Source organism: Macaca fascicularis, chromosome 5 (assembly GCF_037993035.2).
Source record: "Macaca fascicularis isolate 582-1 chromosome 5, T2T-MFA8v1.1".
Taxonomy (NCBI): Eukaryota; Metazoa; Chordata; class Mammalia; order Primates; family Cercopithecidae; genus Macaca; species Macaca fascicularis.
Window position 1 is genome coordinate 151,409,385 of NC_088379.1, and position 576,716 is coordinate 151,986,100.

A 576,716-nucleotide genomic window follows, 5' to 3' on the forward strand; every position below is an offset into this window, starting at 1 on the left:
CAGGAAAGCTGGTGGTGTAATTTAATCCAGTCTGAATTTGAAGCCCTGAGAATCATGTCCGAGGATAGAAGAAGATGGATGTCTTCTCAAAAAAAGAGGGTGAATTCCCTCTTCCTCTACCTTTTTATTCTATTCAGAACCTTCACTGCTTGGATGATGCTTGCCACCTTGACTCTTCTTCATTCAGTCTATGGATTCAAATGCTAATCTCTTCCAGAAACATCCTCACAGATATATCCAGAAAATCTTGTTTACCAGCGATCTGGGTATCCCTTAACCCAGCCAAGTCAAACATCTCAATGACCTTATGTTATTTGAGAAGTAAAAATAATTCTTTTATTCAACAAATTATTTACTGAGTGCCTCAGAAGTTCTAGACAGATTCTGAGGCTCTAGTATAGGACTACCAGGCATCTGGTAATACCCTGGGGTAAGGTATTCCAGTTTAGACTGGGTGACTGCGGAAGGCCTCTTTGAGGTGCCACCATTTGAAATCTGAATGAAATGAGGGCACCAGCCATGCCAAGATAATATTACCTACCTATTGTTGAAACATTAAATTAGATGATGCATAGAAAGCACTTACCTCATACCTCATACATCCTCAATGATCAACAAATGGTAGATATTATTGGTATTTCTATAGATGGCAACTAAGATATTAATTTCCCTATATTCAAAACTGAGGCAAATCTACTGTGTTGTGATACATACAGATGTTTAGATGGCCAAAATGAAGAATTAGTTGTATCCTAATCTATTCTTTATTGGACATGTTGGAAATCTTGGGATTTCATGCTTTGAGTCCTTGGAAGAAGCAGGAGATGTCAATTCCTGCCCCAGGAAGAACGGGTTCTGCTGCACTTTCTGACTTGTTCTATCAAAGCCCCACATTTCAAAGCCTGAATGTCCAATTGGGATAGATATTCTAGGTGGGTTTAAGGGCCCTTGAACAGGATTAGGGTTTGCAAATTGTCCACTATTTTTGTACTTGGGCCTTTATATATCAGCATGTCAATTGCTTTCTGTAATTTTTTAAAACTGCCGAACTTAAAAAAATTTTCCTAACTCATCTGGAGTATATATGAAGCCTTATATTTGAAAACATAGCTTACTTTTTGACCTTTCATAAATTTGTTTATATATTCTGTATTTTGCAGATTTGTAAAGTTTTTTCTTAAATGTTTGTAACATTAAAACATTGTTTTATTGATTCTTTAATTTTTAAAATCTTATTATACAAATAAAATATGGTATTGTAAAGTAATCAACCCAAACAAAAAATATATATAAGTAAGAAACTAAAAATCACCCAAGATAACCACTATTGTTGGTAACTATCTTTTAATACATTTCTTTGGACATACATGTGAATACTTAGATATACAATGTTGAATAAGTGGGGTAATATTTTACATGTATTTCATTAAGAATACTTTTTAACCATTTTGTTAAATTGTTTGTCCCTCTCCTCTCCCTCTCTTACCTATCCCTCCTCACCACAACTATAAAATAAATTAGAAAACTGTTTTGGTCACTTGAACACCTAGTGTAAAAACCCCTCCAAATCAACTAATAAAAATATAACACATTCCCTTTATTGGATGCATAACATTAGCTGAGTCATAGTTTGCTTATCTATATACTGAGTGAGGAGCATTCTTGCTGTGTCTCGTTTTTGTCACTATGAACAAAGCTATGGCAAACATGCTTGCACACATACCCTTAAGTGCTGATAATTTTATCTTTATGGGATTGCCAGGGGAAAGTCTGTGTGTGCTTGTAATCTTAATTGATATGGCCAGAATTACATCCTCAAAAGAGATAAATAGTTCACGTATCTCTTTTGCATTTTATCCAATACTTATTTTTAGTGTTTACACACATATACATATATATAATTAGGGCAACTACAATAAACTTATTGCATTACTCTTGATGCTCGAAAAAACTCAGTCATTACTCAAGTTTTACCTGGCTCATTGATCTTGTCATCTGTATTTTAAAAGTGAGTGAAACAGGACTTTAATAACCATGTTTCCAAAGCTATGCCAGGCAGCCAAATAGAACTATCATCAATAGCTCCTGAGAGCTACAGTAAGAAGTTACTCACTTAGTTCCACCAGTTCTTAGAGTTAAGAATGTTCTCTGCATTCCATTTAGCAGAGAAAAATGGCTCAATTTTGCCAGCATTGCTTTCTGATTTTCACCACACTGCTGTGATATTTGCTTCCAGCACCTGAAAGCAGTATAAAAATGCATTTTAAATCATTGAATAGCATTTCTATGTTCTGATTTGCGTTATAAACTTTAAAAAAAGATTTAAAGCCATGAATCTCAGCTCCTTGGCAGCATTCTTATTTTTTAAATGCTGAAAAAAAATGAAGAGCACCCATCAAAGAAATATAATGCCATTAACTCATTGTACTGATACGTGATGAATTATTTATAATCTAATTATTATAATTAGAGTTAACATACCAAACCCATTCAGGCTCAGGTTTCACAGCAATGTTTGGATTGATTTCTTGAAGTTCATAATAATTGGCATCTATTTGCACAGGTGGAAATTGGTGCCTCCTCGGTTATCTTCCCATATCCACCCAGTCCCTTACCCTTAGAGTCTCTGCCAAGCTTTCAGCTGTGACGAGAATAGAGCAAAACATACTATTCAGTATTAACCACCCTATTTTCAGTCACTTCTTCAAATTAAACAAAAGTTAAATTATTCTGTACTGTAACCACAGAAAGATTTTCTAAAGATTCATTAAATATTTTTAAAAGCTTGCTGTCGTGATTAGTAGATCCCTATCATAAACAGCTATTCATCTCCATGTAAGTAGAAGAACAATCTTGGGGTATAAATGAAGCACAAACTTTGAAAAAAAATCTTCTGTCCAGTAGCTGTGTATATGAGTGAGTGAGCCCCAAGTGAAACACCCAGCAATAATCACTGCATAAACATCAGTCCCTAGTGAGCTGTATATTAATGTCTGCCTGGAAATTTAACGGCACCTCTAGGCATAAACAAAGGTTTATTAAAATAAGAAGTAAAATATTCCTGAACACTGGCTTGCTTTTTGAAGTTTCCTATTCTGCTTTTGGAAATTAAGAAAGCCTATATTGTGATGCTAAAATACACTGATTGAATCAACACCTGGCATCATTTTATTTAGGTTCTATTTAACATAGCCCAAAGCAAATAATCTACTTATATTTGTATTCCAAGCTTTTCATTTTTAGGAGAAAAACTGTAGTGGTTATGAATAGACTCCATTTCATCAGGTTCTTTTTCTCCATCTACCACCCACTTTTATATCTACCCTTATACCCACTGTCTTCCTACATAGCTCCACACATGCTTCAGGAGGACAGAATCCATGGAAAGATTGGATTTTCATAAAAAATAATCAATGGAAGCAAGGTAATGTTATAGAGACTTTCATGAATCCATCTTGAACAAGCAGCTTTGAAGTTCTTGTGGTCTCCCTGTAACAACTGTATCCGACATGGCATCTGGTGGATAACAGATGAGAATCATCGTTTTTTCAAAGAAAATAATCTGGAGCTGCTGTCCATACCATTGGACATTTCTTTATAACATTTCAGCAGGTAGAATACAATGAGGTCTTGAGAAATCTTGACTTGAAAAACTGTGGTATGGTATATCACTACACTCATAGTTTAGGGTCTTCACCTTGAAAAAAAGCAAAACTATACCTAATGTATTACCTGTTCCATCCCCTCTTAGAAATGACAACACAGCTATTTTTGAAGGAACTAGAGCTCATTATTCTTTTTTTTTTTTTTTTTTTTAATTTATTTATTATTATTATACTTTAAGTTGTAGGGTACATGTGCATAACGTGCAGGTTTGTTACATATGTATACTTGTGCCATGTTGCTGTGCTGCACCCATCAACTTGTCATTTACATCAGGTATAACTCCCAATGCAATCCCTCCCCCCTCCCCCCTCCCCATGATAGGCCCCGGTGTGTGATGTTCCCCTTCCTGAGTCCGAGTGATCTCATTGTTCAGTTCCCACCTATGAGTGAGAACATGCGGTGTTTGGTTTTCTGTTCTTGTGATAGTTTGCTAAGAATGATGGATTCCAGCTGCATCCAAGTCCCTACAAAGGACTCAAACTCATCCTTTTTTATGGCTGCATAGTATTCCATGGTGTATATGTGCCACATTTTCTTAATCCAATCTGTCACTGATGGACATTTGGGTTGATTCCAAGTCTTTGCTATTGTGAATAGTGCTGCAATAAACATACGTGTGCATGTGTCTTTATAGCAGCATAATTTATAATCCTTTGGGTATATACCCAGTAATGGGATGGCTGGGTCATATGGTACATCTAGTTCTAGATCCTTGAGGAATCGCCATACTGTTTTCCATAATGGTTGAACTAGTTTACAATCCCACCAACAGTGTAAAAGTGTTCCTATTTCTCCACATCCTCTCCAGCACCTGTTGTTTCCTGACTTTTTAATGATTGCCATTCTAACTGGTGTGAGATGGTATCTCATTGTGGTTTTGATTTGCATTTCTCTGACGGCCAGTGATGATGAGCATTTTTTCATGTGTCTGTTGGCTGTATGAATGTCTTCTTTTGAGAAATGTCTGTTCATGTCCTTTGCCCACTTTTTGATGGGGTTGTTTGTTTTTTTCTTGTAAATTTGTTTGAGTTCTTTGTAGGTTCTGGATATTAGCCCTTTGTCAGATGAGTAGATTGCAAAAATTTTCTCCCATTCTGTAGGTTGCCTGTTCACTCTGATGGTAGTGTCTTTTGCTGTGCAGAAGCTCTTTAGTTTAATGAGATCCCATTTGTCAATTTTGGCTTTTGCTGCCGTTGCTTTTTGTGTTTTAGACATGAAATCTTTGCCCATGCCTATGTCCTGAATGGTACTACCTAGGTTTTCCTCTAGGATTTTTATGGTATTAGGTCTAACATTTAAGTCTCTAATCCATCTTGAATTAATTTTCATATAAGGAGTAAGGAAAGGATCCAGTTTCAGCTTTCTACTTATGGCTAGCCAATTTTCCCAGCACCATTTATTAAATAGGGAATCCTTTCCCCATTTCTTGTTTCTCTCAGGTTTGTCAAAGATCAAATGGCTGTAGATGTGTGGTATTATTTCTGAGGACTCTGTTCTGTTCCATTGGTCTATATCTCTGTTTTGGTACCAGTACCATGCTGTTTTGGTTACTGTAGCCTTGTAGTATAGTTTGAAGTCAGGTAGCGTGATGCCTCCAGCTTTGTTCTTTTGACTTAGGATTGTCTTGGAGATGCGGTCTCTTTTTTGGTTCCATATGAACTTTAAAGCAGTTTTTTCCAATTCTGTGAAGAAATTCATTGGTAACTTGATGGGGATGGCATTGAATCTATAAATTACCTTGGGCAGTATGGCCATTTTCACAATATTGATTCTTCCTATCCATGGAGCTCATTATTCTTAACTTCCTCCTAAGTATCTCTCTCTCTGTCTCTCTGTCTCTCTCTCTACCCATCTATTTAGTCAAAAGTTAAATCTATTTAATAAAGCAAGTAATTTGTGAATAAATATTTGTAACTAAGATCTTTTTGTGTGGGTTTTGCCTTAAATTATGAAAGGACTATTTGGCAGTAGTACTTTATCTGGTATATAATGCTCATTATATAACTGGTTGACTTTTCAGTAGCTGAAAGGGTAATTGGATGATGCAACTTGATATACTTTTTTTATAGTAGAAGTTTGTAGTGACTCGTATAACAAGTTTATTTTCCCTGCAGACATATTTACAGGTAACAATTTCAGCAAATCACTTTGAGATGCTTTCATGAAATAGTTGTAGCAGTTGTGACCAATTTAGGTACAGTTTTCTGACATAAGAGAATATATTTAAGGACCTCTGAGGAAGTCTTCCTTTGCTCCTATGAGTTACTTTTTTTTTTTTTTTAAACTTTTTTTGAGATGGAGTCTCGCTCTGTCACCCAGGCTGGAGTGCAGTGGTGTGATCTCGGCTCACTGCAGCCTCTGTCTCCCGGGTTCAAGCAATTCTCCTGCCTCAGCCTCCTAAGTAGCTGGGACTACAGGCATGCACCACCCACCATGCCCAGCTAATTTTTGTATTTTTAGTAAAGATGGGTTTCACCATGTTGGCCAGGCTGGTCTCAAACTCCTGACCTCAGGTGATCCACCCGCCTCGGCCTCCCAAAGTGCTGGGATTACAGGCATGAGCCACTGCCTCTGGCCGGTAAGTTACTGTTCTAATCTAAAACCTACTTGATATAATGTCTCCAAAAGCAAACACTATTTTCCTACATTTAAAAAAGGGTATTTTCCCAATCTTCACGCAGATAACCTAGTTTAAAGTTATATGATGGGCACAGGCTACTATGATGAGGAATAGTTGAGTGATTCATTTCTCTTCCAAAAGTGTATATTTATTCTTTATATCTCTCAGCAATGCAGAACGTGGGCAAACAAGGTCACTTTATGAGCTCTGTCCACTGGTTTTAGCAAAAATAATTGCTTTACCAATAAAAAGAGTGACATGAAGTTAAGAAATAAAGGATAGACTGCTCTCAAAAACAAGAAAATTGCCCTAACGTGAGAATAAAGTTTAATTAGGGAAGCTCTGCAGTGCCCCATCTCATAAAACTCATTTTATTAAATTTATGTCCCATATTTTTGCCACACTATATTGCTTTCTGCACTTAAAATCTGGCCATGAGGATATGAAATTATTTTCCCACTCAGTCACTGGCTTCAGGGGACACAGTTCTGATTTCACCAGGGTCTTTGGTCCTCTTGCCCTTCTCTACCTTATTCAAAAGTTTCAGCAAATTTGACCTCTGAGAAGATACAATTTCCTTTTAGCCTGATAGTTTGACTTTTCTGTTTGCATATTAGAACTCTGCTCAGATGTAGAAAGTCTTACAGCTGAGCTCAGGGGCCAGAGCCAATATCAACTGAGTTTTGTTTTTGATATATTAATATTTCACAAATGGGCCAATTTCCTTATTCAGAACTTAGCAAATAAATCCTATTTTTCAGGGTCCATTTTGGAGTGACTTGCTTATAAAATTCTCTCTATGACCCAGTCTGAGTATTATCTGGTTAATTCTGTAAAATGTCTTTGTCTCCAACATTAAATCATGCCATTGAGGGAAAATATCCACATATTATGGAAGTCTTCATTATCTTGGAGGGCTTCCAAGGCTGGTAACATCTAAACATGTGCTCAATTCCCCTCCCTTTCATATATAGTGACCCAGTCTGACCAGAAAATTCTATTGTTGAATTTGATCTTTAGAAGAAGTGGTATTTTCATTTATGTTTAAATTATGTTTCAAAAGTACGTTCATTAACTAGCTGCTTAGAACTCATCTTCCAATGAAAACTGTTGAAAATCAGAGGCTGAATGCAAACACAGCTGTTTGGGGTCAGGCAAGTATTATTAAACAGGGTAGAGTATACATGGTTTCTTAAAATTTCAGTGAAACAGAGATTACTGGGCAAGAAGAGCTCTGACCTTTATTCCCTATTAAATGCAATCCTCAAGAGTAAGTAGATATGAAAATAAGCAGGTAGGAGGGTAAGCAGATAGGACTCACACTGCCTCTTTCTTTGGCCTGATGATGAGAGTCTTCCCTTGTCGGAATGGTCCAGGGCCTTTAGAGTGGCGGTCCCCAAACTTTTTGGCACCAAGAACTGGTTTCATGGAAGACAATGTTTCCATGGGCGGGGAGATGGGATAGTTTGGGGGTGAAACTGTTCCATTCAGATCGTCAAGCGCTAGATTCTCACAGGAAGTACGCAACCTAAATCCCTCACATGTGCAGTTCACAACAGAGTTCATGCTCCGATGAGAATCTAACGCCGCCACTGATCTGACAGGAGGCGGAGCTCGTGTGGCAATGTGCCTTCTGCTGTTGGCCCAGTTCCTAACAGGTCATGGATGGGTACTGGTACATGCCCAGGGGTTGGGGGGCCCCTGCCTTACAGGACTCAGCCTTTGAAAGGACCACAGAGAGTGGCTCATGTCTCCTTTGCATAACTGGATAATGATTTGGAGGGGAGAACAAATAAAAAGGTAGGGTCATGGGGTGAGTTCTGATTCACTTTAGTACTTAATTAGGATGGAAATTGTAGCCCTGTGTAAACATCCAACACAGCTTACCTGTTGGGGACCACTGAGGGGCAATTGTTTCTCTATTCTTCTAAGGAAACATAGAAACAAGCACAGTTTTGAAATAAAGGAGCTTTAAGCAGAGGATTTTTAGACATGATTTGTTTTTTCCTTGAGGCTTATCTTTTCAAAAGCTGCACACATATTTTGGTCTGCCTTGTTTAGGAAAAATAAACGCTGATCACAGTTCATTTAATCCCATTTGCTTCGTCACTAGATGGTAGCATTGGGGACCCGAAGCCTTATAAAGGATCTATAAAATACTGTGTACTAAATACTAAGATATAAAACTCACTATGAAAATTAGTAGACAATTTTATATTAGTCATAACACAAAGAAAAGAGTGAAATATTCAAGAAAACACCTCAAATGCTAGAACTTGAAGAAAGTAGGTTTAATTTAATATGGATGAAGCACTAAAGACAAACTTGAGGAAATTGTGAAGCAGGCTACCGTGCATTTGTAGTTTGTCAAATTTAATTTTAAAATTTAAGAAAATGTCCTTCATATAAGAACTGTATAGCACTACCACCATTCTTGGGCTTCCTGGCTGTGATGAGGACAAGGATAGCAAACTTATGACCTGCAGGCTCAAGCTCGCTGGACAGGTGGATTGTTTAACTTTAAAAAATGTGAATAGCTTGGAGTAAGACGATACACTCCGCCACCCCCTGTGGCTTTGCACCCTGCTACTTAACACATGCCTGGCCCACTTGGGCTCTGAAGGTGTTTATTTTCAGCCCCAGATTACATTACTTCCTTTGGGACTCAGAGATGCTAACAGAAGTAATGAAAGAGAGAGAAACAAGGAAGAATAGATGGAACCAGAATGAGAGAGAGAGAGAGAGAGAGAGAGAGAGAGAAGAAAGAGATTCTTTTGGCTAACGATGCAACAGTTGGAAGAATAGAGAAAGAAAAAAGATTTGTTTGGCAAATATTCATTAAATTCCTATTATACACCAAGCACTATTCAAAACACTGGGTGGCGGGGGAAACAATGAACAAAACAGATGAAGTTCTTACTTTCATGGAGCTTACATTCTAGTTGGGGAGAAATATAAAACAACAAATAGCCAGGCGCAGTGGCTCCTGCCTGTAATCCCAGCACTTTGGGAGCCCCAGGTGGGAGGATTGCTTGAGCACCAGAATTCAAGACCAGCCTGGGCAACATGGCAAAACCCCATCTCCACAAAAAACACAAAAATTATCCAGGTGTGGTGGCATGCGTCTGTAGTCCCAGCTACTGGGGGTGCTGAGGTGGGAGAATCGCTTGAGCCAGGGAGGCGGAGGTTGCAGTGAACTGAGATCGTGCCACTACACTTCAGCCTGGGTGACAGAGTGAGACCCTCTCTCAAAAAACAAGCAAGCAAACAAATAAATATTGTTAATGAAGATAAGTTAAATGAAGAAAAAACATTTTAAAATAGAGATATAAGTGACCGGGCAGAAAGGAAGATGTTAATCTGTAAAGTGGTCAGGGAAGGACTTGTTGACAAGGTTACCTTTGAGCAGAGATGTGAAGAATGGCATTCCAGGCAGAGGAAACGTGAAGTGCAAAGATCCTGAAGCTAGACATGATTAGTGAGTTAGAGCACAAAGCAGGCCAGGCTGGGGGAGGAAGGCATGAGAAGGAAGTGGTAAGACATGTGGCAGTGACAAGGCAGTGGAGGGTGCAGCTCTAATAAGAACTTTAGAGTTCCACTCTGAGGAAGGTGAGAAGAGGGCTTTGAGTAGAGCTGTGGTATAATCTTGCAAGAAAATTCCAATTGCTCCATTGAAAACACAGAAGCATACTTATCTGGCAGGGGAGATACCACGTTCACGAAGGTGGTTTTCCGAGGGCCAGGTTTATCCATTGCACTCTGGATGTGCTGACCCCCGTGATTTGCCCGTATGTGGGAAACTTGACTGCGTAATTTGTGTAGTGAGGGATTGCGTTCACGCTTTCCCTTGGTCTTCACAGCCTAAGAACAGGCATCCTCTGTGTAAAGAAATAAAAAATAAAAGAAAACATACAAGCATGGGCAGAAGTCAGTAGAACAGTTAGGAGTCTCTCACAGTAGTTCAGATGAGAAGCAGTGGTGGCTCCAAGAGAGTCACAACGACGAGTGCTGCTGGGAAGTAGTCTGTGTTTTCTTTGAAAGTAGAACAAGTAGGACTTGTTGATGGATCAGATGTGGAGTGTAAGCAAAAAACAAAAGTGCGGTCAAGGTTCACTCTACTTTCATGTGTGTTTAAAAATGTCCACAACAAAAAGCAAGAAAACAGAGAGAGGGAGTCAAGGATGACTCAAGATCTTGGACTCAAGAAACTGAGAGAAAGAAGTTGTCATTTACTGTTATGAGCAAAAACAGGGAAAGGAACATATGTGAGGGGTGGAACCGTGAGTTCAGTTTTGGGCATGTTAAATTTGAGATGCGTGTCAGTCCTCCATATGGCAATACCAAGTAGGAAGTTGATTATATGAGTTTAGAATTCAAAGAAGAGGCCTGGGCTACAGATAGAAATTTGAAATTATCTGCATGTAGGTGGCATTTGAAGTCTGAAGATTAAGTGAGATCACCTGAAGAGTGATAAAGGCGAGATCTGAGGATTGAACATTTTGGCACTCTCAAGTGTAGAGGTCTGGAATATGAAGAGGAACCAGCAAGGATATGGCAGGAGGAATGATCGGAGACCTAGGAAGACAAAAAAAAAAAAAAAAAAAAGAAAGAAAGTCAAGCAAGGAAGGCTTTTTAAGAAAGGGAATGATCAAAAGTGACACAAATGCCTCTGATAATGAAGGAAGATGAGAACTAAGAAAAAACCATTAGCTTGGCAACATGGATATCACTGTTAATCTTTGAGTGCATACAAGCCTCTTGAACTTGCTTCAGGAAATACTAGGAGGAGTACAGACAGAAAATGCGGCCCGCCATTTTGAAGGTTTTTGCTATGATAGGGAGCAGAGAAATCAGGTAGTACCTAGGAGGGCATGTGCAGTCAAGTTAGAGTTTGAGTTTTTTAATTTAATTTTATTTTAGAGAGAGGATCTCACTCTGTTGCCCAGGCTAGAATGCAGTGGCACCATCATGGCTCACTGCAGCCTCCACCTCCCTTCAGCAATCACCGCCCCCCCCGCCCCGCTCAGCCTCCTGAGTAGCTGGGACTGCAGGCACAAGCCGCCATGCCTGGCTAATTTAAAAAAATTTTTTATACAGACAGGGTCTCCCAATGTTGCTCAGGCTGGTCTTGAACTCCTAAAATCAAGCGATTCTCCCACCTTGGCCTCCCAAAGTGCTGGGATTACAGATATGAGCCACTGTGCCTGGCAGGGGTTTATTTTTAAAGACAAAAATGATCCAGTCAGAGAGGAAACTATGATACAGATAAGACCCATAACTTCCAGAAAGATACTCTTAGAAGACAAGATCCATTTTATAGGTGGAATTATCTTTAGATAGGAACAGAGATCATCTATTTAATGTAACAGAAGGGAAGACAAGATGCAGGGCATAGAGGAAAGTGTGTGTATTTGGTGATGGAAGCATGAGGAAGTTCCTTCTAATTATCTCTATTTTCTTAGTAAAATGAAGAGCAAAGTCGTTATAGTGAGAATAAAGAGAATTAGAGTAAGAATAAATGGCAAGACGCTGTAGGTTCGAAAAGAAGGGTATAAAATAGTTGTTTAGGAGAATAAGAGATGAAAGTGTATATTCAAAGGCAGTGAAATTCCCTGGCAACAGTGAAGGCCCACTTGAGGTTGACAATTAGGAACTGAAGTAAATCTGTTAGCATAACTGTTTTTTTTTTTTTCAGCCATTTTCAACAGATCAGAAGCAAGAAGGAGTAGGTGGAAGTTGGGATTTAACTAAGAAAAAGTAAATTTGATGGTGGAAGAGAAGGACAAGGGAATTGGGATTATATAAGGTAATGGTTATCATGTTGAACTGTTGAATCTTAATTGAGGATAGAGGTAAATGCAGACATAAGGAAGTGAGAAATAGATGCTAAGGTCAATAGATACATGTCCATTGTGTGACTTGAAAATGATCAGAATAAGATGGAGACGGGAGGTAGTGGTGGGAGTATTTGACATCTGAAATTGACATTATGAAAGGGGGTGCAGTGATTGATAATAGTAAGGTCTAGAGGGCAACCATAAGAGCAGGTGACTGGAGTGATGTGGAGGACAAGATGATGGCAGGAGAGAACACCAAGAGCCTGAGAGGCTAGATTATTGTAAGGATCTTTTCAATGATATTGAAATCACCAAGAATTAGGAGAAGAATGCTGTTGGAGAGATGACAGTGGGTAGGGCATGAGAATCTTCAAGGAATGATGCAAAGTGACTATGAAGTCTGTAGATGATTGGACATATGGAGAAGTGAGGTGACCCATGGCTGAACTTCAGCGGAAGCAAGGATGTTTAGGGAGAAGGAAAGGATGATAAGCTGAAACTGGCAGTGACTATTCATAGCTGCAGAAAGATCAGGTTTCATTTAGAATAGAGAGACGAAGGTGATGTAGAGACTACTTCAAGGATATAGGAAATTTTGCTAATGACCCACAGTGAACTCCAAGGAACACGCTGAAAGAGTGTATTGTGGGAAAGGGTGTGAGACTGGGTCATATAAAGGAATGGACAGAGCTGTACAAGAATGTGATTTACAACAATGAGTGGTGAATTGGGGCTTCTTTCGGTGACTGAGATGGCCTGAGTGTATATAGTTTTCACTTGCTGAAAAATTTCCAAGATAATTTATTGGGTTTTGATTATAGAATAAATGGGAGAACATGGATTGTGAATATACTAAAGCAGTTTTGGTAGTTTATCACCATGACCAGTAGATGGTATTGTTGGCCCAAGATAGTTTGGTTGCTGTTTGCTGTTCAGCACAGAGTGGAAAAGGGAAGGAAAGGGGGTTACAGATGGACTATGAGAGAAGGCAGTGTGTCTTCCACTTGGTAAAATGTAAAGGATACTGGTAGACTTAGGAGATATCCTTATCTGAACTAGTCACTCTTACACAAAATTAATGTTTGATAGAATGGACAAACAAGCATGAATTCTTAGAAAGGACTGGGACTTTTAACAAATCTTGAGCATAGAGTTATAGAAATATATAAAGTGCAAATAATGGATTTTAAAAGCACATAGATATATCTAAAAGGAAAAAATCAGTATGTCAAAGAGATCTCTGTACTCCCATGGTAGTTGCAGTACTATTCACAATAGCCAAGATATGGAATCAACACTGTGCATCAGTGGATGAATGGATAAAGAAACTGTGGTATATATACACAGTGGAATATTATTCAGCCATAAAAAAGAATGAAATCCTGTCATTTGCAGTAACATGGATGAACTTGGAGGATATTGTGTTAAGTGAAATAAGCCAGGCACAGAAAGACAACTATCTCGTGTTCTCATTCATACATAGGAACTTAAAAAATGTAGATCTCATGGAGGTAGAGAGTAGAACGGCAGTTATCAGAGTTGGGGAAGGGTAAGTGGGAGGATGAGGATGGAGAAACGTTGGTAAATGTGTACAAAAATACAGTTAGATAGAAGAAATATGTTCTAGTGTTCAATAGCACAGTAGGGTGACTAGAGTTAATAATATTTTGTATATTTCAAAATAGCTAGACCAGAAGGTTTGGAATGTTTCCAACAGAAAGAAATGATAAATGTTTGGAGTGATGACTATCAGAATTACCTTGATTTGATCATTACACATTGTACGCATGTATCAAAATATCACATGTATCCCATAAAGTGTACACTTATTGTGTATCATAAAAAGCACACACAGAGAAACAGAAGAAAACTACAAGAACTTGCAACTCACTTGAGACAGTTCAGGATGCTGAGCCAATGAGATTTCTCTTGTTTTGCCTCTGGGACAACCATGTGTGCTAACTCTGGGAGGCAAATGCATGAGGAGTCACTGGCTAAATTCTGATATTGATCTGAAAGCACATACTCTGAAAAAGGCAAATTTAGTTTTTGCTATAAAAACAAGCAAGCACATAAAAACCTACACTCTCTCTTCTCCCGCTTGCTTTGGGAATTCAGAACACAGAGCTTCGAAAGCCAGAGGCACTGTGACTTCCTTTTCCGAAAAAGGAGAGGCTGAAAGAGGCTGATGCTGGGCAGAGGCTATGAGCTTTGCATATTCATATCCCTCAGTTGTTCAGCATTAGAAAATTCAGGTAATGAGCATGTGAACACTCCAGCAGCCTTTGTATGGCTTGGGGGTTTTCTATTCTCATGTTCTCTGTATAGAATTGACTGTGTCAGATCGGGAGGTCCCTACCCCCATCCCCAGATTGAATCAGCACTTGAACACTGAAGTTTTTAACATCACCCACAAGATTTTTAAGGGCTTGTCAAAAGAATCTTCATAGTCTCTAGCCATGAATAAAAATGAATTCAGATATCATCCCTATCTCACATTTTATTTCATGGGATTAATTTAATTCATTGAGTTAAATGATATGGGCTGTTAAGTGGTTGCTGGTAATAAGCAGAATTTTTAAATTTTTTTTAGGAAAACATACCAACTGTATTCTGACATACTAGTTTTACATAAATAGTTGAAACTTTTTCTTTATGTTAGCACAGTTATACCTTGATTAAACAATCCTCTAAGGTAGTGATGTCCAATCTTTTGGCTTCCCTGGGCCACATTGGAAGAAGAATAATTGTCTTGGGCTACATGCAAAATACACTAACACTAATGATAGCTGATGAGCTAGAAAAAAGTGGCAAAAAAATCTCAAAATGTTTTAAGAAAGTTTACGAATTTGTGTTGAACTGCATTCAAAGCTGTCCTGAGTCATGGGTTGGACAAGCTTGATCTAGGGTCAAAAATGAAATCAGACACATTAAGAAAAAAAATCTGCAACTATCACATGAAGCTGATCTGTTTGGTATTTATTTGAAGATTCAAAGTATCATATGATTATCTCTGCCCACATCTCCTATTTGGCTAAATACAGTTGAAAGTTAATACTAGCCCTGGAAAAACTTAATGTTTTTAAAGTTTCTTTTGGACACATAGCCCTGGCTAGATATCTGAGTGCCAGGTTATTATTTTAAAATTTGTAAATGATTCAAAGGCTAGAGTTTATAAGCTTAACCTGAGAAATTTTCCAGTGAGAATTGCTATTTCTTATCTTCATTGAGAATTAAAAAAAAAAAAAAAAGGACCAGAAATCTCTACTTCTTCAGCTATTAGGGTAGACAGTAGGCCTTGAGCTTCTTCTTACTTAAGGGTGATTCATTCTAGAGTAATGAATGACAGAAATCTTCAGCATTCTGTTATAATAAGGCTTTTTCTCTCTGAGCAACTTATTGCTTTCAAAGGCTGCTTTTAGGTGACAGTGGCTCCCACTGCCAACCAAAGGCACCCCTAATTCTTAGCAGCTGTTCCTATAACAGTTTCTGTTTGGAAGCCACTCAGAGCAGTGTTTATCACAGTGTGCAAAATCATCTGTGATACTTACGAAAAATTCCTGGACCTCACCCCAAACCTAATGAATCAGAATCTCTAGGGTGGGTTGAAAATCTGCATTTTACAAGTTCAGAGTTGAATTCTGCTTGCATCTCTTATTGTCTGCTAGTGTGTAGCTGTGCTCCTAAAAGAGCTTTTAAACAAAACTACTTTAAATGTTCACAGAGTTGCACCAGAGCGGGAGAACAGCATGAAATCCCATTATGTCACAATCCTAGCTATTTGTTTGAGAAATCGTGAACAGGCTCAGCAGAGACTTGTTTTTGATGCCCAAGTGTGTCTTTTACTACTTCCTCAAAAACCCTAACCACAACCCTCTTTACCCCTCTTATTCTCGGCATGTTACCTTGCATCGTACCTCATCAAGAAAATAGAGGTGATCATCAGTAGTGCTTCTCTATGATCACTGCCTTTCTGGATTTCCTGAAAATCTTTCCTGGCATCTATTCTTTCAATTGTGTGGGCTTCTAACTCCTTGGAATAATTCATTTCTGCTTGAAATTTCTGTATTATTTTCACGGATACAGGCTGCTTCCAATTCTTTTTATTACAATGATAAAAAACAATTTAGAGACTCAATCTAGACTTGATGTCCAAAAATGTCTTTTCCAGAATCACATATTTAATTGTTACTTGACACATTAATTGCATACATACATAATAAGCATCTTAGTCTAAACATAGTCAAAATTGATTTTTCGTCCCAAGTCACCTTCTCCTGCAACCTTCACCAGCTCAATTTAAGATATCACCTTTCTCCACTTGCTCAGGCCAATCACTTTGGTGGCATCTTTAACTCTCTTACTTTTCTCATAACCCACATTCAGTCTATCTGCAAAATCTGGCAGCTCTACCTTTAAAATTTATCTAGAAGGAGACCACTTCTCACTATCTGCTCTACTCCTTCTCTGGCCCAAGCCACTCAGCTCTCATTTAGATTAGTGTACTAGCCTTGCTCTCTTCTGCCCGCACCCTCTGCAATCTATTCTCAGCACAATAGCCAGAGTCATCCTGAAAACCTTAAGGCAAGTAATGTCATTTATCTTCTCAAAACCTTCCAGTGGCTTCTTCCTTACTAAGACTAAAAGACAAGTTGCTAACTCTTGCCTTTAAGTTCCTATATTATCTGGCCTCTTTACCCCTCTAACTTTCATCACTTTTCACTCTCTCTCTTGTTCTCTCTGCACCAGTCACACTGGCTTCCTTCCTAGTCCTAGAATATGCAATTTATGCTGACAACTTCTTTGCTTCCTCACTTTGCTATCCTCCCTTTCCTTCAAAAAGTGTCTTCTTTTTGAGGCATTACCTGGCCACCTTACTTGAAATTCCAATTTCTTCAACCCCTGATATCTTATATATGCCTACTTTACTTTTTCTTTTTAGCACTTGAGATTATCGTCCATTCCATATATTTTAATTATTTGCATATTTATTCAGTCTCCCCTTCCAGAAGATCCAGGAACACAGGATATTTGTTTTGTTTAATACTATGCCCCCAGCACCTAGGATAATGTCTGGTGTGTAATAGGTGCTCAATATATATTTGGAGATATTAAGTGGCTCTTTTGGAAATGTTAACAGAGATAATTTCTATTGAAGTTGGTGCTGGTTTCTGGGGAAAATTTCATGAAAGCAAGAGAGTAAAAGTATTTCCTGCATTTACAGCATTTGGATGATTTACTTCAATTAAGAAATATTTAGTGAGGGCATGGGATGCTGGGATATAGAGTGATGAATAGATAAAATCATGCTTTCATAAAGCTAAATGTTGGGGTGAAACTAGAACTTTGGTTCTAGTGGGAGGAGCTAATGATAAATAAATAAAGATAGTATATAATGCATCACATGAGGGTAAGTGCTGTGGGGAAAAAAAGAAGGATAAAGGGGAAACTAGTCATGGCATAGATGTGCAATTTTAAATTGAGGACCAGGGAAGGCCTCTCAAGGGAGGTGACAGTTGAACAGAGACCTAAGTGAAGTGAGGGAGGGAATCAAGTGGATATTTGCAGGGGGAAATGTTCCAGACAGAGAAACTATGAGTACAAAGGCCCTGAGGCAAGAGTATGCCTGGGGTATGGGGAGCCATGACAGGGCTAGGGAGGCTGGAGCATAGTAAGCCTGGGGTGGAGGTGGAGGGGTCACAGGGAAGGCCAAGGGGTATCTGGGGCTCAGGTCAGTTGAGTTCTTGCAGACCAGGGTAAAGCTTTTGGAAAAAGTGAGCTGGAGAGCCATTGGAGGTTTCGAGCAGAAGAGAGTGATGATCTGGCTTCCATTTTAGAAAGATCACTCAGGCTTCTAGGTGGACAATAGGCTGGGAAAGCCAAGTTAGTTAGGAAGCCAATGGCTGCCATCTTTGATGGAGCTGATGGTATCCAAGGAAGTGGTACAAAGCAATAAGGTTTTGCAAATATTTTGAAGGTGGAGACAATGGAATTTAAGATTAGATGTGGAATGTGATGGAAAGCACTTAAGACACTCCAACATTTGGGGCCTGACTAGCTAGTAGACTGGAGTTACCACTTTGTAAGAAAGGGCAGATTTTGGTGGGAAGGGCATAGCTCAAATAAATAAATTGTAATTTTTTAGATGTTAAGTTTAAAATTCTATTAGATATCCAAGTGAAGAGTTTCAGTATCCAGTTGGGTATATAAATCTGGAGCCTGGGGGAGAGACAGGGGCTGAAGATACAATTTTGGGGGACCTCAGTAGATAGTATTTAAAGCCATAAGGTTGGATGATATTTTCAGGGAATAAATGGCAAAGATAGCTGAAGAGATTTCAAAGAGCTAGCTAAGGGCCTGAAACTCACCTTCATGGAAGAATTAGCTCAGTGATATTGAGATGATGTGACAATGAACCAAGAGCAAAAATCTTTAAAGACTGATGAAGAGTGATCTGGGAGTCCTTGGTGACTGCAACAGGGATGCATACATGGTGGGTAGAATTCACAAAAGCATGAGATTTGAAGGAGTTGAGAGGTTTAGGGAAGAGGTGAAAGCATGTCCTGGAAGTGGCAAGGAAGGGCATAGAGAATAGCTATGACTTCTGTGCCCAGTTTTAGGAGACAAAAAGAGTCACCACCTGAGGGAACTGTAGGGAAAGTAGTGTCCCCAGGGGAGAGCCAGGTTAGAGTTCCAGCAAGATGAGAATAAGGCTATGGGGGATTTTTGTTGATGACAGATATGAGTTCCAGAGGGAACAGAGAGGGGGACCCTGCTGACAGGAGGAAGAAAGATCAGGCCAGATTATTACAGGATTAACAGAGCCATATGGAGCTGAATGTTGGAGAGAAGAGACCTGATCTGGCCTTCTTGAGGCTACTGAAGTAAACAGGGATGGAGAAAATGAAGGGATTAACTCTGGTAGATTCTTGGGCTGACAAAGGTGAAAAGGCTGTGAGTCACTGCAGAGGGAAGTCAGGGCTCGTGCCTATAGCAGACAGAGCTTTGTGGGCTCACAGTTCAGTCATTGTGATGATGGTTTGAAGCTAATGCACACATGATGGCACCAGGGGCCTGGCCTCTAGTGGCCTTCACATAGTCAATTCATACAATGGGGACCCTGTTAGTAATGGCAGAGGGAAGTTCTTCATGGCCTTCCATCTGCATGGACAAAGTAGTTTCTTCCATCAGAAAGGATAAGGTGACAGATGTTTTCCTTGGTGTTCTCTAATCCATCACTCCTGAGACCACACACATCCCTCTACATAAATGGAAGGGAGGATCAGATTGATTTCTCTTTAGTAAGAAAATCAGTGGTTCACAAAGTACCTGATTGAGGCTAACTTTAAGTTTTAAAAATATACTTAAGATTATTTGCTTTGTTGGCTTGGAATTTGAGCCACAATACTTCTGAGGTGGCTTAGTAAGACTTTTATTAAGAGGGAGATCACTTTTTATGGAAAACATTCACCTGGCTTATTATTATTATTATTATTATTTAGAGATGGGGTCTCACCACAGTGCCCAGGCTGGAGTGCAGTGGTTGTTCAGGCGTGATTATAGCTTACTGTAGCTTCAAACTCCTGTCCTCAAAGGACACCCCTGCCTCAACCTCCTGAGGAGCTGAGATGACAGGCACCTGCCACCATGCCCAGCTTACCTGGTTTTTTAGAATAGAGCCTCTCATAGGGCCCAGCCTTGAAGTGTGTCTCCTAATGCAGGAACCCTGTTGCCGAATGTCCTCCCCGCAGGGCACTGATGCTGATAGAATCATCTCTGGTTTTCTTTCCATTACTTCTGCAAAGAAAATGTTAGTGATGAATTGAGGAATTTAAGGCTGTGAACACTTTATTTTTTTTCCGGGAGACTGACATTTAGGAGGGGAAAAAAAGGAAAGCACTTGAGGGTAAAGGGAGAATGAGTAGTACTTCTCTCCCTCTTTCCAAATCAGAAACGGCTTCAATCTTCTTTTTCCCTCATGAGTCAGAAAAATAAAGTGATACAAAATCCAGTCTATTCTTATGCCTTGAGGCATGACTGCAACTAAACCATTAGGGGATGCAAATGGAATCCTCTCTGACAAAAATTCAGTGTCTAGCACACTGTTTGGGCCACACACAAAACCACCCATTCGTAAATGGGCTTTTCCTCTGAACATTGGTGGGCAGGCTCTGCGTAAGCATGGAGGAAAGTTTGACTTCTAGGCCTATGGAAAGTAAAGTAATACTCTAACATTTTCCTTAAAGTTAACAGATAATGGACTGAGATGGAAATCAGTTTTAGTCACTGAATTTAAAAAATGAGACTTGAGGGCTTTTGAAAAGCAGCACTATTGTTGGGGAGTAGATCATTTGTTTCTAATCTTACTGTTCTGGAGCCTGGGATTCAACTGTGTTCAGGTAGATTTTGCCTGCATGCATGCAAATGATAGATAGGATTGAGACATTCGTTTACTCTAAGCTCCTATGACTGCTTAAAAACTACCATGGCAGTCCATCCAAGAAATGAAAAACAGAATTACCGTATGACCCAACAGTTCCAATCTTGGGTGTATACTCAGGAGAATAGAAATCAGGGTCTAAGAGATATTTGTGAATTTGTACACTCATAATCATAGAAGTATCATTTGCAAGAGCCAAAACGTAGAATCAATACCAGTATCCACTGAGAGTGATTGGATAAATAAAATGTGATACATGCATATAATGAAATATTATTTAGCCAGGAAAAGGAATGAAACTCTGACACATGCTACAACATGGATGAACCTTAATGACATTAGGCTAAGTGAAATAAGCCAGTCACAGAAGGACAAATACTCTGTGATTCCACTTATATGAAGTACCTACAGGGTCAAATTCATCAAGATAGAAAGTAGAATGGTGGCTTGCTGGAGGGGGGTTGGGGGGGAGGGAAATGAGGACTTAGTGTTTAATGGGTATAGAGTTTCAGTTTGGGATGATGAAAAGGGTTGGAGATGGTTAGTAGTGATGGAAGAGCAATGTGAATGTGCTTAACAACACTGAACTGTACAGTTAAAAATGGTTAAGATATTATAGTAAATTTTCTTATGTGTATTTTGCCACAATTTTTTAAAAGCGAATGGATTTACCTATTGTAGGCATTTTATATAAATAAATTCATGCAATATGTGACTGGCTTTTTTTACTTACCATAATGTTTTCAAGATTAGGCCAGGCACGGTGGCTCACACCTGTAATCCCAGCACTGTAGGAGGCCAAGGCAGGTGGATCCCTAGAAGTCAGAAGTTCGAGACCAGCCTGGCCAACATGGTGAAAGCCTGTCTCTACAAAAACAGAGAAGTTAGCTGGGCATGGTAGGGCGTGCCTGTAGTCCCAGCTACTTGGGAGGCTGAGGAAGGAGAATCACTTGAACCCAGGAGGCGGAGGCTGCAGTGAGCCGAGATCACACCACTGCACTCCAGCCTGGTGACAGAGACTCTGTCTCAAAAAAAAAAAAAGTTATTCATGTTGTGGTATGTGTTAGAATTTCCTTCCTTTTTAAGGCTAAATAATTTTCCATTATACAGATATATTACATTTTTCCAGGAGCTAGAGAAAGGAGTGAATGGAGACTGTTAATGAGTAAGTTTTCTTTCTTTCTTTTCTCTTTTTAAAAATTGAGATAGAGTCTCGCTCTGTCATCCAGGCTGGAGTGCAATGAACACAGCTCACTGCAGCCTCAACCTCCTGGATTAAGCAATTCTCCCACCTCAGCCTCTTGAGTAGATGGCACCACAGGCATGCACCAACACGCCTGGCTAATTTTTTAACTTTTTGTAGAAACAGGGTTCTACTACATTGCCTAGGCTGGTCTTGAACTCCCGAGCTCAAGTGACCCTCCCACCTTGGCCTCCCAAAGTCCTAGGATTATAGGCGTGAGCCACTGCACCCCTCCCGGGTTTTCTTTATGGAGTGATGAAAATGTTCTTAAATTAGATTGTTGTGACAGTTTTATAATTCTGAATATACAAAAACCCACTGAATTGTACACTTTACAAGTGCACATTTTATGGTGTATGAATTATCTCAATAAAACTGTTATTTACAAACTGGAAAAAAACCCACCAACTAATGACATCTTAGATTAATTAACAAAAGTACAGTGTCCATAACAAATGTAGTGAAAAGGCACCCATCTAGAGCCAGAAGGCCTGCATTCTAGTATTGACTCTGGCACCTAATAATGTGACTTTGGTCAAGTATGAATTTCTGTAAACCTCATATTTATAATCAGTAGACGGCATGGAGAGATTCAGCTCTTTTAGCTCTTTGTCTCACACATCTTGTGCTTTGCCATATCACCAGCTGCCTCTAAATAGGTAAGCAACAGCTGCAGGTGAATCTGGAACAGATGTCAAGCTCGAATTTCATTCCAGCAATTACTATCTTCACAAAGTCTTTTTCTGTTAAGAAGCTTTTTAACCTACCCTCCTTTACATTGATACAATGAAAGTTAAGCAGGCCTCAATTGTGCTGCAGTCAATTACTAAAGGGACATAAATGTCCCAGCCTACACTAGAAGGGAAGGACAGGATTTCTGTATATGTGTGTCTAAGAAAAATGCAAAATTGCTTGCAAAATATTGCTGTTTTGCACATATTGACTTTTGCAGAAATTGTCTCCTTTGCCTCATCCCAATCATCTATGTTTTGAAATATTTAACTAAAGGGTTCCTGTATTAGTCTGTTCTCATGCTGCTGCTAAAGACATATCTGAGACTGAGTAATATGTAAAAGAAAGAGGTTTAATTGACAGTTCCACATGGCTGGAGAGGCCTCACAATCATGGTGGAATGTAAATGAGGAGCAAAGTCACACGTTACATGGTGGCAGGCAAGGAGAGCATATGCAGGGGAACTCCCCTTTATTAAAACCATCAGATCTTGTGAGACTTATTCACTAATGAGAGCAGCAAGAGAAAGACCTGTCCCCATGATTCAATTGTCTCCCACCAGGTCCCTTCCATGACATGTGGGAATTATGGGAGCTATGATTTGAGATTTGGGTGGAGACACAGCCAAACCATATCATTCCACTCCAGCCCCTCCCAAATGTCATGTCCTCACATTTCAAAACCAATCATGCCTTCCCAACTGTCCCTCAAAGTCTTAACTCATTTCAGCATTGACCGAAAGTCCACAGTCCAAAGTCTCATCTGAGACAAGGCAAGTCCCTTCTGCCCATAAGCCTATAAAATCAAAAGCAAGTTGGCTATCTCCTAGATACAATGGGGGTACAGGCATTAGGTAAATACACCCATTCCAAATGGGGGAAATTGGCCAAAACAAAGGGGCAACAGGACCCACGCAAGTCTGAAATCCAGGAGGAGAGTCAAATCTTAAAGCTCTAAAATCATCTTCTTTGACTACATGTCTCACATTGAGGTCATGCTGATGCAAGGTGTGGGTTCCTGTGGTCTTGGGTAGCTCCACCCCTGTGGCTTTGCAAGGTACCCCTCCTGGCTGCTTTCACAGGCTGTCATTGAGTGTCTGTGGCTTTTCCAGGTGCATGGTGTGAGCTGTTGGTGGATCTACCATTCTGGGGTCTGGAGGATGGTGGCCTTTTTCTCACAGCTCCCCTAGGCAGTGCCCCAGTGGGGACTCTGTGTGGGGACTTCAACCCCACATTTCCCTTCCACACTGCTCTAGCAGAGGTTCTCCATAAGGGCCCCACTACTGCAGCAAACTCCTGCCTGGGCATTTCCATACATTTTCTGAAATCTAGGCAGAGGTTCCCCAAACTCAATTCTTGGCTTCTGTGTACTTGCAGGCTCAGTACCACATGGAAGCAGCCAAGGCTTGGAGCTTGCACCCTCTGAAGCAATGGCCTAAGCTCTGTGTTGGCTCCTTTTAGCCATGCCTGGGATGCAGAGACAGCATAAAGCAGCAAGGCCTTGGGCCCAGTCCAGGAAACCATTTTCTCCTCCTAGGCCTGCAGGCTTCTGATGGAAGGGACTGTTGTGAAGACCTCTGACATGCCCTGGAGACATTTTCCACATTGTCTTTGTGATTAACATTTGGCTCCTCATTACTTATGCAAACCTCTGCAGTGACTTAAATTTCTGCTCAGAAAATGGGTTTTTCTTTTCTATCACATTGTCAGACAGCAAATTTTCTGAACTTTTATGCTCTGCTTCCCTTTTAAACATAAGTTCCAATTTTAAACCATATCTTTGTGAATACATAAAACTGAATGCTTTTAACAGCACCCAAATCACATCTTGAATGCTTTGCTGCTTAGAAATTTCTTCCACAAGATACCCTTATTCGTCTCTCTCAAGTTCAAAGTTCCATAGATCTCTAGGGCACAGGCAAAATGCTGCCAGTCACTTTGCTAAAGCAAAACAATAATTGCCTTTGCTCCAGTTCCCAACAAGTTCCTCATCTCATCTGAGACCACCTCAGCCAGGACCTTATTGTCCATATCACTGTCAGCATTTTGGTCAAAGCCATTCGACAAGTCTCTAGGAAGCTCCAAGCTTTCCCATGTCTTCCTGTCTTCTTCTGAGCCTTCGGAGTCTCTAGGAAGTTCTAAACTTTCCCACCTTTTCCTCTCTTCTTCTGAGCCCTCCAAACTGTTCCAACCTTTGTCTGTTACCCAGTTCCAAAGTTGCTTGTATCTTTATAGCAGCATTTCCCTGCCTGGTACCATTTTACCATATTAGTCTGTTCTCATACTGCTAATAAAGACATACCCAAGGCTGGGTAATTTATAAAGGAAAGAGGTTTAATTGATTCAGTTCCACATGGTTGTGGAGGCCTCACACACCTGGCTGAAGGCAAATGAGGAGCAAAGTTACATCTTACATGCGGCAGGCAAGAGAGAGCATGAACAGGAGAACTGCCCTTTATAAAATAATCAGATCTCATGAGACTCATTTACTATCAGGAGAACAGCAAAGGAAAGCTCCACGCCCATGATTCTATTACCTCCCACTGGGGTCCCTCCCATGACATGTGGGATTTACAGGAGCTACAGTTTGAGATCTGGTGTGGAGACACAGCCAAACCATATCAGTTCCCTATCTGTTCCCCTTGATTTTGGAGTTTTTGCAGTTTATTTCTGATGTCACACCAGGTTTAGAGGAATGGTGTGTGACCTTTCTTTCTGGCCATCTCTTTCTCATCATCCTCTTGATCGCTATAGACCCAAGGAGACTTAGGCTTTAAGTTACCGTCATTTCCTTTGCCCCACCTTGAAGCCGCTCTTCAAAGACAGAAAAGTGCCACTGTCAATTCTCTAATTTCCTCACCAACATTTTCCATATTATTGAGAGCTATTTTTAGAAAAAATGGATCAGTGAAAGAATAAGTGATTGTCTACTCTCTGAATTCTTTAGGGGTAGTGTAAGTGCATTTCTAGTTTGTTCCACTCAGGAGAAACTCAGAGAATGTGTGCAGATGATAGGCCTGCATGAAGCATCTCGATTGAAGAGACGACTTCATACACGCAGTCACAAGGTGAGATCAAGCTACTCACCCATGCCAAAGAGCCAGAGATTCGCTAACTAATTAAACTGTCAATTGAAGATGACGGATATTATACTTATATTTGAAAACACTGAATTGTTAAGAAATGTAGAGCTCCCAGGACAGTAGAAGGTAGTTGAGTAAAGGAATAGTTGATGTTCAGTGAGAAGGTTCATCTTTCAGGTTTGAGGAATTTACTGATAGCAAAAAAGGAACACTCTGGAGAGGAAAGATTGGAAGTTTTAGGCCTTTTAATGTGAGAAACTTTAAGTGTGTTGAGTTGCTGACACCTCAGACTTTCTGGAGCCAGAACCTCAAAATAGTTAGTTCTTTATGAAAACTCCTTAAAATACAATTTTGAAAAATCCTGTCCATTTAGGTGTATTTGTAGAGGTGAATAATATTTCAATGCATGTATAAAAGCCAAATGCTTGGCCTATGACCTCACTGGAGGTGGATGTTCTCATGTATCATCCAACGAAAAATATATTGCTTAAAAAAGGCATCTTTCATTTTAAGGCTCTCTGGAAAAGTTTAAAATAGAGAAATATTATTTTCCTTAGAAGGGCTAATAAATAATTCACTCCAGCTATAAATCTCAATAAAAAAACCCTTTCTTCTTTTTCAGTGAGTCTCAGTCCTCTGTCTGTAATGGAATATAGTTGTTCTTTGGCTATCCTGTATCTAATTACAATGCATTCTGGAAGTGGCCTCTTATTTTTTTCCTTTCTCCTTCTTAATCATTGTGGTTCTGGTGGATTTTTTTTTCCCACTCTTGACTTTAAGGGTAGACATGTGACCTAAGTCTGGCCAATCAAAACACCTCTAGGGATGGAGATTGGTTAAGGATGGGCACATGACCCTGTGAGGCAAATTGGAGACAACAAGGTTAACTTCAGGACACTGGCATCAGCAAGCACATTTTAAAAAATTGGCATTAAAGGTAAGTAGGGCTTAATATTGCTTTGAAATCCTGGGAGTAAATGTGGGACATATGCCTCAGAGTTATCCCACCCTAGGGGCAACAAAAGTGGGTATTTACACCCTGACTCCCATATTCATTGGGTATAAATACCCAGTTTCCTTGCTCCTAGGGTGGGATAATCTGAGGCATGAGGGTTACTGGTCGTAGTCGTGGTGGTGAAGTCATTAATTCCCCTACATTTTGGGCTCAGGTGGTCAGAGAAAGCCCTCAGGCAAAGAAATGCATTTGAAAGTTGGTCTTGCATGTACCAAAATAGTAAGGGCAAAGGGGATATGGGTGGGGCATTGACAGCATCTGCTATAGTAAATAATGACCTTCAGACAATATATCTTTTTCCATTTTATAGTAAACACTTAGTAAATGTTAGTTATTATAGTATTTATTCATTCTACAAACATCTGTTGTACCACGTGCTAGGATACATTCACTGGGCTAAATGCTGGGAGTAAAACAATAAACAAGACAGAGACAATCCCATCCTTCAAGAAACTGGCAATGTATAGCAGATACAAGCAAGTAGGCAAGAAATTATGTGTTAAGGATAGGGAAATAATGGGGTGCAGGGAGAACACACATGAAAGGATCCGAACCCAGAACACATTTTTAAAGCACCATCTCAGGTGCCAGTAGCTTCCACTGCAATAGCAGGGAAAAAAAGAGAGACAAAAATAAATGGATGACAGAGGTGGAAGTGAAGCTGAGATTTTATTGTACATCCTTTTGTATTGCTGAATTTCATGCTATGTGTATATTTTACTAAACAAAAAATAATTTTTAAAAAAGAAAAATTATTCTGTCTGATAAGTACCAACATGAATAAAATTACCAACTGTCATAGTAACCTAAGCAACTGTCTGTGACGGGTGGCTAAGGAGATTTGGGAACACAAGTCCAATTTAGGTGATGTGAGTATAAGTCACAAAGAGGCATGGCTGGAATTCAATAGCATCTGGAAAGTTTAAGGCTGACATAATGCATCCTGGCTGGTCTGAGGAAAAGGTGGCAGTACCATCAAGGGTGTGGCAGCAGGAAGTGCAGAGCAGAGGGTCAGAGATTAAGTGTCTGTCATTATGTTTCTAGGACAGTTGGGGAAAGGGCTACAGAAACCAGCCATCACAGGCACTGGGTCCTCCTGGTGGGGATTTGGAGGACAATAGACAATTGTTAAATTCAATTAATTCTTTCTGAAATGAAAACATCAGTCTATCACAAGTCAATAACACTGACCATCCCTGGCTTTGCACTCACTATATAACCCTTTGATATGATCTGGTTTTCCATGTGGATAATCCTACAGAGGCAGTGTGATTCCTCCTGGTGAACTTTTTGACCCCTTTGATAGTTACACATTTCTTAAATGAACACATTGGCTCCTCTCTACTTGGTTAGTACGACTTGGGGACCCTATACCTGATTATTTCCTAGGAGTAAGCTGACAAAAATAATATTTCTGAGCCTGCAGAGGCAAGCACAGGACTTGAAGTACACTGGCCCCACCAAGGTAGGTACCCTATAGGACCCTAAGTCACATTTCTTTTGTATTTCACTGTAACCACAAGTACTTAACCAGAATTTTGAAGGTCTGCATTGTTGCAATGAAGTATAGCATTCAACTCAGGGCCATCCCATTGCTCAAATCAAAAGTTCCTGTTCATATTGGCAAAATCCATGTACTCATCTCAGAATTTAACAAATGTTAACATTTTACTATATCTGCATCAGATATATATTTGTAGGAAAAAAAGTGTGCTATAGTGATCTTTTTTTGTTTGTACTGACCTTTGTACATTTCCATGATTTCATGCTCCTTCCACCCTCCTTCCCTTCCAAAAATTACATCATCTGAAGTTAATATGTATTGTTTTTATCCATGTCTTTACATTTATAATATTATATGGTTTTGTAAATGTTTAAGCTTTAGATTAATGATATTTTATCTCCATTATTCTACGACTTCTCGGTTATTTACTCAATATTGTTTCGTAGACTTACTTGTGTAGCTATACATGGTCGAGCTTACATTTAAAATTTTAATATGCATACTCTGCTATAAGGTTTTCCAGTTATTTCAAGCCATTCACTGTCTCTGTATTCCTCCACAATAAGACAAAGGCCTTAGCCTGCTTTGACCTCACACTGAAAGTTCTTCTGCTATCTTTCTCGTTATTGTTGTCTAGAATTTAATTCCAAATTATTTTAATACACAGTTTTTATGATTAATTTCACCAATTTATGTGTTCATTGTTGTATATCTTTCTGGATCTTTTTTCTTCATAGTTGTTGAATTACCTCCTTTCATAATTGTTTCAAATAAGCCTGAAGTTTCAGTGTCCTCTTGACTGGAAATCCACACCACATTTTTCATAAAATCGGATTTTATTATAAATGCAGTGTCAAAACTTGCTCTTTTTGCTTAATGATAAATATAGATCCATATATTTATTTCTAACACCCACCCAGTTTCATGATTTAATTCACTGATTCTCTATTGATGAATATTTAAATTGTTTCCAAATATTTTCTGAGAAAAATAATGTTACAGTGAATAGCCTTGAAAACATAGGTCTTTGTCCATTCGACTGGTTCCTGTCTGGTTAAGTTTCTGGTCGTGGCATTTCAGAGTCAAACCCACATACATTTCAAATTTTGATACACATTGCTAAGCTGTCCTCAGAGAGATTGCTATACCTGCACAAACTTTTGTGTTTTCCTGCTTTCCCAACTTCATCCATTATGGTTTATCAATCATTTAAAAATTTTGGGCCCGGCACGGTGTCTCATGCCTGTAACCCCAGCACTTTGGGAGGCCGAGGCGGGCGGATCACAAGGTCAGGAGATCGAGACCATTCTGGCTAACACGGTGAAACCCTGTCTCTACTAAAAAAAAAAAAAAAAATTAGCCAGGCGTGGTGGCAGGCGCCTGTAGTCCCAGCTGCTGGGGAGGCTGAGGCAGGAGAATGGCGTGAACCCGGAAGGCTGAGCTTGCAGTGAGCCGAGATAGCGCCACTGCACTCCAGCCTGGGTGACAGAGCAAGACTCCATCTCAAAAAAAAAAAAAAAAAAAAGAAAAAAAAAATTTTGACCAACTTTTCTTTGATTATTAGTGAGGTTGAGAGGCCACACAGGCCTCCTCTCTGTTCACAGAACACACTTGGATCTGTTTCACTTTGGGTTCTTTGTAAACGCTCTCCATTCTGCCAAGAATATGTCCACTTTCTACTGGACTTTCCTCTTAAACATCCCTCAGAGAAACCTTGCCTGGTCCCCCAACTAACTAGTTTAAGTCTTCCTGTTCCCACTTCTCAGAGCACCCACCACTTCTTAACATGCAACCTAGTTGTAGGCATAATAATCTGTGTGATCATTTTTCTCATGCCTGCTTCTTTTGCATGACAGTGAGGCCCATGTGGGCAGGAACCTTGCCTCTCTCATTCAAAAAGATATTAACACTGGAATAGGTGCTCCATCAATCCCATTTGGAGAATGAATGAATAAAGTGTGATGCAGCCATTTGGCTGGTCACAGAATATTTTTACATGTTAAGAAAGTATTCAAACAGCTCCAGTTTTTATTACTAAACCTTTGCACATCTAGCCTGCTTCTGAAACAGCAACCACAATAAATAAACAACAGGCTCTTTCAATTCCCAGTGCTGACATAATTTTCTCTTTTCCCCAACATGCTGCTGACATACAATTCAACAATAAACACTTGTCGAAAACCTAGTATATGTTGGGCATTGAGAACACAGGCTGAACAAGATATCATCGTTGTCCTTAAGAAGCTCTTCACCTAGTGCAGAGAAAAAGCCTTATAAACAAGTTCAGTAAAACATGCTGCTGAAGATTGTGGAGGGAGGGTACAGAGGGGATACAAAGATTCCAATCTGGGGGAAATGGCTTTCACCTGTCTTGGATGACAAATAAGTCTTTTTCCCAGCAGAGAGAATGACAAAAGTAAAGGCATGGAAGTCCATGGATAGGTTGGAACAGACACCACAATGAGAAAGAAAAGACTGAAGAGGTTAAGTAGCAGACCCAACCTTGAAGAGCCAAGTGGGCATGATGACCAGTTTAGACTTTCTTCTCTAGGCAGTGGTGGCCCATATTCCAGCAGAAAGATGATAAGATAAATTAATGATTTTTAAAAGGCACTGGAAATGTTTTGCTTAATGTAAAAGCCTAGCAGATGCCTGTCTTCTTCAAACATTTTCAATGCAATCTTAGAAAAATTTATTTCTGATTTTATCATATTGGTCATGAAGAATTCAATTCAATGCCCTTCATTATGTTTATTGAGCACTTATTATGTCTAAATCATTAGAGAAAGGTTTAGAAAAATTCTAGTTTGAGGACTGTTCAAACTTACAGGGAACTGGGTTCTGGACTCTGAAAGACTGAAAGCTCAGTCAACACTCAGGGTTTAGAAGAGTTTAAGGGGGAATAAACTCTGATGTCTTAAGAAGTATTATTTATGCAGCATTTATGACTTCAGTCGACTTTTTGTGCTCCCCAGGATTTGACCTGGATTAAAATTCCAATTCTGTCATTTAGAAACTGTATAACCTTCATCAAGTTACTTAGCCCCTTTCAGCTTCAGGTTTCTCATCTGTAAAATGAGAACAGTTTACCTACTTCATAGTATTTACTGGGAGCCTAAAAATCATATCTGTAAAGCACTCACTATATATTAGGCACTTTATAAATGCTGACTATAATTATTGTTTTATACAGAAATGCAAATGAGATTTCAAACCAAATTTGAGAACATTGCCTATTTATAAATTGAGGACTATTCATAACCAATACCTCACTACAACTTTTTATCATTGTTAAAAAACATTAATAGACAAAAAACTGTTTAATGTGGGGCAGACAGTAAACAGCTCTTAAATCTTTCAGCCTTTTAACACAAAGGGTAGTCTTTAATGACTAGTAACTTAGAGGTGATAAATTTATACTGTATATAATTATGTAACAGTGTAATATATTCACAGAGAAATTGAATATTTGTTTCCCTGCTCTAAGACAGCAATAAAGAAAAGAGCCTTCATTCTTATAATTATTGCAATTCTGTAATGTACTTTGTTGTTTCAAGTTTGGAAAGATAAGGGTATCTAACATTACTTTGAAATATAACACAAACAAGCAAACACGGTAAGGTGATTTTAGATTGCTGGCTCTCACAGGGACGATTTTCTTCCTACACTGAATCACAGCTGGCTTCTTACCTTTCCCGTGTGTTAGGGTGGCCAGGCACTTAGTCTGCAACCTTAAGTTTCTGCACTTAGTCTGCAACCTTAAGAAAAGCAAAAAATCTATCTTACAGGATTTTGTGAGGATTAAAGGAGAAATCCATTTTAAGTACTACTGCAGTGCCTGACCCATAGAGACCCTCACTAAATATTAGCTATTATTTATTGTAACGTAGATTAAAAGCAGCTACATTGTATAAGCTAGCATTTTGATTCCATCTTATGCTGGGAAGCGATTGCACCTAATTGTCTTACTGCATCCAACCCATCCATCTAAGCCACCATCATTGCATGGCTGGACTAGTGCCAGTACCTCCTGACTGGCTTCCTTATCCACTTTTGTTCTTCCTATCCATTCTTTACACAGAAGCTAAAGTTATCCTGTTGAAAATAAATCAACATAATTTTGGGAGGGGGCAATTGGAATAAAATTATTCTGAGGTGCTTCTACTTTTTGGAAGACAGGTTGTTAATATATTTATCAACTTTTTCAAGTTATTAAATACTCATTGTAAAATTTCAAGGATTACCTCTAAAAGAATAAAAACAAATAATAAAATGAGAAAACAAAGAAACAGAAAAAAATTAAGTCCAATTTTTTAAAAGTCAAAAAATAAACCCAAAGAAAGCCAGTGTCTCTATACTAATATCAGAAAAAGGACTTCATTGTAAAAATCATTATTAAGAATAAGGAATATCATAATATAATGATAAAAGTTTGCTTCTGAATAAATGAAAGGAACATGTAACAATTTTTAAGTCACATGCCTCTAATAATAAATTTTCCCCGACATATATACAGAAAAATGTATGGAACTACAGGAGAAATGGATGAATATACAATTAAAATGGGAGATTTCAACACCTCTCTCCTGATGACTGATGGGCGAATGATGAAAAGTTAGTAAACATAAATAAGATTTGAGGTCAACTATATTTAATAAACACACCCTGAAGTCTGAATTCCAAAATTAGTTTACCCTCTCCAACACAAGATTCCTTCATCATTGGCTGCTCATGAAGTTAAAAGTTACCAGGAGAGGCAAGTGCAATGCCAACATTGGATGACTACAGCAGCTACACACTTCAGGACTTAGAAAGACTATTCTGGGTCTAGAAATACCATTTGACCCAGTGATCCCATTACTGGGTATATACCCAGAGGGTTATAAATCATGCTACTATAAAGACACATGCACACGTATGTTTATTGCGGCACTATTCGCAATAGCAAAGACTTGGAACCAACCCAAATGTCCATCAATGACAGATGGGATTAAGAAAATGTGGCACATATACACCACAGAATACTATGCAACCACAAAAAAAGGATGAGTTCATAACTTTTGCAGGGACATGGATGAAGCTGGAAATCATCATTCTAAGAAAACTATCACAAGGTCAGAAAACCAAACACCGCATGTTCTCACTCATAGGTGGGAATTGAACAATGAGAACACATGGATACAGGGTAGAGAACATCACATACCAGGGTGTGTTGTGGGGTGGGGTGCTGGGGGAGGGATAGCATTGGGAGAAATTCCTAGTGTAAATGACGATTTGATGGGTGCAGCAAACCAACATGGCACATGTATACCTATGTATCAAACCTGCACGTTGTGCACATATACCCTAAAACTTAAAGTATAATTTTTTAAAAAAAGAAAGAAACACTATTCTGGGTCTGCAGTCAGTGCACCCCATTGACTTAGAAATGCCAGGAGACTTTTCCCATTGTAATCATCTAGGAATTATCTTAGGTGATTTATTGGCTTTTCCACTACCTTTTGAAGATGCTTCTGGCATTGTGTGTGTTGCAGTACCTCTTGATTGATAGGTCTTCTCTTTTTACCAGGTATTGCCAGAAATGATGATCAGCAGCCCTTAAAAACAATTTTCATATAGGTCACTTTTTTATTTTGCATTATGCTGACGTAGTTCATGGTAATGTTTCGTTGGAAAGTTACATTTTTAGGATAGTTCTGGTGTTTGGAATGTTTAATGTGTGGGTTTTGTAATTTTCAAGAAAACATGTAAAGAAATTATTTTGAAAAGTTGGTGGTTTATTTTCCCCTTTGGAAGAAAATGTAATAAAACATCTTACATTCTAAAGACATTTGTTACTTTAGAATGTATACTCCTTTATTTTCAATTGCCAGAACCCTTTATATGGAGGGAATGATCAACTGGTGTTAGATATTCTAGACTTTTTGTTCCATACACGTGAACTATATGTCCACATTATTAAAAGTTATTAAATGTTAAAAAGGAAGAATAGAGCAGGGGAAGAGAAGAAGGAACAGTTGACCTGAGTGAGTGAAGAACTTTTTACTTGTTTGTGAATGTCAGTTATCTAAAACCTAGCCAATTGTAAATCCCAATTATTCAAAAATTAATTTTGAATGCCTTTTATACTATTTTTAGATGATCAAGTCAAATTCTAACAAAAACTATAGATATTAATAACTCTGTTAAAAATTTTATACAATGTCCACCACTCAGCCTGTTCTATCAATTATAGAAACATAGATTTAGAAGAGATTGCATGAGCTAATAAAAATCCCCCAGTTTACTGGGTCTGAGAGATTGGTGCATAGTTAGTCCAGAAAAGATTCAAACATGTCTAGTCCTCCCCACCAGGTTGCACAATCATAACTGGCAACAATGTAATGTAGACACCAGTCTTCAGCACAAGAAAAAAGAGGCATGTGGAATTACTCTGCTTCATTACAAATAGCCAGAAGTTGGATACCTTCTAAAAGCATGCTTAAGCATAAGAACGAAAAGAATTCGGTGGCTCACGCCTGTAATCCCAGCACTTTGGGAGGCCGAGGCGGGCGGATCACAAGTTCAGGAGATCGAGACCATGGTGAAACCCCGTCTCTAAAAAAAAATACAAAAAAAATGAGCCGGGCGCGGTGGTGGGCGCCTGTAGTCCCAGCTACTCAGGAGGCTGAGGCAGGAGAATGGCGTGAACCCGGGGGGCGGAGCTTGCAGTGAGCCGAGATCTCGTCACTGCACTCCAGCCCGGGCGACAGAGCGAGACTCCCTCTCAAAAAAAAAAAAAAGAAAAAAAAAAGAAAAAAAAAATTCAATTAACTACTATATCCCGTAAGAGAATATTCCAATTAATCCCACCTGATTACAGATTCAAAAGGACTGTATGCATTCATATAATCCAAACCACTGGTCTCAAGAAAGATTGTTCCAAAGTTTTCTCAGAGACTGTAATAACTTGAATTTGTAACCATTACAAAATAGCCATTCTCAACTCTGGCTACATGTTGGATCACATAGGAAGCTTTTTAAAATGCTAGTGACCTGGGTGTTTGCTTATACAGATTTTTTTTATTTATGTTTCATGTTTCTTACTGTGTGAATGTTCTATTTCACAATAAAAGTCTTTGTAATAAAAAATGAAACATACTGCAGTATATGCAGATCAATTTCTAATTATTTTTCTCACTTAACTTGTCCAAAACTTAACTTTTTATTTTCTCCTTTAAATTTCTTTTTCTCTCAATGTTCTCCCTCTCAATAAATGGGATATTTATACACCCTATTGCTTAGGTCAAAATCTTAGAGTCATCTTTGAGATCTCTCTTCTATTAGAAAATCCTATAGCTTCTAGTTTCTAAATAGGTCTTGAAAGTAACCATTTCTCATCCCCTTCACTGATAATATCCTAATCTGAGCTGTCATCATCTCTTGTCTTGATTAGCAGCTATAGACTTTCAACTAGTCTTCCTACTTCCAGCTCGATCTTCTGTAGGCTTTTCTCAGCCCAACCAGACTGATCTTGTAGAAACAGAACTTAATCACATTCGCTTCCCTGTTCTCAGTCCTCCAGTGGCTCCCTGTCACATTGGGAACAAATCTATTCACTACCATGGATTTCAAGGTTCTACACGTTCTATCACTTGGCAAACTCTCTGAGGTCATGCTCAATATCTCTTCCACCTCCCAGCCCCTTCACTGTATTCTAACCAGACTAATTCCTGGCTCTTCTGCAAGAATCACACTCTCTCCTGCCCCAGGCCTTTGTGTGACTCTTCTACCCTCCAGAAATGCCCTTCCTCCACAAATCTGTAGGGCTGGCTTCCTCACTTTCTGAAGGGTTCACGTGTAACCTTCTCTGATAGTCCTTCCAGAATCACTTATCTTAAATAGTACATCCTGATATTGTTTATCTCTTAACCTTCTTTTACTTTTCTTCACTGCTTTTTAAAAACTGATTTTATGCATCTATTTGGCTGTTTGTTAACTATCTGTCTATCTTACTAGAATGTAAGTTCTGGAGTTTACCTTTTTCGCTATTGATTCCATAGCACCTAAAGTGATATCTGGAAAAGAGTAGGTATTTGACAAATTCTTGTCAGGTAAATGACTTAAAGTTTTTCATCTTACAAGGCATGTATTGTTGAATGACTGGTATGAAGAATATATAACACTTTAAACCTCCGTTTTTCAATTTTCCTCTAGCATGAATGAACTAAAAATGTTTTAAAACATAAATCTGTTATCAATATTTCTAAACATACCTACACTTCAAAAACCTCTATATTATACAAAAACCTCTATATTATGCATCTAAAGTTGAACTTTTTTTTCTTTCTTTTATTTTTCTTTCTTTCTTTTTCCTTTATTTATTTATTTATTTATTTTTCTGAGATGGAGTTTCGCTCTTGTCACCCAGGCTGGAGTGCAATGGTGTCTTCTCGGCACTGCCTCCTGGGTTCAGGCAATTCTCCTGCCTCAGCCTCCCAAGTAGCTGGGATTACAGGTGTGCACCACCATGCCCAGCAAATATTTGCATTTTTAGTTGAGACGCGGTTTCACCATGTTGGTCAGGCTGGTCTCGAACTCCTCATCTCAGGTGATCCACCTGCCTCGGCCTCCCAAAGTGCTTGGATTACAGGCGTGAGCCACTGCACCTGGCCTGAACTTTCTAATTATGTGTTCTACCTCTGAAATAAAAGATTCCAAACAATATTAACTTTTTCTTGGTAAAAGACATGGATGTTTTTACTAATTATTATACCTACAAATATGTCCACCAAATTTTCTTCAGTATGGAAAATACTCCTTACCAGCCAACTGTTAGAGTGAATGAGAAGAGACTAAAATTTTGAATAATGGGAAAAGTCTTCCACACAGTTCCAGGTTTAAGTTTATTTTTCTTCCTACTGATACCCATAGGAGACTATAAAATACGTCTCAAAGGTTAAGGAAGTATATCAGAGGAGGAAAATGTCAGATAGAAAGAGTGTCACCCAACAGAATCTTCCTCTTGTATTCTATACATTTGAGCAATGGAAGTCAGCAATGAGTTCTGAAACAGACAAAACAATAATTAAGCTCGAAACAGAAAGCCTATAATCTAAGGAAAGAACTTAGAGGAGTTGCTGACAAAAGGACTCAAGTTCTCTGCAATTCTGAATAAATACTAATATTTGAAAGTAGCCAGACAAGTGTGGGTCGGAATGTAGCAAAGAATAAATGGTGGGCCAGACACACAACTAGGACAGGGCATCAAGGAGATCCCGACTAGCACCGGTTCAAAAATCACCATACTGTAAAGATGAGGCCTTGGAGGTAGACTACAAATAAACACTGCTCATCATTGCTTATTTCTTGTTTAGATTACCTGAAAACAAAGTGCTTCTCCATAGGACTACATTCGCTTTGCTCATCTGTTGTCTCCATGAAGATATGAGTAAAAACAATTCCTTTAGGAGGTGAACTGCGAGGTCTGTTCTGACATCTGAATTCTTAACAGAAAGAAAGTCGTTCCCTAAGAAAATCCTCTCATCTGTTCTTCTCTGGAACTGATGCATACAGTAAATTGTGGACCTGAGGTATTTAGACTATCTCTTCCATGAATAGAAACAGATTGAGAGTGTGTGTTGAATTTTTCTGAATAATTACCCAAGTGTCCCACTTTCTTCTGTATGTATTTAGGCAGAATTTCATGAAATTTAGGTTTATAATACATTTCTGAAGGCCAAAAAGTCACTCCATCAAATATCAATGTTTTGATCCTCGGAAAAATGTTTAGAAAAATACGCTCTATTTTTCTTTTACTAAGTATTACCTTATGTCAATGGGGATGAATAAGAACTACTTGATTAAAATTAATTCCATAAATAAAAAGTCTGGGAAAAAAAAGATTCCATAATCCCGATGGTAATTTTGGCATAAAAGCACTATTACCTAAAACTGAGTATGTTCATATTTAGTTTTTGAATATGCAATTAGCTGTCATTTTAGAAAAAAGGAACCAGAAACAAGGTGTCTTCAAATCTTCAAAATGTTAGGGTATACTGTCCACAGATGACACCTATAATTTTTCTTACTCCTCTGACAGCAGGAATCTGCAATTTAACCAAAGCATTGAGAATTATGTGTTCACAAGAGGCAAGCTAGGACAAGAGCCCCTTGGCTAGCCTGCCCTCCTTTCCACAGTTAAATTTGATAAAACACCCTGCAGATATGGAGAATGAAAGAGAAAAAGGAGAAACACCATGTGGTATAAGCTAATAATTATTTATATTCCTAATCAAAGGCTCAGCATTTTACATGCATGGTTCACTACTCTGGCCCACCCAAGCCCTGAAGCTATTTTTCTTTCTTCAAATTAGGAATTTGCTGATCAAATCAAATGCTGATTCCATATCCGAAATGATATGTTTTCTCTTTTTGCAAGTGATTAGGTCCTGCTAAGAAACTAATTGCTGCCATTTCAAATTGCACAAGTACAAAAAGAGCTTTCCTTAAGAAAGAATTCCAACTATATTTCTCATATTTTTCACCATTTAAAAGTGATATTTTTCTTCACTTCTGTTGTTTGGACCATAAAAATGGCAAAGAGTAATTCAATGAAGTAATAAGGCAAAATCATGAGTAAAATTTTGCATAATTTTATCTTGTTAGCTGTTGTGGCTTCTGCTAAGATTCTAAAAGATCAGCTTGAATTAAATATATATTTCTTTTTGCAAATGCATTATCTCCCATCTAATCTTATATTCATGTAGATACTTACATGCCTGTTGAAGTACTGAAGATAATTGTCTTTAGTTTTAAATCGTACTGTTCATATGGTTAAAGTTCAGATGACAAAGAGCTAAAAACAGAACTACCATTCAACCCAGCAATCCCATTACTAGGTATATGCCCAAAGGAATATAAATTATTCTACCATAAAGACACTTACACATGTATGTTCATTGTAGCACTATTTACAATAACAAAGACATGGAATCAACCTAAATGCCCACCCATGGTAGACTGGATAAAGAAAATGTGATACATATACACCATGGAATACTATACAGCCATAAAAAAGAATTAGATTATGTCCTTTGTAGGAACATGGATGGAGCTGGACACCATTATCTTTAGCAAACTAATGCAGGAACAGAAAACCAAATACTGCATGCTCTCATTTATAAGTGGGAGGTAAATGATGAGAATTTATGGACACAAAGAAGGTACAGGGTGGGATAAGGGAGAGGATCAGAAAAAATAACTATTGAGTGCTTGTATTCGTACCTGGGTGATGAAGTAATCTGTACAACAAACTCCCATGACATCAGTTTACCTATAAAACAAACCTGCACACGTACCCCTGAACCTAAGTAACAGTTAAAAAAAAAGTTCTGTTGACAGTAAGTCAACTCTCCCTTTGTTTCACCAAGTAAACCTAAGTAGCTTTGTCTTTATTTGTCATGTGCACCCTAACAAGTAGTAGAATAAATAGCAATTTGTATTATATGATTTCAGGATCACTTATTCTCCACCATTGTCTTCCTCGCTGATGATGGACACTCTACAACAAGAGATTCACTTTGAGGAACTCTATTAAAATGTAGATTTCCCCAAGGAATAGGTATTATTCAGGATTCTCCAGAGAAACAGAATATATATACCTATATGTATATATTATATATACTCAGAAATATATAAGTATATATTTATATATAAATTTTATACTTCTAAATATTTATATTTATATAAATATATACTTATATATAAATCTATACTTATCTATAAACATTTATGTTTATATATTTATATATAAATTTTATTCTTCTAAATATTTATATTTATATAAATATATACTTATATCTATAAACATTTATGTTTATATATAAATATAGATATATTTTATATTATATGAATTGACTTGTGATTAGAGAGGCTGAGAAGTCCCACAATCTGCGGTCTGCAAACTGGAGAACCAAGAAAGCCAATATCGTAATTCAGCCCAAGTGCCAGAGAGAGAACCAAGAGCTCCATTATCTATGGGCAAGAGAATATGAATGTACCAGCTCTAACAGAGAGAAAAAATTCACCCTTCCTTTGCCTATTAATTCTATTTGGGCCCTCAACGGACTGAATGATGCCCACTTACACTGATGAGGATGGTCTTCTTTACTCACCCTATCCATTCAAATTCTAGTCACTTCCAGAAACACTTGCACAGACACACCCAGAAAAAAATGTGTTATCAACTATTAAGCATCTCTTAGCCCAGTCAAATTGACACATAAAATTAACTAGCACAAAACGTGACTCTGTCCCTGCTTCATACATCAGTAAGTCCATTACACCTTAAGGTAGATGAATATGTCAGAGCCTTTCTTGGAAGCTGGTTTGCAGGACATTGGAGCAGGAGGGCCCCGGAAGAAAGAAAGAGTGAAGCACTCAGGAAGAATAAAGAGAGAAGGCAGAGAATCTAGGTGATTCTTTTAAGGAGGTATTCAGGATGTCTTCCTACTGAAATGTCTATATAGGGAAATCATCAGTCAACAAAAGGTGCTGCCTCTGAAACCTTTTGGAAGACACTTGTTAGTGGATAATATAGTTTGGATATTTGTCCCTTCCAAATATCATGTTAAAATGTGATCCCCAATGTTGGAGGCAGGGCCTAGTGGGAGGTGTTTGGGTCATGGGGGTTGATCAGTCATGAATGGCTCAATGCCATCTCCTTGGTGATGAGGTTGCTCTCTCTGGTTGTTTAAAAGAGGCTGGCACCTCCTCCTCTCTCTCTCTTGTCATGGGATGCCAGCTTCCCTTTGCCTTCTGCCAGAATGAAAGCTTCTTGAGTCCTCACCAGAAACAAGTGTTAGCTAGCATCATGCTTCTTGTAAAGCCTGAAGAACCGTAAGCCAAATAAACCTCTTATCCTTATAAATTACTCAGCTTCAGGTATTCATTTACAGCAATGCAAGATGGACTAATACAGTGGAGAATAATTGAAATCTGCCAATTGCTGCAACCCAATGTTTGATCTCAGAAAGAACATCTCCAGTGATTTCCTCTTTCTTTTTGGGTTGCCAGAAAAACTGGGCCAAATGATATGGCCAGTTATTTGGCAAAAGACTGCAGTTGCCAGACAAATGAAGAATGAAAACAAAATTAAAATAAATTTACCACCAGAGATTTTATAGCATTTTTACCTGTAAAGAGAAGAAAGTTGTAAACTTGCACTAAAACATCTAGCTCCAACTAGAATCAAACCCTTTTTTTCTGTGTTCACTGTGGTAAAACATCATTTACTTAATTGGTTCACAACATCTAAGGGATCTTCCTAGAGATTTTACCGGTGTACAAAATGAAGTGAGATTTAAGGGGAAAACTATTTCTTTATATTATTATTCTGATGCTTTAGTACTTTTTCCAGAATTATTTCTATTCAAAATAATATTTTAAAATATAGCACTAGTGCCCATTTAAAAACTAAAATAACTTTTAGGCAGAAATAAATAAGAACATGAAAGTATTGTTTAATATATTTTAAATTGATTGGTAAAATTAGCCCTGTGAGGCCTCTATCCTAGACTTTGTATGGTGAAACTTTTACTAGGATGTATTTTTAATGCCTAAATTATAAACCTAAGAAAATACGTTTGAGTGTCCAAATGATGGTACATAAAATGCTTAATTTCAACACTCGAACATCAAATAAAAATTTGCTATATTATGCTATCACTAGTGAGTAATTAAAAGTTTTTTCATCTGCTTTTTTTGGAAAAGAAAGGGTAACACTAATATTTATACCTACAGTTATTTGTGAGCTATGCCTCCCAACTGTATCCATTTTTCCTCTATAAAAATCTTTGAAATCTATAGAATATTAAAAAGCTTTTAAAAACAATCACTTATACAGTGATCTTTGATAAATATCTAAATAATACACATTAATAAGGACATTAACCCTACACTTTGAATAAGAAACAACAACTTAATTATATACTTGGATTTTTTAAAAACACACAAAAATGTTACTAGTAGAAATGTAGACTGCACCTTTACAAACTTGCAAATTGTTTTAAGGTTGATCTGGACTAATTGCCACAAGACACTTATAGACTTGACGTGTTGCAATCGATTAATGCCTACCTGTAAGATTGCAGAATTGGTATTGGCAGTTTCTGGATTGTCTTAAAAACGAACTCAGATCAGCATCATACTGAGACAACAGATTCCTTAGAAATGGCCTTTCATGAGGACTGGAAAAATTTAGACTTAATAAAGAAAAACTAACTTCAAGCTACAGTTAGATATGGCATAAATCAATAGCCCTGATTATTGCAAAATCAACAAATAGAGACAATGATTCTTGCTGGAAGCTGGACTTTGTTGAGGATATTTGAAGTTTCCAACTGGTCCTGATCTCTAGCCTTCAGATGCAAGATTCGCTAACTGTACATATTGCTACTGTTTTCAAGTGGACTACATATTAGCCAAAAACGTTACTAATCAACTCAGTAAGAAGTTGAGCTCTGGAGCCAGGCTGCCTGGTTCTGCCACTTAGTGTAAGACTTGATCAAGTTACTTACTTAACTTCTCTATGCCTCAGGTTCTTCTTCAGTAAGATGGAGATTATATCAGTACCTATTCCACATTATTGGTATAAGGCTTTATAGATATGAATTTATAGATATAATGTTTTTATAAGTATGCCCAGTCTATAGTGGGTCCTAAATAAATATTACCATTGTAATTACCACTGTCATTATTGCTTAGAGCATAGATTGGCAAACTGTTGCCCTCAAGCGAAATCTAGCTTACCTGATTTGTATGGTATACAAGCTAAGAATTGTGTTTGTATGTTTAAAAGATTTTACAAGACAAAGAAGAAAGAATAGGCAGCACAGATACATGTAGCACAAATCTTAAAACACCATCTGACCAATTACATAGTTTTCCAACCCCTTTCCTAGAGGATGCCTGTTTAATTGGAATATTTAGTCCATTCATATTTAGTGTAATTAATGGTATGTTTGGGTTTAAATCAACTGTACAAATATTACGATGGTGCAAAAGTAATTGCAGCTTTTGCCATGAAAAGTAATGATGTTTTTCGTTTTATGGTGGGTTTATCAGGATGTAACTCCACTGTAAGTCAAAGAGCATCAGTAGCTGTCATTTATTTTATTCTGTATATATTTATATTTACCACATATTAATCCTTTATAATAGTCTTTTCTTCATAAATCTCAATGCCTGTCTCTTAGATCACTTTTCTTCTTTCTGAATAACTCAGAGTTTATTTAGGTATAGGTCTGTTGGTGAAAAAAATCTTGCAGTGTTTGTCTAAAAAGTGTTTATTCCACCTTCATTTCAAAGCACATTTTCTCGGCTGTTGGGTTATAAATGGGGAGCTATTGTCTTTCAGAACTTTAAAGAACTCATTCCATATTTTTCTTGAAAGTCTGCTGTGAATCTTCCTGTTGCCTCTTTGAAATTCACATATGTTTTTCTGCTAATGATAGTAAGACTTTCTCTTTCTCTTGGCTATTAGCAGGTTTTCTATGATGCACTTGTCTTTTTTTCTTTGTATTTATTCTGCTGGAAATTTCTAGAGCTTTTTAAAGCCATGGTTCTTCTTGCATATATTTTCCTTTTCTCTGTCCATGATTCATTCCAGATCCATATTTTAGGCCAATGCTCCTCTGTTCTATGTGTCTCATTTGATGTTAAACACTTTTATTGAATTTTTAATTTCAGTTATTTTATTCATTTCTAGAATGTCCACTTTTTAATGAATCACAACTGTCATCTAGTTTCTTAAGCATATTAGTCACAGTTATTTAAGGAGTTCATATCTGATCATTTAAATATTTGGATTATATATGGGGTTCATTCTATCATCTGTTTTTGTTTTTGTTTTTGTTTGGTCATTTAGTTCCATTTTCTAGCATGACAAATTTTTTTTGTATATGCCATACATTGTTCAAAAAACTCTCTATCTTCAAGATGGTCTGTGTTAAGAAATTTAAAATTTTTAAGAAATAAATATTTTAATAAAAAAACCAAAGCTTTCCATCACTCAGACATGGGCCATTTAGGCAGCACTGCTCTTAAACCAGAGCAAATGGCACTCTGCACCAGGTCCTACAATTCAGGAATCCTGCACTTTGCAGTACCTTCCTTGAAATTTTCTAAATTCTTATCCAATGCATTGGGTTGGCCAGGACCAGCAGTACAATTCAGATAGGGCTTGCTGAGTTCTAGTGTTACATGGGTTCTAGTTATCAGAAGCATTTCCATACATTTTCCAATTCCTCTTGTCGTAATATGACTGGGCCAGCAGGTATATCTGGGCAGTGCATCCCATGTCTACACTAAGACCTAATTCTCTTTTCAGCTTATTTTCAGATCCTCTTCTTTACATGTGGATTCAACCAGATACACCAAAGAGCTTCAGGATTTGAACCTAAAACATCACTCTAAGTTACCGCAGCTGGACTCTTATTTCAGGAGGACAGCCTGATAATCAGGTCATTGCTGCTGGCCAGGGTCATATTTCTTTCACAGAATAATGTAAGATTGGGCCACCAGAATGCTGCTGACACTCTGATGTTGGGTTACTCTCATTCACATTGGACACGGAAAGACTTCAGGGCTATGAACTACAAGTGGTCCACTGCCAACCTTTGGGCCTGAGCTGGGTGTTTGGGCCTATGTATTGACTGTTTCCCTTCTATCTTCTGACCACAATATCACCTCTGGTCTGTAGCATCTAACAGCAGGGCATGGGCCACAGTTATCTTTTACAGTTTTCTCTCCATATCTGGCACCAAAGATGTTTACTCCACCCTCTCTGCAGACTCTGAATCACACGTCGGGTATCCTGGATGGCCATGCCTTTTTCCTCTGGGAGTTTTTAACATCACAGCTCCACAATGCCATTGGGCTTTTCTGATAAATGTCTTCTCTTGCCTCTGTTCCCAGATAGATGTGGTGGTGTCATATTCTCTTGAATAATTTTTATGCCATGTTGAATGAGGGATAGATATACTTGAGTGAATGGGACCATTCTTTCTTCTGCTTATATGGGTCTCACCTCTCTTTCCTGCTGTTGATGGTATGTGGAAGGCGGGGGTACAATCAACATTGAAAAAGATCACAATCTAGGAAGGCGTTGATCATGGCCTAAAAAAGTTCAAGAGAAAACATGGTCAGAAAAGATTTGTTTTATCTTTATTCTATAAAATTCTGAAAAGTAAATTTAATATTACCAGAAAACAGATTATAATTCACATTTTCCTTTGCACTATGGGTAAAACTTGTATTTGGGGTCATGATCCACAAAACACAATAACCACATTGGAAAGCGTCAATGGGAGCCAGTATTCATGGGCGGCAGGGTGGGTGCCACAGCATCATGAGTAGTGATGTAACCAGCATGAAATAAATGGTACTAGAGCAACACAAGGGCAAGAAACCCTACATTGTATTAACACGAACCAGTTCAAAAGCTACTTTTTCTTTATGGTAGAAGATACACAATCAGCCAGGAATAGCATATTTAACAATAAAGAACATCAAGAGATGGTTCCTGGATATAAACAGGAGGAGATGGTGCCTGCATACTATGAAGAAAGAATATTCACATGCACCACTTGGACAATATGCAAGTAGGTACATACCTCTTCTCTATCTATCATTCTAAATCTTCATCAATAAATCACTCTACTTCATATTGGCCCATGAATCTTATAATACATCTCAGTATTGTTTATATAGACAAATTGTTTATATAGACAAAGCCCTGCCCAAAATATTTGCTAATGGCCCCAATATCACAAGGTGCTTCTGGAGCCAGGGTTCTGACTGAGATCCTAGCAGGGTTCACTGTCCTTAGCGCTCAGAATTCTTTCAGAGGTTTTGCACTTAGCCGTTTGGCCTGCCACCCCACCTGAATCAAAGATTTAGCAGGACTTTGACTCCTAAATTTTACAAGAGAGCAGGATATTTCGTTCTGCCTTTCTGATTCAGCTGCTGTGCCTCCTCAGCTGCCTCAGCCTGCAGAAAATATGTCATGTGGAAAGCAAGCCATAACTTTGGTGCTCTTGTATATTTCAATCTGTCACAACAGCAGAGGCAGCCATGGAAGTTCTTTTTGTCTGTCTATCCTAGTAGAGCCACTCTGCCTCTGCCCCTTCCCTGAATCTTCAGGTGCCCCCGGGAGAAAGGAAGTCTTTGATCTTAGTTCAACTGGAAGGGCTCCTTTTTATCTAAAATTTTACTTCTTTCCTTCCAAAATTCTGTTTCCACAGTTCTCCAATGTCTTCAAAAATTCTATTTTTGTAGCTTTTTTACTTTTAGTTGCTGCAATAGGAGCGATGGACTACTCAACAGGGTATTTTGTAGAATTATAAGATATTCCATTTGGAAATATCATTCATATTCTCTCACAAACTGCTCCTGTGGGCCCACCCAGCAGGCTTCCCACCTTCTTAAGTCACCACATAAAAAACAGTTCTTGGTCTTCATGTTTATGTCCTCATACACCTCCAGAAACTTCTTCCAAAAATTCCCTTACCATGTCTTTCACTTGGGGGCTGAGAATTCTGGAAATTACCAAGCATCCGGCCAAGGAGTGAGATAATAACTCTTTCTTCTTGTGGGCTCCCTAGGCATCCATAGGTAATTCTTTAGAAGCAGGCCTCCCTGACCCCATAAACAGCAAACTGTCTTCACCATGTCATGATTACATATTTATTCTCCCTCAGGATAGTCTAGCATATTGCTTAGTACACAGTTGGCACTCAATAAACAGTTAAACAATTGAGATGAACGAAGAAAGCCAGTTCACCTGCATGCCAATTGCATGGGTAATTAAATGAAACTTCAAGTATGGCTGAATCTGATTTTAGACTTATCTGGACTTAAACATACCTGGTTTAATATTGAATCATTTTTTCCCCAGAATCTATATAAAGCAGATTGGAGGGGAAATTGTATAGAACAAAGAATTTGGAAAATTAGGTTGATAATCTAAGAAAACCATTTGTGTTAATTCATCAAATTCAGTTACAAAAAAATTTTGTGATAGAAAGTCTCACTCTGTCACCCAGACTGGAGTGCAGTGGTGTGATCTTGGCTCATTGCAACCTCCAGCCCCTGGGTTTAAGTGATTCTCCTGCCTCGGCCTCCTGAGTAGCTAGGATTACAGGTGCCTGACACCATGCCTGGCTAATTTTTGTATTTTCAGTAGAGACGGAGTTTCACCATGTTGGCCAGCCTGGTCTCAAAACTCCTGACCTCACACGATCCACCTGATTGGGCCTCCCTAAGTGTTGGGATTACAGGCATAAGCCACCACGCCCAGCCTAGCCCTGCATTTTCCTTTCACTATAGATTCTCTGTGACCATTTGGTCTAAGGAGCGTCAGGAAGGAAAGGAATTTTCTGGTTGTTCAGGTCCCTCTGTGATGTTTCAATTAAAGAAATATTTGAACTCAAATTGGTAACTGATTAGTAATTTTTAAAGTAACTAATATTAAGAGATGTTAAAGAGAATAATATGGATAAAATTATTCCTGTCTTAGATTAAAACCAGCCAACCAACCAACCTTATGTGTAAGATTCACTGTTAATGTATTCATTAGGTGATGGACGAGTTTAAGTCTACATAATGACACCAGTTCACACTTGAAGCTTTGTCATGAGATGTGATATGATATGTGTGTAATTGAATCCAAGTCTCTAATCAAAGAACCAGAAATGGCTCTGTGGACACCAATGGGCATAAAGTCTTGAGTGTTTCATTTTAAAAAGTAAAGAGTTCCTGTCTATGCCTTCTCCTTGTCATTGGTACATATGAGATGAAGCCATCAGTCTTTCTTTATCATGCCACTATGGGGTTTTCTTTTATTTTTTCTAACTTTGCCATGGGTTTGCAACTAATGGGGTGGTCAAATATTGAAATTACTCTACTGTCTTGGGCATAAATGCAATCCTCATGGTGTTTTACTTTTTCAATCAACAACAACAACAATAACAACCAGTTTGTAAAATTCTCCAAGTATATATTATCCAAGGAATTCAAGGTATAGAGTACAGTGGATCTTGCCTAGATATAAGACTAGATTTGCTTTTTTAACTCTTTCTTAATAACATGTCTTTTTCCCTTAAACTAACCAAATTTCCATTCTTTTCTGTAATAAAGTATTGAAAAGTGTGATAATAAAGAGTCTGATAATATACCCCTTCTTGTCCTGTCTCTTAGCGACCTGGAAAGTATGTTGGTCCCACGCTAAGCAAAGAGGGGCAATGTGGATTACAGTTGAAATGACTTAGCCCATATACAGAGGGTCATTTTGTTGGATTCCCAGTGTGTAATACTCAAGACTGGCTCCTTTATATAAGACTGTGAGCTTTTCCACATTTCAGAGATGCACTATAACACTTAGATGAAAAAATACCTCTCATGTCAATTAAATAGCATTTCCAATCTATAAATACTCACTGCAGCTAGTGATAGTGAATGAGTTCAACTGACAGTTCAGCTCACGGATCATTTAGTTATAGCACTTAAAATAAGAGAGGCAATGAATCTTATATGAAAAGTATGCAACCTGTGAAAGTTATATCTGTAACTATATTTAATCTAGACATGAATATAATTCTGGTAATAGTTAGAATGAAAGTTTATTGTAGACAATTTGGAAAATTAAAATCTCTTACAATGCAACATGTAAAATGAAAAATGTAGTTTTCACTGTTTTCCATGCATTTATATACTTATTTTAAACAAAAAAATCATTGTTTTGTATTATGTGAGCTTTACTTTAAAGCGCTTTCCTGTGTCATCAAATTTTCTCTGAAAACGTGATTGTAGCGACTGAATGCTATTCAATAGTATGGTTGTTCTACAGTTTATTAAGCTATTTATCTATTTTTGGACATTTAGACTGTCTCTAATTTTCACTATTATAAACAACACAGCATTTCTCCTTCGTTTGTATTTTTAATTGTTTTCTTAAAAGAGATTCCTAGAAGTAGAATTCAATGGAGAAAATGAACTCTTGTAAGGCCCTTAATATTTTTTAATGAATTTACTTTCAAGTTACATTTCTACCAGCCAATGGTACTTACTTGCAGTGGTTTGAATGATGGTAGCCCCTTTAAAATTCACACATTGAAAGTTAATTGCCAATGTAATAATATTAAGAGGAGGATCCTTTAAGAGGTGATTAAGTCATGAGGGCTCTGCCCTCATGGATGGAAATAGAGCCCTTATAGAAAGGCTGGAGAAAGTGGGTTCTCTTTTTCTATTCTTCCATTATGTGAGGACATAACCTTTCTCCCCTTTAAAGGATGCAACAACAAGGCGCCATCTTGGAAGCAGAGACTGGGCCCTTACCAGCCTCCATTTTGATCTTGAACTCCCAGCCTCCAGAACTGCGAGATATGAATTTTTGTTATTTAAAAATTTCTCAGTCTTAGGTATTTTATTATAGCAACACAAGCAGACTAAGATATTATCCTAATAAACCGAGTGTGTTTCTGGATATAAGTCTCCTTGAAAGACATGCAAATGTTTTTTCTGTATATGTATATTAATGACATTCTATTATAGACCTCATTCAGTTTTTCATTCAACATTTTAAGGCCTTTTCATATTGCCATAAGATTCATTGCCTCTATCTGCTGTGTCCACACCTCTGCCATTATAAACAACACTGATAGAAACATGTCACCTTTGGGATCTATAGAAAACATTTTTTGGAGTATAATCCAGCAGTGGAATTGGTAGGCCTCAGGATATTTGCATTATCATTTTTACTAAGAACTGCCAGTTTGCATTTCAAAATGGTTATAACAATAATTATGTATATCAGTCCTCTGTTATGGTTTCTAGCTCACATCCTTAATAATTTTTGGTATTGTCTAACTTTCCAGTTTTATAAAGATGATAGCTATAAAATGGTACTTCACTGGTTACTTAGTGAGATTTGGCATCTCTTCATCATAGTTAGCATTCCAACTATTTTTTGCTAATCTGTAAATTGCCTACTTATATCCTTTGTCCACTTTTCTATCAGATTTTGTTTTATGTTGCTCCTTTTTATGTTATTTTCAAGGTTGCCTTGTATAATCCAGGATTTTTACTGTGCTTTTTAGTCAATGCAAATATTTTCTCTTAGTTTGTCATCTACCTGTTAAGCTGGGCCACATACCAAAAAAGATTCGAAAGACAAAAAGCATTAGTGAGATTTCAATGCACAATATTCAAATTATTTTCTGTCATAACAATCATTCATTAAGTTAGTCAACAAATACATATCAAGCACCTACTTTATACAGAATGCAACGGTAAGCATGCTGAGGCCACAAAAAGGAGTAAAACACAGACTCTGTCTTCAGGGATTTCACAGTCTCATTTAGGAGATCAGATAAGGGAAAAACATATACAAATATAAAGTAATAGCTTCCATAAGTGAAACTGGTATGGGTCTGTAGGGACCGAGTTTGAAAATACAGCAGATGTCCAGATGGAAAAATCTAATAAACTGTTGGAATGTGAAACTGACTGGAATGTGAAACTATCAAAAGAGGTCAGAGTAATAGGGTTTGGAGAGGCATCTTGGTGAGAGTAGAAGCTATTAAATTGATGGAATTAGTAAGGGAGAAGTGAAAACAGAGCTGATAGATCCTTAGGCAAGCACTGCCTTTTGGGAAATGGGAGAGTAGCCAAGGAAAATGAGGAAAAAAACCACAAATGTCTCAGAGAGTAGATATGTAGAGTACTCTTGACTTGAGAAAAGGAACCATACCAAATATTCTCAGGTTTTGGTATTGAATATGTTTTTCTCTTAGAATTTTTTTTTGAGGCAATAAGTTAGAAATGATGTTAAACTGGTAGATGAAGCCTGGCTACAAAAATGTCAGACTCTCTGAGCAAGATAAAGCACCAACCAACACCATTTAACCCCCTTCTTCCCTGGATAGATCTTTGACTTAAGTAACAAATATTACATAAGCCCACATTTTAACATATAATATTGGAGGGATGGGCTATTGGGTGGCTGGCCTTGCTTGATGGACTGGAAAGGGTGGGAGAAGAACACCAAGAAAGAACAAATCCTTCTTTAAAGAATGGCTCTGCTAAGGCTGGCGCATCCTGCCTTTACAGATTATATGTTTAAATCCATGGCAATCCATTTCAAGAATGAGAGGATTACCAGTGCTCACATTCTGCAGATTGTTTTGATATTGTTCTATTATTAGCTAACATTTATTAAGTGCTTATTACATCCAAGGAAATATGCTAAGCCTTTTACATGCAATATGCCATTTAATCTACTCAATAACCTAGGAGAAGAATTTGCTATTATTATCCACATTTTTCAGATGGGCAAAATAAGCACCAAAGTCAATAACTAGCAGAGTCAGCGCAGATTTCCAAGTGTGAAGCCCATGCTTTTGGAAAAAGTACCACAGAATTTGTAAACTAAAAGGTCATTGGAATGGTAAGAGGGAACACCATCAGTAGAGAGTCAAGGATTGAAATAACCTTGCCAGAAGTTAAGAAACAACTGGGTGGTAAGCAAATGAAAGTAGTAAATGTAACTGCCATTTCCAAATCTGATGGTGAAGAAAGAGAGACATCAAAGGGATAAAAAAATTAAGAAAGTGTTTCTTAATTTAAATTTTATGGCTAATACATCTCAAATATATTTGTAGAGTAAGAAGAGAAAGACTGGGGAGGAGAAATTGAAGATTCAAGAAAAAGCAAATTGATAGACCGCAGTTCCGAAGGAAGTGAGAGGGTAAAAACTCATGACGTATGAAAGAATTAACCTGGAGGAGGAATTTAAGTTAATACTTAGGGGAGAATCAAAGAAGGAGATGTTGGGGGTGGAAACACAGAAAAAATGATTAGGTGATGGTAGAGCAGTTAAGTGGTAGAACATGTAATAGTAAATCATTTTCCTGGTAAACTATGAGGTGAGATTATGCTCAAAGTCATCATGGCAGAAATGGAGAATATTTGCAGCATATTCTGTAAAGAATGAGATGGAGAGCCAATTAAAGGAGAGTAAAAGGGAAACTGAGAGGTAGAGAAAAATAACGTTAAGGCTGGAGTATCAGTCAGGGTTTAACTGCAAATAACAGAAATGACTTTAGCTATTTTAAGAAGAGAGAGATTTAATACAGGTGGATGCTTACAAATCTTGGGAAAGGCTGAAGTAGCAGACTCTAGACTGAACTTCTGGGAATGATTCCCAGAACCATGGTGCAGAACTAGCTTGCCAGGAAAGCTGTGAACTCTACCATAATCAGGGAAAAGGAAGGAACTGGTGAAACTAAAGACTTAGGAAATACACCATCTTAGAGGTACACAACTGTTGGCTTTAAAGAAGTACCGCCCCTCTTAGACTCACCACTTGAGAATAAATTACCCACACTTCTGTCTCTTGGTTACATCAGTACCTGAGCTGTAAGGGTGTGAGAAATGTAACTTTTAGCTTCATGGACCCTGCATGGCAGGAAGGCACACTGGAAAGAGGCTGGAGGGGATGTTGAGTGGCAAGCTACCATATCTGTGACAGATGAATAACACAAACATATGGTAAATTACAATTTAAAGAGAAACTATTCTCCTTACTCTTTCCGCTGAAATCAGCAGTATATAGGCAAAAGGAAAGAAAATGACTAGTTTGATATGTAAAAGGTAAGGGAGCAAAGAAATCAGGATGTCTCACCTGGTCACTATAGAAATGACTAACCATATGGTCCGGACTAGGTAAGTGGTCAAAAGAGGCCAGGAGAAATCAATGAAGTATGAGGATAGGAATAGGCCAAATGAGCATAATGTTGATAACGCCTACTTTGGCCTTGAGAGCCAAAGAAAAGATGCAATGGGCACACAACACCACGAACTGTAGTATTTCTGTTTTGAGGAAAGTTATTAATACTTTTGAGTACAGTGTGCTTATTTTGATGCTAGGACAAATTGATGTCTCATGCATATCAGAAAAAAGTAGTCAAGGCACAAAGCTATGGTATCTACCAGAGCACTTGTTAGTTGAACTATAATTTGGTGATCTGTATATGCATATAAAGGAGAGAAAGAAAGGGGAAACAACACATATTTGGGTACAAATGTATAATTTTATGTTTGATTCACATACTTCTATATATGCATGATATTTACAGGCAAATTGTAGGCTGTGTATAAAATTTCAAGAAAGGATAAATGCTTGAAGGTGAATTTGTTGTCATCGTAAGGTCCTTCTGCTGCAGTTAAAAAAAAAAAACTGAGAGTGGATGCCTACAAGGATTTTAACATGTTTTATGCACTCAATTCATATTTATATAGCTAAGAAGTATTTATAATCTTTGCAGTCAACCTATTAGCATTTCTCCTTAGGTTTTTCTGTTTCCTACAAAAGGCATGCTGTTTTGTTTCTAATTCATCTGGGGATGGGAGAGGAAGGAAAGAGGCTTCAGATCCTACAGATTCCTACAATTTGACATGGGCTGTAGGTCTCCATTTCCTGGTGGCTTCCGAGCAGATGCTCAGCCATGACTCCATTGAATTCTACTTGTATGTCTGCAAATCTCTCCTTTTGTAAGATTTTCCTTTATCTCTGAAAAGAGGCAGTGAAGTTTGCTTTCCACCAGGCTGCTTTGATTTCCTCCCAGTGCCTCGAACAAACGTCAACAGAGCGCTCTAGGGGCAGTCTCATGTGTCTCTCAAACAAAATAAAGGAGAACATGCAGTGAACATCGGAATAGAGTCACTGTACCTTCTTTCCACACCTTTTTAAATGTCTAGTGCATGATTAAGAGTTTATTGCATACTTATATGTAGAATACTGCTCTAAAGTCTTTGTACGTTGAAAAATATACACTGGAAATAAAATAAACCCTACTTAGGTAACAGAAAAATGCATTCACATTTTTTAAAACATAGGGACACAACTCTTGTGGTAAGGTATACAAGAAAAAGATTGACCATGAATCCTTAAATGCTGATTAATCTTTTTTTTTTTGAGTGATCCACAAACAGGGAAAGGGAACAAACTGCTCCCTTTAGAGGGTCATTGTTTTGTGAAATCCTGTGGGATAGGATTGTCCAACCAAAATCTGTTACAGAGACATGTATCTCTTAGGCTCCTATAAATATTTGTCAGTAAGAATGGTTAATAGACATGCCATCTGGTGCCCCTGATGCTCAGAACTTGATAAGGTCTGCATTGTTGTTGCTCAAGAGATTTTGGTTGTATAAACTCCGACACTCAGTATATGTGCTGATGGAAGATGAAGGTCCAAGCTAACTTTGAGAGAATAAAAATATGCAGGTGGGAGAAACAAGGAAACTTGTCTCCTTTGACAAATGTACGGTTCTTGGTTAACTTCTCATTAGCAGTCTGCTCACATCTCATTCCCATTAAGAGTATTCCGTTTTCTTTGTCTAAAGTGTTGAGTGGTTATGAATAGTAAGGATAGACTATCTGTAATTATTTTTTAATTATTAATGGTTTTGTTAGATCCTTTCACTTTTACATTACATTTCTGTTAATGTAAGTTAAATCAAAATGTACTTCAGTTTCCAAGCTGTTCCCCAATGTATTTTTCATTCTTTCATAACATTACTTCAGATTTCTATGAGGTGTCTGTGAAAGAGCTTGCCTTTCAGGAGTCACCCTCACCATGCTGATAGATTCAGGTACTGTTCAGTTTTACAAATTCACTGGCCATAGCATTGATTGCCAGCAAATTTTAAATTCACCATGGTAGACAGTGCCAGAGACTTGATAGGTGCAAAAGTCATTTGATCTTAGCCAGCATCTTTAAACCCAATATAGGAGCATCTACTTTATTTAGTGCCTCCAGATGAGAAGTCTTTTAGTGCTTTATAGATACGAAGATTCTCTGTCAGTTAGGAGCTAAAGGAGAGGAGAAAATGAGTGAGTTTGGAAGGAACAGATGTCAGAGGAAGAAACAAGTATCCAGGGTTTGTGGTCCAGCTAAGTACCTTGAAGAGTAGTTCAGTCAGAACAAATACTTAGTACTTAGTCATTAGGAATATAATGACACTCAAGGAAAAAAGGAAAAAAAAAAAAAGAACTTCCCTGGAGAATAGAAAAAAATCACCTTTTAATCAATTTTTCCATCACCAGCAAAATGATACTTTTGAGGCACACTATTCCCTCAGAGAAATAGTTCTGGTTTGGATTTACTAAGAGGCCTGGTTTCAGATGGAGAATGAAACAACTCACACAAACTCAAATAATAGCCCTAGTGAGCAAAAAGACAAAGAAGAGAGAATGGGTGAAATTTAAAACAAATTTGAAGTATACATAGCCCCGGGAATTCTGGTACCCTTACAGTTGGTGGTGTTTGAAAAAAACAAAACAAACAAACAAACAAACAAAAAGGTTACTAAATCAGCTCTGAGGAGTGGCAGGAGGTGGGAGCCCCTCGAAGGGCAGAATTCCTGGCCTGAGGTGGAGGGCAGTGAACCTCAGGGAACCCGACTTCGAGCAGCCAGATCTTAGCCAAAAGTGGATAGTTAACATACACTGCACCGAACACAAAAGCTACTAAAAATGACTGGATAAATTATGCAGAGGGATTTCTGGATTTCTTTCAAGTAATTAAGTTTCGATTTCTTGCATTTATTTTAGTTCCAGGAAGCGCAAGGCGCCATGGATTGCAAAAGTCTTCATTGATTGTTCCAATGCTTTAAGTTTGATTTCGTGACTGGACTTAACTTTGAAAAGAGGTAAACACGCGGACCAAGGAAGCTCACTGCGACGAAAAATAACAGTTCGTTGGGACAAGCAGACACGGGGTGCCTGCTTCTGCACAGAACGCAGAGGTCCGCCCCCTCCCCCAAATGGTGCGCTGGAAGAAGAGGGGAGAAAGAGAAACGTGTGCGTGTCTGAATGGGTGTGCGTTAGTGTCAGCACGTGTGTGTCTGCGTGCCTGCATGGGTGAGCGCGCGCGCGCGCACGTATGTGTGTGTGTGTGTGTGTGTGTGTGTCTGCATAAATGTGTGAATTTGAGCCCCTGTGCTCTGGAAGAGTGCAGAGTTAGGTGCCGAGGAGTTGAATCCTTCCCCGGGGCAGATTGTAGTTTCCTGGAACCTACTGTGTTTGCTTCAAAGGTTAGTCGATGCCAGTGGATCCAATCAGCTGTCCCTGCATGTGAGTTCCTGGCCACAATCAGCCTTAGCAAACCCACCAGACGGAATTGAGAGGGCGTCTAGGAACCTCTAAGGCATCCGGCCAGCCTGGGCTGGCTGCGTCCTGCGTCCTCCTCCTCCCAGTCTACTTTCCTTGAAACTGAGCTCTGCTTTCTTTCCTCCACCGGGAAAAGGGGAACCGTTGCTTTCTCTTCTACCTTGTCTCCCTTCATTCTCCTGTCTTCTGCCGGGCTGCTTTCCTCTGTTCAGCATTACCTAGAGAGAGCCACACGTGGCTTGCTCTGCCACTACAGGCCCCTAGTCTAGGCCAAGTCTCTCCCAACCTCCAGAGTATGCTCTCTGGAGTGCCGATAGCTTTTGCTTTTGTCCCCTCTTCCTCCCTGAATCCTACTTGGCTTTGATGGGAGGGAAAGAGGTTGTGAGTCTTTATTTCGTTCTAGAAGGGCCTGGAAACTACTGGATGCAGAGATTTCTTGTGACACTCGCTGACTATTTGCATTGGAAGGTTAGGAGAGAGAGCCGGAAAGGCACTGAAAGGAGGCGGTTACCCTTCGGCATAGGGGGTGCCTGGCATCTTTGGGCGAGAGAGCGACTCCTTTAACGTAGGAGAGGGGGACTTGGGGCTCACGAGGAGCCAGTGACAGGGTAGTAGTGAACATACTCAGAAGAGAAAAGATATTTGAACAAAACGCAGCCATCACTCCTCAAACATAAATCCCTATCTCAATACTGAAGCCCCATAGCGCCCTCCTTCACCTGAACTTTGCTCTGTAGCGACATCCCTGGGGGCTTCCAGAAGTTTGTTTCAGGGATAATTCCCTCTTGTGTCTTCTTTTTTCTGCCTGTAACAGTAGAAGTCAGGGAAGAGTTTAATCTACGCGCCCCCCACCCCCACCCCAAACTCTTCTGCCTCAAGCCAGGAGTCCAGAGAGAGCTCAGGGCGTTCATCTTCTATTCAGAATCTGAAGCAGATTGGCTGATTTTGAAATCCGTACAAAAACAGATGGGGGAAATCCCTCCTTTCCGAAACTCTTTCTTCCACAAACCACTTTCTCCCTGAGATCCAAATGGTGAGCGAATAGGGCCAGATCTGTCTTTTCAGAAATCTTCCTTGTAGTCCAATTCAATTCTGTTTGAAATACAAAGAAATCACACTGCCCTTAATAGATTAAAATTTAATAAAAGACATTAGGTCCGGTAAAATATGAATGCACTACTTAAAATTTTAATAGTAAATTAGGACCCAGATACAAGGAGGAGACAGTGATTTCTCCCCTTGGGATCGCTTCAGGCGCAGGCTGATTTTCTAGTGGGGGGCGCCTACTGCAGGGACCCTTTGTCCAGAAGCCTGAGGGGAATCTCCAGCTACTCCTCCTCACCCAGGGGTGGGGGATGGTGAGGGGGGCTGTTCACATCTGTCTGCATCTGCCAGAGGACTGGACAGAAGCTATTGTCAAACAAAGAGGCTTGGCGAGAAGAAAGGAGCGCCTCCTGTAGGCACACAGTTGATCCATTTTCCATCTTGCTGCTTAAAAAATCAAATGTTTATTTTCCTTTTACTAGGTAGGTCTGTAGGTGTGCAGATGCACAAGTGTGAATAGGGGCTTGGGCATAGGTATGTTGAGGTCGTAGGAAGCAGGTTTCAAATTTTGGGTCATTTGCCTCCACCCCTTGGGTTTATTGCCAACTTTCCAATTGTTTAGATAGCTCCTGCTAACGGCGGGGCTGGAGTCTTTTTTCCTCGCATAGAGGCTTCCACACTCGCTGGAGCACTTTGCAGCAATGCCTCTGGGCAAAACCGAAATGGGTTTTATTGATATCACCGCAACGACGTTGGTATTCTGGACACTCCTGAAAGGAGAGACTGCAAGATTGCAAGTCTTGGTTGATGAAGGAACAATTGCTTTTTCCCTCTAATGCAACACAATCACTGTTCATTTTTCACTTTGAGTGGGAAATGGAGAAGTCTAACTCTATGACTTGACTTTTAAAAAATGTATGTGTTTTCTAGGAGGAAGGAAATCCAGGTAAATAAACTCTTGAATTGCTCTACGACCACATATTAATTTACTTCAACTTGATAATTTGAAAACACAGCCTTCCTTTTTTTCTTGTCCGGAATTAGGGATATCACTGAGAAATATCAGAGAGATAAAAATGTTATGTTAAACATTTTAAAAAATGATATATGAATTTCAGTTACCAGGAAAATATTCTCATGGGAGTTTTCTTGCTTAAAATAGTTTTGGTCAATAAATTCCGTATCAAACAAAGTTTGTCCAGTCATGTCAACAGTGTCCCTCTCTATTTCATGAATTTATTATGGTACCTTATTTACCATATGAAGTGGTGACAAGTGTTTAGCATTTTGGAGATCAGTTGTCAGTTACTATTAAAATCAAGATTAATTCATATTAACGATATGCATTTCTCAATACTCCCAGGTGACAACATACATTAAAACAACTATTGCAAGTAATTAAGCTCAATGAAGGGGGAGGGGACAGAGAGAGGTTCAAAATACCCCAAATATTTGATTTTCAATTCAAGTTCAGCAGACTGTTGCCACAATAATGCTTGGGAAACTCCTCAGGGTTGCTTTTTACTTTACATCTAATTAGGTACCTAATGAAAGAGAAGAATTTTTTCCCCATGTGGTTTTTCTCCTTGATTTTTTTGTGCCTTTTTAAAAACACATAAACACACTATTTAGGAGTGGCCATACCCAAAAGTTTCTCATGTGATTCACTTGCTGTAATAATCTGGGGAAATTGGAAAGAAGAGGACGTTTGTCTTCCGGTTATTTTCCATCTTCACTCTCACTTTGGCCCTTTGGCCTTTATCGAGTATCCATAGAAAACACACCCAAAATATTTTTATGGATTTTTTATTAGGCTTTAAAGATGCTCAACAGTTAATACTAATTAGACCATCCAAAGCCTTTTGAAGATTAAGCAAATTGGACAACCCTTGTTAATTAGAACATAATTTGAAGTTTGAAATTATATCACTGATGAAGTAGTCTAATTAGTATGACGATATGTTAATGGACCAGTGAGACATAGTGCCGGTAGAGTTGGCATGAACCTCTTCACGGCTTGCAGGAAATCCTCCCTCCTATACCGACATTAATAAAAGATTTCTATAGACTTCAGCCTTTCCACGATGACATACAATTTATAGTACACACAATGCATTAGCTCATAGCACTGCTCAATTTTTTCACTATTATGAAAACTAATAAATTCGTCAAGCTGAATTAAGCATACAAATCAGATGAGGCATAGCAGATTACACAGTGAAGCGCGGTGTCTCCCGAGCCTAAATGAAATTTCAATCTAATAATTCCTTCCTGGCCCAGTCATAATTTGTTTAGAGATGTTGTTCTACTTCTTTCAAAGCGCTATTCGCACTATAATTAAATGATACTCAAGCTTTTAACTTTGATTTATTTCATTTCTTGAAGCTTGAGACAGTGAGAGCTGTACAATGTCATTTTTTTTGTTTCCTTGAAAATTACTCTGGCTGTTGTTGAGGCAGAAATTAAACACCTAAGCACTTACTTGAACTGTCCGGCACAAGCCACATTCATTCACTTCAACACTCCCCTCTCCCTGCCCCATGTCCAGGTTTATCTGAGCTCACACCCGGGAACACTGCTACTAGGAATCCCCTTCGGCTACTATTTATTATTTCCCCACACACAGGGGAAGAGAAAGGCAAGCCCGGGAGGATCCAGGGAAAGCGGAAGGGAATTAAGGACCATGGACAGAGCCTGTCGCGCGCTTGTTGCTGCCGCCTTCCCCAGCACTCTGGCGACTCCTGAGGACAGTGGTCCCATCTTGAACCCCCTATTCTGCCCGGTTGAGGTCAGGGGTGGAGAGGCGGTCCCCTACTCTCCACCGCCGCTTCCGGGAGCTGACCACCCGAGGGTTCCCCTTTTCCACTCTCCTTCCCACTCTGTTTTTGTCCCAGCGCTCGCCAGCGCCTCTCAGGCCTGCCGCCTGCTCTCGCACCTGCTCGCCTTCCCCAGGCGCCCAGTGCCTGCACCTGCTCCCGGTCAACCCCGGTCCGGATTGGGCCACCCGCGGGTTCCTGCGTCGGGGTCGTGGGGCCTTCTCACCCTCGCCTGCACCCTGCTCCTTCCGCTCTCTAGGGAGGTGACAGAAGCCCCCAACACCGCGGGAAGTAGAGAGAAAATGGGATCCAGAAGGAGAGGGAGGAAGCAGTGTGTGTGTGTGTGTGTGTGTGTGTGTGTGTGTGTGTGTGTGTGTGTGTGTCAGAGAGAGAGAGGTTATCTCCTTTTGCAACTGGAACTAAGAGTGTGTGTCCATCTCTAGGAAAAGTGGTCTGCAATGGGACTGGGACAGAAGTAGGAGTGAAGTGTCAGCTAAAAATAGGCTCCGCACGGAGAGGCTGTGGAAATGAAGATAAGTGGGGCTTGTGCCAGCCCGAGGGTGTTTATGTGTGTGTGTGTGTGTGTGTGTGTGTGTGTGTTGTGGGGTGTATTCAGCAGCACATGCGCTGTGTAATTTCTGACCTTCCCTCTCCCTCTGTTAGTTGCCCCTTCTTCCTTTGATTGTGGCTAATGAAGAATAATAAATCCAGGGGCAGGGTTTGTTAGTGGATCCTTCCAAGACTCAACTCACACTGTACTGGATACAGGGAGGAGGAGGAGAAAAGGGGGGCAAGAGGAGCGTGTGTGTGTGCCTGTGTGTATGTGTGTGTCTGTGTGTTGTGTGGGGGGGAGACACAGGGAGGGGGAGGAGTCGCATGCGCACAGACGACCCGAGTCTGCTCCGCCGCTGTCCAATCCGCTGAGAGCTGCGAGAAATCGAGTGAGAGAAAGCCCTGCAGCCCCTGCGACCCCATGTCTCTTTGGCACCAGGCACCCGCCGGACCGTGGGGTGCTCGTTACAGAGCGCCGACCTCCGCTCGTATTGGGGCGGGAGCTCAGAGCGGCGCGCAGGACCAGGGTTGGCCGCAGAGTCTGTGTTCTCAGCGGTGGCCGGGAACCTGGGATCAGGGTCACCTGAGCTGACGGGGTGGGGGCGGGCCGAGTGGGGTTGGAAGCCTGGAACTTAGTGGTAAGCAGGAGGCGTGGGAGGAGGCAGCCAGGTAAGAGGCACTCCCAGTAGTCCAGGGAAAACCCTACCCAACGCTGGCTTGGGCCGCAACTTTATTTGGGAGTTTCTTTTTCCGGTGAGACAGAGACCCGGCAGAAGAAGCGGGAGGGGCTGGAGGCTGGTCCTTAGATAGGCACTGCCTGGCGACTGGAGCGCGGACCTGGCCACTTGGGTGGGGTTGAGTGGGGGCGCGATTGTGAGTAGCAGCAGCGGGACGCTGCAAAGGGCGGCGGCAACAGAGCGCCGGCGGGGGCAGAAAAGGGGCGGCGGAGGGCGCGGTGGGGGAGCGCGAGGCGAGTGCGGGGAGAGCAGAAAGGACTCAAGCCTGAGGGGAGTAGAGAGGGAGAAGGGGCAACGCGAGAAAACTAGCAGGAGCCGGCGTTTCCTGGCAAGGTAGGGTGGAGGCGCGCGGGAGAGAGGGAGGGCGGGGGGCGCGGGGGTAGGCGCGGGGAGAGAGGAGTATAACTCGCCGGCCGCGAGGAGCGGGGGCAGTTTCGGGCGCCGAGGTCTGCAGCCAGCGGCAAACGGAGTCAGGCATCGGTTCAGACTGACAGCAGAGGCGGCGAAGGAGTGCGTAGCGGAGACCAGGGGTGCGGAGCCCGGAGGCGGCGGCGGGTGAGCGCAACTTCGCACGGCCCTTCCCAGCTCCAACCCCGGCCCAGCACTTCTCGGAGGGTCCCGGCAGTCGGGGCCAGGGAGTGCCTCTACGGACGAGCGCCCCGGCGGGCGAGAAGATGATGATGATGTCCCTGAACAGCAAGCAGGCGTTTAGCATGCCGCACGGCGGCAGCCTGCACGTGGAGCCCAAGTACTCGGCACTGCACAGCACCTCGCCGGGCTCCACGGCTCCCACTGCGCCCTCGGCCAGCTCCCCTAGCAGCTCGAGCAACGCTGGTGGCGGTGGAGGCGGCGGCGGCGGCGGCGGAGGCCGGAACAGCAGCTCCAGCAGCAGTGGCAGCAGCGGTAGCGGCGGCGGGGGCTCGGAGGCTATGCGAAGAGCCTGTCTTCCAACCCCACCGGTGCGTATTTCTGCATAATCACCGCTTAAAGGCACATTTTGACAGCCCCCTTTATCTGCTTGATGTTTTTTTCATGTCTGCACAGCAAATCACCCCACACCTCCAACCAATTTTCCCCCCTCTCTCTCTTAAGTATTCAGTGGGTCTTGCCTTTCATATTAATTTTTATGACCTGGGATGTTGCCTTTGCGCGTGTTGTGTTGTGTTGTGTTTCGTTGTGTCTACAGGCTCACTTTCCTCCTCCTCCTGCACTCTCGGCTTCTTTCGGTGGCTTCTCTCTTTTTCTCTTCACCTCCTGGTTTCAGGATTATTATTATTATTATTATTATTAATTATTTTAACGATCTGGGAATGTTGTAGGCGCGGCGGCGGTGTCGAGCCCTGGGCCTGGGCTTCCGGAGAGAGCGCGTACAATTCCCTGCTGAGCGTAATGTGTGCCTTCTACTTGCAATTGCAGAGCAATATATTCGGTGGGCTGGATGAGAGTCTGCTGGCCCGCGCCGAGGCTCTGGCAGCCGTGGACATCGTTTCCCAGAGCAAGAGCCACCACCACCATCCGCCCCACCACAGCCCTTTCAAACCGGACGCCACCTACCACACTATGAACACCATCCCGTGCACGTCGGCCGCCTCTTCTTCGTCGGTGCCCATCTCGCACCCTTCCGCGCTGGCAGGCACGCACCACCACCACCACCATCACCACCATCACCACCACCAACCGCACCAGGCGCTGGAGGGCGAGCTGCTGGAGCACCTGAGTCCCGGGCTGGCCCTGGGCGCTATGGCGGGCCCGGACGGCGCTGTGGTGTCCACGCCGGCTCACGCGCCGCACATGGCCACCATGAACCCCATGCACCAAGCAGCACTCAGCATGGCCCACGCGCACGGGCTGCCGTCGCACATGGGCTGCATGAGCGACGTGGACGCCGACCCGCGGGACCTGGAGGCATTCGCCGAGCGCTTCAAGCAGCGACGCATCAAGCTGGGGGTGACCCAGGCAGATGTGGGCTCCGCGCTGGCCAACCTCAAGATCCCCGGCGTGGGCTCGCTTAGCCAGAGCACCATCTGCAGGTTCGAGTCCCTCACACTGTCGCACAATAACATGATCGCGCTCAAACCCATCCTGCAGGCATGGCTCGAGGAGGCCGAGAAGTCCCACCGCGAGAAGCTCACCAAGCCTGAGCTCTTCAATGGCGCGGAGAAGAAGCGCAAGCGCACGTCCATCGCTGCGCCAGAGAAGCGCTCGCTCGAAGCCTACTTTGCCATTCAGCCTCGGCCCTCCTCTGAAAAGATCGCCGCCATCGCGGAGAAGCTGGACCTGAAGAAAAACGTGGTGCGCGTCTGGTTCTGCAACCAGAGGCAGAAACAGAAAAGAATGAAATATTCCGCCGGCATTTAGAAGACTCTTGGCCTCTCCAGAGACGCCCGTCTCTTCGTCCCCCCTTTTCTCACCTTCTCTCTCCTGCCTCTTTTCACTTTTGGCGACCAGAAACAATTCCAGTAAATGTGAATCTCGACAAATTGAGGACTGAAGAGGAAGCGAACAAGCGAACAACTGAGCCCAAGCCGGTGAGAATGTAAGACAGTTTCTCAAAGGAAAGAATAACAAAAGATGGCATTTGTCTGTTGTAGCAAAGTTGTCCCTTTGAACCCCACCTCGGATCCTTCAGAGGAAATGTGGAGATGGCTGTTTGCAGGAAGGCAGACGAGACAGCCTTTAAAAAGTCCACAAGAATGATCAAGTAAGATTTGTTTTTATTCTTACAGACATCACCCCTGTTCAAGTTGAAAAGTACACTTTGCAACTATTTTTCAGAAATAGAAATTGATTCAGGACTAAAACTTTAAACTAGAGTTGATGCTTAATGTGATAGAGACATCTCTAAAGTATTTTGAATTTTAAAAAAAGATGGCAGATTTTCTGCATTTACACTGTATATTATATATATATTTTTATTGTGGTTCTTACCCCCTTTTTCCTTCTCTGAAGTGTTAATGCTTAAGAAAAGAGTTGCGCCTGCTGTGTCCACTGATCTTGAAAGCTATTATTGGTTATTGCAGAACAACCCTCTCTGTAAATTATTAATTTATCTCTCTAGCAACTTAATTTTGTGCACATTCTAATTAATTAAACTTCTTTCGTCTAAAAAAAGTGGGGGAAATGTATAGCTAGTAACATTCAAAAAATTTTGTTTGATGAGTTTACCGAATTTTTACAGCTTTCCTCCTATACTGTGTTCCTTTTGACCCATTTGTATATTCTCACTTGAATGAAGATTGTTTTTTTCTTTGTTTTTACTGGTAGTGTTCTGATTTGTGAGTAGACACTCAGTAATGGATGTCTTAATCGTGTAGACCTGATTCACTGTCTGAAGTATTGTTTACTTCGTTACATATTTAATGGGGATTCCCACATTGTCCCCATGACACATGAGCGCTCTCACTTACCCTTACACACACACACACACACACACTCACACACACCTCTAACAGAAGGGAAGAAGCAGTTGGAAGCATGACTGATGCACCATTTTCTAGCTTTAGGTGCATTTGCCACTTGGTGTTTGCCCTTCGCATTTTAAGATTTCACCAAGGTATTTCAGTCTTCCAGTTTTCAATTGCTTTGTTGGCTACATGTTAACATTTATAGGAATCCTTCAGTTTTTCCTTTTGGAGGTTTGTTTGTAGAAAAACTAATTTGAACTATAAGAAAGACAGTGCACTGCTTGTAAATTCACATTGTTTGGAAAAATTCTTTTGGAACAAAAAATTAGGTACGTGATAACTGGTACCTTATCTACTGTAAATATTTCATTAAAAATGATGCACACATAGATATATTCTTACAAATTTTGCTGTATTGCTGTTCCATTTGAGGTTCTCCAAAGTCTTGAGTTCTGTATATGGCCTGGTTTCTTGTTTTTATTAATAGATGGTTTATTTACTATGGTAATGTATTAATTTATTTTTGGTGTTGTTTGATTGTCTTTCATTGAAGAGATAATTTTAATGTTTTATTGGGAACGTATGCTGCTTTTTCATTAAAATATGTTATTAAAATTAAATGGCTTTTAAAATGTGATGTTATTTTAATCATTTATGTGGGAAGTGTTTTGGTGGGAGACTTTTTAAAAGGAGGAAGCACATTTTGATGATTTATTAGGGAGTGGTTGTTATGAAAGTATAGCTTGGACTTAGTAGGGGCTGTTTCTCTGGTAAAGTATTAAAGAACAAGGTTTATAACAGCTTTTTAATAGTGAGAGCTCATCTCACAGGATACTTCACTTTCCTGCCCAGAAGAAATTACGATATTTGGCTCCAAATATCTCCCTTGGAGTTCTTCCTTCAGACTTGCAATAATTCTGCAAAAAGAATCTTTATAAGCAGAGATATTGGATGGAAACAATTTCATGCATTCCCTCCCATCTCTCAGGAGTAAAAGTAAGAAAGGAACTCAGCTTACTTTTTAGCAGCTCTAGGAGACTGGGTGTGGCAAGAGCCAAGGCCTGGTCGGAGGAGTACAGCACCCTGGTTGAGGCCCAGAAACGAACCCACTATAGCCTTCAGTTTGGTCACCACCACGGGAAAGCAACAAACCCAGACAGAGCAGGAAGCACCTGAGTTGCTGGCTTAGGAAGTAAAGTCTCTCTCTCTCTCTCTTCCCGCATTTCCCATGACCTTTAAGGAAACACATGGCAGAGTAGGGCTGAGGAAGAAATGCTATGTAGTTAGAAGTAGCAAATTTTTGCCCTCTTCTGTGATTCACCCTGACACCAGAGTTGGTGGGAAGTCTGTCTGACTCTGGTTTGGCACTGACACAAGAAAATTCATCATGCTTGATGCAGTCATTTCTTCTTCTGATCCTAGCTTAAACACATCTCTCCACTATTTTAATAATATTAAGACTCCCTACAACAGTTGGACAACATACTTAATATCAGGTTTTCAAAGATTTTTTTCCCTCAGTAAGTGTCTGGTTTAGATATTTGTGTTATTAATATCTCATACTATTAATTAATATAAGAATATCACGCTAATCTATAGCTCAAATGAGAGGAAGAACTAGATCATTCTCCGGGAGTAATTCTATTAACCTGAGCTGTGACTCCTCTGATATGGAACTATCTTGAAATGTTTCTTATTTTGGAGACAAGATTAGGAAATACCCTATGAGTCAATGAAAGTTGTTACAGTGACTCAAGTTGGGATTAAATATTGTTGGAAATATAATAATTTCTGGATGTAACAAAAAGCATTGTGAAAGTTAGATGGAGAATGGGTGGAAGAACCCCTTTTTATCACTGAAATAAGAAAGACACCTGAAGAAACAAAATCTGAGTGTCCATTAGAAATAATGAGATATTGCATAGGTGCCTAAGAAAACATTAAAACTTGTAGGAATTTAAAAGAAAAAATTCTGAGTTCAAGTATAGTAATACTGATGGTTTAATTCTATTTCTGTCTTGAAGGCTGAAAGTTTCTTCTTCTGTTTCCCTTTGTATTCTTAGATTCGGTTTTCCTGAAAGTCTTTTCAAACAGTCAGCATATGCTGAGTTAAACTCAGCTCGGTACAATGCTGAGTACTAATTTCAGTACCATGGATAGTAACTGTAGCACTCAGCTCTACTCCAACTCACCTTTGACCAAAAAGTTTTTAGCTAACTAGACAACCTTCTGCTTTCTTTCTTTCTCCAGAGTGGAGAAAATGAATAAAATGACTTGAATGTGCAACAGATTCAGCTTGCTTATCTAGGATAAAAATGATATTCAATAAATAACACCGTTCCCTTCTCATGTGTGGATTTTTAGTGAAAGCGAGTTAGCTGGCAGGAAATAAGACAGATGTGCTAGTGTCTTATTTCTACAAATATAGCATCTATAAATGAAGACGAAAACACTGTAAAAGTAGTAGAAATTGAGAAACATATTGGACAGAAATAAAAAGGAGTTTTAAAAGTGCTTTTGAAGTATATGACAGCTTGCATATGTGCATACATGCCTAAGATTTTTGTGAGAAAAGTGACATAACAACAACTATCCATATATACTTTCATAGTTGAGAGTAAAGGCTTATGTTTTCTCCTGATTCACCAGGTGTTCTTTGTCTCTCGTGTTCCTGGACTTTCAAAAGTACATCGCATTTTGTTAATCTTCTCTGTGTTAGGGTAAGAGAAAACTTTCTTGTCTGCAAAATGGAAATATTTTCATTCTTAGAGCATGCTTAAATATGTGTTGTATGGGAAAAGCTGAAAAGAAATACATTCTGAAAGTTTTTACTAAAGAGAGTCGCAGAGATACAGAGACAATACCAAACCAAAGAGATTTGGAGAGAAGAGGTTGGTCTTAAAGAAAAAATTAAAGCTAAGAATAGGCTGAACCATGTATAAATTGTTGAGAAATATCCATTTGGTGTTGACTTTCAAAATACTCAAATGGATAAGTAGTAGAATGTGTCTGAAAATTCTTGTCATATCAATCAAATCTGCTGGCATTTATGACTTATTTCCTAATTTTCCCCAAGGTCCACAATTGCTATTTTGTTGGAAAGAGATATATTATGAATTGACTTAGTAGCACATCTAGACATCTTGAATATTATGTTTCAGTATTATGTAGTTTATTTTTTAGACTTCCCTAAAAGCAAATGATCCAATCTTTTTGTTCAATGTGGTCATCTAAATCCAAACTGAAATGGAACAGAAATGATCATGTAAGCCCTGGTTGATATCTAAGCACCCTTCATAGCAAAACATTATAACTCCATCCAGAAAGAAGTAAGTTTCTTTCAGATATCCGACATTACATCAGTTGATCGACTTTTTATCAGATTATGTTTCATTGACACATAGCTTGGGGAAAAATAATGTAAGTATGAAAAAGCAAATGAAGTAGTTAGGATTTACATACAATGTAATACTCTTCTGTTTTCCATAAAGTTGATTTTTAAAAATAAGTGATAGTACATAACACCTTTCAATATCAAGGAGAGATCCTGTTACTTCTCTTTGTGAAGAGAACTGAAACTTTTTCAAGATAATTGAAATTTGAGGGATAAAAATGTTTTATCTCAAACTTCAAATAAATCAATTTATTTTGACCTATCTATTCGAGAAGCTCTTGAGAGACAGTGAAAAATGCATAGAAAAATTCTCTTGATTTTAAAAATAATATTATTCAGAGAATGAAGCTCAAATTTTTCGAGGTAGGCAATGAGAGTAAGTTTAGAAATTTGTTTTTGGAATTGTTTTGCAAAAACCCTTTATATCTCTAGGTAAATGATTCATATTAGAACTCAAAACTTCACTTTACTTTTCAGTTGGTCTTGGAGGGGGTTGCTGCAACAGAAGGGAAAAAAAGTTGGATTGGTATCCTGTAGGACAAAAAGGAAGATAAAGGTTTTTGGATAGTTATGATGTTCCTGAAGTCCACATTTGTCAGGAGACAGACTGATGGCAATGAGAAAAAAAAAAAAATCACTAAATTTCCCCTGCCTTGCCCCTTTAAAGGAGTCATTTCCAGTACTGAAAGTCTATTATGAGTGAATTAATAAATTACACAGCAAATTATTAAATCTAGATAATTACAAGGAATAAGTAAGTAATCATTAGTTATCTCAGCTAATTACTGTGGGTCAGAGCCAGCCGGAATGTGAAATCCTCCGCGGGAATTGAAATTAACTTTGCACAGTGAGTCTCTCTGCTTGACATCCCCAGTCTGTAGGCACATGGCAGCTCCCCTGTGAGCCAGTCTTTCTATTTAACTTGGAGAGAATAGAAATAAAATTAAGTGGTGATGTGATAATAGGAAGCTGCTCAGAAAGCAAACTGTGGGTTTTATTCTGTACTTTCAACGCCTGGAGATGAAAAGCTTTATTTACACCGTTTCAAAAAAATTTAAAGCACCCTTGTTGAGATGGGCTCCCCGAACACACATGCACACATATCTACAGTCGACTGTTGTGACAGTCAGATTAGCAGCACATGAAGAAGGCTGAAGAAGAACAAACGTTTTGAGCCCTCTCTCTCTGTCTCTCTCCCTCCCTCCCTCCCTTCCTCCTTCTCTTCCTCCCTCTTCTCTCTTCCTCTCTCTCTCTCTCTCTCTCTCTCTCTCTGATGTGGGGAAGGGGGAAGGCAGCAGTCAGAAATAAAAAAAAAATATTGCTCTTTGCTTTCATTCCACACAGTGGAAAGGCTGTGGAAAAGTGCAGCCTGGCCTAATAATCTGTTTGTTTTGTTTTTGTTTGGGTAACAATATGCTTTCATCTTGCCACAGGAAGAACCAGCTTAGTGCAAACGTTGTCTCTCGTTGATCTTTTGCCACATGCTTCGAGAACTGGTGTCTCTTGTTTTCTTCTCATACAGCATCACTTTCTGAAGCCAGCCTCCCCTATCCTCTCTCCCTCCACTCCCACCAACCCCTGAGGCCTTCTCAAAGGGCAGAGAAGAGGGCAAAGCCTGGTGCCCGTTGGAAAGTGGAAAATACATCAGTGATAATGTAATTGTGTGTATCACAGGGCTGGGAAAGCCTGGACATACCAAGAAGAAAAAAATCTGCTGTTAATGTATTAAAATTAGGGGGGGTAGAGAGCTTTTTTTTTTTTTTTTTTTTTTTATCAATTGCAATTAGATGGACAGTCTTTCCGCTCATTCCCTGCTCTAGTCTGGGATGATAATAAAAATTTAATGAAGCCTGGGACGAGCAGAGAGCTCTGTCTAGGGACCGTGGAATAGAATATTTTAACTGTACATTTATACCAACTGTCTGGCTTCAAAGACGTGACTGCTTTTAATCTCGAATTAGAAAACCACAGACTTGAAATTAAATATTAGATACCCCCGGATCCCCTTCCTTTCTGAAATATTGTCACGACTGTTTTCCTCCATTGCCCCGTAACACACATATCTTAGGTCTCCAATTACGTTTCCGTGAATAATAGATGGCTTTGATAGGGTGCAGTATTCTGGTGCTTTTGTGTTTGTGTGTGTGTGTGTGTGTTTGTTTTTTTAAAATAGAGTTAATGCAATATTAATTGGCTGTAGATGTTATAAGAATGCACAGCCCCATTTTCAGGAACAAATCGATGAGATAGGGATGCGAGAGAGGGAAGACGAAGGCTTTTCCCAGTGTAGGTCACTTCTTTGCGGAGAGTCCTTCTCAGAGCTTTGGGTAAGTGAAGAGGCGCCTTAAGTTCCACAGTCCCAGCTGCTCAGGCTCTGCAGCCTGGAGGCGGGAAAGGGAACAGTGAGACTGAGAAGCAGGACGCGGGGACAGGCGATCGCCCAGAAGCTTTCCTCGCTTTTGGAGGCTAATGCTACGCGCCCGCCTGCGGGGCTCAGGCGGCACCAAGGAATCAAGATCCTCGCCCCCACCCTCGGACTCACCACCTAATGCTTTGCACAAGCTGGCCTTGGGTTCCCTGCCAGTCCCGTCTCCCCTTTCTTCCCCTCCGGTTCCTGGTATGCACTGGTGACAGGCGGTTTGGGAGAGGGTGAGGGGCAGAGTCCAAAGGGCTGGGGGTGCGTGGGATCAGAGCAGAACCTCCCTCCCTCGCTGGAGGAGCTCGCCCGGGCCCCAAGGGGCCCCCAGAGCTGGGGGAGCAGGCGCCTCGCCAGGCGCTCAGCCAGGAACCCGCAAGAAAGAGAGGCCCGGGCGCCTCGCCCCCTTGCATTTTACTAATCACGTCTATTTAAATTCTAGCGCGGTCCGCCGCGCTCTCACTGGGAAAGCTCTGGAGAACTGGACCCATCAATTATTCTGAAAAAATCCCTGACTACGTGAGGCTTCCAGCCAGCCGGAGGGAGGCGGCGGGAGGAGGTGGAGAACCCAGCCCCTACCCCTCTCCCCTCCTCTCCGTCCCTCCCAGCGCGGCCTCTTGATATACAATCAACTTCAGGGTTCTGGGGCCCCAGGGAGCCTTGCGCGCATTCTCAGGGTTCGAGCTTTTGTGGATGAGGAAGGAAGGTGGTGGTAGAAGGTTGAGACCTGGCCTGTGCAGCGCATCCGCTTCCAGAGCTGTTATCCCTTGTGCACCACCCCTTTCTCACTTTTTGCCAGGCCCCTAAAGCTGGCCTAATGGTTGGGGGCTGCTGGGCACGGAGCAGTTTCTACTCGGCCTTCCTCTGCTTCAAGGATAGGGCCTTCGGGGAGAGTCTAGCTCAGAAACTTTTTAGGAACCTCAGCTTAAAGTCCTGTAGCACGAACCCCATCCCCCATTCAGGCTCCAGGATGCCCTGAGGCCGAGCTGCAATCCAGGCGCGCAGCTGGAAGAACGCGTTCGCCCTAAAGTAGGGAGGCGAGTGAGCCTGGCTAGTAATTACTGCTCCCCCCACCCCCGCCCAGCTTCACCCGCCCCCACCCGGCGCTGGGTCTGCAGCCATTACTCCAGCTGTCACTCGGCGGAAAGCAAGCTCCCTCCCCCCAGCCCCAGAATTGGCTGTAGCTAACAGAAGCCAGTGCCCCCCTCGCCCTCCCATAGGGTCTGGATCGTGGCTCTTAAAAACTTGTCCTAATTTTTCATCAATACTGTACTTCCTCTTTCCTCGCTCCCCTAACTTTTGCATTTTCTGGACCCTGGGAGCATACTCAGAGTCTTATTTGTGTATATGGGTGAGGGTTTTTGCTTTTTATCTCTGGTGGTGGGGGGCTTTCTGAATAATTGGAGGCAGCAAGAAAATGAGAACTGATATTTTTGAGAGAAGCCAACTAGCTTCTGAAATTGTTGTAAGATGCCAAGTCGTCCTGTTAAACTAACGGGGTTTGATTTTTTTAAAAAAAGTTACTGATGTGTTTGTAAGTGACTAAAAGGCTTAAACTAACACCCTCTGTACGATTCGTTCAGGGCAGTGTTTGTGTTCTTGGAAGGCCTGAATGACTCGGGTTGGCAAGGGACACCTGGAGATGCAGGGTTAATACACATAGGGCTGGACAGTCCTACTCTCCCTGTGGGCTACCTTGGCTTTGTTAAATGGCTGTCTGCATTTCTGTGCCTTTCGGTTAAACTGAGTGAAGACTCACTGACTTCCAGAGGCAGAGTAGGTCATGGTTTGGGGAATTATTGGCCGAGTGTGTGATATGATAGAGGTGAAGAATCTTTTTGCAAAAACAGTCACATGACGCTCCAAATTCAACAGCAGTCCCAAGCCCAAAAAATATAATAAGGCTTCTGACCTTTGCGAAGAAGGGGCACCTTTTGTGCTCACTAGTTATAAACCTAGGAGCCCCTATTTCTTGCACTGGGGTGAGGGTGGAGTGTCTCTCCCTAGGTGGCAGCTGGCTCCTTGGTGTACCGAAGCAAGGCCTGGATTCTAAAGGTTCTTTAAGAACTGACCTGAACCAAAGCATTTTACAACAGAGTGAAGGCACCTTTTGCAGCATAGCAGAGGGCCATTGTATACCCCCTATCAGCCATGCTCCATGGACATGCAGATTCCAAGATTCTCAACTTCAACTCTGGCATTTTCCTCAAAACTTCTCACCTGCATCACACACACACACACACACACACACACACACACACACACACACCACAAAGCAACAAATGGGCGCACTCCAAGCCATTCTCCTGCAATACCCCCTGCCAGCATGCTTGGTGAAACTTTTCAAACTCACTCAGAATGCCACTTTCTTAGTCTTACCAAGACGCTTGCTTCTCCTGGGAAGGTGCTTGAGACTCCTCTTTCTGTGTATCTTTTTTCAAAGCACCTGATGGGGCTTTTACCTTTTGTTTGCTACAGGTGTCTTGCCTGTGGGTCCTCCCTTTACGCAGAGCCCAACACGGTGTCTTTTTGGCAGGAGCACTTCTGGCTCCAAAGGTGGAAGCCATCTGCGTTTCCCGGGGAACACAGGGGACCTGGCCTGCAGCTGGGCTCAGCAGAGACAGGCAGGGATGAGGATCCAGAATTAAAGTGAGGATCTCTTTGGAAGCAGTGTTCAGTGCTTCAGTCTTTACCCTCTCCAGGGTTTTGTGGTGGCTTTCAGAGAGGGTAGCCTGGCTAACTGGTTTTAAGTCCCATTTTGGTACCAACTCCAAGGTACCAAGTAATGGTGCCTAAGCGCTAACTTTCCATTTCAGTTTCTGGAGGTGACATTTTGTCACCTTGAGCCAGAATGAAGTCAGCTCCTTTCTCCTTCACCTCCAGAGTGTTAGGATTTTGTTGGGGAAGAGAACTCGGCCCCTGGCTTTTGAGCTAGAATGTCTGATTCCATCCGGGAAAAGAGCAGTTTGAGGACCCTGGGGTCCCCACCCTTAAATTAAATCTAACTTCCCCTAAATAGTCCTACTGGGTTAGGTAAGAATTGGTTGGCAACTTACACTTTCTTTCATCAACTTTTCACTTTACAGCCCTGAAAGCTTTTAATTACAGTATTGTCAAAGGGGCCCATTCTTCCATTTCCTAAATCATTTCATTGATTTTTTTTTTTTCTCACACTGCTTTCCTTTTCAGGGAGACTTATTTCTTTTTCCCTGGGATTCACTCTGGATTTGAAAGGTGAATAAGAAAAAGAGGGAATATGTGAGGGGGAGATGGGTGGCTAATAGAAGAGTTATCTATCTTTCCCCAGGGAGAGGAAAATAATGCAAAGATGACCACATATGTTATCTCTCTATCATAGATCCTGCAGTGTAGACATGCAAAGAGAAAGAGGAGCTATAATAAAATAGAAGGGCATCAGTGCGGGGAGCTAGACCAGTTTCATTTTGCCAAGTATTCTCAATTTGTTCTGAGGAGAGGAGCAGACATATCTGGATAACTGGTAATTAGACTCAGTAATATGCATTCATTCACTGTAAAGAAATCACAAAAGATGTTATAGTAGATCAAGTTTTCTGAGCTGAATGTGGCACACACGGCTTCTAATTCTGAAAAGCTCAGTCACATTTCCTCTCAAAACCAGGCAAGACTAGAATTCTTTGGTTCTGTCATTAATTTTGTTATTAAGGTAACTCCAGGTTTGTTTTTCAAATAGTGGTTTTACCAACCAGTTGTGGCATCAGTGCAGAACACAAGGTACCCAGTGGAGAGCAGAAATGAGCAAGAGGTTGCTGTCAGACAAAGGGAAAGCTGAGGCTGCTGTTTCTGTTTCCTCCCATTGCTGTAGAATCCTAAACTAGAAGGTAGCAGAAATGTCCGGATGTTTCCTACATGGCCTTTTTGCACTAGCAATGTGTACAATTGGGGAGGAAGTTTGGAGGGGAGAATAGACAGATTTAATTTAGGTTAAGAACAATTGTATTTATTGTACCCCAATTTGAAACTACTTCATGACTCAGTAACGATGCTCCTCAGCATCGTTTAACTCCACCATTTAACTCGCGGCCATTAGGTATCAGTTACTGCAAGATAAAATGATTTAATCAGCTAGGCGAAATCTCTTTACTGTTCAATCCTTCCTCCTTCCATTTTCCCCTCCCCCTTCTCTCTTTTCTCTCCTCTCATCTCTCAAATAGCTTGGATGAGGAAATCTTAGAAGCTGGTGTCACTGTTAGAAGCAACTCACTTATTGGGGCAGAATTTCTGTATCAACTTTAATGCTGCCCATGAGTTGCTTATAAAAATGATCCCCCCAAATCTGTATTTACCTTGCATGTGAAGGCAGAGGAAACTATCCTGAGATGCAATAATGCTTGGCTTTCCTGAAACAGCAAGACTGAGTCTTTATTTGTTTGTAACTAATAATAAACAAGCCATTGACAAGCTAGAGTTGGGTGTCTATTTAGGTTTTGCAAACTCACTCATACAAACTCTTTCCCCTTGTTCAGGAAACGATGCTATCCCTGAAACTGCAGCCAGATGCAGCTCCAAGCAATCCCAGTGTTACATATGATATTTCCCCCAGCTGGCTGATGGCAAGTTGATGTGATAAAGCAGAAACTGGACACAGGTAAGACCATCTTAGGCTAACTCTTCTCCCCAGCTTCCCATTAGGTACAATGAAAGGAATAGGTTGGAAGGAAACAAATTTTAGGAATCAGTCACCAAACCCTTTTGTACACTCTGATGACTTGAGACCTAAATCTTTTAATGAGGGAGTGTTGGATGGCACAAATAAATAATATTTATTTATTAATAAATAAATAAATTGAAAAACTAAAAAGCTACAATATCTCCTCCATTTTGAATTGGGCAGGTATTACTGTTCCTCCAACCTTTCTGTTTGAACTCCTTCAAGTTCTCTTTCACCATTCTTCCTCCCACCTCACCACTACTACACTCATCACTGTTCTCCTCCTCCTCTTCTTTCTTCTCCCACTCCCTTCCCCGCTAGCACACTCTTGCAGGATGCGAATTGTATGCAAAACTAGGAATGAGATCTCAAGTGATTTCACAGTGAGAGGATTCAAAAAAGTGATACACAAGGCTTAGATCCCTGAAAATTGTCTGGGATATGTGGTTAGGGAGCCTGTGAAGCAGATTTGGGTCCTAGTGAAGGATGGAGCTGTGACTGTTCTGGGTATGTTGGTGGGTGTGAGGTGCAGGTCAGAGGGGGATGAGTCTGAATGCTTTTCTTTTTTTTTTTTTTTTTTTTTAACTTCTTTAACCATGTGGGGGAGGTGCCAAGGACATTTTTACTCTTTTGCTTGAAGAAGGCTACATCAACTCTAGAAGTTATCATATTTACTACCTAAACACACTGACTTTTAGATGAAAATGCCATCAGTTGTCTCTGCCCAGTTCTATTGCAGATCTATTAATCATATCCACAAGGATTGCCAAAATGGCAGGGCTCTCTTCGCTTTTCAGTTTATACAGAACAGAATCATTTACATAAAGTCCTTAAGGCAAATAACTGTTGGGGCTCTAATTTATATCTGATCGAAAATTAGCCGTCATTATGCGCTCCATTAGCAGCGTCTTTAATGTGCTTCTAAGCACCATTTGTCAAGCGGCTTGTTAATATCCTTCAAGTCTTTAAAGTTGAGAGCTCATTAAAGAGTACGCTCTGTTATTGATGTAATTTAGATGAGTTTGGAAGAGCAAGTACACCATGCCTTGAATGGGCAACCTCCAGAAGCCAGGGCAAGGGGGCATTTGGTCACCAAGTTCACTTTCAGTGATCTCCTAGAAGCCTTCATATTTCTTTGAGTGCAGGTCTCTGAGTCCTGTGAGTGTGTTTTTGAAGGCCCTCTCCCTGAGCTGGGTGTAAGTCATTCATTTCTTAGGGAAGATCTATATTTGTCTACAATCTGCCCTTCTTTAACTTCTCAATTCATATTTACTTTGGCTTACTGAACCTTATGCGAAGAGTTTGGGTGGGAAATGGGCCCTAATCGAATGTTCTTTATGAAAGGACTCACCAGTTTCCTTTTTTCCCCCTCTTTTCACCTCCATCTTCTATTTACACTCAGTTGTTTGCTTCCTGAGGTTTCCCCCTTCATTCCACAGGGTAGAGGAAGTAAATATCCATTGAGAAAACCATAGGCTTAAAGACAGAGATACTGTCTTTAAACCTATTTTCACTGAGGTACAGTAAACCCGCTTAATTATGTACATATTATTACATTATCTATCAACCACCCCATCAGAAGAGCATAAAGGCCAATAAATTACCTCAGTTATTTATCTAAAAATCCATATATTTTGTCATTTTCTTTCTGGAGGAGATTATGTTAGTGTAACACAATAAAGAAAACCATTAGCACAGCCAGAAAATTGCAACTGAGTGCAACAATAATTCCACTAGCAGGAATAAATAACAGTTAGAAAGCTGCATTTCTGTCCGGGATTTTCTGGTAGGTTGAATCAGCTTCCTCTTGAATCCAGTCTTGAGTGTATACAGGAATCCTGCTATCAGGGGGGTTTATTCCGATTTTGCATGCACCCCCATCTCTAAATCTTACCTTAAAAGAAAAACATTCAAGCCACCATGATTTTTGAACCCCACTTCTATTCCTACTCTAAATTCATTTCCCCTCCTGAGACCTTCTGGGGATTCAGAGATTAATGCAAGATAATGAAAGACATTAGGCATTTTATTCCCTCCTCTAAATTTCCAACATTCTTTCAGTCTTACAAGCTCGGATGTGAAGGGGGTTCTCCTTTATCACACAGACGTAAAAATGGAACCAAGAGTTTAGGAACTGGACTTGTGCGGGGCTGGTCCAAATGCCTCAAAGTCTTCTCTGTCCTCACCCCCTTATCAGAGATAAGAATAATCTCATTTTCATTATTTGTTGAACGGCTTATTCTTGCGTTCCACGCCTTAAAAGAGTTCATTACATACACACGGAGAGAGAGAAGGGAGAAAGAAAGATATAATAAGATCAATTTAAGGACATATTGAGGTCATATAACAGCACAAATATTCTCAAGTGCTCTGTATAATGTGCAGTGGGGATTTTGGGCAGTTTTATTGTGTGGTAGGATCCTCATCTCCGTTGTTTTTTACAGGATTCCTCCAGGCTAAAGTAATAAAGCGAGTAATTAGAATGCTAAAGACAGATGTAAATAACAGGAATGAGACAGCGGTGACAGATGAGCGGCTGGGTCAGGAAGGAGCCCAGTTGGTGGAAATGACACCGCTTCCCCGCTCCGGGTCCCCTCCCCCACCTCATTCGGGTTTTCTCTCTCGGCCTCTCCTCCCTACTCGCCTTGGCCTTAGGCGGCCGACCGGGGACACACCGGTCAAAATTGCGTTTGGGCGGCGCGGCGATGCTGCGGTCTTGGGCAGCTGCGCAGGGGCGTCCCGAGCCCTGGGAGCCGCAGACTCGTCCAAGGATCCGCCGCTTGGAGGGTGCCTGGGCCCTCCGGGGACCCCTCCCGGGCCGCCTGGACTTGCGGGTCTCCCGCGCCACCCCCACCCCATTCCCCGCCTGCGCCCCCTGCTGCGCTTCGCCAGCGTCCGGCTGCAGCCTGCCGGGGACCGCGCGCGGAGTGAACGGGCGCGGCAGCCCCTTCGCTTTCCCATCGACCTCGCTGCCTTCTGGCTTTTCTCAAAGCCTTTTTTTTTTTTCCTCCAGAGCCAGGGCGCAGATACCCCGGCGATGCCTTCGCCGCCCATTTGACCGAGGTAACCCAGGCCTGCCCTTGGTGCCTCCGCAGGCCGCTCCACCGCGGCCCAAAGCCGGGGAAGCGTCCCAAGCCCGCGAGGTCTGCCACGGAGACCCGGAGGACCCGAATACTCAGCGGAATGCCACCCCAGCCGGGTTCTCTGGATTCCCCTCCGAGGCCACCCTGCGGAAGCCGGCCGTCCCCACAGGCTACCTCATGTAACTGAGACCTAAGAAAAAACTCTCCATACCTTTTGACAAAAAGATGTACCAGAAGCAATTTGCCTTTTCAAACCAACTTACCAATCATTAGTCACATAGGAAGGCAAATCCAGTTGGTAATTCCTAAGTGGATGAGTTTCATTTCCCTCTCAACAATGTAAATGGGTTACACGGAAGTTAAAAAATGGTCAATGCTACTTAACCATTATCTTTGACATTACAGCAAAAGAATAATCAGATCTGATTAAAATCTCATAATGAGCAGGTCCTTTCGTTACTAAACCCCATAGATAATTTGCAGAATTCGGTCGCCAGAGAGATGCTCTTACTCCTGCTTAGAGGAACCTCAGTCCTAAAATTGGGCCCTGTTCAGGTTCGTTTTAAGATGAATGTCAATTCTAGCGATATTGCTGCCCTTTGGAGTGACTGTGATTTAGACTGAAGTGACCGTACATCGCCTTTCGCTTTAGAGCATTAAGTGCCCTGAGTACTCTTCAAATGAACACGTGTGCACACACACCTGAAACAAACAGAAAACTCGAGAGTGAACCAAACTAGCCTAGGAAGCATCTCTACTCTCCACTGATAATGTTGGGCCTGGGTTTGGGGTTTGTGTGTGTGGGCGTGAAGCTGCTTATGGAACAGTGACAAGCACACAGTGTCACTGAAGGATTCTTCTGCTACTTCCCAGATTATTAAAATTAGTTCTGCCCACCAGTGGAGGAAGAAAACCTCTTTTCCAGATGTTTTAAGGAGGATTGCAAATGGGTAGGGCCAAATAAGAGAATATGTCTTGAGACACCAAGATATAGGCCAATCAATTTTGGTTTTAACTAAACCAAATCGAGAAATGGATTTTCATCATTTGCATCAATAACTGCAATAGATACAGCTCTTAACCTGTTTCTCACCTAATTCTGACTATTATCTTATTTTGAGTTAACATTTTTTAGGTTTTAAACAACTGTTTCTTCCTCAAAGAGAAAAGAGCACAAACTGGGCAATATCTGTGGCACATTTATGAAGCTGGTGAGGATGGAACTATTGCTCTCAGGCTCTGAGACCAAGTCTGTGGGCTACATTTTTTGAATCTATTGTTAAATCTATACCTTCCAGATAGAGGTGATTAAAGAATGAGCACTCTTTCCTAGATGAAAAGTTTGTCAACATTGGTGGGTATTGATTAAAGATCACCATAATATTCATGCAAAATTGGAAGCCTACCCTGCATTATATATATACGTGTGTGTGTGTGTGTGTGTGTGTGTGTGTGTGTGTGTCTTTATGAAACTGGAGATCTGCTCCATTGTAAAAGAACTGGGCTTAAAAACTGAATTGGGCCTAATACTAATGCTTCTAGAGGTACATAACAGATAAATCCCCTCTGTTTGTGAGTTATTACATTTGATTTTGGAGAAAAAAAACATTGACACATTTACAAACTCAGTGTGCAGCCTCAGGACCTGAAATGTAGGTCTGATGAGGAATTCCGATGTAGTCATATGTCTGATAGCAATCTTCACTTACATTTCTATGAGAAAGCTTAATATGTTTTGTCTGAGAATCAGAGGCTGGTGCTGTTGTTGGTCCAGGGGAGGGAAGGGTGGGAGCAATGTCTCAGAAAAGGTTATGATGGAAATATGTGAGGTGGCCCAGTGCTGGGTGTGGATTCCTTTTAGCTAAGCCATGGGGCTGGAAATGAGGAGAGGTAGGAGAAGGGTGCGGAGGAGTGAAAAGTCCCATTGAATTGGACTTCCTCTGTAGGAAGTGAGAATCATCCACTTTCCCTGTACCTCTGTGAAGGACCTTTTCTGCGTGTAAAACTCTTTTCTGTTATAGAAATCTCAGACTTTAGGTTGCCGCTCATTAGTGGGTAATGAATTTAGTGGGTTATGACTAGCATCAAGAACATTTAAGAACACGTTTTTAAAAACAGAGTAGAATACAAACAGTCACTAGGGACCACATGCTCTGAGAATGAGTTTTGTTTGATAAAACTTTAGTTGTATTTATATTTGTATATTTATATTGGGCCATGGCAGAAAATATACTTTTTACTGTGTGTTTTACTCAAAACCGTTTGAGAACCATTGTGACTGGGCCTAGCTCACTTCCTTTCTGAGTCCCACCAGCCCTTAGTGGTTTATCAGTCCTTTTGCTTCATTGTCACTTATTGGTGCTACTTACTGAATGCTCCTCTAGTGCTTTCCTGTGTTATTAACTTCTCATGTCTATTTCTTTCTAATTGAATCTGAACTGTTTCAAAGCTGTGTACTTTAGGCTTCTTTGTATATTTTATGGTCTCTGAGGTGGTTCTGTACACTGTAGCAGTTGATAAATGTAGGTGGCTAATTATGTGCTTGACAAAATCAAGTCTGATCTAGGGATGCTTTTCTTTTCTTTTTTTTTTTTGCCAACTTTTATTTTAAATACAGAAGGCACACATGCAGATTTGTTACATGGGAGTATTACGTGATGCCAAGGTTTAGAGTAAGGATCCTATCACCCAGGTAATGAGCATACTACCCAATAGGTAGTTTTTGAACCCCCATTGCCCACCCTCTGGTAATTCACAGTGCCTATGGGTCCCATTTTCATTTTCATGTGTGCCCAATATTTAGTTCCCACTTATAAATGAGAACATGCAGTATTGGATTTTCTGTTCCTGTGCTAATTTGCTTAGGATTATGGCCTCCAATTTTTCTTAATGTGTTCTCTGCCTCCACTAGAGGCTCACTCCTGTCCCCTTGTTACTGGCTCTCATAGTGCTTTGTAGTGCCTTTGTGATACTTAGTGGAGTTTGACTACAAATATTTATGTGCTAGGTGATTGTTTCCTCCATCAGAGCATAGACTTCATTAGTGTAGACCAGGTCTGTTGAGCTCATTTGTACCTAGCACAATCCTTGGCACATGGTCGAAGCTCAATAAACATTTGTTGGCCAGCTGATTGACTAGTTGATGGGCGGAATGACATAACGAATGACCAGTCTTTGTTCTGGCAGAGGCAGCAGACCTTTTATTGCTTGCTGGCAGGAAGGTATTTTGCTAATGAACTTAGGATGAGAAGGAAAGACTAATAACTAATAATTTGAGGAAATTAAAACTTTGCGTGTGTGATATTGTCTTGTCCTTTTACTGCAATTATACTAGCAGTATATTATTTCGGTTCGCTTGTGCCTAGCTATAGGAAAGGGCTCCTGTACAAGAAACAGGTAAGTGGATGACGTTTTTGCAATTTTTGAAAAACTGTTATGGAGAAAAGGGATTCTACTGTATAAGATTTAGTTTGTAACTTACACTGGACATCCTTTTTAGAACTTGGAAGTTGTTTCCTTCTTGACAGAATGAGAATCCTTTTTCCATTAGATAAATGAGAGCTGCAACTCTGTGAATTTCCTTTTCTTGGCTGACATATACTGCAGACCTGAGATTTGGGTTAAAATCCAGTAGGTGTTTTCAACATACATTTTGTTTTGGAATATTTATCTTTAGTTCTTTAGTCTTCTACAACTTGCTTTTTTATTGTTTGTTTTTAATTTTCTTTTGATTAGGGGTTTTCTGGTTTTATTACACTTGTATCAGCATACTATAAAGGAAATGACATGTGTTGGCTTTGGAATTGGATAGACTTGGGTTCAAATTCTGAACAAATCGGCATTTTAATACTTCTTAGCTATGTGATTTTGGAAAAGAAACCTGTCTGTATCTTATTATTGTTGTCTGCAAAATGATATCAATACTACATTCCACATTGTTTTAATTATCGTCTGAAACATCACAGTATTTAGGACATTTTAGATACTCAGTAAATGTTAGTTCTCTTTCTATCCATTTATGATATGAAACTTTCAATCTGCTTTGGAAGGAGGTGGGTAGAACCCATGACAACAAAAGAGTTTGGTATGTTAATCTTATATTTTTTGTTTTTTTGAGAACCTGGGAAAATAATATTTTTTCTCTAAATTACTTCATCTTCAAAATTCAGAAAATAATAATCACCATATATTACTTCAGACAATTATGTATTAATAATATTGATGTATACACTATTTGATACAGTTCATGTATTACCTTAAGGATAATTTCAAAAAGGCACATGTTTATTTCTTTAAAAAGAGATAACCTGATATGCTGAGAACATCATTTCTGTTTTGATTATCAGGTTTTTGCATCAATAACTAAAAAATGTATAATTTTATTGGTACTTTAGTTTTAAGCTTATCATGTATTTATTGAGGAAATTTAAAAATCGCATTCTATGCCCTCCTAAGCAGTTACAATGTTTATAGAGAAGTATGAAATAGATTACTGCTTCAGCTTTAGATACATAATTCTAAGGACATAGGTAGTGCTTTTAGTAGTATAATACTAAGATTTCAATACCAGCCAAATAGAACTGGTTAGGGAGGTACACAGGCTTCCGGCAGAACCAGCTATCAGAAATCAGCGAAAGATCTGGGATCTAGGAGGTCGATAATCTGGGAATGAGAAACCAGTTCTTGATGTTACTTCCAGGCAGGCAGGAGTTCAAAATACAAAGGATGAAGGTCATTCAAAATATACCATAAACAGGAACGTAGACATGAAAGGAACAGAGTATTTTTCTCTAGTTTCCTTTATACTTGTTGAACTCTCTATACAATCTGAAACTGAGTTTGAAGGTGTGTTCTGGAAGTAATTGAAATGTAGGGAATTCTGCTACTGTATTCATGGTTCAAGTGACACGTGAGACCTTGTATGACATGTGAGACCATTATATAATGCTTTTTTTCTCCCACCATGATTCCTGGAATTATTACGTTAATTAGTAACTTGAATATTTTAATCATTAAGTTAACAAAGCTTTAATAAATTTCAGATATTTTGAAAGATGCTGGAAATAAAAGATGTGTCCTACCTTTGAAAAGTTTACAGTCCTTTGGCGAGAAGGACACCGGAAAAAATTGATAAGCAAATGATGAGTGCTTATGGGGTTAGGTCCGGAGTGTTATGGCAGTAGAGAAAGTGCTGCATCAATTTGTATTTCATCAAACGATGATAAACCCACTATTACCTTTAACCCTGCAACACAAACCCTGACTTGACAGAGGCAGAATGAAGAATTTATTTTCTTCAAAGCCAGTTTTGGCTAACATAAAACTGTAGTTATTTGTTAAAGTCATGAGGTAACTGTAGAGATGGTTCAAGAAAAGAGTGTTTTGCCTTTGAAGCTTGCATATTTTTTCTCTTTCAGTTAGCCATTTCAAGTAGAATACTTTTTGATACACTTGCTCAAGAATTTCAGGTTTATGCACATTCATTGTAAGCATTCTTAGCCAAATGAAAAAACGCCTCTATTCATCATTCCTTTAATGAGAATAGATAATTTCTTTTGGCTTCTAGAAAGCAGAATATTAGAAGTAGAAGAGAAAAAAAATTCCTTTCCTTATTTTACAAAGATGGTATGGTTTTATTTTTAGAATCAATACATTTTTGAGGAATTGAGTAGGTCGCAAACTGGGAAAAAGTTTCTCCTTTTACTTTTTTGTGGAACTATATGATTGTATTTTCTGTGCTACCACTTCAAGATGTTTCACTTTTGTTATTTGCAAAATGTGTCAGTTCAATATTTTGGGAAAATGTTGTATTCAGAAGAGAGACAGCTACTGCATGCTTTAACAATTGTGGATGTGAACAGTGAACATTTTGCATGATAACCTCAGAGAGCTGTTAAAGTTAGGAAAATGATAGCATGTCAATAAGCTCGAGTTATCTATTTGAAAGTCTATCTGTTTCTGATTTGCTTTTAGTATATAAGAATCTGGCTACTGAAGTTGCCCTACATTTCCCAGCACCTAGGGATCTGTCTTTGGCAGTCAGCTGCCCTGCAGGACTTGGCTAGGAGCCAGGCCACAAGAAAAGGCAGTATGGAAGTGGAGTGAGGAGAATTAGTTAAGCTTTTAATTAATTCACCCTTTCCTGTTATAGGGTTGTATAGAGAATCACTCTTCAGTTGTATTTCAAACACTCGAACTCAGCCACATATTGGCAGTAAGCAATAAGCATGAAATAGCATGCTAATCTTTAAGGATGACAGCATAGACATATATAGCAAAGCTTCACAGAGATACTCAGCAGACCCAGGGGCCCGGAAGAATTTGTATAGAGATAGAGGGCTCTGAGGCATGTCAAGGCACTGGGAAGTCTACTTCAACTGGTATAGCCACCTTTCTGGGTCTGGAAGGCACAGATGATGTTTATTGAAGTAGTAAGACATTGGAACACATTCAGCTGACACATGTGCACATAACTAACCTGGATACATTTAGACATGCTCAGTTTACACTTGTAAACTATTACCTTTGTGAGTTCCTTAGTCTGGGTGTGTACTCTGTACCACTCCTCACTTAAATTTCCTAATTCTTATAGATCACAATTTTGGGTAGTCATACACCAAAGTGGCCACTGTTACTGAAGTCAATTTTTAAAAAGTAAGAATGCATATTGTTATCATATAACAAGAATTCCTGAATGAGCACGGATCAAGTTGGTTAATCCAATATGGAAGGAACATTTTATCCACTGAAGAAAAGGAAGCAAGTAGCCTATTGCCTAGTGCAATATGAAGCATGATCTACAGAGTAGTATGGGTCATCTGAGTCTCAGAACCTTCAATAAGGCAGACCAGTGTAGGTAGTAAAGGCGGAAGAGTCAGGGATGTGGTTGGCAGCTAAGTCAGCTGCTGGTGATTTCTGTATTCTGTGGAGAGGCTGAGGAGCATGTGTGTGTAATAAAGATAATTTGATCTTTATTTATTGTCTAGGGGATTTTGTAGAGATTAAGCATGATATAAAAAGTGATAAAAGTTGACTTCTTAGGTTATATTTTTTGAATACAAATGATAGGATTTTAACAGCTTTGGTATTTTTTTAAAAAGTCTGTCTCCATATTGTCAAAAGTAAACAACCTTCTTCTTTCCTTCCTTCTCTTCTTTCTCCTTTCCTTTCCCTTCTGTACATCCTCCTGCTATACATCATACCGCTCTACATCCTGTTCTGGATGTCCCCCTTAAATCTCTTTTCCTTCTTAACATAGATTTTATCTGAAATCCATTTTACATTACAGTGGATATTTAAATTTTACTTATATAGCAAAATTTTAATAGCTAAAATGTTTCTGTGAAAATATAAATTGAAAGTGATTCTTTTTGTTTTTCACGGTAACATTTTGATTTTTTATATTACTTAGTATATGTAGTAAGCACATGGGTAAGCTGAAAAGTTTCAAATTCATCCTGTGAGAAGAACCCTAGAAAAAGAGAGTTAGTGAGCAATAACAAAAGATGTTGGATTTATTGTGTCCTATATTGTGCAGGACAGTAGCTAAGACTTTGTAAAAAGGCTTCCATAGAATAACCAAATGTTACAGTCAAAAGAAGCTTGAAAGATGAATTTAGTTCAATCTTCTCATGTTATAGGAAAAAAAGGTGATGTGACTTATCTTTGATCACACAACAAATTAGCAACATAGTACTGGATGGACTTCTGGTAGAATGAGTCTTTATTAAGTGTCTTTTCTGCAAACAATGACCTCACAAGAAATTAGGATAACATAAAAGCAAAATAGATTGTTACACATATTAAACACTATATCTATACCTCTGTCTGACTTAGTTTCAAAGCAGTTTTTCATTTTGCTGACTGTGAGGCTGAACTCTAAGGGACCGTGGCAAGGAAATAGTCTATTCTGTCTGGGTAGCATAATGAGGACGGGGCAGCCGTTGAGTGTGTCTCTGTCCCTGAAGCTGTCACATCCCTATTGCCTCATCTTGCCTTATTGACCTCTTGACTAGAAGATAATTCTTAATGACCTTCCTCATCCTCCAGAGTAGAAACCTGGAGAGTGACATGAATCATAATGCAGGGGGGTTGTGTTGAGGTTGGGAACGAAGAGGGACAAGTGTGGATGGGGAGTGGGGTTGGTGAGGTCTGCGTACATCAGGGCTTGGGGTCAAGAGAATGGAAGGTCCGAAGGGTGGGGAGATGGTTTCTAGACCTTGTCTTAGTCATAAAAAGGTCTAGTTGCTTCTATTCCATTCTCCATAGTTTAAATGTATCCTGACAGAAGTAACTGTGCATGGTGCCTCATGATGTTTGTCCCTGAATACCATATGTTTTAGATTTGGGAAGCAAATGCTCTCTTTTCTTATAATTGACTGGCTTGTACCCCATTCTGTATGCTTTTTTTTTGTTTGATCACTTCTCTAGTGTTGGCAAAGGCCATTGGATCTATACAATTTACAATAATATTATGAATAAATAAACTGATTTTGGGAAACACCTGGTAAACTTGGGAACATACGAAATTCTAAGAACACTCATCTGATACTTAAGTGCTTGAGTGTTATAGTTTTTAAATCTTGAAGTTATTTTCATTAAAATTATACATTTGTTATAGAAAATACAGAAATGATAGAAGAATATTTGTAAAATATAAGGGACTCAAAGTCTGTTAACATTTTGGAGTTGTTTATTTGTTTCTTCTTGTCTCTTTTTTTCTTTTTTTTTTCTTGAGACAGAGAGATGGGGTCTTGCTCTGTCACCCAGGTGGAGTACAGTGGCACAATCCTGGCTCACTGCAACCTCTGCCTTCTGGGTTCAAGTGATTCTCTTGCCTCAGCCTATGGAGTAGCTGGGATTGCAGGTGTGTGTCATGACACCTGGCTAATTTTTGTAGTTCTTAGTTTTTTTTTAAGAGATGGAGTTGTGCCATGTTGGCCAAGCTGGTCTCGAACTCTTGACCTGATATGATCTGGCCACCTCGGCCTCCCAAAGTGCTGGAATTACGGGAGTGAGCCACCTTGCCTGATCTCTTCTTGTATCTTTTCTATCTACTTATTTTTCCAGGTTTGTATATATACATACATTTGTAGTTTGCTTTCCCCCCACCCTTAGGTCAGGATTCCTGGTAATAGACTCCAGGTAGCAGGCAGTTTTCTTTATTATGGCAACATCATATTCTATTCTGAGGTTATACCATAATTTACCTATTTTTGTTGTTGTTTTGTTTTATTTTGGTGAGGGGCATCTTGCTGTGTTTCCCAGGCTGGCCTTGAACTCTTGGACTGAAATGATCCTCATGCCTCAGCCTTCCTAGTAGCTGGGACAACAGGTGCCTGCCCCGTTGTTTTTCTCTTATTGGACCCTTAGGTTAATGACAAGTTTTGGTATTAGAAATGTTGTTATAGTATACTTCTTGATAAATATGACTTCTGAGTTTGGATTCTTTTCTTGGCATAGATCGTGGTAATGGATTTATAGGATCTTGTTTTACGTTGTCAAATTACTTTCCAAAAATGTAACGGTTTACACTCTGCATAGGACATCTGAAGCTCTGTATGTCAAGCCTCCCTTTTACTTCCTCTTCTGGTAAGAGTACCTGTCCTGTTTTGATTTATCTCATCCCAGTGATGGGATTTTGGGGCCTCAGGGTGCTGCCAGGCAGTAACATGCCCTCCTAGATCTTAGCAATTAATATAATGGGTACATGTGATCCAAACTAGGCCAACCAGACTTCTTCCTTTGAGATTTTATGTTCTGAAGCTTGAGATGTTCTGTCCTCTGGGGTTCCTAAGCTCTGATAATGTCACTTGGTGGTGTCTGCTGCTGGGATGCCTGACTTAGGGAGGAAACTCTGCAACTGGAGAGAAGGAGGAAAATGTAAAGAGAAGTTGAGACGAGACACTGTAGGTTGGGACTGGGGGACAAAAGAAGAGGAAAAGGAGGTGAGAGAATAGGGGAACAAGAAGAGGGGAGAAGGGAATAGGGGAAAGAAGTAGAACAAAAGAGAGAGGAGAGAGTTGAGTTTTTCTATCCAGTTATTCCTGAGGTCAGTGGCATCCATATTCTTTCAGTTCCTTGTGCCAATAAATTCTTTCATGTGATTATGTTAATTTAAACATAATTTCTATGGCTTGTCCCTGAAAGAGTCCTACTTTGCATTCCCACTTTTTTCTATAGTTTCAGTTGAAATTAAAAATCTACAGTATAAATTCCCCACTTGACCTTGTACCCATACCAAGTATTAATCATAATCAGCATCAGTATTAATCACAATGGATAGCCATGCTGGAACTCAAAATGTTAAGTTGGTTGTAGGTCGCTTGAACCAAGATTAGTGACAACTTAAACCAGAAATAAATATATTTTAAATTGATATTTGAGGTGTTGAATGAGTATTAAAGGTTTACTGGACATTTATTCTTCACCTTAAATTTAATATGATGGGTTTTTATTATTATTATTATTATACTTTAAGTTCTAGGGTACATGTGCATAAACGTGCAGGTTTGTTACATATGTATACTTGTGCCATGTTGCTGTGCTGCACCCATCAACTCGTCAGCACCCATCAACTCGTCATTTACATCAGGTATAACTCCCAATGCAATCCCACACCCCTCCCCCCTTTCCCCTCCCCCCTCCCCCCTCCTCATGATAGGCCCCAGTGTGTGATGTTCCCCTTCCCGAGTCCAAGTGATCTTATTGTTCAGTTCCCACCTATGAGTGACAACATGCGGTGTTTGGTTTTCTGTTCTTGTGATAGTTTGCTAAGAATGATGGTTTCCAGCTGCATCCATGTCCCTACAAAGGACACAAACTCATCCTTTTTGATGGCTGCCTAGTATTCCATGGTGTATATGTGCCACATTTTCTTAATCCAATCTGTCACTGATGGACATTTGGGTTGATTCCAAGTCTTTGCTATTGTGAATAGTGCTGCAATAAACATACGTGTGCATGTGTCTTTATAGCAGCATGATTTATAATCCTTTGGGTAATGGGATGGCTGGGTCATATGGTACATCTAGTTCTAGATCCTTGAGGAATCGCCATACTGTTTTCCATAATGGTTAAATTAGTTTACAATCCCACCAACAGTGTAAAAGTGTTCCTATTTCTCCACATCCTCTCCAGCACCTGTTGTTTCCTGACTTTTTAATGATCGCCATTCTAACTGGTGTGAGATGGTATCTCATTGTGGTTTTGATTTGCATTTCTCTGATGGCCAGTGATGATGAGCATTTTTTCATGTGTCTGTTGGCTGTATGAATGTCTTCTTTTGAGAACTGTCTGTTCATATCCTTTGCCCACTTTTCGATGGGGTTGTTTGTTTTTTTCTTGTAAATTTGTTTGAGTTCTTTGTAGGTTCTGGATATTAGCCCTTTGTCAGATGAATAGATTGCAAAAATTTTCTCCCATTCGGTAGGTTGCCTGTTCACTCTGATGGTAGTTTCTTTTGCTGTGCAGAAGCTCTTTAGTTTAATTAGATCCCATTTGTCAATTTTGGCTTTTGCTGCCATTGCTTTTGGTGTTTTAGACATGAAGTCTTTGCACATGCCTATGTCCTGAATGGTACTACCTAAGTTTTCCTCTAGGATTTTTATGGTATTAGGTCTAACATTTAAGTCTCTAATCCATCTTGAATTAATTTTCATATAAGGAGTAAGGAAAGGATCCAGTTTCAGCTTTCTACTTATGGCTAGCCAATTTTCCCAGCACCATTTATTAAATAGGGAATCCTTTCCCCATTTCTTGTTTCTCTCAGGTTTGTCAAAGATCAGATGGCTGTAGATGTGTGGTATTATTTCTGAGGACTCTGTTCTGTTCCATTGGTCTATATCTCTGTTTTGGTACCAGTACCATGCTGTTTTGGTTACTGTAGCCTTGTAGTATAGTTTGAAGTCAGGTAGCGTGATGCCTCCAGCTTTGTTCTTTTGACTTAGGATTGTCTTGGCAATGCGGGCTCTTTTTTGGTTCCATATGAACATTAAAGTAGTTTTTTCCAATTCTGTGAAAAACTCATTGGTAGCTTGATGGGGATGGCATTGAATCTATAAATTACCTTGGGCAGTATGGCCATTTTCACGATATTGATTCTTCCTATCCATGAGCATGGTATGTTCTTCCATTGGTTTGTGTCCTCTTTTATTTCACTGAGCAGTGGTTTGTAGTTCTCCTTGAAGAGGTCCTTTACATCCCTTGTAAGTTGGATTCCTAGGTATTTTATTCTCTTTGAAGCAATTGTGAATGGAAGTTCATTCATGATTTGGCTCTGTGTTTGTCTGTTACTGGTGTATAAGAATGCTTGTGATTTTTGCACATTAATTTTGTATCCTGAGACTTTGCTGAAGTTGCTTATCAGCTTAAGGAGATTTTGGGCTGAGACACTGGGGTTTTCTAAGTATACAATCATGTCATCTGCAAAGAGGGACAATTTGACTTCTTCTTTTCCTAACTGAATACCCTTGATTTCTTTCTCTTGCCTAATTGCCCTAGCCAGAACTTCCAACACTATGTTGAATAGGAGTGGTGAGAGAGGGCATCCCTGTCTTGTGCCAGTTTTCAAAGGGAATTTTTCCAGTTTTTGCCCATTCAGTATGATATTGGCTGTGGGTTTGTCATAAATAGCTCTTATTATTTTGAAGTACGTTCCATCAATACCGAATTTATTGAGCGTTTTTAGCATGAAGGGCTGTTGAATTTTGTCAAAAGCCTTTTCTGCATCTATTGAGATAATCATGTGGTTCTTGTCTTTGGTTCTGTTTATATGCTGGATTACGTTTATTGATTTGCGAATGTTGAACCAGCCTTGCATCCCAGGGATGAAGCCCACTTGATCATGGTGGATAAGCTTTTTGATGTGTTGCTGAATCTAGTTTGCCAGTATTTTATTGAGGATTTTTGCATCGATGTTTATCAGGGATATTGGTCTAAAATTGTCTTTTTTTGTTGTGTCTCTGCCAGGCTTTGGTATCAGGATGATGTTGGCCTCATAAAATGAGTTAGGGAGGATTCCCTCTTTTTCTATTGATTGGAATAGTTTCAGAAGGAATGGTACCAGCTCCTCCTTGTACCTCTGGTAGAATTCAGCTGTGAATCCATCTGGTCCTGGACTTTTTTTGGTTGGTAGGCTATTAATTACTGCCTCAATTTCAGAGCCTGCTATTGGTCTATTCAGGGATTCAACTTCTTCCTGGTTTAGTCTTGGAAGAGTGTAAGTGTCCAGGAAATTATCCATTTCTTCTAGATTTTCCAGTTTATTTGCGTAGAGGTGTTTATAGTATTCTCTGATGGTAGTTTGTATTTCTGTGGGGTCGGTGGTGATATCCCCTTTATCATTTTTAATTGCGTCGATTTGATTCTTCTCTCTTTTCTTCTTTATTAGTCTTGCTAGTGGTCTGTCAATTTTGTTGATCTTTTCAAAAAACCAACTCCTGGATTCATTGATTTTTTGGAGGGTTTTTTGTGTCTCTATCTCCTTCAGTTCTGCTCTGATCTTAGTTATTTCTTGCCTTCTGCTAGCTTTTGAATGTGTTTGCTCTTGCTTCTCTAGTTCTTTTAATTGTGATGTTAGAGTGTCAATTTTAGATCTTTCCTGCTTTCTCTTGTGGGCATTTAGTGCTATAAATTTCCCTCTACACACTGCTTTAAATGTGTCCCAGAGATTCTGGTATGTTGTATCTTTGTTCTCATTGGTTTCAAAGAACATCTTTATTTCTGCCTTCATTTTGTTATGTACCCAGTAGTCATTCAGGAGCAGGTTGTTCAGTTTCCATGTAGTTGAGCGGTTTTGATTGAGTTTCTTAGTCCTGAGTTCTAGTTTTATTGCACTGTGGTCTGAGAGACAGTTTGTTATAATTTCTGTTCTTGTACATTTGCTGAGGAGTGCTTTACTTCCAATTACGTGGTCAATTTTGGAGTAAGTACGATGTGGTGCTGAGAAGAATGTATATTCTGTTGATTTGGGGTGGAGAGTTCTATAGATGTCTATTAGGTCTGCTTGCTGCAGAGATGAGTTCAATTCCTGGATATCCTTGTTAACTTTCTGTCTCGTTGATCTGTCTAATGTTGACAGTGGAGTGTTGAAGTCTCCCATTATTATTGTATGGGAGTCTAAGTCTCTTTGTAAGTCTCTAAGGACTTGCTTTATGAATCTGGGTGCTCCTGTATTGGGTGCATATATATTTAGGATAGTTAGCTCTTCCTGTTGAATTGATCCCTTTACCATTATGTAATGGCCTTCTTTGTCTCTTTTGATCTTTGATGGTTTAAAGTCTGTTTTATCAGAGACTAGTATTGCAACCCCCGCTTTTTTTTGTTCTCCATTTGCTTGGTAGATCTTCCTCCATCCCTTTATTTTGAGCCTATGTATGTCTCTGCGTGTGAGATGGGTCTCCTGAATACAGCAGACTGATGGGTCTTGACTCTTTATCCAGTTTGCCAGTCTGTGTCTTTTAATTGGAGCATTTAGTCCATTTACATTTAAGGTTAATATTGCCATGTGTGAACTTGATCCTGCCATTATGATATTAACTGGTTATTTTGCTCGTTAGTTGATGCAGTTTCTTCCTTGCCTCGATGGTCTTTACATTTTGTCATGTCTTTGCAATGGCTGGTACCGGTTGTTCCTTTCCATGTTTAGTGCTTCCTTCAGGGTCTCTTGTAAGGCAGGCCTAGTGGTGACAAAATCTCTAAGCATTTGCTTATCTGTAAAGGATTTTATTTCTCCTTCACTTATGAAACTTAGTTTGGCTGGATATGAAATTCTGGGTTTAAAATTCTTTTCTTTAAGAATGTTGAATATTGGCCCCCACTCTCTTCTGGCTTGGAGAGTTTCTGCTAAGAGATCTGCTGTTAGTCTGATGGGCTTCCCTTTGTGGGTAACCCAACCTTTCTCTCTGGCTGCCCTTAAGATTTTTTCCTTCATTTCAACTTTGGTGAACCCGGCAATTATGTGTCTTGGAGTTGCTCTTCTCGAGGAGTATCTTTGTGGCGTTCTCTGTATTTCCTGGATTTGAATGTTGGCCTGCCCTACTAGGTTGGGGAAGTTCTCTTGGATGATATCCTGAAGAGTGTTTTCCAACTTGGTTCCATTTTCCCCCTCACTTTCAGGCACCCCAATCAGACGTAGATTTGGTCTTTTTACATAATCCCATACTTCTTGCAGGCTTTGTTCATTTCTTTTTCTTCTTTTTTCTTTTGGTTTCTCTTCTCGCTTCATTTCATTCATTTGATCCTCAGTCGCTGATACTCTTTCTTCCAGTTGATTGAGTCGGTTACTGAAGCTTGTGCATTTGTCACGTATTTCTCGTGTCATGGTTTTCATCTCTTTCATTTCGTTTATGACCTTCTCTGCATTAATTACTCATCAATTCTTCCACTTTTTTTTCAAGATATTTAGTTTCTTTGCGCTGGGTGCATAATTCCTCCTTTAGCTCTGAGAAATTTGATGGACTGAAGACTTCTTCTCTCATCTCGTCAAAGTCATTCTCCGTCCAGCTTTGATCCATTGCTGGCGATGAGCTGCGCTCCTTTGCCGGGGGAGATGCGCTCTTATTTCTTGAATTTCCAGCTTTTCTGCCCTGCTTTTTCCCCATCTTTGTGGTTTTATCTGCCTCTGGTCTTTGATGATGGTGATGTACTGATGGGGTTTTGGTGTAGGTGTCCTTCCTGTTTGATAGTTTTCCTTCTAACAGTCAGGACCCTCAGCTGTAGGTGTGTTGGAGATTGCTTGAGGTCCACTCCAGACCCTGTTTGCCTGGGTATCAGCAGCAGAGGCTGCAGAAGATAGAATATTTCTGAACAGCGAGTGTACCTGTCTGATTCTTGCTTTGGAAGCTTCCTCTCAGGGGTGTACTCCACCCTGTGAGGTGTGGGGTGTCAGACTGCCCCTAGTGGGGGATGTCTCCCAGTTAGGCTACTCAGGGGTCAGGGACCCACTTGAGCAGTAGTCTGTCCCTTCTCAGATCTCAACCTCCGTGTTGGGAGATCCACTGCTCTCTTCAAAGCTGTCAGACAGAGTCGTTTGCGTCTGCAGAGGTTTCTGTTTGTTATTGTTTGTTATTGTTTACTGTGCCCTGTCCCCAGAGGTGGAGTCTACAGAGACAGGCAGGTTTCCTTGAGCTGCTGTGAGCTCCACCCAGTTCGAGCTTCCCAGCAGCTTTGTTTACCTACTTAAGCCTCAGCAATGGCGGGTGCCCCTCCCCCAGCCTCGCTGCTGCCTTGCCGGTAGATCACAGACTGCTGTGCTAGCAATGAGGGAGGCTCCGTGGGCGTGGGACCCTCCCGGCCAGGTGTGGGATATGATCTCCTGGTGTGCCTGTTTGCTTAAAGCGCAGTATTGGGGTGGGAGTTACCCGATTTTCCAGGTGTTGTGTGTCTCAGTTCCCCTGGCTAGGAAAAGGGATTCCCTTCCCCCTTGCACTTCCCAGGTGAGGCGATGTCTCGCCCTGCTTCAGCTCTCACTGGTCGGGCTGCAGCAGCTGACCAGCACTGATCGTCAGGCACTCCCCAGTGAGATGAACCCAGTACCTCAGTTGAAAATGCAGAAATCACCGGTCTTCTGTGTTGCTCCCGCTGGGAGTTGGAGACTGGAGCTGTTCCTATTCGGCCATCTTGCTCCGCCCCAATATGATAGGTTTGTAACTCTTTTTCTGTCTTTTCAATATTCTCTAAACCATTTATTTCTAGGTAGAAAGACTCCAGAAAAAGTTCAATTTTTGCTATTATTGGATTCTTGGTTTGCTCACAAAAAAGAAAATCTTATATTTATATCCTTCTAGAGCATCCTAGAAATATGCTAGCTTTTTGTAATGTTTGGATTTTATCTGGGACCGTATTGGAGGATATGTTGCACTTACTCCAGGTTTCTTGATATGCACCAAAGTGGTTTTGTTGCTATGTGCCATTGATTTGAGCAATACTATTAATAAAAGTCCTTCACCATAGAGTAAATGTGAGATGGTCTCTGGGAAAAAAGCAGAGGGAAGGGGTGTCTGGGTTAAAATGGTAGGATTCTCAAAGCTGTTAAAGTACTAATTTGCATTATCAATGGTCCAAATGGGACTGCAAAAGGCAGCATTTTCAAAACAGGGTTTTAAACACCTTTTTCACTTAACATTTCACCAGGTATGTGTTCAGTCCTGGAAATAGAGCAGTGAAAAAGATAAAACGTTGCTTTGCTCTCACAGAATTTGTAGAGCTTACAGTCAGTCATTTGCCATGCTGGAACGTCAGTACAAATGAGCGCCCATATCATATTAAATATAATCATAAATATCACATAGCAACATAAATATTTAAAAGCTATACATTAAAGTAACTGATTGTGAAAATGTGTTGCATGCTCTTCCCTTGAGTGATATATCTGCAAAGGGATCTGGAAGGCCAAGATTTCATTTAGAATTTGCATTATTTGGAGTTTTGTGCCCTGATGACAGAACGCACTTGCTTCTGGCTCCCTGTTTGTGAGCTCCTTTCTCACTTATCTTCCCACCTCAAGAAAGTTTTGCATGGATATTGGGGATATCGCAACCCCTACATCCAGGGTCTACCTCCTGGGCACCCTTCCCCTTACATCCTTTGGGTGTAGAAACTGTGGAGGGGTGAGATACATTCCAAGTGAGTATACCTCTTTGGCCCCTCTAAGCTTCTGCTGAAGTGTGAGCCCTGAGGAAGCCAGGGCACCAAGGGTTGTGGGGAGGACTCAGGGTGGGGGCCCTAGCTATTGGGTTCTAAGGATAGTATTGTTTATTACCTATGATTAGCTTGTGTTCTGTGGAACACACTTTGGAAACATGGTTTACTGTTTGTGAAAACAAGGACAACCTTGAGAAGACTAGATGTAGAATTTTTGTTTAAACATAGTTAGTATTGCCTTTTGTGACAGGATGCCAATTAAAATATTGGAAGAGTTACCATAAAAGGCTGGAATTGTATTAGATGAACAAGCCACTTTCCCAGAAGTCAGATTTGAACTGTGATGGTTAATATTGAGTGTCAACTTGATTGGATTGAAGGATGCAAAGTATTGTTCCGGGGTGTGTCTGTGAGTGTGTTGCCAAAGGAGATTAACATTTGAGTCAGTGGGCTGGGAAAGGCAGACCCACCCTTAATCTGGGTGGGCACCATCCAATCAGTTGCCAGTGTGGCTAGAATAAAGCAGGAATGGACAGAGCAGACCTGCTGAGTCTTCTGGCCTCCATCTTTCTCCCGTGCTGGATGCTTCTTGCCCTTGAACATCAGACTCCAAGTTCTTCAACTTTTGGACTCTTGGACCTACACCAGTGGTTTGCCAGGGGCTTTCTGGCCTCAGGCCACATACTGAAGGCTGCACTTCAGCTTCCCTACTGCCTCCCTACTTGTGAGGTTTTGGGACTTAGAGTGGTTCTCCTTGTTCCTCAGCGTGCAGACAGCCGATTGTGGGACTTCACATTGTGATTGTGTGAATCAATACTCCTTAATAAAATCCCCTTCATATATACATCTATCCTATTAGCCCTGTCCCTCTGGAGAACCCTGACTAATACATGAACTATAACATATTTTGTCTTAAACCTGGAAGTAATTGGCACAGGTTTCTTAGTACCAAAGACCTAACCAGAGCACTGGCATTTGGCTCTGTTAGTGCAGTCTAGTCCTCGCTCAGTGTTTGAAAAATAGGCAGCACTTATTAGTCAGTTGAAGTAATGGCAAATAGCAGACAAAAGACGGAAAATGCAAACAGAATGTAGAAGAACTATAAAAGCATAGTCAGTGGTGGTCAGACGATACATAGGAATAAACAACCTTACATCCCTAATCCTTGCTCCATACAAGTGTATAGAAGCTCCACAAGTCTCCATAGATTTAAATGGTGAAATTATTTTTGCAATACTCTTTATTTTTTAAATGGAAATGTGATGCAATAGATATTTTTACATGCTTAAAATGAAAAAAAAGGAAATTGCTTTGAGATAATAGCTTCTGTTGTAATATTCACTTATATGAAATACCGAACAGGGGTATTGATATATTTGTTTAAGAGTTGCTGAAAACTTCAAGATTAATGGCATTCACTAACAAAAGAGTGATCATTTTATACTTAAAATCCTGTGCAGCATGTCTTGTCTTCTTTTTTAAAGGAGGCTGTGCTGTGCTTTTTCAGAATCATTTTACTACCACCATGTAGAGTCCCAGGAAGACTTTGGGAGACAAGAGCCTATATCTTTCTTGATGGATGTACTAGGAATAACAAAAATCACTCCCTGATCAGAATTCCTTTGAACACTTGATGGGAGAATCCTTCCTGCCCACTGACTCATGGGCCTTTTGAGGCTGGATCAGTGTTTGCTGAATCATTGCTGAACTGGCTGGATCATTCATTGCTTATTGGACCTGATTAAATTCTCTTTTGTTTTCTTCAGAATATGTTGCAGACATTTTCTGAAAGTGTTTTGTCATCTTATTGTGACAAAATATTTATTTGCCAGTATATTTAGTGGATGAGGAGGGAGAATAATGAGTGTGTTGGTATTATGTATGCACCATGAATTTCAGTTGCTGACAGACGTCGTCTATGACAATATTGTGCTACAGGTTTCTTTATTCTTTGCAGTCGAGGTTCAGAAACATGAATGAAACTTGATTGCACAATATCTCCTCATAGAAATTATAAGGAGAATGGCATGCCCTGACAGTGCTTATTTACACAGAACACCCTAGTTCACTGTTTCCCCTCTGGCTTTTCTTAAGCAATTTATTCACAACAGTTTTAAATTTAAAAATCAATATTTCTAATAAAATAGTTTTACCCTTTTCATCTTTATGTATGGACATGTATTGGAAGGGAATCCAGATGAGTTTAAGAGTAAAGATGACACTATTAATAAAAACCAGTCTAGGAAAGTCTATGAAAACTAGCTATTGTTGTTTCTATTTCAACACTAAAGTATATGTGAATGGAATATAGTGTAACTTTTCATTCATTAACTAGGCATTAAGTAGTAAAATTGGCTTCAGGCAAAAAAGTAAATCAATTGTGGTCAAATTAAAAAATGCATTTGGTAGTTGAAAAATATTTTAAAGAGTTTACTCTTTTAAAATAAGTACTGAGTCCTTGTCATTGATGGTGTGCTTCAGTAGAACACATGTAGAGAAATTTTACTTTGGGGTTCAAGGATTTGTAAAATTTCTTGAACTTGCTCAAAATGCTTATATGAAACATTACCTAAATTATTCTCCATTAATTTGGGGAAGCGGGATGATGTGTTTTTAGAGCTTGTGTTAAGTCCTTTTTAAAAGGCATTAATTAATCCCACCCAGAAGGGAAGAGTCCTCATAATTCAATCACCTCCAAAATCTTTACCTCTTAATACTATCACACTGGTGATTAAGTTTCAACATGAATTTTGGAGGAGACATAAACATTCAAACCTTAGCATATACTGTATATGTTATTCTGCACCTTGCCTTTTTAAAGAATATCCTAGTGATGTTTCCAAAGATGCCTGTAGAAAACACCCTCATCCCTCTCTCCTCTACCTCATTCTCTTCTTTTTCTCCTCCTCTTCCTTCTTCTTCCTCTTCCTCTTCTTTCTCTTCCTCCTCCTTTTCTTTTTACTTCCTTCACCTTCACCTTTCTTCTTCTCTTTCTCCCCTCCCCCGCCCTCTCCTCCTCCTCCTTCTGCTCCTCCTCCTCCTTCTCCTCCTCCTCCTCCTACCCTTCTTCTTTCCTCCTCCTCCTCCTTCTTCTTATTCTTCTTTTTCTTCTTCTCTTTTTACTGCTGCATAATATTCCACTGTATAATGTAATCCAATATATTTAACAAATTATCCATCAATGGATAGCTGTATTGTTTCCAATTTTTGTCTTCTACTAAAATGTTGTAATGAGAAACTACATGTGTATGTAATTTTATATTACTGCAGGTATATTTATAGCATATGTATTTATATAAGATTAAAAACAAAAGAATGCAAATTCATAGCCTTTGCTTCAGTAGTTTTTGAAACAGACAGCAAAATATTGTTTTATTTTGGAAGGGATTAGGATGTCATAACAAAAACAACAGTATAATTAAGACGATCTAGCCTAAATATTTTCAAAATGTGCCCTACAGAAACCGGGGGACTCTACGATAATTTCAGGCAATTGAAGAGGTCAAATTATTTCATACCGGTACTAAAACATCATTTTATTTTATCACAGCTGACATTTGCATAAATGATGCAAAAATAATAGTGGGTAAAACTTTGTGCAGATTGGTACAAATCAACCAGTGGGAGCAAACTGTACTGGTAACCATTGACTTCTTCACTGCCATGCAATCATATTTTTTGAAAAGTAAGTTTCAATTAAGAATATCTAATGAAACAGAAAAAATATCTTAACTACATTGAACATCAACACCAAGTCTACTTTAGAAAATATGTTGTGTGATCAACATACCAGAATCTCTGGGACACATTTAAAGCAGTGTGTAGAGGGAAATTTATAGCACTAAATGCCCACAAGAGAAAGTAGGAAAAAATCCAAAATCAGCACCCTAATATCACAATTAAAAGAACTAGAGAAGCAAGAGCAAACAAATTCAAAAGCTAGCAGAAGGCAAGAAATAACTAAGATCAGAGCAGAACTGAAGGAGATATGGACACAAAAATCCCTTCAAAAAATCAATGAGTCTAGGAACTGGTTTTTTGAAAAGATCAGCAAAATAGACCGCTAGCAAGACTAATAAAGAAGAAAAGAGAGAAGAATCAAATAGACACAATAAAAAGTGATAAAGGGGATATTACCACCGATCCCACAGAAATACAAACTACCATCAGAGAATACTATTAACACCTCTATGTAAATAAACTAGAAAATCTAGAAGAAATGGATAAATTCCTGAACACATACACCCTCCCAAGACTAAACCAGGAAGAAGTTGAATCTCTGAATAGACCAATAACAGGTTCTGAAATTGAGGCAATAATTAATAAGCTACCGACCAAAAAAATTCAGGGTCAGGTGGATTCATAGCTGAATTCTACCAGAGGTACAAAGAAGAGCTAGTACCATTCCTTCTGAAACTATTTAAATGAATAGAAAAAGAGAGAATCCTCCCTAACTCACTTTATGAGGCTAGCGTCATCCTGATACCAAAACCCAGTAGAGACACAACAAAACAAGAGAATTTTAGGCCAATATCTCTGATGAACATTGATGCAAAATCCTGAATAAAATACTGGCAAACCAAATCCAGCAACACATCAAAAAGCTAATCCACCATTATCAAATCAGCTTCATCCCTGGGATGCAAAGCTAGTTCAACATACCTGAATCAATAAATGTAATCTATCACATAAACAGAACCAACGACAAAAACCACATGATTATTTCAATAGATGCAGAAAAGGCCTTCGACAAAATTCAACAGGCTTTCATGTTAAAAACTCTCAATAAACTAGGTATTGATGGAACGTATCTCAAAATAATAAGAGCTATTTATGACAAACTCATAGCCAATATCATACTGAATGGGCAAAAACTGGAAGCATTCCCTTTGAAAACTGGCACAAGACAAGGATGCCCTCTCTCACCACTCCTATTCAACATGGTGTTGGAAGTTCTGGCTAGGGCAATCAGGCAAGAGAAAGAAATAAAGAGTAATCAAATAGGAAAAGAGGAAGTCAAATTGTCTCTGTCTGCAAATGACATGATTGTATATTTAGAAAACCCCATCGTCTCAGCCCAAAATCTCCTTAAGCTGATAAGCAACTTCAGCAAAGTCTCAGGATACAAAATCAATGTGTAAAAATCACAAGCATTCCTATACACCAATAAGAGACAAACAGAGAGCCAAATAATGAGTGAACACCCATTCACAATTACTATAAAGATAAAATATCTAGGAATCCAACTTACAAGGGATGTGAAGGACCTCTTCAAGGAGAACTACAAACTACTGCTCAATGAAATAAAAGAGGACACAAACAAATGGAAGAACATTTTATGCTCTTGGATAGGAAGAATCAATATCGTGAAAATGGCCATACTGCTCAAGGTAATTTATAGATTCAATGCAATCCCCATCAAGCTACCACTGACTTTCTTCACAGAATTGGAAAAAACTACTTTAAAGTTCATATGGAACCAAAAAAGAGCCCGTATAGCCAAGACAATCCTAAGCAAAAAGAACAAAGTTGGAGGTATCATGCTACCTGACTTCAAACTATATTACAAGGCTACAGTAACCAAAACAGCATGGTACTGGTACCAAAAGAGATATAGAGACCAATGGAACAGAACAGAGGCCTCAGAAATAACACCACACATCTAAAACCATCTGATTTTTGAGAAACCTGATAAAAACAAGCAATGGGGAAAGGATTCCCTATTTAATAAATGGTGCTGGGAAAACTGGCTAGCCATATATATAGAAAGCTGAAACTGGATCCCTTTCTTACACCGTATACAAAAATTAACTCAAGATGGATTAAAGACTTAGATGTAAGACCTAACATCATAAAAACCCTAGAAGAAAACCTAGACAATACCATTCAGGACATAGGCATGGGCAAAGACTTCATGTCTGAAACACCAAAAGCAATGGCAACCACAGCCAAAATAGACAAATGGAATATAATTTAATTAAAGAGCTTCTGCACAGCAAAAGAAACTATCATCAGAGTGAACAGGCAACCTACAGAATGGGAGAAAAATCTTTGCAATCTACCCATCTGACAAAGGGCTAATATCCAGAATCTGCAAAGAACTTTAAACAAATTTATAAGAAAAAAACAACCCCATCAAAAAGTGGGCAAAGGATATGAATAGACACTTCTCAAAAGAAGACATTTATGCTGCCAACAAACATGAAAAAATGCTCACCATCACTGGTCATCAGAGAAATGCAAATCAAAACTACAATGAAATACCATCTCACACAAGTTAGAATGGCGATCATTAAAAAGTCAGGAAACAACAGGTGCTGGAGACGATGTGGAGAAATAGAAACACTTCTACACTATTTGTGGGAGCGTAAATTAGTTCAACCATTGTGGAAGACAGTGTGGCGATTCCTCAAGGATCTAGAACTAGAAATACCATTTGACCCAGAAATTCAGTCCCTCAATATATACCGAAAGGATTATAAATCATGCTACTATAAAGACACATGCACACGTATGTTTATTGCAGCACTATTCACAATAGCAAAGACTTGGAACCAACCCAAATGTCCATCAATAACAGACTAGATTACAAAAATGTGGCACATATACACCATGGAATAATATGCAACCATAAAAAAGAATGAGTTCATGTCCTTTCCAGGGACATGGATGAAGCTGGAAACCATCATTCTCAGCAAACTATCACAAGGACAGAAAACCAAACACCACATGTTCTCACTCATAGGTGGGAGCTGAACAACAAGAACACATGGACACAGGGCAGGGAACATCACACACCAGGGCCTGTCGTGGCATGGGGGGAGGGGGGAGGGATAGCATTAGGAGAAATACCTAATGTAAATGACGAGTTGATGGGTGCAGCAAACCAACATGGCACATGTATACCCATGTAACATACCTGCATGTTGTGCACATGTACCCTAGAACTTAAAGTATAATTAAAAAAAAAAAAAAAGAAAATATGTTGTGTGACAAAATGGGAAGTATTCATAAAGTGCTTCTGCATATCAAATTACAATGATTGAGTTGAGGAAAATCACTCAAGAGAATGAACTGTGGGCTGAACTAGCCACTTTGCCCTCATAGGACACTATTTTTACTTGAAATATGGCTAGCATCTGGCAGACATTTTCTTCAGAATTAACAAAGTGAGACTGATCCCTTTAAGAAAATCAATTGACAGCACATGTTGCCAGTGATAAAAATTTAAGTTTTAAGGTAACTATTAGAAGTTTGGTAAACTTGTGTCTGCTATCAAGAGCTTAATAGCTTCCTAATATGCAAATATTTTCTGATGAAGTTCATAGTAATAGTAATACCTGCGATTTAAAAAAAGTATTGCATACAGAAAAAAGTATTGACATACAGAAATATGTGTTTCTGTATTGACATACAGAAATTGACATACAGAAATATGTGTGACATACAGAAATATGTGTGACATACAGAAATATGTGTGAAATATGTGTGACATACAGAAATATGTGTTTCTGTATTGACATACAGAAATATGTGTGTATTGCATACAGAAAAAAGTATTGACATACAGAAATATGTCAACATTTGGGAGACTGACTTAACTTTGTCAACCAATATTTTAATGCACACTTAAAAAATCATGCATGGGTTTATATGTAAGATAAAGCAATGATTTTAATGCAACAAAGCAGAAAAAGTTCATCAGTGTGTTCACATTCATCCAACTTTTAAGAAATTATCATTTGTCAATTTTTAGTGTAGTATCATAGAAGAATATTATCAATTATCTGAAAAGTCTGTTAAGTTTTCCTCTTTCCCAACTGCATAACTATGTGAGGCTGGATTTTCTTCAAAACAAGATGTTGCAACAGATTGAATACATAAGCAGATATCAGAATTCAGCTGTCTTCTGTTAAGCTAGACATTAGAGACTTGCAAACATGTAAAATAATTCTCACTAAATTTTTTATTTAGGAAATATAGTTTTTTTTCATAAAAACATGCCATTTATGTTAACATGTAATGGGCTTATTATGTTACTGTAAAACAAGTAAATATTTAAAATTTTCTGTTCCAATATCTAATATGATAAGTATCAGTATATACAACTTACACAAACAAAAGCTCTTTAGGTTCATAATATGGTTTGGCTCTGTGTCCCCACCCAAATCTTACCTCGAATTGTAATCCCCACGTGTGGAGGGAGAAACCTGATGGGAGGTGATTGTGTCATGGGGGCAGTTTCCCCCATGCTGTTCTCGTGATAGTGAGGGAGTTCTCAAGAAATTTGATTGTTCAAAAGTGGCAGTTTCCCCTGAATTTTTCTGTTTCCTGCTGCCTTGTGAAGAAGGTACTTGCTTCGCCTTCACCTTCCACCATGATAGTAAGTTTCCTGAGGCCTTCCCAGCCATGTGGAACTGTGAATCAATTAAACTTCTTTCCTTTATAAATTACCCAGTCTCAGGCAGCTCTTCATAGAAGTGTGAAAATGGACTAATACGGGCTATCAGTAATTCTTTAGAGTCTCAAGAGCCATGAAATTAAGAAGTTGAGAACCATAATTCTTGCTATTCTGTGAGGGTTGGGGCAATTTGAGAATAGGTAAGGTCTGAAGGTTCAAGGCAAAGTATTCATTTAAAAAATATGAATGATGTATTCTCTGAGTGAGTAAAAGTATCACAAGTAGAAATTTCTTTGCTTTAGAAGAGTGTACACACTGAGCTAAAATATTATGAACAATTTTCATCTTTTCCTATTTCTATTTTTACCATTTTAATTTCTGCCAGATACTCATATAATTTATTCATTTATAGCAATACCTTTTATGCCTCAGATAACCTTGTTTTTATTCTTTTATTCAGAATTCACCATGAAGCTCACTTTGTCCAAGTCCATTCTGAAGGACTGCTATTACAAAGGGGGATAAATAGGGAATGGGATTTTGTTATGATTGATGGTTGCCTAAGGGGCTGCTATGAAGTGGTGTAAGTGGCAGTGGGTTATAAGATGAGAATAAATCATCATTATCAACAAGAACAAGAGCATTCATGGCATGATTCATTGAGGGCCCTTATGTTTCATCTCTGTTTTTTGTAGGCATGCAAATTAAAAGTTTGAAGATGAAGAATTTGTGTATGTATTTATGTGAATATGGCATAAAGTTCTGTCTAGGAAATAGATACTTGGCCTATACTTCTTTTTAGGGTTATACCATAGTTGGTGTTAGCTTCAGTATTTGGCCAAAATTTTTGTCTTTGTCTCAAGCCACAGCTTTTGGAAAGCTGAGTAGTTCAACGCCTACTTCAAATGTCAGCTCTAAATGTTTGCAGGATCACTGATGTAAGTGTATAGGATACTAGTGCACTGAATCAGCATTACACTGCCAATAGCATAAACAAGACATATAATTCAGATTTATTGTTACTAGCTGAATAGTCACTTTTGAATATAGATATGTATCTATATGTAGTTTTGAATGAAAAATATCTCTGTATGCCTTAAATGTTGATAGTCTATAGGTTTGTTGAAGCATAAATGTAAATGTTATTGCAAGAGTCAAATGCAGCAACAATTAATGATGATTGTGAAAACTGTTAACTTTATATCCAAAAATAACCAGGCCATTTCAAATAATAAGTGTATAAAGAAATACATTTAAAATAAAGATTAATGTTGAGAGAGAATATATTAGCTAGATAACCTTAACAAGAATATTATATCTTATTAGAGCCAGTAAATATTTATAAAATTGAAATAATACAAGAAAGAGTAATAGAAATCTTATCATTAAGATTACAATCTTTGGAAATGTTTGTTGTGTTAACATTAAATTATCAAAGAAAATAACCTTTAAAATTCTACTAGTATTTTGTAGTTATTTAGTTCTATTTAGGCCATGAGTCTTGCAGGAAAAAGTTATCTATGGGAACATTTCACATCTTGAAGGATGAATAAAAAACAAAATTAAGTTTGCCTTGTTAAAATTTCACAAGGCAGGAAAACAACCCAAATCATGTACAACAACATCTGTGATAAATCTTCTTTGATCTAGACACAACAAAGAATATAAAGAATAAAAGAGGAAAGTGTTAAAGAAAAATGAGGAATTCCTAAAATATCATGTTTCTCTACCAACCCCAGTTGAAAGAGTGTGTCTATTTGGTATCACAGATAAGCCGTAGCGTGAACGCAAGAGCAGTCTAGCAGCTGACAGTACTGAGAAATGGTTCTTCCTCTATTATGTCAAATTTTCAAAATTTTACTGCTGGTTTTAATGATAAAATTATAATGAAATTACTTTTTGGGTAACATTCCCAAGTTTCTTACATCTGAGAAGTCCAATCTCTGATGGTGAATATAGGCACAGGTCTTGGTTTCAGCTGAATATTGATTTTAACATTAGTTCCTTCTGCATTATCTCATAATCTGTCCTTGATACACCTCTTCTTCTTTACAACATTCCTCCTCCAATGTTTAATAAATAAAAAAGGAAGAGCTCACAGTCCTACAAATGAGAATGGACATACTTTCCTTCATGTTTTTCTTTGTTGTTGTTTCATTATTTTTTCTTCTATGAAATGCTTTTTTTGTGGTAGGGGGGATATTTATATATTTTTCTTAGAGTTCTTCTGTCTATGCTTGTTTTATAATTCATTTTGTGTCTTGTTTTCTTTACACTCCTCTTTTGGTATCTTTTGATGAACAGAAGTTCTTTATTTTAATTTGTCAAATTTATTGATATCTTTTGCTTAGTAATTTTGTTTGAAAAGTTTTCAAGCCTAATGTCATAAAAATATTCTTCTATAATTATCTGTAAAAGTTTTCAAATTTTGTTCTTCGTATATAAGTTTTTGATTCATTTGAAATTAATTTTTATGTGTGTGTTAAGGCAAGGATCTAATTTTGTTTCCATTTGAATAATCAGTTTTCCTGGTACAACTTATTCAGTAGTCTGTTTCAGTAATTTTCATTGCCATCTCTGGCATGTCTGTGTGGTTCTGTTTTAGGCCTCTGTTCTATTCCATTGGTCAATTTATCTTTCCCTTTACCAATACTACATTTAAAAATTATAATAGGTTAATAATAAATCCTAATTTTAGTGCAAAAGTGTTTGCCCACATTGCCCTCTACCTCCTCCTTCCTCAGCAGTGTCTTGACCATTCATAAGCTTTGCTTTTCCTCATACATTTAAAATTGGGTTGCCAAATTATTTGAAAATTCTGCCAAGATTTTTGTTTATTGAGGTAATCTTTACAAGCAGTTGAACACAGATTTTAAATCTACAACTCAATGAGTTTTGAAAATTGTGTCACTTTACCTAACCAATATCCAATCAAAATATAGAATATTTCCATCACTCAGAAAGTTCCCTCATGCCCCTTTTTGAGTCAAGCTCCTAAGCAACCACAGTTCTGCCATCTATTCTGATAGATTAGTTTTGTGTTCCTGAATTTTAAATAAATGAATTCAGTTCTCTTTTGTGCCTGTTATTTTTCTCAACATAATGTTTTTGAATTTCATTCATGTTCCTGAGCATACAAAATTTATTGATTTGATTCATCAATATATTCATTCATGTTTTGTAGTTCATTTTTTTGTTGTTGAGTATTATTTCATTGTGTGGATTTACCACAAATTGTTAGTCTATTTTCTTGCTGATGATCATTTGGGCTGTTTCATTTTTTTGGCTATTATGGATAAAGCTGCTATAAATTGTCACATACAAGCCTTTTTAATTTTTATTTCTTTTGATAAGTACCTATGAGTGGAGTTGGAGGGTCATAGGGTAGGCATATGTTTAAATATATAACGAACTGCTAAACAGTTTTCCAAAGTGGTTGTAACATTTTTAATTCCCACAACAAATGCATAGTTGCTCCACATCCCTGCCCAATGTTTTGAGGTGTTCATCTTTTAAATTTTAGCCAGTGAGAAAAGTAACATCTCATTGTGTTTTTAATTTGCATTATGCTGATGACTAGCAACGTTAAGCACCTTTCCATGTGCTTATTGTCCATTCATAAATGTTTTGTGAGATGTCTGTGCAAGTCTTTCCTATTTATGAAATTGGAATGTGTGCCTTGTTATTAGTGAGTTGTATGACCTCTTTTTATATTCTGGATATAAGACCTTTGTTATATACTTGCATTGTGAATAATTTACCCTGGTCTGTGGTTTTCATTTTTATTAGTTTTATTTATTTTTATTTATTTATTTTTTTGAGACAGAGTCTTGCTCTGTTACCCAGGCTGGAGTGCAGTAGTGTGATCTCCGCTCACTGCAACGTCTGCCTCCTGGGTTCAAGTGATTCTCCTACCTCAGCCTCTGGAGTAGCTGGGGACTACAGGCACATGCCACCAGCCTTTTTTTTTTTTTTTTTTTTTTAAAGTAGAAACGGGGTTTTACCATATTGACCAGGCTGGTCTTGAACTCTTGACCTCAGGTGAGCTGCCCCCCTTGGCCTCCCAAAGTTCTGGGATTACAGGGATGAGCCACCATGCCTGGCCAGTTTTTAAATTTATAGAACAGTTAGTGTTCATTAACAGTTGAGGGCTGCTAGTTTTGATTGTCTGTGTTTTTGTTTATCTGCAAATGTCTTCAATCCACTCATGTGGGGTATATTCACTCAACAAAGAGTAAGTGAATATTTCAAACTTTTTTTTGAAAGTTTTTTTTCCTTTAGTAGTTTACAAGTGTTATTTGTCTCCTGGCTTCCATTATGTCTGATGAGAAGTCTGCCATTATTTGTATTGTCTTTTTCTCTGATCACTTTCAGATTTGTTCTTTAACTTTGGTTGTCAGCAGTTGACTTTGACATACACACATGCTCTCTCCTGTACACTTATTTTGTTTGAGGTCCATGGAGATTGTTGGATCATTAATTTGATGCTTTCTACCTCATTTGGCAAACTTTATTTTTGTAATATACATATATTTTGCCTTGTCTCTCCTCTCCACCTGAGACTTTAGTTACTATACACACATACACACACACATGTATGTATATCTATGTGTATAATGTGTGTGTGTTTGTGTGTGTGTGTTATACTATTTTATAATGGAGACTGAGTCTCCATTAGTTTTTTGTTTGTTTTTTTTCTTTGAGATGGAATTTCACTCTTGTTGCCCAGGCTGCAGTGCAATGGTGCCATCTCAGCTTACTGCAACCTCTGCCTCCTGAGTTCAAGCGGTTCTCCTGCCTCAGCCTCCTGAGTAGCTGGGATTACAGGTGCCTGCCACCATGCCTGGCTAATTTTTGTATTTTTAGTAGAGACAGGGTTTCACCATGTTGGCCAGGCTGGTCTCAAACTCCTGACATCAGGTGATCCACCCGCCTCCCAAAATGTTGGGATTATAGGCATGAGCCACCACACCTGGACATCTCTGTTATTTTTTTAAATCATTTTTTTCTCTGTTCTGGTAGACAATTTATTTGATTTGCCTTCAAATCCACTATCACCTTCTTCTGTAGTCTTCACAATGCTGTTAAAAGAATTTGTGCCTTATATATTTTCCACTCTAGGACTTCAACTCTTTAAAAAATAGTTTATTTCTCTGCTGAGATTCCTCATGTGTTTACTAATTATGACCATATTTTTTCTTTAAGCTTATGAATAAACTTATAATATCCACTTTAAAGTTTGTGTCTGCCAATACCAACATCTGGATCATTTCAGGACTGTGTCTGCTGCTTGCTTTTGTTTTTTGGTTTTGAGTCATATTTTCTTAATATTTTACATCTAGTAATTTATTATTGTATGCTGGACATTGTCATGGTACATTTTTAGGATACTGGATTTTTTTTTCTTTTAAAGGCTGTTGAGAATTGTACTTTAGGACACAATAAATTACAGCAAATACTTTTGTTCCTGACAGGTATGCTGTGATTTTTTCCCCCTTTATCCAATTGCTTGGGAAATTTACAAAATTTCTCATATGTGTGTTTACACACATCTATTTGCATGAAGTTGAAACATATTATGCTACTTAAAGAGATTTTACTGATCATTCTTTTCTATTATAATTTTTATATAATTAATCTATTATTAATTTCTTTGTTAGTATAGTCCATTTCCTTAATTACATTGTATGCCTCAGGGACAGACTTTTATGTTATATTTCTTTGTATAATTATGGCATTTGACACACAGCTGGCATTCAATAAAAGTAATAACTTCCAGTGAATATAAAAAATGTTTTACTTTAGTCCTTTGGACTTTACTCCAGTATTTCTTTCATAGCTAGTCTTACTCTGCTGTTGAGTATTACACACTGAGTTTGTTAATTCATGCACTCATACATCCATTTATCAATCCATTCAACAAATCTTTATTGAGGACCTACTATATGCCAGTTCCTGTGGTGATACTATAGCTACAACAGTGAATAAGATGAACAGTGTCCACATCCTCATAGAACTCATAACTAAACAGGGGAGGCAAATAATAAACAAATGATCATGGAAAATAAAACTAGATAGTAGTTTATGATGAAAAAATAAAGCAGAGGAAAGGGATGAAGAACAAAGAAGGTAGCTATTGTGATGATGAGGCATGTGTGTTTTTAAAAATAGGGTTGTGAGGAAAGCCTCTCTAAGTAGATGACCTCAAACTGCAGTAATTAAATAAGTGTATATAAACAGAATAAGGGGCTAATTATTACGTGTGATTCCAGGAGCATTACAAAGGCTGCTGTCCCCACAAATCTTCTGCAATCCAACGGTTTATACTTTGCAACTTTATCTTAAGGCTTTGTTGCCTTAAAATGCAAATCCTTAAAATGTAGTTATGACTTAAGTGTTTAAGTGTCAAATACTTTTGTGTGAATGAGCTTCAGACTTTTTTTCTGAACAAGTGAAAATAATAAAGCAAAAACATAAGGAGTTAGCATGGTGTAGTAGTTAAGAGCATGTATTGCCAGGCTTTCAAGTTCTGGCTCTGCCACTGACTAGCTGTATGAACTTGAAGTAGTTGCCTAATATCCTTGTGCCTCAATTTCCTGAACTGTAAAATGGTGATAATAATAGTGCCTACCCTCATATGTTGACATGACGATAATACCTTGTATTTTCAAAATCTGTAGGGCCCCTGTCTATGAGATTATCCATCCCTACTTCATTGTCAGGTTTGGCCAAGTCACTTTATTGGCCTGTAAAGTGTTAGTCTAACTGCTGTATATAACTTATGTGCAGAAATTTCAAGAGCTCACTGCAGCCACTGCATGTTTCTGCCATTCTCTCTTCTCTCTTTACCATGAGAATGGTGATGTCTGAGATAGGGTTCTCCTCAACATGGATCCTAGACTGAAGAGGACAGGAAGCAGAACCACAGTCAAAGCCAACATACAATGTAGTGAGGAATAAATCTTTCTTGTTGTGAGCCCCTGAAATTCAGGATCCTTTCTTACTGCTGCCAGACTTATTGTAATCTTACTGATATAAATTATTATTTCTAACATGCTTACAACAGTACCTGGCACACAGTGCACATTAAATAAATGAACACATATCATCCTGAGGGAGGCTAGTTGTTGAAAAGAGAATGTAACAGAATGTAACAGAATTGCACCTAAACCAGACTTTCTGACTACTTTCTGATTCTTTAATAATTTTGTGCTATAGAAGTAAGATACAATGATGTACCATTGTTCCTGATATCTGAACCAGATATTAGAAATAAGATGCTGGAGTTGAATGATTTGCTTATGGGATGTACTGTCATTTTTTCCAAAGTATTTCTTATGCAGTCTTTACTCTCCAGCTCCTATTTACACTTCTTAAGACTAAGCATTATAGGGTCTATTGAAAAATATGTACACAATGCTTATTACAGTGTTCTCACAGAACAATCACTTCTTGATACTTGTTAACTAGGTAGCCATAAGAAAAATTAAATTGTTAATCTTGATGGTTTGGAAAAAAAGAGAGTTTCTATTTATACTACATGTTATGAGAGTAACCATGGTTTTCCTAATCCCATTCTGTTTGCTTGGTTAGCTAAATTATTATACTAAATGCTAAAGCTTATATGTCCACTTGGATGTTTTAAAATTAGAAATATGGTTATTTCTAAGCTATTTTCCCGTGAGTTGCCTCTGATGAGTTAGCTGGGTAAAAGAAAGATGAAGAATGCTCTTTTAAAAAAATGTTTGTGTCTACTAAACTAAGGACAAGTTTAATAACACAGTTATGCACTGCATAATGATATTTTGATCAATGAGGTTGCATATATGATGGTAGTCCCATAAATTTATCATACTGTATTTTTACTGTATCCTTTTTATGTTTATATTTGGTTAGATACACAAATACTATCTTGTTACAATTACCTACAGCACTCAGTACAATAACATGCGGTACAAGTTTGTTGCCTAGGAAGGTAAAGCCTAGATGTGTAGCAGGCTATAACATCCAGGCTTGTGTAAGTATACTCTATAATGTTTGCATGATGATGAAATCCCTAATGATACATTTCTCAGAATGTTTCTCCTTTACTAAGCAACTGTATATAAAAAGTTAATCATAGCAGTATTCTTTATAAAAGAGTAGATTACTTGAAAATTAAATACATTGTGATTAAAGAATAATGTTAACCTTGTACACTGTTGGTGGGAATGTAAATTAGGATAGCTATTACGGAAAACAGTATGGAGGTTCCTCAAAAATTTTAAAAAGAACTACCATATGATCCAGCAATCTCACTACTGGATACATATCCAAAAGATATGAAACCAGTACGTGGAAGAAATATCTGCATGCTCATGTTCATTGCAGCATTATACATAATAACCAAGATGTGGAATCAAGCTTAGCATCCATCAACTGGTGAGTAGACAAAGGGAATGTGAGATATACACACAATGGAGTACTATTCAGCATCAAAAAAGGAAACCCTGCCATTTCAACAGCATGGATTAACCTGGAGGATGTTATGTTAACTGAAATAAGCCAGGCAGAGAAAGGCAAATACTGCATGTTTTCACATCTGTGGAATTGAAAAAAGCATAATGTAAAGAAATGTAAAGTGCTGGTTACCAGAGTCTAGAAGCTAGCGGCTTGGGAAAATGTTGATCAAAACCTCAAAATTTTACTTAGATAAGAGGCATAATTTCAAGAGATCTATTGTATGCTATGATGAGTGTGTCTACTAACAATATGTTATACGCTTGAAAATTGCTAGGAGGGTAGATTTTAAGTGTTTTAACCACAAAAAATAAATAATGTGAAGTAATGCATATGTTAAATAGCTTGATTTAGACATTCCACAAGGTATACATATATCAAAACATCGTGTTATACACTGTAAATATATACAATTTTTATTTGTCAATTAAAAAATCATGTTAAAATTTGCCTGAATAATTTCCCCCTTGAATCACTAAATAACATTAAAAATGTCTAAGCTCTTAGAAAACACTCGGCAGATAGTCTGGAAATGGAACAGCTGGAGGAAGTTTACTGCAAACTTGTAATCATTTATTTTGTATATTATCCCTTATTAAATGTTTACAATTATCTTTTAATTAAATGTCATTTAATTATATTCAAAGGTACTTTGTCATCAAGATTAATAAGGAAGAAATTTAACCAAAACCAAAGGAAATATCAATAAACAAATGAGAAAAAGCAGTGTCTTTGTTCTATTTTCTTATATTTTCTCTTTTTGTAAACAGGGTCTCTATGTTGCTCAGGCTGGAGTGTGGTGGCTATTCAGTGGCACGACCATAGCACGTGGTAGCCAGGAGCTCCTAGCCTCAAGTGATCCTTCCACCTCAGCTATCCAAGTAGCTGTGACTACAGTCTCATGCCACTGTGGCCAGCAATATTTCTTTTTGGCTGGAGACTGGAAGGCATCAATATTTTTTCTTTTACTTCCTAGTAATTACTCATTATTATATAGTAAGCTTGGAAAATATAATTTATACCTGTGTGCCCACCATTTACCTTTATTAACTCTTTCTATTAGTCTATTGAATTCAGTTAGGTGTTTTAAAATAAGTTAGTACAGATATAATTGCTGCCTCATGTATATCCCTCCATAACCCCATTTTTTTCTCCTTCCCTCTGTAGAGATAACCATTATTCTGAATTTGTTGTTAATTATTCTCAGGCTATTACATATATGTAAAATATATCACATTGTTTTACACGTTTTGAAATTTTGTTAAAATCAAATAGTGTACATATCTTTCTGAGTTTTTTTGTACACAATTATATTTTTGGAGATTTGTTCATGCTGATACATGTACCTTTAGTTCCTTCATGAACTGCTGCATATGATTTCCATTGCATGAATGCTTCCATGTATCCATTCTCATATTAATAGATATTTTCCTGGTTTTTACTTACCATAAACTAGGATGTAATATATATTCTTAGTCTGTCTCCTTATGCATTTGTGAAACAGTTTCTTTGAAGTATATTCTCAGAAATGGAATTGCTGGTCCATAGAATGTAAGAATCTTTACCTCTACTAGATATTGCCAAATTGCTCTCTAAAGTGTTCTATTTCTCCATATTCTCACCAACACTTGGGGGTTATTAGAATTTTAATTTTTTTGCCAAATTGGATGAGTATAAAATGTATCTTTTTTAACTATGTATTTTCCTGATTAGTAACTGTAAGGGTGTTTATATTAATATTTTCTAGTTTTATTTTAATTTATTATAAAATACTTATTTTAGTATTTAATATTAATATATTTCATATTTTATTGGCTATTTGGTGTTCTTTGTCTATGAATTGTCTGTTCTTATACTTTGCCCATTTTTCTGTTTTGTCTTTTTCTTACTGATTTGAATGTTTTGTTCAATTCTAGATACTAATATTTTATTAGTTGTATGTATTACAAATTGTTGTATATTTACTCTATTAATGCTATGAGTTAGGAGCAGATGGGTATGTGTACCCAAACAAACTTTTGACTTCTTGGAAAAGCCTGTTTTTTATCACTTACATAACACTTCTGATGGGTCAACTTTTTTTCTTTAAGCACTTAATGAATATTAACTCATTTAAATCTTGGTAACAACCCCTGAGGTAGACGTGAAACAGGTTTGCTGTGTGTTGATTACCAACTTGTTTGAGTCCAGTGAGGCAGATTACCCACATATACAACAAGCTACATGAAGCAAGTTTATTACTTACACATAGGCAGCAAGGGACAACAGAAACGTAAGATTTAGAGTGAGTTGGTCCTCCAAGGCTCAGGAAATCTTCCAGGGTCACATGGAGTCTCCCTGTGTGTGCCTTACTTGTACCACAGCTGAAGGACTCCCAAAAGCAGGCCACCCGAGGTTATATGCTACAGGGGCAAGTTAACATGCTGGGCTAAAGCACTGAAGGACATCCTGTTTCTAGGAAAGACAGGAACAGAGCCCAGGCTGTTCCAGCCAGTCCCTCCCCATCTCAGGAACATTTTACAGTTATTCTTGGGAACTACAGTTAAGAATAGGGGAGAGAATTGGGTCTATTCAAGGCCACCCAGAGAACTGTCCTGGCACTGTAATTAACCATATTCTTTTTATTGTTACTTTAACAAATATCAGCTTTGTGGAGGTAAATTCATACACCATGAAATTTACTCTTTAAAAAAGTGTGCAATTTTGCCAGGTGCATTGGCATGTGCCTGTAGTCCCAGCTACTTTGGAGGATGTAGTCCCAGCTACTTGCAAGGCTGAGGCAGGAGGATTGCTTGAGGCCAGGAGTTTGAGTCCAGCCTGGGCAACATAGCAAGATCCCGTATCTAAATAAAAAGCATACAATTGAGGGGTTTTTAGTATATTCACAAGACTGTGCAATCAGCGTCACTATCTGATTTCAGAACATTTTCCTCACCCACAAAAGTAACACTACACCAATTAGCAGTGACTCTCTATTTCCCTTTAAATCCTCCGTGTCCCAGGCGGCCATTAATCTACTTTCTGTTTTTATGAATTGCCTATTCTGGATAGTTTTTGTAAATGAACTCATACAATACATGGTCTTTTGTGTCTGGCTTCTTTTACTTAGCATATTGTTTTCAAAGTTCATCCATGGTGTATGTATCATGTATACAACATGTATATATATTTTCAATGCTGAATAATATTTCGTTGTATTGATATGCCACATTTTATTTACCCATTCATCAGTTGTTGGACATATGGGTTGTTTCACGTTTTGGCCATTATGAATAATGCTGCCATGAACATTTATGTACACATTTTTGTTTGAACATGTATTTTTAATTATTTTGGGTAGATACTTAGGATTGTAATTGCTGGGTCATAAGTTAACTCTATGTTTAACTTTTTGAGGAACTGCCAAATTTTCCAAAGCAGTTGTACCATTTTACAGTACTACTAGCAACGTATGATGTTTTAATTTCTCTCTACGTCTTCTACAACACTTGTTATTATTCACTGTTTTTTCTTAATGCCATCTAAATGGGTGTAATGTGCTATTTCATGACAGTTTTGACTTGCATTTCCCCTATGCCTAATGATATTGAACATCTGTATGTGTGCTTACTAGTTACTTATAGATCTCCTTTGGAGAAACATACATTAACTTATTTTTTCATTGTAAAATTGGGTTGTCTTCTTAATTGTTGAACTGTAAGAGTTCTTTATATGTTAATTTTCTTTATTTTAAGCATAAGAAAAGTTACTTGCAGGGAAGTTAAGTAACTTGCTTAAAGTCATATAGGTAGTATATAAATGTTTTGCATAAAACATGGCAATGATTTAGAATGAAGGGCACTATGAATTCACTGTAATGATCTGCTACTTAGAAATTCGTCAGGATTTTTGGCTTGAAGTCCTAGTGGCTACCATCTCCCATGACAAAACTTTTGGATGTGCAGTATTGGGCTTACAGTGAGTGTTGTGTGTTGTTGGGTTTATAGAGATTCTTCTTGACATGATTTTGCTAGTTCTGTCATGAGTAAGTGATTTTATGGTAAGAAATTAGACATCTAAGATGAATATTTCTCTCTGGGAATGAACTTTTTCCTTGTTATTACTTAAAAAGTAATTTCAGGTTCTAAATTTTATTTTCAAATATATGCATTTATAAATATGCACTTTTTCATGAATCATGAATCTATAAGTGTGTTTTCTTCCTTTTGGTACTGCTATGCTTTATGTTAACATAAATTAACAAAATTTATTTCCTTTTCCTATACTCAAACTTACTCTACTTACATTTTGAATTGTCTATCTCTATTTTGGCTCTTATTCTTTGACTACTATCCATATTCTGTTAACTTACAAATTATTATCTCTAGCCTGATTTCTTTTCTGAATCCTGAACTTTTATGTCTAATTGTCTCTTTAACCTCTCCTTTAGGAAGTTTAATAGACATCTTAAATTTGTGCCTAAAATAGAGCTCTTGATTTCACCTGCAAAGTTTGATCTTCTTGTAGTTTTTCTCATCTTAGTAAACAGTACTACTAATCATACTAATCACTAAGTTGCTCAAGATGAATCTTTAGGATCTATCCTGCTGATCTTCCCCTTTGTTTTACCATGATCCTATCAGCAAGCTTATGGATTGTTGCTTAAAATATCTTTTAAACCATTTGCTTTTGTCCATCTTCACTGATACTCTCATTCTTAGTGACTCATCTACACTTGCTTGGACTTCCACAGTAGCCTTCTAACTGGTCTTCAAGGTTTCACTTTTGCCCTCCTATAATCTCCTCCCTACACAACAACCAAAGTTAACTTTCAAAAATAGGTAAGTTCACATCTCTTCTAGGTTCAAAATTTTGAATGTCTTCTCATTGGTATTTAGGATAAAATCTGAATTCTTTACTCTGTTCTAATGACAGTTATATGGTATGTATTTTAGTTCATTTCTGTTGTTGTAACATAATATCACAGACTGGGTAATTTATAAAGACAATAAGTTTATTTAGCTTACAGTTCTGGAGGCTGAAAAGTCCAAGGGCATGGCAGCAGCTTCTGGCAAGGACTTTTGTACTGTGTCATATCATGGCAGAAATGTGGAAGGGCAAGTAAGCACATGCAGAAGAAGCCACGAGAGTGAAGAGAGCTCACTCTTATGATAACAGCATTAACCCCCTCTTAAAGGCTTCACTTCTTAATATTGTTACAATGGCAAGGTTTCCAACACATGAACTTTCGGGGGACACATTTAAACCATAGCAATGTGGTACCTGCCTGTTTCCTTAATTTCATCTGGTGCTACTCTCTTCCACTCATTTATTGCAGTTACATTATCCTTCTTATATTCCATAGACAGCTGAAACTCCTTCTTGCCTTAGATCCTTCACATTACTGTTCTCTCTGCTAGAATATTTATTTTGGCTTTTCATACTGCCATCTTATTCTCATCTTGCAGGTCTCGATTTAAAGTTACTTCCTCAGAGAGACCTTCCCTGGTGACCTTATGTAAAATTGTCCCTTTTCCATTTTTATCTATCACATCTCCTTTATTTCTCTTACATTTTTTATAACACTCTGTCTTGTTTATTTACTTATTGTTAAGACATTGTTTGTATCTTGAATGTTGGCTCCAGGGATGTGGGCTCTTTGGTTTTTTTTCACTGTAATTAACAATATTCGCAGTGCTAGGTGCTGAGGTGTTAGGTGCTATCATTATTCTCATTGAATAATGATAGTTCAGGAGGTGTAATTTAAAAGCCAGAATAAACTTAAAGCATTTTGACAATGAGGAAAGGTGAATAAATAATTACATTGGGAAATTTGATCTTAAATGAATTATGTCACCTTAAAAAGAAATTATAGCTTTCTACAGTGTGTAAAGTGCACAAAATGAAGACTTAATTTTATGTAGCTTTGATGGTTTCCTTCCTTCCTTCATTTTTTAAAAAGCCCAGATTGAGCCTGTATATAGAGTTAAGTGGCAGATTTAGAATCAAAAACTTTTGGAGCTGGAAAGGATGAAAAATGTGATGTAGTTTGTTTTACTGGTTAACAAACAGAGGTTCAGAAATGAGAAACATTTTCCCCCAAGGCCATAGATGGTCAATGGAGAGAAAAGTCCAGGAATTATTTTGTCTCTATTACATATTATTTTTATTTTGCCAATAATACTTGTTCATTAAAAACACAGAAAATTTTAAAATTAAATTAATATTACTTAAAATTCTATGTTTTAGAAATAATCAATCAATGTTTTGTGATATATTTTTAAGGAATTGCTTCTCTGCATATTCAGTAATATAAATAAGCCAGTAGGAATTCCAGGAATTGCTCCTAGATATATTCACTAATATAAAGAAACCAATTCAAACCTACATGTTTGTCTCTCTCTTGTCACTTTAAATAAACATGTCTTTTTTCTTCATTTAATAGTATTATAATATTCTTCTTTCTGCCATTAAATATAGCGCCAAATCCAAGGATGATATTACAAATATTTAATAATTACTACTTCAAAGCCACCAAACAATTAGAAAGAACAGACTGTGGCCTGGGGGTTTACTGCTGTGGGAGGCATCAGTCCTTTAATTGCTAGATCAAAAGGTGGGACCGTGGTCTTCCTAGGGGAGGAGCTGGGAGAATATCCAGGTACTGGGTAGAAGGTGGAGACCAAGGCAATAGCTTGTTGACAAATGCTACAGAAATATTTCCATATGTAATAACGAATTTATATTTTTTTGAAAGGCAACCCAAATATCAACTCTATTATCATTTGTAGTTATTGTATTTTATTCCATGGTGCAGTAGAGAGTTTTAGCACCCAAATTGTCCCACCCAAATCCCTGGAACTTGTGAATATGAGGAGGTATCAATCCTGTGATTGTATTCTGGTATATGGCACAGTTGGCTCTAAGACAGAGAGGATATTGCGTGGGCCAAATCTAATCACATTAGTCTGGAAAAGCAGAGAACTTTTTATGGCTGGTTGCAGAAGAGGAAGTCAGAGAGCTTTTAAACCTGAGCAAGACTCTATTATGTAGCACTGTTGCTTCTAAGATAGAAGGGGCTATGTGAAGGAATATAGTGGCCTCAAGTTGGTGAGGGTGGACCCTGGCTGACAGGCAGCAGTGAAAGAGGGACCTCAGTAACTGCGAGGAACTGAATTTTTCCAAGAACCTGAAAGAACTTGGAAGTAGATTCTTCCCCACACTCGTCAAATAAGAACTCGGCTAGGCAGATACCTTCATTTTCGCCCTGGGAGACCTAAGCCGAAAACCTAGTTAAGCCTCCTTGGTCTTTTGACCTACAGAACTGTGAGATAATAAATGGGTACTGCATTAAGCCACTAAGTTTGTAGTAATTTGTTACAGCAACAACAGAAAACAAGTGCACTTGCTAGGAAGGTACTATACCCGATTTGACCAGTTATTTAATATTGGATATTTAGGTGGAGTCTAAGTTTTATCGGTTTGCTTTATTTGTTCTTATGCTAGCACAAGAAAGAAAGTTCAATGAACAGCTTTTTACCTTCAGCATTTCTCATTTGTCTCATTATTTCCTAAGATAAATTCTTAAAAATGAAATAGCAGAGTTAAAGTGTTTTTAAAGGCTTTTGGTGCATATTGTCAAATTGTTCTCTGATTTTTTTTTTTTTTCAATTTACGTGGTTACCTCTTTTTTTAAACCCCCTTTTTTTTTGTTTTTTTTGTTTGTTTGTTTTTGGAGACAAAGTCTCGCTCTGTCGCCAGGCTGGACTGCTGGACTGCAGTGGCTCAATCTCAGCTCTCTGCAAGCTCTGCTTCCTGGGTTCAAGTGATACTCCTGCCTCAGCCCCCCTAGTAGCTGAGATTACAGGCACCCACCACCATGCCCAGCTAATTTTTGTATTTTTTAGTAGAGATGGGGTTTCACTGTGTTGGCCAGGATGGTCCCAAACTCTTGACTTTGTGATCCAACCGCCTCGGCCTCCCAAAGTGCTGGGATTACAGGCGTGAGCTACCGCGCCCAGCTAAACCCACCATTTTCACACCAGTTATTCTTTGTAACTTTTGATAAAATGATAGGTAAAAGATTAGTGTTACAATGCTGTTTTAATGTACATTTCTTTGAAGACTGGGGTTGTACAACATGTTTAAACGTTTCAGGATTGTAGGCAATGATAAAATTTTTGTTCTGTAAGGCCATATTTACTCAGGCTGGTGGATTCTAGATTGTTCAAGCAAATAACTAGTGAAAGTTTTTTTTGTTTGTTTTTGTTTTCTTTTTTTAAAGTATTGAGCCAGGCACAGTGGCTTATGTATGTAATCCCAGTATTTTGGGAGGCTGAGGCAGGAGGATCGCTTGAGGCTAGGAGTTCAAGACCAGCCTAGGCAACATAGCAAAACCCCATCACTACCAAAAAAAAAAAATAAATAAAAATAAAAGAATTAGTTGAGCAGGGTGCTGGTAGTCTCAGTTACTCAGGAGAAGGCTGATGCAGGAGGATCCCTTGAGGGCAGGAGTTCAAGGCTGCAGTGAGCTATGATCATGCCACTGCACTCAGCCTGGAAGACAGAGCAAGATTCTGTCTCAAAAAAAAAAAAAAAAAAAAAGAGATAATTTGTATATACTCAAAATTTTGGGCAGAATTTCTTAAATCAATTGCAATATCATAAAATGTATAGCTATAATTCTATAAAGAAGTGTTATTTGGTCTAGGACTTGAGAAGTTATATACCAAAGCAAGATATTTGGAAGTTCAAAGCAACTTTTAGTGAAGTACTAATTAAATCTACACTATTTGTGTCTTTTTTTCTTTAATGTTCAGTCAATTCAGATAATTTTTAAAAATCCCATAATCATTACATGGTCACGTTACTGTCTAGGGTATACTTATCTATAAGTATATATATTATTACAGATAAGAAGTAGCATTTGAGGCCGGGCGCGGTGGCTCACGCCTGTAATCCCAGCACTTTGGGAGGCCGAGGCGGGCGGATCACAAGGTCAGGAGATCGAGACCACGGTGAAACCCCGTCTCTACTAAAAATACAAAAAATTAGCCGGGCGCGGTGGCGGGCGCCTGTAGTCCCAGCTACTCAGGAGGCTGAGGCAGGAGAATGGCGTAAACCCAGGAGGCGGAGCTTGCAGTGAGCCGAGATCGCGCCACTGCACTCCAGCCTGGGCGACAGAGCGAGACTCCATCTCAAAAAAAAAAAAAAAAAAAAAAAAAAGAAGTAGCATTTGATGCAATTGTGATTTGCATCTATCATCCATGAAACCTTGATTTTGTTTTCAGTTTCACAAATAAAAATGAATCAAATTGAAATTTAAGAAGCTCCAAAGAAACCTTTTGATTAAATTTATCAGAAGGGATAGCACTGTGCCCATTTAGCATTTGATGGTAAATTACAGTTTCTGTTGACCTTGCCAACAGGTTTATGTTTGATATATCTCATTTTCTGAAGTGTTTTCAAAGATGTGGGCGTTTTGATTACAAATATTCTCACAAAACTTTTCAGACATCTTTTTAAGGAAACTTAAAACTAATTTAAGAAGACACTATATAGGGTGTGTGTATGGGAGGCAGAGAAAAGATAAATATCAATAGTAATAATGGTAATATAATACATTTCTTTAAAATATCTGGGTAAAGTCACATTGGAAAGAAGACATTAAAGCTTTTTGCCTTAATGGAAGCTATGTTCATTACTTTTTCTAAAGACTTCCTATATTTCACCTGTAAATATGGATCTTGAAAGTTAACCAAATATGTCTTCTATATTTTGACATACACCATCAATCCTATGTAGAAATACATATCACTATCCTAGGAGAGGAAAGGAAGGCCCCCTAGAAGGGAAGAACTGCGGGACAGAAGAAAAATACAAGGGCCTTAACAATTAGATAAAAATATATTGTCCAGGATTTTTTTAGTGTTATATAAAGTGTGAGAGCACAAAAATACTTTCTTTTAAGAGGCGGGGTATCACTCTGTCACCCAGGTTGGAGTGTAGTGGTGTGATCACAGCTCACTGCAGCCTCAAGCTCCTGGGCTCAAGCGATCTTTCTTTTTTTTTCTTCTTATTCTTTTTTTATTATTATTATTATTGTTATTATTATTATACTTTAAGTTCTAGGGTACATGTGCATAACATGCAGGTTTGTTACATATGTATACTTGTGCCATGTTGCTGTGCTGCACCCATCAACTCGTCAGCACCCATCAACTCATCATTTACATCAGGTATAACTCCCAATGCAATCCCTCCCCCCTCTCCCCTCCCCATGATAGGCCCCGGTGTGTGATGTTCCCCTTCCCGAGTCCAAGTGATCTCATTGTTCAGTTGCCATCTATGAGTGAGAACATGCGGTGTTTGGTTTTCTGTTTTTGTGATAGTTTGCTGAGAATGATGGTTTCCAGCTGCATCCATGTCCCTACAAAGGACACAAACTCATCCTTTCTTATGGCTGCATAGTATTCCATGGTGTATATGTGCCACATTTTCTTAATCCAGTCTGTCACTGATGGACATTTGGGTTGATTCCAAGTCTTTGCTATTGTGAATAGTGTTGCAGTAAACACACGTGTGCATGTTTTATAATCCTTTGGGTATATACCCAGTAATGGGATGGCTGGGTCATATGGTACTTCTAGTTCTATATCCTTGAGGAATCGCCATACTGTTTTCCATAATGGTTGAACTAGTTTACAATCCCACCAACAGTGTAAAAGTGTTCCTATTTCTCTACATCCTCTCCAGCACCTGTTGTTTCCTGACTTTTTAATGATCGCCATTCTAACTGGTGTGAGATGGTATCTCATTGTGGTTTTGATTTGCATTTCTCTGATGGCCAGTGATGATGAGCATTTTTTCATGTGTCTGTTGGCTGTATGAATGTCTTCTTTTGAGAAATGTCTGTTCATATCCTTTGCCCACTTTTTGATGGGGTTGTTTGTTTTTTTCTTGTAAATTTGTTTGAGTTCTTCATAGGTTCTGGATATTAGCCCTTTGTCTGATGAGTAGATTGCAAAAATTTTCTCCCATTCTGTAGGTTGCCTGTTCACTCTGATGGTAGTTTCTTTTGCTGTGCAGAAGCTCTTTAGTTTAATTAGATCCCATTTGTCAATTTTGGCTTTTGTTGCCGTTGCTTTTGGTGTTTTAGACATGAAGTCGTTGCCCATGCCTATGTCCTGAATGGTATTACCTAGGTTTTCTTCTAGGGTTTTTATGGTATTAGGTCTAACATTTAAGTCTCTAATCCATCCTGAATTAATTTTCGTATAAGGAGTAAGGAAAGGATCCAGTTTCCGCTTTCTACTTATGGCTAGCCAATTTTCCCAGCACCATTTATTAAATAGGGAATCATTTCCCCATTTCTTGTTTTTCTCAGGTTTATCAAAGATCAGATGGCTGTAGATGTGTGGTATTATTTCTGAGGACTCTGTTCTGTTCCATTGGTCTATATCTCTGTTTTGGTACCAGTAGCATGCTGTTTTGGTTACTGTAGCCTTGTAGTATAGTTTGAAGTCAGGTAGCTTGATGCCTCCAGCTTTGTTCTTTTGACTTAGGATTGTCTTGGAAATGTGGGCTCTTTTTTGTTCCATATGAACTTTAAAGCAGTTTTTTCAAATTCTGTGAAGAAACTCATTGGTAGCTTGATGGGGATGGCATTGAATCTATAAATTACCTTGGGCAGTATGGCCATTTTCGTGATATTGATTCTTCCTATCCATGAGCATGCTATGTTCTTCCATTTGTTTGTGTCCTCTTTGATTTCACTGAGCAGTGGTTTGTAGTTCTCCTTGAAGAGGTCCTTTACATCCCTTGTAAGTTGGATTCCTAGGTATTTTATTCTCTTTGAAGCAATTGTGAATGGAATTTCATTCCTGATTTGGCTGTTTGTCTGTTACTGGTGTATAAGAATGCTTGTGATTTTTGCACATTAATTTTGTATCCTGAGACTTTGCTGAAGTTGCTTATCAGCTTAAGGAGATTTTGGGCTGAGACAATGGGGTTTTCTAAATATACAATCATGTCATCTGCAAACAGGGACAATTTGACTTCTTCTTTTCCTAACTGAATACCCTTTATTTCTTCCTCTCGCCTGACTGCCCTAGCTAGAACTTCCAACATTATGTTGAATAGGAGTGGTGAGAGAGGGCATCCCTGTCTTGTGCCAGTTTTCAAAGGGAATTTTTCCAGTTTTTGCCCATTCAGTATGATATTGGCTGTGGGTTTGTCATAAATAGCTCTTATTATTTTGAGATATGTTCCATCAATACCGAATTTATTGAGCGTTTTTAGCATGAAGTGCTGTTGAATTTTGTCAAAGGCCTTTTCTGCATCTATTGAGATAATCATGTGTTTTGTTTTTGGTTCTGTTTATATGCTGGATTATGTTTATTGATTTGCATATGTTGAACCAGCCTTGCATCGCAGGGATGAAGCCCACTTGATCATGGTGGACAAGCTTTTTGATGTGCTGCTGGATCTGGTTTGCCAGTATTTTATTGAGGATTTTTGCATCGATGTTCATCAGGGATATTGGTCTAAAATTGTCTTTTTTTGTTGTGTCTCTGCCAGGCTTTGGTATCAGGATGATGTTGGCCTCATAAAATGAGTTAGGGAGGATTCCCTCTTTTTCTATTGATTGGAATAGTTTCAGAAGGAATGGTACCAGCTCCTCCTTGTACCTCTGGTAGAATTCAGCTGTGAATCCATCTGGTCCTGGACTTTTTTTGGTTGGTAGGCTATTAATTACTGCCTCAATTTCAGAGCCTGCTATTGGTCTATTCAGGGATTCAGCTTCTTCCTGGTTTAGTCTTGGGAGAGTGTAAGTGTCCAGGAAATTATCCATTTCTGCCAGATTTTCTAGTTTATTTGCATAGAGGTGTTTATAGTATTCTCTGATGGTAGTTTGTATTTCTGTGGGGTCGGTGGTGATATCCCCTTTATCATTTTTTATTGTGTCTATTTGATTCTTCTCTCTTTTCTTCTTTATTAGTCTTGCTCGTGGTCTATCAATTTTGTTGATCTTTTCAAAAAACCAACTCCTGGATTCATTGATTTTTTGTGTCTCTATCTCCTTCAGTTCTGCTCTGATCTTAGTTATTTCTTGCCTTCTGCTAGCTTTTGACTGTGTTTGCTCTTGCTTCTCTAGTTCTTTTAATTGTGATGTTAGAGTGTCAATTTTACATTTTTCCAGCTTTCTCTTGTGGGCATTTAGTGCTATATATTTCCCTCTACACACTGCTTTAAATGTGTCCCAGAGATTCTGGTATGTTGTATCTTTGTTCTCATTGGTTTCAAAGAACATCTTTATTTCTGCCTTCATTTTGTTATGTACCCAGTAGTCATTCAGGAGCAGGTTGTTCAGTTTCCATGTAGTTGAGCGGTTTTGATTGAGTTTCTTAGTCCTGAGTTCTAGTTTGATTGCACTGTGGTCTGAGAGACAGTTTGTTATAATTTCTGTTCTTGTACATTTGCTGAGGAGTGCTTTACTTCCAATTATGTGGTGAATTTTGGAATAAGTGTGATGTGGTGATGAGAAGAATGTATATTCTGTTGATTTGGGGTGGAGAGTTCTGTAGATGTCTATTAGGTCTGCTTGCTGCAGAGATGAGTTCAATTCCTGGATATCCTGTTAACTTTCTGTCTCATTGATCTGTCTAATGTTGACAGTGGAGTGTTGAAGTCTCCCATTATTATTGTATGGGAGTCTAAGTCTCTTTGTAAGTCTCTAAGGACTTGCTTGATGAATCTGGGTGCTCCTGTATTGGGTGCATATATATTTAGGATAGTTAGTTCTTCCTGTTGAATTGATCCCTTTACCATTATGTAATGGCCTTCTTTGTCTCTTTTGATCTTTGATGGTTTAAAGTCTGTTTTATCAGAGACTAGTATTGCAACCCTTGCTTTTTTTTGTTCTTCATTTGCTTGGTAGATCTTCCTCCATCCCTTTATTTTGAGCCTATGTGTGTCTCTGCATGTGAGATGGGTCTCCTGAATACAGCAGGCTGATGGGTCTTGACTCTTTATCCAGTTTGCCAGTCTGTGTCTTTTAATTGGACCATTTAGTCCATTTACATTTAAGGTTAATATTGTTATGTGTGAACCTGATCCTGCCATTATGATATTAACTGGTTATTTTGCTCATTGGTTGATGCAGTTTCTTCCTAGCCTTTACATTTTGGCATGTTTTTGCAGTTGGCTGGTACCGGTTGTTCCTTTCCATGTTTAGTGCTTCCTTCAGGGTCTCTTGTAAGGCAGGCCTGGTGGTGACAAAATCTCTTAGCATTTGCTTATCTGTAAAGGATTTTATTTCTCCTTCACTTATGAAACTTAGTTTGGCTGGATATGAAATTCTGGGTTTAAAATTCTTTTCTTTAAGAATGCTGAATATTGGCCCCCCACTCTCTTCTGGCTTGTAGAGTTTCTGCCGAGAGATCTGCTGTTAGTCTGATGGGCTTCCCTTTGTGGGTAACCCGACCTTTCTTTCTGGCTGCCCTTAAGATTTTTTCCTTCATTTCAACTTTGGTGAATCTGGCAATTATGTGTCTTGGAGTTGCTCTTCTCGAGGAGTATCTTTGTGGCGTTCTCTGTATTTCCTGGATTTGAATGTTGGCCTGCCCTACTAGGTTGGGGAAGTTCTCCTGGATGATATCCTGAAGAGTGTTTCCAACTTGGTTCCATTTTCCACCTCACTTTCAGGCACCCCAATCAGATGTAGATTTGGTCTTTTTACATAATCCCATACTTCTTGCAGGTTTTGTTCATTTCTTTATCTTCTTTTTTCTTTAGATTTCTCTTCTCACTTCATTTCATTCATTTGATCCTCAATCGCTGATACTCTTCCTTCCAGTCGATCGAGTCGGTTACTGAAGCTTGTGCATTTGTCATGTATTTCTCGTGTCATGGTTTTCATCTCTGTCCGTTCGTTTATGGCCTTCTCTGCATTAATTATTCTGGTTATCAATTATTCCACTCTTTTTTCAAGATTTTTAGTTTCTTTGCGCTGGGTACGTGATTCCTCCTTTAGCTCTGAGAAGTTTGATGGACTGAAGCCTTCTTCTGTCACCTCATCAAAGTCATTCTCCATGTAGCTTTGATCCGTTGCTGGCGATGAGCTGCGTTCCTTTGGAGGGGGAGATGCACTCTTATTTTTTGAATTTCCAGCTTTTCTGCCCTGCTTTTTCCCCATCTTTGTGGTTTTATCTGCCTCTGGTCTTTGATGATGGTGACGTACTGATGGGGTTTTGGTGTGGGTGTCCTTCCTGTTTGTTAGTTTTCCTTCTAACAGTCAGGACCCTCAGCTGTAGGTCTGTTGGAGATTGCTTGAGGTCCACTCCAGACCCTGTTTGTCTGGGTGTCAGCAGCAGAGGCTGCAGAAGATAGAATACTGCTGAACAGCGAGTGTACCTGTCTGATTCTTGCTTTGGAAGCTTCCTCTCAGGGGTGTACTCCACCGTGTGAGGTGTGGGGTGTCGGTCTGCCCCTAGTGGAGGATGTCTCCCAGTTAGGCTACTCAGGGGTCAGGGACCCACTTGAGCAGGCAGTCTGTTCCTTCTCAGATCTCAACCTCCGTGTTGGGAGATCCACTGCTCTCTTCAAAGCTGTTAGACAGAGTCATTTGTGTCTGCAAAGGTTTCTGCTGCTTTTTTGTTGTTGTTGTTGTTGTTGTTGTTGTTGTTGTTGTTTAGCTGTGCCCTGTCCCCAGAGGTGGAGTCTACAGAGACTGGCAGGCCTCCTTGAGCTACTGTGAGCTCCACCCAGTTCGATCTTCCCAGGGCTTTGTTTACCGACTTAAGCCTCAGCAATGGCGGGAGCCCCTCCCCCAGCCTGGCTGCTGCCTTGCTGGTAGATCGCAGACTGTTGTGCTAGCAATGAGGAAGGCTCCGTGAGCTTGGGACCCTCCTGGCCAGGTGTGGGATATAATCTCCTGGTGTGCCTATTTGCTTAAAGCGCAGTATTGGGGTGGGAGTTACCCGATTTTCCAGGTGTTGTGTATCTCAGTTCCCCTGGCTAGGAAAAGGGATTCCCTTCCCCTTTGCGCTTGCCAGGTGAGGCCAGGCCTCACCCTGCTTTAGCTCTCGCTGGTCAGGCTGCAGCAGCTGACCAGCACCGATTATTCGGCACTCCCTAGTGAGATGAACCCAGTACCTCAGTTGAAAATGCAGAAATCACCGGTCTTCTGTGTCGCTCGCGCTAGGAGCTTGAGACTGGAGCTGTTCCTATTTGGCCACCTTGCTCCACCTCGCTCAAGTGATCTTTCTGTCTCAACCTCCTGAGTAGCTAAAACTACAGGTATGCACAGCTATGTGTAGCTAATTTTTATTTTTATTTTTAGTAGAGGTGAGGTCTCCCTATGTTGCCCAGGCTAGCCTTGAATTCCTGGGCTCAAGCTATCCCCCTCCTTGGTCTCCCAAAGTGTTGGGATTATAGGTGTGAGCCACTGCATCCGGCCCATGTTTGTTGCCTATAACCTGAGATGTACCCCGCCCCACCCCTGCTACCACCTTCAGGAATCTTATTAGATATAGTATGAAAACGAGAAAAGGAATGATGTCTTAGCAATTTTTTAAAGGAGAAGCTAAAAGCTGAAGTAATTATAGTATATGATAGAATGTTGTATTTTAGGCACTGTCATTTTGATAAAAAATGGAATTAGGGACCATTGTAAATGCTTACATGTTCGCAGTGAGTGGTCCTGGCTGCATTATTTATGGGAGGATGTTTTACAGATAAGAAGTAGCATTTGATGCAATTGTGACTCGCATCTATCATCCATAAAATCTTGATTTTGTTTTCAGATTTGTTTTCAGTTTCACAAATAAAAATGAATCAAATTGAAATTTAAGGAGAAAGCTCCAAAGAAACCTTTTTGATTAAATCTATCAGAAGGGATAGCACTGTGGCCATTTAGCATTTGATGGTAAATTCCAATTTCTGTTGACCTTGCCGATAGGTTTATGTTTGATATATCTAATTTTCTGAAGTGTTTTCAAAGACGTGGGCGTTTTGATTACAAATATTCTCACAAAACTTTCCAGACATCTTTTTAAGGAACCTTAAAACGAATTTAAGAAGACACTATAGCAAAAAGCAGTTATTACAGAGGAAAAAAAAAGTATTTGTTATTTGAATTTGAACTTCAATTTGAACTTCAAAGCTAGAATTGTTCTTTTTTTTTTTAATTCTTTTTTTTAATTTTTTTTATTTTTTATTATTATACTTTAAGTTCTAGGGTACATGTGCATAACGTGCAGGTTTGTTACATATGTATACTTGTGCCATGTTGCTGTGCTGCACCCATCAACTCGTCAGCACCCATCAACTCATCATTTACATCAGGTATAACTCCCAATGCAGTCCCTCCCCCCTCTCCCCTCCCCATGATAGGCCCCGGTGTGTGATGTTCCCCTTCCCGAGTCCAAGTGATCTCATTGTTCAGTTCCCACCTATGAGTGAGAACATGCAGTGTTTGGTTTTTTGTTCTTGTGATAGTTTGCTAAGAATGATGGTTTCCAGCTGCATCCATGTCCCTACAAAGGACACAAACTCATCCTTTTTTATGGCTGCATAGTATTCTATGGTGTAGAATTGTTCTTATAAAAGGACAAAGTTTTCTCCTGGTTAATCTACTTTTTAGATAGAGTAAGATGAGATGGGGTACTTGTAATGTAAATGGTTATGGTTAAAGAAACATTATATAACAAAGTAAGAGCCTGGCGTGGTGGCTCACAGCTGTAATCTTCAGGAGATCTCCAGATCTCCTGAAATTAAACATGTAACGATCTCAGCCGTGTTCTTTCATTTGCAAGACACATTAGGTAAGGCTTGTAAGATTGAAGGACTTAAACTTTTTAAGTTGACATGGGTAAGTTTGATTATGTGCTATCAGCTAAAAGTATCATAAAATATACTTTTACACAGGTAAAGCAAACTGTTTCAAACAGTACTTATCAATATGGTAGTCTTAATTGCTTATATTCTTTTTATCTATGTTGAAAAGTTTCCCTAGAATTTTAGTAAATATTATCCTACATGAATTCAGCAAGAAAGATTTTCTTAAGCTTGTAATTATTTTCTCATTAGAAAATATTTTCTTATTTTGGTTTCATGGTATCACTATTTCTTGTGGAATAGTGGAGAAGGGGAAATTATTTATTTCCTGGATGATTGCTGATATTTCTAAGAATTGGAATATATTTTATTTTCATGGATTTAGATGTTTTGGACTAAATTTATAGTAATATACTGCAATACAAAATCCAATGAAAAGAGTCACAGTCAGTTTTTTTATAACTTTATATTGTCTGTAACATGTTTCTATTACAAGTATTGAAGTCTAAGGTGACATGATGGATTTCTTCTCGCTTTGATGTTAAGTGAAAAGCTGCTTTAAGTTTCATTTTTTTGATCACCTGGAAATCTGAAATAAAATAAATTGTAGATTTAACTTTTATATTGGGCTAGAAAGTAAAGAACATTTGTTTTGAAAAATAATTTGTTTTCTGTAATTTTCATATGTGGCTTCAAAATTAAAAATACTTAACCTTATGTGATATTTGACAATAAATCTGTGATTTTTTTTTTAAAGCAGTGTTTCAGTATTAAGGTTATTAAGTGCTGGATGAAACTTCTCTTTTTGTGTTTGGAGAATGAGATTATACTTAGTATACTGCACAAAGTGGGTACTTAATAGAAACTTTTTACTTGATTTATCATACCTACTGAGTTCTTCCAAATGTTCTGAGTTTTGAGATACAGTTTCCACCGTGGATCCTCGAAACTCTTCTAAAAAAAAATATACAAAGTAAATAGTTTATCATGAACATGGTTTATAGTTATTTTGATCTTGAACCTGGGAATCCCTTTTCAGGGATATCTGTCCTTCACCTATAAACGTGTATGTATCACCAGGGCAGATTGTATTGTACAAAGATGGTCACAGCAATCTCTCCCACTCCACATGTTCCTGTACGGTATGATCTTGTCAATCCCCCATGAAGGAGCAGAATCTAGTTTTCTTCTTGAAATTGAGCTACCCTTAAGACTCTTTTGTGATCAGCTGAATGTGGAGGAAGTGACGAAAATGAGCTCTGGGGCTAGGTCCATAAAAGCTATGCAGCCTCTACCTGGTTATCTTAGGATACTGTTTTTGGAGGAAGTGAATCACCACATAAGTCCTCATACCCTGAGACTGCCATGCTGGAATGGCCGTGTATAGATGTTCTAGCAGACAGTCCCAGCTGAGTCCAGCCTTCCAGCCATCTTGGCCAAGTCTCCAGCCTGCCAGTGAAGCTGTCTTTGACCCTTCAAACCAGCCCATCTGTCAGCTGAATATCATTTAGTGACTTCAATTAATGTCCAGCCGAGCCCTGCTTGAATTCCTAATCCACAGAATTCTTGTGATATAGTAAAATGGCTACTGAAAAGGCCACCTTGTTTTGGGTAAGATGACTTTAAAAAATATTACTCAAAAGGAAAATTAATTTAAGGAGCAATATAAAGTACCCAAATAATGAAGTCAAATATGGGAAGTTTATCTATCTATCTATCTATCTATCTATCTATCTATCTATCTATCTATCTATCTATATGTGTGTGTGTGTGTGTGTATACATATAACTACATATATAAACATACATATATAAAAACTTCCCATATCTGGCTTCACTATTATGATATTATGATAATGAAGTCAAATATGGGAAGTTTGTTTATGTAGATATACATGTATAAATGACTTCATGTATCATATACCATATGTGTATATATATAGAGAGAAAGAGCCATGTTAATTTGTTACTTAACTTTAACTTTCATATCTCCTCCTTTACTTTTGATTTGAATTCACTGGGATTAATCTAATAAGATGCTGTTTATTCCTGTTTATGACAGGCCCCAGTTTTCAGGCCCTTCATTCTATTTTTCATTACCTTTCGTGTTCTGTCCCCATCTCCTACCCACTGCAATTCCTAAAAGAGTTCTACTTTGCCTTTTGGAATATTTGATTCATTATTTCAGCAAAATGTCCTATATCTTTACCCTATTTTCTGAAATTACTTTTACTTTCTTGCTCTAACAGAAATTTGTCTCTTCTCTCAAGATACTATCAGCCCACAAACCCATTTTTGTTGTATTTTTCTTGGTCTTCTCACTGCTGGACCTGAAGATGGGTTGGTGTCCTCTTTCCTCCTTGTTCTGTCAGGACATTTGCCTTTCCTCTTTTCCTCTCTAACACTCATGTCATTAGATTATACAGTCAACCATTTGTCACTATTGTGATCTACCTACAAGTGGAATCATTCTCAGTTGATGTTATCATTGCCTCATTGTCACCGTACTACTACTTTCTTAACTTAGTAATTTCAATGTAGAGGTAGAAGATTATTCCACCCTAAGTCTCAATTCCTTGACCTCCTGTTCTTTTACATCTTGTCCTTTACATTACCACTGCCATTAATTCCCCTGGTCATACTTAGACCTTGTCATTATCAGTAACTATGAGCCCCCTCTAGCTCATTTTCCTGTATTTAACTGCTTGGCTGCCTCCTTTTGTATTTCCAGATCACTCCCTCTGCTATCCTGACCCCAGCAATTCTTCTACTTCATTGGAACCTCCATTCCTACCACATTTTCACTGTTTCTCCTAATTTTTCTGTCTCTTCTTCCTTCCTCATATAATTTAAATTCCATGGTTATGTACTTCCTTGCATAAAGTCTAAATTTCTCTTCTTTTCACTTTGTTTACTTACTTGGCAAAAGTATAGCCCTAGTTAAATCCAGTTATCTGCCGATTCCTCTCCTGCACTGTATAGTTCAACATGGCTGGAGAAAATACACAACTGGCCTGAGATGCCTCATCTTAAATTCATGGTCACAAACATTAAGTAGACCCTTGTGCTTCCAGGCCTTTCTATGAAACATTCCTGGTCCACTCATTCTTCCACTGCCCTCGATGACTAAATCTTCTACTTTTCTCAGACCTCCCACCCTGCACTTTTCTCAGCTGATGATTTATTTCCTGGTTTCATTGAGGAAATAAATGACAGTAGGAAAAATCTTCCACAAGTCCTGTGGGGAGAGTTACTCACCTACTGCTTCTATTCTGTATACTCTGTCTTCCCTTCTGTTAGTATCAATGAACTGTTATCCCTCTACTTCTTCACTAGATTTCAGGCCCTCTTGTCTAGACAAGACATAGTTTCAGTCCTTCCTTCTGCCTCCCACTTATCAGTGCTCTTCCTCTCTATTAGGTCTTCCCTATCAGTAGAGAACTATTTAGTTAAAGCCATGTGACTTAAGTTCTCACCAATGAAATGAGCAAAGAAATATACAGTCATGTGTCACTTAATGACAGGGGTATCTTCAAAGAAATGAGTCATTAGGTGATGTTGTTGTACAAACATCATAGAGTGTACTTACACAAATCTAGATGGCATAGTCTACTACATAGCTAGGCTATTATATGGTATAGCATATTGCTTCTGGGCTACAAACCTGTTTGGCACGTTACTATAGTGAATATTATAGGCATCTGTAACACTATAATGAGTATTTGTATAGCTAAACATAGTAAAGGTAATGCATTGCAACACAGTGTTATGATGGCTAAAACGTCACTAGTGCATAGGAATCTTCCAGCTCCATTATCTCTTAGGACCACCATTGTGTATGGCATATATTGTTGACAGAAATGTCCTTATGCAATGCATGACTGGATACTTCTTCTGAGTCTGAGTGTTAGACATGGGTACTCACTCACCCCAGGACAGTTGACTCTTGGTTCCATCACTGCAAAAACACTCATTTGGATTATAAGCTAGGTTTTGCACTGTGGGTCTGACTTAAGGTGTGATTTGAGATGTTTGATCTGTAGGACTTCAAGGGAGCTGGAAGACTGAGACCAGTACCACTCTAGTAAGGGAGACCAGAAGCAACAACACATTGAAGTGTGATATTTGCTTATATGATCTACATTTCAGTAGAAATTGGCACTTCCTTGTTGCTAATAGTAAAGACTCTGAAATGGTAGATTGAAGTGGGCAACAAAAAGATCTCATTTATACCACCACTTAGCCTATATGTTACAAAAGCAATAGAATAAGCCAGTAAATGCCAAATTGCTATAAATCCACCGTCACATCCCTTTTTTGAAAACAATGGAATATAATATTTATATTATACAGTATTATATGTAAACAAGATTTTTAAAATGTTATCTGTAGAGAAGTATGAGTTGAAATGGAGGAGACATTACCTGGTAGTTTGGTGACTAGAAAGGTAAATGAATTTTTATAATTTTGGCATGCTAAACATTTGTAGTGGCCTTACTCTCAAAAAGGGTAAATAACTCATTCATAAAGGTTGTATCAGAGTTTATAGACTAGACCCCTGGTAATGGATTCAACCTTTCTACAACAAATCAAAAGTATTGTTGTATGCTCACATGAATATACAGTAGTCATTACCTTAAATTTAAAACTCACTATAAGCAGCAAATACAGAGAGCACGATATGAAGGCTGTATTGTATCAGTGTGGTCTGCAGAGAATTTCTTCATATGGTTTTTGCCTTGTTGAAATATATGTTGCAGTTCAAAGCTAAAGGGATTACTTTTGAATAGTCATCACAGAGGTTGATTACATTCGTATATCATATTTAGCTGGACCCTGCAGGCTATTATTCCATTAGCTATGCTGGTTCTGCCATTGTCAAAAAGTTGATCACCTAATGTTAAAAGACTGTGCTTTCTGTTGACCTTATCCAAATGACTCAAAAGCTTTTGTTTGAAAAATAAAACTCAGATTATGTTTTATGAAACTGATTAAGAATAAATACTGCATATAAACTATGCTCCTTTCTTATGGGTGATCTTAAAATTATGCTATTATTAACAATGAGATATTTTGTTTTTGTATTTCAGCAGATTTTACTGATAGTCATACATTCAATTTTAGTAGAAACAGTACTTCGCTCTCACTGATAGTAAAGAGTCTCAGAAACTGATTTCTGAAAAAGGAACAGAAATCTCCCTTCCCCACCATGTAAATCATATAAAATTACCCTGGAAGTAAGCCAGTATATCAATGTAAATATAATGGCACATCTACAATGGCCTACTTACAATATGATTTTACAAGGCCACTGTACTGAAGAGAACAAAGTTCTGTTTTGGGGAAATGTGTATATGAACTGAAAACTTGTCAATCACACTTGATAATCAGAAAATCCCTTCCAGTAAATAAATAAATAAAATATTTAACTGTTTATTCTTCATATGATGGTTGTATAGGTTCACTCGTTTAATTACAATGAGAATATCTGATTCAGGGCTATAAATCTGGTTTTTATAAACCCAGAATCCCATTACCAATAAAAGGCATACTTAGATAAGCTTGACTTTTAAATTATTTTATTATGAATTAGCCACAAATAAGTAATGAGATGAGAGCTCATCTTTGAAAAAGATATCGACCGTTATGACTTTATTATTTAAAATAACATATACATTTTTTCATTAGAATCACATTACAAAAGCTGTCCTTTGGGAACAAAGATGATTTTGACACTATCTCAGTTGAACAGCTCAGTCCTTGAGCTGTGTTCCCAGGAGTGATGATGGATTGGCATAGACTCATGTTTGCTCTTTGGCATGGTCTTCCTTGTAACTGATAGTTTGTAAAATGGCTGGGCAGGGATGCAGGCTGTGATCCTGGAACACAGCCAGATACTAATTTTGGCCTCATTAGCACTGTTCTCTTAATCAATTGAACTTTTCAGCAGGTGGAGGTTTCCTAATATTTCTTGTACTAGCTTGTCTTTAGCTACTCACTTGAAACTCACAATAGATGAGTGGGTATCAGTCAGGAGGAAACAGATGGCACATACAACTGGGATTTTGAAGAGACTTTAATGAAGGGACTATTAAGAGATGAGGGCAGGGCTAAGGAGCTAATAAGGGATATTGAGGCACCTAGGGACTTGCAAAAGAGGGTGCCATGCCATTATCATCTCTGGGTCTAAATTCAGGGTAAGGAGACAGGACGGTGCCACTGGATGTTGGGTGAGGGCAGAGATTTAGAAAAGGGACTGCTTTTTCTAAATCTAGAAGCAGCAGTTGCAGAGTGTCACAGTTGTCAGAAAGGAGCTGAAGTGAGGGGCAGAGGAACAGTATTCTCACTCTCCACCTTCCTAACCTCTCATCTGCTGGTGACTCTCTTTGGCTAAATCCATATGATGAAGCCAGAAGGCAAGTCAGCCTGTGTGATGCAGTCTGAAGTCAGTCTCCTGGGACACAGAGCAGAGAAGGTGGGAGAATTGATCGTGTGTGTGTGTGTGTGTGTGTGTGTGTGTGTGTGTGTGTGTGTAAGGGGTGGGGGAGGGGAAACGAGCAGCATATAATAACCATACAATGCAAATGTTTTCCTTTAGCAAAAATTTAGTCATGTGAAGTGTGGTTTGGGCATCAATATATTTAATGTTGGCATATAATTGGATATTTCTTTATTCCTTTTCCTCCTCCTCCTCATTGTATAATATTGGTTTGTCATTCATGGCTTTCTCGTCTTACAGTTTTGTAAAAAATTTATGAATCAAAGCCTAAGATTATAGAGTTAATCTCACTCTATCAAAAATATGTGATTTTGGGAGTAATATTTTTCTACATTTTGTTGTTAACAAAACAAAAAGTTAATCTGTCCTATCTGTGTTTTGAAGTAGAAATCATGATGTGGTAATTCTATATCTGATGAGCATAATAATCAAGATGGAAACTTTTAAGGCAGGAGGCATCTTTCAAGTTTGGATAGACTCTCTTGAAAGTGTCAAAAACTGACATGTGTTCTTTCATATCACAGGATCTGGTATATAACAATTCCCTTGCCAAGGGCTTTTATTAATATTCAAGCAATTAAAATTTATGCAAAAATCAGAAGTATATTCCAATTCAAAATTATATATTCTTTTTTTTTTAACCTTACACACCATTACTTTGAATAAATGGAATGCAACTAGGCTTGAACAAAGCACTGAAGATACCATATTGACACAGAATGATAACTGAATTTCTTTTTCTGGGCGTTTAAACTTTTAATGAGAATATCTGATTCAGGTCTATTAATCTGTCCAGACACTAAATATTTTCTTAAGATAAATAGTGTGTTAATGTCTTCATACAGTTCTTTTTATTTCTTTGATTTTTTGCTACATTATAAATCCTGCAATTTTTTTCTATTCAAGACAGAGTAACAGAAATCAGATTAACTTCTTTCCTAAAACACTCTACCCTACCCCAAAAAACCTGAACAAAATATATGAAACAATGATTTTGAAGACACTGGACATCAGACAACAAAAGCCAGTGATTTCTGAAAGACAAGAAATATGTTTTGAATACAAAACATGCAAAAAGGCACAATGAGGAGAAAAATCAATCAAAACTGACCCATAACTGACATAATTAGTAGAATTAGGAACAAAAACAAAGTTACTCTAACTGTATTTTAGACATTTAAAATGTTAAGTAGAGACAAGGAAAATAAAATAAAACATTAATAAACTTGAAGACAGAGTAGTAGAAGCTGCAAAATGAAGAAAGAGAGTCGAAAAGATGAACATATTATCAGTAAACTATAGAACAGCTTCAAGCAGCCTAATAGACATGTATTGGCATCTCCATAAAAAGGATATGGAGAAAGAATTGCAAAATAGTTTAAGAAATTATGGCTGAAAATTTTCTAAAATTGATGAAGACTATAAGCCCACATGTCCAAGAAGCTCAATAGACCCCAAGCTTAAGAAACTTAGAGTACAAAAATTAAAAAAAATAACAACCTATGAAACATACAATGCCATACCCACTGAAAATATCTTTATAAAATGAAGGAAAAAATACTTTTCAGACAGACAAAAGCTGAAGCAATTCATTAGCAGAATATTTGCACTACAAGTCCTCAAGACAGAAGAAAAATGATACCACATGACAATCTGGATCTATGTAAAGAAATGAAGAGCATCAGAGGTGGTAAGTACAACACATGATAACGTTGTACAAAGGTGAGAAGGGGAGAAATGCAAGGATGTAATTGTAAACTTTTTTTGACACAGGGTCTCGCTTACTGCAGCCTTGACCTTACAGGCTCAAGCAATCCTCCTGTCTCCTCAGCATCCCAAGTAGCTGGGACTACAGGCATATGCCACCATGTCTGGCTAATTAAAAAAAAAAAAAATTCTTGTAGAGATGGAATCTCGTTTCTTTGCCTACTCTGCTCTTGAACTCCTGGCCTCAAGTAATCCTTCTGTCTTGGTGTACCAAAGTATTGGGATGACAAGCATGAGCTACCATGCCTGACCTATAAGATTCTTATACTATGTGTTACCATTGGTGGGAATGTAAATTAGTACAGCAATTATGGAGATTTCTCAAAAAACTCTAAAAATAGATGTCATGCAATCCAGTAATCCCACTGCTGGGTATTTATACAAAGGAAATAAAATAAATACATTCAAAGGATACCTGCACTTCCATGTGTATTGCAGCACTATCTACGGTAGCTAAGACATGGAATCAACCTAAGCATCCATTAACAGACAAAAGGACAAAGAAAATGTGCTGTATATACACAATAGAATACTATTAAGCTACAAAACAGAATGCAATCCTGTCGTTTGCCGCCACAGGAATAAGCCTGGAGAACATTATGTTCAGTGAAATGGGGCGGGCACAGAAAGATAAATACTGCATGTTCTCACTCACATGTGGAAGCTAAAATAATTCCAGCTCATGGAAGTGGAGAACAGAATAGTGGGTATTAGAGGCTGGGAAGGGTCAGGGGATGGGAGAAGGTGGGAGATGTTGGTTAATGGATACAAAATTACAGTTAGATAGGAGGAAGGAAGTCTGGTGTTCAGAAGCATTGCAGGGTGAATATGGTTAACTATAATTTATTGACTCTTTTCCAAAAGCTAGAAGACAGAATTTTGAATGTTCGCAACACAAAGAAATGATAAATGTTTGAGGTGATGGCTATGCTAATTACCCTGATTTGATCATGACACATTGTAAACATGTATCAAAATATCACCCTGTATTCCATAAATATCTACAATTATAATGTGTCAACTAAAAATAAAAGGGAAAAAATTCTTACACTATATGTTAAATATCTAATGTCACTTGAAGGTAGGTTGTGAAAAGTTAAAGATATACACTGATCATTATTTTTGCTTTTACATTTTAGTTTACACTTTTCATTTAAATATTCTGAAAAAAAAAGATTTGAAAAATCAACATCCTTCGAATCTGAAAATAAGAAAACCTGTCTCTAATTTAAACATTAATTTGAAAACTTATCCTTCTCGTGTATTTCCCTGATCTGCGGCTTGAAGATAAGCTAATGAATTCAAAGAAATAACCATTTCATTATCACTCCAAAAGTTTAATTTTCTTGACCAAATTATGTGCAGTGTAATACATAGAATATGAAACTAAATGCTGATAGATAAATAGATTTGATTTTTTTTTTCTGGTTACTTCAGAGTAACCATTGGGAAAATATACAAGCTCTGTATTCATGTTCTTTTCATGTTGTCTGTACTTTAGAACAGAGAATTATGTGAAATAATTTTTGTAACACTTTACTGAGGTATGACTGACATAACAAAAGCTGTACATATTTAATTTATAAAACTTGATGGGTTTGCAGGTAAGTAAACCATTCAAAATCTATGCTGTAAACACATCCATCATCCAGGGGATGATATTTTTAATGAATAATCCAGAGATGTGAAAATGAATGTTTTTGTAAAAATTGAGTTTTCTAATGTATGTTGAGATTTCCAAAGAAAAGATTCTGTAGATATACAATATCCAGTTCAAATATAGTATTATGAGTAAATATATATCTGGTCAGCAGCAAAGTAGTTCCTAGAAATAACATCTCCGAAAAACCCAAACAATTCCCTTACCAAAATTAAAAATCAAAACTTTGCACATCCCAAGTAAGATACTCTTCCTCTTAAATTTTCGTAAGAATGAACTGGTCTGTTTAAAACAATGACAATGAGAAATACATTTTGAAATAAGTCACCAGTTTCCAGATGATCTATATATATGTCTGCTACTCAAAGTGTGGTCTCCAAACCAGCAGCATTAACATTACCTGAAGCTTGTTAGAAATGCAGAAATGTAAGCCACGCTTCAGACCTAGCAACACAGAATCTGCCTTTTAACAGGATCCCAAGGTGATTCATTCGCTCATTAAAGTTTGAAAATTGTTGCTTTATGGAATCTTACTCCTATTTATATTTAAATATTAAGAGTAGGAGTAAAATATTAATAGCATGTTGTTAAAAGGAGTTGTAGCTGCTTGTCTGTTGTTCAGTTGCAACATTTACATAATAAGTAAAAATAATTGTTTTCCTCATGTTGTAATAGAGAATGTGGTCAGCACTTTTATTGTTAACATTATTATTATTATTATTATTATTTTGAGACGGAGTCTCACTCTGTCTCCTAGGCTGAAGTACAGTGGTGCAATCTCAGCTCACTGCAATCTCCGCCTCCCGGTTCAAGTGATTCTTCTGTCTCAGCCTCCGAGTAGCTGGGATTACAGACACCTGCCATAATGCCCGGCTAATTTTTGTATTTTTAGTAGACATGGGATTTCAGCACGTTGGCCAGGCTGGTCTCGAACTCCTGACCTCAGGTGATCCACCTGCCTCGGCCTCCCAAAGTGCTGGGATTACAAGTGTGAGCCACCATGCCCGGCCAGCACTTTATTATTTAGTTTTAATTTTTAATTGTATGTTGACAAATTATAATTATATGTATTTATGGGGTACAAAGTGATGTTATGATCTATGAATACAATGTGAAATTGTTAAATTAAGCTAGTTAGCATGTCCAACACTTCAAATGCTTATAATTTTTTTATGGTGAAAGCATTTGAGAATTACTGTCTTAGAGATTCTGAAATGTACAATACATTATTACTGACTATATTTACCATGATGTGCAATATATCTTAAAGAAAAAACCTTATTCCTCCTGTCTAATTGAGGCTTTGTACTTTTTGACCATTATCTTCCCATTTCCCTCACTACTCCTGTCCTCTGATAACCATCCTTCTGCTCTCTGCTTCTTTGAGTTAGATTATTTTAGATTCCAATACAAATGAGAACATTTTATATGTGTCTTTCTATGCCTGGCTTATTTCATTTAGTATACTATTCTCCGATTCCATGTATGATATTGCAAATGACAGGATTTCTCACTTTTTAAGGCTGAATAATATATGTATATGTATTATTCATTCATATATACACATTCTGTGTATATATACACACACATTATATATTGTATATATATACACACACACACATATATATGCTTTTACATTTTAGTTTCCACTTTTCATTTAAATATTCTGGTTGGAAAAAAATAAGATTTGAAAAATCAACATCCCTCGAATCTGATTTTTTATATATATATATATATACACACACACACACACCACATTATATATGTGTATATATATATATACCACATTATATACACACACACACACACACACACACACATATATATATATACCACATTTTCTTTATCCATTCATTGGTTTATGGACACTTAGGTTGATTCCATGACTTGGCTATTAGGAATAGTGCTGCAATGAACATGGGAGTGCAGACATCTGACATGCTGATTTCAAATATCTGGGTAAATACCCAGAAGTAGGATTACTGTATCATATGGTAATTTTAATTTTTAGTTTTTTGAGAAAACTCCATATGGATTTCTGTAATGGTTGTACTAATTTATAGTCTCACCAACAGTGTACAAGGGTTCCCTTTTCTCCACCTCCTTGCCAACATTGATCTTTCATCTTTTTGATAACAGCCGTTCTAACAGGTATGGATTGATATCTCATTGTGATTTTAGTTTACTAGTGATTAATGATGGTCAGCAATTTTTCCATATGTCTGTTCACCATTTATGTCTTTTTTTTGAGAGATGTCTATTCAGGTCCCCAGCCCATTTTAAAATTAGGCCATTTGTTTTATTTCTATAGAGTTGTTTGAGTTTTTTATATGTTGGTTATTAATCCCTTATCAGATGTATGGCTTGCAAATATTTCCTCCCAATCCATAGGTTGTCTCTTCACTCTGTTGTTTTCTTTTTTTGTGCAGAAACTTTTACTTTTGCTGTAATCCCATTTGTCTGTTTTTGCTTTTGTTGCTACACTTTTGGGGTCAAATCTAAAAACTTATTGCCTAGACCAATGACACATAGTAGCTTTCCCCTTATGTTTTCTTCTAGTAGCATTACAGTGTCAGGTCCTATGTTTAAGTCTTCAATTCATTTTGAATTGATTTTGCATATGATGTGTGTTAAGGATCAAATTTCATTCTGCATATGGATATCCCAGTTTTCTCAGTACCCTTTGTTAAAGAGACTGTCCTTTTCTGTTGTGTATTCTTGGCATCTTTGTTGAAAATCAATTGACCATACATACATGTGTGGGTCCATTTATGGGCTTTCTATTCTGTTCTATTGGTCAAGAACTCTATTTTTATGCCAGTATCATGCTGTTTTAATTATTATCAGTCTGTAGTATATTTTGAAGTCAGGTAGTGTGATGCCTCTAGATTTGTTCTTTTTGCTCATCATTGCCTTGGCTATTGGGGTGTGTCTGTGTGTGTGTCTGTCTCTGTGTGTGTGTGTCTGTGTGGTTCCATATACATTTTAGAATTGCTTTTCTATTTATGAAAAATGACATTAAATCTCTCAACCACCCTATGCTTTAAGTATTATTATTCCTTTTGTATAGCTAAGGAACCTAAAGGTTGGAGAGATTAATGTGCTCAATCTCATACAGCTGATAACTGTTTCACTGGAGATTCAAACCCAGGTTAATCTGGATCTTAAATCCATCCTCATAGCTTCTGTGCTCATTCTCACTTCAATTAATTCAAAAGGTAGATGAGTCTTAAGAAAATCTCTTAGGCAAGTGTATAGTGTTAGGCTTGGAAAGATTGATTTATTTGACTTTGTGGCAAGAACTACTGCAGCAGACCTATTTAGTTCTTAATAGTTGTTTGTCTATTTAGTTTCTTGTCTTTTAGAGACCATTTCTAATGCAGCAGTTAAGAAAACAGCCATATACTCCAGGGATCTCCCTGAAAACCACTAATCTGACATGTAGGCCATGACAACTGAGATTGGGCTAGTGAGAAACCAAATCTAGGGTTTCCATCATGTAAGTTGTTGCCTTTATTTCATTATACTTTGATTCAATCCCTAATGGATTCAGCTTCATAAAGTCAGAAAAAGAAAAAAAAAAGCAATTTATTCATGTTTTCATTGGAGCTCACTGCAGACATGAAATTTCTCTAAAAATGCAAATCATTTGGTGCCACATAAGTGAAACTCGGTAGCTAAAGTGCTTAGAGGAAAATGCTTTCCCAGGGCTAATGTTTTCATGCCCAGTGATTGAATAAATCGATCCATTTATTACAACATCTTCACTTAAGATTTTGTCCCTAGATGAATGTATCTAAGAGTACTAGAAGACTTTTCTTTATCACTGAGAAAATTGATTACACTTGTTAATTTGGCTTTTAATCCTAGATATATAAAAATAAATACCATAAACATGTGTAGAAGAAATCAATATAGATTTGTTCAATATCAGATTGATCAAAAAAGGATTTAGTAAGACTCCAAGATGTAAAATACTAATGTACAAACTAAGCCCTTACTTATGTAATACGACTTTAGACAAGCTCAGTATAAACCTAAAAGAAACTATTTCTTAAAACAGAAATGGTGTACTTTTCTTGCATTAAAGAAAAACCCCCAGAAGGCCTACCTATCCAAGGTATTTAATGTGAACATTTGTTTTTAAAAGATTTCTTGTCTTTGGTCCGGCCATTGTTGTTAATTCATGGGGCACCATATCACAGATTTTTTTTTTTTATGTTACATAAAGCAAAAATTACACTTAACAAATGTAAGCTTAAGACAAAAAAATAGATAAAACAACACTCCTAAAAGCCAAGATATCACATGGAAAGGCTATCAGTCATTCTTTTCAGAGAAAGTGAGGACAATGAGAAATAAAAGTCATATTCAAAGACTCCTGAAATGCCACTTAGACTGGCTCTGGCCTATTATGTCATGTGTTTTGTAGAACTCAGTAGCAAACCAAGTAGACACTCTTTTGACTAAGCATATTTTTGATTCTGCTTGTATAATAATGAATAAGACAGAGATTTTCATGCTAGTCTACTCTCAGAATGATGAAAGTTTAAAACTGCTTCTCTGGTAGTAATATGGTTTATGTTGAATATACACTGTCAGTCACAAATGATAGTCTCTATTCATTTGTCATACACTCAACAGATATTCATTGAGAACCCAAGTGCAAAACACACATTTGTGGGATAGGTGATTGGATGCAGTTTGTAGCTGTGTTCAAATTAGATAGATTCAGAGGTACATGGCCGAGGAGGGGCATGGGAAGTTTAATCTGCAATCATGGCATAACCCTCTGAATTAGTGCATGACCCTCAGAGAAGAAATGAGGTTTTTATGTACAACTTCTTAAAACAATTAATTTAGTAGGGGGCACAGAGTTTCAAAACAAATACTGACTTTAAAAGAATACATTTAAATGCTTGTCCCAGTAAAAATAGTCTACTGGATTTCCATGGTAGGACTCAGGTTCTTTAATAGTATAATTGGTGGGCCAAATATGACAACACACAGAAAAGCAGAGCATCTCTGTGTTAGAGCATGTTTTGTCAATACTCAACGTGCACACGATACAAATGTGTATACATTTTGACTGATAAATAAGTAGAAGTCATTTCTGGAGAACTTTTTATGGTTAGAATTTAAGTACATAATCACCATTTCCTTGTAATCTCCAGATTATAAATTTTTCTCTTTTGAAAACTAATATATTTGTCCCTGTATCTGTATTACCTTGCATGATATATTGGAGCTGGTATATACATAGTGTTTTCTGAGTGAATAGCCTGCAGCTTATGATTTACTTTAAAAATATGACATAATAAAATGTTGGTTGGCACATAGAAGGTGACCATTAAATGTCTATTGAAAGACAGACAGAGTGAGTGAATACATCTGTTCTTAAAAGTTTATATGAGAGTACAAAAGACATATAGTAAAGACAAAGCTGTGGGCTTGAAATGCCAGATTAAAAAAATTCAACAGCAAGATCTATGGACAACTCTTTAGTAAGTACATAAAAATTAGTTATGTAAGGAAGTCCTACCCAGAGCAATCAGGCAAGAGAAAGAAATAGAAAGCATCCAGATAGGAAAATAAGTCATAAAACGATCTGTTTGTTGATGATATGATTCTATACCTAGAAAACCCTAAAGACTCTGCCAAAAGGCTCCTGGAACTGATAAACAACTTCAGTAAAGTTTCAGGATGCAAAATCAATGTAAAAAAATCAGTAGCATTTCTATATAACAATAACTTTCAAGCTGAGAGTCAAATCAAGAACACAATCCCATTCACAATAGACATACACACAACACACATACACAATTACCTAGGAATACATCTAAGGAGCTGAATGATCTCTACAAGGAGAACTGCAAAACACTGCTCAGAGAAATCACAGATGACACAAACCAATGGAAAAACATTCCATGTTCATGGATTAGAAGAACAAATATTGTTGAAATGGCCATAATTTCCAAATCAACCTGCCGATTCGATGCTGTTCCTATCAAGCTACCAACATCATTTTTCACATAATGATAAAAAACAATTCTAAAAATCGTGTGGAACCAAAAAAGAGCCCAAATAGCCAAAGCAATCCTAAGCAAAAAGAACAAAGCCAGAGGTCCCACACTACCCAACTTCAAACTACACCATAAGGCCACAGTAACTAAACAACATGGTACTGGTACAAAAACAGACACATGGACCAATGGAACAGAATGGAGAACCTGAAAATAAAGCTGCACACCTACAGTTATCTAATATTCGACAAAGTTAACAAAAATAAGCAATGGAGAAAACACTCCTTATTCAATAAATGGTGCTAGAATAGCTGGCTAGCCATATGCAGAAGAAAAAAATGGACCTCTACCTTTTACCGTATACAAAAAGTAACTCAAGATGGATTAAAGATTTATTTTATTTTATTTCTATTTTTTTGAGACAGGGTCTCACTCTGTTGCCCAGACTGGGGTGCAGTGGCACAGTCTGGGCTCACTGCAGCCTCTGCTTCCTGGGTCAAGCAATTCTCCTTCCTCAGCCACCTCAGTAGCTGGGATTACAGGTGTGCACCGCCATACCCTGCTACTTTTTGTATTTTTAATAGAGACAGGTTTTGCCGTGTTGTCCAGGCTGGTCTCGAACTCCGGAGCTCAAGAGATCCACCTGTCTCAGCCTCCCAAAGTGCTGGGATTATAGGCATGAGCCACTGCACCTGGCCTGAATTAAAGATTTAAATGCAGGGAGATCACCTGAGGTCAGGAGTTCGAGACCAGCCTGGCTAACATGGTGAAACCCCGTTTCTACTAAAAATACAAAAAATTAGCCAGGTGTGGTGGCACGTGCCTGTAATCCCAGCTACTTGGAAGGCTGAGGCAGGAGAATCGCTTGAATTGGGGATGGAGGTTGCAGTGAGCCAAGATCATGCCATTGCACTCCAGCTTGGGCAACAAGAGCAAACACTATCAAAAAAATAGTTAAATGTAAGACCTCAAACTATAAGAATTCTAGAAGAAAACTTAGGAAACACCATTCTGGACATGGGCTTTGGGAAATAATTTATGACCAAGTCCTCAAAACAATTGCAGCAGAAACAAAATTTGACAAGTGGGATGTAATTAAACTAAAGAGCTTCTGTGCAGCAAAATAAACTATCAACAGAGTAAATAAACAATCTACAAATGGGAGAAAATATTCACAAACTATGCATCTGACAAATATTTAATACCCAGAATCTATAAGGAACTTTTCAATGAGCAAAAGACAAAAACCCATTAAAAAGTGGGCAAATGACATGAACAGACACTTCTCAAAAGAAGACATACAAAGAACCAACACACATATGAGTAAGTGCTCCACATAACTAATCATCAGAGAAATGCAAATCAAACCACAATGAGATACCATCTCACACCAGTCAGAATAGCTATTATTCAGAAGTGAAAAAACAGCAGATGTTGGTGAGGCTGTGGAGAAAAGGGAATGCTTATCCGCTGTTGGTGAGAATGTAAATTAGTTCAGCCACTGTGGAAAGCAGTTTGGAGATTCCTCAGAGAACTGAAAACAGAACTACCAGTCAACCGAGAAATCCCATTACTGGGTTTATATCGAAAGAATATAAATTGCTGTACCAAAGACACATGCTCTCACATGTTTATCGCAGCTCTGTTCGGAATGCCAGACATGGAGTCAACCTAGGTGCCCATCAATGGTGAACTGAATAAAGAAAAAGTACACATGTACACATGGAATACTATGCAGTCACAAAAAGAATGAAATCATGTCCTTTGCAGCAACATGGATGCAGCTGGAGGCCATTATCCTAAGAGAATTAATGCAGAACAGAAAACCAAATACTGCATGTTCTTACTTATAAGTAGGAGTTAAACATTGGGTACTCATAGACATAAAGATGACAAAAATAGACACTGGGGGCTACTAAGCTGGGAGGCAGAGGAAGGAGGCAAGGATTGAAAATCCAGCTGTTGGGTGCTATGCTCGCAATTTGGGTGATGGGATCTATTTATTGCAAACCTCAGCATCACAGAATATATCCAAGTAACAAACCTGCACTTGTACCCCCCGAATCTAAAATAAAAGTTGAAATTATAAAAAAAATAATTTTTAAGAACTGATTTTCCTCTTGAATATATTATTTGCTCCTTTTGCAAGTAGAAATCTAAACTTTCAGCCACAGTTTCTAAAATGCTTTAGAGAAGAAATAAGATTTTTTATGTTCAACTTATTTTATTTTATTTTTTGAGACAGAGTCTCACTCTGTCACCCTGTCTGGAGTGCAGTGGCACGATCTTGGCTCACTGCAACTTCTGCCTCGTGGGTTCAAGCAATACTCCTGCCTCAGCCTCCAGAGTAGCTGGGATTACAGACGCCCACGACCACGCCAGGCTAATTTTTGTATTTTTAGCAGACACAGGGTTTCACCAAGTTGGCCAGGCTGGTTTTGAGCTCCTGACCTCAGGTGATCTGCCTGCCTGGGCCTCCCAAAGTGCTGGGATTACATGCCATTATGCCTGGCCATCAAGTTCTTAAAATAATTTAAAATAATTCCTTAGATAAACTTTTTTTTTTTTTTTTTTTTTTTTTTTTTGAGACGGAGTCTCGCTCTGTCGCCCAGGCTGGAATGCAGCGGCCGGATCTCAGCTCACTGCAAGCTCCGCCTCCCGGGTTCACGCCATTCTCCTGCCTCAGCCTCCCGACTAGCTGGGACTACAGGCGCCCGCCACCTTGCCCGGGTAATTTTTTGTATTTTTAGTAGAGACGGGGTTTCGCTGTGTTAGCCAGGATGGTCTCGATCTCCTGACCTCGTGATCCACCCGCCTCGGCTTCCCAAAGTGCTGGGATTACAGGCGAGAGCCACCGCGCCCGGCCAAAATAATTATTTAAGTTCAAAGAAATACATATTTGTTTTTCCTTTCTTAATGGAGGAAGATTTCAGCTAAACGACTTAATTTTTATGGATTCTGTGGTTTTTACGCAGTTTACAGGTATTGAGTCACCTTTCTTCATTGCCGTCAGTGTAACTGGAGTATATATGGGCATAGAGGGGAGAAGAGAGAAGGAATACTAGCGTTGGAAGATTGTTTATCCTTTCTACTCAAATAATCTGCCTCCTTCAAATTTAACTTCTTTGTTTCGATTGCACCGTGGTAGGGACAAAAAAGTACTGTATCTTAAAACCAAACATATTTTTCCTGGAAAGGCATTATATAAACTATACTTCAGTGAATGAGATGCTACTAAAAGACATGACAATACTTACTCAGATGATAAAAATTACTGCAAAGGCTAGACTGGTAGATCACACCTGTAATCCCAGCACTTTGGGAGGCTGAGGCGGGAGGATTGCTTGGGCTCAGGAATTCCAGGCCAGCCTGGGCAACATAGAGACCTTGGCTCCACAAAAAAATTTAAAAATTAGCCAAATGTGGTGATGCATTCCGATATTCCTAGCTACTTTGGAGGCTGAGGTAGGAAGATTGCTTGAGCCGGGGCAGGTCAAGGCTACAGTGAGCAGAGATCTCACCACTGCACTCCAGCCTGGGTGACAGAGTGAGACCTTATTTAAAAAAAAAAAGTTACTGGAAAAAAGGTTACTTTTATGACTAATTCCACATGACTAAATTAGGTTGAAGAAAACTTTATATTGTCTTATCACCAAAAAGCCTGTTTTATATCTATCTGTCCATTATATCTGTCTGCCTGTCTATCCATCTTTCATCAAGGTGTTTGCCTGAATCATTCTTGCCATCTTCTGATCTAAGAAACTGAGAATAAAAAACCAAATAGGCTGTATAGTTTAAAGTGTTGATTTGCTCCAATACTGTAGAGCATTTCATTCCACATATTGGGAAAGCCAAGTAAATTACATATCTACTTGAATAGAGTACCTTACACCTATACACCTATTTTATATTTTTCAGAGTCAAGGTCTCACTCTGTTGCCCAGGTTGGAGTGCAGTGGTGCAGTTATAGTCCACTGCAGCCTGCAACTCCTGGACTCAAGTGATCCTGTCACTTCAGTCTCCCAGATAATTAGGACTAGTGATGTGTACCACCAAACTCGGCTACATTTTTAAAAAATTTTTTATTTTATTTTTATTGTACTTTAAGTTCTAGGGTATGTGTGCACAATGTGCAGGTTTGTTACATATGTATACATGTGCCAGGTTGGTGTGCTGCACCCATTAACTCGTCATTTACATTAGCTATATCTCCTAATGCTATCCCTCCCCTCTCCCCCGCCCCACAAGAGGCCCTGGTGTGTGATATTCTCCTTCCTGTGTCCAAGTGTTCTCAATGTTCAATTCCCACCTATGAGTGAGAACATGCGGTGTTTGGTTTTCTGTTCTTGCGATAGTTTGCTGAGAATGATGGTTTCCAGCTTCATCCATGTCCCTACAAAGGACAAGAACTCATCCTTTTTTATGGCTGCCTAGTATTCCATGGTGTATATGTGCCACATTTTCTTAATTCAGTCTGTCATTGATGGACATTTGGGTTGGTTCCAAGTCTTTGCTATTGTGAATAGTGCCGCAATAAACGTACGTGTGCATGTGTCTTTATAGCAGCATGACTTATAATCCTTTGGGTATATACCCAGTAACGGGATGGCTGGGTCAAATGGCATTTCTTGTTCTAGATCCTTGAGGATCGCCACACTGTTTTCCATAATGGTGGAACTAGTTTACAGTCCCACCAACAGTGTAAAAGTGTTCCTATTTCTCCACATCCTCTCCAGCACCTATTGTTTCCTGACTTTTTAATGATTGCCATTCCAACTGGTATGAGATGGTATCTCATTGTGGTTTTGATTTGCATTTCTCTGATGGCTAGTGATGCTGAGCATTTTTTCATGTGTCTGTTGGCTGCATAAATGTCTTCTTTTGAGAAGTATCTGTTCATATCCTTTGCCCACTTTTTGGTGGGGTTGTTTGTTTTTTTCTTGTAAATTTGTTTGAGTTCTTTGTAGGTTCTGGTTAGCCCTTTATCAGATGAGTAGATTGCAAAAATTTTCTCCCATTCTGTAGGTTGCCCGTTCACTCTGATGGTCATTTCTTTTGCTGTGTAGAAGCTCTTTAGTTTAATTAGATCCCATTTGTCAATTTTGGCTTTTGTTGCCATTGCTTTTGGTGTTTTAGACATGAAGTCCTTGCCCATGCCTACCTCCTGAATGGTATTGCCTAGGTTTTCTTCTAGGTTTTTTACGGTTTTGGGTCTAACATTTAAGTCTCTAATCCATCTTGAAATAATTTCTGTATAAGGTTTAAGGAAGGATCCAGTTTCAGCTTTCTACTTATGGCTAGCCAGTTTTCCCAGCACCATTGATTAAATAGGGAATCCTTTCCCCATTTCTTGTTTTTGTCAGGTTTGTCAAAGATCAGATGGTTGTAGATGTGTGGTATTATTGCTGAGGCCTCTGTTCTGTTCCATTGGTCTATATCTCTGTTTTGGTACAGTACCATGCTGTTTTGGTTACTGTAGCTTTGTAGTATAGTTTGAAGTCAGGTAGCGTGAAGCCTCCAGCTTTGTTCTTTTGGCTTAGGACTGTCTTGGCAATGTGGGCTCTTTTTTGTTCCATATGAACTTTAAAGTAGTTTTTTCCAATTCTGTGAGACAGGGGTCTCGCTATATTGCCCATGCTGGTCTCAAACTCCTGTCCTCAAGTGATCCTCCTGCCTTGGCCTCCCAAAATGTTTGGGATTACAGGTCTGAGCCATCTGCCGGTCTAAACCATCTATAAAAAAATTTCATCTGAGCACTTTGGGAGCCTGAGGCAGGTGGCCACTTGAGGCCAGGAGTTTCAGACCAGCCTAAACAAATGGTGAAATCCTGTCTTTACCAAAAATTCAAAAAGTAGCCGGGTGTGGTAGTGCACGCCTGTAATTCCTGCTACTCAGAAGGCTGAGGCAGGAGAATTGCTTGAACACAGGAGGCGGAGGTTGCAGTGAGCCAAAATCTCACCACTACACTCCAGCCTGGGCAATACAGTGAGACTCTGTCACAAAAAGAAAAAAAAAAAATATTTGACTCAGTGTCTACCTTCACATCTCCTACTCAGTTATCTCTTACTCAGACTGGCCTGTTTTCTTTTTCAAATATTGTCATAAAAGTATTTCTTTTTGACACCTGTTATCTTGCTCAGGTTTTTGTGATAATTTTCATGAAGATGGTATATAGGCAGCATATTTGGAACGATGTTAAGGGGAATCTACTGCCTTATGCATATTACTGTTTGACTCTATGAAGTCATCTTTTCTAAATTATAAAATACAAACTAACCGTTACTCATATAAGGGTTTGAACTTGGAAGAGTAACTGAATAGAACAGTTCCTTTGCATTGACATTATTACAGAAGAAATTTATTAAATCTTTTGTGAAAGAGTAAAGACAATAATAGGCCCTAAGAATTCTGTAATTATTCTCTGTGGATCACATTCCTTACTTTAAAAATTAAAAAATTTTGCATAGATGATTCATGCATGTGGTACATTTTTAAAAAAGGGTAGACAGTGAAAAATCTGTTTGAAATCCTTGATCCCACTTATTTACTTCCTCTCCTCTAGAGGCAACCACTGTTACTGTTTCTTACTCTTTCAGATACATTCCATACATTTATAAAAGATAAAATGGTATATATTTATACAAAATATATAATATAAATTTATGTTTTATATTTATATGAATGTCACCATACTATGCACAGATTTCTGTACTTTTTAAGAAGCAGTTTATATTGGATATCATTCTCTCTCTCTTTTTACATACTTTATTTTTTAGAGCAGTTTTGGTTTGTAGCAAAATTGGGCAGAAAGTACAGAGTTCCCATATACCATGCACAGTCTCCCCCACTTTGACATCGGGCACGAGAGTGGTGCGTTTGTTACAATGGATGAACCTACCTTGACAAATCGTAATCACCCAAAGTCCGTAATTTACATTAGGTTTCACTTTTGGTGTTATACATTCTTTGGGTTTTGAAAAATATATAATGAAATGTACTCACCATTATAGAATCATAAAATAGTTTCACTGCTCTAAAAATCCTCTGTGTTTTGCCAATTCATCTTTCCCTCCCTGCAACCACTGATTTTTAGAAATTATTTCCATAGTTTTGCCTTTTTCTAGAATGTCCTAGAGTTGAAATAATATAATATGTAGCATTTTCAGACTGGCTTCTTTCACTTAGTAATATGTATTTAAGATTCCTCCATATCTTTTCATAGGTTGATAACTCATTTCTTCTTGGCGCTGAATAATATTTCATTGTCTGGATGTACCACTGTTTATTAATTCACCTACTGAAGAACATTTGGTTGCTTCCAAGTTTTGGCAATTATTAATAAAGCTGCTATAAAATTAGTGTGCAGGTGTTTATGTAGAAATGTTTTTAACTCAGTTGAATAAATACCAAGGAGCATAATTATTGGATCATATGGCAAGAGTACATTTAGTTTTATAAGAAACTGCCAAACTTGTCTTCTCATTATCTTGGTAATTCTCTTTTAGTACACATGGAGTTGCTTCATTCACTGGTAACTGGAATAAGAATTCACATAGGGTCAGGCACAGTGGCTCATGCCTGTAATCCCAGCACTTTGGGAGACTGAGGTGGGTGGATCACCTGAGGTCAGGTGTTCGAGACAAGCCTGGCCAAAATGGCAAAACCCTGTCTCTGCTAAAAATACACAAATTAGCCGGGTGAGGTGGTGGGTGCCTATAATCCCAGCTACTCAGGAGGCTGAGGCAGGAGAATCACCTGAACCCAGAGGCAAAGGTTGCAGTGAGCCTAGATGGCGCCACTGCACTCCAGCCTGGGTGACAGAGTGAGAGCCCATCTCAAAAAAAGAAAAAAGAAAAGATTCCACGTAGGAATGTACCATAATTTAACCAGGCACTAAGTGTCCTGTTGAACATGTAAGTTGTTTGCAATTTTTTTTTAATACTGAAAATCAATTCCTGCACATATGTAGGGCTTTTAAAATTTGCTTGCCCTTCAGCCTGGACTGTCTCCCCGAAGATAATCATATGGTTCACTCCCTTCCTTTATCCAGGTCTCTCCTGAAATATCACCTTGTCTGAAAGGTCTTCCCCATCCATTCTATCTAAAATAAAATTGCCCCATTTATACAGGAACAGGGAATGATAGAATGGGGCAATTTTATTTATTTATTTATTTATTTTAATATCACATTTTACTTTTACTACTACTACTACTTCTCTCTCTCTCTCTTTCTCCATATATATATAATATTGGGTACTAAAATGTGTATGTGTATGTGTATATATGTGTGTATATCTGCCTAGAGGATATATACACACACACACACACACACACACACACATATATATATATGTCTAGATGCCCTCTGGTGAATAATCTCTCTGAAGGAACAGACTTTGTTTTGTTTTCTGCTGTATCCCCAGTGCCTCCCACAGACAATGCCTGGCACATAGGCATGTATTATAAATAATTGTTGAATGAATGAATGTGTTGGTACATCTATTGTACAAACTTTGAATTATTGGGCCAAAGCTTTGTTCATGCTTCATTTTGATATGTCAAACTACTCTCACTGGAGGTTGTATCTATTCTTTTCACTAATAATATGTGGGAGATCTGGTGTCATCTTATACTAACCAACAAATTGCATTATGAAACATTTGCTGATCTGATAGCTGAAAAATTGCTTCCTATATTTTTCATTTATATTTCTCCTAACATGAGTAAACTTCAGCATTTTTCACATTAAAGATGACTTTTCACTTAACTCTCTTTTCCTTTTTAAAACTGGATTGTTCATCTTTTGTTTATTGATCTATGAAGGAGAAAAACTCTTTGTGACATTTGAAGACTTTTTTCCAAGTTCATGTTTTATCTTTTAAACTTGTTTATCACATATTTTGTCATGCAGATTTTTTCTATGATGGCATGTTGTCATTTTCTTCATTTTTGATTGTAGAGCTTGGATGTTTGCTCTGTGATCTCAGGTCTCTAATGGGTTCAAAAAGTTTATTTTGTTATAAAGGTGGTGTATTAGTCTGTTTTCATACTGCTATAAAGAACTGCCTGAGACTGGGTAATTTATAAAAAAATAAAAGAGATTTAATTACTGACAGTTCCACAGGGCTAGGGAGGCCTCAGGAAACTTACAATCATGGCAGAAGTAGAAGCAAGCATGTCTTATATGGCAGCAGGTGAGAGAGCACTAGTGTGAAGGAGGAACTCTCAAACACTTATAAAACTATCAGATCTTATGACAACTCACTATCATGAGAACAGCATGGGGGAAACTGCCCCCATGATCAAATCCTCTCCCACCAGGACCCTCCCTTGACATGTGGGGATTATGGGGATTACCATTCGAGACAAGATTTGGATGGGGACACAGAGCCAAACCATATTAGGTGAGATTCACACTCTTTCATGGATTCTACAAGCAGAAGCTAGAATAGTATTAATCTTTACATATTAACTTTGTACTCACACATCTTACCAAGTTATCTTATTTTTATAAGGGTTTTCATTGGATTTTCCTTGTTTTTTCAGATCCTGTGTAGTATCTTCTTTCTTTCTCTACAATAATGTTAAATCCTGGGATGCTACACAGCCATAAAAAAGAATGAAATAATGTCATTTGCAGCAACGTGGAGGCAGCTGGAGGGTATTATGCTAAGTGAATTAACATGGGTGAATTAGAGTATGATTTTGGCCACTCTAAGTCTGAGGTATCTATTAACTATTCCAGTGGAGATATCAAGTAGGAATTATGTATACAAGTCAGGAATTGAAGAGAAAGCTTTAGGCTGGATAGATAATTTTGAGAATCATTAGTGAATAGATAATATTTAAGGTCATGAAATTGGATATAATAATTAGAGAATGAATGCAAATAGCAAAAAGAAGAAATTAAAGATTGAGCCATGGGTCACTTTAACAGTTAAGATTCAAGCAAATGAAGTGGAACCAGCAGAGGATGTTGGGAAGAAGCAGCTAGTGAGGAAGGAGGAGCCAGTATGGTATCCTGTAAGCCATGTGAAGGAAGAATTTATACGAGAAAGGAGTTATCAAATTTGTTCATTGTTGTTGATGGGTCAAATAAGATGAAGAGGACTGAGAAATGACTACTGTGTTTGGCAATGCAAAAGCCATTGATGAATTTGAGAACAGCAATTTCAGTTGAAGGTGGGACTGGAAACCTGATCCGAGTGGATTCAGGGAAGAATGGGAAGGGAGGAATTGGAAACAACCCAATGTAGATGATTCTTTTAAAGAGTGTTGCTATGAAGTGGAGCAGAGAAATAGAATAATAATTAGTAGAGATTGTGAGGGTGAAAACTTCTGTAAAGACAGGAGAAACCATAGCATTTTTCTATGCTGATGCGAATGATCTACAGATCATTTGATGCAGAGCGGAGAATTGTTGGAGGTAATAACTTTGAGTAAATGAGAATGGACGACATATAGTACACTGGGAGAGAAACTGTCCTCTGCTAGGAGCATGACAGTTAATCCTTAGTAAAAGGAGAGAATATATATTGAGCGGAGATGTAGGTAGGTGGGTAGATATCATAGTGATACCTTATGGTCGTTATCTTTTGAGTGCTTCTTCGTGAAATAGGAAGCAGGATCATTAGTTGAGAGCAAATACAGGGAGGAGGTATTGGAGGGTTGAGTCAAGAAAACCAAATATGAAATAGTTGGCTGGGAGAGAGGGAGAAAGAACAAACCAGGGAAATACAGTGACTGGGATTAGCATTAAGGGCCCACTTTAGGTTAGTGATCACAACTTCAAAATGAGACGAGCTAGCATTGCATGGCTGTATGTTTTTCTTCAGAAACATTCAATTGTAAGAGTGTAAACAGAGCAGAGAGAGAGTTGTATTTAGCTAGTGTTATGGTTTCACTAGGCAAGTATGAGGAAGAAAGAGGGACAAAGAATGGACCACAGAGTTTAAGCTGCTGAAAAAAAAGAAGTAGTGTTTCTATGTGGCAATTTCTTTCTGTGATTTCTCAGGAAAACGTATATTTTTCAAAATCTGAGTCCCAGAGAAAAAGATAAGCTGACAAATTGGTAAAATTGGTGAAATATTAAAATTCTCCTCTGAGGATTAGAGACTATCAGCATAAAGATGCTACTTTTGAAGGAATCCATTTGTGCCGAATGGAAAGCAAGAGCAGGAAATGCTGACACTTGGGAATCAATGTTAAGGCTGACATTCCTGGAACCATAATGAGAGCATGTCAGAGAAAAATAGTCGTGGTCCAGTCAGTTAGTATTGCTTGTAGCTGCTGCCACATTATATGTGTTTGTAGCAATGTCTGCTGCTAATGGCAAGTCATTCTTGCAAATACTTGTTAATCAGCTTACATGAGTATACTTCATATAACTCTTTTGAGTGATGTTTCCAGAAGTAACAAGTTTTGGAAACAAAATAAATTCTTATGTTTGTGTTTTGATATGTAATTCTGAGTAGTGTTGTTAAACTGCTAGGAGATGGTAATGTTATGGTATTTAAAATACCATCCAATAATATTTGCTGGCATTTTCTACTATTTGAATATAGGTAATGGGTCACTGTTCTTTGTAAATTTTACTAAGCTTAGTATTTTTCACATATCTATAGTTTTGGGGTTATAGACTTTAAAAATATATAATAATATGTAAAGAGTATGAAGACTATTGGAAGTATTTTAAGAATACCTCATGATTTGGGGAATTTTTGATAATTCGTAGGAATTCTTTTTCTTGTTCCCAAAGATTAATCTGCTGGGAATTTATGAACACTAGACAGAAATACGGGCATGAGGAAACTGAAGGAAAATGAAAAGGTGGTAGGATCAACTCATGACACGTGTTGGTAGGAGTCATTTATTATACAAAGTGAACTGAAAGAACCTGTAAGAATAGGATGCTTAAAATTGAGTTTGTGGAGGGCAACAAAGTAGTTTGAAAAGTTTTGGGTTTAACTATGAGAATGAGTAGGCAAGATATGGTGGAAGACAAGACCATAGAAGGAGAAGAGGTCAAGGAAGTGAGAGAAGAAAATATTGGAAGGATCATCATGTAGATATTGAAATGACCAAAAGTTAGCAGGTGTGGAGATGGAGTGACAAAGAAGCAGGAGCTAAAAGCTTCAAGGAATGAATAAGGAAGACAGTGAGGTAGATAACTACAAGCCAAGAGAGGAAGAGGAGTATAGCCTTATTACCTGAGATTTATTGATAGGATTTTAGCCAGTAAGAAGTGGCAATAAAGTCAAGACTACTTGACTACTTTAGGCCCAAAGGTCTCAAGGACATGGGAGAGAAAAGACTCATCACTTGAGAGTACTGCAGAGGAAACGGCATCCTTGGGGGACAACCAGGCTTCAATTAGCACAAGGCAGTCAAAGGAATCGTGGGAGAAAGGTGGAAGATTTTGCCTTGCCTGGCCTGAGTTTCTGAAAGGTTCACAGGAAGGATCTCAGTAGTTGGGGAGATTTGGGAGATGAGGTCAGAAAAAAAGGATATGTGGAGAAACTTATGCATATGGGAGTCTTGGGAGACAGAATTTTTTCTTTACTGCTATAAACAGTGACTATAGATATCTTGAAATTACTCCTGATAGTCACAGGCTGAGGGTGTAAAGTTGGGAGTGATGAGCCCAGATTTGGAAGCTTCTTATTTAATATAGACATTACATGCTAAAGAATTTAGCATCACATTTTCATTAATTATTGAACATCTAGATAAAATACATATATGTTTGATATACTTCTGTAAGTATATGATATATATCACAATTAAAAAAATAATGAGCTTGTATGGAATAATGGCAGTGACTAACCTAATATCAAACTTGTTTCCCTTGAAAATCCAATATGGTAACACTTTATGGACTTTAAGAAGCATATTTTAAAATCTTATTAGACCTATTACTTAGAAATAATTCTGTATATTTATCCTACTTTATGTTAGTGTGTTGTCTGGCTATAGAAATAGTTGACTTATAATTTAAAATCAACTGGCGTTCTTCTTAAGGATGACAAATGCCTACTCAAAATGTCTTTTTGGGTGGCTTTCCCAACACCTTAAATAAGAGCTTGAGGAAATGGAAGTATTATGTTAATGATTTTCAGATAAATATTGAAATAAGCAAGGCTGTTATTAGTGTGTGAATACAACATCTTTTCAGTGTAACCTAGATGTCTACTTTTGCCTGAGAGATTATGGGGGTGTCTTTCAATGCATCAGTGGGGTATTTTTTTTTAAAATCAGATATTAATATTCATGAGACTCTCTAACTTAATTTGTAGCCAGAATAGCATCAGTGATTTGAAATGTTTCATCATCTTTTTAAAAAGAAAATGATAAAGCAAGCGTTTCTTTCCAATAAATGGAAACATTGGATAACTAAAGAAGAAATGTTAGACAACTGGCCAAAGGAGAGCTACAAATCTTTTAAATCCTAGTGTCTCTCTGAGTCAAATAACTGGTCAGTTTTTTCAAAACATTCCCTATTATTTTATTCCTATAATATGATTGCAAACCAAAAGAGGTAGAAGAGTATAGTCTCATTACCTGAGATTTATAGGTAGAATTTTAGCCAGCAAGAAGTGGCAATAAGGTCACTCTATTACTGACTTTATATATAATTAAAAATTGGGGGAACTCCTGGGTGGCAGAACACGTGGAGGTTCTTGCAGGGTGGTGCGCCCAGGGAGGGTGTGAAAGCTCTGCACCCCTTCCCCCATACATCACCCTATGCATCTCTTCATCTGTAACATTTGCAATGTCCGTATAATAAAACTGGTAAACGTTAAGTGTTTCCCTGAGTTCTGTGAGCCACTGCAACAAATTAACTAAACCTAAAGAGGGAGTCAGGGGAACCCCAACTTGAAACTGGTCCATCAGAAGTTCCAGGACTTGCAAGAGGTGTCTGGGGGTGTGGGAGACAGTCTTGGGGACTGAACCCTCAACCCGGGGGATTTGACACTATCTCCAGGTAGATAGTGTTGGAATTGAATTGGGGGACACCCAGCTGGTGTATGACTGCCGTGGTGTGAAAGTAGAGGAAAAACACGGTTTGAGAGAATTTTTGCTGAAATAATTGGTGGCAGTGATGGGATCTGCTAGACTGGCCCAGGCTCAGGAGAACATTTGGTTTGGGAAGAGAAAGGATAAAAGGGTGGGGGTTGAGGAATCTTTGATTCCTGGGTGGCCACATGGTCACCCATGGTACGAAGCCATAACTGTGTTGAGATCAGTCACTAAAGGTAAAAGTTATCATTGGAATTTAGAGATGGATCTAACTTCCAGGGAGTTGCTTCACTGGATGCATAAGGAAATGCAAACTAATAAGAAAAAAGCAAAATATTCAATCCATTGGTTATTGTTATCTGCAATAGCTAAAATGAAAATAAAAGAGAATGCTGGGTTGGACCTTAATGCTAGACCGAGCTTAGATTTTAGTCTGAGCTCAGGCCCCTGGACTCAAAGCCACCCCACTAAAGGCAGAATGATGCAGGGCAACAGAAAATACCTCTGAGACCGTGGTTGGTTACCAAGAAGTCAACGTGGGGGAAGGGAGAAACCAAGGAATTCTTCAAACCAGAGAGTACAGTATGAAGGAATTGTTCTATTTTGTCGATGGGTATCATCAGGTTTTTGAGGAACATTTACTAAAATGGATTATGAGAGTGACTAACTTAGGGACAGTATCTTTGGTTTTAAATACTGCAGAGTGGATGAACACATTGATGGAGGACCCACAGCTCACTACTGAACAATCATACATGGGTATCATGGTCCAAACACACAGGAGGTTATTCTGGAGGGAATAGCCAGCCTGGTAGCTTGGATAAAAACCAGTGTAAGTCTTTTTACCCTGAGAATGGGGACTGTCCAACTCCACCTATAAATGCCAAGAGGCACCCCCTAGATGAGGCAGCTGTTATACTTTGTATGTAAGCCATGGGTGACTGGCTTTACAATGACAGGAATAGTCACCACTGAATGTGCCTGTTACCCAGGTCATGGTAAATGCTGTGGTAAATGCTGTGGTTAAATGGGCCCTTTCTACATGGGCCCTGAACATGATGTTACTCTTGTAAAACTGAAAAAAAGTTCGAGAAGCCTTATCAAATTTGCTGTCTCAGCTTCCCTTCATGGGTTTTATAGATGCTGATAAAAACATCAGATTAATTAACAAGACAATGGGGAGAGGCAAAAAGTCAAAGGATTCATCCCAGCAAGGTAGAAATCTTTAAATGGTTATTAAGAAATAAAATGGAAACTGGTGAAGTTAAAACAAAGGTCTTAATACAATACTATCAAAGATTGGGTGGACCAAAAGGAGTCCCTGCTTGTCATCCAACGTTAAAGGACCTCAAGCCAGTTTGGGGAAATTTAAAGGCTGGAGGGCAGAGATTATAATGAGAAATTTGATCTGAAATTGCCTGGAACAATAGTCAAGCAGATTAATCAAGATAAAGATTGAGGAAAGGGCCAGAGTTCTTTGGCTCAACCTTTGGCTGGGGACCCAAAGCCTTTTGCACAGGAGTGGGTAAAATGGTCTGGGTGGGAGTGGAGAAGAGAAGTTCCTGGAACTAGAACAAAAAAAAAAAAAAAAAAGGAAGGGCTAATAGGATTATGAAAGTTGGTATACTTGAATATACTTCATGTGATGTGGTCACCTGTCTTTTACCTGACTGTATCACGGAATGAACATTGTATCCGATTGGGAAATGTTATTTTTACTTACTAACATAAAACAGAAGGCATGTAAATCTGCCTTGCAAGCAACAGTAATTGGACATGCTCGACAGAAACCAGTAAGATTGCCCAAGCCCACACAGTACAGAGTAGAAGCCAGAGTGCTGGCAGGGACAAATTCTCCATCTGATAGCCCTTTATGCCTATGTGCCTCCCAGCAACGACTACTGAGACTCTGAACTAGAGAATTTCCACTTGATGGGCATTTATTACCTGTTATGGGACATTAAGTAAAGCTACCCCTATGACTGAAGGACATAAAATGATCTTGAAACCTGAAATACTCATGATGTCTTCAGTGATGTCAGAGAAATGCTCTCATGGGGATAGCAGTACCCAGAAGTGTTCCACAATAAAATGAAAATGGTTTTATGCAGGATCTTGGTACCCAGGGAATGAAAGGAGGAGATGGTCACAAGCAGGGAGCCTCTGGGCTCGCCGGGACTGACTCTGAAACTCTGTGAGGTGCTGCTGGATTCTATTGACACTTGGACAGTGCATTATGAACAGCTCTCAACTGACAACAGAAACTACTTGGTTTACAGATGGCAGTTCCAAAGTAAATGGACAACATCTTGTTTGAAAGGCTGCCACTTTGATCAAAGAAGGTAAAAATAGATCAGCTTGGTGGGCTGAATTGGGTGCTGTTTTCCTAACAGTTTTGGAAGAATTGAGCAGTGACAGAAGTTCCTATGTTTGGGTTTTTACCGGGCAGTGACCAATGGCCTGGCCGTAAGCTCAGGTGAGAGGGCAATGGAAACCTGCCCCTTTAAAGGAATGCCCATATGGAGGATGGCCCTGTGGAGATTGGGGGATGCATTAAAGGGGGATGCACTAAAGTAGAACAAGTCAATACCCACTAGAAGAACTCTTCTCCAGGCTTGGAAAGTGACTTAAATCAACAAGCAGATATTCCTGTGTTTCCCTGAGGTGGTCGCTGCAGCCGTGCAGAGATAGGATGAATCTAAACATGTTCCTTTTGCACCCTCTCAGGTGCATAATGACAGTAAGAACTGTTCTGGTTCGCAGCAAGAGAGACAGAGACTGCTGATGACTATGGGGCAAATTATCTGGTCGGAAGGCCCTGAACGCATCTGGCAAGTGAGGCTGACGCTAGTAGCCCTGGGGGGCTACAAATGGATCTCGACAGGAATAGCCACTGACTTTGGAGTGGGCTTTGCTTACCCAGTGGAAGACACAAATGCTCAGGGTGCCATTAAAAAAACCCCAGAAGATAATGCATGGGTTTGGATGGCCATCGTTTCTTCAGACCAAGGAACAAACAAACCGTTCAGCCCATAATGTCCAACAATGGGCAGAGATATATTTTTTTCTTTCTTTTCCAAATCATCTAAATAGTCTTTTTCCCCCCTCTCTGATGCAGCGGTCCTAAGGCCAGGGTTGCCATGACAAGTGCTGGAAGCAGGGATGATTTCTAAGCCAGAAACTGTCCTTATGTTTATAAACTTTTATCAGCGTTCCTAAGGGCCAGATGGGGCTGGATTGTGTCTTCACCCCATCTGGCAAAAGTGGGGTTAAGAAAAAATACAACTATGTTGCCTGGTGGCAAAAATGGCTCGCTAGTTCAGAACCTAGGTCACCCTACCGTCTATGAGTGGAAACGGACTGAGCAGGAGGCGCTATCAGGCTAGTATTGCTCCCAGTGATCTGGATCAGCACGGCAGCAGAACCTAATGTTCCTTTTAAAAGTGAAAAAGTGGGGGTAAAAATAAATAACAAATGGAGAAAAGGAGAAATAATAGCTAATGGTGAAGAAATGAAGAAATGGGTTATCAATGGAGAGAAATTCAGTATTACATTAACAACTTTAAGGAACCTCAGAGCCAGAGAGGCCAGTGTCTCCTAGCTCAGTTATCCAGGTACCTGAAGCGGGGAAGCTATGTATTTGCCAAGACCGCTCCTGCTTTTGGAGGCTGACAAGATTAAAAGGAAGCCTGCAAACCTGAGTAGCCTCAGCCTGACAGACATTCATATAGTACGAGGGCCTGGACTAATTATTAAAGATTACATATATTTGTTTTGCTTGAAGGGGTCTGTGGTTGAAAACCAGAGGTGGCCTGTGGTCTTATGATATATGTTGTTCTCATCCACAGTTCCCAGTTCATAACTCCCATAGTCCTGTTACAGTCTTTCGTCATAATGTTGGACTGTTAGGTCTCAGGGGTAGGCTTCAGGAAACAGAATCTCTCTCCTGCCCTCCTTTCACCTGCCCCACAGCAAGACTCTAATCTTACCCAGCCTTTGTGATTGTGCATCTTAGGACCCTCCCCAGAGAGGGTCCTACCTTATGCTCTGGGAGAAGGAATGTTGATGTCATGAAGTTTCCATAAAAACCCAAGAGGACAAGGTTGGGGAGCTTCTGGGTATCTGAACAAGCGGAGGTTCCTGGTGGGTGGCACCCAGGGAGGGCATGGATACTCCGCAGCCCTTTCCCGTACCTTACCCTGTGCATCTCTCCACCTGTATCTTTGTAATAGCCTTTATAATTAAATGGTAAATATAAGAAACAATTGTTTTTGAGCACAATTTTGGCAAAATATTTTTGTTTTAAAATTTGTTTAGAAAATATAAACTTTCACTTTTTCAGAATTAAAGGAAACAGCTATGAATTTCCAGTAATATTTAAAGTCTATTACATTGGATAGATATATATAAACTGTTAGAGGATGAAGACTATGACAAAAACTGCGAAAAGGTGGACATGTTTTGGGAGTCAACAAAAATAGTAGCATGAATTGAATGCTATAGGAGATGATTTCCTGCCTTTACTGAGGAAAGAAAAAATAAAATTTAAAGTGCCCTTTAAGGCCTTATTCAAATACCCCCTGCACCATGACGTCATTCCTTATACTTCCAACTGTACGTGGTCTTTCTGTCTTTTGGAACTCCTGTAACACTTTCTCTTTTCTGTAGTCCATATTATGTTCTATTGTATATTCTGGCTATTTGTAAGCATGATTTTCTTACAAATTATGATGGCTAGACTACATCTCTCAGCCATCCTTTGCAGGTAGGTGTGACTTGGACTAAATTCCCTCCAAACCATGAGAACAACCTTGTCCTCTTGGGTTTTTATGGAAGCTTCATGACGTCAGCATTCCTTCTCCCAGAGTATAAGGTAGGACCCTCTCTGGGGAGGGTCTTAAGATGCACAATCACAAAGGCTGGGTAAGATTAGAGTCTTGCTGTGGGGCAGGTGAAAGGAGGGCAGCAGAGAGATTCTGTTTCCTGAAGCCTACCCCTGAGACCTAACAGTCCAACATTATGACGAAAGACTGTAACAGGGCTATGGGAGTTATGAACTGGGAACTGTAGATGAGAACAACATATATCATAAGACCACAGGCCACCTCTGGTTTTCAACCACAGACCCCTTCAAGCAAAACAAATATATGTAATCTTTAATAATTAGTCCAGGCCCTCGTACTATATGAATGTCTGTCAGGCTGAGGCCACTCAGGTTTGCAGGCTTCCTTTTAATCTTGTCAGCCTCCAAAAGCAGGAATGGTTTTGGCAAATATGCAGCTCCTCCTCTTCGGGTACCTGGGATAACTGAGCTAAGGGACACTGGTTATTTGTATGCATGATTTTCTTACAAATTATGATTGTAAATATCCTTGAACTGAAGATTCAAAGTTATATTCCCCATTCTGTCACCCTAATTTACATTCTAGCACAGGGCTTTTCATAGAATAAATGTGTAGCAAATATTTATTGAATGATTTTCAGCAATGTCTAGAAAAAGACAACTGCAGTTTGGATATTCGGAGTGGAGGGTAATTGGTTCTAACATTTCATTAAAAAGATCTGTGTAGGCTGTCTTTTATGTTCATATATTCATACTTTTCCCCACAATCTCCACTTTTGACCAATAAATGCACCTCCCTTCTATACCTTTTTCCCTATTGTACAGATGGTGGTAATAGGTAGTTCTGGTGGGGACTGCTAGCTAGCCACCAGATTTGTCTTCTCTCTTTTTGGGTACGTTGCTAGACTACATCTGTCAGCCATCCTTTGCAGGTAGATGTGGCTGAGACTAAATTCCCTCCCGAGAGGTATGAATAGAAGTGTGCCTCTTACAGGCTGAGTCCTAGGAAAAGTCTCCTAAGAGCTTTATCTTTCAACTGGTTGGATGCAAACAGTAATGAGTCAGAGGAGGTGGTGGAGGCACTGGATGGAAGGACCTGGGAGGTCTCTGAATGATTATGAGAAGCAGAGGCTCCACAATGCTGACTGGGGACCTCTCTGGCCTATTAAATAAATAAGAAGCAAACTTCTGTTGCATGGAGTCATTCTAGTTTTGTATCTTTTTGTTACTACAATCTAGCCTACCGTAAATGACAATAGAGAAAGTAATGGTGACTGCAAACTACATTTCACTGGCTCAGGAGAAACATGTCCTTGTGTGTAGCAGCTAGAATCGCTACAATGGCCATGCTTTTATTGTAGCTCAAGAGTAACAAAGAGGATGTTGAAGGAAACCAAGCAATGAATCTATTAGCATGGAAAATAGATGACAGAGAATGGGTTGAAAATAATCTTTATGTTGTTTATGTTTTGCCCACCACTGTCCTAGAACCTAGCTCAGGCAGAAACAGTATTCAGTGAACAACTGGGTATTTGGATAAGTAAATGTGATACACAAAATCTTTATTTTTATTGAGAAGGGTATTCAAAGTACCAGACTTACAGTTCATTAGGGAAAATTTAAATTAGATATAAAATCATCCTAAATCTTTTTAAAATACTTTTTTAATTTTTTTTTTATTTTTTAGAGATAGAGTCTCACTCAAGCCACTTCACTGCACCTAGCTGAATGCAGTGCAGTGGCTTGATCATAGCTCACAGCAGCCTTGAACTTCTGGGCTGGAGTGATCCTCCTGCCTCAGCCTCCCAAGTAGCTGTAACTACAGGCACATGCACCACCACGGCTGGCTAATTTTTAAAAAATATCTTAGAGACGAGGTTTCATGTGCTGGTTCAAACTCCCAGGCTCAAACAACCCTCCTATGTCAGCCTCCCTAGGCGCTGGAATAACAGGCACGAGCCACCAACCATGGTGGTGCAATCTTATGCCTTAATGATTTCAGAGTTGAAGTCTGAATTGATCTTTCTGTCCTGGAAAAGTCATCCAGTAGTATGAACCTTACTTTGCCTTAGAAATGGAAGAATCTTTGTTTTCATATTTTGAGAAGAAGGCCGTTTTACTGCAAACACATGACACATAAGTAATATTTTAGATCCAGGGTGTGAAACTTTTAGATGACTATACGCAAGTATTTTTATGCTGGAATAAAAACTGAAGAACTTTGCTGCAGGAATAGCCACTGACTTTGGAGTAGGCTTTGCTTACCCAGTGAAAGACACAAATGCTTGGAGAGCCATTAAAAAACCTCAGAAGATATTGCATGGGTTTGGATGGCCATCGTTTCTTCAGACCGAGGAACAAACAAAGTGTTCAGCCTATAATGTCCAACAATGGGCAGAGATATATTTTTTCTTTCTTTTCCAAATTATCTTAAAAAATCGTAGTTTTTTTTTTTTTTTTTGCTTTTGTTTTTTTGTTTTTTTGCTTACTTTATTTGTCCCTTTTCTCCAATCCATGGAACATTGCCCTAATTCAGGTCATCATCTCTTCCCTAGATTATTGCAATAACTCTTAACTGGGATCTTTGCTTCTGGTCTCTCTTATCTCCAGTTCCTCCTCTACACTGCCACAGAGTTACATTTGCACATTCCCAAGAATCTCTGGCCATATTCCTAACATGTTCTAGCTGCCTGTACAACTGCAATACCTAAAACACACCATGTTCTCTCACGAGCCTTTGCCCTTTCTGGATTATCCTTTCTTTCCAGCTACTGGGTGAATTCCTACACTACTCCCATCACAACTTAAAAGCATTTCCACAGGAAGCTTCCCCTAAGTTAGGTGCTTCTCCTCAGCTCTTCATGGCACTGCATACCTTGATTTTAGAACTTATCAGATTCGACGAGGTGGCCAGTTCCTTCAGCCAAGGAACTTTATCATAATGGGAGTTAGCATTGTGGGAACTTAGTGGGTTCACATGCATTATCTCATTTAATTTATTGGGATAATATTATTATCCCCATATTACAGAAGCATACACAGAAGCACACAGTGTCTAAATGGCACAGCTGGTAAATGGTGAGGCCATGATTTGAACCTAGGTCATCTGACTTCAGAGTTGGCACTTTGCATCACTATTACATTTGCTGAATGAACCCTGCCTCCATGGAGTCTTCTCTCCTCACTTCCTTCCTTCCTTCCTTCCTTCCTTCCTTCCTTCCTTCCTTCCTTCCTTCCTTCCTTCCTTCCTTCTTTCCTTCCTTCCTTCCTTCCTTCCTTCCTTCCTTCCTTCCTTCCTTCCTTCTTTCCTTCCTTCCTTCCTTCCTTCCTTCCTTCCTTCCTTCCTTCCTTCCTTCCTTCCTTCCTTCTTTCCTTCCTTCCTTCCTTCCTTCTTTCCTTCTTTCCTTCTTCTCTTTCTCTCTTTCTGTCTGTCTGTCTTTCTTTTCCAAACTCAGCCTAGGGTACCTAGGTTGTACTGAAAAGTTATTTTTTTCTATTTTACTAGTGAAAAACCAATGTGTTTAGTATTTGTTTTAGAAAATGCTTAGTCATTACAACTATTTAGTCCTTTCTGGGGCTAGGAAGCCCAGTGAGGGTTATGGGATAGCCGAGTTGCTTAAGGGCATAACTGGACATGAGGCTCTTGGGTGGTCACAGTCTGACTTCCAGCTTATGAGCAGGGGTGCACTTTGTGACACTAGACTCTGCTGCAAGCCAACCACGAGCATTTCTCTGTGGCACTTTTGGAGTAGCAAAAGAACTGTATTGCGGGGGGTAACAAAGAACTCTAGAGGGACAGGTAAGAATTCTTCTTATTCTCTCTGTGAGGAAAGACTCCTTCCATCTTTTAGAGCTGAGATGGTATAGCTAACAGTTTGTCTAGTAAATATGTCTAATAATTAAAAGTAAAAGAAATACTTCAAAACATTGAAAAAAATTTGTATGCACCTCAGTGTAAACTAATCTTCCTTCATCTCTCCCTCCCCCACTTCCCTTCCCTTCCTTCCTTCCTTCGTTCGTTCCTTCCTTCCTTCTTTATTTCAATTCCTTCTTTCCTTTTCTACTCCTCCCCCTCGCCCCGCTCCCCTCCGCTCCCCTCCCCTCACTTTCCCTCCCTTTCCCTCCCCTCCCACCCCTTCCCTGCCCTCCCCTCCCCTCTCCTTTCCTTTGTTTTCCTCCTCTTCCTTCCTCCTTTAAACCAAAATAGTTGATCTCAGTATTAGAATGAAGTAAAGATTAGATTAGATCAGGCTATGTATATAAAACATTTAAAATACTATAATCCGCTTTTCAGAAGAGATTTCAATGGAAATATAAAACAAACTAAGGCAACAGAAAACACAATGGAAAGAAAAATCCTCAGATAGAACTTTATAAGCAAAAACATCAGCTAACTTCCTGCCTGACATTACAAAAGAAATCAGTCCTTACGCTCTGGCCCTTTACTCTCCATCAGCATTAGTCAAAGACCTCTTGTCCTGCCGGGAAAGGCCAGGAAAAGACTTTAAATTTCATGTAGAAAACATTCTTGGGACATGCTTTTTTAAAAAAAGAAAATATGCAAGAAACCTTGAAAAACATTTTATAATTAGGCCTTGGGAGGGTGGGTGAATGCAATACATAATTAATTTCATGAAGACAGATTTCATTTGAATACGTATTTTGAGTGTTCTAACTTGGGAAATTTCTATGTCTTCCCTTACAGATATCTGAAAATAAGTGCCTGGCTATGCTGTACCCAAGGTACGGTCACTCTGTTTTCAAGCTCAAAACAGATATTGATTTTCATTTCAAACTCTAATGCCAAAATTAGCAATGTCAGGTTGAATTAGGGGTGGATGGTTTCGAGAGTTCAAAAGTGAACAAGCAGCACAACCAGACTGCTCTTTTTTTTTTTTCTTTTATGTTTTAAAGACAACAAAACATGGAATGTAAGACGCTCTTTGGTTTTATGGTACTCCCAGAAACATTTAGTCCGCCTTCACTCATATGTCTTTAGCACAGCAGTGTCCTTCAAGTGCCAAATTCCAGGTTGAATACATTTAGTTTGAATATTATTACAGATTGCTTTGGTTTCCTTCTGCTGAGAATTTTGCTTCTTATTTAGCTTTAGAAAACACAAAATTTATATGGCACTTTAAATTGATGGAGCATTTCATCTACATTGTCCCATCAAGAGGGTATTGCACAAATTACTGAATTGCTCCATGAGCAGTGTTTGAATCCTTTACATCTGGGGTTGATCTCAGGAAAATATTTACAAATTGAAGCTAGTGGGAACTTACCTCACAAATTCCTTCTAATTAAGAGAGCAATTGATCAAAGGAATAGATAGAACCCATAATGGGAATATTTGAAGCATTCATTCAATCTAGGGAGCAAATGCCAACAAACTTACATCAACAGACATGATTTATTGGTAAAGAAGAGGGTCAATGCCAGAATGATCTGGAGATGGGAAGGAGGGAAAGGAAAGAGTATTGATATCCTCTGAAATACTCCTATATCTGTACAGATAATATTCCAGTGTATCTGGTTTTTATTTATTTATACTCCAAATGAAGAAGGATTTTGTTAGATGTTTCCTATGTGGAAATGTGTGCTTAGGATATGTACGCATAAGAGAGAGAGAGAGAGAGAGAGAGAGAGAGAGACGGAGAGAGAGAGAGTTGCCAGGCACAGTGGCTCATGCCTGTAATTCCAGCAGTTTGGGAGGCTGAGGAGGGAGGATCACTTGAGACCAGGAGTTCCAAATCAGCCGGGGAAACACAGTGAGACCCCCATCTCTTAAAAGAGAGAGAGAGAGAAAGAGAGAGAGGAGGAGGAGGATGAGGAAAGAAGGAGGTGGGTGGGAGGCAGAGAAGAAAGACGGAGAATGAATAGGTAAACAGCAGAGATAGAAGCTACAGGCGCCTCAAATATGGACTCCCAGGGTAAAAAGAGATTCGTTTAGTAAATGCCTGCAATTTGCCAAGCCGTCTTCTTCCATACATTCTAGTTCTATGAAGGGGGTAGCACCATTATTAAATTACTCCATCAGGAGAGTGTGGAGTGACAGAAATCCCTCTGCTGAGCAGGATGGGTGGCAGCCTCTCTGTGGGCCCACAGGTGTTGTATATGCCTCTCTTGCCAACTATCAAAGTATGTTGTCAGTTGCTTCCTTGTCTGTGTATGAGCTCTCTGAGGGCAGAGATTACATTTATATTTTCATTTTATATTTGTAGGCCCTAGAAAATGTCTGGCTTACAGTTTCTATTTAAGTCATGTTTGAGGAATGAATGGCTAGTGTGTTATGTAGCTTCCCCAACAAGATGTGTGAGTTGTATTAAAGGTGGCGAGAGAGAGTCGTTCCCTCACACTCCAGTATCTTAGGAATAAAAATCTGAAAATTTATGGGGACCATGGAGAAGAATCGCTGTCATTCATCATCAATAGCCCACTTAACCAAGATTCAGAGAACAAATAATTCTGAACATCAATACCCAGATGCCTGGTATGGTTATTAGACTACCACCAATTTCTATCAAGCACATGCCATGTTCACAGTTGGGGATATTGGACAAAGAGTCTAAGAAAGACAGTGGCAGATTTGAGAGGATTCCAGAAGTTGGTGGACTGATGAGTCAAGTAGGAGTGGAGCAAGAGCCTAGAGGAAGATGGCACAGGGCCTTTGGCTCAGACAATTGAAACTCTGGCGAAGTGAGAGAAAGTAGAAGAGATTTATTGGCAAGAACCAGAGCCTTCTGGAACTAGAAGGGGAAAATGAAATGCTGGCAGGTAGATAGAGAACCACTAGTCATGGAGCTGAGGCTGGCACATGAGTCTGAGCTTTGAGAGAGATAACTTCAGATTGATTAGCGATGGCAGCGTCCTCTGTTGGTTCTCTGTGGGGTGCAGCAAATAAAGTTTGGCTGAGCAAAAGAGAGAGGAAAAGAGAATGCAGTTTCCTTCCTGTTTTAGGCATTAAATGAAATTGAGCTAAGGTCTGAACAAAGGTTAGACTTGTTTAGCTATATAGCCAAGCTTAATACGCCATAGGTGGAAGGTTGCTTAAACTACAGCTGATAGCAACAATTTTTGTGACTTTAGAAACCTCATGTCTTCTGATACACACTGATGTGCTCTTCTGACCACCCCACATTGACTCTCATGCTGTTTTCAACAATTCATATAATAGCATAGTCAATTGTCATTAGTGTGGAATACACAAAGGCTATACAATATTTTTAATAGTATTACATAGGTTTATTATTCAAGTGTTAAGCTAAAAATGGTGATAGGTTAAATTTCTTTTGTTTTCCTTTTGCATTTAGTACTGGCTTCTAGTGCTAACACTGAAAGAACGGGCACTGTTACCTCACAATGTATTTCTCTTTTTGTCTAAAGAATGCCACAACAGGAAAACCTATTTGCAAAGAGATACTTTGCTTTCTATATTGCAATAGGGAGGCACAGCTAGTTTACTCTGTCTAAACTCCCAGTTCAGTGATTGATATTGAGAAAGAAGCTCAGTCTCCTAGAGTGAGTGGAGTTTATAGACTAGCCTTCAGCTTGTAGATCCTCTGTACCAGCCCTAGGGGAGGATAGATTTTATAAATAAAATATTTGTGAACAGCAGTAGTCACAGCATTATTACAAACTTAAAAAAAAGATATCAAAGGGCATGGTTATATGAAGTGAGCAACAAGTCAGCACTTGCTTCTCTGAACTGTCTAGGGCTACAACACTGTGTAGGACTCGTTAGTATGCTCAACAAAGAATGGAGAGTTGCATTAAGATTTAGAGATGTTAAAAATATCACAAATTCCAATTATACTTAGTACTGACTTTCCAACCAGCTCAACATTATGATGTTAGGTATTTGTATTTGTGAAGAAATTATGCAGTTTGAGAGTTGGATGGTGAGCCCTAAATTCAGGAAATTAAAATAGTCATAATTTTCTGTTTAGTTTGATCCTGTGGCATATATGCAATCATAGAAAAATATTGCTTTATAAGTATTTTCCAGATAATTTTAGTTTAGACAAAAATACTATTTTCAGGCAATTTTTATTGTGTGCATGAGGAATTTTTCTGTCCCCTCCCCTGCCCCACCAGATGAAAGAGAGTGTGTTTAAAGAAATGTTGTAGGGAACAGTTCCTCACTTCTCCAGTTTTTTAGTTGGTCTAGTTTCTGCCACATACAAGCATGAATGAGATATAAATTTAGGGTTCTGGGAGAGTGATATCAGTAAGAGTGATGTCAGTAAGATGGCTGACTAGAAACCCATAGTGCTCTTCCCTCCCTCCCCAAAAAAAGAATAACAATTACATTTGACCAAAATAATTAAAAGAGAGTGCTGTAGAACAGCAAAGCAGTAGCAGAAATCCTGTAGAACACAGAAACCTAAGATGGCCACACTGAGAAGGGAAGGACACATATCACCTCTACCACCCCATTCCCCAGATGTAATCAACTTAGAACCAGTAGAAACTTCTCCCTATGGAAGAAAGGTAGGAAAGAGGACCCCAGCATCCCCTATCACCACCGCGGACACCTGCAATTTTTACTACTAGAGACTCATGCAATCCTCAAGGGCTCTGAGCCTAGTCGAGAGAGCTCTTCAGAATCTGCACACTGACCTACCCCCAGAGAAGGAGCTCATGATGTGTCCTGCTGTGTCCCCTACCTGGGTCATGCTGCTACTGCTCTGTACCATCTTGAAACTGGAACCACTGCAAGAGTGTGTGCCCTACCTCACGGGTGAGTAGCCATTACATCCTTCCATCCCTGAGGCTCAGCCACCACTGTACCACAGGAACCTGGTAGCATGCCATCCTCAATCAGAGCTTCTGCTATGCCCTGCCTCTTAGGGCTAAGCTATCACAGAGCTGCTCCGTTCACATCCAATCCAGTCACTGGTGCACCCTCCACTTAGGGTGAAGTTGCCCCACCCCTAGGAACATGGAGACTTTCACTGCTGGAGCAGTCATTCCCCTGGCTCTAGAGCAAATATGGTGTCCCACCCACTGGCAGCTTCAGGTCTTCTGCACACTGGAGCAGTTGTGCTCCCAATCCTACAGCTGATGCAGCACCCTGGGGACCTCAGGCCTCCAAAACACTGGGGCAATTGCATCTCCCAGCACAACATCTGATGTGGTACCCTACCCCTAGGGATCCAGAGGCTCCATTGACTCACGTAGGTGTGTTTTCTGGGGCCAAGAAGATGCGTTGCCTTACATCCCAGGAACTCAGAAGCTTGACTTAGAGATGCCAACCCAGTCATCAGACCAAATGGCCCCAGCACCCCAACTACCTGGAACTTGACTAGCTCTCCATAGTCTGAGCTGCCGAGGCACCTTACCTCTCTGGGGAATGGAGTCATTGCTGTGCTGTTCCCCACCCCCTGGAGCCCAAGTCACAGTGGCATCTTGCCATTCCTGGGTCCTTGCTGCTTTTGCATCTGCCTCACAGAGCCGAGGCTACTGCCATGTCCCACCATTCCAGGGTCCAGAGTCATCACTGTTTGGTATCACATATTCTGGAGCTCGGGCTGCCAGAGTGCCCTGTTGCTTCCAGACTCCAAATGGCAGCCATGCCTTGCTCTGTGGGGTCTATGCCTCCAGAGCATCCCTCCTTCCCTGGAGATACACCAGTGCTATGAACTGACCCCAGAATCAGAACCACAGCTAACATCCCATCCCAGGGCCTGAGCTTCTAGGGTATGTTTTAGAACAAGACCCTGGCTTAATGTGAGAACTGCATCCACTCATGCCTTGGAGAGTGAGCCTGCATCTCAAGTTCCAGATGCTACAGTAGTTTCACAGGACCCTGAGCCCAGGAACCTGGCTCCACTGCCACTCCAAACACCTGTACCCTGGAACCCAGCACCACTGTGACTGCCCGTGAACCATGTCAGAACCAATACCAAGAGAAATCTCCTCAGGTAAGACTCTTCACTGTGACAATAACAAGAGGATCCCTAAAGCCCTTGCCTTAACAACCTATTCATCCACCATCACTGCCACAAAATCCTGCAGTCGAGACCAATGAGGCACCTGCAGCCCTCACTAACATTGACTGCAACTGAAGAAGCTACATGGAGACTACATCACGGTGCCCACGTGGAACAAGAGTCTTCACACCCTGCCCAACAGGCATTGTCTCAGGCCGATCTGCAGGTAAAATTCCCCTACCAAAGCTACCTTGTGAAATTTAGAAGAAGTGACCAAATGTGCAGATGTCAATGCAGGGACACAAGACACATGAAATAATAAATTAACATGGCATCACCAAAAAACACAATAATTCTCTAGTAACTTACCCCTCAAAAATAGAAATCTATGAATTACCTGAAAGAAAATTCAAAATAATGATCTTAAGCAAACAGTAAGATACAATAGAGAGATGAGCTAATGAAATCAAGAAAATAATTTATGATCTGAATGTGAAATTCAACAAAGAGATATACATTGGCTGGATGTGGTGGCTCATGCCTATAATCCTGGTGCTTTGGGAGGCCAAGGCAGAACGATTGCTTTTAGCCAGAAATTCAAGACCAGTACTGACAACATAGTGAGACCCCATTTCTACCAAAAAAAAAAAAAAAAAAAAAAAAAAAGCCAGGTGTGGTGGTACATGTTTGTAGTCCTCATGAGGCTGAGGTGGGAAGATCGCCTGAGCCCACGAGTTGAAGGCTACCATGAGCTTTGATCTCACTGTTGCACTCCAGCCTGTGTGACTGAGTAAGACCCTGTCTCAAAATGAACTAAAAAGACATCATATAAAGAACCAAACAAATTTGGAGCTGAGGAACTGAATCAACAAAATAAAAAATATAATAAAGAGATTCAACAGCAGGCTAGATTAAGGTGAAGAAAGAATCTGTAAAGTTGGAGATAGGTCTTTTGAAATGACTCCATCAGAGGAAAAGAAAAAAAAAAGAGTGAAAGAGTGAAGATAGCCTATGGGACTTACGGCATAGTATTAAATTTATTTATTTTATTTATTTTTTTGCATAATGGGAGCTCCAGAGAAGCTGGAGAGACAGAGAAAGGGACAAAAAGCATACTTAATCAAATAATGGCTAAAACTCCCCAGGTCCTGGGAGAGATAAGGACATCCAGATTGATGAAATTAAAAAGGTTCTCAAGTAGATTCAACCCAAAGGGGTCATCTTCAAGGCACATTATAATCAAGTTGACAAAAGTCACAGAGAATTTTAAAAGCAACAAGAGAACAACATCAAGTCATATATAAAGGAATCCTCAGTAGACTATCAGCAGATTTTTCAGCAGAAACCTTGCAGGCCAGGAGAGAATGGGATGATATATTCAAAGTGCTGAAAGAAAAAACTGCCAGCCAGGAATACTGTACCATTTATGAAGCTTTCCTTCATAATGAAGGAGAAATAAAGTCTTTTTCAGGTAAACAAAAACTGAGGGAATTTATTACCACTATACCTGCTTTTTTTTTTTTTTGAAACGGAGTCTTACTCTGTTGCCCTAGGCTGGAGTGCAGTGGCACGCTCTCGGCTCACTGCAAGCTCCGCCTCCCGGGTTCACGCCGTTCTCCTGCCTCAGCCTCCCAAGTAGCTGGGACTACAGGCGCCTGCCACCAGGCCCGGCTAATTTTTTGTATTTTTAGTAGAGATGGGGTTTCACAGCGTTAGCAGGGCTAATCTCCTGCTAACTTCACAGGGCTCAATCTCCTGACCTTGTGATCTGCCCGCCTCGGCCTCCCAAAGTGCTGGGATTACAGGCATGAGCCACTGCGCCCGGCCCTATACCTGCCTTTTAAGAAACATTTAAGAATGTTCAAGCCAAAAGGAAAAGATAATAATTACTATCATTAATACATTTAAAAACAAAATTTACTAGTAGAGATAAATACATAGTCAAATCTAGAATACTCTTATACTGTAATGGTGGTATGTTAATCACACATATATCTCTAGTATGAAGGTTAAAAATAAAAATGACCAAAATAACTGAAGCTACAATATGTTGTTAAAAAATGTACAATATAAAATGATGTAAATTGTGACATCGAAAACATAACTTGTTGAGGAAGGAGGGTATAAGTCTAGAGGTTTTGTGTGCAACAGAGGCTAAATTATTATCAGCTTAAAATAGCAGATTATAAGTTTTTTATGTAAGCTTCATGATGATCACAAAACAAAAAACTATAGCAGATATACAAACAATAAAGAGAAAGGAACCTAAGCTTATCAATACAGAAAACTATTAAATCACAAAGGTAGACAACAGGAGAGGAAGAATGGAACAAAAGACTTATAAAACAATCAGAAAACAAATAACAAAATGGCAGTGATAAGTCTTTGCCTATCGATAATAATTTTGAATGTAAATGGATTAAATTCTCCAATCAAAAGATACAGAGTGGCTAAATGAATTAAAAACAACACCTAAATATTCACTTCCTACAAAAGCCCTGTTTAAGCTTAAAGACACATACTGGCTGAATGTGATGAAAGAAGACACCCCACATAAATGGTAACCAAAAAAGAGCAGGAGTGACTACACTTATATTGGATAAGATAGACTTCAAGTCAAAAACTGTCACAGGATACAGAGATGTTCGCTATTTAGTGATAAAGGTGTCAATTCATCAAGAGGACATAATCATTGTAAATATATATGCACTCAACATTGGAGCACCTTAATACACAAAGCAAATATTGATGAACGCAAAGAAACAAATAGATAGCAGTACCATAATGGTAGCAGATTTCAATACCCCACTTTAAGCAATGGATAAATCAATAAGACATAAAATTAATACAGAAATAATGGTACTAGAATTGCGCTTTTGACTAAATGGACTTACAGACATATATAGAACTTTCCATCAAACAGTAGAAAATACACATTTTTCGCTAGTGGACATGAAACTTTCTTCAGGACAGACAATATATTAGGCCACAAAACAAGTCTTAACAAATTTTAGAAGACTGAAATCATATCTAGTATCAATTTAGACCACAGTGGTATGAAAATAAAAATCAATAACACAAGGTATCTTGGAAAATTCACAAATTGTGGAAATTAAACAACATCCTCCTGACCAACCAACGGATCAAAGAGAAAATCTAAAGGGTAATTAAAAATATCTTGAGACAAATGACAACGGAAATACAGGATACCAAAATCTGTGTTTTGGTGATACACCAAAATCTGTGTTTTTGGTGATACACCAAAAACCGTTCTAAGAGAGACATTTGTAGCAATAAACACATCAAAAAAGATGAAAGAGCTCACATAAATAGTTTAACATTATACCTCAAGGAACTAGAAAAAGAAGAACTAAACAGAAGGAAGGAAATAATAAAAATCAGAACAGAAATAAATCAAATATACAATGGAAAAATCATGAAATGAATCAATAAAACTAATAACTGTTTTGTTTTGAGAAAATAAACAAAATTGACAGACTCTCAGCTAGTCTAAGGAAAAAGAGAGAAGATGCAAATAAAAAATGAAAGTCCAGAAATTATAACAGATGCCTCAGAAATAAAAATGATCATAAGAGATTACTACAATTATATGTCAATACATTGGATAACCTAGATTAAAAGGATAAATTGCTAGAAAAATAAAACCTACCAAGACTGAGTCAGGAAGAACTAGAAAGGCTGAACACAGATTTGGATATTTTTTAAACAAATAAAAGCCCAGATCGCATAACAGATAAATTCTAGCAAACATTCAAAGAAGAATTATACTAATACTTCTTAAACTCTTCTGACCAATAGTGTTAGAGGGAGTACTTCCAAACATATTTTATGAAGACAGCATTACCTTGATACCAAAGCCAAAGAAGATCTCACAAGAAAAGAAAGCTACAGGCCAATTTTTCTGGTGAATGTTGATGCAAAAATCCTCAATAAAATATCAGCAAACCAATTTTAGCAACACATCAAAAAAGTGTATATCCTGACCAAGTGGGATTTATCCCTGGCATATAAGGCTGGTTTAACATATGCAAATCAATCAATATGATACATCACATTAACAGAATGAAAGATTAAAATCACATGATTATCTCAATTGACACAGAAAAAGCATTTGACAAAGTTTAACATCCTTTCTTGATAAAAAATCTCAATTGTTTATGTATAGAAGGAAAGTACCTCAACATAATAAAGGCCATTTATTAAAATCTCACAACTAACATAAACATGAAGAAGGAAAAGCTGAAAGCTTTTCCACTAAGATCTAGTATAAGACAAGATGCCCATTGTTATCTCTTCTATTTAACATAGTATTGGAAGTAGTAGCAAGAGTAACCAGAAAAGGAAAAGAAATACAAGATACCCAAATCAGAAAGAAAGAAGTAAAATGATCTCTGCAGATGACATGATTCTGTATGTGAAAAAACCACAAAAGAATGATTTGAACCAATAAATAGAATCAGTAAAATTGCAGGATAAAAAAATCAACATACAGTATCAGTAGCATTGCTATACACAAATAGCAACCTAATTGAAAAAGAAAGTTTTAAAAATCCCATTAATAATAGCATAAAAAAACCTAGGAATAGGCCGGGCGCGGTGGCTCACGCCTGTAATCCCAGCACTTTGGGAGGCCGAGGCGGGCGGATCACAAGGTCAGGAGATCGAGACCACGGTGAAACCCCGTCTCTACTAAAAATACAAAAATGAGCCGGGCGCAGTGGCGGGCGCCTGTAGTCCCAGCTACTCGGGAGGCTGGGGCAGGAGAATGGCGTGAACCCAGGAGGCGGAGCTTGCAGTGAGCCAGGATCGCACCACTGCACTCCAGCTTGGGCGACAGAGCAAGACTCCGTCTCAAAAAACAAAAACAAAAAAAAAAAAAAACAAAAAAAAAAACAACCTAGGAATAAATTTAACCAAGGAAATGAAAAGTCTCTATATTGAAAACTATAAAACACTGATAAAAGAAGTTGAAGAAGACACAAATGGAAAGATATCCTGTCCTCATAGATCAGAAGAATTAATATTATTAAAATGTCCATACTATCTAAGCAATATACAGTTTTAATGCAATCCTTATCAAAATTCGAATGATATTCTTCACTGAAACAGGAAAAAAATCCTAAAATTTGTGTGGAAGCACAAAATATTCTGAATAGCCAAAACAACTCTAAGATAGAAAAACAAAATTGGAAGTATCACACTTTTTCATTTAAAATTATATTACAAAGCTACCATACTCCAAAAAATATGGTACCATCATAAAAACAGACATATGGTAGTAGAGCAGAATGAATAGCCAAGAAATAAATCCAAACATATACAGTCAAACCAATTTTTGACAAAGGTACCAAGAGGACAAAATGGGAAAAATCATAGTCTCTTCAATAAACGGTGCTGGGGAAATTGGATTTTCTCATACAAAGGAATGAAATTGTATGCTTATGCCATATAACAATGAACTCAAAATGAATAAATGACTTAAATATAAGAGCAAAATATATGAAATTCCTAGAAAAGACACAGGAGAAAAACCTGGACATTGACCTTGGCAATGATTTTTAACATACCACACCAAAAGCTATGAATACAAAAGCAAAATAAATAAATTTGATTACATAAAACTAAAAACCTTTATGCACAGCAAAGAAAAAAATCAACAAAATGAAGCACTAGCCTATAGATCAGGAAAAATATTTGCAAATTATACATTTAATAAGGGGTTAACATTCAAAATTTGTAAAGAAGTAATGCAACTCAATAGGGGAAAAAACAAATAACCCAATTTAAAAATGAGCAAAAGACCTTAATGGATCTTTCTCTAAAGAAGACATAAAGATGCCCAAGAGTTACACAAAAATGTGCTCAACACCATTAATCAGGCAAATTAAAACCACTATGAGATACCACCTCACACTCCTCAGGATGGCTATTATCAAAATGTCAAAAGATAAATGTTGGAGAGGGTGTGGAGAAAAGGGAACTCTTGTATATTATGGGTGGGAGTATAGATTGGTATAGTAATTATGAGAAACATTATAGAGGTTTCTAAGGAAATTAAATATAGAACTACCATATGACCCAGCAATCCCCCTTCTGAGTAGGTACCCAATGTAAATGGAATCATCACCTCATGAAGATATCTGTACTCCTTGAAATCCATGAAGATATCTGTTAATTGCATCATTATTCACAATAGCCAAGACATTGAAACAACCTAAGTGTCCATGCATGGACAAAGAAATAAAGAAACTGTGGCACATATATATAATGAAATGTAATTCATCCCTAAAGAAGAACAAGATATTGCAATTTGCCACAACATGGATGAGTCTGGAGGGCACTATATATATATATATATACATACATTTTTTTTTTCTTTTAGACAGGGTCTTACTCTGTCACCCAGGCTGGCGGGCAATGACACAATTATGGCTCACTGAAGTCTCTACTTCCCAGGCTCAATCAATGCTCCCACCTCAGCCCCTGAGTAGCTGGGACTACAGGCGTGCGTGCATGCCCAGCAAATTTTGTAGACAGGTTTTCACTATGTTTCTCAGTCTAGTCCCAAACTGGGTTCAAGCAATTCGCCTGTCCCAACCCTGCAAAGTGCTGGGTTTACAAGTGTGAGTCACCATGCACGGGCTGGAGGACATTAAGCTAAGTGACATAAATGAAACACAAAAAGAAAAATCGTGTATGATCTCACTTATATGTGGAATGTAAAAAAATTTAAATACTCCAGAAAAAGAGAACAAGAGAGTGGTTACCAGGGGTGGTAGTTTGTGGGGGAGGCACTGGTGAGGAAATGGGGAGAAGTAAATCAGAGGATAAAAGTAGCAGACATGTAAGATGAACAAATTAGAGATCTAATATATCACATAAGGACTATAGGTAATAAGATTGTCTATGGGATTCATGCTAAATGAGATTTTAGCTGCTCTTGCCACAAAATCAAGAAGAAATAGGTAAGTATGTGACATGATGGATATGTTATTTTGCTTCATGATAGTAACTTTTTTTTTTTACTATATATGTATATATATCCCAAAATACTATGTTATATACCTTAGATGTACCTAATAAAATTTATTTTTAAAAATATTCTTTAAAAAATTAGGGTTCTATATCACAAATCCAAAGGTTGCACAAAGTGTGAACCAAAACCAAGTCTACCCTGTTCCAAAAGCTAGTTTATTTCTGGAAGCTGCAACCCCAAAAGACTTTTGATCTTAAACATGTATCTCAACCTATTATAGGTTACTAAAATTCAATTCTTATGTTTAAACAGAATTAGAACATGTGATTATGTTTAAGAAATTCTTTAGTCAGGCCGGGTGCAGTGGCTCACGCCTGTAATCCCAGCACTTTGGGAGGCTGAGACAGGCAGATCACAAGGTCAGGAGATCAAGACCATACTGGCTAACACAGTGAAACACCGTCTTTACTAAAAATACAAAAAATTAGCTGGGCGTGGTTGTGGGTGCCTGTATTCCCAGCTACTTGGGAGGCTGAGGAGGAAAATGGTATGAAACCGGGAGGCGGAGCTTGCAGTGAGCCGGATTGAGTCGCTGCACTCCAGTCTGGGTGACAGAGAGAGATTTTGTCTCAAAAAAAAAAAAAAAAAAATTTCGCAGTCAGATTCAAATGTCTACTTATTTTATTATGCTCATGATGTAGAAATCCTATCAAGTAGACATTATATCCATGAAGTTCAAAATGATACTGTGAATGAAATTAGCAAAAACAGAATAAAATTAGGCTTCTGGAATCTAACATAATTTTGTATAAGAAATATTTTGTGAAGACTGTTTAAAGTTTCACTGTCTGTTTAGGGTGATGGTAAAAGCATAGTTCTCTAATAGCATTAAGACAATTTGCCTCCATATGGACAAGTTGATTTTCAATACAAACTAACCTGGGGAAGTTTTCCTTGATTATTCCCCCAAATATGTTTTCCAAGCTTTTAGAATTGTCTTCTTCCTCAGGAACATTGATTATTCTTAGGTTTGGTCATTTAACATAATCCCAGACTTCTTAGAGTCTTTGTTCATATTTTTTTAATTCTTTTTTTCTTTGTCTTTGTTGGGTTGGGTTAATTCAAATATCTTGTCTTTGAGATCTGACTTTCTTTCTTCTACTTGTTTGATTCTATTGCTGAGACTTTCCAGAGCATTTCACATTTCTAAAAGTGTGTCCAAAGTTTCCTAAATTTTTTATTGTTTTTTTCTTTAAGCTATCTATTTCCATGAATACTTCTCCTTTCACTTCTTGTATTATTTTTTGGATTTCCTTGCATTGGGCTTTGCCTTTCTCTGGTCCCTCAGTGATTTACCTAATAACTAACCTCCTGAATTCTTTCTCAGGTAAATCAGGGATTTCTTCTTGGTTTGGATGCATTGCTGGTGAACTGGTCCAATTTTTGGGAGGTGTTGAAGAGCTTTATTTTGTCATATTACCAGGGTTGTTTTTCTGGTTCCTTCTCATTTGGGTAGGCTCTGTCAGAGGGAAGGTTTAGGGCTGTAGGCTGTTGTTCAGATTTTTTTTTTTGTCCCAGGGGGTGTTCCCTTGATGTAGTACTCTCCCCGCTTTCCTATGGATGTGGTTTCCTATGAGCCCAACTGCAGTGATTGTTGTCTCTCTTCTGGGTCTAGCTACCTAGAGAGTCTACCTGGCTCCAGGCTGGTACTGGGGGTTGTCTGCACAGAGTCCTGTGATGTGAACCACCTATGAGTCTCTCAGCTGTTGATACCAGTGCCTGTTGCTAGAGACCTAGATATCCAAATACAAGAAGCACAAAGAGCACCTGGGAAATTAATGGCAAAAGGATCTTTGCCTAGGCACATTGTCATCAGGTTATCCAAAGTTAAGATGAAGGGAAGAATCTTAAGAGCTGTGAGACAGAAGCACCAGGTAATCTATAAAAGAAAACCTATCAGATTAACAGCAGATTTCACAGCAGAAACTCTAAAAGCTAGAAGGGATTGGGGTACCATCTTCAACCTCCTTAAACTAAACAATTACCAGTCAAGAATTTTGTATCCAGTGAAACTAAGCATCATATATGAAGGAAAGATACAATCTTTTTCAGACAAACAAATGCTGAGAGAATTCATCATTATCAAGCCACCACTACAAGAACTGCTAAAAAGAGCTCTAAATCTTGAAACAAATCCTGGAAACACATCAAAATGAAACCTCTTTAAAGCAAAAATCACACAATACCTCTGAAACAAAAATACAAGTTAAAAAGCAAAACCAAAAACCAAAAAAAAAAAACCAAAACAACAAAGTACACAGGCAACAAAGAGCACAATGAATGCAACAGTACCTCACATCTGAATACTAACATTGAATGTAAATGGCTTAAATGCTGCACTTAAAAAGTACAGAACCACAGAATGGAGAAGAACTCACAAACCAACTATTTGCTGCCTTCAGGAGACTCACCTAGAACATACGGACTCACATAAACTAAAAATAAAGGAGTGGAAAAAGGCATTTCATGCAAATGGACACCAAAAGCGAGCAGGGGTAGCTGTTCTCATATCAGACAAAACATACTTTAAAGCAACTGCAGTTAAAGAGACAAAGAGGGACATTATATAATGATAAAAGGCCTTGTCCAACAGGAATATATCACAATTCTAAACATATATGCACCTAACACTGGAGCTCCCAAAATTATAAAACAATTACTAACAGACCTAAGAAATGAATTAGACAGCAACACAGTAATAGCAGGGGACTTCAGTACTCCACTGACAGCACTAGACAAATCATCAAGACAGAAATTCAACAAACAAGCAACGGGTTTAAACCATACCTTGGAATAAATGGACTTAACAGATATATACAGAATGTTTCATCCAGCAACCACAGAATACACATTCTATTCAACAGTGCATAGAACTTTTTCCAAGATAGACCATAAGATAGGCCATAAAATGATTTAAGAAATTAATTTAATTCTTAATAATTTAAGAATTAAAATAATTAATAATTCTTAATAATTTAAGAATTTAAAATAATTTAATCAATTAATTTAAGAAAATTGAAATTATATCAAGCACTCTCTCAGACTACAGTGGAATAAAACTGGAAATCAACTCCAAAAGAAACCTCCAAAGCCATGCAAATACATGGAAGTTAAATAATCAGCTCCTGAATGAGCATTGAGTCAAAAACGAAATGAAGATGGAAATCAGAAAATTCTTCCAACTTAACGACAATAATGACACAACCTATCAAGACCTCTGGGACACAGGCCAGGCGCGGTGGCTCAAGCTTGTAATCCCAGCACTTTGGGAGGCCGAGACGGGTGGATCACGAGGTCAGGAGATCGAGACCATCCTGGCTAACACGGTGAAACCCCGTCTCTACTAAAAAATACAAAAAACTAGCCGGGCAAGGTGGCGGGCGCCTGTAGTCCCAGCTACTTGGGAGGCTGAGGCAGGAGAATGGCGTAAACCTGGGAGGCAGAGCTTGCAGTGAGCTGAGATCCGGCCACTGCACTCCAGCCTGGGCGACAGAGCGAGACTCCATCTCAAAACAAACAAACAAACAAACAAACAAACAAACAAAAACAACCTCTGGGATACAGCAAAGGCGGTGCTAAGAGGAAAGTTCATAGCCCTAAACACCTACATCAAAAAGACTGAAAGAGCACAAACTGACACTATAAGGTTGCACCTCAAGAACAAACCAAACCCACAACCAGCAGAAGAAAGGAAATAACCAAGATCAGAGCAGAACTAAATGAAATTGAAACAAACAAACAAACAAAAAATACAAAAGAGAAAGGAAACAAAGAGCTAGTTCTTTTAAAAGATAAAATTGATAGACCATTGGCAAGATTAACCACGGAGAGAGAAAATTCAAATAATCTCACTAAGAAATGAAACAGGAGATGTTACAATTGACACCACTGAAATACAAAAGATCATTCAAGGCTACTATGAACACCTTTACACACATAAACTAGAAAACCTAGAAGAGATGGATAAATTCCTGGAAAAATATAACTCTCCTAGCTTAAATCAGGAAGAATTAGACACCCTGAACAGACCAATAACAAGTAGTGAGATTGAAATGGTAAGTAAAAAATTACCAACAAACATTCAAAGAAGAATTGGTACGAATACTTTTGACACTATTTCACAAGATAGAGAAAGAAAGAACCCTCCCTAATTCATTCTATGAAGCTAGCATAACCCTAATACCAAAACCAGGAAAGGACATAACCAAAAAAGAAAATACAGACTAATATCCTTGATGAATATAGATGCTAAAATCCTTAACAAAATACTTGCTAACTGAATCCAACAACATATCAAAAAAATAATCCACCATGATCAAGTGAGTTTCATACCAAGGATGCAGGGATGGTTTAACATACACAAGTCAATAAATGTGATACAACACATAAACAGAATTGAAAACAAAAATCACACAATCATTTCAATAGACACAGAAAAAGCATTCAACAAAATCCAGCATCCCTTTATGATTAAAACTCTCAGCAAAATTGGCATACAAGGGACATACCTTAATGTAATAGAAGTCATCTATGACAAACCCACAGCCACGTAACACTGAATGGGGAAAAGTTGAAAACATTCCCTCTGAGAACAGGAACAAGAAAAGGATGCCCACTCTTACCACTCCTCTTCAACATAGTACTGGAAGTCCTAACCAGAACAATCAGACAAGAGAAAGAAATAAAGGCATTCAAATCAGTAAAGAGGAAGTCAAACTGTCACTGTTTGCTGACAATATGATTGTTTACTTTGAATACCCTACGGACTCCCCCAGAAAACTCTTTGAACTGATAAAAGAATTCAGCAAAGTTTCTGGATATAAGATTAATGTACACAAATCAGTAGCTCTTCTATACACCAGCAATAACCAAGAAGAGAATCAAATCAAGAACTCAACCCTTTTTATAACAGCTGCAAAAAAGTTAAAATACTTAGTAACATACCTAACCAAGGAGTCAAAAGACCTCTATGAGGAAAACTACAAAACATTGCTGAAAGAAATAATGGATGACACAAACAAATGGAAACACATCCATGCTCATGGATGGGTAGAATCAATATTGTGAAAATGACCATACTGCCAAAAGCAATCTACAAATTCTATGCAATCCCCATGAAAATACTACCATCATTCTTCACAAAATTAGAAAAAAAAAATTCTAAAATTCATATGGAACCAAAAAAGAAAAAGAACTGGAAGCCAAAGCAAGAGTAAGCAAAAAGTACAAATCTGGAGGCATCACACTACCTGATTTCAAACTATACTTTAAGACCATAGTCACCAAAACAGCATGGTACTGGTACAGAAATAGGCATATAGACCAATGGAACAGAATAGAGAACCCAGAAATAAACCCAAATACTTAGAGCCAACTGATCTTTGACAAAGCAAACAAAAACATAAAGTGGGGAAAGGACACCCTTTTCAACAAATAGTGCTGGGATAATTGGCTAGCTACATATATGTGTATGTGTATGTGTATGATGGAAAAAAAAAATATATATATATATATGATGGAATACTACACAGCCATAAAAAGGAATGAATTAACAGCATCTACAGTGACCTGAATGAGATTGGAGACTATTATTCTAAGTGAAGTAGCTCAGGAATGGAAAACCAAACATTGTATGTTCTCACTGATATGTGGGAGCTAAGCTATGATGACGCAAATGCAAAAGAATGATACAATGGACTTTGGGGACTTGGGGAGAAGAGTGGGAGTTGGAGTGAGGGGTAGAAGACTACAAATATGGTGCAGTGTATACTGCTCAGGTGATAGGTGCACCAAAATCTCACAAATCACCACTAAAGAACTTACTCATGTAACCAAATACCACCTGAACCCTAATAACTTACAGGAAAAATATAAACTAACCATCTTCTACACCATTCAATCACAAATATAATCTTAGATGATAGGCAGCTACATAGGTCTTTTTATCTTTTTTTATAGTTTAGGAAGTAACCCTCAATTACACAAATTAGAGTGGGTCAATTAAAGAACACAAGGGCATAAAGATTATGAAGAAGATTCTCTTGTGTCACAAATTATGCATGAAAACAGTTCTTTCTCTCCTACTCTTTAGTAATTGGTAATCTTTCTAGAACAAATATATTCAATTAAGCTTGCAATGCACACTTTTTACACTGCATGCATAATCAATATTGAAATAAGAGCTGAGTGTGGGTGAATAATATTTTTTGAGTTAGGGGGTCAAAGCTGCCTTGTATTCCACTGGGTTAGATTTGGAGGTTGCAGGAGATTTTAGTTGAATAGTTTCCCTAAACAGAGTAGTTTTATTTTGTAGGCTTCTCTCTGTTGCTCCCTTTTACTTACTCTTTTTTAGTATGGTGTAGTATACATAATTTAAATAACCAGGGAATGTCTCTGGGCTCAAAACCACCTGCTGGCTTATATTAGCTAATTAATGATGATTTATCTGAGTTACTAATTTGAGTGGAGCTGAATGCCCTTAGGAATTTGAGAAACGTTGTAAGAATTCTGATTAAAATTATGCCTTTGTGACGGACATTCTCCTTAAAAGGCATTTAAAAAAATGTTGCCTGTTAGCAGATTAAAACAAAAAACAAAAAACAAAAAAACCCCAAAACCTGCCAAATCAATGACCTTGTGTTGTTTTTCTGGGCTCAAATCATGTCTTATAGCAGCCTGCTTGCCTTTGTTATTCAATTTTATCTGTGCTAGGCTTCCTTTCATTTTGTCTCTTATTAAGGTTTATTTGCCTAGTTTCATAGGGCTTTGACTGCTTGAAAAATAGAACTGATCTTGAATCCACAGAGCTCCATCATTTTCACAAAAACTAATACAGTAGATTCATTTCAGCCAAACTTGTACGTCAGGCTGGCCTGATTCCCAGGGCCTGCATGTGTGAATTTAATGGTGGTACAATGTCTGAGGTAGGAATATAATAGAAAGCTCTCAGCAGTATATCTATTGGATCAGTGTAATTTCTTTCTTTCTTTTTTTTTTTCCTGCGAGTCTCAATGTCTCTTAAGGCAATGTAGTCTGTGTCTGTAAAAGCTGGCTATCTCTTACTGAGATCCCACTGCTGTTACAGTCAACAAAGAATCATCTCCTTGGATAAAGTATGTAGTAGGCAACTGTTAAATACACAATTAGGGTTCACTGAAACAGTAACTCTATTAACTGTGGCATGTTCTATTTCGATTTCAAGAAAAGGTGCCATAATTAACACAGGATCACTGCTTTGAGACATCTGGATTTAGAAATTGTTTATCTAGCCTAGTCATCTGTCCTTTTTCTCCTCCTTCTAAAAACATAATTCAAGTAATGATAAAATGCATTTTGATTTCTCAGTGACCTCAGAATCACAGTTTGCCTGGCTTGTCTACTACTAAGGAATGTAACTGAAGTATAATTTGCCACTTTTTTGGATTCCTGGTATATTTTCTAGAACATGGAAAATATTTTTTTATTTATTTCAAAAAAGTAAACAAAATGTATAAGCAACATATGTCCTTAATCTACAATGTGACAACCTAAACAAAGCTTTGTTATTTCAACTTTGAGCTGCAGTTGTTTAGCTAACATTATTTTTGGATTTAGGACTTATAGTCAATTCCCTAGGATGGAAGTTTTCATAGCAGTCAATTCCTTTGCATTTTTAATAGTTCTGCTCACCTGTTTGGTTATTCTAAAGCACTTTAGAATTTTAGATGCCCAGAACTTCTCTCATCTCTCTTTATTTTAATTGTGCCGCTTTCAGTTTCTTAGGCCTTACAAGTCTCTTTAGCCACACTGATTTCAACCAGTTCTCTGTTGCTTGTACTATGCTTCGGATGTTTCCTTTTTTTTCTTCCCTGAAATATGACTGCATTAAGTAAATACGAAGTCAAGGAAGAGACGAGTCTTTTCATTAACTTTACGTTGAAGAGTTATATATTCTTGGAGTTATGAATGAAGAATTTTCCTCATTGCTACAGACTTTCCCATTCTCTTCTATTTCTGACTTTTTTAAGTACAAGGAGTTTTGTTGATGATCATCCAGTTCCATGTCAGCCCACTGCATGGTGGTTATAGATCTCAGGCCTCCCAGCTCTCACCAGAATGTAGTGCAGGGCAGGGTAGAACATAACATTCATCTATATTCAAATGACTGGAAGTTTAAGTATTGTGAGGGTTTTTTAAGGGTGATGAGCAACTGAAATAGGTTAGTGCTCTTAAGGCAACACAATGATCAGGTGTACTTATCTAATAATGTTCAGATAGATTTAGTTAAATGTCACTTTAAAAAAAAAAGGTATTCTTTCAGTGAATAACAGAGGCAGGGGAGACAGTATAGTAGAATGACAGAAGTAAAAGTGGTATCAGTTCCTTTATCTTGGTTACCATCTAAAGTGAATTCTGAAAGTGGAAGTCATATACCGTGACTTCCAAACTCGCTACACTTATAGACTTCACCAGAAACACTCTTCTTTTCAATCTGTATCTTATTCCTTTTTCAGGTATGGTGCATTAATATTTATAGGCTGACTCCACGCAAGTTCTAAACTTTGGTCTAGAGAAAAATATCACACAAAATAACAGGTTTGATGACTAAGGCAGAGTGGGGGACAATGACTGTACCTACCTGAACTCAATTCTCACGTTCAAATCCTCCTGCTATGGCGATGCAACACAGTAATGTTTCAAGTGCACAACGTGGAGGATATACTCCAATAGCATCTCTTAATCAAACCACTTTTTGAAAGTTTAACTTATAGATTTGAAATTCTTGGTGATTTCTAACACTCAGAATGAGTTTTGCATTCAGCATTCAATCACCTTGTGATCCGTTCCATTTCAAGAGTGGTATAGGGAAGAAAATAGATTTCAATTCATAGCTACTGTATTGTGCAAGATTCTTATTAAAAACAGCATATTCCTGTAGCCCAGAGGGCTGACAGCTTCTTCCAAAGCAAAACCGCTGCTCTAAGCTAACCTCAAGGGGCTACTCAAGAGAGATGCAGCCTTAACCCCTCTCATTGTGGGGGTGGGGAGGAGAGAAGAGGAGGGCAGATAGTATCATATCCTATCACAACTCCAAACCTTTATCATCTCAATAAGTAATGTTTCTTAAGGCATTACTGACATTCAGTTCCCTGGTTAATTGATTTATAAGTACTTCAATAAAAATAATTATTTTAAAAAGAAAAAAAAAAACACCTTAAAATAGAATCAGTTTAGGAGCATACTCATACACAGGCTCAGTTATGTAAGAATTTTTCCTTTTTTAAAAAAACCATGCTCGAACATAGGTATCATTTGCTTCTATTTCATCACTTGTGCTTGACGTTTTACCTGCAGATGATCAAACTATAATAAAGGGATCACTGCCAGACTTGGGCTTTAACAATGTTGAGTAAAGCAATCTTGGAGACGTGGTGCTGAGGAACAGAAATATACTGAATAAATTCAGTTCAAACAGGATGATCACGTCTTGAGGTACCACTAACGTTAGTGTTTTTTCTTATTGTCTACTGATAGTGACAGCAACTGCAAAGAGAGTTTGTCTCTTTCTTTTTCTTTTCCATGATGATCATCAGTTTGCTGATTTCATGATCTCACGTTTCATATAGTCTTGTTAACTTTAAGTTTAGCCATAAGCATGATTGATGTATTTTTCTATGCATTACCAAAAAAGTCTTCATTAATGTTATGTCAGATCTCAATGTATTAACTTATCATTTTATAGATTTTAAAAATGCAATTAAAAGTTTGGAAGAATTTTAGGGCTTCTTTTAAAATTGTTGGTCTTGTATAACTTATAGGCATGTACATGTAGATATGTTAAAAATGTAATTCTCTGCTATTTAAAAAATTTAGAACATTAAATCCTCAATATAAAAAAGAGAGGTGTGTTATTAAGACAAAGTCATGTGAACGAGATAACAATTTTCATGGAAAGTAATTCTTTATAAAGTGAAATTATTTAAATGCTTGGTCGATATCCGGGGGCGGAGCAAGATGGCCGAATAGGAACAGCTCCAGTCTCCAACTCCCAGCGCGAGCGACACAGAAGACCGGTGATTGCTGCATTTTCAACTGAGGTACTGGGTTCATCTCACTGGGGAGTGCCGGACGATCGGTGCTGGTCAGCTGCTGCAGCTCGACCAGCGAGAGCTAAAGCAGGGCGAGGCATTGCCTCACCTGGGAAGCGCAAGGGGGAAGGGAATCCCTTTTCCTAGCCAGGGGAACTGAGACACACAACACCTGGAAAATCGGGTAACTCCCACCCCAATACTGCGCTTTAAGCAAACAGGCACACCAGGAGATCATATCCCACACCTGGCCGGGAGGGTCCCACGCCCACGGAGCCTCCCTCATTGCTAGCACAGCAGTCTGTGATCTACCGGCAAGGCAGCAGTGAGGCTGGGGGAGGGGCGCCCGCCATTGCTGAGGCTTAAGTAGGTAAACAAAGCTGCTGGGAAGCTCGAACTGGGTGGAGCTCACAGCAGCTCAAGGAAACCTGCCTGTCTCTGTAGACTCCACCTCTGGGGACAGGGCACAGTAAACAATAACAAACACAGCAGAAGCCTCTGCAGACGCAAACGACTCTGTCTGACAGCTTTGAAGAGAGCAGTGGATCTCCCAACACAGAGGTTGAGATCTGAGAAGGGACAGACTCCCTGCTCAAGTGGGTCCCTGACCCCTGAGTAGCCTAACTGGGAGACATCCCCCACTAGGGGCAGTCTGACACCCCACACCTCACAGGGTGGAGTACACCCCTGAGAGGAAGCTTCCAAAGCAAGAATCAGACAGGTACACTCGCTGTTCAGAAATATTCTATCTTCTGCAGCCTCTGCTGCTGATACCCAGGCAAACAGGGTCTGGAGTGGACCTCAAGCAATCTCCAACACACCTACAGCTGAGGGTCCTGACTGTTAGAAGGAAAACTATCAAACAGGAAGGACACCTACACCAAAACCCCATCAGTACATCACCATCATCAAAGACCAGAGGCAGATAAAACCACAAAGATGGGGAAAAAGCAGGGCAGAAAAGCTGGAAATTCAAAAATAAGAGTGCATCTCCACCGGCAAAGGAGCGCAGCTCATTGCCAGCAATGGATCAAAGCTGGACGGAGAATGACTTTGACGAGATGAGAGAAGAAGGCTTCAGTCCATCAAATTTCTCAGAGCTAAAGGAGGAATTACGTACCCAGCATAAAGAAACTAAAAATCTTGAAAAAAAAGTGGAAGAATTGATGGCTAGAGTAATTAATGCAGAGAAGGTCATAAACGAAATGAAAGAGATGAAAACCATGACACAAGAAATACGTGACAAATGCACAAGCTTCAGTAACCGACTCGATCAACTGGAAGAAAGAGTATCAGCGATTGAGGATCAAATGAATGAAATGAAGCGAGAAGAGAAACCAAAAGAAAAAAGAAGAAAAAGAAATGAACAAAGCCTGCAAGAAGTATGGGATTATGTAAAAAGACCAAATCTACGTCTGATTGGGGTGCCTGAAAGTGAGGGGGAAAATGGAACCAAGTTGGAAAACACTCTTCAGGATATCATCCCGGAGAACTTCCCCAACCTAGTAGGGCAGGCCAACATTCAAATCCAGGAAATACAGAGAACGCCACAAAGATACTCCTCGAGAAGAGCAACTCCAAGACACATATTTGCCAGATTCACCAAAGTTGAAATGAAGGAAAAAATCTTAAGGGCAGCCAGAGAGAAAGGTCGGGTTACCCACAAAGGGAAGCCCATCAGACTAACAGCAGATCTCTCGGCAGAAACTCTACAAGCCAGAAGAGAGTGGGGGCCAATATTCAACATTCTTAAAGAAAAGAATTTTAAACCCAGAATTTCATATACAGCCAAACTAAGTTTCATAAGTGAAGGAGAAATAAAATCCTTTACAGATAAGCAAATGCTTAGAGATTTTGTCACCACTAGGCCTGCCTTACAAGAGACCCTGAAGGAAGCACTAAACATGGAAAGGAACAACCGGTACCAGCCATTGCAAAAACATGCCAAAATGTAAAGACCATCGAGGCTAGGAAGAAACTGCATCAACTAATGAGAAAAATAACCAGTTAATATCATAATGGCAGGATCAAGTTCACACATAACAATCTTAACCTTAAATGTAAATGGACTAAATGCTCCAATTAAAAGACACAGACTGGCAAACTGGATAAAGAGTCAAGACCCATCAGCCTGCTGTATTCAGGAGACCCATCTCACACGCAGAGACATACATAGGCTCAAAATAAAGGGATGGAGGAAGATTTACCAAGCAAATGGAGAACAAAAAAAAGCGGGGGTTGCAATACTAGTCTCTGATAAAACAGACTTTAAACCATCAAAGATCAAAAGAGACAAAGAAGGCCATTACATAATGGTAAAGGGATCAATTCAACAGGAAGAGCTAACTATCCTAAATATATATGCACCCAATACAGGAGCACCCAGATTCATCAAGCAAGTCCTTAGAGACTTACAAAGAGACTTAGACTCCCATACAATAATAATGGGAGACTTCAACACTCCACTGTTAACATTAGACAGATCAACGAGACAGAAAGTTAACAAGGATATCCAGGAATTGAACTCATCTCTGCAGCAAGCAGACCTAATAGACATCTATATAACTCTCCACCCCAAATCAACAGAATATACATTCTTCTCAGCACCACATCGTACTTACTCCAAAATTGACCACGTAATTGGAAGTAAATCACTCCTCAGCAAATGTACAAGAACAGAAATTATAACAAACTGTCTCTCAGACCACAGTGCAATCAAACTAGAACTCAGGACTAAGAAACTCAATCAAAACCGCTCAACTACATGGAAACTGAACAACCTGCTCCTGAATGACTACTGGGTACATAACGAAATGAAGGCAGAAATAAAGATGTTCTTTGAAACCAATAAGAACAAAGATACAACATACCAGAATCTCTGGGACACATTTAAAGCAGAGTGTAGAGGGAAATTTATAGCACTAAATGCCCACAAGAGAAAGCAGGAAAGATCTAAAATTGACACTCTAACATCGCAATTAAAAGAACTAGAGAAGCAAGAGCAAACACATTCAAAAGCTAGCAGAAGGCAAGAAATAACTAAGATCAGAGCAGAACTGAAGGAGATAGAGACACAAAAAACTCTCCAAAAAATCAATGAATCCAGGAGTTGGTTTTTTGAAAAGATCAACAAAATTGACAGACCACTAGCAAGACTAATAAAGAAGAAAAGAGAGAAGAATCAAATCGACGCAATTAAAAATGATAAAGGGGATATCACCACCGACCCCACAGAAATACAAACTACCATCAGAGAATACTATAAACACCTCTACGCAAATAAACTGGAAAATCTAGAAGAAATGGATAATTTCCTGGACACTTACACTCTTCCAAGACTAAACCAGGAAGAAGTTGAATCCCTGAATAGACCAATAGCAGGCTCTGAAATTGAGGCAATAATTAATAGCCTACCAATGAAAAAAAGTCCAGGACCAGATGGATTCACAGCTGAATTCTACCAGAGGTACAAGGAGGAGCTGGTACCATTCCTTCTGAAACTATTCCAATCAATAGAAAAAGAGGGAACCTTCCCTAACTCATTTTATGAGGCCAACATCATCCTGATACCAAAGCCTGGCAGAGACACAACAAAAAAAGAGAATTTTAGACCAATATCCCTGATGAACATCGATGCAAAAATCCTCAATAAAATACTGGCAAACCGGATTCAGCAGCACATCAAAAAGCTTATCACCATGATCAAGTGGGCTTCATCCCTGGGATGCAAGGCTGGTTCAACATTCGGAAATCAATAAACATAATCCAGCATATAAACAGAACCAAAGACAAGAACCACATGATTATCTCAATAGATGCAGAAAAGGCTTTTGACAAAATTCAACAGCCCTTCATGCTAAAAACGCTCAATAAATTCGGTATTGATGGAACGTACCTCAAAATAATAAGAGCTATTTATGACAAACCCACAGCCAATATCATACTGAATGGGCAAAAACTGGAAAAATTCCCTTTGAAAACTGGCACAAGACAGGGATGCCCTCTCTCACCACTCCTATTCAACATAGTGTTGGAAGTTCTGACTAGGGCAATCAGGCAAGAGAAAGAAATCAAGGGTATTCAGTTAGGAAAAGAAGAAGTCAAATTGTCCCTGTTTGCAGATGACATGATTGTATATTTAGAAAACCCCATTGTCTCAGCCCAAAATCTCCTTAAGCTGATAAGCAACTTCAGCAAAGTCTCAGGATACAAAATTAATGTGCAAAAATCACAAGCATTCTTATACAGCAGTAACAGACAAACAGAGAGCCAAATCAGGAATGAACTTCCATTCACAATTGCTTCAAAGAGAATAAAATACCTAGGAATCCAACTTACAAGGGATGTAAAGGACCTCTTCAAGGAGAACTGCAAACCACTGCTCAGTGAAATAAAAGAGGACACAAACAAATGGAAGAACATACCATGCTCATGGATAGGAAGAATCAATATCGTGAAAATGGCCATACTGCCCAAGGTAATTTATAGATTCAATGCCATCCTCATCAAGCTACCAATGAGTTTCTTCACAGAATTGGAAAAAACTGCTTTAAAGTTCATATGGAACAAAAAAGAGCCCGCATCTCCAAGACAATCGTAAGTCAAAAGAACAAAGCTGGAGGCATCACGCTACCTGACTTCAAACTCTACTACAAGGCTACAGTAACCAAAACAGCATGGTACTGGTACCAAAACAGAGATATAGACCAATGGAACAGAACAGAGTCCTCAGAAATAATACCACACATCTACAGCCATCTGATCTTTGACAAACCTGACAAAAACAAGAAATGGGGAAACGATTCCCTATTTAATAAATGGTGCTGGGAAAATTGGCTAGCCATAAGTAGAAAGCTGAAACTGGATCCTTTCCTTACTCCTTATACGAAAATTAATTCAAGATGGATTAGAGACTTAAATGTTAGACCTAATACCATAAAAATCCTAGAGGAAAACCTAGGTAGTACCATTCAGGACATAGGCATGGGCAAAGACTTCATGTCTAAAACACCAAAAGCAATGGCAGCAAAAGCCAAAATTGACAAATGGGATCTAATTAAACTAAAGAGCTTCTGCACAGCAAAAGAAATGACCATCAGAGTGAACAGGCAACCTACAGAATGGGAGAAAATTTTTGCAATCTACTCATCTGACAAAGGGCTAATATCCAGAACCTACAAAGAACTCAAACAAATTTACAAGAAAAAAACAAACAACCCCACCAAAAAGTAGGCAAAGGATATGAACAGACATTTCTCAAAAGAAGACATTCATACAGCCAACAGACACATGAAAAAATGCTCATCATCACTGGCCATCAGAGAAATGCAAATCAAAACCACAATGAGATACCATCTCACACCAGTTAGAATGGCGATCATTAAAAAGTCAGTAAACAGCAGGTGCTGGAGAGGATGTGGAGAAATAGGAACGCTTTTACACTGTTGGTGGGATTGTAAACTAGTTCAACCATTATGGAAAACAGTATGGCGATTCCTCAAGGATCTAGAACTAGATGTACCATATGACCCAGCCATCCCATTACTGGGTATATACCCAAAGGATTATAAATTATGCTGCTATAAAGACACATGCACATGTATGTTTATTGCAGCACTATTCACAATAGCAAAGACTTGGAATCAACCCAAATGTCCATCAGTGACAGATTGGATTAAGAAAATGTGGCACATATACACCATGGAATACTATGCAGCCATCAAAAAGGATGAGTTTGTGTCCTTTGTAGGGACATGGATGCAGCTGGAAACCATCATTCTTAGCAAACTATCACAAGAACAGAAAACCAAACACCGCATGTTCTCACTCATAGGTGGGAACTGAACAATGAGATCACTTGGACTCAGGAAGGGGAACATCACACACTGGGGCCTATCATGGGGAGGGGGGAGGGGGGAGGGATTGCATTGGGAGTTATACCTGATGTAAATGACGAGTTGATGGGTGCAGCACAGCAACATGGCACAAGTATACATATGTAACAAACCTGCACGTTATGCACATGTACCCTACAACTTAAAGTATAATAATAATAAATAAATTAAAAATAAAATAAAATAAAATAAAAAACAGCAAAAAAAATAAAAAATAAAAAATAAAAAATAAATGCTTGGTCATTTCTTTAAAAGAAACCAAAATTCACAAGGTAACATTTAGGCAAAATGCATTTGACTTTCCAGGTTTTATTTTCTCGAACTCCTGACGTCATATAATCTACCTGCCTTGGCCTCCCAAAGTGCTGGGATTACAAGCATAAGCCAATGCACTCAGCCCCAGGATTTAATTTCTAATGGGCTAAGTTTGGAACTAAAACCCTAATTTTTATCTTACCTACAAAAATGAGAGTATCTTCTGTAATTTCTTCCTGAAAGCATCTCTGCATAGTAAGTATGTGATCCTTCAGTGATAACAAGGTATTCCTTGTTTCTACTTAAGCACTAACACTCCCACTTGATTTGTGTTGTAATGTGGCCCCAAACAGAGTGAATGGATTAGACAAGCAGCCTTCATAAGACAAACAGACCTGGGCATTTGCCCAGTTTTACCATTTTAAATGATGATGATACTCTATGACTGAATGATTTTTTAAAAAGAGCTTGGTCTGGGAGTGCAAATTCAAAAGATATAAATCAACTGTCAATAACATTGACTGAAATGTTTTTAAAGCTTCAACTCTCTAGAGGGGACTGTTGTTCGAAATATCTGGCCTCTACCATAAACACATATGCAGGTCAGGTAGCTGGATTCTCAAGGAGAGCAAAACACTAAAGGTAAGTTACGGGTTTCAGAAATGAAGTAAATCTGGGAAGCAGAGAGGTCTTGAGTCAAAGTATTACTTACTCAAATTCACAGTGTCTTAGTTCAGCTGTGCTCAGCTAAAGAAAGCCGTGAGACTAAGCCAATATATTCTAGTGTATGAATGGCCATGACTGTTGTATAGGTGTTTGGATTTCAAACTGTTAACTTAAAGAAGTACCTAATTATGGAACGCCAAGCTACATGTATGTTAGCAAATGATTTTGGCATATGAGAGAAGATGCTTTTGATCAGGAGATCATTATGTGTAAACATGGTCTTTGGGTTGGCAAGTACCACAGAACAAATTCTTCTTTTCATTTGTTATGATTTTCATAGCTGTTTCTTTTTCTCTACTTCTACACCAATTGGTACTCTCAAATATAACTTTTATAGTTCTTTCTGACATTCTTATAGCATTGATGGGTGAAAGCAGCTTTATTGTCTTGCGGGGATAGGTAGGGTTACATATTTCTAAATAAATATTTTAATAATGTATTTCTTGCATATGAACAACCTGTCTGATAAAAAATTAAATAAAAAAATGAATTAGTATTTTTTAGAAGTGGGTTTGTGATAAAGCTATTAGTCTAATTATTGCTAAATTACATTGCAGTGATTTTCAAAACTGGGTTAAATGACATTATGTATAGATGTACTTCAGTGTTAGGTTTTATAAGATCTTTGGCCAAGTATGAAGCTACAAGGTTTAATAAATTGTTAAATAATTTTTTATCAATCAATTTATAACCCAAAAAGGAAATGCAACCCCTAGTTATGTTAGAAGGGATTGTAACAGGGATTGTGAATTGGGAAGAAGAAGTCAGGTAGTGGGTAATTGATATTATTAGAGCTAGACATTTAGAAGTTGTTCAGTCCTTAAATTAATTGTTTAAGATTAAAAAAAGATAATTGACAAACTCCAATTGGAATTCTTTTAGAATAATTCACGACATCATCCTGTAGACAAAACATTTTTTCATCATTTAGCTATTGCTTTAGCAACTTGGTATTACAGATTCCACTGGAGCTTCCCTAGGTTTCCTTCATAACACATGCCACTTCTAGCATTTGACATGAGAAAAGAATGTTCTCTTATGATCTTAGTGCAACAATTTCATCCTATTTATGATACTTTGAATCATTCCCCTTGTAGTTAATCATATCTGATAGCAAGAATCAGAGAGCCCTGGTTTTAGTCCTAGTTCTACCATCTTCTGGCTGGTTCACTGGGGTCAAATTACTTAACCTCTCCAAGCTTTCATTTTCTCAACTGTAAAATGCTGCCATTTTTTAATGCTGTTTTTGACAACTGCTCTGGGTCTCTCACTGTTCTGTTCTAATTGCCAATGCCTTAGATCTTTCTCTACCTTTCTTCTCCCCCAAATGAAAACTTATTGTTTTGTCCCATTGCTTCAGGGCCTTGTTAATGTGTTAACTAACTAATAATTCCCCTCCCAGATAACAAAATGCCTTAATTTAGTGGAAGCACACATTTCTTCTAAATGATAATAACTTATATTTGTATAAAGATCTATAGGTTGCTGTTTGACACATATGTAATCTCAGTTAATTCACATAACACACCTGAAGTAGGATATTATTGTTTATATTTAGTGGATAAGGAAACTAACACTAACAAGAGCGCAAGTAATTTTCTCAAGGATACATGCACAATTCAGGAGTCAAGTTCTAGGTCAGCTAAATCTATGTCCAGTATTTGTTCTACTTCACAGTTGTAATCAATAAAATGCTGAAGTCATATTGAAAAATAGGGGAATTTCAGACCTGAATAATGTATGCTATTGCAAAGATAAAAATGGAGCGGTCCCTCCTGTCACTCATAACTTTGTGGGTTGAAACCATCTATTTAACATACTTGGGCTTCAGTTTCCTCACCTTTAAAATTCAAGGGTTGGATAAGGTGACCTTCTAGGTCCATTTTTATTTTAATATTCCATGATTCTATGAACATATATATTATAGCCGCAATTCCTATACCAATTTTCATTTTCTTTCAAGTTTATATCAAGAGTTCAGCAGGGAATTTAGTTGTCAGGAAGTAAAATAGCATTTCAAAATGTGTTATGGTAAGTAATTTTTTTAGAGGAAAGAAGAGAAAGTAAAGAAAATTGAGTATTAAGTTTGAAGATTCAAAAAGGGGAGTGTAACCATCATTTTCTCTTGACCAAGTAACAACTTCTGTGAGGTTGTCCTGTGTACTGACAAGTGCTTAGTTTTAGGAAGGATGTCCATGCAGCAGCAGATGAGGAAGGGGACCCCGCTTAGCTATCCCCATCAGCTAAATTAACTCCAACATCAGTAGGTAACAGATGTGGAAGTAAGATCATCAACATACTCGTGGATTAAGTTTTGAAAAGTCAAATGCAAAACAGTATTAAGCTGTGTAGTCAAAACCAAAGTTGCTCAAGTTAAATATAATTCTCTCTTTATTAGTATAAACTGTCTGAGAAAATCTGGCCCAAATTTACAAGACAGTCTAAAAGCAAAATTAAAGAAAAAGATGACAATTTTGAAGAGATTTTTTTCCCCTCGATTAACACAACTAGGCTGGCTGAGCTGTGAAACTGTGATGGAAATATTAGAGCTGTTGTGCCTGAAAAAAAAAAATGCAGTGATCATTTCATTCTTCCTGTCTTTTAATGCTCCAGGGTTTTGGAGACGAATAGGAGCAATAAGTTCACTTTGCAGAATTAATGCAGTAATTCTTTATCATAAGAGCAGAGCATTACCTCAATCTGATTTTGCTACAAAATGGTTCAAAGTCTATTTTTAATGATGGCCCTAATTTGTTAACACCTTTTAAATTATTAATCCCCTTTATATTCAAGTAGTTATTGCATGTCATAACAATGTATCTATGCAGGGAAATTTAATAGTATTTTCTAGATGTCAAGAAAAGGCTTGTTCTGCAAAATGCTATTAAAACTGATAATGAGCTAAATATTTGCCATAGCAAACACTGAAATTACTATATCAATCAGCATTGGCCTCTCTTATTCAATAAACAGAAATTAACCTATTAACTATGCCTAACTTTCAGCAACAAAATGGTTGCTTTCAAGCATTTCTTCCCACTTCAAATCTTTCTTTCCTTAAAAACTACACATTGCCCTATAATCTCAGAATTTTGAATAAAATTCTTAGTATCAGTGTTTGTGGTTGAAATTCTGAAGGTACATAAGATATTAAAATGTCAATCTTTTGCTTTAGTGATTGCAAATATTTTTGACTTTCCTTTTAGACAGACACTGACTTATAAGCAATAAAAATAGTGTATCTGATAAAAATCTAATATTCAAGCTTAATATTTTCCTGATTTCTAGAATTTAAAAAAAATGGTTTATCTCTTACTTTATCAATTATGGGATTTGACTATAACTACAAAAAATATGCTAGCGAAAGTTAGTATAAGGATCTATCATTGGTTAATTCTAGCTTTCAGAAACTAAAATAGAGATTAAGCATATATGTTTTATGCCTACCCAGAAGAAAGATGTAGATGCAAAAGCACTTTATACACCATTAAAAACAAAAGAAAGGCAGTCCCCATCTCTGCTGTAAGTTAAGCGATACTGAACAGGTGTGTTGTCCGTCTTCACTTGGTGGCATATTCTCCAGCCAAGAATTATTTTAGTTATACTTTGGGCCAAGAAGCAGTGTTGCACAACAGTGACCCCGAATTGGGTTTAGTTCTGATGCTTTTCTGTTATTTCTTATGCAGGTTTAAGGAACTTGAACAGCTTCATTTGCTTTCACTATTTCTAAATTTCTAAAAAAATGGTACTGCGCAATAGATGATAAGTGTAGTCAAGCACAATAAAAATAATGCTATGCAACGTTGCTTTAAACTTCTCAAAGCTTTTTGTGTCTGTTTGTTACAACTCCCCTTAAGTAGGCAGGCTAAACATCATCTTTATTAAATAGATTAAAAGGCAGACCTAGAGAAGCTAGATGATTTGCTCAAGCAAGTGGGGGCACTGGGAAAAGAATCTGGACTTTATAGTTTTCAGGCTTATAATTCTAGTGGTTCTCAACCCTAGTTGTTCCTTAGGCTCACTTGGGGAACTTCAGAAAAAAAAAAATTGTCTGAATGACACTCAATTAATGCCCATTGAAATCTAAATCCCTGGTGTGAGGTCTCTGCATCAGTAGCTTTAAAAAAACTAACAGTGGAGTCTGAAGTGCAGCCAGAGTAGAGAACTCTGGGCATTTTGTAAAATGCAGAGGATGATCTAGTAGATCTGAGTGGGTCTGAGCTTCTGCATTTCTCAAAAAAAAAAAAAAAAAAAAAAAGCCTTCTGAGTAACATCCACACTGCCAGGAACCACACTTAGTAGTAGGGGCATTTATCCTCCTTCACATCAGTTTTCTACTGCCACCTTGATGGGAAAACATTTTCACTTTTTTAAAAAAGAAACTCTTTTATATTTGAGAAACTGGAGGCAAATATTCCTTGAATTGGCCTGTAATTTCTTTGACTTAAATAAATTACAAATTACTTAACAAAAATACACTCAACTGAATTCTGATCTTCAGGAAGTTCAAAATTAAGCATAATTGCATAAGAGATAACATTCTCTGAATTCAGATAACTCAGAGTCAGTGACCAAGTAGGGTAAAGATAGTGCGGTTCAAAGCATGCATTCTGCAATCAAACAAACCTGGGTTCAGATTCCAGCTATGTTACTTAGCAATGTGTGCCCTAATGTATATAAGCTTCAGTTTTTCTAATGTGTATAATGGAAGCAATAATATCTGTTTTGTTTAGTGTCTCTCTCTCTCTTTCTCGATATGTCCCAAGCCAACTTGATGCCAGGCAGTATTCAGAGGAAAGCAGGGTAGCCTAGGTCCCTGCTGCCAAGAATCTTACCAGTAACTAACTTATAATATCTTTGTAAGAATAAACGAGAAACTGCATGAAAATTGCTTAGCATAAGGCCTAACATGCAAGGGCTCCATAAATGTTAGTCATTATTTTCTATTAGTTCTAAAGTTTTAGCTGTTATTATGTCCAATTAGCACATACTGTTTTGATATGTTAATACTCAATAAGAACAGAAGCCATTGATTAAATATACATATCATAATTTTTGATACAGAATAAGACCTCACAGGCACATTATGTGAATATGCCCAGAAGCAGAGAGCTAAGCCCTCATTATTAAGAAACATGTAGACTTTAGTTGTCAGTTTTATGGTCAGGTTTTAGTCAAAGACTATATGTTGCTCAGATGTTCCTTTGTTTTTACTTTTATTTTAGGTTCAGGGGTACAGGTGCAGGTTTGTTATATAGGCAAATTGTGTGTCATGGGGCTTTAGTGTACAGATTATTTTGTCACATAGGTAATAAGCATAGTATCCGATAGGTAGTTTTTCAATCCTGTCCCTCCTACCACCCTCTGCCCTCCAGCAGGCCCACTGTCTGTTGTTCCCTTCTTTGTGTTCCTGTGTACTCAATATTTAGCTCCCACTTGTTGGCAAGAACACGTAGTATTTGGTTTTCTGTTTCTGTCTTAGTACGCTTAAGATAATGGTCTCCAGCTCTATCCATATTGCTGCAAAGGACATGATCTCATTCCTTTTCATGGTTGTGTAGTATTTCATGGTGTATACGCACCACATTTTCTTTACCCAGTCTATCATTTGATAGGCATTTAGATTGATTCTATGTCTTTGCTCTTGTGAATAGTGCTATGATGAACATACGTATGCATGTTTCCTTACGTAGAACAATTTATAATCCTTTGGGTATACACTGAGTAATAGAATTGTGGGTTGAATGGTAGTTCTGTTTTAAATTCTTTGAGAAATTGCCACACTGCCTTCCACAATGGCTGAACTAATTTGCATTCCCACCAGCAGTGTATAAGCATTCCCTTTTCTCCACAACCTTACCAGCATCGTTATTTTTTGACTTTTATTAATAACCATTCTGACTGGTGTGAGATGGTATCTCATTGTGACTTTAATTTACATTTCTCTAATGATTAGTGATGGTGAGCATCTTCTTATATGCTTGTTGGCTGTGTGTATGTCTTTTGAAAAGTGTCTGTTCATATCCTTTGCTCAATTTTTAATGGAGTTGTTTGTTTTCTGCTTGTTATTTGTTTAAGTTCCTTATAGATTCTGGATATTAGACCTTTGTTAGATGTGTAGTTTGCAAATATATTCTCCCATTCTGTAGGTTGTCTGTTTACTACATCGATAGTTTCTTTTGCTGTGCAGAAGCTCTTTAGTTTAATTAGGTTCCATTTGTCAATTTTTGTTTTTGCTGCAATTGCTTTTGGCATCTCTGTCATAAAATCTTTGCCAGGTCCTATGTCCGGAATGGTATTTTCTAGGTTATCTTGCAGAGTTTTTGCAGTTTTAGATTTTACCTTGAGTTGATTTTTTGTATATGATATAAGAAAGGGGTCCAGTTTCAATCTTCACATGGCTACCCAGTTATCCAAGAACCATTTAGTGAATAGGGAATTCTGTCCACATTGCTAGTTTTTTGTCAAAGATCAGATGATTGCAGGAGTGCGGCCTTATTTCTGGGCTCTGTATTTTGTTCCATTAGTCTATGTGCCTGTTTTTGTACCAGTACCATGTGAGTTTGGTTACTATAGCCTTGTAGTATAGTTTGAAGTCAGGTAATGTCATGTCTCCAGCTTTGTTCTTTTTGCTTAGGATTGTCTTGGCTATTTAGACTCTTTTTTGTTCCCTATTAATTTTTAAATGGTTGTGGTTATTTTTTTGGTTCTGTGAAGACTGTTGTTAGCAGTTTGATAGGAATAGCATTGAATCTATAAATTGCTTTCGGTAATATGGCCATTGTAACAATATTGATTCTTTCTATCTATCAGCATGGAATGTCTTTCCATTTGTGTTATCTCTGATATCTTTGAGCAGTGTTTTGTAATTTTCATAGTAGTGATCTTTTACCTCTCTGGTTAGCTGTATTTCTGTGTATTTTATTCTTTTTGTGGCTATTATGAATGAGACTGCTTTATTGATTTGACTCTCAACTTGGACTTTGTGGGTGTATAGAAATGCTACCGATTTTTGTTCATTGATTTTGTATCTTGAAACTTTGCTGAAGTTGTTTATCACATCAAAGAGCTTTTGGGCAAAGACTATGGGTTTTCTAGGTATAGTATCATTTAGTCTGCAAACAGAGAGTTTCACTTTCTCTCTTCCTATTTGGATGAATTTTATTTCTTTCTCTTGCCCGACTGCTGTGGCTAAGGCTTCCAGTACTATGTTAAATAGGAGTGGTGAGAGTGGGCATCTTTGTCTTGTTCTTGTTCTCAAAACCAATGCTTCCAGCTTGTGACCATTCAGTATGATGTTGGCTGAGTGTTTGTCATGGGTGCTTCTTATTATTTTCAGGTATGTTCCCTCAATACCCAGTTTGCTGAGGGTTTTTAACATGAAGAGATACTGAGTTTTATTGAAAGGTTTCTCTGCATCTGTTGAAATGATCATCAGATTTTTGTTTTTAGTTTTGTTTATGTGACGAATCACATATATTCATCTGCATTTGTTGAAGCAATTTTGCATCCCAGAGCTTACAGACTACTTGATCATAGGCGCTAATCTACTTGATCTTAGATTAGTTTGTTGATGTGCTGCTGTGTTTGGTTTGCTGGTATTTTGTTGAGGATTTTTGCATTTATGTTCTTCAAGGATATTGGCCTGAAGTTCTCTATTTTTTGTGTGTGTATCTGCCAGGTTATGGTATCAGGATGATGCTGGTCTCATAGAATGAGTTAGGGAGGAGTTCCTTCTTCTGTTTTTGTTTTTTAATACTTTCAGTAGGAATGGCACCAGCTCTTCTTTATACATCTGATAGAATTCAGCTGTGAATCCATCTGGTCCTGGGTTTTTTCTTATTCATAGGCTGTTTATCACTGCTTCAATTTTGGAACCTGTGATTTGTTTGTTCATTGATTCAATTTCTTCCTGGTTCAATAATGGGAAGCTGTATGTTTCCTGGAATTTATATATTTCTTCTAGGTTTTTTAGTTTGTGTGCGTAGAGTTGTTCATGTCTGTAATGGTTACTTGTATTTCTGTGGTGTTGGAGGTCATGTCTCCTTTGTCATTTTTGATTGTGTTCATTTGGATATTCTTTCTTTATTAGTTTAGCTAGCAGTCTATCTATCTTATTTATTCTTTCAAGAAACCAACTCCTGGATTCATTGATCTTTTGCATGGTTTTTCATGTCTTATTTCCCCTCAAATCAGCTCTCATTTTAGTTATGTCTTGTTTTTTGCTAGCTTTGGGGTTGGTTTGTTCTTGTTTCTATAGTTCCCTTAGGTGTGATGTTAGTTTGTTAATGTGAGATCTTTCTAATTTTTTGATATGGGCGTTCAGTCTATACACTTCCCTCTTAATGTTGCTTTAGCTGCATCCCAGAGATTCTGTTACATCTTTGTTCTTGTTATTTTCAAACAATGTCTTGATTTCTACCTTAATTTCATTGTTTACCCAGAAGTCAATCAGGAGCAGGTTGTTTAATTTCTGTGTAATTATATGGTTTGGGGCAATTTTCTTTAGATTGATTTCTATTTTTATTGTGCTGTGATCTGAGAGTATACTTGGCGTGATTTCTGTTTTTTTGAATTTGTGGAGGATTGTTTTATGGCCTATTGTGTGGTAGATTTTAAAATATGTGCCATGTGCAGAGGAGAAGAATGTATGTTCAGTTGTTTTGAGGTGGACAGTTCTGTAGACGTCTGTTAGGTCCATTTAGTCAAGTGTCGAGTTCAGGTCCTGAATATCTATGTTAGTGTTCTGCCTCAATGACCTTATCTAATGCTGCCAGTGGGATGTTAATGTCTCCCAGTATTATTGTGTGGTTGTCTAGTTCTCTTCATAGGTCTCTAAGAACTTGCTTTATAAATCTAGGTGCTCTTGTGTTTGGTGCATATGTACTTAGGATAGTTAGGTCTTCTTGTTGAATTGAACCCTTTACCATTATATAATGCCCTTGTCTTTTTTTGATCATTGTTGGTTTGAAGTCTGTCTGAAATTAGAATAGCAGTCCCCACTCTTTGGTTTTCCATTTGCTCAGTAGATTTTCTCCATCCCTTTCCTTACTTTGAGCCTATAGGTGTCATTGCATGCGAGATGGATCTCTTAAAGACAACCTACCATTGTTTCTTGCTTCTTTATCTAACTTGTCACTCTGTTCCTTTTACTTGGGAAATTTATCCTGTTTTTATTCAAGATTAATATTGATATGTGTGAATTTGATCCTGTAATGATGTCATTGGCTGGTTATTATGCAGACTTGATTGTGTGGTTGCTTTATAGGGCCAATAGTCTATGTGATAAAGTGTGGTGGCTGGTAACAATCTTTTCTTTCCATATTTAGCATTCCCTCAAAGACCCCTTGTAAGGCAGGTCTAGTGGTAATGAATTCCCTTGGCATTTGCTTGTCTGAAAAGGATCTTATTTCTCCTTTGTTTATGAAGCTTAGTTTGGCTGGATATGAAATTCTTGGTTGGAATTTCTTCTTTTTTTTTTTTTTTAAGAATGCTGAATATAGGTCCCTAGCCTCTTCTGACTTGTAGCATTTCTCCTGAAAGGTCTGCTATTAGCCCAATAAGGTTCTCTTTGTAGATGATCTACCCCTTCTCTCTATCTGCCTTTTACATTTTTTCTTTCATTTTGACCTTGGAAAATCTGATGTCTATGTGTCTTAGGGATGGTTGTCTTGTATAATATCTTGCAGGGGTTCTCTGCATTTCATGAATTTGAATGTCGGCCTCTCTGGTGAGGTTGGGAAATTTTCATGGATGAAATCCTAAAATATGTTTTACAAGTTGCTTGCTTTCTCTCCCTCTCTTTTGGGATGCCAATAAATCATAGATTTGCTCTCTTTACATAATCCCATATTTCTCAAATGGTGACTTTACATAATCCCATATTACCCTTTGAGAAATTCATTTTTCATTCTTCTTTATTGTTTTTTCTTTTTGTCTGAGTTATTTTGAAGAACCAGTCTTTGAGCTCTGAGATTCTTTCCTCAGCTTGATCAATTCTGCTTTTTAATATTTGCAATTGTATTCTGAAATTTTTGAAGTGAATTCTTCAGCTCTATCAGTTTGTTTCTTAAAATGGCCATTTCATCTTTTATTTTCTGTATTGTTTCATTGTATTCCTTAGATTCTTTGGATTGGGTTTCACCTTTCTCCTAGATGTTGATGATCTTCACTCCTATCCACATTCTGAATTCTATTTCTATCATTTCAACCTTTTCAGCCTGGTTAGGAACCATTGTTGGGGAACTAGTGGTAAGAAGACACTCTGACTTTTTGAGTTGCCAGAGTTCTTGCTCTGGTTCTTTCTCATCTGTGTGGGCTGATGTTCCTTCAATCTTTGAAGTTGCTGTCCTTTAGATCTTTGAGCTGTTTTGTTTTGTTTTTATCTTCTTTGATGCCTTTGGGGATTTGATTTTGGTGTCAGTTGGGTTCAACTGACGGGTTTGCTTCTGGAGGATTTTAGGGGGCCAAGGTTTAGCTTGGCTCTCCTGGTCTGCATGCTCCAACTATGGAGGGCTGGTTGGGCCCCCAACTTTGTTCTTTGGCCCCTGGAGGTTAGGAATCTGCTGTGCTGGAGGGGCCAAGGTGCTCCTGGTCCGCTGGCCACAGCACTCTGATGGGCGGTTATTAGCAAAAGCACTTCACTGGGGCAATGGGATCTGTGCCTGCTCAAGTGTGCTAGTGCAGCAGGGTGCATACACATTGGCTGGAGTGGAGTACCGATGGAAGCAGGGTTGCACTGTTCTGTGTGCTCGTTCTGGCAGTGGGGCACAGGCAGGGGCGAGTTGCCAGTGTTTGTGCTCATACTTGTGCTAGCAGCAGTGGGGGTGGGGTGCTGGATGGTGTGGGGCTGCTGGGCTCCATGTTTGTGCCGGCGACGGAACTGGAACGGGGAGGCAGGGCCAATGGTATCAGTGCATGCGTTCACACTGGTGGTGGTGGTGGTGGTACATGGAGGGTTCGGGTTACCAATGTCTTTGTCATGTTCACACCAGCAATGGAAGTTTGGCTGAGTGCTCTTGCACACAGGGGTGGGGACAGGTAGTTGTGTTCACATCACAGCAGTAGTGCAGTCGGGTATCCTATCTCCTGCAATCATGGCTCTCTGAGGCAGAAGATATTAGGTTCGCGCACAAGCAATGGGAAAAACCGCAATTGCTTTTGTGCCAACCTAATACTTTTGTGATCACAGAATGTCTGCCTTCCTCTTTACAGAAGAGAAAACCAAATCACAAAGAGTTGTATTGCCTTTGCCAACTCATCTGCCAGGTGCCAGAGCCAGGACTAGACCCCAACTCATTTTTTATATATTACATTGACTTTTTTTTTTTTTTTAACTAGGAGAGAGGCGTTTTTATCATTTTTATTTGTGTGTTCTGGATATTTATTCATTAGACAAAAATGTCTTTATTCTAATAACTAAGACGGCATTTTGGAAGCACAGAAGAAATTCCCACATAATCTTGCTATTTCCTTCATATTACTTTTTCTCTATGCTGTTTACAATTAATTTATCTATACTTTGCCAGTCCTTTCTTCTCCAGCTGCAGTGTTCTAAGCCTCTAAATTTTCTTTTGTCTTACTAGATTCTTAGCACTATAACTCAAGTATATGGTGCCTTTGAAATTTCATGCCGACTCTGGCATGAGTAAAATTATATCAAGATTTGTAACAGAATGCTTGTGGAGTTTCTCTACTTTTAGAGTCCTCGAGTTATCAAATTGGTAGAAAAGCCAATAGGATTCGCTCACTAACTGGATGTGGTGTGTGAGAAAGGAGAAATGAAGATGACTCCAAGGGTTTTGCCTTGAGAAACTAGAAAAATGGATTTACCATTGAACTGAGAGAAGATTGCTCAATGAGCAAGCCTAGGGGTAACAGAATGGTTGGATTGGGGTGAAAAAATTGGTGTGAAAATCAGGAGTTCACACTGGATTTCAGATGGCTACTGAATATCTCAATGGAAATGTTAAGTGTTGGCTACAATGAACTGGAGTTCATGGAACATCTTGGTGGAGACGTTAAGTTTGGGAGTCATTAGTGTTTTATCTTTGTGCTCTATTTTATTTATGTTCTTTATTTCCTCTTTTACGTTCTCCAAGTATATTCTGTTATCGTAACTTCTTAATTTATATACTTAGTCTGTTAATTCATATACTTTATTTTTCTTAATATAACTATTTAAGGTTATAAATGCCCCTTTAAGAGTTGCTTTAGCTCTATTTCATTAATTTTGAAATTTTAATATTTTCATAGCTATTTAGTACTAAGAATTATCTAACTTCACTTTTGATTTTTTTTTTGAAGAGCCTATTTATTTGCTTCTTTTGAAAAAAATTTTTAAACAAATTTTTGTTGAAGTTAACTTAATCACACTGTGCATAGAGAACATGGTCTGTATGATATCAATCCTATAGATTCTGTCAAGGACTGTTTCATGGGTGTCAGTTTTTAAAAATGTTTTGCATGTGCTTGAAAATAATATGTATTTTCTTATTGTTAGAAATAGTTTTACTTGTATTAAGTACATCATATTTTCATATTTGATTGTTCAAGTCATTTTTATTTTTGCAGATATTTAGGTTTGCTTAAACCATCAACTACCAAGAAGTATGTGAAAATCTCTTATGATGATAGATTTGAAATTTCTCCATGTTTATTCTGTCAACTTTTGCTTTAATACATTGAAAGCCTTTGGAACTAGGCACATTTCTCCTTAGAACCTTATATCTTTCCAGTGAATTGAATTATTCTTTATTATTATATAGTAACTTCCTTTATGTCTCTGGTATACTTTTGCTTTAAAGGTCTATTTTATCTGGTAAATAAAAGTTTCTTGGCTTTTGTCGGTACTTGCTTGTATATATTTTCTCATATCTTAGTTTTTCAGCCTTTCTAGTTTTTAGATACATTTCTGGTAGATGCCATGTCACTAAATGTGTTGAGTTTGTTCTGATAATCTTTATCTTTAATAGTTCACATGATAGTTTAATAAAATAATTTAGTCAACTTATATTCATTGCTATTATGAATTCATTTTTATTGTATTATTTAATGCTTTTTGTTCTGATTTTCTTGTGTTTCATTTTTCCCCCTTTGCTCTTTTTGGTTTGGTCTTTCTCACTTTATTCCTTTCTTTCCTTCTACGATTCTATTTCTTTTAGCTGTTACTCTAGACATATGTATAATAAAGTTTAAAAAGTTGAAAGCAAATTAGTATGTTTAACCTCTTCCTGTACAAGGCCACTTTAGCTCCAGTCATTCCAACCTGAATTATGTGTCCTTATTGCCATTTTTTAATACTTCAAATTAGGATTTATAATTTATCTTTTTATAGAATCAATAATTATTTAGATTCACTTATATGTCTATCTTTTTTTTAAAACCATTCTTTCTTGCATTTCAGACCTTTCTTCTGGGATCACTTTACTTTACCCTTTAGCACACACTTTAGAATTTGTTTTGGTGAGGTTCGGTGAGTAGAATGATTTGTTCATCTGAAAATATCTTTACTCTGCCATTGTTCTTGAGTGATAGTTTTGCTAGGTTTACAATTCTAGGTTGATTGTGGTTTCTCTCATTATATTACAAATATTATTCCCCTGTATCTTGACTCCCATTGTTACTGTTTGATTATTGAACTGTCAACTTGTCATTCCCTAAACAATATTTTATTTTATTCTCCTTCGTCACTTTTTTTTTTTTTTTTTTGAGATGGAGTCTCGTTCTGTTACCCAGGCTGGACTGCAGTGGGGTGATCTCTGGTCACTGAAACCTCTGCCTCCCAGATGCAAGTGATTCTCCTGCCTCAGCCTCCTGAGTGGCTGGGATTACAGGCACCTGCCACCTTGCCAGGCTGATTTTTGTATTTTTAGTAGAGATGGATTTTTACCATGTTGGCCAGGCTGGTCTCAAACTCCTGACCTCAAGTGATCCACCTACCTCAGCCTCCCAAAGCGTTGGGATTATAGGTGTAAGCCACCGTGGCCGGCCTCTTCTTCATCTTTTTAAAAATCTTTGCTTTATCTTTGGTGTTCCACAGTTTTACTCTGAAGTTTCCAAGTTGCAGACTCTTATTTACTTTGTTTGGAATATGTCGTATTTCTTTTTTTTTATTTTATTTTTTATTTTTTTATTTTTTAAATTTATTTATTATTATTATTATACTTTAAGTTCTAGGGTATATGTGCATAACGTGCAGGTTTGTTACATATGTATACTTGTGCCATGTTGGTGTGCTGCACCCATCAACTCATCAGCACCCATCAACTCGTCATTTACATCAGGTATAACTCCCAATGCAATCCCTCCCCTCTGCCCCCTCCCCATGATAGGCCCCGGTGTGTGATGTTCCCCTTCCCGAGTCCAAGTGATCTCATTGTTCAGTTATGAGTGAGAACATGCGGTGTTTGGTTTTCTGTTCTTGTGATAGTTTGCTAAGAATGATGGTTTCCAGCTGCATCCATGTCCCTACAAAGGACACAAACTCATCCTTTTTTATGGCTGCATAGTATTCCATGGTGTATATGTGCCACATTTTCTTAATCCAGTCTGTCACTGATGGACATTTGGGTTGATTCCAAGTCTTTGCTATTGTGAATAGTGCCGCAATAAACATACGTGTGCATGTGTCTTTATAGCAGCATGATTTGTAATCCCTTGGGTATATACCCACCCCCTACATCTGAGCATTCATTTCTTCTCAGACACTATTCCTTTGGGTGTTGCCTTTCTTCCATTTTGTCACTATGTAACTCCAATTATTGTATGTTGGATAATTTTACTTTATCTTCTGTGATTCTTAACTGGTTGGCAATATTGTCTTTCTCTTTGTCCATTAACATGATCTAGTCTGATATTTTCTTTAGGTTTGTTTTTTAGTTTATTAGTTCTCCATTTAGCTGAATCACATCTGATGCTTAGCCCATCCCTTGAAGTTATTTTTTCATTAATTTCATTGTTTATCATATTAATTTTTCCCTTTTATATATCTTTAATTTTCCCTTTCCCTTTTTTGATTTTACATACTAACTTGGTAAACCCATTATATTCATACTTGGTGCCCAAAGAGTAGCTTAGCTGGGCTTGAGAGAAACCACACCATGCTGACTAGTTTTTAGATTCACAAACAGTTACCTCAAGTGGTTCATTGGGTTTGCACGGAATAATTATACACTGATTTAGTTCATATACTCCGTCATTCTCCTAGAAAATGCTTTCATGTCTTCTCCTTTCTCTTTAAAGTTGTCAATCTGTCCTCTAGATAATGATGTTGTTTCTTATTTCACTAACAAAACTGGAGCAATTAGAAGATAACTTCAATAATCTTCTAACACAGTTACTCGCCTAACTCGCCTTGTGCCTGGACTTTTGTTTGAATGGAGATGTGTCTGTGCTGCCATCTAAGGCCAACCCTGTGATTTTTGTAGTGGATTCTATTTCTTCTTAACTAAATAAGAACATTGCTCTAGCAGTTCTCCCTTATCCTTCACTGTAATTTTTTCCCTCTCTATTGGATCATTCCCATCTCATCCTATCTATTAATACTGGGACGTTATATCCTATCACTTGTCTTCTTGCTCACTCCTTTTAAGCCAAAATGACTTCCTTGCTATTTTAGGCTTCTGGGTATTTTCTTACCTTTTGCCAGCATAGCCATGTATTTAAAAAATCTTTAAAAATTATATGTGTTTCATATTTCAGTGGAAATAAAGTATTTCCTGGTGGAAAAGTTTTTCAGGATATGTAGTATTCTATGCTCTTTCTTACTTTCTCCTGCTAGCTCCTCCTCTAGAACCCAACTTTTACTTGTAGAAGGTCCTAGTTCCCAAACCTTGACCATTTTTCTCCCTTGTATTCCTTTAAAGTTATTTCATGAAATACCACTGCTTCAATACTATTTGTAAGCCATAACTTTCAAATATATATCCACAGCTCAGTTTTTCCTTCTGAGTTCCAAACTTACATACTCAATCCAGGCTTGAAATGCTTCATGAAGGATCTGATAAACATCTTAAGCATCTAAAGCATAACATGTCCAAAATAGGTCCCTTAATTTTTCCCATTCAATGTGTTTCTTTCCAAACAAAATCATCTCTGCTCACATTCCAAATTTAGGAATCATTATTTCTTTCTTTCTTTTTCTCATCTCTGAATGTAAGCTATCAACAAGTCTTGTTGGTTCTATAAAAAAAAGTATCTCAAGTCTACCTGCTTCTCTTAATCACCACATCTATACCACCACTCTGATGCTAGCCAAATTTTCAGAGGACAGAACTTCAGTATGTCCTTTATTCTTTCTTTTTATTCAATTTTTTAGTAGAAATTAAGTTGAAAATATCTCATTTCCACTCTGCATTCTGTATTCCACATGCTTGCATTCTTATAGATGTTCTGTTGTGCAGAAGCAACTATGCATACATACACATTGAATAGCAGCTTCCATCCCGACATTCGGGCGCATACGCATCCTATGTTTGCATATGTGCATATGTGAGTGCACATTTCTACATCAAGAAATAGACTGCATATTTACTTTCTAGAAATATGAGCAACAAAGAGAAACTTTGTGAAAAGCAGTTTTGAAATCTTGTTGTGAAAATCAAATACCATGCATTCTCACTTACAAGTGGGAGTGAAACAACAGGTATGCATGGACATACAGAGGAGAATAGACCCTGGACTCCAAAAGGAAGAAGGGAGTGAGGGGAGGGAGGGTTCAAAAATTACCTTTGGGGTTCATTGTTCACTATTCAGATGATGGGTATACTACACTAAAAGCGCAGACTTTACTGCTACCCAATATATCCATGTAACACAACTGCACTTATACTCCTAAATATGGAAAAAAAAAAAAGAAAGAAAAAAAGAAAAAAATAGAAATGCTGTTGTAAGACTTACAAGCTAGAGAGCAACAGCTTTGAACAATGAGAAGAGGAACTTAAATTTGAAATATACTTGCTCCCAATGTAGCCTGCTTATAATTCCCTTAAAAATAATTTATAAATATAAGAATAAATGTCATATTCCAGAATTCTCATGTGAAGACTTTAAAAAATATTTTACAATAGTTATTTATTGACATCCTCAATTAATACATCCTGGTTACAACTACACATGTATATACACTGAAGAGCAACTTCCACTCCCATTTCCTTTATAATTTGAATTCCTTCCAATTAATTTTCAAATTTTTCCAAATGATGTACAATGTTCCCAATGTCTAGGTGTAGCATGAGTGCATAAAAAATAGCAGTATATTTTTAAAGTAATTTTCTATAGCTTACAAAAAACATTCAACTAATATTATAAATTGAATTCAACTGAGATATGTGGCACATTCTTAAATCAGATCCGTTGGTAAAAATACTTGGAATCTCTTGGTAATTTTAACATCTATCTCATTAATTAACTAAATATTTTGAGTTAAGTAAAAGAGTTAAAGAGTAGATTATATAATTCTCTATTTTAATTTTTGTCATGATAGGCTACTATGGTCTGAGGTTTTAGAGCAGGTTAGAATTATATCAGATTAGACTCTGTCTGGCTGAGTCTGGGCATCACAGCACTTATCCCACAGTCTTTGGCTCTCAACTCCTGGTGAAACTGCCAAGGGCTCATTTTACTTCCTTTACATTGGTTCTGAATCTCCACTTAATGGAAGACTAACCTGGAAGCTAGTCAAAATAAGGTTGAATTTATAGGTTTTCATATAGCTTGGACCCACCTGTTATTTCCACTGCTTTTAGAACATCTTATTATCTAGTTAGCTGAATCTAAAAAGTGAATCTTAAATTCAACACTACATTGAAATAAACTTTTTGTTTTGGCCAACTTGTTATATTTCACCTCCACCCGATCTTATTAATGACATTTACAGCTACTTGAGATTCTAGATCTGCAGAGATTCTCAAGAATTGGAATATTTTATAATTTGAAAGATTTTTTTATATTTTTATCTTTCTTTGAAATGTCAAGGATAGTAAACACAATTCTAACTAAAAGCTTTAGCTTTAAGAGAAAGCAAAGAACATTTAAGTGCACATCAATTTTCAGTATGAGAGATAAAGGGAAATGATGTTTTAAGCAAAAAGTTACTTACTTCCTTCTAAAATCTTTGAATTTGAAATAAATGTGATATTATGCTTTGTTATAGAACTTTAAAAATATGTTAATTGAATTTAAACCATTGTGAAAGAGCTTATAAAATTCCCCAAATTCATGTATTCATCTAAATCTACTAAAATCTATTTGCTTCCCCCATATTGAGCTAAGTGGAGTACTTCTTTTCAAAGTACTTTTTGGGTAACATGTATGGGTAGAGACCACAGTGCTCCGGTCATCTCGGAATTGTAAAGGATTAAGCATCTTAATGGGTATAGGATTGTCAAATGAATCATTTTTTGAATGAGTCTTTCTAACTTGGGGGTGTGTGTGTGTGTGTGTGTGTGTCTGGGTGTCTGTGTGTGTGTGTGTGTACAGATGTCAAAAGAACTTCCACTCTCTAAATTGTATAATGTGCTTATTTTTTTAAATGCCTAAATTATATCAAAATCACAAAAATACAAAGAGGCATGTTCCAGGGCACTATCTTTTGAGGACATCAATTTCCAAGTCTCTTCCAGGGATTACATGTCCTGTTTGGGCAAATGAGGTAAGACATTCAGGATTCCAGTATGTACATAGTGGAGAATATCTGTAGGAATTTCTTCTCTATGATTAAGTGCTCTTCCTTGGGCTAGTTTCAGCTTCTCATAACTCTAGATTTGCCTTCTCTCCAGTTCATCTCTTAAATTGCTGAAGAAATATATATTAAAGTACACACACACACACATAAAATATAAAGGTACCAGTTTTTTTTTCACACTTAATTCTTTCAACAGTCCTGTAAACTTGGAATGATTTTCGAATATAACAAATTAGAAAATGGAGAATCAGACAGTAAATGATGCCTGGATCGTTATTACAATCCACATCTCTGTGTCTCACTATAGATAGCTTCTCTTGTTTCCTTCCCAGGGAATTGGAAATTGTGGATCTTCATGAGTCTCATAAACATAAAAATATCCTGACAGTCTTAAACTTGAAGATTAAAATGGTTAGATAAATTTTAGTTTGTTAGTTAGATGAGCAAGAGTAATATAAAGTACACAAGAAAGACAATGGTATTCTACTACATCACTCCGTTTTCCATTACGAATCATTGTAATAATGGAAAAGAAAATGGCACCAGACATGCTTTGTTATAAAAATACATCCTCCCCTTTTTGAAATAAGTATATATTCAGAAATACATTTGTCAGTATAGTGTCTGGAACAAAAAGGAAACACAATAAAATCTATAATGATACATGAATAGAATAATCGATAGATTGAATAATCTAGTAGTATAGGGCTTGACATATTTCTCAATCAAAAGATATATACTTGATATAAATATTTAGATTGCATCATATTGAAATGAGTTAACTGTCCTATTAACCCAAGAGACTCAAGCTCTGAATGGAAGATTTCCTTCTTTTAAGGCTCCTGAAACTGAGATTTTGAAATCACAATGAAAATATAGCCCAACCCCAATATCTCCAAACAAATAACAGGCAAAATCACATATAATTTTATAGTGTAAGATTAACACCTTGAAATGTACATGACAAATCAGTAGACTATAAGGTTTGCTCAATACAGTTTAAAGAAATGTATTATGAAAGACTTACTCAATAAAAGCAAGCATTATATAAAACCAACTCACTATATGTTGAGGTCAGTAGAACTTCATTACAAGTAAGGCTCACTAACATGCTATTCCAATACTGCCTTATCTCAAATTATTAATATTTACCTCTAGTATAGGACTACCAGAAAAAGAAATTTTATCACAGTAGTGCTTTGAAGTGTTTTCACTTTGGTATCTTGAGAAAATGAATTCCACCTAGCTGTGCACATGGAGTGCCTCTCTACAAAAGTATTTTTATGCATGCATGGAGTATGAAAGAAATCAGTGATAGAGTAAACTAGATGGGGATTCTGATAGCCAAGAGAAAACCTTGACTTTTAATTTTTAATGAATAAAAATCTAAAATGACAATCATTAGCAAATCTCAAGGCCAATTTCTATCAAATAAGAAATTGAAGCAAATAAATGAAAAAAAAAAAGAATACCAGCTATAAAACATGCTATTTAGCCAATGAAAACATGGCATTGTTTGAGTCTAGAGGTGAAACAACCTATTACAAATTCTATCTTTATTTTTATTTTGAGAAATTGATTTGTGGCATTCTGATTTAATATACACAGAAGACACTTAAACTTCTACTCATTGTAGTACATTTTTTCACTCTTCTTTTCTCAGTAATTTTATCTTGTCTTCTACTAGTCCCTCCTCTGATAGCTTTGTACAGAAAGTGACCATTTTAAAAATAAGTTATTCAGTGTATTATTTTATATATATTAAATATCTCTTGGCCATTTATATAAAATATTATTTGAAATTAATGGATTATCGAAATACATTAATTATCAAGAGAAGAATAAAAGGAAATTGAATAGCAAGATAAAATGACTGTTAATTACATTCCTGTAAAGTCACTTAAGAAGTGAAATGTTTATCTTGTAGCAAGTTTTCTGACATTACTCTGGGAGAAACAGAGAAATAAGTTGGGGAATACCACATTCAATGCAATACTTAGCTCATTGTTTTTGTTTAGTAAGAAGTAGATGATAATGACTGATGAAGAAAACGTTTTTCACATATCAATGTAATCTATTCCATGATGTAAAATGCTGTCTATTATACTGTTTTGTTGCTTTAAAAACTACCCTATAATTCAGGGAAATATATACAGGAGTAGAAAATGATCAGTCCAAACAATTTATTCTGTAATTATTACTTTACTATTGACTGTTATTTAGAATAGAATATAAAAGCCCAAAGGCAAGGAATATTGTTTTATTTAAGTTGACCAAAGTTTTAATCATCAAATAAGCATCAGAAAATGAACACGTAACTAGAGAAGACCTTGTAAATACAGAAACCCATGTGGTCCAGTCTCAAGAGTTCTGTCATAGGAGAGGAAGCAATTCAGCAACAAAAGCAGTTGAAGTAAAACTCAAATTCTTCACTTGCATTTTTCAGATATAAAAATTCAACATACCACATCATATTCTCCAAATTTTCTTTTTTACTTATTTATGTATTTACTTATTTAAATTCACAAATAATAATTGTATACATTTATGGTGTACAATATGATGTTTTGATATACGTATACATTGTGGAATGGCTAAGTCAAGCTAGTTAACATATTTGTTACTTCACATCCTATTTTCTTTATTATCAAATTCCTTTTCACTCTCCACAACCCCCAACAGTACTCACAAACCTCCTCTCTCATCTGTCTCTTGTTTAGCTTCCTAGTCTGTGTCCCCATACACCCTCTGCTTCGTTTTTTTTATACATGAAAACTTACCCTCTATGTAAATCAACTTAGCCTCTCTCTCAGCCAATGAAAATACTTTTACTTTGGGGGTTAGGAGGAGGAAAATGGAGCAGGCGTGGGGATGAAGGAAGCCTGTAAACACTCACATGTGAACACATTTTGATTCATCATAGGGAAATGTTTTATTATAAAATATAAATCTAGAATAATCTGCAATGCCTTAATATAAGTTCAGCAACATCTGTTCCTGACAGAGGCAGCCATATAAATGTGCATTCATAGAAGAAGTAATGTTTCAACAGTTCATCATATTTTTGGTATTTCTCAACTGAGAAAGGACCTAAGTCTCAGGTGAAGGTAGACTACTGACTACAATTTCTAAAGTGGGAAGAGGTAGTCTCTTATTTTTTACATTATAGGAGCATCTCAGAAATTTGTCTTCTATATTTGTGTTAAACAGTACCATTTTTAAAGGATAGACTGACTAATTTAACAAAAGTTATGTTAATTATTCTTTGAAGATAGAGAGAGAGCTATGGGATCCACAGATTAATGAAGATTTAAGAGACAAATTAACCAGGATTCTACTCTCAAATGGTATGTCTAACTGGAAACCTAAGACTCATTTCTATCTCTAACCTTTCTAAAGACTTGTGAAATTGATTCTTGTGTATTAACTCAGTAGCTTGAACTAGTTTTCTTAACTGAGAAAGGAGCTAAGTCTCAGGTATAGTATAGTATATACATTTATATATACACTACATTTACTATATTTATAAAATATATACTATATTTACTATACCCTAAACTATATAATAGAAGGATACTATATTTACTGTATAAAAGGACATAAATATAGTATATAATATAGTATCCCTTTTTTAACATCTTTTGAGAAGGCAAGTGGTAAACTTTTTAGATAATTTAAACTTGCTCCAATAAGTGACAAAAATAAAATTAAAAGTAGTAAAATTGTTGGAGACAACACAGTAAAATGGAAAGAGTGTCATATGTGGTTTATGAAGACATGTCCTCAAGTTCTGACCCTGTCACCTACTCCTTGTGGCCTTTGGTAAGTGCTATGGTCTGAATGTTTGTGTCCCCTTAAAATTCCTATGTTGAAATCCTAACCCCACAAGGTGATGGTATTAGGAGGTGGGGCCTTTGGGAGGTGATTAGATCATGTGGGCAGAGCCCTCATAAACGGGATTAGTACCTTTATAAAAAAGACCCGAGAGAGCTCATTTGCACCTTTGACCATGTGAGGACACAGCAAGCAGTTGCCTTTGAGCCAAAAAGCAGGCCTCAGCATATATTGAATCTGCCTCAATCTTGGACTTACCAGCCTCCAGAACTGTGAGAAATAAATTTCTGCTGTTTATAAGTTACCCAATTAATAGTATTTTGTTATAACAGCCTGGATGGACTAAGACAATAGTACACTTCACCTTATGTGAAATTAAGTTTCTTTATCTGAAAAAATGGAGGATGAACCAGAAATCTGAGGGTCTTTTTCATCATTAAGGTCTACCAAATAATATTTCTTTAAAATTTCCCTGCATTCTTAAATAGATTAAATGGAACATAATTTAATCTTTTGTAGGTAGCTGGAGATCATCAATAGAAAAATTAATTCTGTGCTATAGAAAGAGGCTATTGAGTTTGTAAGATCGTTTGGTTACAAAGCAAAATGGCCCCAAACTGCTGCATTGCTGCATGTTTGTTTGGTTTTGTGTAAGATTGTGTGTGTCTGTGTGTACACACTTGAACCTTTTAAAAATATACTTTCAGCTATTGTTTATTGATGTCATCACTGTCTGTTTATAACTTGCTGCCTATTTTTTTTTTTTTTTTTTTGAGATGGAGTTTTGTTCTTGTTGCCCAGGCTGGAGTGCAAAAGCGTGATCCCAGATCACCATAACCTCTGCCTCCCAGGTTCAAGCGATTCTCCTGCCTCAGCCTCTAATTTTTAATATACTTTTGAGGGATAAATATATTCTTCTATCAAGTAGGTTGAAATCGCCTCAAATGGCAGCAACAAAAATATTTGGCTTGTTGAAGTCATCAAAGTTTGACTGATGAATAAGTGAAATGTTTCTACACTAGTCAATAGAGAATCAAAATAAATCTCTTGTGCTGTAATTGTTAATACATTTTCTTTTGCTCTATCCTCTGAGGAGATGGAGGACAGCTGTTAAAGCTCCTCTCCTTAACGACACCTATTTGAAGACAGTTACTGGCTCCTTAGAGAACCTTCTTTTCCCCCAGTCTAAGAAATCTCAACCTTTACTCATGTGACTCATTTTCTCATATAATGAAAACGATTAAACTTTTTCATTATAATTCTGCAAATCCCTTTCCATTCTTTTACATGTTTATTGAGCTGTCTGGTTTCAAAACCAAAATTGTAGTCTAATAATAAAAGATGACATTTCTGTTAACATTTCTGTTATTATTTCTTAAAATGATGTTAACAGTTTTGATATTATCTGCATTTTACTTATGGTTAAACTGAAATAAAAGAGTTTGAACATTTAACTAATGGTCACTAAATTAGTGATAAGGAAACTATATTCTTTGTATTAGAATTGGGTTATTAAAGATATATATTTATGTATATCTACAGTATACACACACACACACACACACACACCCCTACAACTGAAATAGTAAACTTGGTTGGTTTAGGATACCAGAAGAATTCCTATGAATTACCTTAGAGGTTTGATATTAGTAGTGTAAATGCTTGCTGAGAAAGAAAACTTATGAGTGGAACTGTTTTCTGAAATAAAGTCATAATTTTCAAACAAGAAGGCTCTCCCTCTTCCTCTTTCTTTTCATCCAGTGCACCATCTTTAGAGGTCCCCTTACCTTGCAGATGTCTGTAAGGTATAATGCACAAGTGACTGTTTGTTCTCTAAAAGACTGGCACTGCCAGGCAACACTTTGGGTAATAATTATGCCTGTGTTTGAAATATGTGCTTTAAAATAACACAGTTGAATCAACTTGTAAAATTTAATCCACTCCACTCACACTTATTAAAAGATAATTTGGATGTCACGTCACTTGTTTTATGTACATGGATGAAATCATAGCACCATGCTCTTCCCTTTTTGACCAGCATGATTTCCAGATATTCTCCCCTACTGCAGGTTCTACTCTGAAACCTCAAGGCAGTCTCATAGAGCAACCTTCCATACAGTGAATTTAAACTTTAGGTTCCAAAATCATAATTGGCTCCACAACTCTTTCCTAGTCATTTTCACATAGTTTGGGGGGGAATATTTTGTTTTCCTTTCTATTCCCTACTCAGAAAGCTAATACTGTGATAAAAGTCCCAGAAATAATGCCTAAGAATGCAAGAAGTGACCACATATCATGTAGAAAATCTGTATAAATTTTAGAAGCTAATATTTAGCCCCAGAAAAAAAAAATCGAACCTTTATAAAAGTCACTGAACTAAGGCTGGGCATGGTGGCGCATGCCTGTAATCCCAGTGCTTTGGGAGGTCGAGGCAGGAGGATTGCTTGAGGTTAGGTGTTTGAGACTAGACTAGGTAACATAGTGAAACCCCCACCTCTACCAAAAAAAAAAAAAAAAAAAAAAGAAAAACATTAGCTGGATGTGGTGACACGCACCTGTAGTCTCATCTACTTGGGAGGCTGGGGCAGGAGCAATGCTTGAGCCTGGGAGTAAATTTAAAGTCACAGCACTGAAACAAATCAAAATAACATTTCAGATATATATTATTTTCATGTAAATATTATTTGAGATAAAATCTGTTTTTGAGGGCCAAGGAACTCACCTAGTAAGGAGGAAAAATTGTTCAAAATAATATGAAGGAGATGGTACATGAATAGCATCATATTGCATGAGGATACATTTCCAGTAGTTTATTTGGGTTGTTAAGAGAAATTATTATAGGTGGGACAAATGAAAGAATTCTACTTAAACATCCTGCTTAATAGGTAATGCAACATAATTTGATATATACCTATTATATTCTCCATGTATCTTCTTAAAAATTGTATGTGTGTGTGTGTGTGTGTGTGTGTGTCTGTGTGTGTGTGGAAATGGTAGCAGTTGTAGCGAAAGCAAAATATTTGAGTTGTTCCCTCCAAAGCGGGAAAATTGATTTACACAATTGTTTGCTATTAAGACTCAAATAAGTCTAGCATGCTTAGGTTTTCTCCTATGTTTGCCAGTTTTTGACAGCTGCCAGTTAACAGATGTGATCACTTTATTTAAGCATCGCTAGCCTAGTATCTTCAGAAAATCTTGTGTGAAAGCTGCAGCTTCACTGTCCCAAGTCAATTCCTGCATTCTTAAACTTGCAGCGTATTCATTTGTGGGCACTGAGGCAGCCAGTGGGAGGGTATTGATTGGAGTAGAATGTCATGTGTAGCAGGAGAGAAAGATGAAAAGTGTTTTCTGCTTAATGGGTTGGTATTAAGTAGGTGGGAATGGCTTCTAATTAGCCAACAATTGCTGTGTTTCCCAGTTTCCCTCCTTCCCCTCCTCCTGTCGGTCACCAGCTGCCAATCTGCCCCCAATTTTTTTTCATTTGGAGTTCATTGCTCACTGCAGTGAAAGCCTTTGTTTAAGAAAGAGGGCTCCCAGGGTCTCAGCTGCCTGGGTACAGCATGCTGCCTACGATGAGTAGCAACTGTCAGTTTATTTTATCTCAACCTTTTCATCATGCTGCTGAAACTGATCGACTGAAACCACCTGAGAGACCTGAGGATTCAGTACCTACAAGTCATTAGCTAGGACTGCACAGCCTTTCACTACATAGCAAGTCAACTGAACACTTCCTGGAATGCAGTCCACTTTAACCCCATGCTTTCCCATGAACACATAAGAATTCTGTCCCTTTTTTGTTTTTGAAGCTAAATTGATGAGAGATGATTTCTTTGACATACAGTCATATGTCAGAATATTTTGCTTTGGCTAAGGGATGGGGAGAATGCCCCTGTGGCAGGCTTTGCTATAGGGATATCACTAATATGGGGCACATTATTCCATCCATAATAAAAGTGAAGCTGACATTGGAAAACATTTTACAAAATGACTTTATGACATCAGGTCTTAAGCCCCATTTTTCACATACATCAAATGTGCCAGATTGCAGCCTGGTCTTACATGTGTGTGATTCGTAATATAGCTACTGTCTAGTGTTTCCTGTGTTTCATTTTAAAACTAAGTAAAGAAAAACTTCCCACACCCTTTAATAATAGTTTGAAAATGCTTTTTAGAAAGACCATTTAACCTGTAGTATCTAGAATGCATCTAAATAGAATGACATGCTGAGAAAATTCCACCTGTGCCACAGTGGAGCATAATATTTAGTGAAAATCAATGACATACAAAGGTTTGGAAAAATGATGCTGTCATATACCACTTAGAATTGTAAAGTTGTGAATATGTGCCATTTAGTCACATTTCAACCATCGAAGGTAGGTTTCTTAGGGAAGTAAAACTTCAGAAACTTTTAGAAGGGGAAAGGAAAGGAAAGCAGAGAAAAGTAGATTATTTTTGATAAATTTTGTGATATTTTGATAAATTATGTGAAGTGACAAGTATTGATACAGAGTTGGGATTAGAGAGGAAAAGAGTTCAAGGAACTTTTGAACTGATTTTTAAATAGATATCTAAAGGAGGTGATGGGGATAGATGCACTGAATAAAAGCACTGACTTGAAGTGCTTTCCATATTCCATCTGTGAATTCATAATAATGTTCTGCAGTACTATTACTGCTAAGAAATGTTATCCTTTAAAAATATACTTTGTTGAAGTATGATTGACATGTAATGAGCCATACATATTTAATGTATACAACCGGATGAGTTTAGGGATAAGGAAATGTTATCTTACGACTCACTAACTGGGTTTACATATATTAGTGAACTATCACATATTCATGAAGAAAAGCTAACCTTGCATTATCACCTTAAAATACTGAAAAATTCAAGAAATTTAAGAACAGCTCCTGCATGTAAGAATCTCCTCGTGAGCTTGTTAAAAGCAGATTCTTAGGCCCCTTCATTAGAGATTCTGATTCAATAATTCCAAGATAGGACCCTAGAAAGATACATTTTTAACAACTCAACACCACCTACCCCTCATAATTTTGATGCAAGTGGTCCTTGAGTTGCACCTTGAGAAACTGCCTAAGGCTTATTATGAAGTTTAATTTTCCACAGGGTATCTTCAAATACTTGTTCATATTAGAAATGCAACAGAATATCTTGTCACCACTGAACATTTTTAACTTCAATGTCATTTTTTTCTCTTAAAAATCTTCTACTTAAAATTTCTTTGGAATCATTAAAATAGGAAATAGACTAGGCTAGGCTACAACAGAAAAATATCAGAGTACTTCACACGTAGTAAGTACTGTTTTGTCAAACTGTTTATTCAATTACGTATTCCATGTCACAAGGTAAAATATATTTTTTACTCTAGATTTTGATTTAAAACAAAGCCTCCTGCTTTACAAGCTGTTCTTCACATAGCAGCCAAGGTGATCTTTTTGGAAAGTTAGAGTTCTCTTCTCAGACCTCAGTGATAACTCAGCAACAACTGGAATAAAATCTAAAGTAATCACCATGGCTTACAAGGCCTAAATTAACTGGCTGCCCTCAAACTTCAATTCTTACTTCTCTCCCCCTCACTCAATTTGTTCCAGCCATATGGGTCTCTATCCAGGTAAAACAAGCCTTGCTTTATCTAGATATCTTCTCCCCACCCTCCTACATATACATGATTCCTCATTTCAATTAGGCTTCTCTTCAAACTCCTCAAAACCTTCTATTTAAAACAGCCCTCACCAAACCCAATCACTTTCTATTCTCATACCTGCTTTATTATTATTTTTTTTTCGTAGCACTTACCGCTATTTCTAGAGATTGTCCACCAGCATCTAAATCTCCATTCCTATGCTTAATTTCCTACTTTATAAATGTAGGTGCAAAATCAAGACTTGTTCTCACTGTAGGTGTTGAAAAGCCAGATACTCACCTCCAGCTTCAGGAAGTGTGTATCTTTCCTGACCATGTGGGTCATGTGTACTGTGCACACTAAACTTTGCATCCGAAGTTGCGGACTTGCTAAGCAAGACTGTGCAGAATCCCACTTAGCAAGGAATGGCACCAGGCAGGGTTCTGTATTGTAAAGCTTCCTTAATAGTTCTCATGACCAGAAATTCACCCACCAACATGTATGTACTGGTAAACACATTTTCTGAACATTTTTTGTTGTTACGTAGCTTTAGTATATGCAAACCTGAAAAATTTGCATAGGTTTATTCCTAGAACAGGGCAGCTACTTCTTTTGTACCCCTGTTATCAAGTTCATATAAATATTTATGTGGCCCAAAGTCCATGTAAGGATGGCGATGACTATCATAAGTAGAGTAGTTGAATTATATTCTCAACTGAGTGGAGAATTCTCAATTTGTGAATATAGATTGTTCCGTTTATAAGTATTTTAAATTTCCTTTAATTTTGCTACAAACGTGCACTGTTTCATTGTGCTTTTCTTTATTGCACTTCGCAGATGTTGCATTTTTTACACATTGAAGGTGTATGGCAACCTTGCTTTGAGCAAGTCTATCAGTACAATCTTTCTAATAGCATGTACTCACTTAGTTCCTCTGTGTCACATTTTGGTAATTCAGTATTTCAAACTTGTTGTTATTATTTCTGTTATGGTGACCAGTGATGAGTGATCTTTGATGTTACCATTGTAATTGTTTTGGGATGCCATGTATTGCACCCATATAAGACAGTGAATTTAACTGATAAATGTTGTGTGTGTTCTGACTGCTCCACTGACCAGCCATTCCCCTGTCTCTCCCTCTCCTTGGGCCTCCCTATTCCCTGAAACACAACAATATTGAAAAATGGCCAACTAATAACCCTACACTGGCCTCTAAGTGTTCATGTAAAAGGAAGCATTGCATATCTATCACTTTAAATCAAAAGGTAGAAATGATTACTATGCTTAGTGAGGAAGGCATGTTGAAAGCTGAGATAGGCCAAACGCTTGGCCTCTTGTGCCAAACGGTTAGCTAAGTGGTGAATACAAGAGAAAAGAAAGTTCTTGAAAGAAATTAAAAGTGCTACTCCAGTGAACACATGAAAAGAAAGCAAAACAGCTGTATTGCTGATATGGAGAAACTTTTAGTGGTGTGGATAAAATATTACATGAGCCACAACATTCTCTTAAGCTAAAACCAATATCCAGAACAAGCCCCAAACTCTCTTCAATTCTACGAAGGCTGAGAGGTAAGGAATCTTCAGAATAAAAGTTTGAAACTAGAGGAGGTTGATTTATGAGGTTTAAGAAAAGAAGTCTCCATAACATAAAAGTGCAAGATGAAACAACAAATGCTAATGGAGAAGCTGCAGCAAGTTATCCAGAAGATCTAGCTAAGATAATTAATGAAGGTGGCTACAGTAAACGACATTTTTTCAATATAGATGAAACAGCATTTCATTGGAAGAAGATGCTATCTAGAGCTTTCGTAGCTAGAGAGGAGAAGTCAATGCCTGGATTTAAAGGACAGGCTAATTCTTATTAGTAGCCACTGCAGCTGGTGACTTTGATGTTGAAGCTCATGTTCATTTACCATTCCAAAAATCAGGGTCCTTAAGAATTATGCAAAATCTACCACACTAGTGCTCTATAGATGCAACAACAAAGACTGGATAACATCAAGTCTATTGTAGCATGGTTTACTTAATATGTTAAGCCCACCATTGAGACCTACTGCTTAGAAAAGAGATTCTTCTCAAAGTATTACGGCTCATTGATAATGCATCTAGTCACCCAAGATTGCTCTGATAGAAATGTATAAAGAGATTAATGTTGTTTTCACGCCTGCTAATACAATATCCATCTGTAACCCATGGATCAATAGGAAGTTTTGACTTTGAAGTCTTACTATTTAAGAAAGAAGTATAGCTTTAATATTATTTAATCTTTAAGAAATATTTTGTAAGCTTTAGCTTCCATAGGTAGTTGATTCTTCTGATGAATCTGGTAAAAGTAAATGGAAAACCTTCTATAAAGAATTCATCATTCTAGATGCCATTAAGAACATTTATGATCTATAGGAGGTGGTCAAAATATATCAATAGTTATGAGAATTTGGAAGAAGTTGATTGCAACTCTCATGGATGACTTTGAGAGGTTTGAGATATCAGTGGAGAAAGTCACTGCAGTTGTGGCGGAAATAGCAAGATAACTAGAATAAGAAGTGGAGCCTGAATATCTGAGTGAATTGGTGCAATCTCATAATCAAACTTGAATAAATGAGGAGTTGCTTCTTATGGATGAGCAAATAAAGTGGTTTATTGAGATGGAATCTACTACTGGTGAAGATACTGTGAACATTGTTGAAACAATAACATAGAATATTACATAAATGTAATTGATAAAACAGTGGTAGAGTTTGAGAGGTTTGACTCCAATTTTAAGAGAAGCTCTACATTAGGTAAAATGCTATCAAACAGCGTTGTGTGCTACAGAGAAATCTTTTGTGAAAGGAAGAGTCAATCAGTGTGACAAATTGCATTATTGTCTTATTTTAAGAAATTACCAGAGCCGCCCAACTCTTCAGCAACCACCACCCTGATCAATCAACAGCCATTAACATCAAGGGAAGACTCTCTACCAGCAAAATGATTATGACTTGCCATAGGCTCAGATGATAATTAGCATTGTGTTTTTAGTAATAAAGTATTCTTAATAAAGTTATATACATTGTTTTCTTAGACACATGCTATTTCACACCTAACAGAATAAGTGCAATGTAAGCATAACTTTTATATGTACTGGGAAACCAAAGAATTTTTGTGACTCACTTTATTGCAATGATCTGGAACTGAACCCACAATATCTCCAAGTTATGCCTATATTTGGCTTGATATTTTTCCCTTTTCCTTCAAACTGATGTGCAAAAGGGAGTCTAGAAGAGACCCTGAATAAAAGCAATAGGTTGGTTTTCTTCTACTTTTATAAATCATATTTATACTGAGAACTCTATCCAGTAGAAAGCTGAAGTTTTTTAAAAAAGAAAAATTCCTATGTTAGATATAGTAAGTGGCAGCATTATGCATAATTACCTATGCAATTACACTTGCACATGCTTGAAAATTTTTAGCCAGGAATGCTTAATAACATTTGCATGGTTAAATGAGACAGCAGAAACAACTGGAAGGGCCTCAGGGCATGGTCATCTATTTAAGCATCCACTTGGATTTTCAACATAATTAGTCATATAATTGTGTGCCCAAACTTAGTAGATTCATGTAAGTAATGATAAATTATTAAAAAGCTGTGCTTGTAATGTTTTGCTTCTTATTTCCTGCCAATCAAATTACTAAAAAAATAGTATATTCACATTTCATCATACAAATCTTCAAAAGTGATTACAATTTAAAGCCTTGGATAAAGGTGAGCGGAAGAGTGAAGTCATTCACATGAGATGTAGTTAATGTAGCTATGTGGACATCTATATTTTTAGGGAATATTCCTGTGAGCAAATTATAATATCAGCCTGCTCATCCATGCCTACTAGGATTTTAATGAAAAAATATTGTTTCTTTTGCTCACATTGTATTCAACACAATTAGTTTTTTCATATTATGATAGAAGGAAATTAATAGCTAAAGGATGAATGTGATAGCTTCCTCTTGCATAGTTTATTTCCCCTTTTCCATAATCCTGTTAGCTGGTGGTGTTAAAAACTTGGGCCAAATAAATCTGTACAGTACAGTATAAATATTAACCTCAAAGTTTTAAGATGGTTATTTTGACCCAGTTTTCCCGAGTTTTCTCACCATTTCTTTTCCTATTGATCTTGAAGCTTCATTTCATTTCATTCTCCCCCACTGATACTTTAGTATTAGAATTAAAAATATGTGGAAACTGGAAAACTCTTTCCCTCCTTAGGAGCTTACTATCTCATAAGCAAGGCTAGAAGTCCTTTGATGGGTTGCACTAAACTTCTTTTGATAATAATGCAAAATGTACTGGATTAGCTGCTGATATCATGAAATGCACAGAATATTTTTTTAAAAAAATTAATTTTAAGTTCCAGGGTACATGTGCAGGATGTGCAGGTTTGTTACATAGGTAAATGGAAATGCACAGTCTTAATTCAGAGAAATCAGACTTATCTCACTAAAGTTTGAAATTAACTAGGTTTTTTCCTCCTTTTAGGTATCGGATTTCATATTAGAGGTTAATAAATGCAATCCCTCAAAGGAATAGCACTTAAGTGAACTAACTTTAGTTTTTCCTATTGGTTTGACAAAGTCCAACTTTGTTTACCTTAAGAACATGGTAAAAGAACGCCTATTTGCTCAGGCTTTTTGACTGAAGTTCAGAATGAAATGAAAGGAAGAGAAAACCTGAGTGTAATGTAGTGTGAAAAGATTTGGGGATGGTGAATATTGGTTAGTCCTTTTAATATTTATTTCATTGCTACAACAGTTCAGAGGACTAAGAAAGTAAATGTGTGCAGGTACATTCATAGTGATTCAAAAATTCATTCCAGGAAGGTGCAAACACTGGTCAGGATGGACTGGCATTACAATGAAGACATATGCTACTACTTATTGTCATTAGAGCCTTGCCCAATTTTTCCCATACTGGGCCCACTGACCCATCCCCAGGAGGCAAACATCATCCACAAGAAGTGAAATATGTATCCGGGGATAAGGCATTGGAAATAATTTCTAAAGGGATATTTGTCATGAAAAGCATTTATTTTTGTATTAATTATGCCAAATAATCTATATCATAGAATAGTTACCCTTATCTGGGAGTTAAAAAGGCAAGGAAGACAGAGTAAAAAAACATTAAGAAAAGTAAATTATGGGACCATGAATATATTTTTTTCTAAAAAACCTTGAATCAGAAAAAGTTTAGAAAGAATTAGAAGCCAACAAAACATGTGCCTTCAATGTGTTCCTGTTTTAAATACAGTCAGATTGCTTCTTTTTTCAGAAGAAGTCTTATGGACCAAGAACCACTAAAATTGTCCTAAGAAAGCCTTACCCAAAAAGGATTAAATACACATAGGGGAGACTCATTTTGCTTCCAAATTCTAGCAATGGTAGAAATAATCTAACAAAACTGGTATAACATTTGGATCTGTGGCCACAGGCCAAAGGACATAGCTAGAGGCAGAGGTAAGACTCCTGCTGAGAATGAGACAAATATAAATGGGGTGACAGCTGAGTTCTCAAACTCTTCCCTTCTACTGATTCACTCTTGTTTTGCTATGGTTTAACCAACCAACAAACTTTCCATAAGCTCCTCAAACTAGCAATTAAAGACAAAGTTGAAATAAAGCAGATTAGAGAAACCCAGCTACATTTTTTCTTACAAGGGATGAGTTCAGTGTATGTTGGAAAGTTAAAACTGGTAACACCACCAGCTACCAAGAACTGTGAGCAGAATCTAAAAGAAGTGTAGTTTTTGTTTGAGCAATCAAGAATTCTCTTTTATTGAACCAAAGCAGCAGATAGAGAAGGAGACTCTCAGAGGGGGAAAAAAAGAAAAAGAAAAAGAAAAAAAGATCTTTCAACCCGAGGGATCTAGAGCTACATTATTATTTCCCAATGAAGTGAGCAACAGTTTCTGAAGAAACACTTTATTCTTAAGGAAGCAACTTGTCACTTGTAGAAAATAAATGAAGATAGGTGAATTGTATTTGAATGAGGACGTTTGTAATTCAAACTCAAATTTTTCTGTCTTCTTTATTAAAATTTGGTTACAATTAAGTATTGACTTATATTTTTCAGCATGTTTCACCTTGGGAATTATTTCATTTTCTTATTAGTTGCAGAAGTCACTGAATTATCTTAAGCCACTTCTTGATATTTATTAGAAATATACTTATATAATCTATTATAATTTAAATAAGATTAGCAGAAAAGATGCACATCCTTCTTTGCACTTTTTGACACTTGCATGTAGTACATACATATAGAAAACATATTTTAATGTTTTATCTCTATTTGTCTTATCAAACTTGTTTTCTGTGACTAGAAATGGAAGCACAAATGAAGGATTTTAAGGACCTCTCCCTCAAAAAGAATCACGTGCAGACCAACAACTTAAAAACACGCAATTTGTAAATCATCATGCAATTCAGGGCTGTCCCAGTTCTCCCACTGGAGTTCTCACTGCTGACGTCTTGGGAGCCATGATGAAGAATCCTGAAGTTTTTGGAGTTAGGGCAGGCTAAATTAGGCTGTGGTAACAAAATCTGAAGATGTCAATGGTTTGTCACCAAAAAAAGGATTATTCTGTGTTCACACAAAGTCTGCTGCTGATATGAGTGACTTTCTGGGTAAATGTTCTCCAATTGGAGATTTAGTTATTCAGGCTGCTTCGATCTGGTGGTTCTATTATTTTTAATAAGGCTTTCTCCATGATTGCTGTAGCAGGAAAAGAATCCGTTGCAGTCTCATTTGGGATCTCCTATGCTTAAGCCAGAAGTGACTTTTGACTACAGTCCATTGGCCAGTACTAGTCAGTCCCAGAGCCCCGTCCAGTTGCAAGGGACTGGGAAGTGCAATCTTCCATGTGAGAGAAAAGAATCAGATACTTGTAAGCACTTGTCATTTCTACCTCTTTGAGCAATGGTTACTGAACTCTCTGAAATTACAGTTGACCCTTGAACAATGAAGGGGCTAGGGGTGCTGACCCCGCTGCAGTGGAAAATCTGCATATAATTTTGACTCCCCTAAAATGTAACTGCTAATAGCCTACTGTTAACCGGAAGCCTTACTGATAACATGAACAGTCTATTAACATATAATTTATATGTTGTATGTATTATACATTGTATTCTTACAATAAAGTAAGCTAGAGAAAAGAAAATGTCATTAAGAAAATTGTGAGGAGGATGAAGAGAAAGGATTGGTCTTGCTATCTCAGGGATGGCAAAGGTGGAAGAAAATCTGCACCTGAGGGGACCTACGTAGCTCAAACCTGTGTCATTCAAGTCAGTTATATATGCCATAGTTGTGTGTTTTCTGGAGAGAGACCCCTTAGCTTTCATCAGATTCATCAGACAGTGATTTGTCATTGAAAAATTCCTTTGTTAAAATATAGCATACACATTTTTCTTAATATAAGTTCTAATGACCCTCTCTTTTTTTCCCCCCAAAAAGGGGATGTAGATTCATGTTAAATAAAGGAAAGCTTTGAATTTCAGGATAGCTTACAGAAGTTGAATTTAAAGGCAGATTCCCAACTTTTACAAGACGGATCCATGTATTGGCCTCATTATCCATAATTATCTTGCCCCACACTGCCTTAATGATTTCAATTACATACTATATTACAACTGTCCTAAGTTCTGGCCATAGGTAATCTTCCAACATTTAAAAACACCCTAATTGCTCTGAATAGGTTAAAGCACTTTCAGGCATAATTTGGCAAGGAATCAGTTCAATTTGATTTCTTCCTAACTACATTCATAACTTTGATACTCTGAAGGAATGGGTGTTCTCGTTAGAAAAGGAGTTAAGTTGGGAGGAGGGATAAGTACATTTAGAACATGAGGTATTTTTAAAATTCAGAGAGCATATCAGATTTTGAGATCTTGCCTAATGCTTTAAAAAAACCATATTTACTAAAATTCTGTTGTAAACAACTATTGTTCAACAAACAGTTGCACAGTTTAGGTTTTCCTTGAGCACTATTACGTGCCAGGCATGGTGCTAGCAGCTGGGACCACAGTAGTGACCACAGTTGTTTCTCCGTGATAGATAATGCAGTGGCACTACTTGACATTTCATTCTTGCAGTATTGTTAGATACATTTTTTTTTTAAACAGTTAACAATGGCTTAAGAAATAGAAAAATTAGGGGATGGGAGGAGATGTTGGCCAAAGGCCAAAGGATACAAAGTGTCAGTCAGATAGGAGGAATACATTCAATAGATCTATTGGACAACGTAGTGCCTATAGTTAATAACAATGCATTGGTTTTTCTTTTTGCTCATTTATTTTTTATTTTTTGGTTGGAGATTTGCTCTTGTGGCCCAGGCTGGAGTGCAATGGCGCAATCTCAGCTCACTGTAAACTGTGCCTCGCGGGATCAAGCAATTCTCTTGCCTCAGCCTCCTGAGTAGCTAGGATTACAGGCATCTGCCACCATGCCCACCTAATTTTTGTATTTTTAGCAGAGATGGGGTTTCACCATGTTGGCCAGGTTGGTCTTGAACTCCTGACCTCAGGTGATTCACCCGCCTCAGCCTCCCAAAGTTCTGGGATTACAGGCATGAGCCACCGCGCACAGCCAATGTATTGTTTTTTGAAAATTGCTAAGATAGTAGAGTTTGTGTTCTCCCTCCAAAATAAAAAAAAAGAAAAAAAAAAGAAGTATGTGAGATACTGCATATGCTAATTAGCTTGAGACATTTCACAATGAATACATGTTTCAAAACATCATGTTGTACATTATAAATATATGTAATTTGTTTTTGTCAATTATAAATAATGAAGTACAAAATGAAATGGGGACATTTATCTCACATTAATAGAAAGGAGCAGTGGTAATTCCAGGGTTGGTTACTTTGGCATGTGGGGAACTCGTAACGCATCTGATTCCTTCTGCACTTTCTCGTTGCCATCCTTAGCACTTTGATAGCTTGGTTGCAAATTGGCTATGCAGCTCCAGGCATCACATATTCATACATCAACATTTAAAATCAGGAAAAGGGGAATTCCTTATCTTGTGCTCCCTTTTAGGAATGAAGAACATCTCCTTAGGAATTCATCAGAAGATTTTCTTCTCTTACATGGTTAATTAGGATTGTGTCACATATTCTTTCTGAAGCTGTCACTTGGCAAGTATAATGAGATCACAGTGACTGAATTATATAGTAAATATTCAACCACTGGGGATCAAGAAACTTCTTACCTCCCCTTAAGGACATGGGACCTTGAGGAAGGAAAACCGGTCAGGATTCTATTGGCAAGTAAGAAGTCGAGCAATGGCCACTAGGCAAGTGGCCAACAGATGCATTCTGTCAGTGGATCCTCAAGGCAACCTTGTGAGGGAGGAACTGTCATCTTCCTTTTATAGATGAGGGAACAAAGGTAAAGTTACCCAGGTCCATCAGCTATGGAGGGGAGGAGTTGGGATTCAAACGAAGAGATTGATCGACTGACTTCAAAACCCAAATTCTTCCCTGCCCCACACTTGGAGACTACAATCAAAGAAGAAAACTCATCACTGAAATATGCCTTCTCTAAATCTATAGGCTTATCTTTTTTGGGTTTTTCTTAATTCTCTATTTCAGTGTGTTGCTCCAGAAATTCTTAAAGAAGTGTTATTCTAGGGTATAACTAAGGAATTTTGAAGTAATTTTGTTTGACATTATGTAAAGATTCATATCATAGACCTTTATTTTTTTCCCACCTCCACCCCCACTGTCATATCTTGATATACTTGCAATATCATGGCAAAAACAAGGTAAAGGATTTATATGGAATTTATTGAAAATCATATCAGGAAGAATGATGTTTTAAAAACCCACAATAATTCTTTTGGTATTTAGGATTATCTTAAATTCAATTAGAGTAAAATAAAACTTAAAAGTATAAGAATTTTCTCAGAAACCTAGGAATCATAGATTTAAAAAATAAAGGAATTCAGAGATCATACAGTTTAATCACCTCTGTTGCACCCCAATTTTCAAATGAGGAACTTAAACAAGGTGAGAATTTTAGTCCATGGGGACACCGTGAATAAAGACTTAGTATATTAAATAATTATCCATTTAATGTCTCCTAAACCATACATCATCATAATGTCAACATCAGTACCAACAACATGATTACTGAAAAAAGTTTTAGGTTGTTTGGGTGGGAGGCATTTTTTAGGATATAATCCATTAGAGATGTATGATCAAATTTCTGTTTTAAAGCCACCTGGAATTCTTCCTTTCTGTGTGATTATATCACCAACTGGATACATATTTAGGGTCATTGACTTTATTTGTTTATTTATTTTTAGATTTTTAGAAGTTGCTTTTGCTTTTTCAAAAATTTCTTTTGTTGGGGGTCCTTGTAGAAATAGTAGATTCCAGGTCTGGATGCAAAGTTGTATACCATGAGCCTGAAACAATTTCTCATAGCAAATAGAAAGCCATTAAAACCCACAAAGCCGACATGAGAAGCACCCTTTGTGCAGGAGGCTGTGATGATTTGGGGCTCCAAAATACCCAGGATCAAAATACATCACCCACCCTGAGCCAGGTAAAGGTTTTGCAATCTAAGAAAACAAAAACAAAAACAAGGTCAAAATTAAAAACAAATCCCTTTTAGAGGAACCCGACAACCAGGCAATGAGATATGGATGCTAAAACAGTGGGTTCCCAAAGAAGAAACTGATGAGCACTGACAACATTCAGTTCAAATATTGAGCTATGGTGGTCCCCAGGCTGGCAGTTGTCTGCCTGGTGGAATGAAGGTGCCTCTACAAAATCAGATTTCTCCATTTAATTTACATTTATTTTCACATTTGTTATAAACCCTACAATGCATTATTTGTTTGCATTAAATAATCAATCATTTTTAAAGCAAATTTAAAAAGAAAAACTTTTATTTTTACTGATATATTTCTAATTTTCATGTTCTTTATTTCTTTGCACAGATGCAGATTTCAAACTGGATCCCTTTTCCTTCAGTGTGTAGGACTTTAACATTTTGTGTACTGATGTTTAGTAATTAATTCTCTCAGCTTTTGTATGGCTGGCAAAAGTTTTATTTTGCCTATGGTTTTGAAAGATATTTTCACTGAGTATACAATTCTAGGTTTGATGCTTATTTTTTTTTTATTTCAGTACTTTAAATACTTTCTTCTGAACTGTATTTTTTACAACGATTTTTCTGTTTTTTTCTTTGTCCTGTCTCTGTATATAGTGTCCTTCCTCTCCCACCACACCATGGCTGCTTTAAGATGTTTCTTTCTATCACTGATTTCAAGCACTGTGACTATGGTATGCCTCGGTTTAGTTTCTTCATGTTTCTTTTGTTTAGGTTTTATTGAGCTTCTTAAATTCCAGTTTGTGGTTTTTTAAAATCAAATTTGTAAGACAACTGGCAACTGATTACTTTGTTTTATATATATATTATTTATAATAGATATATAATATATATAATATAATATACATTATATAATGTATATTATATAATATATTATATATAATGTATATATTATATATTTTATTATAATATACAATAATATATTATTAATAATATATTATAATATAATATAATATAAATAATATATAATATATAAATAATATATATTTAAATATATAATATATATAACTATATATTATATATAATATAATATACATATTTGTTCTCTCTTCTTTTTCCTCTGCTTTGGGGCCTCCAACTTAATCATATATTAGGCTTCTTGAAGTTGACACACCATTCTCTGACATTCTCTGTTCAATTTTTTTTTCAGTATTTTTTCTCTGTATTTCATTGTGAATAGTTTCTATTGCTACGTCTGCAAGTTCACTAACCTTTTCCTTTGCATTGTGTCATCTGCTGCTAATCCCATCCAATTTATTTTTCATCTTGGACATTTTATTCCATGATTCTTCAAGTTCCTACTACCTCCTTGAACATATGGACTATAGGATGTAGGAGTGGCACCAGATATAGGAGGGAAGAGATAGCCACAAACTAAAGTGTATGAAGAGGGACAATCATGAGGAGAAAAGCAGGAATATTCAGAAATCAGGAGCCCCAGGAACAGTGGGGGATAGGGCAGGGTTGAAGAAATGCTAAGGGGAATTAAGACACAGGGTTGAATACAGGAGGATGAATTAAAAGTCTTCAAATAAAATAGTTCACTAAGATTAGCAACCTGAAGAGTACCAACCAGGGAAAAATAAATTCTATTATAAATTCTAGCAGAGGGATCAAATACACTCGGTCTTCCTACAGTTGTGTAATATATAATAAAAATAATGATAATAATAAGTTTCCTTTTGTGAAAACTCACAGAAGCCAATGTTTGCTGGGAGAAAAACAACAAATAAAATGTTCATGAACATCTAGATATACTCTCAAAGACTACAAAATACCGGCCAGGTGCAGTGGCTCACACTGTAATCACAGCACTTTGGGAGGCCGAGGCGGGCAGATCACGAGGTCAGGACATTGAGACCATCCTGGCTAACAGAAACCCTGTCTCTACTAAAAATACAAAAAATTAGCTGGGCATGGTGGCGCCCACATGTAGTCCCAGCTACTGCGGAGGCTGACGCAAGAGAATGGTGTGAATCCGGGAGGCAGAGTTTGTAGTGAGTGTAGATCACACCACTGCACTCCACAGCCTGGGCCACAGAGCGAGACTCTGTCAAAATAATAATAATAATAATAATAATAAAATTTAAAAAAGACAACAAAATACCATGTTTAGTGAAAAAGATGCTCTTACTGAGAAATCATGTTCCAGAGGAATCTTATGGACATATATTTTGAACCTCAGGTAACAGGCTAAGGAGACAAAATGAAATCTTTTGCTGAAAGTCACAAAGCTAATTAGTGCTCAATATGTTAGTGCTCAGATCACTGGACTCTTAACTAGTAGCCTCTCTGAATGACACCAAGCTGTCAGTAGGTGAGCTTTGATTCAGTCATATTTTTCACCAGATTCTTCTTTTTCTTTGTGTTGGTTTTGAAAACATTATTAGAGACAGAGAGTTGCTCTGTGATTTTAAGATGGATGAAACCTATTTGCTTGCTGACTTTCTGGCTAATTCTATGGCTTCCTCCTCATTATTAAAGTTATTAACCAACAGACGTAGCTGATTGTAATAAAAGCTGAGGAGTCACTCGTGAATGTGATTTTTTTCACTTTTTTTTTTTTTTAAAGGGTTGAGTTCATGAATGAAAAATACAAGCAAGGAACAGGGTATAAAAACATGACTCAACATTAAGCCCAGGGCCTCCCATTAAGCCAACATAAACCAAGGGCCGTCAGACAAAGTCATGGTTTTGATCATTCTCTTTTAAGAATACTAAATGATTCATAAAACTACGATGATATCATTGCCATTCAAGGAAACCTTTACATGCCATTTTGTAGAAAATAGTTTCTTTAAGTACTGACTGCCAGCAGTTTAATCTACTATATTTCTATCGTCAGGATTTGCATCTTATTTCTCTGATGTCATTTACATTTGGCTACAATAAGAAAGTACATTAAAACCATCTTACTGATATAATTATTATCAATGAAGTGGTGTTTAATCAAATGTTGGTGTTTAAAATTTACAAGAAGAAAACAACCCCATCAAAAAGTGGGCAAAGGATATGAACAGACACTTCTCAAAAGAAGACATTTCATACAGCCAACAGACACATGAAAAAATGCTCATCATCACTAGCCATCAGAGAAATGCAAATCAAAACCACAATGAGATGCCATCTCACACCAGTTAGAATGGCAATCATTAAAAAATCAGGAAACAACAGGTGCTGGAGAGGATGTAGAGAAATAGGAACACTTTTACACTGCTGGTGGGACTGTAAACTAGTTCAACCATTGTGGGAAACAGTGTGGCGACTCCTCACGGATCTAGAACTAGAAATACCATTTGACCCAGCCATCCCATTACTGGGTATATACCCAAAGGATTATAAATCGTGCTGTTATAAAGACACATGCACATGTATGTTTATTGTGGCACTATTCACAATAGCAAAGACTTGGAATCAACCCAAATGTCCATCTGTGACAGACTGGATTAAGAAAATGTGGCACATATACACCATGGAATACTATGCAGCCAGAAAAAAGGGATGAGTTCGTGTCCTTTGTAGGGGCATGGATGCAGCTGAAAACCATCATTCTCAGCAAACTATTGCAAGAACGGAAAACCAAACACCGCATGTTCTCACTCACAGGTGGGAATTGAACAATGAGATCACTTGGACACAGGAAGGGGAACATCACACACCGGGGCCTACTGTGGGGAGGGGGGAGTGGGGAGGGATAGCATTAGGAGAAATACCTAATGTAAATGACGAGTTAATGGGTGCAACACACCAACATGGCACATGTATACCTATGTAACAAACCTGCAGGTTGTGCACATGTACCCTAGAACTTAAAAGTATAATAATAATTAAAAAATCATAAAAAAGCATATACACAGAGAGCACTTCATGATAATACAAACAAAAGCAACACATGAGGTATTGATTGTGTAATTATGTAGCACACAGCATAATTATGGGTCCTTAATAAATACTGGATGATGGTTACAATTATTGTCAACTTAATAAATATTGTCTGAAATAAGAAAAAAACAATGTTGGTGTTTAAATGGCTATAATTACATTTCTAGGCTAACACTGCTATTAAGTTGAATATGGAAAGCTTTTGCTTCTATGTTGCTGTTCCATACGTGGGTCTGAGATCTCCAAAAGGCCAGATGAATGAGCCTTTCATTAAAAAAAAAAAATTCTTCTTGACTGTAGAGATAATAGCTCTAGTAAGGAAAGTAAACTATATTCTGGAGAAATCAGCAGAAATTCATAGGCTCTTAAGTCTTCTGGAGCCAACTAATTTCAGTTGGTTTAGGATGAACAATTTTATTTAACTGTAATAAATTTGAATTTCTTCTAAATCCTTAAGTTTGGAAGGATAATCTATTCTTATTTTAATATCGGAAAGAAAGAATAAGCAATCAGGTCTAACCCTATCTAAGAGTGTTAGAATAGAATGAAGGTGTCTATATTTGCTGTGTTCCCTCTGAAAGGTATAAAGATGAGAGATGATTGCTGGTGACTCGCTGTTCTATTTCATCTAGAGACCTGAGTGCTCTCACTGCTCTATTCCCTTAGGAGGTCATGTTCCTCTGCTTAAAAGAATATTGCCTGCTCTCTGAGCTAATGATTTGTTTGGAGGATGGAAGTCTCAGAGGTGAAGATAACTGCACAGCTTTTAAAATGTATCTTTCTGATCTTTGATCTGTTTTTTTCTGAATACATAGGGCCCTTCAATGGCAAGATTAAAGACGACTTTTCTTAGAAGAAAGGCAAAAGTTGAAAACTTAAAAGCTCTGCTCAGATTTCCAAATAATATTTTTGTATTTTTTCATTTTGTTGACATCATGTTGGGTGAGTGTCATCCTTCATTCATGTGATAATGGGATAGTAATCAAAATGCAGTGTTGGATCACAGGTTTTCCAAGAAGATGGGGAAACTGCATTTTGTTTAAAAAGTAGTTAATGCAAACTAGTTTATGATTAGGGCATACATACTCATTTTGAATTCTATTTAATTCAACAAATATTTACTTGGTACCTAGTAGATGCCAAACATCGTGTCTTCTTTTGTAGGGAATACCAAGAACAAGGACCTGTTTTCAAGAGACTTGTACCCTTAATCAGGCAGTTAAGGGGATTACAGAAATGGCCGTGGTAGGATGCAGAATATGCCAAATGAAAAGTGCGTGGAGAGAAATGAATGACATTCAATGTGGGACAGAGAAGAGACCACATTTAAATGAGAGGGCATCATGGAAGCGTTCAGCATCTGAGAATGACCTAGCAAAATGGCAAGATTTTCCTGGATGGGGCTAGAACTGAAAGTAGGTGATAGTAAAGCATGTGATGTGCAGAGGGCAGGGGGAGTGGCATAAGGCAGGGGAGGGAAGTGGTCAGAAAAGGTTGAGAAGCTTGTATTTAATGAGCAGGCAGTGGGGAGCCAAGGAAGATTTTTAAGCAGAGCAGAGATGGTGTTAAGAGTTGTGGTTCAAGAAATATTTCTGAAGCATTTTAAAGCAGAATTTCCTGTCTTTTGAACTAAAAAATATGTCTATGTAAACAAACGTGTTTGATAATATCCTATAGGCTTTATTTCCAAATAGAATGGCTACCTCTGAAAATGTTAAACCATGACAGTAGTATGAGAATTAATTTCTCACTTATACTTGGATCCAAAAGGTTTTTATTTTTCAGTTTTATAATGTTGTGGCTCATCCATGCATATATTTCTAATGTAGGTGAAATAAATCAGCAAATGATTGTTTTATTTTATAGCATTCTGAACAACTTAATCTGCCCCCTCTACCAGGCGAATAGCTGTTTCTTAATGTCTGAATAATATTTTGATATGCTTTTGTTTTGCTCCTAAGTCCTGTTGGGGAAAAAAAAAATGTGACCTTACAAAAGCATGGAAATAAAACATAAAATGTATAGAAAAATACATAGTCTTACAGAACAAAGAAAAACAAAAAAGCCAGGTGTGGTGGCTCACGCCTGTACTCCCAGCACTTTCGGAGGCCGAGGCAGATGGACCACCCAGTCAGGAGATCGACACCATCCTGGCTAATACTGTGAAACCGCGTCTCTACTAAAAATACAAAAAAAATTAGCCGGGCATCATGGTGGGCGCCTGTGGTCCCAGGTGCTCGGGAGGCTGAGGCAGGAGGATGGTGTGAACCCGGGAGGCAGAGCTTGCAGTGAGCCGAGATCACGCCACTGCACTCCAGCCTGGGCGACAGAGCAGGACTCCATCTCAAAAAAAAAAAAAAAGATTTTTTTTAAAGCAAAAATCAGGATGGCCTTGAATGGACATAGGTCTGATCAGAAGATACTTTTTTCAGGAGTTTTGTTTTTTTTTTTCATATTTACCATTGTGATGGTCGGAGTTTATCCAAAATAAATCTGAAAATGCGAGTAGTTTTACTTATCTTCTACTAAACCTTCATCAGAATAAGTAATCTAATATGGGTCATGTTTCCTCTGGGTTATTTTCTGACATTCTGGGCAGAAAATATGAGAACCTGAAGGATACATAACTCAAAACTACAGAACTCTCAAATACATGATGACAAGACAGCATGCTGAAGTAAGCACAATATGACCTGAAAGCAGTCAGTTAATAATGGACTGTAAATATTTTGGAAGTGTTTTAACACACTGAAACTCAAGAAGCTGCCAATTTTTTGAAGACTTCATCTTGTTTTCTCTTACTATGGATGTATTTGGAAGATCTTTCCTTATTTTATAAGTAGAGGATGGTGCGTTGTTAAGTAATATTCTACTGACCTAAAAAAGTCAACAAAACTCATGTGTGCTTAATTTGCTATTATTTACAATTTATTCTATGGAGGAAATAAATACCAAAATAGATTGTTGTTTCATCTAAATGACCACAGGGGAAAACAAAGAGTTCAAATCAAATAGAAGATACTTCTTCACATTACAAAAGGTTTGCCTTATGATTCCATTTGAGTTATGCCAAAATATTTTACTTTAAAAAGTTTGATTTGCACACAAATAAAAGAAACTCTAAAGTCTGTCATAGGCAGTATTTTTTTAAATTTTATTTTGTTTTGTGTTTTAAAATATCCCATTCTAAAGTTCTTAACTGGGGACTTGAGCCAAACCTAGTTGGCACATAATAGTGACCCTTGCATCCCTTCTAGTTGTTGGTTTTTAATTGACTATTTTGAATAGAATTCTTCATAAGAAAAAGTATGTAGGAAAAAAGTAGAATTGAGAAAGATTACTACCAGGTATTTTCTAAATTAATATTCAAACTCAGACTGATAAAAGTACTCATCAGTAAAGTAAGCAGATAAAGCAAATTAGCATTCATCAACAGTCACTCTTTTCAGTAAGGTATAACACGGAGCATGCTAAAAAAGCATAAGCTTATTTCACATTCCTATGCCTCATCAGTACGTATTGTTGACTAAGATAACTGATTGAAAAAAAAAAAAAAACACAGCATGAGAATGGTGATTTATCAGGTACACCACATTATTACCACTATTTTATGCTTCTCTTAAACATCAAAGGTATAATTTAGCAACAAGCATATCCAACCTTCATGTAGTAATAGATCCATAAAATTAAAATTAAAATTACCAATCAAATTAAAATCACCAACATTTGAGTGAACCTTTCCAATGAAAGTGAATTAATCACTGAGAATGATATGAAAACTAAAGTGTTCTAAAAACCAATGCCTTACCAGTAACTGGATCAGGTTCAATGTCACCTCTGCTCTCCTTCCATGACAGCAGGTAGTTGAGGCTGGTGAGATCTGCAGACTCTATATAGTTGTTCACTGTAAGCATCATCTGATGAGCTTTTGCTATTCCATAGTGAACTTTTGTCTCATCCATCAGAGGCATGCTCATTAGCTCTACTGTTGTGTCAAAAGCTTGCTGAAAGCGTTGAGAAGCTTTGTTGTAGTGTCCCTAAAAAGGTAAGAGAAAGAATTTTCTTTCTTACTTTTAATTTCACCATTTCACATATTTTCCAACCTTACCCTGGCATGTCCCACACTGACCTTTCGACAGTTACAGCAGTTCATCTTCAAGAAGAAACAGATGGCAAGCAGGCTATTAGGATAAGGTTCTCTTAAAGAGCTGTGATTACTCACCATTCAATATCTTGAAATTAACTTAGTAGGAAAGTTCTATCTATTAGACTAAGCTATATAAGGCTTAAGTTCTGCAATGTCTGGCAAGATGGCCAAATAGGAACGGCTCTGGTCTGTAGCATCCAGTGAGCTCAGCACAGAAGGTGGGTGATTTCTGCATTTTCAACTGAAGTAACCGGCTCATTTCTTTGGGAAGGGTTAGACAGTGGGTGAAGCCCACAGAGGGCAAGCCGAAGCAGGGTGGGGCACTGCTTCACCTGAGAAGTGCAAGGGTTGGGGTTAATTTCCTCGCCTAGCCAAGGGAAGCCACAAGGGACTGTGCTGTGAGGAATGGTGCTCTCTGGCCCAGATATTATGCTTTTCCCATGGTCTTCACAACCCACAGACCAGGAGATTCCCTCCGGTGCCTATGCCACCAGGGCCCTGGGTTTCAAGTGCAAAACAGGGTGGCCATTTGGGTAGACACCAAGCAGGAGTTCTTTTTTCACACCCCAGTGCTGCCTGCAATGCAAGCAAGACAGAACCATTCACTACCCTGGAAAGGAGGCTGAAGCCAGGGAGCCAAGTGGTCTAGCTCAGCGAATCCCACCCACACGGAGCCAACCAAGCTAAGATCCACTAGCGTGAAATTCTCGCTGTCAGCCCAGCAGTCTGAAGTCAACCTGGGTTGCTCGAGCTTGGTGGGGGCGGGGGAGCCACCATTATCAAGGCTTGAGTAGGCGGTTTCCTCCTTACAATGTAAACAAAGCCTCTGGGAAGTTCCAACTGGGTGGAGCACACTGCAGCTCCCCAAAGCCCCTGCAGCCAAACTGCCTCTCTAGATTCCTCCTCTCTGGGCAGGGCATCTCTGAAAGAAAGGCAGCAGCCCCAGTCATGGGCTTATAGATAAAACTCCCATGTCCCTGGGACACAGCACCTGGGAGAAGGGACGGCTGTGGGCACAGCTTCAGCAGACTTAAATATTTCTGGCTGCTGGCCCTGAAGAGAGCAGCAGATCTGCCAGCAGAGTGCTCCAGCTCTGCTAAGAGACAGACTGCCTCCTCAAGTGGGTCCCTGACCCACGTGCCTCCTGACTGAGAGACATCTCCCAGCAAGGGTTGACAGACACCTCATACAAGAAAGCTCTAGCTGGCATCTGGAGGATGACCCTCCATGACGAAGCTTCCAAAGGAAGGAACAGGCAAAAATCTTTGCTGTTCTGCAACCTCCGCTGGTGATACCCAGGCAAACAGGGTCTGGAGTGCACCTCCAGCAAACTCCAGCAGACCTGCAGGAGAGGAGCCTGTTAGAAGGAAAACTAACAAACGTAAAGGAATAGCATCAACATCAACAAAAAGGATGTCCACACAGAAATGCCATCCGAAGGTCACCAACATCAAAGACCAAAGGTAGATAAACCCACGAAGATAAGAAAAAACCAGCACAAAAAGGCTGAAAATTCCAAAATCCAGAATGCCTCTTCTTCTCCAAAGGATCATAACTCCTCACCAGCAAGGGAACAAAACTTGATGGAAAATGAGTTTGACGAATTGACAGAAGTAGGTTTCGGAAAACGGGTAATAAAAAAACTCCTCTGAGCTAAAGGACCATGTTCTAATCCAATGCAAGGAAGCTAAGAACCTTGACAAAACGTTAGACGAATTGCTATCTAAAATAGCCAGTTTAGAGAAGAATATAAATGACCTGATGGAACTGAAAAACACAGCACGAGAATTTCGTGAAGCATACAAAAGTATCAATAGCTGAATTGATCAAGCAGAAGAAAGGATATCAGAGATTGAAGATCAACTTAATGAAATAAAGTGTGAAGATAAGATTAGAGAAAAAAGAAGAAAAAGAATGAAAGAAGCCTGCAAGAAATATGGGACTATGTGAAAAGACCAAATCTACATTTGATTGGTGTACCTGAAAGTGACAGAGAGAATGGACCCAAGTTAGAAAACGCTTTAGGATACTATACAGGAGCACTTCCCAACCTAGCAAGACAGGCCAACATTCAAATTCAGGAAATACAGAGAACACCACAAAACTCCTTGAGAAGAGCAACTCTGAGACACATAATCATCAGATTCACCAAGGATGAAATGAAGGAAACAGTATTAAGGGCAGCCAGAGAGAAAGGTCGGGTTATCCACAAAGGGAAGCACATCAGACTAACAGTGGATTTCTTTGCAGAAACCTACAAGCCAGAAGAGAGTGGGGGCCAATATTCAACACTCTTAAAAGAATTTTCGACTCAGAATTTCATATTCAGTCAAATTAAGCTTCATAATTGAAGGAGAAATAAAATCCTTCACAGACAAGCAAATACTGAGAGATTTTGTCACCACCAGGCCTACCTTACCAGAGCTCCTGAAGGAAGCACTAAATATGGAAAGAAAAAATCAGTACCAACTACTGCAAAAACACCAAATTGTAAAGACCATCAACACTATGAAGAAACTGCATCAACTAACGGACAAAACAACCAGCTAGCATCGTTATGACAGAATCAAATTCACACATAACAATATTAACCTTAACTGTAAATGGGCTAAATACCCCAATTAATAGAAACAGACTGGCAAATTTGATAAAGGCTGAAGATTCATCGGTGTGCTCTATTCAGGAAGCCCATTTCATGTGCAAAGGCACACATAGGCTTAAAATAAAGGGATGAAGGAATATTTACCAGGTAAATGATAAGCAAAATAAAAGCAGAGGTTGCAATCCTAGTCTCTGATAAAACAGACTTTAAACCAACAAAGATGAAAAAAAAGACAAAGAAGGGCATTACGTAATGGTAAAGGGATCAATGAAGCAAAAAGAGCTAACTAGCCTAAATATATATGCACCCAATACAGGAGCACCCAGATGAGTAAGACAAGTTCTTAGAGACCTACAAAGAGACTTAGAATCCCACATAATAATAATGAGAGACTTTAACACCCCACTGTCAATATTAGACAGATCAACAAGACAGAAAATTAACAAGGATATTCCGGACTTGAATTCAGCTCTGGACCAAGTGGACTTAATAGGCATGTACAGGACTCTCCACCCCAAATCAACAGAATGTACATTCTTCTCAGTACCACATCACACTTATTCTAAAATTGACTACATAATTGGAAGTAAAACACTCCCTAGCAAATACAAAAGAATAGATATCATAACAAACAGTCTCTCAGACCACAGTGCAATCAAATTAGAACTCAGGATTAAGAAACTCATTCAAAACCACAAATGGAAACTGAACAACATGCTCCTAAGTGACTACTGGGTAAATAACAAAATTAAGGCAGAAATAAATAAGATCTTTGAAAACAATGATAACAAAGACACAACGTACCATAATCTCTGGGACACAGCTAAAGCAGTGTTTAGAGGGAAATTTACAGCACTAAATGCCCACATTGATAAAGCAGAAAAGATTTAAATCGACACCCTAACATCAAAATTAAAAGAACTAGAGAATCAAGAGCAAACAAATTCAAAAGCTAGCAGAAGGCAAGAAATAACTAAGATCAGAGCAGAACTGAAGAAGATAGAGACACAAAAAATCCTTCAAAAAATCAATGAATCCAGGAGCTGTTTTTTTAAAAAAAAGATTAACAAAATAGATAGAATGCTAGCCAGACTAATTGAGAAGAGAGAATAATCAAACAGATGCAATAAAAAAATGATAAAGGGGATATCACTACTGATCCCACAGAAATACAAACTACCATCAGAGAATACTATAAATACCTCTATGCAAATAACTAGAAAATATAGAAGAAATGGATAAATTCCTGGACACATATACCCTTCCGAGACTATACCAGGAAGAAGTCAAATCCCTGAATAGACCAATAACAAGTTCTGAAATTGAGGCAGTAATTAATAGCCTACTAACCAAAAAAAGCCCAGGACCAGACAGATTCATAGCTGAATTCTATCAGAGGTACAAAGAGGAGCTGGTACCATTACTTCTGAAACTATTCCAAACAATAGAAAAAGAGGGACTCCTCCCTAACTCATCTTAGAGGCCAACATCATCCTGATAACAAAACCTGGCAGAGACACACACAAAAAAAGAAAATTTCAGGCCAACATCCCTGATGCACATTGATGCGAAAATCCTCAATAAAATACTGGCAAACCAAATCCAGCAGCACATTAAAAATCTTATTCACCACGATCAAGTTGGCTTCATCCCTGGGATGCAAAGCTGGTTCAACATACGCGAATCACAAAACATAATTTCTCTCACATAAATAGAACCAACGACAAAAACCACATGATTATCTCAACAGATGCAGAAAAGGTCTTCGATAAAATTAAACACCCCTTCATGCTAAAAACTCTTGATAAACTAGGTATTGATGGAACGTATCTCAAAATAATAAGAGCTATTTATGACAAACCCACAGCCAATATCATACTGAATGGGCACAAGCTGGAAGCATTCCCTTTGAAAACCGGTACAAGGCAAGGATGTTCCTCTCTCACCACACCTATTCAACATAGTATTGGAAGTTCTGGCCAGGGCGATCAGGCAAGAGGAATAAATAAAGGGTATTCGAATAGGAAGAGAGGAAGTCAAATTGTCTCTGTTTGCAAATGACATGATTGTATATTTAGAAAACCCCATCGTCTCAGCCCAAAATCTCCTTAAGCTGATAAGCAACTTCAGCAAAGTCTCAGGATACAAAATCAATGTACAAAAATCACAAGCATTCCTATACACCAATAACAGACAGAGAGCCAAATCATGAGTGAACTCCCATTCACAATTGCTACAAAGAGAATAAAATACCTAGAAACACAACTTACAGGGATGTGAAGGACCTCTTCAAGGAGAACTACAAACCACTGCTCAAGGAAATAAGAGAACACAAACAAATGGAAAAACATTTCATGCTCGTGGATAGGAAGAATCAATATTGTGAAAATAGTCATACTGCCCAAAGTAATTTATAGATTCAATGCTATCCCCATCAAGCTACCATTGACTTTCTTCACAGATTTTTAAAAAATTACTTTAAATTTCATATGGAACCAAAAAAGAGCCTGTATAGCCAAGACAATCCTAAGCAAAAAGAACAAAGCTGGAGGCATCACGCTACCTGACTTCAAACTACAAGGCTACAGTAACCAAAACAGCATGGTACTGTACCAAAACAGATATATAGATCAATGGAACAGAACAGAGGCTTCAGAAATAATGACACACATCTACAACCATCTGATCTTCAACAAGCCTGACAAAAACAAGCAATGGGGAAAGGATTCCCTATTTATTAAATGGTGTTGGGAAAACTGGCTAGCCATATGCAAAAAACTGAAACTGGGCCCCTTCCTTACACCTTATACAAAAATTAACTCAAGATGGATTAAAGACTTAAACGTAAGACCTAAAACCATAAAAACCCTAGAAGAAAACCTAGGCAATACCATTCAGGACATAGGCATGAGTAAAGACTTCATGACTATAACACCAACAACAATGGCAACAAAAGCCAAAATTGATAAATGGGATCTAATTAAACTAAAGAGTTTCTGCACAGCAAAATGAACTATCATCAGAGTGAACAGGCAACCTACAGAATGGGAGAAAAATTTTTCCATCTAGCCAACTGACAAAGGGCTAAAACCTAGAATCTACAAAGAACTTCAACAAATTTACAAGAAAAAAACAACTCACTTAAAAACTGGGCAAAGGATATGAACAGACACTTCTCAGAAGAAGACATTTATGCGTCCAGCAAACATATGAAAAAGAAGCTCATCATCACTGACCATTAGAGAAATGCAAATCAAAACCACAATGAGATACCATCTCACGCCAGTTAGAACAGCAATCATTAAAAAGTCAGGAAACAACAGATGCAGGAGAGAATGTGGAGAAATAGAAACGTTTGAGATACCATCTCACACCATTTAGAATGGCAATCATTAAAAAGTGAGGAAACAACAGATGCTGGAGAGGATATGGAGAAATAGAAACGTTTTTACCCTGTTGGTGGGAGTGTAAATTAGTTCAACCATTGTGGAAGATAGGGTGGCGATTTCTCAAGGATCTAGAACCAGAAATACTATTTGACCCAGCAATCCCATTACTGGGTATATTCCCCAAGGATTATAAATCATTCTACCATAAAGACACATAGACACATATGTTTATTGCAGCACTGTTCACAATAGCAAAGACTGTTCACAATAGCAAAGACTTGGAACCAACCTAAATATCCATAAATGATACACTGGATAAAGAAAATGTGGGACATATACACCATAGAATACTACGCAGCTATAAAAAAGGATGAGTTCATGTCCTTTTTAGGGACATGGATGCAGCTGGACACTATCATTCTCAGCAAACTAACACTTCTCAGCAAACTAACACAGGAACAGAAAACCAAACACTGCATGTTCTCACTCATAAGTGGGAGTTGAACAATGAGAAGACATGGACATAGAGAAGGGAACATCACACACTAGGGCCTATTGGGGAGTGGGGGACTAGGGGAGGGATAGCATTAGGAGAAATACCTAATGTAGATGACAGGTTGATGGGTGCAGCAAACCACCATGGCACGTGTATACCTATGTAACAAACCTGTATGCTCTGCCCATGTATCCCAGAACTTAAAGTATATATAAAAAAAGACTTACGTTCTTATCAATAAAAAGTGATCAAATATTTGCAATTTCATATGGTTCAACCTAATACACTGTAGTAAAAAGAAGTTTGGGAATGAGTGAACCAATTCACATTGATTTGGATAGAATTTTACTATTCGTAGAGTTGGATTTAGCTAATGAAATATTTTTTACATTTTTTTTTTTTTGAGGTGGAGTCTTGCTGTGTCACCCAGGTTGGAGTGCAGTGGCATGATTTCAGCTTACACAACCTCTGCTTCCTAGGTTCAAGTGATTCTCCTGCCTCAGCATCCCGAGTAGCTGGGATTACAGGCGTATGCCACTATGCCCGGTAAATTTTTTATATTTTTGGTAGAGACAGGGTTTTACCATGTTGGCCAGGCTGGTCTTGAACTCCTGACCTCAAGTGATCCGCCCGCCTTGGCTTCCCAAAGTGCTGAGATTACTATGTTTTGTTTTCAGTCACTGCAAAAGGTCATTTCGGCCAAGTCATTTGGTTAATGGCTGGTGAAAATAAATGTACCTATCCTCTAATTCGTTTACTGCTCTTACTTTCCCATGTTCATATGCCATTCTTCTTAACTGAGAATGTTGAAGTAACCAGAATTTCTGAAAAATATGACCTTGATGTCACTGGCACCGATCAAATGATCATTTAAATATCTCTTCAAGAAGTCCTTCGCAACAGCTTGAGCTGCAAAAATTCAGGGTGGTGGTGTTGTCTGTCAGTGTTACCTCCATTAAAAGCTATTCTCCACAAATAAATACTGTTTACCTAGCTCTTATGAAGCATGGGGGCCAATGCTAAATACTTCGTATGTATTGTGTCATTAACTTTCACACGTCACCCTATGAGGAAAATATTATTCTTATTTTACAAATAATCACATTGAGCCTCAGAGAAAAGAGCAACTTCTGCCACCCCCAAATCTTCTAAAAATCCTCATGAAAATCTCTAAGAGGAGGATATTATCTAGGATTGATCTACATTTGTAAAGGCTCTAGGGGACAAAATTTCCTTTCTTCACTGACTTGTAACCCTTTAGGCTCCACCATCTCCTCCCTTCTGCTCATCTCTCTCCTCCTCACCCCACCAAACACACAAAAAGCAAAAACATGCATGTGCACTCTTTTGAACAGAAACCCTTATATGGGAGAATGTTTTGCTGTATAAGTCAGTTTCTAGTATTTTATGAAGGAAATGAACATAAAAACAACACAGGAGCAGCTTTATACCATTACAGCAGTAGAGGTAAAACACATCTTCAACTCTGCATACCTCCGTATAATCATGAAGCTCCAAGATCGGTCAAACTGACTGAATAAAGAAATTTCTGGCAAGGTGAGGAGGGGGAGAAATAGGACTTATGTGATCATTTTGTTAGATACAGGAAGGGCACATATAACACTATGTTATATGCCCACAGGGACAGTTTAGGAGAACTGTTTATTCAAATGATTCATTCCAACCAACTTTGTTAATTTAACCAGAGTCTCTCCATATTACATCAAAAATAACTTTTGTTTGTTGAGGTGAACAATTCTTTGTCTTTCTTCAAGGTATAAAACATAAAATTTATATGAGAAAAAAGTTACCTAGGAAAAAATAAAATGGTATCAAAGATATTTGTAAGCCAATGAAGTAAACTATAATTGAGAAACAATACAAATATTGAAGATGATGTAAATAAAAGTCACTAAAATTATAGATTTTCCTGGTAGATATCAAAGACATAGGACAAAATATATGAAAATATACAGTTAGGCCAAACATAACCATTTTTTTTAAGAAACAAAAGTATAAATATCTAATTGATATTCTAATTATATTTCTGAGATTTCAATTATTTATTGTTTTAGGTGAGAGTCTTAATTAGGAAAATTAGAGACCACAAATAAGTGGACATATATATGAATTTCCTAAGTTATTTTTATATGTTATTAAGTAAAAATTAACTCATTCATTCATTCATTCATTCATTCATTTGACAACCACTCTGAGCCAGGCCAAATGCCAGGCCATGTAGAAGCAGCAGTAAATGGAGTTTCCACTCAAGTTTTTGAGGTGAGTGAAGTGAAAGTAGTGATATGCCTAAAATTTTGATTAGGTCTTATTTAAACTTAAAATTTTTACTCTTAAAATAGGAGCTTTATAATTAGCTAATTATGATTCCCTCAAATTGTACTTAGTATTCCACCTTTAGATACACACAATTGACATAAATAGATATGAACCTACCAGTTTTTCTAGTTTCTCTAGTTTAAAACACTACTAAAGAAATACAAAATTAATTCTTTTAAGATGCAAGCATTTGTATACATACCACTTTTAGAATGAGATTTCGCTAATGTATATCGTATTTGTGGATGTTTAATTCTCAGAGTTTACTGTTTAAATCTCTTCTCCAAAGGTTAAATACAACTTTCTACAGTTTATTTCTGTTATCAGATAATCCCTATTCTATTTTAAAATTCAGAAGATTCTAGTAATTAGAGTTGTCAATCTTAAATATGAGATTGACAATATGCATTTCCTAAATGAATCTTATAGGAAAAGAACAACTTCATTTAATTTTATTAATATCCCTGATAAGCATTTAGTGAACAATTCCAGGACAGGATCTTGATGACATCATAGACCTTGGAACAACGCTCGAATTATTACATTATAACATAGAATTTTCATGCATTATTTTGATTTTTAGTGTCTAAAATGTCACTCTGTTCAATGAGCAAGCTCAAAATGAATGAGCATTTTCTCAGTACTAAGGATAAATCATTTCCTACCCATTTTCCCTATAATTTTAGTGTTGGAACCACCATTCTTTTAAGTATGTAATTATTCTATGGTTTTATTAAGGAATGAGAACTCTTATAAACCTAGTTATTTCCTCTAAAACATTCTCATTTGACCACTTTACACTAATTATATATTTTCAATTAACAGTCCATCAAAGACCCAGAGGGGAGGATGAGTGGTCCATTTTCTATGATTACATAGTAAAAGGTAACTAACTAGGATGCAGGATATTTTTAAGATGCACTAATTCTAATTACAATTACTATAATAATTACAGAAAAGGTAACTCCAATATTTTTCCAACCATTATAATTTTGGTTTTATAATATTTTTACTTCTTGAAAATTGTTAAGAATACAATTACAATACCTTGCATGAGTAATATGAAGCCCAAAAATATTGGGTTTACTTTTAAAGATTCAGGACAAGTTTTCAAAATGTTAAAATATTATACAAAAATGAAATAGAGGTGGGGCATGGTGGCTCATGCCTGTAATCCAGCACTTTGGGAGGCCGAGGAGGGAGGATCACTCGAGGGCAAGAGTTCGAGACCAACCTGGCCAACATGGTGAAACCTCGTCTCTACGAAAAATACAAAAATTAGGCGGGTGGGGTGGCATGTGCCTGTAATCCCAGTTACTCCGGACGCTGAGGCAGGAGAATTGCTTGAACCCAGGAGGCAAAGGTTGCAGTAAGCTGAGACTGCACCACTGCAGTCCAGTTTGGGCAACAAGAGTGAAACTCTGTCTCAAAACAACGATGACAAAATGAAATAGAAGTGTGAACTTTCACAAGTGAGAGAATACCAGTCTTAAGTGGTGTGAAACTGGTTACAAATTTATTTATTGGTTCAAGGAACTGACATGTTTTTGATCACCAATTCTGTGCCAGGTTTTTTTCTAGACACTAGAATAATAAACAAGGCAGATATAGTTCCTGCTCTCATTAAACTTATATTTTGGCCAAATTAAACAACAACAATAAGAACATAACATGGGCCGGGCGCAGTGGCTCAAGCCTGTAATCCCAGCACTTTGGGAGGCCGAGATGGGCGGATCACGAGGTCAGGAGATCAAGACCATCCTGGCTAACCCGGTGAAACCCCGTCTCTACTAAAAAATACAAAAAACTAGCCGGGCGAGGTGGCGAGCGCCTGTAGTCCCAGCTACTCGGGAGGCGGAGCTTTCAGTGAGCTGAGAGGGCCACTGCACTCCAGCCTGGGCGACAGAGCAAGACTTCGTCTCAAAAAAAAAAAAAAAAAAAAAAAAAAGAACATAACATGAACAAGAAAACTATGAGAAGATAAATGCTACATGGATAATTCAAATATTCAAATATAGTAATTTTAAAGAGTGACCCAGGTGGGGCAGCTTATGCCTGTAATCCATAGCACTTTGGGAGGCTGAAGCAGGAAAATCCTTTGAGTCCAGAAGTTCAAGACCACCCTGAGCCACATGACAAAACCTGGGCCAAATGACAATTCTCTATTAAAAAAAAGAATTGGGAGGGGGCGGGGTTAGGGAGAGGGCACGGTGGCTCATGCCTGTAATCCCAGCACTTTGGGAGACCGAGGTGGGCGGATCATGAGGTCAAGAGATCCAGACCATCATGGCCAACATGGTGAAACCCTGTCTCTACTAAAAATACAAAAATTAGCTGGGCGTGGTGGCGCACGCCTGTAGTCCCAGCTATTCAGGAGGCTGAGGCAGGAGAATTGCTTGAATCCGGGAGGCAGAGGTTGCAGTGAGTCGAAATTGTGCCACTGCACTCCAGTCTGGCAACAGAGTCAGACTCCATTTCAAAAAAAAAAAAAAGGGAGGGGGCGACCTGATGGCCACTCTTTAGTTGCTAAGGGAAGGCCCCTCTGAAGATGTGGCATTGAACAGAGATCTGAGTGACAAGAAGCCAGCAATGTGAAGTTCAGAGCATTTCATGTAGAGCATTCAGCCAAGGCAAATGTTCTAAGGCAGGAACTAGCTTGACATGCTTAAAGAACTCCAAGAATGTCAATTCGCTACAGTGGGGTGGATAAAAAGGAGTAGGAAGCAATGAGGTCAGAGATAGGGGTGGGGCTATCTCATATTTTAGGACAGGGTAAGGATTTATATTTATGTTCTCAGAAGAACGAGAAGTAATGGAAGTGTGAATGAGAAATAATGGAAGTATTTTAAGCAGGGAAATTGCATTTGATTTACATTTTAAAATAATTACTTGGCCTCTTTCTGCTTATGCGGGGGTGGGAGGGAACAGAGTGCATGCAGGAAGGTGAGTTTAGGGCTTACTGCAGTGTCTAGGTGAGACAATATAGTGTCATAAACTGATGTGACAGTTGCAGAGATAGAGGCAAAAGGGTGGATTTGAGATATATATTTGGTAACACAAAGGTCAGAGTTTGCTTTTGGCTTGAATATGGAGCTGGGGGAGATAAGAATTGAAGGATTTCCAGATTTTTGGTTGAAGTGACTGGGTGGATGGATAATGTTACTATTTAAAAGATGGAGAAGACTAGAGAGGTGGAGGTTCCATTTGAATTATGTTAGAAATCCGGGTGGAGGTGCTAAGGAAGCAATTGCCTTTACAAAGTTTGGAGTCCCAGGAGAGATCAGGATTGGAGATACAAATCTGGAAGTCATTGGCATATGGATAGTATTTAAAAGCCATGGCCCTGAATGGGGCAGATAAGAGGAGCTTGCAGACTAAAAAGAGAAGATTGCTTGGAAAATGCCTAAATAATATTCCAATGTGGTTGAGATTTAAGTTGTTAGAAGAAAAATTTAGAGAAAAAAACAGTTAAGTTCAGTTTTTAGTACATTATAGTTGAAGACATCTAAGTGAAAATATCAAATAGGTGGTGGGGTATGCGTTTGGAATTGAGGGGAAAGGCCTGAGCTTTTAAAAGGACTGTTTTTCAAAACAGAAGGGCAAAAAGCCCAACTTTTTACCCTACCTCCAAACAATACTCAAACCCAGCCCTTCTGAATAACGTGAGCATGGCTAACCTATATTTTCCTAATAACAGAAAGCGTAAGGAAAATACACTGTAAGAGGAGCAATATTTTTATACTTGCGTTTTCTTAATGTTTTTGCCAAGAGTTTATATCTCACCAGTGTGTATTTTATTCTCTGATTTTTGATTCTTGGATAAGAGTTTAATTTCTGAAGTTAAGGTACAAGAAATAATATCCAAAAGCTGTGTCAACTGCCAGAAGTTAAATTTTACCAGTTTATCCCTATTCTAATAGAAAATTTGGAGGATTCTGGGTATTTGCACTATCTTCAAATATATATGCCTTCAAATATACAACTTGATTCATACACCATATCATACTGCATATATTCATGGACTATATCTTTTCTCCTATGCTATAGGAGAAACTCCCTCATTAGACTGTGAGCCTCACAAGGGTTTAGGTCTTGCCTGTTTTCACCACTGTATCCTAAAAAGGAAATAAAAGCAAATACAAAATTAAGGAGAGAAGAGTCAATAAAGGCAAAGAAATGGGCAGGGAGCCAGAGGGTAGCAAAGGAAGCACACGACATGCAAAACCTGAGCACAGCTAGAGCAACAGACAAGGGAGGACTCGAAACAAGAGGGGAAACAAAGTGGTGGCCATGGGAGAGAGGGAGAGGAAGACCCGGGGGTCAGAGAGCAAGGAGGAGGGTCAAGAAGGAAGAACGCAGGAGAGAATGGAGCAAGGTGGGTAAGGGAGTCGTGGAGAAGAAGGGCCAGGACAAAAAGGGGCTTTTTAGATTTCAAGGAATAGGAGAGAGGGGAGGCAAATGAGCCCAGGGGAGAAAGAGAGAGGATGTAAGAGAAAAAGGAAATGAGATACCTTGTTTGAAAGCACTTGCTCCACTTCAGGAACTAAAGAAATATGAGTTTCACTCATTCAAATTAATTTCAAACTTGATTTCCTTAAAAAAAAAAAAACCTAAATCCTTATGAAATAAAGTTAATTTTATGGCAAACAACAGAATACTGTAGTGGTTGGGAAAATGGGTTTGAATACCGTTGCCACCCAGCATCATCTGAGGGTCTGGCAAAGGGGAATTGTTTGATACCACTAAGGGTGTAGAGAACAACAGAAACTTACAAAGATAATACTTCTCCTGCTGCAAAGCACTATCCTAAGTGCTTTCCACATGTTAATTTAATACTCACAATAACTTTACGAGGTGAGAATATTGAGGCACCTAGAAATTTCAGTAACTAGCCCAAGGTCACAGATCTTACAAGTGCAAGAGCTGGGTTTTTAACTCAAGCAGTGGGGTTTTGGAATTAGTGACTTTATTCACTACATACACAGACTCTCAAAGAGATTAACAGAGAGTGTATAAACATAATTTGAGACAATAATTACCCTAAAAAATGATGGATCTTATTCATGATCAAAACAGCAATTATAACTAGAGAAACAAGGCTCTTTCACACCATTGCTAAAGGAGAATCTGTAATAAAAACACAAAATCACGAGAAAATACGACAAAAGTCCATTATGACCAGTACATTATACTAATAACAGCTTCTTGAATTGGATAATTTTATTTTGGACTTTTTTTGTTCTTCCTTCTGTTTTCTCTTTCATGTAATCAATCTGTTGCTAAAATTTCACTCTAAATTTTCTGCAGAATTATTTTTAGGATTGTCGTTTCTTCTCCCAAGGAAACTAGCAGGGGTGCCACAGCTGGATTAATAAAGAATTTGGAGTGAGAGAGATGAATGTCATTGGAAGCAGATAATAGCCAACAGTTATAATCAATTTCCTTTGAATTAAATATTTTAATTGCTCCTCAAATCCAATGTCAGTTAGAATCCTCACTGGATGTGAAACTATGAATCAGGGTTAGCAGCTCATAAGGACTGTCCCACATGGCCCTAAGGTATTGGAAGAGGAGGAGGAGGAGGAGGAGGAGGCATTTCTCCTCCTAGTCCTTGCCATGGGCATTAACTACATCCTGCAGTCCAGGGCCATTCTGCATAATATATGGTGGGAAGGCAAGGATAACATGAGAAGAGACTTTTAAAACAGCAAATTTCTCCCTAAACACTGCAAATTTCTCTAGAAACAAGAAATACATAGACTCACTTTTTCATTGTAGATGTCCCCAAGCATTGTACTTGCTCTCACAAAATCTAGGCTTTGAAAATTGTTTCTTGCAATTTTCACAAATTTTTTCAAGTATTTAATTGCTTCTGTTGTATTTCCTTGGCTAGAATGAATGAAATAGGACATCAATGGAGTATCATCTTACTTAATGTCACAATAAAGAGAAAGTATCTTGTGTCTTTCCTGTAGAAAATGCAAGATGGTTATCAGGATAATGAGATTTAATGTGTAAATACGAAATTAAAAATACATGGCTTGTTTTTGTTGGAGCATACATTGAGTTAAAACTGAAACTTTTAAATCCTCATGCATTGCTAATGGAAATGTAAAATGGTACATCTTCTTAACAACTTGGCAGTTCCTCGAAAACTTTAACATAGAGTTACCATATGACCCAGAAATTTTACTCCAAAATATATACCCAAGTGAAGCAAAAATATGTCAACACAAAAAGTCATATACATGAAAGTTCATAGCAGCATTAATCATAATAGCCAAGGCATGAAAACAATTGAAATGTGTATCAACTGATGAATGGGTAAACACAATATGGTATATACCTACAATGAAATATTATACAGTCTTAAAAATGAATGAGGTAGGCCAGGTGCGGTGGCTCACACCTGTAATCCCAGCACTTTGGAGGCCCAGACAGGTGGATCATGAGGTCAGGAGATCGAGACCATCCTGGCTAACATGGTGAAACCCCCGCCTCTACTAAAAATATAAAAAATTAGCTGGGCGTAGTAGCGGGTAACTGAAGTCCCAGCTACTTGGGAGGCTGAGGCAGGAGAATGGCATGAACACAGGAGGTGGAGCTTGCAGTGAGCTGAGATTGCGCCACTGCACTCCAGCCTGGGCAACAGAGTGAGACTCAAAATCAAAATAAATAAATAAATAAATAAATAAATAAAAGAATGAGGTAGCGATGCATGTTGCAACATGGATGAAACTTGAAAATATGCTAACTGAAAGAAACCAGACAACAGAAGATCACACACCATATGAGCCCATTTACACAATATGTCCAGAATGGCAAATCCATGAGATGGAAAGTAGGCTACTGGTCGCTAGAGGCTGAGGAAAGTGGAGGATTGAGAAATGACAAATAATGGGTACAAGGTTTCCTTTTAGGGTGATTGAAATTAGATAGTGGCCATGGTTGCTCAATCCTGTGAGTATACTAAAAACCACTGAATTGTATTAAACTTTTAAAGTGAGGACTCTTTTAAATTGTAGATTTTTAAAGTCTACAATTGTTAAAGTCATAATTGTATAGCATATGAATTATGTCTCACTAAAGCTGTTTTTTTTTTTAAAAAAAAAACCTTTTAAAAGTTTATAAAAGGTGAATACTAGCTTGTTCTTGAAAGCTTTCATTGGTAGTAGAAGCTCAGGTGTCACTAAAGTCACATATACAAGTGTTACATATCCTCACAAAATGTTCAGGAAGACATAATTTCTAGCAGACAATTTGTCATGTAGTAAGCATTAATACATTTTTGAATGAAGTAATGTTGAAAATTTGAGAAGGGAGACACATATGCTGCACACATGAAGCTAAGCATCCAGGTAAACTGTGAGAACCTTAAGGCATATAGATGTTTGGAGTCTAAGACTGTAAACTCCTGACCCTTGGATATTCCAGTAACATCAAGAAACTTTAGGAGTCTAGAAAATGTCCCAAAATCTGCTAGTTGCTGGGGAATAGGGTTCCTGTGCTTGAAGTGTTTCACTGTCAACTTGGAGAAGTAAGTGTATAAACTCATACATGGGATCAACTGTGACAGGTACTGACTTGTATATAGTGCTTTGAAACCTGGAGTACATTCATTTGCCTATCCTCATAAAAACATGTGTAGTGTTTTTGTTGTTGTTGTTGTTGTTGTTTTCTAGGTTTTCTAAATGTGACTCCAAATTCTTTTGGCTATTTCTAAAGACTGAGCCCACCTCTCAACTGGGGCAGTTTAAAAGAGTATGTTGCAAGTTCAGAAAGTATTTTCTTAAAAAAAAATAAAAAGTGGGGGGAATACATGTGTAGAACGTGCAGGTTTGTTACATAGGTCTACGTGGGTCATGGTGGTTTGCTGCACCTATTGACCCATCCTCTAAGCTCCCTCCCCTCACTCCCCACCCTTCCACAGGCCCTGGTGTGTGTTGTTCTCCTTTCTGTGTCCATGTGTTCTCAGTGTTCAACTCCCACTTAAGAGTGAGAACATGCGGTGTTTGGTTTTCTGTTCCTGTGCTAGTTTGCTGAGGATGGTGGCTTCCAGCTTCATCCATGTCCCCACAAAGCATGTGATCTCATTCCTTTTTATGGCTGCATAGTATTCCATGGTGTATGTACCACATTTTCTTTATCCAGTCTATCATTGATGGGCATTTGGGTTAGTTCCATGTCTTTGCTATTGTAAATAGTGCTGCAATAAACATACGTGTTCATGTGTCTTTATAGGTTTACTGAATCATTTTCTGTAGGATCCTTAGGTATATATCCAGTAATGGGATTACTGAGTCAAATGATATTGCTGCTTCTAGATCTTTGAGGAATCGCCATACTGTCTTCCACAATAGTTGAACTAATTTACACTTCCACCAACAGTGTAAAAGTGTTCCTATTTCTCCACAGTCTCACCAGAATCTATTGTTTCCTGACTTTTTAATAATTGCCATTCTGACTGGCGTGAGATGGTATCTCCTTGTGGTTTTGATTTGCATTTCTATGATGATCAGTGATGTAGAGCTTTTTTTCATGTTTGTTGGCTGCATAAATGTCTTCTTTTGAGAAGTGTCTGTTCATATCCTTTGCCCACTTTTTGATGGGGTTGTTTTTTCCTTGTGAATATATTTAAGTTCCTTGAAAATTCTGGATATTAGACCTTTGTCAGATGGGTAGATTGCAAAAGTGTTCTCCCATTCTGTAGATTGCCTGTTCACTCTGATGATAGTTTCTTTTGCTGCGCAGAAGCTCTTTAGTTTAATTAGATCCCATTTGTCAATTTTTGTTTTTATTGCAATGCTTTTGATGTTTTTGTCATGAAGTCATTGCCCATGCCTATGTCCTGAATGGTATTGCCTAGGTTTACTTCTAGGGTTTTTATGGTTTGGGGTTTTACATTTAAGTCTTTAATTCATCTTGTGTTAGTTTTTGTATAAGGTGTAAAGAAGGGGTCCAGTTTCAGTTTTCTTCATATGGTTAGCCAGTTTTCCCAGCACCATTTACTTAATAGGAGATCCTTTCCCCATTGATTGTTTTTGTCAGGCTTGTTGAAGATCAGATAGTTGTAGATGTGTGGTGTTATTTCTGAGGTCTTTGTTCTGATCCACTGGTCTATATGTCTGTTTTGGTACAAGTACCATGCTGTTTTGGTTACTGTAGCCTTGTAGTATAGTTTGAAGTCAGGTAGCATGATGCCTCCAGCTTTGTTCTTTTTGCTTAAGAGTGTCTTGGCTATCCGGGGTCTTCTTTGATTCCACATGAAATTTAAAATAGTTTTTTCTAATTCTGTGAAGAATGTCAATGGTAGTTTGATGGGAATAGCATTGAATCTATAAATTACTTTGAGCAGTATGGCCATTTTCAAGATATTCATTCTTTCTATCCATGGAGATGGAATGTTTCTCCATCTGTTTGTTTTCTCTCTTATTTCCTTGAGTAGTGGTTTGTAGTGCTCCTTAAAGAGGTCCTTCACATCTCTTGTTAGCTGCATTCCTAGGTATTTTATTCTCTTTGTAGCAATTGTGAATGGGAGTTCATTCATGATTTGGCTCTCTGCTTGCCTACTGTTGGTGTAAAGGAATACTTATGATTTTTGCACATTGATTTTGTATCCTGAGACTTTGCTGAAGTTGCTTCTCAGCTTAAGGAGGTTTTGGGCTGAGACGATGGGATTTTCTAAATATACAATCATGTCATCTGCAAACAGAGACAATTTGACTTCCTCTCTTCCTGTTTGAATACGCTTTATTTCTTTCTCTTGCCTGATTGCCCTGGCCAGAACGCCCAATACTATGTTGAATAGAAGTGGTGAAAGAAGGTATCCTTGTCTTGTGTCAGTTTTCAAAGGGAATGCTTTCAGCTTTTGCGTATTCAGTATGATATTGGCTGTGGGTTTGCCATAAATAGCTCTTGTGATTTTGAGAGATGTTCCATCGATACCTACTTTATTGAGAGTTTTTAACATGAAGGGATGTTGAATTTTATCGAAGGCCTTTTCTGCATCTATTGAGGTAATCCTGTGGGCTTTGTCATTGGTTCTGGTTTATGTGATTGATTACATTTATTGATTTGCTTATGTCGAACCAGCCTTGCATCCCAGGGATAAAGCTGACTTGATTGTGGTGGATAAGTTTTTAACGTGCTGCTGGAATCAGTTTGCCAGTATTTTATTGAGGATTTTCACATTGATGTTCATCAGGGATATTGGCCTGAAATTTTCTTTTTTTGTTGTGTCTCTTCCCGATTTTGGTAACAGGATGATGCTGGCTTCATAAAATGAGTTAGAGGAAATTCCCTCTTTTTCAATTGTTTGGAATAGTTCCAGAGGAATAGTACCAGCTTCTCTTTGTATATCTGGAAGAATTCAGCTGTGAATTTGTCTGGTCCTGGGATTTTTTGGTTGTTAGGCTATTAATTACTGCCACAATTTCAGAGCTTATTATTAGCCTATTCAGGGATCCGACTTCTTTCTGGTTTAGTCTTGGTAAGGTGTATGCATCCAGGAATTTATCCAATTCTTCTATATTGTCTAGTTTATTTGTGTAGAGGTGTTTACCGTATTCTGTAGTGGTAGTTTGTATTTCTGTGGGGTCACTGGTGATATCCCCTTTATCATTTTTTATTGTGTCAATTTGATTCTTCTTTCTCTTCTTCTTTATTAGTCTTGCTAGCAGTTTATCAATTTTGTTAATTTTTTCATAAAACCAGCTCCCGGATTCATTGATTTTTTTGGAGGATTTTTCGTGTTTCTATCTCCCTCAATTCCTCTATGATGTTAGTTATTTCTTGTTTTCTGCTAGCTTTTGGATTAGTTTGCTCTCACCTCTCAAACTCTTTTAATTGTGAGTTTAGTGTGTCTATTTTAGATTTTTTCCACTTTCTCCTGTGGGCATTTAGTGCTATAAATTTCCCTCTTAACACTGTTTTAGCTGTGTCTTAGAGTTTCTGTTATGTTGTCTCTTTATTCTCATTGGTTTCAAAGAATTTCTTAATTTCCATCCTAATTTCATTATTTACCCAGTAGTCATTCAGGATCCAGTTGTTCAATTTCCATGTAATTTTGCAGTTTTGAGTGAGTTTCTTAATCCTGAATTCTAACTTGATTGCACTGTGATCTGAGAGACTGTTTGTTATGACTTCAGTTCTTTTGTATTTGCTGAGGAGTGTTTTACTTCCAATTATGTGGTCAATTTTAGAATAAGTGCCATGTGGCACTGAGAAGAGTGTATATTCTGTTGATTTGGGGTAGAGAGTTCTGTAGCTGTCTACTAGGTCCACTTGACCCAGAACTGAGTTCAAGTCCTGAATATTCTTGTTAATTTTCTGTCTCGTTAATCTGCCTAATACTGACAGTGGGTTGTTAAAGTCTCCCACTATTATTGTGTGGGAGACTAAGTCTCTTTGTAGGTCTCTAAGAACTTGCTTTATGAATCTGGGTGCTCCTTCATTGGGTGCATATATATTTAGAATAATTAGTTACAAATTAGTCTTGTTGAATTGTTCCCTTTACCATTATGTAATGCCCTTCTTTGTCTTTTTGAATCATTCTCTGGCTGCCCTTAACAGTTTTTCCTTCATTTCGACCTTGGAGAATCTGATCATCATGCTTCTTGCGGTTGATATTCTCATGGAGTATATTAATGGTGTTCTCTGTATTTCCTGAATTTCCATGTTGGCTTGTCTTGCTAGGTTGGGAAAATTCTCCTGGATAATATCCTGAAGTGTATTTTCTAGCTTGTTTCAATTCTCTTCATCTCCTCTGGTACTCCAATCAATTGTAGGTTTGGTCTTTTTATGAAATCCCATATTTCTTGGAGGCTTTGTTCATTCCTTTTCATTCTTTTTTCTCTATTTTTGTTTGCATGTCTTATTTCAGTAAGATGGCCTTCACACTCTGATATCCTTTCTTCTGCTTGGCTGATTCAGCTGTTGATACTTGTGTACACTTCATGAAGTTCTCGTGCTGTGTTTTTCAGCTCCATCAGGTCGTTTATGTTCCTCTCTAAACTGGTTATTCTAGTTAGGAACTCCTCTAACCTTTTATCAAGGTTCTTAGCTTGTTTGCATTGGGTTAGAACATGCTCCCTTAACTCATCGTAGGTTTTTATTACCCATCTTCTGTAGCCTACTTCTGCCACTTCATCCATTTGATCCTTCATCCGTGTCTGTGCCCACATCCCTTGGCTGGAGGGAGGGGGCTCCTCTTCCCCGTGTGGCTCTCAGGTGGGCCACCACACCACACTGCTCTTCCCTCTCTCTGTGGGTCACACCTGCCTTCTAGTCAATTTTGATGACAGAACCTGGATACTTTGGTTGCTGGTGAAGGATTCACTCACTTATTATGGTTTATTTTGATGGGAGCCCCAGCTTCTAGTAGGCCATCTTGGCCCTGCACCCACCAGTAGCATTTCTATATGCCCCAGAATGTATTTTCAATGGAGTTTATTTTTAAAAAATATTGGTAGGATTAGGGTTATCTCCTTGCATAACCTCCCAGGGTTTGAAAAACATTCATTTTCACAGGTAAACACTGATATGTTTGTAAAAATAAGTTAGATTACTTTAAAGTCAAAATGAGTTATGGTGGAATTTAGAAAGATGTAGGTTTGAATATCAGCTCGGCCTCTTAGATTAATAACTTTGATTATACTAAAGTTATGAAACTAAAGAAAACTTTTGTTTCTTCATTTTAAAAATGGCCACAAGTTGCTGTGGGATGAAAAATTGTGTAAATGTATAGTTTGGCATGTAGTAGGGATTCAATAAATGGCACTTGCGTTATTATTGTCTCTCAGTGAAATAAACAACTATCACATTGACAGCTCTCTACTTGACATTGTCTACCACAAGCCAAGAGGCAAATTCAATTTAGCTAAGCAATCCTTCCTGAAAACATTCATCATATGATGAATTAAACACTCTGATTTGAATGTATGCTCTGCAAATCAGTCACATGAAGTCCTGGTGTCTATTTCCTAAGGGGAAAAATCAAAGAGCTCACATTTTTTGTTTACTTGAATATCAAGTACTATCAAATACTTTTTTTTCTCTTATTGATAAAAGAGTGTTCTACACATCAGAAATAGGATGAAATTTTATGTTACTGCAGCTGTGAACACAACTTTTTAAAAGTCTGTCCTCACTTTTTCATACCAAAATTATGACTGATCTTCCACATATAGGCATAGGTCAATTCTCCAGAAAAAAATATGAATTATTGGAGGAAATTTTCAAATGCAGGCATAGAGTAAAATATAATGAGAGGTTCACCGATTATTTTAATTTAAATATTTGTTTTGTGAAACTAAAAGTTATCGAGAGAGCTTGAGTATAAAATATTAATAAAGAAAATATATTATTTAGAATTTTGAGCGAACTTGTGGTTCTAGGACTAAAAATGTTCTATCAAATTGTTAATTTTTCACACTCTTTCCTAGACTATAATATTCAAGAAAAATTGATGGGGGAAAAATGATGATTTCTCTGAATATCTCTTTAAAACCTTAGGGAAAATTATGATTATTAATTATTTAGCTAAGATGGACTCGCTGAAGCTTATTTATGTTCATGTTTCTAAAAACCAATATATTTTTGAAGAAAGTACATTTTCAATTAGATTTGGCCTGCTGAGGATTGTTAAATCAAGATATGTGCAAACAAAGAAACAAGCAAGAAAACTAAGTTTAGAGTATGAGAAACACAAAATAGTATAAAAAAAACTATTGCTGGGTAATTCAAGTCATTTTTCTTCCAGAGGAGCAACAGATCTCCAAAACATACAAAATTATCTAGAATTTGCTCTAATGAATAATGCTAGAGAAACAAAGTCTTATTATTGTAAGTCATTTGCTTTACTCAATGAATGTAGAGATCTACAGTCAGCAAAGCTGTTAATGCAACATCTGAAATATTAACATTATATGCTGGTTAAAGGTTTTCCAAATTTAAAAGTTAGCAACAGATTCAGAAGCCATTCTTTTTATGGAAGGGGAAAACACGGAATATTTTCTTATAGAAAAGCTACAGCTTATTTGTATAAGTTAAAGGACAAGGTTAAAATGTTAGATAAATATTAATTCCAGTTTTCTATATGCAGTGCACAGGTGCAACTTGAACAGCATATTATATGGTATAATCATTAAATTCATTCAACCAGACCTTAGAGAGTTAAAAACATATATTCGGAGGAACAGGACTCCTCGGTCCAAAGAATGAGAATGAAACAGTGCAGACTATTTGTGTATCAAGGTGATTCCAGTTTCCAACTGGGAAAACAGGACCGTTAACACCCACGTCCCTTGACAACTGTCCAATTATGTATATCACACTTGGCCTACTGTTTGCAGTAGAAGTAATCAATAAAGGATGTGGTTGAGTGAACATAGATTTTGGTTGAACCAATGCATGAAAACTTAATCATTTACTCAGAGAGAAGAAATCAAATAGAGCAGAGATGAAACAGCCACTAAGGGGTTTGTTGATTGTGCCACCAAGTTTGTGGGCCACAGATGAAAGTAATAAGGCAAATGGGATCAGTGACAGGAGAAAATGCAAAAAGCTATTCTTAATTTCATGAATTAATAGATATGTTTTGATGTATTTTTTTGGTCATTTTTAGGAAATTTCACATCAAAGCCCGGATGTTCCATTTTAAAGAATATATGAAAATTACTAGGGCGTGTCATTTCTCTCAAGCAAGAAAAAATTAATTTTCAGCTATAACAGAAAGGTAATTTTCACACTTGAAACTTTGTGCTGATTGATTTAAAGATCTCCATTGTGGAAAGTTTTCTAGGAAATAATTTAACTCGAGTTTGCAAGAAAATTTACAATTGGTATGGAATAAACCCAGAGATGGGTTAGTTGTGACCAATATGTATTAAACATATTTTTGTGAAATTTTTCTCCGTATTTTTTTTTAATAATCTGAGTATTTTGGAAAGTTGTGACACTTCTGTAAATGAACTACTTCAGTAAATGAGGCAAAAAAAGAAATGCCATGAGGAAAATATAGGGATTTTCCCTCTCTGTATTTACTCAAACTGTCTGTCTGTATAATAATAATATTTACTTGTAATTTCTCAACTCATTTTCTCTTTGTTTTATGGACCATAATTCTAGCTTTTATTGTAGTTTCACAAGGCAATTTTTAGTATTTTAGAACATCAACTCTTTTCTTCACTATTATTCCAAGCGGGGGAAGAACAGTATTACAAATGCTTATTTTCTGCTATGTTGCTTAAAGTCTTATGCAATTAATATTATTCAGATCATTGGCAAAAATAACAAAACTTGTTCACTTAACACCTTCCCCAATAACTCTAACACCAAGTCTGTATCTATTAATAATATCACTAGACAGGCAACTCTGTATTACCAAATCCTCAGTCTTGAGGGATTGTGGTGTGTTTTTCAATTGAGGGCTTAGTATAAATTCTTATAACCATTTTAGAAGCTTCCAGCCTTAGATCTTATTCACCGTTCATGCACGCTCAGTTGATGGCCTTAGACACACACTTATCCTAGACATGGCTATCCTCTTCCATTTCCTTTAAAGATATAAAATATGTTTATAGAGATAGGGCTACCATTAGTGAAACTTGTGCAATTGCATAGGTTAGGAAAAAGAGATTTAGAGGTGATGCTAAGCTTCATATGCAATTTGATTTATTTCTCAGCTGCCACCACCATAATTTCCTCTATTTGGGCTGTAGTCTGTTTCTTGCATGTTGCTACTAACCTGAGAAGGACAATTTAGGGCTATGAAAGGGCTGGTACATGTGTGTGTTTGTGTTTATGTGTGTGGGTATGTGCATGTGTGTTTGTGTGCACATGCATGTTTACTGAAGGATATCAAGTCTTTCAAGCAAAATGTTCTAAAAATGATCACAGAATTTACATCAAAGCATTTATTCAATGAGTGGACTTGATTTAATAATGCTTTACGCTATTCAGGATGCTGTTGTCTATCTTATAGAATTTTAGGTTTGGAAACATCTGCCTGTTAGTAGATCACCCTTTTGAATTATTTTGCACAGATGTTGAAATAATATGTGGAGGCTTGCACTCCCTGAGTGCTCCTCTGTAACCAACAACGATGCTGCAAAATCAGATTTGGATTGGAAAGCTGGTTGTGGCCTTGGGATACTTTTTCACTATGACCTCAGAATATGCATCCTCTGCACTGTCTTGTGCATTGTATAACATTATAAAATTAAGAATCCATGTCTACCATGAAATCACTGGTGGCTTTATTGTACTTTAGTAGATGGGAATTCTTTTTTTAATTAATTTTTTTTTTTTTTTTTAAATAGAGATAGGTTCTCACTATGTGGCCCAGGCTGGTCTCGAACTTCTGCACTTAAGTGATCCTCACACTTTGGCCTCCCAAAGTGCTGGGATTACAAGTGTGAGCCATTGTGCCTGGCCAGGAATTCTTACAAAAAGAATTAGTTTACTTGGCATAAAAGTAAAATGGGGGACAAATCTTCTTGCTCCTTTAAATGTTTGCCCTCAGGCACATTGGCAGGCTGCTGAGAGTGTTGGAACAGAATGGTCCCCAGTCCTACCCAAAACACATTCAGCTTCATGATACATCAAATATAGCTCTGTCCCGTCCCACTCCCAAGCTCCAAATAATACTTAAATAGGCAAATTAAAACATCAGATTGCCTGTTAGTGCCAAAATTCACCAGATAATTGTTCAGCTCTTCACTTAGCTTTGACTGTATCGACCAGGAATTCAAATCCTGGGATGGAGGCTAAAATATTCCAGATAAGAAACAAAGCTAAGAGGTGAGAATTATTTGAAGACAGGCTTATGTCTCTGGAAGTTTCAAAAATAATTATAAAGACCATCAGTAACCAAAGGGACATTTCAATATTTGTCCTGTGACATAGTAAGTGCTTAGTAGATGTTTATAAATAAATTTTTCCCTTGAAGTTTTATCTCTTTATTAATTAATTAATTTATTTTTGAGATGAGGTCTTGCTATGTTGCCCAGGTTGGACTCAAACTCCTGGGCTCCATAGATCTTCCCGTCTCAGCCTCCCAAATAATTGGGATTACAGGACCCCACCACCACACTCAGCTTATCTCTCTAGTTATGCTGGAACACAATGGAAATGTCATTTTGTAAAAATTATTTTATAAACATGTTAGGGGATACATTTATATGCTCCTACAAAGCAAAGCAAAGAATGCAGTCCTTTTCTGCTGATTTTTGGGCAGTGATAACAGCAGAGTCAAGTAAGTTCATAATCAAATGTACAATCAGCAGAGCTGGTTTGTTCCAAATAGACATAAATTGAATTCTTATCAGTCTCTTCTTTGTATTCAACCATCTGCATCTTCTGGGTTGTTGTTTGGAAGTAAAAGTTTTAAAAAATAGCTGAGTTGGTCTTCCATGGACTAGTTACCAATCTTTATTTAGAAGGATCACAACATTCACAGGCTGCTTGCCTTACCCATGACTGGCTCTGTCTTTCTTGGGTAAACACCCATACTCTCCTTTTCCTTTTTTTTTTCTTTCTTTCTTTTTTTCTTTTTCTTTTCTTTTCTTTTTTTTTTTTTTTGAGACAGAGTTTCACTCTTGATGCCCTGGCTGGAGTGCAATCTCGGCTCACTGCAACCGCCACCTCCCAGGTTCAAGTGATTCTCCTGCCTCAGCCTCCCAAGTAGCTGGGATTACAGGAGCCCACCTCCATGGTCAACTAATCTTTTTTTTTTTTTTCTTTGGTATTTTTAGTAGAGGGGGGGTTTCACCGTGTTGGCCAGGCTGATCTCAAACTCCTTACCTCAGGTGATCTGCTCACCTCGGCCTCCCAAAGTGCTGGGATTACAAGCATGAGCCAACGTGCCTGGCCTCTCCTTCTAAATATGTCTGCATTCCTAAACCATTTATCCAGTGATTACTGCATTTTACTTATTTTGTAGGATATCTTTAATTTCATTGGTACTGATATTTTAAACTATGATTATTATATTAGTAATGGTACTTATATAATGATTCCAATTTTACTTCACTAGGTACTTTTTAATGTTTCAAATGTCTTTCAAATAACAGTTTTACTTTTAAAACACCTCCCTGTATGTGTTTACAACTGATATAAATGGAAAGAAATTAGAACTTAACACAATCTATATCTGTTACGATAGTTACTGCTACCAACATTACTATTATTAAAAAGCTGTATCTTGGATATAAGATAACATAGTAAAAACCAAGGCCTTAACCGATAACTTCTCTTATTGTTATTATTTCTTAAGTCATAATGCTACTCTATAACAATCAAATGGAGTAAACAATGATTGCAAGACAATGACTGAAGGATGAATGATATGCCTTCCATGGAAAAATAGGTATCAGAAGTTGTTCAGGTATCTAACATTTTCTGTTTTAAATGAAATATTGGAAATATTGGTTTTAACTCCAGTTGTTTATCCAGATGTGCTCAACGGAGAAATGTCTTAACGGAAAAGCGTGACTGAAGCATAAATGGAAACTCCTCAAAGAAGAGATCTGGAAAGGTTACGGTGAGCCACAGCCACTGAAGCGAACTACATATTTCTGTGCTCTCTGCTTTCTTAACTTGTGAGATGTGACCTGATTTTTTTCTCTTTTATTCAAGGTCATCACTAAACTTACAGAAAACCAAAAAGAAAATACAACGAAGGAGGCACAGACAAAGAAGAGTTTAGATGCGTATTCTAAAATACCAAAATGGTTTAAAGTAACTTACGATGAAAGGGTCACTTAAGAAGGGCACTGCTTAAAATTTAAGCAGGCGGTAATGGAAAGCGACAGACCTCAAACAATTTAAGCCTTTCACAGTTGAGTGAATTCACAGTGACAGCAAGACGAGGATGTGCTAACTTACCTCTGCAGGACCTTGGCTATGGCTTCATAGGCTCTCCCCAGGCTGAGATCATCATCCAGTTCTGTGGAGATTTTACAGTAAGTGTCAAGGACCTATCAGGAAGAGAAATACATATTGAACATATAGCACAGCCAGATACACTGATGTTTCATTTCATAAGAGAAAAACTTAAAATTAATACTTGTTTTTAATGTCTATAAAAAATTTTATTGATTAAAAATTCATGTTGGTTTGGTTTATTTTTTATCTGTAGTATAACTTGTTTTGTGGCAATCTCTTTAAGCCATGACAGTGAGGCCTTACTTTTGGATAAAATAATTCTTTTCTTGCACAATTCCCCAAATCTTCCAATTTATATAACTTAGGCATGAATAAATAATTGAATGGTTTTTACATTATTTTAAAATATGGGACTATTATCTAAGGTAATATAAGGCAGATTATAATATTCTACTATGATAGCTTAAATATCACTTTTCTTTCTATAAATAGCTATTTGAAAAACATGAATTTAGGTACCAGGCAATTTCTAAATCTATCATTTTATTAGATGCATAGCTCACAGTTTGTGCATGTATACAGTTTACACTAAAAATATTTCTTACAAATGTATTTCATTACCAACAATCTCTTCAATAATCAAAAGATTACAGCTGCCACAGCCAAACATGTGATCTCAATTTAATTTAACACTGACATCATCTGTATGGTATAATTTTCCCTTTTCCTTTTTTCCCTCTTTCAATGGCCGGAAGGAGAAAAATACGTAAAATAGAATCCCCGTTCTTCCTTTTTCCTTCATTATTACATGACCCAACCTATTACACACATGAGGACACAGGAAATCTCCAAAGACCTCTATGGAAATCCTTTTTGCACATTTTCTAAGAAAGAATTAGCAAAAGTCATATGACGGCATTTGGAAGACAGAGTCAGTGTGAGGGACGACATAAAAACACCTTGTCTGTTACTGCCTGAATCAGGCAGCCTAGAAGGTTTAAGTCTGAGTGGCAGGGTTGATATTTTGTTTGCTTTCTCAGTGTCAATATTTGGGAAATAATTTCAATGAGGCTATTGTGACACTTCATAAAATTTGAGTTTCATGTGGTTTGCAAGTGACTGCTTGACATAATGCTGTTGTTAAAACTTATGGCTATATATTGACCCAGGGTTTTAATTCCTGCTAAAACCACAAAGTTCAAAATTTGGGGATTTTTTTTGTACTTTAAAAATGTATCTATTTTTAATAAATAATAACATATCTATCACCTCACCAAATTACCATTTCTTAATGTGGTAAGAATGTTAACAATGTATTCTTTTAGCAATTTTGAAATATACATTATTATGACCTTTGATTTTCATTTTCAAGTCTCCTAATAACCCTGTGTAAACCTGAGAATATTCTTTTCACCCTGTCTTACACAACAAGTAGCACTTAGATCTAATCTGATATGAATTGACGTAGACCTTTCTGAGTTAAAGGGCAGTGCCTCTGAATTTTGTGAATTTATAAGAGATCTTTTGGAATCCAAATATCAAAATATTTAGGAAGAGACTTTCTGGTGTCTTTTTAAGGTACATATAATTTATATGACATTCTAGAAGTTTAAAGTAAAGATCGAATATAATTATATTTTCTGCCAAAATAGTTCATTTGTTTTTTTCAGCAAATACCATTATTGTGTCTCAGGCACCATGTTAGACCACAGGATCTTAAGTAGATGAGAATATGCCTGTAACCCTCAAGGCATTTACAGTTCAGTGCTCCAGACTTTGGACTGATACAACTATGTGAATTAACAATGACTGAAGACAGGTTTTTCCAGGGCTAAAGTTGTGCTTATACTGCACCACTCTCTCATGGCCCTGATCTCCATGGGCTCTGAAGCACGTGGCAACAATCAGAGGTGCCCAATTTTATCTGTGAGGTGTGACTCTTCAACCCATGGATAGAAGGGTAGGTTCCCAGGAAAATACAGGTAGATACTTCAGTGTTGATGGCTCCTATCCCACACCACTGTGCAATAATTCCTGGGAGCAGAGGGGCAAAAAACAGCTTTGGCCTTGTACTTGATTCCATAGTAGCTTCCCCATGGAGACAGATGTGGCCTGCTGAAATGAAAACTAACCTTAGAATAAGAATACTTGGATTCATGTGCTAGCCTTCCATACCCAACACATTTGGGCCAGGAAATCTCTTTAAGTTTAATTTCCTCATAGTAAAAAAGAAAGTCTACCTCTGAGAATGGTTGTGGCACTGTGAGATAATATAAAGTGCTATGTAGATATTAGGACAAGAATTCTTTGGGAACCTGTTAATTAGCCACCAGTGAACAGCTCCGGGTAGGAGTGTCCCTCCTCAAAGTAAAGACAACTGATCTTTTTTGTGGGTTGAGAGAGTGGAGAGAGTGTGGGTATTTCCTTAAACAATTTACAGAAAAACAGGAAACATATGGGCAGTAGGACAAGTATAGTTCATTATTGACCAAGTAGGGAAAATGTCAATCACATGAAATTCACATGAGGGTCTTGCAAAGGAACTGCTCTAAATCAAAGACACACCCTCTGCTCCTCAGGAACATGAGCTGCAGTGGGAGAGAGGAGTGCATACAGGTGGAGTCATAAAAAGATTACTAGACAAAACACAGTGGATTGGCAAATTGTGTAGTTCAAACTAAAAAGCAATAAAATGAGTGGAAAAATAATATGATACTACAAATTCTGTAGAAGATACAGATGTTTTAATTTACAAGAAAAATTCAACCCTATTAAAAAGTGGGCAAAGAAGGTGAACAGACACTTGAAAAGATGACATGCATGTGGCCAAAAAGCATACAGATAAAAGGTCAGCATCAGTGATATTTAGAGAAATGCAAATCAGAACCACAATGAGATACCATCTATCATCAGTCAGGATAGCTATTATCAAAGTCAAAAACAACATATGCTGGTGAAGGTTGTGGAGAAAAGAGAATGCTTATACACTGTTGGTGGGAATGTAAATTAGTTCAACCATAGTGGAAAACAGTGTGGCCATTCCTCAAAGGGCTAAAAACAGAACTACCATTCAACCCAGCAATCCCATTACTGGGTATATACCCAGAGGAATATAAATCATTCTACCATAAAGACACATGCGTGCAAATGTTCATTGCAGCACCATTCACAATAGCCAAGACATGGAATCAACCTAAATGCACATCAATGCACACTGGATAAAGAAAATGTGGTACATATGCACCATAGAATACTATGCAGCCATAAGAAAGAATGAGATAATGTCCCTTGCAGCAACATGGATGCAGCTTGAGGCCATTATCCTTAGTAAACTAACACAGAAACAGGAAACCAAATACTGCATGTTCTCACTTATAAGTGGGAGCTAAATGATGAGAACTCATGGACACAAAGAGGGGAACAACAGACACTGGGGACCTGCTTGAGAATGGATGGTGGGAGGAGGAGGAAGACCAGAAAAGATAACTGTTGGGTACTAGGCTTAGTACCTGGGTGATGAAATAATCTGTACAATAAACCCCTGTGACACAAGTCTACCTATATAACAATCCTGCACAGGTACCGCTGAACTTAAAATAAAAGTTTTTTTAAAAAGATACAGATGTTTTATACGGCTTTATAGCAGGCAACTTTATCTGCTTAAAGCAGGTAAGGTATAATCTACAAATTAATAAATACTGATCAACTTGAATCACTAGACAAAGAGTGGAACGATTTTTACAAAGAATACTTCAAGTATTATAAGAAAATACAGTGTGGCAATCTGAGGGGTGCACTGCACTTGATTGACTATCCCTGTGGCAGACAGTATGTTGGAAACAGAGCCAGGATCGGGATGGTTAAAATCTAGCATTGCAAATCAGAGATAGGTAAAAATAAAGGATCCCCAGGTACAAATATTTTGATGAATTGAAAATATATACAATATAAAAATATAAATGAATTTATCTATCTTTAAAGTTCAAGGGAACTAACTTAACCTTTGTCAAAAGACAGAGGAGAACATTAATTTAGCGTGCTACTGTGTAAGTTTCAATGGACACCAAATGACATGATACCAAAGTTACCAAAGTTGGCAAAGCCAGTTTATACACCTCATAAGAATTGAGTGCTACATGGCCACTCTATCCAATTGCTCCAATAATTTCAGTGAGTAATGAAAATGAAGCTTTGAAAACAATTTCTATGACTTCAAAGAAAACAGACTATCTTCTTACCAAAATGAAATAGATGTACTTGGTAAAAACATTTTCAAATAAAATTCAAAGTTCTTAAAATAAAATAATTGCTATTGGTCACCTAAAAACAAAACTAGTAGAATACTCACCAGGAAAAAATGAGAGTGTACAAAAGAACAATGCTGGGGATATGCTACAGATTCTTTGAAGAAGTGTTGTTGTAAAATGAAATTTAAGGATTATTAATTTATTTTTACTGCAATAGTCTAAGGGAATATCGAATTTAAGTCAAACATTGTCAACTGTCAAAAAAAAGTAGAATATCTATCTGTCTTAGAGAAAGTAGAAAAATATCCTTGCCCTCTCAGAAGATAGGAATTTAAAATTTATAAGAATAAATTTTGTGCCTGAGCTTTGCACCTTTATGGAGACACATAGAAGACATTATTACGTCTAATAATTTCGAGCACCCAGTTGTCTTTTTTCCTTTCTATGCTTAGGACTACCAGTTAGGAGAGTACCTTGGACAGACAAAAATGAACTACAGCTGATTCTTGAACGACACAGGTTTGAACTGCATGAGTCTATGTAATGTGAATTTTTTTCAAGCAAATGTAGATTAAAAAATACAGGATTTGAAGGATTGGGAACCTGCCTGTGGGAACAACTGTATTTGGTATTCATCCTCCTTTCTGACTTCCTCTGTTTTCCTATTTCTCTCCCCACTGCAATTCCTCTCTTATATAGCTTTATTTTAGAAACCATTAAAACATAAAATTCCACCAATCTTGGCCCATATGTTTGCTTTAACCACTGAAACTTTAAACAACTATGAGAACTATCACTTCAGGCCTACTTTTTCCAAATTAGATGAAACTGTCTCCCACCCCTCTGCCCAGCCAGCCTTTATAGAAAAACACTGTTCCAGTTAATTTGTTTTTAAAAAGTTTAAAGACCTAGGGCGCACCCAAGATGGCCGAATAGGAACAGCTCCAGCCTCCAGCTCTCAGTGTGAGCGACATAGAATACCAGTGATTTCTGCATTTTCAACTGAGGTACCGAGTTCATCTCACTGGGTCGTGTGGTGTCGGACAGCTGATGCTGGTCTGCAGATGCAGCCCGACAAGCGAGAGCTGAAGCAGGGTGAGGCATCGCCTCACCTGGGAAGCGCAAGGGGGAAGGGAATTCCTTTTCCTAGCCAAAGGAAATTGAGACACACAACACATGGAAAATTGGGTAACTCCCACCGTAATACTGCACTTTACCAAGGGTCTTAGCAAACGGCACATCAGGAGATTATAGCCCACACCTGGCCCAGAGGGTCCCATGCCCATGGAGCTTCCCTCATTGCTAACACAGTAGTCTGAGATCTAACTGCAAGGCAGGCGGCAGCGAGGTTGCCCGCCATTGCTGAGGCTTAAGTAGGTAAACAAAGCCGCCTGGAAGCTTGAATTGGGTGGAGCCGACCACAGCTCAAGGAGGCCGGCCTGCCTCTGTAGACTCCTCCTCTGCGGACAGGGCATAGCTAAACAGAAAGCAGCAGAAACCTCAGCAAAGGTAAATGCCCCTGACTGACAGCTTTGAAGAGAGCAGTGAGTCTCCCAGCACGGAGGTTGAGATCTGAGAAGGAACAGACTGCCTGCTCAAGTGGGTCCCTGACCCCTGAGTAGCCTAACTGGGAGAAATCCCCCACTAGGTGCAGATCAACACCTCACACCTCACATGGTGGGGTATACCCCTGAGAGGAAGCTTCCAGAGCGAGAATCAGACAGCAACACTCACTGTTCAGCAATATTCTATCTTCTGCAGCCTCCGCTGCTGATACCCAGGCAAACAGGGTCTGGAGTGGACCTCAAGCAAACTCCAACAGACCTACAGCTGAGGGTCCTGATTGTTAGAAAGAAAACTAACAAACAGAAAGGACACCCACACCAAAACCCCATAAGTACGTCACCATCATCAAAGACCAAAGGCAGATAAAACCACAAAGATGGGGAAAAAGCAGTGCAGAAAAACTGGAAATTCAAAAAATCAGAGGGCACCTCCCCCTCCAAAGGAACACAGCTCATTGCCAGCAATGGAACAAAGCTGGACGGAGAATGACTTTGACAAGTCGAGAAAAGGTTTCAGTCAATTGAACTTCTCAGAGCTAAAGGAAGAACTACGTAACCAGTGCAAAGAAACTAAAAACCTTGAAAAAAGATTTGATGAATGGCTAACTAGAATAACCAATGTAGAGAAGTCCTTAAAAGAACTGATAGAGATGAAAACCATAACACGAGAACTACGTGACAATCGCACAAGCTTCAGTAACTGACTCGATCAACTGGAAGAGAGTATAAGTGATTGAAGATCAAATGAATGAAATGAAGCGAGAAGAGAAGTGTAGAGAAAAAAGAGTAAATAGAAATGAACAAAGCCTCCAAGAAATATGGGATTATGTGAAAAGACCAAATCTACGTCTGACTGGAGTGCCTGAAAGTGACAGGGAAAATGGAACCAAGCTGGAAAACACTCTGCAGGATATCATCCAGGTGAACTTCCCAACCTAGTAGGGCAGGCCAACATTCAAATTCAGGAAATACAGAGAATGCCACAAAGATACTCCTCAAGAAGAACAACTCCAAGACACATAATTGTCAGATTTGCCAAAGTTGAAATGAAGGAAAAAATGTTAAGGGCAGCCAGAGAGAAAGGTCGGGTTACCCACAAAGGGAAGCCCATCAGACTAACAGCAGATCTCTCGGCAGAAACTCTACAAGCCAGAAGAGAGTGGGGGCCAATATTCAACATTCTTACAGAAAAGAATTTTCAACCCAGAATTTTATATCCAGCCAAACTAAGTTTCATAAGTGAAGGAGAAATAAAAGCCTTTACAGACAAGCAAATGCTGAGAGATTTTGTCACCACCAGGCCTGCCCTACAAGAGGTCATGAAGGAACCACTAAACATGGAAAGGAACAACTGGTACCAGCCATTGCAAAAACATGTCAAAATGTAAAGTCCATTGATGCTAGGAAGAAACTGCATCAACCAATGAGCAAAATAACCAGCTAATATCATAATGACAGGATCAAGTTCACACATAACAATATTAACCTTAAATGTAAATGAACTAAATGGTCCAATTAAAAGACACAGAATGGCAAATTGGATAAAGAGTCAAGATCCATCAGTGTGCTGTATTCAGGAGACCCATCTCACATGCAGACACACACATAGGCTCAAAATAAAGGGATGGAGGAACATCTACCAAGCAAATGGAGAACAAAAAAAAGCAGGGGTTGCAATACTAGTCTCTGATAAAACAGACTTTAAACCATCAAAGATCAAAAGAGACAAAGAAGGCCATTACATAATGGTAAAGGGATCAATTCAACAGGAAGAGCTAACTATCCTAAATATATATGCACCCAATACAGGAGCACCCAGATTCATAAAGCAAGTCCTTAGAGACTTACAAAGAGACTTAGACTCCCATACAATAATAATGGGAGACTTTAAAACCCCACTGTCAACATTAGACAGATCAACGAGACACAAAATTAACAAGGATATCCAGGAATTAAACTCAGCTCTGCACCAAGTGAACCTAATAGACATCTACAGAACTCCCCACCCCAAATCAACAGAATATACATTCTTCTCAGCACCACATTGCACTTATTCCAAAATTGACCACATAGTTGGAAGTAAAGCACTCCTCAGCAAATGTACAAGAACAGAAATTATAACAAACTGTCTCTCAGACCACAGTGCAATCAAACTAGAACTCAGGACTAAGAAACTCAATCGAAACTGCTCAACTACATGGAAACTGAACAACCTGCTCCTGAAGCTACTGGGTAAATAACGAAATGAAGGCAGAAAAAAAGATGTTCTTTGAAACCAGTGAGAACAAAGATATAACATACGGGAATCTCTGGGACACATTTAAAGCAGTGTGTAGAGGGAAATATATAGCACTAAATGCCCACAAGAGAAAGCAGGAAAGATCTAAAATTGACACCCTAACATCACAATTAAAAGAACTAGAGAAGCAAGAGCAAATTCAAAAGCTAGCAGAAGGCAAGAAATAAGTAAGTTCAGAGCAGAACTGAAGGAGATAGGGACACAAAACTCCCTCCAAAACATCAATGAATCCAGGAGCTGGTTTTTTGAAAAGATCAGCAAAATTGATAGACTGCTAGCAAGACTAATAAAGAAGAAAAGAGAGAAGAATCAAACAGACACAATAAAAAATGATAATGGGGATATCACCACCGACCCCACAGAAATACAAACTACCATCAGAAAATACTATAAACACTTCTATGCAAAGAAACTAGAAAACCTAGAAGAAATGGATAATTTCCTGGACACTTACACTCTTCCAAGACTAAACCAGGAAGAAGTTGAATCCCTGAATAGACCAATAGCAGGCTCTGAAATTGAGGCAATAATTAATAGCCTACCAATAAAAAAAAGTCCAGGAGCAGATGGATTCACAGCCAAATTCTACCAGAGCTACAAGCAGAAGTTGGTACCATTCCTTCTGAAATTATTCCAATCAATAGAAAAAGAGGGAATCCTCCCTAACTCATTTTATGAGGTCAACATCATCTTGATACCAAGCCTGGCAGAGATACAACAAAAAAAGAGAATTTTAGACCAATATCCCTGATGAACATCGATGCAAAAATCCTCAATAAAATACTGGCAAACTGAATCCAGCAGCACATCAAAAAGCTTATCCACCATGATCAAGTGGGCTTCATCCCTGGGATGCAAGGCTGGTTCAACATATGCAAATCAATAAACGTAATCCAGCATATAAACAGAACCAAAGACAAAAACCACATGATTATCTCAATAGATGCAGAAAAGGCCTTTGACAAAATTCAACAGACTTTCATGCTAAAAACTCTCAATAAATTCGGTATTGATGGAATGTATCTCAAAATAATAAGAGCTATTTATGACAAACCCACAGCCAACATCATACTGAATAGAAAAAAAACTGGAAGCATTCCCTTTGAAAACTGGCACAAGACAGGGATGCCCTCTCTCACCACTCCTATTCAACGTAGTGTTGGAAGTTCTGGCTAGGGCAATCAGGCAAGAGAAAGAAATCAAGGGTATTCAGTTAGGAAAAGAGGAAGTCAAATTGTCCCTCTTTGCAGATGACATGATTGTATATTTAGAAAAAACCATTGTCTCAGCCCAAAATCTCCTTAAGCTGAGAAGCAACTTCAACAACGTCTCAGGATACAAAATCAATGTGCAAAAATCACAAGCATTCTTATACACCAGTAACTGACAAACAGAGAGCCAAACCATGAATGAATTCCCATTCACAATAGCTTCAAAGAGAATAAAATACCTAGGAATCCAACTTACAAGGGATGTAAAGGACCTCTTCAAGGAGAACTACAAACCACTGCTCAGTGAAATCAAAGAGGACACAAACAAATGGAAAAACATACCATGCTCATGGATAGGAAGAATCAATATTGTGAAAATGGCCATACTGCCCAAGTGCCATCCCAAGGCAATTTATAGCTAATAATAAATTGATCCAAGGCAATTTATAGCTTCCATGTCATTCCCATTAAGCTACCAATGATCTTCTTCACAGAATTTGTGAAAACTACTTTCAAGTTCATGTGGAACCAAAAAAGAGTCTGCATTGCCAAGACAATCCTAAGCCAAAAGAACAAAGCTGGAGGCATCATGCTACCTGACTTCAAACTATACTACAAGGCTACAGTAACCAAAACAGCATGGTACTGGTACCAAAACAGAGATATAGACCAATGGAACAGAACAGAGCCCTCAGAAATAATACCACACATCTACAACCATCTGATCTTGGACAAACCTGAGAAAAACAAGAAATGGGGAAAGGATTCGCTATTCAATAAATGGTGCTGGGAAAACTGGCTAGCCATAAGTAGAAAGCTGAAACTGGATCCTTCCTTACACCTTATACAAAAATTAATTCAAGATGGATTAGAGACTTAAATGTTAGACCTAAAACCATAAAAACCTTAGAAGAAAACCTAGGCAATACCATTCAGGACATAGGCATGGGCAAGGACTTCATGTCTAAAACACCAAAAGCAATGGCAACAAAAGCCAAAATTGACAAATGGGATCTAATTAAACTAAAGAGCTTCTGCACAGCAAAATAAATGACCATCAGAGTGAACAGGCAACCTACAGAATGGGAGAAAATTTTTGCAATCTACTCATCTGATAAAGGGCTAACCAGAACATACAAAGAACTCAAACAAATTTACAAGAAAAAAACAAACAACCCCATCAAAGGATATGAACAGACATGTACAGATGTGAACAGATATGAACAGATATGAACAAAGGGCAAAGGATATGAACAGACACTTCTCAAAAGAAGACATTTATGCAGCCAACAGACACACGAAAAAATGCTCATCATCACTGGCCATCAGAGAAATGCAAATCAAAACCACAATGAGATACCATCTCACACCAGTTACAATGGCAATCATTAAAAAGTCAGGAAACAACAGGTGTTGGAGAGGATGTGGAGAAATAGGAGCATTTTTACACTGTTGGTGGGACTGTAAACTAGTTAAACCATTGTGGAAGACAGTGTGGTGATTCCTCAAGGATCTAGAACTAGAAATACCATTTGACCCAGCTATCCCATTACTGGGTGTATACCCAAAGGATTATAAATCATGCTGCTATAAAGACACATGCACACGTATGTTTATTGCAGCACTATACACAATAGCAAAGACTTGGAATCAACCCAAATGTCCATCAGTGACAGACTGGATTAAGAAAATGTGGCACATATACATCATGTAATACTAGGCAGCCATAAAAAAGGATGAGTTTGTGTCCTTTGTAGGGACATGGATGCAACTGGAAACCATCATTCTCAGCAAACTATCACAAGAACAGAAAACCAAATACTGCATGTTCTCACTCATAGGTGGGAATTGAACAATGAGATCACTTGGACACACGAAGGGGAACATCACACACTGGGTCCTATTGTGGGGAGCGGGGAGGAGTAGCATTAGGAGATACACCTAATGTAAATGAGGAGTTAATGGGTGCTGCACACCAACATGGTACATGTATACATATGTAACAAACCTGCACGTTTACACATGTACCCTAGAACTTAAAATATAAAAAAATATAAAGTTTAAAGACCATGGTAGAGTCACATAGAGTTGTAGGAAATAATACAGAGTGATCCACATACCCTTCGCTCCGTTTTTCCCAGTGATGACTTTTTTCACAATTATAATACAATATCACAATCAGGGAATTGACACTGATATGTACCCACTGACCTTATAAGTACTGTGTGCTAACCAAATAAGTGCTAGTGTTTGACAGTGCAGTAGAGAAATTATAGATAATAATGATATATTTCAAAATAGCTAGGAAATTGTAGTTAATAATCATTTATTATATACTTAAAAATAGCTAATAAATTTGTAATGTTCCCAACAGAAAGAAAGGATAAAGGTTTGAGGTGATCTATATCTCAATTACCTTGATTTGAGCATTATACATTTTATACAGGTATCAAAATATCACAGGTAACCCCCAAATATGTATAGCTATTATATATCAATAAAAAAATTTAAATTTCACCGGCCTTATTCAGATTTCACTAGTTTCACATGAACTCATGTGTGTGTGTGTATAAGTTTTATGCTATTTTGTCACATGAATATATTCATGTAGCCACCACTGCAATCAAGATACAGAAAAATTCCATCGTACAATGATGCCTCATGATATGCTTTCCTAGAAATTCATTTTTGTGCTCCTTAAAGAAGAAAAAAGAAAATGATGAAGGAAAATCTCTCTTTTTTTTTTCTCTTTTCCTTGGGTAAAAGTTCTTCCTTGGGAAAAATTCTGCAATAATTTGGCATCTCTTCTGTACCCCTTTGGTCATCTCCTTTAACTTGAGCACTTGTATGTCCCTGGCAATTTCCTCAGCTAAGTGAGAGAAAAAAAGGAGTTGACTAAATTTATTCATACTTATACTTAGGTGTGAATGACTCAAACATCATTAATTCTAGCAGAGGAAGTTGCAGGTTTAAAAAGAAAATGTTTGTTAGCCCCACCTCGTTTCTTCTAAACTACATTTTATGCAGTTTAATAAAGTGCAGTAAGATAATTCAGACAGTGTGTGGCAGGAAAATTTGGGGGCAAAGGTTATAAAATAAAAAGCCAGCTGCCTTGGCTTGAAATCTAACCTTGGATATGATCTCTTAATCTTTTAAGTGGGTACTGGTTTTTAACGTTTTTTTTTTTTTTTTCTTTGTCTGCCGTACCTTTGTGTTGTCTAGAAGCTCCACAGCTTTTTCTCAATGTCCCTTATCATAGAAGTGTGGAAGAGATGAAAAAAGGAAGAGGGAAATGCGCAGAAGCAGATATGATCCCTGTAAAGGGAACTGCAGCTATTTCCATTCCACCCTCTTATCACTTTCTTCATAATGCCCAACCTTCAGAACCAATGTATTATGCAAAGAACTCTTCCAGTACATTCCACTAGATGTGGCTGCTAGATTTAAAATTATATTTCTGCTCTTAAAGACCTTACTATGTAAGGAAATAAGACTTACAGACATTGAAATTATATAGTGCTGTAAGTCTGTATAAAGGGCTGAAAATTTAGTCTAAAAACATTAATCCATTACACAAATACTGAGTGTCTTTTATGGGCAAAGCCTTGTTCTAGGTGCTATGGATACAGCAGCCAATAATACAAAATCCCTGGCCCATTGCAGCCTACATTGTATTTGGGCAATGGGAAAACTACTTGTAATGAAATAAATAAATAAATAAATAAATAAATAAATAAATAAATAAATTTCAGATAGTTGTAAGAACTATGAAGGAATACAACCAGGAGAAGCTTCATATGAGAACTCTATAATAACTCTATCTTCATATAAGAACCCTATCTGCATTTTAAAGGAATAACAGAATTGGGGACGCTGGAGCAAAAGTCTGGAAATGAGAATAAATGGTACAATGAGAAAGAAGAGAAAGCTTTGCTAGGATACATAGCTGCAGCAATGTCCAATAGAAAGTGTGTTTTAAAATGCATTCACAGAATGTTTGTCTAGTAATGTGGACTAAGTTATTGAAGTTTCAACTGATATATTAAGGTACAAATTTTCAAATGGCAATTTATCTTTTTTATTTCAAAGAAAGAATTTGTTGTAGAGAAGGTAAGGCAGGTCATTCACTTTCATTCCTTTATTCTACATACACATAACAATAGTCTTCTGCAGGACTTTAAAAACAGTCATAGTTTTTGTCTTTCTACTTTCTGAGCACTTCAACATGTTTGGTTAAATTTGCCGCATTCAAGATGGTGCAAGTGGCTGCCTTGTTTTCCGTTATTCCAAATTTTCAAGATTTTATTCAGCATTGTTCCTGTGCCTAGGGAAAGGAGAGGAAGTAGTTTTCTTTCTCCCTCTGGCACAGCACTATGCATGTACAGCTCAAACTGCTATGACCAGATCACACAGGTCAGTGACATGAAATTTAAATGGGCCTCTGCTCTCTGGCTGGTGACCTTAACTATCACTGTTTCTGTGTGAAAGAAACAAGCAAAAAAACACCATAGAAGCCATCATATGAAACAAGTTCTAAAATGTAGCCTATTTGAGATGGGAGCTTTGCAATTTTGCAAAAATTTCAATGAACACAAATCTTTTTATTTTACTTCTTAATTTTTTTCCTCTGTACCTATTCCTTTCTCTGCTTGCCACCCTTCCCATTGTTCTTTCTTCCTGAGTTAACTCAATGTTTGAAGCAGTAAGGATTCCTACTCTGAAGACATAGACCAGGTCTTGGAGGAGCCTTGTGAGGCAATGAAATCTTCCTCTGGGTGTTCAAATTTTCTCCAAACATCATAGGTTTTTGAGTCTGGCAGGTGTTCTACTGAGCTGACTGACAGGTGCCAGGTGACTTAATCCCTCTGGGCCTGTTTCCTCAGGTGCAAAATGGAAATGAATAAAGTCTATCTTGAAGGAGTGTTACAAGGTTTCAATAAGATGAACTATGTAAAAGTACTGCCTAAGGATTTGAACAAAACAATTGCTTAATTTGCCTTAGTGCTTATCTACCCTAGTTGTTCTCAAATGGGGGTTATTTTGCCCTTGCCAGATGGCATTCGGCAATGTCTGCAGATGTTTTAGGTTGCTATAATTATTGGGGGGTAGGGGTGCTACTAGCATCTAATGAGTCAAGGCCAAGGATGCTGCTAAACATCCTACAATGCACACCATAGCCTTCCCCATAACAAATAATTATGCAGCTCAGAATGTGAATAGTGTCACCGTTGAGAAACCCTCAGCTGGCCTTCGCTTGAACAATTTTCATGATAGGAAATTATTTCCTAGTGAAGCTAGCCATTCAATCACTGGAGAGTTACCTGAGAAAAACATTGGTTCAGCTCAGGCAAAATCTGTAACTGTCACCTGCTGGCCAAGGTTGTGCTTTGTGAGACAGTAAAATAAGCCCATTCTTCTTGTGACAGTCCTCCCAGTACTGAAAGGTGGCTGTTTTCCCTCCCCAAACCCCACAGACTTATAGAAAGTCATGCAGGACACTCTGAAATAAATGAGAATGAAACCCCTACAGGTTAGCCATATTTCGACATTTTGTTTCCAGTTTTGTCTACAAGTCCAAGAGAACTAGAAGAGTTTAAATAAACCTAACTAGATCAAAAATTGTCTACAAAACCATAAAGAACATCAGACAGATTTCTCTGTTAACAAGAAGTTATGAGTCCTTTGCCCAGGGTACATTTTTTACCCGTTTCTTCCTTCCCCACCATAAAAAGTCAGCATAGCTAATATTGTGTCATACATCCCCTACCCAAAATCCAAACTGTGTCATTTTCTAACAAAAGTTTAGCACTGTTCTCCATACAATGCATTCCTTTGAGGAAAAAAGGCAAAGATACAGATTTATACTTATGTAATGAGAAATACAGAAATAAAAAATCAAGTTTGCCATCTTGAGCTTGAAATCATTGTCAAATCTTATTGGAAATACATTTATTCTGATTTCTGGCAATCTAACCCCCTTTAGCCATTTCACAGTTGGTGAGCAGAGAGGATGTTTCTGCCTCATTTACAGTGTCTGAACATGATTCAGACAATCAACTACAACATTAGTCAAAGGAATCAGTGGCTAATGATTTCTGACAAGCACTGCAGTAACAGGCTGAGGACCAGACTGGGCAGCCACAGCATTCAGGGCTGTTTTAGAGGAGCCAGCAAATAGGCACTGGTGGAAGATAATACACATGAAGGCAAACAACAGTGGCCCCACATCACTTAAAGGCTCTTACATACTTTATGAAAAGACATAGTATCTGACATGCAATAAAAACACCAATTTTTTTCTACAAATATGTTATCTTGAATGGACACTGAGGACAATCAGGGATGTAGCTTTGTAAACCATAACACACAAAAGTGGTTACATCTTTTGCATTCTGCTGAAATTACACTCTTAAATCGGGAATAGTCTGGCCTTATAATTATTAATATTGATCATTTGAGTATGTACTCTTTCTCCCTGAAATCCATTATTCATCATTCAGAGTATCTCCCATACACTGACGGCTTACATTGCCCAGCACCTGAAGTGGAGGCTGTATGGTCAAGGGCAGGAAAGGCTGAGTATTGCAAGACATGAGTACTAATTTATCTTCTGCCATGAGCTCATTGTGTGACTATGGGCAAGTCACTTAGTTACCTCATGCTCCAGTTTACAAGTCTACTAGATGATGGAGATGAATCAGATGGTCTCAAATTCTCCCTTCCAAAAGTATGATTTGGATTTTGGAACTCTACATTGATATATTTAATAGTCAAACATATGTCCTAATTGTTTTCACTAATTTATCTTTGGCTTCACAATTCCTGATCAATTTGCTTTGTCTCTTTAAACTTTCTTTTTAAGAAGCAAAGGGATGAATCATTGCATTTGATTGAAATTTTATTTTCATACTCTCTCCTCATTTGATAAGTCCTGCAGAGTTTCAGGGAACTGCTTTTTTAAAATGTCCCTACATTGGAATAAATGACAGAAAGGAAAGCTCAATTAACAATACTGTTTGGTTAGTGTTAAACAGCAATTAAATGTAATGATCAGTGCTGTACAAAAATAGCAAATTTTTGTTTTACAGTCAGAAGTTTTTAAGAATTTGATGAAAATCAAGATTAGCCTTAAATGTAATAGCCTGATTAAGAATACCCAATTATCTTTCACATGCTGAGTTTACATTGCATTTTCAAAAGCTGTAAAACATAAATACATCAGAAAATTTCCAAGAATCTTTTTTCACCTAAAACTCTCTCTTTAAACATCCAACATCCAGATGACTCTGAAACCTCAAAATAATGAGACAAAATTTCATATGCAGTTAGAAATAAAAGTTTTCCTCAACAGTAAATTGGAACATATGGCTCAAAACTGCCATTTCCTAAATTGGTCATTATAGTTTTGTATTACCTTAACAAGATACATATTGATGAATAATTTTTATTCTAACTCTTAATTGTTACTGTACTATAAATCAAAAAGTATAGAATATTTATCCTGTACAGCCCAATCACAGTGTGAGTTATATTTACAGTTTCTTGAAAGAAAATTTCCCAGCCCTTAACCTTCTTTTTTTGTTTGTTTGTTTATTTTTATTTTTTTATTTTTTTATTTTAGTTTTGCCATGTTGCCTAGGCTGGTCTTGAACTCCTGGGCTCTTGCAATCCACCTGCCTTGGCCTCTCAAAGTGCTGGGATTACAGGCATGAGCTACTGTGCCCAGCCCCCAGCCCTTAACCTTTTGCTAAGGAAATCCATTGGAGATCTCGGGTTACATTTTGCTAGGAAGCCTTGAACAAGGAGTAGCCAATTCATTGGCAGTCTGGCAATCTCTGAGGCAGCCTGATACAAAAATTCTGTGCAATGTAAGATTAAAGCGATTAGTTTAGTGTCATCAAGTCCTCTTAGGGAGTTCAGAGCAGCTGAGTTGTTAGTAATGGCAGAGGTGGGAGGGCGCTCAGACATAATGGAACAGCAAGAGACCAACTGACTCATGTCAGCAGAGTGAATCGATGGACTGCTGCTGCTCTGGAGGGGGAAATAAGAAAACTCAGCCCCTTGTCTTCCAGGGGTCTTCCAGTTCCCAAAAATCTTTTGGTCTGTGTGCTTCTCCTGGGAATTCGTAGGATTAGGATTTCTCTCCTTGCCACAGCAATCTTCACAATCAACTCTCATACTTGAGGTAATCTGAATGAATCTCTTTCTTGAACCTCAAGAATAAAACAGAGAAGCACTGAAAGATAAAACAGCTGCCTTAGAGCTAAGGCTGTAAATAGATAAAGACCTTTTCCTTCCATGTGTATCAGTGAGACACAATACAGGTTGATTCTTTCAGCCTGTGTCTACTGGCAAGAGAAATAGGCCAGTAGACACAGGTTACACACAATGATTAGTGACATCCTTGTCAGAAAAGATATGAGAGAAAGTAAGTTGCTTGTGTGTTTTTTTTACTAATAAATTCTCACACTTCACTTGGTTATGTTTCTAAGAGGATTCAAAGTGAGTGGGACAAATAATTTCATTATACCTATGATAACATTACCAATAATATCAGTTCTCAGTTATTTATGGAAACTAAAGATGGTGGTGGCAAACTGAATCAAATAAAGTGCCAGTCAAATCTAATTTGACCAAACAGGTGTTGTCACTTGCTTTGCCAAAGCAGAAATGTCAATATTTACAACTAGACTTACAATGTGCAGGACTCTAGGAATCTCATCCGAGCAGTATAGACCTTTCGCTAAGGAATGGGCCCAGCTCTGTCTCCCTCCAGGCCCTTGTTAATTGCAGGCCCCACTGCCTGCATTGTTCTTTCTCATTTTACTCCTACTCTTCCAGTACTTGTACACACACTCTCTCTCTCTCTCTCTCTCTCTCTCTCTCTGTCTCTCTCTCTCTCTCATACCACTTCTTTGTGCTATTCCAGCACTTACCACATTGTGAAACGTATCTACTTATTATCTGTCTCCCTCTAGTTAGACTGTAAGCACCCCGAGGACAGGATCCATATCTGTTTTGCTCTCCATTGTGCCCCTAGCTCCTAGTCTTATGTTAACATCGAATATTGTTGAATGACTATTGTAGAGCCCTTGGGAGGTACTAGTAGTACCTGTAGAAACATTAACATGGCTATAACAAACGTATGTATTGACTTTTGCATTCTACTTCATTCAATAAAAGGGAAAAAAACATGACACTTTATACCTATGGTAAATGAAAAGTGTATGAAAAATTTCAGTTAACAGTCAGTCCTGGAGAGATAAAGTATCAGCAAACAATCTTCATAGAAGAAGACTTAAATGAAATTTCAGGCTGACACAAGAACCCCCTATCTAAAGGTGTGTTTGGTTTGTTTGATCATATTCTCAAACAAATAAAAGTTTCCCCCATTACGAGTCCAAGGAGTCATTATGCTAAATGTGGACAGATGGATCCTAGTATTTGGAATGATTCTTCTTATCTGTGGAGGAAATATAAAACATTTTTTCTTCCATTTACTCTAGAATAATAAGAGACAAATACAGTTTCTATCCAAAGATAAGTACCAAAATGAGGCAGACAGGTAAGCTGTGAAAAGTCACTAGCATGGTGACAAGTCTCTCAACTTCTCCCCACTGGCCACTTAACCTTCTTCCTCTTGGCCACCTTGAACAAAATGGTTTCTGGCTCTGCCGAAAAGGATCAGGGAGTGTTTCACATTGGTGGGTGACTATCTAGAAGTTTTTAATGAACACTAATCCTACGAAAATTTCTATATTTCCACATGAACTGATTACCATGAGGAAATCTCTCTCCCCGCTGGCAGCAAAGCCATCATCTATTCATCATACCTCTTGCTGGATTTCTTTCTCATTTAAGGCAGGATTCAATAAAATTTCATTGTAGTTTCCCTTTCTCAGAAATCCACGAAAGCCTTGAAAAACATGTTGAGCATATTCTGTCTGTTCAATTTGATATCCTTTCCACCTCAGGCCATTATTCTGGTAAACTCGGTAAACCCTAATTTAGATCCACGATGTAATGCTTCCATATCAGGCTGTGTGAACACATTCCTTTAAAATAAAACATGGTAGAAAAGTCTTCCACTGAATGCTTTCACACAGAAGAAGCTTCGTCTATTACCCTTTCACAGTGATAGAAGAGACAAGAAAACAATTTATGAGTCATTTCCATTCTGACAGAAGCGACAATGACTGGAAATGCGATGCCTGCCAAGAGCTTTTATCAAGTAGATTATAACAACTAGTAATAAGTGTAAATAATAAATGTCTGGGATCTTAGGGGAAGCAGTGGCAATAGGAAATGATTTTTGGTACTTCTGATGGGGTTCTGCTACTCTTGGAATTCCCTGGCTTCCCAGTAGAGTTTTGGCCTGACAATAAACAACAGTTTAGTACTTTATCTAATCCCAGCCAGGAGGTGAGTTCAACAGCAAGCTTTTGCAGATGTTCACATTCAATAATCTATCCATAATTGATGAAACAGGGAGGTCAGATGTAATGGCTGCTACTATTCCAGCAACAAATAAATGGTTATTGACAAAACAAGCCAGTGTGGCGCAGAGTGCTGAGCAGTGACAGGTAGGAGCCGGCACTGAGGCAGAGGCACGGAGGACTGTGCGGCTCTTCATCTTGAGAATTCCTCAGTGAGCCATGTGCGGAAGGGCCACACTGACACAGAAGCAGATGGAGGTGACTTGTCAGGGAGAAGGGAGGCTGCTGAAGTACAAAAAAAGATAAAGACATGCCGAGGTGGAGAAAATGCTGAGTGAGCCACGGACAAGGCTGGGGACCAGGGTAAGTACAAATGCATCAGAAGTTCAGAAGTGCCTTTGAATGTTCGCACTGTGATCCAGATGTCTAAGTTGCATTTATCACGCAGCGTGTCTTCACTCACAGATCTGCTGTCAAACTGTGTAGCCTGGACAACTCCAACACCAAAGTGGATGCATGGGATGCATTGGTGCCCAAATCCTCCCACTGAGGGACTTTCACAGGTATTGCACTTAACAGCGTGGACTGTGAATACCTTTTCCTCCCCCTATGCATTTTTTAAAAAGTCCATGAAAATCACTTGTACAACTTTAACAATATTTTCAGATAACCGAAACATACAAAATTGTAAAGCTACAAAGTTTCTCAACACTGGAACTAACCTGAAATAGATGTTGCTTAGAATCAAATGTACTGGAAAGAAATGTGAGCAGAAGGCAAAGTTTTCTTTAATAACAGAAAACAAACATTGTACTTTCTTCACCTCAACCTATGCAAGGAGTATAATAAAGCATTAATCGAGTATACTTTTATTGACTGAATAAAATTCAAGATCTACATCCACAAATAAGCAGCTGAAATCCTACTTCCATTCCAATGCTAAGAAATAATGTTTTTTACACAGTTTACTGTGTAATATTATAAGATGAAGAATGGTAGGATAAAATGGTAGTTATTGCTATAGGTAGTCATAAAGAGGCTTGGGACACAGAAGTTTTAAATATTAATATTCATAAAATCACTTAAATCAATTTAACACTTTTTAGTGGTTTATTTAGATGTGTGATTTATTTTATTCTTTGCAACCAATGCCTTTGATCAGCTCTGAAATAACGTACGAGCTGAAAATAAAATGGCAAAACAAACTGCTGCTAGTATTCTTATAGTAAGCTTTAGGTTTTATAGCAGGAACTAGAAAATTACTGTTACATTTGGTGCTTTTGAATTACTTATCAATACTTAGACATTGAGAATTACAGAGCCCAGGAGGAACAGTAGACAACATTGCCAGTTGCCCTGCTTCTTTAGCCCTGCCATCCTCCCAGCTGGTTCTGCCCATTTGGGAGGAACTTAGACCTGTCCCTGTCCCCAGGACTGCTCCTGTTCCTGGTCTGGCAGGGTGGAAAGTTGGCATCACATCAGTTTGCCATGGATCATATCACGTTTTTAACCTTTGTTAAAGTGCCTGGGCTTTTGTCCTGTCCCTTGAGACCAAGCATGCATCCCAAGGTGCATCCCAGCCTGGGGAGCTACATTCCAGTCTTGTTCTTCTTGCTTGAATCTCTGTCTTGGTGCCTAGCCTGGTCCCTACTCACTGCGAGTCTGGAGACCTACCCTGCTGCCCTCAGTATGCCTGAGTCAGCAGTCCCACCTTTGAGCCCCAGTCCCTGTGGCTTGGTGCTTGTCACTTGCCAATGGCAGTCACTACCATTTATAGAGCAAAACTACATGTGCAGAGTGTCTTATATTCATAGTATATTCGATCTTCACAGAACCTTGAAATGTATATTAATATTCCCATTGTACATCTGAGAGAAATACAATACAGAGAAACTGAGTGCCTTGCTCTGGAGTACACAGTGAATTGGTGAAGGAGAAAGGATTTGAACCGGGTTTATTAAACTTCCAAACCCATGTTCTTTAGCACTGTGATATGCTTGCAGCTGGATCACACTGAGCATGATTTTGCTGACCTTGACCTTCACCTACAGCTCACTGCCTTCTGCCCCAGTTGCCAGAAGCTATCCTCCACTCACATACAGGGACATTCATCACAGCCCAGTGTCTGATGTTCTAGATGTCAACCTCACCATTGCCTGGTCACAGCGTTGCATATTAGCAGCTCCTATTTTTTCATCATGCAGCTTAATAATTAGAGGTAATAACATCCAATACTAACTTAGTATTTTTAGGTCATTCCTTGGCCTGAAATGAACCCCTTTTCACTTAGAAAAAAAAAGCCATGCTTGAAAGTGACCTCCAAGGGTAGCTATGGTCCCACTCCTTATCTCTCCTCTTCTCCCTTTTTGCTTTTCTCCAGCCTCACTGGCTCCAAGCCCCCAGGCACACTGCCACCTTAAGGCTTTTGCCCTGGCCACCACCACTGCCTGGGTGTGCTTTCCTCAAGTATCTGCATGGCCCACTCTCTCATAGGCTTTCAATCTTTCCTCAAAAGTCAGCCTCTCAATGCAGCCTTCGCTGATCACCCATCTATAATTCCCTCCACCCTACCTCTTGCCGTGGAACTTCTGACTCATTATTTTGTTGTACTTTTTTCCATAGTGTTCTCATTGTCTAGCATACTGTTTAATTCACTTGTCAATTATGTTTCATCTTCATTGTTAGTTTTCCCCAATGGGGTGGAAGGTCCACAAGAACAAAGATGTCTGTCTGCATTGTTATTGCTGTACCCAAAGCGCCTAGAACAAGCGTTGGCAATATGTGCTCCAAAACTGTGTTCTTAAGACTACATGTGTGAGCTAATTTAATCTTCTTAACACCCCATGAGATGGCATTATTATTATTATTATTCTTGTCTCTTTAAAGGTGAGGAGACAAAAGCACATAGAAATGAAGCCACAGGGCCAAGGTCATACAACTGGTAAATGGTCAAGAAAGGACTTACACTTGACCATCTGACTTCAGATACAGCATACTTATCCAGCCCTCTCTTCCACCCCATTGACAAGTAGCTGCCTGACAATGCCACCATGCAGGCTAGGCTCCAGCTTCTGGATCTTTTTGGTACAACCTGTCCTATTGTGGATCGGCCAAGATTACAACAATAGTGTCTTGCAACAAGGTCCATAAGGGAACTGAACAAAGTTTAATGACTTGTCCAAGGCCAAGAGCTTGGTGACAAAAACCACAACCAGAATCCAGGATATCTGATTCCCAATTTGGTGATCTTTCTGGTATTTTCAAAACCCATTTTGAAGATCCTAATGATTACCTGGTTAATACTTTCCCATTCCCATGTAACATATTACAAAAAACAATTAAGAAGTAATTTTGGCTTTGCAACCATGTGACAAATATTAATGTTTATTCATACAATATTTTCAATGGAAAATGTTTTTTAATATCTATGATATTATAGACATATAAAATGGAGATATAAACAATCATTCTGCTGTAAGCTACTATAAACTCATAGGGAAAATGAATAAGTTTAATTAAATTTACCAAAAACGTATAGTTAAATCATTTGCATTACAACAATAAGGACCAATAAACATACATCTTTTTACTATTCCATTGTAATTTTCATCAATATGCTATATTAACAAATATCATCTTCATTTTACAAAGCAAGGGGTGGTAAGAGATTTGTCTGTGATCTGTTAAGCCAGCTGTGGCAGCATGAATAGCACAATCCTTGCACTAACCCAGCAAATCATACTTTTACTATTCTGTCATTTTCACTAACATTTATTGAGGAAGTAGCATATGCCAGACATAAGTCTAAGTGTTTTCTGTATGTTAACTCATTTAATCCTCACAACCACATTATAACTTAGATGCTAGAGTAATCTTCCTGCTTCAGGTGAAGAAACTGAAGCACAAGATGGGCTAAATAACTCACCCAAGGCTTCAGGATTAGAAGTGGCAGGAACAGGATTTGGAGTCATGCACTGTGATTCCAAGGGGCCAACCTCCTAATCACTAGATCATAATCATATGCTGACAATGGTTGAGATGGCCACAGAGAAAATTAAGATTGATGAAAAGGTCCCTGTCCCCCTCCTCTTCTTTCATTTTATCCAAAATTATAAGCATCTCCCCTACCAGATCCTTCAACTGAAAATCTAGCAATCAGCACTTTCCACATGCTCTTTGCCTTGCATTTACTGAGTTGCTAGTAGACAGCAAATTTGCGTCTGCAGCAAGAAGACAGTGAGGATTGCAGGTATAATATGTTGCTTACACTGCTTTTAGAAAACAATATTACTTTTTCTTTTTACAAGTGCCTTAACTGTAGAGCTGAACATATTTCACTGTCAGAAAAACATCCAGAGAAAACAAAGCAAATTGAGCTAAGAAGTTATGTCATAACAAAGGAAGAATCCGTGGTATCCCATTATCTATAAAAATGGAGGGGAAGAAGGAAATGGAAATAAGAAATGGAAAGTAAGAATTCCTGACATCTTTTTCTCTGGAGAAGCTACAAAGCAGTGGGTCATTTCTAGTCTGATGCCACCTAAATCTTTCTTTTCCTTTTTTTTTTTTTTTCTTTTTGAGACAGTCTTGCTCTGACGCCCAGGCTGGAGTACAGTGGCATGATCTCAGCTCACTGCAACCTCCGCCTCCCAGGTTCAAGCGATTCTCCCGCCTCAACCTCTCGAGTAGCTGGGATTACAGGTGTAAGCCACCGTGCCCAGCCCACTTGCATCTTCTGCTTATGTCCTGTTGTGCTTTTCTCCCAACTGTGCTGATTCCCAACTGGTCCAGCAGCAGAGGGGTGATTTCGTTTTTAGGCTTCAAGTGTTATTCAATAATAATTTCCACTGGACAAGAATAATAAAATGTTATTAATGCCAATAAGTAGTTCACTAAGTGTAACAGATGAGAATGTTATTAAACATTTATATAGGAAACTTGTGACAAGGCTCAACAAATGAGTTTAAAATCACCTTACTGACAACTCTACCAATTGCAACAACATCAGTAGTTAGACGTGTGGGCTCCTGTCTGGCTCTGCATCTGCTAGCTTTGTGACCACGGCTGACTAGTTAATGGATGTCTCAGCCTTCTTTTCAAGCAGCTTCTCCCCCAGTAGCCCTACTCAGAACAGTTTCACTCCTGCAATGCTCCTACTCCAGCCTGGCTGGCTGCATTTTGCTGCCCTCCCAGGCCTTTACTCTTGCTGCTCCCGCTCCAGTGAGGGAACAACAGTTTCCCTGTTGCTTCTCTAGCTCTTGCTCCCTATTATAAGAACGGCACTGGTATATGTCTCTTTTCCCTGTGGATAATGCAGTCTTGCACTATAGGAACAATCTACCTGAGCAAAAACAAATTCCCCAGACCCATTATTCAACACTGTGCACCAAACTGAAGTCTAAAACATCATCAACATAATTATTACCATTTTTGATCACAGGGACTTTGGACAAAATTACTCAGGATTCCAAAATCTATACAGCTGCATTTTCTCCCTATTTTATTGTTTTTGCTTTATAATTTATATGATTATTTTTACTTTATGAATTCATTTTTAAATTCTTTTATTACTTGTTAAGCATTTAATAGTTTTCATTAATGTTGTGGGTCGAGATGAGCTGTTGAAATGACTAACCTGCTACAATCAATCCTACACTAAAGATTTTTACCATGAACAACCTATATAAAACCTATTAAAAACATTAATTAAAATCTTTAAATTTTAGTGGAATGGAAAGATAGAATAGTTTACTTTTTAAGCAGTTTTTCTTTTATTTTTTATTACAAAATCAGTATGTGTTAATTGTAGAAAATGTTGAGAATACAGATCCCAATGTCTCCCCAAAATAGAAAAATTAAAGTCATTCATTATTCCAGCTTCTACAGATAACCACCAAAAACAGTTTGGTAGTTCTAACATTTTCATATATTATTTATGCACTACATGTATATGTATTTATATATAAGTAGGGTCATAATGTACACTGTTTTATAACCTGAATTTTTGTTTGACAAATCAGTAATACTTTTATTGTCATAAAACGTTTATTCATTTTGTAAGTTTTATTGGCTGCATTGTATTTCAGCACAGGATACCCAACAATGATTTATTCAATGTGATATTACTTTACATTTACTTTTTTTTCCAAATTTTTCACCATTCCAAATAGCATTTATAGCATTGTATACAGAGGTTATAGCCAAATCTCTGTATATACTAATGATTTTATGAACAATATTACAGCTCAATATTTGTACACATTACTAATTATTTCCCTTAGGTAAATTCCAAAATGAGCAACTCTTGAGTCAAAAGATGTGCAAAATTTAAACCTTAAAACAAAGCTACCATTTACTGAATGCTTACTGAGTGCCAGGCACATTACTTCTTTATCTTATTCAATTGCCACAGCAACTTTATCATTCCTATTTTTCAGATACAGAAAAGGAAGCCTACAAACTAAGTGACTTGCATTCTGTCAGTGACTTGCATTCTGTCAGTGACTTGCACTGACAGAGTGGCCAAGGGCTGCGCAGGCCAGCACCTGGGATCTTCTGTTTGATGGGTGGGCTCATGGTAAACTGGAATTCCAGGGAATTTTAGTATTCCTGGAAGCAACTCTTAACCAATGAATGGTGGGAACTGGTAGATAAATACACCAGCTCCCTCATCTCTCCCCTGGGATAACTGATTTGTCTCTACACTGTTTCCTAGAGCATCCGAGCAAGACTGATCCATTTGCCCACAGTAGTAACTGGCTTGGCAGTACACCTTTTGTTGGCTTCCTTCTTTTGCCTGACTCCCTGACTGATAGAATCCCTCCCAAATAAGCCACATGCACTCAATTCCATGTCTCAAAGTCAGCTTCTGGGAAAACCTGAACCAAGTCATCAAGGTAGTGAGTTCAACAGTGCAAAAGCGTTCACCTATTGCTGCCTGTGCTTTTGTAAAAACTCAAAGAATGCCTCGTAAGTTTTTATGAAATGTCCAAAAATGTGTATTTGAGCAAGAACTATGTGACACATTCAGGTTGCAATCAAAAATATTTTGTGACCGTGTTATTTTACGTTATTTATTTATTTGGGAAACTCTGGCACATAGAATCAAGTTAGCCACATTCCCTAGAGCAGGGCACACTTTTATCATTGGTCTGTGTGTGTTCCCTCAATTGTTCTTAATAAATTTTTCTCCTTCATCCTCCCTCCTCACTCTTACTCCCTTTCCTCTCCATAAGCCCTCTCTAATGTGTCCCTAAAGAGTTTTTCTGGGACAGATATTCCCAGGAGCGGGCTGGTGTGCCACCAGGAAATCACATACAGAATTTCACTCACACCATCCCTCTCGGAATGATGGCCACACCAGCTTATCCTCCTAACTGCAGTTCTTGTAATCTCACGTCCTTGCCAACCTTTCACACTATTTGGATTTCTAACTTTCTAATGTTTTGTCTCAAAGTCATGCTTTTGTGCAAAAGAATATTAAACTCCTCCCTTGAAATGCTCACAAAAGAAAGCTGTAACACACATCTATACAATCAACCCATGATCGTTCAGGTGCCAAATGCCATTTTGTGGTTTCTTTATCTTCTTTCTCTTTCTCTATTCTCTGCTATCATCTTCATCATTAAAAACAATAAATAAGGGGCCAGGCAAGGTGGATCATGCCTGTAATCCCAGCAGCACTTTGGGAGGTCGAGGCGGGTGAATCATTTGAGGTCAGGAGTTCAAGACTAGCCTGGCCAATATGGTAAAACCCTGTCTCTATTAAAAATACAAAAATTAGCCAGGCACAGTGACTCACGCCTATAATACAAGCAGCACTTTGGGAGGCTGAGGCAGGTGAATCACTTGAGGTCAGGAGTTCAAAACCAGCCTGGCCAACATGGCAAAACCCCATCTCTACTAAAAATACAAAACTCAGCTGGGCATGGTGGTGTACGCCTATAATCCCAGCTATTCTGGAGGCTGAGGCAGGAGAATAGCTTGAACCCGAGAGGTGGAGGTTGCAGTGAGCAGAGATTTCGCTGCTGCACTCCAGCCTGGGCAACAGAGTGAGACTCCATCTCAAACAAATAAACAAACAAATAAATAAGGGTCAACAGAGGACAGTCATGGGAAAAAATGGAGATCTAATCTTAAATTCATTTTACTAGTTATTAATGAAACTTATGTGCTGATTAAGGGAGAAAGTTGAAATTACCGGGTAAAATAGTTTTTTACAAGTATGTGGATTGAATATTAGGAGTATGGTATTAATGCTATTTTTAAATCCTAGTATATGTTATTTTTGTTGTGCACAAAAATTTTTAAATCCTAGTATATGTTATTTTGTTGTGTATAATTTCTAAATGCAATATTACTGTTAATTGTAGATCCATAATTATACTAAAGACATCTTTGAGAATGTTTTGGATAAGTTTTAATGTATTTGATTACATTTTTTCTTTCTGAAGTTACCCCTTTCATCTCTTAGAGGAATTATATATAATTTGGCTAAATTTGTAGTGAGGAAGTATGATCCACATACTTATTCCTGTTTAACACATCTAATCCTACAATAATCTCTGGGTTTTTCCAGGTGTAATGCCTCTTCTTCTTTCGCAGCCTCCAGATCAGCGAGTGCTAACAGCTGTGCCATTGCCTCTAGGTCTGTCATACAATTAGTCTGGTGATGAACTATGCAGGTTGCTTTATTGCCCTAGCGAACACTTTCATATGCTAGGCCTTGAACTTTAAGGAGTATACATACATTATGTTCCATATGTCACTATTCAGTATAGTTGATTAGAATACTCAATTTTCAGATTTTTGAACCTCATCCTCTTAGGATGCACTAAATAAAAAATTTTATCCTTTCCTTCATTCTTCTCTCACAAAGAGTATCAGAAATTTTTGCACTGTTTCTTAAAATGTGAATACCTAGATACAAAAACTTCAGCTTTGTAAAGATCTACTGTAGCAGTACTTTTTAAAAAACGAATAAGTAAAATAATCATGAAGTTTTGGCCCAAGTGCTATTCTAGATCTCAAGGGAAACTAAAACCAGCTTTCACATTTAAAAAAAATCAATTTTATTACTAGAAAATTTGTATTTACATTAAATTAGGCCACAGACTTTCTTTCCTGACATAAAACATTTCTTTATTTGTAGGAAAGTTTATAAATTGTAAGTTGTTACTGTACAGATTTGTTTCAAAAAATATTTTAACTTTTTTGAGCTTTCTGATTTTCTACAATGCTTCTATCATTTAAATGGTAAATACTGTAATTTATATGACAAATACTATAATCATGGTAAAGAAAAGAAAAAGATGCATAGTTTCCTAAGCTGTAACATTGTAAAAAAATTAGACATTTTAGAAAATTAAATTAAAAATGATTTAAAGAGAAACTCCCCATTGATGAGGAAATGAAAAAACATTCAATTTACTGAGATTCTATTCTGTCATCTTCACTACAGAAACTATGTTACATTAGTACCATAAAGTTACCTGTTTCAATGTTTCAGAAAGGACACAACTTTAAATATTAAGATAATAACAATCACAAAATTATTAGTAAAACATTTTAAGTGTTCGTAATTCCCCAAGTATTAAAACATACTTTTATAAACTACCTAAAATGCTGTTTTCCAAGTAAGGCTGTTTCCAAGTAACTATTCAAAACAAGATCAGATATGGAATACATGTTTACACTATGCCTTAAGTTATTGTATAATAATTCTGAATAAGACATTTTCTATACAATTTGTAAATAAATATGTATTTTAAAATTAGAAAATACTATTTCCTTTTAATGTTGGTTTAAAAAAATCCTTTCTTTTGCTTATCAGACACTGAATATTTTGAATATCACTTGGCAAAAAGTGTGAAATGAAAATAAGGTACGCACGGTTTGTCTACTGGTGGAAGTGTGAGCGTGTGTGTGGAGGGTAATGCTAAATAGAAAGAGATCTGAGCCGCAACTACTGGGGGAAGTGGGGTCTGTAACAGCTGCCCCTTTTAGATTCCCCAAGAAGGAGACTGCCTGTGGGCCACAGGACGAAAGAATACAGCAGATGAAAACTCTGATGTAAAGCAGGAAAATGACTGCTGAGACTGCTGAGCCTACACCTGAATCATCTCAAGCCGAGTGGCGAGCCCTCTTTAGCACGCCTCAGAAGCTGGTGACGAACTACACACGACCAGGAGGCAAACTGGCTGCAAGCAGGCTTGTCTGCATGTTATGTATAATGATAACCAGCCATCCTCTGGGAGAAGGGGCCATGATTTCCTTTCTGGCGGCATCTGAGCTCTCCTCAGTTACCCAGACCATTAAACCAAGGATGAAGGGTAAATTTTAGGTAAGGATTTCTAACTAGTGAGTAAAGACAACTTCTGTTTAATGGGCAATGAGTAGCTCTGATGTTTAAAGAAAGAAATAACTCAATTTTTAAAAAATAAATGTCATATTTTTAAACTCAAAGAAAATCTATTCATAAATTAATAATAAAACATTTTTCACAAAATGTTGGTTTATCTTCTTTCCGTTATATAAAAATATGTGCCAATACAAAGATAAATTTAGGTACTATGTAATTTACATATGATAAATAGTAAATTACAATTAAGAATAAAGAATGAAATAGAGACTTTGAATGTATACTCAATAAATACTACCTACCACAGTATCATTGCTATACTATCCAGTAGTAGTTACATCAATCTGTACTGATAATGGTACCTTACATTTGAGAACTGTTTATAATTTAAAATGTAAACATACATTTTTAAATATTGGTCTTCACAAAGACACAGTGAAGCTGCCATTAGGATTGTTATTTTACAAATGAAACTGAGCCTCCAAGAAGTTAAGTGACTAACCTAAGGTCACACAGCTAGTGCATGGCAGACAGGACTAAAATCCACATCTTCCAGCTCCAAGGCTCACGTGCTCTTTCTGTACCACAGTTACCTCTGATGTGAACACTGTACATCCAAACTGACTGCCATTTCACATATTTGGCCACTTATAATTAGAATGCCATTGCTATGTATGACTTGACCTATATTCCATTAAAATGCTCTTTATCATGTAATCTACGTACATCAACTTCTCCTTCAAATACTTTTAACTATGTAGACTTTACCAACACATTTAACATTTGCTCCTATGCTAATTAGGGGTTTGAGAATACCATAGGTCTAGAGCAGAAGCCAGACATTGTGATTTTGTAGCTGTATGATCATCTAGCACTTTGAAAAAAAATTCTTTTATGTATATTAACAGTAACATAATAGTTTTAGTTATCTGCATGTTAGGCCCCATGAAACAAATTTTAGACACATATTCTTACTTAATTCTCACAAGGCTGTGCTGAGTTACAGAGTAGGATTATCCCTATCTTACAGAAGAGGAAACTAATGTTCAGAAAGGTTGAATCAGTCACTTGTTCAATGTCACATGGTGAGGTGGTAGCGGATCTGGGATTCCATCCTTGATTAGTTTGATTTTAGAGTCCATCATTTAATGATGCTGTTGTCCTCTCATTCCAAAGAGTTGATAAATATACTCTCTAAAAAGCATTTTGAGAGTACCTTATCTGAGAAATGCTAGTATTTACTGCCTTTACTTCATGCAAATGTCTAATGATCAAATATTTGGTAGCAGATGTGAGCATCTGTATGCATTCCAGGAAACTCTCATATCATGATGTCATATTAAACTGGCCCCAACTGTCATCTACATGCAGCCAAGAGGTGATAGGGAAGAGTGAGAATGCAGATATGAAGAAACCATTGCTCTTGTAGACAGACTGATTTAGACTACAGATAGAATAAATGTGGTGTCCATCAGAAACATTCATCCTATTATTATATCCTGCAGACATTCAGAACTCTAGAGCTGAAGTATTGGAAATAACACAGAAAGGACCCAAAGGAACACTGAGTCTCAGACAGCCTCTCTCTTGATTCCTCCTTTGCCTTGGCTTCTTTGTCCTCATTTCCTTCCCCTTTTGTTTATTATTTTTTATTTACATTTTTTTCTTCTTACATACACTTTTCAAGAATTTCTTACATACAGTGTAAGAAAACTTAAAAAATGATTAATGCAAGTGTATTTGCTTGCCTTGCCTTTCCCAGACTATGAATTCTGGCATAGCCCATTTGACACTCCTTTTTCTCTCAAACCAGCATTACCCCTACTGGGTTCTATTATGCACATAACAGTTATAATTTTTCAGAGGAATGGGTTGTGAAAAGCAGAGATAAGACTGCTGAAAGAGTCAAGATTTATTGACCTGAAAGAGAAAAAAAGGCAGGAATTAGAAAGACTAACTTTCTTGCAAAAAAAAAAAAAATGATGAAAAGCATTACCAGTGATTAGTAAAGAAAAGTGTGTGGATTTCAAAATACGCATGGAATTTTCTACCAGGAAACTAAGCTCTGTCAGTTACTCTCACCTACGCTTTAATCAATAGCTCTTAAACAGAACATAATCAAAATAAAAATTCATTAATTTGCTAATTATCTGCAGTTAGAAACTTAGCTGAATGTCAGTCCATGTGATTGAGTATGAATGTTTGTGCACCATTTAAGGTTGTTATCCATTATCAGTTGTTTTGTGTATGTAGTAGCAGCTATGCTAGATGACTGTATGCCTTTACAGGTTGGACTAGTATAAAAATTATACATGAATGTCAACATGATAATATTAGGCTGTGTTTATAAAGGGAAGCCCCTTTATAAACTAAATATAAACAAGTTATATATTTGCCAAATGGCATGAGGTATGTCATGTACGAGGTATATAATTATATTGTTAATGCATCTTACTCTAATATCTATGATCCAGGTAAATTGTGTTTACATCAGCCTTTTTTTTTTTGAGTATATAGCTAGGTTGTGGGGATTATTGATAAAACTGCATACTTTTAAAAAATAATAATTTTCTACTGTCTTGAAAAGCAAGGATTCTGTTTGTTGTAGTAAATCAATTTCTTGAATGCTTGGTAATTTTTTTGCATCTTCACTTCAGGAAGTGACATACACACACACACATATATATATGTGTGTGTATATATATATATATAGAGAGAGAGAGAGAGATAGATTTGTTACTTATTTAAGGTACTGGCTGCCATGATTATAGAGACTGAGAAATCCCACTATCTCCTGTCTGTGAACTGCATACCCAGGAGAGCTGGTGCTGTAGTTTGAAGACCTGCAATCTGGTGAGCCAGTGATGTAGATTCAGATGGGGTCTGAAGACCTGAGAACCATCAGTGCTGACAGTGGAAGATCAATGTCTCTGCTCAAACAGTCTGGTCAAGTAAATTTGCCCTTCCTCTGCCTTTTTGTTCTATTGAAGCCCACAATAGATTAAATGATGCCCATCCACATAGGGGAAGGCCATCTGCTTTGCTCAACCCACCAATTCAAATGCTAATCTTCTCTAGAAACACCCTTGGAGACATACCCAGAAATGTTTAGCCAGCTATCTGGGCATCCCATGACCCAGCCAAGCTGATGCATAAAATTAACTTTCACATATAATATTTCCACTCTAGACTTCCTTTTAAGCTCCAGACCCTCATATTTAACTGTCTACTTGAACTCTCCTTGAATATCTTTAAAACTCCTCCAATTCTGTGTATCCAAAACTGAACTCTCCATTTCCCCACAAGCCTTTCACATTCCCTACTCCTGTAAACAACACCAGCATCCATCCAATTCCACAGCCAGGAACTCAGGGCCCATCTTTGCACCTCTGTTTCCCTCACCTCCTACACTTAGCCTCTTACCAAGTCCTTTATAACTTTTGAATCTGTCTAGTTCCCTCCATCTTCACTACTACTGCTCAAGTCCAGAGACTTAGATTAGTGAAAAAATAATAAAACCCAATAATTATCGAAGGTTTATTATAAACCAGGGAGACAGTCTTTTAAAACTTTACATAAATTATCTCTCATCACCCTGTGTATTAGTTCCCTAGGGCTGACATAAAAATTACCACAAACTAAATGACTTAAAATAATAGAAATGTATTCTTTGCTAGCTTTGAAGGCTAGAAGTCAGAAATCAAGGCATCAGCAGGGCTGTGATCTTTTTGAAGCCTCTGGGAGAGGATCCTTCCTTGCCTCTTCTATCTCCTGGCGGTTCCAGGGATTTCTCGACTTGTGACTGTATCACTGCACTATCTGCCCTTGTCTTCATATGGTCTTTTCCTCTGCGCATGTGGCTTCCTGTCTTCTGTTTCAAATCTTCTGCCTTTTTCTTATAAGGATGTTTGTCTTCATATTTAGAGTCCACCTGGATAATCCAGGATGATCACTTCATCTCAAGATCTTTAACTTAGTTACCTCTGCATTCACAGGTGCCAGGGATTAGGAAGTGGATTTTTTTTTTTTTTTTGAGGGGAGTAGCATTGAACTCACTACCCTTTATGAAATAAGCATAGTTATTACTCCCACTGGATAGATGGGGCAATTGAAACTTAAAGAGTGTAAGGGACTTGCCCAGCGTCACATATTTAATAGGTTGTAGGGACTAAAGCTTCACATATACTTTCAGAGAAACGATTTCCATACTTTTCTGAAAGGAGTAACAGTTTCAAGTAAAGTAATTCATCCCTTGGATGTCAAATATTCCTTCTTCAATCTATTCATTACTAGACTATCCTATACCACTAGGAATAGGATAAACCAGCATTTCCACCTCTAGGAATCCATTCATGGATAAATTTGTCACATCTGATGAAACTGTTCACTGCCACATCCTTTACAATAAAAGTTACGAGAAACAACCTTAATGCCCAGCAGTAGAAGATGTTTGAATCCACTATGGCACAGTCACAAAATGGGATATCACGTAGACCTCTTAAGATAAGGTTTGTCCAAATTAACACAGGAATAGAAAATCAAATACCACATGTTCTCACTTATAAGTGGGAGCTAAACCTTGGGTACTCATGGACATAAAGACGAGAACAACAGACAACTAGAGGAGGAGGGCAATGGCTGAAAAACTATCAGGTACTATGCTCACTACCTGGGTGACAGGATCAATCATACCACAAACCTTAGCATCACAAAACATACTCAGATAACAAATCTGCACATGTACCCCCAAATCTAAAAGTTGAAATTACAAATAAATAAATACAATGAGACTTGCCTATAGTTAATAATGGTGTATTATATACTTGAAGTTTACTGACACTAGATCTTACATGTCCTCACACACATACAAAAGAGGTTAATATGGGAGCTGATGGACAGGCCAACTAGTTTGATTGGGGAAATAATTTCCCAATATATAGATATATCAAAATGTCACATCATACGTCTTAAATATATGCAACGTTTATCTGCCAATCTTACCTCAATAAAGCTGGAAAAATTAAAATAATAAAACTAGGCATGCCTTCATGCATCAGTATGGAAGAAATTAACTCAAGGTGCAGAACAGTGCATATAAAATGTAACAATTTTCTAAATAACACAAAAGAAACATATATATGCACTTTATAGATATTTGAATATATAGAATAGTTTTGGAAAGATAAGCCAGAAATGTGTAACTGTGTTTGTCTCTGAGAAAAGAACTGTGAGACTGACTACAGGGAGAGAAAGAAAATGTAGTTTTCATTGTGAATTTTATTGTATTGTTTGAATTTATTTTGTGCTTGCATTACCTGAGAGAGAAGGAATATCTATGAGCTAGTTTTCACCTAATTTTCCAACTTGACCTCCAACTGAATCTCATCTTCCACCTAAGTCCTTGCTTCCCAACACACTGAGTACGTCCATGTTGAGTGTATACACATGTGTGCACACGTGTATATCTAGTGTTCTATCATTGTGGACTCTGATGTTTTCTACATGTTTAAATCCTGTCTTTCAAAAACTTTTTTTTGGTGCAGCTTCCCTGGTGTTCAGTGTTGGAACCAACCACTCCTCCCTCTGCACTTAAAAAGCCCCTGTTCATCCTACTTCAAATTGTGGTTATGCCCGCAAGTTGTTTGCCCTCATTAAATTAACTCCTAAAGGGAAGTGTGCATCTCGTTGGTCTCTGTGGTCCCCAAGGTATCAGAAACAAATCTTTGCTGAATGCTAATCATTAACTAAAAAATATTAAGCATAAGAGTTATCTAGGAAAACCTATGTTTTCTATGATATCCGATTGTAAGGGGACTAGAAGAAAATATGTAGCCCAAATATAGTAATTCTACTTTGCAAAAAAATATCTAAAGGAACAAAGAAGATCCCAAAAGCTTAAAATCCAATATTGTGTATCAAATTGGATTATTACAAGAGATGTAGGTGAAATACTTTAAATACATAATAGAGGTAAGAGAAGAAGAAAAGATGACTTCAGTTATAATTCAGGAAAGATCACCCTTGACATTTTTACTTGTTTGTTTGTTTTTAGCCAAAAAAAAACCTGGTTGCAAAATAGCTGAACAGTGATTTGATTATAGAGCAGGCTACTTCTCAGACTGGGACTAACATCCACCTCCACCTCTGTTGTCTCCTCACTACCTGCACTGAAGAGCTACATCAAGGCAGCTCACTCTATTGCTTAATAACCACATTTTTGTTGGTGCAAAATTTCCCAAATCATATTATAAAATGACTGTAATTTCTTTTTTGTTATTTACTTTTTACCATCACTTAAACCTATTTCCTCTTGTCCTTGTTGATATGGGCATATAGAGGGCCATATTACTACATTTATTTAACTTTCACATATCCCAAAGAACCTCATAGTAATTGATTATATACCACTGTACCTTCAATAAACAATAAAACCAATTTTTAAAATGCTTCTAGCATATTGCTATTCTGCTTTAATCTCGGTAAAAAGGCACACCTATGTCAGGCCTAAGTCATTTCTGTTGGCCTTGTAATAACATATAATAAAATAAAATAAATACACTAAAATAATTAAAAATGGTAGTGATTAAAAGTTTAGCTTACTGTTAATGCAGTTTCATATTCCTCAGCAGCTAAGTGTGCTAAGCCCAAGTAGTAAGAGGCTTCCCCTTCCATCTTTTTGTCACTTCCTGAAGTGAAGATGTAAAAAAATTACCAAGCATTCAAGAAATTGATTTACTACAACAAACAGAATCCTTGCTTTTCAAGACAGTAAAATATTATTATTTTTTAAAGTATGCAGTTTTATCAATAATCCCCACAACCTAGCTGTATACTGAAAAAAAAAGGCTGATGTAAACACAATTTACCTGGATCATAGATATTAGAGTAAGATGCATTAACAATATAATTATATACCTCGTACATGACATACCTCATGCCATTTGGCAAATATACAACTTGTTTATATTCAGTTTATAAAGGGGCTTCCCTTTATAAACACAGCCTAATATTATCATTTTGACATTCATGTATAATTTTTATACTAGTCCAACCTGTAAAGGCATACAGTCATCTAGCATAGCTGCTACTACATACATAAAACAACTGATAATGGATAACAACCTTAAATGGTGCACAAACATTCATACTCAATCACATGGACTGACATTCAGCTAAGTTTCTAACTGCAGATAATTAGCAAATTAATGAATTTTTATTTTGATTATGTTCTGTTTAAGAGCTATTGATTAAAGCATAGGTGAGAGTAACTGACAGAGCTTAGTTTCCTGGTAGAAAATTCCATGCGTATTTTGAAATCCACACACTTTTCTTTACTAATCATTGGTAATATGCTTTTCATCATCTTTTTTTTTTTTTTTTTTTTTTTGCAAGAAAGTTAGTCTTTCTAATTCCTGTGGTATCTTACTAATTTTATTTCAGGAATTAACCACTTCTTTCCAAAAGCAAAATGTGTGAAGATATAACGTGGTTCAACGTGACATACCTCATACCATTTGGCAAACATATAACTTGCTTATATTTAGTATATTAAATATAACATTGGCTTCCAATGTGACTAACTCCTAGCTAATGCAAATGCTGAGTGATCTAACCTTTGTTTTTGGTCTTTGGAAAGTAAGTGATATGGTTTTGATGTTTGTCCTCTCCAAATCTCACGTAGAAATGTGATCCCCAATGTTGGAGGTGGTGCCTGTGGAAGGTGTCTGTCATGGGGGCAGATCCCTCATGAATGTCTTGGTGCCATCCTCATGGGATGAGCTCTTGCTCTATTAGTCTACATGAGAGCTGATTGCTTTAAAGAGCCTATCATCTCTCTTGCTCCTTCTCTCGCCATATGACATGCCTGCTCCCCTTTGCCTTCTGCCATGATTGGAAGCTTCCTGAAGCCCTCACCAGAAGGAGATGCTGGCACCATGCTTGTACAGTCTATGGAGTTTTAAGTTTAAAAAAAAAAAAAACTCTTTTCTTTATAAATTACCTACCTTCAGATATTCCTTTATAGAAATGCAAAATAGATGAATAGAGGAAGTATCCTTAGATTTCTGAGCTCCACATTCCAACCATGAAGGATGTCAGCAGGAACAATATTTCACGCCGCATTCACTCTCACCACTCACCAAATAACCACTGCTGATGCAGTGGCTCTTTGAAGACTTCAAGGAAATAGGATGGCAAATGCCAGTGACAGTATTTTTTCTTCTTTAGCTATTTCCCTGATTGCAGAGAATTACCCCTTCAAGATCTCATTTTAGCAGAGTTGATGATGCCAGTGATCCAGTAAGGGGAATTTTAACTCTTAAAATTCAGCTGGGCCCTAACTTTTTCTCTGGTATAGGATTATGGGTTCTGGGACTAGCGAAGGTAAAGACAGAATAGAAGAAAGAGGCTATGACAGGAAGCTACTTATTAGAGAGTTAAAAGTTGGCTGTATGTGGTATGTATTTTCTGTGTCAAGTGGTATAACTGTGTTAAAGCACTAGCAACTGGCTGGGCTGATATAGCACCATCATCTGCATCTAATTTTATGTGAGTGGAAGCTCAGCAAAGAGGAGAAAGGAAGGAAAACATCTATTACTACTGATACAGTTTGGAAACACCAAATATTAGTTTTTAAATAATATTTAAACATGAGAACTTTTCTTATTCACTAATAAGAGACAAAGTTAAGATAAAGTGAAAGCAATAACATAACAGAGAAAAATGTCAGTAAGAATAGGATTAACAACAACCAAAAAGAAAAGGTTACGTCTAAAATCTTGGCACTACTAAAATTGAGTGACACATCAAAACTGATGTTTTAGAGGACAGAGACATAAAGAGAGAGAAAATAAATAATAAAGAATAATTATGTAAGGTGTATGCTAACAAGTGTTCTAGGGAGAAAATAGAGCAGGGTAAGGGGAATTGGGAGAGCCAAGTGGGGGTCCAGAGGACAAAGCAGGTTTCAATATTAAATATGGTTATCAGAGTAGACTCCATTGAAAAGGTGGTATTCACAATAATGTGAAATTAAAAATACATAATAGAATTAAATTTGGGAAACTTGCATCTATGTGGAAATTAAAGATGCTCCTAAATGAACAGTGGGTCAAAGAAGATCACAAGATAAACCAAAAAATATTCTGAAATAGACGAAAATGAAACCACAACAAACCAAAATTTATGGGATAAAACTAAGATGTGCATAGAGGGAAATTTATAGCTATAAATGTCTATATTTAAAAATAAGAAAGTCCTTTCCATCTTATAAAACTAGCAAAAGAGGATACAACTACATTCAAATCAAACAGAGGGAAGGAAATAGGAAAGACTTGAGTGGAAATGAAAAAATAAAGAATAGAAAACCCATAGTGAAAATCAACACAACAAAAAATGATTCTTTGAAAAAGTCAACAAAATTAGCAAATGTTTAGTTAGATCAAAAAAAAAAAAGAAAAAGAAAAGAAAAAGAAGAAACCCTTAAATTATTAAAATCAAGAATGAAAAAAGGTAAATAACTACAGACCTTACAGAAATAAAAAGGATTATAAGAGAATTTTGTGGACAATTACATACTAACAAGTTAGATAAACAAGATGAAATAGACAAATTCCTGGAAAGATACAAACTACTGAAATTGACTTAAGAAGAAATCAAAACTTTGAAAAAATTCATAACAAGTAAAGTAACTGAATTAGTAATTCAAAAACTTCTCTGAAGAAAAGGCTAGTCAGGCGCAGATGACTTCACTGGTGAATTTTTAAAAAATATTTTAAGAATTAACATCAATCTTTTACAAACTTTTTAAGCTTTTACAAACTTTTTAAGCAATTAAGAGAAAACACCTCCAAAATCATTCTATGAGGCCAGTATTATTTTGACATCAAACCAGACAAAGACATTACAAGAAAAGAAAACTATAAACTCATGTCCCCTATGAACACAGACACAAAAATCCTTAACAAAATTACTAGCAAAGCAAAATCAGTAACATATAAAGATTATACACCACAATCAAGTGGAATTTAGCCCAGCGATGCAAGGTTGGTTCAACATATGCCAACCAATCAGTATAATATACCATATTAATAGCATAAAAGACAAAATCATATGACCTTCTCAATAGAGGTAGGAAGAAAGCATTTTGCAAAATCCAACCCCTTTTCATGTTAAAAACCCTCAATAAACTTGGAATAGAAAGGAATTTTCTCAACATAGTAAAGAGCATCTACAAAAAACCCTCAAAAAACTTGGAATAGAAGAGAATTTTCTCAACAAAGTAAAAAACATCTACAAAAAACCCTCAGTAAATATACTTCTGTTTAAAACTGTTGCACTAGAGGTTCTAGTCAGATAAATTAGGCAAGAAAAAGATAAAGCACACAGATAGAAAGGAAGCAGCAAAACTTTATTTGCAGATACCATAGTCTTATATACAGAGAATCCTAAAGAATCCATAACAAACTATCAAAGCTAATAAATGAGTTTAACAAGGTTGAAAGCTATAAGATCAATATAGAAAAGTCAGTTTTATTTCTACATACAGGTTATGAACAATCTGAAAATGAAATTAAGAAACAATTCCATTTGCAATAGCATCAAAAGAATAAAATATTAAAAATAAATTTAACAGAAGAAGGCAGTTCTTCATGTACACTGACAACTATAAAACATCATTCAAACAAATTAAAGAATATTTAAATAAATGGACAGATAGCCCATATTCATGGATTGAAAAACTTAGTGTTAAGACGGCAATATTCCCCAAATTGATTGACAGATTCAATGCAATTCCTATCAAAATTCCAGCTCCCCTTTCTGCAGAAATTGACAAGCTGATCCTCAAATTCACATGGAAATGCAAGTGATGAAAACAACCAAAGCAAACTTGAAAAAGAGCAGTATTACAACACACATTTCCCAATTTCAAAACTTACTACAAAACTAGAGTAATAAAATATATGTATTCTTGTAGTTGTAAGTTAGACAAGAGAGATCAAGGCAACAGAATTGAGAATCCAGAAACAATCTTCACATTTATGGTCAAATGATTTTATATGGGGTGTCATTACAATGTATTGAGAAAAGAATAATGTTTTCAACAATTATTAGTAGTACAATTGGATATCCACTTTCAAAATATGAAGTTGTACCCTCCTCACACCACATTTGCACACACACACACACACACACACACACACTTGAAAATAGATCATAAGTTTAAATATAGTTAAAACTATAAAACTCTTAAGGAAGCACTAAACATGGAAAGGAACAACCAGTACCAGCCATTGCAAAAACATGCCAAAATGTAAAGACCATCGAAGCTAGGAAGAAACTGCATCAACTAACGAGCAAAATAACCAGTTAATATCATAATGGCAGGATCAAGTTCACACATAACAATATTAACCTTAAATGTAAATGGACTAAATACTCCAATTAAAAGACACAGACTGGCAAACTGGATAAAGAGTCAAGACCCATCAGTCTGCTGTATTCAGGAGACCCATCTCACATGCAGAGACATACATAGGCTCAAAATAAAGGGATGGAGGAAGATTTACCAAGCAAATGGAGAACAAAAAAAAGCAGGGGTTGCAATACTAGTCTCTGATAAAACAGACTTTAAACCATCAAAGATCAAAAGAGACAAAGAATGCCATTACATAATTGTAAAGGGATCAATTCAACAGGAAGAGCTAACTATCCTAAATATATATGCACCCAATACAGGAGCACCCAGATTCATCAAGCAAGTCCTTAGAGACTTACAAAGAGACTTAGACTCCCATACAATAATAATGGGAGACTTCAACACTCCACTGTCAACATTAGACAGATCAACGAGACACAAAATTAACAAGGATATCCAGGAATTGAACTAATCTCTGCAGCAAGCAGACCTAACAGACATCTATAGAACTCTCCACCCCAAATCAACAGAATATACATTCTTCTCAGCACCACATCGTACTTACTCCAAAATTGACCACATAATTGGAAGTAAAGCACTCCTCAGCAAATGTACAAGAACAGAAATTATAACAAACTGTCTCTCAGACCACAGTGCAATCAAACTAGAACTCAGGACTAAGAAACTCAATCAAAACCGCTCAACTACATGGAAACTGAACAACCTGCTCCTGAATGACTACTGGGTACATAACGAAATGAAGGCAGAAATAAAGATGTTCTTTGAAACCAATGAGAACAAAGATACAACATACCAGAATCTCTGGGACACATTTAAAGCAGTGTGTAGAGGGAAATTTATAGCACTAAATGCCCACAAGAGAAAGCAGGAAAGATCTAAAATTGACACTCTAACATCGCAATTAAAAGAACTAGAGAAGCAAGAGCAAACACATTCAAAAGCTAGCAGAAGGCAAGAAATAACTAAGATCAGAGCAGAACTGAAGGAGATAGAGACACAAAAAACCCTCCAAAAAATCAATGAATCCAGGAGTTGGTTTTTTGAAAAGATCAACAAAATTGACAGACCGCTAGCAAGACTAATAAAGAAGAAAAGAGAGAAGAATCAAATCGACGCAATAAAAAATGATAAAGGGGATATCACCACTGACCCCACAGAAATACAAACTACCATCAGAGAATACTATAAACACCTCTACGCAAATAAACTGGAAAATCTAGAAGAAATGGATAATTTCCTGGACACTTACACTCTCCCAAGACTAAACCAGGAAGAAGTTGAATCCCTGAATAGACCAATAGCAGGCTCTGAAATTGAGGCAATAATTAATAGCCTACCAACCAAAAAAAGTCCAGGACCAGATGGATTCACAGCTGAATTCTACCAGAGGTACAAGGAGGAGCTGGTACCATTCCTTCTGAAACTATTCCAATCAATAGAAAAAGAGGGAATCCTCCCTAACTCATTTTATGAGGCCAACATCATCGTGATACCAAAGCCTGGCAGAGACACAATAAAAAAAGAGAATTTTAGACCAATATCCCTGATGAACATCGATGCAAAAATCCTCAATAAAATACTGGCAAACCAGATTCAGCAACACATCAAAAAGCTTATCCACTATGATCAAGTGGGCTTCATCCCTGGGATGCAAGGCTGGTTCAACATTCACAAATCAATAAACATAATCCAGCATATAAACAGAACCAAAGACAAGAACCACATGATTATCTCAATAGATGCAGAAAAGGCTTTTGACAAAATTCAACAGCCCTTCATGCTAAAAACGCTCAATAAATTCGGTATTGATGGAACATACCTCAAAATCATAAGAGCTATTTATGACAAACCCACAGCCAATAGCATACTGAATGGGCAAAAACTGGAAAAATTCCCTTTGAAAACTGGCACAAGACAGGAATGCCCTCTCTCACCACTCCTATTCAACATAGTGTTGGAAGTTCTGGCTAGGGCAATGAGGCAAGAGAAAGAAATCAAGGGTATTCAGTTAGGAAAAGAAGAAGTCAAATTGTCCCTGTTTGCAGATGACATGATTGTATATTTAGAAAACCCCATTGTCTCAGCCCAAAATCTCCTTAAGCTGATAAGCAACTTCAACAAAGTCTCAGGATACAAAATTAATGTGCAAAAATCACAAGCATTCTTATACACCAGTAACAGACAAACAGAGAGCCAAATCAGGAATGAACTTCCATTCACAATTGCTTCAAAGAGAATAAAATACCTAGGAATCCAAATTACAAGGGATGTAAAGGACCTCTTCAAGGAGAACTACAAACCACTGCTCAGTGAAATCAAAGAGGACACAAACAAATGGAAGAACATACCATGCTCATGGATAGGAAGAATCAATATCGTGAAAATAGCCATACTGCCCAAGGTTATTTATAGATTCAATGCCATCCCCATCAAGCTACCAATGAGTTTCTTCACAGAATTGGAAAAAACTGCTTTAAAGTTCATATGGAACCAAAAAAGAGCCCGCATTGCCAAGACAATCCTAAGTCAAAAGAACAAAGCTGGAGGCATCATGTTACCTGACTTCAACCTATACTACAAGGCTACAGTAACCAAAACAGCATGGTACTGGTACCAAAACAGAGATATAGACCAATGGAACAGAACAGAGTCCTCAGAAATAATACCACACATCTACAGCCAGCTGATCTTTGACAAACCTGAGAGAAACAAGAAATGGGGAAAGGATTCCCTATTTAATAAATGGTGCTGGGAAAATTGGCTAGCCATAAGTAGAAAGCTGAAACTGGATCCTTTCCTTACTCCTTATACGAAAATTAATTCAAGATGGATTAGAGACTTAAATGTTAGACCTAATACCATAAAAATCCTAGAGGAAAACCTAGGTAGTACCATTCAGGACATAGGCATGGGCAAAGACTTCATGTCTAAAACACCAAAAGCAACGGCAGCAAAAGCCAAAAATTGACAAATGGGATCTCATTAAACTAAAGAGCTTCTGCACAGCAAAAGAAACTACCATCAGAGTGAACAGGCAACCTACAGAATGGGAGAAAATTTTTGCAATCTACTCATCTGACAAAGGGCTAATATCCAGAACCTACAAAGAACTCAAACAAATTTACAAGAAAAAAACAAACAACCCCATCGAAAAGTGGGCAAAGGATATGAACAGACAGTTCTCAAAAGAAGACATTCATACAGCCAACAGACACATGAAAAAATGCTCATCATCACTGGCCATCAGAGAAATGCAAATCAAAACCACAATGAGATACCATCTCACACCAGTTAGAATGGCGATCATTAAAAAGTCAGGAAACAGCAGGTGCTGGAGAGGATGTGGAAAAATAGGAACACTTTTACACTGTTGGTGGGATTGTAAACTAGTTCAACCATTATGGAAAACAGTATGGCGATTCCTCAAGGATCTAGAACTAGATGTACCATATGACCCAGCCATCCCATTACTGGGGATATACCCAAAGGATTATAAATCATGCTGCTATAAAAACACATGCACACGTATGTTTATTGCGGCACTATTCACAATAGCAAAGACTTGGAATCAACCCAAATGTCCATCAGTGACAGACTGGATTAAGAAAATGTGGCACATATACACCATGGAATACTAGGCAGCCATAAAAAAGGATGAGTTTGTGTCCTTTGTAGGGACATGGATGCAGCTGGAAACCATCATTCTTAGCAAACTATCACAAGAACAGAAAACCAAACACCGCATGTTCTCACTCATAGGTGGGAACTGAACAATGAGATCACTTGGACTCGGGAAGGGGAACATCACACACCAGGACCTATTATGGGGAGGGGGGAGGGGGGAGGGATTGCATTGGGAGTTATACCTGATGTAAATGACGAGTTGATGGGTGCTGACTAGTTGATGGGTGCAGCACAGCAACATGGCACAAGTATACATATGTAACAAACCTGCACGTTATGCACATGTACCCTAGAACTTAAAGTATAATAGTAAAAAAAAAAAGAGCAATGAGGAAAATAAAAAAAACAAAATACTCTTAAGCATAGGAGTAAATCATTGTGACCTTGTATTGGTGAAAGCCTTCTTAGTGATGATATCAGAAGCAAGAACAGCAAAAGAAAAACTAGACGAACTGAACTTTATCAAAATTAAAAACTTGTACTTCAATGAAAACCATCAGAAAGTGAAAATAAAACCCACAGAACAGGAGAAAGTATTTTCAAATCATATATTTAATGAAAGACTTGTACATAAAATATACACGGAATTCTTAAAACTCAATCATAAAAAAAAAATTTAAACCAGGCAAAGAATCTGAATAAAAATGTCTGCAGAGAAGATATCCAAACGGCCAAGAAGCACATGACAAAAAACCCTCAATGTTACTGGCCAACAGGGAAATGCAAATCAAATCCACAGTGAGATACCACATTACACCTACTAGGATGAGTATAATGAAGAAGATAAAAGTAACAAGTGCTGGTGAGGAAGTGGCTAAACTGAAACCCTCATGTATCACTACTGGAAATGTCAAATGGTGAAGCCACTTTGGAAAACTGGCAGCTCCTCAATAAGTTGAACACAGTTGTCATATAACCCAGTGATGCCACTCCTAAGCATACAATCAAGATCTTTGAAAAGTTGTACACAAATGTTCATTCTAGCATTATTCATAATAGGCAAAAGGTGGAAACAACTCATATGTCCATCAACTGATAAGTGAATAAAGAAAATGTGGTATAACCATGCAATGGAATGTGATTTGGCCCTACATGACGGATGAACCTTGAAAACATTATGTTAAGTAAAAGGTGTTGGCTGATGCTACATTTGCGCATTACACCAATGTACCCTAACAAAGGAGTTGGCCGACAGTTGGTGTCAATACCCCTTAAATACTATGTGAACCAATGTGAGGGGCATGCTTTATTTGGGTAATCATCAGCTTGCTCCTTTAGGCTCCCTGATCAACGTAGGAGACAAGAGTAACGGGATACTTTGTCCCAGAATATTTACCCTCTTTAAGAGCTCTGAAAAGTATTGTGCAATCCTTTAACCTATGTACTTTCTTCGAAGAAAAATGTGGGGACAAATATTTATTGGTTTTAAAAGACATTAAAAACTATAACAGCGTAAGAAGTAAGTCTTCTCTTGTTCTCCTGATCTGATCTTTGGTAAGCGAGAGATGCTTTTTGAAAGAAGACTGCTTGACAGGCTCTGACTGTTGGCAGAGACCCAAGGAACTGTTCTTTCTTTGTGAACTACCTTAAAACTTAGCAAAGTAAACCTAAAGCAATGTATCTTTTCCTAATCAATGCATTCCTTTTCATTGAAATTCCATGTAACTTTCCATGTGACTAAAGTTTGCTGCTGAAATTGATCTAAGAGCTAACTATGTATTTACCCTTTTGGGGGAAGATACTAGACCATTTATACAAAAGTAGTTCATTTAATGAGATGTATCTTTCAGGGGGTGATTTCCTGTGAGTATGTTGACTAATATTATTGAAAGAAGTTACAGAGAGACTAAGCTGTTTATTTTTACTCTTTAGTAAATTAAAATCACACCCAGGAAATCAGTCCTGCTCACTCTAAATAAGCCATCTATTATTTAATAAACCAATCAATTAAATATATCCACGAGCTAATACACTTTAGTTCAGGAGCATAACTTTTATCTTTTTCTCCTTCACGAAAAGGCTACTTTATTAATAAATTACTATATGGTAACAAAATATCCTTGCATTTCAGAAATTAAAAGCTTATAAGAATATGCTCCAAATTTTTTCTTTGTATTTTACATGTACAGAAATGATACAGACTATGAAAGACATGAGCAGCTCTCATAGAAGCATTTTCACTGCTTTAAGTGTACATATACATCACCTGGATATCTTGCTAACCTGGGGATCCTGCTGCAGTAGGTCTAGGGTGGGACCTGAGACCCTGGCTGTTATAACATGCTGAAGCTGCTGGTCCAAGGCCACATTTGATCTAAAATATATTACAGTCCTATTTTCCTGTTACTGATAACTAAATATATAGCATATTTTCCTTGTTACCTGACAATGGGGAATGTGCAAACAATGAAAGGTCTCTAAGACTCCAAGGAATATACAACCACATACACACATGCACATTGCACATACCCACACTTAACTTTTGCAGATGATCTTACCCTCTCACTTTAGGTTCTTTGTTTTACAGCACTACCCCCAGTGGATTGTAATTTTGGAGATAAAGCTTTCTAGAAACTAATGGATTTCTTGTTATCAGCACTAAGGCACCTCCATTTTACAGTGAAATTTGAAAGTAAATTGATGGCATTTGTCTTTGCATTTCATAGGAAATAATCACCCTAACACTTGACGATTTTTACTTCACTCTTGGGAGAACCAGTGTCTACCCATTAAAGAAAACAATGTGAGAGTGTTCTTTTCCACCCACCTTCTTTGGCGATTTCAGAAGCTTTTATTAGAATTTTGATGGCCTGTTTGTATTCTTTATTTTGCAGCATTTTGTCTGAGAGTAATCTGTAAGTCCTCAGGAGACTCTCACAGGCCAACAAGTTGAGAGAGCGGCCTGTCTCATCCTTCCATATCCGCCCCTGCGTCAATTGATGGAATGCTTCATAATGCTCAGCAGCTTCCAGAAGCTGACCTGAAGAATAAAAGCCATTCATAAGTATAAAGCAGAGGTCAGAATGTGTTTTCAGAAATTTTGCATAAATTTTAGCTTTACTATTAAATGGAGAAACACCATGGATTATGGTGAAGGATTTCTAAGGCTGAAGATGAATTAAACTGGGAAAGGAGCTATCTCTAATTGGACCTCAGTTTCAGCATGAATTTTAGATAGACACCTGCAAGAGGGAGGGATGTACTCTGGCTAGTAGAAATTTACTGGGCTTGCATATGTTTAGAGAGGGTGTAAAAGGCCAGCAATGATTATTAATCACCATCATATTGGCTAATATTTCTTTAACATTATGTATGCCATGCATCCTGCTATGTGCTTTATATGTATTTCTCATTTTATCTTCAAAACAATCCAATGGAGTGGGACTGTTCTGATTTCCTATTACAGAATAGAAAGCCAAAACTTAGTAAGGTTAAGAATTTTGCTCAAGATGGCAAGTCTAGTGCTATAATATCCAGGAAATCTGACTCTAGAGCTGATACTATCAACCAATATCCTCTACTGCTTTCCCAACAGATGGCAATTTCATCATTCTTTTTTTCTTTTCTTTTCACTCTGTCACTCAGGCTGGAGTGTAATGGTGCAATCACAGCTTACTGCAGCCTTGAACTCCTGAGCTCAAGCAATCCTCCCACCTCAGCCTCCCAATTTCATCATTCTTAAAAAAGAATGCATCCATTATAAACTTCAAATTCAAACATTATGGCTCCTTAAACTGCTTCTCGGCCGGGCGCGGTGGCTCACACCTGTAATCCCAGCACTTTGGGAGGCCAAGGCGGGCGGATCATGAGGTCAGGAGATCGAGACCATCCTGGCGAACACGGTGAAACCTTGTCTCTACTGAAAATACAAAAAAAGTAGCAGGGCGAGGTGGCGGGCATCTGTAGTCCCAGCTACTCGGGAGGCTGAGGCAGGAGAATGGTGTTAACCCGGGAGGCGGCAGAGCTTGCAGTGAGCGGAGATCCCACCACTGCACTCCAGCCTGGGCGACAGAGCAAGACACCGTCTCAAAAAAACAAAACAAAACAAAACAAAAAACTGCTTCTCAAAGTTTGACTGGACTTTCCAATGAGGTTTTTGTATATCCTATTTAGCTTTGAATAATTAGAATGTAACTAACTGCCTTTTTGGGGATTTTACCCTATAATAAAATCCAAAATATATCTTCTCCAAGCTTAAACTCTAAATTAGCTGTAAGTAATTTCTTTCCTTAAAATATGAGCAAGCATATTTCTAGAAGAGGAGTCTGCAGCTCCATACAGTGGATTTAGTATTTTACTTGTTCATTTCCTCATGGGAATGCTCACAATATCCTGAAATGTAAATACTCTTTTCTGGTATTGGAGTTACATAATTGGAATTGATATAAAGAACACTTACATCTAGGCACTCCAACCATAGTGGTTAAGAGTGTGGGCTCCAAGCAGATGGCCTGTTCCTATCCCAGCTTTCCCAGCTTTTGTTTAGCCTCAGGCTAATTACTGCCCTCTGTGTGCCTTACTTTATTCTTCTGCAAAATAGGATTACTGTGTAACTTTTCAAGGTACTATTGTGAGAAATGAATTCATGCATGTACAATTATACGTTACAGGGCACCTGCTCAGGAAACACAGCTAATGTGATCAGTTGGTACAGTAATAATATCTTCAGAAACTCCAGCAGGCAAACTGAAATATAGCCACTAATTTATTATGTTTATTAAGTATAACTTACTCTTCCCACAAAAAACAAAAATTAGTTGAGTCCCTATAACAATATTATCATGACATATTAAATTAACCTATGCAGGTTATATTAGACTCAATATCTTTCCTCAAATGAATTTCATTGAATAGTGTTGGTTGGAGCTGCTTCCATGACTATTGCATATAATTTCTTCCTATTTGTTGCATTGAATTTGTTACCAAAATTAGTATTAAAGAATGCACATAGAAATAAGAATAGTAGTCTCAAAGAAAAACAACCAGTGGTGGTGGGTAATCAGTAAACACTCTGTAAAAATTCAGTGGACAGTCCAGGCACAGTGGCTCACACCTATAATCCTAGCACTTTGAGAGGCTGAGGCGGGTAGATCACGATGTCAGGAGTTTGAGACAGCCTGGCCAACATGGTGAAACCCTGTCTCTGCTAAAAATACAAAAAATCAGCTGGCTGTGGTGGTGCACACTTGTAGTCCCAGCTACTCAGGAGGCTGAGGCAGGAGAATCGCTTGAACCCAGGAGGTGGAGATTGCAGTGAGCTGAGATCGTGCCACTGCACTCCAGCCTGGCAACAAAGCAAGATTCCATCTCAAAAAAAGAAAAAAGAAAAAAAAAAAGAAAAATTCAGTAGACATAGACAGTCTAAGTCCTTGCTGAGCCATGCAGGGGGGCATGTTAGCGAAGATACATACAGAAAGGGCAATGTGTACTGCAGATTTGTTTATAAATTTATATTATGAAACTTTCATATGATAGGAGACTGCAAGCCATAGGGATGATTTTATACAAGTCTATCTTGTTACATGAACAAGTGTTTATGATAAGTAAATATATTAGGAAATATAAACAAATTTAGAAAGCATTATCAGTGCTATATCTGGGAGGTAGGATTATGGGTAACAGATGGTTTCTTTTTTGATTTTCTGTTTTCTTTTTCTTGTTTTTTTTTTTCTGTTTGCTTATTAGCATTTCCTAAAGTTTCCATCATCAAAGCATGTTTATTTTGTCATCAGGATATACAATGAAAGTCATTTAAGAAATAATGCTCAGTCCCTGTTTCACATTGATACAAATACTCAAGGTTGAAGTTCATGGCTCTCATCTATCTTTACTTCTAGCTGACACTTTTTTCTTACCTTCCAGAAAAACAGGCATAATTTTTCATCTCTCCCATGTAGCACCTCTTACCAGAAACACCTTGCTCCAAATACCCACGACCCTCATTTTTAAAAACTAGAATGGAGCATTGACATATTTGTGCGTTATATTTCCTCTGTTAACTGTATTTCTGCCTATGAAGTATACCACTGTAGCCCTGGAAAGATGTATACAAGAGTTCCGTTTCTTTTTTCATCTAGTGTCCATCTATTCATAAAGTACAGACACGTATTTCTTTTTGGCCATGTAAATAGGGAAAGGAGGATATAGAATGCTGTGAGAAAAACAGATAGTTCCAGAATAGATAGGGATCATAAAGGATATGAAGCTCTGGGTAACTCAATTAGAATTAGATGCAAATGAGGTATAATGATGTCAATAGCAAATGAGAACAGATATCTATCTCCAAAATTTGATCTATATGGGGGCAGAAAGGGGAGGTGAGGGGAGGGTCGAGTAGGAAAAGAAGAAGTGGAAGAAATCGGGACAAAATGGGAGGTGGGAAGAGTGGAGTGAAGGCTGGGGCTGTGTCTTCGTATTCCACATCAGCCAGATGTCCTCTGTGTTATGTTACTGGGTCTTGGGTTGCTGTTAGGTATCCTGGATAAGGCTGCCAAAGCAGGAGTGAAATGAGGATTGTCCTCAGGACACTGGTTTCATCTGGTGCCTTCAGAAGGCAACCTTGGGATGGTTAGAAATAATAGTAGTCTTTTCAGTTGGATTTGCTTTTTGCTAGAGCTGCAGGGCTAGTATCAATGTACTACTTAGCTCATGGTTATTGGCCAAAGTTCAGCTCTCAGAAGGGTCTGTTTGGAGTCTTCCCTGAGGTAGGAGCTTGAGATGCTTGGGTAAAAGAGAACAGTGACCTACTCTTTCATGAAGGTCTATTAGGTGCTAGTCAAAATGCAGGGCTTTTCTCCCCTCTACACATTAACTTACTGAACATTCCAAAAACTGGTGAAGTATATATGATTGTTGCTTTTTCACTAAAGAGGAAACTGAGACTCACAAAGTTTATATGACTCAAGTATATGCCCCAGATTTATCATAAGTGATGATTAGGATTTAAACCCAAGGTCACCAAAAGCCCACACAACTGGTTCCACCACATCAGATACTAGTAAACAAATAAAGAGCCAGGAAACTTAGGTGGAGTGAGATAAATTCTCTGGACATGAATCTCTTGTGTTAAAAATGATGACCAAATTTGCATGATTCCTAGTCTCTTCCAGTTCTATAATTCTCCAACTTTGCTCAGGCCACCATAGGTCACCTTTAAGAAAAGCACAGATGTGAGCCCCTGATGTGCTTCTGATCGGTCTTTCTGAAGAAGCAGTTGTATAACCAGCTGTTTCTGAATTCCCTGCTCTCTTCTAAGCCATGCAGTGACATCTGTGGGGGGCTCTGGAATTCTGTGGGTACCCTAGACTCAGGCACCTGTGGCCTCATCTCACTATTCATGGTTTCACTTCCCCCTGCTTCACCATTTTCCCACAGATGAGGTCAGTGGGGTCCTGATTAGTACTATTTTAAATGGAGGTCCCTACTACACAGAAGCAGTTTTCCAGTCCTTCTTATATGTAGGGATTCATTTCTAAAAGCATTTGGTGGCAGTAAATAAGTCAGCAAGAAAATAAGCCAGCAAAGATTTGATCCAAATGACCACAAGCACACAAATGACTTATCTGCAATTTCTAAAGGCTGGCCAGAATTTAAAGCATATATTATGATATAGTAGAATATTTGATTAAAAATATTAAAAGATATGCCCATGCTATGAAGAGAGCATAATAATTTAAATATGCAAGCATTTCCCTTTAAGCATGATTAACAGTGATATGATTTCCATCCAATGTCTATTTCCAACTGTGAATTGGAGTTTTAAAATCATCTTGTTTTCTGAGTAATCATTCTGATATTAATTAAGACTAGACATTTATTAAGATATAATGCATACTGCTTTTAACTGAAAATTTTAAATTCAATTTACCTGAGAGAAATATTATCAAAGACCTCAATATGGTGATCACTTTTACTAAGCTAAATATAAATATCAATGTAGATAATGAATCAGATTTTCTCACACGGCTCATAGCATTCCTTTATAACTTCTACAAAGTGTTCATATTTAGTCTACCTTTTGGCACCAAATAAACTTTAACACAACAGGATCTAGAAATCTCACTTGGTTCTGATGTCAATCTTTTAGAAGGACAAGAACAAGTGTTTAAGCGTCCAAGGTCTGTCCTCCTCTGGAATTATCAAGTGTTGACATTATTTTCCATCAAGGAATAGGGACAGCAAAAAGAGGAATAATTTTACCAATGTATCACAAATATAAAAGTTCACAGAAAACAGGACAAAAAAGAAGGCCTGGGGACTATTCACAGGTATGAAAGTCTTGGTAGGGGAAAGTGAGTTTTCTCATGGTGCACCAGGAATCACCCAAAGATCTTCATCATCACCGTGAGTAACCAGATCACAGTGGTAACCACAGTAAGGAAGACACACTAACTGCTGAATTAAAGGCCTGCATGCATGGCTCCATAGCAAGCACAAGTCCAGACAGTCCACCAACATTTCATGTGAACCAGGGAAGAAAATAGAGCCAAAATGTTTTGTTACAGAGGCTGGGGATGGCCCTCCACAACTACCCTAAGTAGTCAATTTATTTCAATAATATGAAGTAGGATCAGAAAACACATCTTAGGAGAACACTGCGAACAACTGCATTAAACAAGAGTATCCAGGTATGAATAGAAGTAGCCTAAACCTAGTTTTGTTTTGTTCATCAATTATATGACATCTACATAAACAACGAGGAGTTTGGCATGCATTCATAGTTTTTCAACTAAAGGAACGAGCACTCAAAATAAAACTACTACAAGGGAGTTTTATTTTATCTAAAGCCCACTCAGACAAGAAATCCATCCATTTATTTAAAAATACAAACAAAACCCAAACAATGTTGTCAACTGTAAAATGCTTGGTAGGATGTTAAGACAAACACTATGCAGAGAAAATAAGATTTTATATAGTTGGGTATTATCCAAATTGTTGCTTACCCTCTTCCCTGCACAACATCTCTGAAAGTTTATAGATATTTGTTGTATCACAGCAGATGTCTAGAACAAATATTAAGCAAAGGAGAATGTATATGATCTCTCCCATTTTAGTTTTTTTTTAAAGTAGGAAGATTGACTAGATATTAACACAAATGGGTTTAAATGTGAAGCTGCCATAAAAGCAGGAACATAAATGTAATTCTCCCAGCCGCTATTTTGATGCACATTTTTGATTCCATGAATATTTTATGAAATGGCCCAAACTAAAGCCATATAACATTCCTGCATTACTGATGCTTGCGCCCGTAAGCTACGAACATTAGAGGCATGATTGAGTGCATTAAAATGAACTCATTCAGCAGTGCATTGATTACTTGAAGGGGGAGGGAAACAAAAAAAGAAAAAAAAGGAAAAAAAGAAGTTGCTCCACTTAAGAAAACAGCATACAAATCTAAAGTTTGCAACACATTAAGGGCAAAAACAAGTTTAAATAAAATAATATGCCATAAATACAGCATGACTCTGTCCAGATCTGACATTAATTAGACAAGGTGTTAATTATGTCCAAAGATGGCTGCTGGTATTGTTCAGGTAATTTAAAATGTCACAATCTCTAAGACGCATAGACTGGTCTGTTTTAGCTCCATGCATCAGCAATTCTGAAAATAGGTAATTATTTCCTTTTCTATCGACTTGTACATTTGCCAGTAAAAACAATGCTGCAGAAACAATTGCATGAAAATAATTTGACAGATCCATAAGACCTGTTTCTTCAGCAGCACTGGTATAAGTCTTAAGCAGATTTAGTTCGAAATTGTGCACATTTGCTGAAGACTTTAGGGAAATATTCCACTTTAGTTTAAAACAACAACCTAAAGGAACAATCAAGCTTTACGTGTATTATATTACATTTTAATCTGGAGCTACTGGACATCTTTGGTGCAAATTACCATTCTGTACAACAGAGAGATAAAATCTGCTAGAAGCAATATTGAACAGTAGCAAAAAGAGAAAAATGTTATTGCCCCTTTGTAAAAACAAAAGACACTGCTTTCCATTTTGTCTTAACTGCATGAACAATTTATACTATCTTAAGGTTTTTACATTCAATTATGATAATTATAACAGCACTACAAATGCTGAAATAGTTAAGGGCTTGCCACACTTCCAGCGGAAACTATCACTTTCAAGGGTTTATCTCCTGTCACAAGAGATTTGTTGTGCACTATAACCCACTGCACACCATTGCAAAATGGAATGCTGGAAAACAAAGATTTTGTTCAGTAACTCAATAGCATCCCTAATAAACTGAGAAGAAAATGTGCCCATAACTTTTGAATAGCTACTTTTAGATATTTAGAAGAAATGTAAGATGCTAGTTTAAAAACGGAATCCTCTCTTTATCATTTGGAGTGCTGATTTCAAGTGGACATTATAGGAATGCTACCACACACCAGTTAAAGAGTATCGGTCATATTGACCAGACAATGAAAACAATCCCATGTAGACAGGTTTGGGAGAACCTCATCCAGGCTTTTATTACTGATGTTGGAAATAAAAGTTCACTTTTTTTAAATCTAGAAATTTGCCTGGATCTCCAAAATATTCTGGAGGAAGTGTTATTAATTGTTGCTGCTTATGATTTTAGACAGCTGAATTGTGGCCAGTAAGCAAGTCTGGCTGCTCTTGGTCAACAAACCTCCAACAGTTGGTTTCAATTTAAGTTTTATGATTTCTAAAGATTAAGTATTAGGCAGCTTACTCTTAAAAGAGCATAACTGGAGGTATCAAAATTACTCAAAAAATTTATTTTAAAAAAGTAACACATGTGTATAATGTATAAAAAGTAAAAAATTAATATCAGCCATTATGAACCTTATATAGTTGGTAGAGTTGACTATTTTCCTTATATAATAAATTGTTTTACTTTAATGTTCCCACCTTATCTTAAAATACTAAGTAAAAAGTGTCGATAGGTATAAACATCTGAGGAGAAATAAAGTTAATATTGACATTAGATCAACCATTGAATTATATTTGCACAAGCCTTAATCAATAATGTAATTTTTACTTGAATTAGATATTGCTCATGCTTTTATATAAACCACATTCAATTTGATTTCTACATGTTTATGTGAGCAAAGAGAAAGGTATGGAAACATCTATGCCAAAGTATCAGTATTGATTATTGAAGATGGTGATGAGGAGAGTGAGGAGAGTTAACTTTTCCCCTCTACTTCTATGTTTTGATGTATGACTAATGTGTTATTTTGGATATTATGACAAAACACAAAAAAACTGAAAATAAGATATTTAGATGAGTATGGAGGGAGAGAAATAATGTTAGTTGAACTTTTAGTATGTGCCAGGCATGACAGTAGCTGCTGCTGCTCTTTCTCTGTGTGTGTGTGTATGTGTATGTGTGCCTGTCTGTGTATAACCTTACTTCACTCACCTTCAGGTGTTAGTATCTTTTTGAGATGAGGAAACTGAGCCTCAGGAATTGTCTTGCCTAAATTCACATACTCAGTAGGTGGCGAACCAATGTCCAAAGCCCACTGTGGCTTTACTTCTTCAGGGTCACTCTCCTTTTTAGAAAATGGGTCAAATATTTAACATCAAAGCCAGAGACCAAGTTTTGGCCATCTGCCCCAGTGATATCATTGGACCATTTACACACTGCTTCTGAGCTTCCTTTCCTTAACAATTCTGAAGCATGGACAACTATGCCAAGCTCCAGATGTGGTTGCAACGGATGCAAAACAATTGTCAGCACCTTGCTCAGTGCCTGGTGCTTCACAGACATCCAGTAACTTTTCACGTGGAGTTATCTAGTTTTTTTTTTTTAATTTTCAAGTTTGCAATTTGTTGTGAATCTGGATGGGTCTTTTATAGGGAATACCTTAAAAGTTAAATGTTATGGAATAATATCACTTTTTCAGATTAAATGCCAGCTGAGGCACTAATTGGAAACAGCACACTTCATCCAACTCTAACACAATACATAATCCTTACACTCCTGGTCAGTTGTACCTCTGAAGAGAGATTTTAGGGGCAGTGCCTCTTCTTAGACAGAGGAAATACTGCCTCCTGAACAGTTTATTCAGTATAGCAAGAACGGTGGGCTCGGTGCCACTGTTCAAGACCTCCTTGCAAAGCTTTGAAAAAAGAAAAACCTGCTGCAGAGCGGGCACCTTTGAATGAGGCTTCCTCTCAGTGCTACTCGTTAAGCAGTAAATAATTAAAACACCCTGAAAAAGACAGGTAAAATACAAGCAGCAATGTCAGTATCACAGACATGAAAGAGAAGGGGAAGAAAATGAATTGAAAAAAAAAAGAAGCAATGAAATAATTCATTTGAAGCTCTAATAAAGTTTCATTTGCAGTCTTGTTTAAAGATATATCAGACTTTAGGGATGTAACCTAATTACATTTTTATTCTAAATTCCATTCAAAGATCTTGGACTTTGATTCTTTAACATAGATCAAACACGGTATAATTTTCTTGTGGCTATCAATACTTAAAAAGGATCTCTTCATTAAATACTATAAGGTCTTATGAACATGTACACATAGTAGATGAAGAATAAACTGACATGCCCCAAAAAGTGACAATTAATTTATGTAGAAATAGGAATGCTAATCCACTTCTATAAGAAAGTTTTTAACTATCAAATTCACTTTCATTCAAGTATCAAGTGACTCAGTTTCTACACTGGTCTAGTGTACCTTCGAAATGTTTACTAGGGCTGGCTTTCTAAATCCATTCTTGGAATTTACTCTGAAAAATGAAGTGTGCACATAGTGGCAGCGGGAAGTAGCCTCAAAATCACACAGACATTAAAAAGGAGGTGCTTTCAAGAGACCTGCAGTTTGAGTGTTAGTGAAGGGTATATGACCATCATCAATGCTTTACACTTAGGAACTAGTTTGATTGGCTTTATTCCATGTTGTTACCAGGAAGTCTGAATGCAATAATGCGTTTGCTCTTCCAGGGAATCATTTTGGAAAAACTTCCTCCAGAGGGACTTTTAAGATGCAAATTTGGGAGCAGTTTACAAATGGGAGAAATGAACAAGTAGGATTTCTTTTTTGACTATGAAGAGGAAAAATGCTCCCAATGAACTTGCTTAGTTGTACAAAAGATGTAACGAGACGGGAAAGTACACTAGGATTTAAACACCCGGATAGAGAAACCTACAGAGAGCTTTGGTCATGACTCAGCAGCAGCCATTGGGAGTTCCTGCTGGAGTTTTTGTTTGTTTGTGTTTTAATTTAATAAGATGTCCTTTATTAGTTTATGCCATTTTCTCTTGCAACACCCTGGACATAAAGGAGGCTTTATTGTTAAAAATTTTTAAATATGATAGTAATTTTAAATAGAAAATAAGAGTTATTTAAAACCAAAAATAACCATATTATGCTTGTCAAAATCTATTCATAGCAAACAAAGATGTTATCATCTCACCATTTTTGGTACATGAATACAATACCAGATTAAGAAAGGCAGAAGAAAATTTTCACATTCACTCTATTTAGGGTGACCAGCTCAAGTTTACCCAGGGCTTTCCTGGATCTGGAATCCCCTCAGTCCCAGGCAAATTAGGGTGACACTACCCTACAACTGACCCAAAATAACAAAAGATTTTGAAAATGTAATGCAATAAAGCAAAAAAAAAAAAAAAAAAGAAAAGAAAAGATATTTAGCAAAAATACAATACAAGTTTAGTTATTTTTAGGGCAAAACATATTGGCATGAATTAAACAACACAGGAAAAATCTTAAGTATCGCTGACACCACCATTAATCACTGAAAATATACTTATTTTGGTCAAGTTTCATTCTATTCTATAATATATCCATGCATAATTTTTACACAGTGTAAAGGACTGAATACAATTTTTCTACATACCTAGATTATTTTATTAGAATGACATTCCATATTATTTATTTTCATAATCACATTTTAAAAGGCTGTACAATATTTTTGGGGGGATATACACTTTAATCATCTATCTGTCTAGTATTTAGATTACTTCTCTAATGTTTTTAACTATCTTAACATTTTTAGAACTGGAATTGATAGATAAGGGAGTGTGGCAAATTTTACGATTGTTAGGTTGGTGCAAAAGTAATTGCAGTTCTTCCATTAAAAGTAATGGTAAAAATTGCAATTACTTTTGCACTAACCTAAAACCATTTACCATACTACTTTCCAAAACCATTTAAATGATTCACATCATCATGAGCAGCAACACACATGTGTTACTTTAAGAAATCATGATTACTTTTTTGTCCCTATTATAAGAAGTGTTAAATGGTTCTTTACAATTATTCAATTTGATTTTTAGGAAGTTGATTATTTTTCTATGTATTCATTACTTACCATATTTCATCTTTGGTGAATTTTCTGTATTTTTGCCATTATATTATAGTTACCAACATTTTTCTTACCAATTGATGGATACATAAAAAAATAGTTACTTAAGCTGTATTATATATAATGCATATAAAGTTAATTTTTCTCTTTTTCCCTACCTCCTGCCCGATATCTGAATACTGATGCTGTCTCCTCTGCTGTAATGTCTGATAATCATCCTTTCTTTCAATTTATTCAGCCACATACCAACCCACTCTCTTCACCAGTCTGACTGACTCCTGTATCTTCCTTCTGCTTTTCATTTCCTCTGTTGTAGGTTACATCACCCACATTTGTTGAACAGCCCAATTCATATGACAAAAAAACCTGTTATAAATCTGGCCAATCCTGTCTCTTCCCACTGACTCAGTTTGCTGATCTTTTTCTCTTCAACTTTGCTCTCCACATCTATTAACCTTCATGGATTTAGTTTTCTTTAAAAACCATCCTTTATAATGTGTAATCTGAATAGGCTAAAATGACATCAAGGATTAAGTAATGAGGGAGTTATGTGCTGGACCCACTGATAGAATGGGATACTCACTGAACATGACATGGGAAGCATGGGCTAGGGTAGGGCTGAGGAGAGAAGGCCTGATAAAGGCAAATAGCCAGAACTGTTGACAAATGGAAGAGGACATTAAAAAGGAGATATCTTTTTTTATTTATAATTTTGCCTGGGCGAGTCCTATTTCAGAAGCCTTTTCTTATCATACTTTTAATAAAATAAATCAAGAACAAAAACCCAGAAGGTCGACTTTGTAAGTTCTCTGCTGAGCAAATCCTTGCATAAGGAGATGGTGTTGGGTAGTGGAAAAAACACTGAATCTAAGATCTAAAGACACAGGTTTCCATCCTGGCTCTGACATGTTTTAGTTGTCATTTAATTTTATTCAGCCTTAAAAAAGAAGAGAATTTTGCAATATGTGACTTGGATGAACCTTAGGATATAATACTAAATGAAATAAGCCAGTCACAGAAGGACAAATACTTCATGATTCAACTTATTTGAGGTATCGAAAATAGTCAAACTCATAGAAGCAAAGAATAGAATGGTAGCTGCCAGGGGCAGGAGGGAGGAGGAGATAGGAAGTTGTTAATCAATGAGTATAAAACTTCAGCTATGCAAGATGAATCAGTTCTACAGATCCTCTGTACCATTTTGTGCCTATAGATAATAATATTTATTGGGAACTTAAAAATCTTTTGAGGATAGATCTCATTAAGTATTCTTACCACAATAAAATAAAAAAAGAAACAAAATAACCTCTTAATATCCTAGTTTCTGCTTCCTTAGAATGAGGATGAAATGCATGCATAAAAAAAATACTCAGTCTCCATCAATATACCTTCTTATGTGTTATTGCCATCATGTAGCTTGTAGATACATCTGACTTGTAAGTTTGTCTAAATGTTACTGTTAAATCAGTTTGAAAAACATGTAGAGATTGTTTGTGTTTATTTGTGTAGAGTATGATAGGGAGAGGGGAAAGCTCCTGGATATTAGGAGCTCTGGATTCAAGTCTAGCACCAGCTGCTAACTTTATGGCCATGGCAAAATTGTTCAATTACAGTGCTTCAGCTTAACACTTACCTATCAAATTAGGGTTTGGACTAGATTACTCTGAAGATCCAATATGACTCTAAAATTCATTCATCTAAAAGAATTGAACATAAATTCTCAACCCAGTTTTAAACAATTGAGGACTATTTTACAATTTGCTAAATCTATCTCGATGTGTTATTCCATAGACGCCAGGTTTTCCTGACCCTTAGTGCCACCCTTACAGCATCTCTTCTTGGACATCAGTTTTTAGGGATCGTAAGCATTTATGAAAAATTAATCACCAGAGAACAATTCCTTCTTCTATTTCCCACCCAAGTTACTACTCTTCAAAGTGTTACCTCATTTGTATGCAGTAGCCCAGCATCAAAGTGGAACAATAGGGACAAGCAGAAAAGCCTTCACGCTCCCTGAGACAAAGAGAATATGCACTGAGGAGGCACTGCACACACAACAGTGATCTTACCACTTGCAAAGGCAATGGGGAAGTTATTAATGGAGCCAAGCTTCCCCACTCTGTATGTGTTTAATGTTCTGAGGACAAAGATAAGAAAATCTTGAACACAAGAGGAACACAAGTCCCAAAGAAGAATAGTTTAAAGTTTTGCTAGATTGTTTAGTGACAGATTTGCATCCTCTATGTAGAACTACAGAGAGAACTTGGAGGACATAAACAATGGAGCAGAGAGATTACCAAGATAAAACGTCAGGAGTTAAAGGGAAGAATGAGATGTGATGAAGAGAGACCCCAAGGGAAGGCGAAGAGCAGACCAGGTGGGAAGTGTTGAGCGGGTTCACTAACATGGAGCTTCTCACCCCAGCTGCCCTGGGCTCCCTATGCTGGTCTCCCTGAGGACATTCACCAGTTTTACATGGGGATTCACTGAAATTGCTGCTTGTAGACCTAACACTGAGTTACAACAGTATAGTTAACTCTTCCTAGCCCTGGAAGTGAAAAGAGAAAGCAGTATTTATAAAGGCCCATGTGCCAAGGACAGCACTAGACACTTCACTTACCACATTTAGTTTCAAAACAAGTATCTGAAGGACTAGAATTTTTTTTTCTAATAATTAAAGAGAGGTACAAAGAGGTTAATACTAGGCTCCTTCTCTGCTTTTCATAAAGTGACATTTTGTCCCCCTAATTAGTAAATAATTTGACACACAGAGTTTTAATGACTAATCATTCTTTTTTTTATGACTGATCTTTCAATAATCATTTAAGCAGCCATAGAAATCAGAACTGGAGGTGAACTAAGAGCAGATAGCATCTGCTCCAACTCCCTCATTTTAGAGCTGAGGGAAGCAAGACTTATAATGATTAAATAACTCACCTAGATTTACATAGTTAATTAGCTAATGGCAGTGTCAAAAGAGAATCTAGGGTTACTACCCAGTCTAATACATTTTTCCACTGCTAGACTTGAGTGATGCTCAAATGTCATTTTAAGTAACAAGGCCAAGATACACATTCAACATCTATCAACTCTCCTTAATTTAACCCCCATGTACGAATTTGCAGCTTCTAATTTATTTTTATTCAATACTTGCGTCCTTCATTTTTAATATCCCTTACTGCCTAAAGACCGTTCAATCTGTGCTTAATTAACATCCCCCACCCCAAACATATTGTCTATCTCTAATAGTGTTGTGATTAGATCTACAGTAATTCTTTAATCTTCATGATTATCTTTTACCAGCTGTAAAAACCTAACCCTTTCAATAATTTGTAATTTAATGAGATTTCTAAAATTAGCTAGTTTAAAAAAACACTTAAAATATTTTTAAAAATTATAACTAAACAATACATGCACAAAGTAACCAATCCTAACAGTGTGAAAAGAAATAGTAAGTCCCCCCATAATTTCGCAGCATCAATGCCCTTCTCCAGAGACTGTCCTGGTTAAGATTTTGTGTATTTGATGGGTTTTAAATCCTCTCAACGGCACTTACATCTCTATTAATTTTTAATAAAATGAAAGAGAAAATAAAATACCACACTAAAAACTGATATATCTTTTGCATTTCTTTTAGTTATTAAGGCTGTTTTTCTAATAAATTGGCAAATGTTATTCCATGACAAATAAGAAATTACAATGAAATTTTGATCAATTTTGATGTGACATCTTTATGTTAAATATATTTTTACCTTTTTTGGAGAACTGAATATTGTGATAATCAACCTCATTTCAAATGCAAAAGAATAAAGTGATATTTACAATGCAATATAGAATGAGGTAAAAAGTAAAAACTCTAGAAAAAATTGTTTATATGAGATATTCGTTTTTGGAAATTATCTTTTATTATTTTAGATAGTATTCAATTGATCACCACGCATATAATTATTTTTTATGTGTAGAATTTAAAATGAAGAAACATTAAATTTCTCGTATATATTGAGTCACGCCACTCCACCATTGGTATATTTCTTTTTTTTTTTTCTGAAATAGCATCTTTGGTTACTTAAGGAAAAACATTGTCACCATATTGAATATTATATTAGTTTCCTGGAGCTGTCATAAAAAAGCAGCACAAACTGGGTGGCATAAACGACAGAAATTTATGGTCTCACAGTTCTGGAGGCTGAAAGTTCAAACTCAAGGGCATCAGGAGGGTTTATTCCTTCTGAGATCACATTCATCAGTACTGGGGGTTAAGAGCTCGACACCTTTTAAGGGCTTACAATTCAACTCATAATAAATATGGCTGGAAAAGTTCTCTAAACTGAGAAAACAAAAGTACCACCAGTGGATAGGGTAGTTGTTCCATCTTACTTGTGGAGCTATAAGAGCTTCCAGCCCCCATATGAGAAGCAGGGCGAGCATGGGGAGCATGTGGGACTCATGACAGGAGGCTGACGGTTGGAGGTAGAAAGTCCCACTCCACTCAGCAAAGAAATAACTAGAATCACAGACATGGTTACAAGTGAGGTGCACCTGGGAGCCCATGCCAATGGTGAACCTGAGATCAAAGCAGAGAGGAGACAGGGCCAAAGACAAGCCATGTGTAGGGACAGTCATCAGAGGCTTCACAGCAGGACAGTTTCATTTGAAAAAATGAGATCTGGCGTCTATGATTGGGCCTAATGCCCAGATGACTGGACATTCCCCTCACACATACAGGGATAGGGCCTGGGCTTTGTGGGGTAGAATCCATCACTGGGAAAGCTGTCACAGACAATGGGTTTGCTCGAGAAACCAGAATGTTCTCTGGTTTATGCACACTTCAGCCAGTTTTTTTGTTTGTTTGTTTTTTTGTTTGTTTGTTTGTTTGTTTTATGCCAATGGGAGCAGAGTTCAGTTCACATGGTTGAGTTTGGTGGTCTCCTTTAACTAGTGAGGGAGCTATTGGAAGAGAGATCAAATCAAGGATGAAGTCTGATGTCTGGGAGATGGTGGATTCACGAATATGGAGTACATAGAGAGATACAGAGGGGAAAGTACAAGAGAAGGAAACCAGACTGACGATGGCAATGATGATGAAGGGGCTCAGAAGTTTATTAGTCAAACTTCCAGATAGATGAGTAGAGCAGAGCCAGAAACTCTACCCTAACTAGTAGTTCACAGTGACTATGCTGATGCCCAGAGGTTTGTCCTGATCAGTTCTGAAATGTGTTGCAAGGAATTTCTTATAGCAATACACCATCAAAGTTTTTGAATGATTTACTTTTTAAAATGTATAATGTTGATTTATCATTATCCACTTTAAAAAATGAATTACTCTGGTTTGTTTGATTTCCAATGTGCTTTCTAGGTGGGGGAGAAAGGCTATAGAGCTGTAGATAGCACATAACCTTCAGCCTATTTTACTTTGACCATAGCCAATAATTAGTGAGGGTGTTTACTTCTTCTGCTTTGCGGGACAGCGTTTGTCTAAATCTCAGAATTCTCGGAGTATTATCTAAGTCAATGCAGACGAACGTATTTGTTGCTGTGGCAGAAAAGGTTGAAACCATCACCATCATGTACAACATCAAGGCTCCGATGCTGGGCAGCTGGGAGATAAAACACAGGATATTAGAAGCCCACAGACGTTGGGTGGTGACAGCGTTACAGGGATTTTTGATGTTGATATTACTCCTTGGCCTGGGTAGACACCGATGTGGTTTGAGGTCACCAAATATTTCTGCAGACAGAACCATGCTGAGGCACAGCCACAGCACGAGTGTCTGTGTGCTCATGGCAGGGACATACACATCTTTCTGAAGTGGTTCTTTGGCAATGGAGCCTGTGTGGGGAATGCTCACAGAGATTTAGAAGATGTTTCTAGTTGTATGGAATTATTGCCTGGGATACGGCTCAAGTGGAACTGGGTGAGAGAGACGCTTTCAGGGTAGCTTATCTTGGGGATAGCAATTCAGGCACCCCTGATGTCTAAGTGGATACTGTAAGGACTCTGTTAAATATCTTTATGTGACTGAGTTTCTGAGATGTCTGTGATATGGTTTGGATCTGTGTCCCCTCCCAAATCTCATGTCGAATTTTAATCCTCAATATTGGAGGAGGGGTCTGGTGGGAGGTGATTGGATGATGAAGGCAGACAACCCCCTTGCTGTTCTCGTGATAGTGAGTGGGTTCTCATGAAATCTGATTGTTGAAAGTGTGTAGCAGTTCCCCCTTAATTCTCTCTCTCCTGCTCCACCATGTGAAGATGTGCCTGCTTCCCCTTCACTTTCTGCCATGACTGTGAGTTTCCTGAGGTCTCTACAGCCGTGCTACCTATACAGTCTGTGGAACTGTGAGTCAATTGAACCTCTTGTCTTTATAAATTACCCAGTCTCAGGTAGTTCCTTATAGCAATGTGAGAACAGACTAATATAGTCTGTATGCTGTGTTCAATGCTGACAACCATAACTATTGTGCCTACTCCTTTGATACCTCTGTTCTTTTTTTTCCCCCCAACTTTTAAGTTCAGTGGTACCATGTGCAGGATGTGCAGGTTTGTTACATAGGTAAAAGCATGCCATGGTGGTTTACTGTACAGATCATCCCATAGCCCAGGTATTAAGCTCAGCATCCATTAACTATTCTTCTTGATGCTATCCCCTACACTGTGTGTTGTTTCCGCTGATGTGTCCATGTATTCTCATCAGTCAGCTCTCACTTACAAGTGAGAACATGTGGTATTTGGTTTTCTGTTCCTGCATTAGTTTGCTGAGGATAATGGCTTCCAACTCCATCTATGCCCCTGCAAGGGACATGATCTTGTTCCTTTTTATGGCTGCATAGTATTCCATGGACACCTCTGTTTTATTGGCTGGTTATTCTTCACACTGAGTTACTGAGTTAGCCTGGCAGGAGCTTTCAAGAAACTTGAGTGAAGGAAATTAGGAGTGCAGGACTGAATCAGGGAGCTCATGTTTTGAGTAGTAGATCCCGGTCCCAAGACCCATGACCAGGTATTGAGTCTTTGGTCCAGATGGAAACACTAGGAAACTGTGTCAGTTAAGCGGTCTACTATTTCCTTCTGGGTTTAGTCTTCAGTAATAATAATCATGGTATCCTGAAACAGTTTACAACTTTGCACAGTAAGTAAAACACTATTGTGGACCTGCAATGGAGGCATTCTACATCAGCTAGCTTTAAAAAGCTGTATGTTTATTTTTTGGATCAAAAATATGTTGCATGTCTAGTATAATGAAATAATGCAGAAATATATAAAGGAAAAAGTAAAATACATCCACTTTTTCTATATTAAAGAAATAGAAATGGAGTTTTTGAAAGATTGTTATAACAGTAAATTGAAGGATATGTGTGTCTTCAAAAATGTAAAAACAGAAGTTTTTACTGAAGCACAAATACATAAGATATCACATTCCAAAGGGACACTTTAGACCATTGTGTGAAATTTTCAGACATTGCCAAACACCATTAACAGAACTCCTGAAATCCCTCATTCACAATAAGGGCATATAAGTGTTGGAGACTGTATTAGTCAAAGTCAGATTTACTAGAGTGGTAGTAAATAGAGACTGAAACCTCAGGGGTCACATAAAGTAACTTTCTTGTTCACATAAAGTCCACTGAGGGTTGGGTGGCTCTGTAGGGTAGCTCCCGTCCAAATGGTCATTCAGGGATCCAGGTTGTTTCCATCTTGTGGTTTCACCACCTCAACACAAGTTTTCCATGGTTGCCATGGCAAAATAGATATAGCATGGACAACTCACATCTGCTCCTCCATGCTTCAAACTGGAAGTGACTGAATATAGCTTATTGGCCAGAATTAGCATTTTTATAATGACAGACACATAGCACTCAATAAATTGTAGCTTTTATCATTATGGTTATTAGAAAACAACATTTTGAATAACTGGAAAAGAGTTCATTATGTGTAGTTACCATGATTAATTAACTATTAACCTGCTGTAGGACATTTCTATTGTGTCCTTTGTGGTGGTGGTGTTGTTATTATTATTATTATTATTATTTAGAATCAGGGTCTTACTCTGTCATCTAGGCTGGAGTGCAGTGGGACGATCATGGCTCATTGTAGGTTCAACATCCTGGGCTCAAGTGATCCTTCTACTTCAGTCCCCTCTTGTATCTGGGACTACAGGCACATGCCACCATATCTGACTAATTTATTTTTGTAGAGACAGAGTCTCACTATGTTGTCCAGGCTGGTCTTGAACTCCTGGCCTCAAGCAATCCTCCCACCTAAGCCTCCCAAAGTGCTGAGATTACAGGCATGAGCCAATGTGCCCAGCCATGTGTCCTTTTTTCACACTTACAAATAATACATATGCAAAGAAAAAATATGTCTTTATAGAAATCTTTGTCTTCATATCTGATTACTTTTTAGAAGTGGAATAGCAAGGATAAAGAATGTGGACATTTTTAAGACTCTTGATACACATGCCAAATTGTATGTTAGAAATGTCAGACTAATTTATCCTATCACCAGCAATGTAAGAAGCATACTTATCAAAACTTCACAAGTATTCAATGCTATGTTAAACAAATAAATAGACAACTTTGATTCCTCCACATTTGAATTTGATGCATATAGTCACTCACATTGTTATAATTATCAGAAAACAAATTTGACTCTTCCACTGAAATGCAAGCCCCCTAATCAAGGGGCCATAAATATCTTTTTCAGCTAGTATTCCCAGTACTTAGCCCAGTCCCTTGCATACAGTAGGAACACAGTAAACATGTGTTTAAAAATTATAGTTGAAAAGTGGCATATCTAAAGTGCTTAGATTAGTGCTTTTAAAATTATCAATGGTGGCTTTTTTCTCATGCTTTCCACCTGGCTGAATTTCTTGAAATTGTCTCTAAATTCATTTACCTATTTTTCTACTGGTATGTTAGTTGTTTTTCTCACCAATTTGTAAATGTTCTTCATATAATAATAATATTAATCCATTATCATATTTGTTTCAAATATTTCCCAACTTTTGTTAACTTTAATTATATGAGGTCTTTAATAAATATTTTTACAGTTATGTGTCAAATCTCTAAATTTTTGTTTCTCATAGAGGAAATTCCCTTCCTCTAGCCTCATGTTTCCTTGAGGGGACTTCCTCTCTCCTTCATTCTTCGCTTCTCATCAAGGGAAGAGGCAGGAAATATCTGACTGGTGAAATTCTCTACTTTCATCTTCTCTGGACTCAGTTCTCAAGGAGGGTGATCCTTGAACTCCATGAGGAAGCTCACAGGAGCAGGCATTGAGCCTGTAAGAGAGCCTGAACTTGACCAGTCTGCCAGTAGCTAGGTGGTTAAGATTAATTCTGGGGGAGAATAGAGACTCTGATTAGAACAGATTAAAGCACTATTCTCTAATCAGCCTTAACAATTATGATCTGTCTGACTCCTTTGTTTCTTATGAATTTGTTTTATACTTGGAGCAGAGAGGATATAATTATCCCTCAATAAACCATATCGTTTTCCCTTGTGCTTTACTCAAATTGTTTTTGTTTTGAAGGTCTTTCTCATCTAAAATTGCATAAATATTTGCCCATATTTTCTACTTGTTTTTTATAGCTTATTTATAAAAGTTTCTCATAAAATTTATTTTTAAAATAAGAGAAGTAATCAACATTACTGTAAAATGGTAAATATTAAAAATGAAGAGAAAAATTAAAATCATACTTAATTTTATACTATGTAGCTTCTACTTCCAAAATTACTAATGTGTGTTTTTTTTCAAACTTAACTTTATGTTTAATTGATTTAATTGTTTACTGTCAATTTTTTACATCAGGATTTCTCTATTCTTGAACTTTTAATTTTGACTTATCTCTTGTTGGGCTCCAGAATATGATATACAGAAAATGTATTCATAGTGTAGTTTCTGAACCTTGCCTATCTTAGAATGTTTTCCTGTTGTTTCACCCAGGAACAAGAACTTAGCTCTATAGCCCTCAATTCTCAACTGTACAGCATTTAAACTCTCTTTTCTCTCCCCTCAAACTTTATAGACTCTACTTCTTTTTATCTTCTAGCATTTATTGTTGCAAAGGAGAAAGCCGAATACTTGTCTAATTTTTAATCCAATGCAGGTGATCTGTGTTTTCTCCTTGGATACAGGTAGGAGTCTCTCTTTATTTGAATATTCAAAAAATTCCCAAGGATTTATCTAGCTATGAATACATCGGCGTATTCAATGTTGAAGCCTGATACTAGTTCTGATTCGCCTTCTATAAGGTCAAAAGGAGTTCGATTTGTTTCTGCTAGTGTGGAGGTAAATCATATTATGGCTAGGGGTCATGATGGTAGGAGGAGTCATAGGTGTTCTTGTGTTGTAAGGAGTATACTGAGGTTAAATGAGCCGCTTATTAGCAGGACTGATAGTAGGATAATAGTGAGAGCGACTTCGTATGAAATTGTTTGGGCGACGGCTCGTAGGGCTCCGATTAGGGCGTAGCTTGAGTTTGATGCTCATCCTGATCATAGGATGGAGTAGACGGTTAGGCTGAGTATGGCTAGGGTGAATAGGAGTCCTAGGTTGAGGTTGATTAGAGCGTTGGGTATAGGGAGGGGGGTTCATAGGAGAAGGGTAATGAAGAAGGCTAGAGTGGGTGCGATAATATAGAGGGTGGTGGTAGATGTTGAGGGTTTTAGGGGTTCTTTAGTGAAAAGTTTTACAGCATCAGCGAAGGGTTGTAATAGTCCAAATGGACCTACAACATTGGGCCCTTTTCGTAGTTGCATGTAGCCTAGTAGTTTTCGTTCAACGAGTGTGAGAAATGCTATGGTAGCTAATGTGGGTATAATTATGAGTAGGAGGTTTATTGTGGTCATGGTGTTAAGAAGAGGAGTTGAACCTCTGGTTACAAAGTTTTAAGTTTTATGCAATTGCCGGGCTCTGCCATCTTAACAAACCCTGTTTTCGGGTGGAATGTGTGGTATTTTGCTAAATTAAGACTAGGTCATTTATGTAATGAAGGCGCTTTATGAAGTGGGCCTTATTTCTCTTGTCCTTTCGTACAGGGAGAAATGTGCAATAGATAGAAACCGACCTGGATTGCTCCGGTCTGAACTCAGATCACGTAGGACTTTAATCGTTGAACAAACGAACCCTTGATAGCTGCTGCACCATTAGGATGTCCTGATCCAACATCGAGGTCGTAAGCTCTATTGTCGATATGGACTCTAGAATAGAATTGCGCTGTTATCCCTAGGGTAACTTGTTCCGTTGATCAAGTTATTGGATCAATTATGAGTGTTAGTTCGCTTTGACTTGTGTGGTCTTAGCATATGTTATTCGGAGGTTTTGTTGTGCTCCGAGGTCGCCCCAACCAAAATTTTTAATGCAGGTGTCAGTAGTTTAAAGGTCCGTGGGTTTGTGTGATTTTTTGGTTGCATTAATAGATTAAAGCTCCATAGGGTCTTCTCGTCTTATTGCTTCATGCCCGCCTCTTCGCGGGCAGGTCAATTTCACTGGTTAAAAGTAAGAGACAGTTAAACCCTCGTGGTGCCTTTCATGCGAGTCCCTATTTAAAGAACAAGTGATTATGCTACCTTTGCACGGTCAGGGTACCGCGGCCGTTAAACGTGTGTCACTGGGCAGGCAGTGCCTCTAATACTAGTAATGCTAGAGGTGATGTTTTTGGTAAACAGGCGGGGTTTGGGTTTGCCGAGTTCCTTTTACTTTTTTTAACCTTTCCTTGAGGCATGCCTGTGTTGGGTTAACAGTGAAGGTGGCATGGGCTTGTTTATGCTTGTTATGCCTGGCTGTTAGATATCGGTGAGGCTTTCGGTCCGATTTAGGCTTATGCAGTGGAGAAGATATTCATGTTACTTATACTAGCATTGTTGCTTCTATATGGTGATAGATTAATCCAATGTGGTGTGAGGAGTTCAGTTATGTGTTTGGTATTTTTGTGGTGGTTAGTGTTGAGCTTGAACGCTTTCTTAATTGATGGCTGCTTTTAGGCCGACTATGATGATTGAGGGTTTTACTCTCTCTGCAAGGTTTTTTCCTAGTGTCTAAAGAGCTGTCCCTCTTTAGACTAGCAGTTAAGCTTACAGGGGGATTAGGTAGTTCTATAGGTAAGCTTAAGGTTGAACTAAGATTCTGTCTTGGATAACCAGCTATCACCAGGCTCGGTAGGCTTGTCACCTCTACCCAGAAATCTTCCCACTATTTTGCCACATAGATGGGTGCGCTCTTTTAGCTGTTTTTGGGTAGCTCGTCTGGTTTCGGGGGATTTGGCTTGTAGTTCTCTTTGTGAAATTGTCTCTAGCTAATTCATTATGCGAAAGGTACAGGAGTTAGTCCTTGCTGTTTTGTGCTTGGGTGGTTTTTTATCTTTCCCTTACGGTACTATGTCTATAGCGCCAGATTAAAATTTCTATCGCCTATACTTTGTGTAGGTGAATGGTTTAGTGTGCGTTGGCTTGGTATTAGTGTTGGTTATGCTTAGGGCTAGTATTGGCTCAAGGTAATCAAGTGGTATTGAGATTCTCTGGGTGTAAGCCAGGTGCTTTATATTAAGCTATACCTTGATTTATCCAAGCGCACCTTCCAGTACGCTTACCATGTTACGACTTATCCTCTCTATATAAATATTAGGGCGTTTAGTTAGGACATTCCTTAAATATATTTGAGAGGAGTGACGGGCGGTGTGTGCGCGCTTTATGGCCTGGTTCAATTAAGCACTCTATTCTTAATTTACTGCTAAATCCTCCTTGGACCCTTAAGTTTCATAAGGGTTTTCGTGTGGTTTTCTGAAATAGAAAATGTAGCCCATTTTTTACCGTCTCATGGGCTACACCTTGACCTAACGTATTCGCGGCGGGGGCGTTTGCGCTCACTTTGTGGCCTTCATTAGGGTTTGCTGAAGATGGCGGTATATAGGCTGAGCAAGAGAGGGTGGGGTGGATCGGGGTTTATCGATTACGGAACAGGCTCCTCTAGGGGGATGTAAAGCACCGTCAAGTCCTTTGAGTTTTAAGCTGTTGCTCGTAGTATTCTGGCGAGTAGTTTTGTTATCTAACTACCGAGGTTTAGGGCCAAGCATAGTAGGGTGTCTAATCCCAGTTTGGGTCTTGGCTATTGTGTGTTCAGAAATTTTAAAGCCACTTTCATAGTTTATTTTACATTAGCTAGGGTTTTACAGTTTAGGTGGAGTTTAGCTTTATTATGTTAGATCTTAAACACCCTCTACGCCGATCTCTATTAGCTGGGGTTAATCGTGTAACCGCGGTGGCTGGCACGAAATTGACCAACCCTAAATATAGCATGGCTTAGTTGAACTTTCGTTTATTGCTAAATATTTGTCACTGCTGTCTCCCGTGGGGGTGTGGCTAGGCAAAGCGTTTTGAGCTGCGTGTGCGTGCTTGATGCTTGCTCCTCTTGGTCATGATGATTTATAGGGCGTCTTCACTGTAGCGGGGATGCTTGCATGTCTAATCCTGCTAAGAGCTAATAGAAAGGCCAGGACCAAGCCTATTTGTTTATGGGGTGTGCAAACCCATCTAGGCATTTTCAGTGTCTTGCTTTGGGTGGGTTTAAGCTACATAAACAGGGGTGTTAGTGTAATTGTGGGGTAGCTTCTTTCGGGTTGTGTGAGAGGGCCTATTGTGGGTTGGTGTAAGGGATGTTTAGTGAAGTAAATGCTTGTTAGTTGAGAGAATGGCAGTTGGAGTTGTGTACACCTAAAAGATAAAAACGCGAGCTCTGATCGGATATATTAAGACTTTTGTTTTTGGGGTTTGGCAAGAGTGGGTTTTGGATGAAGGTCGGAGATGGGGGTGGGGGGGTTTGATGAGGTACGGTTGTGGTTTGTCGGCGTGGTGGGAATGGTATTTGGCTAAGATAATTACTGGTATGTCCTACAAGCATGAATTAAATAACACCCTGCTAAAGTTCGTGTGGAGCTAGAATATTGGAACGTAGGTGCGATCAACAATTGCATGTACTAGGAATCAAAGACAGGCGCATACAGGACGAGATGTGGTGGGAGTCAGCATTCTGCGATGGGGTTGCGTGCAGACCAGAGATAAAAGATACCAAATGCATGGAGATCTCCCGTGACTGGTTAATAGGGTGATAGACCCGTGATCCATCGAGATGTCTTATTTAAGGGGAACGTGTGGGCGATGTTGGTTGTTATGGCCCTGAGGTAAGAACCAGATGCCGGATACAGCTCAAGTATAGCTACCCCCACGAGTTATGGGCCCGGAGCGAGGAGAGTAGCACTCTTGTGCGGGATATTGATTTCACGGAGGATGGTGAACAAGGGACTCCTAAGTGAGGGGGGGCATCCGTAGTGAGGAGGATTATTTAATGAATATGTGCTATGTCCGATGAACGATTTAATGTACTATGGACGACTGGCATGGATTGGTTTAGTTGATATCCATGGGGGAATGGATTGGACTTTGGAAGGATCGTGTTATGTACTACTGTTGATGTTTGTATTAGGGTACTTGCCTGTAAGCATGTTGTTTGGGAGTGTTGAGTTGATATGTAATAATATGTGTTATGTACAGTCAAGCATATATAGTACTATATATTATACATGTTGGCTAGCAGTAATGCACGAATTACATAGTAGTATTGTGAGTAGGTTAATACTAGGATGTCTTATGAAGTTCATACAACATAAGAATGCAGAAAGTAGTTTAAGTTAGAATGCCAGCTTTGGGTGTTGGTGGTGGAGCTAGATGCTTTCTTTTTGATTGCCCTAGGAAGAGTGTTCATTTCTGGTTTACAAGGCCAGTGTATTAGTTTATACTACGAGGGCAAGTTCATTTGAGTAGGTTGTTTTCGATTAGGGAGGCCAGTGGTATTAGGACTAGAATTGTAATGAAGTATATTATGGATGCTACTTGGCCGATGATGATGAGGGGTTGGGTTACCGGTTGGCTTCCAATTCAGGTAAGAGTCAGTAGGGTTGTGATTAGGAGTCAGAATAGGAATTGGCTGAGTGGGCGGAATATTATGCTTTGTTGTTTGGATTTGTGAAGTATGGGGATAGCTGCTAGGATGAAGATTGATAGGAATAGTGCTAGTACGCCTCCCAGTTTGTTGGGGACAGATCGTAGGATTGTGTATGCAAATAGGAAGTATCATTCTGGTTTGATATGTGGGGGAGTATTTAGTGGGTCGGCTGGAGTGTAGTTGTCTGGGTCGTTTAGGAGGTTGGGTGAGAGTAGTGTTAGTGTCGCCAGGGTAAAGAGAAGGAGGGTTAGACCTAGGATGTCTTTGATTGTGTAGTAGGGGTGGAAGGCGATTTTGTCCGAGTTGGAGGAAATTCCGCAAGGGTTGTTTGATCCTGTTTCGTGCAGGAATAGTAGGTGTACGGTTGTGAGGGCGATGATGATGAAGGGTAGGATAAAGTGCAAGGTGAAGAATCGTGTGAGAGTGGGGTTACCAATAGCGTATCCTCCTCAGATTCATTGGACAAGGTTGGTTCCGATGTACGGGATTGCTGATAGTAGGTTTGTGATTACCGTTGCCCCCCAGAATGATATTTGGCCTCATGGGAGAACGTAGCCCATGAAAGCTGTTGTTATGGTTATGAGAAGGAGTATAATGCCGATGTTTCAGGTTTCTAGAAGGAGGTATGAGCCATAGTAGAGGCCTCGACCGATGTGGAGGAAAAGGCAGATGAAGAGCATAGAGGCACCATTGGCGTGGAGATAGCGAGTAATCCAGCCGTAGTTCACGTCTCGGGTGATATGTGCAATTGAGGAGAAGGCGGAGGAGGTGTCCGGTGAGTAGTGTATTGCTAATAGTAGGCCTGTGATGATTTGTAAGGTTAGACAGGCTGTGAGAAGTGAACCGAAGTTTCATCACATGGAAAGGTTGGGTGGGGTGGGTAAATCAATGAGGGAGCGATTGATTGTTTTTATGATTGGGTTGGATTTGCGTGTTGGAGTCATTGGTGCTTTTATAGTTGAAGTACAACGATGGTTTTTCATGCCATTGGTTATGGTTGAAGTCCATGTGGAAGCAATGGCGTATATTTTGTTTACATTGAGTGTTTTATTAGTTATGGGGTTTGTGGGGTTCTCTTCTAAGCCTTCTCCTATTTATGGGGGTTTAGCGTTAATTGTTAGTGGTGTGGTTGGTTGTGTGATCGTTTTAAATTGTGGGGGGGGTTTATATGGGTTTGATAATGTTTTTGGTTTATCTGGGAGGTATGATGGTTGTTTTTGGCTATACTACAGCAATGGCTATTGAAGAGTATCCTGAGACATGAGGCTCGGGGTTTGAGGTTTTGGGGGGTCTTTTAGTAGGGTTGATAATGGAGGTGATGTTAGTTTTGTGGGTTTTAGGTTTGGATGAGGCGGTAGAGGTGGTGGTTGGTTTTAGCGATACTGGTGATTGGGTGGTTTTTGAGGGGGAGGGGTCAGGATTGATTCGGGGTGATTCTATTGGTGCGGGTGCCTTGTATGATTATGGGCGTTGATTGGTGGTAGTTGCTGGTTGAACATTATTTGTTGGTGTGTACGTTGTAATTGAGATTGTTCGGGGTAATAGGTTATATTATTAGGAATAAGGCTAGGATAAGGGGGATAAGGAAAGAAAGGGAATAGAGTTTGATTATGCCTTTTTGGGTGGTTACAGTTATGGAAGCGGTGATGTGTGCTTGTGAGATTGTTTTGGGTATAGATTTTTCTAGTCATGTTGAATCTAATAGGAGGAGGGCTAAGTTTTGGCTTATGAGTAGGTTTTGATAGGGGATTGTGCGGTGGATTGTGGTGGGAAAATATCCTAGTATGCTGGAGAATTTGAATACTTGTGATGGGTTTTTTATTTTCAGTTTGTTTGTTATGAGGGTGAGGTCTAGGGCTGCTAGGAAGCCTAGGGCGGTTGCGCACAGGGCTGAGAGTTTTAGGTAGAGGGGTATTATTGGTTGGGGGAGTGAGGTGGGAGGGATGTTGTTGGTGATAAGAAATCCTGTAATCATGCTGCCTATTGTGAGGCGTTTAATTGGATTTAATAGGGTAGGGTTGTTTTCGTTAATATTTGTTAGAGCTGGAAAACGGGGTTGTCCTGTTAGGGTGAGGAGGATGGTTCGAGTACTGTAGGCGCTTGTTAGGGAGGTAGCGATGAGAGTAATAAGTAGGGCTCAGGCGTTGGTATACGACGTGTTTGTGGCTTCGATGATGAGGTCTTTGGAATAGAAGCCTGTGAGGAAGGGCATTCCTGTAAGTGCTAGGTTGCCAATGATTATGGAAGTTGAGGTGAGGGGTATTGTTTTGAATAGGCCCCCTATCTTTCGAATGTCTTGTTCGTTGTTTAGGTTGTGGATGATGGATCCGGAGCATATAAAGAGCATAGCTTTAAAGAAAGCATGGGTGCAGATGTGTAGGAATGCTAGGTATGGTTGGTTGATGCCAATGGTGACTATTATTAGACCTAGTTGGCTTGAGGTGGAGAAAGCTACGATCTTTTTAATGTCGTTTTGTGTAAGGGCGCAGATGGCTGTAAATAGGGTAGTGGTAGCTCCTAGGCATAATGTAAGATTTTGAATTATTGTGTTGGTTTCTATTAGAGGGTGGAAGCAGATGAGTAAAAACACTCCAGCGATGACTATGGTACTGGAGTGAAGTAGGGCTGAGACTGGAGTTGGGCCTTCTATGGCAGAGGGTAGTCAGGGGTGAAGACCGAATTGAGCTGATTTTCCTGCTGCTGCTAGGAGGAGGCCTGCCAGTGGAAGGGAGTTTGAGTTGGAGTTTAGGGCTAGTATTTGTTGGAGGTCTCATGAGTTGTAGTGTAGGAGAAATCATGTTATGGCCAGGATAAGACCAATGTCGCCAATGCGATTATATAAGATTGCTTGGATGGCTGCTGTGTTGGCGTCTGTCCGAGCGTGTCATCAGCTAATTAGGAGGAAGGATATGATTCCCACGCCTTCTCAGCCGATAAAGAATTGGAAAAGGTTGTTAGCAGTGACTAGAATTAGTATGGCTGTAAGGAAAATAAGAAGGTATTTGAAGAATTGATTGATATTTGGGTCTGAGTTTATGTATCATAGTGAGAATTCTATAATAGACCAGGTAATAAATAGTGCGATTGGAATAAATATTATAGAGAAGTAATCTAGTTTAAAGCTCAGTGTTAGGTCTAATGTTTGGGTTATTATTCAATGTCAACTCCAAATGGTCGTTTCTTGGTTTAAGAAGATGAATAAAGTTGTTGAGGGAAGGCTGGTGATAAAAGCATATATTACGGCTGTTTTTACGTAATCTGGGTATGGGCGTTTTTTATAGGGGTTGGTGAGGGTGGCAAAAATTGGAAGAGTCAGGGAGATGAGGGTTGTTATTATGATAGGGGTGTGCATGATTATTACTTTTATTTGGAGTTGCACCAATGTTTTTGACTCCTAAGGTCAACGGATAGCTGTTATCCTTTAAAAGTTGAGAAAACCGTAGCTTTAAGTACGGAGGCATGGATTAGCAGTCCTTGCGAGTTTTCTCGGTAAATAAGAAGTGGTAAGCCTCTATAATTAGACTCACAATCTAATGTTTTAGTTAAACTATATTTACAGGAAGTAAACCCTAGGATGATGTTGGGGTTGAGAGATAGGAGGATAATTGGAGCGAGGTGTATGAATATTAATATGTTTTCTCGTGTGAAGGGGGGTTTTATATTGATTATGTGGTGTGTGAGTGTTCCTCGTTGTATTGTAATGAATATGTGGAGAGAGTAGAGGGCTGTGATCAGTATGTTAAGTCCTGTTAACACAATGGTGATATGGGATCAGGAAAATGAGGTTGTGATTACAAAGAGCTCGCCTAGTAGATTAATAGTGGGGGGTAGGGCAAGATTAGTAAGGCTTGCTGTGAGCCATCAGAAGGCTGTTAATGGAAGTAGGATTTGAAGTCCTCGGGATAGTAGTATGGTACGGTTATGAGTGCGTTCATAGTTTGAATTGGCTAAGCAGAAATACATGGAAGAGGTGAGCCCGTGAGCGATCATAAGGATGGTTGCGCCGGAGAAGCTTCAGGGGGTTTGGATGAGAGAGGCTACAATTACAAGGGCTATGTGGCTTACAGAAGAGTACGCGATAAGTGATTTTAGATCTGTTTGTCGGAGGCATGTTAGGCTTGTTATGATTATGCCCCATAAGGATAATATAAGGAATGGGTAGGCTATGTATTCTGTTAAGGGGTTGAGAATGGGAGTAAGTCGTATTATGCCATAGCCGCCTAATTTTAGGAGTACTGCGGCAAGGACTATTGACCCTGCAATGGGGGCTTCAACATGAGCTTTAGGGAGTCATAGGTGTAAACCATAGAGGGGTATTTTTGTCATAAAGGCTATTATGCATGCTAGTCAGGTAAAGTTGTGGGACCAGGTGGTTGTTAGTTTTTGGTGTGTGAGTGTTAGTAATGTGATGTTTAGTGAGCCTGTGTTGTTGTAGGTGTGGCTTAGTATGATGAGTAGGGGTAGAGAGCCGGTTAGTGTGTAGAATAGAAAGTATGTACTTGCGTTAAGGCGTTTTGCTTGGCTGCCTCATTTAGTAATGATAATCAGGGTGGGGATGAGGGTGGTTTCAAATAGAATGTAGAATATAATTAGTTCTGTGGCCATGAATGTCAGAATTAAGGTGATTTGTAGGAGAATTGTTATGAAGAGGAAAAGTTTCTTTTGTGAGGGGGGTTCGTTGCATAGGTGATACTGGCTTGCTATAATCATGAGGGGTAGGAGTCAGATAGTTAGTGTTAGGAGGGGTGTTGTCAGTGGGTCAGAGGATAGGTAGGTTGAGTGATTGAGGAGGTTGGTGTTGGTTTGGTTGAAGAATAGTAAGGGAATGAGGCTGATGGCTAAGCTGTGTATAGTTAAGTTGATTCAAATAGTGTCGTTTTTAGAGAGTCATGTTATAGGTAGTAGTATGGTTGTAGGGATAATTATTTTTAGCATTGAAGCAGGTTTAGGTTGTGAACGTAATCTAGTCCGTATGTGTTGGAGATTGAGATTAGTAGGGCAAGACCTACTGCTGTTTCACAGGCGGCAAATACTAACAAAATGATGGGTATAATGTTGATTAGGGGGAAGTGTGTGTTTGAGGCAATAAGAGTGGCTATGATAAAGAGTGATATTATTATTCCTTCTAGGCAGAGGAGAGAAGCTATTAGGTGTGAGCGGTAGGTTAGTATACCTAGAAGAGAGATAGTAAACGCTAGTATGATGTTTATATAGGTGGGGGTCATTTGGTTAGTATGGTTATCATAATCTAATGAGTCGAAATCATTTATTTTGTTTAAACTACTTACCAATTCGGCCCAGTCTAGCCCCTTTTGAGTTCATTCATAGGCTAGGCTGAGAATTAGGATAATAATAAAGACGATGGTCGATTTGATTATTATTGGGAGGTTTGTTGTTTGGATGGCTCATGGTAAGGATAGTAGTAGGGCGATTTCTAGGTCAAATAGTAGGAAAGTAATGGCAACTAGGAAGAATTTTATTGAGAATGGGATGCGAGCAGGGTTTAAGGGGTCGAATCCACATTCGTAGGGGCTAGTTTTTTCTGCGTAGGAGTTGAGCTGGGGTAACCAGAATATGATAATTATCAGTAGTGAGGTTAATAGGGTGTTGATTGTTAAGGCTAGCACTAGGTTAATTACTCTTTTTTGAATGTTGTCAAAACTGATTGATTGGAAGTCAATTGTACTTGTTATACTAAAAGAGTAGGATCCTCATCAATAGATAGAGATGTAAAGGAGTAGCCAGACAACATCTACGAAGTGTCAGTACCAAGCGGCAGCTTCAAAGCCGAAGTGGTGGCTCGATGTGAAGTGATATAGTAGTTGGCGGATAAGGCAGGTAAAGAGAAATGTGGACCCAATAATAACGTGGAGTCCGTGGAAGCCTGTGGTAATGAAGAATGTTGAACCGTAGATGCCATCGGAGATGGTGAAGGGTGCTTCAAAGTATTCTGAAGCTTGTAGTAGGGTGAAATAGGTACCTAGCAGGATTGTGATGAGTAGGGCTTGGGTTGTTTGTTTTCGATCATTATTTATGAGGCTGTGATGAGCTCAGGTGATTGTAACCCCAGATGCAAGTAACACAGAAGTGTTTAGGAGGGGTACTTCTATGGGGTTTAGAGGGGTGATGCCTGTTGGTGGTCAATGGCCTCCCAAGCAGGGTGTCGGGGCGAGGCTTGAGTGGTAAAATGCTCAGAAGAAGCCGATAAAGAAGAATACTTCTGAGATGATGAATAGTGTTATTCCGTACCGGAGGCTTTTTTGAACGGGTATTGTGTGGTGGCCTTGGTATGTGCTTTCTCGTACAATGTCACGTCATCATTGGTATAAGGTTAGTATGTTGGTTAGTAGGCCTAGTGTTAGTAGGGTGATAGAGTAGGAGTGAAATCACATGACTAAGCCGGATGTTATTAAGAAAGCTGACAGAGCTCCTGTCAGTGGCCAGGGACTGGGTTTAACTATGTGATAGGCGTGGGTCTGGTGGGTCATTAGGTGTTGTTGTGTAGATAGAGGCTAATTAAGAGTGTGAAGACATAGGCTTGGATTAGGGCTACTGCAATCTCTAGAACAGTTAGTAGTGCCAGAAGTGTGGAAGTTAGTAGAGTTAGGGAGAAGTTGGTGGTTGATAGTGCTAGTGCAGCGTTTCCAATTAGGTGTATTAGCAGATGGCCGGCTGTGATGTTTGCGGTTAGTCGTACGGCTAGGGCTACCGGTTGAATAAGTAGGCTGATAGTCTCGATTGCTACCAACATGGGGATGAGAGGTGTGGGTGTGCCTTGTGGTAGGAGGTGGGCTAGGGAGTTTTTGGTTTTAAAGCGAAGTCCTACTGCTACTGTGCCTGCTCATAAGGGGATTGCTATAGCTAGGTTTATGGAAAGTTGGGTGGTTGGTGTGAACGAGTAAGGTAGGAGTCCTAAGAGGTTTGTTATAGCAATAAAGGTGATTAGGGATATTAGTATTAAAGATCAGGTTTGTCCCTTAGCGTTGTGAGTTATTATTATTTGTTTTAGGGTGGATTGAGTCAGGTTTTGTTGAATGGTAGCTAGTCGATTATTAATGGGGTGTTTAGAGGTTAAGACTAGTATGGTGGGGAACAGGATAATCGGGATCGTGGCGGGTTGGTTTAGGATTGTTGGGGCTGAGAAAGGGGTAAACAAGTTTTCGTTCATTTTGGTTGTCAGCGGATACTGTGGGATTGTGGGTTGGGGTTTTTTATAAGAGGCGGTTGGTAGTGGTTTGTGTTTAGTAGTTTTAGTTGTATGATAAGATATAGCGTAGGAAGCATCGTCATAATAATGGTGAATCATGTCGATGTGTCTAACTGGGGCATTTCACTGTAGGGGGTGGGTCCCCCATCTTTAACTTAAAAGGTTAATGCTGGAGTAGCTATACAGTGAGTTTGTAGGGTATTTTGAGAGGTTTTTGAGGTGGGAGTGCTAGGGGAAAGAGAGTAAGTAGGGTTATTTATAGAGTAAATACAGGTCCTATTTCAAAGATTTTTAGTGGGATTAGTTCTGCAACAATTGGTATGAAGCTGTGATTTGCGCCACAGATTTCTGAGCATTGTCCGTAATAGACGCCTGGTCGTGTGGCTGTGAAAACGGTTTGATTTAGACGTCCAGGTACGGCATCTGTTTTTAGGCCTAGTGTGGGAATAGTTCATGAATGTAAGATGTCTTGGGATGTAATTATTATACGCACGGGGGCTTCAATTGGAAGGACTACTCGATTGTCAACTTCTAGGAGTCGAAGGTCCCCTGGGTTTAAGAATAGTGGGGGTAGTATGTATGAATTGAAAATTAGGCCTCCGTAGTCCGTGTATTCGTAGGTTCAGTACCACTGGTGTCCAATTGATTTGATGGTAAAGGATGGGTCATTGACTTCATCTGTTAGGTATAGGACGCGTAGGGATGGGAGAGCAATTAGGATTAAAATAATTGCGGGTAAGATAGTTCAGATAGTTTCTATTTCTTGGGCGTCTGTGATGTTAGTACTGGTTAGTTTTGTTGTGAGAGTTGAGAGCAGAGCGTATAGGACTAGGAAGCTGATTAGAGATATGGCTATAAAAGCATGGTCGTGGAAGGTAATTAACTCCTCTATGATAGGAGATGTGGCGTCTTGCAGGCTTAGTTGAACTGGGTGAGCCATGTAAGATATATAGGATTTGGCCTATGACTTAGCCTTGACAAAGCTATGAAATGATTTTTCTAATATCTTGTTGAAAAGGTTATAGGGGCTATAAGACTGGCTTGAAACCGGTCCTAGGGGGTTCGACTCCCTCCTTTTTCACTTAGTTTAATATAGGCTGGTTCTTCGAATGTGTGATAAGGTGGGGGGGCAGCCGTTTAGTCATTCTAGGTTAGTAAGGGGTTGTTCGATTAGTAGTACTTTACGTTTTGAAGCAAAGGCTTCTCAGATCATGTAGATTATTAAAATTACTGCTACTAGTGAGATGAAGGAGCCTATAGATGATAGGATATTTCATGTAGTGTAGGCATCGGGATAGTCAGAGTAGCGTCGGGGTATTCCGGACAGGCCAAGGAAGTGTTGTGGAAAGAAGGTAAGATTTACGCCTACGAATATGATGATGAAGTGGGCTTTGGCATAGGTTTGGTTCAGTGTATAGCCTGAGAATAAAGGGAATCAATGTATAAAGCCCCCTATAATGGCGAATACAGCTCCTATTGATAGGACATAATGGAAGTGGGCGACAACGTAGTATGTGTCGTGTAGTACGATATCTAGGGACGAGTTTGCCAAGATGATGCCGGTCAGACCTCCCACAGTAAATAGGAAGATAAAACCTAGGGCTCAGAGTATTGCTGGGGATCATTTAATGTTGCCTCCATGAAGTGTAGCAAGTCAGCTAAAAACTTTCACACCGGTGGGGATTGCAATGATTATAGTGGCGGAAGTGAAATAGGCTCGTGTATCTACGTCTATACCAACTGTAAACATGTGGTGGGCTCATACAATGAAACCTAAAAACCCAATTGATATTATGGCTCAGACTATACCCATATACCCAAACGGCTCTTTTTTTCCAGAGTAGTAGGCTACAATGTGAGAGACTATTCCAAAGCCGGGAAGAATAAGGATGTAGACTTCGGGGTGGCCGAAGAATCAAAATAGGTGTTGATATAGGATAGGATCTCCTCCTCCAACGGGATCAAAGAAAGTAGTATTGAGGTTGCGATCTGTTAGTAGCATGGTAATGCCGGCGGCTAGGACTGGTAGAGAGAGGAGTAGAAGGATAGCTGTAATTAAGATTGATCAGACAAATAAAGGGGTTTGGTATTGGGATATTGTGGGGGGTTTTATGTTGATGATAGTGGTAATAAAGTTGATGGCTCCTAAGATGGAGGAAATACCTGCTAAATGGAGGGAGAAGATAATCAGGTCTACGGAAGCTCCTGGGTGGGAGAAGTTTCCTGCTAGAGGGGGGTATACTGTTCAGCCTGTTCCGGCGCCAGCTTCTACTACGGCTGATGCTATTAGTAGTAGGAAAGAAGGGGGGAGGAGTCAGAAGCTTATGTTGTTTAGACGGGGAAATGCTATGTCGGGAGCGCCGATTATTAGGGGCACTAGTCAGTTCCCGAACCCTCCAATCATAATGGGTATAACTGTAAAGAAAATTATAACGAATGCATGGGCTGTTACAATGACGTTGTAGATGTGGTCGTTGCCTAGTAGGCTGCCGGGTTGGCCTAGCTCAGCTCGAATGAGAAGGCTCAGGGCAGTGCCTATGACCCCGGCTCATGCACCAAATAGTAAATATAGGGTTCCGATGTCTTTATGGTTTGTTGAAAAGAGTCAACGATCGATAAGCATAAGTGGTAAAATGGCTGAGTAAGTATTAGGCTGTAAACCTAAAGATGGGGGTTTAAGTCCTCCTTTTACCAGCCCCGAGGTGATTTTCATGTTGAATTGCAAGTTCAAAGGAGCAGTCTAAGAGTTTCTGCCGGGGCTTCTCCCGCCTTTTTTTCCCTGCGGCGGGAGAAGTGGGTCAAAGCCAGTCGGTTAGGGTGTTTAGCTGTTAACTAAGTTTTTGTGGGTTCGAATCCCATTGATCTAGTAAGGGCTTAGCTTATTTAAAGTGGTTGATTTGCGTTCAATTGATGCAGAGTAGGTATTTGCAGTCCTTGTGTGTTTCAGAAACTAAGTGTTTTTACTTACTAAGGGCTTTGAAGGCTCTTGGTCTTGTTTAACCTAAATTTCTAGTGAAAGGTCAGGAGTAGAGGGGAGATTGGTAGTAGAAGAGTAGAGGTGATGATGAGCGGGGGGATAAGAGGTGTGGGTTTTGTGTTTTCGAGTTGTCATGTTATTTTTGTGTTGTTAGATGTGGGGAATAGTGTTAGGGAGGTGGTGTAGATTAGGCGTATGTAAAAGTATAGGTTAAGTAGGGTTATGATGGTTATGATGGAGGGGATGAGGAAGTTGTTGTTTATTGTGAGTTCTTGGATGATAATTCATTTGGGTAGGAAACCGGTTAAAGGGGGTAGGCCTCCTAGGGATATGAGAATGGGTGCTATTAGTGGTGCTAGGTGAGTTGATTTGTTTCAGGTGCGGGATAGTATGAGGGTTGTGGTGCTTGAGTTTAAGCTAAGGGTCAGGAATATAGTAGTTGTTAGGATAATGTAGATAGTTAAGTAAAAGATTGTAGTTATTGGGTTGTATACTAGTGTTATTATTATTCAACCCATGTGTGTAATTGAGGAGTATCCTAGGATTTTGCGTAGTTGTGTTTGGTTTAGACCTCCTCAACTGCCTATTGCAATGGATAGGGTGGAGAGGGTTAGGAGGGTATGGGTGTTGATAGATGGGTGAATTTGGTATATGATTGAGATAGGGGCTAGTTTTTGTCATGTAAGAAGGAGTAGGCCGGAGGTTAGGGGTGTTCCTTGGGTGACTTCTGGAACCCAGAAGTGGAAGGGGGCTATTCCTAGTTTTATGGCGAGGGCGGTTGTTATTATTAGGGATGGGGGTTGATTGATGTAACTTGTTATTGCTCAGCATCCTGATAGTAGGTTGTTGGAGATGATTGCTATTATGAGGATTATAGATGCGGTAGATTGTATTAAGAAGTATTTGATGGCGGCTTCTGTAGAACGGAGATTTGTTTTTTTTACCAGGATTGGAATGAAGGCGAGTATGTTTATTTCTAGGCCTGCTCAGGCAAGGAGTCAGTGTGAGCTTAGTGTTGTGATAAGTGTGCCTGTGATTATTGTGGTGTAGATAATGGGTTGAGCTAGTGGGTTAATTAGTACGGGAAGGATGTGACCAACATTTTCGGGGTATGGGCCCGATAGCTTGTTTAGCTGACCTTACTCTAGGATAGAGTGTGTGGGGTAGCACGGAGAAGTTTGGATTCTCAAGGGTAGGTTCGACACCTACAGTCCTAGAAATAAGAGGGTTGGGCCTCTATTATTTACTCTATCAAAGTAACTCTTTTGTCAGACATATTTCTAGGTTTGGGGGGGAATGCTGGAGATTGCGATGTATTTGATTATTGCCTCATTTCCAATTATTGTGTATTCTTCCTTGGGAACTTCCATATTTATCATCTTCTCTCATTGTTTTCATTTCTTAGTCCTTCCCCTGCAATTTGAGATCGTTATTCAAGTTTGTCCTCAACATCACAGACTCAACACACATGGGTTGAATAATAATAACACTAGTATACAACCCAATAACTACAATCTTTTACTTAACTATCTACATTATCCTAACAACTACTATATTCCTGACCCTTAGCTTAAACTCAAGCACCACAACCCTCATACTATCCCGCACCTGAAACAAATCAACTCACCTAGCACCACTAATAGCACCCATTCTCATATCCCTAGGAGGCCTACCCCCTTTAACCGGTTTCCTACCCAAATGAATTATCATCCAAGAACTCACAATAAACAACAACTTCCTCATCCCCTCCATCTTTATTAATTGTGACTGGAGCATGAAAAGCTATTTCAATGTGCATATTCAGAATTTTGGGGGGATGTGAGGAACAAGAAAGCATTCTTAAAATATATTTGATTATTGCCTCATTTCCAATTATTGTGTATTCTTCCTTGGGAACTTCCATATTTATCATCTTCTCTCATTGTTTTCATTTCTTAGTCCTTCCCCTGCAATTTGAGATCGTTATTCAAGTTTGTCCTCAACATCACAGACTCAATTTTTCATTATGTCAATTTCAGTCTTTTTCTACTCTGTACCTTAATTCTCCCAAGACATTGTATTGAATGCCTTCCTGATTTTATCTGGTGCTCATTCTCATATCATCTGGCTCTATCCTTATGACTTTCTGGTTTCTACTTGTGTCTTTATGAAGATACAAAGCAGTTTTCTAAAACTACCACTTTAGCAAGTTTGTTCTTTTTCCCAAGTTAAGCCTCTGGATTAATGCTTAGTTTTTCTTTCATCTCCTACATCCCTCAGGAGGATGCTCTTTAGTTCTGGTATTCAAAGGCAAGCAGAATGGACAGTCTCCCCTTGGGTCTACTCACTGACCATGTTATGTTGGTGGAATCCTCTTCTGCTAACTAAAGGTGGGTGGTAGTTGGTAAAAATTCTTGTGTTTACCAGGCATTCTTCTAGGGCTGACGTTTGTTCTTCTCTTACTTTAACCCACTAGTTCTCTTCTACTTTGGTCAGTTCTTGAAAACATCTAGTCTTAGGGGTGAAGCTTCTTTTGAAGTTTACAGACTTACTCATGGTCCCATCTTTGTCCTCATTATTAAAGGACAGGACTTTTGTGGTCATAATATAACCAAAATCTCTTTAGGTTAACAGCACTCCTTATGCATAATTCGAAGACCTGAGAGGTAGGGGTTAACACATCCAGAACTGATCCCCTGCAGACCAGCTTCGCAGAAAAGAAGAGGGATGCTAGCAAAGCTCCATAGAAACTAGTTAGGCTCACTGCTCAAGGCAATCAGTCGTGACCTAGTGCAAAGGCTTGGACCCCAGTCTCTCTCTCCTGACAGGGGAGAGGTTGGTGTTCCCCAAACTATGATTGCCTATGTGGCAAATCTTACTATTTGTATGCCATGCCCTATGACTACAACCACAAGGCCTCTCCCCTTGGTCCCTCTCTCCCTCCCTGCCGCTCCCTGCTGATAATGCAGGGGAGGGGCTGATGTTACATCAAATCATGAATATTGAACTGTACCAAGGCTTTGCCATGTCATATTGCTATTGCATCTGGCTTCTAATCATACAGCATCTGATGACAGGATAATGGGAGACCAGCACCCTGCTATTGCTCCTGCCTCTGCAAGTTCTCACAAAGCAATGCTGCTCCCAGTTGGTCTGCTGTGAGTGCTGCTTACCAAGTTACCTTGCTAGCATGGCAATTGTTCCAGTAAATGGAATATCCATCTAGGCACACATCATGGCCTTCCAGAAGCAAGTTAGGAAAGCAGAGATAGATTAAAAACTCAAAGAGAGATTCTAGTAGCAGTCTTGTTGTCAACCTTTGGGAGTTGGTGACTATTAGTAGGAAAGATCCTTGGAAAACTGAGGAGTGGGAGACCTACAGGGTTAAGATTCAGTGATAGAATTTATTGTTTTTTTAGTGAGAGTAAAAGAAGTTACCAAGGATGGAATGGATACTGTACTGAGAAGAAAGCTGAACCACTGCTTCATAACACTCATGGAAAGATAAAACAAAAGCACATAGTGCCATGATCACTGAAGAATGGGTAGAGGAGATATTAGGGAAAAGTACCGACGATCAGCAAACAGGGATAAGTGGGCTCCCAATTCTAACTCCTCTCTATGAGATCAAAATGGGAAAGGGGACAGTCCCTTACAGTGGTGGCCTCCTCCAGAAGTCTGTTGTTGAGTCTGCCTTCCACTGCTGGGTGTTTCAAGGGAGAGCTGGTAGTTATTCCAATGTGTCTTCACAATACTGTGCTGCTCCTGGTGCCTTCTGAGCTCCCGGCAATTTATAGAGATATACTATCTAGCGTCTGTCCCAAAACTGTCAACAATAAATCTTAGGATCCGAACTGAGCAAGCTAGTCAGGACAACTGTTCCTTTCTTCAGAAGTCCCCCAGTCATTGGAAGAACTTGGAATTAATGCTGTAGATTATGGTTAGCCTTGACTCCAACTCTGTACTAAAGTCCTACAGAAGGGTCTTCCAAACCGGAAAATGTGCACTTTCTACGTTGTTCTTACAGTGGTCTCCCCTGCCTTGTCTGCAGTGAATATATTCAGTAACTTGGGGTTGTCACCAATCATCTATCATCCAGGAGGACATCTAATTGTCCTCCGGGTTTCCCACAGCAAAGTCAATATCTAGACTCAAAGCTAATGGGTTGAAATGGAATGGGCTGCTGATGAAGTGGGAGATGATACTTACAAGCCACCCACTGGAATTGGGAGAAGGGAAAGGACTAAAATGTGGACTGAAATGAAGGGTTAACTTGTCCAAGACTGATCTCTCCAGTCTAGCCCCCCACAAAGGCTGGCCTCCTGCACAGTCCATGTAAACCATCTAGTCTCAGTGCTTAAGTCCATTAATTTGGTCAAAAGCAAGGCTTGAACTTAGCTCATCATGGGGAAGAGGAGAGAGGAAAGTGCTGGTGCTGCCCCAACTATGAATGCTGCTGTGGTAAATCCTACTGCTAGTTTGCATGCCCCCCAAAACTCACCAATAAAGCTGCAACTGCAAGGCTTGGACCCCAGTCCCTCATCATGCCAGAGAAGGGGCTGGTGTTGTATCCAACCACCAATGCTGACCTGGCAGGATGGGACTGAAATGAAGGCTGTGCCAGTCATCTTGCTATTGTTCCCTGGCCTCAGATCATACCAAAGGAGGAGCTGGTGTTTCCCTAGTCATGTCTGCCCCCAACAGACCTCTGTGTGCAGCTTTAGAATGAATAGGAGCATCTCCTATTGATCCGGTGTCTGAGAGCTTTCTCCAGTGCCCCACAGGCACAGTGAGAATGCTGCTTGCCCATTTGTCCTGTTTGCATAACAAAATCCTTACAAATAAACTCACAATTCTAAAAGAAGATACAGCTGATTTGTTCCAAGTGTTTTTCAGTTGATGACTACTCCAAGCCAGCCACCCCAAGTAAAGATCTGAAGATATTTGACCTGAAGAATGAGACTGCCAGCCTTTGAGCCAAAGGGAACCAGGCCGCGCTGCACCCCAGAGACCCATTTTTAGCAGCAGTGGGGACTTGAACCTATCTACTGTTCATGACTCTGGCCAGGGGGCTCTGTGTGGGGCTCTGGTCACATTTACACCAGTGGGATGAACATGACCCCTGACTGCAGCCATGTGCCCAGTCTCTGTGGCTCTGGCTTCTGCTCATGTTCCTCATTTGCTCCATGGTTCTCTGAGTGTGCTGGAGCCCTCTGCCCAGGACTATAGCCAGCTTGGTTGGGCCCTGACAACCTGCCCGTTGCCATCTGCCGGCTAATGTCCCACTTTAGCATGAATGAGGGCACTCCTGGAATCAGGATGCTGCCACCTGCCCCCGCGCACAGCTGCCACCTAGCTGTTGCTGCATGGCCTCCATTCGCTTGTCTGGACCAATCAGATCAGATATGTGGAAGCTGGGCCACCATCACCTCAGAGGGAACCCTTCAGCCAGGTAAGTCCCCACTCCACTCTAGCCACATATTCTTAAAACTCCTAGTTTACTTTTTTAGGTTGAAAATTCTACCCCCTATTACAGAAGCTTCACAGATAATTTTCACCCTCACTAGGTACATCAAACACTCAAAGTTAATCTCCAGAGTTTTCATCAACATTGACTTAGTTGTTTTATCTGTCAGGCAATAAAGGTATGGTTCTAGGGTTTATGAACTATTTAAGGGCATAGAAAAATATTTTAGATCTGACAGAAAGTAGTTCCAAAACAAAATAACACACTCTCAAATGATCTCAAAAGCAAAAGCCTTTACAATTATTCATAACCCAAACTTTTTACTTATGAAATATGAGTGCGTTTCATCATCCAGTAGTGTGGGACATCTAAACTCGAGCAAGTCAAGGACCTGAGAGTGTAATCTCATGGCAGACCCTCCCTAACTGCTCACATTTTCCAACCTCATTGTTTCCCTCAGTCGCTGTGTGGCTGCCACCAATGGTAGGTGCGACCATGGCGGCATGGGTACTAACCACAGGGCCCATAGGCAGAGTATTTGTTGAATGAACGGGTGCATCGATGAATGAATAAACAAATTAACAATGTATAAATCCTACAATAGAAATATTTTAAGATAATTTTAAAAATCAGAATGAGAGGGGAATGGGGAGTTGTTGCTTAATGAGTAAAGCGTTCCAGTTTTGCAAGGTGAGAAAGTTCTGGAGATTGGTTGTGCAACCAAGCAAATATACTTAACACTGCTAAATATACTTAGAAATGATGAGGATGTCTAAGTTTTATGTTACATTTTTCACCACCATAAAAAATTTAAAAATCAAACCAAATTTTTAAAAATTAGAAATAAAATTTACAGAAAAATTCAAAATACACTTATGACAGCTATCTGAATCTCACTGCAGCAACTCTTCAGTTTTCATCAACATAGCCCTGACTTCTTCAGTCCTATTTTCATATAATATGTATTATTTATTCCGTGACTTCTTTTGGGGGAGGTCAGTAAGTGACAGTTTCATTTGACAGTCCAGACAGAATTTGATGGCGTAATTACAAAAACAAAATAAAAACAATTTTACTTTTAATTTTATATAAGGAAGAACTTAACCCTTTTGTACAATTTGAAAAACAAAACTTGACTTTTAGCAACAGGCTAGAAATTTTTAACAAATTTGAAATAACTTTTCAATTTATAGTAAGCCATATCTCCTCAGTGTGTACATTTATAATCACCTAGAGTCTCCACACTCAGAAATAACTACTGTTAATGTGTTAGTGTAGATATATGCACAATACAAATATATTTTACATTGTGCTTTATATCTTATTTTTCTATTTAATGTATCAGGAGCATTTTCTGAAATTAACACATATTCATGGTTTCCTGTGTTAATTTGGAATAAAATCGAAGGTCCTCACCTTGGCCTACAAGCCCCAGTGTGATCTATCCCAAGCCTCCCTGTGTAACTTCAGCTTCTTCCACTTCCCACCTTCCACTCGCTGTGTTCCATTCACCCAGGCCTTCTTGCTGGTCCTTAGGCATGATCAGCATGCACTTGCCTCAGGGCCTTTGTACTTACTGCATCCCCCTTCTGGAACCCCTTGCTTCAGATTTTCACAAGGGCTACTCCCTCATTTCACTGCTATCTCACCTTATAATAGGTAAGCACCTTATATAAAGTGATAACCATTGTGTATCCCCTTGCTCTACTTTATTACGTATTGTAGGACTTAACACGACTTAATATAATATTACATAACTATTGATTGTTAAGACCTGGTTTTTCTAGAAGCATGTAAGCTCTACAAGGGCAGAGACTTTGTCTTGTTCATTCTTCTATCCCCTGACACCAGGTTGTAAATCATCATTTGTTGAATGAACCAACGACTTTTGCTTTAACCTATTTCATGACTGCACAGAACTCTGTTGCATGGATGTTGCTAAATACATTTAGCTAATTCCCTTTTCTGGGATACTACAGATTGCACTGCAGTGGAATACTTAAATATGTTCTCTTAAATATAGTAGTTTTCCATTGTTTTATCCGAGTTAATTACATTGAGTGCAGCAGCTTCCTAGCCATCGCCTTCCTCTTTTCCCTCCTCCCACAGTTTGTATTACAGACAGACTGATATCCCACTCCTTTCCTTGCCCTCCATGTACAGAAGCTTAAGTCCAAGCTCTGACTGCTGGTGTGTCCCTATTCTACCTTCCCACTGTGGTTTCCCAGGGTGGGAGGAGGGGGGAGGATCACGAAAAATAACTAATGGGTACTGGGCTTAATACCTGGGTGATGAAATAATCTATACCACAAACCCCATGACACAAGTTTACCTATGTAACAAACCTGCAGATGTACCCCTGAACTTAAAATAAAAGTTAAAAAAATCATTTAACTATTCCAAAAAACAGCCCACACTTCCCACTGGATGCAGGTTGTCCCTCTTATCAGTTGCTCTAATTATGCTTTAGTGTATATTGTTCCCTTTTCACAGAATATATTCCTATTCATTTACAAGCCTAAATTCCACCCATCTTCCAAGTCCCTTGCCAGTCCCTCCTGATTGCATCGTGCCTTCCTTGAATCTAGTCTGCATGACATCTCACCTCCCTAAGTTGTTCTAATACTCCCTATGTCTAGCACGCATGATGGCTTCTGACCATGTTCAGGCACCTCATGAGCTTTGGCTACAATCACATGAACTGCAACTTCCTGAAGCACTTTCAAAGTCCTATGCAGTCCTAGGCACAAAATAATAAATATTTTTAAAATTGAGCAGTTTCACCAAAGTCAAAACTTTTATGCAAAACGAGATAGTGTTTTGAGGGAAGAAATGGCATTATCCAAGATCAAATCTTTTCATCTTTCCCTATATTTTCTTTGCATATTATCTGCACACTATTTTGCCATAAAGAATTTTCCATTCTTAAATTTCTATTTGCAATCCTTGATCGACCACTATACAAAATCTATTTCTGACAATTTTGTTGTTGTTTTAGATTTTGGCTTTTCTTAACATTATTAAGTATGAAGTTATTTTTAAATGAGTATTTCATTCAGGAATTATTTTAAAAATCATGATGAGGCCGGGCGCGGTGGCTCAAGCCTGTAATCCCAGCACTTTGGGAGGCCAAGACGGGCGGATCACAAGGTCAGGAGATCAAGACCATCCTGGCTAACACGGTGAAACCCCGTTTCTACTAAAAAAAAAATACAAAAAGCTAGCCGGGGGTGGTGGCGGGCGCCTGTAGTCCCAGCTACTCGGGAGGCTGAGGCAGGAGAATGGCGTGGACCTGGGAGGCGGAGCTTGCAGTGAGCTGAGATCCGGCCACTGCACTCCAGCCTGGGCGACACAGCGAGACTCCGTCTCAAAAAAAAAAAAAATGTCATGATGAGGTGGTATGTGAGTTACATAGATATTTCTTGGTTTTCATATAACGGGCATGGGGCAGTATGAAAATCATAAACTATACCTTTCATTCTTTCATCCTGTGTGTGGAGGGGTCAGGGAGGATGCTTTCTCTTAGTGAGGATGTTACCGGGTAGGAACTGTAGGTTGAGCACTCAGGCAGAAGCATGAGCAAGGGATTCTGCAAAAAATATTCTGTAAGGAATACTGAAGCTAGGTCCACAAGTCACATGGTTTTGTTTTTTGATCTCAATAATATACATGATTATGCTGAAATCTCAGGTCTTTTTCTCCACCACCATGTGCTTTTCGGTTGCGTGATCTCAGGATCCACCAAAACACACCCAAGGCATCCTGGCAAATGCCCACTCACCATCTTCCTCGTAGAGAAGACCCATATGCATGTGTGCCTCGGCTTCTTTCTTCCCACCGTCAATTTTGATCAGCTGAGCAATCTTAAAACATCGTTCATAGAAGTGGTTCCTTACCCACTTGTCTTCAGGGTTATTGAAGTAACAGGCCAGAGCATACAAGTTGTTATATACATCTTCGAAGGATTCTTCAAAGAGAGAAAAGCGCCATGAATGGCATTAGAAAGATGTTTCATGGCATATCCCTTAGAATGGCAAACCAGTATCATGACATTTATTTCCTACTTTTCCTTAAAGATGTGATTAACAATTTTAAAAATTGGGTCTAAAAGCAAAAATTAATTTATTTTAACTATTAATTTAATTACATTAATTAAGGGATGTGCAGATGAGTAAAGCAACAAAAGGCTCTCTGAAAACTTACAACATGTAGGAAATTCACACTATTTGGTTGAAACAGGAGGCTTTAAAATATAGGACAGGACAATACCTACTAGCAACGTGCTCAGCGCTTTTGGAAGAAAGGAGTATATGGTATCATTGAGCACTTTTCCCACTGGAGGTTTGAAAGTACTTAGAGATTCTAGAGATGGCAATGTTTCTCAGCCATGGCAAAAGATAATGTAAATGAAGAAAGCAGAATGGATATGAAAATACCAAGGTATTTCATATCATAAAAAATGTCACAGGCCTGATAGATACAACAAATGATGATCAGAATGACCCTATAGGCTCCGTATGCTTTCAAGCAATGTTTCTAGCAATATTAATTTCTAGCAATGTTAAGAAAGAGAAGACTCCTATGCTTCTGTTTTCTATGGGTATTTTTTTTTGCTGGGAATGCATAAATACTAGTCGTTTTTATTCAGAAAGTTGTTGATTAAACTCTTCTAGGTTTTTTTTTTAAAGGGTATCTAACCTATATGTACATAAAAAGTGTGTCCATCAATTGTGAATCAGTCTTATAAACCCCACCTTGATCAAACATGTCTCTGTGTTAATAAATCATGCCTCAGTCCTGTAAACTCTATTCTAATGGTGAATATGAACAAATTAATAATATTTATGTCTTTTGTATTTATGCTGAAAGCATAGTTGTATTATAAAATGCAGTGATCTCTGGGTTACCCTTCCAATAATTTTTTAAATAACAACCATTATCTATTAGAATTCACTGATATTAATTGTTCACTACTACCAGAGGAATCAACCCACATATTCCTGAAGAGATTACAATTATGAAAAATATTGCCCAGTAGGACACCTATAAGATTAGAACCAAAACTCAGAAAAAATTAAGCAGGTTGATTACAACAAAGGGTCATTTTGCAGAACTGTAAATAAGTCACCCCAATGTTTCAAAAGAAATTTCTAAAACCGATTCTATTCCTTTACATATACTATTTCAAAATTCTTTAAAATGGAAACTAAGATTTATATGAAAATAAATTTAATAACTAGAAAACAAAATAAAAAGGTCTCCCTATCCTGGAAGTTGCTGGGGATTCTGGAGAGCCATTCTGCTTTTCGAGGACACTCACACTAGGTGACAGCTCAGGTGAAAAGTAGATAACCTAAGTTATTTATTTGATGCAAATACTCCCACCTCAGAACTATTTCTGGGCTTTGTCTTTCCATTATGAACTTCCTACATAATGTGAATACAACAGTAAAGTCTGTTTTGTAATATTTCATATTCTTGGTTATATTTACTGATTAGAGAGTTATTGCTTTTAGAAGCCAGCAAGTAAAACATTTGGTATTTTCCACTTTAATAAAAAGTATATATATAATTAAAAATACATGTAGTCCTGAAACAATTTTTTTATATTTTAGTAATTAAACCTTAATGTAAAAATATTTGCAACATTTCATAAGGTTTTTATTTTATTTTTTTTTAGGAATGAGTTAGATAAGCTACCAAGATTACATATTTAAAGACTACTTGTCAGCTAAGCTATTTTTCTATGAAAAAAATGGATGGTTTTCCAGAATCTTAAATATAAAAGAATATATTCACGTTTCAAATCTTTGGGCACTCCATATACATGTCCTGTGCCCTTTACAAAGGCTACAAGTAGCCTTCTCTCCTTGCTTGTAGACAACTTCCTTGAATTGTCAGCAGGTATACTCAGAAGATAAAAATCAATTTTATTGTGGGTTTCTTATGCTCTTTAAAAAGACGATTCTACAATAAAATAAATTTGGGAAACATTTTTGCTAATTTCCTTTTTCAGTAAACCACACAATAAACATCAGCATGCTAAATGCTCTGATTAGTCCTGCAATACATCAACCTGCTTAACCTCAGTGTTAGTTCACCTGGTATTTCTCAAGCTTATTTTGCCAGAAAATTGTTTTGTTTTGCTTTACATCAAATCTGTAAATATCTGTGGAATTTTGCTTTAGTAGAACATAATTTGTGTATCTTAAACAAACATTATTAGAAAAAAATTGCTGCTCAACCCTTAATAAATTTAAAAGTCAAGTGTAAATAATGTTTGAATTATCTATTGATTCTCTTACCCATTACCATTATTGTCATCTCTTCCCTAACCCCATGGGACATAAGGCTCAAATCAGATGTCACAGACGGCACAGCAATGATTCATGACAATGGATAATATTTTAAAAATGTATCAAGGACAAAGAGACACTTTAACAAATGGAAAATAACCCCAAAAGAAATGAATGACTTACTTTAAACACACCTTTGCTATAAAACAGCAAGTGATGTTTTGTAAAGTAATTTAAATAACTCTAGGTTACTGCTTTGTAAGTCTCAAGAGACAGAACTGACCTGAGATGACTATTGTTAGTGCCATAGCTTTGATTAAATGAACGTCACTGTGACCCTAGAGTGATGGTCCTTCCAATGAGAAGCAACGAGAATGCTCAGTTATACGCTATCTCAGGAAAATTGTCTCCAACCCCACAACCATATGGAATGGAACTTTAAGATACTATTAACATTTGTATATTCTAGGCATACATATACATTTTAAGATTTAGGATTCATTCAAGTTAATAAGAGTGAATGTGCATATCTCATTTTCTGGTACGTTCCTAATTCAAACCACAATTTTCCTCCAGTAAAGTTCATGTGTTGAATGTGGAAAAAAAATTATAACATTTTTTGAAAGAAGGCCACACAAATGTTTACATGTCCTTCAGCTGAAGTTTTTCCAGTAATACTTTTGTAATAATTTTAATTTTCTATATTTCAACCAGACAAAAGTCACTGAATTTTGCGGGAGATAATCCTACAGAAGAGACATTGGCTATTATAACGTTGGACTTTGGGCCAGGTGCAGTGGCTCACACCTGTAATCCCAGCACTTTGGGAGACTAAGATAGGTGGATCACTTGAGGTCAGGAGTTCGAGACCAGCCTGGCCAACATGGTGAAACCCCGTCTCTACTAAAAATACAAAAATTAACTTGGCATGGTGGTTTGTGCCTGTAGTCTCAGCTACTCGGGAGGCTGAAGCAGGAAAATCGCTTGAACCTGGAAGGTGGAGGTTGCAGTGAGCTGAGATGGCACCACTGCACTCCAGCCTGATTGACAGAGCAAGAGTCTCAAAACAAAACAAAAAGTTGGACTTTGTTAACTTTTGGATTGGAGAAACATTTTTACTTATACATATAGTAACTTTTCTTTAAGAAATATTATAAATTAAAATCTTTTCTACCCTGAAATAGACTATGTGGCATTTTAGGTTCTTTATAAATTTGAAAAAGCTTTCTGACAAGCTGGCTCACATCTATGACACCTTATGACAAGTGACATATTTAGCTTATATTTACACTATCTCCAATGAAAGCCTTGATTTAAACAGTGAATATGATAAAATTAAACTGAATAAAAAAGCTAATGAACAAATATTATCTTAATTAGTTCTACTTTCAGTTTTAATATCACTTCAGAATTTTGGGCTAATACTAGAATGTAGGTTGTTTAATTTTGTTTGTTTTGTTTTGAGATGGAGTCTCACTCTTGTCACCCAGGCTGGAGCGCAGTGGCGTGATCTCAGCTCACTGTGACCTTTGTTTCTCAGGTTCAAGCAATTCTCCTGCCTCAACCTTCTGAGTAGCTGGGATTATAGGCGTCTGCCACCATGCCCGGCTAAATTTTTTGTATTATTAGTAGAGATGGGGTTTCACCATGTTGGCCAGGCTGGTCTCGAACTCCTGACCTCAGGTGATCCACCCGCCTCGGCCTCCCAAAGTGCTGGAATTACAGGGGTGAGCCACCAAGCCCAGCCAAAATGGAGGTTTTTCACAGTAGCACTTTTTATTTACAAAAGTTAATTTCTTGAGAAATTATTATAAATCATATTTTAAAGTTCACCAAAATACTATTTTTCACATCCATCCTGCAATGAAACCCTTTTCATAATATAAATAACCACCTCCTAGCGCGCTCCTGCCACACACACACCCTAGTTCATTTGTTTTGTTCACATTTTTGTGTGTCTCATATTCATAAGTCAGGTCAAAACCTGATGGGAAATATGTATTGGCTCCAACATATAGAGACTCTTCTAATGTTGTTTACATGACTCCATAAATTTTCTCCATGGTACCATTGGGTAACAAAAAGTTGCTAATACTCTATTTTCTGATAGAAAAGCCTGAAATGACTTGTAGACATTGTCAGGTTGAGGCCTGAGTTTTTCTTGTTGAATCCTGTGGTATTTTCCCCAAAAAACGTGGAGAAAAGAATAATTTAGAATACCAAATTTACATGCCAAATTCTAGGATTTCCTTTTTATCTTTGATTATGGATGACTAGTTAAAATGACCCGTTCCTAATATGTAACTAAGAAATATTTATGACAACAATATCAGTAAAATTAGTGTAGAGATGAAAATATTTACTACTTGGAATATACATTAACTTTCTGGAAAATTTTAAAATTCAAAAAATTTATTAGAAATGATATCATGGAAAATATCAAATTAACAATTTTATTTGCAATTGTGAATTGCAGGTTTTTTTAATGTCTTTTTACTATTTACAAAGATAAATTCTCCAATTCAAATCAGTAGGACTTCTTGACCCAAACTTCAAAGTCCACTATCTAAACTTAGGAAAATCAGTGTGATTTTCAAGTTATAGTACTCTATGAAAATATCTCCTCTGTGAAAGTCAATGTTCAGATTACATATACAGAAAAGCTGTAGAAAGGTTTAAATCTAATGATAGGAACTATGTTACTTCATGGGGAAGTTCTGGAAATGTTATTAGGTGCTATATGTTGTCTTCCTGGCTCGGAAGGACATCACCAGGATGATCTCGTGTCTGGGCAGCCTCGTGATCCAATATTCCCTATTCTTAATTCCATAAAGATGCTTAATTGACTGGGTTGAAGTGTGTTAAGTTGTCTTAATGTTTCAAATTCATACATGAAACAATCTGGAATCTTCCCCCAGGAGCTCGCTGTTCTGACTCCTTCTGTGCTCTGCCCACAGTCCCACCACTTACTTTTTCTCTCAGCGTCCTCAGCCCTGGTCAGGTAATGGTAGAAGTAATCCAGTTTATCAGGCTGCTCCTCCAGGGGCTTCTGCAGCCAGAAGAGGGACCTGACTCTCGCAGCCTCCCTCAGGGCATCCCACTGCTCCATCAGAGCGAAGAGCTCCGTGAAGGACTTATGATAACCATCTCGCAGCATGTCCACACAGATGTTCTTCTTGTAGGAGTTCCTATAACTGGGAATATGAATCAGAACACTCACAGATTTATGTTAATCCTTTCAGTCTGCATGGTGTTTTAATTCTCTAATAATTTAAGGTTGAATCATGTTGCCTTTTTTCCCACAGTGAAAGCACTGAAAACTATCAAAAGATCTTTGCCTCAAACACTTATAATTGAACAATTTCTGTTTAATGAAAGATGCCAGGAGCTATCTAAATACAGTAATTTTAATGAAATTACATTATAAACATATCAGTTCCAGAGCTGAGCTCCATTTGATAAGGACAAATAAGCTAGCTGACTGATGAATATTCAAAAATACTTGATACATCAGCCTCCCACCAAAAAAAAAAAAAAAAAAAAACCCAACAAGTCAAGCAAAAATAAAAATTGCCATTTAATATCAAAACAATATTCTCTCTATATTAGTAGTTTCACTGTATGTTACAGAAGTTCATCATTCTTTCATTCATGCAGAAAATATTTATTGAATTCTATTACTAACTATATATTTTCAAATTATTTTCAGTTAGAATTAAGTTAATGATTAATAATTCTATTCTAACTTCAATAATCAAATGCAAGAAGATAAAGTGACAAACAAATATTCCTTTTAGTCATGCGACAAATAGGTTCTGAGTTTCCTACTAAGTACCAGGCACTGTTCTAAACCAAATAGATTCCATGCCCTTGTGACGCTTGCATTCTAAGGGCAGAACATGACTAACAAATAAGTAAGCAAATGAGAATAATTTCAAATGATGAAAATTTCTAGAAAGGAAATAAACAGAATTGTGAGGTAATAGCTGTGTAGTGGCTATTATTCCATTAAAAGAACAATTAGATGCCAAAAGATACAGCTTTATACTAATTATGTTATATTCTTTTAAAAAAATAGGACAAAAGACCTGATGTGATACTACTGGCAACAAAAATTCACCGTGGAGTGGAAACAGCCCAGATCACCAAGATTGAGCCCAGTTTTGCCTCACCTCCCTAGGTCTCCAGTCTTCTCATCTCTAAGCTGTGTATACTAGTATATGCTACGTACACCATGGAATTCCTCTAGGAACCAAATGAAATTAGGTATGTGAGAATACTCTGGGAACTGTGAAATCTCACTGCTGCTTCTCAATTCCTCATTATGCACTAGATTCACCTACAGAGTTCAAAAAACAAACAACAAAACAAAACAAAACAATGACTAGACTTGCATCTGCCAAGAATTTCTTATCCAGTGAATCAGCTTAGGTAGAGAACAAACAAATAAGAAGTGGCAAGCAGGAGAGTGGTGAGACAGGAAGTTTAGAAAAAAGGCAGGTCCCAGATCATGAAGAGACCTTACGGTAAAAACAACAGTGAGAAGTCTGGACTGCAAGCTAGCAGGGAGGTAGAGCTATTGGAGATCAGAGTCAGGGAACCGACATGACAAGACTGCATTTTACAAAAGTCATCTAGAAGAAGTGTCCCAGTTGAACTGCAACCTTCCCCTATCTGGCAGTCAGGTTGTTACAGAATTAGTCCATAAAGAGAATAAAGAGACCACATGGATCCTAGGTCAAAAGATCAAAAGCCAACATTTAGCATGAGAATAAGATATATTTGAAATGGGGAAGAGAAAAGGAATAGTGGTTGTTACTTATTCCTGTCCTCCAATTGCGATAGAGGAGGAGAGTATGGAGAAAGGCAGCGAGATGCTTGGAGGGCCATGTTCTCTTTCTCTTCCTCACTCCAGTCAAATGGAGGAGCTCAGAGAGTAAAAAAGTCAATATCCTATGAAATGCAGTGGGAGTCAAGAGTAGAAAACACTCATATCCTTCTTCCCATCTAGGGTTCTTGAAGGCAGGAGGACTACCAACATCCCTCTTCCCACCTCCCCATACACAAGGGCATGCAAAGGCAGCAAAAGTCACTGCATAGCATTTCTAGGCAGAGGACGACAAGGATCATCCCTGTAATTGCCCACAACCCTGAATGGTATAGGAGAAGGGACTTAATATTCCAGTGGGCTCCATGCGTGGCCCAGAAGTTACTGGGAGGAGAGGGCTGATATGTCTGTCACAATGTCATCTGGCCATAGCAAGGAGATGTATGCTAACAACTGTTCGTGGGCTGCCCACTGCGGACTGACGTAAGACACAGCTAAAACTGAAATGAGAAGTACTGGGGCACTCCTGAAGGGTTCAGGTCAGCATATTTCCAGAGCTGATAGAACAAAGACAGATCAAGTACATCAGAGATTGACACATGTAAAGGACCTCATAAGCTAGGAATGCATTCAGCTAGTAAGTAAAAGAAACTTGTCTCACAGTGCTGTGAAAAATGGAGGTTTCTAATTTTCTTGCCTAAAGGCAGGCAGCTGAGGGCCTTGGTTCAGTGGCCTGGCAAGTTCAAGGCCATGTCTCTGGGGTTATCTTGACTTTCCCTCCTTCTGGTCCCTTACTGGTTGCTACAGGGCTTGCTACAGCTTCAGACATGATGTCCACTTTCAAGACAGGAAGAAAAGGGAAAGTGGGGTGGCACTGGCAGCCCTTATGGGAAAAACAAAACATTCCTGCAACCACTAGCAGATTTCCACTTGTTTATTGGCCAGAACCCTGTCACGGCCCCACTCCTCAACTTGGTGCCAGGAGTCTGGAAAAACAAATATGCTGCCTGCTCTTGGGCATGTTGCTGCCCACAAACAAAACTAGAGTTATGTCTGCAAAGACAGAGGAAGGAGTGGATACTGGACAGACAAATGCAGTGACAATTACAAAGTCCTAGAAGTCAGGGGTGTCCAGTCTTTTGGCTTCTATGGGTCACATTGGAAGAAGAATTGCCTTGGGCCACACATAAAATACACTAAAACTAACAATAGCTGATGAGCTTAAAAAAATCATTTAAAAATCTCATAACCTTTTTAAGAAAGTTTATGAATTTGTGTTAGGCCACATTCAAAGCCATCCTGGGCTGTCTGTGGCCCACGGGCACTGGGTTGGACAAGATTGTTCCAGGTCAAGATCTGAAAATAAATGCTGTTACCCCAGGGAGTTACCAGATAAATTGTAGGAGGCCCAGATAAGTTTTAACATCAGATAAACAATGAATGATTTTTTTTTTATTAGCAGTATGTCCCAAATATTGCATAGAACATACTTATTCTAAAAAGAGTTTCTTGTTTTTGAAACTCAGACTGAACTGTATGCTCTGTATTTCTATTTGCTAAATCTAGTAACTCTCGTCCCCTGAAGCCCCCAGTAGTGCAATGCTGTTTCTGTGTAGGAAAATAGGGTGAGGGGAAGAAGTTTTAGAATCTTGAACAACTTGAGAAACTGCCGAATTGGACTGACTTTACCTGAGAGTGACAAGATTGGATTTTTACACTAGGGAGGATCAAGGCTCAGGGCCAGGAATTAAAATTAAGTTATAAAAAAATAAAGACTTTCAATTTAGCATTCTCAAGTCTGTGAGTCAGAAATTCACACCTGATCCAAGAGAAGCAAGGGGAGAAGGGTAAAACCAGGAGCAGGAAGAACGGATGGGAGACTGGTGGTCACGGAAAGGAGAGGTGCTGGGGGTGGAACCAGGGTAAAGCTGGAGGGATGGAAAGAAGTAGGTGAATTCAAAACATTTTAAGGAGACAAAAATATGGATTACTTGGTGATTCAAAGATATATCAAGGGTGAAGGAAAGAGAGGAGCAAGGGTAACAACCAGGTTTGGGGATTGGGTAATGGGTAATTAGTAATTTGCTAAAGAGGGGAACACGAAAGGATGAACAGGTTTGGGGAAAGAAAATGAGTTAAGGTTCAGATAACTGGAGTTTCAGGAGCCTGAGGGGACCTCCACGTGTTACCCCAGAAGGCAGTTTGGGGGGTGACATAGGAGGCCTGAGAGGACAAGGGGCTGGAATCTTGCCTCACACAAGCAATGCCACCTTTGTATGGGTATGCATTGGTGGCCGGCCAGTCTTCCGGAGTGAAGAAAACATTTGGGGGCAAAAATGAAGAAAATTATAAATAGATAAAAATTTAAACATCGACCATAAATGATACAAATAAATGCTAGATAGGGCAGTTAGAAGGCCATCTCAGTTCTAATCCCAACAGGGTCAGAAATCCAGAAAAATCACTCTCTGGGCCTCATTCCTCCACCCCCGGAAGATGAAGGTGCTTTTGCTGGATTTGGTCCACCCAGCATCTAGCTCCACGTCCAAAGGAGGCACACTCTAAAAGTATTTCAGAAATAACCTTCCCCACATTGTGTGTAGTCTTGGTGGCATGGAAATTCAGGGACTCCCTAGCCAAAGAGTGGGTTATTGACCCAAATTAGGCCAACTGGTCTCTCTCCCAAAATTCTGAAACCTGAGGCAAGCAACACAAAGGTGTAGGAGGTTGCTGGCGCTCAATCAATTCTGGCAGAATTTTGACAAGATTGTCTCATAGTTCCTGCTACCTATATCCATTCGAGAGGGCCGGGTCTGGTCTTTTTCTTCTGATCTGGGTTCTCCTCTAAATTCCACTACATCCTTTCAATAAAATCATTTTCACTTGATTTAGTCAGAATCCATTTCTGCTGTCTGTGACCAAAGAACACTAAGTGATTCAGAAGGGATTGGACAATCATTATTTCCACACCATCTTTCAGCCTCAAACATCTATGATATATAACTAATATCAATTTTTAAAATTTCCAGTACATTTTTTAAAAAGATCATTCTTTACAGGTGATGTTACAAATAGAAATGTATTTAAATATGCATATAGAACTATGCTGGTATCGTCTCTACTTTTTACACACATGCACACATACCTATGCATACTAATATGCTATTGTTTAAGCCTCATTGTTAACATTTGAGAGCAAGAAAGGACAATTATAGTGGTTTAATAATTGGTTCCTATCTAAACCTTCATAGTTAATGCGAATTATTTCTTTTAACCAGAAAATCTTCATTTGTTAAAATAAATTGGCTATCTAAAAAAAAGGAATGTCAATCTCTACCATTATATTTGAATTTCTCAGGTTTTAAATTTCGTAACAGAGAACCATAGCCAAAGTTCACTTGCTGTATGAAAGAATTGTTTTAAACACAAATAGAAATATAAACAAAACTCAGTTTTATTTGTTTAATTGTTATTTCATTTGGCCATAAACTTTTTAGCCTTTGGTTTCATTTACACATTAAAAAACTTTTATGAATATTAGTCTAAATTAAAAGATGCTGTTTTTAAGCATCAGAAGAAGAAAAATCTTCTTGAACTGATGCCACGATACTGGATGAAAATAGAGAACTCTGGTAAAATTTATGGAGAGATTTAATATTATAAAATATGAGGAGAGTTCATCTGACAGGAAAAAAATGTGCCATTCACAGAAGCAAAATTGTGGACATGCTGAATGTATCCTAAGGAAGATCTTTGACACTGCAGATACCTGGGGCTGCAATGGGATAAGGGATGCAGCTTGAGAACGCATTTGAGAATGAAATTAAGTAGTCAAGCATTTCATATAGGCTTTATTGCCATTTAAGGGTATTATTCATTCAATGGAGATGCTGTTAACTGTTCTGAATTCACATCACCATCTCCCTTAAAAAATGCAGAGATAAAAAAAATCTAGAAACTGACAGAAAGCAGAGCTGAACAATATGGCATAACTCCACAGCAGGTGAATGTTAGAGATGCTGGGAAATGGATAATTTACTGCAAAACAGCCATGGAGATACTACAGTGTTTTAAAATTCTGCCTTAAACTATTTTGAATAGCTACTATTTATAGAGCACCCACAATGTGTCAGGCACTGTGTAGACATCATTTCTAACTGGCACAATAACTGTATAAAGTACTACTTCAATTTTTACAAATTAAAAAACCTGTCTTCAGTGAGGTTGTGAATTGCCCAAAGCCATACAAGTTATTAATAGTAAATGGCAGAGTTAGAATTCACATCCAGCTCCCTCTGGTTGAAAATTGTGAATTCTTCCCATTTCCTTCCATTGCTTCCTATTATATCATGTATTGTTGCTTTTTCTTCTTCTCCTCCTCCTCCACACAACGTTCTGTTTATTTGCATTGATTAGGAATTTGATATTATTTGACAATTATGATACAACCTTTCAATTGGAAAGCCATTCTCTTTTTCCATGACAATCCATGTTTAGGTTGGGTATTAGACAGAGATCAGTATCATTTTGTGACTCCCCCAGAGAATCCTTCCCTTTAACAGGAGACAGCAGACAGCCAGCAGCATCCAGGAAGAGCAAATTAAATAGATATGGTTCCCACTCGAGGGTGTAAAGTCTAACAGGAAAAACACTGACAAAGACAAACATTTGAAAGGATAAAAAGCATATACTCCTACAAATATAAAAAAGGTGAATAGATGCAATGAATAGAAATTACAATTTATTTTACTCTCTCTGTACCTAAACTAATACATCTAATAACTAATATAAAACCCCCTAAGTAGGTCTTTATATTAGTTATTAGGTGAATTTTTAAAATCAAAGACATTATCTTCTATTCAATTATATGACTGATTTAACATATTTTTTGCATAGGATAAACTGAATTATGGAATCAACATGAAGCTTTACATTCAGTGAAATATTTCAAAAGCAGTTCAATAAAAAAATACTTTAAAACAAGATCATAAAATTTTCATTTAATCTGACAAAGATAAAGTCAAAAGATATGTAATATCTAATCAAAAGTCAGGATAATACTTTTATTTCATTAAGTTAATATTTAAAAGTCACAAGTGGGTTATCTATGTGTCAGTTATAACAGTTTTACATTCATATGGTAGGGATAAATGTTATTGGAATCACCTACGGGATAATTACATTGACTTAAATTAATACTTCAATAGCTTCAGTTAATATAATTTCCTTGGAATAAAGTGAATCACTATTCTTACCTATCTTTTTCAGTGTAGGTAGATATTATGTATACTGTAATTAGAATGAAAAAAGTCATTTCTTGACATACACACATACTAACTGATAAAAAGTGTATGAGTTGTTTATGTTTTATAGTTTTTGGTAAAAATGCTATTTTTTCCCAAAAGCTAACATAATAATAGAGCATTTTCCTAACCATATAAATGTATAAAGAGAGAGAAGTGAAAAAGACAAAAAATTTGACACTGTTTAAAACGACTTTTTGCTTTAAAGCCATATATAATTACAATGAAAACTGAAAGCATTTTTCTTAATTTTACACACTTAGATTGTTCACAATTATTCGTCATAGTATTGATTAGTAATGATTAAGAATTGGACTACCAACAGCCATATATGTATTTTTTGTAAGAAACATTAGGGAGTTAAGATTTTTAGAATTCTTAATTTATTTTCCATGTACTTCAAAATATAGCAAGAAAGAAGTTTCAATATAAAAAGGTCTTTAAATTTAAAAGCTTTCCAATGAGTTGACTGGTCTCTGGGGGCATCTACTGGAAATTTAGCAAACTGCAGTTACATCATGTAAATTTGATAACTTTCATTATCCATCCTAATACAGATATTATTTTAATTGATATGCAAATAAGTTGACACTCAAAGAAGATAAATGTAAAGTTATGCATGGTATTCTATCTCATCCATCTGGAACAGCAAAACATGTAGCTGTCTATGAGATGAATTAACAAAGATTCAACTGTTAAAAATGTAAATGGGGAGGTGGCATATCATAGATTAATAGTTTTCATAGCATCCAATTCTTATTTTTGGAAAAATTAGAAAAATATTTTATACTTAAACATTCACATATTTAATGACAAACTTGTATTAATCCAAATAAAATACATATATAAAGCACTTTTAAATTATGATGAATTCTCTAAAACAAATTGTTTTGTATCCCATACATCCACCAATCATAAATAATATGACTACTGCTTATTTTCTATATGATTTAATTTAATTATTATATGTTAACATCTCAAAGAGTAGAATTTATTATATTTGGATCAAAATAATCTTTCACTATAGTTAGTCATTACAACTAGAATTCATCATTAACATAAATATTGTTATTAATGTCTTCTAAACATTTCAGAACCTCCTTTAAGAGTATTGAACATATAATGAACACAATACAGTCACTTCAATGTATGTATAGTTTAATATATTTTAATTAAAAAGCTCTTTTTATAGTATTATCTGTTATGACTATCACTAATCATATAATAATTTTAATATCACAGCCATTATAATGATCTTGATTTTTTAATAGAATTTCTAAATCATATTCACTTTGAGATTAAAAATATAATTTGAAAGTATAAATATTGTGATATGCTTATATTGTACATTATATATTTTATATACTACTATATATATCTAATTATATTATAAAAATTATATATTATTTACATGTATGAAATTATATATTATATAAATTTTATATTTATATAAATTATATTATAATATAATTTGTGTTAAATTATATTATAATCTATATAAATTATATTATATATTATATTTTATATAATATATTAATATTATTAATATTATATTAATATAATATATTATATATGATATTATATTATTAATATTATATAATATATTAATATATATTATAGATAATATATTATATAATATAAAATAATATATTTCATTATTATTAATTATATTATTAATTTATTAAATTATATTAAATAATATAAAATATAAAATATTTTAAAATAAAATTGTATATAATTTATATAAAATGATATATAAAAATTATATAAAATTCTCCTTGTAAAGATTCAGGTAACATTTTAGCTTCATTCCAAAGAAATCATCTAATGTAATATATTAATTTATAATTTTTCTAGAAATTTCTTAGAATTGCATACAAATAAATATGATTTCATCTTTTATATGAAGTGAAGAAATTAAGCAATATAAAAATATTACCAAAAAGTCAGAATATAAATATTAATATAGCATTCTGTTTCAGTTTTGATTTAGACTCAATTTAGGTAGATAGTCCAATTTAGCAATTTTAAATATATAAATAAAATCTGCCCCCCAGAACTTTTTATGGAATAGAATTTTTATGTGATTATAAAAACAGTTATGCGTTTACTAATTTGAACTTTAGAGGAAACTGTTACATATGCAAGTTTTGCTTTGTAGTTTTGGATTTCTTATCTATTAAGAATAAAGAAAAGCATAGTCAGACTTTCAACATTATTAAAGTATATATACAAATTGAAAAATGCTATTTTGAAAAAACTAACCTAAGTTCCAACTTTATTTAAAAAAAAAACAGTAGGAATAAACTTTATCCTCTAGTATTTTGTAAATAGTACTATCACTAATATAACCCTTTCAACGAATAATAAAAATATCTAAACATTTGATCAGTAAAGATTCTCTCAATATCCTGATAAGAATTCAATTCAACATGGGTGATTATATTTTGGAAGTTATGAAATATTTCTGTAGAATGGGACAGAAATTATTTCACAGATTCTGTTTTGATAGAACTGATGTTTTGCATTAAAGGCAGTCACTTCATGTGAGATCAACAAATGTTTATAAACCAAACAGTATTTTCTTTGGTGATTAACAAATATCAGAGGAAATCATGCTTATTTAGCAAATAGTACAGGACTACAATCTTTACAATAACTTTAGATAATTTCCTTAATAACATAAAGGCATTTTTTTATGTGCCCACCTGCTCAAAGTGATTTATTCAAGTGATTCCCACTTAATCAAATATTTGAAGTATAGTAATTGTTATCAACTAGGAATGGATAAACTATTTATCAGTAAATAGAAAGTATTACCAAAATAGTTACCCACGGTAGCTGTCGCACAGCACTTTAGCATCATTCATTTTCTGTATCGAAAAACCTCAAACATACACATTTTTAAAACTTAAAAAAATTACTGTTTGTTTTAGAAACATTTGTTGATCTCACAAAAAGTAACTGCCTTTAATGAAAACTTCTTTAGTAGTTTGGTAAAAAAGGATAGGAAGAAAAGCTCCTTATATGAGGTTAATTACACATGCGAGTTTGATAAAAGTCTTATTACTTGCAAAATCCTTTGAGAAATTCAAACCTTATACAAAATAATTCGTGTAGAAAAATGTTAAGCCAAAGATTCCACATGGAAAGATATGAAATGAGCGTCATTGTTAAAGGATAATTTTTCAGGGACAGTATTTTCAAGCCAGGATTACAACACTTGACTCCAAACACCTTTGGCTAACTGCAGAAATCATGTGGATTCTTGTTCTTTTCTTTCAGATTACACTGTACTTCTCTACTATAGAAAAACCAGTTAAACCTAAGCTGAAAAATAAACCCTGGAAATAATCTTAGTTTTTAAATTGAGTTATAATGATACAAAATAAATTCAAGTGAGTAATACAATTCTGGTATATTCTGTATCCTAAAATAACAAGAAAAAATCATGAGGAAAGGAGGGAAACAAAAAATGAGCTTCATATCACAGGACTACAAAGAGTGGACTAAATATACATGTAAATTTCATCATGCTCACTCATCAAATGATCATTTTTGTCTAAATTAATATTTATAATTTATATTAACAAAAAACTCCACAGAATACGATATTCACTCTGTTGTGTTCTTCTTTTTGAAACCACCCATCTTCACAATGACACTCTGTTTTTTGAAACATAATTCTATGATACCCTCCACAATTTTTGAAATTTTGTTTGGAAAACTTTTTCTGAAATAACATCATTTAAAATTTTCTTTTAGCTTTCTATACAGCATTATAAATAAAAGAACTGTCAACTTTCCATATACATTCAGGGAAATATCAAACTTTTAATAAAAATGAAAAGCTGGAGAATATAAAGAGCAAACTTAGTAAAAACAAGTTGCATTATAAAGAAAACTTCAGCTCACTGCATTTTTTTTTACTAAAGTATGTCATACATTTTATCTTTGCAAGAGTTTGACGAGTTTTGCAAGTAAAATTCTGTTTCCTCTACACTTGCTAATAGTCATGAGAATCTGTAGTTTGCACCTTCCCATTAAAAATGTATTGTATTTTTTGAAATTATTCACCCCGCCTTTTATCCAGATCATGTCTTTGAAAGGAGGAAGTAGATAATAAATGGAATAATTCATGATTCCCCATTAAATATGAAACTTTCTTTTGCAGAGTTTAGAAAATGAAGTTCTACATAATGTACAAAAGTTGATTAGAACTTTTTTAACCTTTTCAAGAAAAAATCTTTCATATTAACTACATGAGGAGCTTTCTCTGAGAAAGGTAAAACAATCAATTCTTTACACCTATAGTTTTGTCATATATATTCTAATGTTGCTCCCTCTAAACATATATTTCCTTAAAATACTTTAAACATATTAAAAATAATGGCAAGAAGAATAGTATACATTGAGCTATAAACATGACCAGTTTTAAAGAGAAATATAACAGGTTTAACATACAAAGGGAAAAATCACATAAATTAAAAATGAAAACAAAACATTATTCATGCTCTTTTCAGTAATGTAATGGATGATAGTGTAAGGGTAAATAACAAAAACTGCATGTATATTTCTCTTACTATGGCATGTCTTCTAGTGAAGTAATGGTATTTTGTCATGAGAAAAAATATACACTTATAAAACTTCTCTTTTACAAATCAATCATTGGTATTCCGTCAACTACACTCTCTTGCATCCCTTTTTTGATAAAATTTTTTAAAAGAAACCAAACGATTCTTAGACTGATTCTGTTCTATATTTTTATATATAAAGATCCTATATTTCTTGGGTGAGAAATCTGTGTAATTTATCTTAAGAGAAATGTCAAGTTCTGACTACTGAAGAGCAGCGGTTGATCTCATTTCTTCTTTGGGTTTTTAAGTTTCTATGATAGAAACAGTTCCTCATTTGACTCAACATATTTTGATTTTCCCCTTATCTAAAAATAAAATTAGAATGTATTTCCCTATCAAACTTGAATGCTTAAAAGATGACTACCAAACTGTAAGTCATGTAAACAAATCTTTCATAGTATGTGCTTTTAATGACTGTTGCAAAGTAAGTGTGCACTGTGCACATGAACAGTGAAGCCAGGACTTTTCACAGACTATATGTATACAATAAACTTCCAGAACATAATAAAAACTAAATTAATAAAAACAAAAAGTCAATGGATCATTTTGATTCTTTCATCAGGAAACATCTGTATATAAAGATCTTGGTTTCCTGAATATGATATTAATTTTATTGCAGCTATCTAAACATTTAGAAAATTACTAGTTATAACTAAGAATATAGAATTAGTAAATAAAAAAGTATATCAATAAGAACATTGCAATAACAAAAGAAAGTATTTGCAAGAAGATGAAATAAAAGAGCCTTGGATTTAAATTTTAAAAAAGTATAAAATAGATTAGTAGGTAGAGAACAAGAATATTTTTCTTTTGTATTCCCATAAAATAATGCAAATTCCAACAAAAAGAAAACTTGTATAATATTATTAGTATTAAACAAAATAGAATTCAGGCAGAAAACATTAAAGGAGTATAATAATATCAGATTTACAAATAGATTACTGAAAAATATAGCAAGTAGGAAACAATGCACCTAATAATATAGCTTAAAATACATAAAATTAACAGAAGAAAGAGAAGACATTTATTTTAATTTTTTTTCCAGAAACTTACAGATAAAGTAGAGGGAAAAGTATTTGAACAGTAATTGCCTAGCTTGATTGAAATAACAGCCTCACGCTAATATTTATATTCTGAGAGATTTTTATATAGAGAACTATCTACCAAATTAAATAGAGAATATATACTTATTTTTCAAAAAAATAAATATTTATAAAATCTGGCCAAGTACTGGTCACACCAGGAATTTTGTAAATTCATACACTTACTACACATCCATGGATATACATCCATGACACACTTACTAAGCATGAGTGAAGATTTACTTCTCAATCCTGGATCCCCTACAAAAAAAAAAAAAAAAAAAGCAAACACCAAAAACTATTCACCTGCAAATTTAGAAATACACTCCAAGTTTATTATTTGCTTAAATGTGAAACCAGTATGGAAATTTTCATATATTTAGAATGGAAAGAAAAAAGAAGTTATCATCATATTTAAAAAGGAAGCTATAGATTTAAGTGCATTTTCTGAAAAACAGGAGCAACTGATACTAGTGAAGAAGCTAGCTTTCAACTCAGGATGATAGAAAAAATCCTAACAAAATAAATATTATGAAATAATACTAAATAAAAAACTGAGAAGAAAATATTAACAGTAAATTAATAAAATGATAAAAGAGAGACCAAAAAGTTGACCCATAAAACAAACGAACTGGTTACGTGAAAAGACAGAGATATCTGTGCAAGCATAACCAAGAAAAACAAAAACAGATAGTCACTAAAAATAGCAGCATGAATGGAAAAGGCTTCTAATTATAATTATAGTAACTGCTAACTTTTACTGTATGCTTAATGATGTGCCAGGTGCTGTTTTCAATACTTTACATGTAATTAGCCTATTTATTTTTTTTTATTTTTAATTTATTTATTATTATTATACTTTAAGTTGTAGGGTACATGTGCATAACGTGCAGGTTTGTTACATATGTATACTTGTGCCATGTTGGTGTGCTGCACCCATCAACTTGTCATTTACATCAGGTATAACTCCCAATGCAATCCCTCCCCCCTCCCCCCTCCCCAGGACAGGCCCCTGTGTGTAGGTGCTATCATTTTAATCTCCATTGATGAGATAGGTGCTATCATTTTAATCTCCATTTTACAGATGAGAAAACTATGCCACAAAGAGTTTAATTAACAAGGTGACGATCACACACCTGTGAGTGATGGAGCTCGTTCATCAACAGAGGCAGTCCAACCCTAGGCCCTGTATTATTAGCCATCATTATCTTTACACTACCTTCAAGATATAGAGAATATTTCAAGAAATATAGAAGAGACTTTAACATTATTAGAAAATATCATGTTAAACTTCATTGCAGTAAATATAAAATTTTGCATAAACAGGCACTTATTTTTCAAAAATAACAATTAGCTGGAGAAGATTTAGAAGACTAATTATAAGACCTACCTAACCCCTTTTCCCTGACCCCTACTCTCACCAAAGGAGAAAAACTATTCAGTTTCACATGGGAGTTCTACCAAATTTTCAATAATAAGAAATTCCCATTTCATCCAAAATGTCCTAGAGCATTGAAAAGGATAAAAAATATTTCGGTCGATTTTACAAAATACAAGTAACCATTGTAATTTCTTTTGCTGGGGGAGGGCCCAGAAAGACTGCAGAGAAAGAGATGTGTCTAGGTCCTTGCATTATCTGAAAAAAATTTTAATTTGCCCTCACTTTTAATTGAATAAGATAAAAATTCTTTAGTCAATTTTACAAAACCTTAAAGTGTAGCAAGAGAAAATAAAAACCACAGCTCAATATCATTATGATTTAGATGCAAAATTCACATATACACATACACGTGCACACACACATACACACACAGAAGTCAATAAATTGAAACCATTGTGAGTTTATCTCAGAATTGGAAGAATAGATCAAAATAGAAACTCTAGTAACTTTATAATAATCTAGTAGGTGCAAGAAAATTATTTCACAATGTTCAAAGCTCACACATGATTAAGAAAAATGGAAACTAAAAAAAAGCTTCTTTATATTGGTAACGTGTATCTATTAAAAAACCTATGGCAAAAGGCTTTTTCTGTTTAGGATACATTAGAATCGTCTTCACTGAAGCCAAGAATGTGAAGAGATGTCAATGTTATTATTTAACACAATTGAAATGAAAGGTTCTTGTTAATGTGGGACTCAGTATTTTAATAATGTCAGTTCTCCTAAAATAACATATGAATTTAGCACAATCCCAATAAAATCTTAATGATATTTCCCCAACTCTTGACAAGATTATTCTAAAATTCATATAAAACAGTGAATATACAAGAAAAACTTTCTCATTTGGAACAAAAGGGACTTTCTGCCAGATATAAGAATGCATTTCAACTATATTGATAAAAACATTAGTGGCACTAATATAAGAAAAGGCAAATAAATTAATATAACAGAATATATATGTATATGTATGTGTAAAGGTGTATGCCTCATATACACACATGAAAATCTGGCATTTAATAAAAGGAGCGTTTCGATTCAGGGGAAAGTTTTTAGGACAACTGATTTGCAAGTATTACTGGTTTTATTTTTTTAGATTAATATTTTATATCCAACAAATAACACATATATAGCATGTGCTATATAACTTTTCTGCATTTAAGAATATACTTAATAGACTTAAATCTTAGTTTCCTGATCATCTCCTTAACTCTAATATATGTGATAGGTTTATATTAACATTATCATGAAGATCTTTCAGCTGCTTAATCATATTATTTGCTACAGAATTAGTTAAGTGTTTCTTCGTCTTCTATTTTCTTGAAGAGTTTGTGTTGAGTTTGTCATTATTTCTTCCCCTAATGTTAGGGCGAATTCATTAGTGGAGCCACATGGGCCTGGAATTTTCTCTGTAGGAAATTTTTTAAACTATAAATTTAATGTCTTTAATAAATATAAATCTCTTCTGTTATTTGTTTCTATGTAAGTGAACTTTGGCAGTGTCTTTTGGGAAATTTAGCCATTTCATCTAAGTCGTTGAGTTTATCAGCATGAAGTTTATCTCCTAATAACATTTTAATATTTGTGTAATCTGTAATGATGTGTCCCTTTTCATTTCCCAAATTGGTAAACTGTGTCTTCTATTTTTCTCTGATCAGTTTGACTAATGGTTGATCAATTTGTTTTTCAAAAAACCATCATTAGTTTCATTGCTTTTGTTTGTTTGTTTTCTGCTCTCATTTTACTATTCCTTTTTCTCTACTAACTTTGAGTTTAATTTGCTTTCTTTTTCTGGTTTTTGAAAATGAAAGCTTAGAAAATTAATTTTGGATATTTACATTTTTTCTAATACAAGCATTTTAATGCTATAAATTTCCTTTTAAGCACTGCTTTAGCTGTATCCCACAAACTTTGATATGCTGTGTTTTCTTTTTCATTCAGTTAAAATATTTTCTAATTTGACTTGTGATTTCTTCTTCGATTAATGGGTTATTTAGAAGTATGTTGTCTTGCTTCCCAATTTGGGAAGATTTTCCAAAACTCTTTCTGCTATCCTTTTTAACTTAATTTCATTCTTGTAAGAGAACATAGTTGAAAGGATTTAAATTATTTAAACATGTTAAAATTTGGTTTATGGCCCAGACTATAATCTACTATGATAAATCCTCCATGCACAGTTGAACATAATGTGTTCTACTGTTGTTTGGTGGAATACTCCGTAAGTGTCAATTACTTAAGGTGATTAAAGGCGTTGTTGAAGGTTTCTATATTCCTACTGGTTTTTCTACCAATTATTGAGAGAGTGATGTTGAAATCTCCAACTAAAATTATGGACTTTTCTACTTCTCCTCTTCTTTCTATCAGTTTTGGTTCAACGTTTTTTGAAGTTCTGTTATCAGAAGCACAAACATTTAGGCTTATGTCCTCTTGATGAGCCAACTCCTTTTATCATTATAAAATATCATTTTTTTCTATAGTCATATTTCAACTGCTTTCTGAAAACATTTCTGAAATTTTGAGATCTCTAATTTGTTTTCTCTCCTTTCTTATCATGGTAATAATTTATTATCCTTTGTACTTCTGTGTGGCCATTTCAAACATAGAAAAGAAATGAGATTAGTCACTTATCTTGACCTTGACATTAATGTGGAAAAACCTTAAGCCAAATTAACTTTTGAGAAAACAATTCCCTTAATCAGCAATGCATTTCTTTGGCTACTTTGGTTGTAGGATAAACAATTGTTTCAGACAAGCTTAAGTAAAATGATTTCATGGAAATCTGAATCATGATTGCAGAACAACTGAGTTCTGGTAGAACTGAGCCCCAAGGCAGGTTCTGGATCCAAGGCAGTCCTGGAAATACCGGAAAAGTCTGAAAATTGATTTCAAATGTATGTCATCCATTTTCTTTCTAGCTTATTCATTCCTTCTTCTCTTTGAACCATCTTTTTTCCTACTGCTTTGCTTCTGCTTTATAACAATAGGTTGCCTTGGTCAAATTACTTAACCTCTCCATGCCTTGGTCTCTGGGAGTAATAACAAGGGTTATTGTTCATAGGGTTGTTGTAAAGACCACTTAACACAGAGAATAGCACACAGCAATCATTTATTTTACCTGTTACTATCTTGTTTGAAAGAAAACTTAATGGAAAGATGTAATATTTATGACAAGCTGTCTAAATAACCATTTTGTTGCATTAGGTGTGCAAATTTTTCTTACATAAGATTATATGATAACTTTCTTTTGGAGCTTAGTATCAGGAAAAAGCTTGTCTCTTAAAGAACTGATGTATGCCTTTTCATCAGGTGTTGAGACTTCTGTAGTTCTTCACATCTTCCTTTTTGCCGAGTCTACCCAGAAGTTGAAAGAGAAACTTAATGTTCCCTCATAGTAACTATAGCAATTCCACTGGGGAGCATATTTACATACTTTATTTATTTGCTTTCTATTTTCTAGTTATAATCTGACAGCTGTATAATACAAAGGTTTTTGTTGTTGTTGTTGTTGTTGTTGTTTTGGTGTTTTTGTTTTTTGTTTTTTTGTTTTTGAGACAGAGTCTTGCTCTGTCACCCAGGCTGGAGTTCAATGGCGCAATCTCAGCTCACTGCAACCTCTGCTTCACAGGTTCAAGCAATTCTCCTGCCTCAGCCTCCTGAGTAGCTGGGATTACAGGTGTGTACCACCACGCCTGACTAATTTTTATATTTTTAGTAGAGACAGGGTTTCACCATGTTGGCCAGGCTGGTCTCGAACTCCTGACCTCAGGTGATCCGCCCGCCTCGGCCTCCAAAGTGCTGGGATTACAGACGTGAGCCACCATGTCCAGCCTACAAAGTCTGAACTCTAAGTTTCTTTAATCTATTCTGGAAACAAAGTCAACAAGCAAAGAAGTGTTATTTTATGTAAGTCCAAGGCCTAAAAGTTGAAAACACAATCCCTGCTTTCAAAGACTCCAGTCTAGAGCAGAGTTCATTTCTTATGACAACTCACATTAAGAAAAAATACAAAAATTAGCTGGGTGTGGTGGCGCACATCTGTAATTCCAGCTACTCAGGAGGCTGAGGCAGGAGAAGTGCTTAAACCCGGGAGGTGGAGATTGCAGTGAGCTGAGATTGCAGTGAGCCAAGATTATGCCACTGCACTCCAGCCCGGGCGACAGAGCAAGACTCCATCTCAAAAAAAAAACAAAAACAAAAAACAAAATCAGACACTTACATTGCAATTCAGCACATGTATAAATGTGTGTGTAATATATTAAACCAATGTTTAAAAGCACAAATATGCAAAATGTTCCGATCGGTTTATAATTATTAACTCAATTAATTATAACTATTTTAGGAAACAGGCCCTATTATCATTATCTTTATTTTTTTCAGATTAGGTAACTGAAGTACAGAAAGGTTAAGTAACTTCGCCAAAGTCAACTAGATACTTTGTCAATGAGAGTAAATCTGGGACTGGAGTCCAGAGAGTATGGTTTTAAAATTCATGCTCTGTTCCATTACACATGGCAGCCTCCCAGTATTTAGCTTTCTTCTATGCAATGCGTTTCTTTCTATCCTATTTGTCTACACTCTCTTTCCATTTCTTAAATCCTAGCCATGATCCCCAATCTGATGGGTCACAATCACTACCCAATAATGAGTCACAATCTATATACTATCCATACTATAGTACATACATACATAGTACATACATACATAGTATAGAACATACTACAGTATGTTAAATATTAATAAAGGGGAAATAAAATACTTGTACTTGACTGTCAATGGCCAGCAAGATAGTTCAAACAGGAGCTCTGCACTCTACCAAGTGGATCAAAGGAGGCCTCACAAAGCAGGAAACAGTTAAGTTGAGGCTGGAAGATAAATAAAAGCTTGCCTAGTACACAAAGCATGAGAGAAAGCAGAGGGTTTTCCAGGCAGAACACATGTGCAAGGCTATGAAGGGGTAAAAGATCATGGGTTCTCATTCCTGTGAGGTGAGCTAAGCACTGTATGAGTAGAGTACCAAGGATGCACATATGAGCAGAACAGCAAAGGCCCCAGCTCTCTTGAAGCTTGTAGTCTAGTATAGGAAACAATTATACTAGCAATGGCAATATAGTACTATAAGTGTACTGGAGATTACAAGATTATATCAAGTTTATCTAATACAGTCAAGTCATTTAAGAATGAGTAAGAGTCATGAGACAATTAGGAGAAAAATCATTCTAGGCCAAGAGAATGGAAATACACTAAGAATGAGAGATGAGAGAAAACATAGAATAATGAAGACCTGAGTATTTTCAGAGGCAGAATGGTATAATGCTCCAAGAATGAGTGCTAGACCCAGACTGCATAGATTCAAAGTCACCTCTTCTACTTGTTATCTGTGTGTCCTTGGGAAAGTTACTTAATATCCCTGTGCATCAATTCTTAGCTGTAAATTGAACTAATAAATTCTTTTTGTGAATTAAATGAATGAATATATATGAGGCACTTAAAATAATTCCTGAAACATAGAAAATGCTCTACAAATATTAGTCATTACTATTATTTTTGCAAGAAGATGAATTTCAAAGCAAGAACAGAAGGAATTAAACTGGAAACAGTATGCATGGGCTGGGATGAGGCTGGCCTTAATTAAAAAGTATTTCTTGAGTGCCTACTATGTGGATATTGTTATAGGTGCTGGAGATTCAGCAGTGAACAAGACATCCCACTAGTTGCTGGGGTCAGTTCAGAAGGAGTCATTTTTTATCTATTGCTTTATTTAGTCCCCATGTTTACTCCATTGGTAAGTTCTGATCTCCCTATCACTTAAATATATTCTAAATTAAACCATTTCTCATCATTTCCACTACATCTACCCTAGTCAAGCCACCATCATCTTTTGCTCGGGGTGCTCCCCCGTCAAATATCCACAGAGCCCAACAGCCTTGAATGATCCCTTTAAACTAAAGTGACAGCATATCATTTCCCTGCATAAAATGAGCCAAAGGTTTCCTAGCATACTTAGAAGAAAATTTAGGCTTTTTGGAAATTATTCTGACCAAATAACTTCTGAGCCCTTAGGAACAATGTGAAGGGAATTTTAAAACATCCAAGAAGCAAAAAAGAGATTTGGAAAGATTCTTATTGATCATCTAAGAGTTTGGAAGATACTATAGTAATTAATTAATAAGTAAATTAATAAACAATTTTTATTAATGTAAGGACAGAGGCAATCAACATTGGTAAATTTCCCAACAACACAAATCTTTCAATATATAAACCTTGACTAAAACAAAAACTAATAAAGCAAAACATACAATTAAAACTTTTCTAAAATATATTACTTATTTCCCTGCCATATGAAATAGAGTAAGGTCAACAAAATAATGCTTTGTTAGGAATTCTGTTATTTAATTTCAACACAATGTAAATACACTGAAAAGGGTGGCTGTAGGGCCCAGTCATGCCTTGCCCCTTGTCCCCAGTCTGTCATTTTCATAGTGGCCAATTATTTTATCATCCCCATGTCAGCTAGTATTTCAGTATTTTAGCTTCTTCCTTACAAATTTAATTTACCTGAAGTAGGAAAAACAGGATGCTTCCATAAAAAGCAATATAGGCAAGCTAGTTAAATAAGAAAACCTAATTTTATATACATGTGTAAGTCGGCAGACTTGGCCTAAGGATGCCTCCACAGCCCTTCTGACAGTAAAATATGTAGGCTATTTTTCTGGAGCTTTTCTTTGTTGTGTCAAGGTTTGCATGCATATACTGATGTTGGTTAATGTAAATCTGACATCTGAATTAGTGATGTGTCCCTGATATTCTTTTTATGAAGGAACTGTCAAGTTTTGCCTGCACTGTGTAGATTGCAGGGAAGAAGAGGAAGAAGTTTCTCTATCTGGGTTTTCTGGCTATACAGTATCTCTGATGTACAATACAGCAAAGTGCAACAGAAGAAGGTATGCCTGTATTTAATTCGACTTAACATGCTTGCACTTTGGCTTGAAGACAAGCACTTAAAGTATATTGAAAGATTTTTATATAGTGATATGTAGAAAATTGGGATTAATAGTTAAAGCACAGAGCTTGAAGATGTTAATACACACACATATATACACATAATATGCACACATACAATATATATATTTATAGACACACACACTACATATATATATATACATATACACACACACATATATATCTTGATAAGTTGCCTTCCTAGATCAAAGAAAGGGTGATCATATTTTAATGGTCTCAGAGAGTCACTGAAATACAAACATGAAGTTTTAAAAGCTTCCAAATAATAAAAACTATCAAGGAAAAGTATCTCCTACAAACTTATATTCTCATTTTCATTTCTTATAACTAGACATTTAAATGCTTTTATTTTAAAAGAGAATAAAAAAATAAAAACAAAAGAGAATGATAATGCTGTTCCCTTCTAATCTGGAGGTGGGCATCACCTGATTATGCTTCCCAGAAAAGTGCCTGGTCTGGTAATATCTGTGGAAACCCTGATGAAGCAAAAGAGCTTTTGTGAATCCATAACTTGGTTTTGCTTTAAACAATGAGATGGTGACACTGGTTATTACCACATCTCCAATTTCCAACATAGAAAACAGAACAGGATACGGATATAGGCCAGGGAGATGATTTTTCCATAGTTGCAGTAACCTCAGTAATTTTAAGGATTGTTTTTTGGCCATCATGGAGGCTTGAAAAGGGTCTAAATAGTTTTTAATCTTCCCTGTTTTCTTAATACAGAAAGAACACACTATCAAAGACAACACACAACATAATAAAACCATCTTGCCCCATACATTGAGAGTGATGTGGCTGGATCATTGTTTATCCCACTGACTGACAGTTCTGGCTGATTCATCCTCTGTGGTACCTGTGTGCTTGTCTCCTTTTATCTTTTTTTATTTATCACTTTGTCCTATCACACTGAAAAAGGAATTTCCCAAATGGTTTTTAAATAGAGAAGTACATTTTGCTCTTACAGGTTCATGGGCTATTGTAGGAAAAACCACATCCTCCAGCTATATTCTGTGTATTTCTAAAACTGCGAGTTTATCCATACATTTCTGAAAAGTTTTTATTGCAACTTGAAATTTTCTTTAAAAACTGGCTGGGCACGATGGCTCCCAGCTCTCATGCCAGCACTTTGGGAGGCTGAGGTGAGAGGACTGCGTGAAGCCAGGAGTTCAAGTTCAATCTGGGCAACAAAGTGAGTCCCTGTCTCTATAAAAGTAAAAAGTCCTCTCATTGATTAGTATTATAAGTTTGAAATATATCTTATTTAAAACTCTGCCTTTAGGACATGATGAAAATGATACTTAGTACAACAAAAAGGTATTTAAAGAGAAATGATAAATTAATATCACTACATACATCAACACATAAAGTTAATGCAAAATATTTAGGCTATTTATACTATTAATAAATGCTTAAAAGCCAAAGAAAAATGAGCAATGATAATAATAGTCTCAATTGCGTGTCATCGACATGTGTTTCACATAGAGAATCTCATTTAATTCCTGTAAGAATTTCTTGTTATTATGCTCTCCAAATAGTTGTGGAAAGCAAAGATGAGAGAAAGCAGGTAACCTCCTTAAGACAATACAGGTATTACATAACAAAGCCAAGTTTTCAACTGCAGAAGGAATCAGCTCCTCTAATAGCCAGAGCTGCAAGTCATGACTCCCATGGTCTCCTCTCAGAGATATTTTTTAAAAACGTCTATTAGAGCTGGTAAACTTAAACACCATATGTGAAAATAATATTTTAAAGCAAACTCCTAAGGGACACAAAGATATAAATGCGTAAAAAATTGGCATTTCTATGTTCTGTTGACATTTGAAATCTTTTCTTTTATCTCTATATTTGGTTTTGGTGAAAATTTGAGACCATTTTTTTGCACCTAGTGAACATTGTTGTTTTATTCTGTCTTGTTTTGTTTTTCAAAAATCTCCTTCCAACTACATTTTTAAAATTCCCCAATTTTAAACTTTATTGATATCAGTCTTTTCCCCCTTCTTCTTTCCATTTTTTCTTCTTCTTCCCTTCCTTCTCTTTCTTTTCTTTTAAATCATGGCAAAACGGTCTTTTCATTCCTGGTTTCAGAGAGATCCGATCTAGAAGATCCGATCTAGAGATCTTCTAGCTAGAGATCTGATCTAGAAGACAATGCCAGAATTTTTTCAAAAAGGAGTGACAATTTCTTCTCTCTTTCCATCTGCATTCTCTGTAATCACTTATTTTTAAAAAATATTCATGAGAAAGAAATTTTCTCTTCATTTTGGAACACCAAAATCTTCTTTCCTAGCAAGAAACGGGTTCTTCCTTCTCTTGCCCACCTATCTCTGTCTCATCTGGAGATTAGTCATGTAAACATTTGCTTGGCAACTGGTTTCTTCAGGAAGTTAATTTGCAAACCTCCATAGAGAATTTAATTTATTACTTTACCAAACAGCAAACTGTTTTAAGAGAAACCAAAATGATTTCATAAAAAATTTCAAAAGTAAACAAAAATGAATTAAGCAGAGGAAGAGCACACTTGAAAGGATCTAACTTCCAATAAAGAATTATGAAATATTGTATCTTAAATACATGGGCTTCATCTTGCTCCATATGTTTAGAATGCCAAGGCATTGTGCAAATCCAGAAGCTAGATTTGCATATAAAAAGTATATTTGTAGTTCATAAAAGTACCTTTGGATGAAAATTTTGAAATTCAAGATAAAAACCTAGTCTGTAAGAAAAAAACGTAGACTGGCAAAACACTAATTTACTTTGAGTAAGTATAATACAATTCAAAATGAGGCAGGAGAAAAAGGCTTTAAAAGATATGAAAGTAAATTGTTCTTTGTTTCTTTACAGCCCAAACTCACTGAATATAGTAACAAACAGTCCTAACTGCCACTGAGCTTGCTGACAAAGTGATGTTCAATAAACACCCACTGATGATACTAAAAACAAGATATTTGGAAAGAAAGTAATATCTTAGAGATGCACACAATTTTGAACCAAATATATTCTTCCATATAATAGAACTTGATATCTGAAGCAGAAAATAATATTGAGCAGATTAACATACTCTGTCCCCAGATGATTTTGTTTCCTCATATACATAGCTAAATCTGTAAAGTGCCCTCTAGAAATGTTTATTTGAATCTATAAATGACTCTTTTATTACTTAGCTACTCAAAGTAATTATGATATGATAATAAGTGATATTTTAAGTTCTTTTTGAAAACAATAATGCATTCTGATAATATCATACAGAATTAAAAACCCGACGCACAGAAACTCTTCTGACATGACTGTCTGTACTTGTTAAAGATCAGTTAGATAGTAGCAGTGAACCATTTGAAGTTCACTGCTAAGTCAAATTTGACTTTGTAGTTTAAAGTCAAATCATCATTATCAAATACGGAATGTGAATACAATGGATTTGATTGTTTTAAATGAACCTATAAGGCACAACAATAATCTAGTCACTTAGAAAGTAATGAAGCATACTGAAATTTCTTCTGTGAAGGTAGATGATACAAAACCCAGAAGCCCTTTGCCTTTGAACAATTCTATCCATTCCAAAGTAAAATACACCCCCATCACTTGGGTTTGGCCATTCCAGTGACAACTATATGTTAGCTTACCCTGCTTCCTTACTCATTTACATTTTATTATGAGGTCAAGGAATGGCTCACTGTGGAGGTCACATTCAAGTTGACACCTGCATAAGAAGTGTCAGCAATAAGGCCACTTCGGGAGTAGAGACTGGTGGGGAGAAAGAGAGAGAAGGTCAGAGAGCTCAGTAAAGTCCAGACCATGCACAGCTTCAGGCCAGGTGAAGAATGGGAAGCTATTGGCAGATTTTAAGCAGGGGAATGTCATGATCTAATGTTTTCAAGAGACCACTCTAGCAGGAGGAGTGCGGTGGAGTGAGAGTGGGTGTGGGTAGAGCAGTTATATGACCATTTAAGTGATCTTAGCAGACATGATGGAAGCTTTGCAGTGAAGACCAGGAGATGAACATGGGATATATTTTGGAGTTGTATCTGATCGGGCATACTGATGGATTAGAGGGGAGTAGCAGTAAGCAAGGTAAAACTCAAGGCTGCCTTGATGATATTTGCTGAATTGAGGAAAGGCTGTGGGAAGAATATTGCAGATAGGAGAGGAGTAGGGGTGAAGCAAGAGTCCAGTTTTGGGTTATATTAACCTTGGAATGTCTGTGATATATCCAAGTAGACACATCAAGGAGGCAATTGGATCTAAAAACTTTCAGCTTGGTAGAGAGGTCAGTGCTGGATTTATAAATTAAGTAGCCATCGGGTTATTGCTAATGTTTAAAGCTGTAAGACTGGGTCCAGGTTGAGAGTATGACTGACGTGCACCTAGGACCCAGCCTTTGTACACCTCACTACTGAAAGTTTGGAAAGAGAAAACCAGCCTGCAAAGAAGACTGAAGTGTTCCAGTGTGGAGGAAAACCATAGAAAATGGCATCCCGAAAGTCACAAGCACACAATGTTCAAGAAGATGAGAGCGTTCAACTCGGTCAAATGCTGTGAAGACATCAACGAAGCTGGGAACAGAAACATAACTATTAGATGTGATAAAACTAGAGGTCATGGGTGACCTTAAAGAGGCATTTCAGTAAGTATGGGGGCTGGAAACCTATTTAGAGTCAACTGAGGCAAAAATGAAACGTGAAAATATTAAGACAGCACTTTTGTTTGCTGCCTTGGGTAGAGAAAAATGGGGTAGAACCTGGAAGGGGATAATGTCAAGAAAAATGTTTGAGTAGAAATGAATACCAGTGAGACTGATCCAATGAAAATGGAGAAATTGATGGTGTAGGAGAAAAACAAATTTAACTGCAGGAGGAAGTCTTGGGAGCAGGTAAGAGGGGATAAGAGGAAGCACAGCAGAGGGACCATACTTAGATGACAGTAGGAACTCTCCACCCATCGCATTGGGAGGAAAGTCAGAGCGTGTGAGTTTATACATAAGTAGGTTGGTATATTTTGAGGTACATGATGAGGGGTTATTTTGAAACTAGACACAGAGCATATGTGTACTATGGGATATCAAAGCCAGTGTACATCATTTGTATTAATGAGTATACACAAATATATTGATCACCATCTTAAAGACATGAATAAGGCAGTAGAGAGAGGGATTTGAGGATATATCTTAGACATTGTTTTTGCCTGATTTGATTCTTCCATTTCTACCCATTACATTTTCATATACTGAAGATCTATGACTTTCTAGTTAGATAATTTTATAATGCTACCAGACAGGGAGCCAAACTCAAAATCTATCTTCCTTGAGAAGTTCTATCCTATTGTCTTAGTCTTCTCTGATTGTTTCTTGACCTCTAGGCTGCACCTCACAGTACAGTTGGCACTCAATCATTTCATATTTGTCTCTTGCTCATAGGTCTTATTGTCTCAAGTAGATGTTAAGGTTCCAGGATGCGGCCAAGTATTTTATAATAAAATATCATTGTCTCTCCCACTGCGAAAAACCTAGTATTAGATATAAAGTGAGTATTTAATAAATGTTTCTTGATCAATTTATCTTTTAAGGGTTGAATGGCTATAAAGAGTTTTATGCAGTAATTCCTTGGCTAACAGACTACACGTAATTCTTCACGGCACCTGCTGGGCATTGCTGGGAGATGCTGAAATCATTCATCAATTTTCTCCTTTTTATGCTATTCAATTAGTCTGTCTAGGGCAAGGTCTAGAATGTATATCAATCAAAAGCACAATAATGACCTGTGTACAAGCTATCTCCATACTAATGATTTGCATCCACTATCTTACAGAAAGAGCTTTGGTCTAAGAAAGCACTGAAGTGAAGGAAACTTTAAGGAGAATACTGTAGTAAGAACTGAGAATTACCCAGTGTTACCGTTGCAAATAGTTTAATGATGAGTTTGAAATCAATTTGGCAGTACCTTTAGTGGAAAAATAATATTAAGAGAATACTCATCACTATAGCCTATTTTGCATTGTCTTAGATAAAAATTTTTCTTCAGCCTGCACTGAAAGCTTAAATGTCAGTAGACTTTTAGTATATGGACTTCTAGTTTGTTGAAATTATGTGTAGCATGTTTAGTTTTTAATTTAATTCCAATTCTTAAGGCAATCAAAACTATTTGGATATAATATTTAAATCAGAATCCAAATATGGCATACATATATTTTTCTTTTAAGAAGTAGTTGTACTGTCATACAATATTGACCTTTAATTTTATGTAACAGGTTATCACGGAAAGTTAAAGAATTAATCATCAGAATAGCATTTAACCAAAAATCCCACATACCATATACATGGTAGTCTATAGAGCTCTGCAGAAGTGAGTGATTACAACTACTATAAAATTTTGTCATTCTATAAAGTAGTCATTGACAGAATAAATGACTGTTTTTCCATGTTATATGCAAATTGACAAAGATAATATCTGATAAAATGGAAAGCACCAAGAGACGTAGAACTTCAGAATATATGAAACCCACACCAAAATATCATTAGCAACACTCTTTCAGTAGAATCCCATAGCATGAGACAATATTAATAGAGAGAATCTTTTAAGAACATTTGTTGCATAAAATATTTTAATTGAAACAATTAATGAATTCCATAAGATAAGTGTAGATTTACAAGATTTCCATTTTTCAATACTTACATGAAAAGATCTGATAACAGAGCCACTAAGTATAGGTAAGAAATATTAAACCTGTTTAGCTATTATTCTAGGTTTCTATTCATTTCTCACTAACTTACATTGATTTTTGTACTGCTTTTATTCATCCTATAAATTAGACTCCAACTGGTGATAAATGTCAAAGTTTGCATTGTTCATCTAAAAAAAAAATCTAGACAATTTAGAATTATTTAAAAATTAACCAATAAACTATGATCCATTTGCTTTCTTTGTGAGCGCTTGGGTGGAAAAGGAGACATATTAGTACATTAGTAAGGTGTTTCTTTTTCTTTAATCACCAGGAGAAAAGATATATAAATCTTTTTCTTAAAGCTTTTTTCTTTCCCATGGAGACAACACATCTTAAAACGAAGGTTAACAAGCAATTAATAGCACAGACTTAACTAAATATTGCAAATGTGATAGTATAATATCTTGGTAAATATGGGAATTTTGAGAGCCATAAAATTAAAGACTTTGATATGTGTGAGATCAATAGACATGACTTATCACTATTTAATATGAGCTTTAATTTTTAAATGCCATGTTCCAATGAAAAAGTATATTACACAGGAAAATTGAAATTTCAATAAAGAATCAAGACAAAAGAAACAAACTTTATATTAAAGTACCTCTAAAGGTTGTACTTACGCAGCAACCTCCTCTTTTGACAATCCTTTGAAATTCACCTCTAGATAATGATCTATGTCATCTTTTTCTTTGATCAATTGAGACCTAAATGAAATAGAAAGAAATAATAAAGCACCACCTTATCAAGTTGAAAAGCTACCAAACATGTAAAATGCCACTAGGAGAATAGAAATATTCAGGGTATAATACCATATATAATAAATGCAATAGCTATAGAGTTAGGTCATTGGCTGATCATTTCAAAATTTTATCTTTCCTGAATGGAAAATGATAAGGAAGAATATTAAACCCAGTATGTAAACAAATAAAACACCAACACCTTGAAATAATTCACTTTCTACTTAAGAGTCTTCTCCTCAAAGCTTACAAGATCTATTTTGCTCACATTTTTTCGTGGTGTAACTTTCCAACTGCTGAAGTTATATACTGTTTGGCACAGAATCCAGAGCCCAGAACACCTGTTTGATTCAAACGTATAACATGAATTTGTCCCAAACATTACTCAATTTTGTCCTGAAATGCTCTTTGAACAGTTTTTTAAATCACACATAAAACTCAAATTACTAAAGGTTCAAGGTGTGATAATGATTTTAAGAAGCCCTTATTGAAAATATATTATACTTGTAGTGCATTCATTCTTCACACCCATTTGCACCTTTAAAAATAAGCATGCTATCAACTTCTCATAACTATGATGATATGGAACTAAACAAATACCAGTGTTTTATTCAGAAGCTATTAAAGAATGTTGATACAAACTTTGCCTTTAGGGGGTATGATAAAAATCTTTTTCTTCAATGAAATGAATACAAGAAAAAGTTTTCTTTAAAACTCATCCTATCCTACGGATATGAGATTTGGCTATGCTTTTGCTCACCTTGAAAACAAAAGATAAATTAAATCCTTTAAAAAGACAGAAAGAATAAGCTTTTTCAGACTTCATAAATATTTTACATTATTCAAAAGTAAAACAAAAAATATGTATATATATTATAGTTACACACATGAATTATACATTCATTGAAAGATTTATCTGCTATAGGAAAAGAAAATGTTGATTTACTATTTTAAAAGAATTTTTATGTTAGTTTAGCTGAATGTATTTATTTTGGTCTGGGGGCTTTGGTTTTTCCTAGAAGAAATACTAAAAATGAGGCATGAGAACAAAGAAGACTCCTAATACTTTGATCATTATACCTTGCAGGAATGGAAAAGTAGGCATATAAAGAAAATAAACCTATGTATGCAAACTATTTATATTGGTAAATAATATGTGTATTACAAAAAGTCAATAGAATTATAAATGGCAATTTCAAAATAGCACAATCAGTTAATATTCATAATTATGACAAAATGTATCAGTTTCTCTGTCCTGCATTTCCTCAGTGACACTTTGAGTAGCTCAGCAGTCACTCATGGGCAGCAGCAGTTTGATGATGCATTTTCAGGCCCCAGCATCATCTCAGGAGCTGATTCATGCCCTCCAATCTACCCTACAAGTAAGGCTCTACCCTCCTTCTTCCTAAACATAAGTCAGCCCTTGGGACCTTATAGATTAAAAGCATTACACCTTTCAGTCCGGGCATGGTGGCTCATCCCTACAATCTCAGCATTTTGGGAGGCCAAGGTGGGTGAATCATTTGAGGCCAGGAGTTCCAGACCAGCCTGGCCAACATGGCAAAACCTGTCTCTACTAAAAATACAAAAAATTAGCTGGGCATAGTGATGCATGCCTGTGGTCCCAGCTACTCAGGAGGTTGAGGTACGATAATCGCTTGAACCCAGGAGGCAGAGGTTGCAGTGAGCTGAGATCACACCACTGCACTCCAGCCTAGGTGACAGAGTAAGACTCTGCCTTAAAAAGAAAAAAGCTTGACACTTTTCATTCCCAAAGCTTCTGCTTTCTGTTCTCCACACACATTTAAAACAGGAAACTTACCTCCAAAACTCTATGGGAACCATGATATAATTGCAATAGGAAATAAAATGATGAAATAACAACTAGATTAATAAATAAATAATTTGCAGTATTTGAATGTGGTTCATAAATCCTTTTGAAACAACAGATTTCAATATTCTCAATATAACAAGGTATGTTTCTCCTCTCTTGAAATGATTTTATTTTCTGAGATACATTATTGACATTTCTTACTACAGAAAATTCATTCTGTAGGAAAATAAGTAAAAACCAGGGGCATGTACCTTGGAATTTTTCTGGAGGAGCAAGGCAGCTTCTGTCTGGCTAAGGCTGTAAGCTTCGGGCGTGTCATGGGCAGTGGGGGCAGGGTGGTCATTTCGGACTACAAAAAGAAATAAGTAGAAATTGTATTTTAAAGAATAAATCTTTCGAAGGATCCTTTAAGACATTATTAGAGATTCACAGTCTGTCATCTTAGTTGAGAATGTCTACAATGTAGTGCTATAGCTGTGTTATTCAGGAATGATGCTCAGTGAGTGGATTCTGTAGGTTGCTTCTCTCATTATTTTCCTCCATTGTCTGCTTTTTGGCCAATTTATTATTTGTCTGTATCTTCACCACAAAGTAGATAAGAAGAAAATATGATAAAAGCATTGATGGTTCAGTTGGCATATTTGGTAAGAGTTTTGTAAGGGACATGATTGCAATTAAAGAATAAAGCTTTTTAGGATAGCTATGGATTTCCAATGTTTATGTGTTGCTTTCCTGTTATTATCAATAATTGAAAATTGCTCATACTTGGTGTTTTCTAAAAGCCTTATAGCTCGCAAATAAAGGCTTTCCCTTAGATGTGATAGATGATAAGAACAATTCTCAACAAGGAGACAGCTGCCCTGAGAAAGCACACAGCCATAACAATATAATGAATCACTTCAAAATGTACTGTTTTTAAAAAGTTGTTTAAAACAACTTTATCTCACACTTTACATGGGTCAGGAATAAGGACAGGGTATGATAGGCATGGATTTTTTCTCCTCCATGATGACAGGAGCCTCTGCAGAGAAAATTCAGAAGCTGTAGTAACCCAATGATAGGGGACAGGAATCACCTTGAAGTGTCTTCACTCACTTTTCTAGTGGTTGATGCTAACTCTTAGCTGGGACTCAACTGGGGCTATCTGCTAGAACTCATACATGTGGTCTCCTCATGTGGCATAGGCTTCTTCACATCATGGCAACCTAAGACTTCTTATGTAGCAGCTCCAGGCTCCAAAGGCAAGTATTTTAGAGAATAGGCAGGCAGAAGCTTTATCCCCTTTTAGGGTCTACCCTTGGAAGTCACATAGCATCCACTTCTGCTGTAATAACAAGTTCACCCAGATTCAAGGCAAATGAACACAGAACCACCTATTGATAGGGGAGTGTCAAAGTTTCATTGTAAGAAAAGAATATGGCATGGGAGATACTGTTGCAGCCCTTTTTGGAAAATGCACTGTGCCACAGTGGTGAGCAATTAGGAAGGCAAGTCTATAAAATCAAGTTATCTAAATCTTACTCCAAAGCGACATGTGGACATGATGTCTGTGAACTTAGAATAGAAAAATTGTTACATGGTGCAAGGGCTCTCAGATGCAAAAGAACCCACGCTTCTGTTAAATAGAGAGGCATCCAAAAGGCCAGGGGCTCCTGATCCCACCCCCTCTATATCTACCAGGTTTGACCTGTACTCTTAGCTTCATCAAGCAACTGAAAGACTTGTTTTAGGTTTTAAACAGCTTATCTTCAGCATTACTACCTGTGTGACCCAGGGAAAATCACAATAAAATCTGGGCCTTGAATATATTCAGCAGATATTTAGTGAGCTCCTTTTTGGTGCCAGACACTGTTCCAGGTGCCAGATACAGCAGTGAAGAAAAAGACAAAAGTCTCTGATCTCGCAGACTTTGCAGTATGGGGGTAAATATGGAGAAAGACAATATACAAATAAGCAAAATACATAGAACCTCAGATGTTGATAAGATTCTCTACTGGAAAACAAAGCAGGGAACTAGAAACTACCCAAATGCTCACCAATGGCAAAGGGATGAATAAAAACAGGAGACAAGCTCAAAGACATTACAGAGAATTTTGTTGGGTGTCCTAACAGTGCAATGTCTTGAGGGTTACTGTAAAAACTGGCTTTTATTCTCATTGAGGTAAGAATCCACTGGAAGATACAGGGCATAGAATTGACACGATCTGACTTTCATCCTGAAAGGATCACTCTGACTTTTTCTTTCAGGTTAGACTGTAGTAGGGGAAAGGGTAGACAGCAGAGAGGCCAGCTCAAAATCTCCTGTGAAATACAGGGGAGAGAGGGTGGTGGCTGAGTTAGGAGTAGAGAAGGAGAGATGTAGTCAAACCTGAAATAGAACCACCTGTGGATGGCTGAGACCCAATATTCCTCTAGTGCTACAAAGCCATGGTGGAGGTGGGGGTGGAGAAGCACTAAGACGAGAGAAAATCTTCTGAAATTCAGTGTAAACAGACAGCTTCGTGTTACTGAAAAAGATTATTACCCTGGCCTAAAAATCATTTTTTACATAATTAAAGAGAATTCTAATGGAGATCAGTGGTTTATTTTAAATATAATAGAATCCCAGTACTACCAGCTTATCAAGGCATGATACGATCTATGAAACAAAATGCCCACTTATTTTTATGCAGTTGTAGATTTAAAGTGCACAATCTGAACAGCAAATGTTAGTCCTCTCCTACAGACTAAACGTTAGAAACATACTATATTACCCTTCATAACTTCATAACATAATGACAATTTTTTTAAATTTTAAAAATCTATTTTTCTGATTAGATGTTACATTAAATAGTTGAGTTACTGGAATAACAAGAACTTACTAAATGGCGACATCATACAGAGCATATGGTAAGAAGATATGACTCATGTGAGGTTTGAAGGGACACCAAAGCTCCCCAAACGGGCCTCCCAAGAGCTTACTTCAGAGGAGCTATGAAGACTGTTCCACAGAGTTCAGAGTCTTCCAATGTTACAGTGAACATCTGAATGATCTAAGTTCTTAACCCAGACCAGTGTAGCCCTAGTAAATTTCAAAAGGGAGAGAGGAAAACAACTAAGTTTGCCTTATTTGGGGGCATTCCATCATCTATAAATTTTAGACTCTTTTCTAAAAGCCCCACTTGACTTGCCAAAGCATTATGCAGTGGGCACTGGGGCCAGGGTAATCTCTTCATCATTGCAGGCATCTTTGAAGAGTTCACTAAGGAGGTTCAAAATGAGGAACAGTGCTTGCAATTTCCTTGAATACTAAGAATATCCAGCTATTTGTAGACAGATAAAAGAGAGCAGCCCCCAGAGGTGCTGATCCAGTCAACATAGCTCATCCAGGTGAGTATAACTCCTCACCAAAGTTGGCATACCAGCATGTTATATAAAATTTATCCTTTTTGATGTTTACTTGAGATCGAATAGAAACCAAATGCAAATGACATACATGGAGAGGGGTATGTCTTCTTTGTCATACAGATCAACTGCGCTTTTTTTTTTTTTCCAAACTCTGAGTCAACGTTTCCTACCATTAAAGTTTCAGCTGCCAGTTCCTTCATTTTGCTCTCCTCTGATCTGAGAACATTAGCAGCAGGAGCACCTTTACTCTTAAATTTAGTTTAATGTAAGTACTGCAAGCCCTGCTGGCAAGCCTCAAGGCACAAACTCTGAATGGGGGGTGGTCAGAGCTGAATGATAAAGTGGAAAAAAGTTATCAGAGCTGAATGATAAAGTGGAAAAAAAAAAAGCATGTTGGAAAAAATATCGCTCAATCAAACTATGTTAGAAAGTTTAAGCTTAGAGTGAGGGTGGAAGTTGAACAGGCTTTCTCCTTGTTTCTGAACCCCACATCCTGCCTTGCCAGTGCCTATCGGGAAAGGGAATTTTGTTTCTCAGAATCAATACATGGCCACATAAGGTATTTTGTTTTACAAAACAGATAATGTGTGATCTGAATTTTATGACACAGTTAATATTTTGAATGCATCAAATATTTAAAGGGGTCCTGTAACAAATTACTTTCTTATCTAAGTAATTGCCATCTTTTATGCCTTATAAGTTCAAGCAGGGTTTGCGGTACTTACATTAAATTAAATACCTGTAAAGAAAGCCTTTTGGTGTTTGTTAATATGAGTTGCATCATTTTCCTGGTGTTGGTCAGTCAGCATTCTCAGTTTCCATGTGAGCTCCAGCCTAGACTCAACAATGAAGAATGGGACTAGTGCTATGAGGTGACTGACCCAGGCCTGTAGCATAAATGGAGCACATCGCCATCAGTTATGGCACCTCCTTAGGGTTCTCCTAGATCAACATCTCAGGGGAAAACACACAAGATAGGTGTGACTGCAGGAAAGGAAATTGCTCAGGTTCAGGTGAGTAAGAAAGAAGAAGAATGAAAGATACCTCTTTGGCTGGCACCAGAATGAGCTTAGCCCCAGGAGCTCAGGCTGAATCAGCTTCTTAGGAGGACCCACTGGCACCTCCCCAGTGCCAGCAAGTGGGCAGTGCTGCAGTGTGGCACCATCGGGTGCTGAGACAAAGATCAAAAGGCCGCCTGAAGCCATTCCACTGTTGGTATTCAGAAGAGATTTGGTGCACCCTTTGATCTGCTGGTTGGCTCTTGTATCACAGTTACAATCTCTAAGTTTGGCCCCCACATGCAAAGACAAATGAGAATGGAGAAATACAGGATGAAAGGTTTGAGAGTGCTAGGTCAGGCTGAATGTGTCCCATGGTGTGAGTTTAAATTTTTGGCCCCCAAGTAAAATTCTTCAAAGAGTAACCCTCCTTCCCTCTATCCCCAGAGATGCCTTTATCAGGAAACACAAAGGAGGGAGGCCTACTACTGTGTACACGGAGGCTACTTGGAGAATGACTATGTCTGAGGCTGACCAGTGTCTCCAGGGTTCAGTCACTTTGGAGTAAAAACTGAGATGAGAGAAATAAAGCCAGTAAAGCACAGTAAGCAAGTTTATTGTACATCATCACGAGTTCAAAACAAATATGATTTTACTAAAAATCATTCACAAGAATTAAAACTTTTCCTATCACAAGCTCTTTTACTATGAAAGTTTAATGAAAACTACAGAAGAAATATCACCATGCTTCCTAAGTAAAAAAAAAAAAAAAAAAATTTATGAGGAGTCACTAATAATGTTTATTCCTGGTATAATTTTTTTGACACTTCTGGCACTCTCTCGTGGGTAATTAGATAGGTTGTTAAGTAAAATAAATAGAAAACACATTTTCTACCAACTGACATTGATGGCTAAATCACAAAATCAAGCAGGAAAAGAGTCTGAAGGCAATCCATATTTCACTTGACTTACATTTGCAGATTACTGCTGATGGTCTCTCCAGGCTTATAGACTTCAGCCTGAAAATCAGGAAGCAAAGAATAATAGCAAAGAAGAAAAGAAGTTTAAAATCAGTCAGTAGTGTAACTCCTCTCCCCGCCCCAAGTCATGGAATAAGATTCACTCTTACAACAAATACTAAGTTCCTACCATCTAAGTTTAGATGAACTTTTAAAGAAAATCCCCAAGTATAGATCCTATAGGAGAAACTAATCACTAAATCAGTGAAATGCCAAAACATCTGAAATATGTATATGTATTGATGTATTTCAATACAAATGTGACATTAGGGATAACCATTTGCTCTCTCAAATTTACAAGATAGAGTTATCTTTGCCAAAAACCGAGAGCATCTCAGTTCCCTTTCTGTTCCCACCTAGTTCTCAACAGGACTAAAGGACTTATCCTATGCATAGTTTTTCACTTCCCTCAGAGGGTCAGGTGAACTGGGGAACAAGAGGAACTGGCGCCTTTCCCTACTTCTCTTTCAATTAGTTTCTTGAGGTACGTGGCGAGGGCCTGGACTCAGGAAGCTTGAGAAAGACTGATGGAGGAAGGGCTGTAGGGGGTCAGGGAAGGGGCTGCCTGAAAAACAGGCCGCCTCTCCAAGGAACTGAGGAGGTCCTGTCCCAGCTTCGCCCCTGCCGTCACGAACCTCGGTGCACTAGCCCAGGGAAACAACTCCAGTTTTCCCTTCCACTGAAGTGAGTCCCCCACCGGCGGCAGGTGCTGGGCGTCGGCGCCGCCCCCTCCTCTGTAAGTGATTCCGAGGCCTGGCTGCGCCGGCGCGGAGAGACGGGACGCCGAAAGCATCTCCAGGGAAACAGAGAGGCGAGGCGGGACGACCGGGGGTGGGGTTAGGCTAAACCGGGCCTTGGGATTGGGGCAGCACCCAGACTCTTCGGGCTTGGGGGCGGAGTCTGGCGAGGGGCGGAGCTTACTGATGGCCGGGCGGGGCCCCCAGACAGCGGAGGCTTTTCAAGCAGGGTTGCTTTCAGAAGTTAGCTCGCTTTTAGGCATTTTCACATAACCCAAGGGGCTCGAATTTGCCACTTTCATTTCTTTCGTGGCCTTGCATTCTCAATGTTTTTCTTCATTGCCCTTTTGTCCACAGGATTGATAGGAAAACGCTGAGCCAGGCATCCATGACCCCGTGACCTGAAGCCAATTTGTCCATCTAGCTAAGTCATTCATTCTCCTCTTCCTCAGCCTCTCTTGCAGTCAGAACCCACCACAAATGCCTTTTCCTGTCCTGGCCCCACAGACAATTCAATTTTGAATTGTGGTTCGCTAAATACTCAAGGTCTCTTTAAGAGAATCTCCCTGCATCTGTCCTTATTCGTTTTGCATTTTTACCTGAAACTCAGGGTTTTATATTTACACTAAATAAATATCATCCTGTTAATCTTGGCCCATCATGCCATCTCTCCTCTCAGAATGAGTGCAAGGAAGTGAGCCTTCTTGCTCATTCCCTCATATATATGGGGCAAGAAAGTGAGGCTTGCCACTTGTTACTTCTAAAATACAGAAGTGCTGGAAAGTTAGGCTTTTGTTCCTTGTCTCCTGTCATGCATTGTAGGAGAATGAGTCAGCAATATTGCTCACACGAATCATTCTACTAACCATAAATCGATTCTATTTGGAGTACAAGCATATCTACCATAACCACACTTTCATTCTAACATCTGATTTGCTGTCACAAGTTACTAAATTATTTCCAAGTAAGTTTACATTATACATTCAACGATGACTGTGACAATCTGTAACTGGGCTCCACCCATCCCCCACACCAGTAAGACTCTCATTCTATTCTCATGAGTTTATTTTCCAATTTCAGCATCACCTTAACACACTCCACTGTGACCTGTGTGAATTCTTTTCCAGTCCTTGCTGCTTTTTCTGACTTAGAGGTTTGTGAATTCCATTCACCTTCCTTTCTCACAGGAGGCTGTCTTAGTTGGCTTTCTAGGTAGATCCTTCCTGCTTCTTTGGACTTATTTCTCCTACTTGCTGTTTTTTCACTGTAAGTTCTTTGACTAATTCTCTTTCTCCTTCTGTTTAGCATAGAATTCCTTCAGTTAGAGAACTTTGTTCGCAAGTGACAGGAAACTCAAATGGGCTTAAGCGTAAAAGGAAACTGACGGCAAACAAAGGATGCCAGATTCAGGTGCAACTTTATCTAGAGACTCAGGACTTTCTGAAAGCTTTGAGGATTCCAGAATACCCCTACCTTTCACAGAATTAATTTCTCCTCCTCTAGCCTCCTCTCTCAGACCTACCTTTATTTTATCAGTATAACTTTGCATGGTGTTTGGCTTATGGGAACCAAAGTTGCCTGAAAGATTTTGAGTACCTTGAAAGCACAGACTTTGTCTTATTGTTTTCTGAATTCCCTGGAATAGTACAAGGATTAGTATACAGTATGTGCTCTAAATTGTTTTTTGAATTAACTGAATGAATGACAGAATAGAGTGGTTTTTCAAACAGATTCTTCCTTATGTAACTCTTCTCATTGCTTCCTCAATCTTCCCCACCTAGAATTCTAGGGAGAAGGTCAGGTGATACAATTAATAATTTGAATACTATTACTGACATAACAACCTCTAAAGTTTCCTCTTCCAATCTTTCTCTGGAGAAATGATTTTAGATTAGGTCAGCTCCCTAAAGAAGCAAGTGATAATTTTCTAGTGCAAGCCAAACCATCTTAACTACTCCCCATAATTGTTCTCAAAGTGGTTTTGTTATCTCGATCATCATCAATTTCTACAGTAAAATTATTCTGAATTCTTCTTGTTTTACTAAACACATCCCCAAGTAACATCTTAGGAAAGAACATATGAGATAAAATTTTGAAGTTCTTTCATGTCTGACAATATCCTTATTTTGCCTACGATCTTTTGGTAGGGTTGCACATTCTAAATTACCAATCATTTCCCTCTGAATTTAGAAGGTATTATTTCACTGTTTTCTAGTATCCAGTGTTCGAGATGAGAAGTCTAGGGGCAATTTTATTTTCCTTCCTTTGTATGTGATGTAATAGTAAGATCCATATGCGGTGACAACTACAAATCTGTGTGGCCTAAAACAACAACGTTTATTTATTGATTACAGTATGTCACCATCACAAGTCAGCCTTGGGCTCTGCTCCATGCTATGTCACAGGAGAATCAATATGAGAGAACCTTTGCCAGCCTGGAGGATGGCTGGTCTGTAGCAGAGAGATCATGAGAGTAGACTGCATGTTAGCTTTAAAGGCTTCCTCCAAAAGGATACCCATCAGTTTCGCATCTCGTTGGCCACAACTGAAATAGCCATGCTCAACTTTAAGAAAGCAGGTATCTGCGATTTCACCTGTGTCTGAAAGACTAGATACCAATTAATGGTCATAATGATGGTCGTAGACCTGGTTTTTCCCCTCAACACAGGCATTTTTAGGTTACCTTCTTTATCTTTTTTATTCTTGAATTTTATGGTAGAACTCTTCAGCTGAGTACTCACATCCTTCTTTAGATTTAGATAATTGTCTTCAATTTTTTAAATTATAATTCCCTTGTCTCAAATTTGTTCTATTATTTCTTTAAGATTCTGTTTAGTGAATGCAGATCCCTAGATTTGTCGTTTTTATCCTTGATCTTTTTAAAAAGATTTTTATTCTTTTTGCCTTTATATTCTAAAGTCTGTAAGTTTTTGACAATATTGCTTTTTAGTCTTCAATTGATTTTTTTGTACATAGGAGGAGTCACATTCTTAGTCTTTGAGCGTTCTTGCTTTCTGATTGCTCCTTCTTTATAGACTCTTCTTTTATGAATGAAATAGTTTGCAATTATCTTCCAATATATTAATTTGTTTTTTAAAGTTGTCTTTTTATTTTTAATGTCTGTGGGCACATAGTGGGTGTATATATTTATGGAATACATGAATTATTTTGATATAGATATAAAATGTGTAATAATCACATCAGAGTAAATGGAGTACCCATCACCTCAAGCATTTATGCTTTGTGTTACAGACAATCCAACTGATACTATTATTTTTAAATGTAGAATTAAATTATGATTGATTGCAGTCACTCTGTTGTGCTATCAAATACTAGATCTCATTTATTCTTTCTAACTATATTTTTGTACCTCTTAACCATCCCCACTTCCACCCCTACCCCCTCACTACCTTTCCCAGCCTCCGGTAACCATTCTTCTACTCTCTATCTCCATGAGTTCAATTGTTTGAATTTTGAGTGCCCACAAATAAGTGAGAACATGTGAAGTTTAGCTTTCGGTGCCTGGCTTATTTCACTTAACCTAATGACCTCCAGTTCCATCCATGTTGTTGCAAATGACAGGATCTCTTTTTTTTAATGGTGGAACAGTACCTCAAAGTTGTCTTTTTTTGTTAAATTATCTTTTCTTCCAGGAAAAGTGTTTCTTTTGTTAATGTTGAAATTTCTGTGTTATATACCATATTGTATTTGGTTACTCTATTAATTAGCATTAGGTTCAGCTGTGAGTTACAAACAAACAAGCAAACTACAGAATAGGAATGACACTCCATGGTGTCAGATTCCTAGTTCCTTCTGTTTTTAGCTTCACTACACATGGATTCCATTCCCAAGATTGCCTCACTGGTGATCCAGCTATTATATCTTATCCAAAGAAAGCCTGCACAGGGATGAGGGGGTCAAATGGGGAACCTAGTGGTTAAATTTTTAACAAAGGAAATTGTGCTATCTAGGCATATTCAGAGAAGACTTAGTAGCCTAAAGTGCAAAGCACCTATTAAGCATTTTCCACTGAGGCATCTTTGCTCAGAAAATTCCCCGTTCTTGACTGATATAACTGTTCTTTCCTTGCTTGAAGATACTGCTACTTCTTTGCCTAAGGTGGTTCTCTTGAAGAAAAAATACAATACATTTTTATTTACCCAACCTATCCAGATCTGTAATTAGAAATGAATTCCATCATGTCCTAGGGGACACTATTTTAAATATCCAAATCTGAGGAGGCTCTTGTAAATGCACACATGCGCGCAAACACACACACACACACACACACACACACACACACACACACACAGACAGAGAGAGAGAGAGAAAGAGAGAGACAGAGAGAGAGATGAATTTGCTGGTTTATATCAGTAAAACTCTAAGAACATTGTTTTCTTTCAGAATAGATTTTTGAGGATTCTTCAACAAAAAGGTTGGAATACAATATTAGAAAAAATAAATTTGTCAAATGAGTGCATTTTCCAGAGATTCTAAATTCCATGTGTTATTTTGGGTGACTAAGTGTATTTGACACTTTTCTGCTTTGGGTAATGCAAACCTTCCCAACTCTAAAGTAAGCTGTGTTGCAAAAAAAGATAAAAGTTTAATTTTAAGTCTTTCAGAGACAGGAATGCTAGCATACATCATTATGTCTTACCTCCTAACTGTGTTCCCTTAAGACCGTGTTGAAATTTTCCATTCCTCAAGGATTTGAGATCTACAAAGCCAGAGACTTTGTAAGTTCATTATCATCATGTTTCCCTTGTTTAATAGCGCTAGTGGGAGATGTTAAACTGAAACGGGCACCATGACTTCAAGGGAGAGACAATGTTTCCAGGAAAGAAAGGCTAGATTATCAAATCTCATGGGATATTTGGTGTATTTACCATAAACATACAGCCATGCCATAGTGTTAATTAGTATGACCTGATCTACAGAGATCTACGATTATGATTAATTGGTTATGACATTGTTAGAAATCAAATAATGGGTAATCTACTTAGAATTTGATTTGTATGAGAAAAGGGGAAAATAAAATCTCCTAAATCTGGTAAACAGAGGCCTGACCTGAGTTACCACAGTCGAGTGTAGAGAGTACTGGTCTCTCACCATGTTCTAAGACTACTCATAGAACATTGAATGAAAGAGCTCTGAACCCTGGGGTCCAGAAGTAACATCACAAGTGCACACTGTGAATCTTTCTCCTATTTTTTCTCAAAGGTAACTGTATTTATTTACTTAGGTAACTGCACCGGGGAGAAGAGTATATCCATAACTTTTGGATTGCCTGACATTAGACACTAACTCTGAGCTAATACTAACTTCTAGGGATCCAGAACAAACTTACTAATAGATTCCAGGTAAATTAATTTTTTTAATTCTAAAATAAACCTGGTAGACTCTGAGCCCATCCTATAATTAGTCCTCTGAGTCTATAGATATATGCAAAAAATGGCATAATTTTTTAGTGGCCATCTAACCTATGGAATAAAGGTTATTATGGTTTAAAAAAGGGTCAAAGAGGCTCTGGGTCAGATAATTGAAAGGACTCACTAGACTCTGGTGATATTTACTCAGAAAGATTTTCTATGGTCAAAGGCTACACAGAATCAGGAATAAGAAAGCACAGGCAACTTCAGGTTGGTCCTGAACACCCAGGTGCAACTTCTTTGATCCTCCCACTGTTGCTCAGAATGCACTTCATCTTCACAGCAAAGTTTACCAAGGGATCTTTCATACTCCACTGGTCACACAGCCAAAACATGTCTATGTATCAGGTAATACAGGTGACCAATCTGTATTTTTTAAAGAGCGATGTACACAAGCTCATACAGGGTGCATTCAAGGGAGCTTCAGGATTTAAATAGCATGTTATATATCACTAGCTAGTGCATTTCATTTCTATCTTGGCTGAAAGAGAGTACTGTGGCTCCAGCCATCTTTGGAGATAAACATAAAGCTACCACAGGCCAACTGCAAGCTAACCCCACACTTTCCTACCAAAATAGTAAATCAAAAGTAGTAACACCTAGGGGAATTTCAGACTTGAATATTTTAGGGGTGATCATTCCTAGCATATTGGTGTTTTATCTCAGAGTTAGCTGGACAAAATACACATATCTTGAAAAAGAATATGTTGATCTGATGGTAACTGTAAATGTGCTACTGTTCCTGATACAGCCTTTTTTCCTGGAGCAACCTGATACACAGCATATACTGTTTCTCCCCTACATTTTGATAAATAGAAAAAAATAGAAGTAATTTGCTTTTATGTAGCAGGGATAGCAGTATACTTTTGCTTTCCAACTTTGTAACCCATCAACCCTGCCTCTTTGCTGCAATTTAACCCACAGGGACCTTAATTATCTTACCATATTATGCAATAACATGTGGCATCATTGTACTGATAGGTTTCTAAAAGACTTGGAAAGCAAGAAATAGCAGGCACCCTACATGTCTTGGTACTATCAATACATGCCAAAATAAATGATATAAATCTTATGAAAACACAGGAGTCTTTCATCTCAATGAAGGTTTTTTGGGTTTTGTTTTATTTTGTTTTGTTTTGTGGGGGGGAGTGTTAGATGGAGGGATACTTCAAAAGGAAGTATAATTTGCTGAAATTTGCACAACCAGGCAAAATGCTTATTTGCCTATTGTTTGGATTTTGGAATCTGATATGAATTAGCTTCTCATAACTTCTGCATTTGCACCTTGCTGTGAGAATTACTGCAGTTCTTATTTTCTAGCTCCAGGATCTGCCTTGATAGCTACCCTTCTCAAGTCTGGCTTTCCAGCTTTGCAATGATTTTGTGAGCCCCTGATATTATTCCAATGAATTAATTTTTCTAAAGCTAGCCAGAGTTGATTTTTATTACTTACAACCAAAGAACACTAATTTACACAATAATTTAGAAAGCATTAGATGACACAAATGTGATAAAATTTAATTAACAAACACAAACTAGTAGGTGTTAATTACAGATAATATCAGTTACACAGAACTTTTCAGAATATTACACTTTTTCTAAAGAAGTGGTTGAAGCTCTCAGATTCATTTGATAAATTGCATTCAAGAGCCTGCCTAACAATTACATTAATTTTTCTATTGTTACATAGAGATTTTATAAAATTGGTTTAAGAAATTAAAGCCTAAATATTTTATTTATACAGTATCAAATGATGGTGTATTGTTGACGTGGCTGAAAGTATTATAAAATATTTTATGAATTTCAAATATTTTCCATTTGTATAATAAGTCAGGTGGAGAAGTCAATATTTATCGATCTTACATAAACAATGGACTGCACTACATTTTCTAAGGTAAAACAAAACAAAAAAAAAAACCATTTGCTTATTGATGCTTGCAAGTAATAACTTTTTACTGAATTTAGAGTTGAAAGCCTTTTTATAGATTTTTACCTACATATGTAACTCTCTTGTAATTGTAGTAAGTGTTTTGTCTTTAGAAGAATCTACAAAAATAACTTTAAAGATCTAATCAGGGAGAATCAGCAAATAGTTTTTTTAACTATGCATTCCCAAAGTGTCCCTTTGGTTGGACTTTGTAAAATGAAATGGGACTGGCAAAGGAGAAGCAGCACACTGAGGCCATATAGTCCTTAGGCGGCAATTTTGGAAAGGAGCACATTTGAAAGTCAAAGGTCTAAGAAATTATTTCCTTAAAACTATCAACATCTGGCCGGATGCAGTAGCACACGCCTGTAATCCCAGCACTTTGAGAGGCTGAGGCAGGTGGATCACGAGGTCAAGAGATCAAGACCATACTAGCCAACATGGTGAAACCCCGTCTCTACTAAAAATACGAAAAATTAGCTGGGCGTGGTGGAGTGCACCTGTAGTCCTGGCTACTCGGGAGGCTGAGGCAGGAGGATCACTTGAAACCAGGAAATGGAGGTTGCAGTTAGCCAAGATGTTGCCTGGTGACACGAAAACAAACAAACAAGAAACAAAACAAAAACTATCAGCATCCAAAAAGCCCTGGAAAGCCAGCCATCAGAAGCTAGCTTGAAAATCTAGGTTACCTCGTATGGCATCTTACCTGCATTTCCTAATTTTATTTATTTATTTTTTCTCAATGTATTTTCCTAGGTATTTTTTCTCAATGTATACAAATCATATTGTTTTTAAATCCAAAGTACACAAAGAACCAGCTTCACTTTAAAATTTATCTTATAAACATCAGTGGGTGTTAAACATCAATTTTTTTTTAGCATCTTCATACTTTGGGTCATGTTTTCATCCAATTCTGTTGTCTCAGATTGCTAAATCTTCTGATTTTTAAAAATACTACTTGAACATGAATATTCAAATATACTTTATTGTTAATTTTACTCATCTTCATCATTTTGTGCCTCTGTGTAATTGATAAAATTACATTGGCAATGTTTTCTATAGGTGGAGACAAATATCTACAAAATAATATGCTTCAATAGTTGTCCAAATATCTTTAAATCTTAATTATGTGTGTACATTATATCCAGCTACTTATATGTAACAAATGGCATTCTTAAATATTAAGAGACATGTTAATATTTGTGCAATGTAATTAAGAAATTGTTTCTCATTTTCCAAGGACAAAAAAGTAATCGTGTGTATGCAAAGGAAATTCAAAATTTATGAAAAATATATAGAATATAATTATATTTCTTAGAGTTTGTTATAGACAAGATGACAAATGTCACATTTGGTAAAATTCTACTATAACTTTCATTATAGTCTCAGGGAAACAATTTTAAAATAAGGGTACAAATAAAAGCTGAATTAGATATAACAGAGAAAAAATATGGAGTGGGAACCCTAAGTACTGAATTTGAATGTCTAAATCCATCCACCCATCCATTATTTCAACCAGCCAGGTACTCTGCTAGGGGGAGAATATAAAAATAAGCCATGTCCTCATTGAACTCACAGCCTAGAAGTTAAGACAGACATGCAAAAGAGACAACTATTTATTTGCCTCTAATTCCTGTGATCTCTTTGCACCAGGAACAGAGAGAACTGGACTGATGTCTTTGTTTTCTTAATGACCTAAGTCTTAGACCACCTACCACAGCCTGTCTCCCACCCCACTCCCCAATCTGTTCCAAATTCTCTCTGCTCCTAATTTCCTATTTAAGGCCTTAAACTTACTACCCAGATCTGACTGTTGCTCTTTGGGCACAGATCTCAGACCTTCTTGGCATTCACAACGCATTAGTTACCTGCCTCCAGCCAGTTTGCGTAACTACTTAGTCCAGTGGAATCTGGCACAGCACAGACCATCGTGGCTGAAGCTCCTCCCTGAATCAGCCCGGTCCCATAGCCAGAGTTCCATGTGATAAGCTCTGTACAGAAGACATCTCAATTGGTGCCCCAAGGAGGGACCATCTAGCTTCCCAGGACTGGTTGGAAGTTGAGAGGTCATGGAAGACTTCACAGAGGGAATAATGCTTATAATGTGATTTGGAGCCTTGAAAAATAAATAGAGGTGTGCCAGGTACTGAAGATTGGAATAGAATGACTTGCTTGATACATGTGAATTCTAGAATGCAAGGGCAGAGAGCTGCGAAAGATAATGCCAGCCATGAAACAATGTAGCAATATAAAATTTTGAGCTCCAACCAAGACAATAAAAAACCAAACACGTCATAGCGTATTCATTAGTTTAGTTTGAGATTATAATCGATATTGATTTTATGGAATTAGCTACAGTCAGGACATGGGAGAACTACGAATGCCCCTCCAGCAGATTAAAATAAAACTCATTATTTAGAGAAAATAAAATTAAAAAGTCATTAGTCCTATATGGATAAAATTGGTCATAAGAGTATTCTACAAAGAGCCTTGGTCTACCTGACTCCAAAATTTTTCTCTTAAATCACACTGCCTTTAATTAACTCCTTTCCTTTTATCCCATGCTCACCAAGCAACCACATAGGTATAATTTTTTTTTTCACCATGTAGAGATTTCTAAGTGGATGAAAAGTATGTTCTAATTAATGACATAAATATTTAGGCTCTACTCAAAATTGTGCTCTCACTGTAAGTTAATGTACTGACATTTGGTTTTTGTATCAGCATATGTGAATTTGGTTTCTTTGGGTTAAAGCCTTTACTACAGTTGATCCCCACTCTGTGTACTGCAGAGCTTCTGGACCTGCAAAAAGGGGAAACAGGTTGGCAAGAGTGGCCCATCCAGAAAAAGACCATCTTCTGAGGGCCAATTTGGTAACCATTGGCTTCTCTTGATGGTAGCTCTAACTTTGCTCTTTTAATTACTGTAGTAATTAGAGGGCCATGTGGTTTATTAAAATTTTTTAAGTATTATAGGAACTGTAAGAGAAAATAGAATATTGATTAAACTGCTAGTAACACTCTTAGTCAGTTTGTGCTGCTATGACAGCCACAGACTGGGTAACTTGTAAATAACAGGAAATTTATTTGTCACAGTTCTGAAGGCTGGGAAGTGCAAGATAAAGATGCCAGCAGGTTTGGTGTCTGCTGAGGGCACAGTCTCTGGTTCCAAAATGGTGTCTTATTGTTGAAGTCACCTGAGGGAATGAACACTGTGTCCTCACATGTTGAAAGAACGGAAGAAAGCACTCCCTCAAGCCCTGTTGTAAGGACCATCATCCCACTATTGGAATGATGACTTGTTCCCTCATGACTTAATCACTTCTTAAAGACCCCACCTCTTAATACTATCTCATAGGTGATTAAGTTTCAACACTTGAATTTTAGGGGACACATTCAGGTCATAGCAATAACCTAACCAGGAAGGCAGAATTTTGGATATGACAAACCAAAGTGTTAAAAGATAATTATAGTGGTTCTTTTAACAATTTTAACAATAATATCTTCATATTTTATTTTTGAACTAATTAGATAGGCGAAGATCTAGTCTCTATTGTAGTGACCATGAGAATGAACTTCACAGACCACTAACTATAGGGAGTGTAATTAGCCAAGAGCCCCAGATACTGTGTTTAGAAATTTGTGGCTTCCATGCCTCCTCTGGGTCGTTTCCAGCCAATGACTGTGTGCAGCAGGAGTACAGATGCAGACCAATTCCTGAGAGACACTGGACTCCTGTGAAGGCTAAGCTTAGCTTAAGAATTCTCCTAAGGCTTTCCCAAACCTTTAAGCAGTGTAGGGTACTTCCAGTTAACCATTTCCTCCTCTTTATTTGGGGTCAAAATTGCATCACAGTCTGATGGCTCTCAGCTTTCTCATCTCCCTCCCTATTTTCTTTCAAATGGACATTTTTCTCAAATAAAATCTTTGCAGGTGTAGCCCATTTTTGCATCTACTTCTTGAAAGACCATGACCAACACATTTAGAAACTTTCCTAAATTCTCTTCAACATTTATGTCATATTATACAAGGTCAGAATTCCAAATGGTAGAGCCTAGTCCCCCTGGGGTCAGAACATTGAAAGATATATCCTCTTGTCCACCAAAAAATTACCCAGAATAGGCAGAAGAGGCTTTAAAAGACCAGGTGTATATAATTTCCTGCCCAGTGGAGGTCAATTTATTTCAGTGCTTACTCAATGATGTATGAACTACATGATTGTATTGGCAGAAATGGAGATGACACATGAATAAGCACAGTAACAAGAATTTGCCCTCACCAGGATGACGTGGCCTTTGCCACTGCTGAGAACCCACTTTGCATGAAATGGTGACCAACCCCTGATTCCTGATAGGATGCCACATCCTGGGAGGACCAACAGACTAACTAGTAGTAAATTGGTTATATTATATCCCTTCTGTGATAGAGAAGGCAGTGTTTTGCCCTAACAAGAATAGACATGTATTCTGCATATGGATTTACCTTCCCTATTGGATATGCTACTGAGAGCCACATCATCAATGGACTTACAAATGTCTTATTTATGGCCACAACATAAATGACTTTTAGGGGAAGGACTAAGGGGGTTTGTTGATGTTCATGATTTTTTTGCTTTTACACATCACCTATCATCCAGAAACACGTGATATTACAGAAGGAAACAAATGAAGACTCGGAGCTCCAGCTGCCACACACTAGCTTCTAAGTTTAGGGTGTAGTCCTATAGAATATAATATGTACTCTGAACCAGAAATCAGAGTATTGTGCTGTTTCCCATAGCCAGGATACTTGAATTCCAGAACCAAAATGTAGAACAGGGAGTGGCACTGCTTGATATTATACCTAATATTTGGTTTGAAGAAATTCTCAGCAACACAACTCTGGAATGTGCTGAGTTCTTAGTACCAAAGGGAGAAATGATTTTACAAAGGGACACAACTTTGATTCCATTGAGTTGGATGCTGAGTCTGCCACCTGATATCTTGAGCTCCTCCAAGAGGTTTTGGTATTAGATAAGATGATTAATCTGAACCATCAAGAGAAAAGGGAAATTATTAATGAAACCCCAGGGGGATCCTGGAGTACCTTCTAGAACTTCCAAATCTAATGGTTACAATTATTAGAGACCACAACAATCTCATATGATTTGGAACACCAAGGGCTTGTATCCATTTGGAATGAATGTTGAAGTTATTCCATCAGATAAATAACCTTGACCAGCTCAAAGAAGGAAGGAAGGAAGGAAGGAAGGAAGGAAGGAAGGAAGGAAGGAAGGAAGGAAGGAAGGAAGGAAGGAGGAAGGAAGGAAGGAAGGAAGGAAGGAAGGAAGGAAGGAAGGAAGGAAGGAAGGAAGGAGGAAGGAAGGAAGGAAGGAAGGAAGGAAGGAAGGAAGGAAGGAAGGAAGGAAGGAAGGAAGGAAGGAGAGAAAGAAAGAAAGAGAAAGAAAGAAATTAAGAAAGAAAGAAAAAGAGAGAGAGAGAAAGAAAGAAAGAAAGAAAGAAAGAAAGAAAGAAAGAAAGAAAGAAAGAAAGAAAGAAAGAAAGAAAGAAAGAAAACATATAGTGGAGAAGGAAGATTGCTGCATACTTAAGATGCATGACAAGTTGTAGAAAAAAACTTGCACCACCTATCCAGAATATTGAGCTGAGATCATACCAGAACTTCAGAAAGAATGGACAGTACTGAGCAATCATGCATGTGGATACGACTTCAGTAACAAATGAGATTTTTTAGTTGACCCCTTTTGAGAATGGAATGGTCATGGTTTTGGTTTGGGAAAGAATATTTAAACAAGAGAATTATGGTGTATGTTGATGTTGGGCAGCCAGAGGGGTAGATCATAGTGGGAATTTGGCATTCTTTTTGGTTATGCAGCATCTGTACCTTCTACCTATATTTGGGAAATCTCGTACCCCATGAAGAGTCCACTTTCCTTTACAGAAGCTCAATATGCCAAAAGGTACTTTCCCAGACTTTGTTGCATTGAGGTCATGGATACATTGCCAGTTTCAGTCAATTAGGTGCGTTTGCCCCAGCGTCTGAACCAGAAAGGAGTCATGCAAAGACATAACGATTATGCAGAATTGGCAAGGCTCAGAGCAGTGGTAGTCCCCAGACCCAGTTTTCAGAGGTAGCACTGTATAGAGCTAAGGGCCAGGAGTAATGGAGTTGGAAGTCCAAGGTGAAGTATGAGTTCCCAGAACACCAGAGTGTTCACAGGACCAGCTATGAGGCAGCTATGAGGCATGACATCGTTGTAGGCTTCAAGTTTGTTCTCCAGCTGTGAATATTCTGTGAAAGACCCAATATGATTCTAATGAAATTATATCTGCTTATAGTAGCCAGAGTTGGTTTCTGCTCTTTGCAAATAAGAACCTGATTAATACTCTGCCTCTTCTGAATGGGTGATTTGACAGACTTTTGGGGGAGAAGTGCTGTTACTACCTGCATTGAATGCATGTCTCTGGAAGGCATCCGAAGCCAGCACCAATCTGCCAGCTGCCTGTACAGTTTGAGTACTTTGTTTTAGGTCTGAGCAGGAGTAGCCCTGTCTCTGCTTTGGGAAGCTACCTGCCATGCAGCATGTACCCAGTTCTGCTGTATTGTTTCGGTTTTCCCAGATGATAAATGACAGAGCTGGGATTTATTCAGGTGTTCTGACTCCAAAGTCCTTGCTACTGATCACCACTTGCTACCGACTTTGAGCAGTGAGGTCCCACAGATGGGAATGAGTCCTCTGAAGGTGAGTGGTCTCTTGGCGACTCTTCCAGATCATATCGTTAATAACCCATATCATCTGACTGGCTACCACCTCCTGACAATTGCAATCAATTTGATTAGCGAGTTGTATGCATTATTGACACTTCTAATCGCATCTGCTTAACTGCCCCACAGCTTTCACATCGTTAATGTGCAGATCTAATCTTTGCACTTGCCCTTCATCAGTGTATCTTTCACTCACTTACTTCCTCCCTCCAGAAAGAACAGCATGGTCTCAGCACCCTGTTCAGCCTCCCCTTCCTGCCTTCCAAAACTCCTGATGTGCTTCTCTCAGTGCTCAAGTTGGCTCTTTGCCAGTCCCAACAAGTGGAATAACAGTATTTTATAGTTCATCTAGAAACTGCTTTTGAAATGGTGGGAGGTTCTGTGAAAAGAACAGACCTTTAGACGTGCAGAAGCACATCTGACCAGGCTGTTTTAACCAAGTAAGAGCTTACCACAGATAAAATGGACTTACTTTATCCACTTAATTTTGCACAGTATTCATAGTAGATGGCATAGTTTTGTTTAAGCAGAATCTTGCTCAGTTGATGATTACTAGTGGTTTCCTATCAGAAGACAAAACAATGAGTGTCTCACTTGAAATACATAATAAGCCTCGAAAATTCTCCAAATCACCTCTCCTTTTTTTTAAATATGCAGAATGAGAGATGAGACAGAGAGAGCAGTATCGTTGAAGATTAAACTGCCATTGTCAGCGTTCTTAATACATACAGCTCATCACACAAATCGCTAAACACATAGATTCCAGAAGGCCACATCTGTGTACTGCTTCAGCAACACAATGCAGGGAGAATAAAATACTTTCAAGAAAGTTCACACCCAAAATGTTTATTTCAGTGTTTCCGTTTTTCCCTTCATTACTTTCTGTTTCAGAGAGAATAAGTTGAAAATTGTGATAGAAAATTGCAGATGTTTTCCAATAGCTTATTCTCCTAAAATATTGATAGAATTTGTAATGAAACTATTTTCCCTATTAGTGCCACCAAAACTAGCTAAGCATATGATTATTTCATAAGTAAAAAGCCACACATATAGTCGGTTCACAGAAGCTACAGGTACCAAAAAGGGTACAGAAGGGCTTGAGAAGGGGAAAGGAAGAGGTTTTTAAATGAAACTGAGAGCTGTAAAAATCAACTATTATAAGCAAGACCAAGCATCTATAAAAATAGCCCATTGTATGAAACAGCTTGTAAAAGCGTTGCCCCTGAGACTGAGGACTTGTAGCTATAAAGACCTAGACGTATTTTTAGAAACTTGTGCCTGTAATAGATTCCACTGCAATATAAGTTGCCTAGAAGAGATAATGTCATGATTGCTAAAAACAGCAGACGGCAGAGTGTGAGAAAGACCAAGTGCCCTCCAGCAGTGTCCAGAGACGCTAGGGCTGACTCCAAAGGCCAATTCTAGTCATGTAGCCAGAGACATCACTAGAGTAATGCAATCCTATAGGTGGCCAAAGCACGGAAGACATGTCTTTTAAGGATATCTGACTCCTTTCTAATTCTGTGCTTGCCAGTAGACTTTCTGACTGACAGTTTGCTTTAAACATTGAGAAAGGAAGTTCTGTCTTGAATTAAGGGATTAGGATTTGTTGCCTTGTCGAATACAGATTTGAACATAAACTGGCAATCTAGTATGTAAACACTAGTCTTTAGAATGTTGACCATTGTAAATCAGTTTCTACTTCCTAATTGCTTCTTGGTGAACTAGTAAATATTTGTCGTTGCATCAGCAAAGCTGTAAGCTAGACACCGAGCTAGTGTTTCTACCCAATACTGGGATAAAGAACTGAGTTACGAAATTCCCATCCAAAAATCCCATAAAACTCCACCGAATAGCCTACTTCAGTATTTGTTGTAACGAGTATTACAGTCATTTAATTTGTTTATTTTTCCAGCTTGAAAAGACATGTGTTATTTAAACAAAGTTGAAATTTTGTGACTTGAATCTGCAAAATTTACAAAATGACAAACTAGTATAAATATGTGAAGACTCTGATCCTCATATAAATATGTATTATAAATTTAGGAATATAATTATCATTGAAGAATAAAAATTTTATAAGTCCTATGCTTTTTCTTTGTAAACCTTTTACAATAAGAAGGTATAAATAATTATGAATTCTAATTCAGACTTTAGTCTTCCAAGTACTGATTTTTACACATTGCTAGTCACATTAGCAAACTGATTTTCAGAACAAGGTTTTGATCAATTTTATTTTTCGATTTTCAGATAGGAATCTCATAATTCAGTTCTTTATCCCAAATAAAATTGTAAGGCATAAGCAATTTATTCCAATATTCCTTTAAATTTATCCAACAATCTTAGTTATGTTATTATGTGCCACTTCTACCTGTTTAAATATAGTACTAAAAAAATCACTCCATTTAATGGGCCTTTTGAACATCAAACTCTATTGAGAGGAATGGGAGATCAACAGTAAATAAGTAAAAAAGATGGTTTCAAGGCTATGAATCAAATAAAACAAGGTAACACAATTAGAGTGATGTATGTGTGTATGCATGCATGTGCACACTCATATGTGTGTTTGGGGATGTCTCTTTAGATTGGGTAGTTAGAGAAGGCCACCATGTGAAATGATATTTGAGCTGGAACCTGAATGAATGATGGAATGGAGAAGTCAGGTACAGATCTGTTGGGAGAGCATCACAGGTAGGTGGGATAGGACAGGCAAACCTCTGGAGGTGGGAGTAGAATTGGTGCATTGGCTGTGGTACCTTTCCATGATTCCCTCATTCCAGTGTTCACATCTTTAGAAGATCTCATCCCATTGATTGTAGTTGATGTCTGTGACTTACTCTAGCCAATCTATATAACATAACAAAAATGATGGATATCACTCCTGTAATTATTTTATGTGATGATCCATCTTGCTATCAGACTTACTCTAGTCTCTCTCTCCCTCTGCTGTTGGCTTTGAAAAAGCAAGCTTCCACGACTCCTACAGCCACAAGAAACTGAGTGCTTCCAAAAGCACACCAGTGGGAAGCAACACTTCCCTAGTTGAACCTTCACATGAGAACCCAGTCCTGACCAACCCCTTGTTTGCAGCCCTATGAGACACTATGCAGAGCACCCAGCTAAGCTATATATTATACAGAAATGATGAGATAATAGATAAGTGGTTGTAAGTTGTTAAGTTTCTACTCATTTGCTACAGAACACAGAAAACAAACAAATGGTCCAGGAGCCAAGAATACACATTTGTTTGTAGGTAGAGTGATCCAGTGGGAGAGAAGGTGAAGTACAGGGGTAACTACATAGAACCTTAGGCCATACTAAGGAAACTGGATTTTATATTAAGTGTGTTAGAAAGTCACTGGAGATATGTAAGAGGAGAGTGATAGCATCTTTTTGACGTGTTTAAAAGATCCCTAGCTACTTGTGAAGGGTGGACTATAAGGAGACAATGTGAACTGAGAGACTTCTCAGCAGGCAGCTGCATTCATTTGTCTAGGTAAGAGAGTTGGTAGTGGAGAGACTGGCTTGGATTAAGGTAGTAGCAATGGAGTGTGGTGAAAAAGAAGAAGAGTCAGGAAAAAGTTTGAATACAGAGTTCACCAAATGCTAGCTATGTGGATTCAGCAACTGGAACTACAGTGATGCCTTTACTGAAATGGAGAACTCAAGAAAGGTAAAGCTAAGTGACTCAGGTGAAACAGAGAGAGGACAAAATCAGGGTGCTATTTTGACATGTTCAATTTCAGATGTCAATTTGATATTCAGGGGGGAAATGTCAAGGAAGCCATTGAATAAACAGGTCTGGAACTCAGTATGAGTTATATATATTTGGAAGTAGTTGGAATACTGGTTGTAGTTAAAAACAGGAATGGGATGAAAATCATTGAAGGAGGAAGTGTTAATGTGCTATATAATTAAAACAATGAAATCAACATAGAAACTTTCTTCTGACAATGAAAATAGAGAATTTTGCTTTGCCAACATTTAAATCAGTAGGCTATTATCACTATGTTCAACAGCATATGTAAAATATAAAATAAATATTTAATAGCGGGGGTGATGGAGATGTAGTAAAATCAAGTTCCACTGCAGCTCTTTTTTTGGCCAGCTCCCACATGGGACATACATTCCCACAGCCCCCTCACCACTGCCTCTTCATTCTACTTAACCCATTGATCTAGCCCCAAGAAACCTACTCTATTGGCTGACCTTCACCCTTTACTGGTTTTAAGTAATCTTTTACCTTCCAGGGTTTCAGTCATTAGTAATACCTGTTTAAACAACAATTTCAATTTACTAGTTAGAAATTATTGCTTCCAAAATAAAATTAGTTGATGGAATACACTTAAACTTTATCCTCTGTTTCAGTCTAATCAGGCTGCTATAACAAAATACCACAAAATGGTGGCTTATAAATAACAAAAAATTATTTCTCATAGTTCTGGAGGCTGAAAAGCCCAGGGTCAAGGTGCTGGCAGATTTGTTATCTGCTGAAGGTCCACTTTTCTGTTTCATAGATGACACCTTCTTGCCATGTCCTCATGTGGTAGAAGGGACAAAAGTCTCTCTGAGGCCTCTTTTATAAGGGCACTAATCCCACTCATGAGGGTGTTGCCCTTGTGACCTAATCATCTCCCAAAGTTCACACTTTCTAATCCCATCATTTTTGGAGTCACTATTTCAACATGTGAATTTTGAAGGAACAGAAACATTGAGAGCACAGCACTGTCTCTTACACTTTAGTCATAGTAATGCCAACACATGACAATCAGTTTAGTATTATGGATTATAGCTGAAGAGGCAAATAAGTTGATAATAATAAATTAAGGTTCTACAAAGGCAGGATTGATTTACTTAAAGGATACAAACTGATAACCCTCACTGAGTTTTTAACTGCAGGATTTCTCACTTCTCAACAGTAACTCTTATCTTTCTTTCATGAGCATGAAAAACCTAGAGCTTACAAGTGCCTCGGGCAAGTGAGTTTGAAGGTCTTCTTTGGATTGAATGAAAGATAATCAAAATCTAGGTCAAGATATTATTTATTCTATAGAGAATTGTTTAAGCTAATGCATTAAAGTCAGAACACATTTTAATATATGATTCATATGACGCCAATCAAATATTCTTAATGACTGCACATATTATAATCTTATTCTGACTATTTTACTTTGAGAAATGTCCTAACATCAAGTAGTATAGCCATTAAATTATCATTACAAAGATATCAAACTTCCTTCATTGTATCTAACTATTTCTCAAGACACATATATGAGTTATGTGTTTGAAAGCTTTAGAAACTTACCTTTTCAGAAAGAAAATGAAAACAAAGGGTTTATGGTAGATACACTGAAACAGAATGCGAAAAAAAGGTGAAGAAAAAGGATCTAGTTTGAGACATAACAAGGAAAGTTTCCCCTCAGAGAACCAGAATTTAGTCACTGATAGTTATTATTAGCAATAGCACAGGTTAACATTTTTAATAATTATTTAAAAATATAAGAAGTGAAAAAATGATAACAAAATGTTATAAAATGAACAATTGATAGGGAATAAAGACAAGTATCCATCATGAATACTTTTCCTAGGAGAGAATAAACTATATTGCATATGATTTACATTTCAACAAAATCACTCTAGTTTGTATTATATAACAAGTAAATATTTGATATTTAAGAGTATATAAATATACTACATTAAGGGTTTACTTTAAAAGTTTCTTTGTCTTATCACTTCATTCATACAGTTGGTTATAAGCACTGGTTATATATAAAGAAACACGCATCTTACCACCTGTGAATTTAGGATAAAGTCAAAGTGAGTTCCAGCTCTCTGCTGAAAATAATGAAAACAGAACAAAATTGCATTCTCTTCTTATAGACTCCACATAGCAACAGGACAATTTGGAAAAATATTATTATAAGGTGTTAGGTAGAAATAGCATATTTGAGTGATGTTACAATAAGTTAGAGTCATATCAGAACAAATGTTTGAGTTGTGTTAGAATAAAAGTTAGCACTGCATATCCTAAAGTCTAGAGAGGGGTTGGATGTGATAGCCAGGTCCCTGAACTGTGGGTATTAGGAGTTATTCACAATGAAATTACACTTCCAGTAATGAGGATGGAAGAAAAGGCCACTTCTGATTATCACTTAAAAACTAAGGAGAGTGAAGCATGAGAAGAGCAACTGACTGGAGTTCTGTAAGGAAAGGTGGATCGTGTGAGGGAGCATGGGATTATTGAGAGCAAGTCAGATTTCTGGCTCCGTTTTATGACCAAAAACTGTATTTACCTTCCAACCAGCTTCCTTATAAAATGATGACTAAAGGCCACAAGGAGGCTAGACAGGTGTCAGAAATCCTATTTGCAAATGAATTTCCATAATTGTCAGTGGCTCAATAGTACCAGGAAAACTTTCTAGGCAAATGGAGAACATCTAGTCCAAATTATAATAGAGGAAATCAAGGTACAAAAAGATGATGATATTGTTTGGCTGTATCCCCACTCAAATCTCATCTTGAATTGTACTCCCATAATTCCCACGTGTTGTTGGAGGGACCCAGTTGGAAATAATTTGAATCATGGGGCAGTTTCCCCATACTGTTCTCATGGTCGTGAATAAGTCTCATCAGACCTGATGGTCTGACGAAGGGTTTCCACTTTTGCATATTCCTCATTTTCTCTAGCCGCCGCCATATAAGAAGTGCCTTTCACCTCCTGCCATGATTCTGAGGCCTCCCCAGCTATGTTCAACTGTAAGTCCAATTAAAACTCTTTTTCTTCCCAGTCTTGGGTATGTCTTTATCAGCAGCATAAAAACAGACTAATACAGTAAATTGGTACCAGTAGAGTGGGGTGTTGCTGAGAAGATACCCAAAAATATGGAAGCAACTTTGGAACTGGGTAACAGGCAGAGGTTGGAGCAGTTTGGAGGGTGGTTCAGAAGATAGGAAAATGTGGGAAAGTTTGTAACTTCCTAGAGACTAGTTTAGTGGCTTTGCCCAAAATGCTGATAGTTATATGGACAATAAGGTCCAGGCCAAGGTAGTCTCAGATGGAGATGAGAAACTTGTTGGGAACTAGAGAAAAGGTGACTCTTTTTATGTTTTAGCAAAGATACTGGCAGCATTTTGCCCCTGCCCTGGAGATCTGTAGAACTTTGAACTTGAGAGAGATAATTTAGAGTATCTGGCAGAAGAAACTTCTAAGCAGCAAAGCATTCAAGAAGTGGATTGGGTGCTGTTAAATGCATTCAGTTTTACAAGGGAAACAGCGTAAAAGTTTGAGAAATTTGTAGCCTGACAAAGCAATAGAAAATAAAATCTCATTTTCTGAGGAGAAATTCAAGCCAACTACAGAAATTTGCATAAGCAATGAGGAGCCAAATGTTAATCCCCAAGACAATGGGGAAAATGTCTCCAGGGTATGTCAGTGGTCTTCATAGCAGCCCCTTCCATCACAGGCCCAGGGGCCTAGAAGGAAAAAGTGGTTTTGTGAGCTGGACCTTGGGTCCCCAAGCTGTGTGCAGCCTAGCAGCTAGGTTCCTGGCATCCCAGTCACTCCAGCCACGGCTAAGAGGGGCCAATGCAGAACTTGGGCCATGGCTTCAGATGATGCAAGCCCCAAGCCTTAGCAGCTTCCACATAAAGTTGAACCTGCAGGGGCACAGAAGTCAAGAATTGAGGTTTGGGAACCTCTGCCTAGATTTCAGAAGATGTATGGAAACACCTGGATGCCCAGGCAGAAGTTTGCTGCAGGGGTGCAGCTCTCATGGAGAACCTCTGCTAGGGCACTGCAGAAGGGAAATGGGGGGTTGGAACCCCAACACAGAGTCCCTACTGGGGCACCACTTAGTGGGGCTGTAGGAAGATGGCCACCATCCTCCAGACTCCAGAATGGGAGATCCACCTACAACTTGAACTGTGCACCTGGAAAAGCTGCAGACACTCAACACCAGCCTGTGAAAGCAGCTGGGAGAGAGATTGTACCCTGCAAAGTCACAGGGGTGGAGCTGCCCAAGACCATGGGAACACATTTTTACATCACCATGACCTGGATGTGAGACCAGGAATCAAAACAGATCATTTTGGAGCTTTGAAATTTGACTTCCCCACTGGATTTTGGACTTGCAGGGGCCCTATAACCCCTTTGTTTTGGCCAATTTTTCCTATTTGGAACAGCTGTATTTACCCAATACCTGTACCTCCATTGTATCTAGGAAGTCACTAGCTTGCTTTTGATTTTACAGGCTCATAGGCAGAAGCGACTTGCCTTGCCCCAGATGAGACTTTGAACTGTGGACTTTATGCTTAAATGAGTTAAGACTTTGGGGGACTGTTGGGAAGGCATGATTGGTTTTGAAATGTGAAGACATGAGATTTGGAGGAGCCAGGGGTGGAATAATATGGTTTGGCTTTGTGTTTCCACCCAAATCTCACCTTAAATTGTACTCCCATAATTCCCATGTGTTGTGAGAGGGACCCAATGGGAGACACCCAGTGGGAGATAATTTGAATCATGGAGGCAGTTTTCTCCATACTGTTCTCATGGTAGTGTATAAGTCTCATGAGATCTGATGGTTTTAGCAGGGATTTCTGCTTTTGCATCTTCCTCATTTTCTCTTGCCACTGCCATATAAGAAGTGCCTTTCACCTCCCACCATGATTCTGTGGTCTCCCCAGTCATGTGGAACTGTAAGTCCAATTAAGCCTCTTTTTCTTTCCAGTCTCGAGTATGTCTTTATCATCAGCATGAAAACAGACTAATACAGATAAAATAATTGTCCAGAAATAACAAGAAGCAGAAGAATGCAGGCCAGCTTAGTCTTGCAAAGGCAGGGCTCTCTCCAAAACACTACAAAAAGGATAATATCTTATCTCCTTTTCAGAGACAAGATAGATCATTGAAATTCACAAATAAGCCCCAAACTGCTTTTTCAGCCAATATGTCCAACTTTCCCCCAAGCTAAATCATAGTAAATCAGAGAGAAATAATATGACATAATTGATTTGAGTTTTATCTTCTTTTATTTCCTCTTTTATTTCTTGTAAAGTTGCTAATGAGCAGTAAAATGGCCAAAAATCAGAAAAGAAGAGAAAGCAAAGGATGTAGGAAACCCACAAAATGACTAATCAGCCCCAATGTAACTGAGTATTAACACTAACATATTTATCTGGTGCAGATCAAAAGCTTTCATCATGTTCTAAAATCTCAAAGAACTCAAGTAAATCAGGAACTAGTAGAAAAATTTCTCTGGAATATAATGGCTCACCATTCTCTCCCAGACTGTGCTGAAGCTTTATTATCTGAAACTTAGGTACTATTCTCCTTATCACAAAAGACATAGTTGGAACTGAAAATAAAAATGGTCTTACCCATGAGTTGTTCCCTTACATTATTCCATTTGTCTATTTTCTGCACTGAACAACTACAGACAACAGAGTATATTTAAGCAGAAGAGAGGAAGGGTGACACATCTTCCTTCCCATTTGTGCGCACATGCATGCACATGCACATGCACATGCACACACACTCGTGAAGAGTAATCAGTTCCCTCTGCAGTGTTGTCATTCAGTTCACACCAATATATACAAATGCCAAAGGGCAAAGAGACTTCAAGAGTATTTTCCTTCGTTTGTTAACTTATCCCCACTGCCTTTTCCAGGCTCACGGCCTCATCCCTGGGATGTTAGAGAGCCCCCTGTGGCCACTGCTGGGCCCTTCTCTGGACTCTCTTTTTCCTAGCTCTGCTGTCCCAATCCTACATGGTCCTAACCCATTGGTCTTTAAAACCACTTTTCTCCTGCCAGTCCAAGTGACTGCCTGCTATTGTGACCCAGCCTCTACCCTGAGTTATCAGTCATTTTATACTCCACTTGTTTCCCCTGCCAGCAAAGACAAGGAGGGATTTTCTAATTGTCGAGGAATGTGTAGAGGGGCTGAGGAGGAGAAAGAGACTCCTTCAAAATGTCTGGCCTTACAGAAGAATATCTGAAAAAAATCAGCCCCATTCTTCCTACAAAGAAGAATCTTCTGATGTTGTCTACAAGAGTATCGGTCTCCTTTTTCTCTGTTTTAGGTACAGATTCTAGGAAAGGTGGGCAGAATATAAGAGGAGAAAATAGGTTATTCCCCAAACAATCTATTTCTGTGTGTTGTTGAGAGTTGAAGTTCTCTTTGTTTAAAAATTTCTGTAAGCCTTCTTTTGAGAAATGTCTGTTCATATCCTTTGCCCACTTTTTGATGGGGTTGTTTGTTTTTTTCTTGTAAATTTGTTTGAGTTCTTTGTAGGTTCTGGATATTAGCCCTTCGTCAGATGAGTAGATTGCAAAAATTTTCTCCCATTCTGTAGGTTGCCTGTTCACTCTGATGGTAGTTTCTTTTGCTGTGCAGAAGCTCTTTAGTTCTCAAAAGAAGACATTCATACAGCCAACAGACACATGAAAAAATGCTCATCATCACTGGCCATCAGAGAAATGCAAATCAAAACCACAATGAGATACCATCTCACACCAGTTAGAATGGCGATCATTAAAAAGTCAGGAAACAACAGGTGCTGGAGAGGATGTGGAGAAATAGGAACACTTTTACACTGTTGGTGGGATTGTAAACTAGTTCAACCATTATGGAAAACAGTATGGCGATTCCTCAAGGATCTAGAACTTGATGTACCATATGACCCAGCCATCCCATTACTGGGTATATACCCAAAGGATTATAAATTATGCTGCTATAAAGACACATGCACACGTATGTTTATTGCGGCACTATTCACAATAGCAAAGACTTGGAATCAACCCAAATGTCCATCAGTGACAGATTGGATTAAGAAAATGTGGCACATATACACCATGGAATACTATGCAGCCATAAAAAAGGATGAGTTTGTGTCCTTTGTAGGGACATGGATGCAGCTGGAAACCATCATTCTTAGCAAACTATCACAAGAACAGAAAACCAAACACTGCATGTTCTCACTCATAGGTGGGAACTGAACAATGAGATCACTTGGACTCAGGAAGGGGAACATCACACACCGGGGCCTATCATGGGGAGGGGGGAGGGGGGAGGGATTGCATTGGGAGTTATACCTGATGTAAATGACGAGTTGATGGGTGCTGACGAGTTGATGGGTGCAGCACACCAACATGGCACAAGTATACATATGTAACAAACCTGCACGTTATGCACATATACCCTACAACTTAAAGTATAATAAAAAAAAAAAAATTTCTGTAAGCCAATCTATTAGGATAGTGTTATATAACTCAGTATCAGCTCCATTAGTGGAAAGAGAGAAAATGACTAGATTTAATTTTACTAAGCAGATATGGTCATATTAAGTGCCTTATTTAGGACCCTGGGGTACATCAACGTAGGGTGAAAGATCCACTGTGTGTTTCTGACTTTGCACAAAGGCTCCTAAGTGGAAGAGATGTAATGGGGGCTGAGATCTAGCTTGTTTTTACTTGTCTGTCTTGTGCGCTAGCAAGGGCTACAATTTCTAGAGAAAAGAGTGACTTATTTTGTCACACAAAGGCATCTTTTGCTGGCCAAGCCAGTGGGATGCCACCATGCAGAGGGAGGGCTTTTTTCCAAATTGATCTGCCCAGAGCAGAGGCTCTTAGTAGGATGGCCAGGGCTGTAACTCAGCATCACTTCTCTGCTCACTTTATGAACATCGAAATAATTTTAACATCTTTAAATGAAGAAATGGCATCAACAGTGATGTTTAAACTTTCTTTGATAGTAGAATCATCTCTTTAAGTGAATTCTGATAAGCTTCATGTCTAAATCAAAGCTACTCTGGTTAAATTCTGCATGGGGTCTGGCTTTTCCCTCTTCCCCCAAACTATGATTTGCTATGAACTGTAGTTTAAGAATTTCTTTGTTCCAAGTTGTTTTTTAATAAAGCATCAGATGGTTCGAACTAAAGCGAAATAAATTTACAGCAGAGAGTTAGTCAAAGTTTCCTCTCACATGCCCAAAGCATTTACCAGTTTCCAAATGTTCAAAGTACTTTGGTAATTATTTGTCATTTGTGATTCTCCTCTTCTTATGTTTCTAAAATTTTGCAGAGTCTGAGACTGTAAAAATAGTCACTTTGCTGGCATGAAACGGTGGCACCAAGCTGAGGATCAAAAAATCATTATCTATTTTATGACAAGTTATGAAACAAATGACATCCTGGGTTCTTTATAATTTTAATACGGGCTCCTTCGTTTATCTTGCAGTTTTATGTTTCACAGGGTGACAAAGTACACTTCGTGTGTGTGTTTTAGGTGCCACAAGTCCATATCCATGTTGCACAAAACATACCTTAAGATGACATTCTTAAGATACAGATTATTCTAAATTTCTTTCAATCCAGTCAAATTTCTTCTAGTTCTGTGTAGAAAAGTATGGAACTTTAAAAGGGGACTTTAATCTATAAAATATTTACTATATGTACCTTCTTATAATATTCATCTGTTTTAAGCCTTCTATTTTAAAATTAATATTCTCATATTTTTCCTCTCAGGTTGTGATGATTAATTTTATGTGTCAACTTGGCTAGGTCATGGCATCCAGATATTTGATCCAATACCAGTCTAGATATTGCTGTGAAGGCGTTTTTTAGATAAGATTAACATTTAAATCAATAGGTCTTTTTAAACAAGATAATACAGGTTTTTATTTTATTTGTTTATTTTTGGTTCCATGCTTGCAAAGTTTTTATTTTGTTTTAATCGACAAGTAATTGTATATATTTATATATAATTGTATATATTTATATATATTTATGTATATGGTATATGTACAATATGATGTTTTAAATGTAAGCTCTTATTTATTTTTTTATTTTTGGGAATTTGATTTTTTTCCTTTTAGTTTTAGATGACACGCAATAATTGTACATATTTATGGGATAAAGAGTGATATTTTGATAGGTGTATACAATATGTCATGGTTCAAATTAGGGAGATTCGTATATCTGTCACCTCAAACCGTTATCATTTGCATTGTGAACATTCAAAATCCTCTTTTAGCTTTTTGAAAACATGTAATAAATTTCAGTTAACCATATTCACCTCCCAGTGCTGCAGAACCCCAGAACTCACTCCTCCTATCTAGCTGTAATTTTGTACCTGTTGGCCAACCTCTTCCCATCCTCCCCGCCCACTATCCTTCGAGCCTCTAATACTCACAATTCTACTCTCTACTTCCATGAACTCAGATTGCTTTTTAGCTCCGACATTTGAGTGAGAATAAGCGGCATTCATCTTACCATGCTTGACATTTCACCAAACATATTGTTCTCCAGGCTTATCTGTATTGCCACAAATGACAGGATTTCATTGTTTCTTGAGGCTGAATAGTATTCCATTGTCTATACCACATTTTCTTTATCCATTATTCTGTCGATGGAGACTTAGGTTGATTCCATGTCTTAGCTATTGTGAATAATGCTGCAATAAATATTGGGGGTGAACGTATCCTTGTGATATACTGTAAATCAGTAGGCTGAGTAAAGCAGGCTACCTCATCCTGTCAGTCGAAGGCATATACGATACACAGTATAGGAAAAAAGACAAACTGGTTTCTCCTACTATCTGCTCAACACCACACTTCTAGTTACCCAAATGCATGGGCTTTTATACCCCCAACAAGTAATTATCCAGCAGACATCAACCAGGTGTCCTATAATTCAAGTCAATTCTGATACTATTGACCTGGAATTAGAGATAGATCCCATAGGTTAAGGGCTCAGTCCCATAAAACTTCCCCCAGCTTCAGATACTGATCATAAATCCAGTCCTCTGGAGCTTCTGATCAACTGGGTATAAGTTGGGGTTCACAGGGCCCCACCTCAGGTTTGATCGTTTGCTTCAATGGCTCACAGAACTCCAGAAAAACACTTCACTTATGTTTACCAGTTTATTCTAAAGCATGCAGAGTCAGATGGAAGAGATGCACAGGGCAAGGAATGTGGGAAGGGGTGCAAAGCCTCCATGCCCTCTCTGGGTGCACCACCCTCTAGGAACCTCCAGGTGTTCAGCAACCTGGAAGAAAGCTCTTCAAACCCCATAGGCTGGGGAGTTTTATGAAGGCTTCATTATGAAGGCATGATAGATTATTAACTCAATCTCCAGCCCTTCTCCCCTTCCTGGAGGATAAGGGTGAGGGTTAGGGCTAAAAGTTCCAAGCTTATAATCATGGTTTAGTCTTTCTGGTGACCAACACCCATTCAAGAGTCCATCAAGAGTCACCTAATTAGAACAAAAGATACTCCTGTGTCCCAGGAAATTCCAAGGGATTAGGAACTCTGTGTCAGGAACCAGGGTCAAAGACCAAATATTAGAACTATTAGAACAAAATATTCTCTTAGCAACCCTATTGCTCAGGAAATGACAATGGTTTTAGGAACTTTGTGTCAGGAACCAAGGATGAAGACCAAAATCTATATTTCCTATTAATCACAGTATCTCACACACACACACACACACACACACACACACATTCACTCATTCTGTGCGTTCTGTTTCCCTAGAGGATGCTGACTAATAGACTTTCTCATTCTGGCCTGGCACACACTCTTACTTACCCTCACTTTCACAGAGAAGACCACTAAAATTCCAGTGGAGGCCATGTCAATATTTCTTATAAGCTGTATGAACATAAGCGTCTCTTATTAATTGCTGTTGATTAGCCAAAAGGCAAATACTTAATTAAACATTGAGAGATAATAAAATTGCACATGAATTATCTATCTAAGAGCACATAGGTCCGTACATTTCATTAAGATGGTTTAACTAATAATCATGTCTCTTATACCCAGTCCTTGTCTGAGCAGATAGATTGTTTTAAAAAAAGAAAAAAGGTTCCCTAGAGGGAGCGTGTTGTTTTTGCTAAAGTCATATAGTGGTTGATTTGTATTTAGTTTGCTATTCATCCATGTTCCTTTAGAAGCACGGTCGACCTCACCACAGATAAACATTTTGTTTGCTATTCTTGAATATGTATACCAAAGGGAGATATTGACCAGTTTGAATGACAATGAAGCCTCTTCAAAGAAAAGATTTAGCTAGTGGGTGAGCAAAATTCAGTTCTCCACTGTTTGTCATATGTCCTGATATTTCATAAGGCTTTTCTTGGTGCTGTTGTCTGTGGATTTACAAGGAGCAAAAGGGTGTCTTGCATTGGCTAAGTGGGTTTTGAGTGTTTACTTAAGACACAGACTTTAATTTGGTTATGGGCTGGGTGTGGTGGCTCACACCTGTAACCCCAGCACTTTGGGAGGCCAAGGCCAATGGATCACCTGAGGTCAGGAGTTTGAGACCAGCCTGGCCAACATGGTGAAACCCTGTCTCTACTAAAAATATAAAATTAGCCAGGCGGGGTAGTGCACACCTGTAATCCTAGCTACTCAAGAGGCTGAGGCAGGAGAATCACTTGAATTTGGGAGGTGGAGGTTGCAGTGAGCTGAGAGTGAGCATTGCACTCCAGCCTGGGAGACAAGAACGAGAATCTGTCTCAAAAAAAAAAAATGGTTATGAAACCAAAGGGCTATTTTGATCAGATCTGCCTGCCCTGCTTGCTTTTGGTCACTTGTTTTTTGTCATGTTTTTTCCTTTTTCCATGAAATGGAAGGCCATGGTAGCTAAAGGCCTCCCCACTGAATGCTGAAGGCTTAACTTTCCCTGGCTACTTTATAGATACCATTTATAGGTCACCATAGTAATGGTTGCTTCTGTTGTTTTTCAGGAACTTAAGCCAGCTCCTGTGCAGTCAAACCGGTTGAGACCACTGACCCTTCGGCGTGGCCTGTGCAAGTGCCCAGGAGGTGGCCTTTTGTTATCCGAGGGCTGAAACCTTGTCCTCAGATCATCCTAATGCCACCATTTTCTGTACGTATGTCCTAAGAACTGCCATAAACTCCAATTATGATTGTCCAAAATGAACCTGTTACCTCATTGTTCTCCATTGCTAGTCATCTTTTTTCATGCCTTACATCACCCCACTTCCCTAAACCATAAAGATCCCTAAGCCTTATCCTGGGGGAGGCATATTTGAGAGCTATTTTCCCATGCTCCCCGATTCCCCCACCACATGTCAGCCTTGTGAGTATATCTTTTCTCTTTTGCAAAACCTATGTCACAACGACTGATACCTGCACACAGGCAGAACTGACCCGGACCTAGCCTGTAACAGTTACTTCAAGAAGCAGGAAAAAACCTAAATGTTTCCACTGTTTCCCACCCAGGACTGAACTGAAGTAGCTGTGCAATCTCCACTAGAAGCCTTCTGAGCGTGCTACTGAAGAGGATGAGGCAGGCAGGAGGCTTCCAGAGTCAGGAGGCTTCCAGAGGCAATAGCCAAGACTAAGCCATCAACCACAGGGCCAAATCCAGTAAAAAAGAAAAATAAGAACACTTCCAGTTAAAGAACTGCTGCAATTATGCTGTTCCTTTTTTTTTTTTTTTTTTCCATTAACATGTCCTTCCTTTTATGACGGTGAGAGTTAATATTAAGGTGTGTGTGTATGTTTGTTAAATGATCTCACTTTGCAATTAAAAGTTTGCAGTTATATTAATACATTGGTTCTACTATTTCTTTTTAAAATATGTTTGAAATTTTCTGTCTTATGAAATCCCATTGGCTGAGAAATATCAGCCCACATACAGGTTTCTTACTTATGTTTGATGCTGCCACTTCCAAATTCTAGTAATTCTTCCTCTCATGTTGCAAGAGTGTGTTTCTACGCAATGGGGAACACATGATTGTTATCTTTACGGTGCAGGTGGTTGATCTCTGAGACCAGGTGGCAGATGGCACAACAGGAGTGCTTGACACAAAACTGTTAAAGAACATGTTCTCCTTTAATGAAATGGAGCTAGAATGACTCAGGAAAGTGTGCACACAAATTTCTCTAGCACTGAGTTTGTTTTTTATCTTAAGTGAGATCAGTAGGAAAACCAAGGCTATGCTCTATAGATGAACTTTAAGGATTGTTTACACAGCGTGGGCCAGTGTCTGGGCCTGCAGATTGAGGAGAATTACACCATCAACTGGGCTGAAAAAGACCCTAATAAGGCTCTGAGTTGCATATTCACTCTAGCAGGGAGTTACTTTGCATTGTTTCTCTAATTCTGCATGCTACTCCAGCTGCATCGATAATGAAGACAAACATGGCATAGACATATTTAAAACCATTTTGAACATACTATCCAAAGGATTACCAATAAGAATAATGTTCAGCAAAAAGATCACCTATACTTGTTCTAGTACAAAGCTACTAATTTTATAGGTTAGTTGTTTTTATTGGCCACCTCAGGTTTACTTTACAAATTTACATTGTGTCATTGAAATGCTGAATGTAATAATTCTTTTTATTGTCACAGTCACAACATCCTTGAGATTCATTCCTATATTTGTTTATTCACTTGTTTCTTTTTGTTTCTTTTATGGGTCAGGCATTGTGCTATGTACTGGAGACACCTAATTAAACAAGTGCAATGCAGTAAGTAATCAAGTGTGGGAAGTTCTAGACAAGGGCAAGCTGGAAGAGCTAAGGGCTAGTATGCACGGCCAGATTGATGTTTCACAAAAGAAAACCAATCCTAATCATCACCCTCTTTTTGCTCTTCTTTGTATCTGCCTTAGGCATGCCTACCATTTAATGCTAACAAAGATGATATATCCCATTCCTTTCTTTCCTGCTCAAGAACATGGTAAGTTTGAAATCCTGAGAAATTCTGACTGATTTAAATCAGGGGCTTAGTAGAGAAGTGGTGATTTATTAGCACTGCTGAACACCATTTATTGATTTAAGACTTTTAGAGAAACTGCTGCTAACTTATCTGTTTCTCGTTTGAATGGAAACTTAAAACAACCACAGTAGTAGCAAACACATAAGCGTGAAAATAGAGGCTTAGCTGGAACATTGGAGTGAAGACTGAAGAGGGCTGGATGCAAAAGCTTGGGTAACACCAAAGCAAGCTGATTTACACACAATTCCAAAATTGCTACTAGCAGAGAAGACCAGAGTGAGCCCAAATGAAACCTGCAACCAGCTGAGAGCCCCTCAAGTTAAATGCAGAGACTTTTATTCTTGTGTGCAGTTATTTAGACTAAAAATGGAAACGTGCAACTGTGAAGCAGATCTCATTCATGCATAATTGAAACACCCAAGGGTAAAATACTGAGGCACAATGGATGACATTTGATAAAAAGAGAGCAAGGAAAAAGAAGAAGTTATAAACAAGATACAAGACCCTGGGGACCACAGAGAAGAATACCTGACATAGGTCAAATAATCTCAAATAAAAATATCCAAATTACCAGACAATGCAAATATAAAGACAAATGCATGGAAGAGACATGAGGATTGGGTAGGGAAAATGCCTAGAACATGAAACATTCAAGGGATGAGCCACTGGTGAATGAAACTCTTATTCTAACAAAATGCAACCAACAAAGTATTCATATAGTATTTTCAAATAAGTAGGAACTAAAAACAAGCACAAGATTCACTGTCTTTAAAAAAGTTATATTCTAAATTACTATATATGTCTATTCATACATATAACTATGTAGCATATGTATACATAAATATTTAAAATTTCTTTAACTTACTGGGAGAGGAGTGGTATGTGTGCATATGTGAATATGGATGTAGTTGACTTCCAAATTGTGCATGATAAATTCCATTTTGTTGGGGAAATTTGCAGAAAAGATTTGCAAGAAGTATTTTTTATTATTATTATTATACTTTAAGTTCTAGGGTACATGTGCATAACGTGCAGGTTTGTTACATATGTATACTTGTGCCATGTTGGTGTGCTGCACCCATCAACTCGTCAGCACCCATCAATTCGTCATTTACATCAGGTATAACTCCCAATGCAATCCCTCCCCACTCCCTGCCCCATGATAGGCCCCGTTGTATGATGTTCCCCTTCCCGAGTCCAAGTGATCTCATTGTTCAGTTCCCACCTATGAGTGAGATCATGCGGTGTTTGGTTTTCTGTTCTTGCGATAGTTTGCTGAGAATGATGGTTTCCAGCTTCATCCATGTCCCTACAAAGGACACAAACTCAAACTCATCCCCCTTTTTTTTTTTTTTTTTATTTTAAGAATGAAAATGATGAGCTGAGAAACAATGGGCAATTAATGCAGTTGTCTTGGCTATTTTTCTTGGCAAAGTCACGGGTAGTTCAATGAGCATTTATAATGCATTAAGCACAATCCTAGATACTCTGGACTATCCCATTTAATCTTCTGAGAAGATTCCCCTGAGAAGAAATTATTACTCTCATTTTAGGATGGCGATTCTGAGGCTCAGAGAAGTTAAGTCCCATAATCTTGTCTGAATCCAACCCACACTCTTCCCATCGCACACTTGCTCCATTCCCTTTGAGAGATGAAAGGGAATAAAATAGTTGAATAAAATAGCTGAATAAAATAGTTCTCAGTGCACCATTTCCAGCGTTAGGCTAAAAATTCTTTATTCACTCAGATAATGTGCACTTTCACTAAGCAAACTCAATGTTGTAAAAATAAATCTGAATCAAAACCAATGCTATTCATCACCCTCTTTTTGCTCTTCTTTGTATCTGCCTTAGGCATGCCTACCATTTAATGCTAACAAAGATGATAATTCCCATTCCTTTCTTTCCTGCTCAAGAACATGGTAAGTTTGAAATCCTGAGAAATTCTGACTGATTTAAATCAGGGGGTTAATAGAGAAGTGGTGATTTATTAGCAGTGCTGAAACACCATTTATTGATTTAAGACTTTTAGAGAAACTGCTGCTAAGTTATCTGTTCCTTGTTTGAATGGAAACTCAAAACAACCACAGTAGTAGCAAATACAAGTACTTTTTTTTTGTTAAAAATCAATGAGGCCTTTACATTGCCTACTAATTCTGTAGATTAGTAAGATGTGGTTCTGCGTTTAGGTCCCTATCTTCCTCACTTTCTTTTATCCCTTGTAATGAGAAGGAAACCTAAGGAAAGGCATCTTGTACCAATGGGAATATAGGCAAGTTGTAGGAAAATGATTCATGCCAGATAACCTATACATTTTCCATAGATATTTCATTAACTAAGAAAGTAGACATGAGGCATCTAATCCTTAATGTCAGCAGAGGGTTAGTATATACTCTATATAGACCAGGCACTGGGACTTCAAAGAATTGTAAGTCACAGTTTCTACTCTCTGGAGATTTAAAATAAATCTACTGTGTGCAAACATGTACATATGTGTACTTGTAAACACGTGGAAGACAAGTGATAAATGCCTCATGGATGACATGTGCAGTAAGTGCTACAAGAAATTAGATAAAAGTCATCGAAGCCTGGGGTTCATTCAGCTTTCAGCACATGTGCCTGCAAGGTTTATATCCATATATCAAATATTGCCACATCTGCGGTTTTCTGAAGACTTCAAAATGACTAGCTTTCAAGAATCTTGGTCTGGAATCCTGGTGGGCCCATTCAGGTACTATGGAAATCTAGTGCAGCTCAGTAATGATGTGGAAACAGAGGCATAGAGGTGCTAGATAACTTATTGCAGGTCATATGGACAGCCAATTTATGCAAAAATATCTTTGGGAGTAAATATGTTCTATTCTCTATGTACATCTATTATATATACTTTAATTGTATATACTTCTACTATATTAAAAATATCTCCATTAGCTGGAATGTGGGGCTGGTTATAAACCAAATGGAACATATTGAACTGAAGGAATTAAGCAACCACGGTTATAACATGACTGATAGTTTTTGTGGCCTAGAACACATCCTTTAACCTCACTAGTGGCCAGCTCTCCCATCTGTAAGAGAAAAGACATTGACTTAATGATGCCTATGGTCATTTCTAGCAATGGGATACTACGATTTAATGATTCTAAACCAGTACTCAGTATTATCCTCCTACCAACTTGAAAATCTCTTTCTTTTTGAGTATTTTCTTCTTCCACTTTTTTGTAGTGTCCATGCCCCCATGTATTTACATTGCGACTGAGTGGGCAAAAAAATCAGTGAAATGACTCATTGCCTTTCTACTTCACCTAAGGTCCTTATGAAAACTAGTAGCAGTACTGAGACTGGAATTGAGATAGTTAAGCATTCCCCTGCTATTAATACTTTCTTTTCCCTGGCAAACATATTCCATTCAATTTTGTATGATTTCTATCCTAATGTCTCCTGGAAATCTTATAATTGTCCACCCCTTTCCCATCCCAAGTAACCTGTGCAAATCAACTCTGGCTTTCTGAGAATAAGTCTCCACATCATGGTCTGAATTTGTAGAAGTAGTTCTAAGGGCAGCAATTCCGAGTCAGGTGGAAAGGAGGCTATGATAGTGTCCTTGTCTTCAGAAACACTTATCTTTTCTTTCCTAAGACGAAACTAAGAATTTGCTTTTTACAGAAAATACACATACCCTATAATAGAATAAAAACCAATGCAAGTTTTAGGGTTCATCCACCTCTTCTACCCCCAAGGACCGCATCCTCAACCAAAAGAAGAGGGAGGCATTTTTATCCCATTCTCCTAGATAGAACTTCAGGGGGAAAGAGTAGGAGTGCTTCCAGCAACTTGGAGAACTCTAGGAACTGGTTAGTCTTATCTAATAGAGAAAGAATAGCTACCTTTCCAGCTTTAGCAGATGATGGCCATACTCCCATAGACTTCTCCTGAGCTAGGACTACAAGTCACTTCCTTTAATGAGGTTGACTTCATTGCTCACATGGTGAGCAGCCAGGTCTTCAGAGGCTGGGCTCACCACAGGTAAGTGCTCTTCCCAATCCCAGCCTGGACTCCTACCAATACAGTGGAGGAAGAGGCAAACAAATATGGGGTGCTTATTTTTGTTATAAAGAACCATGAGCTTATTCTCTTTTCATCCGGTTTGGAGAATGATTTAACTCTCTTAAATTGTGGGTCACTTCTGCTTGAGAGATAGATGTTTCAAGGCAAATGGTATCTATTGGGAATTGGTACACAGTGTATCAGTACTTTTCAATCCTGGGTAGATATTTATTTATATATGCATCTGTGTACTGTTTCACCTCTGAGTTGCTTTTATTTTTTATGTGGGCATCCAAGCCCCACCTCAGAATGACTAAATCAGAATCTCAATTGTTGGGCCCAGGCATCTGTTAGCATTTTGGTTGTTGCGTGAAAATAGAGAGAGAATGTCTTTAACGGATGGCTTCTGTATTCTTTTGGAATTATTAGATTTAATATGATCAAGATAAAATGATTAATTGTGCATATGTTCATCCTTTTGTTACTAGATCATTTTTGTCCCCTTCTGATTTTCTAAAATTCCCCCCAAAAAGTTATTATTTAACTAACCATTAGATTGAAAAGATTGTCCACTGATGATAATTGGTGGATATTGACTGTTTAGCTAATTCTAGTTCTTTTTTTTTTTTTTTTTTTTTTTTTTTTTGAGACGGAGTCTCGCTTTGTTGCCCAGGCTGGAGTGCAGTGGCCGGATCTCAGCTCACTGCAAGCTCCGCCTCCCGGGTTTACGCCATTCTCCTGCCTCAGCCTCCCGAGTAGCTGGGACTACAGGCGCCCACCACCTCGCCCGGCTAGTTTTTTGTATTTTTAGTAGAGACGGGGTTTCACCATATTAGCCAGGATGGTCTCGATCTCCTGACCTCGTGATCCGCCCGTCTCGGCCTCCCAAAGTGCTGGGATTACAGGCTTGAGCCACCGCGCCCGGCCAGCTAATTCTAGTTCTAACAGAAATTCTATAACTTAAAATAATTATCAGTGAATATCTACACCCAATAAGAAGATAAAAATGTCATAAAGCAATAGATGCTTTTCCTCATCTTGTGGAGAAATCCACAGTGGTGAAAGCCTTTGACCTTGCTGCCCTATTCCACCCAAAGCCCACATGAAAATTTCTAAGAGTAACTGGGGAAAGGAGAGAAGAAACAGATTCATAAGAACACTCTAAGAGCCCACTAATGAACCCCTGGATCTGTAAGAAAAATATTGTAAACTATAATTCAGCAACATGTTAAAATGTTACACTGAAAAATGATACCGTGGTATCAAAGGCAGGGGGGAAAATGGTGATTTTTTAATACTCTATCAATAAAATGAACAGTGACTTGGAATTAAGGGTCTATTGCTTCATATGACCCGCTTCCAGTGATTTTGTATGATTTGATTTCTATGTAAAGCATGCTTGAAGGAAGAAGCTAAGAGAATATTTTTATGAGACTCCATGAAACACAGTTATCCAGGGTTACTTTAGTGTCAATGTGAGCATCAGAAAGGGAAACATTCTCTTCACTACTGGATAACAAATAAGACGGCTTTAAATCACAGAAGACCCAGAAGGTTCCTAATGCTCTCAGGGAGTATCAATACATAGCACTTTTGGTTTGGGTGCCAACCTTGTTATGAAAGGCACCGTGGATAGTGGCCATAGTGAGGACATTTGGAGATGACATGTACATGAAAGTGGCTCCAGTCAGACAGGAGGACCATGGTGGATACACTGTAGACGATAACTGGCTAATTTGTACCTAGGCACGTATAAAATATTTCTCAAGATGTAAGAAATCAGGTAGTGAGATTTTGCAAGAGCATAAGGTAATGGATGAACAAGCAGAGTCAGAGAAACTGGTGAGATTAGCTCCACTGCTGTTAATACGATCCCTTATCTAATGTAATGGTAATGTCTGGGGAACTCCAGTTACATATAATTACTGGTTCATTTGGGTTAACAAGATGTTACTATTGGGAGAATTAAAAGGATATTATCAGTTATTTCAACTACAATACATGTAGTCTAATCAGATTGTTTTTCTGAAGTCAAGCTGTGGTCGCCTTCTCTGTAGGAATATGAGTTTTGAAGGACAGAAGAAAAGTATAAAGAGGATTTTTGTTTTTCTTTTTTTTAATTGTAGGGCACTTCTCTACTATATAGCAATAGATTATAAAGATTTGTACAGCCTTCATGCAGTGAAATGATGTGGTGCATCTGGGAGAGGAGAAAGTATATTAATAGACAAACCTTAAAAATGTCAAAAGGGAGCTGGGAGGGTCCACACAAACTTTGAAATTTAGGGGAGGAAGAATCTCATACTCAATCTTCCTCATCTCAGCTAAGCACAATGTTCCTTACGTCTTTCTCAAATTCCCGGTTCTTGCCATCCATCCCCATTATCCCACTGAGCCTGGAGTTTTGAGGATATGGCTGGTGGAGGGGTGGAGGGAAACTCAAGTCCTGGACTATGAGTCTCTGCCCATCATTCCTCATCTATAGATTAGTGACAACTGGTGTAACCAGCCTGTCCTAGCCTTGTATGTCTTCCATAGTATTTCACTATAATTTAATCTATAGTATATATATACTTTATAAGAGAAAGAAAATGCCAACTTCATATAAACATGTGTTTTCAAATACGCTCCTTTCCTTTTTTTTTTTTTTTTTGAGATGGAGTCTCACTCTGTCGCCCAGGCTGGAGTGCAGTGGCCAGATCTCAGCTCACTGCAAGCTCCCCCTACCAGGTTTACGACATTCTCCTGCCTCAGCCTCCCGAGTAGCTGGGACTACAGGCGCCTGCCACCTCGCCCGGCTAGTTTTTGTATTTTTTAGTAGAGACAGGGTTTCACCGTGTTAGCCAGGATGGTCTCGATCTCCTGACCTCGTGATCTGCCCGTCTCGGCCTCCCAAAGTGCTGGGATTACAGGCTTGAGCCATCCTTTCCATTATTAACTAATATTCGCTGTGTACATCCAAGATACATGCAAAACACGATATCACTGGCTTTAAAAGGCAATTTGGTTCCTACCATGTTAATCCAAATGTTCCAATTAGTTTAGTGCTTCCATAATTATGTATAATTTGGTTTGCATTTATGCATGAAATGTTTATTTCCATAATTGTAACAAGCACTTAAATTAATTATACCATAACCTCTTGATTCTATGGGCCAACTGTTGAGTCTTTTTGTTAATATTTTAGAGTCAGCCCTTTTTATTTTTTGAATTTTCCCCCTGCCTTTGATGTGTTGTTTCTTATCCTTGTTTGGAATTCTCTATGGAATATTCTCAGAATAATCTTGCAGTTTTCTTTTATGATTGAAACTTTGCATTTTAACAGTTGTCTGGAGATAGCTTCTTCCTTGTGAAATATCAGTTTTAATAACAGAAAAAGGAAAATGCCATAAATCTGCACTAACCACATAAAGCTGAAGTCTCTGAGAGACTGATTAACATGGAGACTCTACACAGGTTTTTCAATAATTAGAGGATATGCTTGCATGGAGCCACAACTGCTCAGGCCTTGAAGCCATTTCCCAGGGCAGCCAGCGATTATTACAGCCTGGAGTACATTCCTTATATTCTATGCCTCTAGCTATTGAAGCTGTTTTCAAATAAAGGTCTCTTAATTTCACAAAAAGTTCACATCACCGTGGATGAACAACACTTTTCTGCTAATACCTTCGCTACTTAGTTGGGAGATGGCCCTCGGAGAGCAGGCAATTAGAAATTTCTAATTTGTTGTTCACTCACCCATAAAAGGTTAAGAACATTCTGGTCTCTGATTACATGAACCAAGCAAAGGCCAGACCCAGCCTCCCACAGTGCCTTAGCTAACTGCCTGCCCTATCAGCAAATGCTGCTGAACATTCTCTTCAGAGCACAGGAGTGTGTGGGCAGTTTCACTGTGGGCTTGAGTATTTATTTATTTTTGTCTCTGTAAATTACAGATAGCAAATGTAGTATGGAAAAGATTGTCATTTTTCTTTTTGGTACAGAATTTGGTATATCATTACCATGAATTAAAGGCTAAATGTTAGCTATGATACTTTTAGAGGAGAAAACCCATGTGATAGTTCATCACCAATAGCCATGGAGTTCTACTTTCTGATGCATCATTGCTTGTGTGGCGTGGATGTAATAATGCAGCATTACTAACAATGTAGATGTCCATGTAGCTTACCATATTATTATTTTATATCAAAAAGTGCTGATTTCTTGACTATATGATACAGCTTACAAAAACATAAAGCTGCTGCCTAGTGGACTTGCTATCTATTTAATTTAATTTTATTATTTTATTTTGAGACAGAGTCTCGCTCTGTCACCCAGGTTGGAGTACAGTGGTGTGATCTTGGCTCACCGCAACCTCAGCCTCCAGGGTTCAAGTGATTCTCCTACCTCACCCTCCCAAGTAGCTGGGATTACAGGCGCATGCCACTGCGCCCAGCTACGTTTTTGTATTTTTAATAGAGATGGGGTTTCACCGTATTAGCCAGGATGGTCTTGATCTCCTGACCTCATGATCCACCCGTCTCAGCCTCCCAAAGTGCTGGGATTACAGGCGTGAGCCACCATGCGCAGCCTGGACTTGCTGTCTAAATAAGCAACGCATAATGTAAACGCCAAGAGAAAATTTCATCAGTCATAGGCAGTTGACTGGACATTTGATTATCCTTCGCCTATGCTTTCTGTTATGCCAAGTTAACCATTTAATTTGGCCAAATAGACAGATGTAGTCCAGAACAAAAGTCTCTTTCAACTGGAGTGGGCCAGGGGATGGGTCTTAATAAAGAAAGGGAAAGGCAAAGAAAGGAGACAAAGATCAAAGAAGAGGAGAGCTGAGAATGTTAAGCAAACTCCAATGTTGCCAACTCTCTGGCACACAGATGGACAATTCTGATGGGAAAGAATCATGACTTAGTCCAAAGTTGGACAAGTTGAATAATTTGGTAAAATACGATCGGCTCAGCTTGCCCAATCACTTGAATGTGCAAGGGATTCAGCAGCATCATTTTTGCCTCTTTGGGGAATTAAAATAATCTGTTGCAAACTGTGTTTAACACATTCAAAATCGAATGTAATTTTGCCATGTTCCTCTTTGAAAAATAGCTGTGATAATATACGCTTCAGTTTGTATGTTATATACAACATGTGACTTCTGAACTTGGTTACAAACTTCAATCCACATTTCTGTAAACACAGAATATACAAAACTCCATGTGTGTGACACTGATGATTACATAGCTTCTATATGAATATTGGGGCTTTCATACAAACACCATGTGGCCTTTGGGAGATTTCTTAACCTCTCTGTGCTTCAGTTTCTATATTTGTAAAATGGAGATAAAAGTCTTTGTTCTATTTTATTCTCATAATTTCCAAGAGATTAAATGAAATAACTTGTGTGATGTGTGTGCTTTGAAAACATAAAGGATTCTACAAATGTATGTCATTATTATATCACTGTCAGAAACACTTTGCCTACACAACAAACAAAAGTCATTAAGTCAAGACAATTAAAAAGATGTAGAAGAAAAGGGGAGAGAAAATAACATATTATAGATAATTGACAATTTACTGAGTTGTTCTGTAGTTTTCACTCACTTTTTCTCAAATTGCTTTAGTTGATATACTAATCTTAAAGCAGAAGAAACCAAATTTTGAGGTGTTTTTGAAGTCAAAGTCTCCAAACTATGATTCTTGCTTACAAGTTGACCAACACAATGAAAACTGTTGCAAAAAGGTAATCTTTAGTGAAAACAGCGGTCTGGGAGCCATCTTGAATAAGCATAGCATCCTGAATAAACATAAAACTTGACATGTTGTTCAAGGTGGATTACTTAATTACCATTTACCACTTGTTTAAAAAAAATATTTGGGAATATGGCTGCTCCAGTTCATTTCTCAGTGACAATACACCAAAGCTTTTAAAAATACAATCCCTTTTTGCTTTCTCCTTTCAATACATTGAAAACCAAAGTGTTATTTTAAAAAAGGTAAACATTAAACCATTGCAAACTTGTATTTGTTGCTAGTAAATGAAGAAATTAGCAAATGTATTAATAGTTACCAAGTAGAAGAATCCTAAGAGATGAGATAATTCTTACCATTTTCTTCACTCAAAAGTCGTTCAGTGCTGATAATTGTTAGAGATCAGGTCTCACAAATATTTCCTATGTGATAATATTTTCATGGGCATTCAGGAGAAACAGTTTCATGAGGGAGAAAGATAGAGTAGCGATGATTGGAATAAGACAAGAATAGGTTGTAGATGGAAGACACAATTCATATTAATTTTCTACAGTCACTCAGGGGCACTAGTAATTGGAAGGGGACACGGCAAAGCACTCCTTCACTCTTCTCTCAGTTCTTGGCTTTGTATCTGAAGTGACCTCATAAAATAGTAGGCACATAATATTGAACCCCATTGGCTGAACAAGTAATTGATCATGTCATTCCCCTTCTTTCAATCCCTCAAAGTCTTCACATCATACCTAGAAAACTATCTCAAGTTCTTAATCCTGCTCCTGAAAGAAGCAGACACTAAGACAGCATTAACATGCAAAATTCTATTAGGAGAAATACTCTGTTTGAGAAAATAAGTCGAAGCTAGGTTAGACTGGGAGCACCATCAGACCGCAGTGCAAATCTGACCAGAGAGGAGAGAGGGAAGGAAGTTTGGGTGCTGTACAGTCTAAGCAAGGCCATGGGGAGTCCTCAAAATCAAATTTGCTGTCAGAGGATGCCAGTGTCTTCCAGGAATTGTCCTGCCTTAGTAGAACCACTGTGCTCATCATTGACCGGAAGCAGCACGTTGAGAGCATAGGTTCATCAGAGAGAAATGTGGCAATGGATTTAAAAGGCAGCAGCTGGGGCCTTTGGTCAAGTATACTCCCACACAGTTGCAGATCTACAAGGTATGTTTCTCATGGCTGCCACAGGCCACTCTTAGGCCACACATATTTACTTTTATGCACATTTGTAGAGTAGCTCCTCTGTGGTTTCTGTGGTCTTTTCTTCCTGTGGGAAATCTCAGGATAGGGAGGTGACTGGGATAAGCTACTGTTCCCATTGCTCCTGTTGGTGTTGGGGCCATAACTGGGACTTACCCTGTCTCTCCTCCACTATTCATTCCAACTCCCTTTACACTCAACTATTTACACTAGGCAAGTCTTTGTAGCATTTCTAAAGTATCTAGACCCCGGAAAATCACATTTGTCTAAGCCTGAGGTTGCTACAAATGTCCATTCACAGATACAGCAAATAAAGGGAGAACCAGGTGGTGACCAAATAGATCACCTGTGTTTCATATGTATTCCTCCATGCCCTTATTGTGTAAAAACAGCATTGCCTCCTCTTGCTGATCAGGGAAAATTACGCTTGCCAGTAACGTGACTCCTCTCCTTACCAGGGGTCTGGGAATAATGAGTTCAATGTGCTCTGGAGGCAGCCATAACTTATAGTGCAATGCTATGTTCCCTAGCAGAGCATGTTCCTACTGGGGACTAGGACTTCCAGCCCTGAAGAGTCCAGAGTTGTAGGGACAGGAAACATGAAACTACCAGTACATCACTGGAAGTTATGACAAGTGGGACTATTCTTGCTTCTACCCCTTGATGCTCTAACCCATGTCTTTTTCCTATAGAGAATACAGCATATTGGATCTCTACCTAATTAAATGCACTGTATCCTAGAGAATGACATCTACCTTTCAGTGTTTCCTTTGAGCTGGTGCTTCAGTTGGCACCTTTAGAAGGCTCTTCCAGACTTGTATGAGACCAGTTGCCTCTGGTTGGTAGGGTATGTGATACAACCATTGAATCCCATGATCTCAGATTCACTTCTGTGCTTATTTCACTATGAAGTCGGTCTTATGGTTAGAGGCTATGCTTTGTGAGATTTCTTGCCTGTGGATCATTCGTTCCATAATCCACCAAATAACAGTGTGGGACACACACAGTGCTGCCCTGCAACAGAAAAGGCAAACCCACATTTAGTTTAGGTATCCATCCTTGTGAACCTCTGGACCTTCCAGGAGTATTCCATGAGGAACGTGTCATGCTGGAAATTTATCACTTGTCTCTGTTGCTGGAAGTTTGGGTATTCAGAGGCGCCATAGCTGTATCAGCCTTGGTAAGTGGGAGTCCATGCTTTGGGGCCATGTCACCTCCATTATATCCTATAATGCCATCACTTGCCTGGGGTAGTTGAAAATGAAGGCTGGCTAAATCAATTCACCAACTCATATTATCTATATCTTTTTTTAGTATCTCTTTGGGGGTAGATGCTTTTTGGTGGGCATTAATATGTGGTACAAAAACATTTTTGCTTTGTGTTCACTCTCATATGTATCCAAATGCTTCTATTCAGAACTACTTTTCTCAGATCATCCAGTCTTTTCCCCCTTGAAGTCCCTGAGCAATTTGTTAGGCCAATGGCTACTGCTCAGAAATATTTATATGTTCTTCCACACAAAGTGCATGAGCAAGTGCACTGCTCAGAGCTCAGCCAATTTTTCTGTCTCCACATGTTTCAGGGATATCTCTGACTGTAGTTGTCAAACAAATGCCATCCATTTTTAGCTTGTACCCACATAATGAGATGACTGAGGTTGCAGCTGGGCCTCTTTACATGTTTTGCTAGATAGTAAGCTGTACTTGTGCTACGAGAGACTGTGAGAGACCTGTTTGGGCAGGGAACAATGATAGCGTGAGGTGTGCTGTGAACTGAACAGGGATTCTAGAGGTCACACAGGACTGTGAGAGGTTGGAATTCCAGCCAATGATGTGGAGAAATCTTCCTGAAATCTCAGGCATTCCTGAAGAATCCAGAAAGGCCACATTTTGACATTGAGCTTCTCTAGCCCTAGAGCCAGGGATACTCTAACTGCCCTAACAAAATCTGAAACCAAGATTTGATAGGATCAGGCTGGTCCACCAGTAATTTAACTGCTTGTCAGAAAAAAAAGAAAAAGAAAAAGAAAAATAACCACAGCACTCTTTAAAGGATGATAAGAAAATACAGATTTTTAGCAATGTAGCATTCACAATGTTTGGCATACAACAAAACATAATTAGATAGGCAAAGAATTAGAAAACTGTGGCATAAAACTAGGACAGAGAAAAAACAAATTCAGAGTTGACAAACATGTTGAAATTAGCAGATAAGACCTTTAAAGCAGCTATTGCAAATATGTACAAGAATTTTAAAATGGACATAATGAGTGGGCAGGTATAGTATGACAATGGAAAAATAGAACTATCAAAATATGAATGGAAATGCTGGAATTGAAGAATACAATATAAGAAAAGACAAATTTAATGCATAGTTTTAACAGCAGGACACTGCAGTGCAGAAGAAAGATCACTGAACTTAAAAACCAATTAAAAGAAAGTATCAAATTAAAAACAGAGAGGAAGAAAAAAATTGAAAACAAACAAACTACAGGAGCACAGGTGACATGTGGGGACAGCAAGAGGTTTAATATGTGTGTATTTGGAATCCAAAAGGAGAAGAGAGAGAGAGTGAAGATGGAGCAGAAAAAATATTTAAAGAAATTAGCCAGGTGCAGTGGCTCATGCCTGTAATCCCAGCACTGTGGGAGGCTGAGCGGGGCAGATCACAAAGTCAGAGGTTTGAGACCAGCCTGGCCAACATAGTGAAACCCCATCTCTACTAAAAATACAAAAAAATTAGCCAGGCATGGTGGCGGGCACCTGTAATCCCAGCTACTTGGGAGGCTGAGGCAGGAGAATCCCTTGAACCTGGGAGGTGGAGGTTGCAGTGAGCCAAGATTGCAACACTGCACTCCAGCCTGGGCGACAGTGTGAGATTCCATCTCAAAAAAAACAAACAAAAACAAACAAACAAACAAAAAAAACAAAAAAAAAAAAAAGGAAAGGAAATAATGCCAGCCAGAATATCAAGAGATGTTACTATTGAAGCACTGAAAGAAAAGACCTGTCAAATTAGAATTCTAACTGCAGAGAAAATACTCTTTTAAAATGAAAGCAAAATAAGGACATTTTCAAATAAGCAAATGCTGAGAACTTCCATCAACATCAGACTTGAATTAAAATAGATGATAAAGTTTTCTGAGTGGAAAAAACATGATACCCGATGGGAGCATGGATCTAAAGGAAGGAGTGAAAAGCACCAGAAATGAGGAATAGGTGGGTAAACAGAAAATTTTTCTGCTTGTATCGTAATTTCTTTAAAACACAATTGACTGTGTCTTTATGATAGAATGATTTATACCCATGTAACAAACCTGCACATATATCCTCTGAACCTAAAATAAAAGTTGGAAAAAACATTTGTCTTTCTGATTGTATTTATTTGAATCTATGTTTTTTCTTTATTAGTCTACCTAGCAATCTATCTATTTATTCTTTCAAACAACCAAGTCCTGGACTTGCGGATCTTTTGTATGGTTTTTCATATTTCAATTTCCTTCAGGTCACCTCTCATTTTTTTTTCTTATCTTCTGCTGGCTTTGGGGTTCATTTGCTCTTTTTTCTCTAATTCCTCTAGGTGTGATGATGGGTTGCTAATCTGAGATCTTCTTGACTTTTTGATGTGGGCATTTAGCACTATAAACTTCCCTCTTAACACTGCTTTAGCTGTGTCTCAGAGATTCTGATATGTTGTATCCTTCGCCTTAATAGTTTCAAAGAATTTCTTGATTTCTGCCTTAATTTCATTGTTTGCCCAAAAGTCATTCAGGAGCAGGTTGTTTAATCTCCATGTAATTCTATGGTTTTTGAGCAATTTTCTTAGTATTGATTTCTATTTTTGTGTGTGTGCTGTAATCTGAAAGTGTGGTTGGTGTAATTTACAGTATTTTTACTTTGCTGAGGATTGTTTTATGGCTGTTTGTGTGGTCAATTTTAGAGTGTGTGCTATGTAAAGATGAGAAGAATGTATATTCTGATATTTTCAGGTGGAGGGTTTTATAGATATCTATTAGGTCCTTTTGTTGAAGTGTTGAGTCCAGGTCCCCAATATCTTTGGTAGTTTTCTGCCTTGATAATCTGCCTAATCCTATCAGTAGAGTGTTGAAGTCTCCCACTATTATTTTGTGGTTATCTAGGTATCTTTGTAGGTCTTTAGTAACTTGCTTTATGACTGATGCTCCTGTACTAAGTGCAAATATATTTAGGATAGTTAGGTTTTCTTGCTGAATTATGTAATGCCATTGTCTGTTTTGATCATTGCCAGTTTAAAGTCTGTTTAATCTGAAATTAGGATAGCACTCCCTGCCATTTTCTGTTTTCCATTTGTTTGGTCAATTTTCTTCACCCTTTACTTTGAACCTAGGGGTGTCGCTGCATGTAAGATGGGTCTCTTGAAGACTGCATGTCATTGAGTTTTGCCTCTTTATCCAATTTGCCATTCTGTGCCTTTTAATTGGAACATTTAATCCATTAACATTTAAGGTTAATATTGATATGTGCCAATTTGATACTGTCATCATGTCAACTGGTTATGATGCTGACTTGGTTTATGTGGTTGCCTTATTGTGTCAACGATCTACGTACTTAAGTGTGTTTTTGTAGTGGCCAGTACTTTCCATATTTAGTACACTCTTTTAGGCCTCTTGTAAGGCAGGTCTAGTCATAATGAATTCCCTTAGCATTTGCTTGTCTGAAAAGGATATTATTTCTCCTTTGCTTATGAAAATTAGTTTCACCAGATATGAAATTCTTGGTTGCAAATTCTTTTCTTCAAAAATGTGACTATAGTCTTCCAGTCTCTTCTGGCTTACAGGATTTCTGCCAAAAGTTCCACCCTTAGCCTGATGGGGTTCCCTTTGTAGGTAACCTGCCCCTTCCCTCTAGCTGCCTTTAACATTTTTTCTTTCATTTCAACCTTGGAGAATCTGATAACTATGTATCTTGAGGATGGTCATCTTGTATAGTATCTTGCACAATTATCTACATTTCGTGAATTTGAATGTTGGCCTCTCTAGTGAAGTTAGGGAAATTTTCATGGATGATATCTTGAAGTATGTTTTCCAAGTTGCTTGCTTTCTCTCCTCTCTTTCCAAGACATCAATGAGACATGTTTGTTCTCCTTACATAATCCCATATTTCATGGTAGATGTTTTTATTCTTCTTTAATCTTTTATTTATTTTTGTCTGAGTTATTTCAGAGAACTTCTCTTCGAGTTCTGAGACTTTTTCCTCTGCTTGGTTGATTCTACTCTTAATTCTTGTGATTGTATTCTGAAATTCTTGAAGTGAGTTTTTCAGTTCTATCAGGTCAGTTTGGTTCTTTCTTAAAAATGGTCATTTCATCTTTTATCTCCTTTTATCATCTTTTATCATTTTATTGTATTCCTTAGAATCCTTTCAGTTTTGAATTTCTCCTGAATCTCAATGATCTTCCTTCCTATCCATATTCTGAATTCTATTTTTATCATTTCAGCAATTTCAGCCTAATTAATATCCAATGCTGAGGAACTCTGGCTTTTTGAGTTTCCAGAGTTCTTGTGCTGGTTCTTTCTCACCTGTGTGGGCTGATATTCCTTCAATCTTTGACGTTGCTGTCCTTTGAATGCGGAATGTTTGTTTATTTTGTTTTGTTTTTTGCTTTTATCCTCTTTGAGGCTCTCAGGGTTTGATTGTGGTATAAGGTGGGTTCAGTCAACTAGCTTCATTTCTGAAAGATTTCAGGAAGCCAAGTCTTAGCTCAGCACTCCTGGCCTCTGTGCTCTAACTCTGGAGAAATGGTACCAGCCCACAGTTTTGTTCTTTGTTTGCTAGAGTCTCAGAATCTACTGCACTGGAGGGGCTGAGGTGTTCCCAGACTGCTGGCCACAGCACTTGATGGATGATGCCAGCCAAAGTGCTTCATTGAGGAGGTGGCAGCAGGATTCATGCTCGTTCATGCATGCCAGCAGCAGTGGCAGTGTGGTGGGGTGCATGCATGTCTGCTGTTGTGGGGTACTAGTGGGAGTGGGGTTGTGGCATTCCTGTGCTTGCTCACATTGGTGGCCACAGCAACAAGGGTGGGACACTGGGAAGTGTGGAACTTCCAGCCTCTGTGTGTATGTTTTCAGCAGTGGTGGTGGCAGTGTGGGGTGGGGGTGGGGGTGGGGGTGCTGGTCTCTAGGCACGTGTTTGCACTGGTGGTGATGTCTACATATGGAGAGCCTAGGATTGATAGAATCTTAGCAGGCATTCGTGTCAGCAATGACAGTACAGCCAGGGGCTGTGGGGTGTGCTCACACCAGCAACACTGGCATGGCAGGGTGCACACACACACACACATTGGCGGTGGTGGGGAGGCGATGTCCATCCCCATGTGGGTGCACTGACAAAGTGATAAGGGGTGGCTGTAGGCAAGTGCATACCAGCAAAGCAGCCCTGGGGAGGCTTCAGTGGGTAAGGGAGGGTGTGTGTGCTGATGCAAATTGACAGGACTGCTCTGCTGTAGCTGATAGTCAGGCCCAGTCTGCTGGTGGGGGAGCTATAATGAAGGCTCTCAGGAAGCACCCCTGTTGGGCATCTGAGGCTGTACTTCAAGCAGGTGCAGCCAAACTGGGCCCTAGGACAGGCCAGCAGACAGGTCGTTGCTCAGATTGGGCTGGCCCCATCTCACGGGCAAGATCACCCTGCTCTATCCCAGGCTGACAGTCACCCTAAGGCTAAAGTCTCCTAGAGGCACAAGGCAAGTCTTGGGGGATGGGCATCCCTGGCCATGCTCCACTGCACATGTTCCCACACCAAACCCTCTGGATTCCACACTGACTGGAGTCCTGCCCCTACCACCTCTCTAAGCAGCTCTCCCTGCCAGCTCAAGTGCCCATGGGGGTCCTGAGGTCTCTTGCTGACAGAATTCCAGAGGTCCCCGGTGAGAGCGGGATGCTGATTGCCTGCTCAGCTCACCCCTTCTCCAGGAATCACTGAGGGCCAAGAACAAGTCCCAGTGCGCAGTAGCGCCATGTCGGGTTCCCAGCTTCCTTTCTCTTCAGCCCAGCACCTGCGTCCTCCCTCCATCAACTCTCAATACCTTCCCTCTGAAGACTGGTTCAGAGTGCACCACTCTTCCAGATGTCCCAGCCTCTCAGTGGCAGAAATTCTTCCTGGCTGTGTCTAGTCAGACATCTTGAATATGGAAATTCACTTTACATTAGTTAGAAGTGAAGAGAATAGGTAGCTTTGTAACATGTACACATTGATAATAAGAAAGCTGAAGAGATTATACTAATATCAGACAAAGAAGGCGATAAGGGAAGGGATACTACCAGAGATATGGGTGAATATAATCATGTGACACTTAACAGCAGGGATATTTTCTGAAAGATGCTTGGTTAGGATTTCATCACTGTGTGAGCATCATAGAGTATACTTCCACCAGCCTAGACAGTATAACCTACTACACACTTAGGCCATATGGTTAGCCACCACACTATGTGAATACTATGTAATAGTTGTTATACTGTATTTGTAAATGTGTTATTTTTATTATTGTATTGTTATTTTTTACTCTTCTTTCTGAATATTTTCTATCCATCATTGTTTGAATTGTGGATGTGGAACCCTTGCATACTGAGGGCTGACTCTGTAATTTTACCTCGGTTAAATGAGTGATTCATCTGGTAAAATAGCAAAGCTATTTTTCACAAGCTTGAACAAGGAAGAATTTAGATTTGATGGATCTTTGTATAAATTGGGCTTTATATTTTGGCTATTTTTCCTAGTATTAACAGCAAGTTTCTCACGTAATTTATTTAGTCTGTCATTAAACTCTATTTGGCCCACTAAAGGCAATCTATAAAAATGCACTGGTTCACTCTTGTGATTTCATGATTATCAATGCATGATTTCATACGCTTGTGCCTCCCTCTTCACACAGCTCTCTCTACTCCAACTCAGTTGGGCTCTGATAGCTGATTTGCACTGATGAAACACGTGACGATATTTCCTAGGCTTCAAAGTATTTTTTGTTTTAATTGCTTTCACTTCAAACTAATTGTTATCCATCCATTATATGAATATGACATATTTTAAGTTACGCCTTTTTTTTTTTTTTTTTTTTTTTCCTGAGATGGAGACTCCTTCTGTAACCAGGCAGGAGTACAGTGGCACAATCTTGGCTCACTGCAACCTCCGCCTTCTGGGTTCAAGCGATTCTCCTGCCTCAGCCTCCTGAGTAGCTGGGACTACAGGTGCGCATCACCACTCCCAGCTAATTTATGTATTTTTAGTAGAGCCGGGGTTTCACCATGTTGGCCAGGATGGTCTTGATCTCTTGACCTAGTGATCTGCCCTCCTCGGCCTCCCAAAGTGCTGGGATTACAGGCGTGAGCCACTGTGCCCGGCCTAAAGTTAAATATTTATTTGCTTACATGATACAGTTTCTTAGAACACTTATATACAATATCAGTTTTAATTGAAAGATCTTAGAAAATATATATACCTTTTAATACCAGTTTTTCCTAATGCCTAGAGATAAATATGTATTTGCCTTATCAAAGGAAGTAATCTGAAACAATAACAGTGCTATTAGTCTTTATGCAAGTTTTAAAAGTGCTTTGGTCATTTATTTTGAAATGCTTTAATAGAATGTGTATAAGGCAACAGGAAGTCATCTAATCAGTGAAATTTCATGCTTATATAAATTAGGAATTTACACTAATAGATACATTTTCAATGAATATGGCATTGTATAATTCAAACTTGCTTCATAGCCCAGGGACATAACCCCAGAAATTACAATACAATAGGGGACAGGACAAACAGGAAGTTTTGTTCAGAAGAGCAACATAGAGTTTACAGACACTTGGAACCAGTCTCTATCTTAGACACAGTAGAGAAGTTGAAAGTAACTTCTAGTGTTTGTTTCAAAATATTGAGTACAACACATCTGAGTTAAGATAAGCTATATTTAAGTTCTCCAAATGCTTGAGCATATGCTCTTCTCATCTAGGAAATCATTTGAACAATGTTAAAATGAGCTCATGAATTTAACTTTTTAGTTCCTTTTCTCTGTTTCAAAGTATCTCGATGAAATGAGTTCTAAGTGGGAGAAAACAATTTCTGATGCCAATTGTATTTCATCTTATATCACATGCTCTTCAGTATAATATAATGGCGTAGATGTCTAACAAGTATTCCAGTGACTGACTTTTCAATTTGGCTGCACGCTGAACTCCCCTGGGTAGTTTAGAATAATCCAGATGTCTCAGTTCCACCTTCAGAGATTCTGATTTAATTGGTAAGAGGTGCAACATGGTCATTAGGGTCTTTAAAAACTCCCTGGGTGATTTTAATGTGCAGCAAAATTTGAGAACCATTGCTTCAAAAGGTAAGAGGTAAATGTTTACAGGAAGGGGAATTCCTTCTGTGTTGGAATTCTGGAATTATCAGAATAGTCTTAATGCAAAATGTGACAAACTGTGTTGTTAAGGGAGAGGGTTCAGGGGCAGAGAACAAAAGCTATTCTACCAGGTTTAAGTAGAAATGAATGTATTTTGGAATATTAAATGGCTTATCTATCGTTGGGAAGGCTGAGGAAATCAATGATAAGATGAGCTTTTAGAAACAACTTTGGGAGCCATGTTTCTGAATTGAGCCATTAAAGGAGGTGCTACGGAATTGTGAAGTTACTGCTACAGTTGCCAACTCCCAAAACATACCACCATTCCCAGGGCCAGGGAGATGGCCATGGCTAGGAAACCCCCACAGAACACCTAGGCACTTCCATGATGAGATTGAAAAATGCAGAAAAGTTTTCTCTCATCTACTCCCCTTGTCCTATGACACAGGGCGGTTTTTTGAGAATTACCACATGAAAGTGAAAAGAAACTAAAGTTCACATGCTTTTGTAAGAGTCTACATGGGAGACAGAAGAGGAAAACCTGAACTAAAGCAGTAGCCAAGAGGACAGAGAGGAAGATACAGAATCTTGAGATCATTAAAAAGTAAAATTGATAGGACATGGTATCCAGTTGGCTTTACAGAGAGAAAGGTATCAGAAATTATTTTGAAACATACAAGCAGCCAACAAACACATAAAAAGAGTTCCACATCACTAATCATCACAGAAATACAAATCAAAACCACAATGAGATACCATCTCACACCAGTCAGAATCGCAATTATTAAAAAGCAAAAACAAAAAACAAAACATGAACCAAAAAACAGATGCTGGCAAGGCTGCAGAGAAACAAGAACGTTTATATGATATAGGTAGGAATGTAAATTAGTTTAGCCACTGTGGAAAGCAGTTTGGAGATTTCTCAAAGAACTTAAACCAGAACTATTTGATCCAGCAGTCCCATTACTGGGAATATATCCAAAAGAAAATAAATCATTCTACCAAAAAGACACATCTACTTTCATGTTCATCACAGCACTATTCACAATAGCAGACATGGAATCAACCCAAATGTCCATCGATACTAGGTTGGATAAAGAAAATATGGTACATATACACCATGGAATACTACACAGCCATAAAAAAGAACAAAATTGTGTCTTTTGCAGTAACATGATGTAGCTGGAGGCCATTATCCTAAGGAACTTAATGCAGGAATAGAAAACCAAATACTGCATGTTCTCACATATAAGTGGAAGCTAAATATTGGGTACTCATGGACACAGAGATGAGAAAAATAGACACTGGGGACTACTAGAGTGGGGAGATGGGGTGAGGAGTGAGTCTTGAAAAACTATTGAGTACTATGTTCACTACCTGGGTGATGAGATCAGTTGTACCCCAAACCTCAGCAACAGGCAATACACCTGATATGATTTGGCTGTGTCTCCACCCAAAACTCATCTTGAATTGTATGTAGCTCCCATATTTCCCTTGTGTTGTGGGAGGGACCCAGTGGGAGATAATTGAATCATGGGGGTGGTTTCCCCTATACTGTTCTCGTGGTAGTGAGTAAGTCTCACAAGATCTGATGGTTTTATAAGGGGAAACCCCTTTGCCTTGGCTCTCATTCTTCTCGTGTCTGCCACCATGTGAGATGTGCCTTTTACCTTCCACTATGATTGTGAGGCCTCCCCAGTCATGTGGACCTGTGAGTCCATTAAATCTCTTTCTTTTGTAAATTGCCCAGTCTCGGGTGTGTCTTTATCAGCAGCGTGAAAACAGACTAATACAATACCCACGTAATAAACCTGTATATGTACTCCCTGAATCTAAAATAAAAGTTAAAATTACAAAAAATATTTTAAAAATTTAAAAATGATTTTGAAGATAATTGGATAAATGCTTGTGCTATTTACTGCCATCTATTGCCATGTACAGATGGGAAATACAAATTGAGGAACAGGATAAGACAAGGGTGGGTGGAGAAGAAAGAACAAGTGAAGTGCACATGTGTTCACCCTGGACTGGCTGAGTCATATAGAAGTGATGATGTTGAATAAGCAGTTAATATTATGGTTCTGGGGCTCAAGACATTCAGGGTTAGAGAAACAGATTAATAAGTCAGTGAATCATTGGGTGTAGATGTTTTGTCCATGAGATGATTTAAGGTATGTGCCAAAAAAGTGTGGTCAGAACAAAGGAGAATTGTATTGGAATAAGATGGTAGATGGACCCACATGGCTCAGCAGATGTTGGGAGTATAAATCAGAATACCTGACTTCTATTCTCAATTCCATCATTTTCATGAACAAGTCATTTAAACTCACTGAACTCCACCCAGTTTCTTTCTATAAGGAGTAGATAGTATTTGGGCTGTTTATCTTAAGTATTTTGGTAGGGCTCGAACACAATGACTTATGAGAAAGCAATTGAAAACTTGCTTAAAAATGTAAGATCGGATTCTAAAGAAAGCTGATAGAAAGAACTTGATTTTGCATTTTAAACTTTATTTCAAGCTGGTGAGGTTAGACGGTCAAGGAAACTGGGGAAGAGAACAAAGATGGGAGAACCGCATTCGCCCATCATTTTGGTCCTTGAGAAGAGACAGACAGGAAGGAAAGGAGCCCCTAATCTTATTGCCTGAGAGCTCAACTACACACCTTTCATCCTCCTGGCAGGTGGATCGCACATCTTCCATAGAGCATAGTCTCATTTACACGCAGATTTGCACATATGGATGCTGCTGCTACTCCCCTGCAAAAATATTTCCAAAGCCACTAATAAAAAGGTAGCTTGCTATGTGCTATGAGAGATGACAAGCGCACCTTGAGATGAATGATGGGTAACGAATTGTCATTTCTCTTCTCAAAATCAGGCCGTCATCCGCTCATGCGGCTTGGCACCTGTGGCTTGTTACAGCCCGTTCAGAGTTTCCCCTGCAGAGGAGTTGTAGGCTGTTGCCTTCCTTCCATCTGTCTCTACATGCTTTCAGAGCACTCCAATACATTATTTGAGAAGCTTTAACATTCGTTTTCTTTTTCTAACGTTTTCTCTCATTTTATTTTTAAATGTGATTTTATTATCCTTTAATTCAGGGTTTAAAAAGGAATGGGAATAGTAATCCCTTTGGATGTGATTATTTTGGTTAAAGTGGGACTTAGTTTTGGAATAAATGATTTGATATTGATTCATATTAGACATGGTACTTGTTCTTCAAAAATGATTCAGTTACTAACACCACGACAAGGCCTCTTGCATGTCTCAAGGTTGTAGAACAGCTTGGTTTTTGATGCGATATTAATAATAACAAAAAATTATTTTTTCCTGAAAATGTGCCAGGCAGTGATTCAAACACTTTACATGAGTTACCCCCTTAATTCTCATTATACTGCTATGATTATCCCCATTTTACATTTGAGAAAACTGAGGCACGGGAAGTTAAATAATTTACTTATTTGATACATATAAATATTAACACTTTACAAAAATTCAAACATTTCTGCAAACTGTCAACTTACTCTCTCTAAATCACAATATTGATTTTGTTATTCTCTAGCCAAGAAATCTTTAATAAATATCCTATGTCTATCAAATTAAGTGCAAATATCCTATCCTAATGTACAAGATCTCTCAAATTGTGATTCTAACTTCTTTCTCCAGTTCTGTTTTACAGGAATTCCCTAACAATGGTCCTCAATCAGGGATGATTTTGCCACCTGGGGGATATATGGTGACGTCTAGAGACATTTCGGGCTGTCATGACTTGGGGGTTTAATGGCATGAAGTAGGAAGAAGTCAGGGATGCTGCTAAACACCCTAAAATGCACATGACAGTCCTCCCTCACAACAAAGAATTATCCAGTTCAAATCACCAAGAATACTGAGGTTGAGAAACCCTGCCCTAACCTATTCAATCAAACTGGACAACTTGTGGTTCTTCAAATAGCCTCTGTATGTTTCATCTTTGTAGCTTCCTCTTTTTCTTTTCTTTCTTTCTTCCTTTCTTCTTTCTTTCTTTCTTTCTTTCTTTCTTTCTTTTTTTTTTTTTTTTTTTTTCCAGAGACAAGGTCTCACTGTATTGCCTAGGCTGGAGCCCAGTGACACAGTCATAGCTCATTGCAACCTCAAACTCATGGTCACAGGCAATCCTCCTGCCTCAGCCTCCTGAGTAGTTGGGACTACAGGCATGCACCACCACCATACTTGGCTGGTCTTTTTGTTTGTTTGTAGAGATGAGGTCTCTCTCTGTTGCCCAGGCTGCTCTTAAACTCCTGGCCTAGCAGTCCTCCCACCTCGGCCTCCCCAAATCCTAGGTTTATAGAAGGGAGCCACCATGCCTGACCAGCTTTCTTTCATTTTATTCCTTCACTAAACATTCACAGAGTACCTACTACATGCCAGCCCCTATTATATATAAAACATGATCCTTCATCTCCCACTGACCTGGCTTGCTATCATTATTCCCCTCCTGTATCAAGACCTGCCTGGTAGTTTGTGACATAAACCTACACACAAAACTGTGTATCACTTATATATATATACTTTCATTAAAATCAGTAGTAAAATTAAAGCAAAATCCTGCTTGTACTTCAAGGCCCCTCTCAAATGCCATTTCCTTCGTAAGCTATATCTTTGCTCTTTCATAGTAGCTTTTTAAAATAAAATATTATGATATGAGAGTCTTGATATTAAATGGAAATTGATAAAACTTGTTCCTATATGATGGATTTAATATGAATATTTAAGTACCATTTTTCCACTGCAGAAGTGTTAAAAAATCTTCTCAAGCTTGCATGTCTCAATGTTGTAGAAGCAGCTTAATTTTTATTCCCAGTAAGTTTTCTTTTAAATCAAAGTTTTGGAAGTGAAAGTAGTAAGTCATTGAAGTTCTAGTCAGCACTTTGTAGCATTTGAACAGGAGGGTGTAAAAGGCTGTGTGAAAAGGCTAGCATCCATTGGTTTGCACCATGTTTCATTTTGGCAATAAATTTTTAAAAAATCAATTTAATAAGAATTTTTATTGAGTGCCACTATGAGCCAGACACTGTATTAGACACTGGAATTTAGAAGAAAACACCTCATGTTTTTTCCTCCAATGAGGTCAAGTAAATATTTTTAATACTTCAAAATGTTTTATCATAGAAATAGAGAAATCCTTTACACAGATAAACATTCTGATGACCAGGTAAATGTAGAGGTGATAATAAGTATAAGTAATGAGGCATTGCTTCATCCTAGTTCTATAGAAGAACCTTAAGGAGAGGAAACTAGGAATGCATGAATTATTAAGGATCTTAGCAATGACAGTGAATAGGAGTAAATAGACAAGAGTAAATGGAAATGACTTGCACAGTTAAGTGTTCTATATTTAAAGGGATGATTCCATATTTGAACAATATAGTGTGTCACTCTGAAAATATTTCTTAATGTGCCTAAACCTCTCTATTTTAGCATGTTACCAGGATTAGAGTTGTGAATGCATATGATACATATTCAGGAAGTTTTGGCCCCCTACTCTGGTTCAGGCACCAGATTTATGGTAAGTAACTTCTGCCATCTTGGTCAGACTCAAGTCATTGAAATTTGTCTTTTGGATGCACAATCTCACAGTTTCAATGTAAAAAAACTACAAAAAATTGCCATTCTTTATAGGCAGATTATGTAAATGATACATGAGTTAAATTGTGTTCATCAAGTACTATAAGACAGATGTTGGTGCCCTTTAAACTGTGTCTGTCTTGGGGTAATTTTCTCCTTACATAGCCGTCCCTGTGGTTGTTTGCCTATCATAAACAGCCAGGGTAAGGCTGCTTTAATGGGGCTGGAGGCTTTAGTGTAGCAACAGTTGAGAACCACTGTGCTACAGATGTTGATTTCATAGATAGCCTATGCCATCCCAGTCATGCCCAAGTCCTTCTCCAATGCCCTTTCACTGCCTTGGACCTAAAGCCATGAGTATTCATGGTAAATGATTTCGGTTCCAGTAGGTCACTGCAGATTATATACACTTCATCAAGTTAAGTAGTGAGGAATCCTTGCAGTCTAAAAGGGGTGCTACCTGAGCTCACTGTGGAAAATCATCAGGGCCTGGTGAATCATTCAATCCTTTTGGACTATGGAATCCAAGGCTTTCCTTCTCCCTTAACATCAGGAATCCCATGATATCCCATGCTATGTGGAAATTTGCAGACTACTTCAGACCCACAGAAAGAGGGAAATCTCCCTTGGCTGGTCTTTAAGAGGGCCTTGACATAAATGTACTTAAAGCACATGAACAAAAGCGAGATACCTAAGGTGAATTTGGTAGAGCAAATCCAAAAGAGAGACAACTCTACATTTACTACTGATGATGGAACCTCTGAATAGCCTTGTTACGTGTCCTTGAATGCATTGTGCTGCATATTACAGTCCTCACTGTTGCGACCTCCACTTCACTGGGCCACATGGGTTGTATATGATGGTGAACTAGGGTGTGTGGTTAACACATGCACTTACTGAGCTGGTCTTTTCAATGTCCAAAACTGTCTTATAACATTGCCTATTTTGCCATTGGCTGGCTCATCAGCTTCAGAAGTAAGCATTTCAAGAAAATGTTTAAACAGTTTATTATTTGTGTGAAATCTAACAAGGACTGCCGGTGACTGCCTGGTGTTGTTAACCAAAAAAGCCCAATATTCTCAGACAATGCCACCTGTAGTGTCATCTTGTATTTGTCCATTCTCACACTGCTATAATGATACTACTTGAGACTGGGTAATTTACAAACAAAAGAGGTTTTCAGTTCTGCATGTCTGGGGAGGCCTCAGGAAACGTACAATCATTGCAGAAGGTAAAAGGGAAAGCAAGACACATCTTACATGATGACAGGAGAGAGAGGGTGCAGGGAAAACTGCTACTTTTAAAACCATCAGATCTCATGATAACTTCTTCACTGTCACAAGAACAGCATGGGGTAAACCACCCCCATGACCCCAGCACCTCCCAGTAGGTCCCTCCTATGTCATCCCATGTGGGGATTACACTTGGAGATGAGATTTGGGTGGGGACACAGAGCCAAACCATATTACATCTTTTTTGATTTCATAGATTCCCTGAAAAACAATCATAAAGTGGCTCCTAAACTTTAAGGCCTTAGGCATTTGTCAAAAAAAACTTCATGTATGGGAAGAGGACAGTTTCTGCTGAATTTTTAAACACAGTTCATGGGACTTCCTATAGTCAGAATGAGTTTCATGCTGAGATCTATTTTTTTTCTTGAATAAGTTTAGAGCTGGCATGGTAGATAATGAGAACACTTTAGCATGCACAACAATGCGGGAGTTAATATCTCTGACTGACATTATTTCCTACCATGCTGAATATGGTAGAAATGAAAAATAATGTGTGCTACTTCTACGTAAGGTTTATCAGGGAAGGAAAGTATTATAGGGGAAAAAATCAGATTCCCACTGTGAATTTTGTAAATTAATTTTATAATATATATTATTCTAATTTGGAATATTTGGGAAGGACTTAAGATGTTGTCTGTGATTTGGTGCATGAAGTCCAGTGAAGCCATTTTCTGATCATTGTATACTACCTGCTTATTAAATCTCAGCTAAAGGTCACCTGACACTCTGTAGTCAATTCTCTTTGAGCATGAAGGCTTGAAAGAAGAACTTGTCACAAAACACAAGGTCCCTTTCTGTACTGCCTGGTCTCAGTGAGATGCTGTAAATAAAACATAGGTGAACTAAAACACAGGTAGACAGGTCTTTGCAGATGATCTGGAAGAAATACGGATAAACAAAGAATTGCTTCTGGGGAGCCTGGCAGGACACATCACCCCACCTTGTCCTAAGTATAACCCATAAGGAAGTTACTTGTAGTTACACACTAGGTGCAGGGAAGCAATCTCATAGAAGAGATCGTGTTTTGGGGACTTACCACATTGCTCTTCCTGCAACCCCTGAGACAAAATGTTTAACAAAACAAAACAAAAACATGTATAAACAACTTATAGCATACATGGTGTGCAGTCAAGGCAAATGTTAACCAGGACTTTATTTTGCTTCAGGTAGTAGAAAAAATGTATGATTGCAAGATTCCTGGTCCTTGGAAACTCTAGGTTCTGATTAATGTGTGCTCATATCCATGATAAAAAGTCTCATTTAAGTCTAGAATTCTCTAACTCCTCATAGTTCCCAATGTTCTTTTCCAAGCATTCTGTAGTCTGAAAATGTTAAATCTTACAAGAAAAAAATAGTCTCTCCAGTTTTCCTCAAGTTCTTTTTTGAAAATGATCCATTAATTGGTACTTTATTATTCATGAGAGTGCTGCAATCTTAAAGCCACGTGATCCTGTGCACCTCCTTGTCTGTTACAATGGGTATACTTGCTTCTCAGAGTCGTTGTGAGAATTGAGTAAGTTAATGTATGCAAAGCCCTTAGATAATATCTGGAACAGAGCGAGTAATCAATAAGTGTTAGGACAAACCAGGACAAGATAAAGACTATTCAACAATTGTATCAAAGGTCCCCAATACATCTAGATTCCCAGTGAAACCCATTAGAATTTGTCTTGCTGTTTTCTAAATAGAAAGGCAGGCATGGTAAAGTATATTTCTCTACGATCTCTTGCTTAATTTCCTTTAGATCTATCTTGATAGCCACCATAGTATATTGGTCAAAGCTTCTTTCCATGGCAGGCCACACTGTACTAAACAAAAGTGAGGGGTACAAACTTTTTTTTTTTTCATCTATGAGTTGTTGGCTTTTCGTGTTCATTATTTGTCAATGAGCAAGGTGAAATAAAGGTCACAATACCTAGAGTCATCTCATGACCTGAGAAAACTACATTGACCTTGACCTTTTACCCCAGTAAAAGCCAACTGTGGAGTGAACATAAGTGTGGCAGGTCCCCTCCAGGAAGTGGCCCTCCCTGGGTCTTCATGATACCAGAATTGACCATATCAACATAGACAAACCTCCTCCCATCCTCAGGTTCCCTCTAAGACAGGGAGTGAGAGATTTCTCTCATATTATTTTCCACTGATTATTTCAGAAGTGATTGGGAGGCCAGGCACAGTGGTTCACGCCTGTAATCCCAACACTTTGGGAAGCCCACGAGAGTGGATCACCTGAGGTCAGTAGTTCGAGATCAGCCTGGCCAACATAGCCAAACCCTGTCTCTGCTAAAAATACAAAAACATTAGTTGGGTGTGGTGGCACACACCTGTGATCCCAGCTACTCCGGAGGCTGAGGCAGGAGAATCACTTGAGCCCGGGAGGTGGAGGTTACAGCAAGCCGAGATTGTGCCACTGCACTCCAGCCTGGGCGACAGAGCAAGACTCCATCTCAAAAACAAAAACAAAAACAAAAACAGTGGTTTGGTGAACACTTACCTAGAATTGCAAATTGGGAGTTGATGTAGAGCTGTGAATTCCCTGGGGCTCAGGTTCACTGAGTAGGCTTGTTCTGAATTTGAATAACGTGGAAATGTCACTCCTGTAAATTCAGGTGGCTTGCTCACTGGCTGGACCTGCCCCTACGTGAGAGAGGAGTCAGCAATACCTATTAAGGATCTCATTTTCATGGAAGATTTTTTGTTTGTTTGTTTAGTGGAGTTCTGTAATTCATTTCCAAAAGCTCCCAAATAGTTTAAATTTTTATAAGTTTTGCATGCACCGATAACGTCCCTTGAATTGCTAAGTAAGTAAGGCAGGGAGGGCTGAAGGGAAGTTTTCTTGTGAATACAGTGTCTGTGGCTGGATTAACATTTTCCTGCTCAAATTGAATGTACTCTTAGCTCTCAGAAGGTCTCAATTAGGCCTGACACAATGCCATCACAGTGCCCATGCTCTCTGTAACAACCACATTAAGCTCAGTGGGTGCTGAGTGAGTTTTAAAGTAGGTTTTTCAACGGGTATGGGTGGACAGGTTCCCATCTCACCACCTCATTCCTTCCCCCAGCCCACTGCATTACATTTCCTATTACAACACCCTACTTAGGAATAGGCTAGCTCCAGACACAGCTGTTGCTTATTTGTCAATGACTGAATAAGCCTGATCACAGAAGACCATCCTGATGGGATGAGAAGAATCACAGTGAACATCATAGACTTTGTGAAACAAGTCAGAAGTTATGAGAAAATGACCACTGGAAATTTCACATTTTAAGTGCATCCAAGTATAATTCAAACAGTTCATACCTGATGAGAGTTCCAAACATAAGGCTGTAAAGAAAATATCTTTTATTTTTTATTATGTGTTTATTTATTTTGAAACGGAGTTTCACACTTTCAGCCAGGGTGGAGTGAGGTGGCACGATCTCGGCTCACTGCAACCTCCGCCTCCTGGGTTCAAGCGATTCTCCTGCCTCAGCCTCCTGAGTAGCTGGGATTACAGGCACCCACCACTACGAGCAGCTAATTTTAGTATTTTTAGTAGAGACAGGGTTTCATTATGTTGGCCAGGCTGGTCTCAAACTCCTGACCTCAGGTGATCCACCTGCCTGGGCCTTCCAAAGTGCTGGGATTACAGGCGTGAGCCACTGCACCCGGCCAAAAATAAAATAATACTATTCATGAAGACATCGTGTTGCCACCTGGTAGCAGAAATATTCTTGCTCCACTGATATCCCCCTTCTGGAAATTTGTTATTTTGGCATTTGGGATGCGCACAGAAATGCATATAAACCCACGGAACAATCCACTTTCTAAGATTCTCCACCATGGATCCTTCACACACCAAGATATCATTTCTTCATTTAGTTTTACAGTCCTCTACTGAACTCTTATTATATGGCAGCCTGTTCTGGTTCCTGGGGATACAGCTCTCTCTCATTCTCTCTCTCTCTGTACTTACTTACTTTATTTATGTATGTATTTATTTTACTAAATTAAGGGAATACATCACTGAATAAGCTCTCATGATGCTTCCCTTTTAATGTAGGAGAGACAATTTAAAAAGTAAACAAGAAAAGAGCAGGTGGTGATAAATGCAGAATAATGACAATAATCAGTGTGATGTCTTAGAGAGCCTCTAGGGGCCATTTTTGGCAGGGTGGTCAGAGAAGTCTTAGGGGATGTCAGCCGAGGCTTTCATGATAAGAAGGGGCATGCTTTGTGAGCACCTGGGCTTACCAGATAAAAAGGGCAGCTAGTGCAAAAGCCCCACAGTAGGAACAAGCTTTGGCAAATACAAGGAATTGGAAGAAGGTAAATGCACCAGAAGCACAGTCATTAAGGTGGACAGTAAGGAATGGAATGTGAGACAGTCAGACGAGTGCTAAGGAGGCAGGGCCTTTATAGGCCAGGCGAAGAGGTCAGATTGTACTTTAAGTGTTACAGGAAGCCATTGGAGGGTTTTAGGTGAGGGAGTGACATGACTCACATTTTGAAATAATTACTTTGGCCTCTCTTTGGAGAACAGAATGTAAGGGGTAGGTGGGGAAGCAGGAAGGCCAAGTAGGAGGCAAGTACAGTAGTTTACATGAGACACGATCAAATCTGGACTGTGTTTGTAGCAGTGGAGATAGAAAAATGTAAAAGAAAAAAGAATTGACACATTTTTGAGGCAATACTAATATTCTACCTTATAATCTACTGACTCTTTACTCTGCCAAATCTCACACATACGGCATGCATTCACTTATGCTGTCAATTAACAATAGCTTATTGTACACTTATCATGGTATCACACCAAAGGATAAAAGTCAGCTCAGTCTCCAACAAATAATTTTGCTTAGTCATCAACACAAGACCACCTCATCCTAAGTAACCAGTTCTGAATAAGATATTATTTTATATCAAAGTTTCACCAAGAAGACATTTTAAAAATGGAAGAATGAAACTGAAAGCCAGAAGAATTCTGTTAATTTTTCTGCTTATAATATTCAATAATTCCACATAATTCTATTAGCTGTTTTCATGTCATTAATATCCTCTCATCCATCTTCACGGTCAATTGGAAGATCAACTAGAAGAGCTTCTTCAAATGCCTACTAGAAGAATTGTTTCTATTTTCGGTTTTCTTGACCTGCTATGCTGGGGAGATTGAATGAGATATTCAAGTACCTTCCTTTTTAGACTGGAATCTTTCATATATGGTACTATCACTCATAGTGGTGCCCCATTTTTTTAGGTGACTCTTTTCAGCACCTAACCTTGGTTCTTGTAAGTTGAGAAGCTAATCCTTCAGTCCTAAACTGAATTTGCAAATTGTCAATGAGAAGTACAGTGTTCCTCAAACAAAAACAGACAATACCAGGCTTAGGATTTTTTTTTAAAAAACTCTAAGTCAGGTATAACCAACAACCTTTCCAGATATGTAGAAAAACTATCTAAAATTTCTTTATAAGCTCTTTGAAGAATTAGCAATGACCATTTCCTTTCCATTTTATAAGCTAAACCTTTTCACTTTCTATGACTTTCTTTCTTTTAATGTGTTTTACAAGAGTCCTTTCTATTATTTTCCACTTTCATCAACTGTAATATGATGCTTTCTTGACTCACAATGATCCAACTTCCTGTGGTTAATATGGACAAAATTCTGGAAATTGTGCATGTTATTGACTTACAGCACTCTGTGAAGAGAGCAAACCAACTGTACCACCTGGCCAACGTGCAACTCCCCTGTCCTCTGCCCTGACACTTTAGGGCAGCCCTAGCCAGGACAGGCCCCAGCCCAGGAGTCCTCGGTAGTTACCCGAGGCTTTTCTGGGAATCCATTGGATAAATGTGTACCATTGGTTTTTCTCTGGCTTCCCTATATAATCGATAAACATAGTAGAGTTATTTCTAATTCACCATTTACAGAAAAATAATTGGAATATTTTAGGCTGTGTGATCTAAAGGCATATTATTGACAATTGATTAAATGCTATATATGTGTCTTGTTCTATTAAAAAATTAGACAGTAGGTTCTTGGTTAGAAAAGTAGCCCCCTATGACTTTGAGTCTCAAATGTATTATTCAACTGGTGGAGCAACTGAAAATCATAACATAAAATATGATGAAATATTCAGATATCAAATTTAAATTAATTTACTACTGACTGAGATCCTATTTTATCATTCTGTACATAATGAAGACAGAGAAGGCTTAAGAAAAAATGGGGGTTAAGTTTTAGTGGAGAGAATTTCAGTAATTAATTTAATTTTCTTCCTAAAAATTTGGAAAAGACTATTGTCATTAAGTTTTAATAGGGAAGTAGTGATGCTCCATGGTCTGGAATGGGAACAGGGATCCAAATTCATGATCCTGTTACAACATTGTTTATATGCAGAAATCAATTTAATTCACATCGTTTACATTCAGGTGCTGTTAAGCTGCCATAATGCTGAGAATTGCCTGTAGTAAAATGTCTGTAGCATGGGAGAGCCATATTTACGGAAAGAAATCAGTTTTACTACATACATCATGCTCTGTCCTAATGAATTTCAAACACATTGAGGAATTGGACTAGATGCCCTCAGTAGTCCCTTTTTGCCCCGAAATTTTGTGATTTTGTATTAAATGTCTTTGGTCACCAGATAACCTTGTATATTGAAAACTGTTGCACATTTTGATAAGCCCAGGGTGCAAGGGCTGTTTCTACAAGCAGCCTGAGAGAATTGGTGTTGAATTCTTTGGAAAAGTAAGTCTCTAGGAAATCTCTTAACGTCTGGAAATAAAAGTAGATTAGAGAGTGGTGAGCAGCAGACATTTACACACCAGAATGCTAAGAAAACATTGCAGAAAAGGTCTTTTTAATCTTCTGATAATTGCAAAGCAAGCAGGTCACTAGTTGAGATAGAAACATCTTTTTCAAAGCTTCCTTTTCCAGCCAGGAAAATGTAGAAACATGTCAGGGATCAAATATATTTGCAGAATATTTACTATGGAAATTTGTAGACTTTAAAATTGAGATTTTAAAATGCAACTGTAATAACAGGTACTTTACAATCACTCAAATGAATTATGAACATGTTTTTAAGCAGAGGCCCTGCCAGGCCTGATTTTTATGGGTACTAGGACCCTCAATTATTGTAGCAGAAAAAACTTGAGCATTGGTGTCTGAAAGACTTGCTTTTGGATTTGGGCATTTTGCTACTTAACTAGCTAGGTAAGTTACTAGCTTAGGCATGTTAACGTAAGTTTTCGATGACTTTACTGACTATAATAATATAATAGCTACCACATAGTTGAGGATGAAAAAATAATATGTGAGAAAATACTTAACACTATGCTCAAGTTTCCCTTCTCCTTCCTCTCATCTGCCATCACTGCTTCTCACCAATGGCCACACTCAGGAGAAAACACAGGCACTAGTGCCCTTCAAAAGAATTTGTACTCTTACCATCCTGTTATATTTTTTGTTGACTCCTCTAATGTACAGCAAGTGAGTACCATATCAAATAAAAGAAAATTAAGTTAGTAAAATCCTGAATTAATGTTATGCTTCATGTGCTTTTCCCCCATTTGTCAAGCTCTTTCAAGATGCGGTCATACTGGAACATTCGCTTATCTTCCTTCCAAGGAATTCAGCACTCTTTTACATTTATTTAAAGGATCAGGTGTGGATGGCTCACATTTGTAATCCCTGCACTTTGGGAGGCTGAGGTGGGTGGATCACTTGAGCTCAGTAGTTTAAGACCAGCCTGGCAAACATGGCAAAAGCCCATCTCTACTAAAAACTACAAAAATTAGCTGGGTGTGGTGGCGCATGCCTCTAATCTCAGCTACTTGGAAGGCTGAGGTGGAAGAATCACTTGAGCCCGGGAGGCTGAGGCTGCAGTGAACCGAGACTGTGTCACTGCACTCCAGCATGGGCAACACAGCCTTCCCCTGTCTCAAAAAAAAAAAATAAAATAAAATAAAAAATAACACTTGCATAACAGTCCTAAGAGATGCGCTGATGGGCAAAAGGGCTATTTGTATGAAGCAATGCTGGAGGAGCTGCAGCGTTGGCTTCCTGTACCCACAGCCTGTCTCTATCATGTCCGTGCCCACACTCTGTATGGCACCCTTTCCCTCCTTCACGGCTCTGCCTTTCAAACAAAACTTTATAATAGCACTGCCTTTTTCCTGAGGTGCATGGCAGAATAAAAGCTTTGTCTCGATTACAGTATTTTTAGATATCCCGAAGCTGGCCATGTTGAGGTGAGGGAGAAAAAGCAGAACTGAGAGGAGCAGGATCGGCATGTGCCTCTTGCTGCAGCTACTGGCTTCTCTCCATCCTGCCTTTTCCTGCTGTGAAATGGTGCGTTGGCATGTGGCTGTGTTCATCCCCATCTGAGCTCTTCAGAGGCTCATCATTCTCAACCATCCTCTCTGGCTGACAAGTCCTGCCATCCATAATTTTCAATGCTCCTTTAAAAGAAGACTGGGCAACATAGCAAGACCCTGCCTCTACCAGCTGCCTGTAGTCCTAGCTACTCAGGAGGCTGAAATGGGAAGATCTCTTAAGCCCAGGAGTTTGAGGCTGCAGGGAGCCATGATCACACTGCTGCACTCCTGCCTTAAGAGCACAGCAAGACCCTGTCTCTAAAAAAATAAAGCAAAAGGGATCCCGTGCTAGACAGTTTGAAATTTGGTTATTAGGAAAATAAAAACTTCTGATTTCAAGTGCATACTTGATTTTCTTCGAAATGTAATTTTGATTTGATAAACTTACTATGTAATGCCTCACTTATATTGCTTTGTTTTCACACAGAAAATGGGATAGATTGTATGTAACATAATATATATTCACACAGAGAGAGTGAAAGAGAGTGCACATACCTTACCTTTGTCCCCTCACGCACACATAAAAGTGAGTATTTGTAATCTGAGCTAGCACGGGATTTAATGAGTATGAGCAGACCACTACCTGACGCATGCCATTTTCTTTGTAATGTCAATCATTTTTGCCTTTATTTTAAAAGTTAGGTTAATGTTTGAGATTAATGAGCACTTGAAATGTTTCACTTAAAACCAATAGACTGTGGAAGTAGATGAATTAAATAATACTATGTAACCTATTCAGGTTTCTGAATGATTTATGATTGATATATAAATACTATCAGAACATTTGCATTTAAATCTAGAAGTGTTATTCCTATGATTAATGCATTGAAACAAATGTTTTGGTGGCCATAGTTCATTTTAATATTTTAATTACATATATAAAATATGAATCAGGAAAGAAAATTATTTTAAGTGTGGTCAGGAAAAACAATGCATCAAAAAAGATGGCATATACAATATTATTTTGAAGTTCCTCAAAGGCAGATGTTATTATTATTATCATATTGGCATTATCATTATTATTATAATGACATAGCAATGATCATTTCAATGATGTTATATCAGATTATCGCCTGAAATATAGTTAAGTCAGTTATTCTCACATTTATTGGTAAAACATCTCTGAGGTCATGTACATCAGGCAGTTCATTCCAATATGAATTATTATAACATTCTCATTTTTTTCTCATGTGGAATCTTAAAACTCCTTGTAATCGCTTCAAAGTCCGAAGTCTATAGGCCTGAGTTAATTTGCATGCTAGGTGCAATTTATTTCTAACAGAAACTATCCTATAATAATCAGACATCTTATGACATCTGATAAAAAATTTACGTTTTCAAACGAAGTGGGGTTGGTGGTTTATAAGCCCTAAAATAAAAGTGAATCCCTTAAATCTTGAATTTTCAATCTAAATTTGAATGGGTTCAGACTCTTGCTAGAAGCAATTACTGAAAACTCATTTCCTTGTTCACCTCCTCACTCCCACCCCCAACCTCCTTTGCAATATAGAGTTAAAATTTAACCCTCTGGGCATATGTGAGAATTAACTAGTTGGCTCTGTCAAAGCCCACCTGGTTACTACCGACGAAGGAGGCGGCTGGCGGGCAGTTCCTGCCTCACGGTTCCCAACACCACGTAGTTTTCAATCTCTTTCACCAATAGAATCGCCTTTAATCCTCACAATAACCCCTCAGTGAAGGCAGCGGGGATGATCATCTCCACACAGAAATGAATGAAGGAAGGGTCAAGTTACAGTTTATCAATGGCACAGAGCACTAAATCGAGAACAAAGACGCTCCCTGTGATTATATTGGCATATATATTTGTATACATTTCAGACTGTCGCTTAGTTATTAATTAAGAGACTTTAAATTATCCCACCTCCACACTTAGATCCGTTGCTTGTTTGCACTTCCTAAGACTGTGGAGATGGAGATTTAATCAAAAGACCTTAGGATGACTGCCTTGTCAGAGCACAAACATTTTGAAATCCCAATGAAAATACAGTTTAATGCATCCAGTTAAATTGCCTGAGAGGAAATAGTGAATACAGCTTTCTTAAAGCCTTTTCCCTCAGGCCATTAACTAAGAAACTGGTCACTAACTGCTGGTAACAACCCATTTTGGAGGGATTATTGCTATTATTGGCATCTGTGGTTTATGGCAACATTTTGTTAAAGACATTAGAAACGATAGTGCAGCTGGACTTGATATTTCAGAGAAATCAGTCCTTTCCCTTGTGGTTAATGGACATTTTTTTCTTCCAATCTAAGTGTACGGAGGCTGAGCTGCGCTGCTGAGTTTATTATCTGCTACATTGCTTGTTGCTCTAAGAAATATGCTTTATACTGGAGTCAGCATTCAAATCAATGGAGCAAAAATATAACATTTATTGTTAGTAAAATTGAATCATGCTGAAAAAGGCTGAATGAATGCTTGACTTAAACTGGATGTTAGAAATCATTTCACTTGCCACGAGCACTTTTCAGCTGACACACAGCCACATGCTATTTTCTTCCAGTGATTAATTGTTAGCAGGAGCAGGCATATATACATTGCCAAATGGAGAGTAATAACCAAAGTTATATTATTGATTTCCCATAACTCTATGTGAACTTATATACCTAGAGAGGGGCCTGCTCTCTGTGGCTTATAGCTGCATGCTGATAATTCACTCTGGTAATTCCATTCACTGAAAACAGAATTAGAAAGGAGGTGGCCTCGGTGAAAGGCAGGCAAACATCACACAAGGAAAGAAAAGTTCTGGAGAGTTTCAAAAAATATTTCTTTTGTTCACTTCTAATGGCAGAAACAAGTCAGAACCATGACAGGTAAAAACTATAAGGTATACAATTGAGATTGAATGCAGATTACAACTATCTTATTTGCATGGAGACTTTTTTTTTTTTTTTTTTTTTTGCTTTATTGGGGTCCATTTTTCCTCCTATATTTTAATCCAAAAACAAAAGATCAGAACATATCATTAGCTCTGCTTCTTAGTGAACCTGACTTTTCTCAAGAAATTTACATCTTTCTCTCATTTTCTGTTAAGGTTTCTTACCCTGTTTTCTCACCTAAGGAATTATAATGAGGTAGAGTGAATGAGCTCTATTGGGAAAGCAGTGGACCCAGAGACTAAAGGTAAAAGGATGATTGATGGTATGAAATTACCATAAAAGTACAATCAGGATCAGATTTTAAAATGAATTTTTAAGCAGTCTAAGAGATACTCTTTGATTTGCAGTCTGGTGGAATGGATAATGTCTCATTCAGTGGATAAAGTTTCTCACTGTGTTACTTGAGCTTTTTCTGATCTTTCTGACTGGGAGTAAAATGGAACCAAAGCCTAAAGTGGTTTTTAATGCAGAAAATATCAAACACAATATTCTTAATGTCAAAACCTGGGCATAGTAGGTGAGAAAAGAAAAATAAATAGTAGAATATTACTGTTAGTATTATTGTTTCAGTCTCTCATCTTACAGGCAAATGGGGTTAAAGCATACATTTCTGAAAGGGTAAACTTGTTTACATATTGAAAAAATAATAATGTTTAGGTTAGTGTCAGGTTTTAATTTTTCTTAGGTGTATAAAATCCTCCAACTAAAATATTCAAGCAAAATGCATTTGGGGGCTATATGTTTTCCCACTTTTTTTTAAGTTTATAGATATTATCATTTTGAAAAAATTTTAGATTTATAGAAAAGTGGCAAGGATATTAAAGAGAGTTCCTGTACACCCTTCATCCAGCTTCCCCTGTTGTTGACATCTTACATTACTATCAGGGTTGCCAGATTTAGCTGATAAAATACAGGACACTGGTTTAATTTGAATTTAAGATCAACAGTCTTTTAGTGTACTGATGTCCCACGGCAATCCTAATGTAACCCTACTATGTTATATCTGCCACAACTGAGAATAAATATTGGTGAACTAAACTCTACACTTTTATTTGAATTTCAGTAGTTTTCTTATGTATCTCTTTTCTATTCCAGGATCTCATTCAGGATAGCACATTACATGTAGTCATCATGTCTCGGTAGGCTCCCCTGGTCTGCAACAGTTTTTCTGACTTCCCATTTGCTTTTAAACACAGTAGAAAATGAGCTAAAACATTAATTGATAATCTAATAGTGTTAATACTTGATTATGTATTCAAAATCCACTTTTTAAAAATTAACACATTTTAAAAATGTTTAATATAAATTATTTTAATAGTCTATATCTAATGCTGTATATATAAGATTACAAAAACAGTAATAAATCCTAATTATAAATCAGGATTTTTCATTTTAACATTAGGAAAAATATAACTTGTAGTAACTTGTAAGCATGTATAAGCTCATCACTAGACTGGAAGTATTGTTTTCAGTTGAACATTGCACTTGTCATGGTATTCGAATATAAAGATAATTACTGGAAACTTTCAAGTATGTGCTTTTATTTTACTAAGCTTGAATTTTCATTTCATTAGTTTTTCCACAGAATATACACACTTCTAAGAACATACCCTTGAAAGATGTTAATGAATTTTTGTTGTAAACTTTGTTCATAGCCATAAGTACCAATGTTTTGTATTGTTTTTGCTTTTGTTTTCTTCAGAATTTTTCCAAGAAAGACAAAAAGAAAAAGGGGGGGATGTGGTAATAATCAATCTAGCAGAAAATATTTGAAGCTTGCAGCTTTACAATTTAAGTTGATCTTCATTAAGTTAAAATTCCCTGCTTTAAAACATTATGGAAATCTTTAACATTTCAGACAGTTGCTTTTTGTGACAGTTTCTATTTCTTCCCCTCTGCTGACAGTTCCTGTAATGACTTTAATCATAGAGTCTGGAAACGGAATCGGCTATTGAATAGCAACAAACTCAATGGTCAATGTCTATGTCACTTTTCTGGGAGCAGGACTTTCTGAGCATCAAGGAGCTAATACTCAGAGCCTCCTGGAAAAGTGCTAAGTGCATTAACTCTCTGTCAATCACATCTGTAACACGCAGGCCAAATTACTACTATTTGGCTCAAGACATTCCATTGAAACTTATTGGTGTGGTATTCTTATCTGTGTACTGTATATAACTAATGATGATTGTTTATGGAAAGGTGCCTGTCCAATTATTTTTGAAGAAACACAAGAATGCAGAATGACTGGAAGCATCAGGTTTTTGCCAGAGAATGCCTCAGGTAAGAGGAGAATGGCTAGAGGCTATAAGGAATCACAAGAGACAAGTCAGAGTCGTAAATTGGGAAACTGACATATCTCATCTAATATACTTGCTAACTAGGCCTTTAAAAACCTTGACATTTAACTAAGTTTGTGAGAAAGTTATGGGTTTTGTCCTTTTCTATGGGCTCTAACTCATTAATCCAGCGAATTAAGGTGTTTATCATTGTTACCAACATTAGGAGATAACAGAGGGAAATGTTTAGAGAGGCGGTGAGCTTCTCGCAGCGCAGCTGAGCAGCTGTTTACGCAGGCTGTGCCTGTTTCAAAGCCAAGTCAGTCAAAAATGATACTTCAAGTTATTTACCCTTTTGGTACTTCGGGGCTTGAAATGGCATGAAAGCAGCCTTTCATTCGGCAGAGGCATTTAAATAAAGCTTTCCAAAGGCTGATGTGTTGGGAAGAGGGTGGGCTCTTTGCTGAAATAAACAAGTTTCTGGGGAATTTTAAGAAAATAGGAAAGAAATGAAAACTTTCCAGTGAATGTCATCTACTTCAACGTCTGATTTTAATCAAGTTCATATTATTTAAGGGCATAGCATAGCAATGGCCCATGAGATCATCTTTGGCTTTTTATGTTAATGTTCCTAAAGTAGATTTAACTTTGCCAAAAGATATTTTTTTAACTCCAGAAACATTAAGAAACAAGACCAAAGATAAATCATGTGTAATCAGAAAGCAACATAGTTTCTTGAAAAGGCAGAAAAAAAGGTGCTGTTCACAAAGCATATAGTAAAATAATTCAGCTTTTAATTCAGGATTTTATTAAACATATGTTAAAAGGAAGTTCATTAAACCTAAGTGCTTCAAAAATAGGTGATGGAATTTGCCTTTTTTAAACAATAGTCTTTAAAATCAAACCAAAAATTTCTTTTTTAAAATTGCAAAGCTCACATTGTTAATTTACTTATATAAAGTAGAAAACAAAGCTATCCGGAGACATTTGAGAAAATGTTAAGATAAAACTACCTAACAATTAACATGTGGAAATTATTACTCAGAAACTCTAAGAAACTATTTAACCTTTTTTCAGAGTTATTAAAACCCACATGTGTCTATTTCCTTTTTTACCATTTATCTACGAGTTGTGGAGAGTCATTTCTTTTTACATTTTTTAAAAAGATAAAACGGCTTTGCTATTTGCTTTTAGAATTATCACTGACAATTTCTAACATTGTAAAGTTTACTGGCAATATGAAAAATAATTTAAAACATGTATTTTAAGAAATATTATTGACTTATTTATACCAGCTCCTTCTTTTTTGGTTAATTCCTATAAACAATTTATGAAGCCAATATTTATTCAGCATCTTACAGACAACTAGCATAACATAACATTCTTTAGAGATAACCAAAATAGATTTAAGGCATGGTCCTTCAGGATAACTTCAGGAGTTCTAATTTTATGCAGAAGACAAATTCAGCACTTACTGAAATAAAAAGCATGGGAGAACAGTGTAAGATTCTCTGTAGTGATAAATGAGGACTTTCCGTAATAAATAATAAAATGCTATGTTATGTGTATTAAGAAAAAAAAATACGTTTTTACAGCAGTGCAGAGAAGGAAGATCTCCAGATGGAGGGCTCACGGAAGTTCTTTGTGGAGGTACTGAGGTTGTGGTGTGAGAGCTGTCTTGTCCATGGGCATAGATCAGTGGTAGTGAGAGTTGACAATGTGCTAGCAACCGTCGCTTGCTCTGGGCGCCTCCTCAGCCTGGGCATCCACTCTGGTCATGCTTGAGAAGCCCTTCAGCGCACTGCTGCACTGTGGGAGCCCCGCTCTGGGCTGGCGGAGGCCAGAGCCCGCTCCCTCTGCTTGCGGGGAGGTGTGGAGGGTGAGGCACGGTAGGGAACTGGGTCTGCGTGCGGTGCTCCTGGGCCAGCACGAGTTTCAGGTGGGCGCAGGCTTGGCCAGCCCTGCACTGGGAGCGCCAGCCAGCGCCACTGGCCCCACAGTGAGGGGCTTAGCACCCAGGCCAGCAGCAGTGGAGGGTGCGCCAGATTCCCCAGCACTGCCGCCCGCCTGCACCATGGTTGAATTCTCGCCAGGCCTCAGCCTCCTCCCTGCCGGGCAGGGCTGGGGACCTGCAGCCCGCCATGCCCGAGCCCGAGCCCCCACCCACTTCGCCGTGGGCTCCTGCCCAAGCCTCCCCTATGGGTGTCGCCTCCTGCTCCACTGCTCCAGGTCCCATTGACTGCCCAAGGGCTGAGGGTGCTGGCAAGCAGGCACAGAACTGGTGGGCAGCTCTGCCTGTGGCCCCAGCAGGGGATTCACTAGGCGAAGCCAGCTTGGTTCCTGAGTCCACTGGGGACTTGGAGAACTTTTATGTCTAGCTGGAGGGTTGTACATGCACTAATCAGTACTCTGTATAGCCTGGGGTTTGTGGATGCACCAATCAGCACTCTGTATCTAGCTAACCTAGTGGGGACTTGGAGAACTTTTATGTCTAGCTAAAGGATTGTAAACACACCAATCAGCACTTTGCGTCTAGCTCAAGGTTTGTAAACACACCAATCAGTGCTCTGTGTCTAGCCAATCTAGTGGGGACTTGGAGAACTTTTGTGTCCAGCTAAAGGATCGTATATGCACCAATCAGCACTCTGTGTTAGCTCGGGGTTCGTGGATGCACCAATCAGCACTCTGTATCTAGCTAATCTGGTGGGGACTTGGAGAACTTTTATGTCTACCTGGAGGATTGTAAATGCACCAATCAGCACTTTGTGTCTAGTTCAAGGTTTGTAAATTGCACCAATCAGCACTCTGTGTCTTGCTAAAGGATTGTAAATGCACCAATCAGTGCTCTGTGTCTAGCTCAAGGTTTGTAAATGCACCAATCAGCACCCTGTCAAAACGGACCAATCAGCTCTCTGTAAAATGACCAATCAGCTCTCTGTAAAATGGACCAATCAGCAGGATGTGGGTGGGGTCAGATAAGGGAATAAAAGCAGGCTGTCTGAGCAAGCAGCGCAACTGCTGGGTTCCCCTTCCACGCTAAGCAACCTGTTTTTTCATTCTTCATAATAAATCTTGCTGCTGCTCACTCTTTGGGTCCACTGCTACCTTAATGAGCTGTAACACTCAATGAGAAGGTATGTTGCTTCACTCCTGAGGCCCCAAGACCATGAACCCACTGGGAGGGATGAACAACTCCAGGCATGCCACCTTAAGAGCTGTGACATCACAGCTAAGGTCTACAGCTTCACTCCTGAAGCCAGTGAGACCATGAACCCACCAGAAGGAAGAAATTCTGAACACGTCTGAACATCTGAAGGAACAAACTCCGGACACACCATCTTTAAGAACTGTAACACTGGTTGCGAGGGTCTGCTGTTTCATTCTTGAAGTCAGTGAGACCAAAAACTCACCAATTCCATACACAGTGGTATGAGTAGCCTCTTCCAAATCCAGAAAGCCAACTAGACAGAGCAGTAGTTAGCGAAGCAGCTAAGGGTTTACTAGAGATAATAAAATATCTTTGATGAAGAGGGCAGCACTGGATGAAAGCAAGTGGAGTACACAAGGTGCCCTTTATGTATAAATGTGTACTGCCTTGAGCAAGTTACTTAACCTTTCTAAACCTGGGTTTTCTTACATGTGACATCGACCTTACCTGTGACATGGGCCTAATAATAGTTCCAATCTCATTGACTCTGTGCATAGTGAGTGGCAAAAGGCAGTTATATCTGTTCAATGGGGTAACACAAAACATGATGGAGGTTGGGAGCAGAGGCTGACAGGTGTTAGGGAGGGTGTGGCAGCTGGTCTTAGCCTCATGTCTGTAAGGGACTGATCTGGGAATGCCAAGGCTCAATTTGGACAGCTGTATTTAGGCCTCATATGTGCAGTGAGTCAACAGGGAATCACCTAGAAATTGAGAAATGTCCCCATATGTTTGTTTATGGTGTTTTTATGTATTGGGGGCCTTAGGGTAAGACCCTGTGGATAGAGATGAGATTGCTCCCCATCCAGAGGTGGAAAAAGAGAGCCCAAGGGTAAGATTTTAACTAATATGGGATAAGTGTCTCTCTGTTTAGGACTGGAAAAAAAAGAAATTTGGACTCAAAATACAAGAGATATTTTCAGGGATATCCAATTGCCAGCATTTTAAATTGACCCCTGCAATATGTTGGAAGGAGGGAGCTAAAAGCTCTATGCACTGGAGGCTGTGGCTTTAGAAGGGGCTTGAGCCCGAGGACTCCCACAGTAACCATGGCTAATAACCAGTGTCAAGTCCTCTGTGCATTAATCCATTCTGTTCCCCAAAGCCATCATAAATATCTCACACATTACAACTCAATCTTCCCTATCACTGTAGGAAAATATGGAAAGCATCTGAGCCTACACTTGAGACAAAGCTGTGCTAGGAGAATAGCAGCTGATGCCTGAATGAAAAGAGTCTCTGGACAGGAAGAGGAGACCTTCAGAAAAGCCAGGCAGCAGCACAAACCCAAACCAACATGCCATAGATAGCCATGTTTAGGGACAGGAAGAATTTCCAAGGGGTTCCAAGAAATTCATGAAAGGGAAACTGGATAAGCCACTGGACCTCTGACAGTAATAAGGAAAGGAGACCTAGATTTTTGTGGTTTGGATATTCATGGGAGGTGTGATCTTACAACTGCTGATGTATGGGGTATCTGGGTCACACAGGATTGATGTAAGGTTGAAATGAGATAATGGATAAAAAGTTTTTAGCAAAACATCTGTTTTGTTTTTGAGACGAGGTCTCATTATGCTGTCCAGGCGGGTGTGCAGTGGCGCAATCTTGGCTCACTGCAACCTCTGCCTCCTGGTTGAAGTGATTCGCGTGTCAAGCCTCCTGAGTAGCTGGATTACAGGCACCTGCCACGACACCCGGATAATTTTTGTATTCATAGTAGAGACAGGGTTTTGCCATGTTGTCTGGGCTGGTCTTAAACTCCTGGCCTCAAGTGATCCTCCCGCCTTGGCCTCCCAAAGTGCTGGGATTATAGGCATGAACCACCGTGCCCAGCCAACATATGACTTGTTCATAGGATCTCAGGTAAATGTCTATTGTAGTTGATGCTATTGTTATTGAATATGGGATGGTATGTTAGGGGATTATGAAAGTGTGATGGGCCAGAAAGTCATATGAGATATATTCACTAAGCAAATCCTGTAGGTACCCAGGCTTCTGCATACACCAAACAGCACCACTGTGTGCACAGACAGATCAAAGCCAGACCAGAAGGACTAGAAAGTCAACTTTCTACTTGTCACTTTCCCAGATATGGACAAGGTTGTAAACATGTGGAAGTATAATTTTTTTAGTGGCAAATTACAAATGCATTCAACAGAGCTGTTTCAGAAAGCCATGAGTCTGTGGGAGCAGGTACTAGCCTTCAACGGTGAATGCATTGAAGCAGTGGTAGCTCTGGGGGAGATGGTCCATTTTTCTTTCATTAGACTCCACCATAACTCGGTATCTTTGTTTTTCTCCATGGCTTCTTAGCCTCAAAGATGAAGATAGCCATTTGACAAGAGCACAGGCCCTAGTGTAACATATACTGAGAGCAGTCTTCTGTGTTTAAAGACATCTCCCTATACAATTGTCCCGGATGTGTTGGAAGGCAAGCTGACACTTGACAGGTGACATAGGCAGTACTAATGGTAGAAATCTGATGTAAAGCAGAAAACAGAGTTGATTTAAGGAGCTGAGTGAATATCTAGCCAGAAGAAGCCAAGATATAGGGACACCAAGGGCAGAAGATCAGACTCCACATCAGTTTCTCAACATGCTGCTCACACTCAATGGTTTACCAACAAGCAGCAGCAGGTGGCAGCGTCCCCAAACATCAGGGAGGCCTCAGGTCAGGTGCGAAAGTGGACCAGCTGGGCCAGAAAGTTTGAAGCATTCTGATAATACTAATACCTGATATTAAGAAATATTTATCTACCATGCTCTACTTTAATGAACTAACTCACTTTATGTCACAATAACTGTGTTTAATAGATCATGTCATGATCTCAGGCATGCCTTAGCTTCAGGATGTTTGCACTTGAAGTTTAATCTAATCGAAACACCATTTTCCAGGTATATGCATGGCTTACTCCTCATGGCATTCTGACCTCTGGTCAAATGTCATCTCCTCAGTGAACACTGTTCTGATCGTGAAAATACTCTACCCCACTGCTTATTCCTTTGCCATCCTTTATTTTTCTGCACAGCTCTTACCTCCATGAAGACATTTATGTATTTGTGCACTGCTTATAACCCATATAGAACTTAACATTGCACAGTGGAAGGGAATGTTACCTGGTTTGTTGATGGCTATATCCTAGCTCCCAAAATACTACCCTTCCCAAATAATTAGCACAAATAAACAGTTGTTGCATGATGAAGTATCAATTTATAAAGAAAAAACTGAGTTACAATGAGTTTAAGCAAATTACCCAAAGTCTCAATCATGCATGCAAAATCAGGCTTGGAATCCAGGCAGTGTGGCCCTGGGACCCCTGTTCTTGCCTGCTATCCATACTGCCTTGTGAGTACTTCCTTACATCATCATCTCAGTCATGAGAGAGAAACGGATCACCTGTGAGCAGGGGAGAAGCACTTGGAACACTGCTCTCTATGAAGGACTGGAAAAGGCCCACATCTGGCTTCCTCGGTCCTCTCTTCCTGCATGAGCCTCCATACATGCTGCTGCTGCTGCTGCTGCTGCTGCTGCTACTGGGAGGCCGTAGGCTTCTGGCTGGAGGGCAGACCCTGTCTATCTCTCTTTCTCTTGCTGAGCATGATCGCAGGTAGGTGGGCTACCTGTTATCAGCCCCTCTGAAAACCTAGATACCAGCAATACTCCTACTGAGAAGAAAGGATGGCAGGACCTCTGTTTGCTACTGCATTTCTAGGCACCAACCTGGGGCTCTGGGATGCTCTGGTTAAAATGCTTAGCCCCTGGTCCTATTGGTGATACTCAGATCAACCCCTATGGATGGCACTCCTGAGCTTCAGGACACGGCCAGCCTTTGGAACTCTCCTGAAGCCTAGGCTTCTCCTTTATTTCTAGTGAACTAACTCGAAAAGCACGAGTCTATACGCCTGTGATTTCAAGCTCTGGGTGTGTGCTTGTCTGAGGTATGGAGAAGCTTCCCAAAGAGACACATCAGTCAGTTATATTGGCCATTAAGGAATCTTCAGCACACTCAGTCACTGTAGCCTGAGAGGTAGGAAAGAGACTGAGAGACCAGTGTTCAAACAGCTCTTACATTTAGGTGGGTATCCCACAGGCTTAGACCTAAGGCCTGGGTAAGGCACAAAGGTGAGACAGAAAAACTCCACAGATTATGGTTTGTGTGATAAAGAAAGGGGCCAAAGCTCATATTTACATTTAAAACCAGGAAGACGGTAGCAGCTGGGTAAAGAACATAACTGAGGGTCAAGCAGTGGAAGAGAGGACATGTATTCTTGACCAGAGCAAGGGCATTCAGGACATAGGTGAGAAGTAGAGCCCAGAGAGACTTCCTGAGCTGTGGGGTGTCACCACCATCCCTGTTCAAGCACACACTGTTAGCCGGGCCTTGGTGGGAGAGTCATTGAAGAGGCAGAGTCAGCTAAAGGAACACTGAAATTATGTAGAGGGGCTCTAATAAACTTACGGAAAAAAGAAAAAGTAAAGTGAGCATTTCTGGTCTTACTTTCATTTATTTATTTATTTGAGAGAGGGTCTGGCTCTGTTGCCCAGGCTGGAGTGCATACTCCGCCTCCCGAGCTCAAACCATCCTCCCAGCTTGGCCTCCTGAGTAGCTGGGACTACAGGCGTGCACCACCATACCCGGGTAATTTTTGCATTTTTTTTGTAGAGATTTTTTCTACCATATTGCTCAGGCTGTCCTCAAACTCCTGGGATCAAGAGATACTCACACTTCCGCCTCCCACAGTGCTGAGATTACAGGTGTGAGCCACTGTGACCAGCCTATTTCTGTTTTTATATCTCCAGAACTCAAAAGACTTTTTACAGATTCTACTATACATGGATCACTACATTTCTTCATTTATTCAACAACTACATATTCAGAGCCTATTGTGCCAGATGTTAAAGTAATTTATGGCTGGGGTGAACCCAACAAGCCACAGTGCTCCTTTTGTTTCTTATGTAACTCTTGCAAAAACATTTTTTCCCTTGTCAGATACATCCATATTATCCATGCTATGAAGATATATTCTTCACATATTTACAACTTTTTGAATTTACATATATACTTTTATTTTTTATTTTTAACTTTTATTTTCGATTCAGAGGTCCACGTGCGAGTTTGTTACATAGGTAAACTCATGTCATGGAAGTTTGTCATACAGATTATTTCATCACCCAGGTACTAAGCCTAGCTCCCAATAGCTATTTTTTTCTGCTCCTCATCCTCCTCCCACCCTTGACCCTCAAGTAGGCCACAGTGTCTATTATTCCCTTCTTTGTGTCCATGTGTTCTCATCATTTGGCTGCCATTTGTAAGCAAGAACATGTAGTATTTGGTTTTCTGTTCCTGCATTAGTTTGCTAAGGATAATGGCCTCTAGCTCCATCCATGTTCCAGCAAAGAATATGATCTCATTCTTTTTTAATGGCTGTATAGTATTCTATGGTACATATGTACCACATTTTCTTTATCCAATCTTCCATTTTTGGGCATTTAGGTTGATTCCATGTCTTTGCTATTGTGAATAGTGCTGCAGTGAACATAGCTGTGCATGTGTCTCTATGTGAACAATTTCCATTCCTTTGGTTATATTCCCAGTAATGGGATTGCTTTGTAGAATGGTAGCTTTGATTTTAGCCCTTTGAAGAATCACCACATTGCTTTCCACAATGGTTGCACTAATTTATACTATATATATATAAAATAGCCATTCTGACTGATGTGAGATGGTATATTACTGTGCTTCTGATTTGCATTTCTCTATCAGTGTTATTGAGTTCTTTTTCATGTGCTTGTTTGGCCATATGTATGTCTTCTTTTGAAAAGGGTTTATGTCCTTTGCCCACTTTTTAATGGGGTTGTTTGTTTGTTGCTTGTAAATTTGTTTAAGTTCCTTGTAGACTCTGGAATTAGACCTTTGTCAGATGGGTAGAGTGCAAAAATTTTCTCCCATTCTGTAGATTGTCTGTTTACTCTGTTGATAGTTTCTTTTGCTGTGCAGAAGCTCTTTAGTTTAATTAGATCCAGTTTGTCAATTTTGGCTTTTGTTGCCATTGCTTTTGGCATCTTCATCATGAAATCTTTGCCAGTTCTTATGTCCAGGATAGTATTGCTTAAGTTGTCTTCCAGGGTTTTAATAGTTTTGGGTTTTACATTCAAGTATTTAATCCACCTTGAGTTGACTTTGTATATGGTGTAAGGAAAGGGTCCAGTTTCAATCCTCTGCACATGGCTAGCCAGTTATCCCAGCACCATTTATTGACTAAAGAATCCTTTCCCCATTGCTTATTTTTGTCAGTTTTGTTGAAGATCAAATGGTTGTAGGTGTGCGGCCTTGTTTCTGGGCTCTCTACTCCGTTCCATTGGTCTATGTGCCTATTTTTGTACAGTGCAAAACAGTACCATGCTGTTTTGGTTACTGTAGCACTGTAGTATAGTTTGAAGTCAGGTAATGTGATGCTGCCTGCTTAGTTCTTTTTGCTTAGGATTGCCTTGGCTATCTGGGCTCTTTCTTGGTTCCACATGAATTTTAACACAGTTTTTTCAATTCTGTGAAGAATGTCATTGGTAGTTTGATAGGAAGAGAATGAAATCTGTAAAAAGCTTTGGGCAGTATGGCCATTTAAATAATATTGATTCTATCCATAAGCATGCAATATTTTTCCATTTGCTTGAGTCATCTCTGATTCCTTCAGCCATGTTTTGTGATTCTCATTACACAGATCTTTCACCTCCTTGGTTAGCTGTATTCCTAGGTATTTTATTCTTTTTGTGGTGATTGTGAATGGGATTACACTCTTGATTTGGCTGTCAACTTGGCTGCTGTTCATGTATAGGAATGCTAGTGATTTTTGCCTATTAATTTTGTATCCTGAGACCTTGTTGAAGTTGTTTATCAGCTTAAGGAGCTTTGGGACTGAGACTATGGGATTTTCTAGACATAGAATCATGTAGTAATGCTTTTGAGTTGCTAGAAACACAGCAGAAAAAACTTTGAAAAAAATTAGTCAGTGTGAAACTGACTTTTTTATACTAAAGAGGCAATAATTTTTGTTCAAAGTTGCCTACAAGTCCATCTATCCATTCTATCCAGAGTTATGAATATGTGTATTTCCAAAAAGACCACTCTCCCAATTTTACTCAAAGTATTCTTCAGGTTTACAGGCTGGCCTCCCTGAAGCCTTCTTTCTTAACCTTCTTTTTTTGTTGTTTGCCATTTTGAATCCCTAATTGTCACTGCTCTGAGGGACCCATGATTCAGAACACTGTAGCAAACATAGATACGCCATTCATTATATGTCAGCATGACTTCACACTTAAAGGACAGTATCTTTCAAATAAAAGACAGTGCTGATTGCTCATATTGGAGTTGCCCATGAATACACTTACACGTATTTATTGAGAACCTGCTTAGGTGTATGGGCGACACCAAACTTTAAGTTTCAGTGGTGAAAGTCACTCCAGGTTGTTTGTCTCAGGAAATTTACATTAGAAAGTTTAGGAATTTGAATCAAGTCTAGTGAAAATCTCAAGGCCAATAAAACAATTGGGATCTCCAGTTCTGTGTCTTTTAGGAAGGCTCAAAACTGGCCAATGGGTATCTGGTAGACCAAGAAGAACAGAGCAAGGTGGATTCCACTAATGTGTATCACCAGCAATCATTTTTAAGGTATTCAACAGAAGGTCCCACATACTTAGGCATTCCACTGAAATGTGTTAATATTGATAATGATAAATATGTGGAGATTATTTTCCCTTGCACTTTCTCCTAGGACACTTCTCAAACATACCATATCATATTAAAAGTAGTCTGAAAGAGTATTTTAAAACAAGTTTCATTAAGGATACTACATGTGTTCAAACTTTACATTTTATTATATAACACAAAGCTTACATTGCACTCTCCCTGCTTCCTGCCCCTATAAAGTTATTCCATTAATTTATTTTCCCTTGATTGACTATCCCTATGCAGTAGAGATAAATCCTTTTAAAGCTACAACACTGTCTAACACACCAATATTATGGACCCTTATTATTCTCATTCACCATTGAAAAAGGGATGTCTAAACAGGCTAGCTAGATTTCCAAAAATGTCAGAAGACAATACTGGCAAAACCCAGCATAAAATCCATTCTTCTTCATTTTCAAACCATGAGCATTTACCACAATGCCAATATACATCTTAACGCTGGCACTAAACTTTTGTTTTACGTTAACCTTGGTCAGAAGTCATGGTTCCTAAAATCTTTTTGATTGACCAAGAAAATTACTCTGGAATCATGAGGCTTATGTTTTTCTAATATACCAACCAACCAACCAACCAACCAAAAATAACATGTGTTTCAGAGCTATCCTTTGAATGAACTTAGCCGTATCTCAGAATATTAATAATGAAGCGTAAATGTTTGATACGCAAAGAACATGATTATAGGAAGGAGAAAAAAACTGAGGAACACGTTAGTGACAAATAACTTTTCTTTTTCATTTTACAATAATGGGAAATAGCATCTAGATTCCTGCTGAACAGAGTGAGTCTGGAAAAGGGAGCATTAAGAGGTTGTATAAGTTTTCTAATGAAATCAGACGTCATTGCTTCAGGCCATGTTCTCTTCTTTTAGATCTGTACAAGGAGCCACCTATACATTGCCAGGTGAAATGTCTTTCAAGAACAAGGCTTCAGGCTGGTCCAGCTCTTTCACTTTCAGCTCTGAGTTCTATGACCAACAGGGGCTGTGTGATGCGTTGCAACTTTAGGGCTTCCCCTGTGGTTATGGGTTATGTAAAGTCCTGCTAATCCCTAGAGCTCAGCTTCTCTCCAACTGCTCCATTGCTCTTTCCTAGTGAGTCTGAGTTCCTCAGGGAGCGTCTGACTTTGCATATCTGCTGAAAATGATCATTTCTTGAAAGAGTCCATTTCACTTGGAGAGAGATCTGAATCTCTTGTATTCCTTCTTAGTCCTCTGAGTTACTAAATCTTGTCCCAAAAACATGCAGCGACAAGAAATTTGTCTTCTCATATTTTTTTTGCTGTTGCTGAGCTTCAAGCCCTCTTGTTTAATTTTGACACACACGTATATAAATATATAAAATATATACAACACATACATATAAAATAGACATATGATGTTCTTCAGGACTGTGCTCAATCTTTACAATTATTATATAATTTAATCTTATTTTATGCTTTCAGAAAACTCATTAACTAGGTTTTTAATCCCCATTTTACAGATGAGTAATCTGAGGCCCAAAATAAATGAAGTAATTTATTTAACATCAGAGAGCTTGGATGTAGCACACTGATCCAAGATTTCAGATTCCAGAGATTCTGTTGTTACTCTAAATGATACTACTTCCATTGGCTAGATCTGTAGACAGCATGTCTTGACCTTTATTTTTCTTCATGATATTTATCACTGACATTATATAACTCTGTCACTTAGGGTCATGTGACCTTAAGCAAGGCACTTCACTTGTTTGTGCCTCATCTGTAAAATGGGAATTATAATGATACCTACCTTAAAAGAGGGTTGTATCAAGGGAGTTGATGCATGTAAAACAATGAGAAGAATCTTTAGCCAATTGTAAGCATGATATAAGTGTCAATCATTATTAGTAGTAGTAGTCGTAGTACATTTATTTGTTTGGGGTTTATTATCTGTCTCCTACACAAGAAAGTAACCTTCTTAACAACAAAGACTTTGTTTTGTTTACTACTATATTCTCATTGCAAGAAGAGGGCTTAGCACATAGTAAGGGCTTAAGAATTATTTATTCAATGAATGAATGAATGCATAAATGACTTCAAGTCCTCATCATCCTTTTTCCATGACTTTTGGGATTTGGCTGCTAAAGTTCATGAGTGGGTGAACATAGTGTTTGATGTCACAGCTGCACACACTTGGTCCAGCACTCCCATATGCCTAGATACAAAGTGGGCGTCACTTGTATTCTTTGTTGTGCCTCATGCTGATGGCCTTTGCCCCTGATATCTTCTTCCCACAGGCCTCATGGATGGCTAAGCCATTCTCCATTTCCTTCAAGTTGTTCATTTCTCTTCATCTCATGAAAGTGAACCGGTCCTCAATTTCATTGCCATAAGGTCTCTTAGTAGGTGATGCCTAATTACTCTTTCCAATTAACATGCTATTCAAATTTGTCTAATGTTTCTTCCAGTTCTAAAATTTGATGACAACTGATCTGATGTGACTGTGTGATTGATGTGTGTGATGTGTGTGTGATGATATTGGTATATACAATACATGCTGTTTACCTCTGTCTAGTAACAAATGTCTACGTTTGTTACTAGAGTAAGCTTTAGGGGTAGAACTTGGTCTCAAAGCTCACGTCTTGGAAAAAAAGATCTGGTGCTGATAGAACCTTGATAAATCCCTTGTAATAGCACATGTTTTTGTTTCCCAGAAGTAGGGCAAGAGCTCTCTGGCTCATCCAATCAGCTTCTTCTCCTGACTTTAGTAGAGACACAGGCTTCATTACTGAGTTGGGGATTGAACTTCCCTCTGTCCTATGAAAAGTAGAAGATTTTCCTAAGAGAAACCTTCAGTGAGAGCAGAACAGAAAAAAAAGCAAAGAACTAACTGAAGGAGAGGGCAAGAAATCAGTGTAGTGTGTGGCAGCAGAAGGGAAGTGACAGGTCAAAGAAAATAGGAGAGAAAAAGAGAGAGCTACCCAAGTAAACAGGAAAAGGGGAGGAAATACAAGGCAAAAGCAGAGAGCAGGGGAATTGGCATGACAGGAAAGTGGTGAGACACAGAGGATTCCACTGGACAACAGAAAGCCCAACAGAGAAGAGTGGGCAAGGATAAAGAGACAGAAAACAAATGGATTAAGACATAGAGTAGCCATTGTCAGTTACCCGGGTAAGGAAAGATTGGTGGTCTAAATAAAATGCAGATTGTTCATTTACAATTCTGACAGTTTAAATTATTTATGGTATACCTTGGTGCCTCACTTAATCATATTAAATTACAGTTGTAATCTTATTAATTACTTGCAACCAGCTATCTCAATGTACCCTGTATAGAGGACAGCTTATCAAGGGGTAGAAGTACTATAGCTTCACTTTTAATCCAGTATCATCCAGTACACGAATTAGCCTTACATTGTTAGGATCTTCCTGATGGTGACTGGCTGAACCAACCATTATTCTTGATAATACAAGTACTGCTGTGCCCATTTACAGAAATGGAAGCAATTCTTTCCCAGAAAGTAAGATATGATTTAAATGCTTTGGCCTAATTAGCTGTGAAAAAGGACAAGGCCCAGGTAGGGCTTCAGGAAAAGGCAATTAACTTATGTGCATATGTCTCTCTCCATTCACATCACCCAGCCTAGTTCAAGTCATCAACATCTCTTCACTTGCATTGTTACAGTAGTCTCTTAGCCCCTTTTCCCACCTCCACCTTTGATCTCTCTCGTTTTCATGACGTCCAAAGTGAACTTTTAAAAATAACACCACACTATCTCTATTTAGACTTTTCAACAGTTTCCCATTGCACAAGGGATACATTACCACAAGGAATTACACCATCTTGCCCTTGCAAATGTCATCTTTATGTTCAACTGTGCTGATCTTCATTTTTCTCCTCACATGTGCAAATGCTTTCCCATCCCAGGGACTTCATGTTTGTTCTGCCCCAACACTAAAACACTCTTCCCTATTCTTCATCTGGCTAACCAATATTCATGCTTTCTGTCTCAGCATAAACAGTTTTCCTCAGACAAGATTTCCTGACTCCCAGCCTAGGCCATGCCACTATGTGATTTGTGCTCTCCATAAATTTTACTTCTTCTATATACATCAATTCACATAATTATACTTTAATACTTACTTGTGTAATTGTTTGTGTGCTATGACCCCCAGTTGGCTGTAAGTCCTATAAAGACAGAGGCCACATCCATCTTGCACATCCCTCTGTTCCAAGCACCTGTCATGGGTCCTATCAGCTGACAAGCACTCAATATATTGTATGAATAAGTAAAATTCTAATTTCCAACATCCTAGACTTGTTTACTGTCCCAAGGAGGCTGCTTAGGTAGAACACAAGCAACGCTTCCTATGCATGTATTTGCAGAGAGAAGAGAGAGAAGCACTTTTGCTTCTCCCACGTGTTACCATTCTGACCAGGCTTAGTGCCGAAGCACTGATGAGAGGGATGGAGACAGTGAGCCTGTGAGTGTCGTGTGCAGAACAGCATTTGCCTTTGTCCCCCATGAAAGTAATGTGATGCTCAGTGTCCACAGTCTTTTAATCTGGCTGCTGTAGGGTGAGAATTTGTGGTCCTTTTCTGTTAAGATGGAATCTTGCTGAAGGTCAGAATGTGGTTAGGATAAAAGAGTGGCATTACTAGCACTGTGTATAAAAGAAAGAATACAATTAGGATCTTTGTTTCTCTACCAACTTGACTCACTTTCTCCGCAGCAAGGCTCATATTATCTTTTCCTAGTGGAATTTAGAATGCAATGGCAGTCCTCTTCAGACAAGTCACCTGTCCCTTTTGCTTTATTCTGAAACAATGGAGTCCAAAATCTGTATTTCTTACTTAGTACAGTGACTAGCTTCTAACATTCCAGGATGGCTATCTCAAGGACTTTTGACTAAATGCTGTTTGGAGTGGTCTCTGGCAGGGCCAGATTCAGCATAATGTAGCTTCCTGTTGTCTTCCTATACTCCTGTATGTTATTGTAAATATATTGACATAAGCTGACCTATTACACATGCTCGTTCTCTTCTATGGTGATAGGGACTAGGAAAGACAATGCACTGTTCACTCTAATGTAAGGGATCACATATAAGTCTTATGATTTGATGATTCTCTCCTGGCAGCCAAACCTGCTTGTAGCTTTTAGGATTCATGGCCACTGGTGGCATTAAACACTTAGGGCCTGTCATCACAAAAGGACACCTTGTACACAATTATCTTTCCAAAGGCTAGATCAGCCCATGTCAATGTCATGTTTAATATTTAAACACACTTTACTGTCATTTGTATCTGTTTACTCAGTCACCATCTGCAAAACCACTGTGAATAAAAATGGAACTTGTGGGGCAAGAAAAATATATTGAGAATCATTGAGTTGGACAGACCTAGTGAGAAGGTTGTGTCTATTCAAACACCTGTCTTCCACCCTCTCACCATCTGTGCAATCACTTCACCCTTCAGCCTCACTAGTCCCCCTTACAATTACCCTGTCAAGAGGCGAGTGCAGCTCAGGTGGATTTAATGTGGGTTTAATATGGCCTGTTGAGTTTAATGTTTAACGTTGATTTCCTTTAAGTAACCATTTCTGTTCTTGCTATAAATCTATGTCTATATATCTATGCTTAATTTGGATGATGAGTGCAATTTGGATTTAAGGCAAGAACCAGTTTATATGTTTTATGAACAGATTATAGATCAAATAAGCAGACAATAGGCCTTCCAAAGCTATAAGCGAAAACAGAAAAATGATGCATAATTCACAGATTACAGTGAAGTTAAAAGAGAGGGTTAATATTCTAATGTGTTGTTAAGAATTCTTTCACTCAAATTCTGATTCTGAATCTAATAGTCATCTATATACTGCTATAAAGGAAAGGGAAGGAGTTAACATGAAATCCAGACCTGTTATTTGTTATTGGGTGTGATGCTAGAGAGTTTATATTCACTTTCTCATCTAATAAAACAACTCTTCAAAGTGGGTATTTTAAAGACAAAGAACATGAGGTCAGAGGGTTTAAATGCCTTGGGATACCAGCCAAAGTCTGATTCAAAAGTATGCATTTTCCTCCCTAAAGGGTCATATTTACCTGGTGATAGTACATCCATCAGTTGGAATGATTCAACCCTCTGAGGGTCTCACCTCACCATGTGTAATAAAGTATGTTATATCACCTAAAGGACAAAAATGATTAGAAAAAAATGAAAATTGTAAGAAATTGTCCATCCAATTACCTAGACAGCATTCAAGCTCAAAGCATTTGGATAACCGTACTTGTTCTATTTCTATTTATCCAAGGCATATTCCTTCATTGCCAACTATGTGTCAGGTGTTGGGATAGACATTTTGGATAGAATGATAAGCAAGATGGAAATGCTGTCTTCTCTCACAGAGCCAAGTATCTACAGAGGACAGTGCAATGCAGATTGGCCTCTGTGGATTCTGAAGCAGTATAGGGCTCAACGTTGCCTGCCTTAGAATGTGAGAAAATAAGTACAAATAGATGCTGCTTCTTTGAAGTAATGTATAAAATTTAAAGAGGATAGCAGGATCAGTAGTGTTTTATATTTCGTCAGGCTTTAAGTATTTATGTTTCAGATATACTTTGACCATGATATTTCATAAATATGAGGCAAGTTGTTAAAGGAGAAGTTTGTGGTTGATTTCCTGAATTTGCCAACATGTTGACACCACCAACTACTTTTATATTTTGCAGGTATATTGAGGAAGGGCAAAGTTGGCCTTCAATGCCACTACATAGCACCTCAGTGCTGAACTAAGGTATTCCTATCTAAATAGCAAGGTACTCAGTATCATTCAGCAGGATACACAGGTCATAAGTCCTTCCCAAAGGAAAAATTACTCTCTTTTCTGGTTCCTGAGCTAAGAGTAGAGAGTGGTGCTCACTGACTCCTCATCCTTTGACTTAGAAAGGACAATCAACAAATTCATAAGAGATATTTAAGCGTGTCACATCAATTTCTTTGATTTTTAGATGAAATGTGCTTTGTGTTGCTCTCAAATTAGACACTCATTATGCATAATTAGCCCCTTACATAGAACAGCTGCTGGCTTTTACAATGCTTTCAACCAGAGCTGAGTGTACCCATTGTTGGTGTTTACTGTGAGTGAACTTAATCAAATTTGGGATATATGCATCATTTGATGTAATTATCAAATATAGAAGAAAAACCTAGAGAAAAGCATGGTATGTTCATTTTCACTTAGAAAAGTTAACTCTGAAGTAATTATGGGCTATTATGCTGGAAATTATTTTAATTTTTTTAAAAATGAATTATTTGAATTTAATACTAAATACGATTCTGTGATTGTTTATGAAAAAGAGGTACCAGTATGTTTCCCATGAGTGAAGAGGACTGAAGAGGCAATCAAATCACCAAGATAGGCCTCACGGAGAATCCAGGGAAATTCTCCATTAAGGGAAAGCTTGGCCTTAACTCTGACTTTCAAACTTTGCTAACATATTTAATCTCTACTTTTCCCATTTGTAAACTTGGAAGATAATCATCAAGAAGCATGCACATGTAGCATTCTAAACACTTTAAGATGGAAACTGTTACCAAAGATATGAAAAATGTAATTCTCAGCATATAGTCCTAAACTGAAACACCAAAATGGTTTGTCTATGCCACAAAATTGGAGATCTTGTAGTGGATTCTGTTGTGATGCTTTATGCATTTTGAGAAGTTAGGAAAACTTGGAGGAAATGTAATGTAATCATTAAGCAGTATTCTGCCCCCTTTTACTTTTGAAGTGTATGTATCTCTCATTCACTCTGTTGGAGATACATTGGAATTGGCAATCATTGTTTCACAAATAAGATAGCTGAGGAAAGGGAAACTTGTGGGTTAGATAAGGAGATATTGCTACAGTTCTTTAGTTTCTACCTTTTTATTCTTAATCCTGCCCAGATAGAGAGAGATGTAGAAATTTAATATATCATATTTTAGACTACAAAGGTCTAAAATGGAAGCTGTGTCATGAGCACAGTGATCCTTTTTCAAATTATGAAAGTAAAATTTGGCTAAGGGAATATATTCAAACTTCAACTGCCAACGTACAATATTTCTGTTAAATCAGCTTTCATGGACTATTCTAAATACCATTTATGGCATTGAAGCAATATGTTTTGGAGTGATGGACTTTGAAGGCTGTTCCGGAAGTTAAAGATTCTAATTATTCTTTTTGGGATAAAAAGAATAATTTGGTCACCATTTATTTTGGGAGAAAATTATTACCAATTATTTTCTTTCTAAATAGCCTTTAATTGAATTCAACTAGTTCTCAATATAACCGCTTGACTGCATTCAACCTGTTTTGCCAAGTTAATTTGATTGAGTAGATTCACTTTATATTCAAGATCCTTTAACAAATTCTCTTTCATAAAGCAGAACCCTATAAAATTGAATAAGAAAATAATCATAAAGGATCATTTTGCATATTGTCTACTTCTGGAAGAGACAATGCCATTTATTACAAAAGGAAGCAAAATCATTTTTGAAGTATGATTAGCTAAGGTTATTCTGTAACCAGAGGTCTAAGGTGTCTTATAAGCATCATTTTCACAGATAACTTCCTTGTGACTTATTCCATTTGCAGACATGTAGAAGCCCTCACTATAAAAATATATAAAGAAAATTTCCCATCAACTATTTCTTACTCCAATCTAAAGGATATAGAAAATTTTAGCTTACAACAATTCTGTAAATGTACATTAATGATAGAAAATTTTAGCTTACAACAATTCTATAAATGCACTTTAATGATGGGAAAACACAGTCTCCACTGAAGTGCAGAGGCTTTAAAAATAAATCTCTTTAAGTAAATCTTTTCAAAAACAAACAAAAATCATATTAACAAAATGTATTTAAAAGACCTCAAATATTATCTTTCTATACTTTTGAATTACGTGTTGAGATGAAAGAAGGAGAGAAAACGAAGGAAGAAAAAAAGAAATGAAAAAAGGAAAGAAAAAAGGAATTATCTGTGATTCTACAACAAAATAATGGAAAGAGTTTGCATTGGCTACTTAGGACAAAGACTGATGCAGAGTGACACTTCATGCCAACAAAAGGATATTGAATATTCTGACTTTTCTTAGAGATGCTTTGGTATTTAACATATTGATATCTTCTGACAGTTTTCCTAAAGGATATTAAAATTATCATAGGATAGGTGCAGAGATTTCACTACTGAGGACCATTTATCTTTTTTTTAAAAAACTAAAATACATATTGTCCTTTAGATACATTTTTGTCCTCTAAAGAGAAAATTAAAGCAAAGTCAACATTGAGATGAAATAATAGCAGAATGCAGAGACTTGGAAAATGCCGAATTTTCATAGTTTTGTGTTGATAGCAATGTATGTGCTACAGAGGGATCTGTTAAAAAGACTAAGAAGCATATATTCTGATTCATAGAATTCCCATTGAAGACATTCAGAAAAAAAGAGAAATCTGTCCAAAATTATGCAAATGAAGCATATATAATCTGTGTCTAGATGACAGTGTGTTTTCAACTCTCTCTCTTCCATTTTGTTATGACATACTTCAAGATTTTATCACACAAAACTGCAAAAGGAAAATCACTTAAGTATACAAACATATGCACATGTTAAGGGAGGAAGGATTTAAAGCATTTACATTAATAAATCAAATTTGGGAGGGGTTTTCATAAGTAAGTTATAGATGGGCCAATCAAGTAAGTATAACCACCAGTAAAAGTTAAAAGAGGAAGCATACTATTTGGGTCATCTTTATGATTTCTAATTAAAATTCATATGGAGAGTTATTTTTAAAAATCAGCTGGGCCACTGTCTGATTTTCAACTAAGAATTGAAAACCACTGGTTCATCTACTTATTGAGAAAAATATTATTGAACACCTGCTGTATGCCAGCCACCATTCTATCTGTATGCCAGATGCCATTGTAGGTGCTAGAGGGGAAACCAATAACCAACTTTAGTTTTGTTTTCTCAAATTGATGTCTCATGAAGACAAATGAAAGAAAGAACACAGAAGATGGCAACAGAGGAAGCTTTCAAGAGAGAAAGGGAGAAGGGGGAATTTCAGATACACTATCTACCCATGATCATCAAAGTCTTTATATTTGGACAGTTTATTTTTACCTGAGGTCAAAGCAGTAATTGACTTATACCAAAGCAGACAAATAAGTCAGGCAGGACTAAAACTGGTTTGTCTCCTTTGCTTCTCAATAGTGAGCAGTCTGCAGAGAGGCAGGACTGAGCTCTACTTCCAGCTCCACCACTGAGCTCCAAGTTTCTCAACCTTTCTGGGCCTCAGGAACCTCATTTGTACAACAAGAGACTAAAACCCTTCCAGTTCTCCCTGTTATTCATCCGAATCCTGGCCAGGCACCACAAATATGTGTTAGTGTGTGACAGTAAAATGTTTGGCGTAGCCTGCAAATGGCTCATCAAAAATCGTTTTCCATTCCTAAATAACTGACAACTTGTTCTACTATAGGTGAGTTAGAAGCACCATCTTTAAATATGAAACAGAAAATCCTGACTTTTCCTGTTAATATGAATTAAGGAGAACCCAAAAGCAAATATTTGCTAGGGTGTACTTTATACTAACTCCTAAGTTACTTACTTAAAACAAAAAAGCAAACAAATCCAAGCTTGTTTTAGCTCTAAATATGAGCTCTAAATATGAGCAGATAGATATATTTTTAAAAAACAAAGTCTTCTGATATACATTTATTTTTCCCAAGTGGATGTTGAATCTTAAGCCCACATCAAAAAAAGAAAATTATTCCTTTATCCCAAGTGTAGTCTGGGGCAGAGTTTCCATGATCAAAATCTTCAAATATTTTCTTGACCCAGACTTTTCTCCATTATCTGTCATTCTTGTTCCGATTCAGACAGACGTATGAGATCGGACTCATTCTGAGTCAAGCCAAGTTTTTTAAGTTGCCAAAAGTGTTCTTTGTGGAAACAGGATTGTGCTGCAGGGAGGACTGGATGACACTCTCAAAATGAATAGTAAATATACAGTTTTCCTTCCATTCCCCCTCTGTCGTGAGGTCTATGATTGCAGGCACTGGAATCTGAGGAAGAAAACTGAGTTGCATTTTCCTGGAATTTAAGCATGTTTATATGCCCTTCTGTTAAAAAAAAAAAAAAAAAAAAAAATCCCTTGGGTTTCTACTTCTAAAGCTTTCACCTGGTCTTCCTACTTGTTTCCATCTGAGGTAATATCCCTGGAGTCTGAAACCACTGATCATATTTTCAAGTGCTAAAATGCCAGTACGAATCTAGATTTTAGTATCATGGGAAGGAATAAATATAGAACCAGAAGAACTTGTCTGGAACGAAGACCTTATTTAGGGATCATAAAAACCACCTAAAGTATGTTATTAGCATTTGGGTTTCAAAGTAGAATGTTTTTTAAGTGCTTGCTTTCAAGTGCCACCCTACTAATAGTTGTAGCACTTTGTCAGGGCTTGGCTTGATTCTTAAACATTAATTGTTCATGTGTCCAGAAATATATAATGGAATGTCATAAACACAGAAATGTTAAGATCACGCAGTTCACAGAAGTATATTCCCTTACCTCTCGTGACCTTTATACCCTTAGGATTTCAGAATAGGGATCATTAGTGCCTAAACCTAATATAAACCTTCCAGAACTTCCTCTCTCTTCATAGTGAATTAAAGAGTTATTTTCAACATCATTTTTTTCTCTCTTCTAGTCGTTTTAAAATGTGGGTCTCTGCTCCACACAAATAATTTACTCCTTGCAAATTATTTCTCTAATGAAGAACTACTGTTGCCCTTGCTGTTACTCTTTTCCTTGACTTCCACCTTCCCTTTTTCCTTGCATGTCTCAAGTTTCTTACAAATGCCACTCCTTTTCTTTCCAACCATTTTTTGTTGGAGGTCAGGTTTGGCTGGCATGGGCTGTTTCCAAACAGGGCTTTCCCTCCGCTTTTCTCCATGGGCTCCTCTGCCTGAGCCTCCAGCAGCCGCCTCACTCCTTGTCCTCCTCCATATTCTTCCCACCACTCCAGAAGGACATCCACTGTCAAGTTAACCACCGGCCTGGAACTTTTCAAGGAACTTTTCAAAGCTCCTGGGCCGCCCCTCTCCCTCTCCTCCAAAAGCCGTGATCGGCGCCAGCGCACATCTTTTGGAGTTGGGGCGGGCGGCAGAAGCCTTTGGTTTTGCCTGCTGGAAGATTACTGCTTCCTTGTGGTGGGGATACCGTGCTCTTCAGAGAGCCGGTAGTAAGGCTGTCACTCTCTGCCAGGTTCAGAGGGGTTTTTTTTTTGTTGTTTTTTTTTTATTGTCCCTGTCAGTTAGCAGCCCAAGGTTACTGCCAGCTCTCTGTCAGGGCTTTGATTTTTGTCAGCTATGGCCAGGTCCTTTTAGTTATCTGCTATCTTTTCAGCTTTGTTCAGGCTCAGCTCTACTTGTCTACTAATTAGCTCTTTGGAGATTTCCCTTTTAAAACTCACTATCACAGAGGACAGGAACCGTTCAAAAGTTTTGTGCTTCATAGAAATTCCATATTCATCCATATCCCATACAGCCATATTTTTAAAATTAAAAGTGGCAGGTCAGGCCAATTTAAGGTATAGAAGTAACATTGTCTATAAAGAGAGACCTTCAGGTTCTTGATCAGGTATGGAGATGAGTGACAGGGAAGGAAAAGGTTTACATCAAAAAACACTGAGGGGTACAAATTAAAAAGAAACGATCACTCTGTATAACATATTCACATTTTCTTTATCTTCTGGTGTGCAAATATTGTGCTAGCTGAATATAAAAGTAGCACAACTTTAGGGTACAAAAAAAAAAACCACACTGTAATAACATCAAGAGTGGTCTTACATCAAGGAGGGCCCTGAGGATGTCTTTGTTGTCAACTTCAGAAGAAAAGAGAGGAACAGAAGAGGAAACTGGCAGAAGGAATAGATGCCAAAGAGAACTCAAAGGATTAGGTCCGGGTGAGGTGATCGGTATTCGAAAACAGTCTGCCTTCTGGCTCTGATCTAAGGGAATAGGCTGGCAGCCAAGCCAGAGGGCATAGCAGCACAAACACACCTTCAGCACACTGCTAGAGGGTTGCCTCAGTGCCTTAGAAATTGTGCTAGCAATTAGAAATAAAGCTATGTAAGAGCAATAGGCAAAATACTCTATTTATGGATAAAACTCTGCTTTTTACATAAGTCCCATCCTGGTTGCCCCCTCCACATAAACATACCTTTTTCTTATTTTTTTTGTAAGCCCCCCTTCTTTTTATGCTAAGTGCATTTTTCTTCTGCTAACTTAGTGCAGTTGTAAGTTGCGCTTACATTGCATTTACACACTGTTAATGCCTGCAAGATGAAAGTAAAAACCTTTGAATATATTAATGCTATAACACAGATGTCTTACTTTTTACTCTTTTTTTTAAAGCAAGTTGATGTGGCTAATAATGATGCAGATTGTGCTGGATGGATGTGCAGATGAAACAGGGGAATACAGATTAAATAAAAATTTCTTCAAAGCTTACGTTTGCTTCATAATTTAACTTCTGGGCTTGTCTCAGTGGTAGTAGGTGCGACCAGCCATCATAACATTGTTCTAAAACATCTTGGCATCACAGAGAAGCAATCACCCAAATAGCATTGCTATACTTCTTCGAAACCCAAGAAAAATAATCACGGGGAAAATAAAGACTTCCAGTGGCTCTGTACAGAGAAGCTCGACCCAACTGCTAATAATGGGTAAGCAGTGAGAAATCAGGGACAAAGGTTTTGTGCTTAAGAAGCTAACTGCTTGTGTACTGCCTTTGCTCTTTGTGGCTACATTCAAAGTGTCGGCAGCCTCTTCTCCCAAATACTGAACGTGGTGTGTGCCAGAGGTGGTCATATTCTCACTCTACCATCCATGGAATGACTCTATCTATCATCAAGCTCTTTTCAACAATAAACAGAGGGGCACTGATGACATAAGGCTTTGGAGCAGGCACAGTCAATTTCTCTTTCATGTATCTGTTCATTCAAGAAGCATTTTTCACATGATATTGCATGCTAGGGATTTTGCCAGGTCCCTAAAATAGGAGGGTGGGTAAGACCCAACCCCTTTCCTCAAGGAATTCATCCCCTAATGGAGAGGACATCTGTAAGCAGAAAACCTATAATGTCATCTCTTTTGAAGGCATGAAAAAGTGCTGAGGATCTCCAAGGAGGGAATACCACTGTTTTCTAGGCCACATGTGTTGAGACTGTATCTGAGGTCTGCATCTTTCATGTGTGGAGAGAAGCTTACCCAGTGGACAAAGATGATGGAGAGACTTGAAGTCATAGATAATCAGCAGCATTGGGGATGGTGAGAATATCAGTGTGGCCAGAGCTTAGGCTGTGCATTTGAGGAGAGGAGAGGGAATACAGTCAGAGGCAATAGACTAGGGAATTGGGCTTGGAGCTTTGGACTCATATTCTAAGCTAAGACATTTAGAATTCACCCTACAGACAACAGGGAGCCAACTGGAACCTTCCACAAAGAGGAAGGGTGACAATCAGATGTCCTTTCTACAATAACTCTGATGGTTATATGGAAAGGATATTGACCCCTCTAGAACAGACTGGTACAAAGAGACCACTTAAGACATGTGTAGTTCTCCAGACTGAGATGATGGTAGTGTCAGCTGAAGAAAAGAGGCTGGATTTAAGAGACACTGTTGGGGGACTTAGATTAGCAGAATAGAGCTTCAGCTAAAAATTTCTGCCAATAACCACCTCATTAGCCTACCTCTTCAATACTCTTTATCCTGAGGTGGGCAGTTCCAATGTAACATGTTGAGAATCCCGCACATCTTTCTGAGGAAAAGGAACTCAGTTTGTAAGTGTTTAATAAGACACATAGAAAAAGATCATCCCTCTTCCCTCTTACACTTTGAGCTTTGTGAAGACAAACAGCAACCATGCCCCTATCCAACTCTTTCTCCCAGCCCTAAAAGAGTATTGAAGATAACACACTCTTCTTAATGTTTGAATGAATGAATGAATAAATCTGAATGAGTGACAAAACCGGAATGCAAAAACTTTCCACAGATTGGGAAAAAGCATTGCATTTGTTTAAAATAGTGCCTAGAGTGTAAAGACCACTTTCTTTTATTTTGAGGCGGGGGAACAGACCAGTTAATTATAAATAATAACAAAGCTTCCCACTTGTGCTATTTGGAAACAAGGGTCCATCCCTCCACAGAAATAAGACTAAGTATGTGTTATGAAGATAGTGGTCTGTAATCTTGGCTTCCCAAGTGATACACACAGCATGAATACATGGATACATGGCAGATTTGCTTCAAAGAGTGGCTGTCCAGGCCATGTGCTTTTGGAGGTGGCAAGCTCTTGATGCTGCAAGAGAAGAGAGTCATTGGCTCATGTTACTTAAGAAAAAGTAGGGAAATGGGGCTCACAGAGACAGTTGAGCAGGCTGTGCCCTGCACAAGAGTGCTGCTGAGGAACAAGTAGTGACTGAAACCTAGACGCTGTTTCCAACTCGAGGGGGATGTTTCTTTAATCACACATAAGTCCTGGGTGGGAGAACGGTGCCCTGGATTTAACAAAACTAGAATGAATGGAAAAGAATACTTCTGAGACTAGTTTCCTGGACAATACCCCAAACCTACTCACCCCCTTGTCTTCATAGTGTCCATTTTTACTATCTGATCCTTGTGTCTGTGGCATTTGGGTTTCACATCAGTCTTACTGTTTGGCCCTTCTCTCCTGCACTCAACTTGTCTGGTATAGCCTTAAAGGGGTCTAAGAGGGAACAGGCACACAGTGCCTTTAAACATGACTGACACAGCCATCTGTCGGGGTTGACAGCGTCTGGGCAAGATTACTCTCCATGCTCATCTGGCCAACTGGTCGACTGCAGTACCTAATAATCACATTATCAGAGCAGGAACATCGCCCACTGGATGAAACTTCAGACATTACTTATGGATGAAATGAGGTCAGAAGAGGTCAGAGAAAACAAGAGATGAGCTGGCCATGACAGCTGTCCAAGCTGCCCTTGAGATGCAACATCACAGCATCGGGGCCGTGGCTGTATCTTCCCACAGAGCAGGGGTTCTGTCCACAAGAACCACTGTGGCCTCACTGTGTTTCAACCTGGGGGCAAGTCTCCCAGAGAAAGCAGCTGTCCTTGAGGAGGCGAAGGAAAAAACAAGCTAACACTGCTTTGGAAATAATGAAAGCATTAAGCTCATATTTGTGCTCTTCTTGTGAGCTTTACTGCCAGGCTGGGAGTTCTATGAAAGCAGCTATCAGCATTGTGGTCAGCCCTTAAGCATCTCTCTGGATGAAAGCATGTATACAGCATGAACTGATGGTTTGATGAGGGCAAAATACCCAATATACAGCCTTGTATAGAGAGCTGCGGGGAGAATATTTTAAGAGCAGCTCTCATGGAAGAAAAATAATTTTAAGTATATTTCTTTGGTTGTATCATTAAATAAAAAGATGGAATCCTGTGAGTGATAGTGCATTATTGTCTGCCTAATTTTCTAGAGCAGAAATGTGAAGTTAGAGGTTCACTTGGAGAATTATAACAAGATTTACTCCATTTTAACAAGCATGAAACCACAAATAAAACTTTAAAACAAACTTCCTTCAGCTTTTTATAAATTGTCCTTTACCTAGGGTCAGAAACATTAATGAAGGGAATAGATTTAGATACTTCTTCTTTAGATAGTTATCATTAGTAAAATTCCTATTTTTCTGCACAAGAAAATAGTATAATGTATTAAGAACTGGTCATCCCATTACATGTTGCACAACCTGCTTTTAATTTCACCTTAAATGTTGTCCCAAATAAAGCCATCACTTAGAATAAAATATAAATATAATGCACATATTTTGTGAAAAATAATAATTACTATTAACCTCAAGGAGCAAAAGGTTAAAAAGAGCAGAGTTCCTATTTTCAAATGTAGTAAATCAATCCAATTTGGAGTCAACGTAGTAAAGACATGTCTAGAGCTTTTTACTCCAAACATGATGAGATCAAGAAATTTTCCTTTTTGGAGAGAAAAAAAATGCATTTCTAAAATGCAAGCACTTTGAACATCTTGCTCAATTCCAAATGCAGTCTCCTTCTGTTGTGCTTTATTTTAATGCTTTTCTTTTCACAGATGAAAGTTTGACTTAAAAAAAAAAGTATAGGAATATGCAGATAGTATGAGAGTGATGGCTAGGAGGGATAGCAATAACTTATGTGGTCTGGGAATTCTCTACCATGTCACCATCCTCCGCCTTCTATAAGGGTAGCAAAATAATTGGCCAACATAATTAAATATGAATCCGCATAACTTCAGACTCTGAACACCTGATCAGTCCTTTGATAGGCTAAAAGGAGTGCTTCACCAGCCATGTATTCTGAAAGCAAAGTGGAAAAAGCTGTACTTTCTTTGATTTGTGAAAAAAATTGCTTCTTCTGTAAATACGGAGCACAAACTTGACATTTCCTGAGGAAGTCATCTGAAACCTTAGCATGTATTTATCACAAGTGCAGTGGGGTCATATAATAAATTACCATCTTTCCATCCCAGTTTTCCCCACCAGTATTCATATGTTTTCGAAAGGAAGTTTTCAGCTTATTTCAGAGAGTACAGTGCCATAGAACTAAAATAAAACAAATAAGTAAAAAACCATAATGTAACAGTAATTGGTAGTTGGAAAACGTATCAATGATATTTACTGAAAACCCATGGTGGGCAGAGCCCTTTGCCAGCTACCATGAAAAGGTAAAAATAAAATAGAAAATAGGATTTCTTCCTTCAAAGTGCCTATAGTCAAATAGAAGAAATACATATAAACAAATGTATATGAATGTACAAAGAGCACATACATTTCAAAAAGTCAGAGCATGCAAAACCAATTATAATCAAACACAGGAGTTTATGCAGAGGCACCCGACTGACAGGGTGACTTCATTTGAAATGGTCCCAAAACTTCAAGTGCCAGGCACACAAGCACAGCTGAATGACAATATTGTCCACAACAGAAACTTGTTCATTTTCTGTCAAAGCATTTATTTGTTGTGAGATAGGACAGGAGTTAACATAGTTTGATCATATGATAAAAGGTTTCATCAAATTAATCCCATAATTGATTAACTCACCCTTCTGTTGATTGTTTTACAAAGGCTATGGATTTTATTTCAACTTAAAAAAAAAGAAGATAGTTTATAGACTTTTAACTCTTAATATTTTAAAAACGAACCTGAAAGATTTTTTTTAAGTTTAATTGGGAAGAAATGTGACACATCACTGTGCTAACTTATGGTTTTTAGAATAAAAAGGCAAGAAATGAGACAGTATTTTAGCAGGTTTTTTTCTCCATCTCTAAGAATCATTAACAAAGACTATAATTTTACTATCATTTTCATATTTCGTATTTTAGTATGATAGAGAAAGGAGAAAGTGTCTTGTTCTAAGGAATAATATCTCATAGAAAATTCTATTTCCAAACAGAATTCATGAATATTCAAAAAAAGTACAGAAATACTAGATGCATAACACAGTGATGATACCATCATAAACAACTTTGATTACAGGCAGGAACGTGGGTATAGTGAGAAGTTACTGATCATTAAATTTGATTTAAGAAAGTAAGGAGTTGAGCCAATTTTTAACAGGATTCACCCTACCTAAAAAACTATATTTACAACTCTACAAGTGAATGTTCAGACTAGTTCATCACAATTTTTACATGTATGGGTTATCACTTATTTTGAGAAGCAGTGTGGTGTGATTTAAGTGATAAAAGCACAATTTGAAATCCATCTCTGCCATAAATGACCTAGATCTCTAGTCTTCTTTAACATTTTCATATGCAATCTATGATTATAAGAAATAATATGCATCTAGAAGTATCAGAAATACAAAGAATAAAAGGATCTGTGGAGCTGAGGTAAAATTGGCATACACAAATTTCTCTATTTAAATTCTATTAATTTAATTTCAGGAAACCCTATTAATTATGACCTTTCCATGATTACTTAATAATTGTTATTTAAAATTATAAACCTGGAAACCTCAAAGTACCTTCTGAATCATTAGTATTGGAGGCTGTCTACATGTGTTTTATTTGTTTACTATATTAATTCACATCGAACTGCTATTCAAAAACAAAGTGGGGACTTCAGATGGCATCGTATAAAACAAATCAAAACAAAAAGAACCACATGCACACAATAAAAACCTTTAAAATAAAGATAAGTTACATAGTGCAATAGAGATAATGATCCAGTTGTAAAAAAATTATTTTCTGGAAGCATAGGAATAAAAAAACACAACAAATGCTGTTGGAATGGGGTGGAACAGAAAGATCCCCAGCCACGGAGTCAGAGACCCAGTTTAAGGTCAGGCAAAGGCCTTTTGTGAGTCAAATTTTCACCGTCTGTTCAAGGCGGAAGCTCTCTACAGCTCCAAGTGCTAACTTTATAATTACTTGGGTCAGACAAAAATCTTTCCCTGGCACATATCCACACGTCTTTCAGGTAGAGCAGAGACTGAAGATCCTAAAACCAAGATGAACATACATGACAAATTCACGGTGGCATTGCTCAGTGAGGGGTCTTCAGGAAGTTGAAAAGAATTTCTGAGATTGGAGTACTAAGAGTCGATTCTGGCATCATGTTCTCTTCCTCATTTTATCCGCTCAAAATAATAAGCAGATGTAATGTAAAATAATTTTTACATTGTAAAAATAATGCATAAAAATGCATTGTTTTAACTTTGAACATGTTAATATGTTAATTTCTACAAGTCAAAATTTATTTGCCCACACGTTTACAAATCCTAACACCTGACGAATTTTTCATGTTCGACTAGACATTTGTTATGTAATCTGTTTTTTATATATAAATCTATTATATAACATTTCTGTTACATAACTTGTTCTAAAACATGTCACTTTCTTTTTAGAAGCTACTTTAATTATCTTCCAAAGATGTTACAAGAGGGCGGGGTAAGGGAAAAAGGGAACTTCAGCTATTTTTATAAAACTAGTGAACAGAGCAGTGGATTCCCTCCCGTTTGACAGATGTTTGTGGCAGAGACAATATTAATTACTCCAAGCCAAGTAAACAACGAAGATCTGCAGTACAGCGGCTTGCAATGCTGGAGAAAGTTGGGTTTAAGCTGAGAATGTTGCACCTTTAATTTCGTAGGGTTGAATAGGATCCAGTGAAAACTATAATTAGAAATTATTCCAGATTTAAAAAAAGCAACTTCTGTGTTATAAAAGCAACGTGGGTTCTACCTGGTCCCTTTTGGGCTAAGTAAGTTGTTTGATCAGCTTCTCTCAGTCTCTGTGGATGTCCTTATATGAGTCTAATTGAAGGACTCCTGTTCTCTTTTTATTTTTGCTCTATGAAAAATGTATCGGAGATGTCTTATAATGAACTTTGATATGGTGAAATGATAATAATGTCCTAATTATATATAAAAATGTAATTACACTTGCTTCTATTATAGAAAAACTCCCTTTATAATGAAGTGTTATGTTGGAAAAAGATTTTCATTATAGACGGACTCCTTTACTTGTTAATTTGAGCTCTGATTCATCACTTTAATATTAAAAAGTTCTTTGTAAGTTACTTTTGATGTATCTCATTTATGGTTCATTTCACTTCCTGGGAACCACAAGGAGCCCAAATCCAAACTTCTTTGAAAGACACTTAAAAATACATCTTTCAAAAGGAGTTCTTCTTTCTATGCGGTGAAACAGCAATATCACTGAACTTCTCATTTACTTGAGCTGTGAAAACTTTTGTTTTGAAATTTGAAAAGCATGTATATATATATAGGCATGGCTTCTCAACTGTTTAAAAATATCTGTGCATTCAGTAGTAATAGGCAAACATTTAAAAATAGCCTTTAGCTAATAATCAATTATACAGGTGACCTCATGACGTTAAAATAATATGATGTATTTTCTATTCTTTTTGAGATTGCTCAGATCATCATTTCACCAAATCAAGTGCAAAACTGAGTACAACAAATCTATCTTATTTGCTTTTTTTTACAAATCTGGTCAAAGTCTTAGTAGGAAAAATCATTATATCCATTGGTTAAAATCAGTTCAGAAGTTTTCAGTCTACCACCATCACAGGGAATAAATATTTCATCATTAACAACAGAAAAAAAATGGCTTAAACTATAAACGATCAGAATCAACACAATAATTTAATTGAAATAAAGAAGGCATTCAAAAGTGTTGCAAGTGAATTCCAAAGAAGCAGTCTACAATTATTTCTTTTGCCTTCTTTTAGAGGGTCAACTTTCAGATTTTAAGTAAGGTTAATTTATTTAAAATATTGTTTTTAAAAGTAATGGGTCTGGTTTTTTTATTTTTTTATTTTTGAGACAGTCTTACTCTGTTATCCAGGCTGGGGTGCAGTGGTGCCATTTCAGCTCACTTCAGCCTCCGCCTCCTGGTTCAAGCAATTCTCCTGCCTCAGCCTCCCGAGTAACTGGGATTACAGGCGCATGCCACCATGCCCAGCTAATTTTTGTATTCTTAGTAGAGACAGGGTTTCACCACATTGGCCAGGCTGGTCTCGAACTCTTGACCTCAGGTAATCCACCTGCCTCGGCCTCCCAAAGTGCCGGGATTACAGTCATGAGCCACCGCGTCCAGTGTAATGGGTCTTTAGAAGTGAGACTCCGATTATTTTAGGTCTGATTTTGATAGCCATCAGAATCACTACTATCTTTTTTTTCTATAATTTGAAAATACGATTTGTAAATTTTTGTAATTTATACATTTATAATTTGTAAATTTTCTCTGATTTATAAATATCTTTAAAATTTTAGAGAATTCCAATTTCTTTTTTAACCTCTTCCTGAATATCATGACTCTAGGAACTTTGCTATAACTTCAGTAAGGTTGTCGTACTTGATTCCTTCCTCCCCACTGCCCCAACCTAACATCTAGTCTTTCCCTCAATCGTCTTGATTCTACCTCCCAAATATCTCTCGAATCCACTAGCACTCACCAGTGTAGACCACCATCACTTCTCAGTGGGATTCCTGCAATGGCCTCCTAGCCTCTTTGCTTCCTCTCCAGTCTCTTGTCCATATTATTAGTTAACGATCTGGCAAATCATAAACCAAACCACGCCACTTTCCTATGTAAATATTTCCATGGTTTCTTGTGCCTTCAAATTAAAATCCAAGCTCTTTCCATGGTGCAAAAGGCTCAAGATGATCTGATTCTTACATACCCCCGCGAGTTCACCTTCTATCACAATTCATCTCAGACACATTTTCAGTCCTTCAAACACACCACACTCTGCTCCCTCTGCTTGGAAAGCTCTTTCCCCAAATGTTACCTGGCCAGATCCTTTCAGGTCATAGTTTCAATGTCACCTGAAATGCCTGGTAGCTTACTTGAGCAGGGTCCGACCTTGGTTGTTTTTTCTCATAGCACTCTATTTCCCCTTTCATTCTATCTCCCTAATTGTCACTCAGGCATTTACCTGTCGCATTTCTTTCCCCTTTATAAGATGTGGCTTTGAAGAACAAGAGTCAAGCTAAGAGAAGGCAGTATGTCCCAAGCCAGATCTCCTCCCCAATCTTCCGCAGCTGAGAATCTATCCTTTCTTGTTCTCTCAAATTTACCAGGCATTTCCACACCAGCAGGGCTCTGCCTGGAAAGGTTTCCTTACATTCTGCAAACTTTCCAATTCTTTCTTGTTTTTTAAGACCCAGCGCGAATGCTGCCTTCTCTCAAAAGCCTTCTCTGATTCCATAGTTAAAATTAATCTATCCTTGAGTGTCAGTACTATTTTATTAATCCCATCTTCGTTTGCAGCAAGGTTAGTTGTATCCAGGTATGTCTCCTTTACAGCCACACTTCTGTTTGTTTGGAATATTTCTCTTAGTACTATTGTTTTTTTCAATTTTTAAATAATATCTAATTGATGACCTCCTTCTCCCCTCCTTTCAATAAACACATTTTATAACTTACTGGGCACATGATATTTCTACTTATTAAAAAAAAATTGGCAAATAAGTCAATGATTTTCTAAACTCAAATGTTCATAGAAATTTCTATGCCATTGCTGTTTATTAGACCATAACAGAAAGCTAGGTAATTCTAAAGTAATTCCAATGTTTATTTGGCACCTAGTGACAACTTGAGGAAAGAAATTGTATTTCCCCCATTATACTTTTACCTTTATTTAGGTGAAAATGTGGACCCAGAGTTTGTCAACAACCACAGCTAATGTGAATAATACTGTAGGAATATAAACATGATGACATTTCGGATGGGATATCATGGATTAATGAGTCTCAAAAGGGAATATGGCACTTAACAGCAACTGAAGGAAGACGTAGCCAAGAAAATCCATGGATATTCAAAAATTTTTTAATAGAACTAATTTTTTCTTTGGGAGGCTGAGGCAGGCAGATCACGAGGTCAGGAGATTGAGACAATCCTGGCTAACATGGTGAAACCTCATCTCTACTAAAAAAACACAAAAAATTAGCTGGCCATGGTGGTGGGTGCCTATAGTCCCAGCTACTCGGGAGGCTGAGACAGGAGAATGGCGTGAACCCAGGCGGCGGAGCTTGCAGTGAGCAGAGATCATGTCATTGCACTCCAGCCTGGGCAACAGAGTAAGACTCCATCTCAAAAAAAAAAAAAAAAAAAAAAAAGAAATAATTTTTTGAATGATTTTGGAAATAGATAAATATGATTAGATGACCTACTTTAATTCCAAAAGGAGAGTAGAAGAAGTAATGATATTTTAAACTGGAAAGAGAGTGGGAATTTAGCATTGATGAAGTCCCTCTTGGCTTTTTGCATATTTTGAAGTTTTCATTCCTTTACTTGTATCATCTTTCAAGTTGTCTCATTTTGAATGTTAAAAAGGATGAATGAATGTGTATGTGAATCACCTCTGAAAATATTTTTCAAAGAGTACTAGTACTGAAATATCCTTCTCAAAACACCACTTTTGAAAAAAAAAATCTTAGCAATATTTCCTCTCCTAGTAAACCATATATCACTTTATACTCTCTTTCAAAAACTAGTATTTGAATCTAAAAGGTAGAATCTTAAAAAAATAACAGTTGTGGTGTTTATGAAAGAATCCAAATTGAACTGGCTGGAATAAGATAGAGGTTTACTTTTTTCTCATGTGAAAAAAGTTGGAGGATAGGTACTCATAGGCTAATTTGGGGGCACACTAGTCAACAGGGACTCTGCTTTTTCTACTTTTGTGCTCCACCTTTCTTAGTTGTGGCTTCTCTTCTCAACGTTGACATATAGCCCGTTATGGCTGCTGGAACTCCAGCCTGACAACCACATTCCAGGGAAGAAAAAGAGGAAGGAGGGGAAAGACAAAAGGTCATGTCTTCTGGCTGAGTCAGTCCCTGTAATGAGATTTCCTAGAAATCCTACCCAATGTCTTAATGTCTTCCACTTATATATCATAACCATCCTCAAAAATAAGGCAGGAAATACAGTCTTTTTATCTCGGCACTTTACTGTTTAGAATAAAATCAGGACTTTGTTAGTAAGGAATAAGGGAAGAATGGATGCTAGGAAAGCCACATTCTATAATGCTGAAATGTCCTATACACTTAAGACAAACATTTCCAACCTTATCTCAAGCCCTCTCCTGCTCACTCCCTATGCTTCTACCATACTGGCTTCCTGGTAGAGCTTCCCGTACAGAATCTCTGCAGTTGATGTTCCTCCTGCAGGGAATGCTTGCCATCTAACTTCTTCCGTGGCTGGCTCCTTCTCACTTTTTAGGTCTCAGCTAAAATTTCACCTCCTTAGCAAGACTGTCTTCCCAACTCAAATCTATGGTAGCCCCTTCCCTTTCACACCATTATTCTCTCCCTTGCACCCTGTTTTTATCCTTTAAAGCACCTAACACAATCAGTAATTGTTGCTCTTATATATTTGTTATTTTACATATATTTGTCTATTTCATATACAATATATATAAAATATAAAAGCATATTTGTTTATTCGCTTATTTTCATATCCCCAAAAAGTATCTAAACCCCGTGAGAGCAGAGGGCTTGTGGGCCTTGATCACTGTTGTATTCCCAGGACCCAGCCTCCCATCTGACATGTGGAATTCAACAGGTCCATGTTAAGCAAATGAGAACGAACACCAAGAAAACTGTTTTTCAACTAGTAAATAAAAATATCACTTTGTCCACATTGCCATTTTGTGTGACCAATTAAATCTCAAATCCTCTGTTGCAGTTTGGGTCTTTATGAGTCACAAGAATCAGCTTCATAGGTGGCTGACGGGGTGGTCCAGTTGGCTGAAATCATTCCGCTGAACCCAAGTGTTTATCTCTTCCTTTGTGAAATGATAGGGAAGTTGCATTCATCTGAAAACTTGGCTACGGGAGGCTCCAAAGAAAAAGCTCCACTGAGCACATGCACTTCTTCAAATGTTTCTGGTAGAAAACTAACTGGACCACACATGCATCGTTTTGTTGTTTTTTTTAATTTACTGTATCAGAAGCTTGTGGAGAATGGTGATTCTAAAGCTTTTTTCTAATTTAATATTTTACTTGGCATTCTCATGACATAAACGGCAGGGTGGAAGTAAAAAAAAAGGTGGAAGAAAGAATGAAGGAAGAGAGAGTAACAGGGAGGAAAAAGGAGGAAAAAAAGAAAAGAAGAGACAGATAAAATAAGAACATGGACCCTTTGTTGCAAAGGAGAACTTTTCATTGTGGCAGTTTGAGTCCTAGACTTTGGAGAATTGCTGGAAGACATTTTAGCATCCAATTCTTCAAGTAACTCATTAGGGTGATGAAAAGCCCATGATGAAGGGGCAGTACCATGTTTGAAGAGTCAGGGGTTCCTGATATGCTGAATTATTAAGTAGTCAATATTCAAGTGGGCCGCTGCCTGCTCGCCTGTCTTCAGCAGGTGGTGGCCCTCTGCCTTTCTCTGCAAAGCAGCTGCTTGCTCCCAGCCTCCCCAGAGCTTACAACAGCCATTTGTTTCGATTTAAGACAGACACTGTCATTATTTTGTGCAGAACTTCACAGAAATATTTCCTACTAAATGCTTGAACCATCTGAGTAGCACCAGGCAGGCTGCTGGCTTCATTAATAATGCATCCATGCTTATCAATAGGTTTAGACAACTGATATTTAGAAGCTTCTTTAGAAGGAGTGGGGTGGATGTCCCTTTCACACCAGTAGGCTTCATTTTGTCAGTTCCTTGATGTTGACATTACATCCAACTGTGTTCTGAAAACCAGAAGTGCTAAAACTGTGTTGGGGCTGTTCTTTTGCTTTGGAGTGCTTCTTGATGGAGCTAAGTCATGGTGATTTACCTTCTGCCCTTTCTGCCCTCATCTAAGCTTACTCTAAAGGGAAAAAATTTTCCATCCACTTCACTTTAAACCTTATTGCAGCTTTTTGTTTTTCCAGGGTGTCTCACACAAAATTAATCTGGGCAGACTCAAATGTGTTGGCACAGTGCTCTGGTCTTGATATGTTTCATCAGAGCATGATAGGAATGAACTCTAAGGCTTGTGTACGGAAAGTTACCCAACTATTTTTAGATCACTTACAGTCATGAAGCAATGCACCTTCTAAGTCTTTGGGTTTGAATAAACACCCATTAGAAGAGCTATGGCAAAGCTCAGTCTACTGGTTTATTTGCAACCTATTTGCACCTTGCCAAAAAGCAATGCCAAAAGCAATGAAGGAACTCTGGAATCCTGCAGGGCATCAGTGACAGAAAGAAAAATGATGAAAGTACAACCAAAACATTGTTTTTTTCAGTGCTAAAGTTTATATCAATGTAACAATTTCTTTTAATGATAAGATTTTTCTCAAGATTTCCTTTTTAAAGTTCACTTCTCATTGCTGCTTATTAACATGTGTAGCAATCCAAATGAGATTGATACAGCTGTTGTCAAAAGTCTCTTGTTAAAATTTTTACAGATTTAGGAGGTATTTTTAATGGAAAAGATTGCACAAAAGTAAATTTATGGTTTTTCCTAGAGCCATATACATACAAGGACAAAATACATAAAATGACCTATATTCAATGCATATATCTACACATACAGAATGCAAATGCAGAATTCAAATTGCATGTACCAATCCATTAAACATTCTTTGTTATGTTGTATTTTCCCATACAAGAAATGAAACACGTAGTAGAGAGGATAATGGCCACCTAATGATGGGCATGTGCTAATCTTCAGAACCTGGGATGTATTATGTTACCTAACAATGGGAAGTTGAGGTTGCAGATGGAACTAAGGTTGCTGATTAGATGACCTTGAGATGAGCAGTTATCCTGGATTAATGAGGTGGGCCCAATACAATCACAGTGGTCAGTAAATGGGGAACAAGGAGGCAGAGGAAACAGAACTAGAGAGGTGATGTGGAAAAATCTCCACTGGCCATTCTGGGCTTTGAAGATGGAAGGGGGCCACAAGCCAAGGAATGCCAGCAACCTCTAGAAGCTAGAAAGCAAGAAAATGGACTCTCCCCTAGAACTCTCCAAACACCTTGATTTTAGCCAAGTGAGTCCCATTTCAGACTTCCGGCTTCTAGATCTGTAAGATAATAACTTTGTGTTTTTTAAAACCACAAAATTTGCGGCCATTTGTTTTAGCAGCAACAGAAAACTAATATAAAGCAGTTTCCAGAAAAAGCATGAACATTAAAGTACTGAAATAAAAAAGGTTAAAGTGAACAATAACAACAAGAATGGCCATTCTTCTACACTAAGAAATGGCAGTATAAAATTTCTTGAGAGCAATTTACTTCTATTTATCAAAACAACAAAACATTTCCCATTTTATTGATGAAGACATTACACTATTTGGGATTTTCTTATAATGAAATAGGTGCAATATCACACAAGCACACACTTTTTTAAAAAATAGTAAATAATTAGAAACAACCAAAATATGCAACAGTATGGAACTGATTAAAATAAATTATGGTATATGTTTATATAATAAAGTTAATAAGAATAATGCTCTAGGATAATATCCAATGACACAGAAAGATCTCACAATGTACTGTATGAGGGTTTGCAAAATAGTATGGTTTCATTAATATAGCATATATACATGTATACACATATGCATTTTTAAAAATAAAAGATTGAAAAGAATATCAATAATGATCATTTCTGGGGGTGATTTGTTTTTCAACACTTTCCAAAATTAAAGTGTATTATTTTTATTTCCAAAAAAATAAAAAAGCCTACAACAAATTTTATTTTTAAAATTGCCTTGGAGAAATGTCTTTGCCTAGTTCAAGATAGGGGAGACTGAAATCATCCAGCCATAGGTACTCATATCCTTTGCAGGAAAGAGAATGACTACTAAGTCATGATGGTGTATCTGTTCAGGGAAGTGAATTGAAATGGGTCACATACCATCAACAACTGACAGCCCACATTTAACCCTGAAGAGGAAAGATGCTCGAGGATTGTTTGTTCATGAGGTGTTTCAAAGCCAGTGTGGGCTGAAGAATGAATGTCTGTTTTGGCACTGTCAGGTGGTCTCTTTTCAGGTTTTGTGGAGTATCAATGTGAACTAGTCACAGAAGACTCATTAGACAGACGAGAGTTCTTTGAGATTTTCTGGCTTAATTGAATACTTTCTCTTGCTTTAGAAGCCACTGCGGCCTTTGTTAATTGATTTGTGATCTCACAGTAGTCAATATCTCTCTGGCTCACAGATGGGCAAGGGAATAAGGTTTCTGTTTATTTTAAACCATCTACTATATTAACTATATTTGGAAGAACTTTGGAAATATATACATAACTATATATACTTATATATTATATAGTTCTATAAATCTAAATTATATAGTTATGTATAACTATATATTGATATATAGTTACATATAACTATATATGTTATATAACATATATACATATACATAATATACATATAACTACATATATAGTTATATGTAACTATATATCGATATATAGTTATATAGTTATATATAACCATAGATATATAGTTACATATATAGTTATATATAACTATATATAGTTACACATAGTTATATATGCTATATATAAAACTAAGCATATATAGTTATACATAAAACTATAACTACATATAGTTATAAATATATGTATGTAAATATATAATGAAATAAATATACATATATAGTTATTTTCAACACTTTTGGTTGATCGAAAGCAAAATATTTGGGATTTAAACTTCCAAAGGTGTTTAAATAAATTTACATTTTATGGAGCACAACTATTCTCATAAAAGTGGTATTTCAATGTTGCTACAGTGAAACACATTAGGTTTGTTTCTTATAGTTTTCAACAAGTTTTTTTTAAAAGAAGAAAATTGTAATAGTCTCTTACTCCTTTTTTCAATGAGAATAGAATTTAATGCAATTTAAAAATGGAAATTTTAATTCTGTTTATATGATGTTTCATAAACTGGGAGAAATTTATTCTGCCAATTTTATCTCCTTTTTCCTGACAGGAATAAAAGTCCTCCTCTGACAGAGAAATATCCCCAGAATACATGCTCTTTGTTAATATTTGTGTAGCAGAACTAATATATATTATAAGATAATCCAAGAGTTTCCCTGTCTGGTTAGGGAAGTTTCATGATGGATGATGGCCTTGGGTGAGGAAGTTAAGAACCCAAGGGGATGGCCTGGAGGAGGGAGTAGTAAAACAATACGTAATTGAATTGTTTCATCTACAAAATTAGTGGGGATTGGAGACAGGAGCAACATACAAAAAAGGAGACCAAAAGAAACAACAACAACAACAAAGAGAGACTAGGCTAAGCAGCATGTTGGGAAGCTGGATTTGACCAAAAAATAGTTGGAGATAGATTGACAGGGGTTGGGTTCTCAGTCTCAGTCTACTAGGAACAAGACTTCTGAAGAACCAATTGAAAGACATTTGCCTTCTTTAATGTAAGCCCTCTCTTGACTCTAACCCATTAGCAAAGATCTGTTCTACACCAAGGCTCGTGTTGGTATTGTGGTCAGTAAAGGATTTAGGGTGGAATTTACTATGGGACATAATGGCACAACTGGGATAGTTAGGTGATCTGGGAACTTGGGACCAGAATAAACTTAGATCATCTCAAACTTCCTCCCCTACTCCAGACCCATATCACAAAGACACTCAGAAGTTCCAAAGGAGGGCAGGTCTCCCACTGGAGGTGAGATGGGAGTTTAAGCCATTTTTTTTATTACTATTACAAAAGCCTGGATGACCTGTGCTAGCACCTGGCTTGCATATGGTTTTATAGGGTCTTAGAGTTCTCGGATACATATCTGCAACTCTTATATAGATTTGGAGATTTCTTAAATCCATCAATCAAGAAACAATCTAGAACATCAGAGTCTTTTACTAATCAGGCACTTGCAATCTCATGGGAGGTGATAAGCCGCATAAACTTGAAATCATAAACCACAACTCGTCATGTTCGTGTAAATAAATATATCAGAATTGTTAAACTAATGCAGCAGAGCCAAAATTGAGCTATGCAATAAAAATGGGCAAATAAAAAAGTCAATAGTGTAGCACAGCAAACTCCATTCCTATTGTCACTGCTCATTATCTCTCATTAGATTATGGTAAAATCCTCTTGGCTCCCTGCCTTCGGTGCTCCCATCACTAAGAGCTATTCTTTTCTTTACTACTAAATTAATCATAATGAGGCAGAGTTCTGTCTGGCACAATGCTTGGCACAGAATAGGGTCTCAAGAAACACTTGTTAAATGAACAAATCAATTAGTGATTCTTATCTATCCTACACAAAAATGTCAGTGTCTCATTATTTCCTATTTATCTTTCTAACATTAAATCTCATTGTATCTCATTATTGCTTGTTATGCTTACATGCTCCAGCCCTGCTCCCATTCTTATCTCTTACTGTATTCTGTTCCTTAATTTGGCATATCCTTTTCCCCATTCCAGCAAGTTTACCTTATCCATATTTCAAAGCCTTTCTCAAATACCAACAACCCTTTCTCTCTGAACATCCAAACAAGAAATAATAAGTTTTCCTCCCATTCTTCATACAAATTTATCTTTACCTTCCTACAATGCTTACTGTTTACTTGATATTCAAGCAATTTGTGCTCATATCTCCCAATTGTATAGTAAAGGTCAGGGTGCTTTGATGCAGACAACAGAATCCACACCAGCTAGTCTAAGCAGAATGGGATTTATCACAGGCTACTAAATAGTTTATAGAATTTCTGGAAAAGCCAGAAAAATCAAGCTTAGACCAATTACATCCTGAAACAATATAGCCAAAAGAATTATTTTACTACATTAAGGGAACTGTTTGCATAGAAATTTCATTACCACTGCCTCTTCTCAGTTCACGATACTTACAGCACCAAGGACAAAATGTAGACTGTAACATTTCAGATGCCTTGGGAAAACCAGGCACTTCCACCACAACTTTCAATCTCCCCACCCATAAGCCCAATCCCATGTTTCTCACGTTCATTTTCGAAGTCTTACGTGTGGGTGCATTTGTTTGGTGAAATCTAGTGCCTATGTGGAATCTTAGTTACAAGAGAATTTGAGAAATGTCATTTTTAGATGTCCATTCAAACACAAAAGGCATGATGGAAATGGATTGGAGAGAATGTGGATTGATCCGGTCTACAATATCTACCATATTTAGTAGGCCTACTGGGAGTATGACTTATGTTTATTCATCTTCATATCTCCCACTTGCACATAGGGAGTACCCAATAGGGAGTGCACATAGGAAGTGTCCAATTTATTCAGTGGACAATGAATAAATGCCATATGTGAATGTATATCAAGTGCACAGTGCAAAATAAGGCAAAAGAGAGTTGAGAAAAGAGAAATGGAGTCAGTGAAAACATTAATGTTTTCTTAATGAAATCTTTGATTTAAATTGCCAAACTACCACTCTTGAAGATGTTACTTGGTTTACCAAAAACTATGCAGAAGAAGCAAATGGCAGAGAAGGAGAGTCCTATTTCCTGATGAAAATTTGCTTGGATGGTCTTGTGCTGCAAGGACAATAGCAATCTGTTTGGCCCCAATAAAAAAAAAAAAAAAAAAATTAAGTGTTAGTTGAGAAATTTTATAGAACAAAAATGTAACCTTCAACAACAGATGAGATGTATGTCTCATAGATTCATAATTTTTCTTGTATCTTCTATTCCAAGTCTACCTAAGATAACTTTATCAAGTGCCAATTTAAGCTCGCTCACTAGTTAGGAACTCATATTTTGATAACATTCATAATAGGTTACATTCCAAAAAAGAATCAATGAAAGTAAAATAATATGTATTGTATATTATTATTTATACGTAAAGTACTGATAATTAAAAAGTGAATTAAGAAACTGACTATAATGATAAAATTATAAAGGACATCACTGAACAAGGCAAAGAATCTCATATATTTTGGCCATAGAATATTGTCATCCCACAATATTTTGTATTTTGTATACAAAATAGCTAAGAGGGGTTGCCTTGGGAAGGAAGGGTATAAAGACAGAAGATAGAGAGTTTCTCTGGAGCAGACCAAAGTGGGAAGTAGTAAAACAAAGGAATTCAGAGCTCACCTGCCTCCTCTGTGCACAATCAAGGGAAAAAAAGAATCTCCCCACTACCATTAAGGTCCTCAATTAAATGTACTTCTCCACTCAAAGCAATGTTCAGCAACTTCATACTTTCCCTTCCAGTGTGTCATTTTCAGTGGTCATTGCGTACAGTTAAGGAAAAAGAATCCAATAACATGAAACTATTTTAATAATTTTTAAAGGAAGTTTAAATGATACACACTTGATCAGGGTCGACGAAAATGGCACTAGTGTCGAAGGGCAACAGGTTGCTAATAAATACAATAGTTTAGGAAAGTGCTGTTTCTGTCATGGAAAAACTATATTCTGGGAAAAATAATACTACAGTAATTCATTTTTGAAAGCTATTGAGACTTCTTGGATGAAGAATGTAGTTATTAAAGGCAAAGTACACAATATGTTGTAATGAAATGTTTGTGCTTCACACTTCATTAAATGTTTTGTGGGCCTCTGGGGAAATTCTCTCTCTCACACACAGAAACAATGTTTATACACAGTGGTATCAGTAGAGGGAGTGCAAAGAGCAGTGTTCATGGGAAGAACTTGCTACAACTTCAATATGTTAAATTAAAAACACCAAAACGAGGCAAGTGAGGAAATGTGTGGTAACTGACAAAAAGGCACACAAAATTCTGCTGTGACTTCAGCCACTCTTACATTAAATCAAAATAACATTTTAAAATTTCATTTGAAAATAAAAAACTGTGGGTTTTTCTTGAAGTCTAGGGTGATGGAGAAAACTGGACGGTTTGAATTAGTGGGATTAACTGACAAAACATCGAATTCCAAATTCTGCAGTTAAACAGACCCAATTACACATGTAGGACTCAGAGAATTCAAAAGGTTAGCAGTTTGGAATCTGCTGACTGTGTTAACTTACAGTATTTTGAAAGCAAAAGTGTAAAATAGTGGTAAAAACGTGAGTAACTTTATAGTGTCATTGGCAAAAGATCTTTTAAAAGGAAACAAAAGTCAAGTCATGTAAAGAAAAGAAACCTATGAAAGGTCTTCAACTTGTTTTGTTCCTTACATCTGGGGCTTCTTCCCTTTAACAGCACTTCCTGAAGGGGGACGTGCCTATTTGTCTGATCTAAATGTAAGTAGTAGCCATGCAACATTTTTAAGGAAAAAAGAACAACGAAACGTACAAGGGAATCACATTCAATAAACAAAATCAAGCAAGAAATGTTAAAGACAATGGGCATACATACTTTAGACCACCAACCAAGATCCTTTTAAAAATACTAATAGAGATTTTCAAGGAAGCATTCCTTTGCCTCAAGAACATTTTTTTTTTCTCCCTTAAGAAGTGTGTTAACCTTAATGGCTTTCCCTAGAGCTAGAATTTCAATTAGCTACTTTATTACCATGACTCTAGTCACATAAAAAAGTGGTGACTCTTTAAGATTCTTGTACTAAGCCATATTCTTCATGGGCACATCTAAGTTTAACTTAATTTTTTTCCTATTTCCAGGTTCCTGTATATAGTAAGATGCTAGTTATAAGAAAAGTACAACTTGAACTTAGATGAATGTAGCACTTGGGCTTCCTTCTTGTTAATAAAAATACATATTATAAAAATTGATTCATTTATTACATAGACCCAAATGTTATTAAAAATGAAAGCTATACAGTCGGCCTAAGAGAGGATGATGCCAAGCTGTAATAAAACTCTTTATAATTCGTCTTTAAAATCACCTTTCCCCTTTTTTCATTTTATTCTTAAAATTATCAAGCCACAATGACATCTCTATAATCATTTTTATCTGCTCTATTTGATAATTTGACACATTTTACTATATTAGCTATTATGACAGATTTTTGAAGCACTAAAAAACGTAAGTCCTTCAAAGAGTTCACATCCTTAGGGTTTGAATTACCGATTGTACAATATCAAATAATGTAATTCTGATCAAGATCTCCAAAACAGTTAACTACTACAGTAATACTTATATATGCTCTTTCACAGTTCTCTTGAAATACACATAAACATCATTTCTAGGGATATTCAAAATAAAATACAAACGGCAGAAAGTAACTGATTAAAACTTCCAAGGTCTACAAAAGAGCTAAGAAAGTCATAAAGTTCAGTTTATTCTCTTGGCTGCAACCTGTATTTCAGTTCTTTAGGTAATTTCCGCATTTGTATGTTTATTTAAAAGGCATATAAGGTCTGATTTCAGATTACCTAAAGGCCAAATTCATCTAAGAGGATTCTTTAAAAAATCATCCTATTGTAAAAATGTCTCTCGATTTATGAGCAGTTCAGGGTGCATTCTGGTGGCATCACTTTAGTCAAGTGCTCATCCAGTGCAAGTCCATGATGGAGAAAAGTTGCCAGCCTCTGAGCACAGGAGGTGGACATCTGTTGCTTTAGTCTGCTCAGTATCCACTCATCCTTGCAATGCTATGGTTTGCGTGTGTCCCCTCCAGAATTCACATGTTGAAACTTAATGGCCAATGTAATGGTATTAAGTAGTGGGGCCTGTAAGAGGTGATTAGTTCATGAGGCCTTCTCTCTCATTCACAGGATAAAGTGCTCTTATGAAAGGCTCGATGGAGGCAATTTGTCCCTTTTTGCCCTTCCTCTTTCTACTATGCGAGGACACAGTGTTTCTTCCCATCCTCCTCCCTCCATAGGATGCAGCACTCAAGGTGCGATTTTGGAAGTAGAGACTGAACTCTCACCAGACAATGAGCTTGCTGGCACCTTGATCTTGGACTTCCCAGCCTCCAGAATTGTGAGAAAATAAATTTATGTTCCTTATAAACTACCCAGTCTGTGGTATTCTTTTATAGCAGCACAAAAGAGTCTAAGATTCTTCCTCTAATAGCAGCACGCCACACTTTCCAAAAACTGTCAGTCAAAGATTTGCATGTCTCCACCACCTCCCCCATGCTGGTCATAGTGACTGGTTTTGTGGCAGACACATGACTTTATCAATAATAAAGTAATTCACATGAGAGGTATTTTACTGAGAAGGTTGGGAAAATGAGGATCTCTTTTTCCTGGGATAGCCAAGTGGGTAGAAGATAAGCCTGGAGCTGCAGGTGGCCATTTATTTCCCACTAGAGAAAGTCAGTTATAGAATGGAGCCTATATAAAAAATCAGAACCAAGAGACTTTAAAGAATTAAGTCTGATGACTTATTACATTTTTGAACACCTGAATTCGGTCATATTAGGTCTGGGGAGCCAATAAATTTCCATGTTCCATAAGACAATTTGAGTCCATTTTTGATTATTAATAAACAAAAGATTCCCAACTAATATAGCATCTTTCCTTATTCAAGAGGGTAGATAGTGGAGACAAATAGTCTGTGTCCTTAAGAGAAGGTCAGAGAAACAAAGACAGATATGTGATGTGAAGTGATTCAGAATTCAGAATTGTCTTTTGCAGAAGTTTTTGATATATTTTTTATAAAACAGAATAGTGTTGAGTTCTTGTTAATTGATTTACCCAATGTCTTTCCTCAATAACTGAAACACATATCGTAACATGTTGCATCTACCCCGATTGGCTGCCAAAATGTATTCCTTCCCAAATGTCCCCATCCAGCTCAAATTTCCTTTTCCTTTGGCAGCAGCTCATACTTTCTTTTAGTGTTGCTGGGAATTTTCTGAGCCTGCTTTTAGGCCTTGGTGTCCTGCTGAATTCTTCACTCTTTTCATCTGTTTCCTTTTAAAGCTGCTTTCAGGTTCATTGCTTCCTGACCTATTCAGCCTTGCTGTTCTTCTAGGCCAGTCTAATTCCCCAACTGGGGCTTCAAGACTCTATTACTGCTGTGCTGTCAACAACCTATTTTTTCCTCTTTCACCAACTTTTGGTTACTCCCTGATCACATTCAGGGTGCAAAAATGCTAGGAGTGAACAGTTAACCAATCCCCAACCTGCACCAGCACATATGACAGATCCTATTTGGCATCCTTTTACAGGATGCACTAGCTAATGCAGATAAGCTCTGTGGCATCAATTCAGCCTCCAGAAGAAACCCAAATAGCAGCACGGGACAAAGGTCAAGGATTAACTGATGCTAACAGAAATGTTCCCAGTGACTGCCCAGATAAAATATTGTATCCCAGCTGATGAGGCTGGCACATGATTACAACACGACAAGGTATGCTTCCCTGGGAAGAAACCCCCCCCTTTCATTTGTAATATAGCTTCATAGTTCACATCACGTCTGCTAGTTGCATTGACTGTGGTAAGAACTACATACCACAAGTAGAGTTTTTAATGGCAATATGAACCACAAAGATGATGCTTATTCCACATCTAAGCCAATAAGCTCAATGCACTCTTTCATGGCTCTTCATCTTTTCCCATATTAGATTAGGCTGTTCCTTTCAGCAGGAGTTTTAATGCATTGTAGGCCTGTTTGGCAGCAAGCTTTGAAAGCATTTAATAAAAGGAATGTGAAGGAAATGTTATCAGTGAGCAAGGTTTGCCTTAATGATTCCTTAACCCATTTATTATTATCTCCTGCTTCTCAGAGGTGATGGTTCAGCAGTTCTACACACTAAGCTGAAGAAAACCCTGAGACTTTTTGGAGCCAGAGATCCTTCATCCCTGCGGGGTAATAAGCTGGCTAGCCTTCCATAATGGGCAGGCTGTGGTTTATTGTTTCCTATAAGGAACCTACTGGAAGGAATTTTATGGCCATGGGTTTTGTGTGAGCATTAAGCCATTTGTGGCATGTGTGAGAAAGCACTTGTCCCCAAAGCTACTTCAATTTCCCTTCCTAGGGGTTGGCAGCCTCCAGAGAAAGCATTCTAAAAGTTATCTCTAGACAATACTCATTCACAGGACAGGCAATCCAGGCACTCTTGGGGGCAAGCCTGAACTCTCCTGTTCACTAAATCACTGGCACGAAGGAACCTAACCTGAATGAAAGGGTTTAGGAAGCACACTTCCCACTCCCTGAACATGGACTGGCCTTGCTTTGAGGATATCTGGAGAGCCGATGCCTGTTACCTTCCTCATTTTCACTTGGCCCAATCCTCCCCTTTGATAAACACACATTCCCACAGACAGACACATTCTGTTGGCTTCTCCCAGAAAGATCTACAAGCAAAGGTGAAGGAGAACTATATGGAGCAAATGAAAATAGAACCAGTGGGATAAGCTGCCACTTTATAGAAGTAAATATGACAAACTTAGACCCACAGGAAATCGTTTTATGGCAAAGATTTTTGTCCTTTCAAAGAAAGGACAAGGCATTTTATTTTTCAAAATGAAACCTCAGGTCAGTGAACATGTGGCCAGATGCCCGGTGGAAATAATATTGTCTGTAGGGAACTTCATGGGGCTCTCCGGTGAAGAGAAAAATTAACCTTCAGTAAATAAAAAAACTTTAAATTCCATGTTGGTGAAATTATTCTTACATTCTAGTTTTCATCGAGGACTAATATATATACAACACTTGAAGTTTTTCCATTAAATTGTTTTTGAATTATGAGTGACAAAATAAAAAGTTTGAACAAATTGAAGAAAAATAAATGAAAAGACAGAGCTTATGTCCCTTAGCTAGAAAGTATGTTATTTACATCTCTGACAGTGCTTTCCCCACTCTCTCCCCACCCCCATGTAGCTATGGGCAATGAATGGCATTATTTACAAGTTCGGTGAGAAACTTTTTACCTTGGCCTTTGCTTTAATAAATATATCCCCCTACTAAGGGCACAATTGTGTATTAAGGGCTCAAAATGTGATTATGACACAGAATTAGGAAAATTTTCTTTAGAAAAAAGCAAGCTTTATGTATTGAAGAACGTTGACAATTTAAATTTTGGAAATGTCCAGTCTGAAATGTCTGCAAGACAAACAAGGGGAGATATTTATCAGGCAGCCGGAAATTTGCTCAGTAGACAGGTGAAATTAGAGACAGTGGAGTGGTAGCCTCTGTGTCATAAGATGGAATAAAAAAATAGGTTTCCAATGAAATGTGTTTAAATGGCCACTAAGAAACTATTATTTTAATCTCTTATTTAAAATCTCTTCTAAAGTGGTAACTAAACTTTCCCTTGAATCATTTCATGATGAATATGTTCAATTCTCCCCACAACCAGCCAAGTAAGTGAACAGCCCAGGAAGTATATTAACTCTTTAAGGCACTCCAGGACCACGAGGATGACATAGGGCTCAAGAACACAGCAGTCCCTGGGAAAGAGTAGGGAAAAGTGGAGAGCTAAGGTATAGATTCTTGGTACTGAAGAATTTTCTAAAGACTTGGTAAGTATCTGAGATTTTTCATGCAAAGAGTAAAATATTTTTGAAAAAACAAAAAGAAAGGCAGCAAAGTGGGAACTGGTTGCTAATCTATTTAGATTTTATTGCATTATTTTCTTTTCTTTATAATTTATTTATTTTTTACTATACTTTAAGTTCAGGGTACATGTGCACAATGTGCAGGTTTGTTACATGGGTATATATGTGCCATGTTGGTGTGCTGCACCCATTAACTCATCATTTACATTAGGTATTTCCCCTAATGCTATCCCTCCCCCCTCTCCCCATGCCACGACAGGCCCTGATGTGTGATGGTCCCCTTCCTGTGTGCAAGTGTTCTCATTGTTCAATTCCCACCTATCAGTGAGAACATGCGGTGTTTGGTTTTCTGTCCTTGTGATAGTTTTCTGAGAATGATGGTTTCCAGCTGCATCCATGTCCCTACAAAGGACACAAACTCATCCTTTTTTATGGCTGCATAGTATTCCATGGTGTACATGTGCCACATTTTCTTAATCCAGTCTGTCATTGATGGACATTTGGGTTGGTTCCAAGTCTTTATGTTGTGAACGGTGTCACAATAAACATGCGTGTGCATGTGTCTTTATAGCAGCATGATTTATAATCCTTTGGGTATATACCCAGTAATGGGATGGCTGGGTCAAATGGTATTTCTAGTTCTAGATCCTTGAGGAACTGTGTTCCACAATGGCTGAACTAGTTTATGGTCCCACCAACAGTGTAAAAGTGTTCCTACTTCTCCACATCCTCTCCAGCACCTGTTGTTTCCTGACTTTTTAATGATCGCCATTCTAACTGGCGTGAGATGGTATCTCATTGTGATTTTGATTTGCATTTATCTGATGGCCAGTGGTGATGAGCATTTTTTCATGTGTCTGTTGGCTGCATAAATGTCTTCTTTTGAGAAGTCTCTGTTCGTATCCTTTGCCTACTTTTTGATGGAGTTTTTTTTTTTCTTGTAAATTTGTTTGAGTTCTTTGTAGGTTCTGGATATTAGCCCTTTGTCAGATGAGTAGATTGCAAAAATTTTCTCCCATTCTGTAGGTTGCCTGTTCACTCTGATGGTTGTTTCTTTTGCTGTGTAGAAGCTCTTTAGTTTAATTAGATCCCATTTGTGAATTTTGGCTTTTGTTGTCATTGCTTTTGGTGTTTTAGACATGAAGTCCTTGCCCATGCCTATGTCCTGAATGGTATTGCCTAGGTTTTCTCCTAGGGTTTTTATGGTTTTAAGTCTAATATTTAAGTCTCTAATCCATCTTGAATTAATTTTTGTATAAGGTGTAAGGAAAGGATTCAGTTTCAGCTTTGTACATACGGCTAGTCAGTTTTCCCAGCATCATTTATTAAATAGGGAATCCTTTCCCCATTTCTTGTTTTTGTCAGGTTTGTCAAAGATCAGATGGTTGTAGATGTGTGGTATTATTTTCTGAAGCCTCTGTTCTGTTCCATTGGTCTAGATCTCTGTTTTGGTACCAGTACCATGCTGTTTTGGTTACTGTAGCCTTGTAGTATAGTTTGAAGTCAGGTAGCATGATGCCTCCAGCTTTGTTCTTTTGACTTAGGATTGTTTTGGCAATGCGGGCTCTTTTTTGATTCCACCTGAACTTTAAAGTAGTTTTCACAAATTCTGTGAACAAAGTCATTGGTAGCTTTATGGGAATGATATGGAAGCTATGAATTGCCTTGGGCAGTATGGCCATTTTCATGATATTGATTCTTCCTATTCATGAGCATGGAATGTTCTTCCATTTGTTTGTGTACTCTTTTATTTCATTAAGCAGTGGTTTGTAGTTCTCCTTGAAGAGGTCCCTCATATCCCTTTTTCCTAGGTATTTTATTCCATTTGAAGCAATTGTGAATGGGAGTTCATGATTTGGCTCTCTGTTTGCCTGTTATTGGTGTATAAGAATGCTTGTGACTTTTACACATTCATTTTGTATCCTGAGACTTTGCTGAAGTTGCTTATCAGCTTAAGGAGATTTTGGGCTGAGGCGATATGATGGAGTTTTCTAAATATACAATCATGTCATCTGCAAACAGGGACAATTTGACTTCCTGTTTTCCTAATTCAATGCCCTTTATTTCTTTCTCCTGCCTGATTGCCCTGGCCAGAACTTCCAACACTATGTTGAATAGGAGTGGTGAGAGAGGGCATCCCTGTCTTGTGCCAGTTTTCAAAGGGAATGCTTCTAGTGCTTCCAGTTTTTGCCCATTCAGTATGATATTGGCTGTGGGTTTGTCATAAATAGCTCTTATTATTTTGAGATACGTTCCATCAGTACAAAATTTATTGAGAGTTTTTAGCATGAAGGGCTGTTGAATTTTGTCAATGGCCTTTTCTGCATCTATTGAGATAATCATGTGATTTTTGTCTTTGGTTCTGTTTATATGCTGGATTACGTTTATTGATTTGTGTATGTTGAACCATTCTTGTATCCCAGGGATGAAGCCCACTTGATCATGGTGGATAAGCTTTTTGATGTGCTGCTGGATTTGGTTTGCCAGTATTTTACTGAGGATTTTTGCATCGATGTTCATCAGGGATATTGGTCTAAAATTCTCTTTTATCGTTGTGTCTCTGCCAGGCTTTGGTATCAGGATGATGTTGGTCTCCTAAAATGCATTAGGGAGGATTCCCTCTTTTTCTATTGATTGGAATAGTTTCAGAAGGAATGATACCAGCTCCTCCTTGTACCTCTGGTAGAATTCGGCTGTGAATCCATCTAGTCCTGGACTTTTTTTGGTTGGTAGGCTATTAATTATTGCTTCAATTTCAGAGCCTGTTATTGGTCTATTCAGGGATTCAACTTCTTCCTGGTTAAGTCTTGGGAGAGTTTATGTGTCCAGGAATTTATCCATTTCTTCTAGATTTTCTAGTTTATTTGCGCAGAGGTGTTTATAATATTCTCTCATAGTAGCTTGTATTTCTGTGGGATCAGTGGTGATATCCCCATTATCATATTTATTGCGTCTATTTGATTCTTGTCTCTTTTCTTCTTTACTAGTCTTGCTAGTGGTCTATCAATTTTGTTGATCTTTTCAGAAAACCAGCTCCTGGACTCATTTATTTTTTGAAGGGTTTTTTGTGTCTCTATCTCCTTCAGTTCTGCTCTGATCTTAGTTATTTCTTGCCTTCTGCTAGCTTTTGAATATGTTTGCTCTTGCTTCTCTAGTTCTTTTAATTGTGATGTTAAGGTGTCAATTTTAGATCTTTCCTGCTTTCTCTTGTGGGCATTTAGTGCTATAAATGTCCCTCTACACACTGCTTTAAATGTGTCCCAGAGATTCTGGTATGTTGTATCTTTGTTCTCATTGGTTTCAAAGAACATCTTTATTTCTGCCTTCATTTCATTATGTACCTAATAGTCATTCAGGAGCAGGTTGTTCAATTTCCATGTAGTTAAGCAGTTTTGAGTGAGTTTCTTAATCCTGAGTTCTAGTTTGATTGCACTGTGGTCTGAGAGACAGTTTGTTATAATTTCTGTTCTTTTACATTTGCTGAGGAGTGCTTTACTTCCAACTATGTGGTCAATTTTGGAATAAGTGTGATGTGGTGCTGAGAAGAATGTATATTCTGTTGATTTGGGGTGGAGAGTTCTGTAGATGTCTATTAGTTCCACTTGGTGCAGAGCTGAGTTCAATTCCTGGATAGCCTTGTTAATTTTCTGTCTCGTTGATTTGTCTAATGTTGACAGTGGGGTGTTAAAGTCTTCCATTATTATTGTGTGGGAGTCTAAATCTCTTTGTAAGTCTCTAAGGACTTGCTTTATGAATCTGGGTGCTCCTGTAGTAGGTGGATATATATTTAGGATGGTTAGCTCTTCTTGTTGAATTGATCCCTTTACCATTATGTAATGGCTTTCTTTGTCTCTTTTGATCTTTGTTGGTTTAAAGTCTGTTTTATCAGAGACTAGGATTGCAACCCCTGCCTTTTTTGTTTTCCGTTTGCTTGGTAGATCTTCCTCCATCCCTTTATTTTGAGCCTATGTGTGTCTCTTCATGTTAGATGGGTCTCCTGAATACAGCACACTGATGGGTCTTGACTATTTATCCAATTTGCCAGTCTGTGTCTTTTAATTGGGGCATTTAGCCAATTTACATTAAAGGTTAATATTGTTATGTGTGAATTTAATCCTGCCATTGTGATGTTAGCTGGTTATTTTGCCCATTAATTGATGCAGTTTCTTCCTAGCATTGATAGTCTTTATATTTTGGCGTGTTTTTGCAGTGGCTGGTACCAGTTGTTCCTTTCCATGTTTAGTGCTTCCTTCAGGAGCTCTTGTAAGGCAGGCCTGGTGGCGACAAAATCTCTAAGCATTTGCTTGTCTGTAAAGGATTTTATTTCTCCTTCACTTATGAAATTTAGTTTGGCTGGATATGAAATTCTGGGTTGAAAATTCTTTTCTTTAAGAATGTTGAATATTGGCCCCCATTCTCTTCTGGCTTGTAGAGTTTCTGCTGAGAGATCCACTGTTAGTCTGACGGGCTTCCCTTTGTTGGTAACCCAACCTTTCTCTCTGGCTGCCCTTAACAATTTTTCCTTAATTTCAACCTTGGTGAATCTGACAATTATATGTCTTGGAGTTGCTCTTCTCGAGGAGTATCTTTGTGGCGTTCTCTGTATTTCCTGAATTTGAATGTTGGCCTGCCTTACTAGGTTGGGGGAGTTCTCCTGGTTAATATCCTGCAGAGTTTTTCCAACTTGTTTCCATTCTCTCCATCACTTTCAGGTACACCAATCAGACGTAGATTTGGTCTTTTCACATAGTCCCATATTTCTTGGAGGCTTTGTTCATTTCTTTTTACTCTTTTTTCTCTAAACTTCTATTCTCACTTCATTTCAGTCATTTGATCTTCAATCATTGATACCCTTTCTTCCAGTTGATCATATCGGTTACTGAAGCTTGTGCATTTGTCATGTAGTTCTCGTGCCATGGTTTTCAGCTCTATCAGGTCATTTAAGGACTTCTCTACATTGGTTATTCTAGTTAGCCATTCATCTAATCTTTTTTGAAGGTTTTTAGCTTCTTTGCAATGGGTTTGAGCTTCCTCCTTTACCTCAGAGAAGTTTGATCGTCTGAACCCTTCTTCTTTCAACTTGTAAAAGTCATTCTCCATCCAGCTTTGTTCCATTGTTGGCAAGGAGCTGCGTTCCTTTGGAGTGGTAGAGGCACTCTGATTTTTAGAATTTTCAGTTTTTCTGCTCTGTTTTTTCCCCATCTTTGTGGTTTTTATCTACTTTTGGTCTTTGATGATGGTGACATACAGATGGGGTTTTGGTGTGGATGTACCTTTGGGTTGTTAGTTTTCCTTCTAACAGTCAGGATCCTCAGCTGCAGGTCTGTTGGAGTTTGCTGGAGGTCCACTCCAGACTCTGTTTGCCTGGGTATCAGCAGCAGAGGCTGCAGAAGAGTGAATATTGCTGAACAGCAAATGTTGCTGCCTGATCGTTCCTCTGGAAGCTTCGTCTCAGAGGGGTACCCGGCCATGTGAGGTGTCAGTCTGCCCCTAGTGGGTGGTGCCTCCCGGTTAGGCTACTCGGGGGTCAGGAACCCACTTGAAGAGGCAGTCTGTCCATTCTCAGATCTCAAATACTGTGCTGGGAGAACCACCGCTCTCTTCAAAGCTGTCAGACAGGGACATTTAAATCTGCAGAGGTTTCTGCTACCTTTTGTTTGGCTATGTCCTGTCCCCAGAGGTGATGTCTACAGAGGCAGGCAGGCCTCCTTGAGTTGCAGTGGGCTCCACCCAGTTCAAGCTTCCTGGGCGCTTTGTTTACCTACTCAAGCCTCAGCAATGGTGGGCACCCCTCCCCCAGCCTTGCTGCAGCCTTGGAGTTAGATCTCAGACTGCTGTGCTAGCAATGAGAGAGGCCCCATGGGCATGAGACCCTCCCAGCTTGGAGTGGGATATAATCTCCTGGTGTGCCGTTTGCTAAGACCCTTGGAAAAGCGCTGTATTAGGGTGGGAGTGACCTGATTTTCCAGGTACCGTGTGTCACAGTTTCCCTTGGTTAGGAAAGAGAATTCCTTTTCCCCTTGGTGCTTCCCAGGTGAGGTGATGCCTCGCCCTGCTTCGGTTCTCACTTGGTGGGCTGCACCCACTGTCCAGCACCCACTGTCCAACACACCCCAGTGAGGTGAACCCAGTACCTCAGCTAGAAATGCAGAAATCACCCATCTTCTGTGTCACTCATACTGGGAGCTGTAGCCTGGAGCTGTTCCTATTCGGCTATCTTGGAGCACATCCTGCATTGTTTTCTTGATTAACTTGAAAATATTTTCCTCTCTGAAATTTAGTCAGAAGTAATTTTTCGAAGTTGGGAATTGTGCTCTAGTACAAAGAAATTCAATTGCACTTTGCTACTTTTCTGCAATGTTAATTGTAATCCTATATCAATTTTTTGGTGTCTGATTCATTCATTTATTATTTATTTAGTTTTTGTGCACAATTACTGATACCACTTTTCCTAAAGCAGTGTTCCTATACAAAATGCCCATTAGGGGATAAATCATTTTTCTTAAAGCAAAAAGACAGAAGCTGATATCAGGCAAAAGCCTGCAATAATCTTTGAATGAGTGTGGTGTTGGTATATACCTTAGCAGTAATTTATTATTTATTTAAACAAATGTCTTAGTTTCTCTCCTTATATAAACGAAATAACACCAAGCAGGAGAAATATTTGTATTTTCTTTAAAGTTTTAGATAAGTGATGCATTGCTACAAGTCAGCATTTTTTGTTTGTTTTTTCTTTTTTTGAGACAGAGTCTTGTGCTGTCACCTAGGCTAGAGCGCAGTGGCACGATCTCACCTCACTGCAACCTCTGCCTCCTGGGTTCAAGCTATTCTCTTGCCTCAGCCTCCCAAGTAGCTGGGATTACAGGTGCCTGCCACCACGACCAGCTAACTTTTTGTATTTTTAATAGAGACAGGGTTTCACCATGTTGGCCAGGCTGATCTCGAACTCCTGACCTCGTGATTTGCCCACCTCAGCCTCCCAAAGTGCTGGGATTACAGGCATGAGCCACCGCAACTGGCCCAGCATTATTAATGTTATTAGATAACATTAGATGTCAAGGCCCCAACAAATTATTTCACACAAGAAAGGAGTTGGTTGTGTCAGTAAAAAATTGATCAATTATAATGCATGTGGCACATTTAATTAATCAATAAGAGGTTAGTCTGTACTACCATTTCCCTTTTATCTTTTTTTTTTTTTTTTTTTTTTTTTTGAGACAGAGTCTCACTCCATCACCCAGGCTAGAGTGCAGTGGCACGATCTCAGCTCACTGCAACCTCCGCCTCCCAGGTTCAAGAGATTCTCCTGCCTCAGCCTCCTGAGTAGCTGGGACTACAGGTGCACGCCACCATGTCTGGCTAATTTTTTGTATTTTTATTAGAAACAGGGTTTCACCATATTGGCCAGGCTGGTCTTGAACTCCTGACCTCAGGCGATTGCCCACCTCAGCCTCCCCAAGTGCTGGGATTACAGGTGTGAGCCACTGCCCCCGGCCTGTTTTTATTTTTAATAGGCTCTTTCTTTTTCTTTCTTTTTATTGCATCAAAGCTCACCTAGTGAGGGCCTTTTACTTTTTCATCAGAGCATATACCAAGTCAAAATCCCCAACAGCGTTTGGCTCCTTAAGGGAATCAATCATCTAACTAAAAGAGGCAGCAAATCCTAGACATTTGGCATGTCAATTATGGTATTTTGGCAACGTGATGTCTTGGCATCCTTTTTTCATTATACTGTTGGTGATGACCTAGCAGAAGGAAGTTATACAGGAAAGGCACAAAAGCCTGAAATGCAAACGGATTTTGTCACAAGTTCTTGAGATGGAAAGAGTTGCTTTGCAAGATGCCTTGCATGGAAGGAAAATAGTTCTGCTGTATGTCTATTTGGGTAACGAGGAACATGGTCTGTTATGGTTTCATACTCCTGGGGACCAAAGCAAAATTCCTTCCTGGAATTTACTTTGAAATATGCACTTGGTTTCAGCTGAAATTTGTAAGACATAGAGACCAAGGTTCACACAAGTAAAGAAAAAGGGAATACAGTTTGCAGTGGGTCTAATTTTGGACTCTTACATTTTTAAAGTAACATTTGTTAAGTCATAGGATTTTTAGAAACAAAAAATAGCATTTGAAGGTAAAAAATCTGACTTGAGCTATTTTAAAATAATAAGGCAGTAGGCATATATACTAGTGTTCATTCATTTTTTAGTGAGAAAATTATTATTGTCTCATGAATAGTAGCTTTTTTGTCTAGCCCTAAATAATGCAACTTTAGTGAGAAAATCTGGGCTTGGAGACACATTACAAACAGTTACAAATACAGCAGTTATATTATTCTAGTCATTACTAGCAGACATTTCCATTATAAATATGGATATTAAGAGGTTCATCAGTCATATATGTACATGCTCTAATCTGATTCTTGACAGAACAGAGAAACTACCTCTGCAATATGTGGATGAAGATACTTTCTTTTCTTTCAGTTTTCCTAGAGACCAAAAAAAGTTTATTTTTTGAAAGCCTCTTTCTTGAGTACCAAGACCCTTTTAGAATATTTTCTCATCTTTTTAGGTAAAGATGGTGACAGTAATCAAATGCCACCACTGTGTACCATCTATACCTGGTTTTTAATTGAACAAGTACTATGTGAATATATTGCCTTGAAGGAAACTCAAACAATACAGATTAATTCTCAGCAGGCCTTTTCAACGAAGTGCCAGTGAAAAAAAGTCTCTCATGACTTACTTAAGCAAAGATTTCTGTTTTTGAACATTCTGTGTGTTTGAAGGGCAGACTAAACAATTACTTGTTCAAAATACACAGACTGTGCAGAAGAGATTATACGCAGACTTTTGATTAGCTCCGTTTTCTGCCCCATTTGTCATTCTTTTCCTCCACTATACCTGATGACTCAAAGTTCTGAACCTATCCAAGATTATCTAGAACAACAGCTCTCTAAATGTTGTCCCCAAACTAACAACATCCACATCAGAATTCCTAGTAAGTTCTCAGGTCCTACTCCAGCTTATTGAATCAGAACTTGTAGGGACAGATCCCAGAAATCTATCTTTTAACAAGCACAATACGCAATTCTGATGCACCCTAGGATTTGAGAAACCATAGATTTGGAGCAAATTGGCTGTCTTTTGTGATATATCTGCTGTTGATGTGCTCTAAGCTCTAGTTTCTCTACCCTGTGACATCAATCATCATGCTTCCATCTGCTCTCAATATTTTAAATATGTGTTAAAATCTATGATCCTTTAGCAACTTCATTTCTATTCTCTTTGTTAGCCTTTTAATTTATTGTCTACCATTTCACTGGTGAATCAGGGAGGGACAACTGATAGACATATGCTATTAGGCCATTATCTTTAGACATTTCTATATACAATTCTATTAAAATGTATATAGACATGTTCTACAGAAATTTCTAGTCATATACATGTTTGTATTTAGTGTTCACTTATCTTTCTTAAAATTAAAATCACTAATAGTCCGTGTGTGTGTGTGTGTGTGTGTGTGTGTGTGTGTGTGTAACAGAGTATCTTTAAAAGGAGCAAATAAACAAAATTTTGTCGTACTGGTAAATTCTATTTTTCTCATTACCATTTTTTATCTGTAGAAATCACTTCTTTGAAGGGGTTGTTTACTTTTCCTTTTCTAGTTTCTTGAGTTGAAAATCTAATTTTTTTTTTACTGTCTAACAAATGCATTTAAGATATAAATTTGCCACTGAGTACTACTTTGGCTAGCTCTCATAGTTTTTGGTATGTACGTCAATTGTCATTTATTTCTAATGAAATTTGAAACTAAATAGAAATTTAATTTGATTTCCTTATTAGGTAAAGTTATTTGGAAAAGTTTTCTGTTTACTTTCTTTATTTTTAACTTTTTATTATTTTTTGATTGATGGAGGACTTTTAAACTATTTTTTCTTTTTTGTTTGAAAGTTATATGTTTTATTTACAATTTTCTACTTGTAACTTTGAGGTTTTAGCATATTTAAAACATTTTTCTATAAGTAATTAGAAGCATGGTGCATTTAGACTTCTCTATTCTCACATCATCTTCTACCCAACCCACCTTACTCACTCCAACACCCATTTTGAGATTTTTTTTTTTGTTCTGTATACTTTTATAACAATTAGACAACTATACATTTTGCTGATTTCTTTGCCTGTCACTGTTTATTGTATCATATATACCACTCTTTTTAATTTTTTATTTTGCTGAAATGCATTCTACTCTTTCAAGGAGTCCTTGCATAACTATTACTGATGATTTGGCTGTGTTTAGAATTTGGAGCTCAAAGTTACTTCCTACTGAACTTTGATATGCCTAGATTGTGTTGTTTTGTTCATTCTATTTGGCTCTGAATAGGACCATCAATATAAATATTCATATTTGAGGATTTTTAAATTTTTACAATTATACATTTATTTCTTATGTTGCTAACTCAAAAAGAAACTTTTTGTTTTGTAAATGCCCTCATGAGAAGATATTTTTGTCCTGAGAAAAATATTAATAATACTTATATGTTACACTTGTGTTTGTTCTGTTAATTTGATCTCCTCAGCTATTGAATACTTTGACTTGCTTGTTGAAATTAATATATTTTTATTCAAGATTTTATGTTGGTCATCTATGAATGTTATTTCTATTTAAAGCAGCCTAATAAATTATCACTTTAAATTAGGAGGAATAGGAGGCACAGACAAGCTACCGGATGCTCTGTGACAGCAGATGATTTTTTGTGAAGGCATACCCAGTTCCTCCTAAATGCCACAAGACATGGGGGATACAGCCTTCCTCTCAAGCTTATGCACTGCCACTCTATGTCCTGTCTGGAGGGAGATTATTTCTCTCCATACTATCTTACTTACCACACTCTGAGCCAATTGTGGCATGCTTTTCTGACTTTAATCATGGGGAAGACTGAAGGCAATTCATTCTAACATACCACTGCAAAATAGTGAAGGAGGCAAGAACCAATCTTAAATCTCCAGACTCCTAGATCTATTGCTGTTTCCAGATCATGCCAAGCAGACCTCTTACCTTGGTCTGATTTTATTAACTGCCTATTATAACAAACTGGGAAAGGATTTTTAAAAAGTGAAAGCATATTATTAAGGAGAAAAAAAGTAAATGAATATTTAAAAAAAATTTAAGACTACACACTGAGTACAGTGTACACTGCTCAGGTAATAGTGCATCAAAATCTCAGAAATCACTACTACAGAATTTTCCATGCAACCAAACACCACCTGTTCCCCCAAAACTAGTGAAATTAACATAAAAACCAAGAAGAATTTAATGTTAACAATAAATACAGGAACAAATGGATATTTTTCTTATAAACAATGAGATTGGGCAAAAAGAATCACAGTAGAAGACAACATTTTTCAGGGCGAATGCTAATTATAAAATCCAGCTTCATCAGTTGCCACCAAGGTCAGCCTGGGTCTTCTCTCTTCTGCTGCTAGTGCTACTGCTGTCACCATCACTATTTACTTTGAGCAAATTGGGCCTCTGATCTGACCAAGGACAGGGCTAAGCTGTGAAAATTCAATCGAGTCCTCACGAAGCGGAAGCACTGGTGTGGAAGGTGGCCCAACATAAGCAATCACTCAATAACGCCAGTGTCTGAACAGAGAATTCTGCATGCCTGCACACACGTGCTAGAAAGAATGTAGTTTGATCAACAATTCATACCACTGGAAATTTTAAGAATAACATATACTAATGGAATTTCAGGCCCAGGCTAAGTAATAAACTAATTCTGCAATGCTGAGCTGTTTTAGGGTGATGGGAACATGGATGATTTTATTTTAAATGTGCTTTATGATTTTCAGACAGCACATCATACTGTTGTATCGGCTGCCTTCTCCTCATAACAAACTATCCTAAAGGTTATTGGCATAAAGCAAAATATTCAGTTCACAGGTCTGTGATCAGCAATTTGGGCCAGCTTTGAGTGATCTGACCTGGACTGTCTCCTGTGTCTGCAATCAGATGTCAGGTCAGCAGAGGCAAAATGGTGCTGAGCTGGGGCACCTCAGTCCTCACCGTGCCCCCACCAACCCCATGAAGGAATGAATTTACATTGCTGCTACCATAATTTTAAAATTTTAGGTTTCCTTCTTATTTTATTTTATTTTATTTTTTTGAGACAGAGTGTCATTCTCTCACTCAGGTTGGAGTGTAGTGGCACGAGTTCAGCTCATTGCAGCCTCGACTTCCTGGGCTCAAGCAATCCTCTTGCCTCAGCCTCCCAAAGTGCTGGGATTGCAGGTGTGAGCCACTGTGCCAGGACTGGATCCCTTCTTTTTTGAAGATTAACAACGAATCTTCTCTTTGCCTTATAAGTAAACCTGTAATTACTCAGATTCGAATATTCTCTAGAGAAAGTGATGTCATGGTTTATTCAAGAAGTCTCAAGTCATTGAGCTGTTAAGTGTGGACATTTTTTTTCCAATAATTTCTATCAGCTCTGCTGCCAACTCCCTTCACTAACAGTCTCTAAATCCAATCTCATTTTTTTTTTCTCTCATTTTCGGTTATTCACATTTGGTCCAGATCAACCTCCCATTAGAGTCAAGGCTTTTCCCTTCTCCTCAGACCCCAGAAGGCCACTAGACCTTGACTCCAGAGCCTGAAGTTGGGGGTAGAAGGCTTCTCTCCCACCTCCCTGCTCCTTCTTCCTTGCAGTCTTCTTCTGTTATCAGTGCTGGGAGGAAGAAAGGAGAAGATCTATCTCCTGACACGCTTACGCATGGCAAATGTCCTTTTCTTGGTTGGCCTGAACTGCTCTTGCCTCACATGAGTGCCCACATGTGAAAAAAGTGTATTGCTGGTAAGAGGTGCCACTTGAGCAGAATCAGAGATAAGCACGTTTTTTAACCTCAGTAGTGCAACAAAGATCCTCACTGATTCTCTGTGCTCAGCACCATGAATCAAGCTGTGAGCTATACAGTAGAAGTATAGAGGAAGCAGTCCCAAGACCCTGCTGGCATTGGACTCAGCTCCAAGGTATTTCCTTTAGAAATTCGAATACATCTTCAAAAGTTGATATCACCTAGCTACCATATCACATCCCAGCCTGTAGTGGACCCAGGAAGCTTGCAGCCACCTCTCTCTATCTCAATTATATTTTGCACCCTCTCCCAGCCCACTTTCGGGAACCATGAAATACTTAAGAGGACTGATTCATGCTGCCTTCATTTGGCCTCAGTGCTCTCATCACCTTCCTTTAGTGTTTTTGCCCCTAAAACACCAGAGCAAATCTGCAAACTCTATTGCACAAAAGACAGCAAGGAGAAAAACAAGTCTCCATTTCTTATTGATACCCACAGTCTTTGGTTTCTTACTCCCTTAAGCTTTAGAAAAGAAATCAGTAAGTGCCTAGGACAAGGCCCCTAAAAGTAACCTCCTGGCCTCTTTCCAGTCTTCTTTATACAAACAGAGGATGGGTGGATAGAGGAAGGAAAGAGATTGAAAAAAGTGCTTATCTCTGATCCTACTCAAGCAGCACCTCTCACCAAGCCCTTGGAGATGGAGACCAGCACCTTCGCCTGAGGTTCTCTCTGAATTGAGAGTGGCCTTTACTCTCAACTTTGAGTTCTAGAAGCCAATACTGAGAAGTCAAAAAATATTGCACAAGATATTGTACACAATCCTGCTATAAAGAAAAGCCTTTAGTACAGGTAAAGATTAAAAAACAGTCTCAGTTGCAACTTTACTATTGCTGTGAATTAAAATCATTTACTTCACCTTATGTGGACTATATTCCTTTATCCTTTTTGTAGATTACTCTTCTCTTTTTTTGTAAATCAAAACAATTTATTGTACTTTAAGAGTATCTTTATAGTCATCGATTAGTTTAAATATCGCAGTTCATTCTCTTTCCTTCAGCACCAAGAAAATTGATGTGATGGCCTATCTTAAGTTGGCTTCCTCTATTGGTCTTTGATTTGACAAGACACCTTTGGCAAAGTAATGACAAAGGCTCATCAATATGCTACTTTTCATCTGCCTGACACTGAAATCAATGGACTGCAGAAGAAGCCTCTCAATCAGCATTGTCAGAAATGATCACCATGCTGGACAGAGCATGCTACCTGATTTCTGTGAGCACTTATTCATTCCTGAAAGCTTTCTCTCAGCTGTTACAACAGTGACCCTGCTTAGAGGTCAGAGATAAAGATGCTCTACAGTCAGAGGATGCACAATAAATGTGGAGAGGGGAGACTTTCTCAGAGTGTGAGATGATATAATGGTCTGTCTATCTGGCCCCTGGGAGAAATCACATTTTCCATCTCTGGGGCATGTGACCTGCAGGATCTGCATTTGTGGGCTTGGAAGCCCTAATTTGTCATAAGTGACAGTTGGGATTAGTGGTTATATTCAACATTATGGAAAGAACTTACCCAAGCAAAAGTAAATGAGTTGGCATAATCAGTTTTATGAAGAAAATTTAAAGTATTCATCAAAAATGTTATAATAAAACAAACATGATTATATAAATCTTTTTATATATTCATGATTAACCAATACTAATAATTGAGTAGAAGAAAACCTTGCCAATACCTTTTAACATATTTAGATAATTTTCTCCCATCAGTGATAACAAGAATTATCACATCAAAAACTGAATTCCACTAGCAATCATAAACCTCATGGAATTAGGTTTCCCTGACTTGGAAGATTCTAGGCTTGTGCTCATTCTAAGAGAGAGAATAATGTCCTGGGAGCCTACAGCCGTCACTCAGAACTCTAACCCAAAGTAGAAGGAAGATTGAAGACCACGGTTTCAGACAATAATACCCAAATTATTCTGCGTGATGAGTATCCAAATGACCAAGGCACTTGATTGTTCTCTGCTTGAAGGAATACAAAAGCCATTATACCCTAGAAGGCAAGAAGTTCTTTATAAAAAAAAAAAAAAGGAAAGAAAGAAAAAAAATTGGCCTGCTTAAAATGCACTTCATTTTATTCCTCATGTTGACCAGTAATTATATACTCTTCCCCTGCAAAAGAAAAAGCCCTACTCATTCTAAAACAGCAGTATTGACCCTTTTGAGATATTTCAAAAGGATATTTTCAAAAAGACATTTCAAAATCCTAGTAAGCAAAGAAAATACAGTTGAAATCCAGGAAAGCTGAGAAGGTACATGGTAAGTAATTAATTCGGAGACAACTGTCAAGAATTCCTCTGAGGAGGTGGGTAGTATGTTCTTCAATGACACCTTATTAATGGGGTGGCCAAGAAAAACCCCAAACCAAAATTGATTGAAAAGAGGATGTGTGAGTATCTAATGCAAACCCTGTAGGAACACTGATCACAATACCAGGGGCCAAGGTATAGTCTTTCAGGTAAATATCCTATAAGGCCCCCACAACATAGTCAAAGCATGCGGGGGTCTGTCCTGCAGATCCCAACTCACACAATGGATGAATAATGTACCCAGACACTGATATTCAGTGAAAGAGCAGCTAGGGGTCCAAGCCACTTACAGATACCAAGGAAGGTGCTGTAAAGAGTCAGCAGCCATGGCCCGACTAGCTGGCCCTGCGGGCATTTATTTAGCACAGTTTTAATGACAAAGTCTTTCAGTCAACACATCTGTGGGTAATTAATCTGGCCGCTCCCACCCCGGGAGAGCCATCCCGCCTGTGAGTGATCAAAGGTTAGTTTTAGGACCATTAGTTTACTCATGTTGTTTACACGACTAAACAAACTCTTTGGATAAACTCTTCTACATTCCTATGTATCTATGCCCTAAGCTATTAAGTGGATTCTGCTGCCTTCAGTCAAACAATTTGTGCAAACCTCTAGGCTTTCCAAGAGGGTTTGTGTTTATTTCCTATAACTTCATCTTAAAGTTTTTTCCCCCCAGCCTGACTGAACTGCCACAAAAGCATGGCTGTAAATCCCAGAGAAAGAAGAAAGACTTGCATAAAGGAGGCTTTCTGGAGAATTGGCTGTAAGAGGGTCAGTGTGGAAATATGGAATGTGCTTAGGAGGCCACTGAAGCAGTCCAGGTAAGAGACAACTGACTTATAGTGGTTGAGGAGTGAGAAGTAGTCAGATTCAGGATATTTTGATAGCCTTACACATTAATATCCTCAGACGGGGAAAAAGAGACTATCCCTCCAGTATCCCTTTTAAACATCAATCATATCACCTACCTGCTCAAAACTCTCCAAACACTTCCCACATTATGAGAAAATTCAAGATTCTAATCATGGCTAGATGGTCTTTCTGATCCAATGTACCACCTCTGAGATCTCATTTCTTGCCAATTTCCTTGCTCACTCCTTTCCAGCCATGTTTACTTCCTTGCTGTTTCCCCAAAACATCAAACATGTCCCTACCCTAGGGGCTTTGAACTTGTCTGAAAGCCCTTCTCCAGAAGTTCCCACAGTGTACTCCTCTCCTTCATTTAGGTTTTACCTCGTAGACCAAAGAAGACATCTCTGATAACTATTTATAAAGGAACAGCTCCAGCCAGGCTCGATGGCTCACACCTCAAATTCCAGCACTTTGGGAGGCCAAGGCAGGAGGATCACTTGAACCCAGAAGTTCAAGACCAGTCTGGGCAAGATGGAGAAACTCCGTCTCTACAAAAAAATACAAAAGTTAGCCAGGCATGGTGGTATGCTCCTGTAGTCCCAGCCACTTGGGAGGCTAAGGTGGGAGGATCACTTGGGCCCAGGAGTTCAAGGCTGCAGTGAGCTGTGATCACACCACTACACTCCAGCCTGAGTGATACAGTGAGACTCTGCCTCCAAAAAAAAGAAAAAAAAAAAAAAAAAAAGGAAGACCTCCTTCAACACTATTTAACCTTCACAGCACTTTTCACTACTTGAAATATATGTATCATCCCCTCCCCTTTTTTGGACCTCTGTTTTCTTTAGAGTGTAACTTGGTGAAGGCAGATAATTTGTTTCTTATCTAATAACAGAGCAAGAGATCTATTTGGAAACTTATAGCCAGCTTATTCCACTGAGTCTACTTAGTCCCACTGTATTTTCAGTACCTACAACCTTATTATATAATATTCACTCAATGAACAATTGTAAAATAAATGAATAAAAGTAATGCCTAGAGCTGCTACAGCCATCCTGTGACCACAAAGAAATTTCTTGACATGTGGTGGAAGGTGGAGCACAAAGACTGAAAGAACCCAGATCCACGGGGAAGCCCCTAAGCTGTGGAATCCATCGTTTCAGTAAAGCCCTAGCTTTTAGTTGTCATGTGAGACGATAAGTTTATCTACTTTAATTTGGAATTTCTGCTTACTCCACAACTAGGACTGCCCTAACTCCTGCATAATTTTAATCTTCTAGAAAAATGTGACATTTCAATTTCTAGAATATGTCATCCAAGAACATTTTCCTTTCCCATTTCTCATACAATCTGCATAAACTCAGCCAAATGGTTTGTAGGACTTTTAGGATTAATTTGATAATGCTTATCACATTTCTTATCCACCATAAGCCTCTATTATATAGGCATTTGAATTTCCCCCATTCAAAGAATGACGCAAAAACAATTTTCTTGTGCTGCTGGGCAAAACTGAATTATAAAACTTAAAATGACAAAAAAAGAAAAAAACAAAGCCCCCCAAATCCAAAATGTGTCCTCCCAGAATACTTGTCTTTGAACATCTTTCTGATAAAAGTGTTTGAAGCCTCTTAGAAAAACACTCAAGTGGAAAATGCTTTTGGAAGTTGACTCTATAAGGGAAAGGAATGTGTTATAGTTAACTGCTAGAGCCTAAATCACAGACACATTGCGTCCTTCAGAAATGTCTCCCATATTCTCAAACATCTTGGGCTACTTTCCAAGAATTGAATCTTTCAATTCCAAACATTTCCCTATGAATCTACTCTTAACTAAGTGTAACTATACTATTACCAATAGAAATTAATTCTTCATTTATTTATTGAGTACTTATTGCATCAGACTTTAATGCACTGAAGGAGATATCGATAAATAAGAAGATATGGATCCTAGTCTCAAGGTGTTTTGCTCAGAGAGGAAGGCCTCTCAAAAGCCTTCATAATATAGTATGTAACATAATTCATGCTAAGATTTTTTCCAATTCATTGGCCTGTTGCAAACTTCCTTTCCCATGGTCTGAGGCATGTACAGTGAGCTACAGCCTAGAGTTGGTCAACAGAGAGCTCCAGTCACACAGTAATCTATGTGACTGTTTCTATAAGAGGTGCCCCTTAGAGTTGGGCAGTGTCAAGCCAGCTGACCCAGAACAAGCATTGGTTCATCCCAACTGTACCTGACCTTGCCATTTGAAATAGATTTGGAGACTTAGGCTGATTTATTCTACTGAGTCTCATATACCTATCATTCTTGATCAGTGGCCAAAGTGGAAACCTCTCTAGCCATCTTTCCTCTCTGTGTCTTTTCCAATCGGGTGTTTTACTTCTCTTACTCCATATTATGGGTTAAAATGTGTCCTTCCAGAAAAGATATGTTGAAGTCCTAACCCTCAGAATGTGGCCTCATTTGGAAATAGGATTGTTGCTAATGCAATTGGTTAAGATGAGGTCATACTGGAGTAAGGTGGGCCCCTAATTCAATATGACTAGAGTGCTCCTAAAAAGAACTCCAGGTAGAGAGAGAGACACAAGGAGGCCATGTGAAGGTGAAGTCAGAGATCAGAAGGGTACATCTACAAGCCAAGTAACACCAAAGATGGCCAGAAAAACAAGAGAAGCTAGGACAGACACCTAGAACAGAGTCTACTTCACAGTTGTCAGAAGGAACCAATCCGGCAGACATTTTCCTCTCAGATTTCTAGCTTTCAGAACTGTGAGACAATACATTTCTGTTGTTTAAGCCTCCCAGTTGGTGGTATTTTTATTTTGTTATGGAAGCCACAGCACACTAATACATCCCATCTGTTGCTCCCATTCTGCTTGTTAAAAAATCTCCTGTGACCTCTGGAACTCCCATTCCATGCTAAAGAAACTTCCCAACATCTTTATTTTCTTCACCAAACAGCCTCTCTGCTTCTAGCACTGTCTTGAAGACAATGCTTTACCTGTGGCTCTCTCAAGGGCAATTCACCACTTCACTGAGACAGCCAGGTGGGAGGGGCTTTCTGGCAAAACTCCAGCCAGCCTGTGCACCGGGGTGGAGTCTTGGGAAGTTTGAGCCTTTTGCAGCAGGGGGAAATGCCTGGCCCCTCCTCTTCCTATGTGGAACCTGGGATTCAAACTGCAAGGTGAAAAGCACAGGAGTAAGACACTCTGGCTTTGCAGAGGTCCCTGTTCCCTCCTTTTTCCTTTTCACCCAATTAAAACCCTGCTTTACTCACCCTTCAAACTGTGTGCAAGCCTAAATTTGCATGGCATGGGAAGGACAAGGACTCCGTCTTTAGCTGAACTGAAGAAAAGACCTGCAACAGTGCTAAGTTGGCATTCTTTAGCTCCCTATTGCTATTTCCAGGGAATTACTCCCCAGTATGTTGCAAAACTCCCTCTCACTCTGCCGGTCAAGCCATTGGATAGCTTCTACCCTCCCTCATCACTGCTGTCTTCCAACATATTAATGGTGAATGTTTTAGATGTGTTCCACCATACTTATGGACACACCTGACACCTGTTTTGCACTCTTCATTTTCACCTCAAGTCCTGCCCTCATCTCTGTCAGCTTTTATGTTCACATGAGTAAGCTGCCCAACTCCCCAGCCCAATGACTCATTGTTCTCTTCACAGTGCCAACAACTGCTTTCTACTTCATTCACTGGTATTCAGGTATCTTACTTACCTGTCTCACCTGAATCTGCTCTACATCAGAATACTTACATTCTACTCCCTAGACACAGTCTCCAATCCTACATTTTTCTCATGGTTTTTTCCTGCCAAACTTGTCTCTTTTTGGTTTTTGTTTTTTGTTTTTGTTTTTGTTTTTGTTTTTGTTTTTGCGTCATACACGTCTCTAAGCTCTCAGTGCCTCCACATTTTCTCAGGGAATGAAACCTTTCTTGGTTTTACTTTCCTATCTAGACAAGCCTCTTCACTGATCACCAAGCAACATCTCTTCCATAAAGGCAGTCTACATCATCATAGATGATTCTGGGGACATATCATCAAAGATGTGCCTTTGTGTGATGAGCTGAGAAACAGCTGGTACAATGCTAATGACTAGGTAATGGGGCCTCTCAAATCCTTTTCAAAATAATTCAAAATGTAATCGTTATTTATATGTGTAATAATAAGAAATACAGGTTTTTCTCAGCCTCCATTTCCTGGTAGACAGTTCCTAACACCAAGTGATAGGTGTCTTTTTGTGTGCTATGGGATCCCTGGTGGCAGGAGCTCCTGAATACCCTCCGGATGGAGGCTGGGTACCAGGAGAATCAATCAAGTGATTACATAGTTGGAACTTCCAGCCCCATGCTACCTCCCACCCCACCCCTCAATCTCTAGGGAGCAGAGAAGGGCTGAAGGTTGAGGTGATCACTAATGGCCAATGATTTAATAAATCGTGCCTATGTAAGGAAGCCTCTATAAAAACCAAAAGGGCAGGGTTCAGAGAGCTTCCAGGTGGGTTAACAGCAACACATCCATGTGCTGGGAGCGTGCTGCACCCCAAATTCCACAGGGACAGAAGCTCCAGTGCTCAAGAGCTTCCCAGACCTTGCCCTGTGTATCTCTTCATCTGGCTGTTCATTTGTATCCTTTAACGTAGTCTTTGTAATAAAACGGTAACCTAGTAAGTAAGCCATTTTCCTGGATTCCATGACCCATTCTAGCACATTATCAAACTTGAGAAAGGTCATGGGAACCACCAATTTGTAGCCAAGTTGGACAGAAGTTGTGGGTAACGTAGGTACTCACTCACTACTTGTGATTGGCGTCTGGAGCAGAGGCACCCTGTGGGACTAAAGGAGGAGACCACCCCTCATATTGTCTCATGCCCAATTTCTGCCTCCAAAGAAAGAAGAAGTAAAAACTAAAAGGCAGAAATGAAATCCACAAGTGGACAGCCCAGTGCCACATCCTGGGCCTGGTAGTTAAAGATTGACCCCTGACCTAATCGGTTACATTATCTATAGATTTACACACATTCTATAGAAAAGCACTGAGAAAATCCTTGTCCTGTTCTGTTCCTTTCTAATTACCAGTGCATGCAGTCCCCAGTCACGTACCCTCTGCTTGCTCAATCGATCACGACCCTCTCACACAGACCTCCTTAGAATTGTGAGCCCTTAAAAGGGACAGGAATTGCTCACATGGGGAGCTCAGTTGTTGGAGACTGAGTCTTGCCGAAGCTCCCGGCTGAATAAAGCCCTCCCTTCTTTAACTTGGTGTCTGAGGGGTTTTGTCTGCGGCTTGTCCTGCTACAGAATCAAGTCCTTGATTTGATGCTACCTCCAGGTACATAGTTTCAGAATTGAGATAAATTGTAGGACACCAGTTGGTATCCACAGATAACTGGAGAATTTCTTGGTGTGGGAGAAGTATCCACACATTAGGTAACAGACGTGTTCTGTGTTGAGTGTGAGAACAGAGAAAAGCAGTTTGTTACTTCTATATGGATTATTTAACCTAAAATTTTGGTTATATTACTTTGCTTGTAGTTCTTCAATCTTTCCCCATCAGTTATATAACTGAGTTCTAGCTCCTTAGACTGGCTTCCCAGGACATTAATAATATGATCTTCCCTAACCCCTTCCAAATTATTTCCCAGCACTTCCTACCACTCACATTGTGCAATCTGAAGTCCTTCTGATTTGGAAATGCTTCCGCCCACAGTCTTATCCTCTCTTGTTTAGGTAATCCCATAAGGAGTTCTCTCTCCCCTCAATCTTCCGGTGAAGCATTCTTTCCTGAGCATTCTTCAAAACTCACTGAAGACCTTACATCACTTCCATATCATTCACAGATTCCTTGGACAGAATTTATAAGTCCTGTCTTTCAAACACTTCTCCATCTTATCCACACTTCTACAATTGCTCTATTTTTATTTTTCCACATGTATCTTCACTATAGTGCAGGGTTTCTCAGCCTCAGCACTATTGACATTTGAAGCTGGTTAATTTTCGGTTGTGGCAGGGGCAGGCTGTCCTGGGTACTGTAGGATGCTTGGCAGCATCCCCGACCCCTGCCCACTAGATTCGAGTAGCATCCCTCCAAATTGTGACAATCAAAAATGTCTCCAGACATTGCCAAATGTTCCCTGGAGGACAAAAGCGCCTCCAGTTATAGTGCAAGCCACTCGAGGGTTGCACCTTACCCTTTTCATCTTGTTAAACTCAGAAACTAGCAGAGTGCCTGCCTCATAACATACACTCAGCCAACGTTTAATGAATTGATCTGAAGCTCAGAAAGTGTGACACTGTTCCAGCAAAACGCCACAGAGCACCCAGGCAGTGTCAACAGCATTCTTCCAGGTACTTCTAATGAAGACATTTTCTAGTTAAAAAATAATGTTTCACTCCTAAGACGGACAACAGCATTCTGGGTTTTCTTTCTGAAAGCAAAGGGCATATCTGCAAAGCTTCCTGAGCACCGTGGCCCGAGGCTATTTTTGACTGTGTAGCTCTTGCAGACTTGGGGCCTCCCTCCCCACCAGTCGGCTTTCTCACGCTCTTGCAGCTTTTCTGCCTGCCCCCACTTCCCCAGTAGTTTCATCCAGCAGTTCACTTCCACACACAGCACTAGGCAGAGACTCTCAGTGGTCACTCATGGCTGCTCAGAACCAGGGCCTCAGCAAACGTGAATGGCTCCTGTGGCAAAGGGCCAAGTTCATTGTCTGCCTACTTCCTGTGCCAAGGCATTTGGCTCCTGTCTACTGCTTTTATCTGCATTTGTCTTTTCAACCAAATGAATTTAAATTATGTCCTTACTTTTTACTACTGGGGCTGCCTGAATTCTCTATCTTAATTTGACTTCCTAGTAAAGCCCATTTTCTTCTCAAAGACGGGGTTATGAATACTGCGAGATGGGAAATGGACCACTTCTAGAAAAGCCATGTGAGCCCAGCTTAGCATATGTGGGAAGGGTTCAGACTTCCCAGCACCATGGAATACGACTCAAGGAGGATATTTCATATTTGAGACAAAGAGTAACTTAACGGCTTTTCTCTCACCTACCAAATGCCAGGCCTTTTGGCCACTCTCCTGTTTGCATGGAAAATTATAAAAAGGCAAAGAGATTCTGGAGAACTTGACATAGTAAAACCAGGTGGAAATTTTTCTCCTTAAAACAGTTGTAGAAATTAGAAGAGAAGTCCCTCACCAGCAGCTGACATGCCACTGTGACAAAGCAGTGCTCTTCTCGCCGATTGTGTTTGCTTTTTGCTGTCTCTCCCTCGGGCTTTGGGAAGCATTGATTTGGGGCTTTTATGTTTAAAACTTTATGGCAGACATTGTAGGTTGACTAGTCCAATTTCCATTCTCAACTCCCTTCTTCTGCCTCTAACGTAGACGCTGGTAAAACTGAACACTCACTTTCCCAGCTTCCTTTGAAGCATGTGGCATGTCACCTATTTCTGTCCAATAGTACCTAAGATTTTTTTTTTCTGGGAGATTCTGGGAAAGTATTTGCTTTCCTGATATGAAAGACAGATGTTTCTTGTGCTGGCCCCTGTGCCCTTCTTCCTGATTTGAATGTGGACATTGCCTGGAACTGGTGCCTAGAGCTGCAGCCCTTTCTAGGGACTGTGAAGCATCTCTTCTGACCATAGGCAGCTGCACCATTCTGCTACATGAGAAAAAGAACCCCCTTTCTCTAAACCTGGTAAACAACTGTTCTGTTGTTTGCTGCCAAAAGGCTTTATAATGAAAATAGCTGTATTTACACTGCAGTCAAGTCACCATGAAAATAAGTGCAGCTGTTTTACCCATTCCCTCTTCCCTATGCACTCTCATCAGAAATTCACCAGGATACAATGTGATTCGTTCAAAATCTACCTAGATTAAGCATTAATCTAAGCTAACAATGATGCTATATATTTAAGTGAAATGAAGACAGAACTTTTGTTTTATTCATCATTATAGTCTCCAATGTCTACCAGGTACCTTCTATTAGGTACTTCAAAGCAGTATTTGAACTTTTAAAAAATCAACTTTATGAATTCTCTAGCATTAATGAAGTATCTTTACGAATAAATACACAGCCTGTTCTTCTAAAATAAAATCATTCATTTTTGTCTGATTAACATGTTTAAATTGTTACTTTCTTTTAATTTTAGAGATACCAAAAGTGAGTCATTTTATTAAATATTGCCCTACTTACAATTAGGATTTTCAAAGAATATTTCCAGGATTTATATTCCTTTTTGGTTTTATTTCCAGCCTCCTCATCCCTCTACTCAGTGGGATCAAGGGAGGATAGAGGTACAGTACTGGGTAGTAAATAGAAAGAAAAAAAAAAACTCCTTTAAGGACTACTGTAGGGCAGGTGGCAGAAATAAACTCACTCATGACCGTAACTTTCTGACAGCACAAAGAGGCTGAGAGAGCCACTCAACTGTCAGAGAAAATCATTTAAGGAGCAGGGGCCCTGATTTCAGACCTGGACAGATAAAGCTTTATAGCCTAATAAAATAGACTATCTAAGAGAAAGACCCAGATCATTGTGGCTAATATCAACCACACAGCAAAGTATGAACAGCATAGCAACACAGTGCCTGATAACAACTAGAGCCAATGTGAGCAGGAAAAACTTTTCTCAAAACAATGGCCATCAGCCTGGTCAACTTTACAAGACACATTCAATTCCCTTTGGTTTTCACAGACCACAGCATTTCTCTATTTATAAACAATGTTTTTCATGGAGTCAATCTCCTATTTCTTTAATATACCTCTGATACTGTGGTCTATTCCAATTTGAATTGTTGGATGGCTTAATTAGAGAACTAGAAAATAACAGGAGAAAAGCCAACACCTAAATTTCCTCTGTGTGTCCGAGGTGTGTCATGCATTTCTCATTTAGGGCCCAGCACAATCTCATGATGTGGGCAGCATTGGCTCCATTTTACAGATGTGATTGTTGAACCTGTAAGTTCATGTGCTTTCACCACACCATGAACTGTGTGCATGAAGTGCTATTGTGTCTGGGTAGAACAAGCAGAGACCTGGTCATAAATGGGTGTGTAAGGAGTGAGTGTTCATTTGCTAAGCAGAGTGATGTATTCAGATGGCTGAGAACTTTGCAACCCTGCACTCGTCATTTGAAAAAAATGCAAATAAAATAATTCTTATTAAATGTCTACTTCTCATGGCAAAACTAGTAAGTGGCCAATGCCGAAAACAAATTTAACCCAAGTCAACAAACAAATGTAGTTAGGACAAAAGCCATCAGCCTCAAGATTTTGAGCAAATTGAAAGATGCAAATGAAGAGGCTTTGGTGAATGTTTACTTTTGTCTGTAGTGAGTTCTAAAGGATGGTACTGATCAAATATAAGGGTGACCACTTAGAACAGAAGACATCCAGAAGAGGCCTTTAAGCCCTACCTCCAAACAAGAAAAGCTTGGGGAGCCTAAAATAAACCCACCACTTGAGAAAAATCTATAGGAAATATAATTATTTGTGTAAGGGAGTAGAGTAAGGAAATTATAATTTTTTCATTTACTGAGATCCCTGAAGTGAGAAATAAGCAATACCTAGAAGCCTTCAATAGTACTGAGAGCAAATGAATCGTGATAGAATCAGGAGATGGCTGCCGGGGCTTAGAGAAGCTAGGATTGACTGTGTTCTGTTAAGTCACCAAGTGAATGGCTAAGGAAATCAAGGACTCACAATTTTAAAGTATGAAACAATCTTGAAAATTACCTAATTCAATCCCTAATCTCCTAAGCTTGAAAACTACAGTCGAGAAATGGTTTTAGAACACCAGATTCTTGACAACCAGGCCAGCATTCTTCTACTACTTCATGATATTCTATCATACATCCATTATAATCAGTTATCAAATACACATAACATAATATGCAATATACTTACTCTTCAAAAGTGGTTGTAGATCAGAACAAAAATTGTCTCAAGCTTTCCCCATGGCCAGATTGGAGCTGCCTTCAACATGCAAAATGTGTATTACAAATACCAAAATGAGGTTATTTTTCTAGAGCAAATTTTAGCAGCATCAAAAAGTATACTAAAAATATCCCGCTAGGCAGAATCTTCATCTTTAAATAAAATATTGGTCTCTCTACAATAAAAATATAATGTACAATTTATTTATTCTTGCTTTAGAAAAAAATTAAAAACCCGGAGAATTTTGGAGCACATTTGTAAACTGAACACAGCACAGTTATTCTCCTAATTCTCAATTTCTCACTGGAAGTGGAGGACCCCCTTGAAACTTGAGTGAGGTGAGTTAAGGACAGATAAAAGGAAGTATTACTTCACACAGAAAATAATAAACGTATGGAGCTCATTATCACAAAAGAGGTACAGGCAAGGAATATAAATGGATTCATAAAGGTTTTGACCAAATTTATGAATGTCAGAGCCATAAATGGCTACTGAGAGTACACCTAGCCTTTAAGGTTAATGTCAGGGAGGAAAACTATGTCCTTCCCTGGCAAATCCCTTGAGGCCTCTGTTGTCAACACAATATTAGGTTGGATGGAACATGGGCTTTTCCAGCAGAGCAGTTCCAAAGTTCCTTTCAACTAATAGGAAACAGGACCAGATAAACATCCATCTCTTCAACAGAAGCGTAAATGAAATGAATCCACTTTAAATGGGAAGCTGAATGAAATGATGCTGTTGAAATTTGTTATTTATATAATCAATGTTGTGTGTGTGTGTGCATGTATATGTGTGTGTACGTATGTGTGTGTGTGTGTGTGTGTGTGTGTATATATATATATCTCCAAAGTGTGTGTGTGTGTGTATGTATGTATACTTTGTTATTTATATAAATAAGAAAAAAGATTTGTTTTTGGAATTGGAAGAAAGCCAATATTTGCAATGTTTGAATCCAAGCCCTGGTGCAAATTACTTCCCATTCAGTAACTTGCATTCTCACATGTAAAATGGGGACAATAATCCCCATGGCAAGTCATTTTGTGAAAGTCATGCTAGAAAGCACTTTGTAAACTGAAAAACAAACAAACAAATATATATATATATATATATAAGCTGTAGCATATAGCCAGCTTTAAGCAAATCTCAGTCATTTTAGCAGAAGGCTAAATGATACACATGAGATTGGAAGGCTACTCACTTCATTTTTCCTGGGAGAATTAATACAAATATTCAAAAAGTACTTAAGACCCAAGTTAAATGCCCTCTCACAACGGCAGGGTTTCTTTCTCCTCTAAATTTCCAGAACATTTTAGTCATGTCTCAGTTAGACTATTTGTATTATGACTTGTCTGCTAATTCATCTCCTTCATTTAACTATGAGATCCTCTAAATCAGAGGCCTTGTTTTATTCATCTACATCCCTAATACTTATTATAGTTCCTCATATATAGTTGGCAATTAAGGGAAGTGAATAAATCACTTAATGTGTTACGAATCCTATTGTCTCCACCTCACACTTCACAGTCAGGGAATAAAGAAATGATCCAACTATAAAATGCAATAAACCAATCATGGCTAAGGTACAAAGTCAAGACCAAGACTATGCTTGGTCTCATTTCTGGGCTCCAGTCTCTAACTCCCTTATTGTGGAAAGAATAGTGTCTTGGTTCTGTTTGCATGAAAAATAAGGAAAACCTGAATCACAGAGTAGTGAAATCTTCACCAAGTGAACATGTTTAAAATCCTAAAAATCTCTTTACTTTCCTAAAACCACAGTTTTACTCTTTAAAATAAGATGAACACTATATAATTCTGACCATAGCCTCACATTTTAGTTAAGTACACCATTGCAGAGCATCTGATGGCCACTGTGATGATCCACAAATAGAAAACAGCCTTGTGATCTACAGAATTCAATACAGGGGTCAAAATGAATGTTAAAATACAGCCTGCATATTTAGTCCATGACATGAACAAATAATTATAGATATTTAGATCTAGTGCCTGGATTGGAAATGCTCAACTTTATCCTTAATGGCCGATTTCCAAGCATACTTCTGGTGCAATGAGCTTGACTCAATGGACTAAATGCTTTTTTTCTTTTCCCATAAGTTAGGGTGGTTCTGCTTTATCAGATTTGTTTTAATGCCTAGAAAATGTTCTCCCCTTGTTTATGAAGTTAGAAGGGTAAACAGGAAAGAGACTGCTGGCATGAAATAAATATGCATGTATATAGATGCATATATGTGTGTATGCTCACATGTAACCCTTTTTTCACTTAACAGCAGTTGAAAGAATGAGAGCGAAGTGGGTCAATAAGCCATTGGACACCAGCATTTTCTTCAGCGTCCCCAGGGGCCAGGCCCACCCTACCACTGCCTTTGTGAGGGCACTCTCTGGCCAGTTTTGCTCAGCACATTCATTTAGCAGTTGGCATTCTGGTTATGAAGCTGACATTCTGCTCCTCTGAGTTCCGAAATGCTATCCACTAACATAACAGATTTTCTTGTCAAAGGGCCTGTAATGAATGTTTATTTCAGATCTACACTTCTTAGCTTATCTGTAGCCAGACTGACTTTGCTGCCTTCAGATTTCAGCTGTTTTATTCCCCAAGGCCAAATTTACTTTGGCAATTAATAATATCCTGGCGTATTCTGACCAAGTACGCATATATATATCTTCCACCTCTCTGCATCATAAATGCATCTTACACTTACCTTATTGTCATTATTTCCTGCTGTCAATCTCATATTGGAATATGCGACATTGTTCTACTTTGTCATGGTGAAAAGTTTATCCTGCAAATGTTCAGTTTCTTAGGTCTTCCGTGAATGGCTGTGCTTATCTCATGTGTGCTTCTAGGCATCTCCAGGGCTCTGCATTTAACTTCATACTTCTAAAAGCATCTGTACAGAGGTAATATTAATGTTATTGCAACAGACAGGCAGAGCCTCATTTCTCTCTGCTTTGACTGAAAATGCCTGTTCATAGTGAAAATGTGCAGACATTGGCATTTTCGTGTGAGATTGGAATATGTGTGGGTCCAGCCATTGACAGCAGGAAGAAATAAGACACAACTGCAGGATGGCTTGGTTTTTTAAAAAAAATACCCAGTCAAGATTTGCTAGTGATCCATAACCATTAAAATTATTTTCCCAAAGGATTCTCTATTCCGAGGCTAGAAAAAAATTCCTGAATTTACTCTCAGTTCTGAGAAGGGGTTGCGTGAAAGAGTGGGTGATTTAAAGATTACTTATCTCCCAGAATAGGTACTTAACCTAGACATACTGGGTGTTTAAAATTCTCGATACAAGGATATAACTGCTATCATCTTTAAATTTTTTGACGATCTGATTTAGATTTCATAGTAGGAAGGCAGAAGGTAGTAGAATGAAAATTGAATTTGGAGGTAAGTTCTAGTCTCTACCATTAAGTGGTTATCTTTAGTGTACTCCTAAGCCTCAGTTTATTTTCTGTATGATGGAGATAAAATCTGCACTCTCTAGGTCATAGTCATAGTACTGTTTAAAGACCTTAAGATAAAAATGCACGGAAATGAACTCTGTAAACCATCCAATGCTATGGATCCAAGTTGCTGTTATAAACTAACACAGAAGTTCCTGAGTGGGGGAAAAACTAATAAGAAACCTATTAATGGCCCTGGTAGCTTTTGCAACCTGGGTTTCCTTAGATCATCCAAGTTGTAACGTTCTTGTTGTTGGTTTGATCATTAGCTTAATTCACCTTACATTGTTTTCTCATTTTATCCCCAAACAACTCAAACCTAAGATGAGTTATAACAACAAATAATAATGTTTAGAAAAAAAGGTCTGGTCCAAAACAATGGTAACTCTTATAAATTTTTGATATGCATACTGGAAACAAGAATTTCAATAGAAAATGATTAGCTTGTTTTCTTTGCATTCATTTAAGTTAAAGTGATGGTTACACTGAGACATTACTGATTCTTCACTTAACACATCCACTCAGTGTTTCCACTAGGATTTAAGTGATCCTAGACCCTTCCCCGCTAATGAGAATGCCACTTTCCCACCCTGTGTGCTTCTTCTGTTCTATCTGTGGACTCCATGCTCTTTGCAGTCATTGCCCTCTTCTCTCTAGTTGGCTGCTGGATACTGTGGACCCACTCAGTTACCCCAATGTAGTACGAACTGGGTGAACACTTGCTATATGAGTGAGTGACACCACATGCCTCTTCTCCTTTACAGCCCATACATGAAGGCACTGCTGGTGGAGGCAGCAGAGTGAGTCAAATCTCACAAATGACCATCACTAAATTCAACATCCCCAAATTCCTGTGTCCAGTAAGTGTGATGACTTTTTCCTAAGATACCATCAAAGGATAAATAAAATGGAATGTCATCTGTCCTAAACAATGCTTTCCCAGGGTGAGGCTTCTCTAACAGCTTCTGCATTACAGACTATCGAAAGGCAGCATTGTGGAACATTCTGAAAGCAGAGAGGGAGGGAGAGAGCAAATACTGCACAGAGGTCTCAGGATTACTAAGCACTGAAATATTTTTATTTTTATTTATTTATTTATTTTTTTGAGACAAAGTCTCACTCTGTCGCCCAAGTTGGAGGGCAGTGGAGCGATCTTGGTTCACTGCAACCTCTGCCTCCTGGGTTCAAGCAATTCTCCTGCCTCAGTCTCCCAAGTAGCTGGACTACAGGCAACCGCCACCATGCCCAGCTAATTTTTGTGTTTTTAGTAGAGACAGGGTTTCACCATGTTGGCCAGACTGGTCTCCAACTCCTGACGTGGTGATCCGCCCACCTCAGCCACCCAAAGTGCTGGGATTACAGGCCAGGCGTGGGCCACCGTGGCCAGCCATCTTTATTTCTCAACTATTATTCCACATCAAAGAGAAGTTCACATTTTAACAGAAGATAGGCGTAACCTCTGGATGAAACTACAAGTCTATAGTCTTTAATTGTGTTCATTACCATATTAGGTAATAATGACTATGGACATATAATTATTGATTACAGCTTTTAAAATAACCATGCTATTGAGTAGCCTTGAACAGAAAACTATGAGGTTATAATAGAAAATAAATTCGACTCTGAGAATATAAAAATTTCAATTAAAAAAACATACAATAAGAGACACTGGTCCAGAATTATGTGTTTTTGGTTGATCTTTCACCATTCATGTTATGCAGCCTTCTGTGTTGCAAAACCTGGGAATAATTAAGAAAAATATGCAGTATCAAAACCACAATAATGGCACTAGATATTACATCATTGAAGTGAAACCATGTAGTTTTCATTTCAGGTTCTATGATTTGTTAGTCCAGTCATGTGACACGGGACAAGTCACTTTATTTATACTCAGCCTTTTTGTTTATACATTGAACCTCCTGGAGTCCTGTGGGATTGAAAAATATTGATGACAGAGAGTGTAAGTCTTTATAAACTCTGAGTTTCCAGTTCTGTTTTTAAAACATTGCTTGGATTAAATCAGCAAACTGGTTTGTTATTTCTGTTATTTTGTGCCTTTGGAAGGCTGAGCTCTTCATCTCTACTTTTACTGTAATGACTATTACTAAAACTGACATTCCTGACCCAATCCCCCACCAGGACAATCAGGCATTCTCTTCAGGTGTGTGTTCCTTTATCACTAAACTTAGTCACTTTACTAAAGTAACTTCAGACGGGCTTTAGTTTTGAGGACAGGCTGTAAAACTAACAAGAAAAAAGGAAAATGTAAAGATGTGGACACGGAGTGATGGGTTGCCTTCCTGATCGTGTTTTCAGAGGCTGGAAGCCCAGAGAGCCTGGGCAATTGCTAACCTGCAGTATCTGGAGCAACCAGCAATCTAATGCGAAATTCCTTTCATCTTCCCTCCACACTCCTGTGAAAACCAGGAGGATTTCTGAAAGGCACAGAGATTCTCAATCGTTGCAATGAGGCAGCTCTCTTGTAGTGTGAGTTCATGAGAGCAAGGGCAATTTCATGTTAAACATACACACAAGATGACAGGGAAGTGGGTGAACTGATAGCCCGAAATACATATGCAAACCCTCCCTTGGAAGCTTGCTTTTCACTCTCTTGTATGAAGTTAATGGAAACCAAGGAACTACCATTCCAGAATTGTTGCCCGCTTTAATCCTTAATAACCAAATAAAAATGGGCAGCCTGTATTCGGGAGCAGCTCTAGCAAGCAGACCTCTAGGAAACAAGGCTCCCTGCAGACTTTCCCTTGATCTTAAAGCTTAACTTGAAACATTTATATGCACGGAGGACCTGGCCAGGAGATGTGAGGAGGCCTTTTTTTTTTTTTTTTTTTTCACCTTGGCTCCATTTCTTTCTTTAATAATAAATTCTCAGTTTTCTTTTTTCCCTTCTTGGAAACGGATTCCATTCTAAATAATGTTTTTTGTTCTTTCTTAATAGTTTAAGAAAAGCAAGACAAACTTGAAAACCCCCCATTAACATCCATCAGGCTCCCCGCCTGCCGATCGGTATCATATTCACTTTAGGAAAGATGAAGCAGAAAGTCAGTGTAGGTTAATTCCAATCAGGTTGAGAACTTCTTTTGTTTGAATTCAAAGGGCTCAGGTTAACCTATTATGCAATTTAGTACCAACTGGCTGCACAAATCTTCTTTCACATACCTTGCTGGGTGAAGAAGTGATGAGCATGAAAAGTTGTTCTGACTGCACCAGTTTAAATAGGCAGGTGTCTGAATTACGGTCAGAAGTTTAACAGAGGAGGAAAGCTCAAATCTGTCCTAAAATAGTAACGCCGTCTGGATCACATCCTCAACAAGGTTATCATGCATTTAATGGTTAAAAAAAATATACAGAGTCTGATATAAAGACTTTCCCTCAAATCGGGTCAAAACCAGGACAGATGCTTTACAGTTATTTTGAAATAAATGTATGTAAAGAAGAGAGTACCAACTCATGAGTATCACCAGCCTCTCTCCTCCTTTCTTTCTTCCATCTTTCATTCCTTCTTTCCTCCCCATTTTTATTTCACAAAAGATTTTAAAGACATACCTGAAGACACACTATACACAGGATATAATAGTTGAAACTGGAGCAAAAAGAAAATAGACAAGAAAACTAATGCTGAAGGAAATATTCCAAAATATATATAAATGCAAACCATTCACTCCTGTATGGTTGCTGGGAAGTGGAAGGTGGAACTTTGGCTGGATGGATGCCCTGACTCTAGTCCAGTCCCCAGCACCAATGCTCAAGGGACGTCCAATTTATCTCCTCAACTCCCACCTCGCCCTCCTCTAATCTCAGTCTCCATACCTGAGTGATGCCTCTAAAAAGCAAATCGGATGAGGTCTTATCATTGCCTCAACATGTTATTGACTGCCCCCTATACGTAGGATAAAGTCAGAATTCCTCAGAGTAGCTTATACTACTAGCGTGACCTGGCACCTCACTGCTGTCCACCTCTCTGGCAATCTCAGAGCCCCACCAGCTACTCTGCCCTCTGGCCACACCAGACCTCGTTCAACAATTCAAATACGTCCTTTCCTGCACAGCGTTTGCAGTGAGCTCCTCTGCCTCTCCACCAGCTGAATTTGCACTTAAACTTCTTCCAGTTCTGGGTCGTGCTCCTCAGACTGGAGTAGGTGCTCCCGAAGCATGTTCCCACCTGTCCTTCCTCGTCACGGCACCTGTCACACTTCATTATTTACTGACCAGCTGGCTTGTGCTGTTTGAGAATGCACTCTCGGAGAGTAGGAGCTGGGTCTAGGTTGCTCCTTATTTCCAGCATCTATCAAAGTGCCTGTCGTATCACTATTGTTTACCTATACGTTATTGTTGGCCACAGGCATAAATCATAACAACATCTAACATCAAATAAACATTCACCCTGGGCCAAAAAAAGATGCACCATGTTTTACCTTCTTTATCTTTGTAGAAAAAACATTTGTTCTTCATAATAAAGCCATTATCTTTCTTCACAGTAAAGCTATGAGGTACGTTATTATTATCTTCATTTTACAGATGAGGAAACTGAGCCTGCAAGCAAGTGACAAATGATGCTTCCCAACAGCCTAAGCAATAAACAGACAATGTTCAGTTACAAAATTTATAGTGGAAAAAATTCACAATTGTTGGGGAGAACCATAACTTTTCCCAGATTGTAAAACTTAAAATATTAATTCCCATAGGTTATGTGAAAGCATTCGCCAATGGCCTGATTGTATGGATGGCAGCCTGGGGATCCCTACAGAGAACAAAGTAACAGGCTTTATAACGCCCCTTGCTAGTGTCTCTCAATACAAGCAATGGCACAATACGAAAGCCCAATTCACCAGGCTCCCACCTACATCAGGCAAAACGCAGCTCTCCCGTGGCCTGGCTAAAACCAAGGGATTATTTAATTTACCAAAATCAAACCTAGCAAATATTCATGTTGTGACTTTGAGATCATTTTCCCCCTGAGAAGAGGGAGGAAAAGGAGAGTCTATAGGAAGGAAAGGCAAGGACTGGCGACTTACTCTAAAGAGAAGGCCAGACAGGTCTGCAGGGGCGCTGCCTCCACCAGCATAGTCTTCCTGACTGATCTCTGAAAAGACATGCTGACCTGGCCCTGATGCCTCCTCCGCCACCTGGAGGCTTTGGTCTCAGTGGCTCCAGGAGCCTTTCTGCTCTCATGGCCACCGAATCTATGTCTAGGTTACAAATACCTGCTCTTGCGGGGAGAGGGAGGGTATTTTATTTTGTTGTATTTAAAAGTGACAACCCTGCTCCCAGACCAAAGCTTTGGGTTTGTCTGAGGTTTGATCACCAAAATGGAGAGTTAATCAAGCAAGACAATTCTGACTACTTCCTCCTCACCATCTAGGTGCCACTGAGATATAAAGCCTTTGGCAGCAGAAAACCCATGCACACATACCTATGCCTGCACATGCATGCACCCACAGGTCTTCTTTTATGTTGGGTGCAACGGCCCACTTTGGAACTCTGTGCCATTTGCATATGTGTTTTTGAGCCTGATGAAAAATTTTTCTCGGAAACAACCGAGCTTTTACCAATTATTGTCAATCACAGTCTGTATTTCACTATCTTGGAAGCATTCTCCCTACAGCCCTACTGTGGTTATTTTACTCCACTCCATCTACTGCAATATGAATAGAAATCTTAGACCATGTGAATAGACAGGTCGAAAGAGAGCAAATTTTCTCTTTAGTTGCAATAGTATGATATCTAAAAAAATTAGTTCTATATGTTAGTATTTTTCTATTAAAGCCATGTACCTATGCATCTGTTTTTAAAATATACACTTGTCTTTCAGACATTTGCAGTATTTCTCAACCTTTAAACAGTCTTCAGGAAAATGACTCTAACATAGATAATGTAAATTTGAACAATATAGACTCCCTTTTTTCCTGGAAGACACAAAGAATAAAATATTATCCATAAAAGTCTGAAAGTTTTAGTTTAAAAGAATAAATGCTAGAATCTTTAGAATATTTACCACCCACTTATTTGCTTCTAGGACATTTTGTAAATCGATGAGTCCAATTCTATGAAGTGGATGAGAATAAAGCTGTCCACTTACATTCTTCCTACTAGTCAGCCATGAAATTTAAAATTCTACAATAATAGATGTATGTAATATTTCTATATATGGTTTTTGATATTACATCCTGAGTTTCTTTTGATTCAACATTTACTAGTTATTTAATATCCTCTTCCTTTCAGTTAATTACTCCATGAAAAAAATGGAAATGGTTAAAAGTTCAAAATGACAGAAAAGAGAAGATTGAACTCCTTGAGAAATAAGTCCAAACTTTAGATGCAAAATGACAAACATAAAACAGAAAGAAGTCAGTATATCTGTTCTGGCAAAGAAAGGAAAAGTTCTCCATTTTTTTCATAAGAAAAAAAAGTAATAATCTTAAATTTAGAAAGGGAAATTGAGGTTACATTCCTAAACAACAGAATCATCTGGGTGGTGAGAGGTAGAATTTGTCCAGTCTATCAGGAAGTAAAGATTAGAGCAGACAATATCACCTTAGAGAGTAGAGAACACAAACATTATAAATGTAATCCAACCTGGAAGAAGCATGGAATGCAGTTCATGATTTCTGGAGGACAGTTCCTTCCAGCCCTAAGAATCGGCAATTTGCCTACCGTTTAGTAAATAGCCTTTACTTAGTGGAGGGTAGCCTAATGCTTTAAAAAAATAAAACATCTATCACAGCCCCTGCTCATTAGTGCTATACAGACCTCATGAATCTTTGGTGCTGTATTAATGCCGAGTACTCTCTCACTTAAGTGGTACAGCCTGTGTTCCATTAGAGACGGGTAAGAAGAGGCACCAGTTCTTTTTTAGCAATAAGGTTTTTTAAAAAAAATTGCCCATCCTCATCTTAAACTTTTCGATAGCTTGTCAAAATAAGGGACAGTAGAAGCACACAACATAACAAAATATAAACACCAAACCTAGTCCTTGCAAGAAAACTCCCCAGCGTTCCCTACCCTGTTCAATCACGCTGCTCATTAAATAAGTCATTTTAATACTCACTGTCAGCCCAGTCTTCTAGGTGCCAGGATTTTCTTTTGAAGAGAGAAGGTGCTCTGTGGGCCAGCCTTGCGGAAGGGTAAACATGTGGAAACCAGGACAGGGTTTTCTAGTATTTAAAATCTGGCATCTTCTAAATTTAGGGGCACTCCCCTCCCCTCTTTTTGGGCTTAAAATATTTTTAAATTTTATTTTATTTTAATTTTTTAGTTTGCACAGACACAATGTGCTGTGAAATACACCTCAAGTGTCTTTTAAAAATTAAAACAGGGTTGATTTGTAGTGTCAATGATTCCTGCTAATCAAAATCACTGACAATTTTTCAGGAGGGAAGAAGTACGGTTTAGCCCTCTCACTAGAGAGCATTGCTTCATTTTTCTGTTTTGATCTAAATCTGAATGTTTTCCTGCAGATAATTCTCTTGCATTTTTAAAGGGGAGAAACAGGCAATAAAATTCTAAGAAAATAAATGTTTATTTGGACACACAAATTTCCATCCCTGACCCCAGGCGCATGAGCAGAGCTTCAGGTCCCTCTGCTGGTCCAGCTCAATGGGAGCTGTCAAGGGCAGGTTCAGAGACTTCTACCTCTAAATGAAAACTTGTAAATAGAATGTTGTATTTACTTTTTTCCTACAGCCAAGGACCATCACTGTGATGCAGGGAGTGGTAAGTGTGGACTCCAATTATGACAGGAAAAACAAGCAGCTGCCCAGACAGAATTCCTCTAAGTTGCGTATCTGACTCAGAAGCCAATGTACATTTCAACACATGCTCCATTTTCTAACCATGCTTTTTTGAAATTGTCTTTTAAAAATTAGAAATAGTTTTTGTGATCCAGAAAATTTATAAGAAGCTCCTTGTCTTTAAAGTCAAGAATTTCTTTAAAAAAAACTAGAGAAACAAGAAGAAAGAAGGCAAGAGAATGTGACAAAGCAGTGATTTTCCCAGACTCTTACCTTCTAGCAAAACAAATCTGTGTAAGTATAGTTTGGTGAGCAGTAGACTTGATTCTTTTCAACTGGAGAGTCACGCTATGGTATTCTGGTACTCTTTTTCTATGAGAATAAAATTGGATTTTAATGTTTTTAAACAGTATGTGTAGCTTAACCGTAAACCCATTCAAGAAAGCACCATTCTCTTTAATTATCATTATGAGGGCCTTTATACAAATTCATGAATTAACACCAGAAAAGGATAGTGCTATTTTCTAATACTAGTCTTCATTATATTTTCATACCATTCTTAAATACAAAAATATAATATTAGAGAAAGAAAAAACTAATGAGGTCACTTAATTCAAATAAGTCAAAGCAAATAATATTTGAACAGTGATTAATTGGTCTAAAGCTATCACTTTAAACCAAAGAGTTAATAATGACCCAGAACAAATAATGACAGAAATATATATATATTTATTTAGATATATATATCTATATATGTGTGTATATATGTAAATATAGTGTATATATGTGTATATACACATATATAGTGTATATATAGAGAGAAGGTGCTCTGTGAGCCAGCCTTGCAGAAGGGTAAACATGTGGAAACCAGGACAGGGTTTTCTAGTATTTAAGATCTGGCATCTTCTAAATTTAGGGGCCCTCCCCCTCCCTCTTTTGGGGCTTAAATATTTTTAAATTTTATTTTAATTTTTTAGTTTGCACAGACACAATATATACACTATATATGTGTATATATACACTATGTGTATATATATACATATATACATAGAGAGAGAGAGAAAGAGAGAGAAAGAGAAAGAGATAGACACAAAGAGGGAGAAAAAGAGAAGAGGGAAAATGAGAAATGACAGAGAAAAATACTACTTCACCTTGCTGATGGGACCCTCAAAATTATCCAAAATGATAATGACTTTTTATGTTATACATCCTAGTATTTAATAGAATAGCACTAGAGAAACATCCTTCTGGAATGTCTGAAATTATAGATGTGGGAATATGTTTTCATTCAAATCATTTAACATCTCTCTTGATTTTGGAACATCCTGGAGCAGTGGTTTCCAAATCTGGAAGCTAAATAAATAAATAAATAAATAAAATTCCAGGAACCCGTCCTCAGAGATTCTGATTTGGTAGCTCTGATGTGGGCAAGGGTATCTGAATTTTTAATAGCACGTCCATCTGCTTCTGATTATCAACAAGTTTGGAAGTGACCTTCGTGTCCTTAATTCCTCTAGCAACAGAATCCTTCAAATAATATGAATTTTAAGTCAATGTAATTTAAAATTGCCTCACAGTTTTTGTTGTTGTTGTTTTTTGTTTGTTTGTTTGTTTTTTAGCAAAATGGTCTTCACTAAAAATACTCAAATATCTCAATTACTAGAAAGTTGAATTCATTGTGAAAATAGTAGGGCTGTAGCAATTGTAATGAATATTCATTCACCCTGTGCATCTAAAACAAAGGTGATCAGACCCGCCTGTGGGTTGGGATTGATGTGATGAGAAAGATGGCTCGCACATGTGTTGCCATTCCTGTATGTTTCTCAGCATGGGGAACCTCGCACTGGGGAGGAGTGGATTTCTGCAGGAATAATTTTAGGTAAATGAATTGAAAAATCATAATTTAAAATGCTCTACCTTATTCCCATTGTACAGAGTGATGTATTTAAATTACTAGCTTTTGCGTCTTTACTTTTTAAAATTGGTTGTTGGAAAACAAAATCTATCTCCTTTATTGGGAGTCAAAGCTGCAACATAAAAGAACAATGTTGCCATCTAGTGGTCAATTGAAGACATTCATGAATCAGACCATGGCATGAAGTTTCGTGTTGAAGGAAAAGATAGCTCAGGAAATAATGTAAATATATTTCATAAACGTAAGACCTGAAACTACAAATATTCTAGAAGGTAACATTGTAAAAACCCCTCTAGACATTGGCTTAAGCAAGGATTTCATGACCAAGAACCCAAAAGCAAAAGTAATAAAAACAAAGATAAATAGCTCTAAAGAGCTTTTGCACAGCAAAAGAACAGGCAGCAGAGTAAACAGACAACCCACAGAGTGGGAGAAAATCTTCACAATGTATACATCTGACAAAGGAGTAATAACTAGAATCCATAATGAACTCAAATCGGTAAGAAAAAAAAAATCCCATCAAAAAGTGGGCTAAGGACATGGATAGACAATTCTTAAAAGAAGATATTCAAATGGCCAACAAACATACAGGAAAATGCCAGCATCACTAATGATCAGGGAAATGTGAATCAAAAGCACAATATGATACCACCTTACTCCTGCAAGAATGGCCATAATCAAAGAACCAAGAAACAGTAGACGTTGGTGTGGATGCGGCCATCAGGGAACACTTCTACACTGCTGGTGGGAATGTAAACTAGTACAGCCACTATGGAAAACAGTGTGGAGATTCCTCAAAGAACTAAAAGTAGAACTACCATTTGATCCAACAATCCCACTACTGGGTATCCACCCAGAGGAAAAGAAGTCATTATTTAAAAAGGTACTTGCACACGCATGTTTATAGCAGTACAATTCACAATTGGAAAATCATGGAACCAACTCGAATGTTGATATGCATCAATCAACAAGTGCATAAAGAAACTGTTATATATATATATTTTATATATATAATGGAATAGTAAGCAGTCATAAAAATGAATGAATTAACAGCATTTGCAGTGACCTGGATGAGATTGGAGACTATTATTCTAAGTGAAGTAACTCAGGAATGGAAAACCAAACATCTACGTTCTCACTGACATGTGGGAGCCAAACTATGAAGACACAAAGGCATAAGAATGACACAATGGACTTTGGGGACTTGGGGGGAAGAGTGGGAAGGTTGAGGGGTAAAAGACTACAAACACGGTGCAGTGTATACTGCTCAGGAGATGGGTGCACCAAAATCACCACTAAAGAACTTACTTATGTAACCAAATACCACCTGTACCCCAATTAACTTATGGAAAAATAAAAAATTAAATAAATAAATAAATAATAAAATAATTCCTTATACAATTGCCTTGTTGATGCTAGGAAATTTTACCAGTTTAACTCCATTTACCATCATCTCATCTTTTGTATTATTGTCATGCATTTTGAACTTCATATTTTTATTCTCAAAATAAATTGTTTTTGCACAGTCATTAAAAAAATTAGTAAAAAAATTCTATTATTGAGGGGATTTCTCCCAACTACAAAAGCTACTACCACCAGACCCCCTTAACTTTCATGCTAGCTTCTAGCTCTAAAATCAAAGTATTGGTCAGCTGACAACAAGGTTGTGTTTCATTTGACTCTAACAATAGTATGACAAATCCTCTCATGTTTCTGTATTTGTGAAGGTTCTAAGGTAGATGTTAATACTGGGAGTTGCTCAAATCATCAGTGATACCACCGTTTGAAGCTGTGGCTGGGCTACTAGTTTCTTCCAATTACTCAAGCTGCCAAGGAAGCTGTAAGCCTCCTTGAAAGGGAGATTTCAGACCCTTCCCCACCTCTGACATCTGCTTCTCCAAGTATTCCCTCTAGAAGCCATCCTAGACTGAGCCCGCCTATGTTCCAAGAGTCAGCTGTGTGAAGGAGTTGGCCTCCCAAATTATCTAAATGAGGGAGACTTTCATGTCTGCACATGTATGCACACTTGACCATAGATATTAGTGCACATATGATCAGCAGGTAAGGAAAGGAATAAATCAAAGAGGTATATTACTAAGTAATTTTAGTTAATTTAATTTTAAATAATTGGTTTCATCTAAGTGATCTCAATTAGGTCATGGAATGTCTTAAGCTGAGTGTTACTCTAGCTTAAATTTTTTGTTTCTGAGAGTTACAAGACTGGTCTGAGGACAGCCATCTTTAATAGATGGTGTGTCTTTGAAAGGTGGAGTGTATAACGTTATGTTTCCGAAAACAGCAAAATACCTCTCTTACACATTGAAACAGGGTCCCCTCGTATAGCAGAGGTCCCTAAGGAGCTTCTTAGAGGGAAATCCCAGTCACTACTAATGGTAATCTATTCCTTGTACTTTTCACTTAATGGGACCTATTTCTGTGTTTGCCTGAAAAAAAGGCATTCTTATGCAAGATTTGTTTCTTGATTGATTTAGGCAATCTGTATTTCCTATCTAATCCTTCGGAAACGAAAAGGCACATGATCGGTGTGAGAGAATGGGTTCATAGAAAACCTCCACTAGCCCTCTTGAAGAACTTACAGGTAGCCTGAGGCCAAGGAGATACCGTAGGGCTCTCCTGTTCCAATCTGTGCATACACAGGAAGATCTGCTGGGAGAGAATATTTAAGGATAACCTGGAGAAAGGGTGACAGAGAATACAAGGCTTATAGCAGCCTTCCAGCTTATATTGCAAACTCCTTGCTGGTAAGGCCTTAGATATTGAGTTTATTGTGTGATTACATGGCCAAGGGAATGGGGTGGGGGATGGTTTCTGTGTACCAGAAACTCTTTAGAAATATTAGCTCATTTAATCCTTGGAACAACCCTTTTACGTAGGTAGGATCATTATCCCCATTTTATAAATGAGGATATAAGCTGCATTTCTTTCTTTTATTAGTTTGTTGTGCGTCCTTTTTGTCACTCTCTAATTTATGACATTGGAGCAGAAGGAAAAACATAGGCTTCTTTGAACTTCCGGTAGTTTGCTCATCAAATGTATAAATATATACACGTATATGTTTATTTTGCAAATACTTTTTGAGTACCTACTATGTGCAGGGCATTTGCTTGATACTGTTGAAAATGGGAAGATAAACGCCAAGCCACAGCAATCAAGATGCTCACAGCCAGTACAGGAGATTAAAAATAAAGACTTAAACTTCACTGTGAGAGTGCAATAACGTAACTGATTATTTCAAAAAGAGAGGAATGGAGCCAGTGAATCCTGTAAATCTCTTTGAACCAGAACTCATCCACAGCTTGACCCCCAGTAGATAAATAGCTTTTTTTTTTCTTTTCTTTTAGATGGAGTCTCGCTCTTGTCACCCAGGCTGGAGTGCAATGGCATGATCTCGGCTCATTGCAACTTCTGCCTCCTGGGTTCAAGTGATTCTTCTGCTTCAGCCTCCTGAGTAGCTGGGATTACAGGCACCCAGCACTATGCCCAGCTAATTTTTGTATCTTTAGTAGAGACGGGGTTTCATCATGTTGGCCAGGCTGGTCTCAAACTCCTGACCTCAGGTGATCCACCCACCTCGGCCTCCCAAAGTCCTGGGATTATAGGCGTGAGCCATTGTGCCTGGCGACAGATTAACAGCATTTTTGGAACATATCATTCACTGACTCCCAAAATATCATTCCCTGACTAGATCTTAGCTTACAATTCACCAAGCAACCACAGGAGAATGGTAGAACCGGCCCAGAGGATGCAACCCGGAGAATGGAATTGTGGGGAAGAAGCACCCAAGAAGAGCAGCTGCAACCAGCTCATTAGCACTGCCGTGGAGCCACGGCTTTGACACCAGTCCAGTAACAGGAGTGGCTTCTACCATACTCACAAAATGGTCAAAGGTTCCACTGACTTCATTCTGATCTACAGTATCTTATAAGAATGGCCTAGAATGCTGCCTAGTTTTTCACACATTCATGGAAAAATGATTGCACATTTCCCCTCTCTGGATCTGATATGAAAGACTGTTAGAGAGGCATGGCAGCTAGCTCCTGTAATCCCAGCACTTTTGGAGGCTGAGGTGGGAGGCCTCCTTGAGTCCAAGAGTTTGAGGCTGCAGTGGGCTATGATGGCACCACTGTACTCCAACCTGGGCAACAGAGCAGAGCAAGATCCTGTCTCTGAAAAATAAAAATTAAAAAAAAAGTTTTTACAAAGACTGCCTAGCTAGCCAAGCGCCTCTCTCTACCTTAAATGGTGCCTCTACCTACTCCCTGTCTTAGACCTTTTCATCACTGAGGGTTTTCTGTCACTCTGTAACTGCTATTTACTTCTGTGTCAGTTAGGGTCCCATAAAGATGACTCAGGTTAAGTTATTTGAAGGGGCTCAGGAAACTTCACAGAGCACACTTACCTAAGACTTGAAATAAAGGCAAAAGCTCAGGAATACCAAGAGAAAGAGATTGCACTCAAGCACTGGGAATCTGAGACATCTCCAGGCACTAGGTTTCTTCTGATTTGCATAAGGAGGTGCTTGCTCTCCAGATTAAATAACCAAGACTTGTGACATGAACCTGGAAAACCTCTAGGCAGAAGTCCCCCCAAACCCCACACCTCTTTGTTAGCCAAGTCAGGCAACGGGTCATACCAGGTGAAAGCTATCAACAAACATTCTGGCCCTGGGTTTTGCCAGGGGATTTCTGGACTCTAAACAGTGCATTACAAATCACTG

At 38.0% G+C, this 576,716-nt stretch overlaps 2 protein-coding genes, 1 long non-coding RNA gene, 1 other non-coding gene and 2 pseudogenes across 5 annotated transcripts; 4 read left to right on the forward strand and 2 right to left on the reverse strand.

Annotated features, from left to right (window-relative positions):
• The first annotated feature begins 9,973 nt into the window (after positions 1 to 9,973).
• Positions 9,974 to 10,136, forward strand: LOC123573764 (U1 spliceosomal RNA). Its single transcript, XR_006698498.2, has one exon. It is a non-coding gene; the product is annotated as a U1 spliceosomal RNA (small nuclear RNA).
• A 51,846-nt stretch (positions 10,137 to 61,982) lies between these two features.
• On the forward strand, positions 61,983 to 65,522 carry POU4F2 (POU class 4 homeobox 2). Its single transcript, XM_005556030.3, has 2 exons — positions 61,983 to 62,457; positions 62,915 to 65,522. Exons 1-2 carry the CDS (start codon positions 62,173 to 62,175, stop codon positions 63,854 to 63,856), a joined length of 1,227 nt encoding a protein of 408 aa, XP_005556087.1. The 5' UTR covers positions 61,983 to 62,172; the 3' UTR covers positions 63,857 to 65,522.
• Positions 65,523 to 130,862: 65,340 nt separating this feature from the next.
• TTC29 (tetratricopeptide repeat domain 29) lies at positions 130,863 to 410,399 on the reverse strand. 2 transcript variants are annotated; one of them, XR_012435150.1, is made up of 14 exons: positions 410,244 to 410,399; positions 409,562 to 409,608; positions 404,456 to 404,553; positions 402,254 to 402,337; positions 373,579 to 373,802; positions 368,094 to 368,279; positions 322,130 to 322,342; positions 310,842 to 310,927; positions 274,124 to 274,215; positions 271,916 to 272,069; positions 261,004 to 261,127; positions 246,076 to 246,304; positions 131,733 to 131,799; positions 130,863 to 131,434 (listed from the first exon to the last, which is right to left on the reverse strand). XR_012435150.1 is itself a non-coding variant. In XM_045392931.2 (13 exons), exons 3-13 carry the CDS (start codon positions 404,545 to 404,547, stop codon positions 131,404 to 131,406), a joined length of 1,428 nt encoding a protein of 475 aa, XP_045248866.1. In that variant the 5' UTR covers positions 404,548 to 404,553; positions 409,562 to 409,608; positions 410,244 to 410,399; the 3' UTR covers positions 130,863 to 131,403. The 2 variants fall into 2 exon arrangements, 1 of the variants encoding a protein (XP_045248866.1); XM_045392931.2 differs by lacking the exon at positions 271,916 to 272,069.
• LOC135971014 (uncharacterized) lies at positions 344,643 to 350,959 on the reverse strand (annotated as a pseudogene).
• LOC135971016 (uncharacterized) lies at positions 398,650 to 441,043 on the forward strand. Its single transcript, XR_010587033.1, has 6 exons — positions 398,650 to 398,987; positions 407,428 to 407,573; positions 415,591 to 415,708; positions 421,935 to 422,033; positions 427,054 to 427,160; positions 440,714 to 441,043. It is a non-coding gene; the product is annotated as an uncharacterized lncRNA (long non-coding RNA).
• Positions 441,044 to 489,647: 48,604 nt separating this feature from the next.
• On the forward strand, positions 489,648 to 498,493 carry LOC102145679 (uncharacterized; annotated as a pseudogene).
• The last annotated feature ends 78,223 nt before the right edge of the window (positions 498,494 to 576,716 follow it).

Coding starts and splice junctions, on each gene's coding strand:
- POU4F2 (XM_005556030.3), top strand. CDS start 62,173: ATGATGATGATGTCCCTGAACAGCAAGCAGGCGTTTAGCATGCCGCAC. Junction 62,458..62,914: donor CCTGTCTTCCAACCCCACCG/GTGCGTATTTCT, acceptor TTGCAATTGCAG/AGCAATATATTCGGTGGGCT.
- TTC29 (XM_045392931.2), bottom strand. CDS start 404,547: ATGACCACCCTGCCCCCACTGCCCATGACACGCCCGAAGCTTACAGCC. Junction 261,128..274,123: donor ATAGCCAAGGTCCTGCAGAG/GTAAGTTAGCAC, acceptor CATTCATTCTAG/CCAAGGAAATACAACAGAAG. Junction 246,305..261,003: donor GGGACATCTACAATGAAAAA/GTGAGTCTATGT, acceptor TTACCTTTTTAG/GGACACTACAACAAAGCTTC.